The 472,339-nt window shown below is 41.6% G+C and overlaps 6 protein-coding genes and 3 long non-coding RNA genes across 11 annotated transcripts; 5 read left to right on the forward strand and 4 right to left on the reverse strand.

Annotated features, from left to right (window-relative positions):
• Positions 1–2,903: 2,903 nt before the first annotated feature.
• On the forward strand, positions 2,904–39,234 carry LOC115583559 (uncharacterized). Its single transcript, XR_003984388.1, has 4 exons — positions 2,904–3,878; positions 14,257–14,290; positions 14,713–14,773; positions 39,108–39,234. It is a non-coding gene; the product is annotated as an uncharacterized LOC115583559 (long non-coding RNA).
• Positions 39,235–39,386: 152 nt separating this feature from the next.
• On the forward strand, positions 39,387–351,792 carry igsf21a (immunoglobin superfamily, member 21a). 3 transcript variants are annotated; one of them, XM_030420524.1, is made up of 10 exons: positions 39,387–39,634; positions 215,167–215,279; positions 259,193–259,314; positions 271,360–271,478; positions 313,622–313,737; positions 327,915–328,395; positions 335,470–335,570; positions 339,978–340,170; positions 343,091–343,129; positions 350,476–351,792. In XM_030420524.1, the coding sequence occupies exons 1-10, from the start codon at positions 39,559–39,561 to the stop codon at positions 350,550–350,552; spliced, it is 1,437 nt and encodes a 478-aa protein (XP_030276384.1). In that variant the 5' UTR covers positions 39,387–39,558; the 3' UTR covers positions 350,553–351,792. The 3 variants fall into 3 exon arrangements, with proteins under 3 accessions (XP_030276384.1, XP_030276382.1, XP_030276383.1); XM_030420522.1 differs by lacking the exon at positions 39,387–39,634 and adding an exon at positions 154,039–154,632; XM_030420523.1 differs by lacking the exon at positions 39,387–39,634 and adding an exon at positions 154,039–154,632 and having other exon boundaries at positions 335,470–335,555.
• A 3,546-nt stretch (positions 351,793–355,338) lies between these two features.
• klhdc7a (kelch domain containing 7A) lies at positions 355,339–358,527 on the forward strand. The gene has a single exon (XM_030419182.1). The coding sequence runs from the start codon at positions 355,466–355,468 to the stop codon at positions 357,722–357,724; it is 2,259 nt and encodes a 752-aa protein (XP_030275042.1). The 5' UTR covers positions 355,339–355,465; the 3' UTR covers positions 357,725–358,527.
• Positions 358,528–359,481: 954 nt separating this feature from the next.
• cfap107 (cilia and flagella associated protein 107) lies at positions 359,482–362,747 on the reverse strand. Its single transcript, XM_030420978.1, has 4 exons — positions 362,482–362,747; positions 361,873–361,983; positions 361,332–361,509; positions 359,482–359,959 (listed from the first exon to the last, which is right to left on the reverse strand). The coding sequence occupies exons 1-4, from the start codon at positions 362,590–362,592 to the stop codon at positions 359,691–359,693; spliced, it is 669 nt and encodes a 222-aa protein (XP_030276838.1). The 5' UTR covers positions 362,593–362,747; the 3' UTR covers positions 359,482–359,690.
• Positions 362,748–363,064: 317 nt separating this feature from the next.
• aadacl4 (arylacetamide deacetylase-like 4) lies at positions 363,065–366,301 on the reverse strand. Its single transcript, XM_030419204.1, has 4 exons — positions 366,100–366,301; positions 365,449–365,674; positions 364,021–364,084; positions 363,065–363,913 (listed from the first exon to the last, which is right to left on the reverse strand). Exons 1-4 carry the CDS (start codon positions 366,274–366,276, stop codon positions 363,130–363,132), a joined length of 1,251 nt encoding a protein of 416 aa, XP_030275064.1. The 5' UTR covers positions 366,277–366,301; the 3' UTR covers positions 363,065–363,129.
• A 5,053-nt stretch (positions 366,302–371,354) lies between these two features.
• On the forward strand, positions 371,355–381,845 carry dhrs3b (dehydrogenase/reductase (SDR family) member 3b). Its single transcript, XM_030421613.1, has 6 exons — positions 371,355–372,139; positions 377,553–377,696; positions 378,022–378,141; positions 378,607–378,845; positions 380,155–380,280; positions 380,398–381,845. Exons 1-6 carry the CDS (start codon positions 371,945–371,947, stop codon positions 380,480–380,482), a joined length of 909 nt encoding a protein of 302 aa, XP_030277473.1. The 5' UTR covers positions 371,355–371,944; the 3' UTR covers positions 380,483–381,845.
• Positions 381,846–415,664: 33,819 nt separating this feature from the next.
• lrrc38b (leucine rich repeat containing 38b) lies at positions 415,665–434,895 on the reverse strand. Its single transcript, XM_030420746.1, has 2 exons — positions 434,098–434,895; positions 415,665–420,358 (listed from the first exon to the last, which is right to left on the reverse strand). Exons 1-2 carry the CDS (start codon positions 434,723–434,725, stop codon positions 420,111–420,113), a joined length of 876 nt encoding a protein of 291 aa, XP_030276606.1. The 5' UTR covers positions 434,726–434,895; the 3' UTR covers positions 415,665–420,110.
• A 388-nt stretch (positions 434,896–435,283) lies between these two features.
• Positions 435,284–437,944, forward strand: LOC115583657 (uncharacterized). Its single transcript, XR_003984404.1, has 2 exons — positions 435,284–435,417; positions 437,435–437,944. It is a non-coding gene; the product is annotated as an uncharacterized LOC115583657 (long non-coding RNA).
• A 16,837-nt stretch (positions 437,945–454,781) lies between these two features.
• LOC115583656 (uncharacterized) lies at positions 454,782–463,363 on the reverse strand. The gene is made up of 4 exons (XR_003984403.1): positions 463,084–463,363; positions 457,282–457,436; positions 455,201–455,293; positions 454,782–454,841 (listed from the first exon to the last, which is right to left on the reverse strand). It is a non-coding gene; the product is annotated as an uncharacterized LOC115583656 (long non-coding RNA).
• Positions 463,364–472,339: the final 8,976 nt, after the last annotated feature.

Raw genomic sequence — 472,339 nt, forward strand, 5'->3', positions numbered from 1 at the left:
GTAAGATGTGTAGTGGTGATGATGTTGTAGTCATGTAGAGGTGTTATAGCATAATGTTGTTTTTTTGTTTGTTTGTTTTTTTTTACACCTGGTCTTGCTTGTGGTTGCCACGGGACTTATTTTAGACAATAATCCCAAATCTAATTGGAAAATCCCATTGGCTCTTTTTCAAGGGAACCTTCTTGGTTAGCCTACAATTACTGCTAGCTGTAATTTAGCCCTCCAGCACTATTTTGGATAGACCTATAAATAACCAAACAGAGCTACATAAGCTGTGACATAGCGCTGAAATGGTGAACATGACAGCAGAACATGCAGAGGTTAAAGCACAGATGACACGCAAGCTTGTTAGCTCACACTGAATGGCTAGCTAGCTAATACTAATGTTAATACAAGAGTAGCGTGAATCGCAGCCTGGTGCTTTCTTTACGCCCCGACAATTAACAAGCTACCTTCTTTCCAGGGTAATGACTGATGCATTCGAACAAAAGTCACCAGCTAACAGGGTAACTCATTAAGCCAGCACACTGACGTATTTACCGATGTCGCCTTAAGAAATCGGAGCCAATTGTTGAATTTGGCCTCGCTGACCTAATATGAATCGGTTGCTTATTCTGTTGCTCGTTTCTTGCCTAAAAGATGTTCAGAAACAGGTTCCGTTTGGTTGCTCAGGTGAGATAAGTGAAAGTTTACTAGCTTGAGCTACTTGTGCTCTAACCCCATCGGCCATCTTATCCAGAGCCCTTGTGATGAGAGAGTCGTGTCCTCTCAATAGTTCTAGGAAGTGAGTTGCTAATTCCAACAGTGCAATAGAGTTTCAGCAGAAAATCATTTATGCCACTAATTACCAAAAAAATGGCTGTTCTGTCTTCATATATTTATGTATTCAAATTGCCTGTCAAATATTCCTGGATCTATCTGAGATCTTTCTTAGCATTTTGACCTTCCATTGTTGCGGCTTAACATAAGAGATCTGGGAACATGGTGACGTTACTTAAAAGAAGTCTGGCTAGATGAAAAACACAGTTACATGATCATATAGGTTTTAAACAACATCTTTACTTAGACATCAGGAGCACATAAAGACATATTGCAAAAATTGTCCATTGAAATTATTGGTCACAGTTTACAGACCATCTTCCAATCTCAACTTTATTCTACCAGACTGCAGTCATCATGCACGAACAGTTGTCCTGTGCAAAGAGGCATTATCATTGACATAATGCATTCACTGACCTTTAGTTTTACCAACTCCGACTTGTTTACAACCTACTTGATCATCCGATCGCTCGTGTCTCGACTCATCAGATCCGATGTAACATCAATGCCGTGTTCTCTTATCTCAGCGATTGCTTTGGTGAATAAAAGAAGTACGACAACTGACAGAAATGATGGCCAAACCTACAAAAGTAAGCTTACAAAAGTAAAGTAATAAACTGGAATTATACATTAAGCAAAAGTATTACGCATAATGCCGTCACAGGTATATTGAAACGCAGTGCTCATTTCCCTTTGGTACAATACTTAAATGTTAAATGTCTAAACATTGTCTAACAAGCGAATGCTAAATTAAAAACATCTTTAAACATGAGTTTGAGTTTGATCTTTTTTTTACTGACGCCCGATTTAGAATTATGATGACGGCTGCTGATGTAGTCAAGGTACAGTAGTCTGGGTTTTAGAGATGCACTGTACATCTGCAGCATTGTTATGCTAATGATCTCACACTTTGTGCTTCTGTATGACTCAGCAACACAAAATCCAGTCTTTGATGTATCATTTGGATTACGGTCTCACTTTTTCTTTTTTTTTTTCTTTCTTTTTTTTTTTTTTTGCTGTTTGTATATTCAAATTACAATAAGCTTCCCTCAGCATCTGCTGAAAGCCAGTGCTGAGACACAACACAATCTCTTTGTTCGGTGGTAGGCTGTAATTCTGTAGGTAGAATGGATTACACGTAGATGTCTCAGCTTTTTCTATAAGGCCCTTGGAAACTGCAGCCTAAAGTTATTTTTTGAATTGTAAAAAGATTGGACTCCAGTGTCACGTCCTGTGTCACTGTCTCCTCTGGTTAATTAAAGGCACCGTTGTGCCACATTAAGCCACACAAGCCGGGTCTCCATTAGCATATTCACATGACAATTAGATGGAAGCACACCTAGAGTGGTGAGATTGATGCCTGATCGAAGGAGAGGCTTTAAGGATGGGGGCTAATGGAGGCTGACATCCTGTTCCTCTAACACAAGGATGCCCAAACTTCTTCTTTTGGAGGGCGAAAATGGAAGCTTAATGGTCACTGGCCAAACGCAAACACATGTTGTATTGTAATGTTTACAGCTGCAGGCCAAAACCCTCCTCATGTGTTTAACCCTTCCTGTAGGGTCTTGATATTTATGATGATTAGAATATGCACTGGATTGTATCCGCTTGCTTCTTGTCTGCCATCATGAGGATCTTGATTGGAGCAGCACCCGGTCCGGCCCTTCAATCCAGAAGGAGTCCCGGGACTCAAAGCTACAAATGTCCACCCAGCTCGACAGTGTGTCTGTCGTTGTCCCGCCAGACTGATGTTGGAATAAGTGCAACAGCGCTCAGAGGGCTTCACCTACGTATACTCATAGAATCTGGGGTTAAAGTATGTAACAAACATTCTGTGTGAACTAGTACAGAAGAAAGCATTACGTGGACTGGTGTTGATTTCTGTGGCACTATCTGTTTCGAAACACCAGATTAAGGAGTGCTGTTTTTCCACTGATAGGTGAGGTTTTAATTGTTATATTTGACTTTTAGGAGAAGTTAGCCACTCTTATATCCCTTGTAAGTAATTTATATGAATATAGTATTTAAACAGCACAAGTTACACCTCTTCCTTTGTAGTTTCAATATAAAAAAACTTTATTTATATATTTATATTCAAACATCTGGTTTCATGTTTGTTAAGAAGAAATAGTGCTTTGATCCTTAGTTCCCATAATTGGCTGACTTCCTGCGCCAAGTGTCACCCTGCCGCAGTGCACAGTTAATAATTAGTGATCCTACATCAAAGACCATTTTCACCTTGCAAATAATATACTAGCATGAACAGTGGATCACCTTTTTTTTTTGTTTAAATACTTTTTTTTTTTATATCTTTATCCCCACAAGAAAACATCTGTCAGGCCAAATCCAACCTCAAGGCCCAACTTTGGCCACTTGTACCTGCTTTTCCTTTAATGGCCACTTGGCTCCTAAAAAACATATTTACAGTCAGATACAAAAACAGTTTTGATATCTATAGATTACCTATTGTTTCTCTCCCTGACAACTGTCCTGGGGTAATTTTCTATATAACTCAACAGTTTAATCTATATTAAGGCTTAAAGTTATAAGCATAATTGGGGGCGTGGCCGCGTTGAGTGACAGGTAGACAGACACGAGCCGTTCGGTTAGCCTCTCCTGAGCTAATTGAAGTCACTGAACTTGACGTAGGCTATTTGTGGTGCTGATGGCTTTTGGAGTTTTTTTTATTTATTTATTGTCTTTCTGTGCGGTTAATTGGACTAAAGGACTGGAGTGGAGGGACCGAGGCCGGTGTTTTTGGATTAACTAGCGTTAACCGGCTGACAGCTGCTGGAGCTCCGGAGGAGGAAGCTTCTGGAGGGAAACACCGAGAATTCGAGGAGGGTACAAGAGTTTGTTTCTTTCAAACTTCTGAAATTACAAACTTGGATTTAATATCTTCACTCTTGTCTGCCATAACGAGCCACGGAGGTGCAAAAGGAGGACTCTCTATTTGACTGCTGAATGGAGGAGAAATGTAACGGTAACGTTACTTTACCCATGAACGTAACGGTACAGACAGGAAAAACACCAGGCTAAGGGAAAGAAGCGAGTATTCGGTGAGTTTCTACTTTGCTCAGATAACACAAACACAGTCTTGGTGCCAGTTGTTGCTCGCTATCTTGCGGCTAATGTACAAGATATTGTGTCTGTTTGTGACTAATAAAGCCGCGGTCAGAAAAATCACATTTGCCTTTACCACTTTTGTTGCTAAGATACGTCAACGTCGCCGCCATATTGGCGCGGGCAGGACTGTCCTAACTGATAGCAGAGGGGCTGGGGTTTGGACAAACTCAAAGCGCTTAACTTTTTTCATTTGTCAGGCGATTTCAGTGAGTCGTTTTTATATAATCATGGCTTAATGATGAACTATGTGGAGTAGCCCATCATTGAGAAAAATGAAAAAACAACAACCACATCACAAATACTGAGAAGCTGGCAGTCAGTCTGCTTTCTATATTTTTGTTGCAGTGAGGATACAGATGAACTCAATCATAAAATTATATAATATGGAGATATAATGATCAATATTATTATTGATCCCGAGTGAGTGTTTTGTTGTACTACTTCCAGGACCTTTTATACTTCTTTTCATCGTGTTTATATTCCAAGTACTTCATTAAACTTCCTGGACATCTCATTTATATTAAATTATACTAAATAAGGATGTCTCCGCTGCAATTAGACAATGAAAATAAGCTAAATTGATTCTTTACAAACATGGGTATTTGAAGTTCCTTGTGACAATGACAAATCCTGACATTCTGACACAATCTAGCAGAGACTGTACCCTAACAATCTAGATTATGAGCGACTTGAGGTTTTTCTTTACTTCGACACATAGGTCATAGACCCTTGAATATAAAACAACTCATTGAAATCAGTTAAGAAATTCAAATGTTATTGTGCTTTTTATCCAGAAAGGCCACATCACATTACTGTTGCCACTGCTCTACAGACAGTATAGTTTTATTTAAAATATTCAATGATGTTCCTGTTCTGAATTTCTTCTTTTGAAGAATAGGCTAACGTATTTTTTAAAAAGCAATTCTTTCGTAATGAAAAGATTTGACAAGAACACTGATAAAGAACTGAACCGATAAGCAGTATCAAGGAGTAGTAGTACAGATAAAATCGTTATGATACCAATCCCTCCTGTCAAATTGTTTGACTTAGTGGGATTCTACCATATCAGAAGAATCATAAGGTAATGCACAGCAGACTATAGGACTGTAGGTTCCAGCTGCCTTTCACATCATTTACATAAAGTCCACTGAGCTTTAATCACTTCTCGAGGTCATGATTGAACTGTTGTCTCAGCTGTCTGGAGTAAACAGGGTCCCTTAGCTGTTCTCCAGCTGCATAACAGTTATTGACTCATTCATCATGGAATTGGTTTCATTTTCTCCAATAATAAGATCAGCTGTTTATTGGTGAAACCTGTAACTTCAACATCCGCCACTTGGCACATCAAAGACAGACTGCTCTAATCTGTTTGGTGCGACTGAGTAATAAAAGCTCACCTTTTTTTCATGAAATATGACTATTCTCATAATATTCCAATGTTTTTCTCACTCAATTCGAACTGCATTCTCTTAATATTACTTTTGTTCTCGAAATTGCGACTTTAATCTCGGAAATGATCAGACTCGATATCTCAATTTTTCCCTAAATGTGTCCCTGATGCTCTGTCGTAAAATACAGAGACTGAATAGATTAAAGAATCAAATGTGATTTTGTGCTCAGTGGGGTTCTCTTTCCAATACACCACTTCACTATACAGCAGATTATAGGACATAGAGTCCAGTTTATGATACCTTGTTTCCTTCTCAAAAGGATTCCTCACATAAAGTCAAAAGGAGCATCAGTTCAAGTATTGATTGCATGTCACAATACAATAACATTGATTAACCCTTTTCATTAAGGTACAAAGTAGCAACAGAATCAGGTAAGGAAAGAAGTTTAACCTCCTTGAGCTTAGATCATTTTTTCAATTGCACAAAAATCTTTTCTACACATTAAATTATATATATTTCTGTAGTGGAGTCTCTCTTAACCAAAGAATGTCACTCGAGTAGTGTACTTGTACCACCAAAGTGACAACAAACATCATGAATCTTGAATCCTACCTGTATGCACACATGTATTTCTCACACACACACACACACGCACACACACACACACACACTGCTGCATTTATATTGCAGCATGGCTTAATTACACATTCACAACTTCAATTTCTTTTCAATTTTTTTGCAGATATGTGAATGCAATTTTTCGCATGCACACAAAAGATGATAAACAACTGCTGGCTGTGAAATAATCATTTCACAATATTAATGATCCAAATTTATTTCCGTACATTACAGGCAAACTACAGTTTCCATGAGTGCAGTATTGGAGTAAAACCTCTTAGTTAAATGATCACCATTAGGACTTGGTTTTGTCAAATCCTTTATGCCTCTTCACCTTCATCATAGCTGGAGTGCCAGTGGCTTACATCGTTGCTGGCACACTACACTTCAGGGAGACGGGCAGGATTGTCAGAGCGAGCTCAAACTGCAGGTGAAAACTCACTGGGGAACCCCTACCATATACCTCCCTCCCCTCCTCCTCTTGCTCTCTCTCCTTGTCTTTATCTCTGTCTCTCTCCTTCACTGCACTTCTTTATCCCCCTCTCTTTCTACATGTGTCAAGGAAATCCGCGTGGAATACAAATCCACTACCCATCATAGTAGGAAATGAAGCGGTGTGCCATTTCCTCACGACCAGTCATCGGGTCAATGTGTGCTGTTGCTCTTTGACCTAAAAGTTACATTAATAGTCGCCTCTTCCAACTAACTCCACATGGAGGAGTGGGCCACATGAAGGCCCCCCCTCCGGGGCTGACAATGTCAGCTAAAGGGGAACGGGGTGGGTGGAGCGGGGTTGTACATCCACTGAAGTGAGCCAACAGGAAATGACCAGGAAAGGTCAAAGCTAAAAGAACCCATAAATGATGAGCTAAATGAGACGAGTCAAATAGGTTCAGGTGTGAATAGCAACATTTAGATCACAGCCAGCTGAGGCTTTCAAACCCACTGTAGCTTCATCTAAATCAACCTGAGGCTGCATATGAAGACATTCTTTACAAATACTGACAGTACTGATTATTTTTTTTTAGATGTATTAATGCCTTTTCCAGTCATGCAATGATTCAGTTCCATATGCAAAAAATGTGCGTCATGAAAAAAGCATTATCTGCCATTAATATGCCTCCTCATCCTCTGTGGGTGTGTATAATATAGGCTTTGTTTGCTTGTGCTCTTTTCAGTTTTGCCGCAAGCTCTCATTTACCCAAAGTTTTTGGCTCTTGGGTGTTATCCTGGGAGCACCCAATACGCAAACCAGCATCCAGCGGCACAGTGAGGATCACATCACCACGGGAAGCTCCTGAAAGCATCCATAAAACTCCGGAGAGAATTGAGAATGTAATACTGATCTGATAAAGCGCTGCGCCTTATACCTGGGTCAGCAGTAGAAACACATACTTGCCTTGAAGCAAAATGACAAACTGAGAGGCCAAAATGCTTTGCAAGCGTTTCACTGTCAAAAGTCAAACTGTATGTGGCGTAAATACGTGTGCTTTTTCTGGTGGGACTTCACAAACCCCCTTTTTTTTTTTAAACCTTTCTATAGATATTTTCTGCCAATTAACCCTGCCTCAGGAGAGATTTGCCTATCTCAAGCCCCAGCTTTGCGCCTGTGCAGCTCGCGGCGTCACTCTCCCTACGTCTCAGGTATAATTTGCATGCCTCGGTCAAGGCTAAACTGAAGCGGATGAAGCGTTGCGGTTTGAAGGTCTCCCTGCTTTATCTGCCGACTCCTAAAAGCCAGACATATTTGCATTGCTTTTCATTTCCGCAGGCTTGGCAGTACGAATGATAAAGGAAGAGGAGCACACTGTACAAACCTTGCTCAACAAAGGAAGCTGTAGCTAATGATTTGCATATGGAGAATGCGAGGATAAGGCCCACACAGGGCTGCCTCGGATGTTATTATCGGCCTCCCATCATCGCTGGGAGCTGATGCCTGTCAACATCCAGTGCACAGCCGCAAAGAGAGGGTCTAGGTCACACCTTGGTGTCAGATGTGGCAGTCTCCCCCGGCAAAGTCACTCTCACGTGAACCACAAAAATCTATATTTCAATAGAGGATATTGTTTTCCGGTTCACCAAACTTGTAGATCTGACGAGTGAACTCCCTCCAGTGCCCGTTCAGGGCTCGGACCCATCAATTTCACAGCTTTATGTTGACCTGTCTCTTACAATGCTCTCAGCTGTGCTCCCGGATATATTTTATTTACAACATTTTAATCATGCAGAAGATTAATGAAAATTTGATCACTGTACATTATTCAACTTGTCCCCCTGGAGAGGGGTCTGCTTAATGGCATGACACAATGCCTGTATTGAATAGTTATCATGCGCCACAACATTTATCTCCTGTCCATCTGATTGTATTGAGCTTCGGCAAAAATAAATGTCTTGCTCCACAACGGTGGTATCTCTTTAACTCTTACTTATTCTGCACCTTCCTTTGGCTGTGACATTATCATGTCTGCATATCAGTCTGTAAAATCATAATATGTGAAGTGCGGCTGAGGAGTTTTATAGGCAATTTCCTCGAAACATATTTATTCAGTGTCTCAGAGCTTAGACTCTTATTCCCACTTCTTATTTACTGTTATATGTATAAACATGCCAGTTTTACATGCTCCACACTTCCCTCCGTTCAGCAATGTTTTATTTCCTCAGACTGTTTGGACCTTTGAAGGGTGACCTTCAATTCATATATATTGCTATAACTCTCTGCTGCTATCTCCACAGGACCTCTGTTGAGAAGATAAAATTTCTTTTTTATGTCTCGCAGTGAATCAAGTCACTTTATGCCAACATTTCTTTGACTATTCAAACACAATGAGAATATTAGCATTCCGGTCCGCTCTTTCTCCTTTTCGCATCCCTGTTGATTTTGGACGCTGGCCAGAGAACATTTCAGAGGTAAATAACGTGTTGAATGAGGCTCTAACCTGGCTGCATTTCACGAGAGGAGCAAAATACGTCTTGAATCATTTTCGCCATCAAAAACAACATCACCTCGTCTTTGCTTTCTCCTTCTGTCTGTTTGACGAGCTGATGCAGCACTTGCATCACCTGCACCCGATGATTCACGAATGCTGAGCAATATTCATTTTGAGCCTGTTGTTTTTAATGATAGCTATGTCTTCAACTATGTTTCCAGTGTTTTGACTCACAGCAGTTTGGTCCGGTTGATTTTTTTTTCTTTAGCTTTGCTCTCCATCTGTCTTTTCTCACGCCTGCCTCTCTTCCCTCCTGGGGGAAAAGATGTAAAGTATCTTTAGTGCTGTGTCCTCATCGTGACAGATGGAGGCTATTAAAATACATTTTCATTGTATTATGGTAAATAACACCGCCATGTTTTGTGCCATATTACTGTTCCCAAGATAGTACTAGGATGCAAGAGCAAGTCATCTAACCATCTTGTGCGAGTGCACATACAGTAAACTATATCTGTGATTTAGTTACATAGAGGGCCTTCAGTGAGCTGCAGTTATTGTCAGATTGCACACGTCAGTCCAGAGTGAAGTATAAAAACAGCTCTGACACCAGCTCATCAAGCCTGATTTCCAATCTCACAAAAAGCGAGGGTGACTGAGTAATGGATTTTTTCCACAAGGCACCAGCGCTGACAGCCACACAGACAGAGCGGTTAAGATTCTTAGTTTTTCAAAAGCTATAGAAAATCAATATCAGTGGTGGCAGGTATGATATTTATTCAAAATGCACTCCCTCTCGTGATAAAAAGAGGTGGTTGGGCTTTGCAGGAGGCTTGGCAGCTTAGAAGCTGTCTGTTTTATAGGGTGGACATTCACAGTAACCAACGATGACAGTTTCTATTTTTACACACCTCACTCCTCTGAGAGAGATCCTGAAATCCAATGCTGTCACAGTGGTCCTGCTGGCACAGGGAGAAGTTTGTTTAAAATTACAGGATAGGAAAAATATTTGACTTTGACATGAGCTCATAATTATTTGCAATCAGCCAAATATTAATGGAGGATTTCGCTGCAATGCCCAGAAGTGTGAAGTAAATAACCTAAAGTGTTGTCAAATTCTCAAGTGAAGTGGGAGGTTTATTTTGAGTGCTCTGGAGGACATACTAGTTGGGGACTGCATTCATGAAACATGCTACAGTTGTCACCCAAGCCCCATTTGCATGGGACTAGTGTTACCTTGAGGTGATCTGGGGTTGTATTTGTTTTTAAACATCTCTTTTCTGTCGTCAGATAGCTGAACAAGTAAGACATTTAATCGCAGCTCATAATATGGATAACGGCAGTCAACAGTGGCGTTGTAAGAACAGCTGGTAACACTTCACTCACAAATTTCATAGCAAGTAGGTGGTAATTACCAAGTAACATATTTGAAATTGTTTCTAAAATTACATCCAAATTACCACAGTAATTACCTAAAAATGTATTGAAAATAATGACATTAATGATGTATTAATAATATTCTGCTATTTTCTAATAAGCTGTTAATAAAGAGCTGGTAACATATTTCCAGGAAACTTACGACTGATTTCTGCTAAACTTCTGCTGATCATTCCATTTCGGTTTCCAACTAGTTTCTGGCCAACTTTTGCAGCTCAGTAAATTATAGTCAATTTTTTTTTATGCACCAATTTTTTATTACTTACAGACTTTTCCAAATTTCACAGATAGCCACCATAAATCGCTTATAACTAACAAATGCAATTTCATGATAAAGAATCAAGTGAATTATATGTATGGAAATGTAATTAAAAAATGTGGTCATTTGGAGGTAATTTCAAAGAAACTTTGAATATGTTACTCGTTAATTACTACCTATATACCATGATTTTTCCGGAACTGTGAAATGAAGTGTTACAGAACAGCTATGTTGATGTTTAAAAGTTATGACAGATAAGATTAGGAGCAACAAAGGGTTTTCGTAATGAAGTACAGCCACAAAGCATCCATTTCTTGATCTAAATGAGCTTCAAATGTGTATTTATGCTTGCAGCACATGCAGAAGTGGGCAATTCAACTTCGGTGTGGTAAAAGCACTATGCTTCTGACAGGCGATGGTACACAGTGGCTTGATATCATGTCATATCCAGGCGACTATGTCAGTAAATAAGTAAAAGTAAAATGCCAACTTCAGTTGGCCTGTGCGAATGTGCCACACGAAACAAAAAAAAAAAAAGTGGTATTTTCTCAGTCACATGTGGTCCCCTGGTAATACTAGTCCTGTGTGAATAGGCCTTTCGATAATGTCATTAAACACTTCAAATGACATCCATCACATACTGTGCAGGAACCATGTACAACTTCTAGTAACATTAGGAGTACAAACAAAAACAAAAGGGAATTGACAAGAGGAAATGAGTGCTGTACAAAATGTTTGTTACTGTGTTGATGTAGACAAATGATATGTTGTAGATAGAGATCATCTAAACAAAAAGACGTTTTAACATTTGCTTATGAAAAGATCAGCTAGTGGCTCAGTTTAGAGGCAATGTTAGGTTACAGGATTTGGCTACATTTTCAGATTAGTGGCACTGCTGCTCTCTGGTACGGCAGCTCCCTCTGGGTCCATATTTGCTGCCCTATGCTGCTTTTACTTTTAGCTCATTGCTTTGTTTTTGGTAAGTCACTTCAGCTTACATTACTCTCCCTGTAAGGCAGGGCTGCCAGCCATAGCCAACAAGCTCACATGAGCTCCCTGTCCTGAACAATACGAGTCTGCACTCCCTCTGTTCAGAAGTTAGTTGTTAACAGCCAAACATTAAGAGTTCCATTTTGAATTTCATCTTTGAATAAAAGAGACTATAAGACGTCACTAATGTTGAATTTATTAAAAAAGGAGGGAAAACAATTATTAACTTGAGCTTTAGTGTGAGGTGCAGTAAAGTCACCAGGTTGTGATGTCCTTAGTTCTGGGGTAGGATTTGACTTTTGAAGCTCTGCTGTGTCATCACCTGACTCAGTTCGTGTTCTCTGTGTCTCCATTTGGAGCCAGGCCAACATTATTTTAATGTTAATGTATCATTACCAGAGTTGGTCCTGACCCCCCTGTGTCCCCAAAGCAAAATTCTGCTGAGCGGCCCTCCTACCTGACCCATAAGCCATGTTAACCGTTTGCCATTGCCACATAATCACACCTGGCACCCCAGTGCTCCCATTAGAGTCCTTCCTGTCTGCTCGTGAACATGCAGAGAGCAGGATCCTCCTGCCTGGTTCTATGTCTGACAATTATTACTGCATGTTCATGTGGTGATGCAGAGAGGAGGAAGGGGATTTAGTTAGAGACCATTGGACAATTTCCAGCCAAGTCTGTGGCAACGAAACCTGGATATTGTGACAAGAAGTTGTGACTCCAGTAGGGATGTAATGGTTACCAGTGTCATGGTAAACCACGGTAAAATTCCCGACTGTGAAGGTTACCGTTTAAGTTTTAATTACCACAGTAACCGCTGCGGTTGATAACCACGGTGTGGAAAACTTGCAAGATACTTCCTAAGTCTCCCTACACATGCGCTGCGTGCAACGTGCGCTTGTTATGTAGTGAAGAAGACATGGGGGAGGGAGGACGTGACAGTAGCGGCCCTAAAGGCATTTTTCCGCCTTCAAAGAGAGAGATCCAAATCTGCAGTCTGGCCGTATTTTGGTTATTATAAGAATGCTCAGGGACAGCTGGTCAAGGATGGCAGCCCTATCTGCAGGAGCTGCAAGAAAAAAGTTGATGCGAGGGGCGGCAGCACATCCAATTTACACGACCATCACCCTCAACTGTTCTGCGAATGCAAGGCAAGCTAACCTTGTATGTCGAGTTTTCTCTGTCTAATTTGCTGTTGTCTAGGGCTGTAACGACACACATATCAAAACCGAAATCGCGACACTCAGATCCACGAACCTGTCTCGTGGTGTGAGAGGGCAGAATCACGACACAACTTCCAGGCCAGATCCAGCCCTATGAGTTACAAGTAGCCCCTTTCACACAGCAACGTGCATTAACACCACAGCGGTGGTTTGCAATTTCTCCGCCGTTGGTCGTTCACACAGAGCGAAGCACCGCTGGAGTAAAGAAGAACCGCTGTGTAATTCACACAGAAAGCCGGCGCTGTGGCTCCTAAAGAGGCGTGACAGTACGTCATGATGATGACTTATGTGGGTTTCCCCGGTGTCCCCCTGTCAATCTAAACCCGCAGATAAGTTATAATCACAGGATTCCGTTTTAATGTGTCGTGATTGAGATCCTGACCCACCGAACATCCTGGAAAGTGACAAAGTTATGGTTTTCGCGCTGAATTACATAATTACATAATCGCCATCAGTAATCAGGACCTGTCTGACTCTGTCACTCGTGAGAACAAAGGCTGTTTTCCAGGGGAAAGTCTCAGTCAGGAGGGCTGACCGTCGTGGTGATTTTTTTTCATCGCAGTAATGTGACGAGGAGTTGGTAGGACGGGTGGGAGGACAGACCCTTCGCCACGTACAGCTGCGGTATTTTTTTCCTTGTTGCCAAAGACAGTTACAGTTACTACGTTACCTTCGCTTGGTTCTGTAACGTTGCTTTGTGGGACATTTCTCTTTATTAAGTTGAGTGAGGGACCTGTGCAGTTAACAGGCAATCCGATAGACATGCCCTCCATACGCACAGCCTGTTCATCCATTCACACTGGTTCAGTTTGCCGATACTGCGTCTCCGATACTATCAGATGAGTATCATATACAGAAGTTATTGAAATGTTACAGAAACAAACTGTCAAGGTTTGTATCGAACCGTGGGTCAAAAATCGTGATACAAACTGAATCAAGAGTTTGGTGTATCGTTACAGCCCTACTGTTGTCACTAATGTAAACTGACCAGATAGTGCTATAACCGAACGAAGTTGATCCATGATTTGGCACGTTATCTGAACTGCTTATTAATTGTAGATTTCACTTTTTAACCGTTAACCGGAGCAGTGTCTACCTGTGGCTCAGCAGCCATTTGACCAATCAGATTGGCTGAGACCATTGACAACAGACGAGCAAGCCAATATATTTAAGTAATATCAGAAATGTATAATACTTGTTGATTATTTGTAGAATAGACTATACAAAGAATGATATAAAATGGTGAATATAACAAGAGTCTAGATAGAGATAAAAGCCAAAATAGAGTATTCATAATTCATTGGACAATGATCCTTTTTGTTTTGATCTAAAAAATTATACAACCTGTTTCTCACAAAAGTGATATGATCTTTATTGTGACTTTTGTGATCTGTTGGTTCCACCCTTAGTATTAAGTAACAATGACATTAATAATTAATAATGACATGTTCTATTCATTTTTTCCACAGAGAGGTTCTGCTGACCAGTCGAGTGCTGCTGCCAGTAAGTCTCATTCTACTGTATCTAAGGTTTATTTAGCACAGTTTTGATACTTCTTTTATACTTATTTAATGTTGGTTTTGTTAAGGTTTTGGATTTGGACTATTTTAATATATAACTCTATAAATCTATTTAAATATAAATCTTGGTGAAATTATTTCAATTTATCAGTGTATCAGTGTTTTTTCAACATTTAAAAAATACCGCGGTATACCGATAACGCTGATAATTTTGGTCCCTATTACCGCAGTATGAGATTTTCATACCATTACATCCCTAGACTCCAGTATGTCATGTTATATTTTAAGCCAAAACATGAACTTTTCATCATGCTTACCAAGATGTTTTTGAGCATAAACCTAACCAGATTGTAAGCAGAAAACTGAATGTGAAGTTGCAAACATGCAAATGTGTGTGTTTTACAGAAATGTACACTGCCACCCTTGGCTGTGAAGATTGCGTTGCAGAGAAGAATACCGGCATCTGGTAAGAAGTATCAATGTGCAAAAAGTAAAAAGCAGAGTTGCTTAGTGAGCACTCACTCCTACTCAGCTTCACCTCAGCCATTGTGCTTTCTTAAAAGAGAAGGTCGCGCTCTGAATATACAAACAGGAATCTAGTCAGTGCTCTGCATTCATGAACATTTATCTATACTGTAGTTTGTTGCCAAAGTACAAACTGATGCTCATAATGCCCTTCATTTGGACACTTTGCATAATGGGATAGGTTTGAAAACAGTATTAACGTCAGGCCAGCTGTCAGCTAAACACATATAGCCCGTTGTTTTCATTTTTCTCTGGAGACATTAACACAATAAATACAAAGTGGGAGACTTATCAGAGGAACATTCTTTGATACCCTTGTTTAGAAACAGATGGGACTGACTGGGTCCTTCTCATCGCTTGAGGTAGTTGTCACAGTCTACATCAAAATGGGCCATGCAGACAGATAAACCAGTGGTTATTTAAGCGATTATGTTGCTGTCACATTCTGAAGTGTTTCCGTGTTTGGCAGTCTCTGTGTGACTCTTTTTAGGTCTCATAACTAATACAGGATTACCCTGTTGGCATGTGTAGCAAGTTTAACTAAACAGTTTAATGTGCTAGTGCCTGAGAATAACTATACAGCCGCGCGGGTTCCCTGCACACATTCATGAAATTAGGTGGCAAAATGTAATAAAGTCCATACCCTGAGGGACTTTTATTGTGATATCAACAAACCAGGTGGCAGAAGGTAGATGGTAATCTTACACAGAATAAATGCCGGAGACAGACAGAATGTGTAAACACTTCCAATTGGTTGGTCTTTCTAAGGTTCACTGCTCATAGAAGATGAAAAGCTCAGCGCGGGGGTGTCAGGGACAGTTAAAGCATTTCAAAAACATTATTTAAGGCTTGCCATGGACAGAAATCCAATACTGTACTGTAGATGGGAGCTCCACTTGCTGAACAAGCTGGAGAGAGAACATTATCTCTATTTTCCATCAGTCATTATTAAAGTTGAAACTTGCTCTTCTGTTTCCTGTGAGAGTGAAATGAAGATGGACAGCTTAATTATCCGCATTTTGTTAAAAGTTTAGATTCTCTTGTTTAGAAAGTAAAAAAAGCATGCACGTTTAGCAGAGCAGTAAATTGCCTGTTCAGCTTACCACTCTTTTTTTTAGAGTTATGAGTCAATCAATTTTTAGCTCTGTTGGCAGCATAGCTGTGGTAGTGGTTGAAACATTGGTCTGTTTGTCTACCACTGAAATGTATAAACAATACTGGATGCACTGGTGATCCCTTGACTCGAATCGAACCCAACAGCACCAGCAGGTCAAATAATCGATTCATACAGTGGAATATGTCAACATTTGGTGCAGACATTCAAGGTTTGCAGATTTTTTAATTTTAATTACGTGGGTGAGTCCCTGACTTCTCTTTCAAGCAACTTTATGTAGCACGTTGTATTTTGCGTGGTTAGGCGCACACCACCGTTTCTGGGTTCAACACAACTGCTGTAAATACAAATCCCAGGTATTTGTAGGAATTTTGTTGGATGTGATGTCACGCTACATGCTAACTACAAACAAAACTTGGTACACCAAAACATTTTTTGCCATGCCACAGTCAGTTTGCCTCAGCACTGCAAACAGCTCAGAGCAATAACAGCACGGCAAGTTAAGGCAACATAGACCAAACACAATAACTCCTTGCTGTCACAAGCTACCAACTAAACCTCTGTTAAAAATATGTCTCGATCATTGTTTCTTTTCTCTTTTAAGCATCCTCTGTCAACGTCCTCTATGGTCTCTTTGTCTCTGTCATGAAGTCCGTAGAGGCTGCTTAGGCCAGTCTTGTTGCTTGCTCGCTCGGCTGCAGTTCTGGTTATAATTCCGGCCCCAGACTTGAAACATCCTCCTCCCTGCAATCCAAAACTCCCATGATAGTAACACCAACACGCCCTGGCAATGCTCCAGGCAGACTCAACTAGCAGAGCTGATGTACAGCTACAGTAAGAGGTTGCTTTCAGGAAAATCCAACCACCGAAATCAGTCATAGTTGGTGCCTTTTGCGATGTACAGCCATAAAGCGTAACACACTGCGATCCTACCCGCTAAACGAAGTTACATAGCCCAGAAACAAGGGATGGCTGAGACATTGGCTGATGGCACCATTCATCCTTTTATAAGTCACCGTCACATTAATGATTTAAAAAAGCTGTTACTTTGAGGTAAACTAATTACATAATGTTCCTCTAACTTACACTGCTTACTTTTTTTGTATTCATTTTCAGTCGTTGTTTTGAAATGGCTTACTTTTTTTGTATTCATTTTCAGTCATTGTTTTGAATGGCTACATAGAAACAAGGTCTCCATTTTTTGTTGACAGATCCAGGAATGGTATTACATTGACACAAGAGAGAGAACAGTAGTTTACAGAGCAGATGCTGTAGCGGACAAAGAAAATGCAATTTGCAATTTTAGTTGGACTTGTCACATTGGACGAGGACTGTAGTGTTGTTGAAATGAGATGCATCTTTTTCACTGGTCAGTTTGTGTGCATGAAATGGAAGAAAAGCTTTTAGGGGGAAACTTCCTTTAGTGCCAGCGACCCTATTTTTCCTGTTTCCTTGCATCAAACATCCATATTTTGGTACTTGAAACTACCTTTAGATAAGTGATTTAACCATATCTACCATTTAACCCAACTGGTTTCACCAGGTCAGCTCAATTCAGCTCTGTGTCCTCACAGTGGAACCAACAAATTATTAACTGGTGGATAAGGTTACCTCGTGTCCAAGAAAAAGAAAATAGGCTATTACCCTGCAGGCGGTTCTGGCTCGGAGACCTCTGATTTACTAGAAGCCATATTTTATGTTAGATATCTTATCACACACTCATTGTAGTACAACTGCAGGCTGTGGACCTTTAACATTAATAGCCTCTGAAGTGTGAATTCACCATGAAAGAAAGCCTTTCCTTTTTTTGTTCTGTAATTGAAATAAGGAAACTGTATTCTCAAAGTAAGAAAACATAAATGGAAATGCCATTGCGTTGTAAATGGAAATTATGTGTGATTGTAAAGCCTGTGACAACCAGGAATGTGTCAGACCACATAGGCCTACTGTATGAGGCTACTGTGCATTTACACACCACTTAAATGGCCATTATTGCAATAATATGCTTGACCTTTAATTGCTCCATGCAGAAGATTGTCAGTCACAGTGGAAGAAAACTAAATATGTGGATGCTGCTAAGAAGCTGTAAAGATGCATACTGTTACTATTTTGACTATTTTATGCTTTAAAACATGTGTGTATGAAATATATATAAAATATGGGTGTTTACTTCATACTTTTATGTCATGTCGCGTCTAATCACGCCTTATCATGGCACTTATAATTTGCATTGCGTTTGGCCTGAACACTGCCTTACGTGTGAACGAAGTAGAAATACAATTTCAAGAATGTAACCCATCGGCAATGTGACATGTTTTTACATATTTACCAAGCAGACAGAAAACAAATACAGCTGGAAGTGTCACAAAACAATGCACTACTAAAAACTATAATTCAAACCTGCGTTGGATTATTTTTCTACAAAGATTTCCCTTATGGTCAAGCATATTTTACTAATACTGAAAAATATAGTATATTAAAAAGCCCACATATATTTGACAATACCTGGCAATATATAACCATGTTCTTTGAGAATATGTAACTATAGAGAAATGACTCTGTGTGTGAATATGAATATTATTGAATAAACGGTGAATAATGCTCTGTGCAGCAGAGGGAGCAGGTCTTCAGCACTTTGGCTTCATGGCTCTGCAGACTGAAGCCTGGCTGAAGCAGACTTAAACAAAATGGAGATGAGCGTGGTGCCTCGCCTTGCAGCAAGAAAAATCGAAACCGAAAGGTTAAACAGGTCTGGATGAGTGGGGAAATGCGGTCAACACAGGTTTTCTATTGTTCAGTGAGGAGTGGTGGTGAGATTTTATGTTTCTGTCAGCAGTGGTAGAATTAAGGGCTAGAATTTTTATCGTTGCTTGGCAGCACGGTCAGCTACTTGGGGATGCCTATCTCTTTGGTTGTTGAGGTCGCCTCTCTCTTTGGTTGTTGAGGTCCTGCTAAGAAAATTCTGATGTTATCATCCAGATTGAAAATCGTAAATATCAAACCTGGTTGTACAAGCTGGCCTGATGAGTCCGTTAACAGTTCAGGAGGCTTAAGACTGGAGCCGTAAACCACTCATATTGCCAGCTAGGGTTAGGGTTTTTAGTTACACATAATCCTTATTTTATTTTACATTTCACAAACAAATGGCAAATGCCGGTGAAATACTGCTGAGCCCTGTAAAACACTGTTTAATTGAAACAAATGAAATATAAAGAAAACCTAGAATGTTATTATTAGATTTACCTTTATGGGAAATGGATTTCATTGCCGGAGAGTTACAGTAAGTTAAAAGGCTCTTACTGGCCTCGTTCTTTCAATAATTTGTTCCCAGTAGTCTGACACAATAGTATACCTCCTCTGTACCTACCGAGCTGTCTATTCCTGTGTTGCTCTGTATAACCATGATATGCATTACTGCTGAAACATTATTGCAGGGCTGCACTTATCTCACACTGTCTGTCAGCTTAGGTTTTTGCACATTATCACACTTTCCAGCAGCAGGAATTATGTTCACGTTGTGCAATCTTCCTAATCTGTTCCTCATTTTGCTCAACGTAACCCCATCACGCTGAACTGTCTGGTTGACTTCACACTAACCATATAACCGTGATCACTCTATATTCAGTGCTATCTCAGTACAGTGACTGAATGTTTGGAGGGTAATATATGAAGTTCTGTCAGCTGTATGCGTCTTGCGCTATTCCCTTCACCGCTTGCTAGCATGTCGGTTTATTTACCCTGCCACTGTGTTACCAACATGTAAAGAAGGTGACAGGGCTCCTCCAGTAAAAGCTCCTTTGATCACTCACAGTATCCTTCAAAGGCAACCAATACATAATAATAAAATACACTGGAATCTTCACAGTAGGGGCTGTAACCTTGTTTCTAGCATCAAAGTGCCAGATGATACATTAGTTTGTTCTTTGCATTTCTCCGAACCTTCTGAGGTAAAATCGGTTGAGGTCGCGAGATTTATCTGTTATCTTAATTTCCCTTCATCTCAAGGTTCAGGCTCAGCACACGCTAATAATTCTTACCTGAACTCTCCTTGCACTGCGTTTGTTGATCGCATGATTTTGATTTTAAGTGATTGCTCGCCAACTCAACACATACAGTATTCCTGTCTTTGTTCCCATGAAAGATATCTGCATACATGGAGAATGGATTTCCATGCCTTGTCACGTGAACATGTTAAATTATCAATTCATGCTCTTGTGCTCTCGTCCCTGATGTCATTATTATTTATAGGAATATCTGTTTGCTAATTAAAAACATGGTGGGTTCATATATTTTCCATGGAAAATAAGAGCCACATTCCTGAGTCTGTGTCACTAAGTAGTAAATATATTTGTATATGATAGTATATTGATTTTAGAAACAGTGTAATACAGTTCACTGCTACCCTTCCCTGATTAGCATTTGTGCTCTCTCGGACAGAGGTGGGGCAGGGTCACTGAGAGGACTGCACTCTCTCCCAGAACCTCCCCCGCAGAGTGGGAGTCAGTACCACAGTTATGCCCTTTATATATGTGCTGTAAACCCTTGGACAGACAGGGCAAGTCGAACTGGGTAAAACAAACACTGCTAGTGGTGCAGCGACCCTTGAGGAAACAAAGGAGAAAAAGTGAGTATTATTAAGTTTGCAAACAGTGGGTACACTTCTCAAGTCTACCCCAAACACCAAAAATTCATTGTATGTAGCAGCTCAGTAATAGCAAAACAGGTCATCAACGTAGAGGTTATTGATAAAGTTCACATAAAGTGTCCATATTTTGTCATGTAAATCCAGCTTTCCTCTAATGTTGTAATTCAAGGAATCAACAGGGACTCGACAACTCTGTCTTCCACTGAGACAGAAGTAATTAGCAAATAAAATGTATCAGTAAGGGAATATTAAACAGCATGCACTATAGTGGGTAAATCATTAAAAGGTCACCCATTTAAAAAGCCAACATGTTTCTACAGTTTTTGGGCAAGCAAGGATTCTGACCTTATCATTATTGCTATGGACATTTTCCAGCTCTAAACCATATAAACCTAAATGTTTATTGGATTTAAACATTATGTTCTGTGGCTTTAATAATCAGTTTTTGGTTTTAGTCATTTCCCGTTTTATGTTGAAGTTCTGTCCTCATGTGTCGTGTTTTGCATTTCATTTCCTCTCTTTGTCTGTTTTCCTGCCCTTTTCACTCTTCACCTGTGTTTCTATTAGTTAATCGTCTCTTGTGTATTTTAAGTCCTTGTCTTCCCACCTCTCTTTGTCAGTTCATCTGTTCTGCTTTGCCCTTGTGTTCCAGTTTCTTCCTGTCCCATCTTCCCACCATGCATTTCTACACTTTATTTCTGATTTGCCCTTTGCTTTTAGTGTTTTTTGTGCAAGTTACCCGCCTGCCTGTGTGTCTTGCGTTTGGGTCCCCCTTGTTTAATCGTGACAGTGGCCTAAAGCGATTCACACAAAAAATAAAAAGGTGTGCATAATTATTAGGCAGCTTCATTACCTCAGGTAAAATGGGGCCAAACAAGAGATTTAACTGACACTGAAAAGTCAAAAAATAGCAAAATGCCTGTCAGATGAATGCCACACTCTTGAAATGGCTAATAGCTACTTAGGCGTGACACCCAGGCAATCAAACATTTTGTTGTGAACAGTCAAGGTCGGAGCCTGGACGCGCAACTTGAATCCTGTTTTGCAGCTTTAATAAACATTTTAAAAGTTGTTTGGCTGAAATGTGCCATTTATCAGTGCCATCTTGTTTTCACCAAAAAGAACAAGAGACAGTATTGTGGTGTTATGGGAATGTAATTGGGGGAAAGAGAAGACACACAGAGCTCAAGCTGTCACAGTCGATGACAATGGGGGGAGGCTGGGAGCGACCGAAGCAGGAGGCAGATTGGAACCTTGAGTTGGTTTTGGGAGTTCTGGGCAAATTTGGACGTGAACACATGTAGACCTGAGTCTTGATTTGGATTCAGAATCTGCCCCTCTCGGATGTATAGGCTTACCTTCCAACTTGTGTTGTACAGCTCTGCAAGGAGGGAAGAACCAGTAATGAAAAACAGTTGCAGAGTGATGCAAAACATGTAGTTAAAATTTTAGCAGATTACATTTACAATTCCATACAAGAGTGCATTTAATCACTGTGAATGACTCAGTTCTTAGATGTTGTGTAAGTTGTTATGAAAACTGTTTTGGTTGATAATATAATATAACAGTACAGGATTATAACTATTGAAGGAATATTACATGAGTAATATACATAGATGTGAACTTAATTTGTCTTTTTCAGCACTTGTTGACCTTGCTTTTGTTCTTCCAGCCTTATACATCTCCTGCTGTCTTACTGAATTTATATCAGACAGCATCAAGAGAACCGGAACTGGAATTGGACATCATTTTCACAAAAAAATAGTTTCAACCTTAAGTTTGTCTGTGCAAAGTAAGCAGCCGACACTCAGTATCCTAATGGCACATTAGACAGCGCGCAGATTTTCAATTCCGTGGCAGAACGTTGCTTTTTTTGTCTGCACCTGTTCTGAAATTGTGCACGCAATCAAAGCACATTCAAACATCCTTTTGATACATGAGATGGCTTGGAGGACTTGGGAGTTGGTTCCGACAGGCAGACTGAAGCACCTTTGAGCCCTAATGATGTAAAGTGGTGGAAAAGTGTACAGTCTGCAGTGGCATCAAGATTTAATTGCTCTCTCTCAATGAGACTGCATGTAAAACTGTTCTCCTGCTCCAGGACTTAATGAGAGAGCTACCAGCGCGCTGCAGTCAGCTCACCTCTTCGCGTGTTACGGTTATGATAATTAGAAATCACTTGTGTGTGGACTGGTTTGGAGTAAAATCAAACCAACAGATCAACATCTGTGCATGCTGGTTGCGGCAATGAAGCTTGAAGAGAGGAGAGCCTGTGGTGAAGGAGGCAAAACATCAATTGCACTTTCTTCCACAACATATACAGTATGTACACATATGTTAACGTGCACCTGTGCACCGCTTATGTTTTCTCTGGTTTTCTTATAAACACAAACAGATATGTATAAGGTGGCAGCTGTGCTTTAGTCCACACTGAGCACTGAGCTTAAGACTAGTTCTAGCATTGAGATGTTAACTCATGTCCAGCCCAGTTGTTAATAAAAAATGTTGGCATGTAGATTTCTGCAAACCACCTATGTTTATTTTTCATATAAACCATGTGAATATTTCTGCCGTAGGTTTCATCCTCAGATTTCATGTACTGTATACAAGCAGTAAAATGTAATTTAAGCAATTATTATGACAACAAAACCTGATGTCTCTCAAGAAACGCAGGACATTTTCCAGCCGTGCTTGTGATGAAAAGTCAGGTATTCTAAGCCAAACACGATTATTTCCAAAACCCAACCAAGGTTTTTTTTGTGATATCTGTCATAAAGTCTGTGAAACATAAAACATCATTTGATGTGGGGAAGTGAACAGATCTCAAAGAAGCAAATGGAATCATTTTCCAACATTTTGGGAAGTTAGAATTCTTTATTCTGTAGCCTTTGCTCTGGGTTATGAATGCAGTGTGACAGCATATAATACTAGTGAGACATGAAAGTGAATGAAGAGCGATTTTAGTCTAAAAATGATCCGAATTGCAGCATCACTCGAACATAATTATCCACTTGTTATTTTTTTCCTTTTTCTGTGCGCTAAGCAAGGTGCTTAAAACAGGGCGACCAGGGTTAACAGGGTGGTGACGTCCACAAAGCAAATTCAAGTTTCAGGCGCTGTCTTTCTTTACTTTAAAAAAAAAAAAAGGAAAAAAAAGACGAATATTGTCTCAAGTAAAGTGGGCTAAAACAGATATGTTCATCTATTTGACTGAAGATGAGGGAGGAGGACAGAGTGAAAGGATTTGTTATGATCAGTTTAAATGGAAATCTCACTTGAAACAAAAAATGGTATTCAAATACATATGTAAACAGAACAGAAACATATAGGCCCTGAGCTTTCTTGTTGAAGGTGTGATTTAAACCTTAATTAAGTTATAAAGGGTACGCAACAGTTGCGCAACAACATGCCATGGAGCTTGAACGATTTTTTCCTTGATGATATTGTCAAAATAATACTTCAGCTCTATGATGGTTAATGATTAATTAGTGTGATTCTTCCCCTACATTAGTATTTTGAGTTAATTTGCCAAAAAACAGACAAATCTCAGTAAACAAAGATGAATTTGACTGATAGCATTATTATTATGTCTTTAAAATGTTCTAAAGATATTAGAATATTGTTTATTTAGGCCATATTAGTCTCGTAGTTGAATAAAGATATATAGTTTTAAGAAAATGTATAAATAAGTAAATACCTTTTGTGTGTTCGTCACCACAACGCCGCGCAGCTCCTCTCTTTTTGCCTCTCTTCTTTTCTTCAAGTGTTTGTCACAGCTTTCCCTGTTAGGTAGTATCTGTGCTCTCTGCGTGGTCGCCGAGCAAACAGGACTGCCTCTCTATGGAGTTCTCTGTCCTGATTGGATGAATGAGGCAGGGATACCGAAACACGTCTTTTTGCTGAGCAGGAAGAAAGACGGTTTACTGACCAAACACTCTATAAACGGGATTACTGTTGAAATACAGAGTTACCTAACACACATAATGTTAACAGCAACATTAACTGCATTGTGGGGACAAATCTTTAAACACTCATGCTCCATCTGGAGACACAATTCAGGTAAATCCTTGATTTATAATTTAGGATTCATTTAACACCTGTTTTTCGTTACATTTTGACTTATGCTCAGGTTAATGTTGACAGTGTATAATGGACATGATGTTTGAGCAATAAACATCTATGCATATGTTTTCTTTTCTCAATTGTTTTCTTTTTTTTCTAAAGAAAAGCTGACAGGAATTATTCTCAGCTTCCAGTGAACAAAGACTTTCAAAGTATTTTTGTCAACCTTTGCTATACAACTGTAAAGCGCAGTGATTACACTGTATTAATAGGATTAAGGAGCTGCAATCTACAGTGCTACAAGAAGCATTAAAGCTTTAAGTCTTTGGTCTTAAATAACATAATATAAAGTTTAACACGGGTTTAATGGAGAATTACTTTGAACAACTTTTTGAGTGTCATTGAGGACACTCTCTACATTGTTACTGTTTCATGCTGTGTGTCTCAGTCTGCGCACATCCTCATTGAGCTTGTGTTTGAAGCCAGTAGCATCGTTGAGCATCGCCACAACTGGTGGCTGGTGGTTCATGATCCAAAGCCACCGGTGCATTTTTCCTGTCTCCTTGTGATTACATTATCAGTGAATGAAATTTCATTATGTTTTGATCTGATCACTCAGAGAGGGACCAAATTAGAAACAAAGCATCGCTGATCATTTATCCTTCAGCGCGTCAAGCTTTTTCAGCAGAGCTGTTAACACTGAAGTGTTTTCCTGTCTCAGCTCTCTGCAGATTGGTATGAGTCCTCTCCATCCGACGATGTACTGTCAAAATACAGTCACTTTACTGATGTGCTTTGTGGATTTACACTCGAGAATTTATCACCTGACTAGCTAGCTCTGCATAATTCATGGAGCAGGGAGAGAGAGACCGCAATCTGAATGCAGACAATGTTGTACTCACACTCAGAGCCATATGACAGCACTGTCTTCACAACGCCCTTGTTAAAACTCTGCTTTGGGTAACAGGAGGCAAAGACAACCCGTAGCCTCATTACAGTCCTTGCTGCATTTGTTGAACACTAACAGTGGAAAAATATGTGAACTGTCATTTTAATGCCCTTTGCAAGAGTTTCTCATTTATTTGCAACGAGTCAGCAACATGAAACTTTACTGAACGACCGTTGGGTCAGTGAAAACGTGTACCATTGCGGTAAAATTGTAAAGTATTATCTGCTCATGACACCAAACAAGATTTTTTTTAGTCGAAATGTTTCCAATTAGTTAATACGCCATTCTGTATATTGTATGTAGTCAGCAAGTCTCAGCTGAATGGATAAAAGGATGGGTTAAATACTGTTTAAACTGCTCAGAATGGGTTTTATGTGCAGTGGCTATTATCCACAAGTTTAAATTAAACTTAATAATTTAATTAAAATTATTATGGGTGGGACTCTCATTGCTTGGCGGAACCAGTGGAAGTAACCGAGTATCATTATAACTCACGCACAGACCGCACTTTCAAGGTTCTGGAAGAGTTAGCAAGGTGGGCTGAGCATTAATAATAGTGTTAGTAGGATTCTCTCGATAAAATTATAAACTGAGAGCTTCTTGAGGGAATGAAACACTTTTCACATCACTCTAAGAAAGAGGATTAGCAACCAAGGTATCATGGAGGCTGGGGATATGACGGATTTAATATATACAGCAGACAGAGAAAAAGCAACACTTACAATGACAAAGATCAAAACTTGCACCAAGAAAGGGACACAAAGGAGAACACACACCAGTCAGCAATACAGCAAAAGCAGCAGACCACAGGAAATGTTTTTTTGTTGTCATATAAATATACATGTAATCTAAGCAGAGGTCTAATCAAGCAGAACTAATGAAAACACCTTTGTGTGAGTGTGTGAGGGCTGTATAAACAAAATCAAATCCACTCCACAGGGTTGGGAACTTACTGTAGTAAATCCTCCATCCCCTCTGGCCAGTCACATCTGCTGGTTTGTTCTTGCAGGTTGCCTGCAAGGCTTAACACCAACCCAATCACCCAAATAAATGTCAGCAATGTGTGCCTCTGCAAACCTCTTCTTTATGTTGCAGCTTTGCGTTTCTTTAGGTTCAATTTTCAATGTTATTTTGTGACAATGCTGTGCCTATGGCCTGGTTAATAACAGCTTGGTAAGTATTAGGAAAATATCATGTTTTGGCTTAAAACACCTGTTTTCTGTCCGTTGTTAAAACTACCTGCTGGTTTCACAATTACAAATGTTGAATCCCTGTCACTGGGTTAGCAGCCTTGTCACCAACATGTTATTCCACCACGATCCCCTCCACCTCTGGACAGGAAAGTGAGCTCATAAACACTTATTCTGGACATAAAAATGTTTATATGCAAAAAAATAATAAACTGCCAACATTTTGTTCTGGGGACTGGGCTGCTTATCATTTAGGGTAAGTGGGTGCACCTGAGCCCAGTGTTCCCAGCAACCATCGCTGAGACTCTGTGGGCTTCATGTGTTGTATTTGGGTTCTATGCATATTCTTTTCCAACCCATCAACACATTTCTTACACACCAACTCGCTTAAACTGCAGATACTGTATTACAGATTTTCACATTTTAACTTTCTGAACTTGTTACTGTAAGTCTTGAATAATTTAGTCCCTCTTCCTTTTTGTTGCCAGTGATGAGGCGCCTTTATGTGGATTCATAATTTGAATGAAAATCTCCATGTTTTCGTCTAAATGGGATTTTGACATCTGCAGTGGGGGCATTTGGAGCTATCTCATCCTTCTTAGGTTTTGTGTGATCTCTTCACATATCTAAACCATTATTTATGCGAGATATTTGGCTATCAGCTGTCACTCAGATTATATAAATGATTATCACGTTTATTTAATGTGGATGTTACTTATAACTCCTCTGTATAGAATATTTATGAGACCACAACTTCTTTCAGAATACTCTGGCTGGCATAAATTTAAATTTTTTGAAGATGTGTGGTGTATAACCCTTCCCCGCTGCTGTGTGTGTGTGTGTGTGTGTGTGTGCGTTGTTAAATGGATGAATGTGTTTATTTGCTTGACTTATTGTTTATTCTGCTTTTTCTTTTTTGAGCCACACAACAGCACCAAAAACATAGTTGATATTAGCTATGTGGTGCAAGAGGTTAAAAGAACTAACTCTAATGCATAATCATCATGCAGTACTTATAATTTTAGGGGCCTGTAATGGACTGTATCTTTTTCAGTGGAGTTGGAAATGCTAATTGTTTTTATATACAGTAAACAGGCTTTTCGTGTTTTGGTCTTCGTCAAAAGCACGCTGAGAAACAGATGATAATCAAATCATTTACGAGTTGAAGCCAACAGACAAGAACAGTCGTCAGGGTTTATCAGCAGTGACGGTCTGTGAAACTAGCGGACGGCAGAACTTATCTTGTCTGAATAACTGGCTCGTTATACCTTTCCAATATTCCCGGGGGATTCAAAGCTTTAGACCTGTGCACATCAATGAAGTATCAGCAGTCTACCGCAGTCTTGTTAAAATATAATTGGCTATTCTTGTAAGCTCTATTCATACACTCGTTCTCACTGTACCAGCGCTGCACAGACTGGCCTCCCAGAGTGCCTGACACACTAACCTTTTCATAGTTGTCTCTAAATGGCAAAAGATCAGAAAATAGAAGGAGCCACTGAGCAATCTACCCCTGGGTCTGATTTATATACATGTACCAAAGATGCCTGCAGTCAATAAATCCATCTTAAGCCGTGATATCCAGAACAGTCAAGACCTAGGGTGTAATATGTATCTCCCAAAAAAGACTTGGTGTATTAAGTGTTGTATTTAATTACAAGGAAACTACAAACCCATTTAACTGTTACTGAAAACTAAAGGTGATAGACCCTGTGGACCAGTATGGTACGTACATAATGAATAACTGTCAAGGACCCACCTTCAGGAAATATAGATGTTAATGGTTTGAGCAGTCCTCAATTTATTAAAACAGTTTGTGATGCTTTGTTTCTTTTATTTGACAGCACTGTGTTGTAAAAAGTTCTATTAAAGGACTCTCGAGACAATATTTGTGTCGAAGTAAATGCCAAAACCAGGCTAAAAGGCAATGAGCACAACTTGATACCAAGACCAGAGCATTTAGAGTGAGACCACCGGCCTCATTACAGAGAAGTGTCCTGAGTGTGCGTCCATTCTTAACTTACGTTTCAAGATAGGAAAAAAATCCATTCCTATTACAATTCCTAAACTCATGGTCCTGTCCTATCTCAGAAGTTGTCGTTGTTGTCAGCTGTATCTTATCTTAAGAAATCCTAACTAGAACTGTTAAGTCGATTTTTCAATTGACACTCATCCAGTCACACCTGGGTCTGTGTTTAAAATGTAGCCTAGGCTATACAACACTGCCTGTATCCATGAAAGCAGCTGTCCCTTGTTCCTAGCTAGCCCGCTTTAATGGAAGAGAAAAAACCAACATTTAGTTTCAGCCTTGATGAGTCGGAGACATTAATCGTGTCGGTGGAGAAGAGGCTAGTGTCTTACCGTAAAATTAACAGCAGTATTGGCTTCTTCTACAGAATAGACCGAATACTGATGTTAGCTTAGATTAGTGTTAGCTTTTCTAATAGACTCACGACTGTGTTAGCTCCTCCAACAGGCCGACAACAGTGGCAGGTTCTCCAACAGGCTAACATCAATGTTAGCTTATCCTACAGAGTAGACCTAACATTGATGTTAGCCTCAACAAGATGGCATACACTGATTAGTGTTAGCTTCTCCAATAGGCTCACATCTGTGTTAGTTTCTCCAAAAGGGTAATAACAGTGGTAGCTTCTTCAACTTGCTAGCATGGCTATTAACTTCTGAAACATACAATTTCAGTAGCCTTTCCATCATAATATTTTGGTATTCATGTTGTTCACCATCTTTATTATTAACCTAGCCTGTGCCTATGAGTACAGGACTATAAAAAGTTATGCAGCCATTTGTAGGTCGTTATTTTGAATTTCTCAGTTCCTAAATGAGGAAATTCTTATGATGCTTCTGCAGCTAAATTCCTTTTTCAAGATAAGATAGAATTTCTTTTTCTAAAGGCTGCTGAGAAACATGTTTTTGTAATACCTACATGTCTAAAAGTCTAAGCCAAGATAGGATTTCAGACTTCTGAAGATTCTGTAATGATTCCCTTGAGCTACAACGAAGCACAAAGGCAGATAAAGAATGCGTGTTTCTCTTGTATTGTAAGTGCAAAAAGACTTGTTGAAATCTACCTATACTCTATCGGCAAACATGCTAATTTCTTCTCTTGAACATCCAACCAATCGATGCTAAAGAGTGAATTTATCAGCGCAGAGGCATTGTCAGGGATCTGCAGGCGCAATCGCTTAAACTGTTTGTTGTGTAACCCCAATCATCGACATCATTATCATAATAAATAGAAGAAGGGGAGAATACATTGGAATAACAGTGAAGACCGACAGAGAGAGAAGCCATGTTCTGTGTCAGGTCTGCATCAGCTGAAAAAGACACGCTGACTGACTATTTCAAGAACACACCCATAGTTTCAGTCAGGCTAAGAGAAGATCAGCAGATTGTTCTTTTCTATTGTTGGATCATTATGACAGCTGTGGTCCCAGGCTGTTCGTGGCAAGGCTGACTGACAGGCTGAGCGCTGTGGAGCTGACAGGCTTAGCACGTCCATTGGCAGATACAGATGTCACATGCACCACAGGTCCGTCTTACAGCTGGGAATGGAGAACAGGACGGACGGTCATCACCGGGAGGGGCTGCAGGAGTCCCAGGGCAGCCTCACAGAAAATGATACAAACTACTCAGGGACTTGGAAGGCAGATCGCCCCGTCCTTTCTGAATCACCAAGTGAATCGTAATCCAACCAAAACGCACAAAGTTTTAACTGTTTAGCGGGCATGCTGCTGAACATCTTACAACATACTTTGCATGCTAAACAAGCCCCAAACCTGTTTTCTCTACATGCTGTAACAAGCTGTCATACCGAACGCATCTCGGCGCTGGAAATGCGTAGGGACGCTGATTAAATCCAACAACGGGCTACCAATTATCAGGCATGTAATGGAGAAGTTGTAAAGGCTGTCTCAGTGTAGCTGACTCCTGCGACCTAATTAGATGTGACAAAGTTCAGCATCTCTTGGGGGTAGGATTAAGAACACATTGTGGAATGCGGACCATTTGGACAAAATCGATTATGACACTAATCCTTGATGAATAATGAATACGGTCATTTACAAAGAATGCTGCAGGGGGAAGTCCATTGTGTGATAATAAAACGATGCTTGGAGGTAAGCTGGAATGGACCATTTACTCATACATGGTGGTAATGATAGAGACCCTCTCTATGATGGTAATGTGCAGTGGCCTGAGGCGCATGCTTAAGACCTTTTCAACCCACGGGTGAAAAGGCCAATGCAGAAAACCCCATTTAACTAATACAGCTGAATCCGCGTGAAATACTCAGTGACACAGGTAAGTTACCCGTTCCTCTGGGAGGATATAAACTCACTTCCCCTCAAGCTGTGGCGCTTCAATAATTTAACACATAAAAGGCTACGTGAGGGATGTGTTGACTGAAAATCAATTGGATGTCCACAGCCTCATATGTCTCTTTCGAAGCGTTGGCACCAGCACTTCTTTAAAAGGTGCAATAGGTTTTTTTCCCTGCAGGGGCTCTGCTCAGAAAGTACTTCAGGAATCCAGTGCCTAACAACAGCATACTTTTCCCCAAATTTTGAAAACATCTCAGAGACACCGCAGCATCACTGAAGCAAGATATGCCTCTCTGTTACACCAATCATGAAAATTTCATCTGTGAGTGTGGAAAACAGAGGTAACAAAGACACTCCTGTGTGCCTAGCCATGATCCAGCACTGGATGTCTCTAACAAGAATTTAAATTTCACAAAGTGAGCCCTTAACTTTTGTTTTGTACACTGTTGGATAATCCTGTAGGATTTTAATTATGGAATAGGAAATCGTTTGAGAACAGTTCTATTTTGGAACTTTACACTCCCTTTAGACACGACAACAGACTCATTATAATCCTAAAAGTCATAGAAGCTTTGCAGCAGGGACACAAAACTCCAAACAAAACACAGAGAAGTAGCCACACACTCATAACTCAGAGTGTTGACGCACAGTCTGGATGAAGACGGGTTGTCTGTCTCAACAAAAAGATAAGAAATATTTTCAGTTTTACTCATGAATCTTTCTCTGAATGAACAGTGTTATGCTCAACGCTATATATTATTAAAGGTCTAGTGTGTAGGATTCAGGGGGATGTTTTACCAGAAATGGAAAATATTACCAATATTATATTTTCATGATGTGGCATCACCTCAAACTAAGAATTGTGTTTTCGTTACCTAGGAATGAGCCTTAATGTATCCACAGAGGGAACGGGTCCTCACTTTCACTTACTCATGTTTAGTTATTTCTAGTGAAAATATGTTTCCTGTAAAGAAGCTTCATAATGAAAGCTTTTTAACGACTAAATAATGGGGGGCTTTTATTGTGAAGAAGTTATAGTAAATGAAACGTGTTTGTAACTGAATTAGCAGAGGCAATTTGTTAGCCGTGATTCCTTGATGACACTGCATTTATCGGGACAAGCGCGTCATTGGTTTGAGGCACACCTTCAAGCGGGTAGGCCAGATGTGATGGAAATGCAAAACCCTGGCCCCGCCGTGCTGAATCAAACCGGAAAGAGCCAGGCCGGCAGAAAGTCGGCATTGTTATGAGGGATGTCATTAGTTACTTTTATGGACATTATTGAAAGAAATGAACAAAAGACAAGAATGATTTTACTTCAGTACAATACGGGCATCAAAAAATGTCTGCTGAATCACCACAAAATGGATGTGCATGCGTGCGTCCATGAACAAAGGGTGGATGCTCCATGTCCTAGTTTCAAGCTCAATTTTTGTTCTTTCCCTCCTGCTTTGTCACAAAATGTTCTTTATTCCATGTCTGGAAAACTGACAGAGAAAAATGACATGGAAACACTGTAGGCTCTCCTGTTTGTGTTTCCCCCCTCTCTCCTCCTACACTCAACTCAGAAGATTCATGGATACAGCAGCTTTGGCTAGATCACTCAATTTGTAATAGTGCCAGGGCTGAACTTCTGATTTATGAACAGTCAAGGGTCTACAAGAGCCCATTAACTATAGGGAACATGGAGGAGTGAGATGTATATAAATTAAATTAAAATCCAAGATTATAACTCTCTGCGATATCTAGGTTCTCTGTCGGGACGGTTTTGCTCGTATGAGAAATATTCAAGGCTTGAAAGAACCTAAATTGTCAATTACACTGCACATTGGCAATGCCATTATTTTGGATTAGATTTATAATGTGACCTACATCTATTATAGTCATCGAGCATCGATGAAAACAACATAAATTAAAACGGTCATCAATGCAGCGTCCATTATGTTAATATACGGTATTTTCCCTGATCATATGTGTGTGTGTGTGTTTGTGTTTCCTAGAGCAAGAATGCATCGCAGGCTTGTGCATGTGTGTCTGCGTGCACTAGAGTCTGTGAATGCTTATGAAATGCAGCCATGTTCCAATTCACTTTGTTGATTTTGATTCAGCTCCATGAGTTTGGACAGAGACATTTCACAGAGCATAATTTCTGTTTTGCAAAGACACCAAAACCCAGCGAGGCGTGCTTTCAGAGGCCTTGGAAGTTCCACAACGTCAAAGCGCTGATCCAAGCATTTCCATCTCAACAATGGTTGTAGTAATTTAAATGATTTGACAGGTACATCCTCTCGCTTGACAGAGGCAGGCTATTACAAAGAGTCTGTGATTCACATATGGGCAGAGTTAAGACAGCTTCAGCAGGTACAGAGGCACACAATCCCATTCAGATTTATTCCCCTGAATCTGCAATTGAAGCCACCATGTAAAATCTCTGCATGTGAAGGAACACACAGACCGAACAACAGATGTGCAAAGAAAGACGCCGCTTTCTGGTGGAGCAAGCTGTTCAATGAAAATACCATGTTGGCCTAAGGATTCAAGTACCATATTGTAGTTGTCAGGTGAAAATCTGGCATCTCAAGTAGATAAAGTGGAAGAAAAATTCCTGCTGAAACCACCAGTGTCTTTTGTATTATCCCTGACAGCAAGATTGTAATAATAGAGAGGTGGACTGAGAAACAGGGGAGCCATGTTGTTCACACAATTTTCTCAGGCTATCATAATATAAAATATTTTTTTTTACCCAACATGAAGTATATTGAGAAGGGATCTGTTCAAACACACTGAAGGCTACTTCCTGTTTATGTGAAAACCTGTTGTAATTGAGGTTAACTTTTGGCTACATGTGATATCCTTTTTGTAATTGAGGTTAATATTCGGCTACTAGTGAAATCCTGATAAATGGAGGTTAATTTCTGACCACACCAGCAGCACGACTCCAGGGATGCCAATGGTGGTATTTCCAAATTCCCATCAGGACCCTCTGTACTTGCATAAATATTAAATTACGGTGGAATCACTCATAAGACATTTTTTTTTTTTATTTGGAGTTACTGATTGCAAAGAGGATGAAGCTAAGATGAGTTGGGTACAGGGGGCCATTGTAGCACTATCTCCAGCTCAGTCAAAGGATCGCCCATGGAACCATTTACAATGAGTGGATGGGCCACAGGTTTAAATGGCATCGTTCAAACTTTTTTCAACCAAATTTTCAACCAGCTTTCTATCACTACAGTTTCAGTAGTCCATGCAACTGAAAAATTGTAAACTTCTCCCAATTTTGCCTGCATTGTCTATCTCTTGCTTAAAATAATGCAGAAACATATTTTATTGAACTGTTTAGATTTAATGCAATATTCTTAATTGACAGCTCATGGACTTCCTGTTTCTTTTTTCAAAATGGACTCTGATCCAAAACCAAGCACTGCACAGCTTGCAGAATGTCACAGGGTTGTATGGACTTAGAGTCAGGCTTAGGAAAAAAAAATATATATTTTACCAAGGTGAGCATGTCAGAAGATTGGGATCCAGAAATGCATGCACTGGAGAACCAATTTATGTTTAGGTTTTATTTTTTTGGTTGTCTCTCAGCAGGATTATCAAAAAACTCAGATTTTCATGACACTTGGTGAAAGAGTGTAGTTTGGGCCAAGGAAGAGCCTGTTAAAACTGGGAACAGATCTGAATCGTGGATAGCAGTCATTATGGAGCACTCAGGGACAGTGGTTTCATGGGAGTACTGGTGCAATTGTAACATCACCACAAATGCTTTTCTCTCAAACTGATGTCTCTCTATGTAGACACCAATACACACATATCACACAACTGATATACCACAGCCTTTCCTTTCAGAAAGTCCAAAGTGTTTTTGATAGAACGCTTCCATGTTTATGCTGTCATTTCGGTCTAAGCCTATGTTGTTTGTACATGTGTACATGGTAGATACATACATGAAGTGTTGTCGGTTTTTCACAAATGTCTGCTACTTTAAGTATGTGAAATATGTCCAGCCTAGAAGTAATAATAAATGCACAGCTGAGATGTGGATGCTTAAGCAAGGCACAACCATATTTTGACAACATTCTAACAGTTTTTTGGAAATATATTCAGACATATGTAGTTGGCCTCGGTCTGTACTCTCTGAGTGCCCGTTCAGTTAACAGATGCAATAAGTTGGCTATTGAAAGTTTGACTGAGAGCCACACTCACCTTGAAGTGAAGCTTTCCAGGAAAACCAACGGCAGGCATGACTTCAGATATAATGCATGTGCCATCGGCTTCAGTTGCTACAGTAAACATAAGGTGTCTAAAGAAATCCTCATATGACACCCAACCTAGTCACCAAAATAAATGTTTGCCTAGTATGTGTCTGCCAGAACACAGATAAGTTAAAATTGGATGTTTTGTTTATGTTGCAACTTTCCATTCGTTTGGGTTGAATTGTCTATTTCTCTTTTGTCACAACACTGTACCTATTCTCTGTTTAGGTTTAGGCACAAAAAACACTTGGTTGGGTTCGGAAAGCACCCAGGTTTGGCTTTAATTACCTGTTTTGGATGATATGCTTAGGGATGGAGATGGTCCAACTTCCCGTAATACATAGTTGGGTTCGGTCATCACAAACCCCGCTGGAAATGTTTCCGGGGGTCCTTAAAAACATCCAGTCTTGTGACTTGAACTCTAGACGTCTGTTTGTCAGCCTAGTTGGCTTTTCATCCTGTGATTCCCTTTTGGGAATTGTTTAGGTATGTTTTCTGAGATTTAACAAGTTCGGTTTGTGTTTGGCTGTGCTAAATTTGAAGTTTTGGTCAGCTTGCCATGCTTTCAAACGGACAATCACCCAGACAGCATTTATACAGTATGTGTATCCAGTAGGGCTGAACGATATATCGTTATCGTATCTATATCTAGATATGAACATTCAAGATATTCATATCGAAAAAGCAACGATATAAACGATATAGATTACCCCGCTCGCCCTGCACTTACAGCTCTGGCAGTCACAACAAACATACTTTTTACGATTGCCCTTGAATGCACTGCTAAGGCCAGCCAACCACAAACCTTATTTCATGCTTGCTGTGGATCGACAGCTGAAGCCAACCAATGACAAACATATGAGGGCGGGAGTAAGGAAGACGGAGACTGAGACGCACACACAATTGGCGACTTTCTAGCTAGCTTAGCGACTTTTCAGACCCTCTTAGCAACTTTATTTCTAAAAAGCGACTAGAAACAAATTTAGCAACTTATTCAGATCATCAGGGGAAAGGCGAGAAATATATTGTATTGTAATTCTCCTGCTGCTCAGAGTCATCGCATTCTGCGGCTCCCCTGCAGCAGCGCCGGCTCTCAGGTGTGTATGTGTGGGGGCTGGCTGGGGCAGCAGGAGCGGACGCTGCGGATGCTCGCTCTGTGGATTTGAGACCGTATAGCTGCCGTCTACTCTGTTTTGATCCGTTAATTCTCTGACTTCTTAGTCTTTCTAAATTGCACTGGTACTTTACCAGTGATAACCTGAAGCTGCTGAGTCTCGATCTTCACTCACTCTTTCTCTCCAGATTAGGTTGTCATCGTCCACCTTGTAAAAATGCACATAGTTCGTATGATCTTCTCCCTCCCTTTACTGTTGTTAATTCAAATATATTTGTCTCTGTAGTGAGTTTGTGATTATTTGGTAAAGATTTCTCTATCAACCATTTGTATATGGCTTAAAATAATCTCTTCATTTTTCTGAAAAATGCTTGGTTTTCACCGAACCCGTAGTCATATCGTATCGTATCGATATCGAGATATCTGGCATGAATATCGAGATATGAAATTTTGTCCATATCGTTCAGCCCTAGTATCCATAGCAGCGCAGCTTATGCATGCTTTGTGTTGATGTTAAATTCATTAATTTGCCCACATACCAAAATGTTTCGCATGCGGACATTGACCTGATTAAGCTTGCTCAAAGTGATCATGGGTCACTGCCTCGGAGTCCAGGTAATTAGTATTTTGACATTTAAGTTGTTATTTTTTTCAACAGCTTGTAGTCAACCAAATCTGTCCTCATTTTCCAGCTCATGACAAGGATGAAAAACTCTCTTGGGGTGTCTTTCTTAATAACCACTGCTTCCTGCAGAGTTTGTCACAATATTTTTGATCATGCTTCCATGTTCAAAAAGGTCTTGCTGGTTTGAAACACTGGAGTACAGTGTCTTGTTTAGATTTGTTTGATTAATGTGCCATTGACAGTCCTTTTCTGTAGACAATCTAAGACAACTGGCAACAGTTCAAAAATAGTTTACAGGACAACAGAAGTAGACATACCAGTAAAAACACTACAGGTCTTACCGTTCTACACCTCCCACACACAAAGAGGTTAGCAAGAATAATCTATCAAAGAGCATGAGAGCTTCTGTCAAGGATTATGTTATAGTGAGACAGACAATAGCCTAAGGATAAATATAGAGACATGGTGTGGCCAGAGACAGTCTCGCAGAGTTGAGAAGACAGGGTTGCAGGTCAAGGTAGAGAAATGATATTTGCTCCTGTCTGAAGTATGTCTCCTTTGTGGTGATCTTGGATGAGGGCACAAGTGTGGACCTGGATGTCTACAGTGAACTACTGGACTGTGATGCCCATCTCAAACACTTAAAAGGTTTCTCAAGAGATTGCCGAAAGTGTGGGAGACCCCCCCTCCCAAGGTTTCTCTCAGCTGAATGATCTTTTACATGATGTAACACTAAGAGCTGCAAAATCCAAATACCTGTTTTATAGCAAGTGGTCATTGGAATGGCAGGAATCTTTTGATCAACTGAGAGAGAAAGTCCTTTGCTGCTGAACGATACTAATTTGTTAGAAGTGAGACTTGTGACAGCAGCTTAGATCTAAGTGCCATTCTCTACAAGCTGTAAGGAGGCAAGAAACACAGCACGCCAGTAGACTGAGAACAATGAAAATTTTAGCAGCCTGAAACTGGAACTCCTTGTTCTCAAGTGGGATTGCCTTTGAAAAAATCCAGGGGGTACCTCAACTGGAATTACAGACAACACATCCCTTGTGTCACCTAAACTAGGGGCATTTTTTAACATAACTAGGTTGCCCAGATAGCTGTATTGGATCTTAATGTGGAGTACAGCAACGTGCAAAGTAACACTGGGACTGACACTGTATCGTAACATGGCAGATGGGAATTACCATGAGTTGAATGGGTGTATAGCCAACCGTAAGTCAGCAGGAAAGGAACATTTAGTTAGAGCATGTATCTAGTAGAGTGAGATAGATCTGCGTAACCTTAACTCAAGGCAGTGCTGGGATCAGAAGAAAACAGCCTAGTCGTCAGAAAAAAAATGTTGGCAGTTAAAAGTTCCTATAACCCACTGATGCGTTCACATTTGTAGATGTCATAGGCTACGAACCACACTGACATTTCTGCAGAACATGTCATATCCTCTTCGTGTTGTTTATGAACTGACTTTCATATTGGTGGAGTTACGGGAAGGAAGGGTGCCAAGACAACAGCTGCCTTTCATGACTGTGTTTCAACATTTGTAAGTGTAATATCACTGAATATTTCTGAAAGTTTTTAGCCATGTTCATGGTGACAAAACCAGTATTTAAAGCCAGACCATGATCTTTTTCTAATCCCAAAATGTTTTTTATTCTGAAACCTAACCAGACCACGGGCACAATGTTTGGTCACGACATAAAATTAAACCAAAAGAAACCTAGTTCTGTTACAACGTACAGAAATTTACATTTTCAAGATATTAGTGGTTTGCAGAAAGGTGCAATGCCAAATTTATTGTGGCGACTGGGTTGGGAGAAAAATGCCCATCTATAAGATGGGAGCAAAGCAAGTTCCAACAGAAGACAGTGGAGGTTTTAGCTCCCTTTGAAGAGCTGACGAGGGTTGTGAGTGCAGAAACTGCAACTACAGCTGATGTGATCCCTGCCTTAACAGTCCTGAAACGCATCCTTTCTCCAGAGCAGACCACTGACTAGGGAATCAAGATGATGAAAAGCACTCCCCTAGAGGCGGTGGATAGACACATCTGCCAGGTCGAGACTGATCCACTCTACTCAATTGCAACTTTGGTGGATCCCAGATACGTAGACAGGCAAGTCAAGTAAATAATGTACATTTTGAATGCCATAAGCCTATTTTCCTTTATAATGAATCAAATGAAAAAAGTCAGATAGCTCTGTTGATGGTTGGATACTTTACATCATGTATCTACTTTCAGATACTTCACATATGTTAGACAACCTAAGGCCTGACTAAGGATGCTCTCATTCAAGAGATGGCGAAGATTGAGGTAAAGAGGGCTGCCAGTTAAGTGTCAGAGGAGGCAAAGCCTGTGGAAAAGGCTCTACATCAAAACACAGCAAGCAGCAGCCTGGGCAGCGTTTCTGACGAGATCTTGGAGGAGAGTGAGATGGAGACGGGGCCTGTGAGCACCTCATCAGCACTTGTTCAGGTGCAGACTTACCTCACGGAGCAACCATCCCAAGGTCAGATGATCTACTACATTACTCCAAATATATCCAAATGCCACACGATTTCTCCTCACTGGCTGCTGTTGCGCCCAAGTTTCTCAGTTCCCCCTGCACAGTGGACAGTGAGAGACTCTTTCTTGCGGTCTCAAACATCACTATGATAGATAACTGATGACACTGAAAAGATCTCATGTGCTGCTCCAATAGCACTTTAAGAAATTGCCTTCTGTGATAACAAGAATGGCTCAAAATTGTATTTTGGTATTCATGTTTTATTGTTATCCTGCCTCAGAGACTATTTTAAGGTCAAGCTTCTTTTTCACGTTTTAAGTGGAAGTGATTTATTGAATTATTTTTTGGGGTGAATATTCAGGTTAAGATGGCAACACCACTTTAAAGTGGAATTGAGGTTTCTGTTCAAGTATATTTGTATTACTATAATCCTGTGGAATTTAGATTTTTGTGACTGAATGTCAGAGTTACAATAAGTAATGTATTCCTCTCACAATGGTTTATAAACATTTTGGAAACAAAGAAATGGACCTTATCCACACGGCAGCGTAGGCAGCCATTTCCCTCCAACGTCTTACTCAGGGTTGGAAACTTGAATGCTTGGATAATATATAATAGTTAAAACTGAAATAATTAAAATAAATACCTTCACACAAAAATCACTTCACACATCTTTGGTCTCCCGTTACAGGTGGAAACTTGGGTGAATTTTCCATGTGGGTAGTGAATTTGGTGTCATTTTTGCTTTACGCTGTTGTGCTTTGTAGACGGTCCCTGCTCACTCGCCCGACAGCTGGCTGAACTGATCAAGCGTTAGTTGCTCTTAACCCTCTCTGTCATCTTTAAAACGTCAGTATGGCCCATCGCATTGCACAGCAGTTAAATGATGTTCAACAGACTACGAGCCGCGATCAAATTTCACTATTGCTCGGTTGTCTCACAGCAGAAATCAGCAGTTTTAAAAGAATAACAACCTCAAATCACCAACATGCACAACAGACTATGTTGTCACAAGACTTTCATCTTTGGTGAAATATGGTAGGAAATATGCAGCGGAAATGTACAAATCACCGACGTGCTAGATGACCGACGTTCCCTGCAATTATTACAAATGACTAGAGGTCTGCAGGTGATACTAGTTCCACTTTAACCTAGTCACACACAGGAGTCGGCATTTGAACTCCGGTGTCAAAGCCCTGCACCATCCGCTCCGACATCCCCCCTGCTTCTCTCATCTGACATAATCCAGGCAGTGACAACATTTGCTACCAACGTTTAATTGGGAAAGTAATTAAGTACTATATAAAAGTAATTTCTTAAAGACAAGGCTGTCTACTGTGAAGTCAAGTCAGCGTCTCCACCCTTGACACTTGCCACATAGAAATACGATCCAAGATGATTGGGGTCCTTTTATTCACAGGGTAGTTGAGTTTCTGGACAACACACACACACGCAGCAGAGCCAATCAAAGGTGGCCTGGCTAACAAGGTCCACACAGCTAATCTGAAGTCTTCTGTCATTCCTGTCCCTGATCCCAGAGGAACAACAGGAAGTCCCTTAAATTAAAAGCAGTCTCTTCTTGGAGCTCGGAGAATTTACATACCCAAGTCTAGGCCAAGGGGAAGGAGGAGTGAGAGCCGGGCTCTGATCATGATTCACAGCCGAAGCTCTTGATGTGGTTTGGGTTTGAATGTGAAGTCCTGATGTACTTCATGCTCCGATGGCGGCTTCATGACCAAACGCATTAGCGTATTTGTCAGCTTGTTGTTGTTGTAGATGAAATGACCACAAAATGATGATGACATGGGCTGACCTATCTCATCACTACTGACGCACTGTCTCAGATGGGCGCTGTGTTCCTCAATAAAGGCTGCGAATGAACGGAAGTATGAACTAAGTCGGTTTAATTACTGCCAGAGCTTCCGCTGTCTGTTTTCTGAGTCCTCGCCCCACGTGCAAATCTTCTTTATGAATATACACAACAGAGTTGATTGATGTTTTTGGACAATACGCAGATTTCATAGGCCAATTATCATTTTGTTTTCAAGTTCAGTTACATCTGCATCATCGGCTACGAAGGTACTATTATCACCTCGATGATGCCGCAAAGGTTGTTTGATGAGAGGTATTGTCTCCTCACCATTGTTTTGTCAAAACTGTGTTTTTTCTCATCTAAATATTCCAAAAAAGAATGTGCCTCAACACAATCACAAGACACAAAACAATTCTTATGGTATTCATTAATTGCAGAGAACATAATAATGCACATGTAAATACAGAGAGTGCGGGGAATGACAAAGTGGGCGGTTGAATCGTCAGCAGTGATTATTGATTGTGGGGTGGAAGTTGAAAGATCATTTACACATTGTCATTAGCTCAGGCGCAAATTAATATTTTCGTTCTTTGCTCGCACGAGAAGTCATGCGCGGCTCACTTTAGATATTGTCTGATGTCAATTGGCAATCAGCTGTCTTAATAGTGTGTGTTCGTGTCTGTTTACAGAGCCAACAGTAATTAAGCTTTTAATGTCGATGTATCAATTTACCACCGTAACAGACTTTGGCAAATAAAAAGTTATGCTGCTATATGCTAAACTGCTTTGACCTCTCTGGTGATGTGAACTGATCTATAAATGTAACAGCTTAAACAACCTATGAATATTTTAAATATTGGAGCATGTAGAGTCATGGAATGAGGCATATGGTTAAATTATGCATCCTTGAGTAGTGAGCTCATTAGCCCCCGGGAGGTCCCTCTAAATAGACCACAGGCCTCATCTAGGCCTCCCTTTAGAGACAATTGGGAGAAAATAGCTTTGGAAGGCGCGATAAAGGTTCAGAACCTGACAAAAGCAACCTGATAATGGCACAATAGTCGCATAATGAAATCAAATTAGAGGCCTCCATCTCATATTGTGCTGTCCATTTCTAACTGCAGGCTAAGCATCCATCTGTAAGTGATTCATAACAGCTTTTTATGAGTCATCCCCCCAAAGATTGTGTGCAATAAAGACTGCTGAGGAGAATAAAAGTGTTTGATCACGCATCCGTCCGGTGGGATGACAGTCTAATCCAATAACAGCTCCTTAAGGAGGTCACACTGAAAACTTCAGGCTAGTCGCAGGCAACACAGAAAAATTATGGATGGTTATTTCCCTTATTCACCATTACAGTTATGACTACTGTTAGCGGGAGGCAGATATGTCATTCCATAACTGGTAAGAAATTTCATCTCCCGACGCACAGCGTGACCCGCCTTTGGGGGGCTGCTGACATGAACAATCTGTATGATGTAATAAGCAGCAAGAATCCTCAAGTCTACCCCGATAAATACTCATTCATAGTAGGCTATTGTATAACCACGGTCCCACTGCTTCCTGTAGGTGCTGCCAGGAAAGGCTGCATGTTACTTCCTAACTGAAAGAGACGCGCACTCAGTAGAGGTGTAGAGTCCCTCTGGGAGCCCTATTACTCGTAACAATGCCACAATCCCTGCGTCTCACCACTCAGAGGGCAGACGCCTGGCGTGATATACACCTTCACATTAGCCCCTGACAAGAAAGGGTTGTTTTTGATGAAGTGCAGTTCTTTGGTGACAGCCTCCTCTCTCATGAAGAATATTTACACAGCCACAAGTGGAGGGCTGTAAATAAATTGCCTTGTGGTGAACCACAAAGTCGCCAGACCTTTTTCCTGCAGGGAAGGCAGAGATCAGGGAGATGACAATCTTTCTCCTCTTCGTCCTACAGTTACTGCAGCCATGGATCAATTACATTCAATGCCCTGAATAAAATACATCACAGTTTAGCATATTTATGGCTTCTTGTCCCCAGCTTGCGTCTGGACTACTATAAAAACAAGAACCTCATGCTGTGTGGCCAACCCTTTTTATATAAAAGTTACTCTGGCTGCTTAGAAACTTTAAACAGAGGGCCAGATGTCAGACTGAATATTTTGTTAAAAGTCACTGCAGATATTTCAAGTCATTAAATACTGGTGCAAAGTTGCCATGTTGGCAAGAGCATGTTGCCTTTTCATAGAAATCATATCAGGTCTTTACCAAGCAGTATTTTAACAAACAAAACAATGTTAGCAAAGGTCCCCTTGCTTTTTCTAGGGATTTTAGGAAGTCCTGAAAGTGCCCAGACTTGTATGTTAGGATTTTAACATCTAAAGTTCCATAGAGTTCCAACAGTCTCCTTTTGCGCATAAGGGCTGAATAATAAGGTAGAAAAATGCAAGAAGTTGGGTTGAGGTTGCTGGAAGTGATGCCTTCTGTGTCACAGTCGAGCTGATGTTGTATTGAAATGTGATGTTTTGAGAAAGTACTATATTATTTTTTATTTTTTATAATACTCAAGACAAGTATGGTGGATAAACTAGAAGCACACCCAGCTCTCATGCAGGAGATCCCCCTCCTGTCACACATCTGCAAATTATTTCACATTTTAATTTATCCACCTATAAAGGTGCCCTGTGGAGATGTATTCTTGTAAACAAACCACATTCCTGTTCACAGTCAGTGTTGCTCATCAAAACACTGTGTGTGTGTGTGTGTGTGTGTGTCTATCCTTAAGGTCTGACAAAAGTGCTGATGCATTTCTTTGCTCATAAAACATTTATAAAGCATAATGTTTGATAATTTTGAATACTGCGTGTACTTGTTTGCATTTGTTGGCGCATTGCTGTAATTCTTGGCAAGTCGATGCCATCTTTAAATCAGTGAAAGAATGTCAAATTATTTGAATGTGAAGCTTGTAACCTGTGCACAGGTGTCATTTCCACTTGGGACACTGGGGACAAGTCCCCACCACTTTTTGAAATGGCTGCTTTTGTCCCCATCACTTCTTTCAAGTGTAAAATGGCTTAGACCAACAAATGTAAAATAATCTTCCTGAATCTAACATGTAGATTACACTATGAACAGCCTGCAACATGTGCAGATAGAAACGCTGGTATGATGTTGATACGACTGTCTATGGGTTGTTTTCCAGTCTATTTCGGCTGAGAACTGCGAGTTAAAAATGGGCAAGACTTGAGATGAAGCCGTGGTTGACACTAGCGTCAGAAGCTAGACTCACGGCGCCAGTGTGGCCGCTCTAACCTGGTAACACGGACGCCGAATGAAAAGCGGACGTCTTATTAGCAAGATTTTCCTTCACATAATAAGATAGTGACTTACAGTAGAGTGCTGCTTGCTAATGCCATTTCCAGTCACACCTTCCTTTTTGCTCTAGGACATCATGCAAAATTTAGTTAGCTGCCATACTTTTACTATAATTAAATTCCCAGTGGCTCCCCGAATGTAGACTGACAGGGGAATTATTTAGAGTTTTTAATTGTGTGAAATGTATGAAGTTATTGGTTCACGGCTGGTTGAACTTGACTCATGAACTCTTGAGAAGTCTTTAGTTTCTCTAACTTTATAAAAGTATGCTCGATGTCTGTTACTTGTGCAGGCAACTTGGCGTTTTGACTTTGGTTTAGTTTGGTTCCTCTGTAGTGCCTGTAGCTGAGCCCTTTTACTGCACTGTAATGCAAGTTTTTTCCCTGTTTAACCATCTACTCTGATCTCATACGATCCTTCCATTACATTGCCTAAAATCAAGTGTTGAAGACGGAATTTAATACAAAGTGACGTCCTTGCACCTGTGTGGTTGCACACATGCAACACAACAAACAGAACAATTAGCCACACACTGCTCCATAGCGGTACTAGTGATGAAAAACCCTGCGGAGTACCTTAAAAATACCCCGACCACACCATAACCTTAATTTCTTTGCTATAACCTCAGTCTTTTCCTGAACATACCCTTACTGTAGCTGTCATGTGCGGACACTGCAAAAAGATGGTTCTCCAGAATTAATCAATATTGACATTCTTGTCCAGTGAAACAGCTGATATACTGTTTGCACAGTGCCACATCGCTGTTCGAGCTGTATCTCCATGTAGGAATGTATGGACGAATGTTTGGATGCATAGATGTTGAGGATGATGTCGCTACTGCTACCAAGCCAAAATGCCTAACATTGCCCTGTGCTCAACAGACGATGTGAAGGAAGTCGATAAATCAGACTCCAATCTTTTCATAGATACTGTTGGACTCGAGGGATTTTTGACATGTTGTAACTTTTTAATCTCACAGATTTATGCATCATTTCATCTTGAACCTCTCGTGTATAAGGAGATGGACACAAAAATTAAAATAATTACAGATTTTTATGGACAACCAAAAAATCTTCTTTATGACCTCACATCTTTCATACTGCCAGAATTTTTCAATTCTGATGGGAACCCAGTGCAATTAATATTGTATGACAGCAATTTGAATTCACCCGCTGCCATGGCATTCCAATAAAATGAGCATCATATTGCTCAAACTGTGAGGATAAAAAAAAAAAAAAAAACAGGTGCTTGAGGCGTCCTGAGTGCATTACATCGGATCGCCACATTGAGAATGTCTGTGCCAGTTACACATTTTGAAAGCTCCTGGCTCAGCGTGATAAAATATACATTAGGTGCACGATACATTATACACTGTGTATCCTCAGCCAGGTGTCACGCTGTTGGAGTTCACCAAAAAAAAGCCTTTCTCCTTTCTTGTTAGTACTTTCTCTCATTTGGTGCTTTTCTGTGAGCTAAGATCAGGTTTTGTTTTGTTTTTTTTGATTGTGATTATGCAATTGGATTTCATACTTCACAGATAAAGGAAATTAAAAATGGTCTCCCTGATTGTTCAAAAAAGTCATCGACACTGTAATTCTGACAACCACACGTTCACAAAGATAGTCACAGTCACGCAAAAATAAGCACGCTCGAAAACACAACAATCATCCCCGACTTTTGATTTACAGATTGATAAAATATGTCAACAAGGCCGTGTGGGGCGTGTGTGTGTGTGCGCGCGCCTGTGTGGATTTACCATCATCATTATCGCATTCTAACTCTTAATTAATCAGACAGCCTATTTTCCTGCCAGACGTTTTTTCTTTTTATTTATTTATTTGCTAGATTGCTGTAGGCCCTCTGTATCAGCACAATAATGTTAATAGACTACACTATCTCACATATAAATCTCTTAAATAAAACAGGACCTCAGTGCCGTTTCGAATGAGCACACGCTGCTATAAACAACATACTACTTATGCTCCCCCCCCAAAAAAACGTTATGGTTTTTTGAAAATGCCCGAACACAACGCTGCACTCAAGCTGAAGTAACCTTTTTTTTTTATTTTTTTTTTGGAAGTTCAGATAAGAACAGCCAGATAAGAGAAAAAATTTACTTCAGGCTGGTTGAGTCGAGGATGTGATGAGAAGCATACTGTGTCTGTTTTGGAGCTTGTGCTCACCACAAAACAGTAGTCCCCATTTCACTTGACAGAAGTGTGGAAGTTTCACCCTCGAGCAGCATTTTCATGGCAGGTGGTATTTTGTGATATCAAGAAGAAAATATGTATTTCTTAAGGGAGCAGTAAGGGTATTGAGTTTTAATGTGTACACTTATAAATTGAGTGGAATAATTGCAGGCACCTGACATTAATGGTGATTCACTTCGCTTTGTCACCCGCAGCTGTTTCGCTTTTTTTCTTCACCTCTCTTTCAGTGGTGCAATGAGCCGTCCCTCCCCCCTGAATGTCAGGGCTGGAACTGACAGGGGCGTTTAGAGTTGTCACCCCGAAAGTACCATCTTGAATGAAACACTCTCGCCTGCCTTAAAAGTGTCCACCATTGTGCTGCGGCTTATTAGCAGACGCCGATGCCGCCTCGCGTGAAGCAGATCTTCCAAACACACGTTCCACACTTGTTAAACATTAAGTTACTTATTGGGGGAGAAAGTAATGTGCTGACAATCACACACTGTTTACTTCAATCAAGCAGGTTCACTTGTGCTACTGTGCGCATTGTAATTAAACTCTGCCTGGACTCACTGTAGAGTAGATTAGGACATCTGTTCATTTCATTTCCTTCAGGAGGCACTGTGAAGTTACTGTGAAATATCCGCATGTGGAGGAATACTGACTAATACAGTGCATATAATCATAAGCTGGCAATATGTTAGACATTATACAGGGGTAATTGACATTGCCATTCATTTTCCTTTTTTTTTTAACCAGCAGGATACTGATTGATGATGCCTCGATTTAAAGCTGCTACAAGGAGCTTTCATTTTGTGTTTATTCTGGCTCCCCCTGTGGACAAAAGCGGTACTTGCATCGCCGCATCCTGTGAAAAAGATCTTGATCTTGCCAGTGCAAGGGTGTTAAATTGGGTCGAAAGGTGGTGGGGATATAAGATCAGGATGAAATAATAAAAAAAAAAGGTTAGGGTAAACATGAGTGATTTTTGCCGATGTAATGGGGAGATCATATGAAGCCAGAGCAAACACCAAATTGACTTATTCTTAGCATGAGGTGTAAATATCCATATGTGAGAACATGAAATGGGAACAGGGAGCAGATTATTTCTCTGTTTTAATCCGTATTCATTTTACAAAACACAAACACAAATGATTGATTTCAATTTTGGTTTATTCTTTTAAATGTTTCCTTGCGCATATTACAGTGTTGATCCTGAGTTTTGTGTCCGCAGTGTATATGACACCTATTGGCTCGCCTGTGCATTTGTTTTAAGAGCAAGCTAAAGAAAATAACTGCTGTCTGCAGAAAGCATAGTGATGAGGCCGCTACGTAACATCAGTAACTGATATTATTACGGTGAATCAAAGTAAACTTTGTCTTAGTGCCATGCCACCAGACTGCAGAGTAGGTTGGAAACAGGCGTGGTTGGCGACACGCTGATGCTACCTGTACTTCACAGAGTTGAGCAGTAAAATGGCAGAGGGTATGAAAGATAGTCTGTTAGTTTTGGCTGAATATTGCCTGAAGTGGGAACCGCAGGGCAGGAACTCAAAATTCGTAGTGCAGTGGGAAGGTACTGTCAGATAGGATGAGTTCTGCCTTATTTATCACTGATATTACAGGCCAAATTTCACACCAAATAAATCTATGATACTGATATGTATGGACTCATATACCAAGGTGATCACGGTATTGTATATTATACAAAGGCCTTGTCTAGTCTTTCATGTTCACCAATTACTGTATCTCATGTTTCTTTGTGTCTCGGTTCCTTTACTCTCCTCTCATCCAAAACTTTTTGTCCTTCCTTGCACATTGGCGGCATCGGACCATGAATACTCTGTACACACCAACGCAAGGTTATATGCAAACAAATTCTCTACCTTTAAGTGCTAATTATTCGGCAACGATGTGTGTTTAGCATTGTCGAAACATCAGACAAACAACTGTACATCTGCTGAATGTGTAACTTGACAAAAAGAGGAAGCCTAATTGAGGAACAACACCACAATTATTCTATACATCTATTCATAAGGCACCAGATAAACACATAATGGTAATCAAGTGCTCTCTGTGTGGAGCATGCAGTGCGGATGATGGGGACCACATGGTGAGTTCGTCTTCATCTGGCCCAGCAGGGGTGCCACTGGTCATCCTTCCCATTCTCTGAACCTCTTGTCAGAGCACCACTTATCTATTCACCCAGAACAGTGGCTGGCTTCCGTCTGGGTTCATCCTCTCCGTCCCCTTGCGTTGTTCCGTGGCATTCCTTTGTGAAGACGAGGGCAGGCTAATACCTGTGCTATTTTGCAATACTCAGGAGCATCTTATCACGTACAGGCAAAAATCCCTGGCCGAGGAATGGAGCGACCAGGCCAGTCTTGTTGGGAAGGAGCTGATGCTGTGGTAACCAGTGGCAGGGAAGGCAGCCTTATCTCAGGGTGAGCAGCCATGGCACCCCTCCCTATCCGTCTAAACTCCACACAAGCCTCTCAGATTAACAACACCCTTTTTCTCCCTCCACCACTCATGCCCCTTATCCACCTCCCTAGTTCCCCAACAGACATCATTACGGTGATTATTACTGTTTATCAGGCCGATGTATACAGAACAAAGCGCCGGCCTGTTCAGGAGTTGCTTTGTTCTGTTTTTTTTTGTGTCCGTCAGTTCATGGCTTTGTAATGAAGGTAACAAGGAGGCCTCTCAAGTGTGTGTGTGTGTGTGTGTGTGTGTTAACAGGCCTTCTGGGGAGAGTGCTTCCGTGGACAATGAGCAGGAAGTGGGATCATCTACAAACACCCTTGATTTAGTGCAGCTTACTGTTTTACCTTTATCCCCCTCCGTGTGAGTCACTGCTCTCCTGAAGCCTCCTGCTCTGTGGTTTATCTTGTACTCCTCCGTGGATTGTCCCAGCATGACACGCATACACGCTACCAAATATTCGCCAGCATTTTTTTTTCTTTAATGTTTATTTTCATCTGCTTTGTTGGTCTGTAAAGACTTTTACAATGACCCCCAGTGTTAAAAGCGGCATACAAAAAAATTTGGATGGCCTTGAATTGACTTGATATTCTTACGGCGCCCACGACACTGTATGCACAGTGGAAACGGATCCATTTTTCATTTTTTAGAAATCTGATTTGGGTTTTCATTACTCAGTTATTCTCCACTGAAACTTAACCTAAGGGTCGTCCTTCGTCAGAATGCTTGCTACTCTCCTGGCAGCGAGTAACATTGGATTTCCCCTGTCTCAAATATTCAAATATGCAATTATGTATTTATTGCTGTGGAGTGAAATGTAATGCCAAAGGTTAAGGATTTATGTAGTGTGTCTACACGCCTTCTCGGCAACAAACTTTGTAATCCAGGAAAGCCAGACTCTTTTTGTTTTCTCTTTCTGGCTCGCAGAACACATTTTGAACTCAGGCTGGGGCATCTGTTGATGTGCGAAGACAAACAGGCATCTTAATTAAATTCAAAGTGGTTTATGCGGAGGCATTATTCAACTCATACCGTCTGAGAAATTAAGTTGGAATGCATTTGAAAACTTGAAGTCAAATATACTGGAAGGGGGGAGGAAAATCGTTTAATTAAATCCCTATAGTTGTCATTAGCATGCGCGCTTCTGGAGCCCTGGTCACAGATTACATGTGATGTGCTAAAAAGCTGACGAGCATTTTTATTCAAAAGTTATTAACTTTTTAAGCACCCAATTACGTCTGCTGGATTGCAAGCACACAACTTATAATCTTCTAAGGCAACTTTGGCTTAGGATCATTGTCCCTCTGAAGTATGGCCAATTAAGCCGTGTTGGGGCTGACAGAGGAAACACAGAGCGTGTAATGTCAATATGATGCTATTTTTTTCCCCTCCGAAGGTTAGAGCCCAACTGCTCATACGGGAATATATACCTTCCCTCAGCTTATACACAATTAACATGCACGGCGAAGAGGGAGAACGTGGCGGCACGATCGCACAATTAGCCAAACTGATTATTCAGCTCTCTTCTCTGCTTCTTGTGAGGCGCAGTGTGTGAAAAGCAAATCAAAGCTGAAACTGTGGAGGTGATTTACACCCGCTATCAGAGCTTTCCCATCATGACACAGAGGATCGAATGAAAGGAAAAGCTAGATTCACCTAAAGAAAAAAAAAACGAGTTTGTTTTTGACTTACCTTCGCAGAACTCCACATAGGACTTGCATCTGTCCCTGTACTTATCTTTTTGCTGTCACTTTATTTACTGACTCCTTTCAGAGCTTTTGTATTTTTCTCTCCTTCACCCGAGCTCTTTAAAAAAAACATAGAAACCTTTTTGGTGTTTGTAAGAGGAATGTGTTGACTTATGACAAAAGACTGCTGTTTGAGAAGTCCGATTTGGGGCTTTTTCATACCCTGAGTGAGCACCGACATGCTTTACAAAACTTTCAAAGACAAACAAGAAGGAAGTAATTCTCGGAGAAGGTACAACATTGTTTTCCACCATCAGTGAACGAGAATAAGCTTTCAATTTTAGGGACGCCATGCTGCAAACTGTTGCTTGCATAAAACCAGCGCACAGTGCGTGTTCACACAATGCGGGGTGGTGTTTGTTTGCATGAGAGAACTGTTCACGGAAGCGCTGTGCATGCATGACATGGTCGCCCGCCACAGCATTTCTACAGAGGTCAGTCGCGGTATTTGTCAACTCATTTGGATTCTGGGAGCCAGGTAGGAGAGGGAGCTCATGGCGTGAAATTGTCATCGCAGTGACTGCAGAGGACTGGAGGGACGTGGGTCAGTTGTTAACCAAATGACAGGGTAGTCCAAAACCCTGACTGCCTCCCAGGGCGTACGTCTTGGTGCGCACACACTTCTCTGCCAGGAGACAGTGTAGCACAGCCGACCTAAGCTGTTGTGGCTTATGTTGGGATCTATCCAGCCGCCTGTTGTGACATCTCTCTCAACTTTCTAACCCGGTCGCAGTCTCTTCCCTGTAAGTCTAAAGCCCTGACACTGATATCTGTTTAGGTTTGATAAAGGGTGCACTGCAGCTGGCTGGATGGACGAGCACATGAGGAAAGACAGCCTGTGCCGAGGTGCACCTCAGACAGGTCAAAGTGTTTTTTACTTATCCACTTTGATGCCAAAATAGATGATCTAGAGAATGTTAACAGTGAATTCTGTACTTATACGCACAACAAGGAACCTTTAAGCGGTTATGAAACAGTTTCGGTTTAATACTAACTTTGCATTTTGGATGAGTGATAAAATCGGACAATTTTTCTATGGTAGAGTCGACTTTATCTAACTTGCTCCCAGAACAAATGCAGATGCTCACCAGATCAAGTTCTTAACGGTAGCGATGCGGCTCAATCCTCAATATGCCCTAACATATTGTGAACAATTTAAAGGCACACTCCCCAGACTTTGAAGACTAATTCATTAACACGTGTGATTAACTTTTTCACTAGCTAGAGCAGGGAAAAGTATGCTAGCCAGCTAACTTTCTGACAGGAGTTTAGCATAGCACTGCAAGACAATAACTATTCAAAAAAATTATCTTCTCAAAATCCACAGTGAAATAGCCAACATAACACTCAAACATTTTTTTTCCTCTTTTAAGTAAATAAAAAGACAGTGTTTGACACTGATTGAACTACCCACGCACTTGTGTCTGCTGGGGTACAGCAACAACACTTGGACAAACCACATGCAGCACTTAAGCACACAATAACACTGACACATTTAGTGTTAATAATGGCAATTTTTCAAAACAACATTATGTAGAATTTGACACTTGGTGCAACACCACTGTCAAAATTACAGATCCCTGGCCTGTTATGTAGGTGCAAAACTCATTACACCATAACAATGTGATGTAACTTGTATCTTGAAGTAAACATGTACGACTGTGATCCAACCCTCTCACTGAAGTAACAGCAAAGTAACAAGTGACAGGGGGGCGGAGTGGCTGAGAAAGAGACACCGTATTACAAGACATGGGTGGGAGTGGGGGGGAATTTGGGGCATAGCTAAACATTTGGGCGGATGTGTCCCTATGAAAATAACATCCCTGACTTCCAGTGAAAAACAAACCAAAAAACATGTTGTCTGTATGAGCACAGCCATACTAAATATATCTGAGTTTATTGTAGCTACAGAAGAGCGGTCCCAACTTTTGTTCCAACCTACTTTCCTCATCCCCCTCTGGCTCGCCCTTCTGCGTTGATTTGAAATAACACAGAGCTTGCTCGGTTAAAAGATCCTGGACCAAGAAGACACTTAAATCCCCCCAACACGCTACAGTTGCAACCAGGCCTGACAGCAAATCTTCGACTTAAAGCTGACGTGAAAGTGAATAGCTCTCACCCGAGCCCCTGGTTTGACAAAACTATATTTGCTTTTAATCTTCTTATTGAGTTCAATGCTGGCCTTTTAAAGACCAATTGAAAAAATGTAAATCACATACAAATGAGGAGTAATTCTGATTTCCTCAGTCTGCTTGTCCCTCAGTGACCATATCCAATTTTCAGAGTTATATTATCAAGCCTGGTGAAGTGGTCAGCGCCCTAAAAGGAGCTAATATCTGCCAGACCAGCTGCTCTGCCAGGGCAAGGAGAAAGCTTGAATCATACTCTGCTCTGTTACCCCATTTAAATGGACAGACTGAAGCTAATTTTAAATAAAGTCTAATTACGGACATGCTTTTGAAACGAGGAGAAACATAAGCTGGGGCGACCATCTAGTAGCAATTATTCTGCGGCATAATGTGTCTTGGAAAATGGAGTGAAACAGACTGCAATGCATTAATCTTTCTTTTGACTTCCTACGCTCCGTAGGCAGTCAAAGTTCATGGGTCATATAATCATTTTCCTCCTTTTGAAATTTTTATCTTGTACATTGTGTGACTGTGAAACAATGATTTCAAAGTATGTGCATGTCCTTCATCATAAAGCACTGTCAAAGAATAAACCAACCTCCTGCCAAGTACCCCCAAAATTAAATATTGAACCACTGAAATGGGAATAATTCAAATGTATATGATTTATATAATATATTCTGCTCAGTGAATGAGAGCCGCGCACGGATGACTGATTAGGCTTTTATCTTCACCAGTTCCCCACTGATTATACTCAGTGTGGAAGTAAGGAATCCAAAAGAGAGTGGTAACAATAGATGGGAAAGTGTACAGGATGACTTCCAGCAGCAGCATGTAAAAATAGTGCAGTTTCGATTATATGTTGGAGTTTGATTGAAAGTTTTTCAGAAAAAATCTTGTTTATTCAAATGTCCGACCTTCCACCCAGCAGTTGTTACTCTCAGGCATGTCAGTCCTTCAGCTCATTGAAGCAGGATGCGTGGGTGGTATTGTTATCCTCTGCTCTCACACAGGAAAATTCATGCACCTCAAAGGCTATTCGAATGTTAGAGGCGAGGAAGGAAAAAGCTGTGCTGCAAAAAGCATTGACCACTGTGAACCATGAGATATAGGTTTTTCATTCACATCTCAAAATATGACGCAGTCCACTGTAGGAACACGTTTGTATTATACTGACAAATGTCCACTTGGACAGTTTGGTGTGACGCATATCGACTTTACAAGCTGCATGTCCTTTTGCTCCCGGTGCCAGCTCTACAGTCTACGTCTGTAGTTATCTCAGTACTTAGTTACTTAGTTATAGGATATGCGTGCGCATGCATATGCAATAAAAGTCAAATGAAATGCGTCACATTATTTTTTGGGCCCAAAATTGTTCACAAAACACAGAATACAAATTCAGATATGTCACAGAATAAACAATCAAGTGAAACAACTAATTTTGAATATTGTATTTCATTTTTCACAGTTCTCTTTTATTAAATTGTTAATAATTTAATGTTTGTTTAAAGGGGCTGTGTGTAATGTTCATCATTTAACCAACATTATCAACAGGATGTTAACAAATGGTGGTTTCGATGTTACATCTATATTTTCTGTTGCAGAGATATCCAACTATCTAGCCAATTCTTACTTATTGCACCGGTGAGTACATTGTTTTTTTTTTGTTTTTTTTTTAAATCCTTTTGATAGATTGATGACTGTTAGCAATGTTAGCTAACTACACTAACACTACACTAAAACACACAGCTGCACTAACATTATGTCATTATTACTGTTCTTTGCTGTAAGTGCCAAAAATTAAAGTGCCATCACTGTCTTGTGAATGCGAGAAGTAAAGCTGCAAAGTCATTGCTGGATAGTCAGAGAGGGTGACTGGTTCAGTTATTACGTAGAGCTTATCGGAAGCCAACAAGGCTAGCTGACAGGCTAATATCGCCACACCAACGTGATTTTTATTAATGATCCTAAATGTTAAACACAAATGGCAAACCATTACCACTGTTTACAAAGCGAACTGCGAAAACTGAAGTATTTGAACTAAGTGGGGGATGAAACTAGAGACAAAAACTTTAGCTAGACAGATAACTTTTGGTGGCGTTAGCTAGCAACACACACTAATGTTAAGTTACAGTGGCTTGTTTTTACACTTGGTGCTTGGACGAGCTGCCAGAAATTCAAGTGAAAAAGAATAGTTGAGCTCTGACCTCATTGCTGGATAAAGGATTGAAATCGCAAAAACAAAGACTTGAGTGGTTCTATCCCAACATGAACTAACATGTATTCACAATATAGGGTTAATCTATGCACACACATCCAAAATACAGCAATATTCCTAGTTCACATCATGGATCTAAAAAAAAAAAAAAAAAAACACAACCCATGTGCATTCATGCATTGAACTGCAAGAGCCAAGGCAAGTTGGTATGGAATGAGCCTATATATAAAGCAAACTGTGAAAAGTAAAGTACTTTAACTGACTTATGGATGAAAAAGCACTGAGATAACTGTAAATTTCGCACTGGAAGTAAAAGGTTGCACAGTTTTTAAAGTGGATATATACGTCATGGAACATTGTTCAAGTGGATAAATACTGACGTGGGGATAAAGGAAAGGTGATTTTTACAACATAATAGCCTTCAACATATTTTTTCTCTGAATAGGTTTAATCTGTTAAATCTTGAAGTAGAAAATAAAAGCATCGACTTGACTGCAATGTAGTTTCCCACTAAGCTGCAAATGTCCTGCCAGTCACGCCATGCTGTGCATTGAAAGCCCACATAATGGTCGTCTTTAATTATATGTGATTTTGGTGCATAACTGCTTGTTCCTCCCTTTCAGGGCTTTTGAAACGCTTCCCACTGTGGTGACGGCCAAGTCAGAGCTGCATGTATTGACACAAATAAACCCCCCCAAAAAACGGTGACCTCTGTCAAAAGGAAAAGGTCAGAGTCCCAAATGCTCCTTCCCAAAGGCGTCCTGTCAGCTGCTATCACAAACAGTATTAACCCAGCTTGGTGGCACTCCTGTGGAAATCCCACCAGCAATTTTCACCATCTAAATGAACTGTCATTCTCTTGTCATAGTTAACTCTAACTGATTCTCAGCCACTAATCTCCTTAGCAGATATCCCCAAAAGGACACACAGAGATAAAAAAAAAGAAATAGAGCGAAATTTCTTGGAATGATTTCATAACAAATTCACATTTAGGTCATTTGACAGTCATTGTAGTTCATCTCTGAGGGGTTAAGGCTCACGACAGTAATGTTATTCATCATTCTGCGCAGTGTTTAATGGACATGTTGACATAATCTGCATTAACCAAGGATTTTAAAATGCACGGAGCACTTAAGTGCCGGACAGTGACGGCCATATTCCTCCAGTATTCAACTGTCATTCAACTTTAATGCGCTGGTCTACTCCGCTGTGTTCCTCCTTACTAACTTGCTTAACAGTTTAAAATGTCCAATTACACAGTTGGATGACCATTATGACTACATAAGCGAGCAACATGACTGAGCCATTGAAATTGGTTTTGCTGTGTGAAATAATCTGAAATCCAAATGGTGTTATGCAAATGGTGATAAATATTAAGACAAAGAGCACAACGCCGACTTGCTTGTAGCTCCACCACATTCGAGCTCTTGCTATAAACATGATGTATCAACTGTAAAACATGTGAGATGAAATCCCTCTGAGCAACATTTAGACTGCAGCTGGAAACAAAAACTTTATCCCCCCCCACCCCGCCGCTCGGCTGTCACAATCATTCAAGTTCTTTGTCGAGCTCGTTTTCATCGCCACGTCTTGTCAGGAGTCTATTCATCACAGTCCACATCTGTGCCATGTGAGATTGATGCATGTGTTTGATGGCAGCCAACTGCAAAAATACCTGCATCAAAAGTGAGGGGAGCTCTTCTTCAGATCGCCTTCGCTTTTCGTCTCATCTGTGTTTTGCTTGCACAAGCAGTCTCTCCCTTCCTCGCATGCCTGCATCAGTCATATCAGAGCAGCCTCTCCCTGGTGATGGCTCTGTAAATGATATCCTTTCACGTAAGGTAAACAACTTACCCCACCCATCACCAACTGTATTATTTAATTTTTTTTTTTGTTTGCATTGCTGCCATCGACTGCTTTTTAAGTTCTTTTTGGCGTCACATTGTATGTTCTTGCAGCATGATCATCAGCGCCATGAAACACAAGCAGCTGAGAACACAAAAAAACACAAGCATACAAACATTTAAATGAGTGTCTTCCAGCCTCATTTTGCCAATGCAAAATAGTTGCTTGGAAACATAATTCATGAGAGATAAGGCTGCCGCCTCCCGCTATGTGTTCCAGCATTCCATTTTGACTCCATTTGAAGCGGTTCATTCCAGGCAAGTTCTTTGAAGCTCAAATGTGCTTTATTCTGCAGAAGGTGGAAAAAGGTCATCCTGTCCCGGGTTCTCCTCACACCTGCAAAGCACAAATAAATACGTCGGAAGCTCAAATCTTAAACTCCATCCTACACAGATATCTGCAGATGGTAATGCCTTGTGCAGGTGTTGATAAGAGGCTGTTAACAGTTGCAGTAAGTAAGGCTTTTTACCGCTCCACGGAACAAAAAACATCTCCGGTGGTGTGATTGGGGTGTTGATCAATACCCATGACACAATGATTGCTCTGCAGGTTTCAAAACACACTTTTTCAACCTTGTGCTCACCAGCGTGTTTTATAAAAATGAAAATGACCGTCTGACATCCTTGTTTTGATTTCTGCTATAATTAGCTTACTTGCTTAATCTCAATTGCAAAAACATTTTTTTTGTTTATGTCAGTTAGAAGTTAGTGGCGCTGTAGAGCTGTCAGGGTTGTCGCTTTTCTCCTGTCACTGATAGAGGCTGCTGGTCTTTGACCACTTATTGCCCTAATTAATCAAACCTTAATTGCAGCGTGTCATATCATTCCACTTCTAACGCTTTACATGTACCTCCCACGAGGACAGGACAGACAGCTGGATTTATTTCTGCCATGTTTGTGTCTCGCTTGCAGCTTGTTTTCAGCCAGCGTGACACCACTCACCTATCCTCGCAGCGATGACATTGGAGTGCAGACATTTTTTTCCGTGTCCTATTAGTGAGTGATACAAGTGTTCCTCAATTAAGGGTCTCATTAATGACATTTGATAAGTCTCCCTGTCCCTGGGGGAAATATCAAGAAAACTCACTAAAATCCCAAGCTAGGATATAAACCCAGGGTTGTCTGGGGAGAGGGCAAAATGAGGCAGCACAGATGCGACGCGCTGCGTACTGTGGTGGTGATTAGTCCCTATGGTGCAGGATTTAATAGTGTGGATACAGACTTTGTGCGGGCAGGGTCCGCTCACCCTCCTTGACCTTCTCCTGCAGAGGTGCTTGACTAAAACAAATGATGAGCATCTGCTTTGGAGTCAGCGTAGGTAAGGTGAAAAACACAAACTCGTCAGGCATCCTGGATCAGCGACATGTTTCACACCGGCGCTCAATAGTCAGCAGACCCCTCGGCGCCCGTTCTGATCCAAAAGATTGTAAAAGAAACTCACCACAAAAATACTGACCTTGGTTGGATAATTCCCCGGTTACCATTGAAATATACGGGGGCACAAAAAAGTAAGGCTAGGCCAAATGCTTACCATATTTATCTCTCTTGCTGTTTACACTTTTATTTATACCGAGTCTCCTGTTTTCACTAAATTAATCAACAAACCTTCACCTAGAAAGCAAGATGTGAGTACAGTAGGTCGACCTCGATATTTCTGTTATCATTCCTCATAATCCCAGGTGTGCATGTAATTTCTTCGTTTTCTCTTACATTAGGCAATGCTGCATTACAGCATATATTTTCACAGCGAGAAGCTAAAAACATAATTTAGTCATAATCAGACTGAAGGTCGGGGCGTTGCACATTTTGGGATCTGAGAACTCATTCTGAAACATGTGGTAGACGAGTTAGTGCTCACTGAATTTATTTACCACGGAGAGCTGCTGATTCTACAACCATCACAGACCACGGTGAGAAATTGCTGGTGAATATTTCTAAGTGCAAGAAATAGAAATGAGATTTCCCTCCTATTAGTCAACAGTCACATAATCTTTCCAGAGAAAATGGATGGCTGCCAGTTTCATCACCAACCACCTGCTGATTTTCTGAATACATCCCAAATTGTATTTACGAAAATTGTCCATCTTCAAAAAACGTAATACATTGTGTCTCATCCACTGCAATCAGTGAAGTGAAAAGATTTTCCATGATTCTAAACCACAGAGGAACTTTAAGAAAGAAGTGTTTCAGACCTTGCGGGTGCCGTCCTCCAACGACACTTAGAGCGCAGCCATAGAATGTGGAATTAGGTTCCACAGAGGAAACTCTAGCCCAAAGCTTTTCCACTTAAAACATCAGCCACATTTAGATTTAATGAGATGAAAAGTCTTAGGCTAATAGAGACCTCGCTTTTCATCACATCTGATTCCAGACCACGACACATGTCATGAAAATGCTGTCTGGCGTAAACAATGTGACAGATCTTTTTTATTTCTATGGTCTTGCTGTTGTTAGAAGAGAATCTTTCTTTCGTTGTCCTGAGACATACTGAACAATTACATATCTTGTGTGCAAATGGACATTTTTGTGTGATTTGCAACTCGATAATGAACTGAATTTGTCACCTGATTATCCTAGAGAATGAATTGGATTCATCCTCTAGGATCCAGGAATATCTGCACTACAGCATATGTCTCCACAGTCCAGCAATTAGCCAAAGAACATAATTGTCAAGTTGTCAATTAGACAGATGTACCTGTGGGTGGTGCAAGAGAAAACTAATGCAGATTTCAACACTGAGAGGATTAATCCACCGGGGAGCATGACTGCATTTAAAGAATGTAATGGGAATCTGCACAATATGAGATTTCTCACACAACTTGCATAAGAATGAGACATCCCTGCTGGAAAAAACAGCATAGACCAGCACCAAAACACAACATATGCTGGTCTTGCTGGTGACCAGCAGGGATGTCTCATTCTTAGCACCAAAACACAACATATGCTGGTCTTGCTAAGACCGGCATATGTTGTGTTGATATACATCAGTTGAGGAGTTTAAGTGAAAGGTGTAATTGATTACAATTCATAGTCTAGATGATGCATTCCATCTCGCCCCTTTCATTGCATTCATGTCACAACATCGCTGTTGATGAATCATCTGCCGCCTCCATTGGTCGCCAGTTTGTGCTCTAGCTAGATTCTGAACGATAGCTAACATAGGTAATGCTCACTGCCGAATGTTAACATTGCTGACGATAGCTAGCTAACCTTAGGGGAGTACAGTATGCTGTGCAAATACTGTGGAAATCAGCCATTCTTTTTTACTACCGAGACTGTCGATCGCTGGCAAATCACAGATGCCACATGATTACAACAGCGGTATGCTATTGACTGACAAACCGTGTCAGAGGGTTCAACCATCTTTCAGGATTCTTCCACAGACATAAACAAAACTATAATTTTAAAGGAAAAGAGATGCCTTTATTCTGCACCTTTCCACAAGCCCTGTAGATGTGTTTGCTTTTGTTTTCTTACATGGCTCTGGGAAAGGCATTTTACACATTTGAATTGAGTGTGTTTAGAATATGATTACCTTGTATTGAAGAAAGAAATACAAGAAGGGAAGGACGGAAGAAAAGAAGGAAAGAAGACTCCCCTTTCAAGCCCCTTTTGTTCCGAGCAGAGCAGTATTTTCAAATAAGAAATGGCATTATCATTTTAGAAGCGCTTTGTTTTTGAACATTACACAGTTTTACATAACAAAACTCCCAAATAGCTTCATTCCGACAGACAATCACATTATTCTGAGGTACTAGCTCGCACTGCGTCCGCCATGATACATTTGCTTTGTGCTGTTTGAAGAAAGTTGAGATGCAAATATGAATATAATATGCATCATCACAAAACACCTGCTTCGTAAAATCACCTTTGGTAATGCATTTCGTGGCTTAGTTCAAGCCTATATTCGGAAAGAACTCGTGGACAGAGACTTAAAGCAATAGATAATGAGGATTAGACATATGTAATTATAATTGTAATGCTACAGTGAGTGAGCATATTCATGAATATCTAAATGCCTCCACAAAGCAGCTATTCTGTCGGGGCACTGGTACAGAGTAGCTATTGTCTGATTCATGTGACCTGTTTTAAGCTGCAGGAAAAGACGTTAGATGGTCTGACACAAACAAGAGCTTAGATGTAGCAGGTGTTGCTTGTGGTATGGAAATACTGGAAATCTGAACCAAGACCAGAGAGAGACCGAGAAAAAGAGGCGATGAGAGTTTTCTCCGATCCGTGATGGCTGTTTTAAATACTGTACCACAAGTTCAGTGATTAACCGGAGTCATTCAAAGCCTGAAGGCTAAGCAATCGGCCATTTAGACAAGTAGGTCAAACGCATGTTAACTAAAGTCATGCAGAGAACTGCTTAGTGCGAAAAAAAAAGTCTGCCAGGCTTTATTGGTTTAATTAGTCGTTCTTAATGCTATTGACCTGTTCTCTAATGTTGCTCTGTAGCTATTTAACGTCAAACAATGTGATGCAAAAAAAAAGCAACAGGACGGCAGAGACGCAGCCAGGGCAATGAATTGAACCGCGGCTGAATAAGCGGGGGTGTAATTAGCGCTTTGTTGATAATTTCCCAAGCATCAATCTAACATTTGCATCTAATTAAACTTGAAGTTGCCAGTCCTCCAACTTCCTGTTAGGTGTTAGACTCCATGAAATGTAATAACAAACGTTTATAGATCTGCGTGACCTTCAGGGACGGAGCAGTTGTTTTATTTCGGATTCACTAACGGGCGACAAAAGGAGGAGCAATTGTCAGGGAAAATGAAGTTATCCTACGTGAAGTTATCCATAAGTCGAAACCAGCATTCAGATTCTCAGCTCACCCGAGATCCTCTCGTTTCTGCACAGCTCAACTCGACTCTATACCGTTTCCATCCACTGCAGCCCATGCATTTAAATAGGATGTTTAACTGAACTGCCGCAGCATTTTGGCATATATGGTGGTCACTTGTACAGTTCTGGAAAGTCAACCTCACATTTTTAGCCCTGGGATATCGCATTTTAATTTATTTATGCCTTATTCCAAGTGCTCATCATGTGTCAGTGAAATATTGTGTATCTCTTATGCAGTATAAGAGATAAAAAAAACAAAAAAAAAACATGTTGAGACCAAAGTTGCATTCTGGGAGAGAATGTGCTGTATTAGCAGTTTAAGTACTGTAAATTGGCACCAAGTTTAATTCTGTGCCATCTGATTTGTTTTCTAATTGCTTTAATGAGTGGCAAAAAAAAAAAAAAAAAAAGAGTCTGTGGTGAAGCACTAAGCCACAACATTAATGCAGACCAGAATACGCGGATATTGTTAGTAACAAATTACCTCACATTTGTTGTTGTGTGCTGTATAACCGCCTCAGGGTTTAAGGTCATACTCTTCAGTCGTCTGGTAGAAAAAGCCTCGATATAGTTTGACAGCTGTAGCGAAAAAAATAAAAAAAATAAATAAAAAAACTCCCAGGCGCTGCGGAGAGCCATGACTGAGCAGAGGAAATTACTTTTTTACTAATACCCAGCCTGGACAAAGGCAGACAGAACACAGTTTGATTTGGGTACACATCTGGGATCTCAGGTTGGGTGGATTCGGCCTTGTGAGTAAATACACCTGCAACATTTACCACAAGCTAGATGCTTTATGTATTGATTTAAAAAACCCTCCACTTCATCCGAGCCATTACCATAATAGTCAGTTTATTGCTAATGCATCATCATAACGACACTGAAAATGCTAAAACCAGTCGTGAGTCTTATTGTCCCAACATTTACATGCACATACATTTAGTCAGAAAGTATGATATAAAAATGTATATCGATGAATTTGCGAGTCCTTACAGTAACTGCAAAACAGATGAAGGCTAATACCAGTAGCCTTGTAAAGCTGGAACTTGCGAATACAGTTGAGCCAAGCAGCTTGAAGGTTGAACAATCATTCTAGTGTAAGGGAGTTTTAAATAGACAACAGCTAACATTAGTTCTGTATTTTTGATTGATTTTCTAATGCACCTTTCATGTCACATTGGTGGTATCGTAGTTGCGGGTTTGTGATTTGGAAAATGGTGTTCACATCGATATCAAAGTTACAATTCAAACTGAGTAACAGATTTGTTTTCTGAAAACGCTGATATATCATGACTGTCGCAATATCATATTTTTACTACAGGATTTCTGTGGCCAAATAACTTGCCGCAATCAGATGTGTGTTTTGGGTCTTTTGGCAAAAAAAACTACCCTCAAAATACAAGTTCAGGGAGGTCGAGAGAGCCTGTAACCAACTATAAAGAAAGCGTGCAGAAAGAACAATTTCTTGAACTTGTATCTTGAAGTAAACACGTACGTAGTGCTGTGATCCTACCCTCTCACTGAAGTTAGAAACAAGTGATAGAGGGGCAAAGTGGCTGAAACAGAGACACCGTTTCCCCTACAACAACACCGCACCACCACAATGATTTTGAGGCTGTTATTTTCAGGTAAACGGGTTACAGAAATGCTTAATATCTGTAGGATTAAGGCTGTGTTTCTTGAGAAGTAGCAGCCTTCCTGCATGCTTCCATCCGGATCAATAAAGTATCTATCTGAAGGCAGGAAGGAACACAGCTAGTGGACAGAGAATTATTTACCGCAATACAGAAGGAACCCTTTCCTTCCGGAATCAGACCGGCATAATATCTGAAGGACCAGATGAAAGCAAAAGTTTAGCGATTGTGTCCTCGTAGTTGCACAGTGAAAGGCCCTTGATATGATTGAGCAAAGCAGAGGGCTTGAAGTGCAGAGAAGGGTCAGCGGTGACTTGATCAGTTTGATTTCATTTACAGAAATTCAACTCTGAGATCATGGGGAAGCTTCACTTTGTTGTCTGGGTGGAGGGAAAATTGTGGTATCTGTGGTTTTGGGGAGACCTCTGGTCTTGTGGCATTTTGTTGCAATGAAAGAAGGACGTGGCTTTTTTTTTTTTTGGTTCCGTTTTTCACTAAGAGGATATTCGTTTTTTTAAGAATTTCATTTGACACCAGCAGACTGTCCTTTTCATTCTTCTGCTCTGCTTGTCTGCATTTTCTCTTTATTTCTCCAGAGTTGGGACTTAGGCAAGGCATTGGTTTGACAAGCCTAACTTTTGCAGGCGGTATTGAATCAAGTACAACTTTTCAGGTATTGCTGAATTTATTTTATTTAGTCATCTGTCGACACATTTGGTTTTAAGTCATAGCTATGTGCAGATGCACTGGTGAAGGAGTTCTGTGGACATGTGAAGAAACAAAAGTAGACGGGTAGCGAAACGAAATATTTCTGTTTCTTGCGTCCGATTACTATCCACTGTTGTGCCTTTCACTTTAATTCATACGTGACTGTAGTCAGCTTTGGTTGTTTTAAAAATGAGCACCAACAGGTGAAACGCAATGACTTCATAGCCATTTGAATGATGTTTGACGCCAGACTGCCAGCTAACAAATGCTAGGCACCACTTGTGGTGAACAACATATGTGAACAGCAATCCTGTGCTGCCCAATATGTGACAGAGTAAAAGAAACCAGAGTGTGCGTGGGCTTACATGCCCTCACACTGGCCTCTGCTCAGTGCTTCATCAGCCACCCAGTGGGACTAACTCGGCTAAAACAGACACTGTCACACTGGGCAGCAGAAAGTTCGCCTGACGGTCTCGAGTCTTGTTTAATAAGAAGCTCTGTTGCAGCAGTCAAACAGAACACTAGCTGGACAGAGTGACCAGTGCAAATGCAAATATCTGGCCCCTAGATAAACTATCATCAGTCCACAGATATCAGGAATCAGAGAGAACAGTATGAGGCAACAGTGTCCGGTGCATTTAATCATGTATACTACACATTTATAAAAAAAAAGGGATTTTTGCCCTCCAAAATTGCGTAGAAACTGTTTTAATTGGTTCGTATTGACGTATGAACAGAACTGCAAATAAACTGAGTGGAAAAAAAAATATTCAGATGGATCTTGATGTAAGCAGTGTTCCACCTGCTGAAATAAACGCTTGACCAATGAAATCCTTTGTTTCAGCTGACGTCCGGGTCGAAATCGGAGAGAACTTTGGTACCAAAACTTTAGGTTACTAATCACATCGCACATGTGGTAAAAGACTTAAAGGCTAAGCAGAAATAACCGTCGTTAGCGTTGTACCTGATTCTCAGTCTGTACCATCCTCCTCCTTTTCCTCCAGCCCCTTTAAGACCTTGGTGGTGCAGGCCACTGTTGGGATTAATCAGAGCTGGCACAAACACGGAAAACGGGGATTAAAGAACCCCATCTCATGGATTTGGACAAATGTCATCTACCATAGAAGAGTCTGGTGATCATACACCAGAGCAAGGAAATCCTGGATAAATAGAGGTAGCAGAGCATCACAGACAACAGCGAGGGTGAAACGGGGGGAAGGTCAGGGCAGCTTTAGTCAAACACAGGCAACATGAGACCATGCTGTGTCGTTAGGATCTCGCATGCTAATAGAATTGGGTGAAGAGCTTGAACATGGGCTAAGGAACGAGTGGATTTTTGCATGAACGGAAAACTACAGCACTTTTCAAAGTAGACAAAGCCATTACATCATATTTCCTATCATCCAAAATAACACCTTTTTGAAGGATTGTGCAGCCTTGGCAGGGGCATGGCTCGCTGAGTTCTTGCTAGTTCAGCTTATATCACTACATTTGTTTCCTTCCTCATGTGAGTGCACATTGGTTTACCTGTGTTAAGGTCTTTTTGTTCGGGCTCCAACATTGGGCTCAGAGGAGCAGTCAGTGCTCTCACTCATTTAATTACGCCCATGTGATGTACTGGCTGAGAGCTACACCTCGCCTGGCTTCCCTAATCTGATGGCAAATAAGGGTGACATCCATCTCACCATGTCAGAAATAGTAATGGCCACACTCTCTCTTCTCTCTTTGGTCTACATTGATGCAAGACAGCCATTCAGCCTCCACTCCCCTCTCATCCTTCCTTTACTCTTACCATTCATCACAGGAAGTCTCAACAGATGAGATCGTTAACAGTGGGCGTGAATGGTGATGTGCACTCTCTCCTTCTGTTAAAGAAGAGCCTCTGCGATTTGGAGTTCAGAGCCTGGCTTCAAAGGAATTTGTCACCGGGACGGACATTTTAATTGGACCATTAACTTTTGGAAAGACTCCTCCAGATATCTTGATGAGTTGGTTTTTCTCCCCCTATCCAAAACTCCACTCAGTCCTTCACACACACCTTCAGACAACATCTTCATACGCACCATTTCCACCTATTACTGTCAGAGACTTTTTCTCCCAGGTGCATTACACGCTGGCCCCCGTCTCAGCCCTTGCAGCTCAATAAAAGAGATGTGGAAAGATTGGTGAAAAAGTGGACAATGCTATGAGACTACCTTCTCACAGCGCCTGTTCTGAGGCCATTGTAGGTTCTTTAAAAGGCCTGTGTGAAATACCTGAGTGTCAGATGACAATTATGTCGTTCGACAGACATGTAGGTAAGTTTGCACCTCTGAACAATAAATTATGTTAATACAAGATACAATACACGTCTTCATTCTAGTTGTACAATGAAATTATTTTTGGTAATTCCACTGTCTGGCTTGAAAAATAGTTCTTTGAGTTTCATTCACAGGTCAAACACTTTCAGTTAGAATTCAGGCTGAATACAACCCAAAACAGCAGTAATCAAAGAAGTGGACATGAGACTCAATCATCTTTCTTTCTCACAAATCTCTTTCCTTATCTTTAATTTAATCATGAGGTCTTGGACACAGGGAGGGTGCTGTTCTGGCGAATCAGGGAAGAGGAAACCCATCAGAAATCCTGCTCCTTGCTGTTTATACTAAACAAAACAGCTGTTTATGGTTTGCTGCTCTCTCCCTCTCTCTTTTGTTGACCTTTCAACATAATTGACAGAATAGATGTTGCGTACAAAGCCACTCTTTAGGTTCAATTTTCTTTTCTCCCTTCTCACAATTATGCCCTGGTTAGGTTTAGATGCCAAAAAACACTTAGTTAGGGTTAGGAAAACATTGTGGCTTTGCTTAAAATATTAGTTTTGGTCGCCACAAACATGGCTATAAGTGTCCCAAGGTCCTTCTCAAGATATATGGGCTTTATTTCCATGAACATGGCTGGAGATAGTCTGCATTTGCCTTCAAAAATATCTGATTTTTGACGCCACAAACACTAACAGAAATTGTCGCCTTAAAGATATCCACTGGTGTCATACTTAAAAATGTTGAAATGCCGAGGTGCCTCATCAGAAATGGCCGGTGATTTCACACATACAAATGCCTTGTTGACGTTCCGTGGTTTGCTGAGACATTGACTGCTAACAGCTTATCCTGCCGCCTGGTCTGGACTGGCCCTTCACTTCCCTGTCCTCTCCCTTCTGCTGGTGGATAACTAAAATGGGAAGAAATGGAATTAGGGCCAAAGGCTGTCTGTCTGCATATCGATCGGTCTTCTTCCTATCAGTTTCAGTGTTATGGACAGCATCACACTCACACTCGCACCCCCTAATAAACCATACTCACTTCACCATCTCACAGCCCAAACGCCTACAGGCTTATTTGGCTTATGGTAACAATCATATGCCAAAAGATTTACTCAAAGGCTTCAGTCGTCTCTCTTTTAGATTTGATTTTCATGCAAAATAGGCAAACAAGCGATTTTACGAGTAACTTTGATTGGAAATAAATGAAGAACAGATAACATTCAATATTAAACATTTATTTACAGATTTTGATGGTTTCAAAGGGACGTGCCAGATACAATCAAATAGGTGCTGGTCTCAATCTGGGACAAATTAAGCCCTGGGAGGCTCTGAGACCGGCAGCAATAGAAAAACAAGATGCAAATAAGATAATGAACAAGATAAAGTGCTGTAGTGCACAACAAAATTACTCATTGTGTGATTCTTATATGTGCTGTTGTCATTTAATATTAAATCAGCCGTTATATAAATTCAATAACATACCACCTAACGTTACTGTGGTTTCTGCAATGTTTTTATAGATGAGGTGTCAATATAACGAATAGAAAATGGTCAAACTATTTGCATGTTGTGTGGTGAACACAATTCTGATCATGCTCAAGCACCTTTTACATCTCCTACTGCAGTGTTTCTAACAGATGTGCAGCCGAGGCGAACCCAAGAAAGAACAGAACCCATGCTCCTGGACTTTTAAACAGTGCCACACAGCAAGCAATGAAAATAAGGAAGGGGAGTAGAAGAGACAGTGCCAATTCTCAATACCTATTGAAAATAACTCTCTCCAGACGGATGAGGTGAGAATGAAAATAGAAGCATACAATAGAGGAAAGACTTTTCGTTTCTTTCTTTTGCCTGTGATCAGTAATCACTGAGGCAGACAGGAGAGAGTAATCTCAGAGAGGGTTCAACAATTCTGCCCATCCTGAGATTACATTATTTTCCCAAATTGCAAGTGAAGCCTCTCAATCCACCTGCCAATGAATCAACAGTGGCGGCAGGGAGGGGAGAGCAGCATGCAGTGTCGCCTAAGACAAGGCGTGTGTGCGGCATCCCATTAAGGAAAGAAAACAACTGGGAATACTCTGTGTGCAACATAATGGCAAAGCAGTGCAACGGAAGAAGCAAATAATCTCAGTGAAGCCCATTGAAAAGTTTCCACGAGGAGAAGTTCTCTATCTGTTGGACATAAATAAATTATGTGAATGTGCAAACATGCGTCTAATATGAATAATGATTATTCTGAAAAAATATTGACAAACCTCGCTTTTATAAAAAAAAAAGCCTGTAGTTGAGGTGACATGAACATTTACATAAATACAGAGCTATAGGTTTGGTGTGGTTGTACCAAAAAGTCTCCTGAATGCATTTCTTGACTTTAGACCTCTATTTACGACCCGCTATGTGGTAAGGGTGGAAACTAAAGCTTTTAAACAAACAATCTCAGCTCTATGGTGACTCAGCCTTCGTAAGTGTAAACTTTACTCAGTGAGAATGTAGCTCAACATCCACCAGCCTCAACCATCCTCTTTATCTACTTTGTCAGGCTCAGCTGCACTTCACCAGACTCTGTTGGGTGCCTGTACCTTCATTAGTATTCCCTACGTTGAACACGAGCACTGTGGTTGTATTTATTTATGTTTTATCTTTATTTTTTAGTACAATATTCACTGTCTTTCCGCCACAAAGATCCCACCAGAGCAATGAGTTCCCAACCAAGTTGTTGTACTGTTGCCAAAGGAAGGGTACATGGAGGGATTGTAGCGTAACTGAACTAAGTTGATTTTTTATCTATAAAATCCATCCACATATTGAGTCAGCTGTGACATGTAATTTAAGAGATATTGCAAGAGTGCGTGAAAACTAGTTAGTAAGCGAGCAGAAGTTCAAACAAGAACTGTACGTTTCTGCAAACCAATGATATGCTGAAGCTTTACATTTCCTTTACATTTGTTGTAACTTCATGTCTCTTCTTATGTCTCTTGACAATGCTCTGTTTATGCTTGGATTCAGGCACGAACATCAGTTGTTTAGGGTTAGATTATGTTCTGGCCAATTTTAACTGTGTAGGTCGCCTAAACAGAGCTGGAAATTGTCCCGAGGTCTCTTTAAAAATGTCCTGTGATCTCACAAATGTTGACAACTCTGTGATCTCCTGTCAAAGATATTAAGTGGTTTCTCACTTAAAAATATGGCAGTCGGATTATAAACATGCATGTAAAAGTTATATGAAATGCTTTTTGGAAAATGGCGATATAGTACGTAACCTGTGAAACATACAAATGTGAGCTCAGTCATTGGTTTGCAGGAACGTTACCAGCTAACATTAAATCCTGGTGACTGGGCTGAACATCCAATTCTTCAACCACATTCATATGATTAATGCTTGAGTAACAGAATGCTTGAAATGAATTCAAATGGACATGTTTGGAAAATGAAATGGTGGCTTTGATGAAGGGGTACTTGAGTTCACTAGACTGGGCTTTGGGGGTATGTCTTACATTGGAGTACCCGATATGCATGAAAATAGTCCCTGGAAAGCACACTCCACTCCTCTCTGACTAATGTTTGCCCCAGTTTTCAAAAATAAAAATAAATGAAACAAAAGTGCCCTCTTGGTTGTAAGTAGATATAAATTGAACAAATCCCCAGTTATGGTGGCCCAGTGTGCAAGAAAACCTGATGAAGCACCCTCCCCCTACTCCTACTGTTGGAGAGATCCTGACTTAGAGCGACATACGTAGACGGCCTTTCTCTTACTAGATAATTACTTGTCGTCTACAGGCTTTGAAATGATGAGATAATGGTATATGTTTTTATCACAGAGGTGTAATAGTTGGACTTAAAATCAGACTCAGATAACTGAAGCACTTTTAAATTAAGCTGTATCACAATTGTCTGTGCACTGGTGCGTGCTCCGACACGTGTTGGAATGATCAGGTGGTGGCTAATTCATGTAGCAGCAGTTCATAAATACATAAACACAATACAATACAGCCTTAAAAAAATATGTCTGTTTACCACAGTAATGCTTTATCTAATAACTAAAAAGAAAACTTCTATTTCAAGGAATCTATTTCAGTTTAGCTCCATTGGGGGTGACGGGCTTAAACCAGCATGTTTGGTTGGCAAATCAATGAGTGTGAACCACCAAGGAAAAATACTCTACAGTAATATTGATTCTGAAAATCTGTGGCACCTTTCACAATCTCTAGAGAGACCCTTAAGCACATCTTACTGTGAGGCCTGTTAAAAATATCCATGATACTGATTTTTATTTTCTGGCTGAACTAGGAGCCCTTTCATACTCATATCCTTCTGGTAATTAACTCAAGTCAGGTCCCATAACAACACATTGTAAACCAAGTAATAATCAAAGAGACTGGACTAACATGAATCGTGTTTTTAAAGCCGTTGTCGACAAATATGTATTTGCATAATTATCATAATTCACGTTTTATGCTCTGTTTAATATGGAAGGACCCTCCGTGTGCAGAGGTACGGTACAAACCCTCCGTCTTACAATGCCACAGAGAGAAACAATGCTAAACAAACACGGGTTGCAGTGCACGCACAACCTTAGGGTATTTTTATAAATAATTTCATCTTCACATCCTTGCAGTTCCCTCTGTTCATTATTGGCTTTTCTTAGGAGTTACGAAAATGACTTGCCTAATTCAGTAAAACATGACCCGAGGCAGAATTGGAGGGGAAAAAAGCAAACATATTACCTTTACGTGATCGTACCAATTAGCAACTTTTTTTCCAAACATTGTACTCTCTGGGTAAATATAGGGTAAAAGATTTAAATGACATACAGTAAGACCATGAGCTTAGTCTTCATGTACTAATAGATATTTTGTGCTTTTGTTCGGTTTGATTGATATTGATCTGAGCACCGTGTTTATTTCTGTATTTCTGTGAGGCTGTTTGACATACAGTGAAAGCAACAGTCATTCATAACATTTTGGACTAGTTATTTGCCAGGATTTTCCTCACTCACATAATATATTACTATTACCGACCTAAACAGTGGTATTTCTGCATACTACAAAAATCCAACCCTAACAAAGCCTAGCTCAATAACATGCCATGCAGTTCAGTCTGTTTATCAGACAGAGATGGGTTAGTTAAAATATGTGATGTAAAAGTGTTGTTTATTATTTTATAAAGCTAGTTAAACCCCAGGCAAGTGCTGAGCTATTTCACCACGATGCAAACATTATATCAACTAGGAAATAACATTTCCTCCTAAAATAACCAGTGCTGTTGTACTTGAGATTGCTCTTGGTCCCAAGACCATTTTTTGAAGGTCTTGGTCTCGGAATGTATTATTTACACTCATCAAGACTGCAGGGACCCCACTGTATTGAATAATTTCAATACATTCTGCACTGAATGATGGTTTCTATATGACATGCACAAACATTGCATTGTGTCAATGGTAAAATGTTGAAGAGGAGTGTTCAGTAGCGATGATTAAGTCAATTAATTTAATCTGCTTAGTGTTATTGTTGCACCTAGAGCTCCCTAATTCCACATATGAAATTCACCCCCTCAGTGCCTTTTAATTACTTTATCATGTCTCATACTACACTTATGCACACATATTTACTGTAAATGGAAGTAAAAGAGGTGAATACAGAGGAATCTTCATTTGTTTTATGTGGGAGTGTTGATATTTCAGATTATTGTGAAGACTGCTTATGTTTCACGTTTTAGTGTAAGCCTGTCATGCATTTTGGGACTCATACTGGTCTACTTGTTATTTACAATATAGTCCCACAGTTTCTCTTTGTTAGCTGTTAGTTACTGACTGTTTTTGTAATTTATCAGGTGTGTGTATAACTTAATAAAGTACAAGCCATTATTTTTATGGCGACTTACTACTGTGTAACATCACTCTGTGTTTACGACAATGAAATCAATACAAGTATTTTTGTAAATTGTGTTTCGTATTTCTTTTTCTTATTTCCAAACCTGTTTTGTCTCAGTAATCTTTCAAATATATTTCTGATGAACTGAACAGTTTCACTGGGTACAAATAAATACAAAAAATACAAGAAACTAACAAGCCTAAAAAATAAGGAGAAGAAAAGAAAATCTTATCCGACCTGAACTCCTCTGCTTGGTCATGTCCACAGCAGGTATAGACATAGAAACAAATGGGCATTACAGTGACCTTCATTGTAATTGGAGTTCAACATCAAGTAAATGGTCTGAAAAGTTGGTGGTGATCCTGTCTTAATGCACAACTGACCACAATAAGTCACTCTGATTGCATTTTAATGCTGTGTGGAAAAAAACAACAACGTTAATGGTCCGGTGTTGGCACATGGTACCGAACGTTGACAGAGACTTATCTCACCCACTGTGGAGACAAGTCAATCAGCGCGAGGGGCCGCTGCCAAGTACTCGTTGTCGCTTTGTGTCTCTGCTGGAAGGGTCACACTCATCACGCTTTCCACTAATACATCCCGTCCTTCACATCCCCTAATACCTCACACCTTGGCCGTGTCGACTGATCAGCACCTGTGACTCATCCACTGCATATGTTGCACAAACAGCGGCTACCTCATAACACTGTAATTGCTGCCCTGGACGTCGTATTTAAAGTGTAGGTTAAAATAATGAGATATGATCTCTGCAGCCCCATTGCACAAAATGACCATAATAAGACCGCTGGGGTTTGATCAGGTTGTTGATTAATGGCAATGACTCACTGATTACTTTGGCAGGTCCTGAGACTGCCGGCTTTCAAAACTCATTTTCCAGCTCATATTCTGGGATGAAGGAAACACAGCTATAGAAATTTCAGGACACTCTTGGGTTCATGTAAGAAGAGATACAATCTGTGACGCAACATTTCAGTGTTTCAGTGTACATGTATTGTGCTCTTTCATTTTTTTCCTTTCCTTCTGTGGTTTATATATGTTTTTGTGCACGTAAAAGATATTTAAAGTCTGCACGATCAGAATCGGAACACCTTCTACTGAAACACCTCGCCAGTGTTCCCGCCTTAAATTCCGTGAGTTTGTGGCATCACACTACATCACAGAGACAAACATTTGCATAATTTATGCCCAGAGGCTAGTTTGGTATGTAAGAAATGACATCCGGTAGAAATAGACGCTTTTGTTATCTGGTACAGAAGGGCCTGGACTGCCAGAACTGCAAAAGAGTAGGTACGCTGCCGTGGCAGATCGGAGACGGAATGAACACGGACCTGGTGGAATTTACCTGTAGAGCATGTAAACCTGTTCTAGTAGTAAGCTCAAATAATATCATCAACCTGAAAATGTGCAAATCAATAAAGTCTCCTTTAATACCCACCACCATCCCAGCATCTACCTGTAGACTCTGACTGGGGGGTTCAAGATGTTTTGCTCATTACTCCCCAATATCTCTGCAGTATGTAAACATATCCTCTGGGAGTGATGAGGTTGGAGCCTAGACACCAAACTCTAGCCATGTTTTGCTGATCTAATAAACATTTCAAAAGTGAGTTGTCTGACTCAATAACTTTTAAACTTAAAATACCCACACAGAAAACCTCTATATCCTGTATTATCATCCAGCAAGTTGTGAATTTGTTCTCAGCAACTTTTCCAACCCCTGAGGTCGAAGTCCAGTGCGTGCTTCTCAGCTTGCAGAGGTGAATTTTCCAGAGATGACATGAGGTCACAGAAAACCTAGGGTTCTAATGGTGTTGAGAAGCTAGCTTCCACTACAGAGCAGAAAATGAAGAAGCTTTCTTTACTGCAGCTCTGCATGGGCTGCGCTGCACAAGTCATCAGTCACACAGGTGCAAAGGGGTGAGGGTGGGCACATCAAGACCAGGATTGAAGGCTGACTGATGGGTAATTGCAGTAAAGCTGTGCCACTGAGACTAGCCATCTATTAACGTCAGTCCTTCCAACTGAGCCCTGGGTCAGGGGTCTGGCCAGGGTTGCCGTGGAGCATTTGATTTCACAGCACATTTAGTAGTTGGACCCAAAATAAGAACTACGGCAGCTCCTGGTAGATTTGCAATTTAAAAGTGTCCAAAATTATAGAAGGCATACTGTAATTATGGCGAGGAAGAGAAAGAGAGAGTAATAGAGAGGCAGACCCTTCTTGCTACACCCAAAAGTAGCGTTCTCTGCAATTTTAAACATCAATAACTCTGTCCATCCAGTTTTATGCTATGGCCGTGCTGATTGCAGCCAGATGAAAATTGAAGTGATTTTCTACACTGGATTCATTATGTATGATGACAGCATGTGAAAAGTGAATCAGAAGATGCACCAGGCTGTACTCAATAGATGTCACCTGAGGTGTCCTTTTCTTGCTTCCTGTGGCTTCTTCGTATAGCACAGACATTTATATTTCCTCCTTTATGACACATGGAGGGTGTCGAGTGTGCTTACATGAATAAGAGCCTCTTAGAGCAGCAAATGCAAACATTACTCTGCAAAAGTGGCCCTTATTTGAGTAAATTCGAGTTAAGGTAGCCAACTTCAAGCTGTACCCAGTGGCTCAAATGTGGAGCACACACAGATTGGATCGTTTACCAGCATTTGGTCGTATTTAACTTCTAAAGACACTCGAAATTAAAGAATATGCCATATGGAGGGTCATTTTTTACCACAGACCTACATCTTTAAAGGCTATTCAAGATGTAGTTTGCATTGACACTAAAATGCTGTATTTCATTCCAGTGACTTCTTTCAGACTTTGCTCTTTTTAAATGTGTTGACCGTTTTAGCTTTCAATGCAAATTCTCAAAAAGTCAAATACATTTCCGGCCACCAATTATGTAACATAGACGTATGAGACGCCGTTTAGGCTGCATTTTCTACTTTCTCAAACAAACTCTGAGACACGCGCATAGACACAACTATACTATGCTACTTTACGCTCTGACATGAATCAAACTCTTTCACACATTGTCTGGGCCCTGAATCATGATTTATACGGACACATAAACTGTAAGACTCTGGTAGCGCATACACGATAGTATAGTTGTGCTAATGGCAGAGAATTACAATGATGACACATGCAAGAAATTTTACAATACTTAAGAGAGTGTAGTAGTTCTTGTGAGCATGAAGTGTAATTGGGGGACAGTGGTTCTGTGAGTTAGTATGATGATGTGTAACAATATGACGGAGTGCAGGACTTTAGCAGGACGAAGACAGGTGGTCTCTGTGTTTACGTCATTGATGCTCAGTGCTCTAACGCAGTCAAAATTGATGGACGGCCTTAATCCGCTTTCAAACTTGCATTATAAAGATGAAGCCACGTTACTGTCACCATCTTGTTGTCACTGTTAACATTTCTATTATTATTCTAATAATACACTACAGGATTGTTTCCTGGATGTTTATGTATACATGTATCAATCATAACTGCGTATAAGTTTTGTTTCGTTATGCAACCCTTTGTTGTATAACGACTGTAAAATAAGCTTGAATTGAATGACCCTGAATGATATATGCAAGACGATGAGTCTGTCTGTGAAAAGAAAGGATGCAAGGACTGAACATAGTAAGATAATCTAAGTGAGGGGGGACAATGGTTAATGTTTTCTTATTATAATGGTGTATGTTAAAGTGAATCATTAGGATTAAAAAGAGAGTTAGTTTGAGTAAACAGGATGAAAGTCTGACTCCTCATATCATCATTGGCTTGCCTTGAAAACGGAGCCTGTATCCTGCCGGAGCACCTCTTATAAACCTGGAGATGAATTCAAATGAATTATATGAAAAATCAAGATCAGCAAGAAGAACGTTTAATTTTAAACAAACTCAAACAATCAGAACTGATCTCCTCCTCAGTACAACATTCTGGTGAATTACCTACTGTTTGTCCGTTGGAATGAGTTGGCTAGAACTAGCTGTGTGCTTTGGAATCAGCAGGAGGACATTGCATGGGCACAGATATCAGCTTGAATCTGGCCCACTGACCAACAGGCAAAATGTTTCAGGTTCTCTGCACCAAATAAAAGCTCCTCATTACGGTACTTGGAAAAACATAATGTTCCCAAGTTATTTCCTCTCAAAACCTTGTGTGTTACCTCAGGCAAAGTCCAAACACGCTCCATGAAATTCCCCGAGCAGTGGTAGCTTGATGCAGTTGATACATGTGTTCCCCGGGCAAATAGTGGCCAGCGGAAGGAAATATCATGCAGGAAATCAATTGATGGCTAAAGCGAGTAGCTAACCGCAGGGATGACGGTTTTCACCTGGCTTTTACCTGGCTGCGATTGTTCCTATTTCTCTAACACAGTAAGAAAGCAAGAACAAAAAGGAAACAATTCAAAATTACAGCAATCATACCAGCAAAGTAGCGTGTTGACAAAGAAGGAGAGTGAGGAAAGTGCAAAAAGGGAAGGAAAAGGCAGGAAGTTGGATGATCTCTTATGAAAAAATAAGGGAAAGAAACATGGTAGGGAGAGAAAGGTATTAAAAGAAAAAAAAGGATGGATTGATGAAAAAAAAGAAAATTGAGACAACACATGGAAACAGCTGATGCTGATGAATTGGCCAGAAGGTCCATGCAGTTGTGATGCAAATGTGACATTAGCAGTCCAAATATTTTCTCTTGGATCAGTGTTGTGACCAAAAGGTAAGAGAGACAATGCCACACAGCAATATATCCTGCCGGTAAACCCCTCTGAAATGGTTCCTCTTCCCTTTTCTTGTAGCTTCCCTCTTCAGACAGTCAGACGGGGCAAAGGTGAGCCATTAAGGGCCCTTGTCCACACAACAGAAGGATGACTACACAAACGACAACAAGCTTATAAAGCGAAGGGGCGATAAAAGCACAGCACTCACCAGCGGCATTCAGTGTTGATCGACGAATGGGCGCCACTGTCTCTGTTATGATTCTGTCTAATAAAGCTCAGGATCAACAGACACAGCCAGAACAAGCCTCTCCTCCATTTTGTTGGTTACCAGGGTGACGGATGACAGGTCCTGTCCGTTCTAATGTGAGAGGGTCGATGGCGAGCCCAGTGCCTTTCTGAGAAAGTTCAGAGATTTTTACCTAAAAGTGACTGCACAAAAAAAGGCTATGTGGTGGCCACATGCCACACTTCTGAAAAGAAATGAAGCACTTAAAAAAAAAAAGATATGTTGAAACGGGCCTCAAACTTAAACAGAAAATTATGTACGTCTGCATGGATTAAAGTTCTCTGTCGCTACAGCGACTTACGAGATCAATGTAGTTCGGAGGAGAACAAGTGTTTGCTGATTTGTATTGACAGATCGTCACACTCTGCAGCCAATGGAATCGTTAACAGCATGTGCGCACCTGACCAATGACAGTGTAGTGACCCACACAGGGCGGGATCTAAACACGGAGCGGCGCTACAGTTTAGCTGCTTAGCTAGCAAGGACTCGTCGCGCTGCTACGTTACCAATTAGTTTTTGAGTTTAGTCAACACGTGAGAACTCGTCTGACGTGGAGAGTCTCCTGTTGTGTGCTACATGCGTGAAATAACGCTATAGTCTGGACTTTGTCAATGTCTGCAGCGTATCTGTGTAAACGGCTTCATTCAGCGTCTCTCCCTCCCCTCTGGCACCGTGAGTAACCATGATTACTGGAACGCCCTGAGACTTTATAATGATGATCAATAAGAAGTTTCTGGTTAGTTTGACTGTACAAAATCATGAATGTAGCCTTATTGTAGCTCAATGCTGAAATCTTGTATTATGACATATAGAACAAATGTAAAGCCTCAGAGCTTCTTTGATTATTAACAGTATGTTATTGATGACAGAAAAGTGATAACTCGCCATCAGACTGACAAGGCTGCGAAAGTTGCCATTTGTACGATGTATTTTTCTGTTAAACGATAAGAGGCTCACTTTAAACAATAAAAAAATAGCATAATGAAAAGTTCTGTAAAATAAAAATTTAATAGTTAAACTTGATGTCTGCATTAGAGAACATCGTGTGGGGTGAGGCTGTAAAACTTATCTTATTTTTTTAGCACATGTCAAGTAACGTGCCCTGTAACATGTTTCACAAATTACAAATTGGGAATATGACTTGGCTACAGCTCGAAAAAACATTCAGTCAAAAGATTTTATTTTTTTTAATCCATGGTCTGTATCAAATTGGGATGATTATTAGTTAGGCAGCATCGAGCAAAGAGCTGACTTGCATCACCAATATTGACGACGAGATCAGAAATCGGGATGAAGTCTGGGCAACATACAGTTATGATATGTATTGTGCTTTAGCCATGACACATACAATGCATTTAGGAATTACATCTAAAATGTGAATAACTCTTATGCCTTCTCATACAGGTCAGTGTCAGCAATGTCTTCCAATAAAGAAAGTGTGTTGGAGCAAAGAATCCTGGTGGGGGACCATCATGAAACAGGCTTACAGCGATGGCCCTGTTAGCAATGAAATACAGATCTTAAAGCTGGAGAAAACAGAAAATTGAGGAAAGGCTGAAATGGATGGGACAAAACGAGGGCAGAGATTATGGGTAATCTTAAGAAATCAATACATTGGGGCCAAAAAACTTAGCACTTACCAGATCTGTCCAGAGCCACATTTAATTTGCTGTCCCTCTCTCCAAACGTTGAGGACAGTTCCAGAAGTAGAAAACCAAGGAAAAAGAATAATCCGTCTCCAAACCGACCGTCCTTCAACCGCACATTTTCCACGTTTAAAGGCAAACTTTACCATATTATGGACAAGGTAGTAGTGTGACATCCCAGTTAAAGTTTGACCCAAAAGCGAATTTACTATAAATGACTGTCCTTATAACCACGCAGTTCTTCCTCTTCTCCTTCTTCTTCTTCTTTTTCTTCTTCTTCTTCCTCGGCAAGAGAGGTGACCTAATTTATATGGCGCATTTCAAAAACAGAGTCATATGGAAGTGTTTTATATAGGCTGAGAAAACCATTACTATGACATTTAAGGAAACAATTAACAAAAAAAACCCCAGGATTAAACAAAGAGCGAAAATAAACTCTTCTCAGCTCACGGCTCATGGGTTGGTTCCAGCACTATTGGCTAGCTGTTACATCAGTCAAGTAACCAGTCAACTGCCATGAAAGCAAACTGTTATTTATAAATGTGGTACACGCAAAAAAAAAAAAATGGCAACAGAAACACTTTTGTGTTTATTTTACTTTGAATAGCTGGAAAGTAATTTCCTTTGATTTCCAGCTTTTAACATAATCCCCCAAAAAATCATATACATCACAGCCGTGTCATTCTATTCTTGGTATGTATTGTGAGGAAACACGGTGAATGTAAGCTGCACCCAGGTGGAACATTTGTCACAGGAGCAGTTGCGCCCCGGGTTGTTTCAGGTGGAAAATTCCACCCACATCTCAGATGCAATCTGGATGACGAACTGAGCGCTCTGCGACTTCACTGCTGCTGAACCTTATCTGTATTTTACAGGTTAGTAGCTGGTGAGAATAACCAGTTTCAACCTCTGAAAGCCGAACCTTATGTGGGCAAATGTTACAAAGGTGATTTGATATTGATTTGAGCATCTCTGTGAACTTTCAAAAAAGACTTTGAAATCCACTGTCTGAGGTGTTAGGTGCACATGCCACATATTTATTTAGGCTCCAACATGTGTATTAGCTTACAGAGAAAACAGTTTTTTTTGTTAAGAGCTTTATATAAAATAGCTGCTAAATGCTGCAGAGTTCTATTTTGTGGAAAATGTTAATATTGTAAATATGCAGTAAAATGGTTCTGTGGAATTCAATTACAACCAGATGGTTTTACATTTAAAGTGTTTTGTGTTTCTCTGTGAGTGTTAGTCTGTGTGGATGTCCAGAATCATTGCAGATATGATGTTGTTGATCTACACACAGACGCTTATTGCTGTAATCTGCACTTTCATTATAGTAGCCCTGATTCACTTTTGCAGACGTGATGAAGTGTACTAGAAGAGCGCTTTAAATAAGAAAACTGTGAGCAGTACACCAGAAATGTGAAGCAGCTGTAACTGTGAATATATTTTATGACGTGATGGACTGAGAAGTTTAAACTTAAAGACGTTTCTTTAGGATTATATTTCTATTTCTCTTTTGTGACAGTGCTCTGGTTCGGTTTACGCACAGAAGCCACTTGGTCAGGGTCAGGAACATGTCATGGTTTGGTCTGAATTGCCTGTTTTGATTGCCACAACCATGGCTGGAGATGGTCCGGCTTCCTTTATATATCTGTTTTTTGTTGCCACAAACCTGGTTGGAAATTGTCCAGAGGTCTCCTGAAACATATTGGGGGGAGTCACCTTTACAAATGTTGAAATACAATGGTCCCTCATCAAAAATCAAAGATTAACAAATTCTGAAACCAGGACTTGAGCTGCAGTCATCGTCGCATGAGTCCATCTCCGTCTCCTCCACCTCCTGATACCAATGTCAAGAAATGACCCATGCAATGTGTGTGATATGACATGTTTCTCCACAAATATCAATACAATGCGCAGCCTACGCCACGCACCTATTAGCGTACATGTGGTTCGCAGAAACATTACCTGCAAACATTTTATCCTGGCGACTGGGCTGAGTTATGAATTATCGCTCGTAGTGGAGATTGCCTACTTGCTCCTGCTAACAACGTCTAATAAAAAGCATTAAGACGCTGCTGAAATAAAAAAAAAACAAACAAAAAAAAAACTCTCCCCCCTGCAGTCTTTCTATAGTAACATGCACCTACAGCTCTGGCACTAACTCTCCCGCCCACGCAGCCCACAGAAAGTCCTGCTGACACCCTGTTAACGTTGAAACTCTGCACGCTAATTTAAATTACAGCTTGTCAGAGGTAAATGCAAGCAATGCAAGAGACGCCTAATCAACTTCTATTTACGTTTCGGTGCCGTGTTACATTTGTGGATCAAAAGTTTAAACATTAATGGACTAAGAAGTGAAACAGTGACGATGCTCGACTGTACTGAGCCGTCAGCAGCTGTGTTGCTTACAGAAAAAAACTGCATACGGGTGAAAAAGAAAAAAAACAAAAAAAAAACAGCACATGCTGAAGAAAAATATCAGACACTGTTTATTATATTGACTTTTTCCCTTATGTCCCCTAAGCCGTCCTGCTTTGCAAACCCAGGCATGCACAGGGGAAAGTATTGTGGGTGGTGTTTATTGAGACGCTCTTCCCGAGGGACGTGTGGGAAAATGAAAAAAATGCAAACTTCTAGTATATGAGATTTTTTCATTCAAGCGAAATAAATACATAGAAAAGGGAAATGGTGTCCTCGTGAGTTAAAGGTTGGGAGAAAGGACGAGAGAGGTCGGGGCCGCACTGCCTCTGCCCGTTGGCGGAAAAAAATCACCAGAAAACTTGACAGTGTTATTTGTTAGTAAAATGAAAAGATAAACCGAACTATGCTATAGATATTTTCATCACGGCCTCGGTGTGTGAAGGCCTTAACACTGCTGAACAAAAGTCATGATGCCTCTTTAAAAATATCCAGCGGTTTCGCGTTTACAAGTGTTGAAACGCCGACTCGAACAGCGGTCTGTTAACGGACGGACGTCTCACACCCGGCCGTCATGCCGCCACCAGCCGCTCCTCCTCCTCCTGACATCATATGACTCATTTTGTAGAAAGGTTGACGCGATACGTATGAAAAATCGACACATTTAACGTTTCTGTGGTTTGCAGAAATGTTAAATTCCAACATGTCTTTTCCTTCTTGTACCTGGGCTGAACATTACACATGAATCAATAAAGCACCAAATGGTTCTGGCTCTCCCTTTTAGGCTGCTGTCAGAGTATTTTATTCCAGTCTTATGATGACTCAAATTTATTCAGTGTAGCTTGCTGGCCTTTCCCTCCCTTTTCTTCTCTGTATTAAGGACCTCATGCTATTTTCGCTGTTTTTTTTTTTGTTTTTTTTTATTTAACTTTGCCTGCAGACTATCTGTCTGGCTGTGATTTTCATATCCACCTCTCGCAGTCCCTTGAAAGTATTTGCTCTTTCTCTGTTGACACTTGACTCCATCTTGGCGTCCTTTGTTGTCCTGTCAAAGACTTTGCGCCTAATTGTTTTGATTAAAGCACTTTCTAATTAAATGTACAGCAACTCTGTCTGAAAGAGGCATTTTGATTTTATAGCTGTGGCCTGTATAATTTAAGGTTTTCAAAAGGAAACTGAATCTCTGACCGACTCCCCCAACCTGTTGTATTCAATACATCTCAAAAGAGAAAAGAAGAAGAGTTAAAAAAAACTAATGAGAAGAACAGAGTTAGCAGGACGTTTGGCACACCGATTACATCTGGACGGTGCAGCATGCTGTAGAATAAAGTTGTTGTAACCTATTGTATGTCCCGGGCTCATTTTTAGACCTCTTTATATGTAAGTTAAACCTTCAAGTTGGAGTGAAAAATAACATGTTTTTCTTGGATGTTTGTGGCTCATTACACTTAAGCCTGGGGACAGTAATCTATGAGATTACAAATAAGTGGGCCCTACTGCTGGAAGGCAGGATCTGTGCATTTTTGCGTGGGGAGAGGGAATTTGGCAGGCTGCTGTCAAGCCAGTGGATCAAAGTCCTTTTCCCACTGCAGTGGCTCATCACAACAACAGAGAATGAGGGAGAGAGGGAGAGACGGAGGGAGGGAGAGCGAGATAAAGGGAGACACAGATCTTGGAGGAAGACAGCTTACGCCACTCATGGTTGGCTTACTGTGCACACTTGCTTCACATTTTAGATCCAAAGCCCATACTGAGCATAGCTCAATAAAGCACTCAAGTCAGCAGGGGAGACTAGATGTGCTGTCAGTGTCAGTACATCCAAATGGATTGTGACAGTGACACACGAGCGCGTACAGAAGAAATGTCTCCATGCAAAATATGAAAAGGATGTCAACATTTGGAAATATTATGGTTACGAAAACTGTACCGAACTTGAAAGATTTATCCCCGCGGAGAAAATTAGAGTCGACCATTCTGCTGTAAACACACTGTAGCCATCACTGAAGACAGAAAACACCAGTTGATGTTTTGTACTTTAGAAGACAGGGTTTGTAATTTGAGTTATTGTACTAGATACTGTCATCAAATAACAAAAAAAAAACAAAACTTATTTTTGCCATATTTCTCTTCCCATTTTATTCAATCCTTTTCTCAAAGGGAGGAACACATGTAATCCACGTGCTCTCCATCACACTGCAGCAGCCTCTGTTGCACCAAGGAGTGCATCTAAGCATAAAATCCTGCGTCTGGCTACGAGTGACTGGATATCTGCGGACATTAGAATAATGCCACAGCCTGGGAAGGAAAACAGACTCACGCAGACAAAAACAGAACTTCAATTAAACCGGGGCTTTTGGGATTTCAACCACTACTACTAGAGGTGCCCTTGAGCAAACTACTACATCCCCAGTCGCAGCTGCGCGGGGGCCAGACCACAGTTCCTTTGCAAACAGCAGTGGGATGCCTGCTGTGGCTGATTATCCAGGCACGAATCCTTAATGGAAAGGAGAGGGGAAGGGCCGGGTGCAAGCATCCGACACAGGAGCGCTGGAAATAATGCATCAGAGAATAATGGCCTTGTTGCATATTGCAACAGATTATATATGTTTAAACACTCCTCTCACACACACCTATATTTGTACATTAAATTGAGAAGTTAAGTAATATCTGCAGTGCCTGTCACAGTTCGGAACATCTTTCTCTCTCTCTCTCTCTCTCCCTCCATCTCTGTCTCCGCTTCAGCCTTCATTATTAATCAGAGAATGTTCCTTTTTGGTTTCATGATCGCTTTGATAATCAAGGTTGCTGATGGGAGAGCACACATTCAAAATTGATAGTTTGAGCATGGACTACTCAAGGGACAAAAGTGTTAATTAATTAAGCAGTAAGGTGAGCAGAAAGTGCTCAGAATCCTGGAGCCCCTCAAGAATTTACCCCAGACTTTCTTCCTCTCCCCTCCTAGAAGCATCAGTCATAATACATTATCAGTATGCGCCACCGAAAAGCGATTCACGTCTCTTTTTAGGCTTTGTTTTTTTTATTGTCTCAAGAAAACAACACACTCAGTGATTCAAAATCTCAACAAGCAACTACTCCAATGCGAAGCAGCTCATATTGTCTCGCAGAATATTAAGCCACAACAACCAGAAAGGGTGATTTGACGGCTCATGATGGGGATGCTGTCTACCACTGTCATCTTATTACTTCAGAGCAAAGATAGAAATGATGGAATTTTTTGTGCAAATATTTGCTGACCAACCAAAGTTCCCGGACAAATGGAAATTTTAACCAGACATTGAAACGTGATGAAAAATCAAGGGGATTACATTTAATCCTTTTGTGATCATCCGTGTCTGTTCCAAATGTCATGGCAATCTGCCGGATATTTCAACCTCATGGTGTCGCTGGTGTGTCGTGTGGGAGCCAAATATATGCTCAGCATTTGTGCCAATCCCCCCCGAGGAAATGTTTGACAGAACAATGGAAAACTTTGATCAGTTGGTGGCCCGAGGTGGAAAGTCCAGCTTGGGTCACAAAAGCTACCGGGATTTATCCACTTTAACGTTAATATCTGTTCCATATTTCATAGCAGTCCATCACGTATAGGCTAAGATAGTCCAGTGTAACTCTAATGAAGGACATACAGCCGCCGCCACGCTCTGTCCATTTATCCGAACCTAAAGGCAGCGTCACGAAGGAAAAGAAGGGAAGTAAGCAGACTGGTCGCATCAAGGCAGAAGATGAAGGAGACGGTCAATTAGGTTGGGATTCAAGAACAGAGAAACCAAAAAATAAACCACACATCCTCTACACAAAGGACTGAACAGATCGATTATCTATTACTTTCCAAAACATCATAGTTGTTGCAGCGTGAGAGCGACAGCAGCACGCGTATGTTCGCAGTCTGGTTACGTTTTGGCAAGAAAAATACTGAGATTAGATAGTTAGATTTGGTTTCGAATCACTAAATTACACCCGGAACTTCTGTAACAAATGGACGTGATGTTATGTTACATTGAAAGTTATAACTCTAACTCAGCGTTGGTTTTCACACTGGGCGTGAGCAGTGATTTCCTGAAATAAAGTCCTGTTGTTGTTAAATCTGCCCATCGTCCCCTACTGCCTCATACTACTTCTACTCACTTCCTTCTGTACAGCTGTAATACCTAAATGTTACCTCTATGGTCATTTTCTGCGGAGAATAGTCTTGAAATAAACATAATTGCAACCCTTCCTCATTAACACTACAAGCCATTAACACTACTTGGTTAGTTTTAGTTTTTATGTACCTACCTTACCTGCTTTACTTGTACAATTACGTAGAATATGTAACTTCACTGCGTTAGTACGTCTACATAACTTTTCTCCCTGGAGATGATTGACCAACCATCCATCTCGACCTTCTCCCTATGTGGACGTTCTCCCTCTTCACACAACTTTGCTTGACCTCCTCCTATACGACTGTAACGACTACTACGGCCACCAGGGGGTGCTGCCTAACACAAAATGTCATTAGAGGTTGTAATAAGCTGCTTCTTGTTTTTCTGACGAAAGCCTGTCAATTTTAATGTATACTTACACAATTTATTATTTCACTCAGTGACCTTTCATAATGATAATACAAAAAAAACAAAACAATCTGAGAGCTATTCATTGTGTCCATAAAAGGGAGGTCCGCCTTAGGCGACACCACATGGAAATGTAAACAAAAATTTCTTAGAAATAAACAGAATCATAATGACAACTGGGAAACAGTTTCATTAATTAAATTTAATTAAAAACTGCCCGCCAGAGATTACACAGCTTTTGTTCTCAGTCATCCTTCCATATATGATCATTTAGGTAAACGGTGCCTCCTAACAGAGAGAACAGAGGTCAACTGAGCATATTACCAGTAAGTAACCAAAGCGGCATCGCTGTAGTTGGCTCCATGAAATACAAAAACTCAATTCAAATTAAAAGGAAAAATAGAGTCTATTGTCTGACAAGCGTAGAAATACAGAAAATGAGAATACACTTGAAACAAAACAGACATGAGTTGTGAACAAGCCTGTATGCTCGACTGGCAGCCTGCATCCTGTAATGTGCTACTTCACGTCCTGAACTCCTTTTTCTAGTGTACCTGCTGTTCTGGCATCAAGGTGTAAATTACATTCAGCTAATGGGACATGGCTTCAGATGAGAAGTCTCGTCGTGGGCGTTGGGCCTAAAGAGGCTGCAGTTGGAGTCACAACTGGCAATGATGATGTAGCAAGGACAGCAGGGGTGAGCCATTAAAAGCAGAGAGAGGTCATAACACAAAAAGCCTACACAGCAACTGAAAGCCAAGTTGATGTATTTCATGAGCAGTGGGAGAGACGCCTTTGGGCACAAACAGATAAAGAAAGCCGTGAGATTGCACCAAATGTGTGATCGATGGAAGAGAAGCCAATTCCATGGGTGCCATGAATGCCTGGCAAAGAACGCTGCATGCAGCCATTTTATGAATAAAGCGGGGGGGGGAGGAATAAGCTGTGAACATGGCAAGCACCAGAACAGCATTTACTTGGTAAGTAAATTGAGTATTTGTGACCGTATATTACATTTTAGTTCCATACAGGAATAGGGGACTTCTGGTTCTATACAGCAACATTACAGAGGAACCTTTAACCCTGCTCAAGATTAGACTTCCTGCTCAAAAGCAGCAAGAGACTGATGTCCTTGGTCAAGCTGAATGCCAGAGCCCGCAAGCTTGGTTACAAGGATGATGGTATGTCCAATGCCCCGAATGATTGCAGGAAGGAAGCCATTCCAGCGAAAGACGAGATTAAGGAGAAAGTGCATGTCATAGATGTTGTACAGGCGCTGCAGCCTTGACGAAGCTGAATGAAGTTGTAGGTACAAAATGTCATATGCGGTAATCAGTGGACCCCGTCCTGCAGCTAATGTTGGCTCAGATCAGCTCCGGCTCCCAGCAACCCCCCCAAAAGGATAAACGGAAGTACCTAATCGGTCGACGGTTAGACAACTGTAGGTGTTTTCTTAAGTAGAGGACATCTGCCAAGTGATGCTCGGCCTGTTGCGTTCGTTTACTCGTTTCGTTTAAATGCTGAATCTTCACAGCGTGAACGCATTAAGAGGGAGCCATTTGTCCCGCAGAGGATGTGCTCAAAGGGCGACAGATGAGGACCACTGTAATCACAGACTGAATGTAGCAACAAGGAAAAGGGGAAAAAAAGTAGGTCTGTATTTTAGAAATTACATTTGCGGTTATATGTTCGGCTTGAAATCTGCTTCACATGCAGGGACATTGTGCTACGCGATGCGGGATACTGACTGCACCGCCGAGGTTTGAAGGTCTAGGAACTCCGGTGCTTTATCTTTGTTTACCGATTACCAACAGAGTTCTTTTCGTGAGTAAAAGCAGAGTAGTTGTGAGAAAAATGAAAAAGAGGCTGGAGAAGCTTAAACCGAACCTGCATTCAGAGAGCGTCAGAAGCAAAAAAAAAACCCAGAACAATCAAAAAGATCTGTTTGCAGTAAAGGATAAAAGATATGATTTTCTTCTTCTTAAAGTGTTCTGCGTAAGGGGAAAAAACACGCCGATGTTGCTGCTCCAAAAATCGTTTGTAGTGAATGATAAAAGATAAAATAGAACACCTCACTCGCATGCATGTGTTTTTAATAATAAAAGATAGCAGGTGCTGCTGCTGCTTTCTGCATCCTTTCTCGGCGTGTGAGGCAGCATAAAGTTTTCACATCGTCCTTTCAGAGGAGAGCAAAAGGGAGCTCATAAAACACGAGAAAACTCATAACCCTGAAAGATAACCAGACTGAGTCCGATCCAAAAGAGGCTGGACCCACAGGCCCCGCGGGCTGGTTTCTTTTTGGCAAGGGAACAGTTGAAGTGACCAGAAAAACTTAGTGAAATACTGCCCGTGCAACTTTTTTTTTTTTTTCTCTCAAATTCTGACAGTTTGACTTTCAGCATGATTTCTAGCAAGTAACGGGAGAACAATGGACGACAGCTCCTGCAGCCTTCAAAAGCACAGACGACGAGTAAAGTCTGAGGAATCCACTGATCCACTGTGTTTGCTCTTAATAGTGTAAAAGCCTGATTATGAGGCGCCTCTTTGACGACCACATGGCCGCGAACTCACGCATCGGGGGGGGGGCGCTTATTTGCATACGTTTCTTGCAAATGAGCTCCCCTGCACTCCAGAATGGAGAATCACACAGCACCATTTTTAATTTTGCATAAACATTTCGACTGTTTGTACCGCGGGACACTGTTTTTTTATTAGATATTCGGGAAAGAAGATGAAAATGAGGTGATGGCCTCCCGTAGCTGCCTGAATAGAATTTGATTGGATGTCAGTCTGTCATTATTTTTGTTGTTGCATTTGGGATAGAAGTGAAGAAGAGAGGAATAAGAGATGTTAAATTTGTGTCGGGGGTATTAAAAGGTTAGCCTTCCGAATTTTAAATCACAAGACAATGAAGCGAATTCAAGTGGAAGCATGCACAATTTATTATTACATTTATTCGATTTGTCTCTTTTGGTGCGCGAGCAGCCTGGAGAAGAGGCTGACACCCTATCAGGACTGCTGGGTCCATAAAAGTCCTGAATGTACCTGTTATTATGTTGCAGTCATGTTATATGTATGTCATGTAATGTATATTGTATGTTGGGCTGGAAATGAGGGGGGAGACAGATGAGGAGTGACGGGGCTCAGGGCCAGACTTGAGCCATAGTTCACGGCCGTCACTTCTAGCCCGAGGCCACTGACGCTGCCTTTCTGACAAAGAAATAGTTCCCCCGAAAAACTGCTGACGGAGTGTTCATAAAGTGGAGACACATCAGTAAAGATGAGGGAGATTAGGGCTGTCCAATGCAGAGCTCTCACATTTTAAGGTGTTGCCCGCGCAGGCCAGGGTTCTTCAAGCTTTGTAAAAGTCGTCATGGGAAATAACTGTGGTGAGAATGAGGGACGAGTGACAGCAGGGTCCACACGTTCTTTACCCAGGTAAAAGTACAGATACTTAAAGAAGTTTTTAAAAAATACTGATAAAAGTAGAAGTGCTGATTCAACTTCTTTGCTCAAGTAAAAGTAAGAAAGTGGAGGCTCTGAAATGTACTCAAAGTAAAGTAAAATTATCCTTCTGAAGGACCTTTCTAGCAAACCGAACCTCACTTCATATTGATATAATTCAAAGACTATTAAACTTAAAAGTAGAATTGGTAGGATTTGTCCCGAGCTGTTCGTAAATGCACCACAAAGATAGTTGATTGCTGATTCTCATTCCGAGGACGTCAAACACAGACAGTTTTGGTTGGTAAAGTGTCCCGAGCAAGTAAATCCAGGCAGATACGAGAAACTAACACGGCTTTCCCTCTCTGTCTGTTTCCACTGTGACGTCCTCTGCGTCGCTTCATCTCGCTGCATCAGCCGTGCGTGATGTGCACTGGATAGCCTGAAGCCGGTCTTGCGATGTTGGGAAGGCGGCGTGCAACGATGCACAATATAAAGTAACTGATAACTAAATTAAAGTGAACCAAAGTAACTAGCCTGTTTCAAAAATGTAAGGAGTAGAGAAGTACGGATGATGTGTTTAAATGTCAGAGGATGAATTTAAACTTGGCCGAAAAATAAATACTAGGTACAGATACCTAATAAATCTACTAAAGTATAGTAACAAGTAGGGGTGTACCAAAATATCGATACTACGATATATTGCGATATTTCGTCTTGAGGTAGATTATCGATACAATGGCGCCAAATAACGATATTTAAGTTGCGGTCAGTGTGTGTGTTAAGAAGAGCCACTGTGCAGTATACACTTTGTTTTACTTGGCTGTCATTCATGTGAATTTGATTTACACTGTTTTGTAATTCCTGCGAAATGGATTCAGTGCAGTCAATAAATTCTGAATTTCTTCAGTAAAACAGATATCGTGATGTATCGTGGATGAAATTTCTTGCAATATATATATATATATATATATATATATATATATATATATATATATATATATATATATATATATTATTGCAGAATCCCTCTCTTGTGATATTATCGTTATCGTGGGCAAAAAACCGTGATAGTATCATATCGCGAGGTACCTGGTGATACCCAGCCCTAGTAACAAGTATTTGTACTACAACCAAAGGTGCCAGGTGGGAATGAAGATAGATATGAAAGGATTACTCCATGAACAGTTGACACACAGTTATTATTATTTATCTGTATTTAACGATGATTAATGAGTAGTGTACTTTCAACTCACGTTACTGTTTGTTTTGTCACAGTGGCTGCTCGCCAGTCGCCACCAGGGGAGAATGTGGTAATGAGCAGATGCTTAGGTGTGCCCGGGTGACGGCGCGACAGTGAGATATGTGTATGTCAACATGCGGCTTCAATGAAATTGGCCTCCAACTGTTTCTATGTCTTGGGCCTTGTGACTAATTGATGTATGACTAACAAAGCCTTCAGCTTGAGATCTCATGAAAGCGCTCCCCACAGCTAATGGTACTGCGCTGCGTTTATGAGAATATTTCTGCTGATCCAGGAAACTGAGACTGTGATGGAGGATTCCACTCGCTGTAACCATGGGACGGCCTGCCACTGTTATCATGAGAGGGAGGAGAAGAGGTGGACAGTGAGTGCGGCAGGAATATTAGAGAACTGAGCTTCTGGAAAATATTTAGATCAGTACAGGCTGCATGCCAGTGGCCCGTCAACGGCAAAAGTTTGCAAGACTTTGATACTGAACTTGCTTGTGGAAGGAAAGATATATAATCTGTATACGTCGGTGACATTTTCCACAGATGAGAGCGGCCACGTGTCACTTTCCTGTCGCCACAACAACCACAGTCTGCCTTTGGCTGAACACGAGCGCTGTGAAATCACCGCCACCAAATGGAAAACAGCTAGAATCAAGATGTCTAAAAGCTGCTGCGTTGCATTTTTCCACATCAAGCAATAAAGAACCCCGAAGGTTGTGATTTTCCTTATTCTCCAAAAGAACAAAGGACAGAAAGAAAAGAGATCGGTTGCTGTAGGCCAGAATGAAAGTGGTGGACTTACTGGGAATTGACCAGTCAATACGTGATCTTTGGTGACAAACACGTCATCACAGGTTTAATTGGCGTCACTCGGTAAATTATGTGTTCTTATTGTGTCTGTGGATCAAAGTGAGTCAAAAAAGAGCCTTTGTAAAGTTTTAACTACAGCTTTTACTATGAAAAAAAAAAAAAATGGCCCGTCCGTAAAACACCTGCTTTTAGAATGAAGTTTGGTCTAATAGCCTCTCCACTCGACAGGAGCGGAGGGTGTTTCGGCGTTAATAATTCACATGCATTGAGCCGACCTACCTTCTCATAATGAACCTTGTAAACGGCCTAAAGTTACGTTGAAAGTGAAGCAAAAAAAAAAACCTGGCTCGTCTTGTAATAAACGGTCGTGTAAAAAGCACAAATGAAAGTAGAGACGGCTGTTCTGCTTCACCACTGCAACGTAATCAGTTAACGAACAGTTTTAAGAAACAGAAACAAAATGTGTGTCTTAACAGGGGCGGTTCTAGGGGGGGGGGCCAACAGGGGCCAGTGCCCCCGTAACTCTGGGTCTGGACCCCCCTGTGGCCCCCCCGACAGGGAGTCTGCATCAATAATACAATGACAGATTTCTTGCACTGATTTTTTACTGAAGGGAAAGGTGGGAATAAAGTGTCTCAGCAGTTTACTACCCAATCAAAGTTGTTGAAATTATAAACATTGTTTGAAGTCCCATTTATCCCTTATCTGAATGAGAGATTTGTCTTTTCCCGGGTTGTATGTGCCCCCTAACAAAAAAGCCGGCCCCAACCTGACCCCCCTATTAAAACCGGTCTAGCACCGCCACTGTGTCTTAATAAGGTAGTTGTGCATGTCAGGCTCATCCACTTTGATGAGGACTGGTACTGAAACGACTGATAGGTTGTTTGATTGTCTGTACATCATATTTGGGCTCAGAATAGCAAAAAATCTTCTTTAATGCTATTAAAACGGCAAAACTCAAGAACTTTGCATTACCGACAGTCAAATTAGAGGGGCAGCGTTCAGCTGAAACGGGGGATGACTCGTTGACGCGAGGGCAAAGTACCCGGATGAGTTTCTTTTCCAGGTAGAATGGAAGCGTTTATGTTTGCATACACTGTAGACGTTAGAAATTGTGTTTTTACGTTCTCAGTCATTCCCTGAAAATGTCCCACTTGTCCAAAGTGTCAGCATTTATGTGTTGAAGCTGTGACTTGACTATGTTGTGACCAGTTTGTCACAACATATGCAAACGTTAAAAAAAAAAAAGAAACGTGCACAGCTAAGTTGCTGAAACATTGCAATCACTCAGACAGGAAGCCGAGAGGAAATTCAATCTATTCAGCCGACTACCAGTCCTCATCTCATCTGCAAAATGCACAGTATCTTTTCACAATCAGCTATTTTTATGCTAATGACTTCCTTGCGATATAACAAATCTGTCTATATGGATTTCAGGCTCACAGCGTGCTTCCATACAACGCTGTGCTGATCCTCTGACAAGCTGCGGGTCTTGTGTTGCGCTGCAGTTATTGATTTTGTTTTCTGTACGTGGTGGTTCTCAGGCCCTTTCCGTGGCAAACTTGCTCAAAAAGGTCACACTCCCTTCAAGATATATAGAATCCAGACTTGTCAACCCGCCAGAAAGCAAACCAACGCGCGCTCAAAAAAAGGTTGGAAAAGTTCAGACTTTGAGTGTCTTCTGCTCTCTGGAAATCCAGGTATTTCGCTCGGTTGTTTTTTTCGGGCTTATTTGCTTTCATAATGTGTTTGCAGTGCTGTGTTTATGACACTATTGACAGTCCCTGTAGCAACCCTGTCACTCAATTGATTGCTTGGCAGTTATGTGCAGTATGTCGCCGGCACTGACTCATCACTCTCTCTCCGTCTCTCCCTCTCTCTCTCTCAGACTTCATTTATTTCTGCACAGCCCCATAAACAGTTACATCAAACAGAAATTAGCGAGGCATTTCTGTGGCATTTGCAGTCCTAAGTGACAGAGCACGGGAGTGGGTGAAGAAGGTGGGAAAGGGGAATTGATTTGATGCATGTGAGACTCTCCGGGAAAATCAATATGCTCACCACAGCCCACGATTGACTTAACAGCACATGCCAGCCACCTCGGAGCGGAGCTGAGAGCAAATGTCGGCACAGTTTGTTATAGACCCTCTGAGCCGATATGATCTGGGAGCCCCTGCTTTTTTAGTTCAGCACATCACTTGCCTGTAGGACACTCAGTCAGCTCCTCCCCAGTCGGGCTGGAATAATATTATTGAGGTGGGTGGCTAAGATATCGCACTCCCCCTGCTATTTTAGCGCCGTCAGGCTGCAGCAAGTGTCAAGCCGAGCGCCGTCTGTGGGCTTTCGGCGAGGGCACGACACGGTTAGACTGAGACGATCAGACGGCATTTCTCAGGATCCGATCTGGTTTAGTCGTGCGTCGATTCTTTCATCTGTTTTTCTTATTTATTTATTTTTGGGGTAAATAAATTGCATGTGAATTGTATAATCTAGCATCACAGTTTATACTATGGAGACCATAATCTGTATGATGTCTCATACGTATATATCACACCGCAGTTCTATACTATGTACCTTCTGATTTTAAAATGATGTTTTGTGCAGTGTTTGACAAGTTAAATCATGATAAAATGACAGAAACATCGCTCGTTTGTTACTTGTTTACACTCCATCCTGAAAAAAAAAAAAAATCAAATATGCATATTCCCCCTCTCGCCTGCAGTGCTGTTTATCCATCTAGGTTGTTTTGGTGTGAGTTACCAAACTTCGGAGACGTTGCCCGTAGAGATGTCGGCCTCTTCTTGAACATAATGGAACTAGATGGCACTCGGCTTGTGGCGCACACAGCAACAAAAACAAACAACAGCAGCGGGTTACACAATAAAATCCACACACTTTGTTGTGAGCGATTCAATGTAGGAACCTTTTTTTTATCCACTGAGTATGCATCTGTTAATGGACAAAAGCTAACTAAGCTTTACTTAGCTAGCTATTGTTAAAGCTCAGCAGAGGAGGAAGTAAACAACGTTTCAATCCTGCACTCTTGCGAGCCTCTTCTCCATGAATGGATGCACATGTCCTTCAGTGTGGTGATACTGTGCAGTTGGTCCTGCTCACAATTGTCTGTGGATTATCTTGAGTAACCAGGTCATTGTTTGCCGCTGTTGAGCTCCTCAAGTGAATTCCTCTGTCGCTATGAGCACCGCGAGCCGAGCGCCATTTGGTTTCATTATATCGGAGAGAAGGCCAGCGTCTCTACAGCTGGTGTCTCCGCAGCTCATGCCAAAACAATCCAGATGGATAAATAGAACCACAGGTGAGATGGAAATTGTGTCGTTTGAATGTCAGACATGTCAATATTTACTGAGACAGCAGCGAAGTAAGAGGTGGAAAAGTTTGGAATGACTAATCTTGAAAATATGCAACATTTTGGGAACACGTGGTAATTTTGATATAAATGAACATATGCAGAAGCTGAAGAGTCTTATTTCTTTGAGAATCTCAAATAAATAGGGGATAAGAAAAACAACACCCATTAAATGAAACCGCAGACAACTGTGACGGACAAGACAATGATTCTACGCACGAGTCGAAATCTTTTTAAAACTTGATTGCGGAATGAAATCTGCAGTGTCATTTAACAGGGGGAGCTCACTAAAGATCTTTTGGTCAGTGTCGTTGGTGCGATATATGAACAGCATTATAACGGCTGACATTTTTAGCTTGGGCCTCATTTAAAGCATAAATAAGATAATACTTCCCTCAGTGGGGAAATTCACAGCTTTTAAAACAGCTTAAGAGTCGCAGGCAGAGGGGAAAAGAACAGTTACTGATTTATAGGTAAAAATGCAAAACAGAACAAACAAGACAACAAAGAATAATATAAAGATAAAGTGAAAAAGTAATAATAGTAATACAGAAATATCATTCTATACGAGTTGCTTTTAAATTTCCTTACACTCGACTAAAAGAGCTAAACAGGTGACTTCCCTAAAATAAAATGTTGAGCTCCTTTCTGCATTTCAAAGCGCCTCAGTCTGACTGTTCAGTGAACGGCGGGAGGCACCTGTCAGTCTCTGCCCTCGTAACTGACAGCGCTGTTTATCTGAGCGCTCGGCTTCTGACGTCTCCAAATTAAAACCCCAGCCAGGACAAAGTGGCTTTATGCAAAATGTGTGCTATAATTGCTTTTTAGGGATGAAATGAACGTTACACTTTGTAATAAAATGAATCTTCTTAGTTATGGCAGCACTTTGGAAAATGTTAATGGACAGCACAACCCCCACCCCCACCCCACCCCTCGGGATGTTAACTCCAGGCAAGCAATTCAAGGGAGGCCACATAAAGTCGGAGCAGAGCTTCGGCAAGGTGCAAACCTGGAGGTGATTGTCTGCGCGCCAGTTCACGACCCCTTCCCCAGGAAAAAAAAATCTACTTTAAGAAGAGGACAGTGTAATTTAACTTTTTTACAGTTGTACCTGATAAAAAAAAACAAAAAAACACCCAGACAACCGGTGATCTCCCGTTGAACACGCACGAGAACTTTTAAAAGCTGCGGGAGTCAAAATGTGAAAGACGCATGTGAACTCGCCGACACAAGAATATCCACTTCTAAGTGCCGATGTTCAGATTCAAATGCATTCGTCTCTGATATAAAAAGGATTTCTCATCAGGGGTGACGCCGGGGTTCAAAAACTCCACCTGCAGCGGGTACAATCCTTTTTTTAAAACAACATTAGGAGCCCTGTCCTTTCAGCGCTACGCTTCTCAAATGTATATATACACTTTCATCTGTTTCCATAGTGCGAAACCTTTTTCTCATATCAGAGAGAGGCTCCCTCCACTTCCTCCTCATTACCACACCATTTGAGCAAATTCTCTGTTCTCCTTTAAATACATGCAATCATTATCTGCTTCAAACTGGCCAAAAACAGCTCATCAACCATTTTGCAGAATATAGAATCCCCTGAGCCGTAGCTACATTCACTAATTGCTTAAGATTTAAGGCTAATGATGGGGATTTTTGCTCTGGAGCACTGTCAGATCTATTTTCTTCACTTGCCAGTCGAGTCTCGGTTTCTCGTTGAGCTCATTCTTACTGTCACAGTGCACACACTGAAAGGGGGGAGAAATAAGCACCGCGCGTGCGGAAAATAGGCCCGCAGAAGTGTTCGCAAAGCCGATCATATTACAAATATTTGATTCAGATGCAGGAGAACTGAAATATAATCGCTATTAAATTCTGTGACTATTTAACAATCTGACATCTCTGTTGGATATATGAGCGATTTAATTCCAAAGCATGAAGTATATTTTTCTTTAATTAAACATTTGAAGCCAATGTTGATGAAGGTTCTCAGTCATCCAGGTCATGGTAATTCTGTGCTGTATTGTAGGCAACCAGACTCAAAGACCTTTCGCCTCTCATCCAAGAGGCTCCTTTGGTTCTAACTAACTGGAGGGGGAGTCGCAGGCTTTTTGATTCGACGGCAATGTAAAATTAAACCCCAGACTGCGAGCGTATAAACAATTCATATAGTCTGTTGATGTAAAGCTGCACACGGTGACACGCTTGATGTAAAATGCTTCTCTTCATTTTGAATGACAACGATACGGTGAGACAGCGCCGCGCGGCACACTTATCTCAGATGTCATGTTACCCACTTTGTGCGTGCGTGCTGGACTCTGGGAGAACCAAATAATTAAGCTGCCTGTCGCAGCAGCGAACCTTGTTGCCGAAAAAAACATTTCAGATGAGTTCTTTTGCATAAAATACATGTAAGTGCATTTAGGACTTTGAATCCTGCAATTTCTATGTCGTGTAAATGGGACCGACTCGGTGAGCCCCATGGAAAACAACTAATACCGATTAAAGAGGAGGTGCCATCTCTATGGTGGCAACATACATCAGCTTGTTTGCACACTTTCATCAACTCTAGTCAAGACATTTCAGTATTAAAGGGAAATATTCACACTTATCTGTTTAGTGCCCACTGGCCTCTGAGCTCTCCTCCTTGTAGCCTCAGATCTGCTGCCAGTAAATAAGTGTATCCCTGCCACTCGCCTTCTTTCACGCCAACCGATGTAACCCAGAGTGACCAGCTTGCAGTGTGGATCTGCTTAGTAGCGAGACTGACAGTAGCCAGATAGAGAGCGATGATGCCACCATAATTTGCTGTTTGGGCCTGAAACAAGACAAGTAAAGGCTGAATTTCTTCCATGCTCTGTTGGATGAACAAATTCCCCAGTTTGTGGGTTTGGGTCACTAATTTGTTGTATCTGCAGACACCAGCGAAGGAGCTCCAGAGGGACGTATGTCTCTGGTGGTTTGTTGATCTCAGTTTGCAAACAGGATTGGAAGAGGCACGACTGGACTTTTGGTTTATGAGTGCTCGGTGGTTTATATGTTTTCATTAGCTTTTCCTCAGGTTTAACAATTCACAAGCCTTCACTGGGCTATAATTTGATTTGTTTCAACAATACTGAATAATCATTTTCTAAAATAGTCTTTGAGTGTTTATGTTGGAGTGGCTCAAGATCACTGTATAACATACATCTTGCTTCTTGCCCAGTCGCCAGAATAAATGCCAATGATGTGTGTTGCAAACTGTGATGTTGCAACTTTATGGTTTACTTATGGTTACGTTCTCAGTTTTACACGGTTTGGCACAAAAAGCATGTGGTTAGGGTTATGAATAGATGTTTTGGCTCAAAATTTCCATTTGTTTTCGACACAGACATGGCTGGAAATTATCCTGAAATCCTGTAACTCCACCACCATCCCCTCCGTCTCCCGGTATTGAAGTGAGGACATAAACGTGAATGCGAACATGACTTGACCCGTCCAAATGCGACAGTGCCGCTTGTTTACCATATGGCATTTAGAGATGTCATGTTTATCTTTGTTTTCAGGTATCAGGACACAGACTAACAGTAAAGCACTTGGATTACAGTAATCAGCACACGGTAGCACGGAGTCTAGCAAACGACAGCTCGTCCAGCTGAACCTGGAAGGTGTGAGTCTCTGAGCAGCAGGGTTTAAATATCAGGTTCAGGCTGGCCTGAAGCAATTAGCAACTTGGACACACCTCCGCACATTCAAGCTGCTTAACCACTCAGTTTACTTAACAGCAAAAAAATATTGCTTTCTCTATGTTGAGTCTTCAGTTTTCTCCATACCCTGAAGGTCGGCACTTTGGAGGTGTTTAGTAAGTGCTGCAATTTGTCTACACAAACTCACCATGCAAATTATTTTCATCCCTTCAGTAAAATAGTCTGAAAGAGATGACTCTGAAACTAAATGATTTTGGTTCGGGGTTTCCATGTTGTAAATGCTGGTGCGACCGAGGCCTTGCGCGTTTACGGTTTCAAGCCAAGTAGTTGCAGCATAATGGGATTTTGGGATTGATTGCACCTGGACATTTGTGCCTGGATCACGCTGCAAAAAACTCAAGTCGTCGTATCCAACTTTCACTGACTTGACTTGAATTTTAAATCAGGTGAGATTCATGTGGCAGAGTAAAAAAAAGCTGCAAAAGCCTGCGTGTACAGTCAGAGCGGTGATGTACACAGCGCCCATCTGTCCTGCATACTTAACTTCTAAGAGGTTTTATTTGGATATAAATAGGAAAAGTATATTTTGCTGAGACAATGCGCTCCCCTTCGCGCCGTCTGTTTCAGGTTAGTTTGTCTATCCACGATTAGGCTTTGAATGGCTGGATGTGCGTTTGATCATAGTGCCAACTGTTTGTCCGTAAGACTGTTTGTCGCAGGGCTTTGTTGTTCGTTAGCTGAAACACAAAGAGAGAAACGCTGTCAAAGAGCAGAGGAAATATTTTTTCTTGCCACATCCTTTCATAGCCACCAGATAAATCCAAATAAAATGCTGAGTCATGTCTTTTTTCTTCTTCTTCTTTTCTTTTCTGTCACAGTCAGTAAATTCTGGCTTTGTAACCGACCTTTCAGATTGAGACCTTGAGGTAAATTGGCTTATTTAATGAAAAGTGATCACTGTTTACTTACTTGAGGATTTAGCATTCACATATTCGGTGGTAAGCAGATTTTTAGAGACTGAGCCAAAAAACGTGGGAGTCTGAGGAGGTATTGTTCAATGATTCAAAAACCATTTGAAAATGTTGTGTTTCAAGGTAACGGCTGTTTTGAGGTAAAATTGCATCAATGGAGAAAAAAATCCAAATGCTAATTTAGACATCCTAGAAATACAGACGCCTTCTCACACAGTTCTTGTAATCTTTTCTTGAAATCATTTTCTTTAGTACATTAACAAACCTCTAGAAAAGACAGAAATATCTAACTCAGACACTTAATGAATGGTTATCACTTGGTGTATCTGTGCTTTTGAGTGTTTAAACACCCAGATGAGAGTCATTCCATGGTAGCGCTTAGTGCTCTGAACCAGAAAATGCAACCATATCCCTGGAAAATCGGCCTGGGTTCTGTGCCACGATGTCCACAGCGCCAACCCGGCACTCATTGCAATTAAGACTCCAGAAGTGTTTTTCATTGCCATATTGAACACTTTCCTCCATACTTTGTCAAAAAATGGAAAACACAGATTTCTGGACTGAACTGTTTATGGTTTATTGCTGATTTTATGTCTGTGTTGTTTTAAAGTAGAATCTTTTTTATTCTTATGAATACGGTGGTCGTTATGGTAGTACATCTTGAATACACATCCCAAAACTATGCAGGATATAAACATTCAGCATCTTCTCTCTGTGTTAATTCAACCTGTTCTCACTCCTTACATGTCAAAACCAGCAGCCTGGTCTGTGGCCCTTTGCCTCTAAGTTTGAAGCTGTATGTGCCCCTGTAGCGTCACTTCTTGAATCGCCCCAATATTATAAAGAGCGAGAAAGTCAGAGTCAGGGTGGTTGGATGGGTCATTAAGAGGACATTCCCTTCAACTCTTGGGTGTGCCTCCCATTTCTGACCAAGAGTCAAGAGTTATTTGTTCTAAATGTATGTAATATTAAGTTTCATTCATAAATTATATAACTTGGGTCACTTATGTGAGTGGCGTCAAGTACGTTACCTGTCCAATTAGTTTTGGAGCCTTAACCTAACTAAGTAGTATTGGGGCCTAAATCTTATCAAGTAGTTTTGGAGCCTTAACCTAACCAACTAGTTGTGGTGCCTAAGAGGTAGTTTTGGAGCCAAATAACCTAAACTAATCAAATAGTTTTGGAGCCTAAACGTGTCTAAGTTTTGCTGGAGCCTAAACCTAACCAAGAAGTTTTGAAATCTAAACCTAACCAACCAGTTTTGGAGTCTAAACCTTACCAAGAAGTTTTGGAACCTAAACTTATCCCATTAGTTTTGGGGCCTAAACCTAACCAACATTGTTTTGGCCTAAACCTAAATCAAGTAGTTTTTGTGCCTAACCAAATAGTTTTGGAGCCTAAATATTATCAAGTAGTTTTGGAACCTAAACCTAAACACATGGATTTCAAGCCTCAACCTATCTGAAGAGTTTTGGAGTCGAAAACCATCAAAAAAATCTTTGTGGTTTTGAGGTCTAAACCAAATCAAATCAAACTGCTTTATTTTTAAAGTCTATCCAGACCTTGTAAATGACATCTCATTGCTAACTTGAGGATCCCTTCACGTGCAAAGTTTGAAGCTTAAGGCCACTGAACAAGCTGCTGATGTTGACGAGTTGGGAGTGAGCACGTGTTGGTTGATTACAAGAACACAATAAATGTTGTGGCTTGTTACAAAACACCTTCCATTGTTAATTGTCAAGAGTCCTCCACATTTTTTTTTCATCAACATCACAATGTTAATCATTAGAGATTGCATAATACATGTATTTATTTTTAAGGTCAACAATTAGCAGTAATCAAAACTAATTAGACTAACTACATATCCCTCTTTATTGGCAGAAAGAAAGCTTTTATGAAACATTATAAATTGACTTTATTGATCAAAATACATGAAAAAGGTTAATACAAGTCTTAGATGTACTTGCAGTGACAGGCAAAGCAGTATATATAGAAACATTAGAAGCTAAGGGATAACAGTCAATATGACAGCTGTATCTAATCTGCAGTTTGTTGAGGAAAGTGAGTTATTTGACACCACCTGAGTGGGCTTGATTGTTCTGTTCTCCAGCTGCACAATTCAAGACAATACTGCTATCTTGCAATGATGCTGATACTAAAGGGAATAAAAAAACAACTGTTTCACTTTAATTTGAAATAACTCAAATATCTATCAGGTTGCCAAAATAATAACGTAAAAATCAGATCAGCCATGTGTGAGAAATGTGCAAATTTACCTTGAAAATGGCATCACACTTCTAAATCAGTTGGTTCATCGTATGCAATGAGTCTGGAATGTTCCATTAACTTCCTACCCCCCCATTCATGTCTCAACATCAGCTGTGGCTATTACATCAGTCAGGACATTACCAGTAAGGTGGGGTGGGGAGAAAAATAGATTTCATATGTGACAGGTCTTATCTGCCCTTCACTAAACACATTTGCAGGTAGGGAAGGGTACGCTAGATTAGTCAGTGCATCATGTGGAAGATGAGCGACAAGGGCAGGTGCCAATAACCCTATGCTAGATTGAAAATTGAGAATTTCTCTGCAAATGCAGTGGAGGAGTCACACAAACTGGGTTAGCTGACATCCCCTGTCCCCTACAGCAGGGGCCCGAGGTTGATAAATATACTGAGGTAATTTAAAAAAAGACATAAGCAGTGCAGTTTGTGTGTGCATGGTTGTGTATTGGCACAGAAATGTAAAGATATCCAACAATTTATTCATCGTAATTTGTTTTTTCTTAAACGTCATATGATTTTAATTCACAGTAATTTCTGCTGCTCTGGATTCCTCAGTCAAAATAATATAAAATAAAAAAAAATAGTAAGACAGTCTGGTGACGTTGTGAAGTAGTGCAGGATCATGGGAGCTCTTCTGTGAGTGAGTTGAACATTATAGAAAACATTTACAATGACGAAAGTACGCAACTCAAGAAAATGTGTGTGTATATATATATATAGAAACATTTTCTTGAGTTGCGTACTTTCATATACATGTGTATATAGATATATAAATATATATACAGATATATCGATATCTAAGGTTATTATTTTTAGACATTTTAAAGGTGCAGTATGTAGAATTTATTCGGATTAGAAGGATCTTTTTGCACAAATGGAATATAAAATGTTGATTTTTATTTTCATGTCCTGAACCAAAGGCCCAAACACACTGAAAGCAACTGAAGGGCAACTTTTTTGAAGAACACGTATTGTTCCAAATGTTCTAAATCTGCACCCAGACTGCTGGACCGCCTCTCCTCCAGCCTTGTTTGGATTTTAGAGCATCAGATGAGGACCTACCGTGGCTGTTTTCTGGGGGGTTTTTTGCAGCTGATGCGCCCCCAGAAGCTGGAGAGAGCTAAAAGGAATATAAACATAAGACAGAGACAGAGAGAGAGAGATCACAGCAGAGCCTGGCTCAATGCTGCACACCGCTGTGCCCTGTAAGGACACACCGCCGGGAAAGCTCTCATCAGTAATGATCAAATTCAGCTATTGTGAATACTTATCCCAGTTCTGTAATGCTGAGGTAATTGTAGTAATGTTCTGTCGCGACTGTGCGGAGGCAGGAGTAGAGGAGACTGGCAGAGTGAAGGAAAATCACAGTCTTCTTGTCGCTGGGTTTGATTGAGGCTGCATCATGTGCATGTGTGCGAGTGTTGAGAGCTCTTGTGCACAACTGAGGTCACTATAGAACAATTTAAGTACTGCATATAGCGACATTTTCCCCCATGTATACTTTTTCTGTGGTGTTGGCATTTAATGGGAGTGGTACCCGAGTATGGGCCTTTCATGTCTACAGAGGGAGTCAGCTGTCCACCACAGTCGCCCTGTTGCACTGAAATGCATCTACAGTAGCCCAGAAGGGGCAAATCAAACACTCGTTCTGAAAAGGTCCCCTTGTGTTTTGCATGTTATTAGTGACTGCTGTTGCAATCAACTTCACTATTAGATGCCAATAAAACGCACATACTGTTCCTTTAAAGTATTCGTGTTACATTTTACATCTTTAGACAAACCTCTCCGTTTTACATATTCTTGCATTGAGAAGAACTTTATTTGACTTTTTGCCATTTCATTTTCTGAACTATGTTGGCTTGTACATGCGGATCATCATTGTGTGCAGCAATGCTCCCGCGTGAACCTCCGATATTAAACCTCGCTCACAAAAACACACCTGGCTGGTCCAGATAGACGGGCTCGTATGTTGATACCAAAAAAAAGTAATTATGTAAATAAATGAATGCATTCCACAGTAAAAAAAAAATTGCCTTTTCTTAAATAGTTTGTCTTCGTGTGCTATTGTTGGTAAGGTTTTCCTAAAATCTTTTTTTTTTTTCCCATTACAAAGTTCAGTTACATACACAGTAGTGCACAATTTCCTCTGCAGCTGTTTATACATCCACTAGTGGAAGAGGGAAATTTAACAAAGACACAAATGAACCATCTGTGTATAACTTCGCTCTGCAACGCAATTTTGCTGTATTGTATTTTATCTGACAGTCGCCTTAAATTATGCTTTTAATTATTTACTCTCTGCCATGTTTCATTCTTATAGCTGTCGGAGGAGCGATATCTTTTGCATAACCCTGAAGACAAAAATGAAAAACCCATTTTGGCAGCATTGATATGTTTATAAGTCCACCCTCACTCACATTATGAAGCTATCAGGAAAGCTCCCTGATAAACACAGCAGGGCTCTACAATTATTCTGAAAGGAACGTACATGACATTTTGAAGCAAACATCTTAAATGGATGGCTGTTTTCCACAGCATTTCATTACCGCAGAGACTTATGGTACAGGAACATGTGGGCATATGCAGATTTGATTTTTATTACAGTGTGGGGAAGACTAAAAATAGAAAAAGCCAATATTTGATAGATGAACGTCCTTGCACACACGAGAGATAATTAAATATCACCCACTCATACGGTGTGTAATTCTGCAGCCACACTCCTCCATGGTTTTATACGAGGGCAGGTGTTGTGCTGGCGCCATCTTTACACATCTTTCTACATGCGCTGACTGTTCTCTTTTATTTCTTCTTACCCAGTAAAACTTATACTGATTTCCTTCTCATGTCAAATCATAGCAGCACTCAGTAATGGTTATTCTAAGGATAACTTCACCTAAAAAAAATGTATGCTGGTATAGGAATAGGGTGAAGGCTCGTTGTCCGTGACATTTTTTGGAGCTTTTCAGTAAAACAGTGTTGGAGAATCATCTCTAATTAACTGAAGTAGATGGAGACTTGTTTTAAAACAAAAAACCAAACACCTGGCGTAAAAAAAAAGACAAATGGCTCCATACAGCTCTTCATACAGTGCATCTGGAGTCAGGTCCAAGGTTGGAATCTTCACAGAGGCTGCTGAGGTAAAAAGCATTAGCTGGCACTCCCTCTCAAGTGGGAGTACAAACTCGATCTAGCAGGTTGTAAATAATGTTTTTTTCAAATCAGTTTTGGATCTCTGGGCTTCTAGAGACTCGGTTACACAAGAGGAGCTGTATCAAACCTTTTTATGTTTTGTTTTTTGCTTTTTTTACATTTTGAAACGTCCCCCGTCTACTTCAGTTGTTTAGTAGGATGCTGCTTTTTTGCTGCGAAGCTCCAGAAATGTTTTGTTGGCCACAATATTAAGTAAAATCAAGTCCATTGAGCTTTATTTATATGTGCACAACAAAAAGATATCTCATGACACTTTTCAACTGGAGCAGGTCTAGACCATATTCTTGAATGAATCACAACATGTCCCCGCATGTGCATGAGATGTACAGCAACCACAACGATAACAGCAGCTACGTTAATGGAGATATGAATATTAATAATGCTAACAGCTATACAACTACTATAAATAATAACAACAATAACAAACGATGATAATGATTCTGTCAGCTGGAGTTGAGCAGGACCACAGCAGCAGGGCCCACCATGATCGATGGGAACCTGAGAGAGGAGAGCGCGCTGAAGCCTCGTTGGCAACACGTAGTAGTGGGACATGAGTGTGTACAGAGGGAGAGGAAGAGGAGGAGAGAGGAGCTCAGTGCATCATGGGAGTCCCCCCCAGCAGTCTAAGCCTGTGGCAGCATCGCTACGGACCCGCGCAGGCCCGAACCTTAAGCTTTATTGAAAAGGAACGATTTGAGCCTCCTCTTAAATGTAGAGAGGGTGTCTGCCTCCTGAACAGAGATTGGAAGATGGCTGCACGGTGAGCAAAAGCTCTAGTTGACCCAACCTGAACCTGAACCTCGATGCTAGTCGAGTGATTCAGTGGCCTATTTCATGCTGTACCTGCACTGAACATGATGTTATGATGTGGCAGGGCTTGACAAATATTTTATTATGAGGTAAAAAGCTCCTCTGACGCGTAGGAGCCTTGATTGTTTTTCAATATCTGAGCATCAGACAATTAAGGAAACAATACAATGCTCTGTATGCACCGCTGCTCTATACCATAGATTTATTTGGCAAAATAACTCTTTTCCGGCTTGGAAAAACTATTTTTCCGGCTATGTCTTCTGCAGAAAGAGCCGCGCTGTTCACATTTAATCACAACCTTTCATGCAGAAAAAAATGCCAAACAGTTGTGATGCCTGACCTTATAAACTACAGTGATCATAATGACTCGTTATGAGACATCATGATGCATCATTAGGGGCCCGGGACTCTCCCGATGTATTATGCGGGTAGTTATAATACATCACAGATATGTGCATCATAAGAAGTGTTTCCGTTTTTTTTCGTCTACTTAATTAAAGCAATAAGCATTTCAACACACATTTTTATGGAGCCATTTTATATCAGGCAGCTGGGGTTTCAGCAGTGCATTCAGCTTAACACTTCTGTACATTATTAAACACACAACAGTTAATTATGTTGATTCTAAGTGCCGCGCAGACAGAGCGGGCTGTTCGGGGTGAGCCAGAGAAATGACAGAGGTGAGGAACAGAGCCGGAGCACGACACGAGTCGGCTCTCTCTGCTGCCACCGGCGCTGACTAAATGCCACAGAAGCAAGATGACGTGTCAGAGCTTCTTGTCGATGCTGAGCACCCATGCTGAGTGCACAAGAGGCACTTGGCATCTCCCTCTAATGCCCTCCTGGACACAAACATTAGACTGTCAGTGGGATACACATTACATTGCTTTTATAAATATTAATCCAACATGCAGAGGAGTTGTTCGGCGCTCTATCTAGCATGTGCACTTGTGATTGGCGTGGGATAAAAATACAACTGAGCGCTTTACGTCACCTGCTTAATAGTAATAACGCGTCATTTACGATACTGAAATAAACATTTTCTGTTTTTTAAAAATTAATGAGCTGCACCCTATTTTTGTAAGTGAGAGGTGACGTCCATTACTGCATTAGACACAATAGCAGCACTCAGACCGAAGTGCAGGGCCCGTGATAGACGAGGAGTGTCTGGAACTGGACTTGACTGGAACGCCTGGTGCTATTCTTGTCTCTCCCAGCTCATGGAAGCACGGCCCAGTTTACCTGCTTAAACAATGACTGGGGCCGAAGCTCTGCCATCTCAAACATCCAGAGCCCTTCCTGCTTCCTGGCATCTAATTACTGACACAAATCATGCAGAGATAATGCATTCCCATTTGCGATTAGCATGTAATTGATGATAATGCCATATCTACCATGGGATGCTCCGGCTCTTACAAGACGTCTACATTTGGCAGTAATGATTCCAGGAGACTTATGACATCAACACAGGCTTGTATGCGCTGAGATTGCGTGCGTGTCCCCTTACAGAGCAGCACTGATACTTGAACTCTCTCGCATGGTCACAGCCCAGTCGCCAACGGAAAAAAAGTTGGCATTTTGATGTGTCTGGAAACCACGGATATGTTCACATTTGTACGTGCATCGTCTCTACAATACCTGTCATATCACAGCCTGTTCTCACTCCCAAGGTGTCAAATCCAGCAGGCTGTTCAGTGGCCGCACGCTTCCAAGGCTGATGCTGTAGCTCTCTAGACGCTTTACCCATTTCAACTAGTGGTAATAGCTACATTTTTGTGCATTTCGTATATGGTGTACATGATAATAACACAAACTAGATGCACAATGGCGCTCTAGCTTATGTTGATTTCGGCGGAGAGACGCCGCCGCTGCCATCCTTCTACTTCCGGCTCACGGCCCCAGGAAAGAAATCTCGAGCCTGCGCAGGACGCAAGATCCGAATCAATCCGACTATGAGAAATCCAATCTGGTCCGATTTTAGTCAGACTAAGGTGTATACATGCATCTTAAAAATCCGAGTCGGGCTAACCCAGTAATAAAACCCAGTGTTTTGCTTTGCATGCCTTCGTTGGCATCCAAACATGACTGGTCCTCGGACGACTGCTGGACATATTGGATAATGTAACGGGAATATCAGAGTTCCCTCATAGCTTTACATCTTTTCTGACATGTTATAACAATTTATTTGAAGTAAAATATGTAGTCAAGACACTTGATGGGAGCTTTTACTTCTGTGTAGCGATGCGCATTCGACATGCATCAACCTTATTTTGAATAACCACTGCTCATTGTGGCATTTGCAGTACTGTTACATAGCAGCTTCATTAATATTAATTTCCTTCGCACATTCAAAGTCAGATGCTCAGAGGTTGAGTCAGCTTAACTTACGGTGATGGGAGGGATAGCATCATAATTCATGTCTTTAGTGACACCTTCCAATTAAATAACTGTTTCTAGGGCGACGGGAACTATGACATACCACGTCTCAAAGAACCGATAAAAAAATATATTCTAAATAATGTTAGTATTTGTGATAAGGAGACAAAAAGAGGCCGCCTTTGTATACATTATGTTGTATTTACAAAAAGATGAAGGGTTCAAGGCCACTTCATGACCAGAGCGGAGAGTACAGATTAATCTTCCCCCTGTCATAATTTAGTGCTGAGGCCTCAACCCAACCATCTGGATAGATGAATTAAATAAGCCCTTCAACCTGCATTTATCATTGCATTATCATGCTTTTAAAATGTTTTATTTGATTTCCACTCTCTTTTCATGCTTTGGAAATATGTCAAGCTGACAGAGAGCGGGAGAGAGAGTGGAGGTCAATTGGCATGCTCCAGTTATTTAGTTGGCTGCATGTATTTGTTTGCAGGATTAGGAAAAAAAACGTCACTGAGAAACCCTAAATCAAAATAAATTGCATGTGTAATGTAAAGGAAATGGAGCACAATCAAACACAGTTGTGACTGGATGATGGGATCTGTATACATTTTTTGAAATTCGGAAACAAATCAAAGATGCCAGTGGCATTTAATTTAGAATTCAAAAGACGTCTGTGATTGGCACATTTGAGGTGCTGATTAGCAATCAAAATTTTGTATCATGATGAATTACTATTGATCTATTTCCAGGGAAGCAAAAGCAAACATAATTGATCTTCTCTCAAAACTTCGAAACAAACTTCCTTCTGGCTGGGCATAGAAGCTGCAGGCCTGGTTTCAAATAGCTGAGCAGGTTCTTGGCAAACTGTGTCCTCGTTGCTGTCTCTTCCGCTCAGCCTCTATCATGACATTCTCTTACAAAGGACTTATAATTCTGGAGTGAATGACATAAATGGTAATTCATGAGTCAGAATCCACAAAGTGAGTTGAGATTCAAACAAACAACACTATCTGCTGGTTTTGTTCAAGTCTTATTCAATGCAAACCAATACAGGAAGTAGTTCTTTGTACTGGCGTCACTTTTCATTGGATGTCATTCGGTAAACCTAAAGGAACCCTGGTGGAAAATAACGACGCTTTAACATGGCAACATTTTCGCCATAATGAATGGGCCAAGGCCAAAGCTGGTCACTGTTTAAATGCAACCATTAGCACAGGCTTACATCTAAACAGGCACTGGAGCACAGCTGTTGCACTGGTGTTGTCTAAATACTTCATGTTAATATTCAATTACGCGGGGACAGTTTGTTACAGCCAAAAACCAACAGACAACACAACCCTGGAACTGTGCGATAAAGCTGAACAAAGTTTTACAACAAACACATGATACTTTATTCATCTCAAAAACTCATTTGTGTCATTTTAAACCATTACAAACACCTTTCGCTTCAGTCAACAAAACGTCTTAAACCTTCCACCCTACAAATTACATTACAGGCAACTGTGTTTCGGAAATTGCAGTTTAATCAAAAGCACGTTTTAATACTTTAGCAGGTGATGTTCATACAGTAGGATGCGGGTGAGTAATTGTAATTGACTGCACTGAATTGGGTGGGCTAGGAGAAAATAAGGTCGGCCTACCTAGCCCTAAAGAAAATCTGTCTTATTAGGTTAGGTGACAAACACATTTCCCCATCTGCGGGACGTATAAGGATTTCTGATTCTGAAACACACATGAAAACCAACAGTTTAACCAAACAAGCCACATCTCACACAAACACACACAACTGTCAGTCAGTATCACGTGCATATAAGTACACAACAGCAACTGCATGCTCAGTAACTGTGGGTACCTGTGCTCTGGCATGGATGGGTGGATGTCGTTGGAGAATTGGGAGCTAAGTCGTACATTGCTGCTGCTGCTGCTGCTACTGCTGACGGGGAGAGGGCTGAACCAGCAGTCATGTTCATGTCATTACTTTGGAATAGCTCAGGAGAAACTGACGTCGGCGTCTCTGTGGAGAAAGGCGGCTGAATTTGAGCTGAACACACTTCTTCCTGCTCCTCGCAACATCTTTATGTTACAAACCGAAGCATACTGCTTTTTTTTCACCAATTTTACCATTGTGTACTGTAGCCCAGAATAAATGCACTTACTTATCATTGTCAATTTCATCTGGTAAACAAGAGGCAAGAAACCAGACTTTTTTATTTTTATGGTAGCATGTGTTCACTGACTGCTATTGAGTGGTTAATCCATCAAAGATCCTTCTGATTAGTTGGGCCAGGTAGGTGGGCCCGGGTCCACCCACAGTTATGCGGCAGTTTATGATTGAAATGCTCTTATATTTTGACTTCTGTAAACCCTGATCTATGGCATCATGTATTCTATGGTTTGATACATCGTGCTCTTCCACTTCCAACCAGCTGTGTGTTTTCACCCATACAGCACCATACCTTAGCCTTCTGTTCACACAGCAGATACTGTGTAAGTTCAGCGTGACTGTTAAGATAAAATTGTTCATGAAAGCGTAGGAAGACGTTTAAGGTAGCTCACCCTCATCCAGATCAGTTTGTACTCTGTCCAGGACCAGCAAAGCAAATGTCCAGTATGAATAACCAGCTTCTCCATGTTATGTAAATCGGCAAAATGCTCCCTTGTATAAAAACTCTGTGAAAAATGTGATCTGCTCTCATTCTTCATGAGTTGAGACCTTGAGCCCATGTCTTTGTTCTGGGAATCAGAATAAATCTTTGAGGAAGTCAAGAGGCTGTGGAACTGGGCTCTCTCTCAGCTTTTGTTGTTTGAAAAACTGTAACAACAGCGTTCTGTGGCTGATACAATTTTTTAGTTTGAGGACTTTAAAGATGAAAGTATTGTTGATTGATTTTATTAAAAAGTGGAACCACACCCGAAGCCTCACTGTGGCCAGAACCACGTTCAACACTTTGTCTTGAAGAGTTATAATCTGATTAACATATGTAAACTTATAAATGAGATCACTTTATTTAGACACATTTAAAGAAAAAGTTAGTAAAGAGATCAGTAATCACAGTTTTTAACCATGATAAATTGGTATTGATCTATTTCCAGGAAAGCAAAAGCTTAAAAGAAGAAACATAACTTTCTCTTGTCAACAGTATGGAATCCAAGAGCCGTGGTTCCTATCAACTGTGCTTTTCTTGGCAGACTGTGTCCTTGTTGCTGTCTTTTCTTTTCCAGCCTCTTTGGATTCTTTACAGTTTCTTATTCTCAACTGAACAACTAATAGCTTTACAGTTGGTCAGATTCCACGCAGTGAAAGGAAATGATACACTTTGTGTTGTGGGTTATGGTGCCGGTGGGTTTCCAGCCAACCATCTGGTTCCAAGGGTTTATTCAATCACACCAATAACGTGGCTAAAAAACATCTATTTATTTAAAACGCAATTACTCAAACCACCACATGTTATAGACTGTAAAGTGATGCTGACACACCTCACTGAGTGTCATTCAATAAACCTAATGAAACCCTGGTGGAAAATAATGACATTTTAACTCAGCAAATTTGTACTCTAACGACTTGGTCAGGGCGGGAGCTGGTTTAAATGAAATGGTTTAAATGTGGCCATTAGCATAGTCTTGCAGCTAAACAGGCACCATAGCACAGCTGTGTGTACTTCGATGTCAAAATATTTGATGTTGATACCGCAAACGCAATGCTTGTGTTGGCCAGGAGCAGTTTGAAATCCTACAAACAACTAAAAAAAGTCTCAGAGACAAATGTGTGTTATACTGTACTTCAGCAAAAGAGAAATGAGGTCCCATTTATAACCATCATGTCGGCAGTGTGTGACGCAGTCAGTCTGATTGATATATACTTATTTCTTTGCATTCGTAAGGAGTTTTGCATTAACCATTTATGGCTGAGTGGATGCGAGTACAGTGTAGGATATGAGGCTTATCTATGTGCACATATTTCCAGGTGGAACGTGATTTATACAGCTCATCCTCATCAATTAAAAAAACAAACTAAAGACTTTGAAAGCAGCTTATTAAGCGCATACTTACATTTCTTGTTCGGCAGCAACCTCTGGTGGCTGGAGTAATTATTACTGCTGCAAAGGAGGAAGTCAGGAGATGTATAAAGAGAGGCAAGTTCGCATAGGGGTTAGTCCCTCCCACAGGAAACACTGCCTGAAACGCCTGGTTTTGGAGTGGAGCCCAGGGGTGATCCTAGCTTGCATGACACCCTGGGCAAACCTCACCTTCGTTTATTTAACCCAAACCATGATGTCTTCCTCAACCCAACCAAATAGTTTTAAGGACAAAGTCTATGAGATGAAGGATTGGCTTGCCCTTTTGCTGGTAGTGTTAATGCATGTTGTTTTGGGGGTTGCTATCTACCTTTTCAGTCGTTTTAGTGTCAGGGTCTGATTGATTTATAGATGGATGGCTGCCCGCAGGTTTGCGAATATGCAGTTGTAGTAAATGGCACAAGGTACAAGCCCTGCCGGGTTTCTGTGTGCACGCACACGTTCAGTACACATCTTATGAAATGTTTTGTAAATGACCTCCAGAAAATACCTTGAATTCTTTCAAAAGTCTAAATCACCAACTAATTCAGCCTGCGGCCACGGCCGTGTCATGAATGATCGACGCACTGAGAGTGTGAGCTGTCAAATCATGGAGCTCATCATTGTCTTGTCTTGTCAACAACTTCTTTAACATTTCTCTACGGGCGTAAAACTACTGAGCAGATGGATTAATCATTTCATAAGTTATATATTATATATAAAAAGGTGCAGCAGGCTACTGGTGAGCGTTCAGATCTGAGGATGATATTTTTCAAGGGCAGTCTGTTTGTTAAACCTGTGCCAAATAGAGAAAGAGAAATACAAATGTGCAAATAAAAATGTATTTTTTTAAAAATAATCTCCTGTTCCTGTTGTGCTCAGAAAAAACAAACCTGCATTATCACTCTATAGAAGCATAGACGATTCACTTTCCGTGCAGCAAGCGGTCAGTGTTAACTTAGCGGTTAAGCAAGGCCAAGGTTTAACCTCGGAACTGACTTAATAACAAGCTGCACGAGAAGCTGGTACAACCTGCAGTCAGTGGCGTAGTGTGAAGTGTGTTTTGTGCCCTGTATATTGCTCTAGGGTAACCCACATTCACTTCACACTATTTCACACCTCTGTCTTAGATTGCACTTTAATCAGTATTAACACATTTGCTGTGGCGGTGACAGTGAAAAAGGAAGTGAAAAGACTTCTCTTTAAGAAATGACTCTTCTGCATTTTAAACATTTGCCTATTGAAGTGAGATAAAACTCCTTTATTCACAAAATTAAACACTAGCGGTAGCAGTCTGTGTAACTTAGATTAATTAACTTTGAGTTTATTTGAGAAGACAGGTAAGGGACTCACAGACACACCACGGCAAAATTGTCACGTAAGAACGACGCATATGTCACAAACTTGATGGTCTGTTATTTTAATGTAATGACTCACGACTGATGAACTTCTCTGTAATTATCATGGGTCGAACATAGAAGAAATAGTGCTTGCCAAGGAGACAGCCAGTGAAAATCAACAAGGGCTGCTCTGTGTATTTACCACTCACAGTGACTGTCCACACCTGTGTGTAATTTCAGTAAACCAGCCGCTTGCTATGTCGGGACGGAGAACGGAGCCAAAAATCTTCCCAGCAGTAAAATCAATGGAAAAAGAATACGGTGGAGAGGGAGAATTAATGGAGGAGGGTCATTAAGATTAACTGTGTACTGACGCCTGGAAGATTGCAGGGATTTTCTAAAACTTTAATGAAGTTAGAAATTACTGAGTTGTTTGCTATGTGACATTTACAGGACCTGAGCCTTGAACTGCTGGCAAATATTTATTCTAATATCTTCAATTTAAGATATGTAAATAGTAATGTTCTAAGAAATACTGTATACTAATGTAATATGAATTCGAAATAGCAAAAATGTAAGTAGGTCAAAGTTATTTTCTTGTTTCCTTGGATACCTTTTTTTAAATTTCATAAAGTTGTCAGTTCCTTTGCGGTTGATTAAAGGTCAGATTGATAACGTTTTCATGTAGACTGATCTTTTTTTTTTTTTTAATAAGACAGAGATTGTATTAAGGTGCAGAATAACTGCATTTTCCTTATAAATGTTCTTATAATTGTGAATTAATCATTTGAATAGGTTTGTCGACTCTAAAACTATCGCTTTGTTTATTGCTGTGTGAGAACTCTGACAGTTGGTTCAAGGTTCTAGCAAGGACTGTCAGTCAAAAGTAGAACGCCGTTGGTATCACGTGGTATCTGTGCTAGAGCTGTAATCGGGCCTTAAAAGTAAGGCCCGACAAGGCCCGAGCCCGAAAAGTACATTTTGATTGACAGCTTTTAAAAAACCCAAACCCGTTGACAGCCCGCACACAGCTCTTTTGCATTTTATCAAGAATGAGTCTTTTATATATTTTTTAACATCATGACTAACGTACTTCAACAGAATTATTTATTATTATATTATTATTTTCATTGTGCACATGGTCAAAACTTTTCCACACCTCAGACTTTGCTTTCCTTGCCGGTGCAACCAAAACATAATCTGTGTATCATTAGCATCAAGGTTGTGCAATAAACTTGAGAAACTACTTGAGAAGGCAGATGATTCAAACAACAGTGGCGATGTGACGTGGCACAAAATTTTGTGGCTAAAAAAAACAAAAAAAAAAAAACAAGAAAAAACATTAGAGGGGGAACGGTTGTATTTGAACTGTTCTGGTTCAAGAAAATAAACCACAGACTACGGGGAGCGGAAGACTATGACCGTCTGTTGGGCAGCTGTGTCTCAGGGGCAGAGCCAGCATCTTGTTATTGGAAGTTCGCTGGTCCGATTCCCCTGATCTGCATGTTAAAGTGTCCTTGGGCAAGATACTAAACCCCAAACTGCTCCTGATGTGCTGGTCGGCACCTTGCTTGGCAGCCACCGCCATCAGTGTATGAATGCATGTATGAATTACTGTAAGTCGCTTTGGATGAAAGCATCTGCTAAATGCCCTAAATGTAAATGTAAATATTTCTTGCAACTGACAAAGTAACAATTATAGAATAATCATGAATAAATACGATGTTGAGCCTCACTACTACATTTGCAGAAGCTTCATATAAAGTGATATAATGGAAGAAAGAGTTCTAATAAGTCAAATTTCCTTCCTGACTGTAATTTATAGTGCTGTGAGTTGACTTCTTTACTGCCTCGTTAGTATGGCCGTGTGCCCTCAGGGCAGCCAACCTAGAAAATACACGTGAAGTAAGCAGGGTTAACTGTTAGGGCTATTCATTCACACTGTAACCGCAGTATATTTATTTTCCTTCGAGCAGTCATATTGTAATGGATCCTGATGATCGCTGTCCATGAAGTATTTGAGAGACAGCTCTGTTGCAGGAGAGACAGCAGCTCAGCCGCTCTTTATTTCAGCAGATCGCTGTCGTGAACAAATAGCACCGGTTTTACCTTCGCTGACAGATTTGTCAGACATGAGAGACAGGCCGCTGTGGGAGAGGGACGTGTCACGAGCATCACTGACTCATTGATTTCCTTTTGCATTTAACTGTTTCATCACTGGCTCCACCAGGATCTAATTGCTTTGGGTGGGAGTTAATTTTTTTTGCTGTTCTGTCTTTTTCCACTACTTTCTGTGTTTTGGGGAGTGAACGGAGACCACACCATCACTGTAGGAACACTAGAACTGTGTAATTACTGCCCAGGGCTAGTTTATCCCACTCCTCTCCCACTGTACCATCACTTGAGTGATTGGAGCCGCAGGGGGGATAACCATTGTAACAGGTCATTACTCATAAAGGTCTGGACTTGCAATATAGAGTCAAACCTCTACACTTTGGAAAAGCTCTCGCTTCAATAAAAGAACATGGATTGCTTATCTGTGATGGTGGCAAGCCCATGGATCATCCTGCCATACATCGCATCAAGTAGCTTTAACTCTTCTGCAGGTGGACAGATTTCTTTGTCTATCACCACAAAAGCCCAGTGTGGCTGATAGGAAATGAAAATAATTTTGCATAAATTATATGGTTCGTTAAAGGTTGATAAGTGCTATAAAGGGCTGCCATGGAGGCAGAAAAAAAAAAAAAAACTCTGAACATGGTCTGTATTTTTCATTAAAATTAACATAAAGTGTTTTATTATCTTAAATGTCAGGAGGCATTCACTGTTGAATTCAAACCATTAATAGGTCTTCCCACCAACATATCAGTTATGTTGGTAATTCGGAGGTTGCTCAAGGTGGCTCATGACCAAATCAAGAGCTAATGAAATGAGGAAATCCATCTGGAAATGGATAGATTACCCTGGATGCTGGCAGAAATTCCATTAACATCTGGCAAAGGCATGTTGCACCCCCACCGCCTGAGCCAAAGACGTTTGGCATGACGTTTAAACCCTCCATGAGTGACAAATAAGTGACACATTTCAGGGTTCTTTTTTTTCGTTTGTTTGTTTGTTATGTGTTTGTAACTTGGGGGAAATTTGTATTGGATGTCTCTGCAAAAGGTAGGCGATATTTGCTCAAGGCAAATTGTTTGTTTGTTCAGACGCAGAGGGCATGCAGGGTGATGACTTCTGAGTTCCCAGCATTGTTGTTTTAACACAGTCAAGGCAAACAGATACAGGCGACACAGACCAATACAAACACAATATAAATACCATAGAATTGTATAAATATGAAATACAAATATTATTATTATCTAAAATAATAAATAACATGCCTGTGACGATGCCAGTAAAATTATTACAAATCAATGGACAATGTTGACAAAAACTGTCTTCATTTAAGATTTAGAATGAGTTTTTATTCATTCTATTTATTTTCCATGTTCTCAATGTAACAAAACAAAGCTCAACATAACACAATATGACACAACCTTCCCCTATTGTAACATAATGTAATGTGATGTACTATAATATAGCGTAACATTATCATAACATAAACAATATGTAGCGTAACACATTGTATTGCAACACAGTGCAGTTTAACTTAACATAATATAACAAAAATGTAACAACACTCAACATAACAAAACAACGCATAATGTTACATCACACAGCGCAGTGTGAGGTAGCATAGTGTAAAAACACCCAGATTTTATTTTGAGTGCATTCTCTTTTTAGCATTAATCTACAAACTGACAGTTATTGTGCAACGATTTACGTGAACATTTCTTCAAATGTCAGTTCTTCAATTCTGAAAAGTGGACCAAACAGATTGGTCAAAAACGTATTATTATTATTATTCATAACAACTTTCTCATTTCTTTTATACATTAAAAGATATATAAATACATACCAAAAATCAAAAGTGTTCTCAGTTATTAATATGCCACTGCAATGATACCGTTTGCATTTTTGCAAAGTAATAAAATAAATCTTGCAGTAATAAAGCTCTCCATTGCAGCTGCTAATATGTTTTGCTTGGTTAAGTGTGTGATCCTCCCCCACACAAATCACTCACAATTACCTTTCTATACAAATTAAAGAAATCACATACACATGCCCACATGATCACGAAATGCAGCGCTACGCAACATATTTAAATCACCAAAGCATCTAATAGAAGAAGACAGAGGAGGCACGCGATAACCACATCTAATTATGAGTTGCCCTATTGAAATATTTCCATTGTCTTGTTTCATAAATTAATTGCATCACCTGTCACATTTTATCAAGACACAAAGTCACACAGTCCATCAGCCATCTAGGTTACACCCTGAACCTCCATCTGGATGATGATGCAAATGCTCGCAAGCATAACAAGTTTAATTCAGCTGCAAGAAGCTCATTTTACAAAATGTCATAACCCCATCAACCAATTTCGGAATTACTTACCAAGGCCTTGGTACTCCCAGAAGAACAGAGACCACTGACGAAAGCCCTCCGTCCTCTTAATGTGCTTTCAATCCAGGTGCTGCAATGACAGCACTCAGCCTTCAATAAAATTTAGATGTATGGGACTCTTGTGTATGTTCATGTGTATTGTCATGTTCTCCTTAGCTTGAGAGCAGAAGAGTCTCCCTTCATAAAGCTGTGGGAGTTTTTAAGTCCAACCCACCACTGTTTGTGGTTTCTGTTGTGTTTTGGACTTGGTCTCTAAATGTCCCCTCCCCTAGCTAGTCCTCCTCCAGGTATTAGATTACAGTCTCATACCAGATGAGTCCAGACAGGCTGCTACTCCTCCTGCTGCTGTGTAGTGAATGATGCAGTCAGTACAAAGGGTCTGTCTATTGCATTCATTTCATATCAGCACCATGAGACAGAACCACTTCCAGACATTTTATGACAAGAGCACAATGGCTCCACTGGCAAATTAATAAATGGCCTGTGCATGAAAAACTTTTCTTATCCTAAAAGAAATAGATGGGTCTGGAACAGGAAATAGTATGTTATTAGAGCATTTTGAAAATTAGGGACATATTGAAGGGGTAGTTCGCTGTGTGGAGAAGCACCAACAAGGAAGCTGAGCATTGTTCTGCTGTACACGATACTGGCAGCAAGATGTATTACCCACCCAAAGAAGGCCCAACGTACAATCTGGTGGCAATGTAAAGCTCCACAAATGTTCTAAATATAGCGTATATTTCGTTTAGGTGGCTAAAATAAGCCTTGCTGACGTTGCTCTGTGTCCCTGACGGTGCTACACACTGTTTCTCCACACAGCGGGAGAGCTGATGGTCATCTGCTGCAGATAATACACTGACTAAGGATAAGTACCTCATACAACCCCACATCAAAAGGTCGAACTATCCCTATAATATGTTACAACAATGTGTCTTTAACTTTGATGACCGTGGTTAAAAGTGAAAAATACAGGATAGTAAATGTGGCGCCTCATTCCGAGGTTGTCAGATATTGATGCTTTGGGCCGGCGGCCAGCCTGACCCACCAACTTGAAGTGTCAACATTTGACAACCTGAGAATGAGACTCAACAATCAAGTGTCTTTCTCTAGAGTCACTTCTATGCACATTTAAATTTGCAGTTCCTCTTCATTTTCAGTCATTAGTGAAACATTAGCCATTAACGTTGACATTGGCAGGCTGTGATACCTGCATAGATGCCTTTTATAGGCGACTCTTTCAGGTCCGACTTGATTGATTCATGTAGTCAGTACTGTGGGCAACGTGTGGGGCAGAACAGCTCCAAAGTCATCCAAACACTACTGTGTTCGAAGAGACATTTTAAAAAAGCTTGATGCCATTTTCCCTAAAGAAACATGCAGACAGCACACTGTTACGGTGCATATGAGTTCTAATGCCAACACTTTTACTTTGCATATGGCACCTACAAGAAATGTGCTTTACAGGAATATAAATCAGCAAAAAATAAATGAAATTGGAATAAATAACCACAATGATATTATGCTCGCCAAAGTCCACACCAAAGGGAGTTACTCTGTCAAAAAAAACGTTGCTCCTGCACCGCCTGAAACACCTGTTTTGGAGTCAAGCCTTTACTTCAGTAACTTTATGTGTGTCACCATTTAACAGGCATTACATAAAAATATATATATAGTATATATTTATTATACAATATATACACACCAGTCAGTCAGCGGACGTACAGCTGCTACTGTGTCACAGTTTATAGATAGATATCACAACTGGCTATTTAGCATTTTTCTCTATTTTCATATAATTTGTGTAAACCAGCCTCTCTAAATTCAAAGATATACTTTCAGAATTATAAGTGTAATTAACATAAACGCCTAACAAATCCTTAGATAGGCTGGAAAATGACTCATAATTCCATTTTTCTCCGCAGCCAACCAAAGTGAAAGCCACCAAAAGATAAAGATAATGTTCACATGAGCGATAATTGCTCATTTGAAAAACTCCCCATACTGTCACTTTCCCATACACCATGCAGGGATCTCTTTTTAATCTACCCTGTCAAAACTAATTAGACACTTCAGGCAAGTGGACCGGCCATTCTCCTATAGTATAGGAAAACAGGCTGCTAAATGGCGCTAATGTTCAAATGTGTCACGAACAGAAACATTTGCCTGGCGTCCTGTAGCTATCCCATCTGTGAGCAAGTCCTGGTCCTCCTCTGAACGTACAGTTTCCCGGCTGTGCACCCGTTAGCTCAACAACTTTGCAGTTTGATATGAAACAAAAGGAATCATTCCAAGCAGAGTTCCTCCAAATTTAAGCAGGGGTGCCATTAGATGTCTCTAAAACCATGGCAACCATTTCTCCACTGAAGCGTATTTATCAGCAAAACACACGCCTAACAGGCACAATGCAACGACTGCATCCTCCATTATTCACTGTTGCTGCAACAAGTGTTGTGGAGAAACTAGTTTCATGTGACAGCATTTTACGTAATGTGTGACAGGTGCAGAGAAAAACATATTTAATTCATTTGCAGTTAGTGATCAAAATGTTGGTGTTTACAAGGTGTTACATTATAGATCCATCTGGATATATTGTTTTTCGGTTAAATGCACATATGGAGGAGGATATAGCGTGTAATATAACTTAAGCAAAAGCCATTGGCACAAATTTGAGTGCAACACCTTTAAGAGGAGTTGCATCAAGTGTTCCATTGACAGTTTTTACTCAAACATTCCTTTGTTTGAATGTCCATTGATCCCACCTGCCAATCAACCCCAGTTTGCCACGGTTGCGACCAGCCAATCACCTCAGAATTTTATATCGACCTACAACTTGTGATTCCTTTTTTGAGGTCCAATCATCCAGGTTAGATTTAGGAAGTTTGGATAAAAGTTTGACAGTAATCATTGTTGGGTACTGTTGTGATGTTTAAACAACTCGTATGTTTTCAGGACATTTCATATTTATCGCCCAGATTTGCTAGAAGAGTATCAAAAAGTGATCACATGTAATAAGTTGCATGACTAGTTAAAATAGTTTATAGTTAAAATAGTTAAAATAATAAAAAAATGTTTCTATTATTTTTTTTTAGTAACAAGGTCACTATTAGTCGTGAACCTATTAGGCCTACATTTCATTTTCAGCCTTTTTAACCCTGGCTGTATCTTATAATATTGATATACAAAAAAGTAAAACGAGCCAGACTACTTTAACACGGTGCCAGTGCACCGGCACTCAGAGGGAAAGCATAGACCAAATTTGCAGACCCGTATTACATTTTTCCAATACCTACCTCCAATCTCACATAGTTTAAATATTATTTGTGAGCGTGAACAACTTTGAGAGCTCGACTCTACAGAGCAGTGTTGAATGAAATGTGACCAGGCAACAAAGCCTCCAGGTTCTTTGTAGGCTTATATAATGCCTGTTTGAGCTTTTATGTAAAAGTCATCGTCAGTTCATTAATTTCAGCAGAATTTAAGGACTATAAATTGTTCCCATATCTCTTTTAAATTGCCACGTAAACTGCCAATGTGTCCATAAAGTAAGTTTCACTTTCGCTGTCAACCGATCACTCTGTAAAGTCTGGTCTCTGGCTTCTTCCTGCATATTCACTGAGACTGCACTGAGCTTTCAAAGAGCATAGAGATACCCAAGGTGACCTTTTAGTAATTTGTAAAATAACCTGTTTCTATGTACAAGTATAATCAGCATCCAGATCATTTCAGTGGCACAACAGCAAAAACACCTGTTATGAGTGCATAACTTATTATTTTCATGGCCAGACCAATAGGTTATCTAACAGCGAAGCCGAAAGCTCTGATGAAGAGCTGATTATGCAGCAAATTCATATTAAAATATGGCTTTATCAATACACTGTATCTCATTATTGAATTCAATAATGGGTTTCATAATGACTTAGCTACATGCTCTGAGTAAAACTTTGTTTTCAAATCTTTCTGAGTGGTTTCTTTCATCAATCTGCGCTGCAAGACTTTCCTCGTGAAATGATGAATCTGTGGATATGGTTCACTGTCAATTATGTTCATTTCCCAGCTCACAATAATATTATAGAGGGGAAATGTGGGGATATATCATGCATTGTGGCATGCTGGCAATAAAATATAAACAAACGCATACATGATCTAAAGGAATGCATTCCCTAACAGAGAGAGACGCACAATAACAAACCACAAATCCTCAGAGATGTCAGTTTTCTAGAAACACTGTTGATGTGCTCAGTGAACAGAAAGTAGTTTAAACTGATTATTATATTTTTAGAAAATGCATCCTGACCACAATCAATCAACCAGATCCTCTGAAAATTTTCAAAAAATCCAGTATCTTTGTGTGATTAAGGCGTCTAAGCTCATCCAGTTGTTGTTCCACACTGCTAACGATAGCCAGGTTATTTGTTTAAGTACGTCATGATAATATTAGGTGGATTCGTATTGGTGAGTGACACAAGAGGAAGCTGAATATGGTTGGCGGTTAGCAGCTAGCTAAGTTAGTAGCACAAAACACACAGCCCCTGAGCCACGAAACAAAAGCACAGTGGCAGCAATGGCGTCATTCAGCGGCTAGCATTAGCACAAAGCACACAGCTACAGCAGGAAGCATTAGGCCTAACTGTGGTGCTGTCTAGCCTTTTTGGACGTTTGTGACGGCTTTTTGCTCGTCTGCATGTGACTGCAGCATTTAACAATTGTTCATTTGTGTATTTTTATTATCTATTCGTATGTAAAACAGCTAGGAGAGCTTGTGGAGCATCGGGAATGTGTGTAACCAGGCAGTTGCTCTGGAGGGAGTGGATGGGACTTTCTTGGTTGTATATTTTGAGAACATGCTTTTACCAAACCAAGCGTTAAGTAAAAGATGGTTAAAGTTATTGTGTGGATTGTGTGGTTGGGCTTCTTCTCTTCCATGTTTGCAGCATGAGAGAGAAAGTTACCAAAGAAACTTTGATTCAGTGTCACTGTGACCTCTTACAAAACACCTTTCTTTTCGAATGGGTCATTTTCAGAACAATTCTGGTTTCAGAGTGCTGTAGAGTTATGCTTTTTCTTGCGGCAGCAGGTTTTGGCAGTGCTCACCAGGCACAAGAGGGAGTGACTCATGAAATTGAGTTTTCGAATGTTTCAGGTAAAAAAAAAAAGAAGAAGTCATCAGTCCGTTCCAGTGTTGTTTGTTTTGTATGTGCACTAAAAAGATAATGCAGAAAGAAAACCACAATCTGCTAGAAAGAAAGAAGATAATGCCTGTGTATTATCTGCTTCTGGCGACCGTGCTATGTTGAGTACAATAAGACAGGCAGGAAGTAACCCACAATAGAGAAGGTGATTTGGTGTTTGGTGAATGCAGATCTTGATTCCAATTTGTCAGCGTGAAGTAATAAACGTGTCACTCCCACACTCTCGGAGATGCGTCTCGGCTCCACTAATGACAGTTGCTACCGATTTAGCCCCGGTCTGGCTCTGTAATTAACCGGCTGATTTTCAGGTGCTTTCCAGCAGCATCGATGCAAAGAACTGCGGCTATCTCGACATGCGAGAGTGTAATGAAGGCGTGTCTCCTCAGTCAGCGTGTGCAGCAAAAGTGTTTATTATGCACAAATTATCTGCTAGTTCTGTAGTCATTAAGCGCTCTTAATATGCACGTGTCTTGTTTATGATTCTCACTGCAATTAACTCTAATTTAAAGGGTTTGGCGTGCGAGCACTAGTGAGTCACTGGAAACAGCAGAAGGGGAGATGATAAAGGTTGCTGAATATGAGGCCATGTTTTGAGTTATGATGGGTTAAGGAGGCTGTAATAATGTTATTTAAAATTTACAAGTCAAACACTTCTAATTATCCATGAGGATGTCCTAAATTTATGAGCAAAACATTATGACACTTGGGACTTGAAAACAGCTCTCGCGCAGTGCCTTTTCCAAGCTTGTGCTGACAGAAATGAAAACTATAAAGAGATGTTTTATATGGATTTGTGAGCATGTTTGCGGGAGGCAACAGGCAGTGAAACATCATCTCACGGGGGTCCCGCGGTAGGATGGGTGCACCTTCGTCTCTGAGCACGCAGGGCGGCGCTGTTCCAGCTGGTGAGGCTCAGTTCCATCCAGCTAAGCACTGATGCCTCGTTGTCCCACTTTCATGGATGGCCTTAATCTCTGCCCTTAGCTGAGGCAGATTAATCCCGACAGTGCTGACATTATCTCCTGTTCTACACTGTGACACTGGACACAGGAGGGACTCCCAACATCCTCACTTCTCTAAGCTCCAACACCACCTCTGATGCCACTGGATCCCAATCTGGAGCCAAAGAAAAAAACAGCCAGTCAGAGTCAGAACCAGTGTCGGTCACAGCTGTACATCCCTGAGCAGTATTTATACACATTTCAAACATGCAGTTTGACACAAGTGTTTAAATCACGAGTGACAAAATGTGGATGTTTCTAATACGTAGATGTTTGATTTGATTTAAGATGCAATAAAACCCTCATTGTATGGAATATGCTGAAAGGTGTGTCAGGACTTTTGCATGTCATCGTATCCTTTTAGAGTAATGACACTGCAATTACTCATATAAACCACATAAATGTGTCAAATATATGTAATGAAGGGAATTTACTGTGGAGCCTGATTTAATGAGGCGGTGGAAGAAGGTTTGAGGTCTTTTATGTAAGTAAAAGTAGCAACACAAGTTGAAATGTACTGTTTACGAGTAAAAGTCCCGCATGTGAAATATATGAGCATCAAAATATAGCTGAAATAGTCATTAAGCATTGCTCCATTTCCAAATTATATAAATGTTACTAGATTCTGACTGTTTTTTTTAATATGTAAATCACAAGGTAATTAATCTTAGTTACAAGTAATTAAGGTAGGGGAGACTGGGATAAGTTGAGCCAAAGGGTAAGTTGAGCCACCCCTTGTTGCTGGGAAATGGTAAAAAACATTGATCATGTGACCAAATATTTAGGAGGAAGGCGTCATTTCATGGAGTCCGTGAAGGTAAGAATCACACGGGTAAAGAGGTTAGACATTTATTTCCCAAAAAAACTTTTTCACTCTTGAAAGTGAATTTAGTCCATCATAAGTTTCATTGTTCAATTCAATTGTGTTTAGACCAAAATAGATCATTTTAAATTTGTTTTATACATCAATTGTGGAATCTATGAGCTACAACATGAGGTCATAAACCTAGCATAAAAGTGCACCATTTTAAGTGTGAGGACTAATAAAGTTAAAATGGTAGCTCTGGGGTAAGTTGAGCCATTTGGCCAGGGGTAAGTTGAGCCACCCAGCAGAGGTGGGAGATGGATGGATCGAGGGAGCGATGGGGATAGATGAAATAAGAGGAAGATGGAGGGAGGAGTTTAAAGAAGATAGGATAGAAAGAGGAAGGAAAGAAGGATGATGAGAGGATGAGAGTTTCAGTTCAGATTGTTCAAATGTGTTACTAGTCCATAACTGACCTTACTGTCAGCAAGGACACCAAGAAACTATGATTCTGGACCAAGAATTCAGTTCAAGTGTTTTCTTTCCAAAAACACAGCTGTTAATGTTCTCTTCCCAAGCACACTTTAAGGTATTCTCATGTAAAAATGTTTTTTTTTTTTACAAAACAGCTGTTGAGCAGTAATATGGAATAATAATAAAAATGTTATTGTACCTGTTGAATTGTGTATAATAAATAAAAATACACATGAATGTGAAGAAGTGACTGTTATTTAGGGAGGGAGAAGGTGAGGGAGAGGTGGGGAGGAGGGTGGCAGGAGTAGGGATACAGCTCAACTTACCCCGCTCCTATGCTCAACTTACCCCATACACGGGGTAAGTTGTGCCACAAGATCACTTTTTTTGGACATGATATATTATCGAAACAGTTATGTTTACACTCATTCTGTTTGTTTGAAGGGATGCACAACATCCTGAAATATATGCAGATATATTAGTTAGTGACAAAACAATGATTGCCTTGATGTAGTGATCCTAAATATGAAAAATGGCTCATCTTACCCCTACCCCTACTGTTTACGAGTAAAAGTCCTGCATGTGAAATATATGAGCATCAAAATATAGCTGAAATAGTCATTATGCATTGCTCCATTTCCAAATGATATAAATGTTACTACTAGATTCTTACTGTTGATGCTTTAATATGTAAATCACAAGGTAATTAATCTTAGTTATAAGTAATTAAGGTAACTGCAGTTGAGTGAAAAGTAAGAATTATAAAGTAAAGTACATGTAAAGTACAAGGATTGTACATTAACTGGTTTAAATTGGCTTTGTTTCCGTCTGCTCTCCTCCCTCTATAGGCTCAGTATTCGAGCCACAGAGTGCGTGTCAGGAGGGCTGATGGACGGCGTGGTGTGGTAAATATTTACCACCTTGTACGATGTGCACAAGTTGGTGCCACTGCTAAAAAAAACAAAAAAAAACGGTGGACGTCAGGGTCCTGCTGGTGCACTCTGACAAACATTTTCCATTAATTATCTTTATAATTTATAAGCCAGAAGCTGTTTGATGTACCGTGACAGATTATCATAATAATGATGGAGCACAGTGGATGGTGGCCCGCTGAAAAAAAAACACGTTTTATCAGATGGATGAAACCCGGCCCAAAACAGGCATCGGTGTTGGAGAACTTGTAGAACTACAGAAACATTACGCTGTCTATGATTTATTATAATTTCTACGGTTGTCCTTAGGTTTCTCCTAACTAACCGACTCAGGAGCAGTTTATGTGAAAGACAATAGATCAACACGTAGAAAAGCACTTCACATCAATCGGCTCCCTGGTAAATGACATCATTCATGGAAGGTCTCCTATTGTGATCAGTGTACACCTGATCGCCTCATCACACCTGATTTCATCCAATAAAAAGAGACATCTTAAGATTTCTATGTCGTTGACAGGCATAAAAAGGCTATTAGTGTGTATTATTTTTTATGCCATCTCGTTTTGCTTCTTGGGGTTTTCATTTCTTCCACAACAGTTCACACTCCTGTGATTTTTCTTGTACAAAGTAACTATGATCATCCATCCTTGATCTGATTTTGGTTTCAAGCTTCTGTCAATATATTGTTTGGCAGGAAAAACAGCAGCCACTCGCTCTCCTTCTTCATCTTCCAAACCCGGTAATTTCCAGCAGCCATGCGAAACTCTAAAGGCCCTCAGTCGTGCCAGGTTTGTCCCTTCTGGGTCCCTTCTGTCGCGCAACATCGCAACCTCCAAGGATGGAGACCCACTCCATCCTGTAGATATAATCGGCTCGTTCTATGGTAATGAAAAGTAAACGATGATTCAGGTGATAAGAGAATATTATATCCCGTTTCTGCCCAGTCTGATTTGCCAAATGCCAAAACATTTTGCGCACGATACTTTTAAGACTTATTGTGAATACGTAAATAGTCAGAAAGCACATCTCACACCTTCCTGCACATGTTCATGGTCAACTCTCTCCTTAAACCCATGCACACATTTTTTAAGATGTTAGCATGCCACGGAAATATGACGTGGTTATATGTGGCATGAAGAGAGAGAGAGAATTTTTGGAGAATCCTTTTATCTGGTTTGTTATCATGGAGCTTATTATTAAATTCCCCTCTAATAAACTCAGTAGTCATAATTATCGTGAGTCATGATCACACAAGCAGCGAGGGACTTCTTGGCAGCTACTCTCCATAATGTATCACTTTACTTGTGGGGGCAAGCTTTGTGTCTTGCGCCGCTCAGTCGCTGATTCATATTTTAATCAGGAATTGCGCTTTAAGAAAAAAGTGAGCAGTCAGTTGATTCACAGATATTTATCAGTAGTAATTACCTAATGATTCATAGCCTGGTCTGTAGTTACCTGCTGTCAGACCTGGTTCAGAGTAATTCAGGGGCTACTTTGTCATGATTCATTGACCACACACGATGTAGTTTACTGTTATCAGTTGTCACATTCATGACAAAGGGACACTGCGGCGGGCACTGAAAGCACAGTAGGGCTGTGTTCCCCGACATGATTGTAATAATTGTCATGTGTATAAACAGGTAATTTCGAGTGCAGGACACTTCTACGTGACTATTTCCAATCTGCATCACTTTTACTCCACCGGCAGATTTCGTGGCTAACAGGATCGTATCAGCTAAAAAGCCTATATTCATGACAGAGAATGGTCCGCAGCAAGTGAATTGACTAGAATTGCTTTCACACCTTCCCACGCTGTTGCATTTGCATTTGCATCATATTTGAATGAGGCAACGGCAGAGTGTTTCTTTTTTTTTTTTTTTTCATTACTCTTTTCTTGATTATGCAGGCAGTGCCTTGAAGAGCTCACACACTCCACACCATGCACGAGATATCCCAAACGTCTGTGTGTGTTATGTGAATGCGGGTTACCTACAGTTCTGGTAAACAATGTTATGGTCAGATTATAGCTTATATTCAGGATGCATGGGTCATGGGATTTGTCACAGTGTTGGGTTCTAGGAAGGGACTGTCTGAGCAAATATTCAGTTTGATAAGTTGTCAAAGTTCTTATCAAAGGTTGGGGATTAGGATCAAATGTTTACGGTCACTTTACTAACAACTGTTTAACCTTACCTTTCAAACTACTGCCTGAATCAGCTACCTACATAGTCTACATAATAATAGGTGTGGTCATTGTTTTTTTTTTTTTTTGTTTGTGTACATCCTTTTGTAGTTTGTAGTTATATCCTCTTGTGTCTTGTTGTGATTTTCTGTTTCCTGCTCACTTGTGTTCCGGGTGTTCTGTTTCCCTCCAGTCTTCCTGCGCTCCTCCTCCTCCTCCTCCTCCTCATGTGCCCCCCCACACCTCCACCCCATCCCCTCATTAGTTTAGTTTGTATTTAAGCCCGTGTTTTTCAATTACTCTTCGTTGGTTCGTCTGTTTCCGTCCTTGTGTCAGCCCTGTTTTTGTCCACATTTGTTTGAACTTATTTTAATTGTTTTAATTATGGATCGGCTCACTGAAGAGCTCCCTTTTTGTCATTCTACCTGCCCACCCGTGCGTCTTGCGTTTGGGTCCTTTTTGTGTTATTCTGACAGTGCCCAGATCATTTGTTCACATTTTACTACGTGATCATTTTAGAAAACATATGGAGAGCAGGTTGGGAGGGACAGAACACAGTTACAATTATGTTAGCCGCCACAGCCATTGTCTTTTACAGTGGATGTTGTTGCCCTTTATGGATTTACACCAGTCACTTGTTATTCACAGGACTGCCCCTTCACTCACACTGTTACCCAAGATGAAAAGTGTCTCACTCCACCTTCTGACATTTATTGTAATTGTCACATTTATGCAGACACAGAATCTCCATCATAATCAAAAAAGCAAATCGATCGGTTTCTGAAAATATAACTTATCATATTATGTTGTAAATCTTGTTGATTGAGGCAGGATGGGAAAAAGTCGATATCAATTCAGTTGAGGACTGAGTCATCATTGTTTTCTTTTCTGTCTTTTGTTTTTTAAGAGGTTCCTCAGTCCACTCAATGTTTACATTTCCAAGTTATCCAAAAATATATCTTTTTAATCTATACATGATAAATTCATAGCAGTAGCAGTAGCAGCCTAGTTGCCAGGATAACATTTAGCAGTTAACATTTATCTGCAAACTACAGATAAACATAGATTTGACGTGTTATAGGCTACGTACCATGTTGACATTTGTACACAATGTGTGATATCATGTTCACAGTGCATGTTTGTGTGCTGTCTTTCACATCAGGAGGTGGAGGGGACATGTCTGTAGTTACAGACAACGAGGCTGCCAAAAGGGGCGAGGACAGTTTGTGTTTGCATTCTGGCATTTGTCATCGGACACCGCTGGCCAGGGAGACCTGAGGACATTTAGAGACCAAAACTGGGTTCTTTTGAAGGACACCTCAGGACATTTCCAGATGTGTTTGTGGGGATGAAAACCTTAATGTTTTTCTCTCTATAACCGATTGGTTTTTGTGCCTAAACCTAGACAGAGCATGTAAGCTCAGTGTTGTAACAAGAGAGAAAAAGAAAATTGAGACTAAACCAACAAAAAATTGCAACGTAAAGACACGTACAGCTTGAATTTATCCGTGGTTTTGCAGAAAAGCAGTAAGATAACATTTACTTTGCGAATTAGAACTGTTAACCAGTGTGTGGTGGCAACGACTCTAAGATAAGATCCTGTGGACCTGTCTGTATAAATAAATACACACAAGAAAATATCTCTTTTGCATCTGATATGTGATCTCTTAGCTTCCATCATCAGAGGTCGACAGTGCTTCTGTTTCCAAAGGCCGGTCAAGGTCCAATATCAAGACCATCTCTGGCTTTCATTCTATACGAAAATCATAAGAAGTGGGGGAGGGCACATTTGCTCTTTTGTGATATCTATCTATCTGTCCGCCATATGGAGTATACTTTAAACCATCCTTCACCAGCGGCAGGCTCTGGTAATGAAGACACTCATCCCCCGAGGAGCTTCCATCTTTGCTGTCGTGTCTAAGAGCGAATCACAAACACAGCTGAAGGACGCATCCCCATCTCCTCCCAGCCACACGGCCATTGCTGTCACTGGACTGAGAGATAACTGGCTTTACCGAGCCTGTCCTTTATGTGAATGTCAAAGTATCCATGCAGGGGGCATGACACAGCAGCATGAGCCACTGTAGTCAGTAACCAGCCCTTCCCTCAGATGAGGTGGTTCACGGAAACCTCACCTCCGTAGCTATTGTATCCCGGCTGCATGCAGAGTGCAGGAGATGAAACAGAGATATCTCACTGTCTTAATGCATCCTAGGTGTCTCCATCCATTAACTGCTGTTACCTTTATTCCTCTTAATACTTCCTGGATGCTTAAGCACTTCATCATCTGTTCCAGATGGTGCAGTAGGAGACACTCATCTTTCACCGTTCTTCTTATCTTAAAAGCTCAGGTTGTTGATGTTGACTCCGATTGCTCTGTGAGCAGTGTCACCGAATGTGTCACTTCATCTAAATTCCTCTGAACAGCCAAGTCAGTCACCAGAGAGGGAGTCAGACTTCAGTGGATGAAATTAATTGCTTAACCTCGGAAAAATCAGCTGCCAGTAAATTACACGGGGAAATGACTGATCACATACATCATGTCCCCGTCACCAGAGGTGGGACTGTCGTACCTAAGCAGGGAGTTCGGTGATATGCACAACTTTTCTGGAAGGGGAAATGCAGCGTCACTGCAATCAGCTGCAGCGAGGCTGTAGCATGCAGCTGTGTGTTCAAGTGCACTGCAGCTGTAGCACTAATGTGAGACCCTGCATGGGAAACATCGAACACTGAGTGTCTGACACAAGCCCAGTGCTGGAGAGAGAAATTACTGGTAATATTAACTAGTAATAAAAAAGTAAAGTAAGTAAAAGTCTTATTCTCAGACACTACTCAGAGTATTAGTTACTTTTTTAACAATTGGTGTTTTAATGTATTGTCAATAGCAGCATTCAGTCAAATATGTTTCTGTTTCTCCAAATCTTCAGTTCAAATTTCTCTCAACTCGCTCTGTTCTGCTCTGGTCGTGGTCACCTCTCCAGAACCTGCACCTGCTGCAGAGTTAGTTTTTTTGTCCTTATGTCAGGGTTTTCATTGGCCCGATGTGATCCTATAGCCTCATTGTCTACGAAATTGCAGATGACAAGTTTGGATATTAAAGCTGCTGTGAGCTTTGTTGTCGTTTTAGCATAAATCGCACCGGGAGCGCTAGAATCTGTAGCTTTCCCTGTTCTGCCATTGTCTGTGTAGGAACCAGGACAGGGGGATCCTGCTCTCAGGACAGGACCGCCTCTTTACGGAGTTCTCTGTTCTGATTGGACGAGGTGGGCGGGGATAAAACGTTTTTTTTCTCTTTTACTGCATTAGCAGGGCTGGAATGGGGGTATAACAGTGATTACTGTTGGAATATGGAGCTATTTAGCACTAACAGCTGCTTAAATACAAATTGTATACTCTGTGGCCAATTATGATTTTAAAACTACCTGGGCAGATTACATAGTAGTAGCACAAATACCCAAAGAAATGACTTAATTACAGCAATTTGCAGGGAAAGAGTGAATACGTCCCGCTTTCCTTGATTCCTCTACCTCATATTGTAAGAAATGGCTCAAGCGTAATTTCTGCAGCTCAGAACATAACTGCTGACTTTACAATCCATCGAACGAAGGGAATAAGAATAAACGCGCCACGCCATACCGATCATATTCATGCTAACAACATGCGGTGCGGATGAGCGGTGATTTAAAGGGGGGGGGGGGGGGCGCGGTCACACTCGAACGCAACTAGCCCCCATCATCCGAGGATTCATTCAGCTTTTTTTGGCTCAACTCCCTTTTTTCTCAGAGTCATTCTGTCAGTTTTGTCAGTGGATTCCTCGGTTCAGGCGTCTGAAGTAAAGTAAAAGAGTAAAGATTATAGTAATACTCTACAGAGAGTCGTTCAGAAGAGGGAGAGTATATTCATGGTAAGTGGGGCTTTAAAATCCTCTGACTCGAGCTGACCTCTCCGTCTGGCAATGCATTTTTTAAATATGAACCGTGGAGGTCAATTCTTTAATATGTATGCATTTACATTCTTTCTGACAGTGTTATAAAACCCCACCACGGAGTAGCTTACATGCCTTTGCATTGTTCTCAGCAGCCATGTGCTTGAATACTGAGTTCACTGTCCAAAGGTAAACTACCTTCTTCTCCATTCAGATCCACAGTCGAACCCCTATTCACAATGCAAACGCGCAGCTCACATTACTGTACAACGTTAACAAACTTACTGTAAAAAAAAAAAAAAATGTTTCACAGAGGAGCTTACTGAAGGCAGCAAATCTACGTGGAAACACCAACCGAAAGGTAAATGGCATCTTTCATTTTGTGAGCCCACCTTGAATTAATCCCATTTAAGGGTTTAGCTACACTGTGCACAGCAGTATTCACTCAAACTAATCCATATCGCACCCACGTACTTCTGCACACAGGGGCTTGGGTGCATGCGTGCAGAAACACACACACACACACACACACACACATGCGTGCGCATGTGTGCTGTCACACCCACATGTGAACTTCTAGGCAGACACACACTCACAGGTGCAGCTTGTCTTATGTAACCAAGACACAGAAGCTCCTCCTATGGATGAAAAAAAGAAAAATAATAATGGCTACTTTTGCTTTAACGGTTTTACAAAAGAACCTCTCTGGACCATCCCACGTTACAGTCAGTAGCATACACAGTATAGTCTTTGGTGAGACATGTGATAAAGACACCCTCCCCGAGGCCCTCACTAACACAGTCTCACAGCGGCCTCCTCCTGGTCATTATAACGTTAAAAACATACCAACAAAGATTCTCTCTGTCCTCTTTATTTTCTCCTCATGCATATTCAGGAGCCGAGTCTTAGATGCGTCTTCTGTGAGTGGGAGCACACAGGTGGATAAGAATCTGTACATGAAACACAAATGAATGAAAGAGTAGCGTGACTGTCTCTGGGGCTCCGTACCCCCACCTTCAGCATCAACATGGCCTCAGGGCGAAGTGAGTGAGAGCTGCAGATTTGAGGAGTGCAAAGGAAGCTAAGAGGCACTCAGTAAATACTCAAGGTTAGGTTTCATCTCAGCCCTTAAACATACAGCCCCCCTGAATATGGAGTGGTGCAAGAAGTCCTCTTCTGACCACGTGCATAGCAAATGCTTTGTACAACAGTAACATATGATTAACCACCATTCTGCACGCATAGGCATGACAGAATATATATATATATATATATATATATATATATATATATATATATATATATATATATATACACATGTATGTATATGTATGTGCAGACTGTCAGTAGATGCGCAGAGGGTTGAAACAACGCTTGTCCGGTCTGCTAACAACAAGGTTTCTTTTGCCAGTTACTGTGATTTAACACAAGTTGTTTAATGTTCACAATGTATCGTTTGTCACGGGAAAAATGCGGTGCGTCCCCGGTACGCATGGATAGTGAGTTTAGTGCGTCCTTTCAGATTTCAATGCGTCAGGGACGCAGGACGCGTACCTAGCAACATCACTGTATATGTATATGTATATATATATACTGTAACCTCAGTAGAGGCCTAGCCAGGTGTCAGCACCTTACCCTAACTAACCCTCCCTGACTGGCAGCTCCTGCAGGAAGTGATCAGCTGCATCATGGTGAGCGTAAAGGGAGGGGTCGAGTACAATACATTTACATATAACCTTTCTGGCTTCGTGCGCTACTGAGCAGCCTTCATAGGAATGGACGGGGCACCATCTCCCAACACCCTATCCAGATGTTACTCGAAGTGAGATCCATGAAGTACACCCTGTCATGGCAATGGCAAGTCCTGATGGCAGGTCAGTGCGCCCTGCTGCACTGCCTAAACTGTTCAGGAATGGCGAATCCAGGAAAGGTGAATCCACTGTGGGACCTCCATGGACTGGACAAGGTGCATTGTCCTGCAGGGGAAGCCACTGCCTTGATGGAGTGTCGTTGCCATGGATGGATTGACGCTGTTGCGTTCTGCGATGGTGGTTGGATGGGCGGAAGTTGTCAGAGAGCGTCCATGAATGAATGGACTCAAGAATTCCTAGCACAGCATTGCCTTTTAACGAGAGGATCAATATTATTCAATCCACCTGTAAGTGTTTTTAATGTGGTGGCTGATCAGTGTAAATACTGTATGTGTGTCTGTGTGTTTGTACATGTTAAAAACGTGTTGTTTTTTTTGCACAGAAGTGTCATCACACAGATTCAACAATAGGAAGACGGTGACTGAAAGACAAATTATGCTCATTGTCACACTGGCAGTTTTCAGAGATAGCTTGTGAATGATTTTAAGTACTTGATGACTATTCATTTCTCTGCCATTCCATTACTTTCTCTACCTTCAATTGAATTCTTGTAATGGCACATTGAATGCTATTGAAAAGACACTAAGTGTGCGATGAAATGCCTTTAATGTCGAGATGGATCAGCCAATTAGCCATTGTATCACTCAGCATGCTATTCAAATTCACCAGAGAGAAATCAAAACGGAGTCTGTCAGAAAACACCACCGGTTATTGCCGCAGCCTACCTCACTACTCGGCAAATCGGCAAATCCACTTATAGAGCATGGATCACGACACGTCATCTACTGTGTGATGAAGACAGGCAGCGTGGAGGTTACATGTGAGTGTTGGATGTTCATTAAAAGAAGCTGTGTGCAAAAAATAAAAAATTTAAAAAATGCGCCACTTCTTTCAGACTCTTGTAGGCGATCAAAGTAGTGGTAAATAATGCGGTTTCAAAAGATCGCAAAACATCACGTCTACTTAAAAGATCTTGAAGAAGTACTTAAACTTTTTAACACTCCGGATCGTCTGTGCATTTCAGGCTTGCTGGTTGGTGACGAGCGAAAGAAATATCAAGTTTTTTATATCCAGAACTATATCCCCGACAGAAAAAAGTAAGTTAATGCTAGATTCTGATCCTGCGCTTGGTCATCGAGAATTTCACGAAATTACATCATGAAATTTTATCCTTAAATCTTACTCAAAAGTCCTTGGCGTGCAGCTGGGTTCCCAAAGGGGAACCATAACATCAGGAAGTCTTTTTGGAGCACAAAATTGGAGAGACACTATAAAGTGCTTTCTCTCTGAGACACATCGACTTGGATTTCCAACCCTAGAAATGTAAGAAATGTAGTCCATTTGAACACAAACTGACCTCAGAATAGACAACTCAAATGGCCTCCAAAGAGCTTTCATAATGAACAATTAGCATCGTCTGTGTATCTGCCGCTTTTATGAATCCTCCTTTGGCCGTCTCCCCTATAGTCATGGAGCTTCAGGACTTGGCATTTGAACATGGGCCCTGGAAGACTCTGGCTAATTAGTTCCCGAGGAAAGAGCAATCCATCTTCCTTAGGAAGTCATGTGTCCGCTTCTGCAGCTCTGGTCAGTGCACTTTAAATTAGAATGTCTTCAACTCCGGACACAGAGCAGCAAAGCAGAGTAAACAATAAATGAACTGCGAGGAGATAGATTTCTTAAATTATGCATCATATTTATTTACTTACTTTCTATTTAGCGGTTTATCTGACAGGGACAATACATGTAGGCATTGTTACATCAAATTTAAATGCGGCCGATGCAATGTCTAGCCGAGGATAACATTCAGTCCTTTGTTCCTGGTTTGGCTTTTGGGGAATAAAACGCATAAAAATAAAACCGCAATCAAACAGAAAGACAATCACTGAAGGCAGTGATTGTTACATCAATTAAGAACAATGACTGAAAATATCAACTAAAGATAAAAAGAAAAAACTGAGGAAAAAGGTCAAATATGTAGGCTTTATAAGACACGTAACCTTTATTGTGATCACAGAGAGTGTGGAACTCTCAAGAGTAGATAAAATGGCACAATTATAACATTTTTTCCGATCTCGCAACTTATTTTCCAGGAACATTTTGCAAGAAGACTGTTGATCTTCTGATAGCTACATTTTTCCAGCGGTAATGACATGCAGCTGATTTTTCACAAGCCTTAACCTGCAGTGGGAATGCACTCTTACGCGCCCAGATTTTCGCAGTCAATTTGGCACAGCGGCATGGAAAATGTATGAGTTCACGCCAGCCGATCTCAGGTCACCGCAAACACTTCGCTGGATTGGAAAAACTGAATTTGCAGGTATAGTGAAGCTTCCCTCGTGGGTCATGACACATGTAAATATAGATACAAAATATACACTTAATTCTTATTCTAAGTGGTCTTATTATGAGCCGCCAGCGTGTTGCACCATATGCTCATCCATCGCTGTGCAGTGGTGTCTTAATTAGCTGAACCTGTAAGTGAGTAGCCATTCTGATATCCTCGAAGTGATGATGTTTGAGTTAAATTTTCATATTTAAATATATATATATGTGTATATATATATATGTATATATATATATATATATATTACACCTGTTCATGTTTTTTATTCTGATTTAGCTGTAATTGTTTTAATTATATTAAGAACTAATTATAAAACTCAGTGTTTGCAAAACACTACAAGGCAACACTGTGCATTCTGCATTTTTACTTGTTTTACTTTATATAAGGTTCTCGCCTGTTTCTGTTAAATGGAATTCAAGATACTATTCATCCTTATTATGCTATTAAACTATAATGATTATATTAATATGGCTACATGTTAAGTGTGTAATATGAGTTTAATTTATGCTTTGATCGAAATTCCATGTCTTCTGCCACAGCAGGGGCACAGTATGTATCCATTTTGAATGAAAATTAGGCCTAAGGCTTATTATGTATGGCTTAATATTATCTCATTCTGTCAGCACTCCAACATTTAAAAGATGTATTTCCAGTGTTTGGCTTGGTGCAGTGCAGTGAAAAACACCCTGTTTACAAACTGTTTATAATCAATAAGAAACTAAAAGGCACTCGGGCTGGTGGATTGTGTCATTCCCTTCCATACATTTAGCGCAGTAAAACACGGTGGAAGTGAGATGTGGTCAGAGATGCCATCTCACGAATGTGCGATGAGACTGAGCAGCCCATCTGCAACGAAGATTTGAAATGGAGGCAAGCAATCAAAGCTGACTAAAGGCATTACCAAGTAATGAGTCAGTGGGTGGGAGATCTTCCCCCATCTTGCGTTATTGGATGAGGCCCGTTTGTGTAACTCCTAATCCTCAAAGTGGGAGTTTATTGAGGAGAAAATAAGTTTACTGTAGGAAAACTATAAGCGTGCATTTCAAGCATGAACTTGAATGGCTTCTAAATGCGGAGAGGGGATTTCGGTTCGCCTTTTTCCCAAATTAACTTTGTACAAATGCATAAAAGTCAGCGTATGCATTAAGCACATAAAGGGATGTGATGTGGTAGTTGATGATGAATTTTACTTCTTTTAAGGTAACGTGTCAAATGTAAATGCTTATTCTTTTTAGATGCACGAGCACTAATCTAAATAATATGAAGTTCAAAGCGGTAAGGTAAAAAAAGCACAAAACCTCTATTTGGTGTCCATAGTTATTTTATGTGACTGAACCAGCAGAGAAAACACATTATATTTGTCATTAATCCTCAAGGTCAACGAATTAAAGGGGCACTGTGAGGGTTCAGGGAAGAAATAATAATTAAGAGAAAGATTTCTTTTATTTAGTTTGTTTTTTTTAAACAAACCTATGGCTGAATGAATTGGTTTCAAACTGACGGACCTTAACAACTTGTTTATTCAGTTATGGAAAAAGTATATAATCTCATTTACATTATAAATATTAAAATTCTAAGTTTAAATTTCTTCTCCAAAACTACATAGTGCCCCTTTAATGTGAGTATGAATGTGGTGGAATGGTCCTTTACACATCCTGCATTCTCAAACATGAAGTCACATTTATATAGCAGCAGTTCGAAACACTAAATATATTAAGGAGGCAATAAACATAACATAATGAGGAAATCTTGCTTCTTGCCAGATGCAAAATGCTGTGAATATGTAACATAAGTGTACGTGTGTGTGTGTGTGTGTGTGTGTGTGTGTGTGTGTGTGTGTGTGTGTGTGTGTGTGTGTTAAAGAGTGAGAGTGAGAGGGAGGGAGGGAGGGAGATGGGGGCGGGAGCATAATTACATGCTTTCAGGCATAAGGAAGCAAAGTGGTTACAGTATCGCTTTGGTGAAACCGAATTAAAAATTCTCTCTTTATCCCTCCATCACCAACATGACACACACAAAATGATATTTTCTTCTGAGACGTGTAGTGACCCAGATGCGTTGGCAGCCTTGTTTACGGCAAAATGACTCACATGACACTTGGAATAGAGGGCTGTCATCCTCCGCGATGTGGCTAAAATATTGTGCTACAGATATTTACCTCCACCAATGAGGTTATATTTCCACTCATTTGTTGTCGTCTGTCTGTTAGCAAGATGTCCAAAAAAGTTAATCAGCGGATTTGGATTAAATGTGGTGGCAGATGGCCTTGGGCCCAAGGTTCAGTTGATCAGATTTCGGTGATGTCTGGGTCTGGGATGACTGCCACTGGGCAATTATCATTTTTTTTGTCATAGCTGTTAGGCGGCGCTCACATGTCAATAGAAAAGATTGAAGGGCCCCTAAACAGAGCTTCCTTTCTATGCTGCAGTATGTTCACACTCAAAGTCAAACAGATGACAGAATCTCATCCCGAAGATGGATTATTTCTGGTGCTTTGATGTGCAGCACAACTGTCAGGGTTGGGTTTAATCAAAATGGTTTTAAACTTCATCAATTTCATAATTAATGGATGGTTGTCTTCACTCTGATAGACAGAGCATGGCCAATATGTGTTCCAGCACGGAGTTGTTGCAGCGCGTTCCTCCGACCAAATGTTGATATAAAGGGCAATTTAACTCGTGACACAGTTTCTGGTGATAATCCACAGAACTTGTTGGAAACAGAATTATTTTGCATCAAAGTCTGCCTGCCAACCGCCTGTCGCTGCACAGAGGGAAGCATGCCAGTGCTGTTGTGACAAAACAGAAGTGAAAGTAAAGACATCACGTGTACCAAAGCTTTTGGCTAATTAGGTTTGGACCAATCTGTCCCCAGGTAATCTTCTTCATATTTTTAATATTATATATCTATACATTTTTTTTTAACACTGGCCAGAATAGATGATTATTTTTGTACTTTAAAAGCAGAGGTCATACCGCAGGTTGAGCTCATTAGTCACTAGATGTAGGCGGTGTTGTTGGAGTTAGCCACTTAAATAAAGTGGCTGAGGTACCTTTTGGCAGCGGAGCACAACAACCAGGGGCAAGCAGAAAGTCATGCACCTAATAATGTACCACACTGAGCTAAACTAATGCAGCCCTGCAATAAATCATACATTCATAAAGGTTTCATTGTGCAGTGTTTGCTGAAACAGTTTTTAGAGTGGTGTCGAGACTTGCTTCTGTCACTAGCTTACAGTCGTCGTAATAAACGGGGTCGACAAAACAGTAGAAACACCAGCATCGCAACGTACATCCTCTGAAATCCCCTTAAGGTTAAATTAGTGCAACTAGAACACAGTGTGCTGCACCCACTTTCAATATCGCGCGTCGAGTAGCTCAGGTAATCCAAATATTGATGGAGTCTATGGAAGCATCACAAGAGCCGATGCTCTGCTGGAACATAACAGCTCTTGTGTGGCAGAGTGAGTCTATACATATCTGAAACAGATTGCCATCAAAATGGAAATGCAATTCGACAAATGTATCTCAATGAAACTTCCACAAACAAGCACCCACTCTAAACATATGAGGAGAAGTGAGGAGGCCCTTGTGTGGACAATCACCCCTTTGAGTAAACTATCCCAGCTGCCTTATCCACATGTGGGTGGTTAACTTTAAACTGCATATGCAGCTGAACACACAGGTCGGTCAAATGAGAATTAACAATGCAGTCCTGCACACAGTCCAATAAGCAATCGATTGCTGAATATCACCATTAGATTTTTCATCCGCAGATACCTCCCAAAACCTTGCAGAACCGGGATGGGTAAGTCATCACAAGCTCCTCAGCAGACCGTTCTGTCTCACTAGATCACTCTGCCTGAGGACCAGGAAGCCAGTGAGTAAGCAGCCTGTATGCCTGCTTGATGCACTAGCCTACCCTCATTCTGCTGTTGTTTTTTTTGGCTCTAGTGTTTTCTCACAAGGAACAGCAATTTATTCATTTCTAACAGGAGTAAAAGTCAAAGGGTACCACCAGTGGAGGTATTCTCCTTATGCCTAACATGATAGCTAACATGGCTAGATGGGAATATGCTTTTTCAAATACAGGTTAACGTCTATTTAAACCCCCTAAAGTCAGATGTGTTATGCTCAGGATAGGTTATCATGCTTGTGTGCTGTGTTGTGTTTTGAAAAGAATACATTTCTCATACAGCACAGTGATCCTCGACTCTATTCTCCCCTTCGCAGAAATGCTCTGTTTTAGTGATCACTGCGTCTCTGGTCAGTTCCCTGTGAGATATTTTTGCTCTACTTCTACTATGAATATCACCACAAGAACCGCTCCTAAACCATAATTGATTGCAAAGAGAAAGAGTGTGATCCGTGTCAGCCTTGGCCTCACTGCCGAGCTTTGTAACAGTCTTTGTTTGGTGTTTGCAAGCTCACTGCTTGGAGCACATGAATTCCTGTCGTTTCACCAAAAACATTTAAATACAGTAATTAACCTACTCCTCGTTATTGAATTGGCTTCAAATGAGGCTTAACTTTCACACATTTACGAGTCCAACATCTGCTGCAGACGTTGTCGGGTAGAGCCAGGGTCTTGTTATCAAAAGGTCGGGGGTTCGATTCCCTTGGTCTGCATGTTCAAGTGTGTCCTTGGGCAATATACTTAAACCCCAAACTGCTCCTGATGTGCTGGTTGGCACCTTGCATGGCAGCCACCGCCATCAGTTTATGTATGTATGTATGTATGTATGTATTTACGTATGTATGAATTACTTTTGACAAAACCGCCTGCTGAATGTAAGCAACATGCTAAGGGCTAATTCAACAGGCTGACCTCCAAATATACAGCAATATAACACAAAACTTGGCAGAATGTAAAGCCTTTGAGTTTGAAGTCGGGTCACAGAGAGCAGATATCGATTGAGCTTACTGGCCCCTGTTCATAATGCAGTAGCTAATGCAGCTATCCTCGAAATCACACAGGTGGTAAAATACACACACACAAAGACATTTTTATCACATTTCAATGAATAGAGGTAATCCTTTGAGAGTAGGTTCCTGTGTTTAGCTCTCAGCTTTGCTCTGCTTGAGCTCGCCGAAGTAAAATGGCTTGCACACACAAAAGTTTTCAAGTTGTTATCGTGGTGTTTTCCATCAAAAACTACAATAATCTGCTCAACTTGATGTCCTCTGAGACCAGGGCCCTCATACCCAATGCGAGTGCCATGGGTGGAGATACTCAGATCGGGGCACGATATCGATCAAATGAGACCCCACTTTATATAAAATGGCCGCAAAAATCTGAGTGGCTTGTGGAATCCAGTTTTTCCTGACCTATATGCAGCCTGTAAAAAATTACTGTGTTGTCTTATTACACAGTTTGTGGGGTTTTATGCACTCCAAATACCAAAAATGTTTGTGAACAAGCACTGTAAAGGTGAGCTTTTCATAATATGTCATCTTTAAGTACCTACGTTTTCTTTACTGCGTTTGAAAAAGTGCGTAATAAAGCTATACATGACCCCTCTCGCTTGATTTGTGTGTGTGGCTGTGAGTGTATTTGTGTATTTGTGTTGTATTAATGGCCTAAAGGATTCTGCAAAGCCACCACAGGCTATCGAGTGCTTTCAGTGAGTCATGTGAGGCCAATGGCTCCGGGAAACACTTGTAGTTGACATGGATGTTTTATTCCTTCATATCTACATGTGCTGCAAATAAAGCGTAATTGTGCAGCTAAAGCACGTCTACAGCTGGTTCCAACCTGGTCAACCCCGCAAGCCTGGTCTTGTCCCATTTTAAGAAGTCACCCGTAATCTCTGGTGATGGTTCAGGCACTCTGCAATGTGTTCCCCACTGGCAGACTTCTGAGTCGTCCCCATGCATAATATCCATGCAATTCTGCTTCTGACAGATATGTGTTGTAATCTCTTTGAAAATGAGCATTTGCAACATGTAAGAGCCTCAAAGCTGTGGGTCTGAGAAGTTTGAGGGAGAAAATGACATAGAAAAAAACTGCAATGTAAAAAAAAAAAAATCCCTGCCTTGAGCCTGGCCTTTTATCCGTGTTTTCATACAGAGTTTGGTATTAATTTCTTTGAAAGCGGATTCCGTAATACATTTATTATATAAACATTTTTAACTTCAAATAATTCATAAGGTGACAGTAGCAGGGGGGTATTTTAACAACTCAAATGATTTTAATCTGATCACTCGGTTGATCTCAAAATACAGCTTTGTTAAAACAGTGATAAGGAAACTGCCACAAATCTGCTGTAACATCTGGAAACAAGTTAAATCTGCATCAAGCTTCTTAATAATGCGATATGTCCCTTTGTGTGATATTCATCTTTGAGTATCTTGTAAAGTTAAGTTAAATGTGTTATTATTATTATTATTAAATATGTAGTAAGATTGCTGTTTAGCAACTGTACAGCAAATGTAAATACATCTGTTTCTTCTGACTTTGCAGCTCTCAGTCTGAGAGATAACAGCTGTTCAAACAACTGTATGGGCTCAGCATTGTGTCTAGACAAACACAGTTGTGGGCCTTCTAAGTGCGACAGTGTGTCATAGGCAACTGGACGTGTTTCAGTTTGTTGAAGACGTTCCACCTCTCTTTCAAGAGGCATCTATAGTTCTAACTAACTGGAGGGGGAGTTGGCCCTCCTGTGTTGCACCTTTTGTTAATGGAGGGGTTGTTTTGTCTCCCCAGTGTACAAATCTGTGCAGGTCCTCAGGTCAAGACTCTGCTGTCCACTTACATCTGTAGGAGAAAAATCATTCCTTTGAGGACAACAATGTAAACATCTTGACCAGAGGAGACAGATAGTTTGAAGGAAAAGTAAAGTAATTTATGTCGGACTAGAATTACCATCTTTGAACAGAGGAGGGTTCCTACGACATTACTTATCCTACCTACAGTGCTGTACTGAGTTCTCTCCGCAGACAGCTTAACAACCATTCACACCTGGGCTCACCTAGCCCTTAACGACTCTGTAAGGAAGCTCCCACACAGGGTTTAAAAGCCCGCCAATCCCCTCCAGTTAGTTAGAAGTGAAGAAGCCTCTTGGATGAGCGGCGACACGTCTTCAACAAACTGAATCACGTCCAGTTGCTTATGATGCAGCACTTAGAATTACCATGACCTGGATGACTCAGAACCTTCATCAACACAATTGTGGGCCGTGTAAAGTAAACTCAAATTGCCGGCTCGATATTTAATCTCTGCCCACGTTGTCACAAGTTAATGCTTTGAACGCTTGCGAGCGAAATGATCAAACAGAGTGACTCCCATTTTTGGTAATGGTTAGGAACGCTATAGTGATCCTAATCTTTCTTCCTCGGTACTTCACAGTGCTCAGGCCTGTCCCATTTCGCTAATGAAAGTGTGAAAGCGTTTTCAGATGTGATTGTCTTATTAAATATTCCTCACACAAGACTCTAAACATGAGAGCCCTTTGGATTGAGTAATGGATATAATTAAAATCAATCCTACTGTACCTTAGCAATTAAATCGGTCAAAATTGAAAGGTGTTTAATAGCTTGCAGGGCATTTACACTGATGACAAGACAAGTGTATATTCAGATCAAGGTTTCAGATGATGAGAGGCAATTCCATCGCCACACATTTGGATAGCAATTCAACCCCTAGGTAATAATTTGAGTAATACATCGAGACTATTGAAAGAGACAAGCATTGTGAGCTGTGATTTCTGATGTTGATCTATAGGCATGGTGTCCCTAAATGGATCCCTCCCCCACTTAATGACTTAGACACCCTGTGAGAGAATGTACCACAGATGCACTGGAGCTAAGCTGTTAGGGCTCTTACACACCGAGCTGACAGCCAGTCGTTGGATGTCATTGGGCTGTGTGTGGCTGACCCTCAGATGTAGCTTTTTTGTGGTGTGTCCAGCATCATCAGCTCCAGTTGGCTGTTATCAGTGAGCTGGATGCAGGCAGTAAGAGAAAGCCTGCATCCAAGACTGAAATCAGTTAACTTATGTTTGAATGCATACCGTTCCCTCTGTCAACCAAAGTAAGAAAATAACAATGTCTTACTATTCACAATGGGTAAAAAAAGAAAACTAACACTAGTCTGATTGCACATCTCCTGGTGTTCACATGATATTTACTTAAAGGAGTCCTTATTGTGATAGCATAATAGTTTTGTGTTGGTAAGACTCTAGTGAATTGGGAGCTTTCTAACACTTTGCAACATAATTTTCTCAAATCACCGCGGCACATTTAAGATTCTTTGGCAGGTGGTATAAATGGTTTTGCACAGTGTGGCCGTTCACAATGATGGCTGATTCTGCTGGAAGATCCAGGTACTGTCGCCGGCAGATTAAGACAGCAAGATGCTTCTCCCTTCTTGAATAGCAACTCATTTTAGGGACATTACAAGGAATAAAGAATGATTTGGTGTTCTCATAATGCTACAATTGATTTCTAAGTGACTAAGAAGAACACATCTGTTTGTTGATACCACTGCAGTATAAAAACTGCAACACAATGTGGTATTAGTCAGCCTGGACCTCAGGGTCCATTCAGCCTAAGGTAGACAAGATCTGTTCTTGTTTGCAGTCTGACATCCCCGGCAAAATGCAGAGGGTTCTTAGAAAATACTCTCTTGGCAGCTGTTCTTAATGCTTAGAAGTCAGCCTTAGAGACAGTTCTCTCATGAATTCCCATGTGATTCCACAATTGCTGTTTGCAGGTGTCTGACCGAGAAAAAACATAAAAGGTCACATCACTGGTTTGTGTGCACAACTCACTTTAGCCAATTGATTCATGTCATTTTGCTTGATGGCTCCACTGATGATCCATTTAAGCCTTGTGTGCTGTTCCACACAACAAGCTTAGACCTACGAATGTTCTAAATGACATGTATTTCTCCTCGGGGAGACATTTTTAAGGGTTTGGAGAATCAGGTTGATACTGTATTTGGGCTGTTCATGAGCCAGTCTTACTAATGCTGTTAAGCATTTTATTGTACATTTATTTTAGCAGTGTGTTACATTGCATGCCTCATTTGCCAAGGGCACTGTGCCCTCAGGAGTAACGGGGGAGGAATTCTAGCCATTGTTCGCAAATTATATGTACTAAAAGCATGAATACTCCAAGAGCAGATAGTAAATTAAAGGGGACCCTTAAAAGACCCCTGGGGCACCCCACAAACGAGAGGACCACAAGAGGTAGCAGGATCCTCAAGCGTAATAGGACAAATGTCAATAAGTACATGATTGATATGCAACTGTATGTCCCATAAGTGCCAGACACCAACTTTCTCATCACTGAAATAAAGAATAAGATATCCATTCAATTCTGCAGAACACTCTAAATCAGAGCAGCACAAGCAGCATTGACAATCTCTCGTCTAGCCTGGGTTAAAAAAGACACAGATTGTACTTTCCGATTCAGTGATCTTTTGATGCCCAGGTTACTGAAGTGCCCCTGTCCTGCTTTGTCCAACTGAAACATTCAACAGGATCAGGTCATTCCTTTCATCTGCAGATCAAGAAACGGGGTCCTCCGTGCTTTTATCTCAGTCAGACTTGACTACTGCGTCGCACTTTACAGACATCAGTAGGTGAATCATCCAAAGAATGCAGCTTACACAAAACGTTTAAGCCAGGCCTTTAACACATACTAAGAGATCGAGGAGACACTACGAGACCACATCACACAGATTCTTGCCCACATTCGCTGGTTATCTGTGAGTTTGAGAATTGATTTTACTGCGTGTTTCTAAAGCCAGCAATAAAGTGCAAGTGCGTTCCACACTTAATTGTCTTTCATAACTTGTAACATAGTCGTTTTTTATATTTTTAAAGCTGGTATGGATTTGTTCTTTCCCAGCTATTTTTATTCTTTAATCAAAAGATTGACAGGGATCAGGTTGAATCGGTCTATAGGCCTCGGGATCACCAGGTTTGGTTTAATAAAGCAAACATTATTGATCCAAAATAACATTGGCTCAACTGTTATGAAAGTTAGAAACTGTCAATATGTCAGCCAAGCATTCTCCTGCTCCCTGAACAGCTGAGGTGAATCATTTAGGACTTTCTGCACCGTAGTGTTGCACGACCGCTGTCCAAGGTGCTGATTCTGGGACCGCCAAGGATGCAGGATCTGTTCGGGGCGCTCACAAATGTTGATCAGTCAGGACATTTAACGATGAGGGATACAACCCTTGCTGCAATTAAATGAACTGATATTTTTATTTAAGACATTTCATACTGATATTTCATTAAACTTGTAGTTTTTAGTCAAAATATTCAAAATATTGCATGGGAGAGCGATTCAGGAAATAAAGGGTCACGGTGAAGCTTTTTGGCAAGTCAGATCATTTTTTTTTTTATTAAATCATTTTTTGTGAAAAGGGCAGTGGGCTGTAAAAAGGCATCAGGTGCTCTTTCTTGAATCACCGTCCTATCTCGATAAGAGCACCTGCATTCTTTGGTATAAAAGGCCCGGACCGGATTGAACCTGTCCACTCTGGATGATTTGCAGTGTTGAGGGGACCAACCCAAATTTACCGCCCTGGCTCAAACACAGAGTGGCTTCCTTCGGACATGATATTTGGCCCGTCATGCCATCAGTGACATCAGCTGGGTCAATTCAGCATACCACAGTGTTATTGTGCAATCACAGGCTGACACGTTTACTGACAGATGCTCCTTCCTGTTTTCTCTCCAGCAGGGGTGGAGGGGGGACATGTGTGTTGCAGGGAAAACAAAGAGCTGCTTTGAAATTCTTACAACATGGCGCTTGAGAAAGTCTGTCCTAAACTCTTTTAATACCCATATTTTTACATAAGTATGATGCTATGCTGTCAAGTTTTCTTTTTCCTGAAAGTTATAATCGCCTTTTATTTTGTTTCATCAGAAAATGCATTTTTTGTTTTGATTGATTAGTCATATTGATGCAAATTAGACAACAAATAGTGGGAAAACATTACAAAATAAGTGTTGCATAGCCACCATATGTCGCATACAGCCTAAGGGGCATATACATAGTTATTATACTAGGATTGTGGCTGAACATGTGCACCTGACTCTCCAGTATGTTGCAGTTCCTTGTAGATAATCCTGTCAATTTTAGCATTCATCATTTAAATGGCATCATCAGAATATCATTATTTTTCTCTTCTCCTCTGCTCAGTTAAGTTACTTCAGTATTGTTGTCAATCTGTTAAGTCACTGTTTACACAACTATTTTATGCCATCTGGGATTGTGTTGGTGTTGCCAAAGGGTGGACAGAACCACCACATAGCAATCTGATGACAAACACAACAACAACAAGTAACTTTTCACAAATGGAGCAAAGAAAAACATGAATGATTGGCTGCTATAGAGTATTTGCCGCATATGAAGACATTAAGTAGGTTTAAGAGATACACTTAAAAAATGGAAATAAGGTTTACTTTTGCAGTTTAGCAATGGCATCGTGGAACATGGTGGTGTAAATCTGGAAAGACAGATCGTTCTCTTCTCATTCGAGTCTGTTCCCCAAAACTACACATTGCACCTTTTAAAACCATTCAACTGTGTATTTTCTTACTTTTCTTTATTTCACAATCATTTCTCAAATGTGTTTTTCTTCACAACAAAAAAGCTATTGTAAGATGTGACGTGTTGGAGAAAAAAATATCTACAGTGAGAAATTAGCTGAAAACTTGATGACTTTTCAAGGACGTGACAGCAGAGACAAACACAAGATCTCAAGAGTTCCTTGGAGAATTGGAGCACACACAAAAAAAATTGCCTGCATTCGTACAGAGATTTTATCCATACTGCTTTATATTGCCTCTCATTCACCTTTTTTCAAACACACATTCACATTGACAGCAGACTACCATGCAAGGGGGCTAGTGTGTCCATCGGGAGCAATTTGGGGTTCTTGCACAAGGACACTCTGACATACGGACAGGAAGAGATTGAACCACCAACCCTGTGATCGGTGGACAACCTGCTCTGCCTCCTGAGCCACAGCTGCCCAGAGGAGACATGATTCCCATGATCCCTTGAAACACAAAGGATGCATCTTTTGATTTCATTTGTAGAATGATACCAAATGAAACAGCTGATTTAGTCACTTTAATGTCAAGCTTTCATGTACAAATGCTATTTTAAGGGATCACAGATTATTCTTACTGTAGTTTCACAGCACAACCTATCCCTTAGTTTATGTTTAAACACATTAGTCCATGTCAGTGAGTTTAACATACCCGACAGTTATGTGCTCTCGCCTCCACGTTTAGTGCTTGACTGTTTCATCGGGTGCGATGACCTTCATCCGAACTCTATTTACATAAAAAAACATGCAATTAGACAAGGTGCTGCTAAGTAAACTAATGTGCACGCAAGCAGAGGATTAGAAAAAAAAAAAAAAAAAAGAACTGTGTCCGCCCAGTCGCCACCAGTTAGTGACTCACCAAAATGTATCTCTGATAGCAGAGTGGCCGGAAGCAACACTCACAAAAAAAATAAACATAGTTAATGGATTAGTGGGAATGATGCAGGCATCACAACAAATAATTCAAAGGGACAGGTACTTAATGATCGCTGGAAAGACAAGAGGAATGAGAGGAGGCAGCGTAATCCTCACCAAGATGGAATCAGTTCTATCTGCTTGTCAGGTTTCTTTGTCCGCGCAATTGCTCAGATCCTAAATAAAAAGCTAAAAAAACACTCTAAGGCTTATTGATTTGTGTCTATGGTACTGGGAGAAAGGTAAGCACATGAAAACAGTATGTGGCCTCTCACAAGACTGGAGGAGCCCCTCTTTGTTAGTGGGTTGGATGCCATACGGACAGCAACACGTTCAGCTACGTTACCCCAATAAATTGTTGTTGACACCGCCCTCTAGAGACGTGTGATTGTGCATTAGCACCGCAAGGCCTTGACCGAGGAAGAGTCCTCTCCTCCCAGTCAGCTGTGAGGGGGGGAGGGCGTGTGGGAGAGTCTCCGCCACTGCATTCGCATGTTCTCGTGCGTCTGGGTTTGTTTATTTGTGACACCTTTTCCTCTTCACGCTGTTGTCTTTTGTGGAGCGGCTCAGTCATCTCATTATTCAGTGCGGTGTTGTTGCACTGCATGACAAGGTTCTAATAATGAGTCGAACGTATGGACCGCCAAATCGCTACCTACCAGACAGCCTCTTTCCTGGGGTCCCTGCAAAGGTAAAAGTCTTTGGGTCATTGCTGCGCCGATCAATACAAGTTTAAGGCCTTGATATATTGAGTCTGCCTCGCTGAAAATGGGAAACCAATGGCTTTATTCACCTGAATTCATATTTTTGGGGGGAATGGATTTGGCATGCCTGTGGCTGTCTTCCCGAGTAACTTGTTGAATGGAGTTTGAAAGGGAACCCGGAGGACCATTTCACAAAAGGCTTATAGTGCTGCAAACATCATTTCAGAGCAAAAGAGAGTAGCAAACCAGGGCCGACCTTGTTGAGGTGGTGCTGATTAGAATGACATAGCCCGAGGCACCTGTCAAAGTTTGGGAAGTCTTGGCAGTAGTTGTTCCCCCGTCACTCGCAAACTCTTCTTCAGATTTTGGAGATGTCCACGATGGCATAAAAAACTAAATGTAACAGACTTCCAGGGGTTATTTGTAGAATACGGCCAGATTTCCAATGGTAGCTCAAGAAACATAACTAAATCACAATGTCTGTTTACAACAGCTGCCATGTTGAAAACCCTGAGGCACACATCCGCTTACATTGGCTACTCTTTCTTATTAATGCTATTTCAAAAGTGTACAAATGTAATTAATCTAAAATGCATGTTTAATGATTCTATTTATGATAACAACACTTTCACTGATGTGAGGTTGGAGACCCGATTTAATTTACCTGGTGAGCCACAGACAGCATGAGTTTAACCAAAGTTACAGTTAGTGTTAGCACAAGATGTTGCTGTTGTGTAGAAATCAAAGACTGCAGCACATCAACATATTAAGTGCATAAAATAAGCACAGTAGGGACATCAGATAGGTCGGCCCATCGTGTTTAACAATATATCATGCGACAGTTAAGGCTGAAAAACAGTTATGTATTTTTATCAAGTACATAACAGAAATAAACGATTCTAGGTGCTGTATCGTAGGCAACTGGGCGTGTTTCAGCTGCTTGACATCTCACCTCGTCCAAGAGGCTTCTTCAGTTCTGACTGAATGGAGGGGAGTTGCAGGCTTTTAAACCCTGTGTGGGAGTGTCCTTACAGAGTCGTTAAGGACACGTGTGCTCTGAGTTTCAGAGTCGTTAGGGCCACTTGTGGGTGGTTGACTTAACCGGCCTTCGTGTGGGTTGCAAGGTGTGAACCGTTGTCAATCTGTCTGGAGAGAGAACTAAGCACTGCATTGTAGGTGGGTGATAATCAGTGTCGTAGGGTGCTTAAGAGATGGTGTGTTTTTGTAGGCTAACCCAGAAGTTAGTATCGCCCTGGTTCCCTCGACAAAAAAGCCTACGGGAGTTTGGAATTGGATTTTGGATTATTGCCGAAAATAATCTCTGTGGCAAACTCAAATTGATTATAGTTACATGTTTTGTTCAGCAAGATAATCTTCACAGATGAACACCACATTTGTGATTTTGGAAGCATGAATTAACTACAGAAGACATCTCTGTACCCCGGTACATAACACATTGTTATTTCTTCACATTTGTTAAATTTTTAAACCTAAAATACCCAAAATGCTTAGTCTTGATAAGTGTATTATTAGGTAAAATGTGACCAATGTAACACTTGTTTTTTGTTTTTTTGACAGCAGGGATGCTAATTGTCGCGTCTCGAAAATGTCATTGCTAAATCAAGAAGGACACGTAAGGCGTGATTTTTATCATAGTGACATTTTCAAGCTGGCTTTTAAAGTTGAGTGACATCACAGTATGAAGGAGTAGTGCTGCTGCCGTTGGTAACGCAGGCGTGCACTGATGTTACAGTCAAAAAAATGGAGACTTCATCTCGGGCGAAATCCTCCCTGACACTTGAATCCACACACGCCTGGATGCATGATGGATGAGCATTAATGAGACAAATGACTGCAGCCAATTTGAACCAGAAGAGTGACTTAAACCTGCATGAGCAGGTCCGGTACACAGCTGCTCGTGAACTACAAATAAGTCTGCAGCCGCGTAAATACACCACTCAGAATTGGTTAATGAGACTGCGATGTTTTAGTGTTTCGCTTGATCGTTTATTCTGTGACATATCTCGATTATGATTTTGTGAATATTTTCGGTCCCCAAAAAGAAGAGGTGTTCCAATTCTGATACCAATGCAGGTATCGGTGAGTACATGACCCGGCGATCCAGTACCACATAATTTAGAAAACCCTGCTACTTCCCAGTTAGCTCCGTTAGCTCTGCTTAACATTACACGCCTGAAATCGTCTCCTCTTTGCTACGAACTTGGTTGTGCCACGCTCCACCTTGACAACTACTCTTTTTAGAGCGGCGAAGAAGAAGTTGATTTCAAGTGAGTCAGACGGAAGCTAGCAACATGTCAGCCGCTTGGCAATGTTTTACTCTGAGTAAGTAGTAAAACGGCGACATTTGCAGTGTACATGGCCGTAAATTCAAGGCGTGGCACGAGTGTTGCCAATTTCAACACCAGCAACCTTATAAAGCATTTGAAGATGCATGACGGGAAAGAGCACGACGACACTGCTGTCCTTTACCACTGATGTTTGGACCTCTGGCGTGTGCCCCGGGTCTTTGCTGAGCCTGCACACCGGGTGGACACGGTATCCCCGTCAACATCTGCCCTTCGAACTGCGGTGCTGCAACCAAACGAGTTCCGCGAGTCCGTTTCTACTCAACTCCTAGATGTATTTAAGTTGCCGTTGCACTACTGTTTTAAACTTCTATTCAAAGACTTTTAACAGTTTTTAAAGGATGTTTTCATTTATTCCCCGATTTCTTTATTTGCACTTTTTCAGTTGTGACTGACTGTCAAAATAAACAACAACAAGGAGCAATCGTATCACATCGAAACAGGGTTAGAGGAAAATACAGCTGCTAGAAGAAAAATAAATCTTCTTCCTCTTCCTTTTTTTTTAAAAGACTCTGGCATCAGATAGGTAATCGATGCCCAATGCCAAGGTACCAGAATCAGCAATTGGGAAAAGGAATAAAAAATGGTACCATCTCATCTCGGGGCATATCCCTGCACACACACACACACACATGTATGCCTGACTAATTTTGCATATTGAACATCTTTGTCTCCTCTTTAACTGTGGACACGCTCAGTGCAAGTCCTGCTGAATGGATCCCGATTGGATGCCACACGTACTGGAGTGTGAAGCCAACAGGAACTGAACCCGAAAAGCACCTTTTTTTTTTTAACTCGCAGAACAGAGAGTTCGCCTCTTTTTGCTGGATGCACAAAAACTGGACAGAGCGAAAGAAAAAGCGTCCATCGGGCATCTTTTTAACTGTATTTTCCCCATCTGATTGAATAACTGATGGCTGTGATACAATTGAGACACGCTTTATTTATGTGCGCAGGCATGTTCTTGGTAGTGATCATATAGCCTATATAAGGAAGAAGAAGAGACAAAAAAAAATCCAACGGAAATAAATCGGCTTAATGGACAGAATTAGAGTGGTCTGAATCCAGGGTGGGATTAACAGGGGGGGGGGGGGGGGGGAGAATGTGTGAAATAAAAGAGCGAGTGATCGGGAATGACTGTGCGTCTGTCTGGAGGGCGGGAGGAGAGAGAGAGAGAGAGAGAGAGAGAGAGAGAGGAACACATTTTCATCCAAACCTCCGGTTTTTCAGAGGCTGTCTCTGCTCCGCGGCTCACCGCAGCTCCTCATTGTTTAAACTGGGAGGCAAAAGAAAAGACAATCACACCCAGGCTTCTTTCTTCTTCTTTTTCTGCTGTAATCGCATCCTGTGACTCGTTTTTTTTCTGTTGCCTTTTCTTTTTTCTTCTTCTTCTTCTTCATCTTCCTGGGGGAACATCTGATGCTCGATTTGTATTTATTTATTATTTTATTTTTTTGTTTCCGCTCGCTCTGATTGAAAAAAAACAAAAACAAAAAAAAAAACGCTGTATCCACTGACAACTTCTCCCGATTCCTCCACTTATAGACTTGAGCTGCATCATGAATAGTTTGGGGGCACCTTTCAATCGCATACCTCTGGAATGGCGGGGATTACACAGCCGAAACCCGGAGAGCATGTAAACGCCAATGGAGTTTGGGATTTATTGCAAAATAAGGGAAAGATGACCGTCTTCTCGCTGTGCTTGCTCTTGTGCGCGGATCTACTGGATTTAGCCGTCGGTAAGTCTGACCCCCCTCTTCTCCCTCCATCTCCTCCTCCACCTCCTTTCCTTTTATTTATTCTGCACGCAGTCGGAACCGCACACGCACGGATTTGGGGGGGGGGTCCAATCCAACAATAGCACAAGTGTCCAAATTAATGAGTTTGATGCGTAATGTGACAGCGAACAGGACAGCCGGATGGAAGCGATCGGTGCTGTTCATGCCTCATGCCAACTTTCGCCCCCACCACTACCACTAAACACCATCACCATCACCATCACCTCCTTCCGTGGCGATCAAGTCGTGAAAGAGAGCAATCGATGAATAATGGTCGGGATTCGGTTCCGGCTGCACAATGCGTGGTGTCGGAGTGCTCAGAGGAAATGCAAAAAAAAAAATAAAAAAAAAAGAGAGAGAGAGAGACAGATGGGGGGAAGCGGGAGGCCTGGTTATGTATTAAGACTTAATTCCTCTGCATTGACTATCACGACCAGCGTGTGTGCATGACAGCACCTACTTCTGAGCGGCGACCGCAACTAAAGCCGGAGCGCACCTTCCCCGTCCTGGTCATCATCGTGCGGGGGACAGGGACGGAGCCAGGGACCAGCACCCGGCACCCAGCACCCTGGCCTTGGCTCAACAGATATTAAAGTTGTTGCCTTGAAACACATTAAAGTGCGTCTTTTTCTCCCCCTCCTCCTCCTCCTCCTCCATCCATCCCTCCATCCCTCCATCCCCGCCTCCCATGCAGATGCAGTCTGCTCTCAGTGCGATGCGCTCGGCACAGCGGTGGCATCAGTGTCGCGTGTTTTCCTCCCCTCTCCTCCCCTCCAGACCTCCGTTGACGCGTTTAAGATGAAAACAACTGTGATCATTTTTTTTACCACGAGAAGGAGAGTCGGATTTTTAATTTATTTATTTATTTTTTAATATATGTGCACCCTAGAGATTTTACCAGGCTGTCATAGTTGTGATGGGACTGTGCGTGCTGCACTGCAATCAGTGGGAAGCCGGTGTTATTCAAATATTTGCAAAAACAGATAAGGACCTGCTGGGCACGCTGTTGTGGATATGACTTGTCCTCACATCCGGGTTGCCTCTGGTCATGTATGCATTTTATTTTTTTTTCCCCCTTCGTTGGTGTCATACATCAAGGAGGGCTGCATTGCAAAGACAAATAAATAAATAAAGATTCCCTTGCAGAGAAATACAAAAATAGTAAAGGGCTCCTTTTCATTCTGCTGGAGTTGCAGGCTCTCTCTCTCTCTCACACACACACACACACACACACACACACACACCGGTGGTAACAGTGGTGGTGTTTGAAGGACTTCAGAGGAGAGCTGACTCCTCCTGGCTACAACATCAGAGCGGCGCGCCTCACAAACTAACCTGTTAACCTGCGCTGTTAGCCGAGGATTTTGTTGTTTTGAAGTGTTCCTGACCTCTGCTGACCCATACGGGAAATCATTATGTCCGCTGAGCTTAACATAATGTTAAGTGATAAAAACGCCTCTGGGTCCTGCTCTGGCTCTGGTGATGATGCTGAGCTGCACTCAAGCCCTGCCTCCTGTGGAGTATTCAGGGGCCACCTCAATAATGCAGTCGCGCTCATTTGAAGTGTTCACAACAGCTTAGACGACTTCGGTTTCATTACGTGGAGCGACGGTGACGTTTTTCTTTTTCTTTTCCCCCCCGTGCAGGAGACGAGGTTGATCCCCATGTAAACAAACAGTGAAGGGCTGATTTTGAGCGATCAATTGGCGGTACGTCAGCTGTAGTGACTAGCAGTCAGGCCGCGTGGTCGTCGTTGGCTTTTCCTTGTCACAACTGTGCTAACAAATCAGATTCACGCTGCTCGTACACCCCGGAATATCACCTTTTCTGTTTGTTTTTCTCCCAAGAGGTATTCTGTTTATGAAGTGATGTCTGCTGTTGTCTGGATATCACACTCAATCCACGCCAGTCTGCAGTTTTCCCGTGGGTGTGCGCGTGTTAGCAAAATCATGGTCTCTGCATTTCAATGTGTGCACCGGCGTCTTAACACAGATGCTGTTCCCCTAAGAGAGGACGCGGCCCTCGGTCGGGTATTCCACAATCATCTCGATCTTCCAGTGTCATACATGTTTATTTCCCCCAACAGTTTCTGTCATGTCAGTAAAGAAAAAAAAACAAGAAATTAAACGGACAGTATCTAATTTTAGAATAAAACTCTTCTGTCTGCTCTGTTAGCTTGCAGCTCACACGCCCCATCGCCGCCTGCCAGATGTGTTGCCCTTTTTAAAAAACTTCAGAACAGGTCCCTGCTCCATGCAGCTGTGCCTACAAGCTAGCCTCAGCTAGTGGAATTTAGCGGTTGGGGATCCATGTGTGGCTTTAAAGCATGTCACAGTCACCGTTTTTACGCATGCACATTTATACATATATCTTCTGGGTATACCACAGTAGGCTTTGAGTAAGTCATTCCCCCAGACATGCATTGGATAAAGAGCAGATATCAATTATTTAGCATTTTATGTATGTTGACGTTCTGCTTGACATACTGTAGCAGCGTCTCCTCCAAAGCATTCGCACAGTTTTATGTCCATGTTGACAACATGTAGCTGTCGTCAGCCCCCCAAGTGCACCTGTTACATCTGACTGACTTTTGGAACATCAGTGCAGACACTCCATTATGAGGAGCGATCTCGCCACAGTGCTCGCCCTGTAGGTGAAATATTCATTTAGAAATCAGGTCTTATCCCGGAGATATGAAACGCATCGGCTCGTGAACCGACGAGGGGTTACACGCTCGTGCTTTAAAACTTTGGGAGCATCGCAAACAAAATCTTGTCTTTTTATGAAATTGTCCGAGATTTCATGAGCAGATCTATACCCCAGTCATGACTCTATATAGATAGCTTAGCATAGCTTAGCATAGCTTAGCAACAAAGACTGGAAGCACCTAGAACCGAGCATTCTTCTCTCAGAGCCTCTAAAGCTCACCGTAACACATGATAACACATTTGTTTACTTCTTACAAAAAGTATGATAAATGCTAAGCAGTGGTTTTACGTGAGTTTTGTATGCCGGACCATGTCCAGGCTGGGAGCAGTGACTTCCTGAACGGAGTTTTTGGCTTGTTGCCCGACAATCTCAAGGTGACAACAAGACTTGAGAAAAATGACAGACTACAGCTCCTAGCGAAATTAATAGCCTCGCACATAATCCCCCATGAAACTACAACATATCATTTTTCCACGCCTTTGTACAAATTAAACAAAGGAGATACAACATGTAAATTAATGAGCTTTAGAGGTGCTGCTTGGCAGTTTTTCGTTGCCTTCGAAGGATGCCAGAAGAGCTGTTTCCAAGCTTTTATGCTAAAAACTGAGCTAACCGTCTGTAGCCTCATATTTACTTTCGCACAGTTCCCAACAGAAACTACAGTTTTTAAATCAGGCGGTGCAACAGCCAGGTCAAAGCAGGCGTTGGAAGTACAGTGCAGTTGACGGAGCGTCGCATGAGATGTCACATAAGATAAAAGCTCTACGGTTTCTGCGGCTGTCTAAGCCGCACCAGCAACATGACACATTCACGGCTTTGGAGTGCTGCTGGCACGAGATTGAACATGTGGCACTTCAGCTCGACAGTGGTGGTGACCTGATGTCTTGATGGTAAAGTGTACCAAAAAGTGTGTGCGGCGGATGATGTATGGGTCCAGCTTCATCTAGACCAACCAATCACCGGTGCTGCTCTGAGATCACTTGCTGCTGTCCAAGAGAGAGTGTATAGCTCACTGTTAAGTTCTGATTTACGACTTCTTGTTGGAAAGGAATTAATAAACCCAAACCCCGTAGAGTTTAATTGGGCAAATAGTGTTCTTCTGTATTCCACTGGTTAGAAGGGGATTGGCTTGTCTTCTCTACAGTCCCATTGGTGATTTGGGTTTTTATGTTTTTTGAAGTGTGAAGCCGGATTCATTTCTTTTTTTAACGGCCCTCACAGACCTCCACCACCCTCTAAAGAAACAAAGGAACCTAATAGGATGGCACAAGGTGGTATTACTGTCTGTATCACAATGCCGTTTAGAGAGGAACAGACTTGCTGTACAGATTCCTTCTAAGAGATTAAGAACCAGATAAGAGTGTTCAGAAGATGGATTGAAATTTTTTATCAAATTGCAGCTTTTTGATGCTTTTTTTTTTTTTCTCCTGCCAGAGCAGTTAGCTCAGTATTTCCACTCATGTCCGTCCTCTGGCCCGGACCATTTTCTAAGATCAGTCTTACCTAGAAATCAAAGTTTCTCTAATGCTGAATCTCATTTCCCTTTCACTTTATAGAGCAATCGGTGGATGAAGTGTTTTACATGTAGTATTAAATAAGTCCTTCTGCATAAATCTCGCTGAGGATAATGTTTTTTTTTTTTTCTGGGAAATGAGTAATAACCCTCGTTTTCTCTCGCTGCGAGTGGCAATTTGCTGCCCAGTGCCATCAATTACACGTCCTTTCTCAGACGTTCATGTTTATATATCGTTTTTTTTTTTTTTTTTTTTAAGTTTTTCCAATTAGTGCTGCAGTGAGTGAATATTTTTTATGTGTCATCCTTTGCATTTTATCCGAGGCGTAATGCAAACTTGGGGTGGGAACTTCTGTAGAGCCAGCTGTGAACAGCTGCACGTGAGTTCAAAGAGCAGAGCGGTAAAGCACAAGGCGCTCCGATTTTTATGTAGATCAGGAAATGGGCCAGGGCGAGCTCGGGTGATCTGCTACCGGAGCGGAATCTGGTGGGAATACCGCTGTATCCCTTTGACCTTTGACCACGACCACGTTGATTATTTTTACCCCTCATCCTCGAGTGTTATCAAAAAACAGACTCAAGCAGCACTGACGTGACTGTTAGAGTTGTTCCAGATAAAAAACGAGTGGGTGCAGAGATACATGAATGTAATGACAGCCACAGGTGGCTGTAGAATTACAGTGTCAGTCAACCCGACCTGACTTGACACGCCTGCCGTCGGCTCGCCGAAATCTGCTTTAGGCTAAAAACAGCATCTCATGTCACGTATTCTTTTCGGCACATGTTTATTTTCAACCGCCGCCACCTGCTGAAACACAGAGAAAAAAAAATGTGTCTCCTCGCACCGCCACACCTACTGTAGGTCGGCTTTTATAGATTGCGGATCAGAGCGGTGTTGACAGATTTAACAGCCGGTGGATCTCCTGTTAGATCTGATGGTTTCCGGTGCACCGTGACTGTCTGCTGCTGATGGCTGGTCCTGACTCGCAGGAAGTGAGACGAGAGAGAGAGAGAGAGAGAGATGGCTGGCTGGGAAAAAATGGGGCTTGTGCGCTTATGCCGCTATCTAACAATCACCAGGCTTTTGCATCAGCAACTGCAGCTTTCAGCAGTTATATAAAATGATTATACACAGATTAGAAAACTGTCTCCATTGTTTTGTTCTGCCGCCGTTTGTTTGGCCCGTCACCGCCACTGTCTGAACGCATCATGTATGTTTCGAGATGACTGCGGACGCACAGTGCAGCTGCTCGATTTATCCAATCGATGTATTGCTCGCGTCTCATTTCTCGACTATTTTTAAATCCAGCCCAGACTCAATATGCAGCACTGTTGAGATGGATTATAATTTAATATCACACTATCCTCTGCAGCTGATAGGATCCCATTTGTCCCTACAACTCCATTAAGTATTCTCCTGATAGCTCTGATGCGACAGCGAGTTCAAACAATGAGAAAAAGCGAACATTACATTTCTTTTTGGTGGTAATTTAATCGAAAAAGCAGGCGAGTGTGCCGCTCACTCGGACACGATGACACGGCGCCGCGAAACTGCTCCGAGTCTCCGGTTGACCTCTCACACTAGTTGAGAGTATTTCTTAACGGACATTAGAGCAGCAATCAAGGCGATGCAGTGGCCGGAATACTCCTGCAGTAATAGCTTCAATAGAGAAGAAGAAGGAGGAAAAACATTCAGAAATCCGCACAGCAGTCGCTGCAGATACCGCGCGCGACGACCAATTGTCTCATTCAGTGATCACCTTCAATTAAAGTATAATTCTTGTTATGCTCACCTTTTAGTCTGGATCTTTTGTAACTTGAAATCCTATTTAATGTGATGAAAGAGCCGTATTAAAACTTGAAACAGGTTGCTGACCCAGAAATGATGGCTTTTGTTGAAGGGCTCCTGCCAGCTTTGTGCATGTAGACCACTGTGCAAAAAAGAATGAAATGGAAAATTTAGAATGACCTCAAAAGGCTTCTTTTTTTTCTTTTTTTTTTTTTTTTAGCGCTGTCGCACGGTCCCTGCAGGACTCCACCGGATATTTGGAGTTTATTATCTGATTATCCGGAGTGGAAGAGATTTCACTGCTTAAAGTCGAGAGCATCTTTACTATGCATGTGACTCATTTTCCAGTGAAACGCAACATGTTGGTGAGATATGATTATGAGGATACAGTCTGTGTTCTATAGGGAATAGAAGCAATATTGATCTGTGGAGCAGCGTTGTCCACCGTCACCTCCCTCACCTGCAGGAGAAGGAGAACAAGGGAGAAATGTATAATTGGAACAGAACTGTCGTCTACCGGAAGGTAAACAATGAGCTCTGACCCGTGATATTTGACTGCTATCTGGCCAGCAGGGTTAGCTAGTCGAAATCATTAAATGCAAGAACTGACAGGATCAGATTCACTGTGTCTTTAAAGGGTAAGTAAGACCACCCAAATCAAAAACCAAGTTGGTATCTAGCAGTAGGGATGGTTTTTGTTCGTCTGCTGAGGTTTTAAAATGTGCATCCTTGGGACTTCAGTACAATGGATCGCATTTGACAACCTGACAGCAACCATCCTAGCAAAGAAACTGTCCTGTTTACAGTTTCTGTTAAGAATTTTTTTAGCTGAAGATGATATTTTGTACCATAATCAGAGAATACTGAAAACAGTGATGTCTTATAATCATGGCTAACCAGCACCGTGTTTCCTCACATTGTTGAGTTTTATAGATGAAACAATTTGAGTCTCAGTGGTGAAGAACTCAAACGTTGATGTAGTCCCTTAACTTTGGTTCAACCCTTTTGCTGTAAAAACACGAAAATCACATTGTGCTCTTTCACAATGGGGCTGTGTAAACTTGTTATGCAATGATGTAACAAAACTCCGACACTTAAAGCTACAAATTTTCAAACAGCGGGCTTGAAATGGTTTTACACTTCTCAGCCACGCTTTCATTTGCTCTTCCCATTGAGCTACGGCTGTTGATGTTGAAAGAAATTCTGGCTTTTAGTTTCTTCAAAGGCATCCGTCCCAACAGCGTGACACCCTGAAACGTCTGAGACAGTGATAAGCCACATGTGAGAGAATAACATATTCTGAGCATTAGCATACACGCCAACTCCTCTCCTTCTCAGGTAAATGTGTGAAACCAAATCATCTCTTTGACATTTTGGATGAGCTAAAGTATGGTGTTTGCAGCCGAACATCTCACTGGAAACCCATTAACATATTTTATTAACGGCTAGCATCTGCAGCTACGGGGTTTGCATCCGAGATGACTTGTTGCCTGGGAGCCTCAGACCCGAGGGGGATCGACCACGGGGCCGCGTGTCTCCCACAATGCAAATAATGCAACGGAACCTGTAACCGTCATGACAAATCTGTCCTCCCCCACTGCCACCAACAGCAGCATCTTGCAATGGAAAGGGAGAGAATGAAGGAAGACGGCCTTACTTTGCTTCGCCTATACGGCTGAAATAAATTTTTTTCTCAAGCAGCGATGCTCCGGATGATCAAATGATAAAGCCCATGATGAGTAGAGACAACTAAATGCCCGGGGCAAGGAAGTTCAAACAGTAACTTCCCTTTCTACCCCCAGCCTGAAGTCCTCCATACGCAGACGTAGGCTGGCTTCGCCGACGTCTTTGGCTTGCGTGGGAGTGCGAAGCAACTCCGATTCCCTCGGCAGCTGGTGTAAATGAATAAGCGTAGGGAAGCTGTGCCCAGAAAGGTCTCCCAAGACAGGCTACATAGAGAGAGTGTAACACTGCTGTTTATGATCTTCAGTTAGCAAACAGCAGCATCAAATACAAATGTTTTTTCTCTGAAAGTGACATCTATCTCGTGGACGTCGTTCTGACATCAGAGCCTTACTTTGTTTTTCTAAATTAGCAGCTGGAGTGAGCGAGGACTTCTTGACAGGCTCTATCAGCAGTTTTACTCAGCTCCCCCCCCCCATCACTGTTTCCTACATGCTAATGTGGATTATGCGATTTCTGCTTATCCTGTTCCAACATGGCTGCCTAGTAATAACAATAGCTCCGCCGCTGTGTCCTAGCATTAGCCTCTTTATTTAAGACTGTGAGACGTGCCATGTATGGCATATATGACACTTATCTCTGGGGGGGATGATATTTCACATGCAGGCATTCTGATGCTTCACAGTTTTTCTTTCTTCTTTGCCAGCAATTTGCGTCATTTTATTTACCTATTTTTTTTTTTTTTACAGAGGACCTGAGCAAAGAGGAATTATTCAATGTCGCTCTGACCTCAGTTTGAAAAGATAAAACACCGGCTGTCCTTGTTTTTTTTTTTTTTTTTCGTTTTTTTCCTGCGTTAGCATGCAATACGGACGACGTATCAAGGTTATGTCACGAAGGAGAGTGGAGTGGTCAGCTCGGCTTGCATTAGCAGTAAAATATACAAAATCTCAGATACGACTGGTGACTCGGGAGCGGGGATGTTATTAAGGTCGTTAAAACTAAATGGGGGCAAAAGACTGAATGAATGTGGTCGGATGAATATGTGCGTTTAATGAGACGGCCATTGAAATCCGTAGTAGATTTATATGAAGAGCGTCAGGTTATTTTCATAACTCAACAGTCTTCTAAATGAAAAGGGGATAGCACCGTAGGTAAGTCCTCTGTCTTATCTATCTCAGCTTCTGTGGCAGATTACCTTTTATACATTCTTACCACAAAGAAACATCTAACAGGCTGGGAATCTTTAACTTTTGGATTTAAAGCTGCCTGTTACACTTCCTTCTACTCTCACTTGGTACTGACTGTAAAGATCCCCACATCACTGCTTTGCCTTTTTAGTTTGTTTCCGTTATTTAGCTACTCAGAGCCATCTTCTAGGCAGTGAATGCAGCATCGCAGAGGTTTCATGAAAACCCGGGATTAGGCTTGAAAAAACGGAGGAGAGGGAAAAAAAAAAAAAAAGCTCTAATCTGCACATTGACGTCACACCGGATGGGTTGGAGCGGCGCAGATGGGAATAAGGGAGGACTGTGTGGGCTATACATCTTATGATAACAGATTATTTCCTTTTATGCATGCTGACTTCCTCCTCACGCGCTCACAGAAGAGACTTTCCTCCCCCGATAGGGACGGCCTCCCGGGCATTTTTCTATCATCCAGGAGAATCAGGAAGACATCAATCTCCAGTCACGAGAGCAGGTCTCGGCGAGGTTTCACAGACGGAGCCGGCCTGTGACAGGACGAGCCTCTGTGTTCAGCCCGTTAACGTCTGCCATTTATGATAACATTTATCAGCGAACCTTTGATCCGCCACAGAACTTGACACACAAGTTGAGGGAATTAATCTCCTCAACATGCGACATGAATTATGGAATGATAGGAACTGCAGCTGCACTCAGATCGACATAATTATTAGACTTAGCTGTGTTTTGCACGAGGAGGCTTAATATTGTGAGACTTCTTCATCTTCCGGGCTGATTGCGCTTAACTCTTTGCCGCTTGCCGCTCCGATTCTGCATTTTTTGTTTATATATAAAACCACAGATGATCGAACTCGTACTCGAGGCCAATAAAACTGTCAGCGTTCATTTTTGCTCTGAAAGTGAGTGTGGCTGATGCCTTTTTTTTTTTTTTTTTACCTTGCAACACTCCTGTTCAGTGCAGTGTTCTCAGGACAGGCTGAAATACTGCCGGGGAGCAGCTGTAATGACTCCTCGCTGCTGGCTGCTTGTATTGCTGTTGCTAACCTGTAGTATGAAAATATATAATGTCGGGTCACGGTGTGATTTGTCCTCTCGCGGTCTCTCGAGGCGTACGAGCATGAAGGTCCAAGCTGTGTGCGCTCTCAAACACACCGGTGCTCAACCTTTTCCACGGTTATCTTTGTGGAGCACAACACTCGCTGTAACACGTGTCTGCCTTCCTTTTTCTTAGCCACAGTAATGACTGGACTATTATACGCCGAGGCACTTACTATCCGTTGTGTTTTTCCAAAGGATTCTTTTCTTTTAGCTGTCAGAATCTGTTTGTCAAACCTTCTGGCTGTGTGTGTGTTTTTTTTTTTTTGCTCTGGTGCGACTGCTGGTGAGGGGGAACACGCATCTTGTGCTCATCTTTATCTTTTTCGGCCGTAACTACCATCAAGAACAAACTCGTGCAATTTGTTGCTCTGTCAAAGCTTTTTTACATCACATTTTACTGTTCCATTTGTGCGGCACAGATACAGAGGTCGTCTGCTGCATCGCTTTAAAGGTTTTTGCCTTGTGCTGAGGTTTGCAGCCTGTGCCGGAGCTCACAATGCGTCAGAAATGCACAAAACATAGTGTGTTATCTCATCGTAGTGTAGACCAAAGTCAAGACAAGGCAGAGGTGTGTTCGTGAACACATCACGGTGAGCAGCATTAGGTTGACTGATGATATGTTGAACGTCCGCATCAATGGATGTTGTGTCTGGCCATGTTTCCCTGCTCTTGTCCTCGGACGTGTTTGTTCAGAGGAAGTGCGGCGGCTCGAGGGGATTGCCTGACCGGCTTCATTCATGGCGTCTGGGAAGAGTTTGACTTTTCTTTTTAATTTGTGGATAAAAATCCTCAATTGGTTTATCTGACAGATGTCCAATTCTCCGTCAACACAGACGGCGGCCAGCAGATGTGATCTGATCTAATTCATGGACTTTGATTCATTCTTGTTCACCCGGTGCTTCGCTATTACTTCAAGTTTACCCAGAATCTCAAAGCTTTATGCTTTCTTTTTTTATTTTTACATTTCCGACGCCCCGCAGTCGGTCAATATGAATTCTAGCTGTTTACAGCACAATAGACGTCACCTCCTTTTGCTTCAGAACAATTCGAGCGATCCAAGTTTATCAGAGCGGGGACTTCTCTCGCTCCGTGAACAAAGTCACAGTGTCTGAAAAATTCATTTCTGCTCAGACGGGACAGTTCTCCCTCCGCCACACAAAACTGCCCCGCTTAGCTGTTGAAATGCCATTAGCTTTACCGCTGCTGCTGACGCCGTTATATCTACAGTCACTCAGCGCAACGCAGTCCATGTGTAAGTAACAGTGTAAACATACTTTCAATGACACTCCTGTTCCCATGGCCCCGATATTAAGCAGTTATGAGGCACTTCTTACTTCGCAAGACAGTTTATCCGTTCAAACTGTGCTCGTATTTAATGTGCAAGCAGTTGGTTCTGAAAGTTATTAAGTTTATTGCTCATGGATCTTACTGTCTTTAATATTCGAGCTTCGATGATGCACTTACATCCCCAAACAGTGATTTAACCTGAGCTGTGTAATATAGGAAACATTATTTATTTTTGTGGATCGGTTTATTAAAATATTTGGCGCACCAGCAGTCGTGTTCGGGTCAAATCTTTTTCTTTATAGCCAAGAGGGGGAGAAGCAGAATATTGCTCATAAAAAGACTCTCCGAGATCCCAGTGGTCCTCCTGCGTGTTATGTAATCTTGTAACCCGCGCGCTGGTAGTCCTGAGACAACAGGTGGCCAAGCCCAACAGGCACCACCGTATTATTGGACCTCTCACCAGGTTGAGATTTTTTTTACATATCCAGACCGTAATGAAAGTGATGAATATGAGGTGGGAATAGGGGAAAAGGAACACTCGCACAAAAAATCTCTGGCTTGATGCAACAGAATAAAGTCAGCCCACGGCCATGGATCAAGTTTGTGCTGAAACACCCCCACTGGATTGTACTTAATCAAACTTAGAGAGCAGCATGGGGAAGTAATGGTAATAGGAAAAAAAAAGAAGCGGCCCGGAGAGCTGAGCACTTTAAGTGTGTTAAAAGTAGATTGGAAGACTGGGAATCTTTTTACTTTTGGCACTTTTCTTCACCTTTTTTTTAGGTCAAGGTTGTTGACGACCCCCACCCAAAGAAAAAAACCCTCAACTGATCTGAATGATCCCAATTGGTGCAGTTAGAGGCACTTTTTTTTTTTTGGGGGGGGGGGGGGTGCATAATTACTGAGAAATACGCACAGCGTATGAAAGCAAGAATGCTAAATATAGTCGTCTAAGGATAAAACCAATTGATTTCAACTTCTGAAAGTGCTGCTAAGGCCTGAAGATTCTTTTTGAAGCTTATGAGTGGACTTTTTATTCATTCCGGGAAGAAATAAAAAGACTGTTCAGCCTTCCTGCCTCAGACTGAAGCCTCCATTTCCAGAAATATTACACAAAACACTATAGGGATCTATATTACTTAGGCCTTGGTTAGCTCTGCAGCTGTTTTATATTGGGACAAACAAAACTTAATATTGGATCAAGCTAGACAATAATATTAAAGGTCCAGTGTGTCGGATTTAGTCCCATATGGCAGCGAACACCCTCCTCTACAGTGGATGTGAAAGGCCTGATCGAGAGCCAGCATTAGGTTTGTCTGTTCTGGGACACTGTAGGAACGTGGCGGCGCAACATGGCGCACTCTGTGTTAGCGGATCTGTTCTCTCTCTCAATAGAAACATTCTCCCTCATTCTCAAGCAGTGTTTTCCCGACTTTTTTAAACCATGTATCACCTAAGAAAATAATAGGCTCCCTAAGTCATATCTCCTGACTCTGTTTTGCCTTTTGCTGCTAACGATAGTAGGTGCTGTGAGTAGCTACTAGCGCTCACGCTCGTTCACTGTTGCCAACTTGGGTTTCAACAGGGCTGCTCAAAAATGATTACCCCCCATGCTTGCCATCACAGTTTGAGTGAAGCTCGTAACTAATGCATGAACATTTCAGTTTCATTATTTTCAACCAACATTCTGCAGTATTTCAGTGGATCTATACTTTTTTTTTAAATGAACTTATCTCTTATCTCTTGGATTCCACAACGATAGTCGTGGTTCTGAGGTAACAAAAAAACTATGATTCTTAGTTTCAGGTGATTGTATCCGAATGAAAATGTAATTGTGAATGTTCTATTCCATTGCTGCCAATAGATCCTCCTTAAATCATCCGCAATGGACCTTTAATGACTTTGCCCCGCTATGTTTTTTATGTATCAAATGTTGGTTATGCACCTGTTTGGCAAAAAGCAACGGCAAAGTTGAATTGAATTGCTTTCCTGTCACTTCAGCGGTTTGATTTACGCACCCACTCAGCTGCTCAGATTCCTCATGTGGCTGCCTCCTCCAAGGGGAGCTGAATGTAAAAAGAAAGCACACATTAGTCCCGGTCACAGCTGACTGAGCATTGGGCCACATTCTGCAGGATAGTGAGACCTCCATCATGTCACAGTCACACTCAGGGATGGAAAACGCCCGTTTCAGGATGCAGTCGGATTGTAGATTCAATAGAGTGTATTATCGCTTTTGTTTGCCATTTATTCTAACACCCTCTTCCCTGCAAAGCCAATGAATATGTGCACCCAGCATCAAGTGTTGCACAATAGTACAACAAAAAATTAGAAAAATCTAGTCTACTTCGACTTCACTGAAATTCAGCCGAATGTCCTTGATGTCAGATGTTGGACATCTGATGCCACGGTAACAAGACAGATGTTATGTAATTAAAAGTAACCCCGTGCTGCGTGCATATTTATTTACTTGAAAGCACAGAGGGCGGCGCTGTATATGTCGGACAGCTGAGCATGAATCACTGTGAGATTACCGTGTTAGATCGACACGCTCTCTGTCATATGGCTCGAGGGGGGGAGCAAAGGTCAGCGCTTTGGGTTTCTACAATAACATCGTCACCGCGGTCTGGATGAAAATGTAAAAGCAGGTGCCATTAGAAGTCGTGAAATATGTAAATCATCGCCTCCTGCCACGGTAGATTCTATGGGATTTAGAGCTGACTTTTTTTTTTTTTTTATTAAAGCGTATTGTGAAGCAGACATCTGTCGACCCCCCAGAGACAGAGTGTGGTGATATATACGTCTCATCCCTCTCTATCCCTTCTCTCCACGCCATTCAGCCACTCTGCTGATGGGACCACACTGGCTGCTATCAGTGTTCAGGCTGATAATCTCGGAATAAAGAGTACGTTGAACCGTGTCAGTCGTAGGGCTGTACTATTCATAAATCCGACCCTTTAACCGTTCCATCTGAGGCTACACCAGACTTAATATTAATTCTGCCGATTAAGCTCCACCCATGAGGAGAAAACATCAGCTGATGAGAGGATTACACTACACTGAGCCAGAAAAAGATCTGGCTGAAGCAACGCATTTGTTCTTTTGTTTATGATCGTGTGCTCCAGTGGCGGAAATGTTAAAATAACCCAGGAGTAAAGATACGCCCACTGGAGATTTAAACAACACCTGCTCAGGTTAAATCCGCACTGTAGCACTATCCACTAAACGTCAGTTTAAGAAGAAAAACCTGAGATTTATGAGAAAAGCTGCCGTAAACACAGTCTGGTTGTCATGCAACCAACATACAGGCAGATATTTCTCAATTGTGCAATGTTAAAAAGCCCTTTGGGATGAATGGAATCCTGCAGCATTCATTCAAGCCATTAGACTCTTTTGTCATGCTGTAGGAATGTAACCGAAAGAGAGAGAGAGAAAAACACACATTTACACAATTATGACACTATATATGATCAGATTGTCTGGTTTCTTTACTCGTCTATGGCGGCGAACTGAATATCTTTTGGGCTGTGGACAAAACAAGACATTTGAGGAGGTCGTTTAGGGGTTTTTGTCACTGATGGACATTTTCAACCATTATCTGACAATTTAGAGACGAAAGCAATAATGGGTTCTTTTTAGAAATTAATACTAGAGCAGACGCTGAAATCGATGGTTTGCTGCAGTCCCCAAACATTTTTTTCTTTATTGCTTTAGATGTAGTTGACCAACATTTGTCCAACAAGATCAGTTCTTAATACTGTCACTGAGCTTTGTCCTCTGTCTGATGTTGATAATAATACAGATCTTTTGCATTTTCCTTTTTTTTTGTATTGTATTAATATGACTTGATATAAATCCTTTGGGTCTTTCTTCCCCTGGATATAACTATCGAGCTCTATGATTGTTTGCCTTAACCACAATTTGTGCAATGAAATCAAGACTAAAAGCCTACATCAACAAGAACGGCTGAATCAGGACTTAAGATTCAGAGGCCAATTTCCTTCCCTTTATATAGACAGGTACAAGATATATATAGACAGATAGATACATGAAACCCCCTCTGTGTTGTTGATGTCTTTGGTGCCCCTCATTAAAGAGTGCAACAGAGATGCATGCACATGCATAAAAAAAGTCTGTCCAATGGATGCCCCACCTCCCCCCCCGAGCTCGATCAGTATTCCCTCTTCAGTCCTGTCTCGCAGTGTTGCATTCACATCCTGATGAATGAAGCAAAACAGCAGGATTTTTGTTTAACTCTGAACTCACATAATCTTGGTTTCTTGCACACAGAATAGGTTATTGCTCCACATTCTATTATTCAGAGCTGAATTGGGAAAATGTAATTCTCTCCCAGTGCACCTTATGCAGAGAATCATCTGCAAAAGACCTTCAACTTGGACTCTTTGCTGTCACTACAGCTGTTCAAAAAGGCCTGATGTTTAACTGATTGGAATTTCTATTAACTATATTATTTTTTTTTTCATCTTGCATATACTTCCACCAGTATTCTTTCCACTTCTTCTAACCCTAACCCTTTTTATTTCTTCTATTTTTTATCATTTACTCCACAGCAGGTTTATTGTCCTGTGTTTTTATTTTTTTATTTCAATATTTTTAATATATATATTTTTTAGTATTATTTTATTATTTTTAACACTTTTCTGAAATGTTCCCCAAATACTCCACAAGATTGGAATCCATCCACAAGAATTACAGTGGTTTCAAAGAGTAAACAGTGTGAGAGTAACTGTCATGTTGTGATGATTGCTTTACATATGTGGCTCGTCAGAAGGGACAACGGTAGCTTAAAATCCTTTTTCTTTTTTCAAAAAATCCATCAAGCTCTCAGTTTTTTTTTTCCAGCAGCTCAGTCTGAGCTAACAGCCATATTGTTTGTCAGAAATTTCTATCAGCAGGTCCACTTGAGAGGCAGTAATTAACATGCAGAGAGGCAGAAAAATGGAAGTGGCCATTTTTTCTCTGCATGTAGGGGTTTCTGTAGTAAGAAATCAACGATATTGTTGAAGAGAAGAAAAAAAGATCCTGTATTGATATAAATCAACACTATGAAATATACAGCACCTCGGTATTTCCATTCATGCAAATCTAATTAGTTCTGTGGTTGTACTGCTAATTATAATTATAATTCTTAAAACTACTAATACTTTTGTTAAGTGCTTCAAAAAAATGTCATATATCATTGATTTAACTGCAAATCCCCCCGGAGGCTGAAATGCTGAAGCTGTTAAAGAGTTTATTAACTGTTAATATTGTAATTTTCGGCTGTAGCTCAGTGGGTAGAGCTGGTGGACTAGTGATCGGAAGGTCACTGGTTTGAATCCCGGCTCCCCTGGGGTGGAACTGAGCTGTCTAAGTATCCTTGAGCTTGATACTGAACCCCTAAATTGCTCCTGATGTGCAGTTGGCACCTTGTGTGGCAGCCTCTGCCATCAGCAACTCATCCAGGGTGTGCCCTTCGCTCATAGAGTTAATTGCAATTGGCCCCAGTAACCCCCGCGACCCCTTGAAAAAGGGGGATAAAAGAGGTAACATCCCCGCGACCCTCGCGGTAAAAGCGGAAGAAAACGAAACAAAATTGTAATTTTCTATATAAATCCATTATTTTTGGACAGTTTGAGCTACAGATTCTGTGTTCAGTGTTTGTCACAGGCGCCTCTGTCAACATCCTAACAGGTGTCTAGTTAAAGGCTCCTGTAATTTTAACATTTGGGTTGACATTTCCATTTCAGAATAGACCTATTGTAGCAAAGTTGTAATATTAGAGTACAGTAAGTACAGTGTGTAAAAGGAATACAAGGCGATAAAGGGCACTGAAACATGTTTGACCAAAGCATGCATTCAAATCCCGGTAAAAAATAAAAAAAATTGAAAGGTTGTCAAGGGCAAGAAAAAAACAAAACAAACGTTGACACTAAGTGGATGTTATTATGAGCAGGTAAGCGAAGGCGTTACTTCAATTTCACAGTTCCATGTTTTATTGGAACAAAGAGACCTTTGTGACTTCCTGCATATGTCAGGAGACTCCTCTTTGTCTGCCACTTTTGCAAAAGCAAGGTCATTTTTCACCAAGGTTAATAAGTCTTTGTATTGTCTCTGGAGCTGCTAAGAGCCTTGTGAGAAATTATTACCTCAGCAGCCTGAGAAAATATAGGATACAATGTCTGTATCAGTATATGTTTTCGAGAATTTCCCAAAACAAATATTGTAAAAATGTGAAAAATTATAATACTGCTTCTTGTATTTCAGTATTTTCAGTTGTGTCTGCATAATTGCTTTTTTTAAAAATAAATTCTTATTCTAATTCAATTAATTTATTCATCGTATGGAAATAGAAAAGCAAATAGCTGGAGAACTAATCAAATGTACATTCAACGAATGAAACAAGAGTTGTGTCTTACAAAAGGTTCAACTAATAATACGACGTGGTAAATGTTAAGTGCGTGTGGATGTTAGGAGGGATGGACTGAGACCAAAGAGCGGCTCTGGACCACCTTCTCCTCGCGATTAATCCACCCCTTCACGTGCTCCCCGGAGGAGGATGCGGGCTGGTGGGCCAACAAAACATCTCTCTCGCTCTTTTTTCACCAGGATTTCTCCCAACGGCCCCGATGGCCTGTCCTGTTATTGATTAAAGTTTGGAAGCTGTTAAGTGCCCGCATCATAAATAATCTGAAATTACACAATCTGCGCCGTCATTCTCTTTTTTGCCTGAGCTGAAGCTGCTATTGCACATTCATTACATACTAACAGCACATACAATAATGACAGCAATTACCACAAATGTTGGGTCTGGACTCATCATGGAAAAGAGGCTTAGGCATAATTGTTGTTTTTTTTTCATGTTTTGCATGCTTCTTAACCAACGGTTTGGGGAATGAGATGGCCCAGTCGCCAAGGAACCGAGCTGAATGGAGGATCATCAGACAAAACAGTACACTGCAAGATGTCACATCTTTAAAAAAACAACAAAAAAAAAACGTTTGCTTTCGTTTATATTAGTATATATGGCGGATGATGCAACGATAAGCTGTCATGCAAGAATTCAGTGCAGTTTTTAGCCGGGAGACATATAATTTAATCTTTTTATTTGATTTAACTCTTGATTGATCTTTAGGAGGCATCAGTGTGTATATCATGAAACTGTTCTCTCAAGGAAAACAACAGAATCAGTTGTTTGTGTACATGCCAGAAATTGATGTTTACATTTAAGTAGCCTACGGTGGATATGTGAAATATGGCTCATGAGGTTGAGTAAAAGGAAGAAGCAGTAGGAGTTGGAGCAGACATGCTCTCACTTGCCAGCCTCTGTAGTACAGCAAGCTAAAACTAAAGTACTCTGAAACAACAGATGTACAATTAATCCTGCTTCTATGATGGTTGGTTCACTTCGGTTTATTAGATTTTTACTGTACGGTCATTTTGGAGGATTTAGTTAAGATCTTTATTTGAACAGGGACAAATATTAAGCATTACGAACCTGAGCTATTGCAGTGCCTGTTCCTAGATGGGCCTTCAAAAATATATAAAACAATAAATACACAAGAGACAACACAAACAAACTCAGTAATAAGTACGTACAATAAGATACAGAAAGAGCAATGTAAAACACAAACTGTAACACAATAAAACGCTGTTGAACAAGAAGCAGCAGATCACTTACGAGTACAAAACTGATCCCTCTTCAAAAATTGTTGCAGTGCAGTAGTGCTGTTCAATGGGACTGCTTTGCACGGACTGGTTTTTGTGTCATTTGGACTTTTCTCGATGATATAAATGAGGTGGACAGAATTAGATTCTACAGACGAAAAAAAAAAAACACCTGTCACCATGATAATACCTGTTCTGAGGAGAGGACCGGATTTCCAGTGACTGCTTCGGTGGTTCCACTCGTAGACTACAGGTGTTTATTGTTACCAGTGAGATTCTTGAGGGTTTCCATCTCTATCGGTGCTATCTGCCCCCCCAAGCAGTTTACCCTATAAGCAACCATTTTCCTTTGTGCATTTATGTCATTCCATTACGTTTCATTTCCGTAGAAGAGTATGTAGTAAATTCCACTGCATTAACTTTATGTTTAGTAGAAGCCCTGATAACTTTCCTCAGGTAAAGTGGAATCGCAAGCCTTGTAAGAAAAAAAAAAAAAAAGTTTGGGTAGCTCTTTAATTCATTGATGAGGATTTCTGTTTAATTGTCGCCAAACCTTTCTTTTGTTTCTTTCTTTTGTCAATTTCTCAAACTTCGATGGACTTCAGCACTGTATAGCATGTTTGAGCTCTGCTTGTGTTTGCCCTTAAGGCGGTCTTTTTGCTTAATTAGCGGCTGCCTTGGTAAATAAGATGCTGATTTTACACAGACACACACACACAATTTGGACACAGATACCTTGAGGACTAGTACGGTAGCATTTCCTACGCATGATAATCCAGCATTCTTCATCTGTATTTACACTGCAGTGTCAGGGCTGGTCCACACACTTTATTCATGAGTGCTTGAACACGTTCCTCTTTACAGAGAAGGACCATCAATGGCTGTATTTTCTTCCACTAAAACGATATGAAATGAAAACTCATTGAAAGTGTTCATAGTCTGTTAGTTGCTTTATCAAGAGTGCTTGGAATCATGGAGATTTTTTTAGTACATGTCACAAGTAGTTAATGATTTTTTGGTATGTGGGCGCGCCATGAACCAAATGCTATTAAGCTCCGCCACATTGTGGAAATGGCACGAAAGAAATCTGTGAATGCTGGCAAATCAAATTGTCAGCTGAGCAAATAAGAGGAGCCGATTGTAAGAGCTACTAGTGAGGCTCCCTCAGGGCAAAGCAGCCACCGTCAAGAGCTTTGACCATCCCTAAACTCTTAAAAAAATAATTGTAGCTAAATGTGTAGTTTCTGTCCTGATGCGGCACCTGTTCTGGATTTGTCTGGAGGTGCACGTTGCTTCTAACGTTAGTGATCGCGGTTGTCACACAGCCAGACTCTGGGCTAGCCCTGTGGTCATGGCGAGTTATCCTTATCAAGTAGGCAGAAATAATTAGTCCAAAACCCACGGCTCTTTCATCTCAGTCTCTTCTTAAGCTCCTCACAGTTCACTCAGCATGATGCAAGCTACAAAGTACTTAATTTACTGTACGGCTTCCATACTGAACTGGCAGCAGTAAAGCAATCCTGATAAATCCGCCTATTAAGGAGAATAGAATAGAATTTATTTATTGACTTATATTATTGTTATTATTTTTCATATTTATTAAGTTTCTATAAATTGCCGTAAAATGTAGCATTGCTATCATCATTTTACTAAAATGGAGATTTATGTTCCAGGCTAAAATATCTTTAGAACATCTGCAGTCACTGTATGGAGCACGCACCTCTGCTGTCGATCAAAGGATTTAGTCTCTCCAGCACTCCGATGTGCTGACAATACAGTCAGAGCCTGTAAAACTGTAATCTCATATAAATTCCATGTTCCAAGGGCTAGGCTCAGACAACACTGTGATGTATGAAGTCACTGGCAGAGAAAAGGGCAGGTGACGAAGCCGGAGACTATTTGATATTCACAAGGGTACGCTTCCTGCGACTGTCCTGAGTGAGTCGTAAAGGCCCTTGCCGTTGAGTCACTAAGACAATATTCAATGAAAACAGTCTCTCCTTGTTGTAAGCTCTAAATTACCTGATGATTAATTCCTTCTGATCATTCCAACTGTGCGTATAGATTTTGTCGAATTGAAATGTTCACAGCAACAAATAGAATAATCTGAAAATGATTTTAATCCACTCAGGAATCCAGATTTGTGTTTTTTTTCGTGTGGCTTTTTCATTTGATTATCACCGACCTTGGCAGGACCACGGTGCCTTAGAAAAAGTTAATGTTGTCTCTGTGAATACCATCCACATCACTGCAGTTCAGCTTAAGAGAAGGGGCCACAAAACCGGTAGAGTTATCTGTAGATCAGGTAGCAATTCATTCTCCTTTAAATTCACTACACGTCCTTACTCTTCGTATTCTTTGGAAAATTGCACAAGAACAAGCGTTACTTGGAGTGATGTGGTCTGAGTACAGGGAACACTCTAGTCCCTCGCCACAGCTCTCCTGCTTGGCTTTGTAGTCTGTCCTCTCTGCAAAATGCCATCTTGGGTTTGCCCTCCTAAAATGGTCCTCCATCACTAGATGTATTTCTGCTTTGAACAGCACCCAGACAAAATCAAGCTCTTGCCAAGTGCTCTGCAGCTAAGAGTCAGCAATAGATAATCAATAGAGATTTACAGGAGAACTTTTCCCAGCCATCAGTGCGTGACATTTTCACTGTCACCTGACTATACCGATGGTTAAGTTCAACAGTGGGGCAACAGTAATTTCTAAGAGGTCTCTCCGGTTCAAACATCTTAACTGGGCTCGGCCGTAAGGCTTCTCTCCACCTCTAACTATCCATGCAAGCTTAGTTAACAAAGGCTGTGCATGAAAGTAACATGAATTGCTCTGAGTGGCGCAGAAGGTTAAATTCACCAGTGTGTTTCACCTAAGGACCACAAAAGATCATGCTGCTCTACTCTGTTGGTCTGTTTCCTGACTATTATATACCTAAAATGGCTTTCATGAACTCACAGGTTGAATAATTACTGTGGCAGGTAGATGAACAAGATTTTATTCTCCCTTTTTGGACTAACACACTGCTGTGTGTTTCTGTTTGCTGGGAAAGGTCTTGTGATTGAGACATTAGTGAGAGTGAAATACGGGGTTTCTGCATAGCTGTACAGAATGTGGTGAATTGATTAAATGCTTGATTAAACACTAGGCAGGGGAGTCTGGCATCCTAATTCAAAAACATATGCAAATAATCTTGTTTCATAGATTATTGCCTTTTATGCGCCCTTTCACTCACTCACACACACAGCCACATGCCTGTACTTCTATACATGTGAGGACCTCTTCGGACATAAAGTATTCTCGAGCCCAATGTTTCAATGGTTTGTGGCCCCCGAACTGTTATTCCTTCACCATGTGTTTTGGTTGGGTCAGCACATGTATACCGGGACTTGTCTCCATGCCAACGATACACAGACAATGTGTTACTGGGTCACTCACTGCTGCAAGCGCAGTTTTTAAACTTTCACTTCCGTTTTTGGAGCAGTTCGAATGTTGACAGTTTGCCGGCTGTAGGAGCCTAGATTGAATGAAAATGGCATGTTCCAAGTTCACTGCTAAAAGAAAAGTGGACAGGGAAAATGGACTGAAAAATTTGCATTCATTCTCGCTCCAACCAGCACAAGACCCATGTGCTTAATATGCCAGTAGACTATAGCTGTGATGAAGATTTACAATTTGAAACGGCATTATGAGAAAAAATACAGGATTATTACATGTGGCCTGACCGACCTCAATACATGGACCTTTGAGTCATTGAAAAAATCTTTGTGGCCCTTTAAGATTTTTATTTGATTACCCCTGCCCTAGCCCCTTACCATAACCTTAACCATCACAACAAATCCCTAATACCTAACCCCAATCTAGACCTAATCCTAATTTAATCCTTAAAACCAAGTCTTAACCTCAAAACAGCCCTTTGTAGTTGTGACAACTGCCCAGACTGTCCTCACTTTGCAAAAATGTCCTCAATCTGTTGGTTAATTTTTCTGGTCCTCACTATGTAGCAGGCACAAGTACACATACACACACACATGCCCGTGCAGTCTTGCAAATGCACATTCATACGCAATCACAGAACAAACTAAGTGAAATGTAGTTTGAAAAGCAAAGACACAACTAGAAGACGCAATGTAGGCAAATCAGGTAGCATTCATATTATCCACACAGGCTGACACAGAAATTGCTTTACAACAGGCCACGGCATATTTTGTCGAGGATTACAGTTTTCAGAATTTCAGCAAGTACACAGCCTCGGGCAGTGTTTCCCAACCTTATTTCTGCCATGGCACACTTTCTATGTTCAGATGATACCAGCGCACACCGCTGTCCCATGAGCCACATATACAACAAAATTCACACACAGGCTCATGGCCTGTAAATGCGGTACTGCTTACCTTAAAGGACAGAAATGTTTGACTTTTTTTTTTATATATGGACAATGAAAGAATGTCCGAACATGATATTTCTAATGATTTGGTTCAATAGGCCTTATTGTCCACTTTTTACCACAACTCAATTCCGTGAAAATTGAATTTATATGCTTTCCCAAATGTATAGCATAACATGCATTTCTGTAAATGAATAACTGTCTCCAATCTTTGATGGGAAACGCCATCCCTCAGCATGACCTCACAGGGTGAGCTTTAAAAAAAAATAAAATGTGAAACACTACAAAAGCTTTCATAACATCTGTAAGTGATGATCTGTCATGCTGTGTCTTCACATCAAGTCTGTCTCGTTATCCAATCTTGAATCCATTTTGACAAAGCACTTTGATTTACAGCAAATGGGCATAGATTTAAATGTGTCTGTCGGATTTCCATTCTTTCTGTTTTCAAAGGAAGTGTTCTGATTGTCTGCTTCCCTTCAGTGCTATGGTGTTTGTCTTTCCTTTTTTTGCTTGAAGCCACCTGCTCTAATGAAACCAGTTAGGGCCATTCAGCATCACTCTTACGGAGAATCTTTGGAGAATCATTAGCTCTCGCGCCGTCTTAAGCGATTGTATGGAAGGAGATGAAAATGTGATGAGCTCAGCTCCCCCCGGTGCAGCTAAAGCAATAGGAAATCCTTTCATTAACTAAATCAATAAGCTCTCCAGGTTCTGTGTGGTCAAATTCTATGTTGTTGCTTTTATCTTACGTTGCATACAAGGAGATGGCAAGTTTTCCCCTTTTGTGGGTAATCTTCTGTTTTCTTGTTTTTATGTAGTCATTGTTAGATGAAGGCAGCTTTATCATTCAGATTAGATTTCTGAAGGTGTTGTTTCAAGATTGCTACCCAGAGTTTACATAAATTCTAGCCTCAGGGTAACATTTTGGTTTTGTGTCGCTGTCAGTCAATTTTTTAAAAGTTTTTTATTATTATTTGTTTCATTTTTTGTTGCTTGAAATAAACATTTATCATAGTTTACCTTAAAGGAATATCGTTTCAACAAAGTAATATTAAAAAGAGAGTTCTTGTGTTTCTGTTAAATACACTGAGCACTGTTATACAGCGACATAACAATTTGCATATTTACTTGACTTGACTCTATCCAGACCACAATAAATACATAGGCAGGAGTGTTCTCATTACTAACTGCGGTCCATATGGAAACATGGGCATCACACAACCGTCATGGTAACAGCGTCTCCCAAAGATAATTCCAAACAGGAAACGTGATAGTCTCCAGGATACCGTGTGCATGTAAACACAGCCAATGTGATAACAGATGACTGCAAATATCAGTGAACCTCGCATAGAAAACAATCTGGAGACAGTCTTTTCCTCAGGCAGGATGAGTTGGCACGGCACAAAAACATGTCCTCTGTAGATGACGATTTTGAAAAGCATAGAGGTTGAGTTTGAATACTTAGCTCCTGATTAGCCTTTTAAATACATTTGATTTGATTTATTTAATCTTTGTCCATCTTCCTCTGCAGATGTCTTTAAAATTTGATCCGAGGCTATACTTTGGTGCAGAATAAGAGATAATGTGAATAATCTCAGAATATCTGTGGGCCAAGATGGAGATGGATTTCTCTGAAACACAATGTTTAATGACTCATTATCGCGGTCAGCCACTGAAAATAGATGAGATAGACATTTTATCCTGATTAACGCGCCTAATGGGTTTGCCCATAAAACCAAACTGTTCCTTCACTGATGCATGCGGAGTCTGTCTCTCTCTCTCATATTTTCAGGTCGATAATGCATACACTAATCCATCAAGATTGACAGTGATCATTAGAATAATAAGGCGAGCAGATCTTTGATACGAACTCTCTTGGTGGCTGTTGCCCGTCGAATGGAATCGTCTGAGACAAAGCGGGCAACCTTGACAGCACAGGCCAATAACTCGGTGAATTTCATCATTCATCCCACAAAAGTTCATCCCCAAGATAAAGTTTTCCATTTCCAAATACATTTTGTTTTTTTTTTAGTAACCCTGGCACACAAGCAGACATTGTTTGAACTTCCTGCCCTTGTGTCTCAGTAGAGGCATAGACACAGCTGAGACTCCATAATGTACTTCCCATGAACAATCTATATTTACTAAAGTGTTATCAACCCAGTGCTGAAGGCATAAACATAATTTGTTATGCAGGCAGCAAGGGTAAGGTGTGTGCCTGATTGTGTGTGTGTATGTGTGTGCTGTATATCTGTGTGAATGTCGGTATTCAGGTGTGAATTTGTGCATGTGTATGTGGTTCAGACTATGTGCCAAAAACAGCTAACAAATATTTATACATCTCCAAGCAAGTTTTATTTTAGCATCTTATTAAATATTAGTTTGGTGCCGTTGCCACCCCTGCTGCAACTCTAAGAACTGTACAGTTTGCCTCAACAAAAAATGTAGAAACACCTCCATTAATTGTCTAATGATGTATGTGTTATAAAGACACCGAACCAACTTAACGACTGAGAGGCTACACCGAGATCCCTGCATGGGGACAATAAGTCATTCAGTACCCAATGCTGAAGTAGAGCCATCACATCACTTCCTGACTAAGTTCAGCGCTGCAGGTGCATTGTATGGAACTAATGGCACTAACCAAACCAGTGGCTATCAATCTCTACACGGTACAGAAATTAAGCTTATCATGAGACAGATATATGAAAAGCACAGTGAAATACTCTTCAAAGGAGTGTTGAGAATGAAAAGGCGAATCACTCACTTTACCCCAGTTACAGACAGAATAATGGTGGAAGTGATGCATTTCTTGATTTGACACAAAAAGCATTCAATTTGTTAACTGACTGTAATATATCTGTCACTGAAATACCAAACACATACTGCCAGAATCACCTTAACTCACCCTCTTTAACAGCAGTTCTCCTGCGTTCTCCTTCAGTCATTTGTACTTAGTTTAGACTTATTCTTCCTTCTTCAATCACCAAATCAGCTCATAAAAATAGAATACATGTTTTTAAACCCTATAGTAAATGATTGATTTTATTGTTTTTCACCTTTGTTCATCATTTTGTTTTATTTGTTCTACCGTTCCATGCATGAGTTATTAAATCACAGTGTAGTCGTTTATGTCAATATTTGTTTTTACTCTTACAAAGTGAAAAATGATGACAATATTTTGTTACATGTTATCTTGAAGGAGTTATGTAAATGCAAACAACTGCTGTTATAGAGGGTTAGTTAAGGTGATTCTTTCAATGGTATTCAAAGTATTGTAATGACTGTAAAATCATTTATCACCTAGAAACTACTAAAATAAATAAATAAGATAATTCATTTTTTTTTATTCTTAACCAGACTTTGATTATATTTTTCTTGTACATTTTCTGTCACTGAAATTACATCCATCCAGTCCAGGAGGCATCATACACCAAAGGGTATTTTCTGCCTACTGGACATACATTGAGATAAAAGGGGCCATTATTTAGATAAAATCTGAAGACTGTTTAATATTGCTGTTTAATTAAAGTATTCAAGTGTAGATTATATCTAGTTTTAAATAAAACATGTTTGGGGGGGGATTTTGAATAAGCAGAATATACCCTTGGGCACATTATGCCCACTAGTGCGGACAGAAAGAGAAAAGAGAAAAATGTTGGTAGAAGTGTTTCTCACACCTTTAATCGAAAAATGTTTCTGAGAAAAAAAGATTTAACAGTAATATAAGTGGTACTTGGTGAATCTCCTCTTCTGTCCGCCATCTTACATTTATGATGCAGCATCTCCAATCTCACAAAGGGATATGAGGATAATACTCATGTGAAATTGTGTACGGGGCTTTGGGGCTCCACTAACTGGTGGTTGGGATGTGGTACTTCAACTTTAATGGTTAAAATGGCATCTAAGTATCAGTCCACTGTAGTGATCACCCGGCATCAAAGGGTTAATGAACTCATCTCTCCCTGGGTGACACCACTGTCCAACAGTGATAAATACAATAGCTCTGTTTTCACTGAATAAGTAAATTGATAACCTTTTTATATCTGATGGTAATTCAGTTGGTAAGAATAATGTTTTGTTGCTTGTTAAATGTTGTTAATTTTTATTTTATTTTTTGCACTTGGAACATAATGCTTATCTATATTAATGTAATAGTGTTTGATGTCAAAAGGTTGTTTCATAAGTGATTCTCGCATTGAGTTAATAATGCAGAAAATGTTGCCAAACAGACAGAACAGTGGAATGAGCAGCTTTGTCTCTATTACTGATGGTGGTGGTGGGGGCAGGTCTTTGAATTTCAGGAAACACACCAACCCCTTTTGGTCCATTGGCTAAAATGTCAAAAAGCAATGTTATAATTAGTGCTTTGAAAATGATTAGTAAAATACGGCACTTAAGGTTCTAATGTGCTGTAATTAAAATGTCCTCCATGGCTGTTCAGATAGCCTTAAGATACATTTCATCACTCACTCACAGAGGTTTTTACTTCGCAGGTGAATAAAGTGAATACAAAGTATAATGTCAGGATCAGCCACTGCAGTGTTTCCCAGGGCTTCAATAGATATTATGCATTTTTTTAAACAGACGATGACAAATTATTTGCTATTTTTAAATGTACCGTGTCCTTTGATAATTGGCTTGATTAACGATTCCTGCCTCAAATGATGAGCTATATCCTGTGAAATAATGTGCCATGGCTGCCCTTAACATCATTACATTCACTTGATTTAAGTCATTTACAGACAAGAAAATCAATTTTTGACAGTTTCATGCTTCTTTCCTTTGGCTGTACAATAGCATATATTATATTTCTAATGTGATTCCACCTGTAATATGCTTATATGAAAAAAATACCCTCCTCACTGGTTAGAAATTCCCTCTGTCTTCCCAGTCGTACCGCCGATTTTTTTGCTGTCTTTGCTACTTTTCAACATTGCCAAGCTATTGACATTCTTCGACACATTCTTGCAAAACTTTTCTCAAATCACCTATTCGGTTTGGTGTGGGATGTATGTCAGCAGCCAGGGAAGCAGCGCAAACTCAACGTTTCCTGATGATCAACTGCATAACAACATCAAGTGCAGAACGTCAAGATATGACTCACAGAAAGAGCTTTCACATATGTGCTGGTGATTTGCCATCTAACTTATAAATATGACCTAAATCTAATAACATTTATACACATTCTGTAAGTTGAGGTATAGACATGATGTTTAGCTACAGCATGCTAAAGAGCAATATAAAACTAGCTGGTTATTCAGAATGCTCTGTATGTGCTTTTCATGAGAAGCAGCCGCATCGCTATCACATTTAGACCAGATAGCCAACGGATAAAATAATCTACATGCTGGCAAGTTAGCAGGCCACTTGCTATTGAGTTTTTTCTCTTGAACTGTATACGGCAATTGCCACTCTGAACAAAGCTGATACACAATCTTTAAGTAAAACAACATAAAATTGATTTTGAGAAACATATTAAATCGTCTTCTGGCATCTTCTGCAAACAAATATGCGCCTCTGAGTTCCTCGTATTATTTGGTCGTTCAGAAAAGTCTCATGTATATTGTTAAGAATGAAGTTATAACGTAGGCCTTGACATCTTGTTTCCCTACAAGGCAGCTTGAGTTATTTTAACTTTAACAACAGAAGGTCTATTATGAACAGGTAGCAGTTTGACAGGGATGTGGCCTTCCTATTTTCAGGCAGCACATAGAGAAAGAGACTCTTGGTAAGTATTTCTGTCTCTTCTGTTGTAATAGCAACATTTCATTTTGTAGCTCAGATGCTAAACAAAATGATTACACGCCTTTTTAAACACATCCTTTTCTTTTTGTGCATGTTTTCTGTGTATGGTATGATTTTTTGTTTTTTTTTATCCGTTCTTCATTGCCTCAGGATGAAATTCCCTTCTCACCCTATGCCTGCAGGGCCTGCCAGTTAGTGCAGCAGGTAGGGGTTAAGTGTCTTGCTGAAGGATATTTCCTCATCTACGGATGCACAGTGGTCCTGCTCTGGCCCCTTGCCTTGAAAATTACCTTACTAACCAATAGTCTATGTACCTGGAGGAACTCAATTGGTCGATGCCTGACAACTGAGTTAAAACCTATAGAAAAACGGAGCAGGCTGTATGGACAACTGCACCTTTTACAAGGTCATCCAGTGTTACAGCTTTTGTAAAGAAAAAGAAAAAGAAATACAACACGTTTCTTTCTGAAGCACCCTTGAAAATACGGTACTGGGAGATATTTGAAGATATCTTATTCTCAAGGTACATGTTAGTCGAAAATAGAGACCAAGTCAGCAATTCATATATTCATAGTGTTTTCCTTGTTGCCTTAAGTATACATTTTCCATGTGGGTTATGATTAGAAAGATAGGGAAATTGGATAAACTCTTGCACGACGGAGAAGAGCTTCTTCCCAACAATCACCCTGAACATATAGAGGCCTTATGTTGTTTTGAGTCAAATGTGTGGTGCTTTAGTTATCTACCAATTTGTGTAAATAAAATGGTCCACGCTCAGCCGAGTCCTGTGCGGATGTATACATGCTCCCAGTTGCAGCATTTCACAAGAAAAAACAAACATGTTCCGCAGTGAAATGTCTCTCCTTCCCCCGAAAACAACATACACCCCTCCTGAAAGTCAATGACAAAAAATGTCAAGCTCTCCCAAAAAAAAAAATACCAGACAAGGCTGCGCATTCCACTCTTCCGCTCACCTTTCCCGGCATGTGTCACATGCTGTTGTTGAGCCACCTCATTAGACCATATAAGTGGAGCGGCTGTCATGCCTGACATAGGTATGAAGTGCACACCAGGGCAGAATTTGTCCTTGTTTTGGCACCCTGTCTTCACTGTGACTGTCATGCGCTGAGGTTGGAAGGCATGTGGGTGCCATGCTGACCCTCAGGAATGATCAGATCCTCACTGAGGCTTATCAGTCACCTCGGGACATGTCAGTGTCTGCACAGCACATGCCGTTAACCATGCTTCAGCATATGCAGCGTGCAGGGCCTGCAGGAGGATACAGTGTGGCTGATTGGCAGATATTTGTGTCTGGTCTCACGCCACTAACTTCCAAAGTGTTCCAGCCAATTAGCTTTAGTTAAGAGTGATTTCCTTGGAGACGCGGTGAAAAAGTAGTTTTTTGGCGAGTGAGCAGACATGTCAAATGACTCAAATAATCAATTCCGGACCCAAATTGACAGCATTTAGAGTATGTTGTTTTATCATAGCTGTCCCGCTGTTTCTCATTACATTTACTTTCACACCTTGAAATGCAACTTGAATCCCAATTATGGGCAGAAGTTATTCTTTGCATGCACCGAGGGTCCATAAGGCTCTGCCAGCAGTAGCACAGAGTTATCTGGATGCTTTGCAACGGGCCCTGTGCTATCTCAAACAGGTTATTATAACACACCTCGGTATACGTGTTGAAACAGCCATTTTCAATGAATTCAGAGTAGCCCAGTTATGTATTGCATCATTGTTTCCAACTGAGTGCTCTGCAAACACGGGATCCGCAGATGCTATTTTGGATAGTGAGCTTCAATGATCTGTTATCCCCTCATTATATCCATTTGTCCATTTCAGTGTTAACTCTGCGTGCACTAGGGCCGGCCTGATGGCATTTTAAATGTACCGTAATGCAAAATTGTAGCAATTTAACCAGTGTCACGGGGCATAGTTTAAAGCAAAATCGTTCAAAATGATGCCTCTATGAGCACATTCTGACATTTTGAAGGAGACTACATGTGCTGAGTTTATTTTTAGGATTATGCATCCAAGCTATTCAGCATCAGCATATTAGTAATTTAGGGTGGACTTCCAGCCTGCCCCTCTCTAATGTTCACTTTGGTTGTTTTTCTTTTTATTCGTATCCGTATCCTGTAGAAGAATATCCTGCATTACCACAACTTAAGATGGTTAAAGATAAATTCAATAATCTTTCGCCGAAGTAGCTTACTGTATTAGTAATTTTTCAGCATGCAATTGTAATGCACTGTGCACTCCGGCTCTAAACAATGATTAGTCCGTATGAGTCATGAGCAGCATCAGACAGCTTAATCCATCACTGAGCTCAAGCAACCACTCTCTTCCTCTAGTTTCTGCTGGCCTTGATGAATCTATACCACCTTTAGCGGGGGAGCCTCATAACTTACCGCCTTTAATGTTCAATTCTCACTTCACAGGCCTTGTTCTGTTTTATTTTCATAGCCTTTAGGTGTAAAGAATGTACTCTTAACGACAGAGCATTCGACAGCGATAAGTCTATGTTTTTGGATATTGTGGGCGCTCGGGCTGCTCGTCGCAACACAGATTCACAGCTCATGCAAGACAATTACTTTTACCACTCCATCATTGTTTTCGCGTGCCAGAATGCCATCCAATCCAACTGTTATGCAATCTGCAAACTTGTATAATAATCTTGTTGTATAATAATCATTGTCCTACACTGTTGCTGTCAAACACTCAACAGATAGATGGATAGATAGATAGATAGATAGATAGATAGATAGATAGATAGATAGATAGATAGATAGACATTTTAGGGGTATTTTGTTTTCTTCAAATAGACATTAGGATGTATAGTTCGAGGATTGTCTTGCAATGAATCGGTTGTCACACAATTGCGATATGGATGGATGGATAGATACTGATGGATGGATGGATGAGTGAATGGCTTGACAATCTTCCTTAGGAACGTAAGTCTTTTGCAGACTTAAGTTGTGATCTCAAGTTTCGATGTGTCTGAAAATAAACACTAACTTGTATCCACAAAAACAAAAACTTTCAGTTTACACAACACCTTTGGCAATCCACCCACGTTTCCTTTTGCAATCATGTGAGCAAGCTAACTGACTTAAAACACTTGCATTAGTCACCAAAAACTCTTGGGGAATTTGTCCCGAGTTCTCCTTAAAAATATACAGTAGCTTCACACTTTCAAATGCTGAAGCACAGACTTCAACAGTGGTCACCTGTTTGACAGCCTTGTCAAGTAAATAAACATATAATGTAAATGTGATTTGGCACAAATATCAGTACGTCATTGGGTCTCTGATATGTACCATCTTGGATACGTGTCGCATTGGACATATTTACTGCCAATGTTATATCCTGGTGACTGGGCTTAAATAGGTCGCCCTATATGGAGCCAAGTTTAAAATGCAAAATGTTTTCAAATATATTTAGTAGGGGGTCCCTGCTCCGTCTCTCTATCACCTTAGGGGTCCTTAGCCTGAAGACCCCTGGCTTACTGGGTAGAACCTTTAGCTCAGAGCAAAAATGTCCTGTGTCTACATCCAATTTCCTATGCTGGTTTTTCATATGTTAAAATTGACCTTTTCCCTACTTTCTTCAGTTTGCCCTCACAGCCAAAACACGCACACAGGATAGAGACACTTACTTACTGCCCATTCTCTAGTAATGAATGTTTGGCCGTTGTTCACCCTGCAATAGACAAGAATGATGACCAATGACGAACAGTTGACCAATAGACAGGTCAACTGTACGGGATGTTCTCCCTATCTTTTTGCTCAGTGCCTCTGTCCCTCTGCACCATCTCTGCACAGAATGAAAGAGGGCTCAAGAGAACAGATGGCGGCACGGACAGGAAGAGGAGATGGCACCACCACACCAGAATGAAATGATCTGCCACTCGGAAATAGTGTTAAAAGAAATTCATAAGCAAGACTGTGCCATGATCATCCTTCTTCAAAGTTTGACACGTAACTGAATTATGTAAAACTGGTAATGCCCCCTGCTATGGCTAAGAGCCCCTTTATTATGCCAGCCTCAGAGAAAAACCTATTCCAGATATCAAGTACGGTATTGCAGAGTGACGGGTCTAAATATCACAAGCAGCCAGAGGTCTTCTAGGCCTCTAAATATGCCACTCACAGTTCACTGGATGAACAGTATTGCTCACTGCAGTGTGCTACAGAGCTTTGCCAAAACATCCTCGAAACAAAAGTCCGTATGGCACAAAGAGATAAGATTTCTCTTTCATCTCGAGTGTATCTAACCTGTTTGTGTGCGTTGCAAAGAAAAAAGAGGGGGAAAAGAGGGCTTTCATTCTAGACTGAAAACCTTTCCTTAAGGTCATTCCTTTTTTCTCCACTGAGGCTTTCACCCCAACAGAATAGCTATCCATGACAACAGCTTTGTGGATAATTATCTGAATGATGTAATTAGGGCCTCTTAGGGCCCTTTGCTCCTGTAGGACTCACCAGAAGGCTCCCTCCTATTGAGCACAGAGATAGACACACCGCCCCGGCGTCAGGCAGAGCGGTGTGAAGTGGCCTCTCGCATTCATTCATCTTGCCCACAACACAGAGGCTTTTTCCTGCTCATTAGAGCTATACTTATGCTCTAATGAGGAAGCAGGAGGGGTGTTGGCCATGGGGTGGAGACACACAGCGGTCATTTTATTTTTGTTTGAAGGTGACCACTGTTTTTAATGGAGGTGCACCACACGCATGTGATCCGTCTCCCCTGAGTTGTTAAACTCTTCATCACGTTGTCTCTTTAAACTTATTGTCTCCTTGTCTCTGGTCTTTGGCTCTGCGTTGGCATCCCCCCTCCCCCCCCCACACCCACCCATCCACCCCCCTCTTCCTCTGTCTTACTCCTTCTTTATGTCATTCACTCACCTACACTCTCTTCTGCCCGTGTCTCCTTCACCAGAGCCGAGGCGCATGTTGGAGCTCTTCCTATCGTGAATAATGCGCATCAACTGCAGAGGTCAAATGGAATGGGTTTTGCGAGATAATGACTGGAGTGATGGTACCTGGGCGCCACCAGATTGTGGAGTGTCTGAGCTTGTCATAAAACGACAGGGGAGGAGGACGCTGGATGCTCACTGTGTCCTTTAAGCATTATGAATGTCAGAAAAGGCAATGTCAAAACGATCCCGCTTTCATCCCGCCCCTCTCCTGCTCCCTCCGCCAACAATCTCTTTGTCATTTTTTGTCTTCATCCGAGCAGGAAAAAAAAAAGACCTCAGTTCATCCATAGGTCACACGTCCGTGTACGGCGTTTACAAACTCAATCTGTGACTGAGGGACAGCCATATCGGACAGCTTTGTGTCATCATCCAACATCACATGCCGCTCAAAGCTAATATTTATTGCATCTGTCTTCTTGTCATTGAACGACTTTGATGCCTCTCTCCTGCATTACATACAAAGTCGAGGTTCGCTCCCTTTTTTGTGTCGGCCCCCTCGGCATCTTCTTGAGATTTACAGCTCAATTGACTGTTTCCCTTTTCTCCCCTCCTCCCGCCACGTTTTTTATAAACCCAAGGAAACATCGCAAGTTAAGGGAATCGGGAGCATCACTCTGCCGCCTCCCTCCACTTTGCTGCCCTAAACACTGAGTTTCAGCTCAAATTGCATCCTATTAAAAGTCAATGAGCCGTTGTCACATTATTACAGACCCTGGACCTGACAGCTCACAAAATAATCTATTAAAACCCATGAGTCACTGTGATGTGTCTGTAGCTGGCGCACAACATTAAAATTGATACTTGGGACACAGGATATCACCTGTCACTGGGAGAGTGACGCCATCATCGAATAATAATTAGATTTGAAACATTCAAAAGTGAAATAAAAGAACACTTGAATATGCGGGCGCCATTTTTTATTCAGACAGCTCTATGTGATCTGTGACTTTGCAGACAAGTAGAGAAACTTGGGAAAGAGGCAGGTTGAGAACAAAGGCAGAGTGTGATAGGCACGCCGTCCTCACCGGCACCACGGTGAACATCACCTCGCTCACACAGTTGCACACTTTTCACAGAGAATGCCTTTGTGGCACGGCCCGAACCTGAAACAAGGCTCAAGCGCGGGGAAGGTTTTGAAACCGTTGGTTAAAGCCCCTGTACGGAGTTTTTAACTGGATATAGAAAAGTCTCTGGTTTCTGCTGATGTGTCTCTGTTACCTACAACAGCAAATGAGCCCATCAGCGTGAAGATACGCTTTTTCTAAGTAGTCTAATTCTATACCTCTGAAAGGCATTGGTCGGGTCGGACCACTGACGAAACGATTTACGGCAGTCAGACCGGAACTGACGACATTCAGGATACGGCATAGCTGTTTTGTTGCTACGCTAGCCAGTGCTTACCGAGCTAAAACTTTTGTCATGGCTGATAATGAGACAAAGAAAAGAAAAAGAATTAGAACCGAAGACCAACGAAAGGCAGAGAGGGAATCCGATCGAGCTAGGGCTAAAACACGGATAAACATTGGCGATTCCTTCCAGAGATGGAGAGAGTTGCGGGGCTTGAAGGGAGGGTCGGATCCATAATTCGCCCGATTCCTCCTAGACAGGTTTGTAAATTTTATTTCATTTATGAAATGTAATGCGGGACGTAGTTTACAGCAATACATGAATTCATGTTGTTACAACAAAGCTGGCTAACGTTACCACTAGATTAGCTCTAGATACTACACTCGTGAAAACGACAACAAACGTCTTAGATCACGCATCCATTTCAGCTGTGTGTATCAGCCCAGCCGACCTGCAACGATGCATAGGTAATATCCTCTGTCATTATAAATGATTCAGTTTCTTACTTAGAACAAAACATCCATCACAATCACTGTGACTTTGCTGTAACGCTAGCTCTGTAGCACCGTGGGTAATATATATAGCTGGGAAAGTGCAGCGCAACAGCAGCATTACTTTGTTTCACCTGCGGCATATTATATTAAGTAGAAATACAAATAGACACATTACCTCGTCCATATGCACGCTGCAGATAGCTGCTAAAAAAAAAAAAAAAAGTTTTCAAAGCAAGTCCCGTCGTCTTTCCGACGTTTCCAAAACAAATCTACACGCGCCGGCCAGACAAACGTCTTCACGACAGTGGGCGCTAGAGCTCATGGGAAATGCAGTCTTCATTCCGGCAAAACACTACCGCTTTCGTCCAGCGGGGCCGCCAAAATCAACACTAAATGAAAAGTCTGTACAGGGGCTTTAAATCTGACATCAATAACTACGGATTCACAATATATATATATATATACAGACGGATACATCATCGGCTCATTAATGGAATGTACATTGGGTTTGTTGGCTTAACAAGTGCAGAATGTTCTGTGCAACTGTGCAGAGCCATGCGATGCAGGCATGAGCCACACATGTCGGGCACTGGTGTGGATGTTTTTCTTTTACAGTAAGAACATACCACAAAGGAAAAAGTCTTAACCGTTAAATCTCGTCACAGCTATGGAATATTAAATGAATCATATGTGATCACCATGTTATTCTAGAGCTCAGGTGTGCATAAAAAAAAAAAAAAAAAAAAACACATAAAAATGGTGGTTTCTATTTTCGATTATTTTATTGATATCGGCCAAGGGAGTCAGGTAATTATCGGTTATCATATCGGCTAAAAAAAAAATCCACATCGTGCATCCCAACAAATTACATTTGTATGGATGCATTTCATACTTTTCATGCATTTTGCCGGTAAAAGGCAAACTTGATACTTGTTTTAGGGACCATATGAATATCTCCAAATCGGGATAGACCGATTATCAGTGCAGCAGTCTCTCTATGTCTATAGTAATCTCCCTGTGGTCGCACTCAATGTCCTGACCACAACACTGTCTGATTGGTTACACCTCGTCAGTAAAAGCCTACCAACACTGAATAGTCTGAATCTGCAAAGTAACAAGTAACTAAAGCAAGAGTGGAAGTATGTAACAGTTTAACAGGGGAATATTCAAGTAAAGTAACACAGAGTTGTACCACATGTACTAGAGTTCATTCCATCACTGGTCAGTCAAAATTTTGATGCCAAGAGTTTCATTTTTACTTCAAATGTATATCGGTACCGAAAACATGTTGTCTCCTTAATTATATTGAATAAATGCTTTTAATACAGGCCCTGACAAAAACCATATCGCTTGATCCTCAGTGAAGACAGTAAATTCTGCACACTGAGATGATGTTTGTGTGGTTGGTCTATGATATGTTTTATGAAATGATCAGGGCCCACGCTTTCCCTGCGTTACGCGCTCACTCATCTTTAGAGGACATTTTTGTTGCAGTCTGAGTTAAATTTTTTTCTTTTCTTTGAGAAAGAGAAATGCTTGCTGTCATGCTTTACTTGTGCGCACATGATGTATCGTCAGCATCTATATTAGAGGAACGAGACGGCTCTATTGCAGCCTGTCTTTGTGGTCTAGGCGAGGTGTTCATTTACATAAAAATCTCTCCTTTTCGCAGCTTTGTGGATTGAACTGCTTTAATAATTTATATTGTCGGATCTGTGCGCTGACATGATGTATGTGGGCTCTTTTCACAGGGAAGGTCAGTTTTCAATTCACAGAATTATGTTTTGAGTCTTTTGTAATACATTCTTGCCCTCATCAAGGCCTTGACTATCAGTGCTTCTTCTCAGACTTCCTGAGTCGTCACTGCCTCTGGGGCTGGAGCCTTACAGAACGTGGAGGCTCCCCTAGTGTAGGAGTTAACACGCGATCGCTCCAGTCCCCCATGAAGGTAACCCGGGGCCCTGGTGGGATAGCTGACCTTGTGGACCGGTTCAGGGTTTTGCCAAGGATGCCTCTCGTGTTCCTTATTTAGACCGCTTTGCTAAAGTGGGTGGCTGAGACAGATGAGCATCCTGAGTGAACATGCTGCAGAGGCCCTGGGTGACAGCAGGGATTTCCATCATTTAGCTTTATGCCTCCACTTCTCTGCCTCCCCCTGCACACATCCCTCCCACCCCTATACCGGCTTGTGATTAAACAATCACCCTTACTGTTAACCTCTGATTTACAGTGACAATATATATAAATATATACATATACAGCATAGACAGACGGTGTGCAGTAAATGCAATCAAGATATGCATGTGTAGAGAGAATTATCCATCTTGAAACTGCAGCATGACAGTAACTTATACAGTGAGACTGAAGCCATTAAATACTTTGCAGGTGTTCCGTGAATCTGTGAAATAATATGCAAATACACATATAACCAATTAAAAAACCCTGCTCTTTTACTGCCGGCTTCAGTCGAGTCACAGTCACCGTGTTATAAATGAAGTTGTGTGAATAATGAGTCGTATAAGTCGTGGGTGTTGTTGCACCCTCTGGTGCGCAGGGGGTGGCGGCGCCTGTCAGTCACAGCGGTGAGTGACCGGCACACATGGCGCAGGAAACGCAGCAATGCCAGGCAGGAAGCTGCCGCCCTCAACTTCCCTAGCAATTAGCACGGCCGCAGAAATACTCGTGTACACTTCGGTGGTTGTTTAGACGGACTCTTCCCGGCAGATTCATATGTTGTTTGAAGCAAATTCAATTATTTTTGACACCCAAGGAAAACAAAACAAAAAACAAACATAAATAATTGCGTGCGCAAACACAAGTCGAATGAAATAGTGGGAGAGTAACGAGAAAAAGTATCCAAGCGTTTAGCAGGCTCTATCTGTGTGACACATGTACCTGTCTTCTGTGGCTGAAATTCCCTCATCGCACTCGCTACACACAATTATTGCCTTCTCGGAGGCGTGAAAGGAGCTGTCAGGAATAATACTGTCTTTTGAAGTTGTTGTAAAGAAAGCTTTTAAGCTATTTTCTATTGACCGGTTTACACCTATATTCACCCAAGTATGGGACAGTTGCAGTTTGAGCTGTCCAGATTGTGATGATTTTCATTTTTACCAGACCATCACACAATTATCGGATCCGAATTGCGTCGGCTGAGTCACCAGTGTGTTGTGTATGTTCTGCCTTTACACCAGGACTTGATGTCGTTACCGTGGATTGCTAAAAGTTGTATGCACTGTACGTATTTTGCATATAGATCACTGTTGTTTATTAATAAAAGATGTCTGAGGTATATACAGCACTGTACTGTATAAGATAATTTCTTGCATGGAAGGAAATTCAGCCCACAGCGGCCAGAACAGATTTCACACATCGCAGTTTGACACTTAGTAGGCATCAGTGTGCTCATCACTTCTGCTGAGTTCCCGAAGGGTACCTTGTTTTTTGCAGAGCATTACTGTACCAGACATTTGGTGTACTGCCAGGCTCAACCTCTACAGCACTAGCTTTGCAGTTTTCAGTTTGAGAGATGGAGGTCCTTGGAGATGTAGAGCAGCTCCTTGCAATCAACAGAGCAGTCCCATTAGTTAAGTAATTAACAATGAAAATAATCCCAATAATCATGGACTGTATCAGGCTCACTGGATATACTGATGAACATGAATTGTCACTAGTGAAGATTTATAAGCTTCTTGACACCACCACTGTTGTGAGAGTTAACAAAACCTTGTTTGATTCGTACCAATAGTCTGAGCCTGTGTGTGTGTGTGTGTGTGTGTGTGTGTGTGTGTGTGTGTGTGTGTGTTTATCCACCTTCCGTTGGCTTGACCTTGACTTCTCAGAGGGTCTGTCATCTTCATCAATCAGTAAAAAAAACTCGTCCAGACGTCAGGGTGCATTTTTGACATTGTGTTAATATTTAGTAGTTGTAAATGTTTTATTCAACCAATCTGATAATTGGCTTTTATCTCAGGTGAGAATGTTGAATTGAAAGTATGTGATTATTTTACTCCTTGACGTTACTCCCGACAAGTTGCAAATGCCACTAATGAGAGAAGTGTTCGGCTCTCATCCTTAAGTTAAAGTCGCAGTGTAGAAATGCTCTTTCAATAAGTAAAAGCCATGCATTGAAAGTAAGATTCCAAGTAAAAGTACAACAGTATTAGCCTCAGAATATACTTAGATAACCTAAAGTGAAAGTACCTTTGCAGAATGGCACATTTTCACATAACTATTGTTGAAGCTGGAGGCAGTTAAATCACCTTTAAAGGTAGATTAACTAGTTAATTTGGTTTATCTGCTTGCAAAGGTTTTACCTTCATCTATAATGTTACAATATCGTTTATTTGTCGATTACATATTGTTTTGTTAAACTTACATTTCTCAGACACTTTTGTCCAAAGTGACTTACAGTAATTCATACATACATACACTGATGACAGTGGCTGGCCTACAAGGTATCGACCAGCACATCAGGAGCAGTTTTGGGGTTCAGTACCTTGCCCAAGGACTCTTCGACATGCAGACCAGGGGAATCAAACCAGTGACATTTGGATAACAAGACGCTGGCTCTACCCCTGAGCTACAGTCATCCCATGAAACTGGATCTTCAGAGTAAATAGCCACTAAAGTTTTTCGAATAAATGTAGTCGAGTAAAAAGTCGACTATTTGGTTGGAAATACTCAAAATTATACTTAAATACAGTACCTGAGTAAAAGTACTTATTTACTTTCTAATACTGATAATTGCTTGATAATGAGCCCAGGCTGGTACGAATGGCAATGTACTCAACCTTACTTTTTCTATTTTGAGCGTTTTGAGTAGTATTCTCCGTAGATATAAGGATGTCTACCACTCTCTGTACAAAATCAGCGCTGTGGCTAATTCATTACACACACGGACTGAAGTCAGAGGAGAGGCTGATTTGGAGAAACGATCTGAACCAGGTGAAGATAACTCAAAGTTTACTCGAGTTGACAACAACAACGCTCGTTACCCGTTGCAAGTGAACTTCTAATAAATTATCAATAGTCCGTCCACAGTCTCTCACCCACTGCTGATGTGTTTCACACACGCAGAGTGCGCTAGCTCGGCCGATGGCATATTGCTACAGACAAGCTACCTGTAAACTCGAAGAAAACCTGTCTGTGTGCGGTCTAGATGTTTACCTCAGATTGCCCGTAACGTCATCTTAGAATTTGGCAAATTCTTGCTCCCGGCTGAGACAAACCGGCTTCCTCCTCCAGCTACCAGCGTTACCCGCAGGCGGTGAATCACCTCAGCAGAGGGAGGAGGACCGATACGGACTGACGTCTGTCTTCCTCACTCTTTCTAAACTCCGCTCAGTGTTATGATGTCAAGAAAATTGTTTATGTCATTGACTCGAGGTATTATTGAGGCATAGTGATTTCTCTGCTCTAGAAACACTTCAATTCTAGTCCTGTTCTGACTAATCAATAAGTCGTAGTATTGATGAAATCCTAATGAACCCACTCAGATATCTCATCCTCGCCTTCACGTGTAGTTTTTACGTCTGTGTAAACACACGTAGATTTCAACCATCAGGACTGCATAATAGGAGAGAGAGAGATCTCAGACTGTGTATAGTAAAAGTGCGATTTGCAATATAGATCGTGTATATAGTGATTTTCATTTAGCTGCTTTTCACTTAGTCGCGCGCGATGCCCACTTCACCAGATGTGCACATAAAATAAAAATGCTAGAGACACATGCACTGTACGTCTTCTTTGATCTCATAAAGCTGACAGATGTGATTCATCCTCGCCTGTTTACAGCCGTGCATTAATTTCCCCCTCCCATCCCGAACACAGTTTAGCCCAATTAACACAGTGGCTCTTTTACTAACAGTGCGAGGGGGAGATGTGCATGTGTCAGAGCTGCAGTTGGCTGCGGCCAAGTGCCGAACGAGATCCAAAATGGAGGGACCGCTGTGAATACCAATGCTTCTCACTTCCCCTCGCTCAACAAAAACGAGTGATAGGTTGTGCTGTCTCTCTCTCTCTCTCTCCCTCTGTTTCTCCCGCTTTTCTTTTCCTCGGGCTGCCATGTTTCTTTCATTCCACTGTAGAAATACGTCAGCTCGAAAGAAGGAGACGGGAAAAAAAAATAACCCATTAAGGCATACAGGAGTGCACGATTAGAGGAATAATTGAGAGGCATAATGGAGGTAGTGAGATTAGATGAATTTGTGTAATTTTCAGTCCTGTGCACTTTCAGGGAAACTATAAATGTAATTCTCTGCCATTTTCTTCCTGTCGTCAGCTATCACTCTTCCCCTTAAGGATCTTAAACAAGAATAGATGTCCTTTGGGATAGGTGGGTCATTCAAGTTGGTGGCGGTGTTTCCACCGAGGGAGGGGGGGGGACACGCCTCCAGGCATGAGGACTTCAAAACGCTTGACTCCAGGGGCAACAGCAGGGTGCTCACAATCAGGGAAATGTCCCAGAAACACCCCTGCTCGCCATTGTATTGAACGAATGGAAACACACCAATCTTCTGTTGCTTTTATAATTTTATCCTGTGCCATATAAATCCAAACTATCTGATCTTTGACATCCATCTCGCTGCCAGTGCCCTTCAATCCCGCCTCCACATTTCCAGCGAGATCTGAAAATGACTAAAGGAAAATAGCCGCAGGATAGACAACGTGGCTCCTTTGACTGTCCTACCTGCCACCAGCTAGCAGTGGGGAGGGGACATATAGGCGGGTAAACTGACAGCGGAATTATACGTGTGACACCGGGGCTAATGAAGACTGATTAATGCTAGGTTTTAACTGTAGCCACAGGGGAGCAACGTTGAAAGATGATCAAACCGGCGACTGTCTAATCAGTAAAAATGCCCTTGGTTCAGTCAAAGACGACAGCGGGCAGCCTTGAAGAGAGACTGACATTGGCCTACGTCGGAAAAAAAAAAAAACACCGCTTCAAACAGAAGGTAAAGTCGTACACTACAGGAGGAGTACAGTGGAGCGGTTCTGACGTCCTTTCATCATTCTTATGAAGCTCCGTTCAGTTCAGTCACGGCTGTATTGTGCTAGGCCTTTACTGTGTCTGCTTCCCTGATCAGACGCTGCTCCAGAGCTGATACAGTAACAAGTGAAAGAGTCTACACCCGTGGTGAGACTGCACCAGAGCACTGCACCGCTCTAAGCTAAATGCAAACTGCAGTGCGCTGTTCTTTTGTAGGTGTTTTGTTTACAGCGATCTGTGCTGATAATGCGTTGTGCGAGCGTCTTCCAGAGTAAAGCCGGAGAGGATAATAAAAGTACTGGACACAGTGAAGCTTCGGCGTTGTGATGCTGCTGATCCCCTCAGATGTCGTCCAGACGAGGACGTGAATGCCTGAAAGAAATGTCACAACAGTCCATCAAATATGTCTTGAACATCAAACCCACAAATATCAACCTCATGGTGGCGCTGGATAGTTTAATAAGATTCATCCTCTGAGAACAATGACTGTCTGTAGCAATGCTGTTCCTCTATCAGCGAGCAGATGGCTTGACAAAAGATACCACTTGATAAAGTTCCCAGTTTCGATGTTCTTCGGTGTATATATATTGTTTTATCTATTGAAAACAAGAAATAGTTATGTGTGCATCAGAAATATTAGCATACCGTACATTTGTGAACCTTCTTTTCAATGCATATTTTTTGTGGAGAGGCATTACAACGTGTGTATGTGTGTGTACTCACGATATCGAGACGCATCTGGTTCCATAAGATAGTGGAATGCGCTCGCCTGGACGGGTCAGTGACTTTAATCCAACTGTGCAGATTGACTCCGTGGCGGGCTAGACGTAAAGATGGCTGCCGTGCGGAGGTGGCAGAACATCACCGGAGGATCCCACACTGTTCGTCTGTTCTTGAAGTTGCACAACTTCAAATCAAGAGATTTTGCTCCTTAACCACATGGTGATTGTTTCATTTCACATCCGATGTGCTTCAGTACACAGCAAAAAACAGTGTTGATGCCCAAACATCCTATATAGTGTGCAGTCTGAAAGAAACCAGCTGGTCACGTAGTCTCAATGACCCCTCTATAGCTTTCAGGTACTGATGGTGACTTTTGCTGACTCCGTGCTATGACCTTAACGTTTGCTGCCGCGCACCTGTGCACAGGACGGGAAGTGAAGGTCACCATTTTGGCCAGCAGGACACTATATTCCCCAGAACAGAGAGGAGAGGAGCTGCAGTGGCAGCCTCTAATCCTCTTTAATTTGTTTTCAGATGGGGCTTTGGAATACCAGCCTGCTCCCTAAGCAGAGATCACATAAGAACGTGGGCTGGGACAGCTGTCTCCTCTTCTGCCGGTTTTTAATACAGGTCTGCTCACCGCCCCACCCCACCCTGTGATGAATAATTCTGGTGCTGAGCTGAGTAGTTACTTTATGTGGATTTTAGTACAAAAAAAAGGGGGGATGCAATTCCACATAGTACAAAGACATGGCAGTGCCAGCACGGCTGTATTAAAAAAAAAAAATAAAAAAAAAAAAAACGGAAAATGAAAGTGCGTGGGGGTGGAGATGTGTGTTGTTTCTGTTTTGTTTTTTTTTTCTTTATCAGCAGTCATGTGGCCCTCTCCTCCCCAGCCCTCCACACAAAACAGAGCTTGTAATTGAGTTTGGGTGTGTCCCCTCTCTCCTTTGTTTGACGGTAAAGGTTGAATCGGAAAAGGAATAAAACGGATGCTTTGCCCACCTCACCTACAACTTCCCCCCCACCCCGCGCGTACCATCCCAGAGGTGAATCGTATCAATGACCAAAGGAATTTGTCGTCTACTTTGCAAGCGCTTCTGATCCGGCAGTGCCGGTCGGACGAAGGCATGATTCTACTGAAGTGATGAAGCACATCTTGAGAGGCAGAGGGGGTTTAAAAGCTGCTGAAACAAAGCATGCAGGCAGTAGGTTGGCGATGCAGGCAGGGGGCTGGCAGTCCTTTAATCCTCACCACAGTGCTGATAAATCGGCATGCGAGTTTCATTTTTATCCCCTTACCAGTTTGCTTGGCTCTTGAGTGATGAACAAACCCCCACTTGCCTTTGAGGCCTTTTGATGTAATATCCAGCCCTGGATTATGGCCTCTGCGCTGGGCCAGCGCCGTGCTGAGGCACTGGGCAAACAGGTGGATAGACTCAGAGTCCAGTTAGCTCACGGGCAGATGGAGCGGCGGGATCTCTGGGGAGAGGACAGTGGGCGAGTCAGAAAGCTTCACTAATACTATGTATGTAAGTTCTCTGCTTGTAGTTGGGAGTACGGATGGTAAATAGGGGTCGACCGATGTAGCTTTTACAGGGTTGATACCGATACTGATTAAAAGACAGCCAGGAGACTGATACCTGATATTTGGACTTGAGTATTTCCTCTTCCTGTTGCATGCCACTACATGTATTTGATGAATTGAGTTGCCAGTTACTTTACAGATTCAGATTTTTTCATTGTTTGTGGGCTTTTAATTGCTACACGTAACCCATCAAGCATTGTCGACGGGACATTGTGTGAGAGGATGTAGCACATTTTTTAAACCGCTTTAATTGTATCGACAATCTGACAGAAGAATCGCAGAAGCCGATGATCCCCCCCCAAAAAATGCTGAACATCAACCACAATCATCTTCCAGAACGACACTGTGTGTCTCCTTGAAGAAGACCAATCTGACTCGAACTCGAGCTTGAAAAGGGGAAAAAGGGAGTAGAAATTAAAGTTTTCTCTCAATTACCACTTTGATCACTGCACGTCCAAAGAACACAACGCCCAGCTGTGAAGGGTCCAAAACCATTATGTGACTTTGTGCGTCTCTCTTTGAACTTCCAGTGACACATACAGTGATGAATTCATGCAGCCCTTAAACTTCTCTCGCAGCGCCCCATTGATCTCCGCTGCATTTTTTTTTTGTATCTTGTAAAATAAAAATGTGACATCTCCAAAAGTAGGATGACTTTGGAGAGGAACTTCACAAAAAAAAATATATATATATATATATATATATATATATATATATATTTATTTTTTTTGGGTGGATTTTGCTGGTCCCTCTCCCATCCCTCATTCGTGCTTTTCATTTACAATATTTCCAAACTGATCCTCTTGCCTCTAAGCTGTATGATGATTGTGTAAGCATAGATTGAAGATTATGCACTCCAGTTTTTCCATTGCATCATGCTCAACACACTCTGCCCTTGAAGGAAGTTATCTAAATGACAGATCTCTTCTTTTTTCTGTCTTGTCTATCATTGCATTGCAAATTTAGTAGCACTTCACCGGGAGCAAAAGACACGGATACAACAGTAGGAGGTCTCCGTTTAGAAGGCCACTAGAGATAATAATAGATATATATATAATACAGTACCAGAAATAAGCTGAGGCACTAGCACAACACTGGAGGCTGTGTTTGTCAGGCAAAACTCAATACACTCAATCGAAGATATCTTAATTGAGGTCACTTAGCCAGTAGTTTATCTCGCTTTTTTCCCCCCCTCCCTTTCGGAACATCAAGGCAGACTTGAACTCCTCTCTTTGGCCCCCGACACTAAAATAGTTTGAGTAAAATACAAAATAAAAAAAAGAAGCTCTGCCTGTGGAAGATGCTTTATGTTTTTTTTTCCTGAGGTGGCTGAGTGAGGCTTCAAAGTGGAGAAAAAGAACAAACCAGTGTGCAAAGATGTGGTGAATAGACACTGAAGTAACATGAAATGGCCTTCTTGTAACGGCAGCAATTCCGCTGTGATGAATTGACTGTGCAGTTTATGTTCCCTGCATGCTGGATGCGTTTCCTCAAATCTGCCCGTTTGACATTCAGAATGGCCATTTCTCCACACTGCCCTCGTCTCCTCCCTCGTTTCCTGCCATTGCTCATGACCTGTGGTGATGCAGGGGTCCGCAGATTGAATGCACAAACAGTGATTGATACCCCAGTGAGTCTGTCTCTGGGTTACCAGGACAACTTGCTTCTTTGGTAACCGCATCATGTCTTCTTTGAGGCCTTTATTAATATGGCACCCAGGTCCTGTTTACCTTATTAAAAACAGATTGGAATATCTATTTCCAAGGCTCTGTGACATTTCATTCCTCTGAGCTAGAGATTTGTTTGTTGTGTTTATTATTAAGTGATGGAAAAATACAAACAAGCTGCCAGGCAGCTGTTAGGGAAACCTTCAGATCACATCGGATTGTAGATCGTTTGTGGTGATGCATGTTTTTTTTTTGCGTGCGATTTAAATTAACGCAAACATCACCACATTCTTTTTCTTATTTATTTCACATTTAACATTAATTCCTGTACAATCACACAGACACTGAGACACACAGGCACTGGATCGTCTCGTGTAGCTTCGCCTTCTCTTTGGAAACTTTATTATTACAGGGGCACTGTGTCGTTTTGGGGAAGAAATGAAAACCACAAGTGAATAAACAGGCTGTTCTGAGAGGAAAATAATATCCCCAGAACACTGAAGCTAGAAAGGTGGCAGGGTCTGACAAATCTAAACATAAGAGCACGAAACTGTGTTCTCCTCTAAGGTCAGTTTGTTTATTCAGTTTGTTCAGCCATGAGCACAAAGAGATTTTTTTCTTTTTATAATTTAGTTTGTTCAGGCATAAAAAATGAGTCAAAAACATCCTTCTTTCTTGATTAAAAATGACCTCCCAGAACTACAACATGCTCCTTTTAAATAAATATTTGAAGCACTTGAACAGAACTGAACTTTTTTGTCGATGAGGTAAACGACCTCGCGTCTAAAGCTCTTTATGTGACCAGAACGTGCTTTTATTTTTGAAGCGAATGACAGAAAGATGCAAAGTATTTTCAATACTTTGAAACTCAGCCGTTTGCAGGATGCTGAGGCAATGCAAATATTTGTGGCTATGTAGGATTACAAACTGTAGTATGACCTTGAAGAGTGCCTTAACACCATATGACAGACTACCTTCTTTTAGCAGCCGATAGGGGAGAGAGCGCAATTTTAATCCTTTTAGATTTAAGTGCAGCTTTCGACACTTGATCATGCAACGGGAGATGGGTCCGCATCAAGGATACTGCTTTTAGTTGGTTTTATTATTACCTTTTAGACAGAGCCTTCTCGGTCACCACAGGTAATTATTCCTTAACTACAACTCCAATTTCCTCTGGTGTACCACAAGGTTCTATTTAAGGTCCGATTTTATTTTTCTATTTATATGCTCCCACTTGGCCAGATTATTAAACACCATAATTTATCGTTCCATTGCTATGAGCAACAACAAACAAGACATTTAACTGACGCTTCTCTCTGTTGGTCATTGTTTGCTCATGTTATCTTAGTCACATAGAGGCATCAGTATTAAAGGATAAGTGCACCCAAAAAAAAATAAAATTCAGTCTTCTGCCATCAGTATCTACTCACCCCATGCTCACTACTCACCCCATACACTTGTCCTGCGCTATCCAAGTCTATGGAAGTAACGACATCCCAGACTTTTTTAGTCTTTTAGCTTAGCATCTAGCATCTAGTCTTATAGCTTAGCATTCACAGTCAATATTTGTGAATGAAAGGGGTTGTAAATAACTTCAATTCATATCTGTTTGTGTTGCGTTTTTTTGTGGTTATTTTTTGAAAGTTTTTAAATAAGTTTGCACCTGCTTCAGTTGTTTTCGGAGAATGCTACAACACTTGCTTGATGCTTTGAAGCTCCAGAAATGTTTTGGACTACGCCGATATAAAAAAAAGCTCTGTCGAATGAACTTATCGTTAACTTAACTTTAACTTATCTCTTATTCATCCATCTGTGCAGCCGTCTAATATCTTGTGTTAGTACACCCGTGTGTGTTTGTGTGCACATGGGTTTGTGTGTCACTTTAAACTGGGCCCTGACTCCCGCTCGGGACTAAATGTGTTTACTCGTGTTAGACACCCACACTCACTCGACGGGAGGCTTTTATGGAACGAGGAGTGAAAACAGAGAATAGAATCATAAATGCTCTTTGAATAAATGACTGTCTGAGGGGTGGAGGCAGGATTTTGGGATGCGTTTTCTGTTTTCTTCCGCAGGTGTCCACTTAATTTGTCAAGCCAAATAAACACTTCTAAGCAGAGCAGACGGGCCGGTTACCTTTCCGCCTCGGCTCTCGTCTGATGCTGATTCACCTGCCGCAGATATGCTGGATGGAACATTAAGTAGTAGTTCTATCTCATACCACCTACGTGTAACTACGGTAAATGCTGGAGTGTTGCTCTCTATTATTCAGGAAACACTTTACAAAAAAAAAACATTTATCTCTTCCGGCCCGAGCAACAGTCGCCTAACACACGGTGTATCTGTTTCTGCAGTTCCAAATTCAAGAGAGTAAGATTTCAGTAAAGCTACTAAATCAAAATATTTCACGGGGGGGAAAAAAAATAGCAACTGCACCCTCAGCTCGAAAAGACAAATATTTAACTCATTAAATCCTATATTTGCCGTGTGGCTGTGTGGGCTTGGACAGATCCACTGCCTGGTGTGTCACGCTGCAGCTCTGTGCCAGAAGGCTCTGCTTGCTCTCTCTCCGCTCTGTGCACCACCTCCTAAGTTGGAGGTTCAAGCATTGTTCAAACAAACAGTTTTTTGTTGTTCACTGCAACTCTTTGAGAGATCGCTGAGATGCAACTTTGGTGGGCAATTGACTCTGTTTGGCGAGGGGAACATCAGGTGGGATTGGCAGACAATGGCTGACACAACAATCCTGCTTCGCGAGCGCGTCGTTTGCATTTCCAAAGTGTCACCACAGTGCTGCTCTTGCGGACAGAGAAGGGCCACAGTAGTCGAGGGGAAAACCTGTTATAAAAACTTCTTATCGTTACCGAGCACATTTCCCCCTACTTCACCGAACAGTATCTTTCACATACTTGCAGATGCATGACTTTTTTGAGTGCAGCTGCTCTCAAACAAAGCGGAAATACAGCCCTCCCTGAGCAGAAATTGGTTGATTTCTCGCGAAATTATCGAGATTGGCAGCCGCAGAACAATAATAACAAATCATATCCCGCTGCAATAATGAAGCCAGAATGCAAATGGATCTATATTTAGCCAGCAGGAGAGATGCAGGTTTGCAATATCCTCTCCAAAAACAACAACAACAAAAAAAAATGCTTTTCATTCCACTGACATCACACGGTTTGCTCCCGTCTCATGAAATTTGCTAAATACGTCAGTGTAATGAATCTCTTTAGCCGGGGGAGAGGGGGATTGCTATTAGAGTACAGCACCACTTTAGAACCATTTAAAGCATCATTGGCTTTGTGTGCACTGATCCAAAAAACCCACGAGAAAGACCTGATCGTGAGGGGCCCCTTTAACAAAAACCATATTTCTCTCTTTGGCTTCTAAAAATCAGGTTAATGTAGCATAAATGTTTTTGTTTTTTGTTTTTTTTGTCATCGCTGTCGTTGTTTGTTTTCCTTGCGTGCCAACAGAGTTTCTTTTCTCCTCATTCTGTAGTTGTCAGATCTCATTTTAAAGTTGCTTTCAGTCGGCTGTCATTTCACGAACCCAATTCTCTCTTCTTCACAATTTTCTTTTCATCCGCCGTACTAAAAATCACACCTGTCACTCCGCGAGTTTTAGGTTTTAGAGCCTTCCCCGGCAACTCGCGGCTGCAAAGTAAAACTTTCACGTATTGTCGTGCCATCAGACACGCCCGCTGTAATCCTCCTTTGGTGATAAAACGCAGTTCTCTGCGGACTGCAGCGCATCCTCGCCAAGTCTTTAGCGCCGGTGCTGAAAGCAGACGAGTGCTGCACTGGTCTTTTTTTTTTTCCTTTTTTTTACTCTGTTTGTCATACGCTCCAGGAATGTGAATAAACAAATGCATGGTAAACTCCCCACACTGATTATATCCGACATTACAAATCTCCAGAGGAAACACACGAGCTAATGGCACATTTATCCCTGTGCATACAAGTTCCCGGTTGGATAATCTGCGCCACACACGGCTGCGTGTGTCATTTTTCCTGACGGTGTGGCCGTGGAGGGTCTGCTGCTCCGGCTCCCCGGGGGGGCCCCTTGCATCCTGCAGCGGTGGTCATCCTCTGTCTTTATCATGGAAGCCCTGTGTGGCAGCTGTTCATCTAAAAACCTTGTTTCTCCCTAAACTGTTTTTTTATGCATTGAGTGGAGGAAAATAAATAAATAAAAAGGCTTGTTTCCCTCTCGGCGTTTGTTTATTTTTTTGTAATTACATGACAGGTTTTTTTTTTGTTTGTTTTTAACCGGATTCACGGTCCTGAGGGTCGTTAAGAGTCACTCAGAAAGTAAATGAATAGCTTCAATAGGGAAAAATAAGGAGAGGCACAAATTCCTCATTTGCATTTCTTCTCGATGCCAGAGGAACACTAATGCAGGGATAGAAAATGAAGAGTGGGATACAGAGGGATCAGAGATTCATTGCTTTCTAGTTGGCCAGCGAGCTGCGACACTGACATACACACTACTGCGTCTGACTAACTCCATGTGGGAAGGCTGGCTGCATTTCCTCCCTGGCTCCAGCTCTCCTCACCAATGACATGATAATGCCACATGCCTAAGGCCTTTCAGAATGAGGGCCCAGTGATAGGGTTTCCTCCTGATTGCTATCCGCTATGGCAGCGCGGGGCTTGTGGGAGGGCGGTGGATTACAACGGACGGGTGCTGACACTCTTGAAGCTGAAGCATGTCATTAAACAGTAAATCACCCTGATTGAAAAACGCATCAGCTTTCTGTTTACAAAAGAAGACCTTCTCCAGTGGCGCAGATTGTGCTCTTGGCCAGAATAAATCAACAAGCATTCATCCAGATTCCACTTCCGCGTTACGCTTCCTGAGCTCAGCCCGCATGTAAAGTTACAAATCACGACCTCGGGTGTGTGTGTGTGTGTGTGTGTGTGTGTGTGTGTGTGTGTGTGTGTGTGTGTTTCTTTGTTGACGTAGTTGAAAATTCTCCACCGCAATGTTTAATCATCTCCTCGGCTGTCAACAGTGTTAGTTTGTAGAGGGTGACACAGTGATGATGATAACGCTTTTTTAAACACCTCTGCTCGTATCACGGTGTTGAACTCTTGGAGCACCACAAATATGACGGCGTACCTGTTCAGTGAGTAAATACAAACTGTCGGGAGGGTCAAGCTCTTGCAGGAATGGATCAGATCATTCAGAGTAGATCAATTGATTCTGTGCATTGTCGGGCACGTTGTCTCCCCGTGGAAAACAAGAATCTAAAGATGTCAATAACAGCCCTTTGCTGTCGGTACTTTGCAGCATCATTTTCGGTTACGCCACCGTGACAGTTGAGACATCCGGGGATGCGGCGGCGCAGGTAGATACAGCTTTAGAGGGAGAGCCCATTAAGGCAACACAAGCTGTCAAACAAATCGCCTGTGTGTATCCTCCGAGCACTCAGCTTGTAAAGCACCGACTGCGCTGCTGGAGATGCCACGCGGCCACATCTCACCGATGAAGCGAAATGGTAACAAAACTGAAAGGATTTATTTATTTTTTCTCCACGTATTTATTTGGGTCTCCATTAGCCACTAGCGAGGTAGCATCTACTGAGCCTGTGGTCCTTACTACGGCTAAAATAATAAAACATAATAGCAAAGTTATTCCAGCATGTGTAAATAATATGAGTGCAATGGTTTATGCCAATTAAAAGCCAAAGTTAAAGCCAACGACGGGAACAGTACTTCCTACTCTCATAATTGTAAACACGGTAATTATCAAAGACAGTAAGTATTGCTTTAGTCAGCCCAATTATCAGAAGATATTTTGGCGCTGTATGTTCCTGCAAACCAAAGATACGCTTAAACTTGAAAATGATGACAGAATTTTTATTTTTGGGTGAACTCCCCCTTTAAAATACCTGGCTTTGCCCCCACAAGTATGCGGTTTTGTTGCGACAAAGATGGATGAAAGGTACGAGTTTATCTTACCTGCTGCTTGCAGAGCGGCACACTGTCAACAAGACCCCTGACGGCTTCTCGGTGAAAGACGGCAAATTCACAAGAACCTCCTGGTTTTGCTTCTGACTCTATAGCATCCTTTAACCATTTAACCAAGCCTGGCGATGCACTCTGAAGTGGACATTTCATAAGTGACTTCTTTGCTCCCGTTGTCTTTATCACCCTTTTATTCATGTTCTAAGGAATAAAACGATGAGGCGGTGAGGGTACTTCTACGATATCTTCACATGCTTTAATAGCCACCGAGGTCCTCACTTAGTGAGTATGTTTTATTGAGAATAATGGGAATAAGATATATAACATGTGCAATTTACATAATCTATACCTTTGTCTGCCTTAGGCTCTGGACTTTAAAACATTTTTTTTTCAGAAGGGACCTCGCAGAACATCGACTAAATGCACAGTTTACAAATGGAGAGGATATTGCTTGCAAAAAAAAAAAAAAACCTGTTAAGCATTAGTTTGTCATTCTTGTTTTTTTTGCCCCCTTATGAGCCGCCCGATGAGCCGCCCTGTCCCCTAAACAGCACATCACATCACTCGCTCGCCTAAAGCCGCTGCCTTGAAATGAGTCACCTGGCTTTAGCGGCGCACTTATTAGCTGGATGTATTGATTACCGCGTGCGTCCACGTCGCCAGACTTTCTCACAGTAATGGACAAAGCTCGATGCGAGGCGCATTAGATTTGTTTGATTTCAGATGTTTTCCACAAGGGTGCAAAACATTGAGGCTGTATTGGCGCCGTATCCAGCCTTTGTGGGGGTAAAGAAAAAAAATGCTCCGACGTGATGTGCCACATTTATCATATGTCCTTGTAATCCCATTCTGATTTTATATTTCACACATCCCTTCGTTTTTCCCGGAACTGCAGATGTTTAAATGTGTTTTGGACACTACAAATCAGCCCGGTTTGTTTACACTGCTTAGAGGCACAGATGAGGAAGAGAGCCGGGAAACTCCAGCCATCCATTTTTCTCCTACATTTAGTTGCACTGACATCCAAGCAAAGGTAGGCCATGGCCATAAATCACCGAGCACAATAACAGGCACATTTTGGGCCGGTCCATCATTGGCTGTGTTTTGTTTTCTCATTGCATCTTGGCAAATTGCTGTTATTAATGGGAGAAAGCATAGTTTGCAGCCCTCATTAGATGTTGTTCCAACAGCGCCTCTGATGGATTAAGACAAGCTGGAGGCCTTGTCTGCCTCTACAACCGGCTAATATGAGCCAATTAAATGCCGTGCACTCTCTGGCCACTCCACACTTGCTCGTGTGCTCTTACAACAATATCCAAGCACTCTGCTTCATGGGCAAACGCATTATGGTTTCAAACAAGTAGATTCATTTCAAAGATTTTCCTGCAGAACTGTATGACTGTATGTAACTGCCGAATTGCACAATAACAAATGAAGTCCCTTTAAAGCAGCCGGTTCCTCTGAGGATGCTCAACACTTTCGTTTGATCAGGTGCATTTCTTTTCTTTCTCTTTTTCCCCCCTTTTTAAATCTCTCTCCTCTGTAATTGGAGCTATTTGTGACACAAGCTCTGTAGGTTCTCCCCGAGATGTGAGAGCCACAGATGTGTTTGCTTTTTCGAGGGTAACGTCATCCGCGCAGACGGTCTGATTCATGTAGAGGAGGCTTCGCGAGTAGGATGCCGCGAGAGCTGTATAAATATAACCAGGGGCTTCCTTCAAAAAGCAGGGCTTATAACACAGGAGGGATCGATACTGCGAGGCACTAGCATGAAAACAGAATCTAAGTCTCTCCGTCTGCCGGGTTTAAGCTCAGCCAAAGCGAAAGGTGTTCACGGTGCCAGACAGAACTTGTTAGAGCTTACCGGATACATCCGGCCTGACACTTCAGTCATTTTTCCCCTTAAAATGCTCACAAATGTCGCCCATTCAAACAATCCTACACAAGAGCACACACTGTGAAGTTGAACATTTGTGAAGTGAAATGTATTCACTCTTTGAAAAAAAAAAAAGCTTTAAAACACTGTTTTATAATTTATGCTTTTTTCTTTTCATCTGTTCAAAGGAGAGTCACTTTCCCCCCTGACTATGAAAATATGTTTGTACAACACGCTGAAGTAAAAAATCATCAAGCGTTCGCTCAGTTCGTACAGCGTGTTGGATTAGGGCTGATGGTTTTTAGCAGGTAAATAAGAGCAACAGTCGTCGTTCTTAATTCCCATCAAAATGAAAACAGCTGGAGCCGCGGCGACGTCACGAGCCGAGACAAGCGGCTGGAGCATCGCGCGTCTCCGCGGAGGAAACTAATAAACCTGCCATATTGTTTGCGAGAGCCCGCTCTGCAGATTAAATGTTGATTCTTCGGTTTTGAGTTGACAATGGGCTGATTGGAGACTCGTGTCCACTCAGAGCTGCTGCGGCTCCAGGGCAGCTGTCTAAACGGTCGCAAGTGCTGATCATCTCTGATGGACGGAGACTTACACAAACACTCGCATGGCGTTGATTCTCACGCCCAGAGTTGAATTGACACTCAAGTTTTTTTTTTTTGTTGTTTTTTGTTTTTTTCCGGGCGGATGTGGCCCGTATTAGCTCACGTTAGCGCATCAAGCATGACGGGAGATATTGCTTCACTGGAACACTTTCAACAGAGACTTGGCAAATAAAATGTGTCTAATTTATGAAGTCATTTGGATGGCATTCGTTGGATACTGAATTTGCGTGGGAATCATGTCCTCGTGTCGCGGTATGTGCAGCCTGCAACTGCTCCAGTTTCTCGTAGGGATTATTTGAAATGTGAACTTCCCTGGCACGAGTGCATCGCCCGTGTAATTTGCTCTTTTAAAAATTCCTCATCCCTCCCCACATGCTTCCGGAGCATTTCCCTGTCATTGGCTATGCTATATTTTCCCTCTGTGCCACGGAGTCAATGAATTGTTCACAATTAATCGCCGCAACCGCACAAGAAGACCAACTATCTCCTTACAGTAGTCTTGTTGTCGAGTGAATAATGTGCCCTAATGGCTCGCTATATTATGTTTAATTTTACAGGATGTGCATTGACTGGAGAGCCCATCTTGAATTTGGAAGGAATATTTCATAACCTTTAACTGAAAGTTTCCTTTACGAGGCGAAGCACACATTTATCCACTGGTTACGGAGTGACACAGTGTTCCACAGACTCGGTCGACTCAGTTTTTTTTTTTTTTTTTTTTTTTTTTCTGTCTCGTAATATGCATTTCCACCACCTCTGTGGAAAACTCACAGAGAGACATTAACAAGGCCATGCTGCTCCTCTTGTGGGTTCGTCGTAAGTGGTTAGGATTTTCTCTAAGAGCATCAGCTCTGTGTTAATGACATGCAGTCTCCGGAAAGGTTTATCCATTCAATTTGACTCTAAAGGGAAGATCTTTTCAGCCTGCTGATTAAATTAAGATTCTTTAATAAGCATATCTAGGTGCACTGACACACGAGACAGGCCAATCTGTGTCTACCAACGCAGATACCGAGGACTATCTGTTTTAAAGGCATGTAGCAGTAAATTTCCGCAGTGTAACGTCTCGCTCTCTCAGTTTCGGAGCGTTTAGTTGTTTAGTTGATTATTCGCTTCTTTCTCTCCTTGTAAATTTGCCGTGCCGCACAATTCCACAGCTGGATTGTGAAGTCATTCTACTGATAGGAGAAGTTAAGCACTTGCACTTCTTTATGTGCTGTGCATTTAGTCTTATTTTGCTTGACATATTATTAAGCGTATAATCCAAGGTAATTCTTGAAATGCATTCTGTTTATCTGCTTGCTGTGGGAGATCAATCAAACGTGGTAGACACAGATTCTCACATGCAGGTGCGAAGGACATGTAAAAGGTCTTGTGGAGGATCAACATGAAAAACCGGCGCACTTCAGCAGGTTTGCAGAGATGTGACTCACTGTAATCTTTGTAAATATCTTCCAACGGACACAAAGGAGCCAAACAGGCTAACAGCGAGCAGCCAGGAGAATTAATGAGTACGTTAGCAAGGCTCTTTTATTTTAAACATATGGGGGGGAAAAAATGGCACCTAGCAACCTACACTGTGGCATCTTCTCTGATCATATGCACGTTCCCCTCGCTGTACCTGCTAGGGAATTCTGATGCGTGAACATTACCGCGTCTCTGTGGGTGGAGAAGCTCACCGGGGGGTGGGGGTTGTATAACAAACAGTCAAGTCGAATGGAGCAATTTGTTGTAAAGATTTGCACGGATTTATGCAAACACCACGTCAGAGGTGAACAACAAAGGAGTGTTTTGCGCTTTCCCCCGTGCTATTTTAACTTTGACAATAAAACAGATCAAACTCGTATCAGCCCCTTTCTGGTTTGTGTGTCATGTAATTTGACTTTGATGCAAACCCCTCAAGCAGTTAAAAAAAAAAAAAAAAAAAAAAAAAAAAAAGAATAAACATGACTTTTTCTCATTGTAATTACCTTCAAAACGTCACATACTCTGAGAATGAATGTTTTTTTTAACAATCGACTGTCAGCATGCATTGTTACACACATAGTGCCAATTGTTGGAGCAGCTGGTTTGTTTTTTGAAAGATGTCAGAGTGATTGTGTGGTCCAAGACTGATTCAGTTGCTAAACGCTGAGTGATGTGCCCAAAATAACATTTAGGGCCTAATGTTTTGTTGGAACAAAATGTTAATTTGGAACTTAACAAAAACAGCTTTAAAATAAATGTTGGCAATTTATGTTTCTGCAAATCAGGGATATGTTGAAACATTACATGTCTGTCCGTTGCATCTTTATATTTCTTTAGCTTTGATTCTTATTTTTTAAATCGTAACGGTGCTGTGCTCATGGTCTGGTCAGGTGTAGGAAAAAAACATGTTTTGTCTCAAATTATCCGTTTTGGTCGCCACGAAACCACTAAAGATGTCCCTACATGCTGTTGAACAGATTTGTTTTTTGTTGGCACAGAAAGCGTCCTGAGGCCTTCCGTCAAAATATCATTCACATGTTGAACTGCAACGCTCTCTGGTCAAAAACATCCAGTTGTCTCTCGCTTGAAAATGTGAAAACGCAGTCTTGAACTTTGATCAGCGGCTTGTCAGCCTCCTCGTCTGTAACTCCACAAACATCCTGTCCGCCTCTAGATATGAAAGTCAGGTCATAAACATGTAATGTGAACCTGATATGACAGGTTTTGTAAACATGCCAACATGGCATGCAGCCCATGACAGGTAAAAATGTGACCGGATCAGCAGATTGCAGAAACATGCCAACATCTAAGCCCGATGACTGGACTGCTATTTTATAAAACTGCACACAAAACTCATATATACAACCTGCAGATCTTTAAAAGAACAGAAAGAACAGATTCCTAAAGCTTAGCATGAATAACCACAAACCAGTGTTGTCTGTTAAAAAAAAAATCCAAGTTGTCGTTTTCCCGATTCAACTGAACCGTTTTCTAAACTTGGAAATGTCTCAGGACCAAAGGATGACCTGGTTCATCAGCACGATCTGCCAGGTCACATCTAAACGCTCACAGCCACGAAAATTATAAGCAGCGAATGTGTCGTCTCCTCAAACAGTAATCTGATTTAAGATGCCATACGTGCATTCACTGCATTTCTGCACGGGCTGGACAAAGACAAAGAAGAACCATGATCAACATAAAGAGAGCGACGATCCTTGACGCTGTATGGCCATGACTGTCGGTATTGTACTTAGTTAACCCTGCGTGCATACACTGCAGCCCACTGATGAGAAACGTTACACTTGTTTAACTATATTCAAAAGACAGAAAGTAGAAAGTAAATGTTCACGCTTTGGGTGTCGGCGCTTTGGATTTTATTCATTTCCAATAGGGTGCAAAAGGTCACAGAGTTACGAAGATGCTCGTTAGATAACGGTGAGGGTGCACACTGCCAGTTCATTATGCATGTATTGTTTTCTAAGATATTCTAATACTTGACTGTTTGAATCTCGAAGCTCGCCCTTTCCGTTTCCCATCAGCCTCCTGCTGATTTGTTTTATCTCTTTGATTTTCGTTATCTATACGATACATTTATATCCTGAAGCACATTCCCGACCAACGGCACACCTCTACTTTGCTGAGATCACCTGTAGACGTCTGTCAGGCGATGATGTGCTTTTTTTTCCCCATTTTTTTTTTTTTTATTAATAATGCAGTCATTGCTCAGGAGGTCCCATTTACCCAGTTTTATATTTTTACCGTGATAGCCATCTGTTTTACAAGATGCATTTCCCTCATTAAATACCGAACATGTTGAAACTGCTATTATGTTGGGCAGAGGGTTGCTGTCTGTCAGTGGAAGTCAGCCCACGCACCATCGCTGGCTCACTCTGCTATCATGGAGTGGTGGCATATAAAGAGATGTCCTTTGCACTTGCATGTAAAGTAGATGTATTTGAAAGAGATAGAGTAGATGCCCAAGTCTCAGGTTCACATGATTGTGTCCTCCGCACTGTCTTCATTTAATTTACCTTCTGGGTTTCGGATGTATTCATTTTCTCCCAGGTCTTCTCGTTATCACTAGCTAATTGCCTTTTGTATATGCCGATTTTTATTTGCGAGATATAATCCTGCTGATGTGCTGTATGCATTATCACCTTGTGAACGTGTACCTGAACTGCACCTGCAGGTATGTGAAGCGAAGACGGCTGATGATGAGACACAACGTGGCAAGGTTGAGACTCCACTCAAATTTTTGTTTCTTTGCTGAAAGCTGAAATTCAAATCTGGACAAAGTAAAGAGTTCCTCCTTGTATCTGATGGCCCTTTCTGACTTTGCCTGTGAATTAAGTGTCCTTTCAATCATTTGGTAATAGGGAAGTTCAAGGCTGTGTAGCGGGACAGTAATAAGAAAGTTGATAATCGGATTTCTGAGTATAAGAAACAACATTTCAATGTCAACACATCAACCTTGTCAAAAGCAACGCTTGCACTGACTTTTAAGATGCATTTTCATCATAACCCTTAGACTTTTACTTAGCTGGCTTGATGTTTGTTTGCTTCTTTATCTCAACCGGCAGTGAATGAGAAGCCTCTGCATGAACTGCGATGTCGTTGCATTCGCTCCTCTTAGATGCTCTGAGGTTTGCAGGCTGTGCGTGTTTATTCAGGGCCAAACAACTTCAGATTAGTTACTGGTGAAGAGCTTAAAGAGACTCTGCACAAAGCGTGCAGGGCTACCGTCATGGCCGTTATTTAGTGCGAGAAGTAATTATGTCTTGTGAACACAGTTTATGCTGTTTCAAGGATGATGAAAAAAAAAGTGTAGGTACAGAAATGGCTGCGCTGCCACGCGGGTTTGTTTGAAGATCCAAACCAGATGAAGCAAACATGTCACTGGAAGATGAATGCTTGAGTAACCACCGCTGAAGTGCTGTTTACCGAGATACTTAACCCTTGTGTGGGAAAGTGCTCGATGTAATATTCTATAAGGAGGAATCATGGCGTTTTTTTTGCAAACTTGAATGCGTTTGAAAGATGATTCACGACTTCTTCATTGCTGTTTTCTAACATTGAACTTCAGAAGAAAGCCACGGACGACACAGAAGCACGTGTCTTGTTCCCCTGGTTTATGACTGTGATAAAACTAATGTCCAATTCTTCTTTTTTTTTTCTTCTTCAGGATATCTGACAGTTACCATAGAGCCCCTGCCTCCTGTTGTCGTGGGAGAGACTGTTACCCTCAAGTGTAACTTCAAAACTGACGGAAGGCTTCGAGAGATTGTTTGGTACAGGGTGAGTAGACCTGTTAACGTTTTCAATACCATTAAGCACTCGATGCCCTCCCTCCGGACCATCCATTTCTTTCATTTCTCGCCGTTCAGCATCTGAGGGGGTCAGTGCCAGCAGTCATATTGCAGCTTTATTGCTGTGTTAGGAGAACAACCGTGCACCGTCAAACTGCAATTGTTAGGAAACAAGCTGTTATTTGGGCCAGCTGTATGGGAGGCGTCGCTGGCTGCTGCTTGGGAATTTGATTTCTCAATCCGCTGGTCATCACCATCATTTCTTAATAGTTCACAGCTGGCGACTCAACAGTTATTAAAATCCCAGTTGGTGTACTACGCAGCTTAAGTGCCAATAATTGGATTGGTGTTGAAGGAGGGGAAAAAAAAAAACAAAAAAAAAACAAGAAATCCCTGTACGTCCTAGCTGGAGTTTATTTGGACCGTAAAAACTCAACGGTTTGGAAGTTTTGTATGAAGTAGAGATTGGTGAAATAAATCTGCACAGTTCACAGGATGCATTCGCTTCATTATAAGAGAGCCGCTGGTGAGCACTTGAATTGTAAAGCGGTAGCAGCTGCCGCTATCACACCCTTCTCTGACCATTTGTTTCTCCAAAAAGCTCTACAATAATTCTTGAGGGCTGTGCAGATTCTGGCTTTGTAAACGCAGCCGACTCTTCACCGAGTTGTTAGTGAAGTTGCTGAGTGGTGATTGGATTTGTATAATGTGGTACAGACAAATTGCGGAGCGTGAAATGATATCAACCAAGCTGTTGGGTGTTCCCTAAAATGCATTCTTGCTCCATCTTGTGACGTTCATTATGCTCGTGATATAATCTAAAAACTGGTCGGCCTCCAAAAACAAACAAGTTGAACAGCATGCAGACGGATGCACTGTTAGAGTGGCTTTGCAGTGTGACTATAGTGTGCAGGTCTGACTTCCTGTATAATAGACACATGAGGTACACTTGACTTATCATTAGGAGTCATAGCTGGCCTTTGAGAGCAGTCATATAGGGTTGTTTGTGTAAGTATATTTAGCTCTGGAGGAAGCTTTTAAAAGATGCTATCAGACAGTTGCATTACAGGAAATGAAGGATCCATTCTGGAGCGTGACCCATACTGGACTGAATATCAGGATATCTCGGTCTGTGCTGCATCAATTTTAACTCTCAGTTCTCTTCAGTGGCTTCGACTTTTATGAAAATGTAACCCCAAATAATTTGGGATCCCTAAATCACAAAGGGGCCTTTTTAAAAGTTCCTGCCAAGGAGACAAAATCAGTCCTACAATTCACCATTATCTGGTGCATCGTATTCTTTAACCATCTGGGTGAAAACCCTTTTCTATCGACTGATTGCATCATTTCTCTACCAAAGAGGCCTCTGTTAAACAAAAAGAGAGCACAAAGAGAGGATTTCTTTCTCTAGACCTCTTCTGTCCGGTTGTAATGAACTACATGATAATACTCTGCATACCAAAGAAACAAATCAGAATGCAAATTGGCCTTTGTACAATTGTAACACCCGCTGCTTGTGTGTTTGAGCGCCTCATCATCTTGTGGGTAAAAAACACCATCAACATCAACCGGTAGTGACACGGAGACCGAGTCTTTAAAGGTAACCCGTCTTGTCTCGTTCATCCTCGAACAGAAACCAGACTGAAGAACAATGACTTGGGTTGGCCCATTCTCATCTTAAAAACCACCTTATGGCCCGACTGTGAAAGCAGCTTATTATGACCCACATTGGCGATTATTGATAGACGGCGACCTCCAGTGGCCACTGTAACTAGTACCGCATGGAAGAAGGAATTCAGGCAATGAAAGTATAAAAAGCAAGAAGGTCCACATCGGTAGAAGATCTTGGGTGGATAGTTGGGTCAAACAAAAATAGGACCTTCACACAGGAGAAAGCTGTTTGCAACGGTGTGACACTGAAAGTAAACAATGAGTTATTTACATAATATAACAGTTATGCAGATAAAGTAGACACGTTTTTAACTGAGGTTAAATAAGTATCTTAGTTATTTCAGCCCAAACTACTATGTTGTCCTAAACCTAACCCAGTAGTTCTCTTGCCTGAACTTAACCAAAGAGCAAGATGTGATATAACGACCTATTCAGTCGTTAAGGTGAGAGGATGTGATGCTTTTGGTCCAGTTTTTCCTGTTTTATTCAAAGTCGGGATCAGAAGTTAACCCCGCTTTTATGGACGAATGCACAGAAGCAGGATTTGTGATCTCCTTGCAAATTAACACAGAAATAACCCCTTGATTGTCTACCCAATATCACTATCAACCAACTCAAGTACCGCTGCTATTGTATGCGATCATTACCTGTGAATCCTGCAGCTCACTTGATAATTATTATAACAGTGTTTGATAACTGTGAACGTACAGTCCAGCGCTATGGTGACTTTCACCTTGGTTGCACCCTCCACCTTGTGCCGGAACAGTGTTCATTAATACGCAAGCAGCGGTTTATTGCTTAAGAAGGAAGTCTGTCTTTAGAGCAGCTTCTGCTTTCCCACTTTTTATTATTGTGAAATAAAACAGTGTCTCTGGACTCGTCGTAGCAAATGCTGACCTTTCAAGGTAGGACAAAAAGAGATTTATGGCACTTTACACGTTCACCTCACCATCATAGATCACTTTCAATGCCGTGACAATTTCATTTAATCAGGCGTGGATTGGAGAGCATTTGTTTTGCTTATATTCCGTCACATTTCTGTGGTGTCTGCTGATAGCTGTAGTTTAAATTACCTCCCCGAGAATAGAGCTGCCCATATTAAGCGTTCTCACGAGGGAGAAGCAGAAAGGTTGTACCAGAAATCGGCCCAATCTCCCTGGTGGCCATTGCTCAGCACAAATGTTGATAAATTATAAATCAATTATCCACACTTGGCTGCCAAAGTTTCTTTAATCTCTGCCTTTTATTTGACTAAATACTGTTGACTTCTCATTTTACCTCCTGTTCAAATGGAACTGGGGTTGATACTCACCTGGGGAATCCTCGTATCTAATCGAAGCGCGGCCAATCAGACGGGGTTCCGGACTCGAGCTGAATATTTCAGTGAGTGCTCATTTGTGGCGCTGTGCCCTGACGTATTCTCTTTGAGGATTTTTTTTTTTGTAATGCGTAACACATCCAGACTGTGGTCCAAATTAGCATGTCTTAGGATGTGCTTAAGATAAACCTGATTCATTTAGAGAGTCTTTCATGCCACACCAACTCAGATTCTCCGCAGCATTATATTCAAGACTCGGGAGATAAAAGTAATGGATTTGATATGAGGTACCCCGTGGATTCTATTTTACTGAAGCGTTTTGGTTTTTCCTTTTTATCCCTGAAATCATGAATTAGTTAAAAAAAAAAAAAAAAAAAAATTAAGGGACTGTACAAATATTTCCGCTTAATAGTGAAGTGTGAGGGTGTCGAGGGACGCCTTGAAACTTTTCTTTTAAAGCCGCGCCCTCCCTTTTCATGGAGATTTTCACTTGACCTTTCCATTTAATCTGAAATGCACTTTATGTCATCGTCAAAATACTAAAAACACTGAAGCAGCCGGTGAGTCGGTTCTTCCTCTGTGAATAGCAAAGAAATGTACAATATGCTGTCTCACACAAGGACGGATCAGTTTAAGGTCAGACCTCTTATTAACAAAACGTATCCGTAAAAAGCAGAAAAGAATGCAATTTAACACCATAACACGCCCGTAGGAGAAGCAGCAGGCACAGTCGGTACATGCACAGTGACAGGCTGTGAAAAACATGAAAATGAAGTACAGTAACACCTGTTTCTAAAGACCAAAATCGAAAGCAAAACTCAAGGAACGTGTTAGCAATGATTTATAGTTGATTTCCCTGGAGTTAAGATGGATTCAATGTATTTAAAATTAAATTAATCATCCTTAGGTAGCCAAGAGAAAGAGAGTGTCACAACACATCTGACAGCACCGAAGTTGTCCGACAGTTAAAGATGGTGATACACAAACATTTTCAATTTGACATATGTGATACTAAACTCTGAGCACGTTCATCAAAACACAAATAGCAACAACATATTGATTCGTCTACCTCAACATTATGATGTAAACAGTGCTGCGCGCTCAGGAGAAGTTAGTCTCCCGGCCGACATATAAGAATATAATAACAATATATTCTTATAATAATATAATAATAATAATGGTACGTTTTATTTATACAGCGCTTTTCATACTCAAAGTCACATCATGAAATTAGATTAAAAGAGGAAACAACACACTAAAACATATAAGAAAAACATTTTTTTTTTCAAAGTTTGTGTTGAAAGGTTGTTTTTTTCTTGCAAACTACAACAGATACGTGGTTTAAGATGCAAGATGTATGGAAACCCATTTATATTTATCTACATTGAAAAGCTGACCACAAAGAGACCTAATGTGTCATTTTCTCAAACAGACAAACATGTCAGTTTAAGATCATAAATATATATACAGACAATATCAAAGTATTAGGGTGATGAAACAGTGTTTTTGAGCTGTTGAAAAGTGTCCGGCCTCTTCGAGATTCCCAAAACAACACTGGAATTAATGGCACCCTAACAGCAGCCGGGAAACATGTAGTTAATACGATGTGTTCGTTAAATATGAAGTACGACTGGAGTTTTTCAGTCTTTGACTCCTTTGCCAGTCCAGTGGCTGCACTCTACAAGGTCTACCTCCTCCAGGCAGTGCGGCTCAAGTGGATGATTTTCTCGATGTGGAGACGCATCATTAAATTTGGTTAAAAGTAAGTGCTTAAAAAATGAATGTTAACCAAATGTAGCTTCGGCCTACAAAAAAAAAAAAAAAAAGAGCTAAAACCCCCGTCTCGTTTTATGCCTCCTAACCTCGCTATCTGATAATGATGGTGGGCTAGGATCCCCCTATTACAGTGCACTTCACATTTTAGTTGGTTACTCAAAGATGAGAAATTAGCAGACAGACAGAGACGGAGGATGAATGCATTAGAGTGAGAGCAGTCGTCTGTAATGGATGTAGTATTGCCCCGGAGCTAATGCTTCAAGAGCAAATAAATGGAAGCCTCTCAAGTGTGTAGGATATTGCACTATAGGCCATATGAATGTTTTTAGTGAGTGGTGAATACCGGCAGGGCATGGATTAAGCACTATGGGTATGCAATACCATCAAGCTGTCTATTATGCTTTAATAGCACACCAAATAGTCATGATGGATCATTTGATAGGGTGCTGCTAATGTGCCGCCTGTTTGAGAGAGGAATGTCAGCGCGGCGGCGCTTCCCCGCAGACGCACGCGGGCTCATCTCACGCTGTGTTCGTTTTAATTCCGCGTCGTCACAATGAATGTATACGTCTGGGACCTCTCCCAGCGGGGGCCCCCAGGTATGCAAAGCCGACAGCGTTGGAGCAAGCAGCGCCTGTTAGCTCGCCCGTTGAGTGCAGCGCTGCACTGTGGTTAATTTTAATCACCGGATCAACTCGCTCTGCTCGCCTGTTTCTCTCTCCTCCCCTCACTCTGCCCATTACAGAATTTCTCCATCCACCCTGACATAACTCTTCTCTCTCTCTCAGCAGCGTGAGCGTCTTCCCTAAGACACTTCCCCTAATTTACCACTGGCCTGTCTACTAGCCGAGCCGGTTCCTGCTGATACTCCTCTCATCATTCAGCTGTGTCCATTTCATTATTATGATTCAAACTCACCTGTATTTATAATCCTGCTCTCAGCTGAATTAAACATCCCTGCTCGCCGCTCCGTGCGCCGGGCTTCACAGGGAAACACACAATATCGACGGCTGGAGAGAAAAGCATTAATTATGACCCAGAGACATTTTGTTTTCCACGTTCCTCCAATTTGCAAAATAATCTGAGCAAGTTGTGGCGACCATGAGAGAGCTGGAAAATACTGGAATCCAATCTCGGCGTGTAGAACTCATTCCTTTGTCAGTTGTGATCTTGTCTCGTACTTGTTGATGAAATAAACATTAATTCTGCTCCCAACTATGCCCAATGTTGCAATATTACAACATTTCTTTAAAAACGTACATAAACATTAAAAAAATATAATAAAATAAAAACTTTAATTTCTGTATCACACATCTGTCACATCTGAAAGGCAAAACACTTTTCTATATTTGGGTCTTACAGGGTTAAGACTGAGGGTTGGAAAGTGCAGTTTCAATCATTCATCGTTTAGAGTGCTGTTCCAGTTATGTCCGTGTCTCAATTATGTCCTTACGTGTTGTTGAATTATCTGCTTATTTCCTCAAATTATACACCTTGCTTTATTGCAAGGTAGAATTTCGGCCTGGTAGTGTTGAATGTGAGAGGACAACAAAAGGTGGCAACACATCACACAAAGGCTCCGCGGGTGCACGTTAAGTAGCTTTCACATTGTCTATTTCTAATCATGTTTTGAATCAAACCGCGGCACACAAAAAAAAAAAAAAAACACTGCGGTTTCGATTATAATTAGCTCGTGAAGTGACATTAGCTCCCTGCCTGCCACCCGACAGCTCGCTAACCATCGCCTGGAAAATCATGATTGTCATCTGCGAGGCACACGGCGGCTGAATGTATGTCACGTCGAGCTTTCACTTTCAAAGGAAGCGTGTTGTTGGATTTTCTTCCCCCTTTTGTGCGGGTGTGTGCCAGCGTTTGTGTGGAGCAATAACAAATCAATAGTTTATAATGTCTAGAAAGGACAATAACCAAAGACGGTCATAAATCTCAATCATCTGCTGAATACCATTGAAAGCCTGTCACATTTTTAATGAAGCCATCTGCCTCCTGTTTGGAGCATCTCAGGTCTAACAATTAGCTTTACAACCTTCCCTGCAACACCTTTTCCGTACCCATAAAAATAATGTGCCTGAAACGGTGACTTTATTTTAATTACATGTACGTTTTTTCGCTGTCGTCCTCTGCGTGGAGTTTTGCATGTTGTCCCCGTGTCTGCGTGGGTACTCTCTGGAAACTTCCTTCGGCAATCCAAAGAAAGGCAAAAAGTTTAGGTTAATTTATTACTTTAAATTGTCCGTAGGCGTGAATGTGAGCGTGGTGGTTGTTTGTCCCGACATGTCAGCCTCGTGACGAACTGGAGACTGAAAAGGAATAAGCGGTTACGGATTATAGATGGATGCGTGTATAATATCTGAATAAATCTCTTTCTTTTCATTGCTATGGACCTTCTGTGAGTCTGAAATAGACTAGTTTGAATTGAATTAACACTTGATGAATACGTTTGTATTTATGTTGAAACTCACCCTAGCTTAATGTAACCAAATAAAAAGGTAAGCTTTATGTACACGTCTGCATTGATTAAACTCAATCAGACCAAGTTATTTAATTCATTCACTCAACATGATGCCACAACTTTGTTCTAAATCTGACACTTTACACTAAACTATTCAATGACACTGTTTTAAGCCTACTATTGTTGCGTAACATGAGGTAACTTTCTCTGCTACAATTGAAATCCATTACTTTTTTTTCTTACTCAAGTTCTGATGTACCTAAGAATTATCCAGAGGCTTTTTTTCGTTTGGTGTGCCAAGGATGAGTGACAGCCAGAGAGGTTTGCTCAATTATTTTAGGCGAGCGGCAGCATTGTTTTGCTGAACAATTGGATCTTTTGGCACAAAGCACAGGTCCAGACTGTCCTCTCCAGAAAAAAAAAAAAGAGGGCACTGATTGTTTGGTCAACCAGTTCAACCAGTAATAATTTATTCGTACGAGATGTGATGCACAACAGTTGCCGGCACCAGACATCACAATGGAGCACCGGTGTCTCAGATCAAAACAAATGCACAATAGTTTCTTACCAGGCCGCCATGTTGAAAACGGCCCAGGAGAGGACGGAGAAGGAATCACATGCGGTAACGTGCGTCCACGGCTGTCCCAGACACCAACGCAATAAACAGAGAATATTAGATTACACCTCCGCTATCGCTCCGCTATCTTTACATGGGAAACAGTTGTTTGCTTCTATATATAACACAACATTTTACCCTTGAGAGACAAGGAGGAGGGAGAGACTTGGGTTCGTCTGAGTCTGAGTTAGTTTGTTTTCACTTCTGTCAATCCATGGCTGTGTCAGAAATCACCCCGTCAAACACGTCACAGTGTTTGTTTACAATAACTCACAGTCTCGCCTACATACAAATGTCATTGTCTTTTGCCTGTATTCATCTCATTCACCTAACAAGCACGTTTGATGCCTTAATTTGTCTTTAATAACAACACGCTCGCAAACATTTGCTTGTCAGGCCACACATTTATGACAGCTTGAGTTTACGCCAAACTAGCAGTTAGTCCAAGATGTCACTGTTGTGTAGATATCAAAGATGCGAGACTCAGTACATGAAACGCACTTTATTCAGTCTTTGCCCTTATATATACATCCATCCGAGGTGACACAAAAATAATGACAGCGTCTAAATGTCCAACCCCGAGTTTTTTTGTCGCGATGAAGCAACTATTCAGTGTCTATTAGGGCGCACTGGAAAGCTGAACCAAGCTGATTTTGGATGCAGCTCATGTTACCATGAAATCAATAATGCCCCGAAATCAATCACGTACTTTCAGCTGCCAAAACTTAACTGTTCATTATCCACACAGAAGCACATCCATAAAGCCCTCAAGTCAGCTGTGTCTCCTAAATTCACTCGTTTCACCAAACTGAGCTGCTTTTACAGCGTGATAACAATGCAATGTATTGATTTCTGTGCATGATCTTGTGCTCCACAATTATGTCCAAACTTTACACCCACTCTGCTCACGTCGTGAACAGGCCGCAGTCCTTTGTGGGACTCTTTGAGAGTTCTCGTAGCCGAAATGCTGCACGCACATTTCTTGCCTCTCGACATATTGCCATTATCTTAACAGCGCAGGAGTGCGGTACACATGTACTTAAACGTTTGCCAGCTGTGTTTTTGGACACAGGCCAGCTGCCTTAGTAGCTTTGAGGAGAGCACGATGATTATATTTGGAAATTTGAAAATAGCTCCGCACATAAAACACTGACCCGACTGCTACTGTGCACTCGAACTTGCAGCGGGGGGAAAGTTATTCTGGGATGAGAGCGAGAGAATCGGTGCCTACACAAACTCTGCGCTGCATCTTATTCTGATACCCCTGACTCTCACTTCGCCTCTGGTGGTGTTTCTCAGATTTACTTGTGGCCCACATTTTGACAAATCCCATTAAAGCTGTTGACAGTGTCAAAGCACAATATAACAGCTATGCAAATGACTTATCTCTTGTCACAGTCTGCCAAGGAATATAAGAGTGCATTACCTGAGGGCAGTGTGTCACTGGATTTCGCCGTTGTCTCTCTCTGCCCATATGCCGCCTTCCGAATGCATGTGGCAAAGTGTATGTGACTGGACACTCGAGTGGAAAGTGAAGTGTTCTTCTGGCCAGTAATCCTGTTTCTTGACTGTGGAGAGACACAGGAGGCGTCGTATGCTAAATCCAAGTTTAAAATCTTCAAGACAGGGTTGCCTGGGCAACTGGAAACCGCAAGTGCAGAAGAGAGCTCGCCGAGCGTGTACACACAGCACACTCCTGTGGGGTTTTTGGGTGTCTAACTTCCTGCTGTTTAATCCCCTAGTGTAATTGTGTGGGTTCAAAAAACTCCTTGTCTCACTTATGTTCTAGTGTAGTGTACAGTCCCATATGAATCTATCTATCTATCTATCTATCTATCTATCTGTCTATCTGTCTATCTGTCTATATGTCTGTCTGTCTGTCTGTCTGTCTTCAGGGAAACATTTCCACTGGTGTTTCATAAACTGTCATCAAACGCAGTCATGGTCTGGTGATTTCTGGTCAGGTTTAGGTAAAGATAGTGTTTTGGAGCCTAAAATCTCTGTTTTGGACGCCGCAAACAAACCCTGCTGGAGATATCCCGACTACGCATCTAAAATATCTGTTGTCGGCGCAAAAACACTGCTGGTCTGTCAGTCAGTCTGTCTGTGTGTTTGCAAACCGTTAAGTTAGATGATATCTGAGTGACTGTATGCCACCCGTATAACTGCACACGCTGTCGGTCTGTCTGCGGAATGATAGCGGCAGAAGGTTTTTTTTTTAAAGAAACTAAATTGGTTGTTTTTCTGCAACTATTACTCATGAAGTTTTTGTTTTGTTTTGTTTTGTTTTACTCTTATGTATTCTTCTTCTACTTTAATTGTTTCATGAGGCACCAACAAAGGCTAGTACCTATGACAGTCCACTATCGGCTGCTGTTAAGGTTCTGGCTCTGGCTCTCGGGGCATGTTCACAGTGCTCCCATCACCTCCTGAATGTCCCCGCAGGACAACTCAGCACCTGTGAATTAACCTGCTTGTTAAGTAACGCCACACTCTGCCTTTTCCTGTGTGGAGCCGACCTCCAGGCTGCTGTGTTTTGACAGGGTGACAGACAAGAACGTCCTCTGTATTCGGTCTGCCTGCTTCGAATGTGAACTCAACTTTTTTTTTTCTTTTATCTAGATAGAGAACATTTATTGTGACAACTGTTTAGTTTTCCTTTTGTCTATTATTAGGGCTTATGCCCAGTGAGTTATTTGGTTAGTGTGCCCTACTTGGCAGTAGAGTTTTTGTCGCGCTCCTCGTTCGACTGTGGCATCATTAAAGGGACTGACTGAGCATCCCGCCGCCTTCATCTTGCCTCTGCACACGGGTTCAACCCCCGATCACACGAAGTCCATCAGAAAGAATAACTTTACACTGATGCGCCCTTTGAATGCAGCGAGCCCTAAACATTTTAAATTGTCTTACAAAGTGTGAAAAAAGGAAAAAATGGGAAATTGGTCTCGGATTGAGAAATATGCGCTGGCATAAACAAGTCAATACATGATGCATTCGGAGAACGGGTTTAATCTGGGCGGCTGTTGTAGAGCAACACGTTTGTTGTTTTTGTTCTCTTTTTGCAAAATGTGACGCTTTCTTCTCTCTGGTGAAAACAATTTGCGTTTCAAGGAGGCCCATATGCAGCGTAATGATAATACATTCTGCAATCAACAGGCCAAGTGATTACTTCCTGATGTGGTCATTGTTTCCTCCAGCCTTGTGTCCTCAACCAAATCTAATTTTATTGAGAGGGGTTAGGGTTCTCACCACAGTGCTCTTTTATATGATACATTACTATAGTAGCAGAATAGTGGAATTTAATACTGGATATGATGGAGCTTTACCGAGCCATCTGTGATCGACTTCCGCAGTGGACGGACTGCTGACCTATCTCAAAGAACGCTAGAAATCACTTTTATTACGTTTCAGTTGGAAGATGATGTGCGCAGCCTCTTCTGTTGGTAGGAAGAAACAAATAAATAAATGTGGTCTGCCCCTTTAAAGAGTGGCACAATCCTCTGTCATCTATATTAGCCTGCTGTTCCATACCGAATGTGGTGCCCCGAGGGGAATTGGAGATAAGGTGATATGGATCGCTGCACTGCAACCTTCCCCTTTGAGGATGCCACGAGGGCAAACAAGCAGCCTGTTATACATGGAATGATAATTACACACTTCATGTCAGCAAACTACAAGATGGGTCCCCTTTCATCCACAAATGCTAATGGCAACAAAGGGACTGATCACTGCTGCATGCGCAGCTAATGGCAGCGACCGTGATGACAATGGGATGTTTTGTTTCTGCGCTTCTAAGAGTGAATAATGCTTCCTCATTGCTAGCATCTCCCAGAGATCCCCAGGTATCTATCAAGAGCACACTCTGTATCTAATTAATTATGTAATTGAATAAATGATTAAACTAAAGAAAAAAGAAAAAAAAAACCTCGCCATAAGATCATTTAGCTGTTCCCCAGCGGCTCATTTTCTCCATGACAATAGGATTAAATACACTCTTATAGATACATCCCGCTTCGTCATCTTTATGGTCGACGTAAACATCGGAGTACAGTCTATCATGCACGCATCATAAAAGGGTTGCATGGCGCATTTATTTTCCAATCTCTTTGTTTATTGTTTTCATCCAGAAATTGGTTATATAACAGTATTAAATGTGGTGGCAGTGCTTGTTTTGGAACAAATGCTGAAAAAATAATCTCTTTAAGAAGAAAGATGATTGTCTCTGGTATCCATCTCAAATCGTTTGCGTCATTATATTTCATTAACAAAGGCCCCTCTGGGAGGAGATTTTTAATTTTGAAGCCAAAGTCGTTGCATCTGCTTCACTACATTTGGAGGCTTATTGTAGCTCATCGAATTTTCAACATGTCTTGAAGAATTCCTAATCTCCCGACCAGAAATCACACCAGATTTTTGCAATCCATTCTTACCACCACAGAAGGATCAAACAAGAAAGTGATTACTTAGCGATTAGGAGTGGATCAGAGCCTCTTTGTGACATTTGCATGAGAGGAGGAAGTCATTTCCCTGCCAGGAGAGTCTTAGCGGTGGCCTCCATACCCAGCCTCGACGCGACACACTATGAGGTCCTCCAGGGGCAGGAAGCAGGCAAAACAATTACTTATGTTGTTCTTTATATATTTATTTTCTTCTTTACTTGTTTGTTTATTTCGATGGAATATGATGAGATTCCAAAAAGGAGGGGAAAACACCCACACACAAACAAAGGACAGAATGTAAATCAGGATGCAAAATTCTGCACATCTATTGATTTATCTTTTTTACATTCAAGTCGTAGAGTTGGGATAAGTTTGAAAAGGCTGTATATTTTTCTTATTTCCAACAAATCCCATGACGAGACCGAAGCAAAAACAAAAAGGATTCTCTGTGTTGCCGAAGCCTGATCTGTCTTATTCCTCCAGAGCTCCATATTTGTCAAAAAAAAAAACTATTAAAAACACATCAGTGAGCCACGCTGTTGCTCTGGGTGACATGTTTCTTCATTACCATGAACATGGGCACTGTAGTGTATTTTGATTTGATCCCAAATACACCGTCCTGCTGTCGTAAATGCTCACTGGAGCGTCAAATGTGTATTAATCCACAGCGGAAAATAGTACCCTACAAATGCACAATACATATCCTGTTGACTAACATCTACAGAGCCCGGCTCCGTAAAGAAAGAGTTGATTTGTGACCCATTTCATGCATTTCATGTCGGCCCTATTTAACCACAGAAGAAATGAAATATTGAGAGTATTAGTATGTCTGGGAGTTATAATTGATTTCAGTGTCATCCTAATTCACAGTTTTAAACATAATCTGCTCGCAGTACATCACTTTATTTTATTTTTTGCTTCAGTGGTAGAATCCATGTTTCAAATACACCAACACAGACGCCAGAATAAATACTGACGACGTTTTTTGCAAAGCACAGATGTGATGAAACGTGACAACGCTGTGCTTACGGTCAGGCTTACACTTGGTCAGTGTTGTGAAAAGATCATGTTTCGGTTGACGCAAATGGCTGGAATTGTCTCGACTTCCTGTCAAATGCGACGGGGTTTTGTTGCCACACACGTGGTTGGAAATTGTCCCAAGTTCTCCTCAAGAAAAGTTCCAGCGGTATCACTCTTAAAATGTTTTAGATGCCGGGGTCCGTCATCCAGAAAAATATCCAGTGGTTTCCCACTTACAGTCTCGAAACTGCAGTCTTCTCGCCTGCAACTCCACCACCATCCCCTCCACCACCAGGTCTGAACACATAACGTGACTGTGATATGACACGTTTCTTGGAAATGTCATTATGGTGACATCTGACACATGCAGAAGGTGGCTGGGTTGAATAGACGGTATTTGGTGAGGATTCCAGGCTAAATGTGAGTCATGGCGAGTACTGTAGAAACATGATGTGAATGCCCCTTCATTTGATATCCAACTTTCCTACAGGACCGCTACAATCATATCCGAAGCCGTTATGTCACTGTGTGGGCGGCTTTCTTTTGTATTCTATTTTCAGGATCACACTGAGGTTGCTTAATCCATACAACTGCTAATACGCATAAAAACTAGTTTAAAAAAAAACTTAATCATCAACAAATAGTTCTGTGGTGTCAGGAAGGGTCACCGGGTTTGGTGACGCGACATGAAAGTGACCCAAAAGTCAAGAAACTGATACAAAACCGTCAGTTGTGAGGGTGATATAAATTTTGAGTGTTATGAGAGAAGGGGGTTATTATATCTCAGCTTTTCCTTAGCCTACTACCGCAGTTGGTTCATATGGCTGTACACTGACATATTTTGGGCCTTTGATATACATAAATGACATAATTACAAGTGACAACCATTTCAAAATTTGCACATGTGCAACTAGACAAAATGTAATGTGTGTTGGCCCCGCTCCTCCAGTGTGATGTAACGGCAGTGTGGGAGCAGAAAGCATTGAACAACACTTTAGATTGCATAGAAATAGGTCATCGCGGCGACGCTCGTCTGTACTTGCACATGTGAGTAGTTTCCAATCCACGCACGCCTCACAGGAGCTGCGACAGGGAGACCTTAACATAACCAAATTACCCAGTGACTGACACTATCTAAATTAGTCGCCGCTCTGCCAACAAGAGGAAGTTGTCAGAAAATATCGATTGCTATCTGCGCATTTAGACATCATCACTTCGCACAACAGCTATCATCCGCCTGTCCGTCTTTTTTTTTTGTACGTGCCCATTTTTTTCATGTCTTTTCTTTCCTATTCAGGGTCATTAGGTGGCTAGCCCAGCATGCGTTGAGTAAATTGCAAAGAAACAGCCTGGATGTGCCGGCACTCCATCACAGGGATAATAGGGCGCCAGTTATCAGCTCTTAATAAAGACCAGGAGTTAATCAGGGCCCATACTTTAGGGGCATTCACTGAATCTGAAGTTGGGTACGGACAGCGCGAGCGATTACATCTGAAAAAATCTTCCCTGGAATTCAAATCAAAGTAGTTTCATCTTTTACTTATTTTCTTTACTTTGTACCCACAAAATAATCAGGTCGGACTCTGGGTGATTGTTTTCTTTTGTAGTGATCCCTTCAAACCAGGCTTTGACCCCACTGAAACGTAGCCTGGCCAACGCTCAACAGATCGTTTACAGCATGTACAGACATTCAGCACTCGTTGAGTTAAACACTTTGAGGTCGCAGCTTCTTCCACTTCTTCCTCGGAGTTGTGACCTTTGCTTCGAGGCTGTGGTCAGCGCCTCCTTAACTCGACCATTCATCATTGTTCTGCTGTTTGTTGTTCAGTTTCATGAGGCAGCTGGAGTCCAGGGTTAGTGAGCAGACCTCACAGGATAGGTTACCCGAATATTAAAGGTTAGTCTGTGCAACAGTTAAAGGCATGTACTGTATTTTTTATCAAAAGTTAATATTTATAGGCTAAAGAAGAAGATTTATTTCCTGAACTAAAACCATTACAGTATATATTAATCGACGACCTTTTGTTTGTCTTTTTTTTACTTTTTGTCCGCACAGACATCATTAAACTCTCGTCGTGACTCTAAAAACTGCAATATTGTTATAAAACAAGACTAAAATGTAGTTTAAAAAGTAAAATCTTTGACAAATCTGTCGTTATTTTATGTGACACAAATGAGGAGCATATTGTTACCAATTTTTTTTTTTTTTTTAGCAGTCCCATTTCCTGTGCTGCCTGTGCCATATCAGGGCCACTACTACTACATTTTTTAAAGTACAAGGTTGTCGTGTACTTTGGGCAACCTAAAAATTAATTTTGCAACGTTTTATTGTCTGCACAGCTCTCATTGTTCACATGGTTTTTAAGAGAGCACCGGGCCCCAGGCCATTTGTTTGTTTAATCCTGGGTAAAAATAAATACACATATCCGAACATGTTCCAGGTCTGAATGTATTGCTTAAAGGAGCACTCTGTAGTTTTAGGAGGAAGAGAAAGATTATCGTCGACTGATTCATTTCATGTTTTTACAAACTAAATGAACAAACTCTCTTTGCTTTGGAGACTGAATAGTATCATTAAACAAACAGACCTTTGTGGATACGACACAATTTCACACTGTTTCACTTTGTTTATATGTGGTGGACCCTGCCACCTTTCTAGCTTCATACCATGTTCTGTGGACCTTATTTTCATCCGAAAATTGATATCTAAATTAATGTTGTAAATATAACAATTCTGACCTTCTCCAGAACTACATAATGCCCCTTTAAATTGATGCATCAGACCACTGGGACAGACACGTCCTGCAGAGCTGCATTCTCAGTCACTCAACCTGCGCTTTTCATCAGATGACGAGATAAAATGACAACAACAAAATACTGAATACATTGGCATAAGTTTCCATTGACTAAAATTAATATGTTAACTTTTATTACTTACAACATTCACACCATGAAAGAGCCGTTGCTGTGGCATTAATCCTTATTAGTATAACTGCTGTCGTGGGGATTAAACACAGTTTGTTGTCACTCGCTTCATTTGTAAGCACAGGTTTGTTTCCATTTTTGAGTTTTATAGAGAAGTTGGTTGTTTTTTTTCTTCTAGGAGCAGTATTCCTTTTAGATGTGTATTTCTCTTCTGATTTGTTTAGATCCCTGTTGGTTGTTTTTGTGAAAAGTATGAAATTCACTTTGGTATTGTCCCTTTATGTCGGGTTTAGCGTTAATGGAAAGTCTGAGTTAAATTTCCAAAATGTGTGGAGGTCGTTCCTTTGGCCCAGAGCAGAGTCCTGCACAGGTCTTATTTTGCAAACCCACACCCGCCCATACCCGCCATACTTGAAACCGCATCCGACCCCTTTTCATTACATTCCGCACCCGAGCCGACCCGCTCTAAATTGATACTGGCGCCCGACCCGCACCCAAAGGAAAATTAGACACATTTAATAGCTTACATGCAATTTTTAGAAATGAATGTAAGCATTTTGAAAAGCAGGCATATTTTTGTAGATAATTGTTTTATTTTTTTTGCACTTGACACGTTGAAAATGACCCGACCCGCGCTCACCGGGCGTCCGACCCGATCCGCAACCGTGTCCGACACAGTACATTATTTTTCACCCGTTTCATCCAAATTGTGTGCAGGATCCCGTGCAGGACTCTGGCCCAGAGTCTGCTGGGAAATGTTTCATAGCAAACTGAGGGAGATTCCCTTTGCACAGAAAAAAAAAAAAAGTGCATTGTTTTGTGTATCAAGTGTGAGATAATGTGGGATGCAGTAAAGCTTCTCATCTTCCCTGCCGATTGCATTTTACGTGATATTATATATATATATCAGAGGTGGAAAGGTTGAGAATTTCGTAAGACATGAGCCTCATCAAAGGTAGCTAGACAACTTTTTTTTACAAACTTTCATAGTGCAGGAACATAGCGTACGGAACAAGATGGTCAGACTTTAACGATGTATGTTTATGTCCTATACAGTGAAGAAAGAAAGAAAGTATGAGAGAGAATGTGGCTCAGCTCTATATGTGCCATCACGGCTACACACATCATCCGCCATTGTTCCTGTTTTCTTGTCCGGAAACCACCGCAAGTGCAAAGAAATGCTATAAAAGGATACTGCTGCTTCAGTATAACAATTTGCTAGAAAAGGCTTTTCAGCATGGACATTTGCACCCTGCCATTTCGCAGGGACAAGTGAAAAGCCATGAGAGCCGCTTGAGCCTTTTGTCAATTTCAGAAGGACTTCAACGTGGCCCTGAACGTGATTCTCTGTTCTGAGGAAGTGAAAAAAAGCCATGAAGCGGTAAAGACCTTTCTGAAGGGTCTCAAAACTTTAACAATGTAACCAAGGCAACTATTGGTTACTACATTTGTCATCAATAATTGTGCAGAGTTGCTCATGAACTGTCAGCTTGTTTATCAGGAGTTTAGCCATACCGCAAGCGTCGTCGTTGCGTAGCAGCCGTCACTGTGATGTTGTTACACCAACCATCTCAGCAACTAACGCATCTTGATTTTAAGGTCATGAGGTTCAACTTTCTTTAAGTGGTGTTCTCGTTTCGTTGTCTCTTCGACCATGATTGTTTCTTCCATGCCGTCTCATCTCCTCCACTAGGCGTTGCACCCTATGGAAATGTAACATTATACCGCCTGATTTTTACTTCTGCCAAGGAGTTTGATGGTTGGGTTGTGAGCAGGATAACACAACTCTATCACTTGGATTAAGGAATGGACTTGTTTAACATTTTTGTCAAAGATTATAATTATTATTAGAATGCTCATTTTCAGTTTCATAGTTTTATTTTGGGTTACTACTAGAACAGGTTTATATGCTCTAATGCATAAAAAAACACATTTGTCTTTTTCTTCCTGTGCTGCACACTGTATTAACTCCTGCCCCCCTCCCGAATACCCCAGTCTCCTCTTATTGGTCAGCTCACATGCGCCTGAGCCAGCACCGCCAACAACAACAGAGCAGCTGTGCTGAATTAATTCACAGAGGAGGGACTACTGACGAGGCGTTTCAGGAGCAGCGCTTCCTGTGGGAGAGGGGAGCTTCTGTTGGTGCGGACCGTTTTAACTTGCATGATCTTTTTCATGCACAAGAAGCCACGGTATGCAGCACACGGAATGAAGGGAAAAAAACTGAAAAAAGCACAATAGGTCTTTAATAGGATATTTTTCTCTTTTTTCTAGTATATTTATATATTTTTTATAATTTGACTTGATTGATTTAAAGGGCACTGTTGAGCCTTGGCAGAGGAATGCGCTCCTCGATTGCCATTTTAGTTTACAGTCTCTATTTGTCTTGTTGTATCAATCTTAACAGAGCCATTAAGTTGGATGAACATCTTTTTTAAAAGATTGTGAAAATGAAGAACCGCCTCACAACAAGGTCCTGTGCCAGATATATGCGATATATATATATTTATATATATATTCACATTACAGCAGGTAGTTGATGGTTGTAAAATATTAACTCTAATATGTTTGTTAAAATGCAGTGGTTCCATTAATACACTGTTCATTTCAGTGTCTCGTGGAAATGCTGGGTCACGGTACTTCCACAGTGAAAAAAGGACATTCAGTGTGAATAATATCGCTCTGTACAAAGCGATGAGTAAATGATGTGCCTGAATGACCTGCTCACCAATCAGAGCCATAATGTGGACTAGGTTCACTCATAACCAGGACAGCTCTGCAGCCAAGGAAAAAACAATTAGAGAAAAGCCTCTCTTCCCCAGTGGCTTTAATGCAGGTGGAGAGAGATAGGGTTTGGTAATAGATTTTTGTCCGTGTAAAATGAGATGCTGACCTCTAGGTCCAAGACACTCAAAGGCATCAGACGAGTGGGACAGCACACTCCCACTGGGGCTAAAGGATATTCATCCAGGACATCATTCTCGCACTTGGTGTGAGTCATACTACGAACCATGACAGCTACTCCTCATGGTAGTTATCGCAGAGAGCCTCTGAGGGATGTTGGAAGTCGAGATTGCATCTATGCAATCAAGTTCTTTTTTAAATGCCATGTGATCCGGGGCAATTGACACCGGCTTTTCCAGCCTCTGTGTAGCTGCTGAGTTGGTGATGTTAATCGTGTCATCTTGACAGATTAATGAAAAGGCCGTTTTTTGAAGATTGTGGGTTTTGTTTAGAAAGGCAGAACAGTTTTAGCTTCTCTTTTGTTTCAAGTTTTCTGGCTTAATTTAATTAACTGGAAATCTGATTTCTTCACAGATTGGTCAGAAATAATCGTGGGTAGATTGTAAAGTACAATAAAAAAGCTGATACCCTGTAATTTATTTGAACATTTTGTATCTGCTGTTGTAGATTGATTTCTCTTAGCTCTTCATTTACATATTTTCAAATGCAAACAAAGTGTTTGCCATTTAGATTTTTTTTTTAAAAAGTATAATGAACACTTTCCATTATTCAGATGTATTCATTTAATCCCCTTGTCCATTTGTCAAAGTTCTTGCTGCTCATTAGAGAATGAAGCCGTGTTTGAGTCTAGGTAATGTCTCTGCTGACCTCTAGGTCGTCTTCTTTCCGAATGCAATCGGAAATATTTAAAATTAGCCTCAAGATGCTTTGTGTTAAACTTGTGAGAGAGAAATGCAGAAACGTTACAGCTTTCACTTTAATATCATCTTCAGCAGTCCCCTTTTAATGTGATATTGTTCATTTTAATTTTACTCTGCCTTGCTTTAGCTGCGATCTCTTTGTTCCCTTTAGGCAGTCTTTGACATGGTGTATCTAATGGAACCATTATAATGTGTCCAGCTGTGTCAGAGCTCCATCACTGTATACCTCTCCATCATGACAAAATCTGCCTTCTCATAGTCTCAAGTGCAGTTTTGCTAGCAGCAAGTTGAGGTAAATGACACTGACACTGCATTCCCCCTCTGTCTGAAAAGCCCTGTTTTAGCTCCTGTCTCTTTAAGGCCCCGCCCTCCTGAATATTCAGTCTACAATGATTGGTCAGCTCACACATGCCCGACAGCACCCCTCCACGTGTCTCCGGTCGGCTCTACCAAGTTTTCAGCCTTCAGTTAGCGTCACTTCTACAATGAGCAGGCGTTATATTGTGTAAATGTGTGACATGGTGACAAACCGTGATGTCACAAAGTCACGGATTTAAAGGTACACTGTGTTATATATCGTTCTAGATTTCAGCACTCGCTCGCTCACCCCTCCCTTTTCGAGGACGTTGGTGAAGCTCAAGGAGCTACGTTGGCCTTATGGACAAAAAAGTAATTTGCTAAATATGGACTCGTTCACAACAGGGTTGAGTATTTCCACTAATTCAAATGATTAGGTAAAGATGTGTGCAGTTATTAAGTCTATAGAAGTTATAAGTTATAACAAAACAATTTAAATAGAATCATGCAAAGAACTATTAGCATCAATTGAAGACACACTCAGTCATTTCTTTTCCCAGCCCTAAATATCTTATTTAGTGATCGCTCTGTGTGTTGTCTCACTGCAACAGACAAGGAATAAATCTGAATAAATCTCGCTCACTCGACGTTACCACCAGCTCTCTGAGAGGCGCAGACTGAGGCTACAGTGTGCTAATATTTAATGATATACATATAAAGGTTTACACACTGTACCTTTTCAAGGTGGGACAACTGATGAGGCCCTTCAGGAGCAGTGTGGGAGGTGGAGGAGGGGGGGCTGGTTTTAGTATACAGACCCTCTGCATGCAAGAACCAATACGACAGTAGAGAGGTATGTTAGCGGTGTGCTCCTCTCCGCCGTCGCTAACTAGATGTGTGCAATTATTTGACCATTGACATTTGCAGTCTACCCAGTATGTAAGTATTGAAATGACACATTTTTTTGTGCTATTAATATGGACTGCACAGAGAATAAACGATTTGCCAAGTTCCGTCCCACGCGTTCATTCCCACTGACGTTAATGTGTTAAAGTGCAGCTCATTTGCTGGAGCCGCCCACATGTGCCTTATTGTTTTGATCCAGAGTTTTAATCCAGTATTTATCCTCAAACCAAAAGATCACTTAACAAAATCAACTTTTAATTACTTAATTCTTCTGAATATTTGACTTGCTGTAATTTGTTATTGGCCTCTCGGGGGAACACTGTGCTGCGTATGTATATCACATGTCCCACAGAGCGTGTTTTGTAGACATTGAGTAGATGTAACAGACGCGGTGGTCCTGGCAATCGATGCGCTCCCCACCCAGCTACAGAACAAAACCTCTTTAGCTGCAGAAATTACAGATCATTCACATTATACTAAATGCTTCTCACCCTTAACCCTACCTCCTCCCATCTCATTTATCTTGATCAAAGCTTACATCCTTGTAGGCAGACGTGATATTAGCATAAAATCCAAAAGACCTTTCCAGTGCAGGCAGAGAGGAGACAAGGGGAGCACTAATGTTATCAGCGAATGCTTTGTTTACACTCTTGTCTCGATGCAAATGTAGAAACATGTGGAAGCAGTTGATCGATGGGAACGTTCCATTCATCAGTGACGATACATATAAATCTTGGCCGTTAAACCCTGAGAGGGAGCGGCTATTATGTCGGCTCAAAATAATGCGACCTTAAAGTGGCTGTAATAGATATTTTTATAATAGCGATGCATCAAATGACAATGTGAGAACAATTTGGCAATTCGAAAAAGGGTCGCTCACAGGGATGGCTCTGTGAGAGAGTTGGAACGCAAACCCACAGCTCACCTCGCTTTACGGAGCATAACAGTGAGTTTCAGCTCATCCTTTAGCTGGTCGGCCGCGAGTTGGCTGTTTTGGGACACTCTCACCGGTCGCATAGGGTCATTGCAGGCTGCAACAGGCAGCTGTTTTCAGCGGAAATGCTCTCAAACTTGGCTTGACAACGTTGAATTGAGAGAGACATGCATCCGTGTTGCTTCTATCCAGGCTGCTACTGGCAGAGCGGTATGGAAAACAACACGGAGCACATCAGTCTGAGGAGTCACGCTGAAATAAACGTCTGCGACTTGACAATGCGATTGTTTGGAGGGGGGGCGAGATGACGCATCGCGCTTCCATGTTGTCAATGCCATGTTTTTATTTTTATTTCCTGAAAATGTTGTATGAAACCTTACCGAGGTCGTCTTGAATATTGTTCTGTTTGTTCTGATCAGCGAGCCTGCCTCTCATGTTCATATTATTAAAACAGTCCAGCACTGTTGATGTTTTTCTCCACACATGGATTCATGCGCTCGCAGGGGTGGAAATGATCTCAACTGAGCAGTCAATCTCTCCCGAGTAATTAGCTGTTTACATACAGTATCTACTCGAGCTGACCTGAGCAATGATTGATGTCCACTTCAATACATGTTTCTATAACTCAGCCGGCTTTGTCTGCATAAAAAGAAAAAGCACAGAATGAGACACGACGGCCTCTGTTGGACGTTCTGGAGGCTGCTCCGCGTCCCTAAGAAGCCCTTTAATTTGTCACGTTTTGACACTGCCACTCAGAGTAAGTGCAAATGGTATTTCAAGGCATTTTTACATGCATTGCATTAAGGCCCTGCTTTGATGTAGTAATGTGAACGTGACATGTCAGCCCGGTGGAGTCCTCATACAGTATAATATGTGGCAGTAATACAGAATATCTGCGGCGTTTTATTGTTTTACCAGCTGAGGCAAACTCCAGTACCTTTTGAACCCCATCTGGATTGTCTCCTCCCTTCAGCACACTTTGTGCTCCGATAGCCTCCAATGAACAAACGGCACACTTTGTTTAATCCTCCGTTATCCCGATACGATCCGACCATTTAGAAATCCAAAAAAGCCGACAGAGACACGTGGTGCAGTCCGGGTCGTCGTGCTCTCTGACTCCCCTGCTGAGGCGGCACATGTGCGCGGGGGGCTCTGATCGATCAGCCACAGAGGCAAAGTGTTATGTCAGTGGTCCCATTAAACAAACTCGAGTATTGACAGGACCACTCGCATATTCTCCCGCGAAGGGGCTTACGTTGCCATGGTACGCAGCACTGTCGGTAAAGGGTCGGCTGCTCAGTGGATGCTTTTTTATATCTCTCAGCAAAGAGTTCACGGTGGGATCAAGCGGTTCTGGCTAGACAGTCTAATTACGTTTAAATACAAAAGAACCAGAAGAAAACTTGACACGGAATAATACTGCAACCCCGCACAAACCTGTAAGAGCGGAAGCGAGATCAAAGCGCGGCGCACCATCAACACCATCAAGCAGCACTCGGCGGTCTGAAGGGAATTTCAGTGTCGTTGTGTGTTTTACATGTTTGCAGATGCAGAGCGTTCGAGCAGCTAACTACGCCATCCAAAGGTATAGATGTGTTTGCTCTGCTCGTGTACATGCACCTGAATAGGGAAAAGGCTTTTGTTGTTTTAAGGTATGAAAACTGTGCAGTGAGGATGAGAACTCCTCCTGCTCCGGTTTAAATAACCCATAGCGTGAAACTACTTTGAGGTGCCCTAGTTAAGATAAAAGCTTGTTCCAAGGCCTTGATTTTGGATTCACAAAACTGTGAGAAGGTTTTCTTTTCTTTTTTTTTTTCACCACGCCGCCATTGTAGTTAAAAATGCAATGTCATAGTTCACTGTGTGTGTGTGTGTTTGTGTGTGTGTGTCCTGTTGAAATATTTTTCCTCACCAGAGACTCTGTTCATGTTTCCGACTTTGTGTACATAAGATGGAATCACACAGTGTCGCTCCAGACGAGGAGCAGCGTGCTGGAAACATCGCTGCTTTAGTGAATTAAAGGGCGACTCCACTCATTTTACACATTAAAGTGACTTGTAGCTTTTTCACCTTAAAGTAGCCGCTTCAGTATCTAAATCATGTTGATGGAGTGTCTTGTAATAGGATGAATGGTGTCTCTGTCTCAGCCACTCCACCCCCCCATCACTATGTGACTTCAGTGATCACAGCGTTACATACATGTTTACTTCAAGATACACGTAACATTGCTATGATGTAATGAGTTTCGTGTTGCAGTGGTGTTTTTCTGCATAATGATGCTTTAAAGTGTGTTCACAGGTCCTGGGGAGAAATCACTGCATATGCGAAAAAGAAGGTTTTATAAACTTTTTCGTGGCTCCAGAGGACGCTGCGTGTAATCTGATAAACTGCCTCCAGTGATGTCAGTGGCACTGTTGCATTGTGGGTAATGTCGGCACTAGGTTCTGGTTTATACTTAACGTATGCAGTAGTACTCTCCAATATCTGCAAACACACTTTGACTTGAAAAAATGAGCGGATTTACCTTTTAAAGCGACATCATGTAGAAATTGGTATTTTTATGTGCTTTGGCGCCCCCCGACAGTTTCTGAGTGCGACACCACTGTTACAAATCGCAGGTCTGTAACAGTTTGTCAGATGTAATGCAGGTGCTATGTAACGCTGTGATCATTCATCCTATTACAAGACACTGTACCAACAACATGATTATGAAGCTCCTATTTTAAGGTAAAAAAGTTACGCAGTGTTGCTTCAAAAAGGTTGATATTGGAGCCCTGCAGTCTGCAACCCATTAATTTTTTTGTTTTTATTATTATTATTATTTTGCCTTTTAGATTGTTTCTGCTCTAGATGCGAGTGAAACAGGCCACATCTCTCAGATTAAAGCACACACTTAGGTTTCCATTTTACCGTTTGATTTTACAGGTTATTACCCCTGTCAAAAATCAGTTAAGCCCAAATCGCAAACTGTCGAGTACTGAAACCAGCCGTTAGAGCCGAAATGAGTTTGCATTTCATGCAGCAGCGGACACTTAGTGTAACATGAGTTCCCTTGGCATTAAAGAATGACAGACATGTACTTTTTTGTCTGTTTGTTAGCTCGTTCACTGAGCCGATCAGCTGTAAAATACAGTCCTGTTGAATGCCAGCACATCCTCTGAGCTATGCCTTTTCTTTTGAGGGAGTGAGATGCTTCCGAACATTGCCAACTGATGCAGTTTGTAATGTTAATGAATGTGCCAGAGTCTGGATGATGCACAAAGAAGAACTGTTCCACTCTGACCTTCTTTCCTCCCCCAACACTTTTTGCAGAGCACAGCGTGTTTGTGTGACAACAGCAAAAGTACATACAGTAATAAGACAATGTAACACCAAGTGCTTTCATTAACTGTAACTGAGATAATGATATTTTTAGGCGACCGCTAAAGCTCCGGCTTTCATTTTTATCTTTGTTTTGGCACCATGCCATTGTCACGGTTTATCCTTAATAGCAGCCGACCGAAGGCTTTCATATCTTATTTTCTTTTAAATTTCAGAGGTATCGGCTTTGAAATGTGCTAAAAGTCCAAGAGCTCCCTTTCATCTATGGTCTTCCTCATAATTATTGAGAAAGCTGTGATACTGGGCTGCGTTTTCCAGGCCTGCATCTCAGCTGGGATTTTTTATGGTCTGGGTAAACCCATTTCGTCACCGAGCTAATGACTGAGGCATCCTGAGCCAGGCAGCATCATGCAAAATGAAATCCTTCATTTCCCCTATTTCCACCCATCCCCCCCCCAAAAAAAATAAAATGTGCCGTCTGCCAAACATGTTTCGATTATTTGCTTTTTGTTTGAGCACAGCACTAATTTGTTAACAAAAAAGCTTACCGAAGCTCACCCTTGTTGACCAAGTCACAGCAGAGTGAGCACCATCAGAAATGCAAAGAGCACAGAAATCATAGCCAAAAATGTCTGGCAGCGATGCAGACTCACTTGACACAGAACCCATGTCAGCAATCTATGGATGTTGTGTTTCTGATCCTAAAAAAAAAAAATTTTAAAAATCATGCAAGTTTGCTTTGTACCCCGTCGTACTAAACTCCAACTTTTAGGCACTTTTAATAGAAAAGCGAGATTCCCACCGATAAGCCTGGCATGTCTGATCAGATGTCCCGTTTCATACCTCAGTGAATTAATCACTGGTGACACCATGAAGCATACGTTGGCTTTATGAAAGACGCTTGCCTGGCATCTGCGGGAATGCCACCGCAGGAGTATTCTCAATTAAAAAGCTACATGTTCTAATCTTGTTTGACGCAACCCTGACGTAGCTGTCCTGACATGTACACTCGAGCGGTAAATCACTCACAGATAGGCTTCCGTAGACGGTCGACTCTGTGGACCTGACTCCAGATTACTTCGGGTGCTACAAGGCAACACACACACGCACACACACACACACACATACACACACGAACTGTATATCAAGTCCGGAGAATAGCTTCACTGCGGCTACAGCAGAGCAGCAAATGTAATGCGGCGTCCTTGTTGTGCAGTGGGTAAGCAGGTAGTGCCATGTTGAATGATTTCCGTGTATTTTTTTATTTTCACACGAGCACACTGGCGGAGTTAATTGGCACCCGTCGTATGGTCTGTCAGGAAAAAAAAGAATATGAGCGCGAGCCTTATTTCGAACACATAAAGTGTATATCACGCCTTCACTCAATCCAAACAAATAAATGCATCATGTTGATTTAAATTACCTGGTGACAACTTGATTCACATGCTCTGGAGTGTCTTGCCAGCGCAGATCAGGTATTTAAAATGTCGTGTTGTTTACTGGTTCAATTACACCGTTCAAATGGGCACATAAAAGGCAGGGATACATAAAAACCAGTCGGAATTTACGGCGTCAGATAAATCTGCCAAAGGCTTTCTTTATGCATCTTTTTTTTTTCTTTTTTTTTTTTAAAGCTGTTAAGATATCTCTGAGGCAAGCCTTTTCTCTCTCCTCCCAGTATCAGAAACATGCACCGAACGCACAGCTCAAACGAACTCCCTGATAAATTGAGCTGAGAACAGTGACAGAGAGATAAACTGAATTGTAAAGCAGCTGCGATGCATTGATAGAGTGCTCTGACGCCAGCAGTCCTTTAGCAAACATCTCCACCGGGACGCTTTTTAAAAGATAAAAACATGTGATTGGATCCATCAGCGTGGCTTAAACGCAGACTCGACTCCCCGCGCTCCCAACCCCCTCCTGCGAGTCTCCGTGGCAGCCTGCCATTAGATTGAAACATTTCTCTGCTTTGAAAATGTGTTGACATGTCAGTTTCAAACCCCGCAGTCCGTAATATGCATGTAGAATGCGGCGCCGGGTGAAATGAGCTGCCCCTCGCGCAGTGAAACTAGGTGACTGTGTGGGCACTCTCACGAGCCCGGTATCCCGCGGCTCTTTCTTTTGTTTCAGATTTGTTCATCAAACACAAATACTTGTGTGGTTGGCAAGAAGAAATAAATACATGGCCTCTATTACAGAAACCCACAGTGAAGGGGGGGGAGAGATTTATTTTCTTTGCTTTCATGGAAAAACATTTCTCCCTCTGCTGACAAAGGTCACAGATCTGTAATGCTAGAATAAGGAATGCCATTGAAACACTTCCCTTCTTGTCCTTCCTTTTTTTTTCCTTTTTTTTGAAACTGACTGTATTCAGCTATACAGGCGGCCAACAAAATCCTTTTTTCTCACCAACTCCAGCATGTGGAGGAATGCCAAAAGAGCCGACGCAATTTAACGCGTCCTTCGGAACAGCGAAGTTATGCACAAACACGACGCCGCGCAATAGGCATCGGAAAGGACAAAGACCATTGGCTGCTTTCATTTCGTGTTTTTAGCGCTGCTCAACCACCACGGCGAGCTGAGAGTGCTTTCAGCCGCGAGCGTTTTAAAGGGACTCCCAAGTACCTCCATCACGCAATTAACGTTGACCTCCACAACAGAAACATACATCAGTTGCAGTCGTGGCGCCCGGGCGCCTCACCTCTGTGTGATAAGCGAAAAATGCCTCTTAGTTTTGTTTCCCCCGCGGTGCCTCGTATAGGTTTTCAGAGCAGCAGTCTGTGCTCTCACTGTACACTAAAATATTTTCTCCCAAGGCCTCTCTCAGTGAGGAAACAATGGCTTTTTTTCACACATGCATTTGACAGCTCTCGCTTGCAGCAGACTAGAAGCGATGTGCACAACACAAGGAAACAAACTAATGAGAGGAGATTTGTGGAAGGGGAGGAGGAGGAGGGGGGGAGACAGATTATTTTCTGCTGCGCCCCGGCTCCCTCTTTGTCGTGTTATTATTGTCTGCTGCTTCATTAGCCAGCGTTGCTTCATCACACAGCCTTGAAACCCCCCCCCCCAGCCCTCACCAGATGACCAAAAACCTCCTTGAAACATGCTTTATATGGCTTCAGCCCCCAGATGATAACAAGGTCTCCATGGCCCCAGCACTCTTTTTCCCTTATGTGTGGCAAGAGCTGTGGTCTCTTGTTTCATTGCTACAAGCGAGTAAACATTTATGCTTTGACATGCTTGTATTGTTTTTTTCCCAAGCGTCTATTCTCTAATTGGAAACCATTGTCTTTGGCGACTCTGAAGACCGTTTTTTCCCTTTCGGATGAACCGCGCTAATGAATGCACCTCCTCGGACTGCGGAGGTTCAGTAGACAGGAGAGTGGGCAGCGAGTACAGAAGCTTGAAGGGAGCGATCTCGCGAGGGGGGTACTCCACCTTGCAAAGTGTTTTGTACCGCGCTGCAGAGCTGAGATGTATCTGGCGCTCGTCATTAGGCCGGCTGATGGCTCATTGCGAGAGAGAATGTGCCCAGGAGGGATAGGACAGAGATCAAATGGGCAGCTAGTCTCCCAAGTCTTGTCTGATTAGTCGTTCTGTCCAGACACCTCACACTGAGGGGCACGCGGGGTCTGGCTTCCGTGTCCATCTCAGCACCGGGAATGATGCAAGGCGGTGACATACACTTCTGGCACCCGGGGGGCATCATTTCCCATGCCGTTATCGTCCGGTGAGCACCCCACATCTCGATGCCAGGTCATCTCGGCTAGCTGGCCATGGCAGGAGGTGTGTGTTTGGCCACGTAGCCCCGCGCTAGAAGCCAGCAGTGAGGTGGAGCCATTCCAGCCTGTGATTCACAGATGTTGGTGGGAAATACCAACATCTGCCGTACCTGCTGGTGAGCAACTTCAGCAAACACATAAAAAATAAATACATCGTAAGATTGTATTTGGAAAATTATGATGGCAAGTACAGTTGGGGCTGGAATTATAAATAATCATTTACCAAAATATCTCTGGTTTTAAGCGACATTTGCATTTTAACATATTGGGTTAGGAAGATGTTCTACCTTCATACATCAGGTATTTACCTCACTGGATCAGCCGAATTTAAGAATACTGGTGGTAAAGAAACAAGGGAGAGTTTTTCTTTAATCAGGAGGAAACTGCTTCAAGATCCTCAATATCAGTGGGTGGTCAGGACTCCCAAGACAAATCTCTGGGGTTGTGAAATGACTACAACACCAGTGATTAGCAAAGGCAGCAAAATCTATTAATGCTAGACAAAAGTGAACTTGTTTTACCAAACACATTCCCAGGACATATTTTTCCTTTGTGAATGATTGAATAGTTCAGGCATCTAGAGACATATTTAAACAGGGAAATAATTATCGTAGGGATGCACAAATATATTGGCAAATCATCCGTATCAGTTTATCAGTTTAAGACTTGAAAACTTGGGATCATCCCAAATGAACATTTCTGCCAGGAGCAAAAAAAGGAACTTGTCCCCTCTGTTTTTTAAATGATTTAATATTATGTAATTTAGGAGTTTGTGAAGTTTGGTCCCCCTCTCTGGGAGTGTGTCGGTGGTGGTGGCCGACCTTTAGTAAGTAGTTTCTTAACAATGTGCTTGACATTTTTTTAATGTATTCTACCACCCAGTAGAATAAAACACTTACAGGTTTAACCAGACTGCATTCGGTTTGGATCTCTTCACGGTTGAATTTTGTGCCTCAATGTGGCCAAAATATCGATAGTTGGCAGCCGTCTATCTGTACAACCCCGAAGATAGGCTTCTTTACCTTTCAATTATCCAGTATATTTTCATAGTAGTCTGTAGCCTTACCTCTTTATATGTTTGATACAGCAGTTCTTTTGGTTTCCCCTAACTGATCTGGAGATTGATTTTTTTCTCTTTATTGGCGCCCTAAACAGTGAAATGAAATATTTGCCCTTGGTTTCTGATGCTATTGACAGGCTGATCTTTGCATCTGCCTGTGGTCCATCACTCTATGAGCAGGCATACTAGTGTTTTAATTCCATTACAGAGGGAGACTTTATGTTCTCTTCAATTAGATGGAAAAAATCAGTCGCAACACCGTAAGTCGAACGACATGATTTGGCAAATATTGGCATATGAAATATCAGAAAAAATCCATTATCCAATAGAAAAATCAATGCTGTTTCTTGTGGTCATAACCGAGACACATAAGACGGATCACACAATGACTTCTCTTGGCTTTATGGCATCAGAAGCCAATAGATTCTATTAAAGTGTTCTTGAGGAAAGACACAGAGTCTCTGATTATCATATTAGCAAATTGCCCATACTAGCAACAATCCAGGTGAGATGGTTTTAAGAGGGGTCAGATGTCCCACCCCTCCGAGCAGGTCAAAATCGGGCCAGTAGCTCCTGCTCGACTCCTCAGCAGGGAACTGCGGAACAAGTGTGCCGCTTCGGAGAACCCAACTGTTATCAAAATGGAGACCCTTTCATGTCAACAGAGCCGGTGTCAACATTCCCACAGGGGAATAATTTGATATTCTAATTATTACTACTAATAATATTTTGATATGAGCAACAACTAGTAATTTAAAATGACTTGAGGGAGATTTATTCCACGCTCAAGTGTGTGAGTGTGTGTGTGTGGGTATGTGTGTGTGTGTGAGTGTGTGTCTGTGATAATACGCCTGCTTGTGTGAGTGTGTGTGAGTTGGAGGGTTACATGTTGACGTCGCCCAGATTTCATTTATAGCACTTCAACAAATAATTGGCCTCTGCTGTGAGTGCATGATGTACCTGCTAATAGACACATTATATATAATTCCCTGCGCTCTTCTCCGTTTTGACCCTTTGTTTATGTTGAGGTAATATTAAGATTGGATTTCTTTTTCCTCCTAGCAGCATGTCGCTGTTTTGCATAGCAGGGTGTGTTTACCGTTCAGTAATGACTGGCATCTTTGTACTTACTAAAATGCAGCTGTGTCATGTAAAAACACACACCGCTGTGAGGTTCCTTTTCAATACGACTGTCTCGCGGTGACATGAGGTGAGCAAATGCGTACTTACAGCCCAGTCTATAGGATATAATGCTAGCAAACCACAGATTCGTCCAAGTGTTATAGGCTACGTACGATACTGGTGCTTGTCCAAAATGTGCAATATCTTGTTCATATTATATGTTTATTACTGAACTGTCACTTCAGGAGGTGGAGGTGGGAGCGGAGGAGTAACCGGTGACAAGGCTGCCAAACTTGCGACCGCAGTTCCAGCCTGGGTTTCAAAATTTGTGAGCGTGACATCACTTGATATGTTTAAGGACGACTCTGGACAATCTCCGGCTGTGTTTGTATTGTCAAGAAATTATATTTTTGACGAGAAACCCGGACATCTATAGCTGCGTCTGTGGTGACTAAAAAGTGTATTTAAATCAAAATGTGATCTTGTACTAACCCCAAGCAAGTGTTTTTTTGTGCCTAAACCTAACCACACCATGAGCACAGCACTGTCCCAACATAAAATAGAAAATGGAAGCCACAGAAGATGTAAAGTTCCGGCCAGTGTTTGTGGTGACCAAAACTGGTATTACCGAACCACAATGTATTTCTGAGCCATGACCAAGTGTTTTTTTGTGCTTAGACCTGACCAGCGTGTAAGCAAAGCGTTTGATAAGAAAGGAAAAGAAACTGAGGCAAAGAAATGTACAGTTAGAAAACTTACTTGAGTGCTTTACTGACATTGTTTCTGTGCGGGACTTCTACTCACTAGCTACTGTTGTGACTGATTTGAGAATCATCAGGTTAACATTTTAGAAAGTGTTTTGATGCTTTTTTCCTCATTTCAAGTTGCAAATGTATCGCGGATTAACTGGAGAAAAAAAAAAGACTGTTTTTACTTTAATTAAAGATTTGTTGTTTGAAATATCATAAATCAACATGAGTTACTGCAGGCAATACAACAGCTGTTTGAAAGAAGCTTTGTACTCACTGTGCGTCTGTATTAACACTGTTTTTGTGCTTAATTAATGTTGTGGCCCCCTTAGTGATGCATTCAAGTTAGGATACAAATTCAGAGTCTGACTACAATAAAGGTATCACGCTGCCGACAAATCCTGTCTGTACTGCAGACACATCAAGACAAAAAGATAAAGCGGTGGAACATGAGATTAGTCGTGTTGAGTAAATGAGGAAAATAGAAGGATTTGATATTAAATTATAATTTTTGTTCCTCAGTACTTAGCTCAGTTGAATGAGGAGACAAAGTCACCCTGGAAACAAGCATTAGGAGTAAATAATGTGTGCCACTGTCTGCTTCCTCAATTTAACTCAAGCATGTCTTATTAAAAATGGAAAAAGGGCCCATGCCACATTAGGGATTAGAAATTTGTATTTAAGCATGAAATGAGCCCTATGCTGTACGGCGAACCGACAGATAAATGTTTCGGCCCAGCCCGACTAGATATTCTGAGGATTTGCATGAAACATGGGCAAATTTGGTTCAAGTATGTTCATTAATCCCTCATAACATGTATTAACACTTCATCACCTTGATGAATAAACCAGGGGCCGTAATGAAGGAACATTCAACAGAATTTCTCACCGCAGACAGCAGTACTGACACCAGAACCCAGCCCTTGTTGTGGGTGAAATCAATCATTCAGTTGCGATCCTGCTTTAACCTTTGGAATGTGTCCTGCACAGTAAGCCCTATGTGAATTTCTGCTTTCAACCAATTTCTGTCAGGAGGACTGCTCAAGTGATAAATTTACTCACAGTATGAAGACAGAAAATGCTTCATCTTAATAAACTCACTCATAAAATTTACGAAGAAAACAAAAGCCTTTTGTCTATTTTAGCATTCTGCCAAATTCAGCATTCTGTTGTGTGCTCAGGACCTGCTTTATGATTTATGCCTTGAATAACACTCCCCATATATCTATCAACCAGCAGATGCAGATGGTGGCTCCAGTAATCTGGAGGATATGGAATAAAAAAGAGGGGTGGTGGTGGAGGGGTGGTGGAGGGAACTGTGAAGCTGCAAACATATGCAGACTCGTTATGTCCGCAGTGGCCCTGATGTCTTCTAGGACCATCTGTTTTCCAACTCTTGTGCCCTTGTGAGCCAAAACCCATCTGTGATATAAAGATGAAAATGGCAAAAAATGTTGTCCGACATAGGTTCTGATCGTCAAACTGCACCATTAGTTTGAAAACAAAAGAAAAAAAACAAGGAGAACAATAACAATAATAATAATAATAAGCGGCCTGGCATCGGCAGACTGACTCATAAAAAGGGACGACCCAATCGACAGAATAAATGTTGGCAATGTACATTTTTGCAAACCACGAATATGTCGAAACTTTATACTTCTTTCTGCTGGAACCGCTTGACGTCTTCATCTTTCTTTGGCTTCCATTTTCTATTTCATCTTGTGACGATGCTGTGTGTTACAATGTGGTTAGGTTTAAGCGCAAAAAAACACGTGCTTAGGGTTGGTAAAAGATCATATTTTGGTTTAAATACATGTTGTAATCCTCACAGACACGGCCACAGATGCCCCGGTTTCTCATCAAAAATATATTCTTTTATTTCAATGGAAATTGTCCTGAGGTCTCCTTAAAAATATCCAGTGGTGTAACACTTGCAGATGTTGAAACACAGTCTTGAACTGCGGTCAATGGCTTGGCATCCTTCCTCGCCTGCAGTTCCACCACCATCTCCTCTACCTCAGGATAGGACAGTCAGGTCTTAAACGTGATCATTTAAATGTGATATGACATGAAAGTTTTGTAGAATTGTGAATTTCTTTGTGACCAGGCAGCGTTCTTTTCCTCGCTTGGCCTGTTTCGTAGTATAAGCCGTCACTGGGAGTGCTGGAATTTGCAGCTTTCACTGTTCTGCCACTGCCAGTGTCGGTACCAGAGGAGGGGGGGTCCTGCTCTCTGCATGTCACCAGAACAGACAGGACCGCCTGTTTATGGAGTTCGATGTCCTGATTGGATACAGCCAGCAGCGATAGCTGAAAAACTACATGAGGAAAGGGAGGAGATATATTGGTTACTGACCTGACTGACTGTAACAGTGATTACTGTTGGAACAGAGAGATATTTAACACTTAGAGCCACTTTGATTACTTTCCACCGCTGGAAGCCCGTCACTGTTTTGGTCTCATATTGATTGTTTTGTGATTTTAAACAGATCACTCTCAACAGAAGTAGCACAGCAGCTTTCTTGTAGCCGGCTTGTTGACCGATAACACAAGCAGCCTGGGGATGACAAAATAACACACATGCACCACCGCCATGTTTGAGCTGCACACATCTACCAGAGATTTCTGACGACCACTGGACAAGTCCCATTCCTTTACGTCCTGGATACTGCCACAATCCATTGTCAGCATTGAGTGCGGTCACCCTTGTAATTTTTGTAATTTGCATGTCAAGCCAGATGCATGTACAGTAATAGGGCCAAAGTGGCGCAGGGTGAAGTAAGGCAGCAGTAGCCTGGAGGTCAGATGGGCAAAACAGTGAATCAGACAGCAGCTCAGAGAGGGGAGGGGAAGGGCTGCTAATGAGATGAATGAAGCAGAATGTATGTAAAATAGCATAAAATCTTTATAGCCATAAAGCAAAACAGACACACATTGACTCTGCGCTAATTAATTAATAATTCATGAACGCGTTTACACAGTACTTGTATTCTATTTGGATTCTCTTGTCATCAGTGCAGCCTGAGGTTCCTCCTCACTTCTCCTTTTGTGTCCTACAGTACCTGCTCAGCCTGCCAGCTGCCTAATAAAGACATTGTCAAAGGAAGGCGTGAACGAGGAGTCACTTAATGCACATTGATCAAACAGATTAAGGACAAGTGCCTACAATGATGTTCTTCCCTTAGTGCTGCATCTCATTACCTGCATGTCCTTGATGGAACTCTTTGATACGCAGTGGAAGTCTCCGCATCACATAATTTGCCACTAATTGCCGAAGTTACGCAATCCTCTGTTGCGCCTCTGGCCCTAAAGCACTTTATTTAGTTTCAAGTTCAATGCCTGCTTTTCTCTGATTAAATGAGCATAAATTTTTTGACTTTTCTTTTGTTTCCATTTTTTTTTGCGGGGGGGGGGGAGCAATCCTGCACTATTACATTTAAACAATCAATGCCCTTCTCAGGGTTCTCCCCAGAAATTCTTAGTATAGTGGCGCACCGTCTGTCCGCGGGGGGGGGTGTGCGCGACCGCTTGTCAACGTCAGTCCGGGGGGGGGAGACACGGACGTACGGACAGCCGGTCATCAACTCCGTCAGCCGGGAGCTCCTAGCCGTCAACCGGGGGACGGCGGACGGACGGACGCTCGACACTGTCACGCGCGGAGTATAGCGGCGCTGACCTAGCGGTATAGCGGCGCAGCGCCGCTGTTCCACCGTCTGGGGAGAACCCTGCCTTCTTCTACACACACCCATGCTGTTTTTCGCGGAGTTGTGGCAAAAAGGCGCCATTTATCAGAATTGCCCATTTCCTGTGCATGCAAAGTCTTTTTCAGCTGTGCCATTATTGGTACCCTGCTATTGTTTTTGTTGCTGTTGTATTAATAGGGAGCAGCACAGAACAACCACAGTTTTCTATTGTGAGCTAAGCAGCTTCACTGAGCAATTTGGTTTGAAGTGCTTTGCTTAAGGGCACCTCAGTGGTAATTGTTGAGGTGGCTGAGCGATTCCTTGCCCTGATTTTCCCAGCCACTCCTGGAATATGACCAGGAGCGGAGCCAGTCACGCATCTACTTCTTCTAACTCTAGCACCACTTGAATTTCATTCAGAAAAAATAAACCTCCTCCATTTTTTTCTTTTCTTTAAAGTAGCTTAGCTGAGACTATCCTGCCCTTCCCTATATAGTAACTACTGTATATGAAACCCAGTATACTGTAGATCAGCAGTCTCCAACAAGTCTGACCGGCTTTGATCTCATCACCTTCTCACTGTCAAGCCCAGAGACAGCCCGTCTCCCTCAGAATGACAGCCATAATAACCATCTCTGGACGGCCTTGTCTCAGATGGCTTTGGATAACGCGCTTGCATAACGCTTAACTGCCTGAATTTATACCCTGGCTGTGCCTGACCCTCACCCTGCTACCTCCAGGGTGCAGCTGAGTGCAGCTGGTCCGTTCCTGTTGGTGGCACAGTTTGCATGAAGCCCGGCTCTAATCCGTGTATGTAATCTGGCAGCTCCAGCAGCAGCCAATCACAACCTGTTTGTACTCTGTAACATTGGAATGAAAACGCCTGACAGCGGAGCGGGGAGCATGTGACGCCAGTATCGTGCCAGATTAAATGTCTACTGATGATGCTGTCCTCCTTTTCCGTGTGTGCATACAGAAAGTCTGATAAACTTGTCAGACTGAAGACAGTATCTCCTGATTGGCACGCCACTGAACCCTAACAGAGATATATATATATATTAACATCACACTGTCACGCAGCAACATATTTCAGGGAACAATGTGATGTTTTCTTGGAGACTCAATAATAGTCACAGATTTAACAAAAAAATAACACAAGAGATGAACATAGCATTGCCATGAACTTTCTTGGTGAGTCGGTTTGTCTGATAAATACCCTAAACTCTCACCGAATGAGCTAAATGTTGATGTTTTTAAATGTTGTTAACTGTATGTTTTTCTTTCTTTGTATTTGGATGTTTGAATGGTGTTTTAATGAATGTTTTAAATTGATATTTTTTTTATTTTTATTTTTTATCCATTGTTTTTTTCTGATTTCCCTCTGTAAAGTGTCCTTGAGTGTCCTGAAAGGCGCGTTGTAAATAAAATGTATTATTATTATTATTATTATAAAACACGTTTTGAACCAATTGTCATTCAAACTCACTTTTCCTGCACACTCAGCATCTGTTTAAATTAGCGTGGCACCGCACGACGAGGCCGATCCGAGCATCAAAGCGTACTGTACACGTTTGCATCGCCGGTTAGCTACCGGCCCGAATTAGCCAAGGTCCCCCGCCGAGAGCGGTGACAGACAGGGGGAGGAGAGGAGGCTGTCATTTGAAGCATGAAATCCCTTTAACCAAGTCCTCTGTCACTCAGCTGCCGGTAGGGGAGCGCAGCATGCAGAGCTGTGAACGCACAGGTTAAGAGGCAGGTTCACCGCTGCTGCTGCTGCTGCTGCTGCTGGAGCTGCTTACCGAATGAAGACGAACGCCGCGCAGCACATCCACAGACGCAGCCATCACTTATGGGTCCTCCTCAGTCAGCAGGCGAGCCGTAGCAACGCCTCAGCGTTCCCCGTAGTTGCACTTGGCAGCTCTAAGTGCTGCGGACTAATAAACGTAATACACGGCGCACTCTTATCCTGCTGCATCGTATTTCGTTTGGTTTATTGCACATTTTTTAGGTTCAACACTTTTGCAACACTTTCTTCCGTATTGTCCCCAGTATATAATGTTTTGTGCTCCATAAAAGCAATGACAGGGAATTTAATCTCTTACCTCGCTGGGGCATGGCGCGTTATTGTTGTACCCTAGCACTCCCTTACCTCACATACTGCGTATCTCCCTGTGTGCGCTGCAAGTTGTCTGCCTGTTTGTTACAGTAGCTCAAAGGCTCAGAGGTAGCTTGTTGTTACTCTGTATTTAATGGAACGGAAAGGGCCCCCCGTGCTTCACCGCCTAACGTCGATAATCTCTGTACACGCTGAATATTTTTTTTTATGTTTTCTTTTGCTCGAACGGGAACTTTGCTGGATTTCAGCCAGCTTTGCTGCAATTTTCAGTAGTTGGGAAACGAAACAGTGTTTAACTGCTCTCCATTTCGTCTCCAGCCAGAGCCCCACACACGTTCCTGTCGGCAAAACATCCGCCGAAACACGTCATCTGGGGGCCGTGGGGCTGTTGCATCAACTACAGATTGTTGTTCGGAATTTTGTATGCGTGCATTCACAGACACAAAGAGTATAGCCGGAGAGAGGGAGAGGGAGAGAGAGAGATGCCCTTCTCTTGAGGATACGGTGAACGCGGAGGCTGCTCAAACTGTAAAACAAGGCAGCGCTGATCAGATATGAACCAAAATCTCCCTTTCACTTCCCAGTGATGAAGTACTTCATTAAGTCTTATTGTGCCGTTTATCTGCATTCATAAACACATCGAACACGTTTTATTGTTCAAAAGATCACCTCGCTGTGCATCCATTTATTTACAACGAGGTCGTGACGAGACCTTATAATTCACAAGTGTTTCTGTGCCGCAGGAGAAAATGGAGTAATACATCAAAACAGTCATTAATATAACGGTTTGTCACAAGCACAGTGACAAACATTACATGTAAAAAAAAGAATAAATAACTTGGTTAAAACATGAATAAAGGTCTTTTCTTTCTGTCCTTCTGGATTCTTTATTAATTTTGTTCTTACATACAGCAATTACACCAACTTTACAAGTAAGACAATGTCTCCCAACGCTCGTGCCCTTTTTCAAAAAGACACTTGGTGAGATAATAATATTAGGCAAATTAGCACGGATATGAAGGAAAGTGCCAAGCCGGTTCATGACAATGCTCCGATCATCTCTTTTGTTGGTGCCTGTCTAAGTCCTTAAATGAGGGATTGAATGGGAATAAATCTCATTAAGACGCTATGTGAGAGCCGCGCTGCTGTCCATGTTGTAGAAGCGCTCGACTGGTAGATTGGTAGATCAGAAAGAAAGAAAGAAAAAAAAAAAACGCTGGTGAAACATGAACGAGTGGTTCTTCAACACCATTATCACCTACTTATGCGATGGCATGTGAACATCATGGTGTTGTTACTCAGCCCTATCTTAGCATAACATTAAACTCCATGAGGTCCTCCATCTTTGTATGTGCAGATTAGAGCACTTTGCCTCGCATTTCCTCCGTATTTCATCTCTCTTCCCTTTAACCAGCTCGGAAAAATACTATAAAAAGACTCGCTCGTAGTGACTCTCTGACTGCTGCCTGAAATTATAAAACAGGATTCAGGTTGAATCTCTCACAGTTGGCCTGCAGTGTGTTAGCAGAATTTCCTCCAGTGGCTGCTGATGCAGCTGCAGCCTATAAATAGGCCCGGCCCAGACAGGCGGAGGGAGGAGGGCCTTGGTTAACCCCTGAGACCCAGTCCCAACCTGACCCCAATAATGGGAAGCATCATTAGAGAGTCAGCTCGGCTGCCTGGCCAGGAAGGATACAGGGCCCACTCCATCGTGAGATATCTTGGCATTATCACATCTCCGGAGAGGCGCAGGACCTTGTTTTTGAGCACCTTCAGACGCACCCAATTGTCAGCTACCTGTCGCGGACTTCTCGCTCGCCTGCTGGCAGTCCCCTCAGCCAACATCCGCTATCTGCCACGACGCAGACGAGGGAGGGGTAGTAGCTGACTCTTTACCACCCATGCCTGTCTTTTCATATCTCCAGATGGCCGAGTGTTGGAGAGGTTTGGTGCCTGCGTGCCTCATATGCATCGCGTGGCCTGGATTCAACAAAGCAGTTGTAGCAGAGCTTTGCTTCCCCCAACGGTGCTTTTCTGCAATCAAAGAGTATTCATCTCCCTCTTGCCCTCCCTCTTGTACAGGCGTTTTGGCACAGTTTGGCTCTCTTTTTCCCTCCCACTCTCTCCCTTTCTCCCTGTTTTATCCCTTCCACAGTCAGTCATTCATACCGCAGACAGCTCCCCTCGTGGGGATAAGGGAGACATCCACTGATGTGCAGATTCTTTCAGATTTATTACACAGGGGTTTTAAGGGTCAGTCTTAATTAAGAGGTGAAATCATTAAGGAGGTAAAGATAAAGAGATGGCGCCACAGAGATGACCCGTACGTGGCAGGAATATTCTCTCTAGTCCTCGCGGCTCCCGGGCAACCAGAAATCTGACACCTGCATTATCCACAAGGTTTTTCGGGGGGGAGGACGGACAGCAATTGTAATGCTTGTTGGATTAGATGAACTGTGAAAGAGGAGACGGCTCGAACACGTCTCCAACTCACCTCAGCACTTCAGGGCCGGCGGAGCACTTTCGCATCGGTTTATGAAGCCTTGTAACTCTTAAAGCAATTGTAACGTGCTCGGATGGAGGGAGGTGAGCTTCTCTTGCGAGGAGATTTGTAAACTATTTCTTAAAGTAGCTGCACTCGCTCATATTGTGCAAATACTCGCAGTCATGTGTTGTTGTTTCCTTTCCCCCCCTTGTGCCGTAATAGCTTTCACCGTCACTCGGTTGGATGGAAAATAAATTGCTCTGAAAAACTGATAGCGTGAAAGTCAAAGGCAATTTTAGTCTTCTGCCTTTTCATCTGATTCAAACTGATGATTAAACTAATGAAATCCTTAAAAAAAATAAATAAATCATAAAAACTACAAACACATGATCCCTTTGGAGGAGATAATCCACAGTCTTTATCAATTCTTCTTCTGTGCTGTGGTATTTTTCCACTGCACTTCTAGGCGCTCACTTGGCAATTAGACACTGATGTCTTTTTCCCCAATTGTGGTAATGACGTTTGAGCTTCTGTCTGTGGAATGCTTTGTATTTCTCAGCTCGGCTCGGCTAAGGTTATTGCTGCTCGCACTTACCGGTTCTATTTCTGCCATTGGAAAAAAAGGCTTCAGAAGCCTTCCTGGAAATTACTTACGGTAGATAACACGGGGGCGCTTTGTCGGTGGTCGTGTTTTTCTAAAAGGCGTTTTCTACAGTAACAGACGAGCTGGGACTGAGCTACATGCCGAAGTATCCTTGAGCAAGATACTGAACCCCAGAATTGCTCCTGATGTGCAGTTGGCACCCTGTGGGGCAGCCACTGCCATCAGTAAGGGTCCTGCAATGAGCTGGCGACTCATTCAGGGTGTACCCTGGCCTTCGCCCATGAGTAGAGCTGGATTTGGCCCCAGTAAGCCCTGCAACCCCTCAGGGGATAAAAAGCGGCAACATCCCGCAACCCTCACGGAAAATCGGAAAAGCAGAAAAGAAAACTAACTAACTAACGAACAGACGAGCCGCCACGACGGCAAGGTCATTTGATTTTGGTCAAGCTCGGCTCACAAACGCATACGGCAGGTCAGAAAGATGTAGGACATCTAAGTTTTTTAGCGACACCCACGTGAAGGCTTTGAACAGCTACCTCCACACCATGGTGTCAGTGTCAGCGAAGAGATGCAGATCTCAGTGGAACCAACGCCGCTGCGGTTATAAAGGCTCATCGGAGAATTGCCGGTGTGTTTCAGTCCCTGAGCATCTAACTACCTGGCTATAAAAAGCCAGATTATTTTCTTTTTTCTTTTTTTTTAATCAGAGCTTTTAACAAGGCGGGCAGACTGAATATTACTGTTAGCTGCTAACAAGCTAAAATGTTGTCAACTCGAAATAGATGAAGGTGCCGTGTGTGGTCAGTTGTTCGCAGCCCTTGTTGCCTGAGGGCTGAACACGTCAGTGGCTGCTCAACGGCTAGCTCCAGTGTTACCGCTGAGGTGCAGAAAGAGCACATGTGGACGCACGTAGACGCGTCTCGCCATGTCGGCCGCTGTGTTGCAAAAACAAACCTCTTAAATCATTCCGGGAGCGTCCGGGTTTTCATTTCACGTCGGTCCGACTGTTGTATTAAGTGATTAAGACTCGTCTGACCCCTGGTATGCAAACATGAATTTTGAAAGTTCAAGTATTTTAACTTTGCTAAAAGGTGCTTTATTTTGCTTCACTAAATTAGACGTTAGGTGGCTGCTCCAGTGAAAGACTTCAGTTCATTCAAAACAGACAAGCAAAGAAATAACAGGGCAGCATTTGGCCCACTGTCTGGCACCAAATTGCAGCAAAATATTCTGAGAGAAGGAGATTTTTTTTTTTTAAAGATTGCAAACAGAAACGAGGACAAATCTTTTGTTGAATATTTGATTTAATCTCACAGACGCTTGCCTGAAGACTGTTCCTGGTTGATAGGGAAAAAAAAACGAGGCAGGTGGAAGTGAACCACTCGAATTTTATTGACAGTTCTGCTGCATAATTCGTCCTGCCTCGCACTGTACTGATAGAGTATATCATCTTACGCCTCCCTGACATCTCATCATTAATCCAGTAAAAATGTGCTGCCGTTCAGCTCTCCATACAGGTGTCATACATCAATAAGGTTAATGGAGATACTCTTTTTAAGCTCCGTCAAACCGCTTCCACACGCGGCGTCGAGCAGCCGCGTCAGACAGGGATGTCTTTCGACTCCCTATGGTGGTATTTTCTAGCGGGGGCCATTACTGTGGCCACGGAGTCGGCACATGTCTGGGTGGACGGCTAGAAAGCACAATTTTCGATCATTGCTTTGCTTTTACAGGCTGACCTTTTCCCTTCGCCTCTTCCTGCTCTGTAGCTCAAAAACAAGGCCGCATCATCGCTCCGTGTTGTTACTAATGAGCAGATGGCCACCGACACTCGGGTCCTTGACAAGGGTGCCAAAACTTTCTCCCCATCAAACAGTGTGCGGGAAAAAAAAAGTCAAAAAAATCTTGGGCTCAAGTGGAGGAATGTTTTAAAAACACGCTTCCAAACAGGCTGTCAAGATATTAAATCTGTAAAAGTATCCAAAAGCCACCCTGTTATTGGCAACAAAGGTAATTTATTTTCACGGGCCAGCTTTCGGTTGTTTCAGCACTGTCAGCTCCCCGTGCAGCACCACTTAGCAAACTGAGCCCGAGGCAGCGTGCTTTCTCCAGAGGCAAGAGGTTATATGAATTACCCCATATTCACCGGGAACGATTGTTTGTTCGCATAAATGCAATTTAGCTTTGTCTCTTCATGAGGAGTAGTGTACATTATACATCATACGGACTAATCACGAAATGCTTTGACGTTGTTTACCGCACTGAAGGGATTGGATTGGATCAGAACGATAGCATCTCCACCGGGCGAACGGAAGAAGGATCCCCGGCCCACCGACAATTTCCTTCTTCAAAGCAGCATTAGTGGCTCCATTAAAATCCTGTCACCCTTTTTCCTTTATGGCTGTCTGTGGCTTTCTGAGCAGAGGAGAAATCACAGTCATTCAAATGCTAAGTGACTTTAACACTCCCGTGAATATTACAAAGGAGAGAACTACTCCATCATCTACCGTGCGCCGACGAAAAAAGATTAGACCAGTGTTTTGAATATCCTATCCCCATACCTCTGCAGTATCTCGTCACAAGCCATTACCCCTGCAGAAAGCAGACTGCTTGACACATACAGAACACCGCACTGTGTCAGTCTTCATTAAGACTTAACCATGTGCACGAACACATCCTGGCAGCTGCCTAAGAGACTGTCTGGCTGATGCTATCATGTCAGCAGGTTTTCAATCCCTCCGCTTTCTGACATCATAAGGAATGGGCTTATCATGGCTGCAAATGAATCAATGGGATAATTGCAGTCAGCAGTGCTATCTACACTCCAGGCCGCGGGACAGCAGTCTGAGCGTAGCAGGAGCTCTCGGGGCAAAAAGGTAAGCCCCGTCCCATCCGTCATTGTAGGAATCATCTTATTAATGCGCTCCTTTTTGCTTCACAGGTCACAGATGGAGGAACCATCAAGCAGAAAATCTTCACCTACGATGCTATGTTTAATACCAATTACTCTCACATGGAGGACTACCGCAGGCGCGAAGACCTTGTGTACCAATCAACCGTCCGGTGAGTCTCAAAATCAATTAACTTTAATTTAAAACAAGGCTACTTACTTGTTGAACTCTGCTGGCGCCCCTGTTTCCCTGCTACTCTGCTTTCGCTCTGTTCGTTTTGCAGCGCTAATGAATTGCAAAAAATTTTAAACATGCTGTTTAATCAAAGGATCTCTTGATGCTGTGATAGTAAAATGCGCCAAGATGAACTCCTGCTCGGCGCTGCACGCCGTCACTCTCAGCCATCTGCTGCTGGTCACACCAGGCCAACCAGGTGGGGGGTGACCTGGTGAAGAGGGTCAGTGCATTATTACATGCGGACAGGAGGCATCGGCGAACTCTAATCATCAACTCTGGTCAGGATAAAGAGTTCGGTGTTAGAGACTTAGCTAACATCTGGCCGGGCCGGTCCTTATTCCAGCCACAATGTCCCAGGTAGCACCGCCCTCCTCAGGAAAACTCACCCATCTCTCAGGCCTCCGTGATCCGGTGCACGTACAGGGTCCCATATTCTGCGAAGTAAGGTGTCTTCTTGTCTTTTTAAATCTGCCAAGGAGGTTCTGTTTTCACCCATGTCAGTTGTTGTTTTTTGGTTAGTTAGTTGGTTTGTCAGCAGGATTACACAAAAAAAATGACTGAATGAATTTGCACACAACTCCGATGGAGGATGAGTCCCAGCCCAGAATAGACCCCATTACAGTTCGGTGTAGATCTGTATAAAGGGATGGATCAAGACATATCTTCTCTGAGATTTTTCATCATTTCCTGTAATTTCTCAGGGAATAATGCATGGATCTTGATGAAAACCGGTGGGGCTGTGCCCTCTACTGAATGCCATTGCAGTTTGATTATAAAGCAGCTCTGTGGCTTATATAAATACAGTGAAGCAAAAACCTCAAGCCAAGAAGCGTGTATTTCGAAAGTTGTACGTTCATACAAGCCATCAGGATCATCATGGTTAAAAAAATACCCACGGAACTGATGCAGAAGCACGCTGGGTGTTGACTGTTCAGGCCTGTTCGAGCGGACCTATCAGAGAAGACTGGGCCTTAAAGAGACAGGCACCAAAACAGAACATACAGAAAGAGAGAGAATAGAGTAATGTACTGTATGATTAAAATAATGTGTTTTTAAAAACATTAAAGCATGTAAACATTTCTAGTATGCAGTGTAAGTATAAACCTTATACTGAAGATAATATGGGACCTTTAACAGGTTTTACTCAGACAGAGAAATCGGTGGAGAAAGAGGGAGTAGCAGGACGAGGAGTCATCTGGCTCTGGTTGGCTTGATTAGACGTTTAAGGCGTCATGGGGACTGTCTTCTTTTACCCCAGGCCTCTGCAATACAGCTGGCAGCTGTCTGCCCATCTCCTCATTCCTTGCTTCCCTCTCCCCTGGCTCTCATTCTGCTGCAGATATCCCTGTCAGAATGTCCAACAACACAAAGGAAGTGCCGGCCATACATCGCACCTCATACATGAGTTCGTTTAAAACTCAAAAGCGTCACTCGCTGTGTCCTCTTTCATCTTAACAATGTCCACTTGCTTTTCCCGGATTCCTCTCAGGAACATCCCTCCCTCGTTGTGTTTTTTTTTTTTTTTTTTTTTTTTTTTTTTTTCATTTTCCTTTCCCTCCTTCCCACCTTTTTTTTCCCTCTTGTGCGGTGTGGCTGCCCATCTGAGGATGATTTATCTGGACAATCCTACCATCCCTTTGGGAGAGTAGGCATCATCACAATGGAATGGTGCACACACTTACATGCACACCGACATGGGAACATGGATGTTCACGCGGACTGAAAACACCCCCCCACACACACATTTCGTGGACACACACACCCACACACACACACACACAGACTGACAGACAGACAGAGAGAAACTGTGAGAGAAAGTGTACCACAGCACACCAAAGGGGGGGAAGAATTGCAAATGAAACAGTTGGATGCTACCTGCACTGACCTGTATCCAGATCTGGATCAGAATGCTTAGCCTGTGTTCGTCAACCAGAGAGAACACGTGGGCTCCTGCCACAGTCTCGCCATCCTTCAAGTCAAGAAAGAATCCCTCCTGACTGGTCACGGTCCCACTTTCATGGTGTAACACAGGAGCTCAACGCCGCTAAGAAATGCAAAAGCTGAATTTTTACTCCCTATAATCTCCCATTTCCACCTGAGAATGGTAAATCTTCTGTACAAAGCCGTGGCAGTCTGACAAATCCACTTGTACGACCAAGAAATGAATGCCTCAATATGCTGTATCTTTTATAAACTCGCAGTATTTGGGAGAAAACTATATTTTGAGCTATTTCTTCCTTCCTCTGGTGGACTACTTTTTTTTTTCTTTTCTCACAGCAATATGATCACGTGCCAACTTTCAATTATCAGACAGATTCAGAAGTGACATTTGTATTGACTTCATCTGAGATTGCCGTCTTGTCAGGCTTTGACAGCTAACAAGTCGCACTCTTCCCTGAGAATGGAGGCAGCTGGAACTTCCTCTGGATAGAAGTGCCGTCGCATTGATTAGTTCTTTCATGACAAATGACAGAGCACGTCTCCGATGAAACTCGAAGTTTGAAGGGCCTGAAGTATTCAAGCTCAGATCGCGAGATAAAGAAAATCCTGATATTAGTCATGATTATTATTATTTATGCATTTTGTTCTGTCCCTTGCTCCGTCACATTCACTCGCACTGAATCGGCCATCGGTGCCTGATGGAGACGCTGGAGACTGCGACTCGTCTTCATCCAACAGTCTGCAGTTTCTTTTAAACCCCATCACATTTTTCCACACTTTATTCTAAAGTCCTTCTCCATTGTTAAAACAAGCGACGGAAGATCGAAAAAAAAGAAAAAAAAACTCTTAATGAGTCATTTTTGCAACATTAATGCAGGTCATTTTGGGAGGCAATTATAAACTACTAGTGTGAGACCCATCCTGCTGCAGCTGCTGGTACCAAGGATCCCCCTCATAAAATTCTATTATTCACACTTAAAGCTTTTATACGCGGTACGGCTAATGATGCTCTTAATCACCTACACAATGCTGAAAGAGTACATAATAAGTATAATTATCAATTAGGGCTGCACAAAAAATCGTTAAAAAATCGAGATCTCGATTCACACATAGGCCTACACGTGATCTCATTTCTACACACGGCGATTCTGAAGCATTTTATATCTCGAGCTGAATCACAAACAAATGCTCCTATTTTCCTCCCGGATTTTTTGAAGCGCCCCCAAACGCAGCACTGCCGCTGCCTCCTCCCTCAACCTGTGGTAAAGCGTCTTTACAACACGTGATTCAGTGGAGGAAGCCCGCCTGCAGTTGAGTTTTTGGAAGGAGTGAGTGAGAAGCCGTTTTTTGACGGGGCAGCAAGCCGCCAATCTGCCCGTCCTTTGGGCGGCTAGGTCCGCTGTTTTAGACAGAGGGCGGCAAACTGGGGGTCTGTTTTGGTCCGCCGATTTCCCGCCTCGGAGGGTACACTTATTTCCACCTCGCCTGCTAGATGAGCAACTGGACAGCCGCTGAGATCCAGGAGATGCTAGCGTCTCCTGGATCTCTAGCTGTATGGTTGTGTTAGCTTGTTGTTGTAGCAACAAGCTAGGAACGGTCGCTACTTTCAAATTAAAAGCCCCCTCGCTAAGCACCCAATTCTAAACTCCAATGGGGTGCAATGTAAAGCTCTTATTTTGAAGACAAATTCGTTGTCAGCTGTTCACTGCCCAACTTCGAGCTTCACGTCACGTCACATGTTTACGCCTACCTCTGAGGCGGCTTTTGGAAAAGGAGGAATATTATGCCTCCGTTTTAGAAAGCCGATCACAGCAGCTATCACATATCACCTAGCCAAGGATACGGCCTCAATAAACACTGCACAACATGAGGTATTAAAGGATGCCCTCTCATCTTGGAGACTAATTTTTTTTTTTTTACTCTTGTAAAAATAATTTTTCATCCAATGATAGAACTTGAACAAAACAAAAAAAAACATTGCTTTGGCAGAGGCATAGTAGTATGCCTCTGCCATACTACTATGTTTTTTGTTTTTGTTTTGTTCAAGTTCATCAGTGCAATAAACATTTTGTGAAAAAAATCGTGCCAGAGAATCGTGATCTCAATTCTAAGCAAAAAAATCGTGATTCACATATTTTCCAGAATTGTGCAGCCCTAGTATCAATTCAAATTACAGATGACGACTTTTGTTGTTTGTAAGGCCGGCATATTTAAATATCTCTGCGGTGATCATGCCCCATGACAATAATTCCCTATATGCATGATCTGAGTTGTATTAACTGAGCGAGCGATCCCCCAAAGAGACACCTGATGGTTGAGTCTCATTCCTAGGTGCTCTTTGTTGGTAACTACGTCATCGGCAGGGTCTGTAAATTGTTTTTCAGATCAATAAAAAGAAAATATTCAACCGTAATTTCTCTTATTTAAAATGTAAGGACACAACTTTTCCTAATGGAAGACCTGGTTGATGTGTTAGCTTGGGAAATGTTGAAAAATGTGAGCAGAGAGCCGATGTCCGTTCCCTTCTCGTTTCTCTAACGTAATATGAACACTGGCTGGTGTTAAGAGACACCAAATGTAACTTCTTGGTTCCATCTGAAATCTGCCATTTATTACACGTATAATGTTCGTCAACTTTAAAGATAAGATTGCACGTCACGAAAGTTAGTCAAGTTAGCCAAGTCAGCGCACACCAAGAACACCAACAGGGTGAAAATGACAACAAGTCCGTCCACACCAACAGCTGCAGTTGTACCAAAGAAGAGTCAGTCAGTTCTGTGAGCTGGCTAGCATGTGGGAGCGGCTCTGCAAGGCTTTCGGTTAACAAGACGACGTGACTGTTGGGTGTGTAGACTATCTCACTTTGTGTTTTCACAGTTTGATACGTCAACAGCTCTTTTGCAAACTGTGACTTTCTTAATTGGAAAGAATAATCTATTGAATTGACAAACATCACACTGTATGAGTAATTCAGTAGAATAATTCAAAACAAGATCATTAGCCGTCAACCACATACCGCAGTGGTGCTCTGGTCGCGGCGTGTCCTTCATTTCTATATATACCCGTGCAACATTACAGTAACAGTCAGACAGAGGAAGCGTATTGAATTTAATTGCCTCCTCCAAATTGCCCTGTGACTGGTCTTGTAGCACTGAAGGAGCCTGACCAGTACGTGCTAAAAAAATAATGCCTTCCCGTCTTTATATGTCACCGGAGTGGACCTCACGTTGTAGGAGTGGACCCCCCGCACAAACTAAAATCTGATGGACCAGGCTCACCGCTGCACTGGCAATTTCAGGAGTTAACTCAGCTCCGGAGGGTGTTCCGGTAATTGATAAAACATTTCCTGTGGGAAAGTCATGTTAGGAATGTCTATTTCAATTTTATTTTGACTTTAGTTGCAAATTAAAAATGCTCATTCTGATATCCTTCCTCTCAATCTCACACTAAGAGATGAATGGGTCCGCTGAGGCGTCCTCCATGAGACGGACAGAGAGAGAGAGAGAGTTTACCCCCGCGGGTGTATTTTGACTTCGTCGAGCCAAAGGATGACAAAGTACGGTTGCAAATCGTTTTCAGTAAAAGTCGAACGATGCTTAATCACTTTTTTTTTTTTTTTTTTTGGACGTTTTTAAAGGGATCGCCTCGCCGAGTTGATTTCCAGTGTAAAGGAGACTGAGTAGATACTGTAATAGGTATTCTTTGGGAGCGATGAGCACAGCTTTGGTGGTGAATTCTAATTAAAACGTAAATGTGCTGCACCGTGAATGGGACAGGAATCAGCGGAAGTCTTTTATTTGAGCTTTTCTTTCTTCCAGTAATACCTCCACGCTTTCTACCTTTCCTTTTTTCTTTTTTTTTTACCACTGAGCTTCCCTTCTCTGCATTCGTGTGGATTTCAATCCGTTCTTATGATCGCAAACAACAGAATTAAAGCTTTGTGGACGAGAACAGAGAAGATGAGCTGCATCAGCAATTACTATAATGTAACCAGCCAGCACAAAGCCAATCACACCTCCCCTGGTGCTCGGAGAGTCTCAGCGTGATCCTCGTCGCTCTGGTTTTTTTTTTCCCCCCGCTCGTTCTTCTGTAAGGAAACGTGGGTGATTACACAGCTCTCTCTTTGCGTCCCGTCCTCTATGCAATCTGTCCTTCTCCCTAGCGTCTTAAAGTAGCCCGTCCCGACTCATTCGACCGCCACGCTCCGGGGCCAGAAAGAGTGTCTGACAGCGCGCTACTTAATTTGATGCAGCGATTGACTGGACGAGCTATCAGACGCCGCTCTGTCAAGACTGCTCTTTTTTTCACTCTCCGTCTCGGGGCGGGTTGCATTTGCTTGCATTTGTAGGCAGGAGGAGTTTCTGCGGGGAGGCCTACATAACAGGAAAGAGCTTTCAGATGCAACTCCTGGGGGACAATCGATCTCTCTTCTGCGGTGTGCTGTTTTTGCTGCTCCTCCATGGGGGCCCATTGCTATCGATCCGCACCGTGTATGTGCTGGGTTTTTTTTTTGTTTTTTTTTTGTTTTTCCCACCATAGAGAGGAGATTTTGTGGTGTGGTTAATGCGGTTAGCTGGAAATTGCTTGTTTATTCAATTACTTATTCACTTGGTTGTGTATTTACCATATCTAAAGTGTGCTGATACCAATTTTTGTCTCCAAGGCTGTGAAAAAGGCTCGTTTTGTTTCTTTGGTTTTTGAATGTTTTTGGTTTTCGCCTCGCATCTACCTCTGGTATGCGTCGCCGCTAATCAGCCTTTTACAGTGATTAATGAGTTAGAAAAACAAAGCAAAGGACTAAAAGGATTCGTAAGGTTGTCTCAAAAGAAAAACAGAAACACGGAAAAAAATGCTAGAGGAGGGAATAGTCGGGGGAAACAAAACTATCTAACAGCACGGAGTTGGGGAGTGGAACATGCCGCGGGGAGACGTCTGGTAAAATGTGGAGCAGGAAACAAGCTCTCGCTCGAAAGGTGTGCTCCCATCATGCATTGTTGCTGCGAATAAATCCAGTTCTAGTGTACTTCGGCAGCCGCAGGACTCAAAACGCTTCTGCATAAATGTTTGCTTAACGGTTGGCTTATGTGCTCCCCCGCCTCCAATGTGAAACCACAGCAGCGCAGTCGATGCCATTCCTGATTTATAGGGGTAATCATGGCAATAATCACGAGGGAAAGCGTCTGAGGTTGAGCCTTTTTTTTTTGCAGTTATTCCACTTAAACGGCGATTTCATTCCAATTAGGATTTCAAACATTAGCTGACCCATTAATAGTAAATTGAGACGCCGTTTTTTTTTTTTTTTTTTTTAAAAGATCCTGAGCAATCTCAGAGTCTCATTTCTCCATTTTTGGCGAACAGGTTCCTGGTGGACCGGCACCTCTGGAATGCACGACATCAAAGATTAGAGGGGCTGCTGAAAAATTAATTCCGCCGGTCTTAATATTTAACACAAGTCTCGGTGTTAGGAGTACAACCTCTTCTTGTTTTTCTTCACCTAATTCTGATGGATGTGCCGTGCTGTCAGGACTTTAGAAGCAGGCAGGAGGCTCTCAGAAATGCTGCTGCTGCTGTTGGGTGGGGGAGAGGAGGTTTCGTGTGGCCTCCTCACCCTTCTCCAGGCGAAATTTCCATGCCTTGAATTTTACCCCGTCTCCAGGCTCTTTTCTATGCGCTCCGTGGATGCAGCATTCGGGATTGGAGGACGGCAGAACCGTGGCTTTGTTTTGTTGAAAAAGAAAACAAAGCAACGGGCTACATCAGCGCTTACTATAATGTAGCCGGCCAAGACAAAGCCAATTATACCTCCCCCACCCGCCACCACGGAGAGATTCACTGTGCTATTCTCATAATTTTTTTTTTGCACTGTGGTGGATAAAAGACTCGCTTGTGTTTTTTTTTTTTTTTTTTTAATTCTTATCCCTCGAAGAAGAGCCGGTGGAGAAACCTCAATATATATCTGGAAGGTGCTCGCTCCTTTTTCACGCAGACTCACCTTTTTTGGAACATTTGCTTACGACTGGCTAAACTTCAAACGCCGAAAGCCAAACTCGATCATTTTATTTATGATCCCGGCTGTACTGAGCGAGGCAGCCGTGTGCGAACACTGATGTAACTCCTTGTCGGGTTTCGTAAGAGCAGGTCGAGTTCAATATTTTATCATTTCAAAAAGATTGCAGAGAACCGAACACTCCTCCCTGAAGACAGGAAGATACAAAGGAAGCCTTTTGTCTCGTAAGGCGCAATTTGCCCTCAATGACGATAAAATTATCTGTGTGTAAAGTTAAAAAAAAAAAAAAAAAACTGTAGAAGTGGAAAACGGATCACGGAAGAGCTCCAGGAATAAAGCTGAATTCACTCCGGCGTTGTTCTTAAACTTTCTTGCAGCTGAGGTTAAAGTTTCCCCGCTCAAGGGTATTTCAAAGATAGTTGTCGAGCGAGGAGAGAAAACACACGTCCGGCTGTTGTCCAAAAGAGTGATCTCCTCTTCCACACACACACACACACAAACACACACACACGCACACACACACACACACACACACACACACACACAAACAGCTGAACTCATTAAAAGCCCGGCTGCTTGGAGCGACCTGCCGCTGCTCCGACAGAGGTCCCCATTTGAAACACCCGGGCGGCAAGGACAATTGTTCCTGTTTTTGTGGGGAATAAATCACAGGGGCGAGAAGTGACTGGTGGCGTCTCACTTTGATTATCGCTGTTGACATATTAGCCAAGTGCAGAATACAGATTGTGCCTCCCCAGTAGCTCCCTCACAAATGGTCACCCGCCATCACGGAGCTGAATTACTGTTGACTGTCGTTCGTCTGAGGAACTGTAAGTCAAAGAGAAAGGAAGGAGAGGAAGAAATACACTTATCTGAAATAAAATATGAATCAGTACTTAAGTTTTGTTACATTTTAAACACAGTACTTAGGTTGACTGTACTGTATTAAAAGCTGCACTTATTTCGATGTCAGCCATCTTGTGCTGCCCTGGCGAAGGCCTCAGTGGCTGAAACGTGATTTGTGATTCAACAGCCGCGATTATTTCTCGTGCTTTTTTGAACTCATTACCCTCTCGAGTGTCTCGGACTTCTCCTGTGATTCTGAAAAGAACACGATCCCTAAACTGATGAGCACCGCAGGGACACCATTTTTCCATTTTAACCAAGCCTGTTTTTTTTTTTTGCTCGCCTTGAAAAGCGAATCAACAGGCTCAAGTTCGAGACAGAGAAAACGTAATTATAGCTCTACCTGATACGTAATTTTTTTAGGGATCTCAGTTTTATTTTCTAGCTGACCTTTAAAAGACTTTTTGGTCTTGTTTCAGCGCCTCTCCCGTTCTTGATATATATTTAATTTGCCGTTGAATTAAACTGTTTGATTTCATTTCATAATGTACCTTGTTTTACTCAGTGGGTCGTACTCACATGCTCACTTTGTAGGATGGTTTTTGCCTTTTGAGCATTTCTCCATTGCTTGTTCTGACAGAAGTCACTTTTTCAGTCTCGCTTTCTTCTCCCTGTTCTCCTTTTCAATGGTTTCATTCCTTTATCTGTGAAAGACTAAGATGTACCTTCATAGATCTATAGGTGTCTTGAATAGGCGATTCAGACATAGAACATCCTTTGTGTGATTGTTTCTATTCAACTAAAACTAAACAAGTAAAAAAAAAAAACTGAGCATGCATTTCAAGCTGCTCGGCTCGGTTCACCCTGACATCGTTTTGCCCTTGGGGAGTGGAGAGTGAAACTAAAGAAATGAATAAATAGATAAATAGGAGCACTGACAAGACACCGTGTTAATAATGCACACAGTGTGAGTTTTAAAAGACATTCACTTAAGATTTCCTTTCGACCCTGAAATACATTCACACCGGAGAGAATTCGAGAAGGAAGACTTCATCCATTCTTTATTTTTGCATTGTTCAATTTAAGCATGCAGTATGATGCGGTGTTGTGTTCATGATCGTAACTGCGGCGAACACTCAACTAGCTGATGGTGTCGTCTGCACAGCGATCTCGTCTGTGCGAGGAGAGCGATGCCGCTCACAGATGTCTGACACCTCGGCTGGTTAACAAGCAGGTTCTGAGTCAAAGAGGCTTCGGTTTGGATTCAGCCTGCATCTTCTACGGCGTACGTGAGAACAATCCGTTCAGACTTTTTGTTTTGGTGTGTTTCCTCTGTCACAGCTACGACACTAAATGTTTTAGTAAACACCGGTAAATCTTTGATGAACGCGATATTCTGAAGACTCCAGATTAAAGGTTTTTATATTATCTTTAAATGTTTGATAAACAACGTTTTCCTGTATGCTCTTTAAAAAAAAAAAAAGTATTATATCTGACTGAAGTCTTTGTTGAATTAAATGTTACTTCATCAGTAATAAATGATACAAACAACTTTTCGCTCTTCAAAATGACACATACGACACCGCAGCACATTATTCAGTGATTACCATCGCTGAGAAATATGACATTAATGATGAACAAAATTATGATACGAATGTAACGGATAAATCATTCATCATTATAATGAACTTCATTAATTTCACATGTGTTCATTATTAATTCATCATCATTGTTTACTAGGAGCTCAGGAAGAATATCAATAATTTACTAGTAAGCATCTTTAGACACAGAATCCAAGCAAAAGCAAAAATAAATACGGACTGTCTTAATTAAACGTTTCCATGTATCTTTTTTTTTTCAAATATCTATATTACTCCATGAGATACAGTGTGTAGACGAAGTTAGAATTAGTACCTAACCTCAAAAATACTACATTGCTACAAAAATTGTCACATTTAGTACTTTGCAGCAGAGAGGCAAAGCGTCTATAAAGCCAATAGTAATGAACACCAGCATACAAAGTGCTCTGCCAACACAAACATGTTGCTACGGATGAACAGTCGCGACAACTGGCTGGTAGTCAGACTTAATGAGCTTGTTGGTGTTCAGACCCACACCAACAAGCCCGTTTAGTCTGACTACCAACCAAAAGTGGCCGTATTTGACAATCCTGGACGCAACAATCACACTCTCTTTTCCAGAATCAGCGACTGCACCTTTCATTTAGAGTGCGGTGACCACTGGCAGCCTGGCTACTTTACGAAGCAAAGAATAAAGCGTAAGGGTGCTAAATTGACCTCCAAATGAGGATCTCAATGCTCTAAAGCAGTAGTGCTCTAAACACTTGGTTGTAGTTAAAAGTAGGCAGGTCTCGCTATATTCTGATACGGTAGAAACAAATGGCTGTGTTTGTACGTATAAGGTCCCCGTGGTAAGAGGAAACACATACTGCATCGAGGGAGGCGGCACAACGCTGGTGCGCTCTCCATCGAGCGAATGCCCATCCGTTCACTCTTGTTTCACCTCGGTTGCCTCCTCCATCAGCAGGGTTCTTTTCCCACACTTTCTCCAGTTCTTCAACCGTTAACTCGGGTTAGCGACGATGAGAAACAGTGCCTCTTCCTGTTTTGGTTGCCCAGTGACAGATGCGCCTCCATTTGTGCCATGAATAATTAGACTTTGGGTTTCCAGGAGATGCGAAGCCACACAGAATAGCATAGTGAAAGCTTATAGGGGAAGTAGTCTATGTGCAAGTGGTGTCATTTCTCTTGAGCACATTAAACTGTGCGACAAGTATTTACTTCAGAATGACGAGTGAAAGCAAAGAAGTTGTCTGTTACCAGGAGAAAGTCATAACCTCATAGGTTAAACGGAGGATTTTGAGCCAAAGATCGGGATTATCTTCTCTGAGTACTTTATCATTTGAGGCCCTTGACTACCAGAATAAACACATAATTTAGCGGTGTCGTGTGAGAAGAATAGATCCACTCCGCTGCGTCGAGTGTTGTGAGTTAAGTGTCTGATTAACCTGAGCGCCGCTCTTGTTCTCAGCTCCCTGTGCTTTCTTTCTTCTACTTCATATCAATAAACGTTGTTGCTTGTGTGCTAACCTGTGAACTTAACAAACGTTTTCTTGTGCGTCGTTATCTCAGTGCGACTAAGAGCTGCACCCTTTTTCTGTTACAGGCTCCCCGAGGTACGGATCTCAGACAACGGGCCTTACGAATGCCACGTGGGCATCTACGACCGGGCAACAAGGGAGAAGGTTGTCCTGGCTTCAGGGAATGTCTTTCTTACTGTTATGTGTGAGTACCATCGCTACACTTACTTATATTTCAAAGCCAAAGAAAAGATCCTCTCTGTGGTTTTTTGACAGAGTGAGACATGGGTGCGCGGAGAGGGACTGTTCAAAGTCGGTGGGTTGCACAGTGCTTCTTGATCCCTCAAACCTTTGGGGTTTCATGTTTTGTGTGAGGCGCCAAGATGGGGGAACGTTTTAAAGCCGATGGCGCTATAAGTCGGAAGTGTTGTTTTCCAGCAAGTAAGCAGGAACTTTGGTGGAAAAAACCTCAAATTTATTAAATAATTCAAGTGGACAACATGAATATTTAGCTAATTCTCATATCTGACATTGGAAAGCAATTGATTTTTGTCATCATCACACAGTATGGCAGTGTGAAAACAATGTGACAATGTAAACTCCTGCAGAGAATACTCACCGCAGCCTCCCTCGACTTTGCACAGCTTAATAGTGCGCTTATGCTTATTGTTTAGCTGTATGACTGACAGTTTTGCTGTGTTTTCTGGTCCATTCTCCCCGCTCTCCTTCCTCATAGTGTGGTTTTTGTCTGCAGCCAGCACCTGTTTTTCAGTGCAAGAAAACTCTTAATAAACTCACTGCACTACCTGTCCAGCACCAAACAGCTGGCAGACACATTTGGTGACTGGCTGGTGAACATAGTGGAGCATTTGTTAGCAAAATATCCAGATATTTCCCTCAGGAGTCAGTGAGGGGGGTGAGCGAGGATACCGTTACCTGTGTCTGCATCTGTCCAACCAGCTGGATTATCTATATTTGTATCCATACTTTGATCAGAAATTGCCATATCTGTTATTTATTCAAAAATAAAAAAAAACAAGAACAGAACAGCCTCAGAATCTAGCTTGGATCAGTGTTATTGTTCACGAGAGTAAGAGAGCTATTTACAGAAAGTTTTTCATTACCCTGAATGAATAAACTTCAATCCCAGTAATGATTTCCCGTCACAGATTTTGCATAATGTCACACCGATGACACCTGAGCTCTGTAATGAAAAAAGTGCTTTATCTGTAACGGATACGTGTTTCAGCCGGGTTAGATGGCAGTGTTGCTCTGTAACTGCTGGATGGCGTCAATAGTGAAGGTGGTTACGTCATTGCTGCGTTCACAGCTTGTTTCCACTTTCCCCAAGTGCTCAGAAAAAAAGTGGCTGTTGTGGATTTAAGAAATGTGGACACGTCGGACCTCACCAGCCATCTTTTTGATCATGAGAGGTTCTAGACCAGCAGCATATGTTGTCAGCATGCCAGAATTCCCCTGCACACTCTCATCCTCTATCTTCTGTTATGTTCTGTACTCCATTTTTGGATATCAAAGTAAAGACTCTGGCACGCTGTTGACATAAAAGAAAAAATCACATTAATTAATACAGTTGTTCTAATGCCAGTCATCAGTTGTCGCACACCAGCCCGGTACGACTCTGAGAAAACACAACTCTCTCTGCTGCTTCTTTTGAGGTTTTGTGTAAAAACATTTGAGAAACGACCCGCCACTTGGATGGATGTCGTCTCGGAGAAGAAAACAATGGCACCACCGGCAACAAGTGGATTAATCACCCTCGCCCAACGAATACCAAAGATAGTTTTATTACAGAGGTGATATTTCAGGGCGATAGTGTTTATCATCAAAATTATTCATTTTCTCCTTCTGCGCAGTTTCGCCCTGCTGTCGTGACTGTCTGTGTCGCACCAATAATTAACACTCATATTGCCTTGAAATTTCGTGGACTGATGAGCCTCGGGCACCACAACAATTGATTAAATTTCAGTGGTGATCTTGATGGCACTTAGAAGAATATTGCTTCCTTCAACTATGAACCTGACAGAAACAGACTTGATTTGAAATCCTCAGAGTGTGTTAGCGGGGTCGAGAAATCGATCCAACTGAAAAACTCAAGTTGATAAGATGTCGCTTTTGCAGAGTTGTAAGTGGCGAGCCGTGGTGGAGGTATGCACTTTCTCCGTGCTCTCTACTTTCCAAGGATTTACATTTTTAGACAAACCAAGCGGGCTGAAAATGAAGCCAACGTGATGGTTTAAAAGGAAAAAGCTGCAGAAATAACCAAGTTGCCAGCCTGGTAAACTAATATCCCTGCTCATGACAGCTGTGCAGGGGATGACTCTGTATATACCTTACTTGTTTAAATCACATTAAATGAGACCTATTGATCATTTTCGTGTTATTTCCGTCAGTGTGTTGTAAAGGTTCTTGTGCACGTAAAAGGTAAAAAGCTCAAAGTCTTATCCAGTGGAAGCTCCTTTCTCCCACTGCTCCTGAAGTGCCTTAAATGTCTCGCCAGTAGCCCCCCCCCCTTTAAATCTGTGACTTCTTGACATCACACAATGCACTGTGTCACACATTTGCATAATCCATGCACATATTCACAGTTCAAGTGAAGCTAACTGGAAGCTGACGCGGTGAGCGGTGCGGGGTCAGGCGTGTGAGCTGACCAATCAGAGCAGTCTGGTTATTCGGGAGGGGTTAGCAGGGCATCCTCAGACATACAGGAGAGGGAATACAGTGCTGCAGCATTATGTTGAGCATTAAAGCACGTAAACCTTTTTTAGAAGTAATCCAAAATAAAATCATGAACCTGAAAATGAGCATACTTTGTCTCCCTTCAAGGGCTTAAAGTCATGAATCATTAAGTGCTTGGCGGCTAGCTGTTAGCTGTCTAGTCGGTTGTCAGCAACCGGGCTTCATTCAGTCCACCCACGTTCCACCTCTTTGCTTATTTTTGGATTAGGAGTTAATTGGAGTCAGGCACTGACAAAAATGGCGATGGCTGGAGTTCCCCACACTGTGAGCTTCACATTGGCTCTTCACAGACGCTACATCCCTGTTGCCCGTGGACAAAACAACTTATTTTGCGTTCATCCGTCTATCGTGTGGATTTAACGCCGAAGCATGTTGGCGTTCTCTCATTTCTTCCACGCATTGTTGCCCCCGTCATACAGCCGCGATCACCATTATTCAGTTAGCATGATATCTCTTTCAGTCACTAGAGGAGGATATGTGCCTGTAGCCTATTCCTCAGCCTGTGCTGTAATTATTGTATTTAAGTCCCCCTAACGACAGCTGCTTCGCTCGCCTCTGATGTATCAATTTCAGCTGCAAAGACATGCTGCTCTCCATGTGGTCCTACGGCTAATTAGCAATGGTGAAATTTTTCAGTGGAACACCAGAGAGAGACACCATTTGACAATATTACTACATTATCGCATTTGGTGCCCCCAAGAACTGCCTTTTGTTTTTGTTTTTTTTCACTTTTTTCTTTTAACTTTCTTGTTACCTAAGCCCTTGACCCTCTGTTCCATTCTTTGATCAATCCCATTCCTCTGTTTTTATTGCTCACCGACACTGACGTCAGCGAGAAGACTTTATCAATGGGAGGGGGACTTTCCCTCAGTTAACTGTTTCTTGTTTCAGCTCTGGGTGGGAAAAAGTGAATGATGTATTCGTGGGATAGTTGGGGCGCCCCTAACTCAGCTGGGTCTTAAATCACCACTCCACAAGAGAGGAAGAAGAATGGCCCCTGGCGTTGTGGCTAATTGCCGTCTAAACTGAAACAGAATTATTCATAACCTATTAGTGTGTCAAGTTCAGTGGGAAGTAAAGACAAAAGTAAAGAGGAGAGAGAGAGAAAGAAAATGAGAGGAGAAAAAAAAAAAAGTTAATTAATAGGAAGCAGTACACGGAGAGTATTTTAATTTTTTAAAGGGCTTCATAAATAAGAATTATCATTTTAATGAATCCCCTGCCAAGAAATTCAATCATCCAGTTGTTAAAAGGCTAAACCCTGAACTCTTGGTACCTCTGCTACCGTCCTTCGCTCTCTGGAAAGTTTGAAAAGTCTTCGCTTTTTCTTCTTGCACTGCAGAGGCATATGTAGACTTTCCAGAACCCAGAGGCCTGAAGGCTCTGTCACAGTCATTCAGTGACGACCAATTTGGCTTAAACTGCACCTAATGACGAACGTAATGAGTACTGATAAAGTACTGATTTCTGGAGCTGTGCGAGCAAAGCCTCACGTACAGTATTATTAACATTTACGATCAAAATGCGAAGGGGTATTCTCATTTGTTTGCTGTGTTTGTTTTTGTTTTTTTTATATACTCTATATACCATATCCCCTGGACAATTGTGCAGCCAAGCTTTTATCTTGATAATGAGGAACATACAGTACCAAGATGCACCCCGTAACTAGGGCACTATATTATGTACTGTGTTGGCTAAATTGTTTCCCTTAACCTGAGTGAGCTGCTATGGTGCTCTGCGTCTCTAAAAGTAATTATTGAGGCATTACCGCATGGTAATTTATCATGAGGCACTCGGTTGTTATCAAAAGTTCAAAATCAACATCTGAACTGAAAGGTTGCGGATGAGAAGTTCAGAGTGAGAAAACGCAGGAAAAAAAAGAATGATGGACGGGAGCATTATTAGGATATTGAATTCACTGTCAGATGGTCCTCAGTCTCAGCCTGCAGAGGATACATTCAACAAGATGTAAATACACCGCGGAGAGCGGATCGGCGATGTAACAGAGCTTGGCCTGCTGACCCGCTTCCTCTGTGTTCTGGTCTAATTGAAGAGCGCTCGGCAGAATGACATCAAAGAACAAAACACTCTGTTCTTTGATGCCAAGACAAGACATTTTAATACGATTATCATGTGTGCAATAAAAAAAAAAAAAGAAATGCATAAGAAATCAAAAAAGTGTGGGCAGTGGTTCATTAGGAAATACTTAGTACATCATATTCAAAGCAATCATTAACCACCGCTGTTGGCTACAGGTCTGCCAACACAGACTGGAATATTTTTCGCCCACGAGATGTGCTTTCACGTTGTTTCAACTTGAAAAATGTGTCTCAAAAAATTGTCAAGCCAGGTTTGTTGTATTCACTGCCCTCAGGCCAGTGTTACACAGAGAGACTACACATGCAACGTCATGGTCAAGCTCATCCAAATGTATTTTTACATGCAAGATTTCAAACAGAATCAGTCTGCTCAGAGCGAAACTGGTGCATAGCAGAGGACTGCAAAAGGTTATTTGGCCCTCAAGTTGCATGGATTTTTTTCAATAATATAACCTCCTTTTCTTTGCCTCTGAAAAAAATATAAATAAGAATATCTCAAGCATGTTTTCAGTGTTCAGAAGGGCCTCGAGTTTAGAGAGAGCTCTGCCAATAATAATAGCAAAATCTGATTTGTGTCCCCACGTTAACTGCAGAACTGTGTTTTGACTGCAAGGTTCTTGAACTCTCTGATAGTCCTCAAATTTGATGAAGGTTTTGCAACAATCAAAGCATATTTATGCCGTTGCCAGTCATTCTGAAGCACCCCGAGTGACTTTACCCACGCAAATTATGAAAACAACTAAGAGCTGAAACCACTGGGCACTTTTTTGTTCTTTAATTGCGACTTTAACTACTCACATCTTAATGAGCCTTTAATTTGTGTGTTACTTTTGTGGAGGTGTAAGATACATGTTTGGACAGCTGACAGTTTTTAGCACAAAACATGCAACGTTACAATAGATTCTGTATATTGTGATTCAGTACTTCCGGCTGAAAAACACAGGGGATGGATGCAGTGCGACATATGTGCCGCATCACAAGCTAACATCATGATGAACTAAAGCCACCAGCTGAATGTGACTCACCCGGACTGGAAGCTCCCAACACAGCCGGAGCAGGACGGAACTGCGGAGGACAGAGGCCAGTTTGACATAGAGAAGACGGTACCAAGTTGGCTTTCTTGCCAAGTGTCGGTCCTGGTCAGCAAGGACTGCTTACCAAGCTAAAGGCAGCCACATTTAGCAGCAGTTAGCGCTTACTTTAGCAACAAAGCTACTGGTATGTGTCTACCAAGAAACTTGATAAATCACTGGACCCTGCGCCGGCGTCTGGGTGTTCATCGAGAAGCTGCCGCACATCATAACGTTTGTTAGCAGTTACTGTAACAGCAAGTAAATCTGTCTGTACAGTTGCTTCAGGGCAGCAGAGGGAAAAGACAGATAATATTTCCTGCATAAAACTTGACCCAGTTTCCCCCAAATCAGAGAATAAAGTTATGAAGTAGTGTTTTTGTACAGTAAACAGTGACGTCCGGTACCTAGTGGCTCTGGCAGTGTTGTTCATTTTTTGCGTCCATGGCAGCGTCATAAAATAAACAAATGAGTTAGAAACACCCCTGAGTGCAGGATGAGTCATCAACATTTTTAATGAGTTTCCAAAAAGTTACAAACTCAAGAAAACAGTACCTAGTACCTACAAAAACTGCCTTTTTTGCCACTGTTTGGATACCGGTGTATAGGTGAGATATGGAGCAAGACACCTGTGATAACATTTTTTTATTTATTAGCCATCATGGCAGAAATGTTCATATCAGGCCAATGTGATAATAATTTTAACATCTTAATCAGCTGATACCGATGACATGCAGGTATTAACGTGCATCCCTTATCAGAAAACAATCCTCATACAACCAGAGGTCATTCCAAACCCTGCGTAACTAACTGCAGCATCACTTAATATGCACACGGTGAAGCAACGGGACTCAGTGTAGCAGGTAACAAAAACCTGCCCGCCCCAAACCTACGTGACGCGTCTCGCCCATGCCCTGTGTACTCCAGCCATTAGGGGATAGACTTCTGTCCCATCACCAGTCACATAAAATAGATACTTCATTCTGCAAACAGTGACATATCCATCCCCGTAAAGCTAAGGTCATAATTTCCGGCTTTGCTGGGTGAAAGAAATCAATACCTCTCCTCCCAATGGTAGAGATAGGGTCATTATTTGTTATTACCCAAAGTCATTCCTATGCGACATTCCAAAGATTACAAGGAAAGGTTATTTGTCTCCGCAGACTGGAGGCTGACCTTGGGAAGCCAGCTCCCGGTTGATCCGTGCGCAGCGTCCGAGGCGGCTAAGGTTGTCGTGTTGTTGTCTGCATCAGATGACCGTTGGGTTGCGACTCCCGAAGAACGCCTTAATAGCCCTTGTGTTTAATCACGTCACGTAACTCCAGAAAATCCTTTCTTCTAACCTTTTGTAAAGCGTGAGGGCGGTAATTTAAAGGATACCCTTCACGAGGCGGCAGGGCTGGTATTTATAACCCCTGGAAACAGAGATGAGCGTTAAGGTGTAGAGGGACTAATTACCTTCTCATCCCATAAAACTGGGATTCGCTTCAATAATGGATGCCCAACTTTAATTAAGCGCTGTGTATATTTAGGCGCTCGTTTATAAATGGGTGGGATTAATGGCGTACAAGCCAAGCCCAAAGACAGCAACGCCTGCAGACACAGCAGTTCGGTGTACCAGTAGGAAGAGTTTAGGGACTGTGTGTGACTGCGTGTGTGGCTGTGTGTTGGGGAGAGGACTTGTTTGTGCGCCGGGGTTTGATGGATTGCTGGGGAGCGGCTGTTCCCTTTCTGCCCTGTACTCGTTTGGGAAGTGAAGGGAACATCTTGGCCGGGATCGACACGTAGCACGACTCAAACACAGTTGCCTGTTCCCCTCGCTCTCAGCTCTCGGAGAGGATGCCAATTTCGTGAGGCTTGACGGTTGTAGTCTGAAGTGTTTGCCATGTCGTCTTGTAGCACGTCTCGGGTCACCATAGGGGGATTGTTCAAGAGTCCTTGATATGATTCTCCATTACACCCTCATTTATCTTCTGTCACCTTCGTGCTTATCACACTTAATGTCCCACAGTGTGCCATCAGCATCACAACCTGTTCAGCTGATTGCGGGGGCAAAAAGATACTTCATGCGGGAAGGGAAAAAAACGGTTTTTCGGTTTCATTTTGCGACAAATGGTGAATGAACTGTTCTCCGCAAGGAACGAGTCTTTTTTTTTTGCTCTTTCTATCTTGTTCGTAATTAACAGAACAGACCTTCCCTCTGAGAGAATTCTATCCGGTCTTTAATAAATTGCGTGACCCCTTTCCCACTCTCTTCCCTGCACCACCGTTCAGTTGTGTCTAGGAGCGGTTTACAGCACCAATAAAGAATGCTGGCTCGGAGCCCATTGAAGGAGGAAAAAAAAAAAAAAAAAATGAAATGAATTCAAAGAGCAGATGAATTATTAAATGTCTGTCTTTGAGCTAAGCCCTGGGGTGATAACTGAGGCAAAAATAAACAACCCATGGGCTTCCTCAAGGATTTCTCTACCCAACATTGAACTGGTAGTCTGTGCATCACTTAGTCTATGCTAAAGAATTTCTGTCTGATATTTTGTCTGCTGTCAGAGTTTTGCCAGAAAAAAATGTCTGTTTTCCATTTACTTGATGTCTTCCCCCCCCCCCCCCCCCAAGTCTGGGCTGTTTCATTAAGTCAGAGGAAGCATTTCAAATCTACATTGGACAAACATTGACATCCATTGCTGCCATCTTGCTACAATTAGCTTCAACTGGGTTATGGCATAAACTTGCAATCATGTTTGCCGCCATACTGTATCTCATTCGAGGGCTGCATTAAAAACATGCCATTTTTGCTCTCTAGCCCATTCAGCGCCTCATTCAGCTGACATTCACCAGGCACTCATCAGCGGGGGCAGCAGAAGCGCGCCAAGGCTGTAGCCTCATGAGTAAGCCTGTTTTCATACCCGGTGTTTTCACACAGCAAACAAAAAAATCAACCATCTGACGGTTGCATCATATCATCTGCTTCAGTTCTGTCCACCGAAAGGCTCCAGGAGGCACAGTTTTGGCTTTGGATAGTGTTTATCAGCGACAAATTATTTTTTTCTGTGCGCACCCTTACAAATAAAGTGCCTTGGTAGTACCTCAGTGAATTATAATGCGTGAGGAATTAAAAGTATTATGTAAAGTAGCATCCACAAAAGTCCTACCAGACTTTAATGCATGGCTGCTGGTCCCAGAAAGAAATTGCTGACTGCATAACTTCCCAGAGGACAAGAGCAAACAACAGAACTGACGCCGTTATTGAGACAGTCTTGAAGAGCAGAAGTGTTCTGTCAGGAAACGGTGGCTTCCTCATCTGAACTGTTGACTGGAAACACAAAGCACATGCACGCTCATCAATAAACACTAGAAAAAAGTATTTTCTGGGGGAAAAAATAGGGATATGTCTTCCAAAGCCCCGATATTACTTTTATATTTTGACTTTTCAAACTTTTCTACGTGATATTCATATTGCAAGTAACAAATTATTTTTATTTCCCTTACTGTAAAAATGTTTTTTTTTTTTTTCTTTTTTTTTTTTTTAATCTCTGGTTGGTGCAACATTTAATTCACCAGCTGTTACAGAAGAACAGCAAAATAAACATGGAAAGTCATGATAAACCATAAGAGAATGTAAGAAAGCAGCCAAGTCAGCAGCTACAGCAGAGAAAAAGCTGCTGATGAGTCTGCAGCTTTCTGAGGCAGAGCTCCGTGTCCAGAGAGGTGGACTCAAAGTCACATGTTCTAAATGTGTATGCATGTTCGCTGGTCAGGTGTCGGGGCTTAATGAGGGGTCCAGGTCACACCTGGAGCATGCTGAGCAGTTTACGAAAACAAACAAACAAAAAGCCAAGAAAAAATCTATTCATTGATTTGTAAACAACTTAAGAAATGCAACCATGCCTCAATTCAATTTCACTATAATTCATATTTTCATATGAGAGTGAACTGAACGTGGCACCGGACCATTTTTTTCATATTATATGCAATAACCTACTTTACGCCTTGTGATTGTATAGTTGTTTTGGCAACTGTTACGTTGCAGTACAATGGTACACTGTAAGTACCATGGCCAGTACAATTGTACCTTACTTGTTACCATTGTAAAACTTGCGATCTCCGTAACCGTCTCAGTGTTCGTTGTTCATTAATAACTGTGTATTGGACAGTGATCATTTACCTTGTAAGGCTTACATGAGAAGTTTTCTGCCAGAAGGCCTTCAGGAGGTCAGGTCATATAAAGATGGACACACCAGTCGCAGTGAGATGTGCTGGTTGAATGGATCCTACTTGCGACTATCCTGCGGGTGACCAGAGGTTCCAACCTGTCTGTTGTGTTTTTTTACTTTTAGACTTAGTAAATTTACTTTTTCTGGTATTTAAATGACTTTGATTTTAAAGGTTAGGTTCAGTAAAAGATCATGGTTTGGATTAAAATAATAAATCGACATAACTCTTGGTGTGACGCCACTTGATTCTGATGATTCTTCGTATTTGCGATCATCGCTGTTCATGTCAACACACACCAATGCAAGCCAACCAGCAAGCATTTCCTGCACACAACACATCTATCGCAGGACCTAAAGTGCCGTCCACTGGCGAAGTAAGTTTTCAGTAAGTCCCAGTTGGGTAAGATGTCCAGTAGCAATACAAATAGGCCTGTTTGTACTGTGGACACAGGCAGGATGTAGAATGTTTACCACTAACAGCACCACAGTAAATGTCTCATACCTGAACCTGAAGATATCATCCATTTCAATCATAAAACGTCCGTGCATTTCTATAGGAGCGGGCTATTTCTGTACACTGACTGATTTGCTTTCGCCTGCATGGCACCGTATACATGGAGCAGCAAAGTAGCCGTGAAGAATCCTCATATAAAACTGTCATCACGAGCTGTGACACAGTATCATGAAGGCTGTTTTGAAGTAGTCGTGTGTACATCGGAGAGGATGTAACACATTACTGCTGGCCTTGGCGTGACCTTGCGCAGGTCGGTGCCACGTTTCAACAAATTCATGCATACGGGGCAAAATATCTTTTTGTTTGGTTAAGATGATAACCCCTTTTTGGTTTTCATTTTCTGCATTTAAACTTTAATAGTGGGCTTCCATTTTTGTGCTGCTCACAGACAGGTAAAACTCTATGCTAAGTATACTGTATTATGCATTTTTCCTCTCCTCACTACTCCCACTTAATGGCAACAGGCCCTGCAGGCACATTAAAAGTTTGGCTTCTCATTTTAAATGTAGGCATGTCCTGAGTAGACCCTGCTGCTTCCACCACCATATGGCACCATTGTTATAGAGCACAAATTAGGGCTGTGCTCCATAGACTTGGCTGCTGAAATGCACAAATACCATTTTGCTCAGTGTGACATCGAGGGATGTTTATTATACCCCGTAAAACACAGCATCTCCTGCCTGTCACACATAAATCATTTAGGAATGCCCCTCCCCAGACACATAATCCCTGTCGTAGCAGAGCCGCAACAGGGGAGGACGCCATGCGAGGATCAGTCTGTGCCGTGCAGCATTTCCCTTCTTTACTGTTGAAGTCAATGAGTCACATCAAACAATGGTCAAGTCAAGGTTGTTATATCCGTAAACACAAAGTTGTCGTATTGTCAGTGACATGCAGAGGCTGTTTTTGACGAGAGCAAACTTTCAGCAAATCAGCATTTTTTTTTTTTTTTGTCAAAGCGCCACACTTAAACACAGAAGTACACAACTTCAAAAAGTTCCAAGAGTCTTTAAAGCATCACTTTTGAATAACCTTGTGATGTCTTTCAGAACGCGGCACTTTCTTGTTTTCTTGGGTAGCGTTCCTTCCTTCATCCCGAGACGTGCATGTCTGATATTGAACACAGCGCCTCCCCTGATGTCTCCTTGTGGTTTCTCTTGGATGTTGTGAAGTGAAGGCTTCATTCCTCGTGGCGCAGTCTCCCTCATTCCCCTCACTCCCCCCTCGCTGAGGATGTCTTCATCGCTTGCTGCGCTCTGCTCCCCACCAAGGTCCCCCCTTTTGAGCGTGGTTGACTGAGGAGGCGACAGAGGAGAAACAGCTTCGCCTCCCCAGAGACGCGCCGCTGATTGTACCAAAGGATGAGAAAACCTCTTTGTCTCTCTACCTTTTACCTCAATATCACCTTGCTTCATAAGTCTCCTTTCCTACCAAGTGATCTCGCTAAAAATAGTTCTCGTCTTCACAGGTATTTTTTTATTTCATTTTTTTTGGAGCAAGTTTGGCAAAACTTAGCAGACAGCGCTATCTTTTTCTTTGTAAATGAATCGATTCATTCACTTACGGAGGTGACGTGTTGTATTTTAAAATTTTATTTCGTTCTCCAGGGAGCAACCCAAGGGCATCGGTAACTTGAAAAAGGTCAACAACAACAAAAAAAGCGAGACGGGATGAAAGCAGCGAGAATAGCTCCCCAGTCTGTAATATCGCTCCGTCCCTGTGGAGTAGGTGTATGATTTGATTTATTTTTAGCTCGGCCTGATGAGATGGTAAGATTTTTATTTTTCACCAGAGAAACTCAGACGTGAGATCACCTGTCTATCATTTATAGCCCTTTTTTGCCTTCCTCTCATAACATTTATTTTGTGACAAGTTTTCCTTTAAGTATTTCCACCCACAGTCTGTCCCCTGTGTGCTCTCTATCAAAATATTTCATTATGTCAACTCCCTTAAAAGTGTGTTGATGCATAGCTCACCAGAGGGGATCTTTTAGGCTTTTACAAAGAAACATATTGACAAGAGAAGATCATAATGATTTCTCACACGGGGTTGCCAAGGTAATTCAAAGTCGAGGGTACATTTATTGTCATTTTTTAATCATAATGGTTTAAAAAAAAAAATGAAACTATCTTTGAGTTATCTGTGCAAATAGGGTTTTAGGAAATGGATGTTTGATGGTGAATTGAGGAGTCTGACAGTATAGAGTAGTCTTTTGGTTGGGGTGGGTGTTGTCTTATGGCATCCTTTGGGCTCCGTGCAGACTGATGCTCAGTAGATGGACGCCAGTGATCTTCAGGGCAGTTTGAATCACCAGCTCTGAAGCCTTCCTGCCCTTCGCACCATGCCAGTTTGTCATGTTTCCAGGCTGGATGCTCTACATTGAGCTAGATTTTGGTCAACCTTTACAGACGAGCCTGTAAAGGTTGACCAAAATCTAGCTCAGGAATGTAGCCTTCGTAGATTTGCCGTAGGAAGTAGAGCTGTTCTGTGCTTGGTTGAAAGCCTTGAAAGACAATATGCTACATTATGTAAGAAGTATTTGCATTTACAATGTTGTCGAGATGTAGAACAAAACCGTTAAACAACATAGAAATGATATACCTTAAAGCTTAGATACAGGATAAATATGTTTGGATTAAATACAAATAGGTAAAATAGGAAAAGAAGTACAAGATTAATAAACAGATGAAACTACGGTGTAGTTAAAAGTATTTACACTCAAGTAAAATAAGATTAAGATAGGGGCTTTGACCTGCCGTGGAGGCAGCAGAGAGTCCAAGTTTCAGGACTTTTGCCTGAAGTCAGTTATTCAATTTCATCACACAAGTGTCTTTGCATTCACGCGGAACTGGAACTGATGCCTGGTTTAAAATGTCTTGCTTATCATGCTTGTAAAGTATATATTGTAATTGTTTTATTTTGTGAACACTCGTGTGCTTTCAAAGATACAATTTGTAGCACGTATTGATCACTTTTTTATTGGCCACATGGGAACTGAATGCATTGTGATGTGAACATTGATACCTCCCCCATCTCTCTCAGTGGATTATTTGTTTAAGTTGTTCAACGCTGCATGACAGTGGATTTTTTTTTGTTTGTTTGTTTTTGTGAAGGACATCCGGATGAGATGTTCCACAACTGATTGAAAGATGTGACTTAATGCAACAGCAGCTAACGTTAAGAAATGGACTCCCCTGACATAAACTAACAACCGGCAATGGAGAAGTTCCACAGAGCACCTTTGATAAACGTATATGTATTTATTTTCATGTTGGGTATAAGCACCTGCCATACAGAAGAGGTTTTGTGGATGTCTTTTAGTTTAGTGTCTTTTTTCAGTGTGACACTGGGAGGGCGGAAAGTGGCTGATATTTCCAAAAGTGGTGCTTAGTACCTTTCACTGTGGTCTTAGCTCTTTGAGATTTGACACTCATCTTTGCTGCTGCACAAAGGACTGTGAGACAGGCGATAAATTTATGGGGAAAGGAGAAATGCAAGTTTAGGAGCCCCTGAAAGCAGCCCGTGGGCATGGATCGAATGGATTTCTTCTCAGTGTGCCCATTTTTTAAACTTGAATGGGAATCAGAGGAGGGACAGCTGAAGGGAAAATTGAAATGGGAAATTCATATTGTATTGGGACCCTTCCTCTGTCCTGTCTGAGTCCATCAATTCAGGAGTAAATAGGGTAGCTCGTGTTAATTGTGTGAATGTCTGATCTGAGATAGTCCTGCTGGGATTGAGAGATTTGTAATGAATAAGGAATAGGTGTAGCAAGGATGCCTTTGGATCTTCAGTCCCAGGAGTGGTGCATTAGAAGCCTAGACTTGTTAATGAGTGCTTTGGAACCTATAACCCAAATAGGTACATGGGCAGGTCGGTCCCAAATAGACCTTGTTTCATCCTTGAGAGAAAGGCGTTGTCGACTTAATTGCTAATTTACAAAAGCATTCTAAAAATAATTTAATTAAGGATGAGAAACTTCCATATTCAGGTATTTCAAAGGGCAGAGAACAGAACTCGTGTTGATAAATTTAGAACTGAAAGTGAAAGCTTGTGAAATGTGACAGCTTCAGAAGAGCCAAACGCCAGTTTGATGATTCTGCTTTCACGAATTAAACACTAATTGGCACGCTGCAGTTAACTCCACGTTCTTTCTCTGTCTTCTTCTACTTCTTATTATTTTAGCAGCAGTAATTGTACCACTGGGAGCTCTTTGACAAACATTTTGGATTCGTCAGATGGAGACTCATTCACCAGAGGATTTTCTATAGGAAAGGTTTTACATATTCCTCTGTGTTATATTTGTCAGTTGATTTAAATTACACGATCAAATCCAAACACTAAACGAATGAAATATGGTCATGTTGTACTGTTTTCTGTGCATATTTCACTTGAACACCAGAGCTACCTTATATCGCAAAACAGACTGTGTGTACGTGAGTTTGAGTTTGTTACATAGTGTTTGTTTTTTTCCGTATAGTTGCCTGCTTCACAGGAGCAGCTTCCTTATAGCTTATACACAAGCAGCTTTCCTGGAAAGAGGAAAGATTTTTTATGGAAATGTAGTCACACAATCCATCTCTCTTCCGTCATTTACTACACTGCTGCAGTGTGTGCTTGGGTTAAAAGAACGCTGCTCCCATGCTCCTTGCTAGACAGTCTGTGTCAGAGCACACTAGAAACTGTAACTGTGATGGAAGGAAATCAATAGGCAATTAGAAATATATATATTCTGTAATATTTATTTTATGAAAAAGAAGAAGGCACAGGAGTCAGCTTCGGTGTTGGAGAAGCTTTTCATACAGAAAACAAGATCAAAAAAGCTCACCTGCCAAAGGGGCTGGTAGAATTGACACAGCTCCTGCCAATTTCAAGCCCATATCTGGCAGGTTGGAAAATGTTAATTTCAAGTCCTGGTGGCATGACATGTGGCACTGGCATGGACTGTAGTGGGCAGGTGTTGCCTGTGTGGGAGCATAAAGATCTGAAATCTTGTTCCAAAATTAGATATCCAGCCAGTGAAAAGAAGGGAGCCTGTTCTTAAAAAGGACTGAATGGACGAAAAGTGAATAAGAGAGAGGAAAATATATCATTGTGTAGTGTCAATATGTAGATTCTTTCAAGCAATATTCAGCAATACCATTGATAATACACTTAATAACTTTATGTCGGGTAACAATCAAGACGGAAAAGGAAAAGTTGAAAAACCTTTGTTAATGTTAAAGCACATCTGCCCTTGGATCCAGATGGACAAAGTGCCAGATTTGGGTTTTCAACTAGAGAAGGCAACTTAATTTGAAAACACTATAAGAGGACTCTATCTTAGCAACACATCAGTGATACAGTCAGCAGCAAGAGCATGCATAGATTAATAGAAGTGTCAGGATCTTAAAAATCTATGCTGAGACTAATTGGAATTGCAGCAAGAGCATTTTGTTCCTGTAAAAACCCTGGCAGCAGCATTCTGTGTGAGTTGTTGTGATTCCTTGCAAATACTCGAGTCCACTTGGAAAAAAAAAAAAAAATTGTCATGCTGTGTCTTGGGGCTTCTCTGAATGTCAATCTATGCAATTTCATTATCAAATCCAAATCAAATGCTCAGACCCAGAGGTAAAACGTGCTGAGAAAAGTATGATACACACATCTTTTCATAGATCAGGATTGTGTATCAATTAATGCCGGATATATCTTTAAGGCAGTAAATACAGCAATTTTGAGTTGGGTAATACTCAATGTGCAGATGATATCCCCTTGTCAAATCATACTCTTATTTGTTATGATTTCTGCTAGTCTAATAAATGTAGACAATAATATTGATGTTGTCCATTCAAATTGATATTACAAGTGAGATCTTTTAACGAGCTGCAGTGTGTTATGCTCCGTACATTGGGTGTGAAAGTCTATGAGTGGTGAGCATCATCGAGCTGCGAAGTAAGCCAGTCTCGACATCTAGATAACAAGAAAGGCTGTTTGTCAAACCAATCATAAAACATTGTTTTGTTGTCTACAGGTGGAAAATTTATGGACTGAATTTTAGACAAAGTGGTAGTGCTGATTTAAACACACGTATAAGGAGACCAATCTTAGCCTTGTCTCTGACAGAACGGCTGTCTAGGGCATTTGATGAGGCTGGAGTTTCTGTGCTTAAGTTTGTGTATTTCATGCCCAATCACTACATCTACCATCTGCTTTTATCCTTTTTTTCAGTTTCAAACATTTTTCAAAGCATATTGTAGTCTTATTGTTGGTTGTTTTTTTTTTTCTGCACCTTATGAAAATAAATTTGCAGAACCTTAAACCTTATTGACACCGGGAATCCATCACAGTGACAAGTATTAATTCATTTTCCGTTTTCACTGCACAGCAAATGATAGTATCATACATTTGACAGAAAATGTTCACCTGTTGTAAATGAAGCTGCCTGATGGAAATCAATCTAGAAGCTACAGATGGTTAAGGTATGATTTGTAAAATGGTTATTACCTGTGTTAAGGCAGTTGTGTTTTTGCCCATGTCTGTTGGTGAGTCGGTTGGTTGGATGGAGGATGGGTCTCAGCCTGGAATAGACCCCAGTTAACTTGTGGTGATATGAATAAAGGGACTTTTCCTGGATTATTTTTCTTTTAGTCTCTTTACTTTACATTAGTATTGTGTTGTAACAGTTTGATGCCAATCCAAATAAAAAATCTAGATTTAACATTCTTGGAGACATGCATATTCAACACATACCCTACCATAGCTCCACACAAAGACCATCTATTAAGGATGCATAAGAAATACAATAAAGACGCCAACACTGCAGCTGCGGAATAAAGAGTCCAGGTCAACGTTCAGCATTCAAACACTGACCAAGCCAACAGAATGTAATAATTTACCAAACACCATCTGCTGGTGTGAAATTGTATGTTTCCTAGTCTAAGAGGTGGCTACAGTATTCAGAACACAGTCATTATTTATTCACACATCAACTCTACAGAAGCTAAAGACAGACACTGACCTCTGCAACTATTCTCGGAGTGCCTACTTTTTCAGTCGTACAGGCTTTGCTGAACTGAATGACCAGACTGACTCTTTTCTGGTGATTTACTATAACCACATAAGCAGATGGAGACTTCATGCTCGCCCTCAGTAATTGCTTCTGGCCTGGAGTTTAACTTCTACTGATGGAGTTAGACTCCTTCACTAAATGATGCAATCTTTTAATAGTAGGGATGCTTGGAGCTGGCTTGCGAGGAGCTATGCATTAAACTATTTCTGTATTATGTTCTGATGTGTTTGCGGGGTATTCTGAACATTGTTGCCGTTGTGGACTTACAGGCTGATGGGATGTGGGCTGTTTTGGCAAAGGAATTAGTAGAGATTTAACATCTTGAGGTAGCCTCAATCTCTGTTCTGATCTTGGATAATTCGATCCGTCACAGAGTACATTGTTGAAGTGGCCAGGGGCCAAAAGCAGATCTGAGTTGAAAACTGCTACAAAATCTCAATGTGGGCTGGTGCATGTCGGAAAAGCTGTCTTTCAACCCGAACAGACAAACCAATGAGCAAATTCTCACAGAAGCAGCTGGAATGTCACAGACGACACACAATCAGTTCAGGCATTTTCTTGAATAATGCATGCTTGGGGATTCTCTGATAATTGCAAGCGATGATGAAGTGCTGGAAACCAAATGTATATCATACTTTACCTTTCCAGGGGATGGGTGATTCACATTGCACTGTATTGATGATCATATACTCTCTTAATATGGGAAGCAAATATCCTCTTGAAACACACACCCAACATCCTATGAGGTGCCAACGAAAGCTTGCTTACAGAGCTGAGGCTCCACCTAAATCAAATTATGCCATAATGGAAAGTAGGTGCAGAGATATCTGCAACCTCATGTGTGCCAAAGTCAATATGTTTGTCAGATTGCCCCTGAACAGAGTAACAGTGCTCCATAAATGATTCCTTGTTCCATATAATGAAGACTCTTTCGGCTGGCTCTTGCTGCTGGCTGTGACTTTGCCCGGGAGCTTATTCTCAGTTGTTCTATCCTATTGTGACTGAACGACTGTGGAATAGAAACAGGCTCCCAACCTGACTTACAATTATAGCTGGGCTGTTTCTTTCAGAACACAAGAGGTTGTCGCCGCATTGTGTTTCTGCTGCGCTGATATGAAGGCAAACACAGCCAGATTTGTTAACTCAGTTAAAACGATGCTTTTTACTTCTAAAACGATTGTGCTGGGGTTAGTGACCCTACTTCAGTGAAGAGTAAGCTTCAAATTGAAATCAACACACTCAGGTTGGTTTCAAATTTGACAAGGCCACAGACAGTACGTATTGATGTCTCTTTTACATGTGATACAGGCCATCGCGGCCAGACAAGTCTCCATGCTGCTATAAATGAGCAGAGCTGTGACGCCACGACTTAAACAAACAGATGTCTCCAGTAACCTTGAAAGCAGACACCAAAGGAATCTGAAACATTCAGTAGTTGTGACCAGATATTTGGCTTTCTTGCATACTTGAATTCAACCTTAACACCTGCTCCAATTTTGAAGTTTAATTTGTCTGCAAAATAATATTCAGGCATAAAAATCAGTTATACATCCAGAAACATTTAGCTGTGATTTTACCCCAAAACTGTATTAACCCATAAACAAAATATAGTTGTATAACAAAAAAATTAGCATTCATTCGGCTATTTCTTAACTGCAGGTAAACCTGCTACAGATTTCCCTTCGCCATGAGTCAATATGCCTTTCTGTTTTTTTTTTTTTATCGTGTGTGCTGGAAAAACACAAAGCAGTAGAAAGCAACAGATCATACACCTCATTAGACTACATCCAAAAGTTTTTTTATGTGCTGCTTGAACAGAATCGGATGGAAAAGGGTTACCATGCCAGCGTCCTTAACTCCAACGCACGTCCCAGCGCCGCGCCTGACAAGTGATGAAAATGATCTTGTCCACCTGGTTGTTTTTGTTTTCATCGCAGCCAACCGTTGCTGAAAGTAGTAAACACCCTTGACTTATGATGAGTGAGTTACACATTCACATTAAAGACAAAACACAGATGTTTGTGGGTGTTACTGAGTTTTTTCTCCAGTGTGGAATGGGTAGTAGTAACCACACATACCAGATCTGGCAGCGTGATAACATTTGTCTTACCAAAGTGCACTTGTTCATTTATTCCAGTCTGTAAAAAAAAAACAAAAAACTACTGAATAGCAAATACTTTGTTTGTTTTTTTTATTCACTGGTAGTCAATACTAAATTATGATGTACTTGCCACACATCCCAGATTATACGGCAGACCGACTACCCTGACATCGCTGACTGGGTTGCATCCACTGATGCATCGCGCGTGGATGTTAGAACAAATGTAGGGCAGTCATTGAGCTGTTTTGAATTAACCTCATTCGCACGAGGATTTATGAATCTCTGTCATCTTTTCGCCAACATTGCCCTTGACTTTTTGATGCTCTCTGAAGAGCAGTATTATTAATGTCCAGACAATAGCTATATATATGTGACATCGCCATGACAGTGCTGGAAAACCTTGAAGGAGTAAGAGCTTGCAGGGCTAATCTCAGCCATTTGGGGCTCTAATGAATTGGGCTCTTTGCAACAAGAGATTCGCTCTTGAAGTAAACAGTTCATGAATCCATCTTTGTTTTAAGTAGAAATGTGACAGGCCAAATTACTTAGCAGTCAATGGCAGTTGATCATGCATATTACAGTGGTGCAGACACTGGCACCAGTGTGATGGGTCGGTCTGTCAGTCTTTGTTAACTGACTCTTCTAAAGACTCTTAATTTGCCAGTATTAATTATCATTATCAGCATAGTGTAATTTTCTTGACAGAAGAGATATGGACGCTTGGTGCATCAGTTTCGTGGCCGAGTGGCTTTGGACAATGTTGTGCCTCCTCAGCACTGAGTTGAAATGCAAATACATTGTCTCATTCTTAACAAACCATTCTCTTTTTCACTGACACAGACATTATAGAATTGTAAGCGGTTTGCGTATGCAATGGTGAACCAAGCTTGAGTTTTCCCAGTGAGACATTCCAGTGCCAGTAGTGGTGCTACAGCGGACTGTTTGCATTTGCATTTATGAGCTCACATTGCCGCTGACTCCTTAAGCTCCTGTTTGGTTTGAACAAAAATCCCCACAATCCCATCTAGATGACCAGGAATCTGAGCGTTTACTAAATCCAGCAATTCCGGTGGTTTTTACATGTAAAACAGCTCATTTAAAAGCTGCAGCCAGAATCGTGGATTAGTTTGTCAGTAGCAGGCATGTTTCCTCATCTCAGCTGGATTAAAAAATCACAGACCATGGACCACTCCAAATTCTGCCACATGAGAAAGTGCTGCGACTTGCTCTTTTTTTATTCCACAGTTGTCTTGAGACAGTAAAAAATGCCGAAATATTGAGACTCACACTCACTGCATGAAATGTATTATTTTACCTGCTTTTCCCTGTTCGGAAGTTCACCAGTATCCTGTTTGTGATTCTGGCCTCCATTTATTGGAGCATCTCCAGTATGTTATGCAGATCTTTATGCAGAAAGAAACTGTCTAATACATTTAAAGACTATTACGCACAAAGAGGAACTTTCACAAGCTTTTTCAAATTTAATCGTCATATGAAGTTAATGTTAAACAGTTTTAACGTAGTCTCAAACTGTTACAACAACGAAAATGCTAAATTAAGAACAACTCCCCATATCCGATGGTGCAATGGATGGCTGTCGTGTGATGTAGGAGTATTAAGTCAAGAGAAAATCACCTTAATCCAACACAGGTTTTATTTTTCTCTGGAAAGTGAAGTAAACGCAGTGCCCACTTTGTGTCGTACTTAACATTGTGTTGGAGTGTTTTTGATTGGGACTATAGGTATCAGATGGCCATGGAACCAGTTATTGTTTATAAAATAAAACTAAACCACTTGTATTGTCTGTCAAAACCATCTCAGAACAACAACCCAGTAGCAAAATAGCACCAGTCAGGTTCTTCCAGCCCAAATACCACGTAGAACGATGACACTAGGGCGGACCACTGCTGTTTGCCAGATCTGAGCCACAAGCAGGCCATACCATGGCCACATGTCAGCAATATCAGAGAGAACTGGAGAATCTGGGCCAGATCTTGTTTGTCCGTTGTGAGCCAGACCTGTCCCCCAGCAATTTTGCTATCTGGGAATGAGTGATGACATGTTGACCTCATGCTCATGGCTATAGAATCTATGTTTAATCTGGACACTTAACATGGATGATCTGGTGACAGACTTTGCACAGTTAAGGTCCAGATGTTTATGGACTAATCAAATAGCAGGTAAGAAGATTGGAATGTTTTCCTCCCGTAATCTGCTCGCTAACATTTGTCCTTTGCAAAACCATAGTGACATTTTGTTAGATGCAACCAACTGATCCCATGTGATTTAGTGTGTTGGACTGTGTGTTTTGGACGGTGACGGTGTTGCTGTTGAACCTGTGAACTGTGTCAGCGCAGTTGCGGTGCCTCATAGAAGGGACAGGCGCTATATATGAGAGGCAACCTGGACCTCAGGCAGCGTTTATTGAAATTGAAAGTATTGAGCTGTATGGTCATTGTACTTCTACAATCTACTGAATGCATAATATGCGCTCATTCAGGCCTCTTTGTCTACGAGAAGAAAATAGACCACTGATAGGTCCATAATATGCCCGTCGGTGAATATGAGTGTCAGCTGGTGATTATTAGCTTATTGTTCTCCCGCGATTGTTGGCTGTTTGATATGGAGGCATTTCGCCCAGCTGCTTTCAATACAGTCAGCGGCCAGCAGCTTGTGTAAATGATGTACGCGATTGTCGTTGTTTTTCCCAGCATCCGGATTCAGACATGTCACTGAAGACTCAAATTAGCCGGTGTGGTTTGGCCTTAGTACTTCGAAATAGCATAAATTAGCCCATTTTGTACAAAATCTCGCCTTTGTTTTGCTGTGTCCTGAACACCCATTGGTTTGGAACCGGAGATAATCATGTATTTCAATGCAATCTCTATTTTCTGTGAAGAATAGCAATATTAAGACTGCCGCTCTCTGTCCGTGGTGCTGAAAGGTGGACCAAAATACAATGAAAGGCTTTTCTTACCGCTCTTTCTAAGTCGAACATTACACGAAAAATAATTAGGCACTGACATATTCTTTATAAGATTCCATCCCCATTGAGTATGTATTCGATGTCACGACATTGCCACACCTTGGCCTTTGATGAAACAATGCCGCTGATTGAGACCATCTTTGAAATCTTTATGTATGGAGAAACCCTGCAATAATCATAACGTGCACACAAACACACGTTAGCGGGCTGAGGCTGAATCAGAGCAATTTCCGGGTTGAATCAGAGCAATCTGGTCATCCTAATGAAGTTGTGCTGTATAGGAAACTGGTGAGGTCCTCCACGAATGTTTTAATCAAAACTTCAGGCAGCAGGGCGCTGCAATGAAGTGGCTCTCTACATGTGCTGTTAATACGAAGGCATGAAATTGCAAATTCATGACCCTTGAATGCAGTGTACCCCAGGCATGAGGTCAGTCAGACTCTGTTTCTTTCTCTGCGCCTTCTAATATTAAAAGGGAACATTAGAGAGGCCTTTGCCTGCCTGGGAATATTGGGAGCTGGATCATTATACAAAGAATATGAAGCGGCAGATGTAGTGCAGCGTGGCACAATTGCTTAACCTGCCTTTAACAAGGGCCACAACACATAAATCAAACCCCAGACTAGGACTTTGTGGTTCATCCTATTTTTGTCCTCATTTTACCAGCTGGAAAGAATATTACATAGAACTGTACTACTGTTACGGACTGACCATAATGAACACACTGCACAAACAGGGGCATGTGTAGACTCTCAAGGCTTTTTATTTTGTCACTATCGTCGCTCTCCCTCGCGCTTCGCACATTCCTCACCCGCCTGATCTTTCAGTGGTAGAATGCCGGTCGATTCAATGACTGTCATCACCCTTGGAATGTCGATGAAATTCCTAACTAGTTTAGCAATTAAAGGCATCCTTGAAACAAAAACCCCACCATGTCTCGAAGCAAAAAGGCTTCAGATTTAATTGAGAACGTTTGCCAATCTGCCGAGTGTGAAGTAACTGAAGTAGAAAATGGGATTTTTTGGCTGCAGTTATGTGACGGAATTAGCTGCCATGGGATGTTATGACAAATTCTCTGAAGTGACATGTTCAAAGATTCAGTTGTCAAAATAGAAAAATGAGGAATATGTGAAGGAACAATTCATCAGTATAGGGAAAGATGCCTTAAAAATGCACATCTTTGTAGTGGGAACATATTTAGTGCTGACTATTGGGTAACATTTTTAGAAGCTTTACAGCGCACAAAGTAATAATAAAAAAAAAAAAGTTTAGAAGTGGGGAAGGTTAAAACAGGGTTTCTTTATGGCTCAGAGGGAGGCCGGCGTCAACAGGGTGTTAGTCATCACTTGGAGTTTGAAAAGAGCTGGTGCACCATGAAAGTTCAATTTATTTTGAAAAATGAAAGATTCTTTCAGCCCCCACTTAAATCTAATATTTTCTACAGCCAAAAGAAGAACCAATGCATTCATGAATATTAAGGAATTGGAGATGTATTATGTCACCATGAAGTAATCAAATGTCATTTGCATACTAATGTTGGATTTACATTTGTGTCACATGAGGAAAATGCTCCGATCTTATGAGATCATACATTTATTCATTCACTCATCCTTTCATTTCTACATGCTTCTATTTATTTTATAATTTATATCTATTTTATATGATGTTTCTCAACCATCTGACTATCGTATGATGTCAGGTAAGACAGGAATGCAAACTTTTGGTTACTATTTCGAGGGAAAGAAAACACATTCTGCGCTAAGGCAAACTGATTATTCATATCTGGGACCGCTTGACAAAAAATCACTCCCATCAAACCTTTCCTGAGTGTAATACACTGTAAATAGGGTGTATTTATCTTGAGCTTCTGATATGAATCATCATAGTGCTTCATGTAATCGCATCTGACACAGGCAAACAAACAGAAAGATAAGATAAACAAAAGAGTTGTATGACAAGACAAAGCAGAGAGAAGAGCTTGGATCAACAGGCGAGGCTTAGTCCTTTGAGAAATTAAATCAAGTTTGGTTTGTGGATTTTATCGTTTTTCTGAGGAGGAGTGTGGATGTCAGTCATAATATTTGCCGGGCCCGGTAAATATTGAAAGATGCACTGCCGTAATGACGCTGAGAAAATGCAGGTGCACCAAGCATGCCTCTTTGAATGGACATCACAGAGTAAGGCAATCCAAACACCGCGGTGTGCTCGACAGTTTTATCATGGCAAAGAAATCTACATCCAGAATAAGGAGTGGCAGATTGTTTGGGAAAAAGAACTTTACTATCTGATATTAAAAGTTTTCTTCTTGTCTTCCTGCTTTTTCCCCAACACCTTTTAAGAAACTCACTGGTGATTTTGGCAGCAGCTAACCTGTGAAGTCTGAGCAGAGTCCAACCGGGCTATTTTTTGAGCACTTATGGTAACACATAAATGAAATATATAGTTCGGTACCTGTTCAATTTTAAATGGCATAGATGGTGCCAAAATGTGCGAAAATGGCACATTTGGAGATTCTGCCTGAGGACTCTGCACTAAAACCTCTATAATTTTGTTCTGAATGACTTTATTAGCAGTAAAAGTTGGCAGATGTAATGTTCAGATGTTCTGCTATAGTTTAGTAGATATCTGGAGCTGCAGCTGCATCATTCCTAAGTGATCTTAATCTTAAAATTGTAATAAAAAAAAAATCTATATTCAAATATTTCAAGTGTTCCTTTTCTTACGGTACTTTCTTACAGATTGTTCAAATAGACCTTGTAGTTTGCTCTGTTAGTTATCGAGCAGAGACACAAAACAGAGGCTAGTTCTTCACAGGTTAAAGCCCCGACTGAATTTGGTTTTAAATTATTACCTTTCGTATAATATCAAAGATGAAATTAAACAATCAAAATTCAATTGTGTAAAAAAAAAAAAACATCCCGAGGTGTTTTTCATTAAAACTCTGCTTCATTGGCACCGCGTGGATGTGTTTGATCAGATTAGATTTTTAGTGATGTGGCAACACGAGCAATTAACACTCAACTCAAATTTAAAACCTGAATTAGAAAGTATGTTTTCAGGCCATATTAGATTTAGAGCTTTTTTTTCTTGTGGTGGCGCATCCACCAGTGACGACAGCGCTCCGATCACATTACATTACGTTTCAACCAAAATGTACCCGCATTCGGCCATGTTAAAAATAGGATGCAATGTCATGTTTCTGATCTCAGTAATAGATCAATGTTGATCCAAACAGTCACAGAGTATGAAGGATGCATGAGAGCGACGTTACGATCTGTACTCTGGTTGTGTTATAATGTCAGGCTGGTGACTCATTGATTTGGTACAAATCTCAAGCAAGCCCCATGTTATTTTTTCTTGGACGAGTCAAGTCAAGTAAGTCCTTAGTCGAGGCAAGTATAGATCCAGGTCAAATCACTTTTTCCCCTCAACAATAAAGAGAAAGGACACGGTATTATTACTGATTACTGATGATAATTCATGAAACCTGATCAAAGAGTATGACAATGAACGTCATTCAGTCAAATAAGAACAGAAATGTTCCTTCTACTTTACTTTTAAACTTTTAAGCCAGACTGAAAAATACTTGGAAAAAAAAAACTAAACTGACAAGATAAAATAAACACAAGTCTGAAGTCTAAATCCAAAGTCCAAATCGATCCTCAAGTTACCTGGGGATGTCTGTCTGAGCTCCCTGTCTTTGCGGTCTTTGACACCTCTTGAAAAAGCAGTCTGCATTAATCTCTGGATTAATATGAATAATTCTTACATCTGTGATCCACAGTTGATGCACACTGTATGAAAATCTTCTCCCTCGGTTAATTAAATCCCTGCAGCCATCTTGAAGGCAGCGGGACGGATATGTCAACACATCTTCAGCCTCTGATTTTAGAAATGTCACTCACTGTCTTTCCCTTCATTAAATCACACGCAGATGACCCGAGGCCGCCGCGACATCACACCGGGCGCTTCTCCACACATCAGGCTGGTCGATTGTAACTCAGCATTGTGTTGTTTATTACGCAGTGGCTCATCAGTCCTCTGTCACTTTTCAACGTTCCTTGAAGCAAATGTGGCATTTCATGTTTTTTTTTTTTTTTTTTTAGATGCGTAGCGGCGCCATCGCTGTCATGTCACGTTTTATACATTCCGACCGTTTGCGACAGGAGGCACTGAAAAAGCATCAGATTGACGCGGTCACATCAACAGCTTCATCAGTTTCTATCACTATTGCAAGTCCAATTAGACAAAAACACATCATCTTCCTTTGGCTGATTCCTGCAGCAGTTTGTGGCGCTGTACGTTCACGCCGTGTCTCTCTCATCACCCAGACTTCCATTTGTTGAACTGCTGTTGTCATGACAGAGAGATTATTTAATGATGACCACACCCTGCCTTTTATATTCCACTTCAGCAGGTCCTTTTGAGTGTTGAGCTGCCTCACATGCAGGCACCAATCCAGCCGGCTCTTGCTCGTTTCCCCTGCACAGGTAACAAAGGGCCCCAATCAAGACATCAATCTGAAAACTATATTTATTTAGAGGGGTTTTTTTTGATCACTCTTCGTACTCGTAAAGTCACATGTCACCTTCACAATACACACCTGTACGTGTAACGCAGCAGAGCAGAACCTTAAGGGCGATGGTTATCACTAACCCTAACCCACACGACAGTGCTCAATTTAGCACGCGTAACAATTGTTCGAGAAATGCCTGCCCTCATTATGAGCCTCACTGTGCTGCACACTTTAATGGACATTGTTGAAACATGCCATCAGCTATAAGTTCTTTCTCTCTCCAGAGTGGATTACTCGCGATGATGGAGCCATCAATCAAACACAACACAAGGGACATTATTCACACTTGATAAACCTTTTTTATCCCTTTAATGTGTGAAGTTACACACTTCAAACATCCCATTCTTCCCTCGTCCCTGAGGAACGGACCGACACTATGGCCAATTCGCTGCATTCGAGGAGCTGCTTTGCATTTTCCTTTTTTCATCCAATTTCTTTCTAACAGCAAACCCACCATTACCTAAGTAATGGCGCGCGTTGAAAAGCTTTTACATTCAGATGCCTTTACTTGTGGTCAGCGCAGAGAGAATATATAGTGCTTTAATGATGGCAGAACAAGGCATCAGATGTTTAAAGCAGACAGACATAAATGGTATTAACAGGTCTGAAAATTTAGTCATTTGATTCGAGACACATTGAAAAGTTTTCATCTTTGAGTTACTGATGAGTCAGTTACATTTAACAGAATCACTTTGAAAAATGTTTCTATTATGAGATTGACCAAGGAAAGGTTTACAGCTGATGGTAGTTTCTAAATGGCCTGAATTAAGGATCTTGCAGTCTGCCAACTAAATAAGTTTCTTTACATTGCATCTTTCCGTTTGTTTAGGTTCAATTTCTATCTTGTCACAATGCTGTGCTTATGCTCTGGTGCGGTTTGGGCACAAAAAATAGTTGGTACTGGTTAGGAAAACATCATATCTTTGCTTGAAATACCTGTTTTGGTGACTGCAAACATGGTTGGAAAAAGCCCCTGGTCTCCTTTAATATGCACGGTTCTGTCGCCAAAACATGGCTGGAAATGTCTCCTAGTCTTCTAAAAAACACCTGTTTTTCTTCGCCACAAATACGGCTGCAGATGGCCGGACCTCCCTTGATATGGTTTGGGTTGAAAATGGTCTCCAAACATGGTTGGAGATAGCCTAACTTCTCATGAAATATGCCCAGTTTCGGTTGTAGCAAACGCGTTTGGAAATTGTCCAGAATTCCCCCATCAGGAAGATCCAGTAGTGTCACATTTACAAATTTTGAAACGCAGACCTGAAGTGCAGTTACCCACCATCACTCCCTCCGCCTCCCAGTGTGAAGGTCAGGTGATAAACATGTAATGTGAACATGATATGGCAAGATTTCTATGCATGTCAATATGGCACATAGCCTGTGACACATACAACCTTGGACGTATATGTGGTTTGCATACAGTTGAAACCAGAAGTTTACATACACTATATAAAAAGACACATATGCTTTTGTTTCTCACTGTCTGACATGAAATCGGACAGTCACTTTTCCTGTTTTAGGTCCGTTAGGACTATCAAAATTATTTCTATTTGCTAAATGCCAGAATAATGAGAGAAGGATTTTTTTAGACAATCTTTTATTACTTTCTTCAAAGTCAGAAGTTTACATACACTAAGATTACTATGTCTTTAAACAATTTGGGAAAGCCCAGATGTCTTGTAGGTTTATTGACAACATTTGAGTTAATTAGAGACACACATGTGGATTTTAAGGCACACCTGAAACACACTGCTTCTTTGTGTAACATCATGGGAAAGTCAAAAGAAATCAGCCAAGATATCAGGAAGAGAACTGTGGACTTGCACAAGTCTGGTTCATCCTTGGGTGCAATTTCCAGATGCCTGAAGGTGCCACGTTCATCTGTTCAAACAATTATATGCAAGCATAAACACCATGGGAATGCCAGCCATCATACCGCTCAGGAAGGAAACGGGTTCTGTGTTCCAGAGATGAACGTGCTTTGGTCAAAAATGTGCATATCAATCCAATAACAAAGGCAAAAGACCTTGTGAAGATGCTGGCTGAAGCTGGTAAGAGTGTGTCATTATCCACAGTGAAACAAGTACTGTACCGACATGCTGAAAGGCCACTCTGCCAGGAAGAAGCCATTACTCCAAAAGAAACATAAAAAAGCCAGATTACAGTTTGCAAATGCACACAGGGACAAAGACCTTAATTTTTAAAGACATGTCCTGTGGTCTGACGAAACTAAAATCGCACTGTTTGGCCATAATGACCATTGTTACATTTGGAGGAAAAAGGGGGAAGCTTGCAAGCCTGAGAACACCATCCCAACTGTGAAATACGGGGGTGGCAGCATCATGTTGTGGGGTTGTTTTGCTGCAAGAGGGACTGGTGCACTTCACAAAATAGATGGCATCATGAGGAAAGAACATTATGTGGAAATACTGAAGCAACATCTCAAGACATCAGCCAGGAAGTTAAATCTTGGGCGCAAATGGGTCTTCCAAATGGACAATGACCCGAAGCATACTGCCAAACTGGTTACAAAGTGGCTTAAGGATAACAAAGTCAATGTTTTGCAGTGGCTATCCCAAAGCCCGGATCTCAATCCTATTGAAAATTTATGGGCAGAGCTGAAAAGACATGTGCGAGCAAGGCGGCCTACAAACTTTGCTCAGTTACACCAGTTCTGTCAGGAGGAATGGGCCAATATTCCTGTCAACTATTGTGAGAAGCTTGTGGAAGGATATCCAAAACATTTGACCAAAGTCATAAAGTTTAAAGGCAATGGTACCAAATACTAATGAAATGTATGTAAACTTCTGACTTTGAAGAAAGTGTTAAAAAATTGTCTAAAAAAATCCTTCTGTCATTATTCTGGCATTTAGCAAATAGAAATAATTTTGATAGTCCTAACGGACCTAAAACAGGAAAAGTGATTGTCTGATTTCATGTCAGACAGTGAGAAAAAAAAGCATATGTGTCTTTTTATATAGTGTATGTAAATTTCTGGTTTCAACTGTGCGTGTTAACTAGCAACATTGTATCCTAGCAACTGGGCTGAGACCACAACGAGTGACCTAATGACTTTGAAACATGTCACGTTGGACTCCTCTTTCTGTGTTTCCCGACTGTCAACAATTCAAGCCAAATGTATTTTAAACAAAGCAGTGGCACAATGTATTGAAGCCAAGATTCAGTAGAGGCTTAAATATATATCACGCTAATAATGTGGCAAGAGTATTGTGAGTGAGTTTGTGGCACCTTTTCAGTGAATGGTGTTTTTTTTGTGTTTAGGAATAATTCATAACCCAAAAAAAATGTGGAACAAGTTTCCATGGCCAGCTGGAGCTTGTTAAGTTTAAGTTTTGTTTTGGCTGCTAAAACAAGAAAAGAAAATAAAACAGGGCAAAAGAGTGAATGTCACACAACGAAGAAAGCTTGAGATTGATTTATACCCTTTCCAGAATCTTTTTTACAAAGATACTTTAACATAACACAGTGACTTCATTTTCTTCTATAAATACACTATTTGGCAGCTTCTTTTTGCTGTGAGATAGAGGACATAGAAATGTAGCAGCAACTGCCAAGTTACTTTTTTAAAGAATGTACTGAGTAGCAGCATTTAATTGCACAAACCTATCATTATGAAGGTGCACTGTCTCAAAAACATGCCAATAAACATACAAGGCTGTAGCCGGCTACTATGTAGCACCTGCGGAAAAAAGCTCTTTGAACGCCTTGACAACCCTTCAGTATGCTGTCAGGACATCTTGAGTTAAATGGAAAATGCTAAACATTCAGAGGAGACGGACAGATGTTCCGTGCTGATCACCTGCCATTCAAACCATAATGAAGAACTGAGGATGCCCCACTCTAGAAACTCACCGTTAGGGTCCAAGAGTCTTGAAACACCAGGTATCACATATGCAACACTTCCAATTACCTAAAGACGCTGTATATATTTTCTAGCTTAGTTTAATGATGTCACAAAGTAGCATGGGATAATGGGAGTTGCCTTTACTGTTAAACCTCCCAATGTAACTAGGTATATATAGTCAAGTAGTATACCAATGTGCAATCCCCGCTGAAGTTACCTTATACTTCTTATTTCATATTTTTGTGAGTCCTTTCTTGGCAATGTTGATGAGCCACACTGTTCGCCACATATGGTAGGTCGGTTGAGGTTGGCCACCATCCCAAAGCGTCAGTATTTGACGAGTTGAGAATGAGACTCAGAAATCATCAATCTTAAAGGTCCACTTTGTAAGCAAGTGGATTTTTGAGTCTCATTCTCAACTCATCCAATACTGATGCTTTGGGATGGTGCCTGACCCTAAATTAAATTCAGAAGTTATCTAATGAATTTCTACCTTTACTCAAAGTGAAATAAGTAAGAATTGGCCAACTGTTGACTCGATTCTCCAAACAAGTACAAGAGCAGCATATCACCAGAGTAAGAGTTAACTGTACATGCACTTTGCTAGTATATCAGCCGTGCAAGCCAGCAGCAGGTCGGCATTAATTGACGCCCATTTCCAGAGGATCAGATCACCTTTTCTGGGTGGTTTTATCAGAAAGGATGAGCTACGGCTAGCTAATTAGCATGCTAACTTCAGTAGATAGCTCTGCAACACAGACATCCTTGACAAAACATCAAAATTGCTCTGTTATTCATTTTTACTTGATTTTTTAATGTTTTTGACTAAGATAGTATGACATATTGCGCCTTTACATTAAGGATGTGATTACTTCTTCCACCACAGCTGTTTTGCATGTTTGACTTTTTTTTTAAAACAGACAAACTTCTGTATTAAGAAGGTTATTTTCTTCAGTCATATCCTGAATAATACTTATTACCCGTGTATTAATCGCTCAGTTCACTTTGTTTCAGACAGGTTGCTTTTTAAAAAATCTGCATTAAGAGGAGAGAAAAGACACAAGATAGAGTCTGAAATAGATATATCATGTCATTAGCGATGGCTCCGAGATGTGTTTAACAGCTGGGAAAATTATTGCATTTGTGTTGTGTGCCTGAGTGGTGGCAATTTTAGTGTTTGTCGCTGACATTCTGAATTGCGAGGAGAGCTTCATAAATGGTTCAGGAGCATGCTTGCTAAAATGCAGCTGTCTTATTCAATCAAATACTTCTTCACCCAAGCAGCAGGCGGATCTCTGAAATGTGCCATCGAAGCACAGGAGGCTTTTAAAAGATCTGGAAGGGTTAAAGATGTTATAATGCCTCATCAGATTACCGTATCTCGCGCCGGGATGGTCAAAAGCTGCAGATATTAGCATCTTTTTCACTTTGTGATAACTGATGGAAATCATGTTTTGGCTTTAAGATAAACAGAGAACAGTCTCAAGGTAATGACGAGTGTGCTGTGGTATGTTTTTTTCATATTTTAATAAGAGAAACCCTTGATGCATGGTCCCCCATTTGTCCCCGTCATAACCGCCCCATCAACAACCCTTGCATGCCAGCGTGAAATACGATTTCTCCTCCCTGTCCCTGAATGCTCTGTACACTATATCGACATTTGTGGTACTTCTGGCCGCCTGGCTGCGGGCGTTTGATGTAGATTCTCTCAAAGACTTCTTTGGGGATTGTTCGTATGGTCTCAGGCCAGAGCTGAGAATTGAATGATGGATACTTCATTACCTCAAGTGACTCTCTTTGGCCTCATATAACTTTACAGCCTCATTTTACCCCCTTGGTCTGTAAATTAGGTGTCATAAAAAAAAAAAGAGAGAAAGAAACGAAACATCACAACCGAGGCCTTACAGCCACATGAAATTCATCTGTGACACCCAGAGCACCGGGGAACTTAAAGGTGCATCCATGTCAGCGCCTTGTGTTCAATTACAAAGCTGGTGAAGGGGGGGATGGGTGCGGCTGAAGGGCCAAATACTAACAGATTGCCAATCCTAAACCCCTGCCCTTAAGCAAAAAAATGGACTTTAGGGATGAAGGTGCCAGTCACAGCTTAATTGACGCCGGGCTGGGTACATCGTAAGTCCCATCTGCCACTGTCTGTTTTTTGGGCGACACAAAAAGCCTTCCCTTTTGTCCTGCTTCTACCAAGCCTTCAAACTGTGCTGGCAGAATCCTCTCTTCTGTCCCCCTCGTCCTCATTATAGACACAAGCTGTAAGTCCGAGCCCGGTTTACCCTCAGAGAGCAGCAGCCTGGGGAGAGCCATATACAGCCACGACATATCGCATTTCCTATCACATGTGAAGCAAAGCCCCAAATGTGCTTGAGTTCCCAAATCATTCTCTTTAGATTGTGAAGGGTTTTTTTTTTTTTGTTCCTGTGTGATTTCCCTCTTATTTTTCAATGAAAAATATATGAACCCAGGACATGTTTTTTTTTTTTGTGGATGGGCTCTAAATAGCACTGTATATTAAGTGTATGTGGGTGGTGGATATCTCTCAGTGGTAGACCACAATATTATGGCCACTTGAGAGGAGGCCGCTTGCTAGACAGCTGCTATTGCTCAGCAAAGCATCAGTGAAACCATATGTTTCCACAGACAGGAACACTCAGACGCATTTTCTCACCATCTTAAACACACGGACAGAAAAAAACACCAAGCATGCAAGGATGTGCGCTCGCTGTGTTTTCAACAACATCGGTATGATTAATGGGCTCCGGAACTGGGGAACTTGTTCAATGTGACACAAGCTTTTGTCTCTGTGTTTCATCCCCTTCCTCTTCCTGACAGCCACCAGAGTCTCCCTCTCTCTCCGCAAACCAGCCACCGCCGGCTGCTCGGCCGGGGCAGGAGGATGCGATATGAGCTGACAGCACAGTAATAACCCATGCAAATTAACAGGGTGGGGTGTAAATGCGAATGCTAAAAGCACAATAGAATAGTGATTAAAAAGCATTTCAGTGTCTTTTATCTCTCAGTGCTGCGCATGCTGGGGAATAAAGGCTCTCAGACTTAGGTACAGGCGGCTCGTGCCAGCGCTCATTTCCACATGTCCTTTCTTTTCCCTCTTGAGAGGACTTAACTTTGATTGTTTTTTTTCAGGCCGCCTTCTATCTCCGCCACTGCCGCCATCATAGCCCATCCAACTGTGTGACTCCTCAGAATGAGGGAAATAAGCCTTTTGGCAGTGTTTTATGTCTCACTCTGCTTAGCTCGGCCTGAAATGCATATATGTTTCTCCCCTACACCTGAAGATACAACGCTTTTTTGTTTTTTTCACGCAAACACATCTACATTTACCTCTGTGTGAGGAGCAGTCTCAGCCTTTGAGAAGTGAAGCAGCAGCGGGGCATGTGATTCTAGCCTTGCCAAGAGCTGGCAACGTGAATCGTTTTGACTTTTTTGGACGCCAGAATCATATCCTCAAGCCTACAAGTTAAATCGAGATCATAGGACTGGCTCAGGACTGGACCAATTAACATCTCCTCCACGCTCCACTGGGATGAATATTAGGTGAAAGAGTCAATTAAATTGACATTTTGAATCTCCAGTTGCTTAATTTTCAGTTAATGTGACATGGGTATTTATGTTACCACTCCTCGTGATTAACCTCGTAGTTATGGCTTTGTGTTTAGGCCCAATTACAAATTGCATTAAGTGCAACTGAGTGAAATGCAGCATCCTTTTTGAGAGTAGCTCGCTCGTACGTTGAGCACTTGATTGAACAGTACACTACATGAATTTTTTCCGCTTAATGACATTGGTGGAGCACCGTTGAGTACGCTGAATGGATTGTACAAATGCACAAAAGGAAAAAAAAAAAAAAAAGGACAAAGGACCCCATATGCAAGTTCCATTAGTGACACATAGGGCGGAACAAGATGAAGTGGCTGGGTGAGCTTCAGCTGGAGTAAACAGGTTCAAGCATATGTGTCATTCAAGTAGCTCTGACCTCTGCGGAGTCTCTCTAAAGATTTGATAAAAAAATAAAATAAAAAAAAGATTCTGCGGCTTCTGGCCAAAGACAGAATCATGCAAAAAACGCACAACATCCCCTCATCATCCGGCCTCTCCCTCCATCTGTACTCTCTCTCTCTGGCTTTTTCACAGATCTGCATATCACAGACACAGTGTGATATCGTCACTCCGGCACTAAGAGCAGGGAAATACTTTTTAGATGTTCTTCGGGGTCCACTTGTGCCTCTTTCTGTCTGCACTATTATTTCCAATTTCAACTATAAAGAACCTCTCCAAATTCAGACATGAAATTGTTTTGCATATTGATGACACTGTCTCACCTCAAGGCCCCTCTTTCAGTGTGGTTTGAAATATAACCAGAATACATAGGGAGTATGGCTGTCGCTGTCTTCGTTGTGCCCGCCTCAGACGAATCAGATCTACCGAGATGAATTTCTATTCCTTTCAAATGGCGTTTGAAATTAGTGTTTGACAGCTTTATTAAAAGCAAATCTCTGCGGTGGAGCTGTAACGAAGTGCATTTCGTTACTTGTACATTTTGCACATGTGGGTAATTATGTTCTTTTGCACAATAACTCGGAAGGTACAGTAATGACGGCACTTTGCACTTTAGTCACGATAGCACTTTAGTTGCCAAAGTTTGCACAGTACATTTTGCACATTGCGTATTTGCACAGTTCATACAGATATTTACAGTACTCTTTTATTGAATAGTTGAGTTATTTATTAGACCTTGTGACCGCAGGTGATTGCATGTCTTCGGGCAGGTGCGGCACTCGGCAATAGGCTCCGCCTGCAAGAGAGTAGAGCGAAGTTGAGCTCCGACGGAAAGACTGTGTGTAATTGAGAGGATAACAGTGTGAAGCATGTGCAGAGTTTATTGGTAAATATGTGTGGTGCAATAGCGGGTGGTATAAGTGTGAATGCTGTACGAAGTTGTTTGTGTTAACACTTACCTGTCCGGTCCTGTGTCTGCTCCAGGGTGCGCGGCCAAAAGATTCCCCCGGGGGCACGGGCACCGTGATAAACGTTCCGGGAGAGACCAAGTGGCCGGATAGGAAGGGGGGGGGGGGGGATTTCAAATGTTTGGTGGTTCTGTTATTTATTGTAAATGTATTTTATAGATTTATTGGCAGGGGCACATCAGGAACAGAAGAGGGGTGAAGCGTTTGTGCTAAAGGTAAAAGGGGAAAGTGTCACTTGGTTGAATAGCCATTTGGGCAGATGTAAATTTACCTCAGTAGTGGAAGAGTCCAGTCATGGTTAATTGGTAGAACAGTATATAAGGCGCCATTTTACCATCTGTCGGGGTTGCTGGTTAAACCTATGACGCTCACCATACTTTCGTCTGTTGCCTGATATCTGAGTGCAGTGAATAAAGAAAATGTAAAATTGGAAAACCTGACCATCTCCTCGACTTTTCTTCGGCATCATCCAGCCGCTCACCGGTCGCCCTCTCACAGGAGCATTCAAAACGAAAGTTTCCCTCTGCGAATCAACAGCACGCAGCCACATAGGGTAGTTGGTGACTCCGGCACAGGTCATGCATAAAAGCTCATGTGCAGCAAACAAAGAGAAAAGCAGCAGTCGCAGTAGCGGGCAGTCGTGAGCTGTCTGGAATTGAGAACCTTTGGTTAAATGATTGAATTAATGTTCCCGTTTTGATTACTGTTTAAATTGTTTTAGTTCAATTTTGAGACAAAGATTAGCCGCTGCTTAGGTACGCCAGCTTTCACCAGTAGGTATCAGGTCGTTTGAAACTAAACCTACAATGTCATTTATGAGATTGTTGCAATGCTTCGAAGCGCTATTCTGTTATTCAATCCAAGGCCAATTAAAGCCATTCATTAATTATGTCTGTTGACAAGCACAACAATAGTCTTCTTTCATTAAAAGGTTTAAACTCAGGCTGTTTAAGCAGAGGGAGTTCAGGGGAATCACAGTCACAACATTGTTCGTTTTAGTGTGAAAACTTTTTGTTTTTATATTATCTATATATATTAAAATGTTTTGTATTATTCTTATTTGACTGTCGATAATTCATGCTGATTTAAAAATAAAATCAGAAAAGAAAACAGTAACTCCAGTTATCAAACTGACGTGGGTAAAAAGCGTGTGGATGTATAAAGTAGTAGGAAATGGAAATAGTCTAGTAAAGTACAAGTACCTCAAACTAGGCTACTTTACAAGTACTTGTACTTCACAGTCCATCACTGACTTTAGCTCTTCTAAAGGCAGTTGAACAGGCCTGCCTTACACGGTCTATCAGAGGGCTAATACAAAACAAGCACATGCTCACCTATGGGCACTTTAGATGCATGTAGCAACAAAGTGGAAAACGTCATAAGTCCTGTTCTCGTTGCGTTCGTGCCTCCCCAGCTGTCAGTGAACATCTTTGTCAGGACGCTAAATCCTCCTGTGACTTCGATAAGACAGAGAAGTGAAACGCCTCGCACGTTTAGCTTTAGCGTTTAGCTCGGTGAGACCCATTCAAAATTCATACTGATTACTTTGGGACCGTTGGGCTCACAATAATAAAAAGAAAAAAAAAAGGACGACTTCATCAAATACTTATCACCGAATTACTGTCAGTAAAAGTAAGCCAAGAATGACCTTGGTGCCATCCTCTACGCACACACACACATACATACACAACCTTCCCCCACAATAAATAAACCCCCAGAGATTTGAACTCGAGGCCAGGGTGCTTAGTACGAGGGGGATGTTGGGAGTGTTTCTTGTGAGTCCGGCTGTCTCCAGAGCTCTAAAATCCCTTAATTATGAGGCCAGGGGAGAGCAGTCTCTCGGGAGCATTAAACATGCTCCTGTTCTGCACATTCACCAATCCCATTTGCTGTTTTTTTTTTTTTTACAATATCTTTTTATTTATTTATTTTTTGTGTTTTTTGAAAAGATAGCAGGTTAATGGTGCTTGAGGGTATGAGACAAGGAGGAGGTGGTAAACCAGAGGCAGAGGAAGAGATCATTATTGATGTAACTGGCACAGCAGTACTAGCCGGGACAAAGGGAAAGTAAACGCTGCTTTTAATGCAGCGGTGTGCAAATGCGCGCTGAACAATGGAAAGGGAAGGACTGGCTCACGGGACTGCAGGATCCTCATTTGTAGACATTTGCAGTGTCCTGCTTTTAAATTTTACCATCTGTGTTCATATGATATAATGGACTACAGCCAGCGGTATATACAATACATCTTTGGCACAGCTGGGCGAAGGCATTCAGGCCTTTCTTTTCATACGAATGATGTTACATTTTCAGGCGACTTGAATTGTGAGGTTTCAGGATGTTTTAGCTTGATTCAGCTCCGTCACAAAACAAGATTTAAAGAGTTCCCTCGGGCTCATGAGGTTCGTCAAAACACAGGAAAACGTTCCTACCAGGTGCCACCAGACTTTACAACGCTCACTGCAAAACACACAAATAACTTTTGCGCTTTGAATTATTATAATTACTATAAATGAAACTGCACCTTATGTTCCACTTACCTTTACTCCTCCATACTTTATCATTTTATTGTACATGGTATTTATTGTTTCTTATATTTGCCCTTGTATTTTGATTGTATTTCTATCTATCTATCTATCTATCTATCTATCTATCTAACCATCCATCCATCCATCCATCCATCCATCATCCATCCATCTCAAATAACCTTAAGGGGAAGACGTAATCCTTAAAATTAAGCGAAGACATGAAAATCATGAAAATTGTACATACTGAGATTTTTTTTTTAACTCTCCTTCGAAACCCCAAACCGAAAATTCACTCTGCCCAAAAGATTATCAGTCAATCCTGAGGAAAAAAAAAGAGAGAGAGAGAGAGAGAAAAACTTGTGTGACAATCTGAAAGCCAGGCACACGGAGCAGGAATACTTTTCTGTACACTGTGTCGCCGTGCAGTTTTTCATTATGTAAAGGGAAGAGAGAGGCGGTGCTGAGAGGATTTTGATTTTTTTTTATATCTGCACTTGAATCATTTGAGTCTTTAAAGAACCCTTCCAGAAGAATGTCAGAGATATTGACATTTTTTTATTTATTTTTTCTGAAAGTTTTCTGTGCGTTTGATATCTCCGTCCCCCCAGACTTCTGAATATTGTTTAGAAAAAACTTGTGGCTCTTTTTGCATTTACGATTATTTTCCCCTCTTCATTTTGTACGAGCAATATATCAGCATATTAGACAGTAACCTTGTCGAGAGAAAAAAACTGCAATTATTGATCTGTTTTTTTAATGATCGATACGCTGGTCTCAGTACATGTTTGCAATATTTAACACGCCAGACAGAGAGTTTTAAACACAAAGCTGCTAGCACAAAAATTTGAGGGGAAAAAAAAAACTGCTCAACCTTTAACAGGTGGGTGAGCGGAGAGATGCAATTGAATAAGGTATGAAAAGCTTAGAGCCCGTCATCGCAGACAACCATCTTAATCTCACGCGGGGTTGTTGTGTGTTGTGCGGTTGCGCACAGAAGGTCTCGGTTTTAATCACGTCTTTGGCTTTGACTCCCAGTAGTCGAACCCGCACCCACAGGGCGGAAAACAAAGGAGCATCATGATCAATGCTCAGCCCCCCTGAACTAACTTGACTGAGAGGTTGTGTTAGTGATTTATCCAAGCTAAAGCAAAGCGTCTCCTTACAGCCGATTTAAAGAAGCACTTGTCGGGGGGTGGGGGGGGGATTATCAATACTTATCAGTCAGGCAGAAACTTTCTATTTAACAGCAATTATTTCTAATCTAACAGAATTGAATTTCATGAGATTAACTTTGTCTAAATGAAACGCGTGTGGTTCGGTGCAAAGAAACTCCCTCCAGGTTGCTGCGAAACTCCCCCGATCTCTTTGTATTTACAGCTGCTAATATTGTGAGAATGAATCATAATTTTTAACTGCGTACTACAGCGGCACTGAAGGCACTCCGCGAATAAATAAAAACTGGATGATGGTGCGAGGATTGCATTTACTGGACTCCAGCAAGCTTTTACAAAGTGGAGTATAATGCCGTTTTATGGAATAGAGCAATCAATATTATTAATCTATAAAGTTGGATTGTTTTTTTTTTTATTGTCTGGTTATTCGCTCTGCACATTGGAGCAACTTCACCTCACTGGAGGCACTTTAGCAGTTGACACTGCCTCTGTGTCGAGTACTAGAGTGTGATCGGCCGCGAACCGACACCCCTGACAGCTTATCATATGCCCGGTTGAGACGGGCTTGTCAGTGAGCTAATGGAGTGTTCTAAGGTTAATTTACTACCATATGAATCCCATCAATAAGCAATTAACAGGTGTGGAAACACGGAGGCGCCCGGACCAGCAGCTAGATCCCCCGCCAACCCCCACCTACACATTTAATCAATTACTTTTTGTGGCATGTGTTTCAAACCGCTTGATAGATCTCCACATGAGGTGACAACCCAATCACTAGAATTAATGTTAGTCCAGTAAGTTTCTGCAAAACCACAGATAAGTAACAACTTTTTCAACTGTTTCTTTAGGTAAGAAAAAAAAATGTATATGTATAAAATGTAAAATGTATGTAATGTATCTCTCTTGTCACAACGCTGCACTTGAGGTCTGGTTAGGTTTAGACACAAGCAAACATCACTGTTTGGCCTAAAACACCTGTTTTGTTGACACAAACACAGCTGGACATGGCTCTACCTTCCGTGAAAGAGAGTTCCCCCTCAACAAAAGTGAAGATCCAGTGAAAAATCCAGTGGTGTGATACTTACAAATAACGGAACGCAGACTCAAACTGCGGTCACGCACCTGGGGGCGTTGTTGCCGGGGACTCAGCCACAATCCCCTCCACCTCCTGATGTGAGACGTAAACATTGTGAAACGACACGCGGCATGTTTTGCACCAAGGTACATATACGTAACCTATGACACTCAGATGAATCTGCGGCTTTTGCGCAGGCATTAGCCGCTAACGTTGCATCCCGCTGAGTGGGCTCAACACATTAAAAACAGCGCCGCTCTCCCCGCGTGACCTTTTCTCTTTGCCTTATTTTGCCTCCAAGCCCGGCCGGGGGTGTGGTTAAGAAATCACAACTTTCTGAGGAGATTCTTCACAGTCCTCAAAAGATTTCTGAAACGCTTCTCACTCTGATTAGAGCTTAGGCCAATTGAGATGTTTTTTAAAACACTTTACCGCCGTGTCTATTGGGGGAAAATGATGCAGCCTGAAAAAGAGGCGATAGTTCAGAATGCATGAAAAAGCCTGCATCTTAAAGCCACTTAAATGTTGTGAAAAATAAATAAATAAAAGCCTTTGCCACTCAGCAGTCCTTATTGAGATTCGAGTGGCCCTTGTGCAGCTGGCCATCATCTGCTGCAGTGTCGTCACTTTAAAACTTGCTTGTTGATATTTCACTGAATCAGCCACAATATGGCCTATGAAGTATTTCGCTTTCATATTTTAAGCCGCCGCACGAAGACCAGAGTACCCTGTGTTGAACAGCTGATTTTCTGGGGGATGTGGGAGATTTCCATTCATTACCTCCTTCTCCTCCCAGTGCTCCCTCTATAATACTGTGAAGTCTCGCTCGCACGTTTTCCCTTTACACTGCCGTGACATACTTGCTGGAATCCCTTGAGATATTCCGACGGAGGCTCGGTGATATGATATGTATGAGATTTTTCTACCTTATCAGCCTCATCCAACTCACATGAGCCCTGGGGAGTTCTGAACACACTGTCCAAACCATTCAGTTACCATTTTAAGTGGAGATTGTCTCAGCAGGTTCTTTGCTTTCCTTTTGAAAATAGATAGATAAAGCGGGTCGGCAAGATTTGTTTTAGTCCGTTTTATTTCATCTGGGCACAACAGCATCGCTCTTTCTCTGCACTCGCTTCCTCGCTCCTGCTCTTGTGTCAGCATTGCCGGCGTTGTTTCCACCTACATACATAACCCCATGACGTTTCATCTGAAAATAACTCCTGGAATGCACTGAGCAAGGAAAAAAAGCGGATGTTTTTCCAACAGTTTAAATACATCTGAGGTTGCATTCTTGTCCCAAATGTTTTGTGTTTTTTTGTCTCACAAAGCTCTCCTATGTCCTCCACAGCGCCTCCAAACAACATATCAGTGGTGGCAGAGAACACTCCGGCCCCATTCAGTCGATACCAAGCCCAGAATTTCACTCTCGTCTGCACCGCGAAAGGAGGGAAACCGGCCCCATCGGTGAGTTGTCTGTTGAAGCTGCGCCATGCTGTTCGTCCACCAGGGACCTGCCTTTACAGCGCACGGATCCCTGTTGTTTACAGAGAAACTGTGTTGCATCTTGCTACAGGGTTTGTTTTTTGGGGGGGGATTGTTTGGGGGGGTTTTTTTCACAGACGACTTCCAGTAAAAAAGAAAAAAAAAAAGGAAAAAAAGGCTCTTTAAACAGAATTTTAAAATTTGCATGACAACAGCACAATCCTTGATCTCAGTGCATCCTCACAGACACCCGGCGCTATTTGCTCGAAAAACACCGGTGGATATAAGCTCAGCACAGCCGCGCATAAACACACGGGAAATTGTATTCCCGGTCTTTTGAAGAAGCTGTCACCAGAGCCGCTGTTACATTCATTACAGGCTGACGTGTGATTGATTACCAGCACTAATTTTCGTCATGCAATGTGGTCATTAATAAAGGTAGATCAGATTTTTAGGAAACAGACACATTAGTGTTATTGATGGTCACATTTAAGAGCAATTAATCTAATGGCAGTGACATGATAGTAATGGTTGTACACAGAATTATCACTGTACATGCAGAAAGGCACCAGTGTGCACATGCATGCAGTCAGGCAGACACGAGTGCACACGCTTCAGAGTAGCACCTCGCGTAACTTCCTTTACTCTAAACTTTTTGAAGTGCAAGACAAGGTCTTTAAAGGGTCTGAAGCATATGCTCCTGTGTTCTGTGGCATATGAGCTTACGAACACTGTTTGAGAGCGGTCGCTCGCTGTTTGTTCCCACCGGGTCATTAATCATCGTCCATGGGTGTATGGTAATGGACTCCAGACCCTGAGCACACCCATCTCCTGCAATTATGAGCCCAGTGAGAGGTGAATACAAGGTGAATTTGATTTCCGTTCTCTCAGGTACTTCCTGGATGATGGTGTGATGAGTGAGGTTCTCCCCCTGTTGTGATTTCACAGGGAGCCTTAAGCCATTAAAGCTCAGCACTGCTGGATCCTTTTTTCCAGCACTTAAAAAGAGGAAGGAAGAAAAAAGGAAAGGAGATCAGAGAGGTTTCAGCGGGTCAGTAAGCCCGGACGGTCGCTGTGTCAACGGCCAAGTCACATTGCTGATAATTAGCTTTGCAGTGACTCGGCAAAGCAAATGATCCAAGTCAGCGACTTGAGATAAAAACAGAAATTGAAAGACAGTTTGGCTGCTCCGTTCACCATTGTATTTTTCAGACCGCAGAAGAAACTCTAAGATGTATTGAAAGGTTTAGATATTGCCTTTCAAATGCAAAGAAGCTTTTGTTCTGCAAAGACTTTTCACGATCATTTCAAAGCAGCAGTTTTATCACTCAAGAAATTCAAGTAGCACTGCAAGTCGAAAAAGAGAAAAATATTTTTTTTTACACAGCGATCCATAGAATTAAACTGTTTTGAAGAGAGACCTCAAACACGTCTCCCTACTCTTTAGAAACAAATTCACAAATGACTTTTACGACATGACAAATGGTTCAATTGAGTATCATGAAAAAGCCGATTTTATAATAGAAGGGTGAGAAATATCTGTCGATGGCACAGGATGTAGAAGAGTCCGTGAAAGAGATATTGCAATATTACGAATTTGGAAGCGTAGTATAAGACAGGTAATGTGCTGTATCCAAGGATAAAACAAATTAAACTTAAGGAAAGTCAAGTTTTCAACCTTTTGTTCAGGGCTAGCAGTTGGCTCACAGCTGCAGAGTGGCAGTAATGGACAACAAACATGCAATCAATTAAAAATAATGAGCCGGGATGTATGATCCCCCGCACATATAAGAAACTCATATTGTGAACTTTTGTCACAATACATATTTCAGTTCATCATCGAGATCCAGCCGACTCCAGTCACAACCGTTTTCAAACAAAACACATTTGCTGCCGCTCCTGGACAGTAATCCTCCGGGAAACACTGAATCCAATAACATCCTTGAAATAACAAGACATCTTCAGATTGGCTCATTTTGTTTTCGAAGTGCTTTGCGAACCAAATGAATCTGTTTTATCAGAGAAAGTAGACTCGTCCTCGTACCCACACAGGTGTTCTCAGCTATTCTGTTTGAAGCTCGGTGTTAAAGTGTTCTGGAAGTTTGCTCAAGCCACCAAACTTCCTATACTGATACACTTCACATGTACATATATTGTGTAGGGAAGGTTGCTTTTGAGATGTAATAGGTTAGAATACTAGTTACCTAGTTAGAAATGAATTTAAAATGTTACAATAAAAGTATCTACTTGAACTACTTCATCTCTTATTGATGATTAATGTCTGATTACTTTTCTAACAAATGTTAGAAACTGGGCTATAAAGGGAAAAAGTCTGAAATACAGGAATATAAACCAGGCCGTGTAAAACTCAACAGTGCTCAACACTGATTACTGTCAGATTTTTATGAAAAGGTCTTCAATTTAGCTTGAATTAAGATTGGAAAAATAAATAACGTGCTGCGGCGGAAGGTGCATTATTTCATGTGATTGATTGTGGTTACATTATGCATTTCGATGTTGACAGCATTTTCAAGGCTAGTAAACATGCGTCACACTGTACAGTTATATTAGAGGACATCGCATTGATTGGTGGTGCAGTTCAAACAGGAGAACCAATCAAAAACAGTGCTGAGAGCGTACCGCCCGATGAATGTAGCCTGTCGAGGAAAAAAAAAAACATAGAGACAGCTCCTTGTGAGCCATCCCAGCCTTGATGGTGTTGCATTTAAAATGTGTCCTAATGGCTTTGCTGGCAAGTGTTTCCGCAAATATGCCAAAAGAAGTCCTTCGTGAGCGGAGAGAAGATTCAAAGCGACAGAATGAAGGTTATATTCCACACACATGGAAACACTTTTTACCAAAAAGAATGTGTCTCCTTTGTAATCACCAACATTTTCATTGAAACCATACTTTTCATATAGTTTAGGTCTAAACCACATTCGTATTCATTATTTACAGAGACCCAACATTTCCCCATGAGCAAGCACTTGACATCAGTGCCAGGAAAAAAAAACTGCCTTTTAACAGGCAAAAACAGATTACATAACATTTATTTTGTGATTTTATTACGCAACAGCGTTTCATGTAACTAATGAATCCCCAGCACTATATATATATATATATATATATATATATATATATATATATGTATATATTTATTTTATTTTATTTCTTGTTTTCTTTTTTTTTTTTTACAGCCTGTTGTCACTTCCAGTACAGCAGCCTGTGTGTCAGTGGCCTTGTACACTTACATTTTAAACTGTAGGTATGTCAATTCTTGAAGCCCCACTAATGCAGCAGTGTAAAGAGGGGGAGTAGTCCATGTCAGGGATGGTCGGGGTGGTTGCATCGGTCATATTCGCTAGACTTTATCTCCAGAGACCGGCGTTAGGGACCAAGATTTACCAGTGATTTGTTCTTAATTCAAGTTAACGTACTTATGGGACATGACTTACATTAATGTTGCATGATGTGAGTTGTGTCACTTATCTAAAGCCACGTTGCTGTAAGTTAGTATACTGAATGTAATTATTTTTACCCAATGTATGAACATTTCCTGAACCCAATCAAGATGTTTTTGTGACCAAACCTAACTGAATTGAAACCAGCTGCCACCGTTCATACGTAACAGTCCAGAAGTCATGATATCTTATGTGATGAGAAGTGAACTGTTTAAGCAAGCTTTATTTTGAAACTCCAACCGTACATTGCATATAACATTTTATTGCTAACATTACCACAAAGCCAGTCACATCCAAAACGGGTGCTAAAAGGAAGGCAGTGCGTCATATTTTGAAGCTTAAGGCCACTGACCAAGCTGCCATATTTAATGAGCTGTGGGGGTGAGGACGTGTTAATATTCATGAAGGTATACTGCTTCACCCTGCTCGATGTTAGTCAAGCACTGTTTGTACACACCCACACCGTCCCGAGAAGAGGTTTAATGAGCCAATATGAGTGAAAACACCTGTGTGTGTGTGAGCACCACGAGTGTGAAAGGCCTCTAATGTTTCTAGTGCCCTCCAAAGCATGGAAATCATCTGCTAAAATCATGTTTGTGAGTCATTGTGTGTGCCAGGAATCGGAGGATATTTACTTCTCAATCTTCCACCTTGTGCCTGGATGGAAACTAATTTCAGGGTCGCTTATTAGCCCTCGGCAAACAGACACAGTGTTTACACCGGAATGATGCAAGATACAGTGTGAAGTCAGGACTGCGCCATTCGCGGAGAAGTGAGAAAGAAAACAATTTTAAAGTTACATTGCATTACATTGCCTCTGCAGGGAGTTGATCATGGCCTGTCAAAGTTGCCGCGGACTGTTGGACTAAATCAAAACCGGGCAAACAAACTCTGACAGGTTTCATGGATAGATCTCAGAAGTGCAGTCTCTCTATGATACGCAGTCCTGGAAACTTCTCTTTGAGATCTCATGTGGTTTGTAGTCAGGAAAGGGAAATATTATTTGCAATTTATATGGAAAAAAGTTTGGTCCTTTGGGAAGTCAAGCTCGCTTTCATATTTGTTTTTGGTGTGTCCGCTTTATGCTCGGTTGTCTGAATTTGTTACTGTCATAGCAGAAAAGCTCTGCAGCAAAATATACGTTGCCAAATTTGTCGAATCTTTGCGCGCCACGTCATAATCAAAGCTAAACTTATAGCTACTGTTAAAGTAAATAACGGGCTCCAAAAAGGAGAATTACAAGATAAAAATAATGCACTATTGTTGTTCTTTAATCATTATCGCCACACAGTGTTACAGTGGACTTAAATCCCCATTCAGTTTTAAGAATGAGCGCAAATATGACACTTAAACTGTGATAATTTGTTCTATTTATGCTGTTGTCCATGGTCACGCCGGGTAGCAAAACCTCATTATTAGGTTTGTAAGTATATGCTTAGATGTTGCTTCTTTGGCCCAGTTATGTGACTGCAACTTCAAAAGGCTCCCTCCACTTTTTGATGAAACTCATTTAGTCTTTGTCAGTGCTGCTGCCCCGGGGCTTGTTGCAGAATGAGCTGTTGTCAGCTCTATTTTCAATGTCATATCATTGCAAATGACGGTCTCAATAGTGGCTCACAACTTACAAAGGAATTGGCCAGTTTTTATTGAGCCACCGTTTAATAGCCGCTACATATGACAATTCTGTTGTATCGCTGATATTAAGTCATCTTTGATTCGAGGCATATTTCACCGTCGTTACTGTGAGACGGGAATGAGTTCCGTAATACGCTGCATATAAAGACTGCCCTCAATTTCAAATGTACGCATGCACATGGCGATATTGGGGACATTTTGTATCTAATGTGTTTCCAGCGCTATATCATATAATTATGTGTTCAGCCACTCTTTATCAAATGAGGTCAACAAGAGATACAGAGTGAACATTGAAACTAACATTCATCTACAGAAACTTACATTTACAGTATTTTTGGGCCAAGTGAAGGCAGCAGAAACAAACAAACAAACAAAAAACATTAATATATTACTAATTAAGTTGAATTCAAACAACAACACTGACAAACCAGTGACCATAGTTCAAGTCTGTGTTTCAACATTTTCAAGTGTGAAGCCATCAGTTATTTCTAAGGAAACCTCGGGACAATTTCAGGCAAGTTTGTGGCAAACAAAAAAGGGAATTTTAAGCCTAAAATTGATGTTTTCCAACCTTGACCAAGTGTGCCTTGAACTTAGCCAGAGCAAAATCATAGCATTGTGACAAGACGGACATTTAGAATTGAAGCAAAATTGCAACGTGAAGAAATGTAAAGTTGTAAATTATCTGCGGTTCTGCAGAAACACACCTTATCAGCATTTATTCTGGCAATGGGTTCGGAAACTTGCCATAAATCTCTCAGGCAAAAATAAAAACATCGATGTAAAAGATATTTATTATACCTGCTGTAATCATAATGTCATTTTAATATAAAGTCACCCACATTTTATGTTCCCAGGCCTCAAAAAATGTTGTTCTGTTTCCAGAATAAAGGGTCCTCTCATGGAATGCACTGCTTCATATACAGACGCTGTTAACAGAAAGTGGAGAGAAAATGGGTAGGAAGCACGAGGGCTGCTGATTGTGCTAGAATCCTCTCAAGTAATTAAGAGAAAGCAATGTGAAGCAAACAGTGTTTGTGCAGCAAATGTTATTTTTATCATCAGTTTTCCCATAATTTGTTTTTTTATTTTTTTATTTTTACCTTTAGATTTCAAATATTTAGGAATAAGTACCAATAACGTTTTTTATAGCGATAAGCATTATTAAAATTGTGTGTGGGGGGGAGGAAAAATCTGCTTGTAGGGCCGTTAAAACTGCTTTATACTCATTTCTCTATCTCTGCCTGAGCGTTAATGATGAACCAAATGAGTCAAACGAGACCTTCTACTCTAAACTTTGAGCACTAAACAACTGAACATGCGGCGTAGTCGTATTCCGACACTGCTTTGATCAACCAATATAGACATAAGCACCATACAAGTATCAGCCTTGACTTCATCTCATAAGATTTGTGTTTGGATATGTTTGCTTTGGTCCTTAACGAATTCAAAGATATTCCCTGTTGCTATGCAACATCCTCTTGCTTCTCTCCCGCATCCAGCACATTGTCTGTCACTTCACTCTGGCTGAGCGTAGACTTCTTAAAGTGTTGAAGTTTATCCAACACTGCAGCTGTTGCATGACTAGTTACACTGATGTTAAAAGCCGTTTTAGAAAGGCTCCTCACACTTCTGCCTCATCATGTTCTCCCCATTGGTTCTTCAACTGTCACATTAAGATTAAGAGTTACATTTTAATTTTCAAAAGTGAAATAGTTGGGGGCTTTTTTGGTTTTTCTTTCCTAACAAAGGGAGATGTTCATCTCAGATGCCACTTTTACAGGAGATAAAACATGACTAAGTGCCTTCTAGGGCGTTTGTATCAATTTTACTCTGAATGTGGCATGAATTTCTGTGTGCAGGTGATTCACTGCATACAGCTGCTGCCCTCTCTATATGTTTTTTTTGCCCCTGCCCCTCAGACATTGTTAGTCTGCCACTGGTAACTGACAAAATTATATAAAATTACATGCACACATTTCTGATTTTTGCCATATATTCATATATGTCTTATGTTGCGCTCAATAACTGTTGTTACCCCCAAAGCAAGTATGGGGTCATCTTCCTACATAGCTTGCCACCTAGCTTAATTCATACTTCCTCGACTCGTGTTGAAAATGTTAACATCCAAGGCTAGCTATGACAGCTTCCAATGACATTGGCAGGACTATAGCATCAAGCATCCACTGAGCATTGTTGTGATTCCATCTGTCAAATGGTTAAAAGAAATGGCTGCTACATGATCTGATTTGATGTGTTGCGATGTATGATCTGGAGAAACATGCATTTTCCATGACCTTGGCATGAATACAGTCATGCAGCATTCTTTAAACATGTTGTCTATCCTCCACAGATGTCAGTGAAATAAAAGCGTGTTTTATGTTTCATCCTTGCAGCCCCGCATCATAAAATGGAATTCTATTTGTCCATATAAAGGCCCAGCAGGGTTGTGAGGGAATAATATTGTAGCCGATAGCTTATTTACTATAATATACCGTAGGTTTGGAGATTACTATGTCTGTGTGCAGTTTTCCCGTGTTGCAGCATAACATCAATTCTCTGTGAACTTCTTATACTATCAAAAGCTGCTACTTCCCACCACTTTTAGGCGACACTCAGCATGCCAAAATCCCCCACTGGAGCTTGGAGGGAGCTGAATACAATCAACTGCATGTGTTAAAATTGTCTAGTATTATGTTTCGAGATCTGTCAGCATCTGATGCCACTGAAGCAAGCTGGTGACATATCAATAATAGCTTCCCAGTGCCACTCATTAGAGCATCCTCAGAGCACAAGCAAGCACTGATTGAAAAGAAGAAAGATAATGACAGTTAATAATAAGAAGGAAAGCTGATTAAGTCATGGCCAGGATCCTGCTCGCTGCCTCCCTCCTCTTTCGCTCCCCTTTTCTCGTGCCTCTGCACTCTCATTGAATCATTCTGTCAGCGTGAAAATTACCGCCTTGTCCCTTTGACACCGCCATGATTAATTGCAGCAACATAAAGGTGTATATGGACCAATGCATGATTGTTACGTTTTCAAAAAGGTTTTCGCTTTTGAGATGCTGGCGAGGTGGGGGCAGCTTGGCAGCGTTCAGAGTGCAGGTGCTTTCATCCCCGTCTATTCACAGGGAAAATGCAAAAAGCCCTTCTCATGCCATCCCAGCTTAATTTTACCACCGCTGTATGCCATTGTGTATGGGCTACTGCTTAGAATTACATCTCTCTTTTTTTTTCTCTCTGTGCTAATTCATTTCAGAATGAAGTAAGTGGTTTCTGTCTGGTTTCATTGTCTGCATATATTGGACTATGAAGTGTTTGGGGATTTATAACAGAGGCGTGATTGATAATCACTTTATTCCATGCAGTAACACTGTCTGTGAAAGAACAATACAACAGCAACGCCAAAAAACACTCAAAAATCCCCTTTTACATGAGAGCAAACACTAGTTTTTCAGTCCTATAGCGGCCAAATGTTTTACCTAACAGGCCATTGTGTTGATTAAAGGCAGTAAACCCATTTTGCACGTTGCACTGCATGCTCGCTAAAACAATAGACACATGTTTTATAATCTCCTGAGAGGACATGTTTGGGACTTCATGATTCAAATGTTGCATTTCAAGCCATATAAAAACAACATGAAATGGTCTGTTGTGGGACAATGCGCCATTCAATAACTGTTTTTTTTTGCTTTGTGTGACATAAAAGACATTTTTTTTTCCATTAATACAGAATACTACATGCAGGATTATCACACAGCGTGCAGCGCTTCTAAAGCAGCAACCCAACAAAAGTTCCCATGTCACTTTTTGAAATGCAGCCGCTTATTGGAGACATGTATCACAGCGAGAGACGTCCTCGGCGTTATTTTGGCAGCTTTATAATCACTTGTGGAAAATTAATCAGTGTTTGCGCTCCCATTTGAACAGACGTGAAAGAAGTGATGCGTTTTTTTCTGTTATCTCTGCCTGTCAGACAAGGAAATGTGGGAAATGAGATTTTAGCAAATTACTAGGTAGCTTGAATGAATACAGACCAAGTTTACAGTGGTGGCAGATGTCTCCTTAATTGTGCTTGGATTTTAAGATGAATTGTTGATTGATTCATATTAATATTTACAAAGATACAAGCGTGGCTTGATGGCTCGCCACATCGAATGTAGTCTCACAAGGGACCATTGTCGCAGGTCTCTCTCATTCGTCTTTTTCGGCTGCTGTGAGCCGTCCGGTACGTTCTGAAACGCCATCAAAAAGCATTTCAAAACACATTTCTACACACATCTTGGCCCTGCAGAGCTGCATCCCACTCAGACAAATCGTTTTAATCTCAAGTCACGATTTGTTAGGCATTAATTGAACGGTGTCTCAGAAGTTGGCATTTTCCAGCCCGATATATTCAACAGTAAAATAAAAGTGCTCACATTTAAGTCAAAGACCCATCGTAGCCAACACTTTCTGCTGATTGGCATTCCATTTAACGCGATTCTCTCACGCGAGCTGCTGCCACTGCAAAAATATGCAGGGGGGGGGGCAAAGTCACAAAAGTGAGAATGATGACGCCTTTGACTCTGAAAAAAAGGCCTGAACAAAGACGATGAGTCGACAGAGAAATCAAAGCTGATTGGAAGCCGCTTAACAGGAAATCAGCCGGAGAACATTACAAATAACAAGCTTAAATGACCGAGTTCGCCACACTTCCCCAACGTTTCTTCATATTTCTATTTATATCCGTGTCTGCAGTATTTTCCATATCCATATGTGATCTGCTTCCCGGTAATGAAAGGGGAAAAGGAAAAAGCAGCAGAACTGCAGGATAATGACACAGGAATAACACTTCAGTCTCTCCCTGCAGCTACATACCTGTTATCCCATTCATTCATGTCTTTGATGAAACATTGATTGATTCCTTTTCTTATACTTCAAGCAGACAGGTGGCGACGAAAGATATTTAGTCATGGTGGGATCCTTATGAATAGGTAAACCGAGGTTTGATATTCTGCTGCAGGTAACACCTCAGTGAAGGTATTATTTCTGACTGATTCGGAGCTCACGCAGCACAAGCCTCTGTGCACGACGTTAAGTCATGTAGCCGTTTAATCACTTTTTTCTTTAATGCCTATAAATTAACTTGTCTGTTAATGTTTACAGAAACAAATCAGTTATCAGGGCTTACGCAATTAATTCCCTTATTATACCGATCCATCGCCAACACAGGTGTTTTTGTGTACCCACACCATTTTGTCCAACAAAAGCTACAGAACAGGTGCACGGATCGTTCTAATCCACGCTGCTCTCCTCTCCACCTGCTGTGATAATTAATGAGGTGTTTTAATACGCAGTGAGAAAGCTCCTTCTCCTTGCAAGTTGTCGAGAAGCTGTAGGAGTTAGCAGCAGACGCAATGGGGTCATTGTGGATCCGAGGTTGATGTGTGCGCTTCCTGTTGCGCTACTGGATTTTAAGCTCCGGCTCCACGGAGCAGGCGGCTGAAAAAAAAAAGCGGTGGGTATTAAATGTTTCCACATGGCAAAATTCATCGGAGGGAAATGTTTTAATCTATGGTGCTTATTTTGTAAATGATGCTATATAAATGCTATAATTGGTGCTTAAGACTGGTAACTGCAGAAGGCTGTAATAGATGCTGTTGAGTTAACATCAGGGCTGCCCAAAGTGGGGCCTGCAGGCCAAAGTTGGCCCACTATATGGTTCAATATGGCCAGCCAGATGTTTGTGGCAGAATATTAAAGACAATTATTGTTTTTATTAAAGCAATGTTGAAGCTGTTTTAGGTTTTTTAAAGTCAAAACATGCAGAACCTCTGATTATCCTTAATTTGTGCCTGGCGGATACTTTGCGCAGGAAGTCAGTCAATTAAAGGAAACATGTTATGCTAATTTTCAGGTTTATAATTTCATTACGGGTAACTACTAGAATAAGTTGACATGCTTAAATGCTCAAAGACACATCAGTCTTCTCACACTGTCCAGTGCTGCAGCTCTGTTTTAACTCCGGTCTCTTTAAGCAAACCGGAGCTACACTCAACCTTCCTTTAGAGAAGCTTTTTATTTGTTTATGTTCCTGAGAAACATCTCATACGTGTGTTCCAGCTAAATAAAAAGGAAAGCTGTACCTGTAGCCGTGGCCGTGGCCATTATTCATCTTTTAACAACAGATTGCACTAATGGGATTTCAGAATATCTCCAACAAGGGCAATTATAATCAGACGTTATAGACAGGATGAATAAAAGAAAAACCTTCAAGATCTCAAATGTGTTTTTCTCTAATGAAATATTTAATCAAATATAATGAAAACGTAATGAAATAACTAATGAGAACTGCGCGCATCAGCCTCAGTATTCACATTCCAAAGCGAAACTAACTAAAAAGAATGGGTTTTCATGTTCAAAGTAAAAGTGTTTCTGAACCCTCTGCACCGAAAGTGTAGTGCAGGCAGATGGGGCCGTGGAGCAATTCAGCACTCATAGGTAGGAGCGTCATGTTTGTTGGGAGGATGAGTAAAGTTTCTCCTTTTCTGTGGCACGGACATCCACCAGTACTGCTGAACGCCTTTGTGCAAGGTCACCCAGCCCCATGTGGATGTGTACCAGCCCGCTCTGATGGCAGGCATTAGAAAGTTTTTAGAGTTGGCTATAAATACTATCATACACCCCGGCAGCACAACACAGCTTGTAATATAATGATGTTGCATCTGTCTTTCCCAGCATAACCTCATCAACTAAGGGGGCCCACACAGACAGCCCTCATTCATCAGTGTTTTAAAATAAAGTTGCTAAAGTAAAGGTTACATTGGATGAAGCTCTGAAGGCTTGCGAATCATCGGACAGGCTCCGTCCTTTTCAAATGAACTGTGTGAATTTTGGAATAAATTCTCAATGGTATTTCACTGTGCAGTAAGTGTCCTTCATGCTGAATACCAAAGTTAGATAGCCTAGTTTTTATATTTTGACCCAGGTTGAACTTAAACATGATGTTCAATTGTGAGGAGTTGTATGTTTTGACACTTTAAAGGTGAAGGATTATTCCCAAAAAGTGCCAAAGCGTGCACAGCTGCATTGTGGCCGACACATAATAGACTCTATCCCTTTTATGAACATGAACATGTATTTTTTATTTTATTTTTTTATTCCTGAAGAGTTTGGCCTAATCCCTACTTGTTGACACTCATTATTGCTGTTTACCCACGCAAGGCATTGGCCGTGGAGGTGGCAACATATCAAAGCACGCTTCAATCATCTCCTAACAAAAACCTCAATCAATACATTGAGATGCAGCGTTTGAATAAGAGCTCTTTGATTTTATGCAAATTGAATTCAAATGACCAAAGGACCCCAATAGAGCTGCAGATTAAAAAAATCCATTTTACAGGGAAAAAGAAAAAAATGTTTGTTTCATAAATATCAACAGCGCAGGCAGTGACTGTACAACCTTATTTCAATGCTAATATCTGGAGGTCATGAGGCTGAAATGGGAGATTAGGCACCCAGATGTTATTAGACTCATGAAAGAGTGAAAAAAGTCCTGTGATATCCCGGGAAAGCCGTCCCGGTGGCTGAGCATGCTGCTTCAGGTCTGACACAGCAGGTCATTTCGAAGGCTGCACTAGTTTTTTCCAAGCAACTATTAAGTTGAAAGCAATCCTTCTCTGAAAAAAAAACTCTCGCCAAAATGCAACCTAGACTTTTTTTGTGAATGTACCCGAGTCAAACCTTCTTATAAACGAATAATTACAACGAAAGAGGCACTTTTAAGATTTACCGTATTTTCGTTTTCGTGTCAAACTCATTTTCAATGGGAGTGCTACGGGCGCTTTTACCATAGCATCAAAATCTCTATTTTTAAAACACTTAGAAGGCTCGACACAACATGAAACTTTGCTCGTAGTATCACCAGGGTCTCTGCACATGAACACGAGCATTGAGAACATTGTTTGTGTACACAGAGTTTACTAAAAAGAAAGTTTTTGAACTACTTAGATTAGCAGATGCTTATTCCGCTAGCTGCCGTCCTGTCAATGGAGAAGTAGCAGCTGCTGAGGTGAGTTGTTAAAAAACTGTGAAAAAAAAAAATAAAATTGTTTCTGTGTACACAAACAATGTTCTCAATGCTCGTGTTCATGTGTAGAGACCCTGGTGATACTACGAGCAAAGTTTCATGTTGTGTCGAGCCTTCTTAGTGTTTTAAAAATAGCAATTTTGATGCTATCGCTAAAGTGCCCATAGCACTCCCATTGAAAATGAGTTTGACCTGAAAACGAAAATACGGTAAATATTAAAAGTGCCTCTTTCGTCATAATGATGCTTTTACACGAAGGTTTGACTCGGGTACATTCACAAAAAAAGCCTAGGTTGCATTTTGGTGAGAGTTTCGCTTTATCCCCTTTTAAAATGCCTGTTCAAACTCTGCTGTCACACGCTATGCCTCTTTTGCTTGAGGATTGCTGGCATGCTATCCAGATTCACACCGGGGTGGCGTTATGCCACCGTTGTCTTGTTCAGTGTATAAAAGGAAAAAGCCAGTGTACTGGTGGTCCTTCATTGTAGCAGTATTGCAGGATCTCAGCGTATAAAAGGCTTCTGGATTCATTGTTTTGGTTTTTCCAGTTCACAACGTTCCCTTTTTTGATTCACTCTCACTGCTTCCATCAGCCCCATTTCCAGCCACAGCAGGAACCTATTTCCAGCTATAAGAAACAGCTCTATTAAACCCACAGTACGCTGCCTGCCAAGCACCAAAAGGAACTGACAAAGTCAGGCTGGTGAACGTTGTGAAGGATTTCGCACCTGAAGAGAAGACTGACTATTACATTCACCAGGTGGCCAGAAACAGGACTTCAAATTGATGCTAATGTTTTTCTCCATGTCCGCTGGATGTGTAGAGAGGGAACTGTTTGTTAATATCAACTCCGTGAGGGACGGTGTTTTGCATTGTGTGTTTTTTCTGCCAGAGTTCTCCAAAAAAGGGGGGAAAAAAAGTGCAGTAAAATGTGTCCTTCCATCTCTTGTTGCTGATTGTCACTCAGTTTCGATGCTCCTTGTTCTGTCTCAGGTGTACTTCAAGCGAGATGGTGAGCTGATAGAGGTGATCTCCTACACTCCGGCCTCCACCAGCGAGCAGGGCGGCGGCTCAGCAGGGGTGAGAGGAGCCCGGCCGCTCATCAGCAGGGACCTCGACGACACTAAACTGCAGCGGTCCCTCTCCCTTCTGGACCCAGAGGGGCGGGCGGCACGCCTGTACACAGAGAGCCCCAGTCGCGTCCACACTCAGGGCCAGCAGGCCCACGAGCCCAGCCCTGCGACAGAGGTCATCCCAGAGACAGTCGTGAGTCGGGAGTTCCCCCGCTGGGTCCACAGCACGGACCCTCTCTATTACTTTAGCCACACTCACCTCCCCCAGAGTGACGGCTCTGTGGTGGTGCAGGCCCGGCTCACCTGGACCCTCAACCCCCAGCTGGATAACGATGCCCTGTTCAGCTGCGAAGTTAAGCACCCAGCACTGTCCATGCCCATGCAGACAGAGGTCACTCTGGGTGAGTAGGACACACACGAACTTGTTGTTTTCGCATGCTATTCTCATTCCCCTGACCACCGTTTTCTCATCTGTCCTCTATTCCTCCTCCCGCTCCATCCAGCACACTCCACCTGGAGACACACACTCTCACACACCCTTTTCTCATTTCTTCTCCCTTTTAATCTCCTGCTGTCTCCTTGTATCCCCTTGCTGCACTTGGAAACCGACCGGGTCCCCTTATGTCTCCTTTGCAAATGTACTCAGAACAACACTGATTTTCATCTGATGCCCGCTTAATTGTGTTACAGCTGAGCAGATTGCCAGTTTAGCGGCGAATGCAAAACTCAGAGTGACTGACAGGGCAATTCATCGAGCTGTCTGTTGCTAGATTGAGTTAACTCAGTAGCGTTATTGAAAAAGTCAACCTGAATTAGAGAAGTCAAATGAGAATTTAGACACACTGACCATTGTTACAGCCCTGGAGAGACAATTTCAGAGATTCTAGCTTTCTTCAAACTTCGGTGATCGCCTCACTTTAGCTCTCCAGTCCCGTGCCTTAGCTTTTTTAATCTGAGGGACAGCCCCTGAAACATGTTTGTTTCATCTGCACACTATCATAGCAGAAGACACAGCGATGCAGATACTGAATGCTGAAAACAGGAGTCACACTTTAAGGGAAGAGTTTGCATTGCGCTTTAATGGTGTGTGATCCGAGAGACACACATACACGCACGCACAGAGTTATTTTTTTAATCTAAAAACAAAGATGGCTTCCAGCGCATCCAATTAACACTTCAAAGGCGATACGTTGGCATGGTCCTCCTGGAAACAAGCCACGCAATCCTGACATGATAAACAGAGACATTATCTTCCGTGAGATGCAAGCAATGGTTGAGGGCAGAAAGAAAATGAGGAGATTGTGGCTCGTACATGTTTTGCTTGCTGCATTGTGTCGGGCTGTCAGTGTTTTATCTCCCATCACCACATTTCATCTAATTAAAAACTGTCACTCCTAATATGCTCGTGAGTGAGCCGTGGTCGCTCCGAGTCAATGTATGGATACGTCATCATCATCTGGAAGTGGAAAGTCTTTATTGGGCTAAAGAAATGACAAGTAGGGATTTGAAGTGTCTTGTACACAAGGCACACCACAGTTTTTTTCTCGCCTTAGCCGTGGCCCATTGTTATCAAGGAAGATCCGATGGTCGAGAAAGTCTGTGAGTAAGTTCTGTTCTGTGCTCTGTTAAGAAGAAAGTTGAACAGTTGAAAAGGTAGTATCAGCAAAATGTCCTCTTTGGGTATATATAATACATATAGATATATTTATATTATATAGAATCAGGGGTCATATTACTGGAGTAACCGCTGACTGTTGCTAACTGTAGCTGCCATTTGCTAGTTAGCTCAGTTAGCAGACGAAGCTGAAGACTTAAAGCTGATAAGCATGAATAATTCTTACATATTGTGCATTTAAAATATCGTATTGTGTCCAGGTAGTAGTTGAAATTTTCCCCGATGAAATGGGAAAACCCTTCAAGACCCTCATACGTCATCAGTAGTCATTGATGGGGTTTACATAAACATGCGCAAGCAGACATTTCCGAGCTTCAGCTGTGGGAATTTCTCCTGCGTCACTATGACAATCCTGTCATTATCACAATGCCTTGACGGTCCTGATTCATTCACAACTTCCCAGTATCAGTCAAGTAAATAACAAGCCCTTTTTCATTACCAAGCCACTAGCTGAGCTTTATAGGCCAACATCAGCAACCTGTGCTTTCTACCCTTATAGTCTGGACTAATATTAGAGTAGCGGCACCAAGAGTAGCAACTCTGATGCTGGACTTTATTTAAATTTTGGGCGTCACGTGCCATCAAGAGGGGTGGATGCAACATTTAAATATGTCAAAATGAGGGACAAATCAGTAATAACAATGTAACGTTAGCTAGTTAGCAACCTAGTCATCAGCAAATTGGTAGCGGTCGATTGATACTTGTGTTAAAGAAAACAAGAGCTCTGTGTGGAGGGCAATGTAGGACTAACACTTTGCCCTACTTTTCTATCTCAACAAGAATCAGGACACCCTAAACAAAACTGAGGTTAAGGCCTAGGGTTAAGGGGGAATCAGGTTTGGGCTTTAGATACATGATCCAAAAACATCATCAGTACCTTTTATTGATGCAAGTCAGTACAACGCAGTTCATGGCCCGTCCACTTTTTTATGTCCCAAATAGCAGCTTGATGTTTGGAAAATAAAAGAAAATGCATCGGATATCACGTGACACAGCTGACTCTGTGGATCTGAACGTGGACATTAGCAGATGATCTTGTAGTTTCAAGTTGAACTATCCATCAGTCCGGCTTTGTTTTGACAGCACATTCACAGTTTGCTGCTTGAGAAAAAAAAACTTTTGGGTTAATTTCACTTCTGCACTTGTCTGCCAAGAAGTTTTCCTGCCAAAAATCCATATACATATCTGGGTAAATAGGGTGAATCTACAGGGTCTCAATTAGTGAGGAAGGGACACTCCTTTCTGATGTAGCTCTTGAATCAGATTTTACTTCAGACTGACGAGAGGAGCGTAAATATTGTGCAGAAAAGCTGAAAGGACTGGGCTTGTATTTATTCTATATTTCTCTTACTGTCAAACAAATCCCATGAAAAGATAAAAGCCCAACCTTGTTTATGACACTCAGCCCAAAGCTTTTTGGTGCCTATTGAAGACATAAATCTGTAGAAATGGTTCACACACAGAGAGATGGGAACAAAACACATCAAAAAGTGTCAGAAACTCAAAGTACAGAAAAAATACAAAAATACATTATGTACAAACTCATATTATCATGTTAGGTATTAAGTACAGCTTTTTTTTTTTTTTTTTTTTTTTACCAGCTGCTGTTCATCTGGATCACAAATTAGATACATTATGTGACAATGACCGCTCTGTGATGGACCTGACAGGACATGTCGTGTGATTCATTTGCATTTAGCCAAAAAAACCCTGGGGATAAAAATATGTCTTATTTGAAAATAAAATGACATATTAAGCAATGAAAATAAGCATTTTTTTGCCAAGTAAATCTTATTTCGTAAGGCCAATAAAACACAAATTACAAACTCAAAACTGACACATAAATATATATTTTAAATATATTCAATTGGATTTTAGCCCATAACTATACACAGACAGTCCACTTGAAGATAGTTTAATATGTTTTAGAGTGAGGCTGCTTAATATTTTCAAACAGCTGTAGTCTTTAGCAAACATTACTCAAACAAGATAAGTAGTCCATTTGTTTGGAACTATTTTGATCTGTGTTTTAATACACTGTTAGTGCACTAGTACAAGTACTTAAGGCAGCAGGATGGTGTGCCACACTTGAGACTGATTCAAATAATAATAGGGAACCTTTTCACCCAGTGCCACAGTCTGGCTTATTGATGTCTGTTAGGCTTTCAGATGGTACTTGTAGAATTAATTTATTGCTGTTTTTGGACTCTTCATAGAATTTGTCAGTGTCAAGAAAAATATAAAATTTTGCCAGCCTCAAGCTTTAAACCATTTAATCAATCTGTGCAGAGGAGAGGGCCCAGTGTCTTAAAAAAAGCCCCTTTGGCCCCTGTTTAAAAACCGATTGCTGCAATTGCCAATGTCACTTTCTTCAAATGGGAATATCTCACACCGGAAAATCATCTTTTAAATTGTAATAACTGTCACTGTCACATCCCGAGTGGATAGAAATATAGCACGTCGCATGCACGACGGAGACAGCGGCAACAGCTGAAGGTATAATGGCAGGAGCTGTCTTCTGCAGACAAAGTATTGCACTAAAGACTCTAACAGCTCCTTCACATGTTGATGATAAAACAGATGACACACCCTGAGGAGAATCGGCCCTGTGAAACTCTAGCTAAATGTCAAAGGCGCTAATATTTTGACAAGCTTCTCTCCCCGCTGTGTTTGAAGTCATTAATTTATCACTACCTTTGTTCTTTTAAAGAGATGGTAGGAGCATCAGCAGACACTCCAGATTTGTTTTTTTTTTCTTCACACCACCTAAAGAAAAAGAGAACAGAAAATGTGGCGTTTGTTGATTCTAATTGGAGCACACTTGAAATTCAAAGCATTCGCAGACCTGCTGGGGGCTCGATCCATCTTGGAATGGAGAAGTAGAACAAAAATAATATGGCTGTGATTCAGGTCAGAGGTTATTACAGTAGAAATTTGAATTGGCTCATAGCACAGACAAAACGGAACATGTCTTTTTAAAGTATTTAGCGTTTCTCTTTTTAATCTGTAATTGGATGTGACTGTGTAAAACAGCTCGCCGAAGGTTTCCCAGCAATGACATACCCAATTCATTTATATTATGCAGCCATAACTGGATAATTGCGCTCAGGAGCTGTCTGACTGTATGTACACACACTCTCCTGGTTCTCTCAGGTGTGTTTGGCCAGGAAATGAAAAGGAGGTCTTCGCAGTGCCCATAAGTAATAAATCTTTCAAAGATTTAATACTGCCACATGAGAAGGAGCGACAGTCTGACAATCGACAATGTTGCATTACACTTTATGAATATTCATGAATGGCTCCGTGCTCGCCATGCAAATGGACGCGAAGCTGGCGCCCGGCCTTGGTCGTCCCAAAAAAGTGCTATATCTCCTTGAGATGATGTTCCCCAGTCTGTTTTTTTTTCTCCAAGATTGTGTTTGTGACCATAGCACACCTTAATAATTAAAGGTAGTTCTCTGCTTTGGATTTACATGAGCTAAGGTGTTTATTATTCAACCTCATTCGACACGTGGTGGAATTTCTCATTTCGTGCACAGTTCAGCAGTGAGAAGAGATCCAGGCTTCCTCACATCTCCCAGTCATTTTTTTTTTCTTTGCCAGACCGTGATAATCAAAGAGCAGATGCTCAGTTTCAGGAAGGCGTCTGTGATCTGTGTGTGTGTGTGTAGGTGTGTATCTGTGTGTCCATTTTGGGGGATTTTATGCATACAGTATGCATATGGTTATTTGTATGTAAATGTCTGCATGTGCGAGTGTGTGTGTGTCTGTGTATTTTCCCATGCAAATCTATATGTGTTTTGTGTACCTAGTATGTTACTTGTACCTGTGTTCATCGGCAGCTCAGTTCCAGATTCATCAATCTGTCTTATCTCCCTGCTTTGGGTCACCTAGTTTATCCGTGAAAGACGTTACACAGCGCCGGATTCACCCCATCAGTGCAATCCAGCAGTCAGTCAGGCTTTTTAAATTCGCTTGCATGCCTCTCCAGCTTCTCTTTTCCAACGCAGCCAGTCACCCAGCTAATGTGACAGGTTCCCCTTCAACTGCTTAAGTCTGTTGTGCAGCTGGGCAGACCTGTTGATGTTTTGGCTTGGTATTAAAGCACACCTGATGCAGGGTGCACAGTTGTTTTTTCTGAGGGGGGGCATGTTTATTTCCTGACCCCTCCTGCAGAGGTAACAGCTCCATCTTGCAATCGGAAGAAGTTGGGTCTTAGGTGACAGTCTCATGGGACCGTGGCTCATTTCCCCTGCGAGGCCCTCGCCCTCAAGAGAGAGGCTGTGGTATGTCCATCACACCGCATGCTGCCCTAATCAAAGGTGGTGACGTAGGACGCCAACTGCCACTGTTGGAGCAAATCCCAGAAATCAGCCATCATCTTCCCCCGCCATATGCCTTGCGAGCTCTATGTGACGCCATGACACCAGTATTTAAAAATACCCTTCCGTAAGTGTGTGGGAGGTGGAAAGATAGGGCTTCACACTGACATGCCAAAAGTAGCCTGTGAAATGCAATCCATCTTCAGCATGAGATGGAACACTTAGCCATGTCAAACTGCTCACATCATGCCAAGAGCACATAAATATGTGGATCCTTTCCTATAATCCCCCACCAATAACAAAAAAAGCTAGACTGTGCACCAGTTTGGATTGCAATGCATTGATTTTCTGGATAAATGAATCAGTTAATGCAGAAAAGCAAGTCGTCTAATGGTGCTTAAATATTAATGACTATCTGCTCTTTCACCCCTTTGTACTGCCTCGAATGCTCCCTAACCATTTTCGTGTGATTCAAATGCTTTTGTTTCTGTTTATAAAAGGCTCCCGCATGATATACTGCACACGGGCAATGGCACATGCTCAATCCTATTTACACATATGATCCTAATTCATTAGTCAGCTAGGCTTGTAGTCAATGGCTGCCTAAGGAAAGGTTCTGCTCCATTAGCCACAGTGGACAGTTTGTTGCCAGATGAATAGCTAAATACTGAGGTCATTTGTCTGTTTATTTATTTATCCTTCAGTTTAACTCATCAATGGAAACAAGCATCCAGTGTGATTTATATTGAGAGTTCAAGCCAAATTAATTGAAGAACTCCTGGGGTGGACAGGCATTATTGATAGGATGCCCTTAGCTTGAGTCTCATTGCATGTGCTGCTCAGTCCATTTGTCTAACATATGGAACTGCACAGCGTGAGAAGCAGTTATCTTTAACGGAATTGTTAATCATCTCAAATTGTCCAGAACCTGCTTATACGGGCCTAATGCAGTATGCTGTGCAGTTTCGCCTTAATGTAATGACTTACCTTTTTTTTTTTTTTTATAACATTATGCAAATCATTCATTTTTATCTTGACACTACATACACAGGACAATCACCAGCCTCACAATATTAGAATGGGCCTACTCCCTCTCTTGCTTGCGCCCCATTGTTTTAGAGGGTCCAAATGAAAGCCATCTGGGGGCTGCTGTCCACACCAAGACAAGGGAATTAGCTCTCTGAGTGTCCCTTATCTCACTGCCTCCACACTCCACCCGGTGCACTCCCATTCTCCTCTAGTAATGAGTATCTACCCAATTTAGTTCTTTTTCTCTCCAAGGGGGAATAAATCCAGCACAGTCCTTCGGATGAAAGAACCTGCAGGTCCCTTGCCTCTCGGCCCGTGACCTTAATTGACAGGAAATTGTATTTGTCTCTCTCCCTCTGTGACAAAACAGGTATCCGACAAGATTTGCTCTCCACGCTCAGTACGATGACCTTTGTCTCTTTGTCTTTTTTTCTTCTGTCTCGTTTCAGCTGCTCCAAAGGGCCCTAAACTCTTCATGTCCCCTACCAGGGCAAAGGTAGGGGACACGGTGCGCATCACTGTGCAAGGATTCCAGGTAGGATCGCCTGGGGTAAGTGCATGGGGTGTTAAGAAGAAAGAAAAAAACAATTCTTCTTCTAATCTTGAATAGAACTGGTGCATGTGTGCCGATAAGCTTGTTCTGTTTTGAAGTGTGCACTCTGTTGGACATAGACATCTTTTCCTCAGTCTATTCAGATTTGCATATTTTCATTTTGTCAACATTTTGACTCCTTTTTAACATTTTGAATGAAGTACACAGGCTGTAAAATAAATTTCAAACCATTTTTGGATTTGGTTTTAAAAGATTCTCATTTGTTAAAAGCAACACTATGTAGAAATTGATATTTTGTGCGATTTGGCGCCCCCCACAGTTTCTGCGTGCAACACTGCTGTTGGAAATACAAATTCAATCTCTGTAATAATTTGTCAGGTGTACTGTAGGTGTTAAATACAAACAAAACTCATTATGACGTAACAATGTCTTGAAAACTCCCTGTTACTGAAACAAGTGATGGCGGGGGCGGAGTGGCTGTGACAGAAACACCATTCATGCTATTACAAGACACTGTACCATCAAAATTATTTTTAAGGTAAAACAGTTACATAATGTTGCTTTAAGAATGACAGAAATCCATCTGATGTCTATCAGTCTTAGCCAACAGGAGACTGTACTATGCTTGCTGATGTAATTTTTGCTGTTTTCACACTTCCGGCTCCATAATCCAATAGAAGGTGCTAGAGGTAACAGCAAAGAGATTGTCTATGTGTCACTCTACTCCCCTGCCAAAAAAAGAACATGTCTCTAGTGTGAATGGCCTGCGGATGGTCCTGATCTCTTTGACAGGAATGACACATTGAAGACAGGCAGCTGGTGTCAGTCAGGTGAAAGCGATGTGGTTAATCCTGATATAGAACCTGTTAAAGGACCACAGCGCAATTTTTTTTTTTTCCTTTCTCAATCACTGCTTCAGGAATTTCCAGGACTCATAACTTTGATTTTATTCCACTCTTTTGGCACAGTTCTCATGGTGTTGTTTTCGGTAAAATGCACCAAGCCATTGACTGCGCAGATTTGCACAGGCCCAGTGTCTGCCCAGTGACCTCAGGAATCTTTTAAAGTTTTTCTTTCAACAGTGTTGAAATTGGTTATTATAAACAGGCTCGGCTGTGGCATACAGCCAGTTGGGCCCTTTGGCAGCATGGGCGTCAGCGCATGCAGACTGATCAGAAAGCAAATTTCCCTTATCCTTCACTGGACCGAGGCTTTAGGGTTTCACAAGTAGATAAGATTGTGTGTCAAGACTGATAATCTTGGCGCCCGGTTTTCTGATAAAATAAGATGCCAGCTTCCCCCCAGGTTTATTGTTTTAGGAATATATTATGGATGAACGTCCGACAGTGTGGTCTTTGTATTCATTTTTCATTGCTTTATGTATGAGATTAAATAGGACATTGATGGTTGCAGCGGCACCGTGCGCAGACCTTTTTAATTTGGATTCCACAGGCTCTTATTATGTGACAAGAAGCTCTCTGTTAAACCCTTTTAGTGTTTTTCCTGTTTTGTTTTTTTCACCTAAACGTGACCTTTTCCCCACGAGTCAATCTCACAGTGCTGAGTCATTTAACCCTGGTCATGACTTAAACACAGACCTTGGAGAACTCTTTTATTATTAACATTCATTTTTGAAAGGTTAGACAATTCACATCAGATTTATCACAGTAATTACAAACCGGCAAGTTACGAGGCTCTAACCTATCACACTATTTCAGTAGGTGACTTTTACACTGAGCCTGTTTAGAGCAGTTTGCCTGAACTCTCCAGTGTTTGGTTTGTTTGGGCATGTGAGAATGATATGATTTGATCTTGGATGCACGCCAACCAAATGCACTGACATTGCTTCAGGGAAGGATTCCGAAATGTGCCCTTTGTGAGTCAACGGAGACATCTGATAGTAAGAAGTCGCTTGTGCTTGAAAAACTGAAAAGGAAGGGCAAACTAGAGTCTGGACTGTTTTTCATATTCTGCCGGTTCTTCATGCACTCTTAACTGATTTGTTGGCTCTGTTATGATTCACTTCACCTCTGTGAATTTGTCAAATAAACTAGCTCAGTGAACCAAACTGAGAAGTGACCGTTTCCAATACAAATGGCTATTGCATGGTGAGGGCCATGATTTTATACCTACTTTATTCACTGGCTTTTCACAAAAACTGACATCATATTCTTCGTCACTAAACACAACAATGAGGTCAGACCTTTAATCTATTCAATGAATCATTCATTTCTTTGGGAATAGATATATCCCACTCTCATGTCATATATCAAGTACCTTTAATGTCTCAATGAGGTGCGCTTTCCTTTGACATGAGCCTGGAGTGCTGGTCAGCCCTTTCTACACTGAAAAGCCTTTTCCAGGCTTTTATTCCAAGAGTGCATCAAATAGATGAAAGAGAAGTGTGTGTGTGTGTGTGTGTGTGTGTGTGTGTGTGTGTGTGTGTGTGCGTGTGTGTTTGTGCGTCTGCGTGCTTGCTAGCGTACGTATGTGTCTACAAACTGCATATGCGTTTGTGTGCAGTTGCATACATACACCTTTTCCATAGACCTTTCAATGGAATTTGTCATTGTTACAAATTTGCCAACAGGGGACATTTTTCTGTGGGTAATTTCTTCTTATCTTCTCTGTGTCAATACATTTAAAATAAATAGAAATGATTCAACACTCAACATTGTACTGTAACAAGTATCGGCCAACCTCAAGTGGGTGCAAAGCTTAAGATGCTGAGAAAGATGTTGTTGATTCCTTCGTTTCTGCTAGAATGACATGATGTTTGTCGAAGAAAAATCCAGTGTCAGTCACCACTGTAGAATGCCAGTGGTGTTTTTATAGTTTATGTAAAGAGCTACCAGCAGGGTTCACACTGTTGCTGGTTGAATGAAGGGGCGTAGTGTGCAAACACAGTGACAGCCTGTTATGATATAAGTCAGTAAAGCAACAGAAAATATACTCGCAATTACTTGGAATATTAGTATGAGGGTAAATCAAATCGAATCAGTTTTCTTTATGTAGCCCAAAATCACAATCACATTCCCTCAGTGGGCTTTACAATCTGTACATCTGTATCTGGGTAGTCAGTTTATCCTAGATATGTTTAAATTATTTGAAAATAAAATGAAATGGTGTTAAATAATAGCCTCGGTTCATGCACATAGCAGGAAAGACAGTCCTTCCCTCGACTGTACAGAATGACAGGAGACTGCTGTCTGCTGTCAGATAAGAGCAGATGTCCCTTCTAAGATAGCATGAAGTGACATTCACACTCCGGCACAGACGCACAAGGACAGGAATAGACACAAGCCAAATGAGCAGCTCTTCTGCAAAAATGAAGACTTGAACACCAGCAGACTAAAACAATTAAGATTCTCACAGCGGCTACTGTGAATGTCACAATATTTTTCAGCACTGTTTGCACAAAATCAAATGTAATAGTTTTTGTTATTATTATTAATTTTGTTGCACGTTTTGCTGCTATATGAAATGGCAGCAAAGATATTCACTGTGGTTGAACAGTGAGCTGCAGTGAGGTGACAGAGGAGAAGGTTCACAATAAATGAAGTCCAGTCTTAGCCTGCATGTAATGACCTCTTCACACTGCAGTATGAAAGCTTAAAGTGGTGAATAATCCATAGAAGATGGGAACATGTTGACTCCTGACACACGGAATGAAGTTCTATATAAAAGTTAAATGGCTGTGATTGTATTTAATTTTGTTTGGGCTACTGGATAATCAGCCAGTCCCCAGCTTTCAAAAGAAAGTTTCGGAAGTAGTTGTGCACGTCATACATGACCTTTTATGAAAATGGTCTTTTGTTGTTTTTTTTTAAATGATCGGACAGTGGGCCACACTTGATCATAGTAGAATGATAGTCCTCTGTTGGCAGTGTAGGAAGATACGTGTGTGTTTTGTGTTTGTGTGTGTGTGTGTGTCAGACAGGGATTATTGTGTGTGAAGGTAGATGAAGAAGCAAAGCCTTCTACCTCAGAGGTGGAATCAAACACGAGATTCAACCTCATACTGTGTTCTCCCATTATCTATGAACATGTCAACCCACTGATATGAATGAAATACTGCTTTATATTTTTAAATTGGAGACGGGGAGGGGGGGGAGTATTCTCTGGAGGGCTCAAAAATGTGAAGAGAAAAAACTTGTAAAGTGAAGTGTTGATTATTAATGCATGTTGTTAACTTGCCATTGCATTAGGGGAAAAATTGGAGCTTGTATTATTCATGTATCCTTTGCTCCTAATCTCTTGGCTGAGACTCACAGACTTTCTCTAAACCATCCTCCCACCCTCCCCCCTCCTTTCCACTCTTTCCCTCTATCTCTTGTTTCCTCTCCTGTCTCTGTCCTTTTTTTTCCCCGCTCTCCATCCTATGTGGGGGCTGGGTGTTGATAGAATGAGGTGTTCCCTGAGCCCCTCTTCACCTGGACGCGAGTGGGGGGCCGCCTGCTGGATGGCAGCGCCGAACGAGAGGGGAAGGAGCTGATTTTGGAGAGAGTGCCAGCCGAGCTCAACGGCTCCATGTATCGATGCACAGCCCAGAATCCACTGGGCTCCACGGATACGCACACTCGCCTCATAGTCTTTGGTATGTACGCTCTGCTGCAGCAACACTCCATGGCCCCCTTCTGGAGTGGCTACTACACTCGCAGTTGAACTGAAATCACATTTAAGTTTGATTAATTATTTAGAAGACAATGAATATGAAACTTCCTCTTCTTCTTTTTTTTTTTGTTACCGTACAATTTGGCTCCACAAGAATGATCTGGAACACTTACACAATTACACAGTTAAATGTCACCGAAAAATACATAATTCTACAAAATTAATTTCATGTATCTACAGTATCTTTGAAAAATACTTTAGAGATTCATGTGGCTGCTTTTAGGTATGAATCATTAATGCAGCTAAGTGTGTGATTAATAAGAGATTGTATCCCTAATTGGCTCAACAACACATTATTTTTAAGGCTGCACTTAGTGAGGATAACTATTCTCCAGCATGGGATTTAGTGACTATTCCAACAGTGGAATGTCTCGTACTGCTCGCATTTAACGGCCAAGGGTGGCATCAAAGGCCCGTGATGAAATCAAAGGACCTCTGTTGTTGACAGTGTTAGAACAGCACTTTGCTCAACGGCCAACCCAAAGTAACGTGTTCATCAGAACCTGGAAGTTGTTCATTTACTCGTGTTGATGTGGGAGCTGGATTGCCTACAGGCTCTATTATATCTGTGTGCCGTGCTCCTCTGGTTCTGTTTACTATGGACACACTTGGAAGAACTGGGATCTGTCATTCTGAGCTTCTTCTGAAGGCTTTATCAAAGCAGAAACTTTTAACCAAATAAGTTTTACTGCGACTAAATTAGTGTTTTCTTCTTTAGGCCTTCTCGGAGGAGCACTTTACATCGATGCGATGACAATTTGATATGTTTGTCTCGTGTTTGAGTGAGCCTCCCAGTCACTTTTTCCTTAAAAGTCACAGTGGAAATTACAGACGATTTCAAGCTGATTTGAAAAACATCCAAAAAAAAAAAAAAAAAGGCTTCAACACACACAGTGCTAAATTAGCAGACATCATTTGTAAAAATTAGGCTGCAGATTTCTTTATTCTATCTAATCAATTATGATGATGAAGTATCTGCGGGGGTGTCTGCTCGTGAAAAGCAGGGTTGAGCCTCCCTCGCACTCACAATGGTCATTAATCGAGGCTTCAGCTACAAAATGAGTTTTTAAATCCTTCGTTGATGCAGTCCATGCGAGAACCGGGAACACTTGATGCGTGCTACCAATCCTTCTTGAATACCAGATGTTAAATATCGTGTGAGCGTTATCGCTCTATCCATAATGGCTCTGTCATGTTAGAATAGAGCCATTACGGAACACTTACGTAACGGCGACCTATGTTCGAAAGCCCAGAAGACATTACAATGCCGTAGATGGATAAAGACAGCCATGTAACAATGTTAGAGCTTTTGACACTTGGACTTTACACAAGTCAAGACACGGAACAGGAACAGGAGGAACACTCTTTAAATATGCAGAAATATGTGTGGCAGGCGCACGCATGCACTTCGGCCCTGAAGTGCCCTATTAACGTAAATCAGGTCGACACCACTTTCGTACCTCATCGAGTTTGAGACAAAGAATATTGTATCCATCATTTTTTTTGAAGCCCTCTGTCGGAAACACTCCTATGAAAAGGGTTTAAAGTATGTCACAAATGTACAAATTACTGGGCGGGCCTAATAAGAACCCACATTAAGGGGAAAGTGCCACTTTAGGGAGGCGTTACCTTGGGAGGCGTTTTGCTAGGAAGAGCACTAATGTCTATTTAACACCCTGATGCACCCTCAGGTGTCATCGGCTACGTGCCTAGTATGGCCCATCTGTCTGCCTGCTCCTTGTAGACTGCTTCCACTCATGCTTAGGGGAAGTAAATGGTGATTAAGTGACCTTGGCACCGTCCCCCGTGGCCTTGAGATGAGACACTTCTCTCCCCGCCGGGGGTGAGGAGAGAGACGTATTTGGGGGCTCTGCTCGCTTGGCAACGCGTTCAATATACATCATCAGGAATAATAGAGTATAATGACGGCTTGGTACAGAGACTCTCCACTGACGACGAGAAGCGCTCGTGTCTTGATGATGTACATCTTTAGCCACCCTCAGTGATAATACCCTCTGAGATTACTGTTAAGTGAGTCAGCACTGAAGACCCGGGCAGTGACACACACACACACACACACACACACACACGGCAAAACTGCACTCACATGCAGAAACACACAGAAATGTATGCCTATGCAAATTTGCAGGCAGCAGGCAAACAGGAGCGTGCATTTGCAGAGTGCACACACTAATTTCCCTGCGCCTCTCAGAGGAGCTGCTATGTTAATGTGGTTGCAGTGAGGCCAGAGAAAAGTTTCACACTGCGCTGTGCGTGTAGCTTCCACCTGCTCATATGCGAAGTCAAGAAATAGCTCACAAAGTGGAATTCAGGGGTTTTTTGCTAATACTCTGCGAGCCCTCCCGCTTCTTCCTTTGCAATTACTTTTATTCCTCTGAGAACTTTGAAAATACATTGTCAGAGTGTATTGTGCAGGGCAGACACTGGCACTACTTTATTAAAGGTGGAGTGGATTTCTCCCGAAAAAACACTTTCCCAGACCGTCTGGCCACAGCTGTACTCGCCCGTTCTCACTGCTGCTGAAAGTGTCCTGGTTGTTCTGGTGCACCGCTCTGTGTTCCCAGATCCATTAACAGGCGCCGTCTCTCTCGCTGGGGATGTGCCATTTGACGTGCGCTTCAGGAACTTTGGTGTTCAGCTTCATTGGAAAGCCAGCACCTCTGTCAGAGATTACTATTTTTCTCTTCCTCCTTGTCATGCTCTTTATCCGTTTAACTCCCTCCTTCATCCACTGAGTCACTCTGTCTCTTAGTAACAGCTACGTTTTTTTTATTATCATCTCACAGTTTTTTTGATTTTTTTTTTGTCTTGTTTCCCAACAGAAAATCCGAGCATGATGAAAAACACACAGAATCCAAACAGTGAGTATTCCAGCCACAGAAAAATAAACTGTCTTTGAATGTGATTTCTTTGTAATGCTTCTCATGTTTCCCGTTGTAATCGCTTGATCGTCACATTTCCAGAGGGGCCGAGTGCAACACGAGAACAGAATGTGACGCCGCTGTCTGCTCGGTCATAAAAATGTACGCGGAAATCTGGCACTGATCAGAGAGGCAAATTCTTAAGCAGACCGCGGTTTCAACTTTCAAAGTATTGACAGGTGGATGTTTTCTCATTCGGTCCTGAATGCATTTTCACAGACAGAACTGCGCGAGAGCGATTCAGTCAGGATTAATCTTCGCCGATGTTCAGGAGCAGCAGCAACAAGCCTCTCCCAGTGACTAACAGAGCCTGTCACTTTTGGTTGAGTGTGAGATTATTGGTGTTTCATATGTGCAGTGGTGGCTCATTTGCGGCTTCTGAGATTATCATATGTAAAGATGAGGGATTGTCAGACGAAGCCGCAGGGCTGTGACAACAACCTTTCCGTCTCTTGGCTTTCTCCTGCCACTCCCTCTCTCTTTCTGCTTCAATCTTTCTGTCTTTCCTCTCCTCCTCTCTGACTTCTCATACTCACTTTCTGTCTTCCAGTGACAATCTCTTTACCATTTCATCCATTCCTGGTTCATCTTCCCTTCCTCACCACCTTATTTCCCCCTCCCTCACTCATCTGTCTCTCCCCCTTCCATCATATTTATGCGTCCTACTTTTTCCTCTTCGGCTTAGCTCACAATTCAGATGCAGATGTGCAGAAAGTCAGGCCTTATGGTCAGCTCAGAGGGAAAGAAATATCCAAATCTGGCTAAACAGCCACACTTAAGTCTCTTGTCAGATGGTCTCCCTAAGTATCAAGTGGTCAGAGTGTGACCCTGTGGAAATAGCAATCAGACTGAATAAATACAACATATAGATTAGTTTATATAAGCAAGACTTCAAGCTACATTTCCTCCAAGCACAATAAAAGGCTATAATTAGTGTAATGTGGCAGCATATCTTGGTCAGTTCAGTGCAGTAATTAGTGATCAGTGGAAAAATCCTGAACATTAGTCCGTAAAATATATCAGTAATGTGCACCAAGAGTTAATTGTAACTTATGTACCGTGAAAAGCAAGAATCAATAGAGCACCTGTGTTGTAATAGTTTCTTTTTCCCCACAATGAGCTACTGTTGATGAAGTGGAAAATGTATTTGAATGGCATAATTACATAGTGTATAATCCCCTGTGCATGCGTGTGACACCCATGTTGTTCCCAGCCTAGACTGCAAACAGATTCCAAAGCAGATGGCAAGCGGAGCTGTCTTTAAGCTGAACTGCCCTCGTCAGATGAGATCTGAGCAGTCTTGTAGTCTGACGTGGGCTCCACTCTTTTTCTGGCTTTTCCTGTTTCCTACTTTAAAAACAGCTCATTATTTGCCTCTCGTCTTCTCCCACTCTCAATTTCTCTGTCTCTCTTCCTTTTTTCGCTCTTTGTTTTTTCCGCCTCTCCCCCCCAACACCCCTTTCCTCGCCTCTGCCAGTCGTATCTTAGGGATGCAAATCTGAATATGCAAATGCTATGGTAAGCGCAGGAGCAGGTGTGTCACAGCAAGGACAGAATCAGGTCAGCATGGACGCACAGACATGCCTTGCATGCAAGTCAAATTGGTGTACAACATGGCCCCAAGAGGTCAACGCACACGTGCACGGTCGCTTAATGGCTGAATACCCAACTCCTCGTTCTGGTGCGAGTGAAAAGGACCACCCTTGTCAGTCAGTCAGGGCCGCAGCAGGCGAGAAAACTACGCTTCCCATGAGGGGTTATATTCATTCATCTCTGTCAGAATTCCAGTCTCCCGGAGAAGTTGTCAAGCCGCACTGTATGGCAATGAACAGAATTTAAGAGATGAGTGAAATTGAGTACAAAAATGTGACATATTCTCTGCTGCACGGTGCTGTGCCTGTCAGCCTGGGCGGGTGCAAGTGTCGATGGTTTGGGGTTATCACCTCATACTGGGAAATGAGTCACCCGAGACACGGTTGCACAATCGTAAAGTGAAACTCATTACAACCAACAAAGTCTTAAATGATGGACTCATTGACTCAAAAATAACAGCAGCATAAGTGCCAGGAGCGAAAATCAAGCAATCTGCATTTTGAGATTTTTGGCAGACATGCTGCATCTGTCATTTTGCACAGCGATGCCATGCGAAAATGCTAATTTGAAATCCTCTTTCATAAGAGAGGTCAGAGCACAGACTGGAACCGGACCGGTAGGAGTACAAAACAGATGCGTCGTCGCCACATTTGGAAATATCAAGACGGGTTTGCACAGACAGCTAACTTGACTTAAACCTTCTCTGGAGTCAAAGCCGTCGTGTTTTTCAGCGGCTTGCATTTCAGGCTCCGCACAACTGAGGTAGAGTTATCCTTTATTAAAAAGAGCACGCTGCCACAGAAATCAGTCCCAGTTCAAATTCAGGTTGGCAGAAATTCATTGAGGTCTGAGCCAAAAACTGAAGGCAAACAGATGGCCGGGCGACTTGCATCTCTGATTGTAGACTGGAAGGGGACCTCAGATGATGATCTTACGGTTGGATGAGCCCATTACAGAATGAGATATTCATTGAGAAGATCCAGTTGTTGTTTTCTGATGTTGTGCGACACGCGTAAACAGAGGAGAATATGCCATGTATGAAATATCGCAATATTTAGTTGTGTGGAGATTTAACATTCATTAGGGAGCCATTAGGAGACGCTGACAGTTTAATTTAGACAATCCAGACAGTCATGTGATCCAATTGTTCATGATACGACTCACAATGATTAAGTCGGTGCTTCTCAGCATCGTGGACAATATTTTATCACCCAGACTCACTGGACTGAATCAGCAGCCTGTTCTCCCTCCCACTGAGTCGAATACGGCTGCTTGGGCAGTGGCCCAACGCTTTAAGGACACCTGATATCTGGAGCAGGTCAGGGTGGTAACCAAAAGTCAAACCTGACAACTCAATTTACATTATTTTAAACCAAAGCAGGATATTTTCCAAAACCCAATCAAACTGTGACAGTTTTATACCTAAAGTGCCGCAGTTGATGAGTTGGGAGTGAGCCAAAGTTTATTCCTGTGGCACGTTGTCACACACAGAGGTTATTCGATGTCCTTTAACAACAATGCAGATACATACATACAAATACAGACAAGTTTACAAAGCACAGGGAAGAATAAAATCAATGTAATTAAATCAATAAAAGCTCCTCCAAGCTGTTTAGTTAAAGGAGCACTGTGTAGTTTTGGGGACGACATCATAATCAGAAGAAAAATATCTCCACTGACTGATTTTTTGATGCCTAAACAAACTAGATAAACCAACCCTCTTGGTTTTCTTAACTGAATAAACAGAATAAATAAGCTGACCTTAAAGGGCAACACAACTTCATACTGTTGTACTTTGTTTGCCGGACCCTGCTACCTCTCCAGATTCTAACAGTGTTCTGGGACCTTTTTCTCCGCCGAGAACAGCTTGTTCATTCAGTTATGGAACTACTCGTCTAACCACTCGTTGTGTCTGATTAATGTTGTACCAGGACCATCGTTCAAACTGACCAATCACGTTGTTGTGATGTAATAGCTTTGCGTATCATGTTGGTGTTGTTTCTGGAACATTGTAATTAATGTTGATTCCAGCACCAATTAAACTTATGAAACAGCATCTAAAAAATGAACCCAGCGCAGGCCATTTTGGTAGAGCTGGTTCTTGAACAAGACTCTCACTCAAGATATTGGGGTTTGTATCCTCTTTGCAACATATTATATACTGTCCACGTGTTATTTTGACACAAACTTCAGCTGTCTTTTTCCATTTTCTTTCAGTTTTCTGCAGCTGTTTGGTTAGATTAGGCAAACATGGTTTGGGGTTAAATAGACCCTTTCACAATACTAAACACTTGTTTGAAATAGGAGTGTCACTGATTAATGATTAGTCAGATACTTGCTTATCAAATATTGTATTTAATTGAAAACACAAGTAATTTGTCATTTTAATAAAATACAAAAAGACATTTGATCCAAACTGGATATTATTACATTTTAGCCGTTTTGTAGCTTCAGTATCGGGTTGGATTTTTGTTGGACCAGTTAGCATCAGACAGGAGCACCGCTATTTAAAAGGAAGTCATTACGCTGTATTATTTCCTTAATTATTCAAGTAACTTGGTGTTCACTTCATGTGTTTTTCTATTAATGTAGCCTACAGACATTTTTCATACATTATGAAGGATTAACCAATGATCGGTTGTCAAGGCAGCCAGCTATCAATGAAAGAAATTGATATCCCTTGTTTGAAACATTAACTTCTCCCATTCGCACATTTTTTAAAAATCTTTTTTCCCCAGGTTGCTAAGCCATGTCATTACAAAAAATGTAATTGGTCAGTTTCAATGAGGGTCTCTGGAGCAACATTAGTTATGATGTTCCAGGAAACCAACATGCTGATATCACATCGTGCCCAGACACTAATGAGTCCCTGCTGTGGTCAGCTCCACATTGTGATCGCTGGTGTGTCAACTAACTTGGCACAGTCTGAGCAAACTGTTGGTTATGTCAGCAAAACCACACCCACAGCCGGTCACAACTTCCCTCCCACAACAGCTCTAGTTTCTACCGCCTCTCTCTGTCCGGCGTCCACGAGGGAGCTACAGAAAACAATGGCAGAGTAAAGCTGCTGTCTCTGCTGATCATTGGCGCTATAATGTAGCATCCCCGCCGTGGGCATAAGAACAACAAGTCCGACACATAAAGAAATAAAAACATGGCTTCACTCGTCATTTTACTTTATCTGTGCACTCTTCAAATATTGAGAAAGAAATATAGTCTTTGTGTTTGTCTGAAATGCACCAGAGGCCATGTGGGGACACCGGTGTTGTCATATACCTTTGCTGTTTATAGACATCGACGTCCTTCAGGATCCATATTCTTCATATATACAATCCATCTTTTTGTCCTCATCCCGATGGTCCATCCTGTAATTCTATTTTGTTGGTCTGTTCTGTGCAGACATTTATTGTATGTCTGTCCACTCCAGAAAAAAAACTATTCCTCCTCCGTTGCTCTTGCTGAGGTTTATTCCATTTGTTTTAAAAAAAAAACCTTTAATAGGGAGTTTTCTGTGATCCACGTCGAGGGTCTAATGATTGAACGCGCCATATGCTCTACAGATCGTAACGCCCCTCGAGGCAATTTGTGATATCGGGCCACATAAATAAAATCGACTTGACTGCATATCATTATTGGGCACTTCAAGGAACAACAACATTTTTCCGATAATGAATGCTCTGAGAGAAAGAGGGTTTATCTGGTGTCTTTATCATCAACATGACTGTCATCAAGTCACGACAAATCCAGTCTAAGACAGAAGTGTGACTTCAAGTAAACTTCCCACACAAAGGGAATATATATGAATGCATTTAAGTTAAATTCAATTATGTTATTGTTCAATCAACTGCCTAGTGAATGTTATGGAATACTTGAAATACAGACAAGTTTAGATGTGTCACAGTGAAGGTTTGATTGTTGAAGTAGAGCAATGATCTCATTAAAAAAAAAAAATCAGAAAGAAAACAATATAATCTTGCCTTATATCAGTCATGTTTGTCAATTTATGCAGCACTCAGACCAAATGCATTGAAAAATATTTGCGTTGCATTGCTCGCATGAGTTCTATCGTGGGGATTTGATTTAGATTTTTCATCGCTTCTGCTAGCACAACATGAAATATCCACAAACACACAGCACATCAGTATGAACCTAAAACAAAGAGATTTCTCTGTGATCTAACAGCAGAAAATGGAAGGACAAAATAACATCATAATGCCACCTTGTTAAAAGCCTCAGTTCACACTTTGTCAGGTCTGTCGGCTAGACAACACGCAAACAACTTTTAAAATGCTTGTTCCCTGAATGGAGTTCAGATTGATCAGAGCTGTGCTGTGCAGACGTGACCTACCAGGTAGTCTGACCTTCTGGCTCACATCCCTCCACGTCAGCATCTTATTTGTTCCGACGGGGTACAAGTAGATGTGTTATCGCACAGCTCTAGATGTCCGCAAACAGACATGAGTAATGATTATTATTATCAAGGTTCCGAAATCAGCCGCGTGAACGAATAATTTGCATTGTGTTTGGTCGGAACACAGCATTACTCTCTCACAGCTGTGTATCTCGTCGACAGCGGTTGCCATTTTTGTTACATTGCTATCGGGTCATTGTAATGTTAAAGTTAAAATAGTTACTCCACTGCGTTGGTTCCAGCACACAGCTTGATAACAGCATGAAAACGGCGCAACGCCTCAGGGTGGTTCAGCAGTGTGGGAGTGTCACCCTATGGCCCGTTTGTGTGACGTAGCGCTGTAAACCTTAACCCCCACCGATTAGTACATGATTGGCCACAATAACATGACGTCCGGCTGTGTTCCTCCAAAAGTTGAGTCAGTTACAACTTTCCCACCACACCGGCTGCATTTTTTTTTTTTTTTTTTTTTTTTTGCTCTTACCTCATTAGAATGAATGGGAAGTGCTGCACTTTAGGCGCACTCTGGATTTGTTCTGAATACAGCCTCAGTCCTGCCCATGGCACTGATTGCCTAATTGTAAGTCTCCTGCGGCGCTAATTGGATCGTCTGCTTCTTTCAGACAAGAAGCCGCTGTTTCATATTATGATGTCAGCTACAAATCAGAACCGGTCATCTGGGTGGATTTAAATATAATATATAATAAAAATATAAATATAACAAATATATATATATATATATATATATATATATATATATATATATATATATATATATATATATATATATATATATATATATATATAGATATATATATTTGGCCAATTTAAGCACTGGCGCCACGATCGGCGCAGGGCCTTTTTGTGTGAAATTTGCATGTTCAACCCGTGCCAGCGTGGGTTTCCTCCGGGTGCTCCAGTTTCCACACACATCAAAAACATGTATATTAGGTTAATTCTCCAGTCAGTGGCCTCGACCGAGGCACTGGCTTGGATCGAGAGTTGGTCCCCGGGCGCTGAACGATGGCTGCCCACCGCCTGGTTAAGAGCAGAGTACATGTTTCACTGCGCTGTGCTCGGTATGATTGTATGTGATGAATAAAGATTCTCCTTCTGAAATGTACCAGGACATTTTTACATTCATTGTGTTTGCCAATCAAAATCTTTTAGATCCATGTATTAAAATCCAGGTTTTCGAGATCTGACCTTGCCGATTGATTGAACAGCAGACGGAGGGAGTGTGTGTCTCTTGTCTGATCCGCTGTCTCTTCTGTGTCTGTAGATGGAGCCTCGCGCATGGACCTGCTTGGATTGACGTGGATGGCACTTGTCCTTACAGTGACAGTGGAACTGACGTGAAACCCCTCATCCAAGACACTCTCACCCACTCACACATACACACACACACACATACGCACACACACACATAACTTGCCCTTCTTACACAACATTCCACACACACACTTTCCACGAATCCCGCAAGCCTTCTCCAGTCATCAAGAGGCCCTCCATGCGTCAGTCGATCAGGAAACAGTACCACCGCAGGATGACGCGCCACTGTTTTTGTAACAAAAATAATAACCAAGATTATGATATCAAAAGAACAACGTGACGAACATGACAATAACCACCTCCTATATAGCCCTGCCCAGTTACACCTCTTTTTGTTTCTTGTCCCACGTCTGCCTGTTGATCAATAAAAATCAGTTGATTTGAAACGGAAAAGAAAAAAGCATTTTGGATTTTATTTTGATGAGTCAAAAAGTGTCATTTGGTGTTGACTGAAATGTGAACGTGGAACTGGCGTAGGCTGTGCCACCGTATCAACCACACCCGTCTGTTACATGTCCTGGGATGCACCTGATTAGCAACAAGCTGATAAACCACGGGGGAACAGACACAGATGCTCCAAGAGAACATTCTTTTTTTATTAATATACACCTATTTCCTTTTTCTTCTGAAGGCTCGGAATGTACAAGAGGATTTAAAATGCGTTGAGAAACTAGAAAAAAAAAAAAATCTCCTTTTTGAGTGTATTTTGTGTACATCAGTGTAAATATTGAAAATAATTAAAGAGGTTATATGGGTTACGGTGAGGGATGGTTGCTGAGACAGCTGGAGTTTTCACTTCTCCGCCTTTGTTTGTACTTCATTCGACACTGTTTTCAGAGATACTTCTTGGCTGGAAGGACGGACACATTCACAGCCTTTCTGTTTCTCATTTGGGCTTTTTATATCTCTATGGCAGGTCTCCAAGGACAGAGTGAAAAAAAAAAAAAATTATCTAACATATGTCTGCTGTTTTGGGGTTGTGGTGCATGTGACGTTTGAAAATTCTTTCTCCTTTTGGCGTGTTGCAATTGACAGCACTGCAACTCATTGTCACTGGCCTGTAATCAAGTTATTTACTTGTGACATACTATCTTAAGTGACCTACATTGTGTACAATACGTAACTCTTACCCAGACATTTACAGTACTAGTAGGATCATTTTAGCAGCCATTCCAGGGAGGTGCTCACCTTGATGCAGCGTGTGTAAACAGGGTTGTTGCATTTGTTTCATTTCACCTGTATTAAAATGGAGAGATGATAAAACTTACAAGCCTTGACTTTACTTGTATTACTGTGTTTCGACATGTTCAGCAGTATATCTGTGCAATCCTCAGCCTTCTCATGCTTGGTGTCGGTGATATTGCGCACACCTTAACGTCTAGATTGCTACAGGGATGAATGCAACTGGTTCTTTTTTACCGCAAATTTCATGGTAACTAGGCGGTGATTGGCAAGAAACATATTTGAAATGTCTTCTAAATCACCCCCAAATTACCACAATGCCACAGATGTTATGAAAATTACTTCAACATGACTTACTAATGATATTCTGCTGTTTTCCAATAAGCAGTAAATAAATAACTGGTTGTTTCTTTGATATATTTCCAGAAAACTTCCAACTGTTTTCTGGCTAACATCTGCTGATCATACCAATTTGGCTCCAAATTAGTCTAACTTCCCCTCAGCAGGCCACTGAGATTAAGTGAGTTGTTGCAGCTTGATTTCCCAACTAGTTTTCTGTTGAACTTCCCCTCAGCAGGTCACTCAACTCGAGTAAGCAATTGCAGATGATTTCCAGTTGGTTTCTGGCCAACATCTTCTCAACACAGCATCTTAACTTCCACTAGTTTCTGTCTAACGTCAGCAGGCCGTTAAAATGAAATGAGTTGTTGCAGCTTATATATATATATATATATATACTATTCCTGCCCACCTTTTGCAGGTCTGTATATAGAAGTAATTTTGTTAACCAGTTACTTTTACACCAATTACTGTCATTGCAGTCTTAATTATTTAATTACTTGATTGCCAATTGAATATATTTTCACTCCACTTGGGTTAAATGTCCCCATTTTTGTATTTAACGACAGCAAAACAAAGGCAAATTAATTAATTACGGGAACAAAAAGATTAATCTTCACTGTCATCTGATTATCTGCGTTTAACAGCTGTGCCTTAGAGAGAGAGAGAGTGGGGGAGTGTGGCAGGAAAGTGAAAGGAAGCCTGATTGTTATCTTCAATTTACTGACCTGCAGAAGTTGGACAGAAACTGGTAGGAAATTAAAATAGCATGATCAGCAGAAGTTAAGCACTTAATCAGACATTTCCTGGAAGAACATTAAAGAAATGATCAGATATGTATTAACTGCTTGATGGAAAGTAGCAGAATTATTATCATTAAATAATAGTGGGGTAATTCTTGATACATTTTGGGGGTAGTTATTGTGGTAATTTGGGGGTCATTTCCAAGAAATTTTGGAAAAAAGGTTTCTTTGTAATTGCAGCATCACCTCCTTACCATTAGATTTGCGGTCATATAGAAGTAGTACTGTATCTAATCTTAACTCACCGTAAAGGAGAATCTGAAGGACAGTCTGCATAGGCTGAGAGAGAGACTCATTTCTATGCCTGCTCAATTTCACGCAAAGCTCAAAAAAATGACTTTGTTTCAGATATTTCTGATTGAACAGACCCCGACATGACTTGAAGGAGATTCTGACATTGCTGTTAACCGCTCGTAGTTTGTACTCTCTGACACTGCGAAGAGTAGCTTAATGCAAAGTAATCCCACATTTTTTTGGACTTCACAAGAATCGCAATTTAAACTATTCTAAGGACACAACATGTATTAAGGGATTATGGTTTAAAGCGGGTGGGAGGTAAGAGGAGACATTTTTAAAGGCTTAGTCGAATGGAGAGGATAGACCTATCCGTTTGGGATATCGGCTCACCTTGCCAAAGTACAATCCATATTCCCGGATTCTGGAGATGAGAGCTGCATAGCACAAACATTATTAACAGACTGTACTATGCGCTTTGAATTAATTTTTTTTTTTTTTTTTTGGTGCATGAATCCTTGTCCACCCACTGTGTAGCATTATAAGTCAGCTATCATTTTAATTTTGATTCAAGGGGCTCTTCTGTGCTTTTTAGCTTTTTAACTCACTTCACATTCAAGAGAGAAAAACAAGCCCACCACCATTTCTGAACACATTAGAGAAGGTGCAAATTGTCATCATATAACTATGCCAGGAGAAGAGGTGCATCATAACTTTGCATGTGTGAGCGTGTGTGTGTGTGTTTGTGTGTGTGTATGTGCATTTCATGTAACCGTCATAACATCTATAAAATGTTTCCGCTGCTGTGAAGCATTTTATTCTTCCATTCAGCGATGATTGTCCATAATTATCGTCAACGTGATAACAAGAGCAGGCTTTTTGTGTGCACATTTGTTAGCTAACTGTAAACCAAGGCTGTTAATAACTTTGGATGAACTTTATGGGTAAACTTTGAGCCTACCTCAGCTACATCGCTTTTTTTTTCCACACTCCTCTGCTGCCTGCCATGCTTCACTAATCAGGAGCGAAAAAGCAGCAAACACCTGTTTAAAAATGTGCCTTTTGTGTCCTCTGTTCTTGTTCAGTCGCATGTTGCACACCTATGATGGCTGGTACACAAAGAGGTGAGGGTACCTCCCCTACAACAATGCACATGGCTGACAATCACATTTCTTTTTTTTTTTTATTCTCAGCGCTTTCTGAATAGTTCACCTGAGCTGGGAGCAGTGGTGAGAATAAGAAGCTGCCTCTGCGGCCCAGCTGTGAATTATTCAGCAGTCAGCCATGCTTGCAGAATCCGGTTTCCTTTATGTCGTCTGCAAGGCTCAGCTATCAGATGACCAAACAGTCCCCATGTCAGCTACAACACCTGACACACCCCTCTATGTGCCTCTCCTCGTGACGCACCTTTCAAATGCTCCACAGAGTGCTATTAAAATAAACACTGTCCTGTTGTTGACCGCAGCCTCGCTCAAGTGTGTTATCAGCAACACAAACGACAGCCTGACAGCAAGTGACTGAGTGACACGGCTCCCATGCGACACAGATGTATGTATAGCGTATGGAAATGAATGACACTGTCATCTGGGATTCTTCAGACGGTTATCTGTATTATTCACAGTTCCATGTGTTCATAATACCAAGTGACTGCCTGCCATTTCCTTGTTGGGCAGCAGTCTTGAGCTTCTCTTTAGAGAGAGCAATTTAAGCATCTGCTCTGGCACAGAGAAGGACCTTTGATCTGTGGCATGGCTGTGCAAACAGATGTATCCTGGTTATTAAGTATTTGATAAATGTCACCTATCATCACTCCCCACCCCTTATTCAAACCCTGTTTTCCTCCCGCAGCTCCAGCCATGTGTCTGAGCGAGTTAAGGGGTGTGATCTATCATAATATTTCACAGAGATTTTCAGAAATTGGCATTAAAGAGCGTGACCTGAACCACTCCTTTTCACATAAACACAGAGTGAAAGCTGCAGCAACAACAACAAGATGGCTCGAATAAAGTTGGGATTAGAGTTTATTCAGAAAGTTGTTTTGAAGACATTAGGGGAAAAAACTTGTGTGAGTCAGACTGTTGCATAAGCAAATATTGATCTATGTGGTATTTACATATTCTGTGTATGGGTTTTGAATCTGCATCTGCCTCGACACAGGTGGTGCATGACCAGTGCTCCGCCTCTCCAGAGCCAGGGATGCAAATAGCTCCTCTACAGGTATCACTTTCCACTTGATCCTCTGGGCAGCAGACGCAGTCATCAGATCACAGCAGCTCTTTAACAATGAAAGCCAGACAGCATGCTACCATCAGCTGAGACGCATCGACAGTAACATTCAATAGGATCAGTCAACCAGTCGTCCCTGCCATCACTGCTACAGCTATGCCCATCGCAGAGCTTTTGGGAGTCCAGTTCGACATGCAGCTGCTGTTGAAACTGAGCCTTTCTGTGGCTGCGGTGCTGCTGGTGTCTTGGGCCTACAGGTTTTACAGCTCCAGGGAGGCGAAGAAAATTCAGGTCCGTGTCAAAGACAACAAAGAGACAGAAAATGCCACCTGCCAAAACTGCAAGACGACTCTCCGCTGTCAGAACTCGCAAAAGCCTGACATCAGTGTCGAGGCCGAGCAACCCAGGCCCTCGCACACATCCTCAGCCACTGACGACCAGACATCCGACAACATCGAGGAAACGCCAAGCCAGGCTGAAAAGAATGAGGATGCATACGGTGACAAAGCTTTCGGCTTGAAAGGAGAGATCCTCACTCATCAGAAGCCGGCGGAGGTTGCCACCAGTAATATTTCATTTGGATCTGCTTTGAACCTTCCTCATCCAGCAGAGAGCGGGATAGCCAGTACAACGGGGCGCCGCTCCCCGTGCTTTTTGCAGAAGCTGGAGGGCAGCGTGGGTGTGGGCAGGGAGTTAAGGCAAGACTTTGAACGCCAGGGGGCTTACTCCAGCTTCCTCTCCAAGGCGGAGATCAAAGTGGAGGATGCGAACGTGGTGCTGGAAGGAACAGGAGACCAGATTGTGCGCGGAAAGATATATGATTATTTTGTGGAATCTTGCTCTCACTCGATTACAGACTCAAATACTATGCCGGGCCAGTTTGAGAGAAACTCTGAGTCAAACTCGGGGGAGTTTGGAAGTCGTGGCAGTAGCCCTACAGAATCTCCCATCATTATGCGTGATCTGGTTTTACCACAAAGAACTGCTGAGGATTCGTCCGCACTGGGAAGCCTCAAGCTGAGGCACCCCGCAAGGCCCGCACTCCTACGCAAGGAGAGCTATCTGTCTGCAGCTGAGCAGTCTGAGCTCTCCATCCCCTCTCTAACATCAAGAGCCTCAACTCAAATGACTCACACTGTGGTCTCAGCCAGCGATGAGACCATCTCTGTTCACACTATGATCTTTAGCTCCACAGACAGCAAAGATCTTAATTTGAGGGAGGGGGCAGATCTAGAGTCTGTAACAGGGGCTCCATTTCTACACCTTCCAGCAAAAGCCCTTGACAGCATAGATTTTGAAAAGTTGAGGAGTCAACTTGATCTGGGCAACTGTGTGGAGACGCTGTACTTGGCTAAGAAACACGGACAGACCTCTGTGCAGCAAGCAGCCCTGGGAGTCATGTCAGACAACTACCTACAGGTGCTCAGGGAGCCCAACCTTTATGGTCGGCTGATGGCTGGGGAGCGGGAACGAATCCAGAAGCAGAGAATGAGAGGGAGAAGGTTCGTCATGGTGGCAGACATGGACCCACAGGACTGGGCGAGGAACACAGCAGGACAGACAGCAGAGACAGAGCAGAGGAGGACATCCAGTGCAATGTACTATTATGATGACTACAAAGATGCCTGGCATACACTCTGCCTCATCCCACCGGAGGTCATCTCCAAAGCCTGTGCCATGTGCACAATGGATAACTACTTATTTGTGGCAGTGGGCTGCCAAGGCACAGACAGAGAAATGACACCCTCAAAGCGAGTGTTTTGCTACAATCCTTTGACATCCATTTGGAAGGAGATCAGTCCCATGAATGAAGCCAGGCCACGCTGCAAACTGGCAGCTCTGGAGGGCTACATCTACGCCATCGGAGGGGAGTGCCTTTCCTCAGTGGAGCGCTATGACCCGCGATTGGACAGATGGACGTTTGTGGCTCCACTGCCTAATGAGACATTCGCTGTGGCGCATCACGTCACAGTGTGCAACGGAGAGCTTTTTGTTTCCGGGGGAACGCTCCGATACATGCTTCTGCGCTACAGCCCCAAAACCAACACCTGGAGGCCAAGTCTGTTACTCAGCAGCAAAGACAGAACTGCAGACATGGTCGCTGTGGGGAGATTTCTGTACCGGTTTGATACCAACCCGCTGCTGGGTGTCAGCGTGTACCGCTACCACACAGTGGCTCGACTGTGGTACGAGTGCAGCTCCAAGCGGCTTCAGCACTGCCCGGCCTTCCAGTGTGTCAGAATGGACGACAAGATCTTTTGTGTCAGCCGCCAGTTCACCATGAGGTTTGAGGCTGATGAAATCTCTCCTGCTTTCATGGATGAGACTTTGAGTGTCCTCACCGCGGCAAAGGGCATACTTTTCCCCTTTGTCCTCTCACTACCTGATAAGAAGCCCCGGCAGACCAGCGTTTAACGAGAACTCAGTTTTTCATCGATGATGAGATTAGGCGGTGATGGAGTATCCCTACAAGTTTCTTGTTGACTGAGTGGGTTTATGCTGAACCCCAAATGATGCAAAAACTGTAACCACGGTGTTGTCATTTCTCTGAAGTGTTACCAGGATCACCTTCCCACCAAGCTTCTGTTTCTTTATTTGGCTGGATTGGGTATTACACAAAGAAATGTGTGTTGCTTATGTCTCGGCTCCCGGCAGTAGACGTGAAGTATGAGACTCTCAATGGTAGTCAAACTATTGTTTGCTTAGATTTACGCAGGGTGTGCTGCCATGTAAACTGTTTGCTTCTTGATTTGCCACTCCTTCCTGCCATTAACTCAGTTTTATATCATCCCAGATGCTTAACCTCTTTCGCTATAAAGATAATTCATAAGTAAGACTAGAAGTAAATGAGTTCATTCAGCTCTAACGCATTACAGAGATTGGGCAATATAGCGATAATGTATCACTGCTGCGCCGTGTAGGGCACGAGTATAACTTACACAGTGGCCTGGATACAATGCAATTATCTACAGTTGCTCTTTAAGTATGACAGGGTATAAATGGGTTTGTCTTACATTATAAATAGGTGTGCTTGTAAAAGCATTCGTCATTACTTTTGAAACTCTTCCAACACTCAGACTTGAAGTTATTTTTATAATTTGAGCCATTCTCCTTTGGTAGCCATCTGTTTTAATCTTGACTGAGCTGATTGTTTTTCATTTTGACATCTGAGCCTCTTTGTTTTCGTCATCTATTGCTCCATAAACATCAAAGAAATACATTAATTTGTCATTCATTGCCCATTAATCCACAATTACTGGTATTAATCCACATGTCTGTTCCAGTATCGGTGCGGCTGATGATAACCAATGGCAGAATAACACACAGCAATCCAAACACAACTGGTTTTTATTCATTTTTTTTTTTTCTAAACGTTTAGGCAATTACATTAACGATGGAAATATGCATAAGGAGGATACAAATATTAAACCCCTCATTGTTTGCTCATTTGCAATCTTTCACTGTACACACTGTAACACCGGGGACCTCAAAGACACACTGACAGCTTTTCCGGGGAGTGACGTGCTGCTATAGCACCATCATGTGGCTCACAGTGCAACCACAGCAGTGCCCCGGGTCAGACACATTAAGCCGGAGACTTCCCACAAAACACAGAGACGTCATGTGACACGCAGGCATCAGGAGCACAGCAGAGTGACTAACTAGCTAACAGTGTGTGAAACAGAGGGCTTCAGCTGCACTGTAAGGCAGCAGGCAGGCGGGGAGCGGGGAGGCAGACGCAGATGGTTGACCATCAAACATAAGCATCTTTGATTCATCCTAATTAAACACTTTGATTCCCTGTAACTAAACACCTAATGGAATGAGAGTTAGACGTGTCCCTTCAGATGTTGCCTCGGATGACTCATGGCTTCTGGTGTCGCCTGAATATTCAGGTTAGTTCTGGCATCAACACCTTTTTATTATTATTATTATTATTTCTCATCCTTTTCAGATATTTTTCTCCCCCCACAGAGTATCTAGGGTAACACTAACAGCCCACTCTGAGTTTCAGACATTAACTGTGCGGAGAGAGGAAGAATTTGCATATAATTATCCTCTGGAAGGGGCGGACATAATTTATAGTCCCCACTTTTCTGCTTGTTGCACACACACACACACACACACACATATAAACACCGTAGCAAATCAGCACACAACACACAGTAAACTGTCTGTAGTCCTCACGGCGACATAATGAGAATCATGTTTAATTTTTTTAATTCCTTTTGATTTCCCAAATGGTTCTGTTCTGTTACATTTTTTTTTTCATGAGGCTGACTAAAAAGAGGAACCTCAGAGCCGCACCACTTTGATCACTGCTTCTAAATTAACAAGCAGCATGTGAGGCGATTCAAGAGCTACGGTGTCGCCTCTGAGCCTATTGTGATTGTGGACGCCGACCGAAACCGGGATCCGGGATTTGTAACAGGGAGCGCCCTCTCAGATCCAGGTCCTTGTTGTTGTGATTGGATGCGTGTAGGTGGCTGGAGAGCACGCGTGGAGCCCTGGAAAAGTGGCGCTGGCAGAAGGAACTAAGTGGGTGCCTTTGGTATGCTGACCTGTACACGGTCGGTGATGGGAGGTGTGACTGCTGCTTTTCCAAACGGGCCTTTGTGGACCGCGGAGGGCCAGAGCCGGTGTGAAGGGCTGTAAAGAAACCCAGAAGAGAAAGTTAACTACCATGTTACTGCAGCCATTAATTACACTGGTGAGTGATTTGGAACAATAAAAGGCATCTGGGGCCACCCAGATTTAATTGTTCATGAGCACAACTGCTGATGTGTTTCGTCCATACAAAATTTAATGCGCTGAAGTATGTTTGCTCCAGAGCAGGGCTGCTCGAAGCAGAGCCCCACAGGCCCAAAGTTGGCCACCAAAAGATTTGATTTGGAGCGTCAGATGTTTCCAGCAGAGGAGCTTTTCCAAGCATTGAATGGCTTTTTCATACTGTTTGTTTTGTGTGGAGGAAATTTATCTGCTTATGTGGGATCCCTAAAAATTGATAATTTTTGCATAATCCCAGTGGCAGGCAGAGTACATGGTGACGTCTGAAGTACATGGTGACTAAAATACAGCAGAAAATAAACACAAAATGGTTCCTTACAGCTTGTCTGGTGCAATCCCAGCCCGTAGAAACCCCGTTATCCCAAAATGAAATTGAAAAGTCATTACTCACCACCTCGTTAAAGCCAAAATCCTCACTGTGGCTGTTAAAATACAAGTATCAGTGTGCAGCCCATCAGAAGTGGGTGCAGTCAGCTCTACCCACATTAGGGTGTAAATATTGTCTTTTCGAATCAATGTGGGCTCTCAGGGATTCAGGAGACTCAGATTGTGCCGAAGGATCTGTAGGGAGCAGTTTAATGTTTTTAAAAAGTCCCCAGCTACTTCAGTTGTTTAGGAAAATGCTGCAACCCTGTTTTTTTTTTCATCATCATGGTTGTCAGTAGATGACGACTGGATTTTCTTTTTGGGTGAACTCTTCGTATGCTTCGCACCCTTACGTATCTTTATCATCATGAAGTAAATGTTGGCTACGCAATGAAGAGGCTATAGAATAATGACACCATCGCAGTTTAAATTGGCACGCTGTGAACCTCGCTTTCATTCATGCGATTTTTGTCTGCCGTCGGGTACAAAAACTCTCAGGAAAAATGAAGGCTGACTGGCAATCTTGTGAGGAAAGGCAGCCTGGCATTACATGAATGAATAAACGTATGGTTTGTCCTGTGTTGTTGGTAATTGCTACTCCGAGGTAAAATGGAAGCGATCCAGAAATAAAAGCACTTCAGAACACTTGTGGGTGGAAGGTTGTCTGTTCATATTAACAAAACAATACAGGTGTTTGCTTTTAGTTCACCTTTAAGTTTCAGTTTTGGCCCTCCAAAGGAAAAAAAGTTTGGTAACCCTTGCCCTAGATTTCATAGCGCTGGTGCCTGAATACTTGAATGTATAATTTCCCAGTTATAATCTGTACCGTCAGGCGGTGGTGGCATGGCACTTTAAACTGTGGTCTTACCACAAATTGGCCGGTCAGACCTCTCAAGCTGCCATGTCGAGCCGCTGTCTGGATGCCAGGGTCGCAGAGTGGGCAAAGCATTGGTGTGCTTATGCCCGTAGCTCTCTTCATAATGCGTGACCAAGTAATGAGAGGACGGTGGGGCATGGTGGGCAAACAGCAACTTGGACGGAAGCCCCTGGAAGAGACAATACACAGTAGCTTCGACTTGGCCTATATGCATAGGCCTTTCGTTGGATTAAGATATAGAGGGCATGACATTTCTTTTACAATAATCTTCAAAAGGCTCACTGTGTGACAGCAGCAAATTGCTCTAACTAGCCTCTAAGTGCCCAGTAGGACTGATGATTTTACGCATTTTTCCTGACTGCTGAGTCCGACCAGAAACCTGCTTTCATACAGAGTTTTATCACAGGCCATTATCTCGGCCGTCAATATTATGCAGAAGTGGCCACAACGTGGAGAAGAAAGCCCTGACTCGCAGGGCTGTGGCAGGCGTTCAATTGGTGTTAATGCCATGAAAGAGCAGTTTAAGGCTGACCTCAGCTCTCAGCAGGGCAGATCTTCTCTCAAAGACGTCTGGCTCGAAGTCCCAGTGGGGCCCGTAGTCCACACGATTGGTGCTGTTGTCTGTCTTTGGCTCCCGAGTGAACTATGTCGGACAGAATAAACAGACACCGCAAAGAGGAGAGAGGAGAAAGGAGTGAGGAGAGAGGAGGGTTGGTTGTGTGGGGGGGGGGATATGTGGGGACTTGAGCAATGAGCCCAGCACAAGGATCAGCAAAGCTCACACTTCAATATCGATCCGCACTGTTGTACAGTATTCCTTAAGTCATTTCTCCTCTCAGATCTTGAACCAGCAGCCCGTGGCCGAACCTCACGTCAATGCAATTAGTCTCCAGCTCAGGCCTCTCCCACCAGGAGGCTGTGCTGATGTAGCTGAACCGAGGCTGCCTAATCACTTTGCTATAGATTTGACTACCAGCTGAGGTGCTACAAAAACCCTTGGCGGGCTGCCACCGGTCTTACGTCATTTTTTTGTGTCGGCAGCATGAAAAAAGGCACAGTCTGTGTTCTCACACTCGATTTGAGTTGTGTGCTTAAATTAGAAACTGCTTATTTTGTGAAATAAGCAAGCAGAAATTCTCACCTGAAGCCTGTCTTCCGCCCAGTTGCCTAACAGCACCTTGTTTGCATACTTCTGCTCTATTCTCCAGCCGGTTTGGGCCCACTTATCCGGCGCCGCTGCTTTCAGGTTCATGCCTTACCTGCTGTCAAACAAACCTAACCGGGGACGTCTGAAGCCCTGTTAGGACACGGTTAGCTCATCAAACAGCATGTAGGTGGTTTCACCTGGCTCCATAATAGCACAGGCAGTGCAGGGGAAATAGGAGAGCTCTGTTGCCATGGCTACGGCAAACACTGAAAGGGAAGGCAAGCAGAGCATCCTGGAAGCAAATGGGAGAAGTCTCATATCTGTGCTAAAAAGAAATACATTCCTTAAGGCGAGGGCATGACTTCTACCTTTTAGCAGTATACTCTATATTGTTAAAATGGTGCCAGAGAGTGTGTGCAGACTTCGAGCCCTCAGGCTGCTTTTCATTTTCGGGAATAAAACAGGTGTTGTTTATAGATTTCTGTGTGTTTTTGTTTTTTCTTTTTCCTCCTCTGTGAACGCTCCGCTTTTAATGAAGAAGACAAGGAAGAAGACTCCACCACTGGAGGCCAGTTTTGTTTATTAAAATATAAAAACAAGACGGAAAGCAGAAGCACATCACATGATCCTATTTTGTGATCTTTACAGTGTTTGCACATAGTCAACGACACCATCGACAACCTGCAGTGCAGAGGGAAAGCTGAGCCAGCCCTGGTTAAAGAAGTTAATCATGCCGTGAAATCCTTCCTTCACATGCTGCCAGGTGACGTCCTTTTCCAAGTCAAGCAGCCGTTTTCTGTAAAGAATCCCATCATCCCTCAGGACATCGTACTCACAGGTCAGGATGAAGGTGGGCGGGGTCTTCTGGATGATGACGTCGTCCGCCAGTAAAGGTGAGACCTCATGATCCAAACCAGGTTTGATTGCGTGATACACTTCCCCGTCATACTCTGGGGTTGGTTGCTCAGAGACGCCCTGTGCGAGGCACTCAGGTGGTAGGTTGGAAGGGGAGAGCCACTCCTTAAAGCATGGCCTGAGCTCGGTGGGGACGTGAATGCCTTCCAACACGTCCTGGCACACAGACATGTCCCCATTGATGTACTGTAGGAAATAGAACGCCATCCGGCCACGAAACAATATGGGCACAGCATGATTCTGCTGGTATGAGGGCAGGTTGAAATCTGCCATCTGCAGGGCTGGGTAGATGAGGACCTGAGCGCAGGGGGACGGCAGATGTCCATCCTCTCTCCTCGCCAGCCTTTGGCACAGTGCTGCTGCCAGGTTAGCCCCAGTGCTGTCTCCTCCGACTGCCACTCTGCGTGGGTCCACGCTGAACTCTGCCTCAGCCACAGACAGGAAGTGACACGTCGCTGTCTCGCAGTCGTCCAGCTGGGCAGGGTACCTGTGCTCAGGGGCTAATCGGTACCTAAGAGAGGTGAGAGGGACGACGGAGGACAATATGTTGGATTCTGGCTCTGCTAGACTGAATAAGTTTTGGGATGTTAACGTGCTTTGTGGAAAAAGTTACCCTACCCAACAGAAACCACAATGGTGCCCGACTCTTTGGCGATGTGCCGACAGACTTCATCAACAGAATCTGTTCAGGATTAGCAGAACATCACAGGAAGCGAGATAAGTTATGATCTTTTAAAAGAAGCATCAAAGCACTGCGGAGAAAACATGACATTTCTTTGGTTCTCTCTCTACCTCGCTCGTCTTCTTTTATATATCCAGGCCACATTTATATTTTTAATAGAAATTAATTAGACACAAACATTATCTTACAACTGAGATTTCCTGGATGAAAAAAAAATTCAAAACATTTGCAGAGAAGTGTTCCTCAAGCTCATATATTCATGTCCGTCACAAAGTGGTGCCCCATCCTTGCTCGTGACCGACTGAGTCCTTCACACCCAATCATAATATTGTCACCTGTAACCAATTAAGCTAATTAACAAGATGTTTTTAGAGCATTCCACAGCCCTCACAGTCTTTTTTCTTCTGTCCCAACTTTTTTTTTCAAACATGTTGGTGGCATCAAATTCTGAAAAAGGCGCATATTTACAAAAACCAATGAATCTGATGAGATAAAACATTTAATATAATGTCTTTGAACTGTTTTCAACTGTGGCATATGGTGCCCTTCAAGAGATGAAACTTGGTACGCAAGTTCTCCGTGAGCGTGTTCAAGACATATCAAGGCCACGTTCTGGCCATTGATAAAATGCTGACAGTTCTCTTTAGTGCATCATCCAATTAGCACAAATTTGGCCAAACTGCTTTGAAATGTGATGTCATTGACCTCTCAGTGGAGCAAGAATGCAAATCTAATTTGACTGAATGTACTAATGAGGTATGAATGCAGTTTTACCACCTAAAGGACATTATGATTATTGCATATTATTGCTATGCACCCATTTCCATTTCCCCAACAGTTTTTTAGTTAATTACAATTTTGTTTGTTCATTTAAGTATTTGTATATATTTTACAACTTCCTTCCTCTCGGCTACATCTCAGAGGAAAATACTGTGTTGGTAATATACTTTGTTGGTTGGTTATTGGTTTACTGTTGATGGTTTTGTCACATATTCAACATTCAAAAATATGAGGATCTTAAAAAATGTGATGAATCGTTATAAGATCGAAGCGCCCAACAATTTATAAGATAGACATTTCTGGGTTTTTTTTTTTTCTGACTGAGGCTACACACCCAACACCCTTTTCTCCTTTTTTCAAAACATATTAAAACAACAGTAATGTTAAAGCTCAATCCTTGAGCCAAATGCGAAATGAAGTGTAGACTGCTCCACCACCAAGATTCAAACAGAGGAGAGAAACTCCATGTTACCCTGAATATATCTCTCATTCATGAGGTCAGTTTAATCCATTTTTGCTTCTCATTGAGTATTTCTTACAGTACGACATTTCCACTACATTACTTCAGTAGATTATCCGTGTACCTATACTGCCCGACACCCATCCTCCTCCGTGGAAATACACGAGTGCCCTTCTCAAGTCGTCACACACGGCGGTAGGTTCATAGACTCGCACTGGCACCTCTGAAAATGTCAGGTCCTTCACTCGCAGGCCCGCAGGAACTGGATTTAAGTGAGTCAGGAAGCAGGCCACAAACCAGCGGCTGAAGCTGACCTGTTGACAAACACCCAGACGGTGCAGGATCCGGCCCTTATAGGAGAGGAAGCACAAGTTGGACACGATGTTATAAACCCCCCAAAAAAGGGGTTGTTGAAGGGTAAAATCAAAGTGAAAGTTATTCTCTCTGTGTAACCGTATTTACTATGACAACATCAAAGCAGGAGAACAGATGACCTTGCTTTCTTTGCACCTTTGTTAGGCTTGATTTCTTATCTAAAATTTCTCTGATCTGAGCTTTATCAGTTGTTGGAGGACAAAGAAAGGAGAGCTGAAAAGAGTGGAGCTGATTTATTATTTTTTTTAATCTTGCGCAAGCAGAGGTCTTTTCCTTTACACTAAGGAATACGTTGTTTTAATGATAATAAAAAAGAAAGTTAATCATAACAGATACAATAACACGCAGGAAACACAAATTAATAAGCTTGAACAATTCCATGGATGCTGTGGATACTCACCACAATAGCTATGCCGACGAACAAGCCATGAACCATGTGCAGTTTCCCACTATTTGCAACCCCACGAGGAATGTCTGAATTCATCAGCTCGGAGTACACAAGTCCAATTACCAGAAGGAGGAAGGCTGCAACAAGAGCAGCGAAGCCAATTATTAAAATTGCCCAGCCGATGTCCATGGTGTTGCTGGTCTGCTCTGTTAAAGGCGAGTCATTAGGAGTAAATGTTTTATCTGCCCGCTTTCAGCCTCCTGCCTCCTGCCTCCCCTCCCATGTCCACGTGCAATGCATTCTGACCTTGGATTCACTTTATGACATGTTGGGCCTGTGTGGGTGAGCCAGGATGTGATACCTATGATTCCTCAACATGTTTTATGGGTTTGTTGTCAAAGTATTTATGTGTTTCGAAAAGAAACCAAGTTGTCCCTTTATTGTATATTACACAAAATATTGTTTATGATAACAGCAGTGCTGCATTGATTAGTTTAATAATCCATTGGTCAACTGGAAGAAATCGAAATGTCAACAGTTTTGAAAATATGGCAAACATCTGCTGCTTCCAGCCTCTTTGAAGGGGCTCTGTGGAAATTCTGTGTCATGCTCGAAGCCGGTCGTCAGTTTATGTTAGCAGACTCCATTTCTAAACTAACGTTAGCTACTGCTGCTCTCTGTTTGCGGAGCGTAGACAGGCACTGACACGAGACACATCAAAAACTTGCAAAAAGTCCTTTGGACTGTCGTGGAAAATCTGAACGTAGCCCTCAGAAGGAAATCCACAGTCCAGCAGCATCAAACAGATGAAACACATCGCCCACAGGCTTGTATAGACAACCGAGAGACAGAGAAGGTCTCATTTGTCTCTAAGTAACATGGAAATGGCAAAACAAATGGTTACATAGAGCCCATTTAATGCAAAGATTTGCTGCTTTTCTGTGTTACTTATGGCAGTGAATAAAGAGTCTTTGGGTTTTGGAGTGCAATTTGAAGACGTCACTTTGAGCTCTGCAGAAATTGTAATGAGCATTACTCAGAATTTCTTGCCAATTTATGGACATTGAAGTTGCAAATGAACATAAATATGGATGTACAGTAATTGATGAAAACGTGTCATGGGATACAGACACAGGAGTCATCGACAGCAAAGGATTACGACGATGCTCGGCTACTTCAGAGTGGATACAAAATCCTGGTTTTATTTATTGTGTGTAGTATTTTAACTTTGTGCTTCATTGCCAGATATCTTTAACTGTCTGTAGTTAACAAGAACACAGTCTGTAACAATGTTAGGATGTGTAGCATGATTGCAAGTCATAAACAACACCCAGAGATCATTGGTTTTGTGAGTGCAACTGCTTAATATGTGAACAAAAGTAGTATAAAGTCTTTGGTGGCACCGGAGGAAGCTGCATGTAATCTGATAAATTGCCTCCAGTGACGTCACTTAGTGACTAAGTTTGCATTGTGGGTAATGTAGGCACCAGGTTTTCTTTGTTTCTGCTGTATCGATTTTGATCATTTGTACAAGTCCATGAGTCAAACAGTACAATGCTGGAGAAGAGGGCTGTTTATCAAAACCTCGGGCCTACATTACCCACAATGCAACTTGGTCACTGAGTGACATCACTGGAAGCTGTTTGTCACATTACATGCAGTTTCCTCTGGAGCCACAAAAAGGTTTTCAACATTTTTTTCCTATGTCAAGCAGTAATACTCCTGAAGACTTGTACACACACTTTCATGAGGAAAATTGGTGGAGTTACCCTTTAAACAAACCCTCTGATACGAGGTGTGTGTCACTTACATTTATATTCTTTATTGTTGGGGATGGTGTGAAGCACGTTTTTGTTAAATGTCAGTCTTTGAATAGAACTGTTGTCATTTGGTGTCATTTTGTGGTTCTTGTTTTTTGCAACGTACAAAACGATAACAGATTAAATTAACTAACCAGGCAGATTAACTGATAATAAAAAGAACAGAATCATTATTTGCGTCTCTCATTAACAGATGAATGTTTCAATCAAGCATACATTTCCATAGCACCGTTTTCGTTGCCCTCCTATCCCGAACAGTCCCGTCCCTGATGTTCCTGGTGTTGTTCCTGCTCTCTCTCCTGCTCCTGGTACTGAGGATCGCTCTGATTCTTACAGCTGCACTCGGCACAGACCGGCATTTTGACTGTCTGGTGTCTGTGAGGGAAGAAAATGTTCAGAGATGCTCCCCAGTGGCTGCCTACATCAAGAAGCACTCTTATCTGAACTTTCACTGCTGATCTGTAGATGGCAGTGATAGCATGAGTATAAATAAACAGGGCCTGCTGAAATATACACTATTTACATTTTTGCATTCTGCGCGCAGCCGGAACCCATTTGCCAACTCGTTGTAATGCATATCTTTGGACTTCTGTCTTGTTTTAGCTTCTTTTTTTTTTTTTGCAAAGTCCTCTGAGTTCAATTAAATTCCACGTCTGCAGAGAATATTGCGGCACAAGCTTTCCAGTGCAACTTGACTCTGGGTTCAGTTTCTGTAAATCTCAGAAATTTCCCCAAAATGAAGACAGCATCTGGAGTCGTGTTGTCTTGGAGGTTTGAGCAGCCCTCGGGAGCCTCTCTGCCTTCCCTAAGTAGCTGAGCCCAGCACAAAGCAACCATTGTGAGGCTGCTCTTTAAACCCATCCCAGTTGCTGAAAAAGCCCTGCATTCAGCGATACCCAGTAAAAAAATCACAGTGCCAGGGCCAAAAATCACAGACTGGAATCTTGTCTGAGGCCCATGAATTCATAGGATTTGTTTAGGAGGTATTCATGCAGTATTCTGTTTGTCACCATGCCGAGCTGCTGAGACTGAGCTGACCTATTTCCCAAATTGCACTGTCACACGCAGAAAGATATAGCCTCTGCTTCAAAAAAAAAACCCACTGTTCCCACGACAAACTGGGTTCAAACAACCGATGTGGTTTGGAACATTTGAGACCACGACCGATGTAGGACACAGTGTGTCACATAAAAAAATCATTTTCAGGAAATCCTACTGTGCTTATGCAACAAAAACAATGTTTGATGTGACACAAAGAATCACCCAGAAGTGACACTGACATACATTCTGAAGCTACAAAATGTGTTTGTAGGTTTGGAGCCGTCGGGTTATTGTTCCAGGAGATAGAAGAGATCAGAAGCTGGCACAAGGGCACATCAGCATTAGGAGTACATGTCATTATGGAAGTTGAACCGCGGTACGTCTACTTACGTGCTGTACTTCATTACAAATCCAGCGTACTTCTACCTCACTCCATCTCAGAAGCCAGGGTTGAAGTTTTCACTCTGACAGCTTCAGTAGGGATGCACATTTCTTTCAGCCAATACTGATTATCGATAATTACCTGCTTCCTGTGACGGATACCAAAAGGCAACAGATAACTTGACACCTGAGGGAAAGAAAAGGACTCAGACGTATCCAGCAAAGATGGATAATCTAGTATTCCTTATAAAGATCTGTTTAAATCATGTTGTTTTCTTCTGAAACTGATCTAATTTTCCACGACGAACCTACCAAAGGTCTGTCTGACGTTGCATCATTTAGTCCCAGTTCAAGGGTTCTTTGGGTACGTGGGAGTTCTGAGTGACATGCGAGCTCTGCGTTCACAGTTAACCACTAATCACAATCATTCCCGATGAATTTACCAAACAAAGCAGGCCCTACTTTGTTGTTTGATAAAATGGACTCCCCTGCAAAATCACCTAAATTATTCCTGAATTATCGGTTATTTCCAAATAAAGCTATTGAAGTAAACTGGTGAAAAATAGTTTTTTAGTTGTCAGTGTTGTGTTTTTCAAGTATCCTGCAGCGCTGATCACCAGTTACTACCGACCCTTCCTGTCCAGTGAAAACCACGTTTCTCACCATGTGGTGATTATGAATGTGGATCAGAGACACAGTATGTGACTCAGATGGGACAGAGACGCTACAAACGTATGATGATCTTATAGAATACGATGTTTTGCTGTAGATTAAACTACCCAGTGGTTCAAATGAGCTCAACCTTCAACATCTACAGCATCAAAGTGTGACATGCAGTGATATTAATCCAAAAACATCAGATGTAAAAGAAACATCCTGACAGGGATGATGATTACTTTTCCTTTTCCAAAACAGACTTGTTACTTTAGTTTTAAAGGCATTTGAGGGGAGTTGTTGATTATTTACAGCCCTTTACCGACTCAAAATGACAATATTTGACGTCCTGGGAATGAGACCCAACAATCGACTGTCTTTCTGGTGCGTTTAGGAACAACTTGAACTTTTCCTACTGATTCTACCTTTGAGATTAATAGTCGTTGAATTGTATTAATATGATGTGATGCTCAGAAATGGCCAGTAGAAATGTCCTTCACAGGGTTACTTTTACTTTTATAACCTTCTTTTTTAAAGAAGTTGTATTTTTCATGCGTATTTTTACTTTAACCATTCTTTTTTTTTTTTTTTACACAGGCATCTGTACATCTACTTGAGTAAAGAATGTGTGTACGTCTGCCGCCTCTGTGTATTATGGCCTTTACTTGAGTAAAAGGATCCTGACTGATTATTTGGGGGTTAATGTGAAGGTGACAACTGTCAGGACTCCCGGTTGTGTGTTTGTTCAGTGATTAGCAGTTTGTGTCTCTGTTTGTTTATTTGGTTGGCTTAATTAAGGAGGGGGCTGGTGTAAAGATTAATTGATTAGGCCACTCTCAGTCATTTATTGAACAAATAGCTCCATGGTGAGAATACCTGGGGTTCTTAAAGGAGCACTATGTAGTTTTGAAAAGAGAAAGATCATCGCTGACTTTTTTATTTTTAATGACGAAACAAACCAAATAAACTCTCTTTGTCTCAAAACCGAAAAAACAAGCGGACCTTAAAGGACGACACAGTTTCATAATGTGTTTTTATGTGGCGGACCCTGCCACCTTTCAAGCTCCAAACAGTGTTCTGGGCACTTTATTTGAGGGGCTTGTATAAACATGTCTGAGTTTCTACTATATCCTCATTAAAATTAAAATTCTGAGTCTGAATTTATTTAATTTTCCTCTGACTTATAACTTTGAACAATGATTGCACCCATGTTCTTCAACAGTTTTGAGCTCCAGTCACTTAAATGAAGTTTTTCTCCAAACGTGAATGAGGCGCCCACCTGAGAGGCAATTGGGGCGACCGCTGGGGGGACCCCGGACCACAGATTGAGCACCGCCGCTGTAGGCACATAAAGGGGGTGGGGAAGAGGCAAGTACGCAACCACTCAGGGCAGACGGGCACTGGAGCAAAAATATTCATCCCCACTTAACATGTCAATCAGGATTAATGCCCCCACAGACCTCTTCTTCAGGTTCACCCAGGTCCTCTCACTGGTGGAGGCACTGCAGCCGGGGCAGAGGCGCTGATATATAAGACAGGACGGGACCGGAGCGCAGCGCAGCGGCTTCAGTAGCGCACAGCACGTCGCGTCGCCTGGACTTGAGTCTCACGTCTCTGCGTCTCCACCAGTAGTTTGACAGGCGTAATGAGCGATCACTCACACGTTTCGGAGAGCGTGATGCATGTCGACTAACATGTCAGAGCTCCTTCAAGTCACACAACTCTCCTCCTGCTCCTGCTGCCTGTTCACTCTGCCTCCGTCTGTGGATTACCCGTGCAGCAGTTTGTGAAGCTGCACATGAGCTGCTTGTTGTTGTTTGCATGCGGATAAACTTGCGGGAGCTCCAGGGTCGCTGTGTTTTGGAGGATATCGGCCGCGTCGTGCGCGTAAAAGAGAAAAACTTGCAGCGTAAACACTTCTCCTGTTTCTGTCGGCTGCTGACCGAGAGCGCTCCCCCGACATGGAGCTGAAGAGCGCGTGTCGTATGTTCCTCTTCCCGGTCCAGATGCTCTATTATCTGGTCCGAGCCAGTTTGGCGTCCCTGCTGCCGAGCAGGAGGAAGGATCTGAGCAGGGAGGTGGTGTTGATCACCGGCGGTGGACGAGGCATCGGCCGACACCTGGCCAAAGAGTTCGCCAAGCAGGGGGCCAGAAAGGTAAAAAAAAAACCAAAAAAACAATTTCACTCCAGCCAACTTGTTGCACCCGCAACGCTCCCTCCTGACTTTTCAAGTTATTTTGCAAAAAAAAAAAAAAGAAAAAAAAAAGTTTATTTGTGTTCAGTAGTATTTGGGCAGCCTGATTTCCTTCACACACACACACACACACACACACACACACACCTCCCCTCCTCCTCCTCCTCCACCTCCCAGTAGCGGGGTCAGTCATGTCCACCCTGCCCCATGTGTATTGTTGTTACTGTTCTCTGGAAGCAGGGATCATAACCTCTAAGTAGCCTCCTTGGGCCAGCGAGACCGGAGACATTGGCCTCAATTTTGGTCCGTGTATTGCACAACAGCTCGGGTCAACCAGGGGCCAGGCCTGGGCAGCCTGTATGGCTGATTGATGTGATTGTAAGTGCTGCATTGAGCTGACACTCATTCTGCTGAGGTCTGGGGTTGATTCAGGTCTGACTGACGTGTCTAGAAAAGTGTTTTATCCAAAGATTAAGGCATTGACTCCATGTGCCTCTATGCATGTGTGTGTGTGTGTGTGTGTGTGTGTGTGTATGTGTGTGTGTGTGTGTGTGTGTGTGTGTGTGTGTGCCTCACTGCTTCAAAGACACTCACACAATATCACTCCTGCTCCGAGCTTATTACAGTTTTAATGGTTTCTTGCCCTCTTTTGAGCAGTCTTTGCTCTGTTGTAAAAATGTGTCGACATATCTCGGCACAACAAAAGGCTCCATGATGCCTTTTTAATAAGAGCCAGATCAGGTTTTGTTTTCAGGACATCAGATGCCTCTTTATGGAGTTTAATCGGAAAGTAAATGAACCCAACACAAACGCAGCGAGGGAGGAACAGATCACAGTATCTTGGATTAGTCACAAAGCTAAAGTGGTGATTCTGACCCCGCTGCTTGTTATTATTAGAGCTCGATTATGTTCAGATTGCAAGAAGTGCAATAGCCAACTCCAAAGTTTTAAGTTAAGGTTAGTGGTGTAATTCTGCTGAGGCGACCCGGCCTCCAAATCTCGTTCTCCAGACTTAAGAACACATGATTGTTTGGTTCAGACCCCAACAAATGTTGACATCATCTTGATTTTGAGAGCATTTCAGTGAAATTGTGATCCCAGATAGTCATTCCCATTGATCATGTGACTCATACCGCGATCGCAATATCAGTAAAAAATAATCGCGATAAGATTTTCGGATCATATCGTGCAGCCATTACAATGACTCATCTTTATGTTTCCCAGCTGAATGTTAAGTTGAATTTTGCATGATGTCGTCCATCAGGGTTCGGTTATGTTCAGATTCAGAGGGGCTGCGATGTGATCACAAAACAATTAGCCATGCATTCCAATTAGGGCGGCACAATTAATCGAAACATGATCTAAATGGGAGACCTTGTGTAAAAAGCCTTTTCTCCAGCTGTAGGAACATATGTTTGTTTGGTACAGACCCTAACAAATGTCCCGACTTCATGATTTTTAACATTTTTTCAGTGAAATTCAGTCGAAACCGTGACCAAAATAATCAACAAACTGTGTATAAATGGCAGTTTTGACTTTATAGTGTCTTTGTATTGTATCTCAGAGCTATCTACTGAAGTTAGCATGCTAACCAACTAGCCCCATCCTATCCTGGTCCCAGGCTCCTGTGCTAGCTGTGCAAACACTAATGTTCCCCTGGACCCTGAGCTCACAGACCAAACTGCTAATTGCACGGCTAACCGAGCTAACTGGGCTAAGAACCTAGTGCCAGCCACAGTTAGCAGCAGTTAGCGTTGAAAACATAAAAAAATTGTAGTCATCCATTATTAACATAAACAAAACACAGATTAATTAACTTCCATTTCTTCGCTCATGCTCAGCCTACCTCAGCCGAGTTCAGTTCGTAAACATGTTTACATCTGTTACGTTTCACCATCCATTAGGTTCAGTTAAAGAAGCCTGATCTTATAAATATATTTTCGGCATGGAGGCATAACCTTTAAAGAGAGTATAGTGATGCATCTTAGAATCATGTTTCGCCCCCTCCCCACCCCTGTCGTCCATGCTCTGGAACATGTGTGTGAGGTGATCCCCAAGTTACCGGATTACACGGATGAGCTGGAGTGAATCATTGAATATCATGTTTGCAAACTCTAAAATTGCAAATCGATATTGTCCCTGGAACTAATCCAGTCCCGCCAGCGTCAGAGAATCCCCCAACCCATCAAACCAGTGGACCCCCCCCCTCACCACCATCCCTCACCCCCCTAACAAGGAGCCGTCACTCGGGCCTGAAATGCTCCAGTGGCTACACACACACAGCACCTCATCCCTGCAGGTCGGGCTCCGATCCCATCATCACCTCCGGCTACACTTTGTCTCCCAATCCAGCGGGTGAACATTCCACAGCTGAGTGCCTGATGAGCCGCCGGTGTCCCTTCAGCGGGGACGTGTTAACACAGCGCGGCGCTATTTTTTTTTTTTGATCACCTCAGATGGGAGTCGTCGTTACACGGGGAGGGGGGGGACGGTGGTAATTTTCACTGCTAGAAAGCGGTGAGCAGCCCAGCTGAATGCTGCGGGTTGTAATTATCAGTACTTGTGTGACACGGGCTCATCTCGCATGCTCACTCTCAAGGCGCAATTTTGAGCCGCGAGAAAATATTGCTGAAAGCTTGATGAAACACTAACTGCTCGCCCTCTGTCTTTCAATGCGTCTCCTTGGGGAACGAGCAAGAAGGAACGGGCGGGTTTTTAAAAGCTTTTGCTCTGCAGCTGCACAACAAAGGATGTCACCACGCTTTTCAGCACCCCCATTGTTGGGTATTATCAAGGTGTGAAGGCTTTGAAAACAACACCTGTGGTAATGTGTATGACAATTACTCCCTGCCTAAAGAGATGCTAAAGGGGAATAGGACGGTAATTATGAATAGGGCTAACCTCCGCGAACTCGCGCTCACCCCAGTCTGAGCCCCTTTGTGATTGGCAGCCGGAATTTCCTTTCCCCTCTACTCGGCTTTGGTGTTTTCACGGTGTGAGGAAGACTAACTACAGCGCTGATGAAAGAATCCGGCGAGATGGAGAGCCGAGGACTCAGGAGGGGAGCCAGGTCTTCTTGTGTGCTGTTAGGGGGGGAACCGTTGCAGAACGAAGCCCCGAAACAATAAAACCAGACCAGAAGTATTTTCTCGAGAGCGGCATCCAAGTTCAGAGCGCCGCTAGAGGTCTTTTCAGAACAACTCCAGTAAATAGCTGACAACTTAAAACAGCAGAATTCTTCAAAGCTCCCTCAAAGTATTTTTCACCATGACAACAACTGCAGAAGAAAGCGGTCGCAGAAAACACGGATTTTATGTGGTTGTTAACGTTACGTAAAGCAGTCAGTGCACGGAAGATGAACCAAACTGAGGCACTGACAACAGGTTTATGTCAGTGTGTGTGTGTGTGTGTGTGTGTGTGTGTGTGTGTGTGTGGGTGTGTGTGTGTGTTGGGCTGGAGGCGGGAAGCACACCGCTCCCAGCTGGGTATTGCCCTGCAGCTGACCTTGCTGTCTCCGCAGTAATTAGACAGCGGCAGGCGACTGCCTCCTGAACTCCTGCTGCCCCCTCTGTGTGCCGCCTCTCTGCTGGCCCATACAATGGGTGCGAAAAGGAGGGTTCATACCCAACCCATACATTCAGACCCGAGAGATAGAGTGTCACTATAATTCAGCCAGGAGCTACCGGGGGACAGGGAGACGCACACCGCAGCCGGTATTGAGTGGCATCTCCAATCCCTCTCGAGGTCTCGTGTCGGAGCTTCAGCGACGTTAATTCGTTGATCAGACGGCGTTTACTTCCAGCGCGTGCTGAAGCCTTGTTAGCCACGCCTGGTTAGAAACAATCACCGGCGTATGGCTGATAGCGAAGGCGGCTTGTGCAAGGTCAATTAAAAACTGTTTTCTTACTGTTTCTATCCAGATAGCAATTTGGCCGGCGCTTGTTTGTACTGAGGGTCCTGTGTGTTGTGACGGGTGATAAACCTAATGAATTAAATAACATTTTAACAGGAGAGCACAGTTTGAGTGCCGACTTTTAATGAGAGCTGTCAGCTTTGTTTGTAAGGCTCAAATCCTATTAAAAGCTTTCAGTTATTTATCAAGACCTGTCTGCCTTCGCTGATTACTCAAACGGGCTTGCAAATGAAGCAAACAGAAGGAAAAAAAAAAAAGCCCCAATCAAAAAGCAACTCAAACAAGGGGCCTGTTCACAGAGGGAGCCAAACCCCTCATTGCTTCTGATCTGATAAAGAAATAAAGAACGCATTCCAGACTGTAATCTTTGACGTCTCTGGAGCTTTACCCTGTCAGTGTTTCTGTGTTTGACTCGCTTACTATCAGACAGTTATTGACACACGGAGTGCAACATTAAAAGCAGAATCTCGGCGCAGTAATTTGATGATTTCTGAGGGCCGTGTCTGCGCAAATTAACGCGCTGTCAATGCCAGTATGTTGTGTTTGGCTCCGGATAAACGGCTGGTAAATTTGAGGAGATTGGCGCTGTCTGAAAGTGTCCCGTTGCCGAGGGAGGACGGGTTCAATACGTGCAAAAAGATGACGTGTGATCATCGGTGGCAATGGGAAGCCACACACACACACACACACACACACACACACACACACAAACACACACACACTCTCTATTGTGTGTGTTTGTGTGCGTATGGTACACACACGCAGCCTGTCTGTCGCTCACATACACGAGATCACTTTCCAGTAGACTTTTTGCTCAAATATTAACCTTGGTCACGGGCGACCGGCCAAATCCCACACTGGCGTCCTCAGCACTTCACACACGCACTGTTTTCAGACTCCCTGACCAGAAATGACGGGGCTCATCTGCCCAACAGGCCGTGTAATCTCTTTGAGAATTTGTGTTTGAGAGATGAGGAGGGCTCACCCCCTGATTTCATTACCTTTCCCTGACCCCGAAGACTGACAGATCTAATTGCCCAATCACTAGTCCCCCACCTCCATCCAACCCCATGTTCCCTGCTCAAATGACCGGCCTTCATTTAGTCTCCGGGCGGAAGAAGAGACAGTTCATTCACACCGCAGCCCCCCGAGCCTTTAATCTTGCTCGAAAACTATTTGTTGGAGTGAAAATGGCCTCTCTGTTCTCTGAATGAAAGGAACATCGCTGCCCAAAGATCCCCACAGCCACACCGGGCCTGACTGCCAGAAAAAATTGCGCAAAAAACGACGTAATGTTGTGTTGATGACTGACTGTGAAAACAAACCCCTTTGTTCCATTTATAGGCTACAGTTCACTCACTTCTGATCTCGGCACAGTTTCGGTGCGTGCAGAACATTTCACCATTTGTTTTATAACCTTTTTTTAAACGTTTTCTTTTTCTTTTTTCTTTTTTCTGCTAGGTGATCCTGTGGGGCCGAACAGAGAAGTGCCTGAAAGAAACAGCCGAAGAGATCTCTGTCTCAGGAACAGAGTGCCACTACTTCCTGTGTGATGTGGCCAATCGGGAGGAAGTCTACAAGCAAGCCAAGGTGGTTAGAGAAAAGGTACACCAGTTTTTATATTCAGAGGCGTTTTCTGCTCGCACAAAAAGATTCCGTGTTTGCACACAGTGAACCTCTTCATAAAGTACGTCGCTGTGATGCCTCTCTGTCTCCTCTCCTATGTATACTGGCTCTGAGCCGCTCTCGCTCCCATCTGGTGTATAGATTACACTTCATCTGAAATATCTGAATAAGAGCGGGGAATATTGCTGAAAGCTCTGCTGCAGCACAACTGTGTCATCTCACGAAGGCAGACAGAAAACACACAGATCTTTAACGGCATTTTTTTCTTTTTTTTCCCCCCCTTCGCCGTGCTTTTCAATCGCAGGTCGGAGATGTTACGATACTCGTGAACAATGCAGCTGTAGTCCACGGCAAGAGTCTGATGGACAGCGACGACGACGCCCTTCTGAAATCCCAACACATCAACACCATGGGACAGTTCTGGGTAAGACTCGCAGGAAATTAAAGCAGAGGGAAGCGCGCATGCAGAAGTAGGGGGAATTCCTCCGAGCAGATTATCCTTATCGTTTTCATATTTTGATTATAGCGTGGCAGTATTTACAGTAGGCACCCCCGGACTTGTCAATCACGACTGCTATTATGGCAGGTTAAGTAGGGTATTTCCAATTCTCCTCTCAGCCCCCGAAACATCAGAGGGGATTTGAAACTTGTGGCATTTTTTTTATTTTGAATGGAGATCAAAAGGCTGTAATATGCAGACAGAAATGCAATTATCAACTAAATGGAAATAGAAATTTCATCTGCGGTTCCACTGCGGGCCTGTTCCTCCTGTCTGTTCTCCTTTTTTCACTCTGCTGAATATATATCACCTTCTATTTGTATGCTTCCTTCCACCCTGAATTAATTCTCCGACTTCATTTAACCCCTTTTTTTCTTCCCTCGCCCACAGACTACAAAAGCCTTCCTGCCTCGGATGCTGGAGCTGCAGCACGGACATGTAGTGTGCATAAACTCCATCCTGTCCCAGTCTGCCATCCCTGGAGCCATAGACTACTGCACCTCCAAGGCCTCGTCGCTGGCCTTCATGGAGAGCCTGACGCTGGGCCTGCTGGACTGTCCCGGCGTCGGCTGCACCACCGTGCTTCCCTTCCACACCAACACAGAGATGTTCCAGGGCATGAGAGTCAGGTATTTATGCATATATATACATATTTGTTATTTATTTATAGCCAAGATGGAGGGATGGCAATTCATGTTCCCCACAGGATGAACCATAAGGACAGTGGGGATCTTTCGTTGTGCGCCACATTGAAATTTATAGTTCAGAGAGAACACTTTATCAACTACTGGATGGATTTCTGGGAACTTTGCTTTATGTTTCCAAGGTCCCTTAAGGATACATTCTATTATTATTACTTATTCATCCAGCCCCAGCAGTTCTCACTTAAAAGTAAACTGGATTTTTATCTTCTTGTTGGATACATTTGGTTCCCAGACAATGTCTCCGATGAACTTTAGTGATCCCCTGACTTTTTTCCTTTTTTAATGAGCTACTCCCTCGTAGACCCTAATAAAAGACAATCGCAGTGTTGGAATCTAAAGTGAAAGTTTATGACTTTGCGCAACCGTCTGGGATATTGCAGATACTCTCCCACAGTTTCGTTGTGACTCAGAATATTATTGATCCACCGGGCCTTAATAGAAAACAGTTTGAGAGACTGGTCAAAAGTAGTAGCATCTCAATCACCAAAAAAAAGGGTTTTAGCTGGTCATCAGTCATTAAGCAGTTCACTGTTTGTCGGCCCTCTAGCCCCTGTTCCGATGCTTTGAAGGTGTCATATGTAACAATTGGCCACCTGTCGAATTGATTCTTTAAAAAAAAGGGGGCAGCATATTTGCTCAAGGACCCGCTAACTGCTGTTAACTGCAGTTGCCATTAGCCAGTTAGCTCAGTTAGCCGTGCAGCTAGCAGTTCGGAATGGGAGCTTTGAGCACCAGGGGAGTGTTGCTGTTTACATCACTAGAACAGGAGCTTTGGAGCCAGATGGGAACAGGCTAGCTGCTTAGCATGTTAACTTCAGTAGTTATCTATGCAGCACAATATGCTGATGTCAAAACTGTGATTTCTTCACATTCATAGTTTTGCTAATTTTTGGATTAACCAAACATATTGACCCTTTTAAATCTATAGTAGTGCTAAACTGTGCAACATAGAGGTTGTGCATACTCATACATGTGCATGAGTACGCCCAACCTTTTAATATTGTTGTGTAAGAACTTTTGGAAATGTCAGAAACATCTTGTATATAGTTCAGCAGCTTACACCAACAGTTTATCTAAAATTAGTTGCGATATTAGCATGTCAAGCTAAAGCAGGCTTTGTTGGCACCATACATTCAAATTATTTGTTGAGTAATGAATATAGCTTGGAAATGCATTCTTCGTTTCATTAGAAGGATCATCATTTAATGTGAAACTACTTTCTTTTCTCTTGTAGGTTTCCTCAGCTCTTTCCTCCTCTCAAACCTGAGGTGGTCGCTCAGAGGACCGTGGATGCAGTCAGAGCGGACAAGGCCTTCCTCTACCTGCCCTGGACTATGCATGCTCTCGTCATTCTGAAAAGGTAAAAAAAAAAAATCAAAAAGGAACTCTAATTTGTCATTTCTTGTCTCGTTTTCATCTGTGTCGTCGTTTAATGCTTAACATTCCCTCCTTTGCCTTTATGCTCTTTTTTTTTTAGCTTCATGCCACAAGTTGCACTTGAAGAAATCCACAAGTTTACTGGGAGTTATACCTGCATGAACACGTTCAAAGGGAGGACATGAGCCAGGATTGCGCCCAATGGGAGCGCAGCCTCAACAGCTCTGAGGTGTAAATGAAGGGAATATGGACCTTAAGACATATGGAGGTGGAGGAGGCCACATGGTAGTGTGAAGACAAACACTTAGGGGACATGCAAGGTGGTTCCTCCTGCAGGTAGAATTAATTTGATAAACTGCAGGACACACCCTGGTCCCATTTGTATGTGTGTGCGTGTGTGTGTGTGTGTGTGCGCATGTATATAGGATGGAGAACTGAATGCCATTTTCACTTTGAACAGAAGCCATGCATAGGACTGTACCAGTAGTTATTCTGGGAGTTTTTTGTGACACTTGTTTTTAGTATGTTTTTACACTTCTGTTATTTTTTTTTTTTATTCTCCTTTTAACGTGTCTTTGAATCAAACGAGATAATAAAATGGAGTTTTAGAGACGCGCCGTGTTTCTTTTTATGCATGATGAAAACAGAAAAAAGTGAACACTTGGGAGGCACAGCGTTGTTCTGTGTCTGGGTTTTGACTCCCATGGCAGCGTGATAACAACTTTTGATTTATTCCAAGCATGAGATCAGCGACTGTGACAGACGATGTTGTCAAAACATTAAACACGAGCTTGGGGCGGAATGTGTATAATTGTTTGTTCTCCTGCTGTCAGAAAATGGTGCAGGGGGGATGGTGTAATGCTCCATAAATACAGTGAACTCAAAACAAGTCGGTCAGGACCTCCTCGTCACACAGTAGTCTAAACCACATTGAACATGCACAGGCAGAGACACTGTTGTATTTATTGAGCCCTGAAAGGACAGAACTCCTCTGAGGGACTGAAGTTGAAGAAAACTTCTGAAAAATAAACTTTTATTGCTCATTATAAGGACACCAGTATATCATTTGGTTTTGTAATGTTGGCCCACTTTCATAAAGTCTTACAATGTCTGCCTGCTACACGTTTGTGGTGGTAGATCATATAAATGTGACTTACATTAGCAAAACCCCAGAGGCTAATATTCCAGGAAAAAATGGGGACATTATGGAGCCTCTTTGGTTTTATTGCATATGAATCTGAGCATGCTCTAAGACTTACAGAGGAAAAGAGCTTTATACATCCACAGAAGATGAGATTTATTCATGCCAGAGTCAGAGAATTACCTTGTGATTGAGGATGTTATTTAAGAACTAGAAAATAATGTCTTCAAATTGTCAGGAGCCAAGCTTGGTAGCTGAAGTTCGTCCGTCCCCATGGGAAATATGCAACTCTAACGACTTCATACGAAGAGGAGAAACTGATCTGTGATTTCATCCTATATGAACTGAATGAAACCCTGGAACACTAAACAAACAACTCAGTATATTAAAGGAATGTTTAAAATTTCGATTATTGTGCTTATTTGCTTTCTTGCCCAGAATTTGATGAGAATATTGATATCACTGTCATGTTTATACAAAATATATGAAACTACAGCAACCAGCATTTTATTTTAACTTAGTGTAAGGAGCAGGAGGAGACCGCTCGTACGGAAGCTCTGAGGGGCCAATTTTTTTTTTGTATTCAGCAAAAAAGTGTTTATTCCCAGAAAAAAAATCCCTAAAAAGAAAATTCACTTGGTTTCGCTTTTGAAGTTTTTTCACACATGCTGCCTCCAAAAACAAATTTACCTTTCGCTGTAAAAAAGAATTTTCTCCATGATTTTTTTCCAAAGGAAAAAAGAGAGTTTTGTGACATGTTTTTTTTCTCTTGAAAATAAAAGAGATGTATACGAAATGTTGGGGGGTTTTTTTCCCTGAAAAAAATCTTTCCTTAATTTTTTTCTCCAGGATTAGTTTGTTTCTTGAAAAAGAAAAAAGAAATTCAAGTAAAACGTTTTTTCCCTGAAAATTCATTAAAGTTTATTTCTTCAAAATGAAATCTTTCCTCGATTGTTTTCCAGAAAAAAATTTTTTTTCCTAAAAAAAGTATTTATTTTTCCTAAAAACAGATTTCTATTCACTTGCTTTCACACTATAATTATTATTTTTTTTATTTTATTTTTTTTATTTTAAAAGTATATTTTTTAACTCCCAGTCAAAATGTTTAACTATTCCTTTAACTGTAAATGACACCTAAAACACGTAACTGTGTCCATGACAGGGATTTCTAAGGGTAGACATCCCCCTCATGAGTAAAAGGTCTCTTTCCACTCCATATAGATTGTGTAGACAGATTGCTTTAGATATGCTGAACACGATTCTATTTATTAAGAGAACATAACGAAATCAAGCTTCAATAGGTGTGTTTTATAATAAGGAGCACTTCTTAGAGCTTTGCATGAAGTTGACACCTGGCCCTTCTTCAACAGAATTTCTGTGACTCACACAGTCGGCTCACTGAGGCAGGATAGACAGACTGTTTGAAGGTTATTGCATTGATCAGTGAGTGTTGAACAGTTTCATACCTTTGGGTAACGGTGTCTCTACTTTATTTTGTTCGATTTTACTTTGTCAAGGACTACTTGAACTGTTTGCACAATCCCAAACAGACCAGAGACACCTTAGCAAAATGGAATTGTTCTCCTACCTTAGTTACACAACACGGCAGCTTATTCATTATAAGCCAGTGAAAGACCCGTGTGTGGTGTGTGTACAACCTGGTTCTCCAATAAGAAGTTGTTGCCCTTGCTGTCGTGTTTGACCTGTAACTTTACTCAGAGAATAGAGAATAGTCAAATGTGCAGTCCATGAAGGCCATCAGAACCAAACTTTAATGGAAGCGGAATGAAAAGTTCAGGTTATACTGCTCCACAAAAACACAATACCAAGGATCATGAGCAGCAATAAACCAACTCATAATGTTGAGGAAGGGTTTGTGCTCTTTTTCACATCACAGATGGTAGACAGTGAATCAGAGCTCATTAATGTTTAATGAGATGAGGCTAAAACCTGACCACATTGAGGTTTATCACAATGAAAGAAGGGCTGTGGTAAGGACCAAAATGCCAAACTCATTTCCCTTTTTTGACCAGATGTGGAGCCGGTGTTGGATTGTTTTTACACTATCTAAACCACTTTACAATGTGTAGACCATCCATGTTTGAATCAGGAAAATATGAAAACACAAATCGTAGAGAACTGTATGGTTGGATTTGTCATTCCAGTTGGAGGAGGACGACTTTCTCACATGAAACTGTGACCATCGGCCGATAACGTTTCTGCAGTGCTGCGCAAGCTCACACTTCACAGGAGGGAGGTCAAAGTTCAGTTCACACAGATTAAAAGGAACCAGTTCACGTTCAAAGTTCACAATTTTACATTTTGAACTGCCTTCACAGTCCAGTAGAGGAACTAGTTCATGTTTATCTCTTCCATATTCTTCTATATCTGATTATTACATTTAGTGGCAACTCACTCATTACCACTTGACCTCATCATCTGGGGTCCAACCCCAACCATAACCATAACCCCAACTCTTTGTTTTTTAGGGATGATTTAAATACTTTAAATAGGGGTTTAACAAGAGCAAGATTAACAAATGAAAAGTAGTAAGAAACCAGAGCCAGTGCAGATCCCCCCATATTCTGGGGAGCATCACCCTTAGTCCCTTATCTAACCCCAACCCCAACCAGGTTGTTTTTAACCACAACCTAACCCCAACCAGGATTCATTTGTCAGGATAATCTACTATTCATAATATTTATTCCCCCGACCATGAAAAGAGGAAAAAATTTGTTTTTTCACCATGTTTTTGCAAACAAAATGATTTTTTTTCTTCTACTGATTTTTTTTTTTGTCAATCAGGTTTACACATTTATCAAAACCTGAAAAAAAATCACTCCAAAATGTAATTAGAGTTTATTGATCTTTGAGGTGAGATTTCACTACTTTGCTGCAGCGAAATGTAACCGAATGCATACCTGTGATAGAGTAAGGCGTCAGGATAAAGATGTAAAGACAATGATGAACTAACCTATGAATGAATTGATGAAGAGTTCATTCATCTTTGAGGTGATTTTGAGGGGAGATTTCTCCACATTGCTGCAGTGAAATGTAACCAAACGTGTACCTGTGATAAAGTAAGGCATCAGGAAGAAGATGCAAATACAATGAAGAGCCAACATCTGTGAAAAAATGTTTTTCAATGATTTTTTTTAGCTTAGTTTTTATAATTCTTTTTCTTCTGAACTTTTTTTTTTGACAGGTTTTACACATTCACTGAAAGTTCAACACTGTTTACTGCCGTCTATAATAAATATCTTTTGTAAGGCGATTATCTGTCTGTTTTTTCAAGTCTCAGTTTCTCTTTTTCACCACATAAAACAGCAGAATAATTGCTTTCACGTTAAATTGACGGTTTATTGATGTTTTGACTTATCATCAGAATGCACAAAGCAGGCAGCTCCGTATCTGCAGACCTGAAACAGGACCTCATACCTTCATTCCTTCTGCTTGCTCACCAAGATGCTCTGATTGTTCCTCCTGAGACCGTAACCAGTATATTTAGATCAGAGCAAAGAGCAACGTTCAGAGAAAATGCAGCGCAGTGCAAATTTGCGCCGTGCTGTTTCCTTCCTCGCTGTGAGGTTAATCATGAAGCCAATGCTGTTAACGTGGAAAAAGAATGTGTGCAACGTGACAATAATCGCAGATTCTCGGTTAAATATTGAAGATTGTGAAACCAGCCAACACGCAAACGACACAAGTAAACTGTGGCTGCCATTTGACAGACAAGTGAACACTGTGGTTTTTGCTATTTCTGTAAAACAAACACGCAGAGAACACATACACAAAGACTGTCACCTCGTTGCCTGGAGAGTAATACACCGGAGTGGTCACATAAAGGAATATAAGGAGATCACAGATCCAGACACCACATATCTTAACCCAATTTAAAGCAAGCCCACACAACCAAGAGCGAACCCATGAGAGTGGCTGTAAAAGCTGGGATAGTGCCTGCCCTTTGGCTGCCAGACAAGCCCCATAAACATTCATTTGAATCCCAGCGAACCATAAATGCCCTCCTGTGCACTCACGATAGGGCCGCACATTGTGATCAGTGGGTGACCCACACTGGGTGGGGAGGGCCGACGCGCTGTGCCGAGAGTGAACCCGAGCCTCCTTCGAGGGGCCTGTTTCTCATTCTCCAAGCGGGGCTGTTGCGAAAGCAGAGGGAGAAGAAGCATGTTGGGATGGAACTAGGTTGAGGAGGCATGTAGTTCACGTATGCTGGGAGAGGAGGGCTAAAATGGCTGGAAATCTCATGGGGCAGGTTCAGAGCAAGGTTAGCCAAATACTGAATAAATCAAAGCGAGCTTGGGAAAACCTTTTCCCTGCTGAAGGCGCTCAGCTCCAGGATGACTGACCGGGCGCAGGTGGAAGAAGCAGAGGTTTGATCACATGGGGAGAAATCGGAGAGTGTGGCTGTCTCAGCTGTGACCGCATTCCCAGGTGTCTCTGCTGGATGTTTCACTTTAATTTTGGATTGTAAAACATGTGATAAGAAGCCTTTGAGCAGTTTTCCCCTCTCTTTCTGTGTGTTTGATTTGAAAACTGACAGTGCAACAAACTGAATCATCACCACCATTATGTTTATGCATGTTTATCTTAAATGTTTATCAGTCATAATGTCCTCTTACTGCACCCTTTGTTACTGAACGCCCCTGCAGTTCCTTCTTTTTTACTTTGAAAGAGAGCGCAAGGAGCCTGAGCGTACTTTTCCTATATGCTGTCCAGGCATTTGTAATCCCAACACAGGGGCTCGGAACGTCGGCCTCCAATGATCCATTAAATATATTATAGGCGCCTGGATCTGGAGTCCATTTGGCTCGTTGTGCAGTGATGCTGAACGCATGTAAAAAACCTCGGCGAGCGCAGGATTCTGTCGTTATTCACATCACATACGCTTACAGATCCTGTGACTCCCAGTTTCCTGGCAGATGGTTCGCCGTGACTTTGAAGCCTAATGTGGCTCCGCTGCATATGATGAATGTGTTTCCAAAAACACCCTCATATCTCGTTTCACTTCACATTCTGCGCAAATAATGAACGTGTTTGTCGCCTACTGTCCTTTAAAAATGCCATTATTTCTGTCAATGTTTCGGAGCCCTGGATTCATAACGCAGAAGCTCCAAATAAATATGCCCTTGTTTTGCACTAACACACTCCTGGCTACGCGAGCGGAGGAGTATTACCTGTAATAAAAACCCCATAAGTCTGTGCGCCTCGCGGACCGGCAAGACACACCGCCCGAAGCAAATAGCTGAATGAGCTTGAAGCCAGGGGCAGCGAGAAGGTGGAGGAGTGGAGTTCACACGAGGTGTTATTTGTTACAGCGCCTTATCCGCTTTCTTCGGACAACGCCGTTAGCCCACTCGCCAGTTTGTTGCCGGGTTCATCCATCACAGGGTAGGTAGTATGATAAAAAGGCTCAGGCCTAACCCACAGCAAGGGGCCAGCCGTGACGCCTCAGTTGACCTGTCAGACTGTAAGAATGATTATACACTGTGGTGTTAAAGGTCAAAGAGAGCAGCAAGCTCAGAGGGTGTCAGACCTCAAAAACACACACACACACACACCACATACAGAGGAGATAAATGGAGGGAATTTGCCGCAATCCATTAATGAATGAGTAAACTGTCAACGCATTAGACTCAGAGGGACAAAATATTTCAACCTTTTGTCATGTAGTTATGGGCCCGAGAATAGAAGCAAATTACTTTAATGGTGCCATGAAATATTCAACTGCTCCAGTAAAAGAATGCCTCCTTTACAGGTAGAGGCCTCATACATATGCAGTAAGCAGATGGGGCCTTAGTTCTACAACACAAGGTCAAACAGTTGGTAGTTGGGGCATTACTCTCCGTATATTCTATTCATCACCGGCTGCCAGCCGTATCTACACGGTACTTCCTCCACAGCGAGCGAGCGGAAAAGCGCAGAATATCTATATGGTGATCTCTGCGGGGAGAAAAGGTTTTGGAGCCACACAGGAAAAGTCTGTCTCTGCTATCACCAACCGCTGTTCATTAAGGCTTGTTTCTGTTCTGGGACATCGTATCACGCCAACAGATATGATTAGGAGCAGCACTAGATCAGAGCGAGGAGGTGTGTGGAACCACTGGAGAAGTGGCTCACACCTGCAGTAATGTGTTTAAAGTCCCCCGCAGGTCAGAGATGTGTTCTCCTCTCTGTTCCAATGGTTCAGTGTTCGAGCTGGATGATGTAGGTGCAGAGTTCGACACCGGAAGGCTGCTCGAATATTCATTGGTAAAAGAGTAAAATGTCTCTGCGCTCATTGAAAAATTTGATTTTCAGAGGCAGGCCCACGAGCCAGACTACTGACAACACAAATGGTATGGAAGAAACCAAATAGCCGTAAATCTTTCTTTGGATCAAAAGTTTGTCAACCTGTCCAAACTAGACAGTGCTTATAAATTATAAACCTAGACTCTGTTGCTACACTGCATGTTTCCTACCAAAGCTGTTTTAGTTTTAGTTTTTAGCGTTCTGTTTAGCTGCAAGAGAGAAAGGTAGTGAAACCAAATGGCTTCCATATAGTTCCTGTGTTGTGAAAACGGAGCTAGACAAACTACCATCACACATTAAAGCAAGGCGGTGTTGAGCCAAGATTCTGTTCACTGACCATACCATGCTGGAAAAACCAGCATAGACCAGCACCAGAACCAGCACCAAAACACAACATATGCTGGTCTTGCTGGTGACCAGCATGACCAGCATATGTTTGATCAAAATGGTTTTAAACTTCATCAATTTCACAATTAATGGACGCTTTCCTGATTGATTTGCGACTGTGAAGACAACATAAGGTTTGATACGGAGGAGCAGCGACCGTATTTCAAGGTAAAACTTTGGTAACCGATTAGCTTAACAGCTAATATTAGCAGTCAACCAAATTCTAGCTAATGATACAATACTAGTTTGATATGATACCATGAGGAAAGGTATAACATTTGTACAAATACTGACACACATCTTGGAGGCTCTTGTCTGAAACTGGAAGTGAAACACGGGAAGTCATGAAACGGTAACGTTAGCTAGAAACGCTAACATCAGCTAAAAAGTTATCAAATATTTAGTTTTAAGTTGAATTATAGCCCCTCCAGATTTTCACTGTCCATCATCTTTTCAGTTGATGATGAATTGGGAAGCTGTAAAATAACAATTTGTCAGATAACCCTCATTTATACGAGAGTAGCATAACATTATCCAAGCATTCAAGCTTCCCACCCTGAGGAAAACTGCCGCCTTGTGACAGGATCTATTGTCTATTTCTCTTCTATGTTTTCAGTGACATATTTTAGTGTACTGTTGTACTGACTTCTCTTAGTACAATATTGCTTGGCACCAGCTGGCTTCCTTACTGGTGTCCATTTCAAACCAGACACCGAGCGAAAACCAAGCACCAGCCAACTTGCAGTACGTCACCCATCAGCAGGAGTGTTTATCTGCCCGGTTTGGCAGAGTGCATTCTGGTTGTTGTAGGTTTTCTATCTCTTGAGCAAATGGGAATACAACCATCCTTCTCCTCTGTTTTTTCTTGCCATGCAGCTGCAATTCCCTTTTTTTTTTCAAATTTCAAAAATATTTCCGTCTTGCTACTGCATAGAAACCACAGTTTCGGTTTTATGCGAGGGCCGTCTCTCCAGCAGTGAAATACAGTTCTTCATAAAACTTGTGGATTTTTTTTCTTCCATATTCAAATATTATCAATTTTTTATGAGGTAGAAAGAAAAGGTGCCATTTTAAGGAATTTAATGTGGTGATTTCTTTCTGTCTGACACACATTAGAGAACTTGTAAGTCCACCTTAATACATGTGCAGAGGGGGATCGTTAAATAAAACAATGTTCTACTTTTAGCATTGCAGCTTGCAACTTTAGAATGAAAAGAGCCCCACATACATAGTTTGTGAGACTACCAGCGATTTCAAAAGGAGAAAAGTCACAGTTCGGATCTTTCTGAACTCCCATATGACATAAAAACAAAAAAGAAAAGTATCCCTCCGGGTCATTCACCTACATTGTGAAGCCAAGAGAGATCTGTTTCACATGTGGTTTCCAGTGTTCTGCTTTTGAGCACTGACAGTTAACAGGGAGAAAGTGGGAGGTAAGCGCTGAGGGACAAACAAAGCAAAGTAAAGCCTGCTTTTCACTGCGAGCAGAAGGCAAACACTCAAAGGGGAAGGGTGTGGGAGGGTGAAACACAGTTCACATTGCGCGGATGGGCTCAGGATATTTATAAAGCCCACAAGGCATCACGTCAGGAGATCTCTGCTGAAAAATGTTGTTCCCAGATGGACCGCCTCAGCCAGATTTATTTATTGCGGAGCGGCTTCCTCATAGATTGCGCAACTGTGTCGCAGCACGAGCGAACTCTGGGGCTCTGTGTCCGTTGCCAGCAGCCTGCCTTGCTCAAGGTGAATCAGATGCGGGTCGGATGGAGGTCAGTGTCCTCTCCGCGCCCTCATCTGAAACGCAAATCTCAAAAAAAGGTTATTCAACTTGCTTTGCTCTCATCATTACAAAAGACTCGAGACGTGCAGGTCGTAGACTCATCGCACTGATAAGACTGACAGCAACAAAAATAGAAGAAATACCATGCATATTTTCTCGGCTTATGTAGAATAGCTGACAGTTTAGACGCTCTTTGACTTTCTCTTGGCACAGAAGTTCTCGATCCATCACAGGGCTATATTACACAAAACAAGGCCTCCCATGCGAAGCCCACAGCCTGCATGCTGCGTCACGTGACCAGAGTTGGCGGCCTCTGTGAACTACACCTGAACTTAGCTAAATGGAAACAGACCAAACACATAGTTTGCGTCAGGATGAAAGCATCCCTCTGGAGAGCTGTTACCGAGGGGTTTTTGAGGAGAGGATGTGGGTTATCAAGCGACGCAGGAGAGCCGAAAAGCCCTTTTTCTAAACGATCGAGTCAGCATGGGGCTCAGTTACATGTCTGAGCGAAGAAATCACACCGAAAAAAACCCATCACATCTCAGGAGTACAATTCTCCCCTCATTCTTAGCTTTGTTAAAAATGTACACGCACCCTTTGCCAGAGGTCTTAGACATTTGGGACTCTCATTAGACTGTTTTTGGAGACAATTTCCATGCATGCAGCTTTTCTATCTGCGTCTCCGGATGACATCAATCAGAGGAAAGGAAAGGCGTCTGCGAGAGAGACTGAGGTGTGATCGCATCGCTGTGCGAATTCTCTGTGGCTGTTTTTTTTTTTTTCCTCTTAAAAAAAACAAAACAAAACGGCAGAGTAGAAATGTATTTGAACACTCTGAGATCTTTAACATCCGCACAGAGTTCAGGTGAAAAAGAGAGCACAGAGGGTGTGGGAGGCAAAAACACAGCAGCCGCCCTCCCACGCGTGACACCCCACTGAACCTACAGATGGGTGCGAGTGTTTATAGAGCACTTGTATGTTGTCCAAGTGCTCCGAAAAACCAGGAAGGCATGAGCGATGGAGATGGAGATGGCGGATGGTGGATGGGGATGCAGAGGGAGAGGAATAGCCGGTTTGTGTTTGTACCCTTCACACAGAAGCCAAGAAGAGTAATTGCCCGCTCAACACCTCGGAGGTGAAAGGTTGGCTGGGAATACAGGGGGGGTGGGTCGCACAGCCTGCTGTAATTAGCCTGCAAAAGGACAAATGAGCCCACCACCAGATCGCTGAGAGCACGTCAGCTTCGGACCACTGACGACCTTTACAAGATAATATCGCGGCCTCTTGGAGATCCCGATTACACGATAGGCTGCTCTCGGAATGAGGACGGAAACTACTTGTTTCTTGTGCACAGAGCGCAGAAGAAGTTCACTAACCAACACAGACAAGCAGCTTCTTTCGAGCAATCACCGAGTGGGAGAGCAGTTTAAATGGGTTTAATGCTTTCTTAACTCCTTCCATAAAGTGTTACTAATCTAGATGGGGGCATCTGGGGGTAATTTGGTTGAAAGAAAGGATTTATACGGAGAGTAATGTGCAACACAGCTGCCCTCATGAGACGTGACTGGGTTTGGTGTGTTGTAAAGCATTTCATCAGAACGAAAACTACACAGCAACCTGTTTTCAATTGTCACAAAGCCCTGAATAAAAGAGCCTGCAATTTTTGCGCAATTTCTCAATTAGACAGCTCTACCGTACGGCTGCAGCGAGCGTCTCCTGTTTGATCAGACCGGGTTTCATATGACACAGTGATCAGAACAACCCGCCCCCCGTCCCCCCTCCGCCTCTCCTGCCACCGCTCCGCTGCCGGGCTTGGATGAGCCAGACTGGACTGAGATTGAACTGAGCCGAGGAATTCCAACATCTGGCTTGTATCTACAGCTTACGGTCATTTGGATGCAGTTGATGGTTTCCAGTAGATCCACAAAGACTGAATTGTTCTGGGTTTTGGGCCTCGTCTGCCTTGGACTCGGAGGGCGTGGTGCTCTGGCGCCTGACTGCCACAGCTGGGCCTGTCTGTCAAATCCTCATGTGACACACAAGACTGAGTTATCCCCAGCGTGAGAATTGGGAGAGAGGGATTTGGGGTGGTCACCACATGACTGGAGGGGCTTCGGCGAAACGTGAGAACACACTGTACGCTCGGGCCTAAATCACCACGTTCGTTATGCGAGGGAAAGAAACGAGGCTTCGACGGGAAATTCCACTTTTCACGGCTTTTTGCTACACTCGCCGAGACACATGAAATCATTATGCGGAACTCTTTCAGGGACTGAGAGATGACAAACACTTGCCTCAGTCAGCTAAACCACACTCCGCTGCCTCTCCTCCCCCACCAAGGTCCCACACTACACTGCAAGTTTGACAATTGGGTTCAACACCAGGTCAAGCTCTGGGTTTGACAATGGGCCAACCAGTCTTCAATGGGAGTAAAGCAGACAGCTTTCCCACAAAGAGCTCAGTCACACAGAGGGGATTCTGGCTTAGTGGCCTCTCCTATTTAAACCACACTGACTGGAATTAAAGAAAATCTTTCTCACTGTGTTACAACCTTACTGGTGCTGTCGCTGGTGTTGTTGCCGGCCATGGACACTATCAGTAACCGTCTCACCGGTTCACTGAGTCTGCTTGAGCCCCGTCACTTTTCCTTCTGTGTGTTTGTTTTGCATGTGTCTCCTGTAGACAAACTTTTTCCTGCAGCGATATGAAAACCTGCACGCCGCCTCTCACGCAGAGGCAGCGCGTGAGCCTCTCGCTGTTCGCTCGACGCTCGCAAACTCCCATTTGGCCCCCGGCCCCGAGGAAGACTGATTATATTTTAAACATCCTGTACGTTTCGCAAGTGCATCTGTGTTTGTTTGTTTGTTGCTTGTGATCATGTCTTTGTGCGCGCCCGTGTAACGCTATGCGCGGGTTTCGCTGTGTTTGCTGTGTATATGCTGGTGTACGGCTGGCGAGCGCTGACTGAGGGACATGGATCTTGCACACTGAGTGTGTGAACTCTGGCTGAACCCCTGGGTGTACTGTTTCAGGCACGCTCTGACAACCTCGCCCCAATGACCCGGCTCGCGACTGCACAGTTCACGGGGAGGTCCTCTGCTCACGCACAGCCACCCCCTCCTCCCACTCCCACCTCTCTCCCTCCCCCTTCTCCCCTCATCCCCTCTCTGTTCCCCCTGCACCCTCCTTCACCTCTCTACTCTGCCCTCCCTCTCCTCTCAACTTTTTCTCAATCTCTCCCTTCATGCTGTGTTTTTTCACAACCCCTCCTGCTTTCCCTTCTCTCTCCATTTCTATCACACTGTTGTCAACAAGACAGAAACTGTCTGCCGGCATCTGAGAGAGACGGGTCCTGCAGACCTGCCAATGGAGACAAATGCTCTTTAAATACCAGACACTCAAACGTCCTTATCAGCCTTGTGGAATGAGTTCCTACAGGGGATAACAAAATGTTCCTTTGCACAGAAGTAACAGTTTGCAGGACACAAGATTCATTTAGATGTTATTTTGAGAAGCAAACCAGCTAATGAGAAAAAATCTGCTGTATCGTGTCATATTTGTGCTTCTGATTAAATTAATTGGTCTTGTTCTCTTTCTTACACGACTCAGTACTGCATTAAAGCTATTTGACCTTATACTGCACTTCGTTTATTGAACACCTATAGTCAATGATGGAATGTTACTCAAGTGCTGTACTTAATTACATTAATTACTTAATAAACATTTGTGATGTACTTGTACTTAAGTTGAGTATTTCCATTTTCTGCTTTTTCATCCCGCACTCCTCGTGATGAATTTTGTTTAGCTGCTAGCTTCTGTCCAGTTTGCAGCTGCCCCAGAGCCAAAGGAGCGTTTTTTTATAGATTTTTTTATTCTACTGGCAACAGTAAAATAAAAAAAACAATCAGCTGACAATCAGCCAGGTTTGATTATCAGATCCAAGATAGATTTAAATATATGTATAATTTACTTTACTTGTACTTTTGATATTCAAGCACATTTAATATCAAATACTTTAAGACTTTTACTCGTGCACTATCAGTATGGCATGCTTTCACTTTTACCAAATTACCACCAGAGTCACAGGAACACTGTTTGAAGCTATAAAAGTGGCAGCGTATAAACAAGGTAAAACAGTATGAACTTGTGTACTTTAAGTTAGTTTATTCACTCATTAAAAACAAAGAGGCTTACATTTAGTTTGTTTAGGCATGAGAAATATGTAAGTGAAGAACTTTCTCTTCTGAGTAAACTTTCCTCACCAGAATTTCATAGTGCAGCTTTAAAGTCACCACAAAGGTTTTCTTTTCTTTTTTCTTCTTTCTCTTTGTCTTCAGAGGTCTAAATCCAGTCTGCTGCGGATCACATACAGAAATCTTTGCACTCTTGTGTGGGGGTCGATGGCCAGACAGAATGTAATGCAGGATTCAGAACATTGCAGAACTGGTCTGAAAAGTTCTCTGATATATTTTGATTCCAAAAAGAAAAGAAAGGGGAAATGCAAGCACAGTGCATTATTAATCAGGTGAAGACTGGTCAGTGAGTGAATTAAAGGACATTGGTGGTGGTTCACCGTAGCGTAGCTTAGCTTAGCTTAGCTTCATTTTCATTTATATAAGACAGAAATCACATTGCAGGAGAGAAAGGGAGTCTAAAAGACTCATCGGTCTCCCGTTTAGTTAAACAAATGCAAAAATGACAGCCAAGCAAACAAACACATGGCACCAACAAAAGAATATAAAAAAGCGAATGTTTCGTAAAATCTCATCAAAGCAAATGTAAAACAATGACTTCATTCATTATTGAAAGTGGTTCAGTTGAGTTTATAAATAGAAAAGACAGACATCGCAGTGCTTGAAAGAAAAGAAGCCATAAAGACTTACTCACAGTCCTCCTCTTTTTTAGACAAAAACAAAAATGACATTTTCTGTCATCACCAATCCAACAAAATGAACAAAAAGCACAAAGCATAAACCACAGAATAAAAAGAGGATGGTTACCTTAAATCTTAGCAACACAAATGTAAAAATAAACCACTTCATTAGTCACCGGGAGTGAGCTGCAGTGGTTGTTATTCATCTCCAAGCAAAGAACAGAAGTCTTGATGTTGACTTGATCTGCTCTGGATAACATTACAGCGTTTTTTCCTCTTTCAGTGAGTCATGGGCAATTTCAACATAGCCCTCAGTGATTTCGGTCCTGTAGCCCAGGAATTATGATGATTCAGTGTGCATTTCAGCATCGTGCACACACTGACCCCATGACTTACTCGTCCAGGCTTGCAGTCTAAAATGGCAGTTCAGTGCAGTCAGAGGGTGGAGAAGTGGAGATCTGTCATTAAAAATAGCTTCAAAGTAAAATGTCAGTGCGCGGAGTGAAAAACAGGCATACTGTTTCTGTCTGACTTGTTCTTTGTGGCCGCGTGGCCGCCTGACGTGACGGCGATAAACAAACACTTCATAAATCTGCAAAGTATTCCGTCTCTATCGATGTGTGTCTTGTGCCGTGTCATAGGTCTTCAAACCTCTCATTGTTGATCACCCCACCAGTCATCTCATTAACTCCCCGCCAACCTCTCCCTAACCCCTGGTACAGGCTTTACTCTTGACATTATGGGAGGCTCCACTTATCCACTCAAAGAACCCATGCTGTGCTGCCTGTGCAAACTGCCTGATTAGTTGGCCACCCCTGACTTGCTGTTTGGTCCATGAGTGTCGAATGATAGATTGTCGCTCATTTGTCTTTTTCAAAAGCTCCTGCTCCATCTGCACGGTTAGCACATCCACCTGGCACTCGTGTTATGTGAAGTTCACTCGCGAACAGTCACGAAGTCAAGAAGGGCTGAGTGAGCAATCGAGGGCTTTTCATGGCACATTTATGGATTTAGAAAAATAAACGGCTTTCACTCCCTCTTATGTTACTTGATTTTACTTTCACTGACAGACTATTTTCTCTGTGTGACCGCACAGGCTCGCTCTCACATCGCAGAGCAGTTTCCTGCGTCCGGTGAGAATAGTGAGTAACACGAGCCTTTGCAAAGACACACAGGGAAGAGAGCTTTAAAAACAAGCCTTCATCTGACTGTCAGGAAAATATTTATTGGTGACGGTGGCCCTCCTCACCCTCCCACCCTCAGAATGACCTCCGTTTACCCAGGGCATGCCCTCGTTCCCCGCACACCCCACAGAACTCCTGCTGGAAATGGGTTTGTGTTACAGGGCCCCTGGGGGGCTCGCAGCAGGGGCTGGAGGCCGTCAAGAGCAGGCCCCTTCAGCCATGGACAGCTCCTCCGCTCTCGCAGAGTCAGCGAGGGAAAGACCTGAACTTGGAATGACCCCACCAAGCAAAGTCCCCGATGGGTTCATCCGCAGGCCAAAGCTCCGGTTCCCCTCACCCCTAAATTTTCCTGCTCTTCTCTTTTTCTTTTTCTTTTTTCTTTTTTGGACCTGTTTTTCCAACTAGACCAATACATTTTCCAGAGAAGTATCACTCCCCCCACCCCCTTCCTGCTTCCCTTCCTCCCTTCCTCCCCCCTCCCACACCATCAACACCCCCATCTCATACAGAGTCACCTAGTTAACTCTTCTTACTCCTCTCACGGAGAAGAAAAGGCCTTTCATGTTTACAGCCCCTTCAGATCAGCTTCGTCCTCTTTACACCTGCCGCCCTGACGTGTTGAGAGGGTTTATTGTGCCCTTATCATGAGTGTAGGTGTTTGTGTTTCTGTGGGTCACAAAGAAAGAAAGAAGGAAAGACAGAAAGACTATCACTTTTGGATGTGCTAATACTTATATATTACTGAAATTACCTTTATTACTATTCAACAGTTACTGGTTTATTTGCAGCTTGCAAAATGTAGCATCAACTTAAAGGGGAAAGTGTAGTTTTCAAACTCAGCATTTTAATATTTACAATACTGATGAGGTAATAATACAAACTACGTAATATTTATCTTTTACATCACTGAATAAACAAGCTGTTCTTAGAGGGAGATAAGGTCCCCAGAACACTGTTTGCAGTTAAAAAGGTGGCAGGGTCCGCCACATATAAACTAAGTAAAGGTAAGTTTGTTTATTCAGTTTATTCACTCATGAAACTGACCTTTTCTCGTTTCTTCAGTCGCCAATTTGCACATTGAGTCACCACAAAACCACGTCAGGACTGAGTCGTGTTTCTGGCCACCAGATGAAATCAAGCCCTGCGCTCACATCTCCTTCACTTCGGTTTTGTTTTTCCACCAGCTGCTGAAATATTGGAGTTTCTAGTTGTTAAAGACTCCACTATGTTCAACAGCTTGTAGGTAGTGTTCAGTGGGTTTATCGGAGCTTAAAACAACTGCTGCTGCTGCTGCTGCTGGAAACGAGCTTGATGACAGCAGAGTATACTGGAGGTATAGTGTGACAAATATTTGTGAGTTTGTTATTAACGGCCTTTTTCAACCAAACTAGCTTGGGTTGAACTGGATCTGTTAAAAATGATTGGCCCCTCGGAGCTATCGAGCAAACCAGCGGTCCACTGGTTTTGAAACAGACTGTTGTAACAATGTGGGGCATTACACAATCCACAATGACCTTTGTAGTATGAAACACCTCACTCTTTGGTTTGTGCTTTCAGTAAAAGAAAACCTGCTACTTTTTTCATTCATTTTGGGAAACAACTTCCAAAAGCTATTTTTGGTGGAAATGCTCTGAGGGTTCAAAACGAAAACAAACTGGAATGGAAAAAGTTCCATGTTGGTAGTATTAGTTCACTTTCAAAACTTAACATTACATTATCAACACAGTATAAAAACAACAGTTGACTGTATGTCAAAGACCTCTTTGTATTGTGTAGCATTGTTGAGATTTCATTGAAGTTAGCATGCTAACCAGCTAGCCCCGGCCCAACCTGTCTCCTCATACCAATTTGTATCACAAGAGGTGATAGTCTGAAAGTCCTTGTGGTTTTGGCTGGCACAACATGTCCAGAAAGGAGATATTCTTAAACCTACTGTTCTTACTGTGAAGGAAAATACCACCATGCACTGTTTGAATTCAAGTTTCTCTCTTTTGCCGCACTATAATGAGCTTTTCTGCCTTTTTGACTCATTACAAAACACATTTCATTCTAACTTGCCATAAGCTAAATAACCTCTAGCCTGGTTCAAATAAATCCTCAATTCACTGAGTAACCCAAAACACTGGCTCTACACAGTGTTCATGCTTGCTGCTGATACCAGACTCTCTTGCTCCTCTGCTGCTTCATTCATCTCCTGTCCCCCCTCTGACATGCCTACTCAGTCAGAGATGCTGTAAATCGCCTCCATACTTCATCCCCTCTCTTTAAAGTAGCATCTGTTGGTCTCAGAGGCCGTGTTCTGTCCCATACTGGTGTGCTACAGGTATTATTATCCGAGATTGCCGAGCAGGCGATCTAACCTGTGCTAATATAGCCGCTAACTCCACGGCTAACTGAGCTACTTGCTAAGAACAGCATAATCGTTACAGCCAGCGGTAGCTGAATGACGTGACTGAAAACGTGCCGACTATGAAATTATGTAACTGTGTGATATATAATCATTCAAACTCATGTCCATACGATTGCATCAGCAGCAGATTGTCGAAGACACTGCTGTAATGGTTACAAAATTCACAACAGATAAGGCAGACTGTGACTTTATCTCTAAGGTTGGGCAAGATTTTCTGCATATCGTCACTGCTTGTACTTTACTACCATCGCTATGCAAGAACAGCTGTTTCTTTCCGACCACTTTACGTCCAATTCCTCCAGATAGAGAACTGCTTCTCGATCAGTAAACTTTACAACACCCAAGAGATAAGAAGTGTGATGTGTTACTTCTATATTTGACCATTTGCGGGAGCTCCACGAGGCACTGCAACTCGATGAGTCATCCGGTTTGAGTCAATGTCACCGAGATGAATTCATTTGCAGTTATTGTACGTATAAGAACTGAGGTCCCTTGCTTCTGACTCTGAACTCTTCAGTGCTGCTCAGGCACTAAAAGCAGTGGAGTTTTCCACTCAGCCTGAGCCTCTGTGAGCTCTGAGCTCAGAGCAGAGCGGCTGGCAGAAAACCAGACATCAGCACTGGTACTATAAAGGCTTAAAGACAGACAGGGCTCCAGAGGCATTGGCAAGCCTTCCCCCATGAATTTTGCATAATAAAGTCTATAACACTCAATATCCTCACCTTAGTTGTCCACCATTTATGATACCAGTGAGGGGGCCCAATGGATTTATAGGTATTAAAATGTCCCCTCGAAAATTGGATTTCTATTAAAAGCTATGGCAGGGAATTTTAACAAGGAAAGCTAATTTGTTGGCAGGGTCTTTACTTTTTTCCACTTGAAAGAGTGAGAGAGCGTGAGCGGGAACCTGAAAGTCTGTTTGCGAGTTGGATTTGGTGTTTTGTGAGATTAATTTTAATGCCCGTGTTAAATAGTCACGATCAGATCAAAAAGAAGTAAACAAAAAGCATCTAAATGAGAGCAACACACTGAGCACACAACTGTGGTTGCACACCACTCTGTGGATTCTGCCAAACCACAAAATGATGCCTTTGCGCCCCCATGTGGTGCAAGTGGATCGTTACACGTGTTGGACAGATTGCCACAAAGATGATCTAACATGGTTCTCTGTTCCTGTTGATGATTTAATGTCTTAATTTATGATTCTTTTTTAGTATTGTTTTGTGGAGCCATTTGAGGATAGCCGCGTTAACTTCACTCGAGTCCCTGCAGCTGCTGATTCATGAAAGAGCCATCATTCACTTTGAAGATCCGTCATTCATCACTACTTGGTTTTCAAAAAGTCCATTTGTGAAGAGTTGTGAGTCCTTTCCAAAGACAGAAACCAAAGAAGTAAAAGACATGGGCCTGTGATTGAGCTGTCACCGAGATGTAAAATATAGCACCGCTCCATTAACAATAGCTGGGAGACACTTCTTATGGACTCACAGCATATTTGAGCTTTTATATCAGAATGAATTTTACTCCACAATTGTTCGCACCAGTGAACAGGAAAATGTATCCTTATAGGCTGTCTTCAAAAACCTTTTACGGTAGTTGTGTGCTCTTACAGATACTTTTATAATCTTCTTTTCCAATTTATTCTTTATGGAAGAGCTCAGTCTTATCCCTCCGGGTTCTTCATTTAAGGTTGAACAGGTTTGTTCATAAAAATGAATATTTACAGAGCTGCTCATGTGAGGATATAATTTAGCAGCCGTTACACTGAGTTTGAATTAATGATCTTTCTTTATGTCAGTGTGGTGGATACATTCAAGTATTTTCTTGAATGTTTTTATTGTTGTTCGTACTTTCTTTTGTATATTTGTTGCGGAGTCTGATGTGTTTTAATGGTCCAGCAAAGGACAGGCATCGCAAATAAGCCTAGGCTGTAAATGTTGTGGTGTGTGGTACCAGTTCAGTCACTGCAGTTTATGGCGCTTCACAGTCCGATGTTATTGTGCACATGGAAGTCTGTTAAAACTGGTTATTTATGGTGAGAGCCCTATTCAGATCAACACCACAGATACTAGGTGGTACAGGTAATTTCTTTGATATAGTTCCTGGAAACTTCCAACCGATTTCTTCTGCTGATCATTTAATTTTAAACTGGTTTCAGTGAATCAGTCCAGCTGTGGAACAATTTTCCTCACTGTCCATTTGTTTTATAGTTAGTTCGTGAATTAGTGAGAATTTATATGGTGAAAAATGTATTAGCTGCAAATAACTGACCTCACTTCACTTCACAGCTCGTTTCAATTGGGTGTCCTGCTGAGGGGAAGCTAGACAGAAACTAGTTGGACGTTAAACTGTCATCATCAGCAGTTAGTTTTCTGTTCATATTAAAGAAGTTAGCAGCTACTCATCAATGGATTGTTGGAAAATATCACAATATTATGAAATAAGATCAGGATAATATTTAACATAACATTTTGAGTTCATTTCTGTGGTAATTTGAGAGCCATTTTAAGTTAGTTGCTTGGTAATTACTACCTACTGTGAAATTTCAGGAAGTGTTTCCAAATAATTGCACCAATTATGCGTAGAGGAAATTAAATAACATGACTGAGTCTGAGTGGCTTTGTGTGATTATTAAATTATCACACATAAAGAGATCAAATCTAATTTATAGCAACAAAAACAGAAAGAAAAGAAGAAGTCTTCGAGTGTAACCTGTCCGAACCTGCCTGCTCCAAGGTTGTCTTGGCATGAGGAAGGGTAAATCTCAGATCTAAAGTGAGTTGATGGAAAAGGGATAATACTTTAATCTCAGACGGATCGCAGCGAAGTTCGAGGGCACATTGAAGAAAGAAAAGGATTAAGGTCTTCTCTCTGACAGCTGACTCCATGACTTTGTTGATGTTCTGATGGCAGAGTCAGACAAGAGCGATAAAAAACCAGAGAAGATATGCATGTGTGTATTTGGAAGGATTCATTCTGATGGTTTATAGTTTACGACTTCTTCTTCGTCAGTCATTCCCATTTTTCCATTTTGTAGCCTTCTCTGAAAAAGAGATAAAATACTGACAAGGATTCACTTCCGTAGCAGAAAGAGTTATTTCTTTTATTCTATGCAAACATTTTCTTAGACAACAACAACACAGACTCTGGATCAGTAGACACTCATTTCCATTTTTATGTCAGTCACTTTGTGAAACGCAACAGTTTACTGATAGTGAGCCCATTATTCTTGGTTACATTAATGGCCCTCTGAATGCTAAAAGAAAGAAAGACAAAGATTCAAAAACGTCTTCTTCGGGTCCGTAAATACGTGACAGATAAGGAACATTACTTCCCACTGACCACATTTCATTTTTAGATTCTGTTCTGATAAATGCTGGTTTTGGAATAAGCCGACTTTATTAAGCACACGGCCCTGGATGTGAGTCCGCACAGTTCCCACAGAGAACTAATGCCTTTATAATAATGTCACGACCCTTTATGGGCATCACCTAACCGCTGACCTCTGCTAGGCTGTAGGCTTAAGCAACAATTTGAATAGAAGTAAAATATCTTCTCTTATACGATTCCCCAGTCTGCAGAACAACACTCCCCTTTCCCTTCATCCGCTTGAGCTCCGGCGACCTCTGATTTATACAAACACTGAAAAACAATATTCCCGAAGGTAAACAGAGCAGAGGTCTGACAGAGATATATTTTATTTAAGGAGCGCGACAATTACATTGTTTGGAGACTTTCTTTTTCTTCTCTCACTTCTCGGAATTTTGCTTAAGAAGGAAGGTTTTTGATTTAATTTTCCACTAGAGTTTGACACTTAATGGATGAACAATGAACAACATTTTTTAATAAAACAGCTCTTAATGAAAGATCTTTGAATGATCTAAACTGTGGATATACATGAAGATGCTACTGATGAACACATTCTCCCTGTGGCCTTGTGGAACAAAGCTGATTTTGCTTTTACTTTTGTTTTGAACGTGCGGATCCTTTACCTCAGTTTAACAGCTTTAACACATAAAACAACCTTTACATTTCTGCAGTACACACTGATTAGAATAAAGAACAAGATGTTGCAGGCAGCAGGTGCAATAACACTCGGCTATCACTAGATGGCAATCCATGACTGACTCACATCATTAATCATGGTGGAACGCTGTTAATTAAGAAGACTATTTCATTATTAAACAAATGATTACCTTAAACATGAGCTGCTATCAGACTGGTAACGACAGCTGATATAATGAGTCATTTAAATGCCTGCCTGAGGAAACACTTTTATAATTGTTCTTTTTCTCGTGGCTGTATTGTTGACACATTGATATCAGCCTTATTTCAAATTATGCAACATTATTTAAAAAATGAATTTCAGAATAAAAGTCCCACAGGCTTATCAGAGTCAGTGATGTATCGCTCCCTGTGTGGAGTATATGAGTTGTTACCATCAGGAAAGTCTTGTGATATGAGGTGTGTGTCACATTTGTTATATTTTTTTGTATTTTTGTGATGATGTGAAGCACTTTGTTGTTGAATTTCTGCCTTTGATTATAACTGTTTTAATGTTGTGTTTTTTGTTTAATAGTTGTTACAGACACAAAAAGACTTTCGGAAAGGATAATGTGCAAACTAACTTTATTTATACTCATTTATATCATGATTTATTGTATATACTGACTTATTTGAATTCAACTTTCTGATTGTCAAATAGCCTTTTAGTGTATTCATTGAGTTATTTATAATCAGACTTGGGTAGTTACATGTAACTGAATTACGTAATTAGGATACAAGAAAAAAAGCTAACTGTATTCTGGAGAAGTTACAGAAAGAAGATGCAGTTAGATTACAAATACATTCAGTAAACTCTTAGCATTACAATTTTAGGATGAAGAATGATCCAGTATCCCATCTGTAACCAGGCACACGTTCTGCACACACACACACACACACACACACAAAAACCAAATACATATTTAAACTCATCGTATTGATATTTCAGTTTTCTTTATTTGCATATGTTTGGTATGGAGGTAATCCGAAACTAAATGGTAAATGGACTGCAAAGCGCTTTACAACACGTCACATTCACCCATTCACACACACACACACTCACACACTGATGACAGAGGCTGCCGTGCTGCCAACTGCTCACCAGGAGCAATCTGGGGTTCAGCATCTTGCTCAAGGAATGCTGACGAAGTGCAACTTGGGGAGCCGGATTCGAGCCAGCAACCCTCTGATTGCTGGACAACCCGCTCTACCTCCTGAGCAGTAAAGTGACTTTGATTACGTTGCCGACTACAGTTTATAACTGGTAATTAGTAACTGGGGACACAATTTTTAAAGTAACCCTGTTAACAAACTAACTATATGTGTTTTTTCTGACGTCAGTTGTATTCTACTAGAATAACCTCATTATTATGTACTGTACTTTGATATTTGTGGGCCATGTTACCTGTTTACCTATTAATGCAAAACATTTCCCATGAATATTTGATTTGCTAATCTCGTATTCATCACAAAGGAAATAAAGGAACATTCATAAGAATGTCAACATCAGTCATGCAGACTCTCTCTGTACTCGCTGTACAGTTGTGGCACATAAATGTGTGATGATGTTGCTGCAGTTGATGATTAATTCAGGTGTGTAATTATTTCCCTGTTTTTGAACATGCCTTGGCAGCTTGTCACAGAACATGAATCCAGCAGGTCCAGAGTGGTTTCGCAGGGATCGGCGAGCTAAACCTCTCGTAGCTGTTGTGCGTCTAGCCGACCTGCAACCTTTCTGCAAAACAGTTTTCCAATTTGAAGCTGTTTTGCTCTGCTGTCTGTGTGAGGATGTCCTATTGTCAACACATCATCGTGTCGTGCTGAGGATGACTCATCTTTAAACACCGTTTTCATCGGAGTCACTTCAGCGTGGTGCAGTTTGTGCCGTCATCAATATGTTTGCTGTAAAAGTAAAACCGAGGCGCGTTTAAAGCCACAAATCAATAGTCACTTCCATTACTCTTAATCGTTTGCACAATTGTTTTTCATTCGGATTGATATGAAAACAAACTGCCCGTCAGAGAGTCTTTCTCTGGCTGTGAATGCAGTTTAATCGTTTGTCAGATCATAATTATGATGTGTCTTGAAAAGCTCTTGGGTTGAGTCAGTGGCTGGCCTCGGCGTCACACACAGCGCAGCACACAGCCTTTTAGATTTAACAACTTCTGACAGAGAGTCCTCCTTCTTCGTCGAGCTCCACAGAAGTCACCGCTCCTGAGAAACGTCTCGCCCGAGCTCTCAGACACAACATTTATCGTAGCACTATTTCACCGAGCTCCCTTTTGTGTGATTTCTTTTTGTTTGTCGCGGCCGACGCATCTCATCAGCTTAGTGAATCTGAGAAACAATTACGTAGCGCCACGCTGGCAGGATTCTCCGTCCCAGCATGCATATCAGTTTCTCTGCAAAATGAAATCATTAGTGGCTCCTCTCAGGTGGCTATTGTTTTTTTAAACATTGCTTCATTATTTAAGTACAATTTTAATGAGGGCGTTTACATGAAAGTATCTTAACAGCGTTTCCTTTTTCATTGTGTCTGCAGTCGGATATTGTATTCTGATAAAGAAAAGCCCATGTGCTCACACGGAACACAGCATTCAGATTTATTCTCTAATTAGCAGAGATGAGTCTGGATTAAAGGCAAGCAAAGGCCCAGGGCCGGGGCTACGCTGTGCACTTACGCATGCACGCCACACAACACATGAATAAATGATGGAATAAGCATGTACTACATCATCATGAGGGTCGTGGATAATGAAATGTTGGCGTTCCAAGTCGAGAGAGACAGTTTTCAGAGACTTGGGGGCGTGGGAGACATGGCAGTGCTTAGAGAGTTAGAAATAACTGTTTCATAAGAAGACACACACACACTTGTATTCGAATTTGGTACATTATTTAAAAAAAAGAATTTAATCAGTTACATAGATTTTTTATCACTCAGCTTTCAAAGTCTCTGACAGTGAGGCGCTTGAAATATTCTATGATTGCAGCGGCAGAAGTCGTGCACGACGTCAATTCAACTCTCATTACGAGTCATAAACAGAAGCCTCTGTGCGTAGTGACAACCTGTCTGCTCCTGGAGGACATCATGTCCCCTCTGCTTTAGAAAAACTGGCAGTGATTGCTGAGTCTCATATTAACTGGTCACAATTAGCTGAACAATTGCCCCGAGCTCAAATCATTCCTTGAACAAAAGCGTTAAGGAGAAAAGGCCGTGAACCTGGAATTCAACGTTTGACACAGCATCTTTAGTTTATTTTGGGCACATGAGTCAGCATGAGTCACAAGGTTTTTTTTTTTCTATCTTTGGCTTTTGTTTGAAGCCCTTTTTTCCCTGGACTCTCATATTTTTTTTAGCAAGTCTGTGTCTGAAGACTTTGAATTCATCAGTAGCTGCAGTGCAAGAACTGAAAAAAAAACAAAAAAAAACAAAAAAAAAAAAACACGCCACTTCTCAGACTCTCTTTAAACCTTTGTTAGAATTTGAGCTGCAGTTCGTTTCTTCCCCACGTGTCAATGACGAGATTGTTTTGCTATTTTTGTCGGCCCCCTCTCCTGCGAGAGAGACGCACCGTCTCCCCTGCGGTCCTCGTGGCTTCCTCCCTGCTTGGATAATCTAAACAGATGTGGACTTCCCTCAATGCCCCCCGATCTAGTCCTGTGCCCCCACTCACATCAACTAATCTCAACCATGCCTGTGATAGCAGAGAGTACCATCTGCTCCGCTCCAGCCCTATTTGAGATGGGCAGACCTCCACATCTGGACCCCAGCCCGCCCCTCCTCCTAGCCCTCCTCTTGATCCCCTCTGTATATGTGGTCTCTATCACTGACACGACATCGAGAGCAGCGAGGATTTAACAGCCCATCCAGCTTTATAGTCTTAATATATCAGTGCCGCAATCAGGGACGTGCCGGAGGTTAAACTAATCTAAAATCAAGTGTTTTGCCACTTTTTAATAAGTGAAACACTTCAGTAAATCCTAATGAGCTTAAGTCTTAAAATTAATGGTCAGACTGATGAAAGTTACATCATATTGTAAAAAAAAAAGGACAGCGACTTATTTTTAGAACTCGTTTATTTTTATAGAGTCTGGAGTGTGTCAGCAGATCTCTTTTTTTTTCAGGGAGTAATTATAATTAACTATAGTCTGTACAGTATGACAATTAAATGATGCATATGAAAATAATTCATTACTGCGACTTTTTAAAGGGTTTAGCCAGACGTTGACTGTTTTGTCATCGTGCATCATTCAAGTTCTGTGTTTTTATTTTTATTTTTTTTATTCTATCTCTCTTTGAAAATCCTGATTGGTCTAGCCTTCAGTACTCTATCACATTTGTCTATTGTACATGTAAATGTAATTGTCATCAAAGTGATGTTGAAACTTCCGTGATGCCCTTTGATGACCCTCGTGTACAAGTTAAAGTTTGGCAATATTCGAATCGGAGTCTGATGATGAAGATATAGTTTGAAGTTGTTTGCTTGTGTTTCTGAGTGATTCTCAATCGAATCTGATCAAATTACACATGATTAACACACACGCCGTCTGCCATCTGCCCTGAACAGTGAAACCCGGGATTCATCCGTGAAGAGAACACCTCTCCAATGTGCTGAACTGCGACGAACTGCAGTCAGGTCAAGACCCCGGTGAGGACAACGAGGATGCAGATGAGCTTCCCTGAGACCGTTTCTGACAGTTTGTGCAGAGATTCTTTGGTTATGCAAACCGATTGTTGCAGCAGCGTTTCGGGTGGCTGGTCTCAGACAATCTTGGAGGTGAACACGCTGGATGTTGAGGTTCTGGGCTGATGTGGTTACACGTGGTCTGCGGTTGTGAGGCCGGTTGGATGTACTGTCAAATTGTCTGAAACGCCTTTGGAGACGGCTTATGGTGGAGAAATGAACATTCAGTTCACCGTCAACAGCTCTGGTGGACATTCCTGCAGTCAGCATGCCAATTGCACGTTCCCTCAAAACTTGCGACATCTGTGGCATTGTGCTGTGTGATAAAACTGAACATTTCAGAGTGGCCTTTTATTGTGGCCAGCCTAAGGCACACTTGTGCAATAATCATGCCGTCTAATCAGCATCTTGATATGCCACACCTGTGAGGTGGAATGGATTATCTCGGCAAAGGAGAAGTGCTCACTAACACAGATTTAGACAGATTTGTGATCAGTATTTGAGAGAAATGAATCTTTTGTGTATATAGAAAATGTTTTAGATCTTTGAGTTCCGCTCGTGAAAAATGGGAGCAAAAACAAAAGTGTTGCGTTTACATTTTTGTTCAGTGAAAATGTGGCCCCAAGCAGGAAATATCAGGAAATGTTCGGAGAGAAGAGAAGGAGGAGAATATTTTGAGCAGCCCTGTTGAAACTGAGGTTTGACGACAGTGGACCGAGTGCTGGCGGCACCACGGAAGGGTCTGCCTGCTAACAATAGTAGCAAATGGCGCAAGACAGTAATCTGAATAGACTAGATATATGCAACTGTATTATAATGTAAGTCATAATGGTACTTAATGATTTCTGAGTTGGAACATGGTTCAAAATGTTTGAGAAACACCGTTACACCCCATTTCCGCCTCTAGATATCCATAAATCATACACACCCTCGCTTTCATGTATGCAACCAACACTCACTAGAGACACTAAACCCTCAGAGCAGAGACATGAGCTCTGATTGGCCAGCCATTATTTCTGTGGTTGTGAGGAAGAGAGGAATCGTCTCAATTGATTGATTGACCAAAGAGACCGTTTAGGCGATAATTAACTATTGAAAGGTAAGTGTATAATCATCCATACATCTCAGCTCAACAGCCTTTTTAATTTCCCCCTCTGGACGGATATACAGCCGGTCAGACCAGCTGGGACATTGACTGTTGCGCTCAAGTGATTTATGGGTTTGATGTATAAACTGCCAATTGATTGCAGACTTGTTTTGACACTGTCAGGAATATATATAGCCGGAAGCTGTTGAGCCAGCTATTGATCAAGACATTCATCGGCATCATCACGTCCTTTTCATCACCATCACCATCACTTCACACACGCTACAGCAACATTTGGACATCCTAATGGAAGACCTTGAGTTTATTGCCTTGTCCGTCCCGCCACCCACACGTCCCCTCCCCTGAGCCCGTATTAATTGTTCTGGACGCGAGGACGTAGTGAAGGAGAACAAACAAGGTTGACCTTTTCCAGGTGGGTACATCTAACAGTTTTTTTTTCTTTCCATCCTTTTAGCTGCATTTCATATGAGCTCTGCGGCCCGTAGGAAACTTTGAAGGATGAGGGGTGGGGGTGTTATCTTTTTATCCATCAGCGGCGATTCATCCCTCTGTAAAGTGATTTATCGCGGCGGACGGGCCTGTCATCAAAGTATGGAAAATGCTATAGACTGTGTGTTTGAACACTGCTAGAGCTCAGGCCTTACCTTGACATTTACGGTGTCGTGAAGGGGAAGTAAACAATGAGGATGTTCCACCGAGTTGAAGCGCGGAGTAGAACAAATGTGGCCTGTCTCCACTCTGCTTTTGTTCCATTTACTTTTCCAGCACTTTGTTGCTGCCCAAACCCCGATCCATCTTCAAACTCTAAGTAGGCCATATGGAAGCCTATATTTATTTATAGAATATCACTAAATTAAGGTGTTCTCTCTTTGATTTATATATAGTTCCTCAGTATTTATTTTCTCTCTCCAGCTGTCCTATCACACTTTGATGGCAGGAATGGAAAGGGCAGAGGAGATGTCTGAGTTTGTCTTATTTGGGAATTAAGCCAAATTAAATATTCCAACTTACTAGAGCTGTGACGCGATTGAAAGAATTAATCATGTCATGCTTTTTGATAAACTCATCTTTGAGCGTGCCGAGGCCACCTGCTAATGGCTGCGTTCAGGGTTTATGCAGGGTCTGACCTCACGAGTTGACTGCTAAGTGCTTTGCGTCGAGGTGATATTTCAGGCTTGAAGCACGGTGCTCCTGTGAACAGTTCCGTCTAAGTGTTTTCCATTCACTCGGCCAATGTGTTGTCATTTGCTTCCATCGTGTTCACAAAGCTACCGTGGACATTTATGTGTTCAGTGACGAACGGCGAAAATGAACTTATGAAAATCAACGTGTTACGTCCACCCAGTTGCCAGATTAAATGTTGGCAATGTACATTTCGTTGGGTTAAATTTTCTATTTTATGCCCTGACAACACTGTGTTGATGCTCTGGTTGGGTTGAGGCACCGAAAAACACTTAGTTAGCATTAGGAAAAGATCATGTTTTGGCTTAAAACACTTGTTTTGGTCGTCAAAAACACAGCTGGAGATGCTCAGACATCAAGTCAAAAATCCCTGTTTTGTCGGCAGTATATAATGTTAGCAGTTACGGCCAGGGCTCACAAGTTCAGCAAATGTGTCATATCACACTCACATTAAATCTGTTATTAGAGCTGACAAACGGCCAACAGCAGTTTGAGTCACAAGAGTGGATATTTTTTAAGGACTCCTCATATTTCCCTACGCTTCTGTTGTGTCAAAAGTGGATGTTTTTTTTAAAGAGCCCTGCGGACATTTCCAGCCATTTTTGTGGCAAATAAAGTCGGTTATTTTTTCTAAGGAAGTCGGCACATCTCCATCCATGATCATGGCGAGCAAACAGGTATTTTAAGTCAAACCGTGTTGTTTTTTCTCACCCTAACCAAGTGGTATTTGTGGGAGCGTGCCTATGTTCCCACAGCCCTATGTTTCCACATTTCCTTAGAGTTAGGGTGAGGGTGAGGGCTAGCCTAACCCTTAAATTGAAGGGAAATGTAGGAACATAGGGCCTAATTTTAAGAAAAATCTTAGAAATGTGTGACCATTGGGCTGTGGGAACATAAGGCTGACACCGTATTGGGGGACTAAACCTAAGCAGAGCGACCGCACGGTTGTGTCGAGCTGTGACAAGACAAAAACAGTAAACTAAACTCAAACAAATGTAAATTTGCAGCATAAAGAATGTTCAGTTTCAACTAATCTGTGGTTTTGCAGAAATGCACTTAGCTAGAGTTTATTCCGGTGAATTGGTTGCTCCACAAACATGTCTGGAAACTGTCCCACAGTCTCCTTAAAGATATCCAGGGTCTGCCACTTACAAATGTTGAAACACAATGTCGAACTGTGGTTGATGGCTCGGCTGCCTGCTCACCTGTAACTTCCACCACCATCTCTTCCGGCTCTGGAGATCAAATTGAGGTCATGAACATGTGACGTGAACGTGATATGACACGGTTTGTAAAATGGTGCTTATTCCTCTGACACGTAAGGAATTTCAGTATCCGCAACGTGTGTGGCGAGACACTGCAGCACGGAGGATAAATGTAACTCTAATTTCAAGCCTGTGTTAAATAAAGCATCTTTTATCTATATCCTGATTTTCCATACATGGGTAATTATTGTTTAAAGACCATGAATATAGTTGCAGATGCATCATCCAGATGTTCCTGAACGTTTATTAAAACGTCACTGCTTCCTGCACATTTAACTGCATCTGTATCACTGTCTCGACAGCGGCGCTTCATCCAAATGTAGTATTTCACTCAGAATTGGATGAATGCGCTATATATTGACCTCATTAGACCTCGAGTGAGTCAGTGTGTGCGATGCTCGGATCCATCTCCTCCTGCCACTTGGTGGTACCAGCTGGCTCTTCCCTCATTCATCTTTAATGCGTTAGCTGTGCCGGATTAATTTCTCCAGTTCAGCACACATCAATCACAGGCTGATCTGACTCCGCGCTGACTGATGACAGTAAACACTTCTCTTTTTTTTTCCCATTTAGGCACTTACTTACTGAGCTGTCAGAACGCAACTTTTTTTTTTGTTGGGCTTTAAATGTAACCCATGGCTGTATAACCTTCTGTAGATGGACAGATATCATACAAACTTGTTTCAGTCACAAGGGTAAAGAAACTAAGCATGAGCACTGATAGTTTTATGAAATACTATTAAATGTGTACGCAAGGGATGGGCTGCAATAAAATCTTCAACATCTACCGGTAATTATATTTTACACAGCTAAATTGACAAGAATAGATGGATTATGATGTCTGACATCGGTCTTTGTCGACTGTGGGCACAGTAAGTAGATACAAATGCTTTTTACTCTGCAGCAGTACAACATAAATCAATGTAAACACAAATCTGATGAGGATACAGATCCTGTGGACTTGTCTTCACTCAAGCGTGACCTGAACAACAGACTTTTGTGATTCATTTCACAACATTTTTTTATTTTACCATCTTCAGACATAAGGTTGTTTTTTCTTGTAGTTGTTTCTTGTATATAATAATTACAATTTGAGGGTAACTGACTCCGCCAGCCTGCCAGCCTGCGTTTTGGTGCAGTCAGTGAGCAGTTTGCCAGAAGCATGCATTGATGCTCACGGCTGCCCACGGCTGCGGCGTCCCCGAGTCACCTCTCACCCTCTCTCGCTTTGAATGATATTTCAGTGCTGCTGCCAAAAATTGTGACCAGGCAGCAGCGGCAGATGCACATTTACATTCCTCTGTGGAGTATTCTGGCCTTATCCGAGTCTTAAATGCAGATAAAGATTTGAAAAACAGCCGCACGCTCTGTCTCAGGGCGTATTTTTTTGATATTGTTCATTCAGGCTGGTAAGAATAATGAAAGCATAGCTTAAATGCTAATTATAGTTGTAATGTGTCCCTTTCATACTACTACTGGGGCACGGCAATGTCAGAGATGTTCATATCCTACACATCCTCGTAGTGGCTTTAATGGAGCTGGATTTTAAAGAGGCACTCCACCGATTTTACACATGACGCTCAGATAACTCATCTAGAGGACTCAGCCCTCGACTACAGTTGTATAACGTCTTTCGTTGCTCTACAGGGTGATTTGTAAACTGTGAAAACTAACCCCAGCAACGTCATGAGGAGATTAAAGTGAGGATTTCTCAGTCTCTGCTGACCATTCTTTTTTTTTTTTTTTTTTTAATCTTCCTCTTGTGCGTCCCCAAACCGCTTCAATACCAAATCTCTGGAGTGCTTCTTTAATATCGACCGACCAGCAGTTGTTAATGCTTTGAAAGCCAAGATTGAATCACAGTAGGTCAGTTCTTTTTTATGACAAATAACACAGAAAAGAAGAAAGGGCTAAAATCTAAAGAAAACTCATGTCAGAATGTACGCCTACTCCACACTAATACGGATATTTTGCTGATCTAACATTTTCCTGTAAGCTTTGGCTTCCTGTCTACATGCAAATACTCTTTCAAAAGTAACTCAGGTTTCAGTGTATCCTTATATATGTGTCACCTATCCAAACAAATGATGCACCTCATTTCACCTCGGGCAGTGAGCCACAAAGGTGTGAAATCTAAGGGGAGGAAATGTGTCAAAAAACTATAAATAAATAAACTACTACTATAAGTTTTTAAGTCGGGACAGCCAAAGGGGAAAAAGTTCACAGTGGATGCTCAGAATGTTCTTCTCTGCTATTCGACTTTATCCCAACCTAGTCGCCTGGCATGATTGTTTCAGTCTTTGTATTTGTTTTTTGCGCTCCCATATATTTAACAAATGTCATAAGGACTAGATTTGCATTTATTTTTTTTGTACAGAGGGGACAATCCACTTAGAAAAGTGTCCATTCCAGTGTGGACAAGGCCTTAGAAGTGGTGAGAAGAGGCAGAAGGAGACACCCTAACCATCTCCATTTGTCAGTGTCACATCAACCCGTTTCCACGAAATCCCCTCTTCTCTGAACTCAACGGCCGCTCTGCTCGACGGCTCCGCAGACAGAGCGAAGCATCAGGTGCGGCTCCCTTTTTGAACTTTGCAACCCGACCCCTCTGCTGCGGCCCACTCCTCCCCAAACCCTAATCCCACTGTAAACCAGCAGGCCATTACTCATTCAAAGCTTCCTCTCTGCGGGTTGGCTTACCTTCCTCTCTGTCCCGATCGCTTCCTGCGTTTGTAGGTCGGGAATGGACGTGAACAAGAGACAGTCTGTAAATAAATGAATAAACGACGGCGGCCTTTCCATATCACAATTCAGCCATTAGTCATTAAATGATCAGTTACTTTATGATGATTGGTCAATATCTGACATATTGTAATAAACACTAAACTTGCTGGAGACCATTTTGTATGATCAGGTACGCCGCAGTGAATGTTTCTGCAAAAACGCAGATCCGTCAGAGTTTGTATGTTTTATATGGCATGCACCATATTGACATGACGTGTTCATTATTACTTTCACGCTGGGAGGTAGTGGGGGCGGTGGTGGAGTTATAGGCAATGAGTTCAATGCAGTCTGAGTTGCGGCACTTGTGACACTGCTGGATATTTTTAAGTTGACCTGGAGACCTTTCCAGCTGTGCTTGTGGAGACCAAAACCAGATGTTTTTGACAGGAAGGCGGTCCATCATCTGCAGCCATCTTTGTAGTGACAAAACTAATGTTTTTAAGGAGACCTGTGGACACCTTCAGCCATGTCTGTGGAGACCAAAAACATGTGTTTCACTGGAAGGCGGGTTATCTCCAGTCATGTGTGTGGCAACAGGTGTATAGAAGGTGACCTCGGCACATCTCCAGCCTTGTTTGTTGAGTTCAATATAGGTATTTGAAACCAGACCAGGTTTTTCCTCAAGTGATTTTTGTGCCTAAACCTTAGTCCAGAACCAGAAAATTGAGTCAAAGCCAACGTAAAGTTGCAACATAAAGACACATACAGCCTGAACTCATCTATTGGTCAAAATAGATACTGTCTCTCTTTCAACTGAGGTATTTTGCCAAAGATGCAGCGACAATGAACCAACTGTAACAGTCACACTGTTAAGTCTCAGAGGCTGAACAGCTGATAACCCTCCACTGTTTAGTGACATAACATCGACTACATACACTCCAGTGATGATGTGGATGTTATCATGGATATCCTGGTCTGACCTATCACGTTCCCTTTTTTTTTCACAGATGAATCAAAGGTGGGGGGATGGATGTGTAAGTCACACATCAGTTCACAGGGAGCTCCAGTGCTGTGGTCCGTTTTTTTTTTTTTCCCCCTTTCTTTTTATAAAATGCCAGGTCCAGTTAGCTGCTGCATGGAAAGAGAGGCGAGGTAGCCACACTGAGGGCCATGCTTCCCAGCATCCCTCCCTCTCCCTGTTCCCGCCTCGGCGTCCAAGAGCTCGGGCCTCCGGCTGTGTAGCCATGACAACCAAATGAGGTAAATGGTTGCGGGAGAATCCTCATCACGACCACCACCCTCTCAGGGCCTTTTTCTTTCCAGTGGTGCATTAACGTAGCATGTGCAAGTGTTTTTCTGCATGCCATTTCCCATCCAGCATTCCCTGTTTGGAATCGTAAATATGTCCATTGCTCTCTGGCGTGTGCCATGAATCTGCTTTCCTCTCTAGCCGACACAGCGCAACCCGAGGGCGAGGTCTGGTTTCTTTACATCAGGATTCTGCAGAAATGAATTCTATCAGGAGAGGTCGCTTCATGACAGAAGAAAAATGTGGAGAAATGTATCGTTAGCGTAAGGGATGAGAAAAGAAACACGCACCTCCGTCAAGCAACGATGCAAACTCCTCTGTGCAGCGCCTCATCTTGACACTGCAAAAAAAAAAAAAAAAGACACTGGAGGCGGCCAGGAAAGAAGTATGCATGTGCTGGGATGGGAGTGCACGTCAATTCATTTTTGTCAAATTTCTTGCAGATTGTCCAAAATACACACAGGCTCTCAGGAGAGATTGTGCACAAAACAGGGCTGGGTATGTGTTATGTAAGCAGCTGGTATTTGATTCTTTTTTTTTAAGTCTTTAATTTCTCCAACACCCTTTCCAAAAATAGTGCCTCCATTTGCATACCTGCAGTGTGATAACGGCGCAGTGTGAAATAACATGCTGAGCCGTGTTTACAGATGAGCCGCTCTCATTTTCTCCAGTGACAAGACAAAATCTGTGAACTCCTGGAAACGAGGAGGAGAGATTTACAATTCCTACCGTCTATATTAACACTCGTCAGTAGATATCGCTGTGCTAAGAGTCACATTTCCACTGTTACATTCTCTGCGCTTAATTAAATCGAATTGTTACTGATCTTTTTTAAGATCCGAGTTGCCTTGTGAGGGTTGGTCTGGATCACAGCTAAATGCATAATTTCTTTTGACATTCATAATACAAGTTGTTGTTTTCTGTATTCACAGACAGATGCACAAATTCTGAACAAATACAGACTAGAGGACAGAAAAAAAGAGGATTTTATTTTATTTTTTTAACCAAACATCAATATACAGCTACACATACGGTCTTGTTTGACAGTGTCTGTTTGACATTTGGAAAATGCATTCCGCTGCAGCAACGACGTCACGCTCCTCTCCGTCACTTTATTTATAACTCGAGCCATTCTGACATTTATCTGACAAAAACAGAACATGGATTTTGGTATTCGTAAGCATTGTCAAGACAAAACTGTGCGAAAGCAGCCACCAGTTGTCTCTGCTTTCCAGGGTTACGCGATGGCTGAAAAAAATTACTTTGGGGACTGACAGAGTAAATAAATGCTTCATTCTGAAAGGTTGAATAGAAAAATAGACATGAATCTGAACTTTATACTGCAGGTAACTTAACAGTGCATGCTCTAATGTGCTGATATTTGTTACTTAATAAAATGAGTAAGAGAAAGGAAAATTGTCATGCTAACATATGCTTCAAGCTAACAGCTAAGCTAACATAATAATTTGTTAATATACAGTAACTACACAGTAGTTGGAAATGATAATGATATGTATAAAAACTCTCCCTCTGATTCCTTGCCCAAGGTCTGCACCATCACATATCAGTTTAGCAAGCGGTTTCTCGTCCATCCTCAGGCTAATTAACTCAGTTTAGCTAGTCTTGCGGTATTAAGCATTCAAATGTTTTATTTTTGTTTTCTGCATATGTGAACCTGCTCCTTCCATGCACCACCCGGGCAAAAGCTATACTTTTTATTGGGAGTTGACTTCGCTAAATGTCCCCATCATACTCTCACTCTCTCTCAGCTGCAGGCGTCTCCGCTCTGGCAATAAAGAATATTAGGTGTTGCTCACTGATGTCAGGGAAAGACATAAATGTAAAAAATTTAAATGACTTAAAATATTACATTTAGAGGAATATTGCTTTAGGACTAAACTTAAACGTAACTGTTAGAATTGACCATTCACTAAGCCTCGCTCTCCAGACGCCTGTCAAGCTTTCCATCCTCATGCTGCACATGCAGCTGACAGTGATGACGGTGGTGGAATCGACTTTTCTGAAACACTCGGTAATTAATTCCTTGCAGAAGTAAACCAAAGCACAGCTGACAACCATAGATTTCGTCGGCTAAAATGATGACTTTTAGTAGTGTGTTTTACAAGTGAAGCTAGCTAATGTAAGCTTATAATAAGGCTTAATCTCCAGGAGCCAATAACTGAGAAGTCTGACTGACTTTTCAATATTTCAATTGAGATATTTCAGAATAAGAACTTGTAAAAGGGTCTTAAATGTGCACTTAAAGCCTGCATATATAATTTTGTATAATTCAATACAAGACTGAGACTAGAGCTACATGTTCCAAGCATAATGTCAGCATCACCAGTTTAATATTCATGGAGCGGAAATGTAGATGGGGTATATAAAAATTGGATCAAAATGTAATTTGCTCTACTATAACCCTTGAATTGTTTGTATGCTTACTACAGGAAAACATACTTGGACAAGCAATACAGTGTGCTGCACCCATACTCTACAAGTGTTTGAGAATATGAGGAACAGACCTCAGTTTGGCAAATGCAGTGGTTTCTAACATAACGGGAGGTAGGTTAAGCTAATCAGCTAATCATGCTAATGTTTCTAGCTGACGTTTGAGCGCTTAAAGACAAAGTTCGATCCATTTCTCACACGATTTTTTGTCTGCAACAAAAGATATCACCCTCCAAACTGTGGAGATACTGGGGCTGAATCCAAATGTCCACCCTGTGGACTTCAGTGGAAGTGATTTAATATTATTTCTGACCAGAATTACGGTATTGTTTTTAAAGTTCTACAACATCACGTCCTTGCAATGAATTGTGAGTAATTAAATCAGTGAAGAAGACTGCGACCCAAGCTGACTCTTTGGAAGTGTAGACAAAGTCCACCTGAGGGCCCTTGTGGACTGGATAATTGGGGTTAGGACAGCACTCTGCACTCGCAGACTCCCCGCGAGTCTGCAAGGGCGGTTAAGTCTGGACATTTGGATGCAGCCAGTATTGGAATTCTTAGAGTCCCATGCACACAGTATCAACATGAAGAGAAATCTAAAGCTTGACAGGCCTGACATTGTGCTTAGCTGAGGTCACTAAGCTATAATTGGATAGTTTCTGTTCAGGAGATGAGTTTAGCGAAAGGTCAATATTAAATTCCGATGGATATTTGTCTTCAAAGTGTCCCACATGACTTGAATTCTGGTAAATACACAACATCCATACCGTACAAATCTTACATTGTTTATAAGGATGTGACAATACACATAAATGAAAACATACTGCAACAATACACATTAATGGAAACATTACAGGTGGGTACAAACACATGATGCAGCACATCCTTTGAGGAGTGCACTAGAACCACTTTAGTTTCCTGTGAGATCTTTGTGCTTGTATCGATGCGAACACTAATAACAAATAACAAAAATAAATAAGGCCACATTTACGTTACTGTGCGCCACAATGCTGCACATTCAGAGTTATGACTTGTTCTAAAGGGACGCAGACATTTGAAATGCCTTTTTATCTTTTGTTAACCACAGAAATGATGACTCTATTTGCTCATGGCTCTTTTTTTTCTCATATCCTCAACTTGTTTTTTCATTAAGAGGCCTGACATTCTTTCTGCTTCATATCTCAGTTTTCGCTGAATTATTCATGCCGCACAAGAATGTGAGAAGCAATGCAATATACCCTTGCTATGAGGGGAAAAAAACAACAACAACAAAAAAAAAAACAGTCCAGTCCAGCTTTTTGCGCTTTACAAATCCCAGCGAGGATTTAAATATACAGGATGCAAACAACAAACGGAAACCCATATTTCTGAGGGCGCTGTTTTATTCCGTTTAGATTGTACTTTACTGTCACGCCTTCAGGATATCACATCAGCTACTTGAGTACAAGATTGGAAGATATTTATGAGAAGGAGAATAATCTGACTGAGAAGTCCATGTGTTCATTCTGGTTATCATAAGCGAAACAAAAGTCATCTGTTTTATACCTAAAGAGATAAACCTCCGGCCCTCTGCCCTCATATGGTGTATAACTATTTGTTCTGAAGTAAAATACAGGTTCAAGACTGCCGTGCGTGAAGAGAAGTAAGACAGCGGGTTCAGTCGTAGACAGACTAGGAGAACATGTTAATCTTTGGAGACCGTAACTGTTTGACTGAGTACAAGATGCGTATACAGAGTGTGATTTGGCTATAGTGCTGCCTTCTGTTAAGGAGCCGTACCTAGCTAACTAAACAATACATCATCATCATCATCATCATCACACATCGTGCTCGTAAGCAATTCTCTCCCTTACCTAAACCTAATCTTTGGCAGATGAAGACACAACCAGTCTACGAAGTGTAAGGGACTTGCCAAAATTATGTTCACCATATAAAGTGCGTTATTTGACACAATAGTTCTACATAGACTCTATTTTAATACCGTGCTGCCATAATTCTCAAGATTATACTGTTTTAGATATCTTTCTAGTCTTTCTACACAGTTATCAATCTAAGAGTACACCCTCTTGATTTATACGTTTGTCTGACTGTACATCGTTTTCTTTTGAACATACATTTTGTGATTATATAATTAATATACTGCTGAAAGAACGTGTAGACGCACTGGAAACTCTTCCTGCCTACACTACATCAGCTACCTAGCATCTCGCCATTGTCCAAATCCTTCTTAGTTGAGCTCTGCTGCTGAGAACAGAATTTGCCTACTCTGGTGCTTGTGAACCACTTTTGAGTGTTAGTGAGGCTGTCCAAAAGAGACATTGTAAATGGCAGGATATGCCAGCATATCGTGTTATAGGCAGTTAAATACTGAGGTCATTGGTCGGTATGACATCCTTTTTTTTCTTTTTTTTGGGGGGGATCGAGCATTCTGCCCTGCACAGATAAATCTGCCCCCACCGAAAATCATCAGATGAATTTACAAGATTTCACGCTGCAGAGTTGCTTGTCCGATGTGACGTTAACATAACACGCTGAGAACTCATCAACTTGTCTAAGACTAACACGACAGCACTGCAACACTTTCCTCTCTCATTATAAAGGTGTTAACCTCGCTTTATTTTCATGCAGGTCTAAAACATCAAGCGAGGAGCCAGTAGCCAGAAAAGACGACTACAGGCCCTCTCACAGCCAACAATACGATCTCTAAAATACCATTTTGCACGTGGAGCAGGGAACTTTGGCTCATTCCTTGGGAAAGTCCTTTGTTTCCACATTTCTGATGTCCGTGTGCAGAGAAAACAACTGAGACTGTACCAGGGCAAGATCCTACCGTCAAACAGTCCTGGACATTCACCAGGGAGGAAGCAGCATGAAACTCATCACATGTAGCGCAAACCGTCCGCGGTGTCCTCTCATTGTTTGAAGTACCAGGACCACACTGACCCCCCCCCCCTGCAATCACTCCTCACTCTCCTCCTCATCCCCCTTGGTGCCTTTGCTCCAGCGCTGGAAGCAATGAACAGTTGAAGCCAGGAAGAAGCTCGTCATGATGGCCACCACAGACACTGAGATGCCAGAGAAAATGATGATGAGCAGGTCTGTTAGAGTCAGGGTGGCCTGGCACTCACGGAAGCTGTCTTTTGAGAGCTGGGTGAGAGATACGCGTCTGCCGTCCATGGGGAGGGAGCACTCCATGCCTTCCACTCCTGCATTGAAACAGGAAATTACGTTAGACTGATTTACTAGAGAAGTGAGCCAGGGTTGAAGAGAGTGATGTCATATTTATGGACTGTTGGACCAATATATTCACATGACAGCCACTCAGGAATTACATCATATAGGAAAACAAGCAGACGGCACAGAGGAATATACTTACCATACAAATGTAAGAAGTGTTTTTGCTTATTTTTTTACTAATTCCCTAAAGATTTAACATATATGGTGATGCATGTTTGCTCATGATATCTATAGCTCACACAGATGACACCCTGCTGAAGTGCATACACCTTGAGCTGTCCTGTTTTTGTAGGCAAGTATTTCATTCAGTGCTGTGTTGTAAAAGATCTAAATTCAGCAGCGCAATGCAGTTTTCTTCTGCTGACTTAATAACTGTACGGTCAACCAGAAGTCTTATGAGTTGAAGTTGCACTGTTTATACAGTACACCCACCTACAGCATGACTGCAGGTTCACTTTGGAAACCAAGTCGAAATACTAAGAAACAGTGAAGCACAGAGATACTGTAGTCTGCTGTGAACTACATACCTACTGTACAGCACATTTAGAATCATGTATTCGTACTGTGAGAGGCTATATTTGTCCTGTTGTGTCTGCAGCCTCTGGCAAGACGACAAATTAGTTTGCATCTTGTGTTTGAAGATGGAAATAAAGATCCATTTCAATCACTTTCATTTCCAGCTGCCAGCAGCACAAGGTAAAAGTCTAAGGATATGATTCCTCATTACATATGACTGGTTACATCTCAACAATTTACTGATGCATCAGTAAAGGGCATCGTCTGAGACAGGGGCACCTTGACCAAACTCATTTCAAGATGAAAGCAAGATAAATCAGGATGTGCTGCCCCGCGTGTCTCTGTCACTTTCACATAGTTTATTGTTCAGGCATCATTTAAATGGAACAGGACAGCGACCGCGGCTCTCAAGGGTACAAGTCTTCCAGTGAGTCTTCTTTTCCAAGTCCTGATTACGACACTGGATCATCAGGGTCAGTTTAAGCATGTATACGTTGAAGACTGGCCACTGAAACTACAGCAGAGGGTGCTCTCTTTTACATAGTCTACTGTTCAGACATAATTCAAATGACAACGGTCAACAGGATCAGTATTTGCATACATTTTATAGACTGGCCATTGAAACTAGAGGCTCACTCTCACATATGACTCATTCATTCAACTTGTTTTGTAGACAGCTTTGTTAACCCAGGAGATGGAGTTCATACAAGTGCTAATTAGACACTTCTCTTCCTGGATAATGGACGATACATATCTCATAATTGACATAACACTGCAAACACTTCATAATCTATACAGCCAGTATCATATTGGCAACGTACTGTAGGACACATAGACATATTGATGTGAAAGCGAGCTTATAGGTGGGTAGAGATGGAGCCTTGCAATGTGGGTGTCTACTTTCTACTGATACTGCACATGCTAATGCACACACTTGGCAGTACATCAGTTCTGGGTCTTTGCTCAGCAGTCGGAACAATTTGCAGCATGCTTTGTTAAAACACAAGTGCAACAGCTTCTCTTGTGATCTTCATTCATCAAACCTTAATTCTAAATTAATTCAGGGTTTAATGTCCAACCGTTAAAACAAAATGAAAAATACAAATTTATGTACAAGACTCAATTTAGAATGAAATAACCATGAAACAACCCGCTTGTATTAGTGTGTTGATCTTTAAACCTTGTGCATGTACACAAATCTGTGAAGGAAATCGCTCGAAACAGCTTTAAAAGTGTTAAGTGACAATGGAAAAAGGAATAATGGAAATCAGTGATGGATGGGGTTGGTTTCCATGCTCCTCCGATTGACTCTCTACAGTATTAATTAGGCTCGTAACTGAACTCTTAAAAGAGCTTGATAAAACATCTAATCCCTTAATACAAGATACAGATTCTCACATGTCCTCTAACAATGACTTAGTAGAGGACACAAGATAAACTAACAAGCGTATAAACATGAAATAAACACAGTAAAAGGCCAAATAATTTCCTAAAAATATCAGGGCACTGTAGTTTTGTGCAGACATGAAAACTGAGTAAATTGTGCATTTGCTGGGGGTCTGGTTGGGCTGTAAATTAATAGATATTTTCCACAGGATAGTGCATGTATGAAAATAAACTACAGTATTTATATTCATTGTAACAGAAGGGACATGCCGCCCATGTAACCGCATACCTCATTTTTGTCTTTTTAAATCAAGAATGACATTGACGGCACAGAGAAAACACATCAGTCTTGGGAAGAACATGCAATAGTAGGAAAAAATAATTGTAGGTTTTGCTCTTTTCAGGATATGTGTTGGCATTACGATAAAATATAGAATATCAACAGCCTTACCCTTTACAGCAACATAATGTAGGAAGTGGTATTTTGGCGCCAACACCACTATTGTAAATGGAAATCTCAGGTGTCTGTAACTACTAACCAATGCAATGTCAGATGAGCTGACTGGCTAACAGGAGCTACAGTTAGCAGCCACTTTTGCAACACGTGAAGTTATCTGTGGAAACCAGACAACATTTTCTCCATAATATATGATCCTGTTTCATCTACATAGTTGGTATTATGTGACATAGTGTCGTAAAGCATCGTGCACTTCTAGGAAAACCTACCCGCCCACCTGAGTTACATAGTGGGAATACAAGTGTGGGAGAAGGACTGATAGAGACACCATTCTCCCTAATACAAGTCACTGTACCGTCAAAATGACTTTGAAGCTGTTAGTTTAAGGTAAATTAGACACATAATGGTGCTTTAAAAGTTAGTTACAACATGAAAACATCACCAAGTCTTGCTTTGCTAATTTTATTTTGAAATATAATTCACACCTCACTGATAAACATGACTTCTTTTATCCAAATGTGTGTTTTTTTGTTCTATAAGCCTAACCCTAACCCTAACCCTGGCCTTGCTCCTATCACCGCATACACACTGGCCATAACAAGTCTTGCAAGAACCGTAGCACAATTGCATGCTGGAAAAGTTCCACACAAAACTCAAGTAGCTTTGGATCGGGATCAGATGAAGTGAGTCAGAAGCAAACCCGGCATCGAGAATGAGGCTCCAAACTGATTAGGAGCCAATACCAACAATCCTGGTGGAGCCAAAGAAGAGCACTCTGAGGCATGTCTGCCATATGTTGCAGGAATGAGAGATGAAAAACAAATTCTGAGCTGACTGCATGTGAGAAAACTGCTCAGTCTTAGTTACATGGAACTGAAGTGGCTATATTAACCTACTGGCCTTAAAAACTAATGCACAATATATTTAGAGGCGGTTAATCTCATCTGTGGGAGTTAAGAGCTGAAAACAGTTTGTTTTGTTTTGAATCTAATGTTTTCAGAATTGGGTTACATAATAGCTAGCCACGTGGCGTACACTTTTAAAGGATCAGTTCAGTTTCCAAATTAGTCTCACTCAGCGGGGATTTTGTGGAAGAGGATTCTGTCCTGTTTGTTTTGCTTTTTTACTGTAACATTTCCAACTTCTCTAGCAGTCTTGTGAATGGCAGTGGCTGGACTTTAGACTTGATAAGCAGTGTGTTATTTCCATTATTCACAATAATATAGCATTGTGAATTATTCTGATTGCCGCCACATAAGCTTACCCTCAGCGACGTTAGTTGAGCGTTCCACAAAATAAATCCCTTATAATATTTGAGTGACTGTTAATGATGGATCATTAGCAGTGCGGACTTAAATCTGCAGACAGAGCATTTGTAAAGTAGGACAAATAATGTACTCATCGCATTGTAATGAACTGTTCAACACCACTTCAAGTAAAAAAAACACAAAATTCAGCTGTGTCATTGCCAAAGAAACCTTGAATGCACCTGAAAATTCGATCTATTGGAGGGCCTGCCGTGTCTGTTTGTGCTGGAGATAAATGGAACATATTTATATTCATGGAGTATGACAAAGTAACCCGTCACCTCAGAAAGTTGGCCTTTGCCTTTGAAACAATTTTGGCTGGTCTCGCCTTGATTAATAACAACCCAGGCTGAAATTATCCCAGGGAACACATGGCCCCAGTTACAGGATTATTATGTTTATTGTAACAGAAGCAGAGTTGATGAACAGGAAATGGAGGAGACAGAGAGACATGGTTTTGATTCTATTGGCTACCTAAAACAATAACATTTTACTATTAGTCTGGGTGATTAGTCTGGACCACACAAGACAAAACCTTAACTTATGTTGACTGAAGTAAATATGCATATATATCTTATATATTTCTGTGTAATGTTTATACAAGTGCACATCGTATAGGTCCTCGAGCAAAATGTAGAGGATCTGCAAGTAGAGAAAGCAGATTTCCACCGGAGCTACACTGTTGCAATTAAGAACTAAAATTACACAATAGGGCATACAGACGTATTACACTGTCTGACAAAGGGCATAATTACTGAACAGCTGTGGTATTTGGCCAAAAGTGGAATCTTCTGGAGCAAACACCATAATTACAGTTTCACAGCTTTACAAGCTTGTCTGTGACAAAAATGTGCACATCTTTTCCTGAGAGAGCCTCTCTCTCAGGGACAGATGTGCACATCTTTGTCCAAACTGAGCCTACATGACGTCAGGTTAGAGACGTAGCTGAAAACCTCTGTTATGGAGGCACTTCTCTAATTTGTTGAGCTGCTTTATGTCAAACAAAAATAAAACCTACCACAGCTTAAAAACTCCCGAAAGCTTTGAGGGAGCTTATGTCAAGTTCACATGATATTTTTGACTACTTAGCAAAGAAAAATACCAAAATGTCAACAAACCAGAGGCAAAATGACTTCAGCGAAACCTAGTGGGCTAGATTGTAAAATCTTATCAGCTGAAGGAGCTTATCTCTGTTTGCTGGTATTTCATTTGGTGCCTCACACAATAAAACAAGTAAATGTAGAAAGAATTTCTATTAATCAAAAATGAATGCTCCAAATATGAATATGTTTTGTGAGGTTGTTTTGTGTAAGTGGTTTTGTCAGTTTTAATATCCCACCGATCCTGTGTGGATGCAATAATATACTGAATATCAAAACTTGCCACAATTAGAATGACAGTTAGCCCACTAAACGTTTGACCACATGCTTTGATGATGCTAAACTAGCTTCAATTGCTGCTCCTCCTTCCCTGAAACTTGTATCTATAATACACATTTAACATCTAAAATGAACTCCGTACAAGCTACAAATGCAATGCATGTGAGCTGACTGAAAAACAGTTGCTAATGCTAGCTTGCTAAAATATACCTGTGTTCAGACAAACTAGTTTTTGGTGCCTACAGGTTTAGAAATCTCTAAAGGCAGCCACCTCTTTTATTCAGCAGGCTTATCTGTCTGCCTATTATGTGTTAATGGATGCTATATTTGGAGCCTCACACTGTCAGGCTTTCACAGAGTTTAATCTTACTTTAAACATCAGCGTGCTATAGAAAGTGGACCCAGCGCAACTTAACAAAATTGAACTGAAAACTGGGCTTAAATCCAAGAAAGAAGATGATGAGGGGATGAGGTGCCAGCGAAGGAAGAGGCAGAGAATCTCAGGTGAGGGGAATGAGGTAAAGGAACTGATGAAGAACAGGAGAGGAGCTGATAGTCTGGAAAAACACTGGGAAACAGGGCAGGGCTAACAAAAAATCCAATGCAAGGCAAGTCTGGAGCGAAAATCAGAAAACCCCCCAAAAATAGACTGAATGCCAGGACCACGAGAATACTGAAGTACCTGAATGGGACACAGCACAGTCATCAGGATATTATGTTAGTAGTTCATGTTTCTGTAAACCACAGTAAAGACTAAGGTTGACTTGTACCAAACGCGGCATACAGCGACATTTTAAGTGGTCGCAGAGACATTTCCATCTGTTTGCGGTAACAAAGGCGGACGTCTTGTTGAGTAGAGCAGCATACATTTCCAGTGGTGTTTGTGACGACAAAATCTGTGCTTTATTTCAATTTTTAAGGAGCCGTGGAGACATTTCCTTTTGCTTCTGAACATCTCCACCAATGAGCACGCAGACCAAAAGAGGTATTTTAAGCCAAACCACAATGCTTGCCTAACCCTAACTGAGTGTTTTTTGGGCCAAAAGCACAACGTTGTGACGAGAGAGAAAAAGAATATTAAACCCAAACAAACATAACAACATACATTTCTGGTTTTGCAGAAATGTACTTGTCTAACACTGATTCTGGCTTGTGTTGTACACAAAAAAAATAAAAAATAACAGAACAATTCAGTATAGCTAAAAGAACAAAAAACATATATTGGATTTTAAAATGTTTCACTAATCCACTACCCGTGGATGACGTTACTAATCGATAGACTATTTGTAATAAAAGCACCACACAATACCCTTTCTGGAGCTCATAAATGATCCCAACAACACTATTATCCCCCGAAACTGTGGCTGGGGCAGCAACCGAACACAGTAATGTAACACAAATCATGCCATTACACTATCAGGTATGTCGGGCCACACTGCTGTTACATTCCTGGCGCGGACAGTTGATGGATTACATTTAGGATTACAGCCAGCCGAGGGGATAGACTATCTGCTGTCTCAGCCGTGATTGATCTACCTAGCTGTGACATACTGATATTGGAGGCTGGTTTCTCCTCCCTCCCTCAACACCACACTGTCTATCCAGATTGATCTCTGCACCACCAGCAAAGGCGAGATCACCACCATCTCACGTTGACAGGCTCCTGCAGGAGTTGGCATTCACGCTTAAGTCTTGCTCCAAAACCACTAGTGTCTAGACAGTCTGCCTAAATAATCCAGTTGTGATAATGAGACACAAAACCGTCCCCCTCCCTATTAAATGAGATGGATGTGCCACTCAAATCCAATACTCAGTAGATGTAAAAAGCAGCAGGCAGACATAATTATAGAAAGACTGAAGAATTATTCAGTTGCAATCACAGGAAGAGTCTGAAGGGAAACCTGGAGGAAAAAAACGACGAGAGATTTGTACAAGAAGAGTGGGAGTTGGGGGAGGAACAGGCTGGAGGATGTGTGCTATGAATGCACAAAATGACAAGCATTCATGTGACAGTGGGGTGAGGGTGAATCATTCAGGAGGGGATTTCCTTCTGCGTGGAGCCTCGCTGACATCACTGTGCCGTTTCAAAAGAGCAAACGCAGAAATACACACATAGATGGCTTTTTAATTCAGGAATACAAGCAACAAATGTTAAAATAGTGAAAAGACATCTATGAATACTAGAAGATGTCTTCACTTCTTTATCATGATGAAAAACAGTTAATCTACTGTTGGTGTTATTAATGTTTTCTTTGGTCAGTAAAAAGCTTTTTATGTAGAATATAACAATCATCTTCCTGCTTCACATCTTTTTACCGTGCAGGACTGTCATCTCTTTCATATTTCCTGGCGGCTGGGGTCAGGAAAGGTGTTGCGACAAATTTACGTGCAGCACCATAAAGGGTGTGATGGCTTACATAAGCTGTCTCTTGGATGAGACGGACTCCATTCATTGGGCAGTTTGTCCTCGAATTGTCAGGACTGTTTTGATCACTTCTCTCATTTTACTTTGTACTGCCGCTTGCCTGCTAATTAGATCAATTTGTATTTCTTGCATTGATTTGATTAATATTTATGTGTTAAAGATTCTCTATATATTGTTGGTGCCCGTCTAGCTTAGACAACGTATTAATATTTTATTAAAGTGGCTCTATGTAACAATTACATGCCAATTAGAATAACATACAAATGTAACATGACATGAAACAGACTCCTTCCCCATCTCATCTGTTTTCAATATAAGCCTGTGGACTATTTTTCAAAGTTGTTTAATGAGGCTGGACTCCTCCTTTGTGAAGGACTCGGGCTGGATTCTCCGCAATCGTCCAAAGGCTGAGACTTCCGGCATATCCTAGACTGCCTCGTCTCAGTGCCTCCTCCACTCTTCTAACAGACGGCAACAGAAGCCAACGTAAATATGGAAACGGAGTATGCTTCGTATACTAACGACCAGCTTCGAACACATCACAAAACTTCTAATAATTAAAATAGTAACATAACATAGTACGATATGCATATACTTACTTACTATACTTTAAGTACTAATCGGATGCCATTGTGTTTAATCTATACAGTTTAAAGGATTATTATTTCTCAGCAGCTTTATACTCCCAACTTTGCATAATTGTTATATTATGGATAGGCTTGAAGTTACTCAAGTTGCATGCAGCTATTGGATATTGGGCTACTTGTGCAGTAACAAATCTGTTAGTACAGAACTGGGAAGTAGCCAGGTCCCATTTCAAATAAATAAATTACGTGATATTGGATCAGTACATAGAGTCATATATTCCCTGACACGGATTCCAGTATTTTAGACAGTATAAGAGGCATTTCCGATGCTGGTATCAGCACCGAAACATTCCCACTTATTACATTTTTTACAGGGTAACTATCGGTAACTTATTATATTTCAATAATAACCTTCCCCACACTGATTCTTAACAGCTAAATGTGCAGGGCTTAGCAATTCATGCCTCACACTCCACCACACAGAGGCAGAAAGGAAAGTACCCATCATGTACAATGCTGCACGCTGCCAGTGAAATAAAGCTTTTGGCTTTTCACCTTTTATTTCTGACACTGGCAGATTATCCCTTTCTGCTCCTGCTCATGCAACAGCTGATGCCATCACGCTGTGTAATTCTGTCCACCTTTTCAGACTCTGCTCTCTCTTGCCAGCGCTCTTTCACTCTATCACATATTCCAACTTTAAATAAACGTTAATTTAGGCCAAGATAAAAGAAGCTTTCAGCCTGCATTAATGGAAGAGATATCTCCTTTTCACATACCCATCGGTAGTAAACATAGCAGGTGATGTCGTGTCGGAGCAGTGTGGCACCATGTGCGTGCTCTGTAGCACTGGTCAGCAGCATCATATTTTCAGAGTTGCTTATGTGGCGTTGGTAACGGGTCTCTGGGGAGCAACTCGATAGGCCGCAGAGGAAAATTCAGACTTCGACCCTGTCACATGAACTGCTACCTTGTAGTGAAACTGTTCAGGTCATGAGTAGTGTTGATAGCAATGCCACGAAGGGCTTCAGCCTCAATCTCTCATGGGAGTTGGCCTGCCTTGCCCTGTAGGCAGCTCTGGCTCCAATTACCCTGGCCAATGTGCCGTAGAACTGTGTCAGTCTGAATTATATATGGCCTTTGTTCATCCTTAACCCAAGAGCACTGGAGACAGCAGTGGATCATGTTTACACTCATCCCTCCAATTAATCATTTATAAACCTGATTGGTGGCTAAAAAACAGAGAAATGGCACTAAAAAGCCCCAGACAACTGACAGCGTGTCCGTCTGATCGACTCTAAATGAAGGAAACAAATCGCAGCCATGTGGAAAGAGCTCTGTTTAGTCTATCCTAAAAAAAAAAAACACTCAGAATTTTAAGCATCCACTCTCTCATCATGCTGACCTGCAGTAATCAAAGTTATCCAAACAAAAAAGTGTGCTGCGTTGTAAACTTGAAATCACAGGGGAAATCAAGACGTGAAAAATGGAATGGGAATTGGGTTTACAGCATGGGCACCGCAGCTGCTACATTATGCAGGCCATCACAGAGGGAACCGAAGATATCTCAGGATGACTTTTAAAATAGCAGGACAGATTTGTCATGATTTATTGACGATTTTTAATTACCTTCTGCTGGTGCCATAATTTACAGGGTTTTTTTTCTGAAACTCGTGACTGCTAAATGCTGATTTGTGTTGACGTTCAATCAATGAGCCACCACTTTAGGCCTGTGATGTCATCAGCCTTATTAATGCCACTGAGGAATCTACAGACATACCTTGTTTTAGCTGATTAGCAACACTTCCAGATTTTAAAAGTAAAACCAAAATAAACCTCTTTTTGCTCACAGGAATTGATGAAGGATGTGAGCTGACTGACATCAATTCCAGCTTTAACCTTTATGTGTTTTTAATATCAGTGGAGCTCTTTGTTAAGAGCGTCAACACTCACGTACATTTTAAAATTTTTTGTTGTATGATGAAACAGACATGAGGATGGCAACACCCACACGGCTGCTAAAAGCACGAGGATGTTCAATTTTAAAAAGCAATTTCTGTCTCTGTAATTGATTTTTTCAGTGATAAAAGAGATATTAAGTTGAACCACCCACACTCATGATGATGGTTGATACATATTGAAAAAGCTTATCAAGTCAATCTCATTCACTAATGAGTGTCCATCTGCTATTGTGCAGCCACTTCCAACACAGCGTTGCAGGGAATAGGTCATCACACTTTTGCACCATCGAGAGCTCAGTCATTATGTTAATTAGGTCTGGCAGTACGATGACTGCATGTGTGAGCCGGCCGTGTTTGTAAATCCAACTCACTATAATCCTCCCTGCTACGCTGTGTTTGTTCAACAATAGTCTGCACAACACTGCGCATTGTCCTGCAGTTTGAGCTCATACAGGAAATATTTGTCAAAGATGGTAGTTCACAAGTTGGGTGGATACTACTTTTGAGTTTTTTATAATCTGTTCTAAAGCTGAGTAAATGTGTAGAATTTACTTTGTCACTTAAGTGTGTTAGTGACAGATTGTTATCTTAAACAGGATTAACATGTTCTAGCTGCAAATATAAGCATAACAAGACTGGATTGATATTTTTCATCTCATTCCCACAATCATTAATTTCCTGTTTTTCATGGCTGATATTTATACTGTAAATGTCAAATTATCAGTTGATAATTTCACACTTTTCCCCAGGTGCAAAACAAGTTTCTCCGACACCATTTTGCAGTTGCACCATTGCGGCATCCTGGGTGTAGCACGTTTGTGACTGGTTTAATTGGTGCAGCCAGACTTTTCTCTCCTGACAGAGCGCTATAGAGATGGTGGTCTGGCTATGCAAGGCTATAAGCACAAAAACAGCTTTTGTGCTTATTCTTGTTTTCTATCTTCTTCCTCTCTGTGTTTATTGGCAGATTGTCAGCAAACTTTAAAAAAAGGTGCATACTGCCACTTGTATAGTAATGTTTAGATGCTGCGCTTGTTCAGTCGATTAATGCATATTTAGCTTCATATTATTGACCCAGCTATTAATAATTTGACTATAGTTGTATATAGCCAATTATTGCCAATATATGCCCCTTATTTGCTAGTTGTGTCATACTTTAGATTGTCTGACAATTAGAAAAGAAAGCAACTCTTCAACAAATTATAAGCAGGAAGACAAAGACTAGTCTGTGAGAATATTTTCATTCCAGAGAAGCATGTTTTTGTCCTATTTGACCTGTTACACATCTAATTAGCATTGCCTTAGAAGAGTGGAGTCTTTGATGCAAAAAAACTAATCACTTCAACTTTCAACAATCGTTCCCATTATTTGTTATCCAATCCTCTGGCACTATTAGCATTGCAAAGAATGTTCCAGACACCTTTTTATTGGCCAAAGAATTATACAAAAGACCGAAAGCAGACCACTTATTCACACATAAATAAGCATGTATGTGTGAATGTGTGTGTGTGTGTGTGTTGTGTCTGAGCCGATGGACTCGTCTCTGGGGTCACAAAGCAAACACTCACTGATGGGGATGCAAGAGCTGCATATGAGGTGAGATACGCATTACTAACTCAATTTGAGTGTCTGTATACACTGGGGCCAGTTGGCAGCCATGCCAGCAGCTTGGCCGTCCCTTTGGCTTCTTCTTCTGTGTTGTTGATGTCTGCCTGGCCAGCACTACTAATGCAATTCATTATGCCTTGCGGTAGACGACACTTAGAACCTGTGATTAATGCCTTCACTGCCTCTTACCAGGGGGAATTAGGAATTCTTGCCAGTTTATCAACTTTCCCTTCCCACAGGCACAAACTTGTCGGCTTTTGGGGCAAATGCACAAAGACCGGGGAGGAGATTGAGAGCAGTATCAATAGCACAGTACACCATGGCCTAAATGTATACAAGAAGTTTGCTTTTGTGAGTAGTCAGCAGTTTGCAACAGCCAGCCAATTTTAGGGGAGCTGAGTTATAACTTTGCCAGCAGCCAGATAACAAATGGGATTCGAGCAAGATTTTCATTTCCATTTGGAAATAGAAAAATGGTTATTTTTGTGCTACAATCCTCTGCATAATTACAATTTGACATATCACGATATACGTGTACAGAGGCTTTGGCATCTCACTAATTTCATGAGGTTACTGGAGGTTTGTTAGCAGCTCTGCCTGAATCTTGAGATTCATATGTGATACCTAAAGTCCTCGCATCTCAAAAATATCATACCTTGAGTCAGAAGATGTGGGCCACTGCTATTCATCCTTTGGACAAAAAACTGTTCTCTGTATAGACTGGTCAACATTTCACACCCTAAACAACCTTGGAACAGTGACAGAAATAAATGTTCCCACTCCTTATCTTTACACCCTTAAAGATAACTCCCTGTACCTGACAATGCACTACATGTAAAAACTAAATTGGACATACTGTATGAGCCACAGTCAGATTAAATTCTGAGACTAGGCTGAAATAATGCAATGCGTCACATCTACACACTGATCTGAATAGGATAACTGCACGAGTTACTAGTCATGTGTGGCTGAACTGGCAGATCTGTTTATTTTTGCCTCCTCTGCTCCCACGTGCTGGCTTGCACTGAAGACATAACTGCTGTCTGTGTCCTTTTTTCTTAGGACATTAGTAGTAATACACATATGGTTGACCTTCAGTAAGAACATTAAAGGTTCCCTAAAAACAAAGCATAATTATGATGATTTGTCTCAGAATAAATGGCTTCTGACAGGTGTTTTACATATCATTTACTCTAGAAAATGAATCATATTTACACAGATTTGAACAACTGTGATGGATTGTGTATTTGCAATTTAGAATCTACAATCCTGTCAGTTTAGGGGTTGAGTCCAATCAGCTCCTTGTATTTGGGATCGTACCCACAGTAGAATACTTCTAAAAGGAGACAGTGATCCTTTTTGTCTTGTGTTATTCCTCAGATGTGCATGCACACATTCAGAGTGCCTTGCACGCTCAAGCACACCAAAACTTCCCGTTATCTAACTCAATCCTCCAGGCTGAATCACAGCGGTGGACTGACTCTATAGTATGGGCCTAAAAATTCACATGGACAGAGTAATAAACACAGGAATAGAAAAAGGGGTTTGATTTTGAAATGCAAGTAAAAGGAAATAAAATCATTGATAATATTGCTGAATTACAGTGTCCACCAAATGTCAAGGCTTATATAAATAAGTATTATATAAATATAAGCTGCAAATTGATCGATTTGACTACCACGCAGGATAGAGGTCAATACTCGGTGTATAAGCTTGGCGAAATGTGGAATCTGAGAAACGGCAAGCAAAAATTATTTTCTCTCTTTTTGACATTTTGAGTAGATGTCTCAATTTGAAATTGATAAAATTCGAAAGCAGAGCCTCCTTGTAGTTTTCACATTCAAGAGCTATTGTCTCATATTACATACACAGTTTTACACATTACAAGCTCAAAGAGTGGAGGAAGAAAGAGATAAAATTAGAACAAGGGAGAGGGAGGGGGGTTCCCTCTCCTACAGGGAAAACATAAATAGACCAGAGTGGTGTTATGGCAATGGATTTGCCATGATGCTGTTGTATGTTGTGCTCAGATACGCTTTATTTGGGTCAAGCACATGGAAAGCTTCTGATGGTGCTGCTTACCGTTTGGAAGCTTGTGACTGTTCTCCATCAGCCATGCGAACAGGCTGGCAAAGTTGCAGTTGCACACCCAGGGGTTGCCCTCTAGCCTCACCACCCGCAGGGAGGGCAACTGACTCAGTGCCCCCACCTTTAGTGTGGACAGGGCATTGCGCTCCAGTTCCAGTTCTCTCAGAGAGGTGAGCCCAAGGAAAGCCTCCTCATTCACCATGCTCAGATAGGGGTTGTTGCCCAATCGTAGTTTGATCAGGCTCCTTGACTCCCCAAATGTCCCCTTGGGTATTTCAGTCAGATTGTTGCTGCCCAGGTCCAGGAAGACCAGCCTGGAAGAGGTGCTGAGAGTCCCCGGTTCTATGTGGGAGAGGGAATTGTTCCGGAGGTCCAGGTAGACCAAGTCACTGTACAGAACTAGGAAGTCCGAGGGGATGCGGGGAATCCAGTTGTCGGCCAGCAAAAGCCTCCGCACATCCAGGGGGATCTCATCGGGTAGACGGGTCAGCCCTCGGCCAGTGCAGTCCACAGTGTGGGGATCCGGGCACAGGCAGGTTGCTGGGCAGTTTTCCCCCCGGGTCCATAAGACAGAGGAGAGCAAGATGAGGATAAGTTGGAGCCAGCAGACACATGGCAACATGGTCAAGAGGGTGAAATGAATTATGGGGGGAAAGAGGCTCGGGGTAAGGGCAAACAGGAGAGGGTGGGCGGGGGTAGAGAACAAAAGGGTGAGGGTCAGAGGGTAGGAGATCAGGACAAGGGAGGGAAAGGGGAAAGTGAAAGGGGGTGGAAGGGGATCAATCCTCGTGGAAGAACATCCTGCCGTTGTAGAGATGAAAATCTGGAAGGGCTCAGGAACTGTGAGGTGGCAGAGCAGCGGCAAAAACTGTTGTCCAGGAGATCATGTAGCAAGCCTCTTGCATAGAAGAGCTGACTGCCTGCTTTGGTGGAGCAACGAGAGGCAGATAGTAAGCAGTAGGGAGTGGGAGAGCAAGAAAGACGGAGCTTAACAGAGAGGGGAGGGTAGCTTAAGAGAGGTAAATAGACACGAGCGAGCCGGGAGTGATGAGAAGCCAGGGGCACAGACAAGGGAGAGGGGGGTTGAGGAGGGGGCTCTGTCCGCCGCGCTACCCCACAATTGATCTGGCGGCGGTGACAGACGAAGACAATAAGGTTTCTGACACAAAAGGATATATGAAGCTGTGATTCAAGCATGACAAGCGAACAGTAACATCACTGCATCCCTCCATTAGTCCCAGGTCTCTGTGTAGAAAAGCCTGATGCTGTGAAACGAGAGAGAGAGAAGCTCACGGACCATCGCTCAAGTGTGAGGTAAGGTTGTCCCCTTTATTATTCCCTCTCTATCTCCCAGTGCTCGGCAACATGCTGTGAAAACACAGCACGGCTCAATGTTGCGCTGTCCAGCACCGTTTCAAGGCAGTGTTGCTGTGCAGAGAGAATCCAAATGTCCAGGCAGGAGCCTTGTGCATGTAGATCGCAGTGCTGAGCTGCTCACAGCCATGCCAATCCAATGTCTGCCTCTGAATCTACCACGGTTTATCTCATGCCCTCTCCCCTCTCCTTATTTCCAGGGAGGCGTGACCGAACCACGCTGTCAACATGTGATGTCACTTCCTATAGTGTGAAGAAATGACGATCAGTTGTATCTGGAAAAAAAAAAAAATTGGCATATAGAGGATATTTATTCATGATGATGGTTCTTTCATTTTAAAGCATTTATGCAAAAATACTGACAACCATTTTTATTCTAAGGAATTCGAATTTTCTCCTTTCCTTCGATACATTTATATCTAATCTTTTCACCTGCTTTGCAATCCTTCCATGATAAAAGGCTGTTTCCTCACTGGTTTGACAATTTAAAAAAAATATCTTGTTAAACACAAATTGAGCTTTGGAGACTCTTCATTAGTCATTTGCCTTTTATCCACGGATTTTGACTTAGTTTGTGCCCAGTTAGTTTGTTACAGCAGTCTGTTTCTTATTGTCAGGTAAAAATTCAAAAGCAGATTACCTGTCTGCTTGAAAAACTACCTTCATGTCGATTGATTTGACTTTCCATTTACGTATCTTTATGACCACAAAATGGATAGTAAGAAAGAGGCGCCATCAGTCTCAAACCATAATGAATAGAAATAGATTAATTCAGAAGGTGTATTGAATTTCCCAAATGGGATTTGCTTCAACAGGTAAATGCAATTAGACCGATGCTGTTGCAGGGGAACGGCGAATTAGACCCGTGAGGACGAGGTTAGCGTGAAATTTCTAAGGAAGTCGTGTTGTCATGGATGGTAATTGTGTATTTTCAAGAAGATAACTCGTTCACAATGCAAATTCAATACATTAATAAGTTCACACACGTACTCACAAGTGCACAACACTTGCATGAAATTGACCAAATACACACCTGCTCCTCATAACAACCAGGCAGTTAAGCAATGACATCTAACTCACTTCATCACAAGTAATCTGATAATACCACTCCTAGCTCAAGGCATCCACTGAAGTCAGATGAGTCTGCAGCTTCACTAGTGGTGTTGACTTTGTGCCACGGGGAAGAGAGCAGCTCTTTCATCAGAAAAAGAGATGTTGATCACAGTCAGCATATATTAGCTGGGACACACTAAAAGCTGCAGTGGCTTTAATAGTTTCCCACAAAACACATTTCAGCTCAAATCTTACTATGATAACTGAATTAAATGGCAAAACAGTTCAAGACATCACTCTTAAATATTTGCTGTCTCATGGACGGTTTTGATGTTTAACAAAAAAAAAAAAAAATGCTGCCCATGCAGTTTCTTACAGAGTATAATCAGTGATGCGATTGATCTCTAGAGAATGCCTTTTGAAGAGTGGGAGCCTCTTACGGCAAAACACAGAACAGAATTCATAATTGTCATAGCCCACTTCAGGTTCTGCCTCTGCTAACATCACTGGAGCTGCATTACAGATTCAACTCCGGTCAACTCTCCTTCGTATTTGCAATAAATCTGATGTAAGATGTAGCACTGTTTTGTCGTTGTTGTTTGTTATAGACACACTATAATGTGGTTGTAGTGCATAAACTTTCTGTGTTAAAATGTCAGTTATTATTACAAATACCTATAAACGATAATGCTTAAAATGTTCTTGCTTACAACCACAATATAATATAGTGTGTTAACCAACTGCTAAATGTTTAAGATATTGCCTATAAATGCAAAATGAGCAGTTTGTGTTTTTGTTTTTTATCTTGAAGGATTGACAAGAATGACACTGTTTTTTTTACTATTTGCAAAAAAATTCTATAAGATATTTTTAACTTCTCTTTTCATTCTATACCTGCCCACAGGTTTCCTGCCTCAATCACCTGACTTGAGTCATCTGCCCACAATAGCTGCTTTTCTTTAACGATCACCCCTCTACATATATAGACATCAGATTTGCCTGACTGTTTCGTACACGTGCTGGTCTTTATTATGTTTTCCCTGTCTGTGCCTGGTCGAAAGACCATTATGTCTTTTTAATACCCCTCTGATGTGTTTATCTGGTTCGTGTGCTTTCTTGCTGCTCACAGCTGCCTCTTCTAACAGCCTAATTGTCCATCCTCTTGCAACTAAGGCATGCCAAGATGTGAACTATGACACAATGTAGTAGCATAACAAACGTCTATAACAGACGTACTGTACTTATTGTTTTGTTGACCATTTTATATTGTTTTTGTCAATGTTTACTTTCTATTCCTGCTTCTTAACTCTTTCTTTATATTTTCTCATACTATGCTTATTGTTACTTACCAGTACTCCAAATTCTTTGTATGTGAAAGCAAACTTGTCAATAAACCTGATTCTGTTGTAGCTCAGTTTTCATGTTTCACTGACTCCTGATTAAAGGGACATAAAGTTGGCCATGTACAGTATGTGCAGTTGTCAGATTCATATGTTCAAGTCTTTTGTAATTGTAAATCTTGCTAATATTAGTCATTCAGTTGTAGTTGAGGTCGTTTTATTTTCATTGTTATATTTTTACCTCGCAGCTGCAAGAGTGTAATACAAGGAAAAGCTTTTCTTGGAAAAGGTGCATATCAAACAAGACAACACATTTCCTCTGCCCTCCTTCTGTCAGCTGATTACTTACTAAGCAGCTCAGATGAAATGGACTTAGAGATACTTAAAATGGAGATGGTTCACATTGAAATGCAACTAGAGCACTGCCACTGGCGGATATAATGGCCACTCTGTTGCTGAGGGTAGTCATGCAGATGTCCAATCCCCAAATGTGATCCCGAAAAGTCTCTTGACATCAATTTGTCTGTGCAAGAAGCCCTGAAAATATGTTTGTATGGGGTAGTAGACCTTTTAGTTTGCTGGCTAGTTTGTCACCCAGGCAGCATTAGAGTTGCATTCACAATAACGTAAGTTTAGCTGTGATAAATTCAGCTTCTACAAATTCTCATTATTGTGGCATCACTTGCTTTCAGAGGTCATCAGTCATTTATTTGTGTTACATTAGTACTGATTCACGAACTAAAACACTAAATTGTGTTCACATTTGTACATATCTTAAGCTACATACCAAACTGACATTTCAACCAAATCTGACATATCATGTTCATATTACATTTTTATAATTTTCATATCTGGATGTGGGGGGGGTTTCCACATTTGTCTGTTTTGTTGGAAACAGATATTTTTTACACACATATTTTTGAGAGGAAGTCGAGACATCTCCAGCTGTGTTTTTGCCAACAAAACCAGGTGATTTTATAACAAACGATTTTATAACAAACGTCTTATATACGCCCATCTCCAGTCGTGTTGATGACCTTTTCCAAAACCTCACGATTGTTTGTGCCGAAATCTAACCTATTTAGGTTTTCAATTATAAAATTCAAAACTGAACCCAAAGAAACATAGTTGCACTACAATTAATGTACATTTTCAGCATATCAGCGGTTTCGCAGAAACATACATCACCAACATTTACTGACATGTTTAGGTTGGTTCTCAAGATATCGTTGACCTTCAGATAGACGGACAAACTGATGTTTTCCCCAAAAATAAAACCTCAAATCAGAAAGTGGACAAAAGTTTATCAGCAACGGAAAATGAAGAACTTGGACGTTTGAGTTTTTGAAGCATCTTCAACTCTGTAGTTTACTGGACATTCTCAAGAAAGAGACGGAACCACACTAACAAGCCCCACTGAAGCTTAGGCAGAAAAGGAAAATCTCAAAAATGTACATGTTCTAAGGTCAGGGAGAGTTGGTCATGGTTCGATGAAAGACATGGTCTGAGAAAAGCAACATTTTTGTTTCCAGGCGAGGATATGTCAGTTTTTCTAAGCCCTATAAAAAGTGAGACTCTGGCTCCTCAAAGATGTTCTTTAAAAATCAAAAGCACATACACACAGAAGTTAACTCCTAATTGGTAGATTAAATTAAGTTTTGTTTGAAGAAGAACAAAAGGTCTTATAACCATATGACCGTTTCAGTGCCATCTGTGAATCACATAAAGCTTTTTGTTCTTGGCCAGTCACCAAATTACTTTGACTTTGCCTGGCCTTCTGTATCATCCTCAAGGTCCCAATCCACTGTGCTTCCATGCATGGTCGATCATGGAGGGTGTTAAAACTATATACGCCCATTAATGGTGATTTCCTCTGGCTTTCACAGCTGGGACACAGCTGACAGTAAAGCAACAGCAATGTCATACTGCTGCAGTAAACTTTATGAATCCATTTTAAATACTTATGTCTAAAATTTACAGGCATTCTTATAGCTGAATGTGGTATGATTGCATGCAAAACATTTGTATGCTCATTGTTATTCTGGTTAGAGGCCTTGTCCTGGCTATGGCTTTGTTTATTTGAACCAGACCAGGGAAATTATCCAGTCAACTAAATCTGGCACAGTTTAGTGCTTCTGATACCAATTAATAAGCTAAAGAAAAAAGAAAAAAAAACAGCTCCAAAAATGTCTTAATTCAGTAAAAATGTTTGGGTATCCTAAACATATTCATGTAAATTCATATATTGTACAAAAAAGAATTAAAATAAATCAATATAAGTGAAACTAATTATAAACAAATCTTTAAAAAGTTGACAGTCTGACATTACTTACAATATTGCATGTGGGGTAAAGTTATATTTCAACACCACAATCTTCCAATCCCAATCTAAAAATGTTTTATCGAATATTTTTCTAAATTGTGTCCCTCTACTCATTTTAACAACTTTAGTTTGTTGTTGTTTTAACAGGCTTTCAAGGTTAGCACAGAACAAACCAGCGTACAAACCTTTTGATATTGAGTGTCCATAACAGGAAGAGACAGAGTATTGCTTTCTCAACGGCCACTTGCACAAATTGATTTTCTGGTCTTTGCAGCAATGACACTAACTGCAGTGTTTTAAGCCGTGTAAATGTAACATGAGGGGGCAAGAAGGCAGCGCTCGAGGGTTTAGTGACCTTGTCTGGAACGACACAGAATCAGTCCAGGTTTACTTTACTGATGTGTCATCAGGTTGTCAGCTGGGTCAAAGTGCAATCAGGGAGACTGTTCGATTTATTACTTAAGTTGCCAATAAAAAAAAGGGATAATTTCAGAAAATATTTAAATGTAACTTTTGACTTTCTCTTAGTGTGTCAATTTATAAAAATCAAGAGGACATAGAGCAGAACTTGTTGCAGAGTTCACCTTTAATACACTGAAATTAGCCACTGCTGGATCGCAGGAAGTCGCCAGTATAAATATATTGGCAGATAACATTTCAAACCATGTTCATATCTGTACATGTCATAGGCAACATACCATAATGGCATTTGAACATAACGTGTCACAGAGGCTGCTAAGCCGGTGACCACATTTCTAGACTGTGTTTCAACATTTGAAAGAGTGAATCCACTGGATATTATTGATGACGGTCCCACAGCATTTCAAAATGTGTTAACCTGACACCAAAGGGTATTATCAAGGAGACAAGAAAAAGCTATTTCAAACCAAGTTGTTTGTGTGCCTCAACCAAGCCAGAGCATAAAGAAATGTAAAGTTTCAACATATCAGCTTGTAGAATCACACAGTCCGAACATTTATAATGGCAATTGGGTTGTTGATGGTTAATGTGACTCCATCCAGGCATCATTAATTCTATGTCAACTTTGGTTTACAACAAAGTTAGTTTATCCTCAGGAGGTTTTGATGGCCCGGTGGTTTAAGATGTGTACAATTTATTTTATTTTATTATTATTATTTTTTAAGTATTTTTTTGGCCTTTTATGGCTTTATTGATAGTATAGCTGAAGATATAACAGGATATAGGGTGAGAGAGAGGGGGAGTGACACGCAGCCAAGGGACCCAGGCCGGGAGTCGAACCCGGGTCCGCTGCAGAGCCTCGGCACATGGGACGCGCGCTCTATCAACTGAGCTAAACAGAGCCCCAAGATGTGTACAATTTAATCAAAGTGACCCAGTACTGATTTCTGCTAATGACCTTGGTTTTATGCCATATCCATCTTTTCGCAATGATTCTTGTTTCGAGATACAGGAAACAATCAAATCAAGGCAAAAAGAGGCAAAAATAATCTTCAAAAAGAGGAAAAATGTTTGTAGTTTTGATTTAACTGTTGCTTCAACAACAGTTCCAGTAATACAAACACAGAGCTGGTTTTACGGTATATCACTTGATATAGACTTTTTTGGTTTACAAGTTAAATTCCATCTCAATAATGGCGACTTGATTACATCCTCATACTTCCATTCAATGGATTAAACAGGTGGTACATGTGTCATTGTATTTGATTTTCATAAGGAATAGTAACCATCGGAGTTCAATCCCTGACCTCTTAGAGCTACTGTGTAACCTCATGTATATGCAAGCATATAACCCCATGCCGGATACAGATTAGATAAGGGGCAAGTCCTGTGTGAGTGGTAGAAAATTTGTATTAGGATTAGTTAACAAGGAAGAGCTCAGAAAACCCATCGGCACAGGACTTTTGATGAGTGAAACATTCATTTAATTGTTTAACACAAACATTAAGCCTTCCATCAGACTAAATATACCTGGGATTTCCCACCATTACACATCCTCGTAGTAAAATGTTCCAGACATCTGAGTTCAGGTTCAGAGTCTCACTTTGACTCCACTTGGTCAATTATTTTCTTTCTTCCCCGTACCCACCTATAGTCTCAGCTCAGAGTAGGAAGGGAAGAAGAATAAGGAGAGAGTGAAATGCTACCAAACTGAAAGGGGAGAAAGAACAACCCGCAGGTTATTTTTTGTGTGTCACAACCATTATAAGTCAACAGTAGTGCTCCCAGCGCGCTAAGTAAATGTGGCCCCTCAGTAGGAGGGCCTTCCCCATGGATTAGCCAGTGTGAGACCAGAGCAGCTAAGCACTCTCCCGCTGCAATTAAAGAACAGTCCATCAATAAATGATGAATGTCAAACACAGCATGATGTTTGGCCCGGTAAGCAGACTTGTATCCTATGTAGATTCATGGTCACAGCAGGGCAGGAAACAAGGGGTGGCATGGTGGAAACACGGGGATAGGAGACAAGAGGATGTTAAGAGAAGCCCGCTGCAAATGTCACTTCGTCCTTTTCAACACTTCTCGAAATGTGGCGGTGGACATTCAAGATGCAGCGGCAGCTGTCATCTCTTAAGCCATCCGCTGACATTTGGGATTCTGGGCCGCTTGCCCTGCACCAACACAGGAAGTGGGATGGAGGACAGGGGTGTACTCTATCAGCCAAGGGCACAGTGGAAATGTGGATGATCGCCGTTGCCACATCATTACAGTAGCAGCAGACCGTTTAACTTAAAGGGACAGTGTATTAAGACAAAAACTAGCTGTTACCTCAAATTCAAGTGTTCTCCCCTTTCCTTCAACTGTTATCAGTTTTGGTCATGAAGAGGGTGCATCACTTCAAGTTCCTCTCTAAAGTGGAAAACACTGTGTTTAAGTGACAGTTCACCCCAAAATCAATCTTACTTGCTGTGCTATGTATTTTATGTGTTTGCCTTGTCTTTAAGATAACAGAATAAGATGATATTTTGGCTTTATATTTTTTTTCAGAAACCATGTGACTCAAGGCATTCAACAGACCTTTTCATGAGCCGTTTCATGCAGGAACTACTTTGTTTCTTTAATAAAGCACAGAAGGAAGTATGCAGCTACTCGTGGAAAGGATGCTAGACAACTAAGCTCTCGTCCATAAGTAGTTGTACATTTCCAACTGAAAAGAAAATAGTTCCCACAAGAAACTGCTCACAGGTCAGAAATTTACAAAAGAGACATTACGGTTCAGTCTTTTAAACTAAATGTTTACTATGAGCCAGTTTTTCTTTCGTCCTTCAACAAAAAATGTTTGTCATCAACTTTTTTTTTTTTCATGACTGAGACGAGACAATAAGGAGCTAAAAACAGATCTTTGATACTAAAGACATGTCAGAATGTATGTTTTATATTTGCTGATGAAATGAGACTGGACCTCCCTCTGTACTGCTTTGTTACCTGCAAATTTCTCCCTAAGGAGATCCATAAAGGAACATCTTAATCTTAAAATGTAGGAGTTGGGCTATTAGACCTTAAAAAAAAAGGAAAAAATATGTTCCTATAACTGTGTGTTAAGTGTGTCAAAATATAAACCATACATCCCTTTTATTGACTGACTCCAAAAGTTGGGACCTCATACAAAAAAAAATTTGGGGGGTGAATTGTCCCTTTAGTTTTCCACTATAGGGATGAATGTGAACTGTCATAACCCTTTTCATGACCTGAACCCACAAAGGTTAAAGGAAAGAGCAGGACACCTCTGAACAATTTGTCAAAATGACACCTCATATCTGGTGTCCTCAGATGGCATGTGGCACCATGTCTCCCACATAACTGTGTTTAGCTCTGTTTACACTTGTGCTTTCAACAATATTGGTATTGCCATTGCATGACTAACGGGCCTTCTCACGGCTGTGGGAAGGGGTTCCTTCTTTTGCCAATTCCACCAGCTGGAGGTGAGTGAGAGTGAGTCACAGTTATTATTGTTTCAGAAGCTCTCAGAGTGTAGTCAAAGCCCACAATGGTCCACACACACTGGGTAGCGTTACTTCCTGCGCAGTCCAACAATAAAAACATGCTGTCCACTTTGATTACACAGGCACTGTGCAAAACACTGCTGACATGCAGGCTTTAATATCAGCTTTTCAAGGTTACATGAGCCTGCAGCCACATGGAGAGGATGTGGGGGTGTCTAAGTTCATTAAGGGTACATTTGCAAAAACCTGACTTCCTTGGCAAAATGAACCCCTACGTTAACAAACTAAGCCATCAGGCAGTCCTTATATTATTCAATGTGGATATTTTAACAACAGGGCCTATATGTAGTGGTAACATTATTTTTGTATATGCTCAAATCTTAATTAAATGTATTTGTTTAATCAGACCACATCTTCATTATAGCCACAAATGCAACTACATAACTTCATTACACATTTTTTTTAACTGGAAATCATATTCTGTCAGTGAAGGTAACTCTCTTATTAAAGTGCTTGGATTTTAATGCTGTAATAAGAAGGGTAAAAGGATGTGTGAACATCAAACTAATGGGCATTAAGAAGGTGGATGTGTTTTCCACTCCAGTTGCAGATACGTTTAATGAGAATATGCACAGCTCACCATCTGGTTCATCTCGTCGCTTTCCACTTTGAAGTTGAAGCACCATCGGGTGTTTGCTGCAAACGACCATCAGATGAACTCTGACATTATTGCTTTCTGATGGCTCCATAATATTTTTAACTTTATGGTGACATGATCTCATTCCCCTTCAGGAAGGGAATTATGCTTCAGTTCACACTGTTCCACCCTACAGCATATGAGTGACATCCATCAGAGCAACATGTCAATGATTCCCTCACTCAGATAGAAGCGATTATCTGTGAGAGGACGGTGAAGCAGCAGACACCAGAGTAAAGCACAGCTCTGCTTCTGGTGTTTGTAATCCATGTTCAAGAACATAATCATTAGTCAAAGCAGCTTGTAAAATAAAATGTTGGTCCTGATAGACAGAGTCCTTTTGTCATTCACAAACAGCTGCCGTTGAGGAACCACAGGTACAAAATAATGTTCCCTTCACTTGACATCATGTCTGATGTCATTCTTTGTTTGTCCCAAAGTACAAAGAACACAACATAAACCTCCACAGTGTGACAGGTTCAGAATATTTTAAGAGCCTGCCCGCTGTTACCTTCTGGGCCATTAACAACATCAAAAATAGAGCTGAAGGTCATACATAAAACATGACAACATAACAGCGTAAACGATTACTGCAATGAAACATTTATCGTACATTGTTTTATGGTCTCTAAAGCAAATCTACTTTTCATGGTATGCTTGCACACGATTAATAATTTTTCTAAAAATTGGCTTTGCAGATTTTATGAGAAAGGAAATTCAGGACTGCATGATTTTTATAAACAAAACCCTCTTCAGGGTAAATTCCCCATGTTTGCCTTCAAGCATTATATTTTGATATATGAATATAAAATATCAAATGTTTGCCCATTTTGCTGTGCAAGGACCCTGCAGAGCCCCTTTGAGGACCTCTGTGATTCCCCGGCCCACACGTTCAGAACCAGCTGTTTTCATTGTGCCTGTGGTTCTGTTCACAGGGATGTTACGAAACAACACTGCGAGATTTAAGCCGTCACTGGCCATTGTTGCCTTGGCCACTGTGTCCCCGTCCGCTGTCTGTGATTTCTGTGTGTTGGGGGAACATAACCATGACTGAAGCCTCACAAAGTGAGTCCAAGCTCTGTGCACTGGATTGAAAGACAGCTGTAAACACCCTTGAGCAACAGCACTGGGGGATGATGTGTGCATACATGCGCAGGCACACACATAAAAGTACACAGACTCCCATCCTACTGTCAGTTATCATTGAAGTATGGTGATACGGGACACTGGAGGAGTTGTAAGAATTTGCATTTAAAGTCTTCATCTCATGATATGTGTTTTTACACATGCATATTCAATGGGTGCATCAATTTCACTTTTAATTATTTAACTTGCACTACAAATCTTTTGTGCGAGATGTCATTTCATGAGGAATGAGTAAATTATAAATTGCAAGCTGTTTTCATTATGGGATCCATGGAAAGTTAATTGAACTCAACCCTGGCGGCGCTCATGATGCCTTATTACTCTCCATTAATCCATCAAAAGGTCTCGATCCCTCACTATTGGCCAGCTGGCTATTTCAGAAATCAACATAATGTGAAGAGAAGCCATATAAACCTAGCAGCTCCATCCTTCCGCCCCGAGGATGAGCTCTGATTAACCACGGCCACCCTAACTGTGTCATCTCGCAGCATGAGGAAAAAGGTGAGAGAAAGAGAAAATGAGGAAGGGAGACAGTAAAAAGAGGAGTAAATGTAAGAAATTGAGAATGAGATGTAAGGAGTACTACATTTGGCTGTAGCTCCATGAAATGACGAATAAAACTGTAAAAAGGCACACATTTGTGACAACTTCCCTCGCTTTTTCCACTCACGTTGTTTGCCACTTGACGAGGAGTGTGCCCTGTCAACCCAGGACTCTCCCCTGAGTTGTCAACCGCCAACACACACACCTCCCCAGCCTTGCCAACTGTCAGGGCAAATGAGATGGTCGGTTGATCTCGCGGAGGGTTTGTATTACCCTCGTGCAACCGAGAAGCACCACTGTTCTCACTCAGCTGAGCTATTGAGGGAAGTGTTTATGTGGTGATCGGGGTTTAACTATGCCCTCAGATGCCTGAATTTGTGTAATTCTCTCGCCACCAGATTTAGCTGCCATCTGCATGAGGTGGTGGTGTCAGCAGCTCTGTCTGAACATTTTCTTGTAATTGTTAACCCACAGCAGCCTAACAAGTTCATGTCTTCGGGGGCACTGGGTTCATGAAATTTGATTTTGTAACCCCTGCATAATCCATTATGTTATAATAAACTTTACATATGATACGCATATATCAATACAGAATCAAAGAAATGTATGTGTGAAACAAATTTACAAGTTAAAAACCATTCTTGGCCATAATCAGGTAGCCGTACCCAAAGCCCTCCTTTGACAGCCCTGCTGCCTCAGTATGTGACATGTGCACTTCACTTTCAGTAAATTTACCAAAACTAAGATAAGGAATTAGTTTAACCCCATCAATAGAGCAGTTTACACCTTCGAACCACGAGGCACCATCAGTTTCCATATCATAAGAGATTTCTCCAAGAGCGATCAATGACGTTTCTCTCTGGGCTACACAGTAAGCTAGCCCGGCTAACATCAGCCCCAGCTCCACTTCAGCAGCGTCTTAAGCAAGGGCACACGGCAACAGTTCAACAATCAGAACAAAGTCTTATCTATAACTTTACATTACACAAAATCAAGTTTGATGTGGAAATAAAATACATTTTAGGCATATTTTATTAATTCATAGCAGACTGCCAGTGCACGGCTAACATCTATGGCTGCTCGCTACACAAACAGCTGGATAAATTCTCACAGAAGACAACCAGTATTGAATTTATCATTAACTCTACAAAAGGACAAAAGTTTTAGGCTAATTTTAAAGTAACTGAAGGGGATATGAGCCCTTGTAAAGAAGGCACAAGAGTTCACTGCTGGACAAAAAAGTATGTTTAACTCGCAGATTTTCTGGGAAAGTAACGGGAGCAACAGAGCTGATACATTTAACCCTGAAAACACCCATACATGTCTGTACCAGCAGTATGTGTAGAACTGTGTATGTGATTGCAGTAAATTAATCTGTTGCTACAAGCTTTTGTTGTCTTAAAAAATTAACTAGTGGACTTTGCTGTCCGCCATCATGCTACATTATACTGTAAAGACTTTATATTATATTAAAACAGCATATTGTATAATTCAAATGCAGTTAGATAGTCAGATATCAACCACAGGAGTCAGCATGGATCTTCATCATGCTGGAAACTGCATTTGGTACAATGTGATCAAAACCTGTGTTTGGTATCCCTCCGCCCACACACACGCTTTCCTCATCTAATCTTATTTGTCGCTGGTGCAATCCCTTTAATTTTGGGGCACAGAGATGAGTGACCAAGCTGCAGTGTCACACCATCATCAGTCATTCATCATCTCTGTACACACTCTCTCACAGGGATACACGTACACAAACACAATAGATTTGCAGAGGAACAGAAACCAAGGACAGCCTCTTACACTCAGCAGCCCTCGGGCTGTGTGGAATGGTGCTAGTGGAAAGGGCAATGTGACTGGCTTTCCAAGTGAAGTCTCTGCCTTTGCCCTCGGTCTGTGAGCATGTTAGAGACAAACAAAAAAAGAAATATAAGTGGTGCTCATGAGAGCAGACAATACTACAGGATGCACAGATGGACCCATGAGGCTAAGATTAAGAGAACATCTGTTTCACATGTAACTCTCTGGCTGCAGACAACAAGACTACTGCACTACAGTCAAGGCTCAGGCGTTACAACATGAGAAGTGAAAAACACTAATTATACAACAAAATAGAGATGTTTCTTTTCAATGTAACTGCTTAAAAATACACGATTTAAGCATTAAATAAGGTATTTAAGCTGTCACTCTCCCTGCCTCACATCCATCTATAATAACTGTCAGTGCACTGTCACACATCTAGCCAGACAGCAGTCAAATTAAATCAAGCTAGTCAGCTAAACGTGCCAGTGACACCGACAGTATCGCTCAGAACAGTGTTTTGAGAGACATCAGCAAGTTATGATAAAGTTTTACACAATATGGACACTTTCCCTACTGGAAGGAAATAAACGGACAAGTTAATTGTTTTACACCTCATTAAAAATCTACCAGTGTCTTCTTGAAAAGTTATAAGGCGCATTGTCTTTATACATGAAAGAAAACAAGCTTGTGAAATGTGTCACTGTCCTGACAAAAAAACATAAAATGATGCAGCTGCTGTTATTCTCTGATTTTATGACTGTCGGCAAATCAAATAAAAAGACCAACATCCAGTTGTCTGTGGCTTCCGCAAACATAAAAGAAAACACCAACTCATTTTATTCATAGAGCACTTTTCAAAACAAAGTTAAAAAGTGCTTTATGTGGTTTGAAATCCCCGGATTAAACATTTGAGGAGTGCAAAGAGGCAATTAATCAATTACAGTGATACAAAAACTGAATGGAAGGAGAAGAACATGTGGTAAACAAAACAATGTGCTAATATTATCAATAAGGGGGCAACATTTCAGCAATATATCCAGGAGTTAAACAAGCGCTTGAAAAAGGTGATTAAATCAATGATTAAATAAACTGGGAGCCAGTGTAAAGAGGCTTAGACAGGGCTCAGATGATCATGTCTTCTAGGTTATGTAAATTACAAGCTGAGCAGCTGTGTTTTGTACCAGCAGAAGTCAGAGATAGTTTGGATTGTTGTTCTTCTTGAGTTTAGGCCGAGGAGAAAATACCGTCTTTTAGAGATGTTACTTGAGTGATAATAGCATGATTTAATTGTTGGGACTTTTGGGGAAAAAAGTGTCTAACTGCATGTTTGACATTTGTTTGGAGCCAAAATGTTTTTGTACCATTGGGATGGGCTCTGGAGGACCGGCATCTTTAAAAATGGGTCACAGACACGGTTTAATTTCTTTCAAAATGGTTGGGTACACTTCTTTAAATAGCAAGGGACTGTAGTTTGTAACAAACATTTCTCAAACAAGAGTAAATGCAGCATTTTGACAGGGAATATTTTTAGCTTCCGTGGCAAAGAGGAATATGTAAATCAGGCCTTGGCTGATTTACAAGCACAAACAGTTCATGTTCGGTATTGTTCTTATCGTTGGTTTTGTAGACAGTGAGAAAAACTGTAGGAGTATCAGCAAACTTAACCTTTAAGATGTTTCCATTCAGCAGCAAAGGACAAAATAATCACATCTACTTGTATAGCTGCGAAAAAGTCTGCTACAGAAGGTAAGTGGACCGGCTTACAAAGTGTCTGACAAAAGAGACCCGAGTCTTCATCCCATCCAATCACATCTTACAAAAGGATAAGAAGACCTTCTCCTAATCCTTACCAGGTACATTTATCTGCCTAAACCTGCTGTGCTTATGTCCTACAGAGGGTGAGAGGAGTCAAACACGCCAACATATGGAGCATTTTTGGAATTATTTATTTTTCTTCATTTGGTCTGTGTGATGATTTATTGTTTTTTTGTGCTATTGCAGCACAACAAGACCTTTTTTCTTTTTGTTTTTAACATAAAAAATAAATAAGCGGTCGGATGATCTCTAAGAGTGTGTGAATTTAATCTAACTAAAAATGCTGCCTCATATCTGACGGGACAAAAGTAGCTGAGAGAGCGAAATGTAAAAGACTGACATATGCATCGGAAAACGGTCCACTTGTTAAATGATTTAAAAGCACAGTCTATTGCCAATAAGAGAGCAGTAACCTTTTACATTGTGGAGAACGGTTCAGCACCAGGTTCATCAGTTTTTTTACAATGCTGGAGCTGCTGGGAAAGTGGGTCTAAAATCCTCCACGGAAAACACTGCAGAGAGCCCATTGTGAAGATGTCATACATTTGGTGCGCACAGTGACGGCAGAAGTCCCGGGGGTTCAGGCACATGCAAAAATAGATCTGCGCTGATTGACGGGCCGAAATACAACCAGGGACTTTCATTGAGAGATGTGATTCACATATTTAAATCAAGAGATCAACCTGTGAATATACACATTTTACTGACAAACACGTCTAGCTGCGTCACATGTAGTTTTCAGAGTTTACGGGGGAATGAATAGCAATCTGCTGATGCAGGGACGTGAACGTCACATGAAGCCTAATGACCTTGTCAGCTGCCAGAGGGGAGGTTTGATTGACGGGCCTTTCTCTCCGACAGCTGCCTCCCAGACCCCAGCAGCCAAGGCAAAAGAATTGCTCTCCTGGATGGGAACAAGACACGTCCGAGCGTGTTTGATCATCGCAGAGGGAGTTTTGAGGATGCGAGGACAGCCCACGAGTTGTCAGTGTGGGACCAGTCAGCAGTCATATCACAGGAAACCTTTTGCGTTATGACAGACTAAAGACAAATCACAGCTATTACATCAGCCAGAGGTCAGCTCCTCCTGGTCATATCTGCTCGTCTGAGGCCAGGGTGTTAGTTATGTTACAACCCAGCCATACATCATCAGCTCTGTTTTGATTTTCTCTCCCTTCAGCTCGGAGCAGACCAACTGGTCCCCGTTTTTGTTTTTATTCAAGGACTGTAAGTTCAGATAATATGCCAAGATGACGGCAGTGTTTTTGAAAGCAAGCGTCAATCAAGAGGATTCCTCAAATGGTACTTTGCAGCACTTGGGCATTCTCAAACATCTTGGCATAAGCGTGTTTTGTCATGTCCACAGCTGCACGCCGCACATCGTCACTAATGTGTCCCTGGCATGAGCACAGGGGTCAAGAGGTCCGGCTGAGAGATGGCTTGAAATGATGACATCATTAGCTCAGTGCCACTGGGCAGCATGATGGCAGTCAGAGGGCAAGCAGGGTGGCACCGCAGGGTGGGAGGACAAAAATAACACAAGTGTAAATTTCTGGCTCCACCTCTCGGCCAAAGGATGCATGCTATGTTCTCCATCTAGAGCTTCACTGTCACGTCGTGTCTGGCAGGAGCAACTCAGCCTGATCTCACCAAAGACATTTGTGTTTGTCCAAGAGGTGCGTTGAACTCCAAGGTTAACACTGTTTGTGTTGGCAGCTTCATGAAATATGTGCTTCTGTTTCAAGTCTGTCCAAAGGAAGATGATATTAGTCAGGGGCACTCAGACAGAATGCGTAATTTCATTCAAAGGCACATTAACTTTGACTCAGCTAATGAAAGAGATGGAGACACAGAGACAGAGACAATTTCAATTGGTGCGAGTTGAAGCGGGCGGAGATAGTTGCCAAGGAGATAAGTCCTGTGAGCATGAGGTGTGACTTCTGCGTCACTGATGTTTTTTTTCTTTCTCTATTTAGTATGCCTCGCTCCTCTCCTCCATGTGTCCCGGTCCTCCGTCGCTGGTACGTCAGACATCATGTTTCAGCACCCCCACTGCCTCCCACCGTCACCTAGGAGACGTAGGTGGGGGCCCTGCCTGTTTCCCTTTTGTCCAAGATCACTGTCAAAGTCATGGCTGCACATGTGATGAGTGGTGGAAAATATTTCTGTCTGTCACTGAAATCTTCCTCTTGTTCACAGCTAGTCAGCAAGTGTGAGGATGTTCTGTCAGCACATGCCACTCTGAGCACACGCACACACGCACGCACACACACACACTCACTGGAGAAGAGTGATGACATTTGAGCAGCACGTCACCAGTTCTCTAAATCAGCCATGGAAGCCATTTTTTGAGGTGATGGACGGATTCAGGGTGACATTTAGAGATTTTACTTCAATAAGTGGATAGGTTTTGTTTGCATGCATATCAACTTTTTGAGATGTTCACACACACACACACACACACACACACACACACACACACACACACACACACACACACAGGCATGCATAAATACATATGTCCTGTGCTGCAGAGTTACGCAAGAAAGGATGCAACCTAATTTCACCTTAATTTTCCATGGATACCGCAAGTGAGAGTTTGATGTTCATTTTTAATTAACTACAAATCAATGGCCTTAACGCAGCATGACCTGAAAATAAATATGAAATGTATATCCAATATCGCTATCTGTGAATATATATAACAAATGCATTGGAATTCAGATTGTTATTTAGTGTTCTGTCAAACATGAATATTTGAACAGTGAGCTGTTGGCAGCTAAAGGTCAGGGGATCTGCTGAACAGGTATTGATGCTGACATTGACCTTATTAATCATATGCTGAGCACATGTTGATAACAATGATGCATTTTAACAACACAATAAATCTTCTGCACAATATACAGTAACTGAAAAATGTTCACACATAATTGGATGTTAGTGTGTGAACATCTCTATGTCTAGTTACACCTTCATGTTAGCTTAGACCTTAGATAAAGGTTTATAGATGTTGTGTTTTCAAATATCACTGTTATAATTAGTCAGACACAAAGTTTGGGTATTAAAATGTGGTTAGAAAAAGTCAAAGTGGGTCTTTTATATCCAAACAGCAGATGAAGCAGATTTCCAAACACAAGCAACGCTGCATTTTTCAAACGCAACCATTATGACCGTCCACGAGACATGAGCCGATTGCTGATGCACAAACATGCACTGCGACAGAAAATGTCACGACACGCGTTACAAGGACAGGACAGGAAACAAAGGACACGGGACAGGAAGGGCTGCAGCAGAGAGCCTCATTAGGACACGAGTCAGTGACTACACAGGCTGAGACGCTGCACACGACAGGACATGAAGTGTCTAACCCCTACTGCTCTTTCCTCTGAAAGTCCCCATGATTTGAACTCCAATGGAGAAAAAACTCAGTTCAGAGAAACAAATGTCCCCATCAATTCTCCTCCAACCTAATGGATGTCTCAGAGGGAGCCACGGCGAGGAGTTTCGCAATCACTCATGCTTCCCTCCCTTATCATTCACAACACCTTCCTGCCTGGCAAATGTCAGCATGTCATAGCCTAACCAGATTTGCAGTGCACGCGTGTGCTATGTGTGTGCTATGTGTGTGTGAGTAGGGGGTGTTAAGTTATCTGAGTGTGAGATGGATTGAAGGGGTGATGTGGAGGCAGCAGGATAGCGAGGGTAGAGAGGACAGCTACCGTGAAACATCTCCCTCTGCACGTATTAGTCAAAGCAATTCAATCTATCATCCTCCACTCCTCTCCTCACCCCCCTCCTCCACTCAGTTGTCATTCTGGCCTGAAGAGTGTGATGGATGGACTCCACTTGCTCTTTATTCCAACTCCATGAAGGAAGCAGTCTCGGATGAAAACGAATGTCTGAATTGTTTGTTTTTACTCAGGACAAGTAGCAAATGGGTGGGGCACATTTCAGAAACTGACATTTGGAAGTAGATGGAAATAAATATGATTGTCTAAATGTTTTCATGAGTTATTCAATGTTACATGAACCTGAAAGATTTATTACCTCTGCCCAGAAGGTTATTTTTTCACCCGTGTCCATTTGTTGGTTGGCTTGTCTAAACTACTGAATCGATTTCCAAGGCACTTGGATGGAGGACGGGTCTCGGCCCAGAATAGCTTCGTGCTTTGTTATATTGTTAGCCAACCAGTGAAAAATGAGTTTGCTGCTTAAACAACAGCCTACATAAACAAAAATAGACTATCAACGCTGTGACTACACAGACTACATAACCTTTAATTTTAGCGTGTGTTATTTACATTATTGTCTTACCGAGCATGACAAGCTTTGAATGCTAGGTAGCATCTGCCTGGGTGGAAGTGTGCTGTAACACAAAATAAACAGAAGATTAGAAATCATTACATTCAGAAGGCAAGTAAGCAAAGAGGAAACTAGTGTTTTGACAATACTGTAATGTTACTTATAAACTCAAGGAAAATCGTTTCTTCATTTGGTTTGATGTAGGAATCACATATCATATCATCTATAACTTTCTGTACTTTAACAAGTTGAGAATGAGACCCTTAAACTGGATTAGCAAAAATATATCCAATTTAGCAGTTGTACTCGACCTGTGATGAAACACAAAAATGCTGTGCTACTTATACGTCTTACTTGTTGTCTCATTCTGTTTATCCTCATCCTGCTTCAGTACGTAACACAATTCCTCACTGTAACTAGCAAAGAGAAAAACGAGTAATGTTAGCTAGCTTCAAATGCTTCTTCACATGGAGCTAGCTAGTGCACCAACACACATACACACAGGTCCACACGTGATTTCAATTAACTTTATCCAGTAACCTTACTCTAAACCAACTAAATGACCACCAACATCTCACCAGATGAAATATTAATCTTAATTTAAAAGCAGATAGTGCAGATTTAAGGTATATTATGTACAAAGCTACTAGCTAAGCAGTTGCCATCTCTCTAAATCCTTCTACCAGTGCCCTCTCAAACTTAATGTTACACACTCGGGTAGATTAACATGGCAAAAGTGAGCTAAATCAACACAACTGAAAATGAGGTGAGTTACCTTGGAGGTCAAACGCTGAGGAAGTTGTAGAATCTTGTAAATAAACTCTTGCAACAAAATAGTGTGAAGACTAGCAGGTGAAGTCTTCTCTGACTGCGTGACAACAGAAAGTGGAAAATATATGCGTTGTGATGCAAAAATAAATAGTGGAGTATTGTGTCTGCAGGACAGATATATTTAGTGGAGAATTTACCCGCCAATGAATTTTTACAATGATGCTTTACAGATATACAGTACGCGTTATTTCATTATACAAGGCATATACTGTATATACACAACCTTCTAATCTCTTGAATCCTTTCAATTCTCCTGTAGTTGTTTGACTGATTCATATTATTTTCATTTTAATTAAACTATTCACTGAGCCATCGTGTCCTGTAGAGAGACCATCTGCATTTGTCATGTTTCCCACTCATTAAAATTCAACTTGTCCTTTTCATCTGTCACCTGTCTATGTGTGCTGTTATGTAACCTATCCTGTATAATCAAAGGTTAAAGCGGCCACAACCAATATTTCTATAATTACACGTCTATGTTTGAGAGGAGTGAGTGTCCCTCAGCTCCTCTGAGCTCCCTGTTTTGGTGTCATTTTCTGTCTCAGCAGGCAACACTTTGTGGAGTAAACATCTTTAAATACCCTCCGTACGCAACCTTCCCAGCACCGACAGCAGACAGACAAAGTTAGTGATTAGCTGACGTACATAATGGAGCATTTAGCCACCAGAGAGCCAGACATTTGTTTCTTGCTGGAGTGCAAAACTCACATTAATCACTCTGACAGAGCACGCCTCCAGATGAATGCTAACGGTGCTCCATATCTGATGGATGTGTAAACAGCCGACTGTTTGCTAACAAGTTCCCTACATCGACGTGAAAGACGATGATATGTCAGTGTTGTGTTCACACAGTTTCCACTGGGAACAAAGTGGCCAGAAGGATTACAATTTATTTAGGTTAAGTAAATAAATAAATAACCAGTAAGTATTGACTTACCAATTTACTGGTCACAAGACATTTGGTCGTATAGGTTAGCTTACATTTGATACCAAAGCGTAAAATTTTTCATGCCTTTGTTAGTGTTATGGTCTTGATTTTCTTTAAAATCAGATCATTGTTTTCTAGTCCTAAAAAATTTAATTTTCACTTTCAAACTCTAAAAATAGGATGCTACAAGATTATTGAGAGTAATATATCCAATTCTTTGGGGGGAATGTACCACTCTAAGGCTATACAGTCAAATTTTAACAATTTATGATGTAATAATATTCACCAGTCAATTGGCAACAAATGTTTAACACAAGATGTTCAACCTCACCCTGCAAGTGTTGTTTTTTTGTTTTTCTTTAGATGCAAGCAGGCATGAGATGGGAGAGAGGAAAGAAAATGGGAATATTGCAGATCTGATTTCCATCATTTAAAATAAATGTGAATACATATATAAAAGGTTGAACATTTAGAGTTTCTCAAGCTTTTTAATGGAGATAATACATTGTTTTTTTGACTTTGACATCTTGGCTGAGGCTGCCTACGTCCACCAGCATCATAAAGAATTCAGACATTCCTATAAAATAAAACCGTAACCTTCAGAGGAAAAGTTTGAACCTGCGGTCTCACAAATGCCAGACTTTAAACGACGGTCACTATTGTTTAAGGCATCATTAACTAACCTAATCAAGAGATACGATTCCTAAAGTCATTTCTTACAGGGTCTAAAATTCCAATGGTGAGGGAACCGAAAATGTACATTTTCTCATGAGATAAAACAAATATAGATATCTGCAGAGGGTGATCTAACAGGACATCTTCTCCATGAATCACTTTAACTGAGCGGTGTCTACAAGTCTAGGATCATATGCACAGCAAGTCACACAAAAATGTGTTACACACTGTTGATGTATTTCAGACTCAAATTGCCACAAGTCAGACATCACTTACACATACGAAAAAAATAACCCAAGGCCTTCGAGACAGTCAATAAATAATCTCCTTCACATCTTCACATGACGACACTCATCTGTAGTCCATCATGAACAGATGGGACAGTGTGACTGCCATGTTAATGATGTCCTCCAATCAATCACCTGAGGAACTGTAGTGATAACGGCTCGTGTACTGTCACCTGGGAGGGGATTAAAGGTGAGCTACGACCTTTCCTGGATTACACGCGGACCCAATAATCTGTTGAGACTGGAGGACACACCTCGCTGCATCTTAAATATTCCTCCGGTGTCTCCACCTGAGCAGAGAGACAGAGAGAGAGAGGGGAAAAAAGGTGGGGGAAATATTTTTTTTACGTGGCTGCTGCTGACATTTATCAGCCTGCTTTGACTGATGTCCCGTATGCCTCCTGTTTCTCCTTGAAGCCCAATTTCAGTTTCATTTTGTTTGTTGACAAATTTCATCAGCTCAGACAAGACAACAGTGGATAAGATGTGAAGTCTTTTTAAACCGTTCAGGTAGAAATGTTGGCACTCTTTTTTTGCTTGATCTCACAAAATAGAGGAAAATTGCCAGTTGTCTAGACAGGCGGAGACCTTGGAGGAGAATTTGTCCTCTGGAGTGTGACACTGCTTGACCCGTTGTTAAACACTGCCCCCCTGTGGTCTGGTACTGCATGTTGACTGTGCAGCAGAATAGCCTTCGTTAATGGCAATTAAATTACATTCATTTTTAGGCTTTTGTTTCCGGGTAAAATATTCAAATCCAAAACTCAAGCTGCAACTATTAGTTGATTAATCATTAAATCATTCATCAAAACCAAGGGAAGAAACACTCCCCTTTATAAAATGTCTTTAATTATGTTTTTGTTCCAATAATTATAGATTTAAACCTTTTTTTATATATAATATATATTCTGAATTGTTTCCAAACCTAGAAGCTAAGAAGCTATACAATGTATTCTCTGAGCATAAATATTCAAATCCAAGACTAGAGCTGCAACTATTAGTCGATTTATCCAAAGTCAATCAAAGAATTTTTCTTGAATTGGCAGCTATTTTAATAATAGAATGAACCATTTCAGTGTTTTTCAAGCTAGCATGTCAAACATTTGCTTGTAAAATGTACGAATTTGTTGCTCTTCTTGGTCATTTATGCTTGCAAATGAAAAGCCTTTGGTTTCGGATTGGTTGGTTGCACAAAGAAGAAATCTAAGGATTCCTCTTTGAGCTCCGGGAAATGTGTGGTAAGCATTTTTTTTAAATCATCTAAAGATGATTTACGAATTAATTGTTAAAGAATCAACCCTGCCCAGGACTGACACTTTTTATAGCATTCCCTCAGGCGGAAGTATTCTGGATGTTTTTGAGTTCAGTTTCACCTCAACTCAAATTCAATCTGACACTTTTTGTTCCTTTGAAAGTTTGAGATATCTGCCAGAATGTCAAATAAAGTTCTGTGGGTTTGAAGTATGTTTGTCTGCACAGCATGACCCACAGTTTCAAGAAAACAGGTTGTCTACCTGTCAAGAGCATATCAAAAAGTTCGGATTTCTGCTATTAGACCAAAACTATCTACTAAACCTCGAACCATGAAACTGAGACAGACATTGATGTATTTTTCTTGGGTCAATAGTCATCCAAGAGCAGGTGTTTTCACCTGACTATGGCCTGAAGTGCTACATGCTTTTTGGCCCAAATGTTTAGCCAACAGACAGCACAGTTACTGGTGTATTCGGGCATAAAATGTTATAGCGTTGGCAGAGGTTTGGCCTCACAACTCCTTTCCAGATCTGTGTTGAAATCGAGTCGCATTGACAGCTTTAAGAATGGCCTGGTCTTTCTCATGATTTTGGCAAGAAACAGGTTTAAAGGTTGTTTAAAGAGGCCCGAAGGACAGATATATTTTTGTTTTCCATGAATCTGGCGAGTGTCCAGTGAAGCAAGTCAATTTCTAACTCTTAAAATGTTTGTCTATTTTTTTTTTTTCCCAGGAAGGCAGCGGAGAGAAGGAGTGAAGGAGTGAAGAGAAATGCCTCGTGGCAATTGTGTAAATTATTCACACTGCTGGATTTCCTCCAACAAGACATGGGCTGCATTTGTGGGGGGGAATCCCCCAAATGCCTGAATAGACGATGGCTGCCAGACAAACTGAGATTTGGTTCCAGTTTATATAAATCAAGGGAAGAAACATCCCCTCTTTTCATTCCCCCTTTCAAGCAACTGTACAAAATACTTCAAGCGTGCAGCAATACTCCGAAATTCACTGGACCATGTGGTCAAGTGTGGACTGACACTTATGAGCATTTGCTGACTGCTTTATGTCTCTAAAGAAAGATGGATGTTCCAACGAAGTCATTGTTCCAGTACTGAAATCTTTACTTGGTTGATTGGTTTGCCTACAATTCTGCAAAGGGAAAAGTTTCTGGCAAAGAAATTGATCGCGTTCTGTTTTCAATTACTTTTTTTTTCACACAGTGTGCCAATCTGTGTTGCGAGAAATACTCGCAACCAACTCCATTTTGAGAAACCGTGAGAGAAATATCCAGGACTGAAGCTGCATAGAGCTACAGACAGTATTGTGTTCTCAGTGGGATTTGGAGTATTAAAAGCCTTTTTACATAACAGGAAACAATTTAATTAATATAGAAGAAGATATTCTAATATATATGACACTAGCTTTCACAGGAAAGTACTGCTCTACACACGCGGAACTTATTGGAGCTTAAAGGTTATCTGATGTGTATCTCTCTGCCAATCTCATCTCAAAACAATCTCCCAGTTTCACACTTTCAAAGACTCTGTCAATTGTCATTTACACGGCTTAATGACTGACCATTGATCAGCCGCGAGCAACAGATGTCACTCATTATTTTGCACTGCAGAGGAAGTGATAGCATCTGTTTTAATTTGTTTTCTTACAGCATCCAAACTGTCATGAAATCGGGGCTCGTTTGTAACAAATCTTTATCTCCAGGGAGCTCACTGAATATCAGACCAGCTCAATTAAGGAAGTCATTAGAAAAGTTTCCAGCACTTCTACTTTTATCTTCCTCATTTGTTTTCAGATCATCTTGATCATTTCTGCACATTTCAGTTTGTTGTGCCACTTTCTGCTATCATTTGTGTTAAGATGAAAATAGTGGCTCATGAGCACTTTTGTTTTCTTGAAAGTGTGTTTTAATTGCCTCTTCAGAAGTTGTATCAGCATTTTTGGTTTTTTTGTTCATCACTTGAGAACGAAATTTTTTAAAATCAACCTCTGGGTCAGTCATTTTCCATTGTCCCCATAAATTCATGCAGTGTTTTTCTTGATTGTGTTTTTCTACATTGGCAGGAAACATGAAATAAACCTCAAGATATTAAAATATGATGTGACTTGTATTTTCGCTGCTTCATCTTCTAACCCTGGAGATGAAAACTGTGGCAGTGAAAATTTGTGAGTTGTCAACAGGGACTAGCCTGACCCTTCATCCAGCTGTCAGTCACATGTTCACAGAACGACAGCTGGCCTTCATTGTATGGATGGCCTCTTTCACTAAACTGTGGACTGAAACAACCTTTTGGCAACGCTACAGAAATGTTAACACCATCTATAAACTTAGTCTACTTAGTAGATAATGACTAAATATTCATTTTTCTCTAAACTTATCCTACTATCTCCCTTAGAGGAGAAATTAGGAAAATCTCCTAGCTAATGGCTCTGTAATTGCAGAATATGGTCATGTTGAACAAGGCTTTAAAAAACTATCAAAGAGTTGATATGTTACTAACACACATGCTACCAGACAACTTGCGAACTGTTAATTTTTTCATCCCTGATATAAAGTGTTATCATCTCTTAACAAGGTTGCAGTCGCATCTCTTCAGGAACTGATTGCTAAAATGAAATCCCAAATCCCAAAATGAATCACACTTTTTTTCTCCACCTCCAGCAAAAAATCCATTAAATAAAACTTGTGCCCGAGAAGTTTTGTTGATTACATTTCATCTTTTCCCTAACCATCACTCCCATCAACCATCAAGGCTCAGCAGTCCGCGGTTTCTCATTCCAGCAGCTGATTTCACTTGCACACATTCAGCCCGGCACAGAGGGACGTGTAATCACCGAAACCTGCTGTTGCCGTGATTGGATGGAATGAAAACCTGTTGACTCTGTGGGCTCCGTGACACATCATGGTGATGAACAACTGCAGTGCCCTCCTCTGCAGCACAGAGGAGGCAAGAACTGCCTCTGCATTTCTACTGCTTGATGCTTTGCATTATATGGTATATGGAGCTTTGAATGTTGTCTCATAGACTATGAATATATAAATAAGAATATAAATCTCATTTGACTTGGAGGTGAATAAGAAAATAAATCTTGCAATGACACTGAAACCTAAACAGATCATTTTCTTTATATTGCTCCTACTTGTAATTTAATATATTTCTTCTTAAGGATAGTAGGTGAGCCTTAGTGTCATTAAGGCAACTATGTGCACAATGTGATTTAGCCTAGTGGGACATGTTCATGAATCAATATCCCACATTACTCTATAAGCTATAACCTAATATTGTTCACCAACATTAAAGGCTAAAGATGCCTTATTCTTTTCTTGCAAGATTGCAATGCTAGTAGTCCAGGAGCATTGCTGCCATCTTGAACCTGGATCCTAGTGATGGATGGCCCTGTGTCAACATAATCAAATTATCGAAGTTTGACATGACAGTGATGGCACTTAATCTGGTTTTGAATGGGCTAAATGAAAGAAAAATAACTTTCAGTAATGTGGACTTTCATCCCAGTCAACATTACACCAACAGTGTTGGGGAGACTTAAACTACATGTAGTTGAACTATGTGGCTTAATTACAATTTGCTGTAACTTGCTGGTAGTTAAACTACATTCAAATTTTGTGCTGCGACAAGTATTTCAACTACTTTTTGGGGTCATTTTTTGTAGTTTCACTACTCAATTTACAAACTAAAAATTTTGGCCAATAACATGAAATATGTTTTTATTATTATTAAAAAAAAGACCTATATAACATTAACTTTATTTTATTTTTCTTTGATGAAAAAGTGGATGAGGTGGAAGCCTTTGAGAAGTCATCAAATGAGACCCCACAAAATGCTTTCAAAACCCTTTCCAAAATGTCCAAAGAGTTTGCGAAGTTCAACACTGGTGTCCAAACCAGTGCAGCATGTGAGCGGCTTTTTGGTGTTGGTACAGGCGTTTTTAGTGCCAAACAGAACCGGCTGTCATGTCAACAAGCGATTCTGCCCTGGCATCTAGTTCTTGTGTCGAAGTGTTAGTTCCTCTGAAGTTCCTGTGATGTTGACGAAAAATTGAAGCTTTTGTTCTTTAAAAAATAAAACTTGAGAGGCATATTTCTGCTGTCATGTGAGTTTTTTGTAAGCTATTATATGTTGTTTCATATACACCATATGTCGATTTATTAAATGCTGAGTTAAATGAGTATACGTAGTTGCTAAAGCTACTTTTTTAGCAGTAGTTTTACAAACTGCATTTCTCCAGGGGTTTTACAAGCTATGCTTGCAAAGTAGCTTCCTTAACATTGTTAATCAACCGACTTGTAGGGAGGTGACGGAGGACATTTCTGATGAGGAGGGACTGCTGCATTTCAACATTTGTAAACGTGACACCACTGGATACCCTCAGGAATAACTCCGGAAATTTCCAGGACATGTTTGTGTTGACAAAGCCAGAGATTTCTAACAAGGAGTCGGTCGTCTGCAGCCATGTTTGTGGCGGCAAGACCGGGTGTTTTTAAAGAGACCTGGGAACAGACAGCGGTGTGGCGACCAAACAGCTAGCTGTGGTCAGGCAAAAACTATGTTTTATTACCCAAACGAAGAGTATTTTATGCTTAAACCTGACCCTTAGTGACAGGACAAAAATGTAATCTTTTGTGAGTTGAGTTTTGTAAAGTAGCTACTTACTTTTCTACACCAGCACCACCGAAAACTGCAAGCGTTAGCTTCATGGAAATTCGCGCTGCCAACGTTCGTGAGGACGTGCAGATTGATTCGGCAGTGGACCAAACCACTGTGATGCAAATGGAGGGGGGGGAACTAATCTTTAAAAAAATACAAACATATCATCATATGTTGTGTCTTTAGCTAGCACAAGTGTTTTAATTGCTAACTACCTAATTTAAAATGATATGTTTTCTCTGATATAGGTAATTGAGTGGGGCAAATCTCTGTTCTTCACAGGAAGGAGGGGATGTCACCGTCTGATGTGAGTGGCGCATGCGCAAGTACATAGCCATGTTGGACAGATAGGTACGGCAACTCGACGTGGACAAACCACAGGTAAAACCGAGGGAATACCTGTCATAGCATGACATTTTCATTGCAGTTATTGTGGACTGTCCAAATATTTGAATAATATATACTTTTATGCATTGAGCTGAATTTTGTATATAAAATTTTTTATTTGTCGACTTTCAACTGTTACATTAATTGTTCGTATAAATACATACTAGTTCAATAATCACATTGTAAAATTAATATTTGTACTGCTCACACAAATACGTGACACAAACTGTACAAAAGATGATAACAAGAAAATGTAGCCTTGTATAAGAAACCAATATATAGACTATGATGTGAAATGTGTACAAGTGAGATTAAAATATAATAATATATAATAAAAAAAATATACCAAATACCTTTTTTCCAGCATGTTTTTAAAGTATTTTAGGAATCTTAACATCTTTCTTGTTGGTTGTTAACTTAGAAAATTAGCAATCATAATCATAAACTCAACAAATTCTTCATATGTGTTTTGCCAAGTCCAGTTGCCGTACCTAGTTGTCCAAGATGGCAGACAAACTTGTTGTTTAAATGCTTGCTAATTTTAGTATTGTGTGTATGAGGACGCTCTCAATAAGGAGTTGTTGCATCTCAAAGGTTTTTCTCCTCAAATGAAATTTAGAGAGAAGTATATCTTGGATATTAATCTGCCTGGTAATGCTGTTATGTTTCTTCTTATCGTCTTAATACTGTTATATCTGTCTCTATACACACAAAGGGAGTTTATCCTCACCTGGAATGAGGGTCTCATGATCGAGAGTGCTGATAGCTTTACAGATGTTGAAGCTCTTTGTGATTTTAGTCTGCATAAGTAAACCTGAATTTACATTACATGAATTTATTCAAGAAAAGGTTGAGACACATTAGGTAATGTTATATCTTCACCACTAGATGGCGATCATGCTCCATTGTACCTGTCCAAGCTTTTAAGACATGCTCAAATTTCTATGAACACAACCTGAATTTATGTTTTCTGGAGATAACACAAATTCATTTTTTTTTTTTTTTTTTAGTAATATAGAATAATACAGCACAAAAATACATATGAATACGTGCTCGGGAAGCCGTGTGGTTTCAGTGCCACAGGGATCCGTCAGATGCCTCCCACTGCCTCTCACTGGGTCGCTGCCTCCATCACTTTGGGCCCTCCTGCTGCTGGAGGCAGGAGATGGAGCTCAGCCTAAAAACCCAGCGAGCGTTTCACTGCGAGAGGGGAAAGATATCCTCCTTGGTTCTGCCCGACACGATTTGGCATCTGTGGGTTGTGTAACTCAAGTGGAAGGGAATTAAAAAGAAGGGAAAAAAGGAAGGTTCAGGGACTCTAAAAGCAGTCACAGAGAGTTCACATGTCTCTCTGTGTCGCGGGGAAAATGTTCAATCTGCACTTTGATGTTTGCGCTCCGCTGGTAACTTGACGGTTACTGTCGAGATATTCTACAGTACAGATGACGCTCTGTCAGCATTTCGCATTTTACAGATAAGTTTGTGCAAATTCTCTGTAAGTATTATACATTTAGTAGAATTTACTGGAATTAACTATTGTTTGCTCATTAAGTCAAAGGCCCTAGTTGTAAGCAAAGTTGATTTTTGAGTCTCATTTCCTACTGAACGCTTTGGGATGGCGACCGACCAACCTTCAATACTAAAGTGTCAGTATTTGACGAGTTGGGAATCAACTTTTCATACAAATAGTTCAAGTTTCATTTGTGTCAAATTATTTACACTAAAGGGTTTAATTACACTCAATGGAAACACTTTTACAAATACTGGAACAAAGTTGCGTCTTTGTGTAAAAATTAAGACTCTTCAAACTGAGACAGAATGAAACAAATTGTTTGTAAAGTTATTCAGTGTGACTGAACAGTAGTTGATACAACATAATATTTTGAGGTTATTGAACATGTTTTCCCAACTTCATTTGTTTCACAACAAAAGACTTATAAGAAAACTTTAACCCTTAAAACTCTTCAATAGAAATAATCTGCCATTTGTTACATGGGTTTATTTACTTACTGTGATTAAACTGTGTTTAAAGGTTATGGTTAAGTCAATAAACAATAATAGATGATACAAGTATTGAAATTATGTATTAAATTAATTAAAACATAAAAATCTGACATTTTTCCATAAAATTTCACAAACTGCAGTATTTCCCGAGTGCTTATGTTGCTATTTTGTGAAGTTATCTGTTGGAGTCTCTTCATTTGTTAAATACGCTCACAGCTCCCAAGTACACTTTAATCCAAACTACAAAATATACTGTGCTAAAAAATGGCACCACGTCCCATATGTGATGACGTCATCACTAGTGCACGTGACATGATGGAAGGGTAAAGTCGTAGCTCGCTATTGCAAAAAGATAGAGTGTTGTAGCGACCATGTTTTTTAAAAAATGTATTTAAGGTCAATTTAAACAGGATACTGTAAACAAGGATCTCCATCGACCATTTCCGGAGAGTCTTTGGCACAATCAGTCGGTTTTTGCAACGTACGTCATGTGTTACATAATGATGTCATCAGGCAAGTAAAACATTATGAAATGGAAGTCGTTCGTCTTTGCTTCCTGTTGCAAAAACGATGAACGCTGGAGCTGTAATATTCTTATTTTAGATCATCCCTTGGCCAAGCAGGGGTCCTTTTTTTTTAATAAGGTTGAACTACTTGTACTTGTGTATAATGTATTCACAGGGACAGGGAGTGTTTTCTTTACACATGAATATTCATAACATTCAGTCATTAAAAGCCTTCTCTTAACCATAAACTCGGCGTGTAAACATTCCTCACCTGCAGCTCGACATCAATGAGTCCGGACGCATTCTCCCAGGAAGTCTTTAAGGACGGCGCTTGGCAGTTTCTTATCATTAACGCCAACAAACCAAAAGCTGTTGTCTGTCCTTGACTAACGGCTCCTGTTTAAAAGTTTCTCCGAGTTGCCTGCCAAGCCACAACGGTTTCGGATCAAACGTGGTTTTTATTTACAGCCAGGAGTCCCTGCAAGCTCCACATTAACCTCTCAGTCTTATTTACTGTACCTGCTGGCCTGTATTAAAGCAGAGCCGGAGTCCAGATCGAGTTGGATGTAGTTGTGCGTACCCTGAGCCCAGATGTCCAGATCTCTTGAACACATTAATTCATCAATCCTGGCACAGGCTCTTTTAGCCGTCTGTGCTGCATTAGCCACTGTCTCGTAACTCTCTTAAAAATCTGGCTCCCGGGGTCGAACTTTTGAGCTTCTTGCCAATTAAGGGCAGTTGTATGGTAAGCAGATCCGTTCCCCCAGTGCCCGGAGGAACCACTATGTCTTATTTCATTCTAATTCCACTTTCCATCATGTTTTTCGTGAACGGGGGGACATGATGGAGATGGCTTGTGACACTCGTGACCCATTTGGAGGTCTTTCTGCACAACATGAGCCGGTGAACTCTTCCTCACTTCGCTCGCCTTAATGTCGGCCTTAATGTCCTCGGTGGCCACATACAGTTTTTTTTTTTTTTACATCTCCACTGCTGCCACCACTGAGGAGGGTTTGCGGTGACCTCCCAGCGTCCCAGATTGCCGGCTGAATGAGAACATTTTGCTGCGAGGTCGACGGACGGGACGGCCGCCACCAACCTGCTGGATGAGTCGTCACACCAACGCTGCAGGCCGGACATTTACTTTTTAACCGAAACCGTGTCGGAACCGTTTGTCAGCAGGGTTACTCGATGTTCAGGCTTCTTTTGATTCATGTTTACGCCGTCTGCACAGTCTGCATCGGTGTTTACTGTAAACATTTGCCTTCGGCTTCTATGTTACCGTATATAATCAACGGTAATCATGACGCTCGCTCCGTCTGTCAGCCTACATTTAATCACCTCGCAGTGCTCGACTCTTAATCACGATGTTGCCCTCAATGCACAATCTGATTGCTGCACTTGTTAATGATTCTCTGTCTTCTGCGTGCGTTTAATATTCTCTCACTGTTTTTACTTTTTCATCACCTGCACTGTTATTCACCTCAGTGCACATACGGTACCCTATTATCTTCTTTTTATTCTTGTTCTTGCTCTCTTATGTACTACATAAGCTACTGGATGTGAATATGTCCTTTCTGATTAACTTATATATCTGTATACGTTTTATTAAAGGAGCACTCTGTAGTTTTGGGGAATAAATTGTCATCAGAAGAGAAAGATCTTCATTGACAAACTCAATAAACTCTCTTTTGTTTTCATGACTGACTGAACTAAATAAACAGACTGACCTTAAAGGAAATGACAGTTTCATACTGTTTTACTTTGTTTACATGTGGCGGACCCTGCCACCTATCTAGCTTCAAACAGTGTTCTGGGGACCGTATTTTCCTCTCAGAACAGCTTGTTTATCAGATCTGGACAGAATAAATATGTCTGAGTTTGTCTGACCTCATTAATATTGTAAATATTATAAATCTGGGATTTAATTTCTTCTCCATAACTACACAGGGCTCATTTAAGTGGTTTAATTCCTGTTAAAATGCAATAATTAAGGTTTTATGAATCAGGCCGTCGTGTGTTGTGTGGTGTTTATCCTCCTCCCGCTTAACTTTTTTTGAAAACCAGTTATTTCATTTATAAGAAGGAGGCGATCCAACAGACCAGTCAACCCCTTATCTTCTGGGAAAGTGGCGGCAGAGCATCTGGACCAACATCCATCCACACAAACAACTTATTAACATTTCTGACTGCTGAGTCGTCGCTTTATCAGAAAGCAGAAACTCGTAACTCTCCATTATTATTGAATTGCTCATTTCGGGTCTTTTCTCCGGTCCAGATGCTGCGCAGACATTTTCTTTCTTTCTTTTTTTTTTTAAGAAGTGGTAAAACTGATGAAGAATGAGTAACTGGTTCGCCACTAATTACTCAGCCTCCATGTGTTTAACTTCTGACAGTGTTTTGATGAAGTTGCTTTAGTAACTTCATCAAAACAGTCATTCTGACTCAGCGTTTAGGTGACGACCACGTTACGTTTGCTTTAAAGCATCGTGTGGCTCGTTAAAGGTGAAGGGAGGAATTTTTTTTATTTACATTTTTGGGTTTTTAACCTTCAGACGTCCAATTCACAAATTTAAATCTACCAAAAGAAAAAAAAAAAAATCTAGCTGTTGGACTTTTAATTAAAAGATAATAATCATTAATTACACTTTAAGTATTTTGTTGGTGGTAGTCTAGTAATCTTAATCCTCTGTGGTTGCTTTCATGTTAGTGCGTGTGCTGCACAGATGTAAGAGGTTAATTGTACAACAGTGCGAGTTTTCCTGTCGAGGGAACATTGGAAGTAAAGACATCCTAATAAAAAAATCTAATGAAAACAATAGAACCGGCACGCTGAATATCAACACAAGCTGCTGTGAGACCGTTCACCCTCACGTACTGATGGAATATACGACCAAATCTCTGAATATACACATTTCACTAGTTGTTCTGTTCTGTGCACGCAGCATCTACTGCACATCTGTCCATCCCGGGAGAGAGGTCCCTCCTCTGTTTCTCTTTCTGAGGATTCCTCCATTTTTTTGTTTTTTTCCTGCTACAAGGAGTTTTTGACGTCTGGGGAGTTTCTCCTCCCTCGAATTGAAGGATCGCTCACCGTACAGACTGTAAAGCCCACGGAGGGAATGTGATTTTGCGGCGTGGAAATAAAAAACTGCACAGACTTTAAAATGACCTCAGATAGAGATCTATAAAACTGATTTAAAAATCTGTTTCATTCTTAAATTTATCACAATAATAAACAAATATAAACATAGACTGTGTGACATTTTAAACTTAGCTACTGACCAGAGAGGAGAAAGTGCTCAGATCTACTGCACGAGTAAATAAAACCACAGCGTTGAAATGCAGAATAATGTAGATTATTTACACATTATATTTGCTGTATTAAGAATTATTGATGGATTGTATTATAATGTAGAACCTGGTAAAGGTGGAGCTAATTTAGACTATTTCATATATTTCATCAATATTTTAACCGTAAGTTTTTAATCTGTTATACTTTTATTTTAAGCTATAATTTGTTTTTACCTTGTTTTATTCATTTAAATCCACAAGATAACAAGTGACTCAATTAAAAAAGTACAATGTTTGCTTTTCAGATACAGTGGAGATAAAAGTACAGTAGATGAAAGTAAAGTCAAACTGTATTTTTACAGTGACTTTCGTCCACTGTCGATAAACCAGCAGGATGCGTCAGTGGTTGAATCATCTGAGCCTGAGGATCATCGCGTGTTTTCCATCGATGACGGTCTTCAGTCTCAGAGGCTGGTTGAGAGTCAGACTGAGAAGGACGCAGGGCCGGAGCAAAGGATTATGGGCCGTATGAGGAGGAGATGGCACCTCTACAGATCCCTCTGCTCCCCGCTCAAACAACTACAACACTTTTCGTCGGACATGTTCCCAAAGTAAATGAATTTCAGAACGTTGCCACTGTTTGACAGTTCATCAGTCACAGTCTGTAATCCGCCTTCACGCACTTTGTTTCAGAGCTCAGGAGGACGAGCCTCTCTCGGTTTGTTCCCATGCTCGCGGCACGCCGGTCCCCCAAGTCATCAAGGTGTTAGAAGGCGGGAGGGGGAACTGGAAGTAGAAAGAGTTTGTCGTGCCGGCTGGGCCCCACCACCACCGCCACCACCGCCACCACCACCCTTCCTGAGCTGAACTCTTGAACCCCTCCCTTCCCGCTCATGGGGTAAACCTCTTAACACACGCGCCTTTTCTCCGCCGGGTCGGGCCGAGGTCTCCAGCCTTTCACACGTCGGCCACTAATGAGGTTTCAAAACTCTCAGAGCAAGGTGAAGGGAGCCTGACCTCCACACGAGAAAGGCTGAGCTGCGGAGAGACGGCAGCTCCCGTCGGTCAAATCACTTCTGACATTAAAACCACAGAACAATGTGCAGTAGTCTGGCTCCGTGGGGGAAACGGCGAGAGAAAGCACAGCTCGCTCAGAAAAAACGCTCAGTTTGACCTAAAAACAAAATGATCGACGCTGCTTTTTTTCGGGGAGTTCAATATGATGTGCGCTGCGACCAATGTGGCGTTTATGGTTTGTGATAAAATTCATGTCTGTGAGTCATTAAATTATTTACGTCATTTGTGAGCCGTAGCCTGCTTTTAGCATCGGTGTAGGAGCGTGGGAATCAAAACCAGAGGGCCATGCAGTCTTTCTCCAAATGTTTGAAATATTCAAAGCGGCAGAAGGTTGGATTGTTGTTTCTTTTTTGGGGGGCAATATTTGGAAGTCAGTTGAATGAGAGCTGGAGAAAAAAATGTCATACTGGAAGTTTAATAATCTTGTCCTCTTCCTTTTCTTAATAAGAAACTTCTGAAAGCACTGATCTGAAATCAATCTCAGTTTCTTCTGATCTGCAGAGTCAGAGAGCTGTGAAGTTCAGACAGTTTAAAGTTTTCAGTCTGATCGTCACGTCTTCAGTTTATGAATTTAAAGGCTGATTATTGTACGTGAATATTAAATCTGTAGAACTTGTAGCACACAAACAAAGATATGCAGATTCTTCGCTCTCCCGTTGGATGATCCTCAGAAAATACATGTAATGAAATGAAAAATTCATCACTTTTTACATTTAGAAAATCAGTTCAGTAAAACAATAAAGAGTTTATATGTTTAAATATGTGAAATAAAGGTCGTTTAAACCACATTAAGTCTTAGTGAAAAGATGAGATGACAGCAACTCAGTGATGGAACATAATTGAGTACATTTACTCAATTACCGTAGTTAGTTGGAGGCAAATGTTTAACCTGATAACTTGGGTTACTTTGCAGTTTGCGTGCTGCAAACTAAATACAGTTAATTGAAATAAGTTATCGTGTCATCAGATAAAAAAAATAAAAAACACTCAGGAAAATGCTGAGTATTGCATCCGATAATTGGTCGACCCATGGCAAATAAATATATATATATATACATGTTTTTATGTACTTTTAATAAAGGTGCACTATGCAACTCTATTTTCATATGCAAATACAAAGACAGAGACAAAAAGCTCTTAACAGAAGAAAAAACAGTTTTTACATCTCTATTTTAAAGCATTGTATTTAAGTTATAGCGTGGTGAAAACAAAAGAAGAAAATTTACCTTAAATTGTGACCCCCCCCCCCCCCCCCCAAAAAAAAGCTACATAGTGCACCTTTAATATCAGATACTCTAAGGCTTTTACTGTTTGCATGCATGACGTTCACTTTCACCAGCTGTGATTTAACACAATATCTTTACATTTACTCAAGTATGATTTTTTGGGTACTTTTAGCATCACTAGCAGCCGCTGTGATGAGCTCACAGCCTCCTGAGCACCGCCGAGTCCGTTAGCTTTAGCGAAAATTAGCGGATTTAGTCTTGTTCTGTTTTCTTAAATGACAACAATATTAAATTAATTCATTTACATGTAAAAACTATGAAAACACATAAAGTTGGGCTAATTTAGTTTCAGCTAACTCTAGCTTGCTGCGGCTATCTCACAGCTAGCTTTAGCATGATACAGTCTAACCCTGTTGTTATAGCTGTTTAGCTGATTAGGCTGCTAATAAAGAGTCTATAATGATAAATAAAACTTTTTCGCCTCACGCAATTTAAATTAAAATTAAAATATAAAGTTGCTGCAATTTTTCTATTATGATAATAATATTACATTAATTACATAATATATAATTATGAAAATACATAATTACATTATTATGTGACTACTACTCATATAAAACATTGATCAGTGACATTCCAAACTCCAAATTAAATAGACATAAATTATGAGTAATATAAATAATAAAAACAAAAATATATTCAAATGAATCACATTTAAGTTATTCAGTGCTGTTTTTAAATAATTGTCGCTCTAAGCTGGTAAACATA

The sequence above is a fragment of the Sparus aurata genome, chromosome 6 (assembly GCF_900880675.1).
Source record: "Sparus aurata chromosome 6, fSpaAur1.1, whole genome shotgun sequence".
In the NCBI taxonomy this organism is placed as follows: domain Eukaryota; kingdom Metazoa; phylum Chordata; class Actinopteri; order Spariformes; family Sparidae; genus Sparus; species Sparus aurata.

What these genes read in the sequence shown, in the direction of transcription:
- aadacl4 (XM_030419204.1), bottom strand. Translation starts at nt 366,276, where the DNA reads ATGGACATCGGCTGGGCAATTTTAATAATTGGCTTCGCTGCTCTTGTT. An exon ending in TCGTCGGCATAGCTATTGTG is followed by an intron (nt 365,675 to 366,099) that starts GTGAGTATCCAC and finishes CTCTCCTATAAG; the next exon opens with GGCCGGATCCTGCACCGTCT. An exon ending in ATGGGTGTCGGGCAGTATAG is followed by an intron (nt 364,085 to 365,448) that starts GTACACGGATAA and finishes AATCCTGAACAG; the next exon opens with ATTCTGTTGATGAAGTCTGT.
- dhrs3b (XM_030421613.1), top strand. Translation starts at nt 371,945, where the DNA reads ATGGAGCTGAAGAGCGCGTGTCGTATGTTCCTCTTCCCGGTCCAGATG. An exon ending in CCAAGCAGGGGGCCAGAAAG is followed by an intron (nt 372,140 to 377,552) that starts GTAAAAAAAAAA and finishes TTTTTCTGCTAG; the next exon opens with GTGATCCTGTGGGGCCGAAC. An exon ending in ACACCATGGGACAGTTCTGG is followed by an intron (nt 378,142 to 378,606) that starts GTAAGACTCGCA and finishes CCTCGCCCACAG; the next exon opens with ACTACAAAAGCCTTCCTGCC.
- klhdc7a (XM_030419182.1), top strand. Translation starts at nt 355,466, where the DNA reads ATGCCCATCGCAGAGCTTTTGGGAGTCCAGTTCGACATGCAGCTGCTG.
- cfap107 (XM_030420978.1), bottom strand. Translation starts at nt 362,592, where the DNA reads ATGAACCTGAAAGCAGCGGCGCCGGATAAGTGGGCCCAAACCGGCTGG. An exon ending in GGGCGGAAGACAGGCTTCAG is followed by an intron (nt 361,984 to 362,481) that starts GTGAGAATTTCT and finishes TGTCCGACATAG; the next exon opens with TTCACTCGGGAGCCAAAGAC. An exon ending in GTCTGACCGGCCAATTTGTG is followed by an intron (nt 359,960 to 361,331) that starts GTAAGACCACAG and finishes GTTTCTTTACAG; the next exon opens with CCCTTCACACCGGCTCTGGC.
- igsf21a (XM_030420522.1), top strand. Translation starts at nt 154,494, where the DNA reads ATGGCGGGGATTACACAGCCGAAACCCGGAGAGCATGTAAACGCCAAT. An exon ending in GCAGACAGAGGTCACTCTGG is followed by an intron (nt 328,396 to 335,469) that starts GTGAGTAGGACA and finishes GTCTCGTTTCAG; the next exon opens with CTGCTCCAAAGGGCCCTAAA. An exon ending in TCCAGGTAGGATCGCCTGGG is followed by an intron (nt 335,571 to 339,977) that starts GTAAGTGCATGG and finishes GGGTGTTGATAG; the next exon opens with AATGAGGTGTTCCCTGAGCC.
- lrrc38b (XM_030420746.1), bottom strand. Translation starts at nt 434,725, where the DNA reads ATGTTGCCATGTGTCTGCTGGCTCCAACTTATCCTCATCTTGCTCTCC. An exon ending in CAGTCACAAGCTTCCAAACG is followed by an intron (nt 420,359 to 434,097) that starts GTAAGCAGCACC and finishes GTTTCAATGCAG; the next exon opens with GAGTGGAAGGCATGGAGTGC.